Below are 576,716 nucleotides of genomic sequence, written 5' to 3'. Positions count from 1 at the left end.
TATACTATCCCATTTCCTTCTTTAAATTGCTGGTTGCTATTCACTAAGTTTATTATATTATGCCTTTATTATATTATGCCTGCATGACTGCAACCGAAGTTTGAAAAATGCCAATTTAGATGTCTTTTAGTATACTGAGGCAGAATAAAATAATAATAGATAACATTTTTCACCATTTATGACGCATAAAGGACTATGCTAAGGATTTTACATAGATTATCTCATCTAATCTTAAAATAACCATAAAGTTAGGTTATTATAAGTTATAAGTTATAAAGTTAGGGGCTCCTGGGTGGCTCAATTGATTGAGCATCCAACTCTTGATTTCAGTTCAGGTCATAATCTCATGGTCATGAGATCAAGCCCCGTGTCGGGCTCTGTGGTGGGCATGGACCCTACTTGGGGTTCTCTTCCTCCTCAATCTCTCTTTCTCTCTCTCAAAAAATATTTAAGGAAAGCCTGGGTGGCTCAGTTAGTTAAACGTACAACTTTGGTTCAGGTAATGATCTAATAGTTTGTGGGTTCGAGCCCTGTGTCAGTCTCTGTGCTGACAGCTCAGAGCCTGGAGCCTTGCTTCAGATTCTGGGTCTCCGTTTCTCTCTTCCCTCCCCCCCAACTTGCGCTCTGTCTCTCTGTCTCTCAAAAATAAGTAAACATTAAAAAATTTTAAATAACCATAAAGTTAATTATTACTAATTCTTAACAGTTTATGGAAGAGAACATGAATATTAGAATGGTCAGTCAAGTTTGCCAAAGGTCATGCAATGTAGCCATGTTATTCTCGACACAACGCTGATAGCTGCTATACTCTATTATCTCCTACCTAACTTGCTGAAATGCTGAATCAATATACTTTGAAAAATTACAATTCCAAGATGCATAACTACTAAGTCTCTCCCTTCCCATGAATGCATCATCTCCACAGCCCTTCTAGCAATTACATCTCTTAGGAGGAGCTGCATGGTCTCCTGTGGTGCTTTAATTCAATGTTTGTAGTGTCTGTTCTAATATTCTCCATATACTGACTGGTGTCCTTTGTTTTCTTATATTCTCTGCTACCTCGTGACTATCCTGAATTCTTATGTTTCTTTATGATCTTCCTAATTAAGTGCCTACTGCTAGTTGGCTAATTCAGTACACTTGGTTTAAACTCCTAAGGGAAGGAATCTGATTAACTCAGTTCATTTTTTTCCTATCCATCAATTGTTTTTGGTTATTCTTATAGCCACACATATGTGCTCCTACTCATATTTACAACTGTGCCACTGAGCACATATACAGTTATCTACCTATCTCTCTCTATCCCTTATAAGATTATAAACTCCTTGAGAGCAACAGATGCTTCTTATTCACCATTGTACCACCTAATCTTGGTGATTAGAGAAATATAATAGTGAATAAATCAAAAGGAGTGAGCTTGCCAATCAAGTAGCAGTGGGAAAGACAGAAGGATAATGAAGTCATTAAACAAGAAATCAGGAAGAGAAGAATAATAGAGATACAATTCTCTCTATCTGTGTAGATAAAATTCAGCCTTTAAAAATAAAAAAGTGTCCAGGAGGAGGTAATAAAAGTTAACACCATAAAGGTAGCCTTAACCAAAGGAACCTTACACATGACCTCAACCTTTCTTCAGAAAAAGAAATGAAAGATGGTGCCAAAGGGTTTTTGCCTAAGCAATAGCATGGAAGTGAAGAATGGAGAACTGTATTAGCCCCAACCTCAAACTGCTACAAACAAGTATAAGATGAATTCAATATGTTAAAAATATTTAGGAAAGCAGCATTGGTCAATTTGACCAGCACTTTTGTGTTAATTAAGTAATTTTGTGAGTCAAATGTTCATACCCAAGGAGTCTGGTTTGAATCACAAAAATCTAGGGAGCCAAGGCACGTTAGGCTCTAGGGGAGACAAAGGGTCAGAAGGTAAATCATGCCCCAAACTATTAACAAGCTAGAATTCACTCTCATGGACCAACATCAGGTCTTAAATCAACCAACAATTTTCAAGATATAAGAAATTTAAGGGAACAGAACAAGGTCCAGACTGCTAAGCATCTTGGTTATGCATCTTTTCAAAATCCAGCAAATGTGAAGCCTGCTACTAAAAAGTTCATAATAATAAAAGGAAACACATTGTTTTTGCTACGTATTTTGACTGGTATGAAAAAAAAAAACAAATTAATTTTATGGAACTGAGTTTCAGATGATATTGAATGTAGCCTAATATAATTCACTATGTATGTTTTTTAAATGGCATTGCCAGATAGTATGATATTCTATTGCAATAATATTAGGTTTAATATGTTTTTACCTTAAATGAATCACCTAGATATGTATAAAGTATAAATCCTAAAAGCAAAAGTTTAGGTAACATTTTAACTACTCTTTTACTGCTAAAAATAAGTTGACTTTCCTTTTCCTTCCTTCTTACTCCCAACTTTTGCCTCCAAATTTTTCTTGAGTTTACTTAGAGAATAATTCAGGTATCTGGACATTTCAAAAAGTTCTATCTAGTGAGTTCCAAGTTCCTTGTTTTGCCTGTTGTCACATTTTCTTAAAAGGCAAATTCTGATTTTGACGGCTGTGTGTATGTTTCCAAGAACAGACTAGCCTTGTGTTTGCTGCATCACTGTATTTATGGCCACTGTGTGCTTCTGTTGACCAACTCCATGAATTTGCATAAGCTCCCCCTTATTTTTTCCCTTATCTCCCTTTTATAGGCCTGTATTAGGAAACCCACATTTCTTCTGTTAAAGCCCACCAGATTTTTAGTAGCATCCTTCATAGCAAGTATTTTAAAACATAGCAAGCCTTCAGTGTTCATGGTTGATCACTGGATCTTCCTTTAATTCTGTTGGAGATCATGTTGGAAATGACAGTTTATAAGTAGGTTCTCTACCAGATTATTGAATGTAAAAGTGTAATTATGTGAGGGCTTTTTCCCTTATTTAATAACTATCCTGACCATATACTTTAACAAAGATAATGCAAAATAAGGTTTACTACTCTTAAGTAATAAATCTTAAAATATCATGATGCAGAGATTGTATTTTCTTAGATTATTAATTTCCTCCAGAAATGTTTTAATTTTTTAAATGTTTTTGTTTTATTTTTGAGAGAAACAGAACGTGAGCAGGGGAGGGGCAGAGAGAGAGGGAGACACAGAATCTGAAGCAGGCTCCAAGCTCTGAGCTGTTTGCACAGAGCCCGACGCAGGGCTCGAACTCACAGACTGTGAAATCATGACCTGAGCTTAAGTCAGATGCTCAACCGACTGAGCCACCCAGGCGCCCCTCTTCCAGAACTTTTGGTTGGCTACTACAATTTGCATCCCATGATACATACTCTTGGCATATGAAGCTAGAGATTAGGAGGTTGACATTTTCTTATCAATAGACCATTCTATGCCTTCATTTTAAATTAAAATTTATCACTAAACATTTCAGATAGGAAAAAATGAGCTACTGGTATAAGGCCATTTATCACATCACAACTATCAATATGACCAAAGGCTGTTAAAGACTCTCCACTGGAAGCTAAGTTCAGGCCATGAGCTTCTGATAAAAATTGGATAGTGCTCAGGCAAAGTCTGATGGTGAATAGAAGTGGATATCCCAGTAGTAAAGTAAAGGCACAGAAACTACTCCAAATTAAGAGTATGAAAAATGATCCCATTCCCTATCATCATGAAAATAAAGATCAGGTGTGGAAGAAGATTAATGGATGATCGGGCAGCATTTTCAAATATTTACTTGTTTGAGAGTATCCAAAGACTATGGGAGTCCAAAGGAGATCTATTCTACATAACTGCATAATATTTAATATGGAAAACATTTAATGGCCAAAAACAGACATGCATTGCTAATTAAAGTTGCACACAACTATGTAAAAAGTTCTAGGAAGTTGTCAAAATGACCACAGTGAATGAATTAGGTAGAATAAGTCTAAAACAACCCCAAAGAAGAGGAGAGCCTAGGAAAGAGTTTTAAATAAGTTAGTAAAAGTCAAAGAGTGAGGAGGACCATGGAAATGGAACAGTTGCCATGTGCAAAGATTTAGGAGACAGGAGTTTTTGATCATGTCTGGGATGCTACACACATTAGTTTGCCTGCCTATCAATTCACAACAGTAAGAATTAGGAGATCTGATGGAAACTCCTGTGGTTTGGAATCTCAGGGCAAAAAGCAAGGCCTGGCACAAATTGTCATGAGGTAAAGACATGTTGGTTGGAAATATTCATGGATGAATGCCAGCTATAGTGCTATGTGCTTTCACCTATATGACCTGATTTTATCATTCAACTCTAAAATTTAGGTTTTACCCCATTTTTGAAGATGAGGAAATTGAAGCATAGAGAGGATAGTTCCAAAGCCAAAGAGAATTTGGGAGATTGGGAAGACAAGGATTTGATTGTAGAGCTAATTCCTTATTCTTTTTTCACATTATACCTTTAAATGTTATCTTTAAATCTTAAGTAAAAGAAAATTATTTCTGGTGGCTAGGTAGGTGAAGTACTCTCTCCTTTCTGAAGCATTTATTCTAGAGAATGGGTCTCCCTACTAACTCTTCTTTTCTACCTTCTCACATCTGTAGATTGACTTGTCTGTTCTCTATTGTCTATGACCACCACTGGCTTTCTGCTTGTTTATTTGCTTGGGAGTGGCCATTGTCTTGTGGTCAATGACCCAACTCCTCTGCAGATATTATAGAGAGGCTTTTAAGTATCTTCTTTGGAGGTGGTCAGCCAGCAAGGCCAACTGTATCATGTGTTATTTATCAAGACAAAATTATATGGCTAGCAAAAGAACAGCACACAGACAAATTATAGAGAGATGCTTGCATCTTTAGGCCAATACCCACAGCATACTGTTTTCCTTCTGAAAAACAGGTATTTATTCACATAATATTATGCTGTGAAACAAAAAGGAATCTGAAATTTATAAGCTAATTGACTGGAAATAATTACAGCCAATAAACCAATGAAGTCTATTTGTTTATTCTTTTCCATATGTAATCTGACCTACATGTTTAAAAATGTAAACTTATTTTAGCATTTATTTGTAATTATGGCATTATTTATGTTTCTGTCCATTCACTTTTAGTGTTCTGTACTTTTATTTTTGCTAAGATTATTGACAAACCAATTCTTACATGAAGACAAAACACACAGAGTGCATATGTATTGTTTCCCAATTGCTCATCTCTGACATTAACATAACTAATACTTTTTTTAAAATAGCATTACTCTACATTCCCTGCCATAACACATGAATCTCCCATGATCAAATATACATCAAACATAGGTCTGTCAATTGAAGGAGATTAGGTAAATCCAGTCATGCCCATTTTCCTATCATAATATGGCCAAGGCAATGAAGACTGATAGATAGCTCTTTATTAGACAAACACTGTTTCCAAGAGTATTAATGTTTCTTGCCACTGAACAGGTCCAGTACAAAAAGTGGTAACAAAAATACTAAAATTCTAGGTACACTTTGACCCCTAAGAAGGAATCTGTACAATTTAAATTATTTCTTCACTTTATTCTGAAAAATGAACTAGGAAACAAATGCCTTGAAGAATCATTTCCACAAATACTAAGAACTCTTCCTCTACCTTCAATCTTCCCTTTGAAGAGCTTTAGTCTTTAACATACTGATGCAGCTCAGTGCTTCTATGTTTGTTACCCTCCAAATACAATTATCATTGTGCCATGGACTGTGCTAAACCTCAGAATACAAAAACAAATCTGACACAATTCCTGCCCTCGAGAGTTTAGAGCTTTGTGAAGAAGAAAGTCAATAGACACTTTTTATTCCTATTTTGTTGTGGTAAGAACACAACATCAACATGAGATCTACCTTCTTAACAACATTTTAAATGTACAATACAGCATTATTAACTATGGACACAATGTTGTACAGCAGATCTCTAGAACTTATTCATCTTGCACAACTAACCCTTTGATTAATATCAACCCTTTGATTAATATCTCCTTGCTTCCTCCCTCCACCAGGCCCTGGCAACCACCATTCTACTCTCTGCTTCTATGGGTTTGACTATTTTAGGTAAGTAGAATCATACAATATTTGTCTTCCTGTGACTAGCTTATTTGACTTAACATAATGTCCTCAAGATTCGTCCATGATGTCACATATTATAAGATTTCCTTTTTTTTTTTTAACTAGTATTCCATTTTATGTATATACCATATTTTCTTTATCCATTCATCTGTTGATGGACGTTTAGGCCATTCTCACATCTAGGCTATCATGAATAGTGCTGCAATAAATGTGGAAGTTCTCATATCTTCTGACTTCAATTTTTTTTTATAGTACCCAGAAGTTGGATTACAGAATTATATGGTAGTTCTACTTTTAATTTTTTAGGGAGCCTCCATACTGTTTACCTTAGGAGTTGCACTATTTTGCATTTCAAACAATGTACATGGGTTCTAGTTTTTCTACATCCTCTCTGTCCTAACAGGTGTGAAGTGATAGTTCATTAGAGTTTTGCATTTCTCTGATGATTGGTGACTTTGAGAATCTTTTTATAAGCCCCTTGGCCATTTATATGTGTTCTTTGGAGTAATGTCTATTTGAGTCCTTAGCCCCTTTTTTTTCCATTGAGTTATTCACTTTTTGCTATTGACTTATAGAAATTTCTTACATATTTTGGGAATTACCCCTTATCAAATATATAATTTGCAAATATTTTACCCCATTCTGTAGGTTGCCTTTTAACTCAGTTGATTATTTTCTTTGCTATGTAGAAGTTAGCTTGCTGTAGTCACATCTATTTTTGCTTTTGTTGCCTGTGTTTTGGTGTAGCTGGAGACATCACACTTCCTGATTTCAAAACACATTACAAAGTTACAGTAATTAAAATAATGTAGTACTGGCATAAAGATAAACATACAGACCAGTAGGACAAAATAGAGAGCCCAGAAATAAATTCACACATATTTAGTCAACTAATCTTCAAAAAGAGGACCAAGAACATATAGTAAGAAAAGGATACTTTCTTCAAGAAATGGAGTTGGGGAAATTGGATATCTGCATGCAAAACGATGAAGTTGGACCCTTATCTTACATCAAACACACACACACACACACACACACACACACACACACACAAACACACAGGAAAACCAATTCAAAAAAGATTAGACTTGAACAGGAGGCCTGACAAAAAAGAAAGAAAAACTTCATGATATTGGTGTTAGCAATGATTTCATGGACAACAGATAATTTCAATGTTATATTGTGTGATATAAATGGTGCCACTTTTCCCAAGTATCCTGCTTGACATCCACTAATTTACATGGTGGCTGAGGATATTCTTAGTATGTAAAGCAAGTTGAACTACATTTACAGCTGGGGGGTGGGGGTTATACTTAACTGACTATCTGAAGGGAAGCAAAAATCCTAAACAGGGATATAGTGTCCTTGAGAAAGAATCACATGGACAAATATCTGGAAGGGTGACCAGATCCCACAAGAAAGTGTGAGTGACAGAGGGGAAAAATGGTTGCTGGTCCACTGGGGCTGGTACCAGACCCCATCCAGACTCAGCAAATTGATGGCATATGTGACCTTGGGAAGGGAATAATCCTATCATCAAATGAAAGGACTCCAGATATTTGGTAACATGTCAGGACCCAATCAAACCTCTTGAGGGCACCTCTCACCTCTTGAGAACCCCAGATGGAAAAGAGCTCTCTGCTCACCATGGTGGAGATTACTAAGCCAACCCATGGTCCTGTGGCACAGGGAAGATAGCTTTGTTGGCAGTGGTATCTCAGCATGTTCAAGACCATTTCTTCATACCACTAGAGGTAAACCCAGAGCAATAAGCCAGATCTGAAGTTTCTATAACCTGTGAGAAGGATATCCAAAAGGTTTTTGAGACTTTTAATAATGGCAATGGTTTAATCACATTCATGTTTCAGCACAATCACTCTAATGGGCTGGAATGAATTAAGGCATGATAACCCTAGCTTGACCTGAACCAGTGGTTATCCCAACACTGCCCTTTGTGCTTGACCACAGATAAATCAAGAAAACACAAACAGGTATGAGAGGGGAATAAAATTTTGTCTGTTCACCAGGGATGACCCAGCTAGGAAATACATAGAACAGTTAGGGGTCCCAATGAGCAATCAAACCATCACCAATAAAAAATTTAAATGTTATATTTTGGGGTGGGGTTGAGGAAGACAAAACAATGGTTCAGAAATTTGGTTATCAATGAAAAAGAGAGACTGCAATAACCACATGTATTTGAAAATTCTTTCAAAAGACAAAAATTTCATGTTATATTTTAACCTTCAAGTGTCTCCACTGGAAGGCAAAAATTATAGTAGATGGATTATTCAAGAAATGATTTAAACACTTAGACGATAGATTCTCAAAAAAAAAAAAAAAAAAAAAAAAAAAAAAGATCCAGGTTGGCAACCAATTGTTTGGCCCATAACACACACATAAGCCAACCCAACACTCCACCATAGACCTTCTGATGGCCCGAGGCCACTTTCACTTGTGAACCATACTTACCCATTTAAGGCCCATAAATTTTCCCATAAAGTAGGTCCTTTCAAATGTATACTATGAGTTAGAAATAAAAGGAACATACTTTGGGAAATAATTTTTGTGTCTCATCTCTCTCTATAGGCTACAACTACTTTACCTTGGTCCTTGTGATGATGAAGTATGCATGTATTACCAAATACTCAGAAAGTCTTACATAAGCATAGTTAAAATGAATTAAGGAGCTACTCCCATAAAATTAAAATGCCACCCCACAAATCCTGTGAGGGTAGCACTGAGGGAAAAAAAGTTGAAAAGAGAAAAAGGAGATTTATAGATTTTAGCATCGCTCCCAATATATATAAAATATACAGTAAACACTCTCCATTTACATGTAGGAAAACCATATTCAGTTTCTAACTATGCATTCAGGTAAAATATTCTAGAACTCTGCTATTTCTCCATAACATACATCAGGAGAGGCATCTGCAATATTAATTCTAGGAATATCCAAATAAAAATTATACTCTCTATCCTTCAAGAATTTCATAGGGTCTGGTTCCATTTCCTTGCTCAATAGTCACAGAAACATTCCATGACCTGCCTTGCATCTGTTGTTTTAAAATAACTTCACAATAATGTATGATTTCTATTCTTATTTTGTTAAAACCATGGGCATTTGCCCAACCCGTAAACAAAAACAGCATTCTAGAAACCGCCAGACATCAAGTATGCAATTTTCTTCCCTAATACTTGGTCTGAAAGAAAGGCTACACTTGCACATTTACTGTAACCATTGTGCGTGCTGTTCATATTCTGCCACCATCTAGTTAAATTCATTCTTAATGAGTCACATCTTAAGCACTGTATATTTTTGTTGCTAAATTTATTAACATATACTTATGGGCATACAGTTATACAATTTTTCTTGCGGTATTTGTGTTTGGACTAATTTTTGCTAATTTTCTTTTGTTTTTCTAAAGAATATTTTTGTCTTTCTAAACCTCAAGAACTACCTTTGATGTGGTTATCAAAGAAGAATTCAGAAGTTTTGGTATTCTGAAGCATATATTCCTAATATGTAATACACATCCATAGAAAATGTCTCTGGAAGATAAACCCAGCATGTAAATTTTACATTCAAAATTTCCCCCACTGGATTCAGTCCCAGGTATTAGAAATACAAGGCAGCAATTATAATGAGTGTATTATGGCAATAAATTTCATACTTACTTTCAAGATCTATGAGCTATCAGAGTAAAACAAAGTGATCTATGTTGTGATCAGTGAGAATAAGAACGCAGTAAGGAAAATAACAATATGAGACAATAGAAATGAATATGGGCTTTAGAGTGAACAGACATAGTGTGAATAAGAGTTTTACAGGAAGTGTTTTAATCTCGTAGAATCTGTGTCCTGTACTGGAAAATGGGAATAATAATACCCACCTCAAAAAACTGTTGGAAAACTTAGAGAAAATGTGCTTGAAAATTCTTAATTTTGGATACACAGAGTCAATTAACATTAAGTAAAAAAGCAAGTTAATAATTCTGTGCCATTTTATTCTACATACCCTTGGGCATTTTACATGTAGATCTACATGTGCTTATGTCATATTAAGCATATTATCTACTTACAAAGCCAGCTATACCAACGCACACAAAAATCCACAATGAAGCAGAATTATGTGAAGACTTGAGTTAGATAAAGTGTGGAGAGATCTTATTTTCCTATTAAGGTCAGCTATATACATGTATCATTATTAAATAGGAAGTTGGACATCTATTCAATGTCAAGAAAAGCCATTTAGCCACTGATGATTCACATTTTGCCTTGCGTAGTCTGGCAGGAAACTGGCATATCACTTATTGGCAAATTTGAACGGTATTAAATTGAACAGGTAAAAAATAGACTTGTGAATTAACCAAATTAAATTTGCAATACATGTTTCCGAATGGCATGGACTAAGGAATGCTGATGTAATATACAGAAAGCACAAGGATTCACAGCACAGGCATCTTTTCCAAAATCAAACCTTCAGAGCATACCAGAACCCCCTACTTGGATAACAGAGTATCTGTCTGTCAGATGTGTGGCCTTGAGCCCACAGTCTCCATCACAGTTAGAAGTCACTGGTCCTTACTCTGTCAACTCGATGCTAAGGTAAGGCAAAGGTCCATGGTCATCTGTCTGGTAAGCCATACATACTCATCTTCACTTGCTTTTATAAACACCCTATCTGCACTTCCAGTTCATGTATAATGCCATTTTTGTTCTGACTCACTTCTCTACTTTGCCTCCAAGTTTTTGACTATTTCCTGGATCCAGACAATCCCTTGACTCTCTGATCCAGTATTTTCAGCCTTCACTGTAGCTTAGATCTTTAATTCTGCTCCCCCCCACCCCACTCCTATTCCCTTTCACTCCTCTGGTGATGGAAAATCATCTATAGTGTATTAATTCCAGGTATGCACACTTTAGGGAGTCAACGGAGGCAAGGATTTATTCCAACATTATAATCACTGAACGGGCAAAGGGAATCCCTATTATGCTTTTAGGAGTGAAATTATGCCATTCATCCAAGGGAATATGAGTTCTCAGAGAGGAACTGCTCATGCTGCATGAACATTTTCAGAGGGATATTTTTTACTTTTGTGTGTTCAACATAACAACCAAAATACAATTTCATGGGAGGTAGGAAGAACCTGGAATTGCCTCTCTTAGATGTTGACTTTTTTAGTTTTTCCACAAATCCAAGTAAAATCAAAATATAACTAATTTAGAATACTAAACTAACTCCAAAGGCTTGACTGGATCCTTCAGCAAAATTAGACCTCCTGGGCACAGTCCCAAGAGACAAGCTGATGTCCTGATGTTTCAAAAACAGTAACAAAGAAAAATGAGGTTTCCAACCACCAGTCTTTTTTCCATTTTAAACAAACAAGTCTTGGAATACTGATTTTAACCATGGCAAACCCGTCCTCAGCACACAGTCTGGATATCACTGGAAGATACAGGCTCTGTCAGACTAGCACCTCTCTGTATTTGGGATGAATGGTAGTTTTATTTCCAGAGTGTTCTGCATTTCTAAGTTGTGCTTCTCCAATGTCCCAAAATGTGCACTGCTATGAGCTTTTGAATCTCATTCATTGCAGTGTTCCTAAACGGAGACCAGATGAGATGCCCTTTCCAAAGCCAGCCACTAGTCTCGATAACCACTGCTATTCCCTTTCAGAAAACTGCCAAAAGTCCAGGTTGGACCCATGGTATAGAACAAACTCTTAATTGTCTCCTAATGAGGACAATTTTTTTCCCTCTCTTTCCTGACCCATGCTACTCTGGGCATTCTTTTGTATATGCCTTGTAAAGCCCAATGTTATGATCCCTTGTAAAGCCCTTGTAAAGCCCAATGTTATGATCATAATAGATAAGCCTGTCTACCTCATGAGATTTTCTTCTCATCTCTTAAGGGCATGGCATCCAACCAAACCCAGATTAATTTCACGTTAGAGATCTTTCACACAATGAGCTTCAAAGGAAGAGCAGCAGAAAGGAGTTGACATTTTTCTTAAATGGCAACAAAACAAAAAAAACTACCATGTTGAAGTCAGAATATATACCATGAGTCATGTGTAGCATACCTGTAAAATTGTTCTCTAATACCCAGAAAACCAAAGGTAGCTGGGGGCAGAAAATACTTTCCCCTCACAAAACAATTAATGGGATGGAAATGAGGATCAACAACACAGAAGCCCAGGGTCATAGGTGTGCCCCTTCAAACACAATGGATGCTTGCTATAGTGCTTGCAGCCACAGACTTCTCGGACACTCCCAAATACTTGCCAAGTCATATCTGCTCTGCTAGAAAAACTTCAGTCAAGGCAAGAAGAAACAACTCTCTAAAGATAAACTCAAGCTCAACCTAAGAAATGTGGCATAATCCTACAGTGTCATGAAGAAGGAGGAGCCAAGAAACGCATCTGTCATGTTGCAGGCAAAGAATGGTATATATGGGCAAAAGGAAATGGTATAATAAGGCAGGGAGGCAGAGCTGAGAATAGCAACATAAAGGCTTCCGTACATTTTCCTAAATGAAACTGAAAGGCACAGAATGCATGAACACTTTTTGTTAGATGGGATAAGATCTCTTCATTTTCTTCGTCCAGCTTTCAACAAATACTCACTTAATACCACCTGCTGGCTCTGTAAGACATACAAATCTCTGTTGATACAGATGTACTTAGTGCCAGGCAGAGGTAACTTTAATTTTAGCATCACTGTTACATGTCTTTCACAGTGTGTTAATTTCACAGTTGTCTTTACATGTTTCTAAATGATTCTCCACAACTAGGCAGGGCTCATGGAAAAAGAACTACCTGTTTATGGACAAGTTTTCAAAATAGCCATACCATATATACAACTTATAAATGCAGGGATCAGTGACTGCGTTATCATCAGTCATAAATAAGTATGTATTTCTAATCGTTGGGTCATCATCCCCCCCTAAAATAACACATATCTGTTCATGTCAGTTCTCACAGCCAGTAGATGTTGTTAACTCAGAACATGAGAAATAGAAAGGACCACATGTGTGACTCTAAACAAAGAAAATGTATGTGGGATAGCATTGATTTACACTTAATTATAATTAATATTGAAAAATTTTTCCAATAAAATGTCTTTTTGATTCTATAAAGTAAGAGACTGACAGGATTCCTGAGTGCCATTCCTGATCAATTTATTATTTCCTTTTCCATCACTGTTTAGTTCTCAGATGTGTAGAATGTGATTGGATGGATGGATGGATGGATGATGAACCATGATTAATCACATATCTTCCCCTTAGCTTTCCTTCCTTTATCATCTGAAATATATTCTCTTGATCTTTTAGGAATCTTGGTTTCTTAATTCTTTTCTCCTCTTCCACTAATTTTCAAATGTTACATTTCTTTCACTCCTCCCCAATGTATTCAGTACATTCAGGATCCTCAGTTCCTAAAGAATGGCAAACGGAGCCTGTACTGCACTCCCCCCTATCAAAAAGATCTGGATTTTAAACTTCCTCATGCTACACACTTTCCTTTCTATCAGCTCTTTTTAAATCTTAATAAGAATTTTAAATCTTAAGAATTTAATAATAAGAATTAAAACTTTTTTTTTTCTCGGAAGTTGTCCCTGCCAAGGTCTCTGATTTTCCACTGCCAAATTATCAAGCAATAGTGATCACTTAATCATTCAAAGAATTCTTGACTCTCATTCCTAGAGAGCCTAGCCAGGAAAGGTCCTCGGCACTGCCTGCCACCTAGTTGCTTGACAGTAACTGAGCACTGTCAGTGGCAAGCCACAGCAGGCTAAGAAAACAGAAAATTGGTGCAAGTAACAGGATTTCAAAAAAGCTCAAAGCTCAATGTTAAGAGAATGTTGTCAGAAAAGACCAGGTAACTTAATAGCGAAGAGTGTGGGTCCCTGGGGTCTCTGCCAGGGTTTCTCATCCTGGCCTTGCCACTCACAAGGCATGTGACCTGAAGCAGGTTACTTAGTCTGTCTGTGCCCTAATTTCCTCTGAGTCTTTTCTTTTTTTTAATATTCTTTTCTTTTGGGCCTGAAATATTACAGGTCTCTTCAATCCTTTAGGAACTTCTATATCTTCAGATGATCTCTACAACCAAAAACTTCTTCCTGTAAGTATCCCCAAAATAGGATTTTTCTCTTCATTACAAAGTTGTATCTCAGGTTCTGAATTCCTTTCTACTTTGAAACCTTACTTTTTTTTTTAACAACACATGTTGAGAATTTTAATAGTCTTCTCTGACACAAATATGTATTACTTTCTTCTAGAAGCCCCATCACCTTACGTAAAAAGACAATCTTCCTTTCTATGTTCACAAGATACGTTTTCAGAAGAATCTAAAACCCTCACATTTCTTCAGTGTTTCTGATCTGACTGTCCTATTCTGTTCTAGTTCTCCCTTTTCTATTCTCTTTTACTCAAAGTTTCCTTCATCCTCTTTATTCATTTCACCCAGATTAATCCAATTTCACCCACACTTTCAGCTCCACAGCTTTTCACATCGGTTTGGCTGATATTTAAGCATGGTGGATACAGAAACAATGTCCCTAAACTCACAAAGCTTGTATCTTGTCTGGGAAGGGCAGACAACAAATCAGGAAATATGTAATGCATAGGTGATAATATGCTTGTAAAGAAAATTAAGCAGGCTAAGAGGACACTACCTAGAGGTAGAACTATCCAGGTAACTTGGTTAAAGGGGTTCTTTCTGATAAAATGATATTTGAGTAGATACTTGAATAAAGGGAGGGAGTAAAAATATTAAATATCTGATTTCTTGTTCTAGGTAAAAGCCCAGGCATCAGCGTTTTTTAAATCAGGAAAATTATTTCTATTAGCTTCAATTTTCCTCTCCGTAAAATGACGATAATAATTAGGGTTGCTGTAAACATTAGTAATAATGTTTAACAAAAGATTAGAAAAACCTGGTGCAGTAAGTGGCAGTTTTTATTATCTCGCATAGCTATGCAAACTTGTTGAGTGTCAAATTTAGTAAACACACCTATTACTTTCTGAAAACCACCTAAAAAGCATTTCAGAGTTTATAGCAAATTATGTCAAGCTGATAATACATAAGGCAGCATAATACACTGAAAGGAATACAAGTTTGAGAAAAACAGAAAAATGTCTGAATCCAAGCACTGGATATTACTGGATCTAAGACCTTGGGAAAGTTATACAATCTTTCCAAGTTTCGCTTTCAACTGTATAATGGGTTGTGTTAAGGATTAAATAAATTGAAATATGAAAAAGGCTTAGCATAATCGTTGACCTAAGCAAAAGCTGGTTTCTTTCTGCATACCTTCTCCTACACTTACTTAGGTAAAGTCACACCATTTGGTCATATAGTCGGATGCACAGAATTAAACATGTCACCTCTTGTAAGAGAACTATTTAAAATATAAGCCCACGTGGTCATGATAATCGTGAGGTCATAGGGGTATGAAGGGATAGCAAGGAGAACAGAAAATATAAGGGCTTATAATCAACTGCTTCTACCAAATTCCCTAAAATTCTATATAGAGAGAAGCTTTTTACAGAAATTTTTTGCTCAATAAAGTTTTCCCAAATCAGGAGTGTTTTTTTTTGTTTTTGTTTTTGTTTTTTTGCCAAGAGTGAGAAAGTCCCTCTTAATGGGATTTGACTTTCCTAAGCCCCAATAATCAAGAACCCCACTTATAAAACCCCCTCCAAAGGAAAACAAAAAGGCCCTGAAGTCTAACAAATTATTGCATCAGATATTTATTCAATGTAAAAGCAAAAAGATGTTCCAAGTCAATGAAAGAGAACCAAAGATACCAACACAAAATAAAGTGGCATCACTTTGAAAAATTCTTTTAAATCAGAAAGCAAGTTGTAAAACAGAAAAGACAGGATACAATCCAAATCCTGACTGGATCCCAAATCTGGACATTTGTCCCCTCACAGATGATAGACTAAAACGGTTCATTCATTTAGCAAATTTTCCTGAGAGTCTACCACGTGTCAACTGTCTTTCTAGGCAGTGGGGATGCCACAGCAGACACATATGAAAACACCTGCCCCTGGAACACACATACCAATGGGGTAATGATGACTGGTAAGTGAATATCTGGTAGGCAGATGATGATAATGAGAAGTGCTACAGAAAAAAAATAATAAAGGCAGAAAGTAGGGATACAAAATGCTGTGTCCAGGAGAGTGGGCTTCCTATTTTAAATAGGGTAGCCAGGGAAATCCTCTCCACTCTTAAGGGAATGTTAGGGGAAAGACCTCATGGACATGAAGGAGTGAGTCATAAAGACACCAGGGAGAAGAGCACTCCAGACAGAGGTAACCGCAAGTGAAGAGCTTCTGAGGAAGGACTTAATAAGGATCATTAAGCAAGTGCCAGGATGTATGTGTGGCTGACAGGAAGTGGGCCAGGGAGAAGAGTAGGGGACAAAACCAAGAGGTTTCTCATGGGCCAGATAGGTAGGGGGGCATTAATAGGGCTGTGGCTTTTACTGTGAGATGGGGAGCCACTGAGGAAAAGACTGAAATGAGCTGACATTAAACCACTGCTGTATTGATTGATGTAGGTATGTATTGGAATGGACAGCAGCAGGGAGACAATAATCAAGATGAATGATGACAGTGGCATGGACTGTCATCTAGACTGAGGTTTTATCCTGAAAAAAACTCCCCTTTGTAAGATGGGAAGACTGAAGAAGTGGGTTTGTTTGTTTGTTTGTTTGCTGTATATGCGGGTGGAATGGAGATCAGTTTAAGGAGTCTAGTAAACATCCAAATAGCAACACCCAGTAGAGACTGTAGTTGAATATACATGTCAGAGTTCAGGGGAGTGCTCCTGGCTAAAATATAAATGGAGGATTTTTCAGAGTATGGATAGCATTACTGAGAGAAGATGAGATAAGCCTAGAGAGAGTGTGTGCAGGTGTGCAGATGATGAAGAAGAGGGGCCTGAGGACAGTCCCCCCAGGGGTTCAAGGAGATAACACACAACTATTGGAGGAGCAGAGAAGCTGTTGGTGAGTTCGGAGGACAAGGAGAGAGTCTATCTCCTAGGAGCTCCATGAAAAGAATATTTTAAGGCGGAGGGAATGATCCACAGTGGCGAGGGGGCAGGGATGTTGCCTCTGTGTCAATGAAGATCAGGGCTGAGTACTAATCATTAGCTACAGCTAATGCAACAGGGAGGTCACTAGTGAAGAGTCAGTGGAGCAAGTAGTAGGAGGGAAGAAAAGGAGGGGCAGGAATTAGTGATATCAAATAAGGACATCTCTTTGAGGGGCTTTGCTATAAAAGGAAACTGAGGAAAGACTGCAGATTGGAGAAGTGGAGTGAAGAGAGGGATTCTTTTTAAAGTAGGAGGAATTACAACATCGAGAAGAAAAGTTTGATGACAAGGAGGGAGAGGAGACCACTGCTGAGGCAGCAGCCAGAGTCTGGAAGAGTGAGGGAGTCTTAGTCCCAAGCAAAGGGGCTGGTCCCAGACAGGAGTAAAGAGTGGGGTCCTGGAGAGCTGCACTCCCTAACAGGAAGACAGGGAGGGGAGAGTGCCCAGAGGCAAGAAAGAGGCTGATGTGGAAGAAAAATAAGTCCCCCTAACATATCAGAGGAGTTAATGCTATTGGTCTCTCAGTGAACTAAGTATGGAGAGCTATAAAGAGGCTGAAGCTGCTGCCCCAGCTGCTGATGTGAACCCAGAAGGTATAGACACATGAGAGGCCCAGGTCATTATGGATCTTAGGGTTGCCACACAAGTAGTCTGTTTGGGACCGGGCAAGTAAGGGACGTGAAAGTGGAGGGAAGGGAGTGGAGGAAAGGCCACACACAATCTTAAATTCAATATTTCACTCCCATTAAAGATAAGCTGTTTATAAGCTTCAGTGTAGGGCACATAATTCTATGTAAAAACTCTGTGGTTCCTCTTCCCAAACATAAATCATGATCATTCCACACCCCGCTCTCTGGGAGTCCTCAAGGCAAAGAGACAAGACTCGAGGTATAGTAATAAAAATCTGGGTATTATAAAATCCACCCTGAGCTCCAAGAAGAAAAGAATAACAAGAAGAGAGCTCTGAAAAGTACTTATTTACCCAGGCACATTTCAGTATTATAAAATTTTATTAACATCCTCAGGAACCCAAACGCCCACCTTGATACCTATGGGAGATTTTTTTTTTTTTACTCAATTATGAATATACGTGCTTTAAGGATGAGCTATGAAGTCTTTTTAGACTAAATGCCTTGATAAAATAATGAATATTAAATACGTCTCCGAGCCACAAAAAGGACTGATCACAACACAGTGTCTGTAGTAGCTGAGGAGTGCCCCCTACAGTCGAACGTGCACAACGCAAGCAGATGACCAGGAAAGAACAGAGCCGCAGTGTTTGAGGATTCTCAGTAAGGCGGCAGTGAAAGAAAGGTAAGAAACCTCGGCTGAGAAAATGGGACTTTAAAGCCTAAGAAATATGCGAACACTATGAATGCCTATTTTTACATATTTTTGAACAGCAAGGAATGAAAAACTTTTGCATGATTTTAACTGTCACCACCTATTGCCTACACCTAAAGAAAATATAACCTGTTAGTAAAGTCTGTCTTTATTCTTTGGTTATTTTACATCAGTATTTGAATATACATGAAAATAATAGTGAAAAGAAACATTACATTTTGCTATGCAAAAGAAAACTGTACCTGGGATCAGAGATCATTTGATGTCAGTAACATAAAAAGAAAATACAACATATTTATTAAAATGAAGTTCTGGTTTGAGGTTTTATTCCTTTTTTGTAAAGACTTTATAGAGAAGTATTTACTTTCTGTGAACATTATCTCTTAAAATATTAATGATTTTGAAAATAAAAATCATAAGACATGAAAGACATATCCCGTGGTTATCAATATATTTTAAAATGCTATATAAGGGTATACAAAAATATCATGTCAAATATGTTACACTGATATTCAGTATTATACACTGTATAAAATATATTAAAATGTTATTTGAAGTGCATAAAGTTTTATGGTATATCAACAAATCAAAGTAAATAAATTTCATATGTAATAATATACTCCAGTTGCAATTTCTATTTATAAGAAAAAGGAGAGACAAAAATATATACCAAAAACCTTTGAAATTTTTTAAGGGAAATGTTCTGAATACTACTATAGGTGCAATCTAAGTGTATCAATGTATTGGATATTTGTAACTATTAAATTAAAACCCAGAAGTATACAAATAGTTAGCAGTGGACACAGCAATATTTATCGAAGTTAATAGCCTTCTACATGATCTTTGAATAAATACAGATCTTTGGAAAACTGTTAAACATAAAATGTCCATTTAAATTCAATTTCACATACATTCACGAGATATACTTAAGTATATATGATTAAATTGATAGGTTATACTTTAAGAATTTTCCTAAAGAATGTTTCTCACTCTCAGGAAGAGGCAATGGGGGCCATATGGTTTAAATACTTGTCTTTTTCTTATGAATTTAATAAAATATAATCTTATATCAATATATCATTGCTTCCTTTAAAATTCTAAATAAAATTGTGAAATGATGAAAATTACAAAATATATTATTCCCCATAGGTTATAAAAGCTCCAATATTTAAGAAAAACTGCTTGATACGTAAATCTTTCCAGGTATTCTAGTTATTGACCTAAAAACCACAATTGTCTCTTCCCACCTTGTAATAATATATATGTGATGCATTCAGATGGTAAAACACTTGTGGAAATGCCTGCTAAAAAAATATCAGTATGCAGACCCCGCAAATGTACATTCAAATTAATTAATCTGGCTGTTTTCGTATTTAATTATTCTTTTGACTTCACTCACCCACTTATAGAAACCTTGCCAAAATACAGTTTAAAATTAAAATGATACTTTTCTAATATGAAATAATTACAATATTTCAACAGTGTAATGATTTCTCAAGTTTTAATTCAAAAAAAGGGAAGAAAAAAATAAGGAAAGAAGGATAGAAAGAAAGGAAGGAATAAATAAATCCCACTGATGGATTAAATAAATTAACATTTATAAAATAACATTTGTAAAATTAACAATTTCCAGAAGAAATTGAAATTAACAACTTTCAAAAATAGCACTGACCCAGAATGAAATTTAATGTCCCTAGATAACAATTATAAATAAGAAACTAAAATGCACCCCAGCTGCAAATATATATGTCAAGTATACAGACTGAACTTGTAGAAATGTACCAAAGAGCAATTAAGACAATTTTAAAGAAACTTTTATTCAGATTGAAAATACCACTGTAGGTTGTATATATTCTCTTGGTGTTTAGAAGATATCATAAATCCAGTCACTTCCTCATGCCCCAGAAAATTCGAACATTTTTTAGAAAGGCGATTGCTTTCATACTATTCCTACCATGAAAAATGCTACCTTTTTTGGCTAATACAAAGAAACCACAATTAACAGTGAAACCATAAATACTTTCTGTGTTAACCACAAATGGCCTTTCTCATAGAGAAATGGCTTACATGTGTTCTAAATGTGTTTGGTTTCATTTTGTATGGAAGGAGCTGTGGGTATGTTTTTATCTAAGAAAAGAACATGGCATGCACATGCACAGCTTTCTAAAATGAGAAACACTCATTGAATTTAATCGGAGTTTTGTCTGGGCCGGAAATTCAGAATTAAGCTCCATGGGTGATGATTTTGGATTCTCTGGACAGGACTTGAGGTTCTACTTGCCAAACTTTCTTGGACTCTTAGTGCAACACAAGGCAGGAGGACTTGTGCCTGTGTCATATTACCATATCTTGGGTAACTGTGGTCGATCTCACGAACGCATAGCCTTCACACATTTCCCCTTGATTAACAGTTCAGTTTGGGTCAGTCCCACACAGCCCTGTCAACTGCTCTGGTTCAGTCCTCTGTGTGTGCCTGTATGCGTGTAGTTGTACCTATTTTTTTTTTCGAGTATTTACTCATTATGTGAACATCATAAAGTCTGTGGAAATCTACATGTGTTGATGTTAAAAATGATTTCTCTATTTAGATACATGTGCTGGGTCATTTTTTTTCAAATGTTGCCCACACTCTGAGAATACAGAGGAAAGAGGAAGGCCCTCACACAATATGACCTTTTGCTCACATCCATAACTGTGTCTCTACTTGGAAAAGGTCAAAATGGAAATTAAATCAAATTTTATTCTGTAGATTTTCAGCACTCATGTACAAAATAAAATAAGGAAATCCAATTGAAAATCAGAAATTGTACTGAATTTATACCTACAAAATAAACACATTTGAGCAAAAGATTTTCCCCATACAAATTATCTTTGGAAAACTTTTTGAAAAAATGTGTCCCAATAAAGATGCACCTAGTCCTCCATTTTAAGTTGATCTTAGTAACTCATGGGACTATCACAAAACATAAAAAGGCAACCTTCCCATCATTTGCAAGCTTAAAACAGTAAACTGAACATTTGTTTTTGCATTCTGTTTAAATGTGCTCAGAGAATTATTAGTTTTAAAAGAAGGAAAGCTACAATCTTCAGGGCTCTATAAATTCTCTCATAAAAAAAAATCTGAGTGTCCATTGCACTAAAACCAGCTAAAAAAGAAAAAAAAATCAGTTCAGAAAATTAATAAACTCAATTGTTTAAGCATCATGAAGACAGAACTATTGATTGAGCTATCAGTTAATTGCTTTTTATAATTTTTGAGTTTGTGATTGATTTGAATATAAAATCAATTATATAAAAATCAATTATAAAAAAAGGCAGATGATCTGTGATTCAGAATTAGGATTCTGTGTTTGGTCGATTAATTTGCATGAAGATGAAGTTTAGAGAGGGTGTGGCAGGGAGCTTTTGTTGGGATGGGGGCCTCAGTCCCCCAAGGAAGAAGCAATGCAATTATCCTCAACTGTATGTCTTTATTTACCAGAATTTTAACTGTTTCCCCTTTATTTTGTGCTACATGGTAAAATAAAATTTGGAAAGCCTTTTATTCTGCTTCCACCCATTATCTTTTTAAAAAGTGGATTCAAATATATAAAGTCAAAAACCCGTATTAGTCTTTGGAATATTGAGAATTAAGCTTCTCTGTAACCAAGGCAGCTACTCCATATTTAAAATTTTATCAGATGAACCTGGTTGGCTCAGTCAGTTAAGTGTCCAACTTCCGCTCAGGTCATGATCTCAGGGCTCATGAGTTCCAGCCTCATGTCGGTCTCTGTGCTGACAGCTCAGAGCCTGAAGCCTGCTTTGGATTCTGTGTCTCCCTCTCTCTGCTCCCTGACCCACTCATGTTCTGTTTGTCTCTCTCTCTCTCCTTCAAAAATAAATAGACATTACAATTTGTTTTTTAATTTTTATCAGATGTATACTATTAGAAGGGCATGTGTCATGAGAGACACTATGATTTTAATTATAAAAACTTCAAACAAGGTAATGAAAATAAAATACTAACCTAATGAGAAAAATTATAAATACTTTTGGTTAATCCTTTAGTGTTTCTTCAAAAAGAAATTGAAAAGCAATAAAAAAATTCCTAGAAATAATTTTAGTATAACATGGTGTTAAGAAGACAACTTCTAAGGTTGCTAATGAAAGATATAACTAATTTGTTCTATCACATAATGATTCATATCATCATTTAAGTCAAAATAGCTTTTATAAAGATGGCAGGGAGCAGGAAACAAAAGAGAAAAAAATTGATTTTAAATATTTAAAGATCTCTCCCCACACACACAAAAAAATATATTTCAAAACAGAACTATTTCTCTCCTCAATATATTTCCATCCTCAATACATTTAGATTTGCAATACCAGCAAAAGAAAACAGATATAATTGCACCACCTATAATCAAGACTATTTTTACTGCCACAAGAATGTTAAAACAATAGTATTTTACAAACAGCATCAGTCTTATAATGATGTCTTAAAAAAATACTCTCTCATCTTTTACATTCACTTATTTATGAAATGACTATGAGAAGTTTCCTTTCAAGACGATTCTCAAAATTCACCCAAGGATTGCCATTCATTTTCCAAATGCTGAAAATTCTCAGGAGAAACATATTGGGTTCTTTGCCTACCCGTATCTGATGTTTCTTAAAGTGAGACTCATGAATTACATTATGATTTATCTCTAACACTTGCTTAAAATGCAGATTGAAATAGCCCAGGTCGGGCCTGGGAATAGGCATTTAACCATTCCTCCAGGGCTTCTGACACTCACCGAAGTTGGAAATGCCCTAGAATGGAAACTCTGGGAGCACAGGGCCTTAGTAACCTGTCTTCCCTCTGCACCTGGACCAGCGCTACTTTGACCAGACACCAGTGTAAATGCATAAATGCACTGCCGCCCTAATGTCTGAGACCCACAGCAGTCCTCAGGTTCTGCCTGCAGAGGGTGGGTCCCCTTTTCCTTAAATTCCTGCAGCACACACCATGCGCCCAGTTCTTGGAACGCGTGGGAAGCCAACGCCTTGCTTTGTGTTACTGAACTGAACTGCCATTCCAACTAGATTATGAATTCCTGAAGGAGAAGATTTGGATTTGGGTTTTTTTTTTTTTTCCTTTTTCCTCATTCAACATTCACTATAGAAATATTGAGCACTTGGTCCATGCCAAATACCATGTCTAGAACTGGATATAGAAGAAAAAAGAAAACAGGTATGTTCCCACAGGTCTGGGAACTCCGTGAATGGATATCAGGAGGGATGACCCCACAACCTAGAGGGCAATGCGGACATTTTGATGGGTGCTTTGTCAGTGAACACAGTAGTGTCAGAGCATTTATAATTACATACATATTATTTCATTATATACTTCTCTTTTATATCTCCTATGTATTATAATTATGGCATAACAGATTTTTTTAAAAGACGTGTGTAAGTAGATATTATCTGTGAATTCCATTGATTACTAAATTAAGCATCACAGAATACACATTATCAAAAGGGGGCATACGTTTGAAAATCACTAAGCTGGTGAACATTTTAATATTAACTTGAAGATTCCCATAATAAAAGCAGAGTGATATTTCAAAGTAATTGCTTAGGAAAAATGGATAACTTAATGGAATAAGGATTACAATTTCGCCAATGACTTGATTCTCCTGTAAACTTTCCTTTAGTCAATAAAAGTTTTCACATTCTCACATTTCAGATGCATACACTACTGGTCTGTAGTTAAATACTATTCTACATGACAGATAGCATGTGACCAAAAGATTTAAAGACACATCACCTATATTAGTTGCCTATGGTTAGCACCTACTCTATCACACTGAGGACATTCTGACCAAGTAGGTGACTATCTTTCTCTAAATGACTTAAAAAAAAAAATCAAACTGTCATGGCACTGTAGCTATATAATCTAGACTCAGCCCCATCCCAAAAGAAGCAAACAAACAAACAAACAAAAAGTGAGATTTATCCTATTAGTAGGAACATTTTTAATCTTTTCTCACACTTGAAAGACAAAGAAATAAAAATTACTCAGATACTAATAAAGAGCAATAACAATTAAAGACTTCGGGAGCTCTTTTTTTCATCTGAATGCTAAATCACAGGGACACTAAGTTCTACCTTCTTTATATGCATTGTCATGATTGTGCAAAATCTTTAAACAATTATCCCATTCTAGCGTATATTGGTGATGAAATGCACCTGATACAACTCTTTGTTTGCAAATTCAAGTACAGCAAGAGAAATCAATCTTTACCATCAAGAGAAGCTCTTATCAGCAAATGAAGAGGCAAAAATGACACCAAAAGGCAATTAAGTAATGACCCATAGAGTTCCAACAAGCTCCTTTATCACCACACTGTGTGAAGACCATCACACTGTATAAGGAATGGCCCTACTCACCCAAGCTGCCCCCTCTAATCAAAACTGTCTCCCCTCTTAATGAGCAGTAACCACCAGGTCGCTTATAATTTGGCTTGCCAGAATGACTACAGATTTATAGGAAAGAGGTTAAAATAAACACAAATAATTTAAAATGCAGTAAGTAGGAAATGTCTCTTTGGACTAAACTATGTTGTAAATTTTACAAAAAATGTCAGAAAATATTTATAAATCTTATTTTCTCCTTTCTGCAAGAAAAAGTGACATCCATTTTTCTTAGCAGTATGAATCGTTATATGAGACTAAAAACTTTTTAAAACAGTAAATAGCTTTTATAAAACTAAAAGGTCCCGAATGTAAAAGAATTTATATAAAATGTGGGGTTTTTTCTTAAAACTACTGTTTTAAGAGTTTTGATTCCCTGGGCCACAATTAATTTAATATATGCTTTAATATAAGCATTTCTTTCTATATAACCAGCAAAAAGCAGAAACAATAGATGTAACATATTAAGACACAGGCCTAGGACAGTGTGACATTTAGACTATAAACATGTCCATTTGTAAAATCAGAATTGTTTAGAAGGATGATGTAGAATATAAGACAAACTCCTATATTGTAGGATGATCATAGAGTGATGTCTAAGCCATATTATAAGTAAAGTGCTTAAGATTCTGCAGGATTAGATTGATTTTCACTTATTCCAACACCTCTTCCTATGGCTATTGTTTTGTTCTGAGCTCCAGTACAAAATAGAGCTGCAATCCAGGAGGGGTAGAGATTGCAAAGTGCTTCTGAGCAATTTATTGTAGGAATGGTGCAGAGAATTGGAAACTTTGGAAAGTCTATAAACCACAAAGAGTCCCATTTCAGCTCAGTCCACCATTCTGCCTGCTTCAGCCCAGGATTTCCAATGCTTTCCTTTCCTTCCCTCCCTGGGAGGATGATGGAAGAAAGAAGGTTAATGTATTTCCATGTAAGTGTCTCAAAAAGAAAAAATGAGAGCACAGGAGAAAAGAAGAGGTAGGTCACTGGCTCTATTACACCTCCAGCTTAGATTGCCCTGACCCCAGAGGCAAAATCCCACTGCTTCAATTGGGATGCAAGGACAAAACATGGCTCATCAAGGGACTTTGTATCCTTACCCACAACAGAGCCCTGGTGAAGGGCAACCATGGCGCTTGCACAGCAGCTGGGGGTGGAGTGGCCCAGGCTACACTGTGTGTGTGAGGATGAGCTATTTCACAAAGAAGTCTCCTTCCATAAACTACATGTATTCCTACGGAGGAAAATTGTACAAAGGTAACCACCTTATCCAGGATTGAGCAAAAACATACTAGTTTTCACTGTCAGCTAGAAAGTTGCTGAGGTTTCAAGCCCCACATTTCCTTTGTCCTTAACCTTACCTCCTGCCACTTTCTTCCCCATTGTCTATAGTGGATATCTTGTGATTCTTAACTCTAGTCTTCCTTGGTACCACAACTTCAATCACTTCTCCAGGAAGCATCCCACTAAAATGGCTCCCGGGTCATAAAACCTGCGTTTCCTCTTTTATGACACTTGGTACACCTATATTTATTCATAGTTTATCTTTCCTGATAGACTGAAAGTTCCATGAGAGCAGAGACTACATTCATGTGGATCACTGCTATATTCCCATTGCCTATTCCTTGCATGGCATAGGTGTCTAATAAAATATCAGTTCAAGGAATGAATAATAATTTATTAGCAACTGATGGCAAATATTTTCTGCCACGTGACTCTGTAATAAGTTCTCCAAGCAATGAGCAATATAGTCATGAATGATATGGACTGACCATAACATTGCTCTAAAGACCAAACCCTACCAAGTTCTCTGGCTTCATCTTTCACCAGATTTCTCTTGCTAACTACCATCTAATGACACTACTCTTTCAGTTCTTTGCATGCACCATGGATTCCTTTATCACTGTGGGTGTTTTAAAGGGCTATTTCTTTTGTTTGAAATGTTCTCCCCCACCTCCATCTTATACCATCCTATATAGTCCTTTTCTTGGTTGAATTTTGCATTTATTTGCATAACCTTTCAACTCCCCATAGGATTATGTGTTCCATGAAACTGGGACACTATTTCCTTGTGCTCACCATTATATCCCAATGCCTAGCACAATGTAGGCACCTGATAAATATTTCTGTGTGACTGAATGAACAAATAAATGTATTTTACTGTGGCAAAATAATCCAACTGAAACTACCATGTCCTTATTGGTATTTATTGTAATATTATCTTTAGACTTCTTCTATTCTTTGTGAAGAGAAAAGAAAGATAAAAATGTGCCACCTCTTTCATAATTGTTCTTCTTTACCAAGCCAAGAATTTTCCACAGATATACATCAGATTTACCAATTCCTGGATTTCTCTGAGAGTACCCCTAGCCTATGGAAAAGGTTTGTCCTTGCCTCCGTGGCTTTGGCATTATAACCTTGAATTGTGGTCTGTCATTCTCAGTGGTCCTTGATATTGGTTCTTAGCAGATATAACCTAAACCACTGCTCCTTTAAAACTGGGCCCTAAGGACTAGATCAAGACTATTTGTTTAGGCGCTGTGTCCTACCAATGCATTCAAAAATGTCCAAATTATTCACGTTGTATTGGAGGCCAACTCTCCCTCTCTTTTATGCACAGGCTCGTTGTTACCCATTGCGGGATGGATGATTGGAATTGGTATTTTGATTTCCTGCCTCAAAATGGTAAGGCCTGACATCACCCCTCATCAGAAATATCTAAAATTGATTTCTTAAAATGGAATGAAAGTGACTTTATGGATTACACAATGGAGGGCTAGACACTGAAGCAGACTCAGAACAAACAGATAAAAATTTACTTGGCCTAATCTCAGGAGTCTCCTGGGTGTTAGCCACTTGATGGGATGCAGTTTGTTTGCTGGCATTCCTCTATTTTTGCTGTTTTAAACCACAGGTCATCTTAAAGTAGATATAATTAGTTAGCCAATCCAACAGCCTTTTTGCTGATCTGGGCCTGGTTGTGACAGAATACGTGGGAAGTTGACTCTGGTCACCAAACCCAAGCTATTCAAAAGTGCTGATGTGCCAGATGTAGCTTTACTTATAGGCATATGTCAGAGGCACACTGCGTGCTCTGGCTCCCAAACAGAAGGGTTTTAGATTTGTTGGCTCCCTAGCTTGCAATTTAAACCCTGGAACAAAAGTATTCTTCTGGGTAGTGTGGGTGCAGTGTTTGCAAGCTTTAAGTTGTTTAAGCTGGGTTGCCCCACAAGGCAATTACTGGCACTATTTCACTATCTTTCTGTCCTTTTGATGTGGTATTCATTTTGTTTGAGGCATTTGCCTAATTTAGGAGGTACAGTGATTCTGTTAGGATTACTCCTGAACCCTCCTAGGTTTGGGGAATGGGTAGTCTCTGTGCAAACCACAGAGCCCACTGCATAAACTGAAATCTAAAAAAAAAGAGAAAAATGTGTACATCTAGAATAATGGAACCCACATCTAGGAAGGAAAGCTGACGTCTGTGAATTACATATGGGATCTTACCCCTTCTTGAGGTATCACACTTTGGCCTCCTTCTCTGGTGAGACTCATAAATAAATGTTTGGACGACAACAGCAAAACAAAACAAAACACACTCAGCTTTTAGATTGACAGCTGAAAGTGATATCAGCATCTCTCTGCCCTTGTTATTTGAACTTTACAGAGATCTCTCAGCCATGGGAAACATCAAAGTGTGAACACACAAGTCATCACTAGAAAAGAGTATACCAGGTGGGTCTCAGTGCTGCATGAGCAGCTGTAGAAGCAAGGTCTGGAGAAGGAGCCAATGTTGCCCACAGCCACAGGCCAGTGCCTGCCATCTCCATTGCTTGTAAATTACATCAGGGTTGAGCCTTGGTAAAAACCAGAAGTCCTACGGGCACAGGAAGAAGGGAAGGTTTAAGCTTCATGACAAGGAGTCTTCAACATGGAAGTGGACCACACTGATGCTCAAAAGTAGACCTGCATTCAAAGATCAATAAAGGTCATTCCTTAGATATGAATAAAGACTAGTTTGTTTTGTTCTGTTTCTCTTTTCAATGAAACTTTGTTTTTGGAAAGCCAAGTGTGGACAGACAGACTTTTAATACAAGTTATAAGAAATGAACCCATTTTCTTGATCTATTTTAAAACAATCTACTTTGCTTTATTGGATTTGTACTAGTATAAAACTTCGACTTATTAATTTAAATTTTGTTAATATCCTAGTGATGAGAGTCAATATGTATACGTTAAACAATTGTGCACCCTTAAATTTGGAACATGCATATTATTTACATGATTAATAACAATGGCCCAAAACATGCAAACTTGGCTTTTCTTCACAAAATGATTTAATCATTCTCACATTGTCAGTACTAATGATATCACTCAGAATGATCTCTTAAAAAAATGATGACTTTTTAAACAAGCTTTTGCCTCAAAATATCTAGTTGCTACTAATACGAATTCAGGAAGCATGGAGTTAAAGAAGTTGGCTTTTTTTTTTTCTTAAATCTGAACAATTGGAATCAGCAGTTTGCATTATTTTAAAAATGAATGCTTAGAATCAGCAATTTTCTTCTTCTTTTTTTTTTTAAAGATCTTGAGGGTTTTTTTTATTTAAAGTGGAAAACTACATTAAGTGCAAAGCAGTCAACAAAGAAGCAGCCATAAAGCCTAAGTATTCCTAGAGTTATAAAATATGTCCATTGTGCCAATTCCACTGCCAACAATGAAGTTTTAAGCATTAATATGCCTTCATTGCAGTTTTAATGCCTTAATATTGACTCTATAGCTCTTTTGGGTAATTTTGCTTTCTCTGGTACTTGAAAGGTGATGATGTCAGCGTTCTTCGCACTGATTCATATGCAGGTTGATGAAGCTGAGTTATTTATTGAGTTCCATTATATTTTCTATAAACATTAGTTCTCAATAAACAGAGACATTTAGCCGAGGGTTTATTTATTAAATAGGTACTGTACAGATGGTTTTGCCACACATGATGTGCTGCAGAGGATATTACTCAGGAATAATCAGCTGTGTTATAGCTTGGCTAAATTAATAAGATGATAATGATGAAATTGATGCTTTTGAGCTAGGCTTGGTAAATGGTTTTTGCATAAACAAACTGATAAATTTGAGAAGCAATTACTTGCTTGTCAAAGATAAAAACACAACAGGGCCCATTTATAGTTAGGTCCTATTTATTTTTAAAGATTGTACCAGATTTTATGTTTAATACGCTGCAATTAAAAAATAATACTTAAATGAAGAAGAAGAATAAAAAAAACTAACTTTCTGAGTTCTTCAAATCTGAAGAAGCAGCGTTGCTTGATTAGACACCAAGAAAACTTTTTTGCTGCATGTGAAGGGAGAATCTATCTGACGAAAAAACGGGTGATATTCTACATACATTTTTAATCAGATGGGCGTGCTGCAGAAATAGTGGACGGACAACTCCCTCCTCCTCCTATTCATCCCCTTCCCCAGGCACACAGACACACACTTATAAGGGCCCTAAAAAGACTTTTTAATCTTGTACCCAAATAGCAAAGGAAATGTTTAACCTAGCTTACAGTGTCCTATAAATGGTACAGAATCCATCCATTCTTTTCACCCAAAGACCATTCAAGTTTTACTTAGAACCTGAACATGAAAAGTACATGCCTACTGATAAAAATTTACTGATACAATTTCATTACATAATGCTAACTTCTTGTACTGTATAAGTCAGAAATGAAGTCCAAGGTCAGGGAAATGTTAACTCACTTCCTTCCCCAGATTTAGCAGAATTTTTTTTTTAATTCTGATTAAATCACAGCCTGAGGGGCCACCCTTTAGACCTGAACATAAGCTATATATCAAATATATAGTTTGCATCTGTTTGTGTATATGTGTATTTTAACTATGACAGAAGAAGAGAACATCTCTATACATCTGGCAGCATTTTATCAAAAGCTACTTCATGCTAAATAACAGGTTTAATTTTACTTCTTACCAAAGAGTCTCTGATCACCAAAGATAAGTTATAGCATATTTTTACTACTCGGGTATACTTACTGATTATCAACAATAGACTAGTAGTCATACAGAAAGAGAATCATATGCAAAAAAAAATTAAATATTTTAATTCTAAATGTTGGGATCCCAAACTTTTGTAACTGTAATACTCTTACAAGTTATGTAATAGGGGCAGACAACTATCACTATTTAAAAGTATAGGATGAAGTCATCAGCTGTGAGATGAAATCAGATACTTGTTTCATGAAAATAAGCACCTTCTTTGTCTTTTTAAAAGAGTATTTTGATGTCCTTCATATAAAAGTATGTTAGCTTAAAATGAATTAATCTGTGACCATTAAATGCAAGCCACAGTGTTAGAATGGGTGTTTTGCATTTTATTGTTTATGTGAAATAAATGAGTTACAGCAAAATGTTTTGTACGTGCATGGTAGAAATTCTATCCCTCTGGGAAGCTCAAAAACAAGATATTTATCTTCTCAAAAATTCCCAATAAAAACAAAAATAGAATGATCACAAGAATCAGCAGGACTATTTTTAAGACGCATAACAGGTTTATATCACAGAAATTTATAATATATTGGTTTGATATCAGAATGCCTAATGATTTGTTATAAAACTTCAGTTGTGATTTCCTCCTCCTGGTTAATTGGAAACAACTGCTCCCCACGACTAATTACAACTCCATCAAAAAGAAAGGCGAGCACAAAGATGTCTTAAGGGAACGTGAAAACTTTGAAGGTGAGGCCCCATAAACTGAGTTGAGGGATGAAATTTAAAACCATTCTATGAGCTCTGCTTTCTAGAGACCATTGCAATGAGCATCAAGGAAATAAATCCAAAGAGATTTTCAGGGATGATATCAAGAGATATCATAATGAGAGCATAATATATTGAAATGCTTTAGATCATGAATCCCATTGATCAGCTGACAAACTGATTATTGTTAATAGAAATTCTATGTTGGATCTGCACTGTCATATGCTTTACTGAGAATAATTTTTGGTAAGTGCTTAGCAGAAATTTGTGCTTCTTGAAACTATTCTGAATTATCTAACACAGCACTAATATGCCTGTGAACTCTGCAGAATCTATAATCTTGGTAGGAATCTTGCTTTACAAGATGTACCATTCAGCTTGTAATTGAAGATATTTTAAATTACCTATAAAATTAAAGAATGAATGAGGGCAATGGTCCATCTGTGTTTCTCGCTCTGCTATCAAAGATCGCAACATCTGAACTGATTTGCCTTGGTTTCAAATGTCTATGGTCCTATGTCACAAACCTGTATATCTGGATTTCAACATGTATAATGTTGAACTAAGGAAACACATCTCTGCAAATTACAACACAAAACTACCATATCTGTGAAGTTGTTTCTAATCAATATTCAGGTGACAGATTTTTTTCTCATAAAATTCTGTACGAAATTACCCTACTCAAAATTCACATGCAGAGAAGAAAGCGTTTTACTAGTCTAATCTTAACAAATAATTTTAAAATTTTATTCAGCCTATGTACTGTGTCATATATTTTTGTCAACATATACTAATTTATTTTCACCATTTGCTACACTTAATAGTCCTATTTAAAACATTAGTAATTTATTCAAGTGAATAATCAAAATAAGAATCAAATTAAGCTCTCTGTTTTAGACATTTTGACAGCTATTTTTAGGTTTATAATTTAAAAATAGTACTTTAAAAATTTTTGTGATAAATTATATTTTGAAAAAAGCAAAACACTTGGGAACATCTACCCAGCTCTAATATATATGAATACAACAGTTCTAACATATTTTTTTGCAGTACCAAAATATAGTCATGGTTTTTCATATTTGTGAAATTTTCCTCTTTGTCTTAAGCAATTTCAATGGTTAGGATAATCAAAATCACAGTCATTAAATTATTAATTCACATGAAATGAAGAACACTGGATTTAGCAGTGGTGAGACTATAAACTGCAACAGAGAACACAGAAATTCCCCCTTATAAACATACATTAGAGAGGCTCTCTGTTACAAAGCTAAATTATACCGATTACAAAGCAATTGTGTAAGATGGCTTGCATGGATTGGAACACTAAGCAACCATTCAAAATGCAAGTGTGAGAATTTCAAAGGCACCAAGTAGAATAGAATTACAAATTCCTACCACTCTGTCTCTTAAAATATGTCTCTTTCATATTTACTCTTTATTTCACTCCTACATGTCAATATATGTCTCCAACAGGCTAAGAATGCATTCATTCATTCACTTATTGGTTCTTTTACTTATTGTTGCATTTACTTTCTGAGTACCCAATATGTGCTCTGCAGGGTACCAAGTGTGGGCAGGGGTGGGGGAATGCTAAAATGAACCAAGCAAGGGCCCTATTCTCTACGAGCTCAGAACAGTGGAGAAAATAGAACATCAGAGTGTAGGAGACTTGTATCCCAATACAACTGAATTAAATATGCCATGGAAGAAAAGCCATCAATGGGTAGCCATTGAATCAATATGCTTTATGTACGTGAAAATAAACGTATCATAAATCCAGGAAGACAAACAGTGGCACAAAGAAGTCTGAGGTTGAACTGATAAAAGAATATAATAGATACCCAAGCAGCTGTTCTTTCATATCAGAGCAAGTTCTCTGGGATAAGGAAGAGAAAGTGTGGCCAAAAGTCCAGTTCTAAAATATAAAGGGATGTGGGAGTAGAAAGGGAAATAAGTGAATAATGATAGACAAATAACTGAAATTTCTTTCAATATTGGAAATGCTAGTTCTTTTCAAAATATTCTTCTTCTAGTAGTATTATTTTCTGCTTATATCCCAAAAGACTTCTTTATCTGAGACAGGGAAATTCCCCATCATCTGCTTTTGGAAAGGAAACTCTTGAAGGGCAGGACAACGATAATTTCTCCTCTCCCTTGACTGATTGCTCTGCTTCTCTGCTGAGACTCCCAATAGCGGTAACAATTAGTGCCAATTGTCATGATGTTTTGAGATGTAGACACCTGTCTTCTAATAACTGGACTGAGACCACCGACTCATTTCATACAGACCATCAAACAGACATCAACTAGTAATGGCCTATATTTACTACCAACCTGGGCTCAAGCCAAAGCCTTTTCTCATGGAACTGTGTGAGCATTCTTGATGACAAACAGCAAGTTCAAAGTGTTCACTCCCCTCCAATAAATGGACCAGTGGCTGTGGCAGTAAGTGCCACTAGACTATCATGGCTCTCTCTAATTATGTGTTACCTCCATATTTGAACTTTGTAGAGTCAGCCTCTCCTAAGTAAGTATGTTTAATACCCATTGAAGTGAAATGCAGATTAAGATTCATGTACAATTTTTTAATATAGAAACTAAATTTACATATTCATGTCCCACCATAAGATGAGGAGGTAAAGAAGGCCTGCTCTATGTTAAATTCCAAGAAGAAAAATAAACAGTATCAACATCAGGGATGCATGAATTCTATATAAAGTATTTTATAACCATCTGCATATTGTAGTTCTCTAAAATAATCTTTCAAGTAACTTTAAAGTACTTAAGTAGAACTAGATTCTCCAATTCCCATATATATTTCGGGGGGGGGGGGTTAAGCTTTTTTCTCATATGTAAATCAAAATTATCAAAACACAAAAGAAAAAATGGTTTAGAGAAAATGATAGAATTCAAAGAAATTCTTAGATAAAGTTCTAAAGAAGTACAGGTTAAGGAGAAATTATCTTTAGCTCCAGTTACAAGAAATAGGGCTGGGGGCGCCTGGGTGGCTCAGTTGGTTAAGCGTCCAACTCTTGATTTTGGCTCAGGTCATGATCTCATGGTTTGTGAGTTCAAGCCCCATATTGGGCTCTGCACTGATAGTGTGGAGCCTGCTTGGGATTCTCTGTCTCCCTCTCTCTCTCTCTGCCCCTCCCACTCACTCTCTATCTCTTCCTCTTAAAATAATAAATAAATAAACATTTTTTTAATTAAAAAAAAAAAGAAATAGGGCTGAAGAAGTAAGTGGGGTCAGTCATTAGTCCTTAGAGCTCTAAAGGGTTTGTTGGGAGGGGGGTGTTTCAGGGACACCAGTCTAACACTATAAAATGTACATGTTGAAGAAAGACTGGAGGCAGGAAGATGAATGACAAAGACTAGATGTTAGAAGATAATGACAATTGTCCAGGATAGTGACAAGTGTGCAAGATAGTGACAAAAGCTAGTGGGTATTTCAGAGAGATTGTTGGTTGAAAGCAAGAATTGGGAGAGAGACTGTAGATTTAAGAGTACTACAACCTGTTAATTGATTGGCAGAAGAAACAAAGAGGGGAAAAGATAAAGTTGATGTTAAGATGTACCTAGATGCCTAAAAGAAGAAGAGAAAAAAAAAATTAAGACACAAGGGGCACAGATGCAAGGGGAAGATGAGCTAAATGGGAATAATAGGACTAGAGGAACAAGGACAAGAGGAACAAGCAAGCACACCTGTGTTCCTGTCTACTTTGAGAGTCATCTGAGGAGCAGTAATGAAACAAAGGAGGTGGATAAAAATGCAAGAGACTGCAGAGCTAGAAGAAAATAAGATACAGATCCTTGGAAATACAACCTAGTCCCCACCCTCAGAACACACTGTCTGACCATGAAGAGAATTATGCATCTTCACAACAAAACCAGAAGAGAGAGGGTGTTAACATGAGGAATATGTTAGTAACACAACACTTACATATGTATGCATTTATTCTCTCTAATATATCTCTAACTAATTTTACTACCCCAGAATTTTTGGAAATGTGAGTCATGAAAGCTGAAGGCTCTCATATCACTACAGAGCAGTGGCTCTCAACTGAGGATAGTTTTGTTCCCCAGGAGATGTTTGGCAACATCAAGGGACATTTTTATCACAACTGAAAGGTGCTACTGGCATCTAATGAGCAGAGGCCAGAGATGCTTAACCAACATCCCACAAGACACAGGGTGGCCCCCCACGACAAAGAAGTATGTGATCCAAAATACTGACAGTAGCGAGGCTGAAAAATCCTTCTATAAAGTTACTTTGACACTTTGATTAATATTATCTAAGGTACTTGAGCAGTAATGTTCACCATTGAGATGCACCTGACTTTTATTTGTGTACTTAGGACAGTCATTCAAGATACAAAGAAGACACCAGAATTTTCTAGGGTTATTTCTACCATAAAGCAATATTTATGGCAATTTGGATAAGTACCTGGTTTTTAGCATGCATTTAAAATTTCAGGTATTTAAAATGTGGAGCATTTTCTGGTACAATTATGTGTTCTAAGTTTCTGTTTTCCAAAATTCCATTAACCAGCTCATTCTTCACAGTTCCAAGCTATTAAAATGTTAAGATAACTTAGTAGATACAGAAATTGACCTTGGCTGACTTCATTGCTAACTTTCCGCTTGAATACCACATAACCTTTCCAGTACTTAAATTCTGGTACACCCTGACTACTTGTTTTGTTATTTATGTCCATGGATCTCTGCGAACACTTACCCTCCTTTAATGCAGATTTTATTTTGGCAATGCTGCTGTCATTGTGTAAGAGTGCCTTCAACTAAACCTTCTCACAGTGAAGTTAGTCACAGAACTATTTCATGTCTGTGATTTATTGCTTATAAAGTGCTTCCATGAGATCATTTCACTCTTCGGGACAGCGTGATAAGGCATGGTACTTCCATAGCACGTGTCAGGAATTAACACCTTGCTGGGAGCAGGGCACTGTAGCTTATCAATGCTACTGAGGGCGGTGGTCAGACCTGGAATCCCAGCTGTCTGATCCTTGATCCACTCAACTGCATCACCTACCTGTCAGATGCCTCACTCAGGACACCTGGGACCTCTTGCTTTACCTCCAAGCGCCATGTTCACACAGTTCATCGCTCACTGTGTCTCCACCTCATATCACACCACTAGGGCACGCAAAACAAAATGCTTCTTGTCTGAGAAGACTGTTAAGGCTTAAATAATAGCCTCAACGAACAAGATTTTGATGACCATACTTCTGGACAGAGACTTAACCTAATCATTCATATAAGGCTAAATGACCCTGTTTTAGCCCACCCTTCATTTCCTAGCAGCACAAAACAAAATTTTAAGGAAAAAAGTTAGATTGTGGGCTTAAAATATTAAATGTGACTACATTCTGTTTACATACATGGATTTCTTTGTTGTATATTCACAGAAGAGTTTGTGTGTGAGAGAGAATTCTGCCAACATTATGTCAATATTTGCTTCCACCGCTAATAAGGGAGCCCCTTGGTCATCATGTTTCCCATTTCTTTCCCTCTGTATCACCAACAAACCCCTCTTGACATGTTGGCAAACTGACAGGTAGTGGAGTCAGTTATCAACTTACAGCTCTAAAATGTAACGAGAGGTGACCAGACATTAGGTGGGACCCCCTCTGATTGACACAAGGAGAAGTGGGAAATGTTATTTGTAGCTGATTAGAACTCATGAAAAAATGTAAGTTAGAACCAGAGAAAGAACCTTAGAGTTCATTTGTTCCAACAAGCTCGTTTCCAACTGAGAAAACTGAGCCCCAAAGAAGGAAAACTTCAACAAATCTAAATCATGGCTGTTGGAAATATATTTAAAAATGGTGAGACTATCTCCTGTCCATTCACCTCTGAAAATGATCTTTCTTTCTACAGCACCATTTTCTCTATTTTTTTTTCTGTTGTTGGTTCTTCTTTTTCAGTGCTCTACATTTCTTGTGATTCATCATTGCAATGAAGTATTTGTATTCATTTAACACTCAGTCTACAGCTTTCTTCCTAGTGTGAAATATGTGAGCTCGGGGACTACCTGGATGTGCCTCCCGCTGCCATCACGTAATAAGGGAGAGATTCTGGACTAGAGACTAAAGCTCCCTGAGCTCCATTTCCCCCCTCTTTAACATGGTGTTAAAGTTGTACCTACTTCATAAACGTCTGAAGAGAATAAAATGAGATTGTGTGTATATGTGCACACATACGTGCTTATGCACATCAAGAGATATATGCTTAGCACTATGCCAGGCACATTGTAAATGCTCATAAATGTCAGTTATTATTTCCAAGAATAGTACCTTTAATTACCCAAATCCTCGCTATTCAATTAAATTCAACAAAGAAATATACATCACAGGGACACCTGGGTGGCTCAGTCAGTTGGGTTTCTGCCTTCAGCTAGGGTCATGATCTCGTGGTCTGTGAGTTCAAGCCCTGCATGGGGCTCTGTGCTGACAGCTCAGAGCCTGGAGCCAGCTTCAGATTCTGTGGCTCCTTCTTTGTCTTTCCTTCCTCCCCACTCACCCTCTGTCTCTCTCTGTCTCTGAAAAGTGAATAAACATTACAAGTTTTCTAAAAAAGGCATATAGATCACAAATCAAGCCACCTAGTGGGTCACTATGTCTTTGCTGGGAGTAGAAGCAACACAAACATGGTGCGTAGAATGGTAACTGTTTTAGACTAGCGCTGGGTGCCACGCATTGTGGTCAGAACTTTTGCTGCTTTATCTCATCCACACTTTAAAACCATCCAACCCTGTTTTCCTTTTCATCTAAGAAAACGTAACTAGGTCTGAGAGAGATGAAGTGACTAGCCTAAGATCACTTGGCGATAAGATAGGAAATAAAAGGTATCTGACACCAAAACCTTTTGCACCTAAAACACTTTGCTATTTTCCTTCTCTACAATATGTCCAGCTCTGGGGAGTGCACAATGCATAATAGAAAAAGTTGAAGCCTCCTTCTGACCCAATTATCCTCATCCAATTGCCTAAGAATTGAACCATTGGCATATGTCACTGATTGTGGTATGTGTTCCACACAGTCTGGATTTTAATTGCAGGCTTTCATGACATGTATTCTCTTGCCATTATTGTATCCTAATTTCTGTGACATTTCACTAAAAATGATTCAAAACAATAGCAGTCAAAGCTTACTATAGGTAAACTCAAGAAATGTTTGGTTGTGTGTGTTTTTCTTTTTTTGAAGTTCACCAATTTTATGCTATCCACACAAAAGAAAATTAAGAAATTTTCTTGGTGGCTCATTACTTCCAAAAAATTATCTCTCTGTGACATTAGTAGATGCTAAATAAGAACATTTACACAAATAGCAATGCTCCAATAAATAATTTTTATTACCTCTCTTCTGGTTAGGAATATTACACACACACACACACACACACACACACACACATGCACTACACATGTGTGTGTGTGTGTAGTGCATGTGTGTGTGTGTGTGTGTGTGTGTGTGTGTGTTTGCTTTTTATATAGCCTCTAAATAAAATTGGAGAGTATCCAATCCAGGAAGCTCTAATGTCAATCTTTATTTTACAAGCGCCAAAATGTATATCGCAAGAAATTGTCATTCATCATGACACTTCACATGTACTGCATCGTTTTAATAGAAAAATCTAAAGTTTCATTATGTTAATGTCGAGCAATGAAAATAAAACATCATAAAAAAATAAGCACTTTTTGGTGATTGGCTATAGCAATTTTCTGTCAGCTTCTAGCACAATAAAAGTACACTGAATGGAAATAGAGCAAATGCTAGGAATCTAGTAGCACCAAAAATGTTTTACTGGATCCTGGGAAATCTAGTGTTATTAAGTGTCATCCCAAATAAAATACAACTTACCCAGTAAATTATGTAATAATTTAATTGTCCCAGAGAAGAATTTATAGAGTCTTCCTATACATCAATGCTAAAAGCAATTTATCCAAATAACATCTCTCATTCAAAGTGATAGAGTGACTTGCTTAAAATTTAATAACTGATTTAGGTCAAGTTCAAAATGGAGGAATACTACTCTGCTGCTCTAGAGGAGAAAATGCAACACAGAAGCTCATCAATAACTTTGCTGATTTTTCTTTTTTTGTAGGCAACACAAATATAGAATTGATATACTAACAGAAGATCCATCTAGCACACGATCATTGTGCAGAAAAAAAAATGCCACCTATACAATACTGCCAATAAGTCTAAGTATTTTCTGTGTCTAGACACATATTTACTGGGGAATTAACTAAACATATAGATTGATATAAGCAGTAGGTGTAGAATTGGCTTAATAGAAAATATGTTAATCTTAGGAAATAAACTATTTCTCCTTAGGTGTCAAAACTTCCACATTTAGAAGAGTTTGCTTCACTCGTATTTTTTCTCTCTCCTTTTTTTCTTAAAACTCCTCTATTACAGCAATTTTCTTTGCAATGAAACAAAAATTTGTCATGCAGTGTAGTGGGCTAATCAATATATATCATATGATAAACCTATAAGCGATCAATAAATATCAAATTACATTTAGTACTTTTATAAAAATCTCCCAGAGAAGACCACTCTATAAAAAAAACTGCATACCCCTACAATGTGCTAATGCTCAAAATATTCATCTACAAATCACTTGAAAGAAAGGACATACAAAACAGACTGGGTATCAAGCCAAGAGATGTCTTCATTTTTCAACAGATTATTCAGGTAATGATTTATAAAACATTTTTTTAGGAGGTGATTAAAAATGTCTTAATTTGTCTTTCCTGACTCAAGCAAGTACACTGTTCTTTTTTTTTTTTAATTTTTTTTTTAACATTTATTTATTTTTGAGACAGAGAGAGACAGAGCATGAACGGGGGAGGGTCAGAGAGAGGGAGACACAGAATCTGAAACAGGCTTCAGGCTCTGAGCTGTCAGCACAGAGCCCGACGCGGGGCTCGAACCCACGGACCGTGAGATCATGACCTGAGCCACCCAGGCGCCCCGCAAGTAAGCTGTTCTTGACTACATTCCACTCCTTGATGAAAAATATCTTGGAATACTGGTCAATTTCACTAAATTTTGTCTATTTTGCGTCAAAGACTTTAGATCTTGCCCAAACCCTGACTTTGTGGAACTGTGATTTTCCTCTACTATTCTAATTCTTTTATATCCTAGAACAGTAACTATCCAACAAAAGCAAAATCTGAAATGATCACCCAAACTAGCTTCATATGACTTCTTTTTGTATATCTGGGAGGGTTTTTTTTTGTTTTTTTTTTGTTTTTTGTTTTTTGTTTTTTTTTTTTTTTTTTGCCTTTTGTTAGTAGCTGACAAGCATTTTGCCAAAGACTTGAATAAATAAACATCTAATTCTAATTAGAATTAGTTCAAAATGAAGAACCCTAAATAGAATTAGAGGTTTATAGGTAAAAGGGATCTGTAACATGTTCTATATGCTTTACAATACACTGAATTGCAAGATAGCTGTATTTTCACAATCTTTTGAAAGTATCTATGCTATTACAAACTTCAGTGCCTGAGTAATCCTGACTGGTTCTCTCACATTTATTTTCTAGATTGGTACTCTCCACCTCCAAGAGGGCAAGCATTACCTACCATATGTCATGTGACTGCTTCTCAAGAGTTCATATACCCTCTCCAGAGGAGTAGGGGGTGGGGGCAGGGAATGAGTGTCCACCTTGCAAGAGTCCTAGAATTTCTTCTGGTTTTTCAGGACCCCTGGATCTTCCCAGTCCCAATCCTCCTGCTTCTCTGATAGGAGCAGTCTATGGCCACTCCACTGCCACTGCCCAAGCCCTTGGCCACACACTGCTTGAGTCCACGTAGGACTCTCTTTGTTCTGTTGTCTGCACCGACCAGTCACTCGACTGTTTGGGAAAAGTGCTAGACTGGAGCTGTGTGCACATAAGAGAAATACTGTTGAGTAGTGCCTAAGGAGATAGAAGAACATTATTTTAAATTATCTCGATCATAAAATCCAAGTGAAGATTTGGCAGTATAGCAGCAAAAAAAAAAAAAATCTCAAAACCAGTTATTCCTTTTAAATAAAAACAAAAATGAGAAACAGTAACTATTAGAAATCCCACCTGGTGCTTTTCCTGTGTTAATGATGCTTCTTAAATTGCATGTGGGTAAATGGTAATTTTGTCTCACACCATTAAAAACTAATGGAACCCTTGATGATAAGAAATGCCATAGCTAGCTTGTTGGAAAACGTTTAATTAATAAAGTAATAAAATTATTGTAAACTAGTGCAGTTTCAGGGAGAATTCAATGGGATATAAAACAGATAAAACATTCTAGAGAGTTTGTATAGGAAATAAACATTACTATATAAAATACCATATAAAGTTAAGGGGGTTTGTGTGACATAGAATTAAAATTAGCTATTACACTAATAAAAAAGAATTATTCTTTCAGGGAAAAAAATGCTAGAGAACACAACTTATAAAAATCTATTTTTAAATCATCCAAGAAAATATCTCAATTACAACAAAAAAAGGGGAATGTTATTGTATCATCCCATAAATTGGAACTCAGAATTTAGGCATAAGTTTATGTTTACTAGCTTAACCTTAAAACAATCAAACAACGGGTTCCAATGAAAATATTAAGTCATTCTGTTTTTTTTTTTTTAAATGGAGGTTAATTCTTTAGATTATCTCTTACACTTTTCCCAGTACAGTTTACATTTTTGTCAGACCTTGGGATTTGCTTAAGAATCCCAAATGAAAAAGATTCCAAAATGTCTTTTGTCATTCATTTCAGGGTAAATCATGAAATAATGAATATTCTAATGTCAGCCCACTTTTAACTTGCCAGCCCACTTGTAATGCAGTGTTGATTCTTTTTTAATTCTCTTATCTTCCTTAGGGTTATATTACTCAAAGACTAAAACTATAGTTTATAAAGGACACAAATTTAATGTATTAACAGACATTAGTAAAATTTGGGACCTTGAGCCAAGAAAAAAAGTCTCAATAAACAAATGAGTTTTAAAGCTTAAATTACCAGTTTCCCAATGATAGTGAAAGTTGACATTGTAATGGTGTTCTCTCTCTCCTCAGTGTTTATAGAAATAATATTGATTTGTAGATATTCCCCAATTCAAGTTTTCATGATGTATTCATGTCAGCTTAGATGCATGCATTCCTTAATTAATTCCAAAAAATTATTAAGCAACTTCTGTGTGCCAAGCATTTCTATAGGGGACACAGCCGTGAATAAAACAGATTCCCCTACTCTCACACAATTTGTATCCTAGTCCTTATTTCCAATTTATTGTGAAATTAAACAAGTTTCTCCTTTTATTAAAGACCATCTCACAGTCTTTTCCAGTTGCCTGTTTCCCATTAATAAACTCCGTAATTATTTTTTAATTTTTCACTGGATCCTTATCTCTAGGTTTTTTTTTGTTTTGTTTTCATTAAAACTTACCCTACTTATAATCTTGAGGAAGGGGAAGCCTGTCTTATCAAATCTCCAAATCATAAGTTGTAAGAAAAAGTTTGACTTTAACATATGAAGAGCTTTTCATATGTTAGATATGTAGATAACACCACATACTATCATATGTAGATAACACTACAGAAAATTTGGCAAATAACTTTCACAAGTAAGAGAAGATGAAAAAGAACAATAAACATCAGATAAACAGCATCATTAAAGAGAAAGGATATCCAAATTAAGAGTTATAAGTTTTGTTCTGTTTTGTTTTTCCTACATTATAAAGAAAAATCAAAAGTTGATTATACCAAGGTAGGTAGCAGCATGAGGAGTACAATTTAAGGTGTTAATTTGAAAATACTTACCAAAACTTAAAATAAAATATATGTAACCTTTGACTCAATAGTTCCACTTTAGAAATGTATTCAAATGAAGGAACAGAAAAAATAATAAATTATTAAGTACAAGGACACTCATAGCAACACTATTTGTTAGTTGAAAATTTAGGGGAAGAAAACTAAGGAACTAGGTGAAGAAATTATACATATGTAAAATAAAAACACAATTAAAGGATAGCTTCTTATGGGGTACCTGGTGGCTCAGTTGATTAGGCATCTGACTCTTGTTCTGAGCCCAGTCTTGATCTTAGGGTCATGAGTTCAAGCACCATGTTCGGCTCCACACTGGGCATAGAGCCTAAATAAAAAAATAAATAAATAAAATAAAATAAAATAAAATAAAATAAAATAAAATAAAAAAGGATAGTTGCTTATAAACTTACATGGAAACATATTCATGACATTGCTAATTGAGAAAGGAAGATTACAGAAAAGTATGCATAATGTGATAGCATTAAAAAATATATGCAAGAATATCTGTAAGATACACCCTAAACTTTAACCATTGTTTCTAGTGATAGAACTATGGTAGATTGTACAGCACTTTCGATTTCTATTTTATACATTTCTCTTTTGTTTCTCTATTGTTTGCAATGAGAATTTATGACGTTTACAAACAAAAAAGGTAAATATTTTCCCCTCTAAAAAATTTAAAAGCTATTCTACTCTCAAAGCCAAAGACTAAATATAACTGTCCGGTTCAGTTTTCAGGATGCCAAAGTCAATTGGCTATTGTCAAAAATGTGAGGTTCTTTGGCTTTTTTGGTGAGTTTGAAATAATCACATTGTCAGAACTTATGAAAACTTGCAAATTTCTAGGATCAAATATAATGCCTGGAAAAAGAAAGGCAATGTCTGGCATTTATATCAACTTCATACACTTTCTGTAACATGGGGAGAAGTGTCCTTGAGAATTTAAAGCACTGTTTCTCCAGACAGAATCATAAGAAAATTCATTTCAGAATTGCATTAACATTTGTATATGGTTAGTTTGATATATTATCAAAATTTAAAAAAACCCTTAAAAAAATAACATTAGAAAGTATAAAGGTTGGGGTGCTGGGTGGCTCAGCTGGTTAAGCATCTGACTCTTGATTTCAACTCAGGCCATGATCTCATGGTCATGAGATTGAGCCCCACATTAGGCTTCACACTGAGCATGGACCCTGCTTGAGATTCTCTCTCTCTCTCTCTCTCTCTCTCTCTCTCTCTGTCTCTCTCTCCCCCTCTCTCTCTCCCTCCCCCCCCACCTTGCCCCTCTCCCCCGTTCATGTGCTCTCTCTCTCAAAATAAATAAATAAATAAATTTTAAAAAGAAGGAATAAAGTTCAATGGATACATAAAAAAAAAAAAATTATTTGCATATGGTTAATCACTGGTCATAGAATATAAATGGAGGACTAGGATTTTTTAATCTAGGTACCCAGCAGTGCTAAAGATGTGATTTAATAACACTCATAGTCATTTGGAAATTTTGTATATACTATACTTAAGAATTTTTAGCTGGACACTGTTGTTAACTGAACACTGTCATGCAACTGGACACTGTCATTCAGAAATTCTTGAATCATTCCATATGTATAAACCAGCTATTCAGGTTACCCCAAAGCACATCCCAGCACCATTAGCTCTAGGAATTCACAATAGGAATTACTGAGAAGCCAGTGTGACCATTCACAAGGCTTCTCCTCCACGTTACACCAAATTGATCATGAAGCTCAGGTGATTCAATCTCAATCTAATTGTCTTTCTTATCTCCCCTCCTATCATCCACATCCATAATCTTAGCTCAGGGCAGAGTCTCTCACCTGGTTTTCTGGTCTCATGACCCCAGTCACCCTTCTAATTCAGTGTTGGTATTCCTAAAAGACTGATTGCATTACATGACTCTTATGCTCGAAAACCATCTGTGAATTCCCAAAATATTTCTAAAATCCTTAAAAACAAGGCCTTTGAGAATCTGGATACCACTCACCGCCCCAGCACTACCACTTGCCAACGTTTCCACATGTACCCTTAACTCCAAACATATTACATGCTTACTCTTCCCATGATGCACCAGGTTCTCTGCTTGCTCATGCCTCTATGCCTTTGAACACATTTTTCCTTCTGCCTGGCAGCCTTCTTTGCCCTGTCGCTCTCCTTATTACTTATCCTCTAAGTTCGAGTGCCACTATCTCCAGAAAGCATATTTTGAATGGATTCTCCAATAAGATTAATTCCAGAGAATACCCCATTATTCACAGTGAAAACAACCTGCTCTTTATTATATGATATTCTAATAATATGTTGATTCATCTGTCTCTTACAAAACTGAGACCACCTCCAACCCTTGAAAGCACGATGCATCTGGCATAGTACTTGAAAAATAGTAGACCCCGAAGAATTTTTTGTAGATTGATTGAACAAGTAAATTATTGAGGAATGTATTACCCTCACCCAGGAAACCTGCACAGAGCCAAACATTCTCAATGACAATGCAGACCTGAAAACCATCACTTACTTTTGCTACCCATTTAATAAACCAATCTTTGGAGCTCTGGTTGATCAAAGTCATTAAAAAAAGTGAAATGAGAAGTATCCACACCCCTAGTGAAATTTGCAGGTAGAGTCTGACACCAAAAGTCATTAATATCCAAGTTAAACTCCAGTTATATAAAATGGTTTTGTTATCTATCCTGATGTATGGCTCTAAGTCCACATGTTGTTTAAGATAATGGTGTTCCTAGTGACAGTCAAAAAAAAATACGTCCTCAAAATAGGTTACTAGACTGGAGGGAATCTCTTTCCATTGCAAAATGTCTGGATCTGTGTATGATGTGGATAGTAAGAGCAGCTTTATGGTGTAATGAAGTTAGTCAACACATGATATAGCTGTGGATTTGAAGGAAATGATAGCAGCAGGCAGATGGACAAATAAGCCTGGCCAAAAAAAAAGTAAGAATAGAGGAGTTTCTTAACAGCAAAGATCAACCAAGAAGCAAAGGGAAATTCAAAGGGCAACTGCAAAAGGTAGCAAAGGCTCTGGACTAGGAGTAGGGGGCATGTTTGAGTCTTGGCTAGAATCTGTAAATTGGGCATTTCCTCCTCGAAACTGCCAGTTTCCAACATGTATATGTATGTGTATAGTCAAAGTAAGATAACTCTTTTAACAGACATTTAATCATTGTACGGTACAATATATAGGAAAATATTATCATTAAGTTATAATACAATTGTTGAAGAGATGATTGGAAAAGATTGCTGGTCACATGCAGATTTTCAATTTACATCCTCACCTAGAAACATGCTAAAGTCTTTCTTGTCTCAAAAACAAACAAAAAACCTGAACTTAATTTTTTTAGCCACATCTCTTAACTGCCTTCTCTCTCCTTTACTTCAGAACCAAGCTCCTCAAGTCAAAGTTACTTGTTATTTACCATTGCATTGAGGACTTGGACCCCAATACTCTGGCAGCCACCACTAGAGGCCTTTTAGTCTTCCTCTTATGTTATTTCTCTTTGGCTTTTGACTTTTTTTTACACTCTCCTTCTTCCTGACACTCTTTCCATTGTCTTCCATTTTCTCCTGGTTTTCCTCCTACATCCATTCCTCCTCAGCCCCTTCCACTAGCCCTCTTCTTCTGTTTGTCCTTTAAGATTAGTGCCCTACCATACACACACACACACACACACACACACACACACACACACACAGAGCAACCTATGAAAAGAGACTCCCTGTCTTGCTTTTCCTACCGTTCTTGGAATGATTATCTGAGGTATATGAACACAGTAATAGGAGATTTATACTTATTAAAATTTGCGTATGGGGTGTCTGGGTGGCTCAGTCGGTTGAGCGTCCGTCCAACTCTTGATTTCAGCTCAGATCATGATCTCATAGTTCATGGGAGCTCCACGCTGAGTATGGAGCCTGCTTAAGATTTTCTGTCTCTTTCTCCCTCTTCCCCTCTCACCAGCGCTCTCTCTCTCTCTCTCTCTCTCTCTCTCTCTCTCTGTCTAAAATGAAAAAAAAAGGTATGGATTAATAGTACAGACAAAAATGTAAACACTAAATCTAAGAAGGTCTTGGCAAGGGTACTGTTGGTAGGGGAGGATGTAAAGATGCTAAATTCCTATCTTTCATACAAAGAAATTAGTAGATAATATTCAAAACTGGAAAATAAGGACTCTGTAATAGAAGTTTTTTATACATGGAAATAAACACCAGGAAAAAAGACAAGTCAGCTAGGAGAGTTGACCGTGATCTTTTGAAGAATGAGAAGCGCAGGAAGTCAGAGGCTGAGGACTGAAGGCAGAGGACTGCTGTTTCTCACATAACATTCTAATACTATTTGCCTTTTTCAACTTTGTGCACATCCATATGGAAGATGACAGGGATACTATTCAAAAGCCACCAGTTTCCTCATGTATAAAATCAGCATTTCGATGTAAACTTTGCCTAAATGAAAAAAGATAACTGGCACCATTCCAAAACAGACCTCCAAGAATGGAGCAATAAAACGGGGAAAAAATGCTCACATGGCAGTTGAAGGAGGAGACGAAGCCATAACTGCTGTCTGCAATGATAAAGAATTAACTGCATACCCCTTTTCTATTAAGCACAAAGCCGTATCACAACAAGCAACTCCTAAGTCTTCATATGTCTGTTGCGAACAGCCCCATGCTTGCCAATGAGAGTCTCCCAGGTAAAATTCTATGTGCCAATTCTTGTTTCTGATGTTAAATCTGTTCTGATTCTTAATTTACATGTTGGAACAAATACCATACCCTTCTCTTTTAGGTCACTTATGATATCTCTTTAACTCTATACACTAAGTATAAGAAAATTCAAGTACAAAATCCTTGACAATATATCAAGGGTTTCATATTTATATGACATATATATTTTGTGTAAAATATGTTATAAAAGAAGTGAACACAGCACTTTGCACAGGGTCATATACATTCCATGTTATAGGATACATATTGTGAAGCCCCAGTGGAACACCTGATAGAAGCCTTTGGCCCTTTACAAGTGTTACTGGATTCCAGTCCCAATAATTGGTCTGATCTATCTTGTTTACAGGCATTTCTGATTAAAAACCATAGAGGAACAAGGTGGGGAGGGGAGTCGGGGATGAGGAAGGAACATTCATTAGCAATCTCAAACTAAATGGTAGTCATAATCCATAAACTATTGACCCAATAACAAAAATTTCCTTTTGTTTTAAATCAATTAACATTTATACATGAGCCATTAAAAAGCCATCATGCTTATAAGCCATTACAGCGTGTACCTACTGTATTGATTAGCATGCGGTCAGTTATTAATTAATGACATCATCACTCTCAAACCTCTTAAAGGTTTTAGGGCCTTAAAGAAACCCACCACCCACCAGAACCAAGTACTCTACACTTGCCTTGCTTTATAGCCTTGAGCAGAAAAATATGTTTTTACAGATCCTCTGTTGTCCTTCTAATGCATCAGTCAGCCCATGATATTGCATGGTGTGTCCTCCAAAATATCCCATCGCGTTGTATAAGTAAACCATATAAATCTCCAATGATATCATAGTTTTAACATTATTTGTATGACAGCAGTATATTAACTTCTCAGTGCACACCCCAGATGAAAAAAGTAATTTACAATGTATGTACAATGGCTGCCATCTAAATAAACTCAGCGCCCCTCTCATCATGAACACCCTCTTACCCCTTTCCTACCATACCTAACAAAGCGAGGCCTAAAGCTGTATGAAAACAAGCTCTACAAATGCCATAATCTCAAATGTCCTTCCTTTAATGTAATACAAGCCAAATAATACTTTTAAATATCTTTTCCTCTCTTTATCATCATTTACAAAATGATCATCTCTTTAGAAAATAAAGATGTCTTGAAAACTTTGAGAATGAAAATTTTGGTTCAAATTTCTGCATCGATTCAAAAGAACCAGATTAAGACCCTAAATCATACTGTAAAACAGAATCACTGCTGTTTACTTAAACTCCGCAGTCTGTTAAGGGATTACACACTGACACCATGACAAAAGTCATATTAAGTGCACAATAGGGTTATAAAGTAAAAGCTACCCCAGGGAATCTGAAATCTACTAAAGAGTGTTAACATCATCTTCCTATCTAAATCAAATTAACCTCCGAAGAAGATAGACATACCACAAAATAACTAATTATGATTCACCCCATCCCCCTTACTCCTAATCATGAATAAGCTAGTTATTTGGTGTTCTCCATAAAACTGTTTAAATAATACAGAAATTTAATTAACATTTCTTCTTTTTTCAATTGTATTTTGTGGTATAAAGAAGCTTCCCGATAGAGTTTCATTAAATAAGCGCAAGAATGAGACCAAACCACCTGAATTAAAATTCTTTATTTTCCCACTGTCTTCTCCTCTGGGGTCTTAGCAAATTATTCATCGTTCTCATTCAGAGTCATTGCAAAAAGAAGGTTGGACAAGTTTATGTTAATTAAGCCTGTTGAGGATGAAATAATGCACGGCCACATTAAGTGTGCAGTATTATCTCCTTGTCTAACATTGTTACAGTCTCATTGCTCAGTCTGGAAGAAGGAAGGAAAGCACCCTTGTAAGATGATATTATTATTATTATCATCACCATTATCATTATTTTGTCACAAAAGATCTCTCTCTCATTAGGTTAGAGACCATCCTGAAATGATTACCAACATGAGAGGGTAGGACAAGAAGCTAGGTTAAATGAGACCCCCGTGTTGGGGGCTCACAATAGAAATCAGGTGTATTTGCTTTTATGGAAGATTTTGGTTCATGGAGCAGTTTTTGGGTGATTTTTTTAAGCCACAACCAAGATAAGCTTATTTCTTCCATAAAGGAAGACATCTTTTTTTTTTAATAAAATTGGCAGTGAGGGTATGTGTAAGGCAAATTGTGACTGAGCCAATAATCTGTCATTCTTACCATCCAGAATGTTCACATGAAGATATAAACAGAAAAAGAAGCCACTTCATATGTAAAGAAAAAGGAAGATGCTTCCTCAAGATCTCAAAAGCTCGGATTCACACTCCTCATCCTCCCAGAGAAGAGTGAGGTAAGCAACAGGGCAGGTATGAAGGGGAAGAGAGAGGAAATACTAACCATTAATACCAATTGTGCGTGATTTCACAGTAGAGACGCTGAAGTCTAAATAAGCACTTTTGGTAGGTCTGGTAATGCTGCTCCCATTTTCTTTATGACAGAAAATCATAACATACTATGTAGTTCAGATGCAGGTTCAAACAGGCTTTTCTTTAGAAAAAAAAATAACAAAACCTCTAACTCAGGGCCATGAGATTATTAATGGATTATTAATGGGCTCATGGCAAATTCTCCCCTTGGCCTCTACTCCATCTGTCCCTTGAATTCCCTGGGTTTAAATGAGTCTCTCTCCATTAAGGGAAAATCCATGGCAGTCGGAAGCTACCATTCAAGTGCTTTGGGTACATCTCACTGTCTCAGATAATTATAGAAAGGTTGAGTAATTTAAAAAGAATACATTTGCTGACAAAAAAAAACCCCACACATATATATGTATATACATACTAGCTATTTGGAATAGATCATTTTACTGGCACTCCTCTTAGATGTCACAGCCAGACAGTCAGCTTCTGTGGGTCCAAAAACCTATTCACTAATGATCTTAGTTAACCTTTAAAAAAAAACAGATTGGAGAAAGATTATATAGGGTCTCTTACTATTCTGCGATCACAACGAAAAAGGGAACTCAAAGTAACGAAATGTATTAAGCAACCATTGTGTGTCAAGTGATAGAATAAATGATTTACACATTGATCTCTCACCATAGCATCCCTGTTTGAGAGACAAGGATCCTGAGGCCTAGGCAAAACCACAGCTTATAAGTGCTAAAGGCTGGATTTGAACCCAGATTGTGCTGATGCTGAAGCACACTTCCTCTCCACTCCACCAGTCCCCCTTAATTGCCTTCAGTCAAGATACACCTATAATAGTTATCACAGAGCTTAGTACCTAATTAAGAAATTGCAAAGCAAAGGCTCCCATGTTTAGTGTTGTCATTGTTAACACTGCTTTGAAGTATGGGTCGGAAGGCAGGTAGCTGTTGTGAACCACCTGCTACGCATCATCTAGCATAAGGACTTCCTGGCATACAGTAGGTGCTTACTACTTACCAAGTTTTCTCGACAAATGCAGAGAACAACAGCCCAGGAGAAATGGGTCACCCATACGCCATAGTTTCTCCCAACAGTAAGGAACTTAACTTTTTCACTAAGAATTTGATACAGTTTTTTAAAAAAATCAGTCAAGATGAAATTGAAAGCAATTATTTATGCCTCTTCAAAAACCTCAAACCTATAATTTAAAAACAACAAAAATGGCAAAATTAAAATTGATAGCAGCATGAATTTTCATGTACACAAACACACCATATAGCCATGTGCGCTTTAAGGGAAATGTTCCCTGTCTTATGAAAGAGAGGCAACTTGTTATGATTTGTGCACACTTTCATGAAATACCAAAGAGGGGAGAAAACCTCCTGTCACTTGTCAGCTAGTTCAGTCACTGCTGCTGTAGAGGTACCATAACATATGCACATCCCCTTCTGAAAATGTATCAGAAGGGGCTTTGGTAAACTCCTGTACAAGCATATCATATGTGCTAAAGCCAAAATGACTTAAATTCTATTCCCTGATGGATCTGCACATCAGATGCATAACTGATTAGTGACAACTGACACAGAAACAGTGAAAATGCTCACTGTTAGGACAAACCCACAATTCATGCAGGAGTGCCATCAGGATGGCTTACTATACTTTTTATATGTACAGAGAGTATGTTCCTCTCCTAAGGGAAAATTCTAGTCAAAGAACTTTGCCTGTTCAGTACGAACCCCTCAAACTGACTTGGAGATATTTCTTTAAGAATGCTTATCAATTTAATGTGTTCATCATTAAAAGTATCATAAACATTCTACTCTCCAGTTAAAAATAATTCATTCGCAAACATTTCTCACTTACTCTGTGCGGTGTATATTTCACTAAAGCATAAGTGATAAGGGAAAAATTAGCTGGGGGCATAAAGTAGTTAAAATGTAAGTTGATCAGATCACACACATTACTAATACACTGAACAATTCTCAAGATCTCAAAGGGCAGTACTGGTCCTCCAAGGAAGAATAACTTACACCAAGAAAGAGTTCAAGCATCAGAGAAAAAGATAATATTCACCTTATATGTGAAAGACAAATCTACAAAACACTGAATTCCTCAACTTGTTAGTTTTTAATCTGTCCTTCAGGAAAGTTACCATAAACATTTCACTGATATATGGAAAACTATGTCATAGCATTAAGAATAATAAAGAATTTAAGCCAAGCATGAAGCAGACTGAGAACTATTTTCTTCTGTCAGAAAAAGCAAAACTATATTAGAAGAATAATTTCTAGAAGTCTCACGGTGGCAAAAATGGCAGGTACCCTTGGCCTTAAATTTCATGTGATTTTTTAAAAATATATATTTTTTCCTTTTCAGGAAGTCTTTCTCTCCCTGGATGAATCTCTTGGATTCATTTGAGATGTCCTTCCCACACTTCTCAAGATTTTTGGTACGCGATGAGGAAAGTTGTGTCTAAGTTCTGTGACAGTCAAAGAAAAGACAATCCTAGATTGTACCCCCCTCTCCCATATTTCTTATTCTGAATAATTCATGTGTGTTGTTTAGTCTCTTTCCCTACAAGCTTACCTCTTGACCCCACCCCCCAAAAATCTGGTTTCAAGCTCATCAGAAGGAAGGCCTCCCTCCACTATTATCTCTGCTCCTTCAAATCCTGTGTAAAGACTTCAGTGAAAAAGCACATGAAGTCAGCAGCTTGAAACAAGTGCCTTCTTGGCTCCAACCAAAGGGCTGTGATAACTGGCCACCTCCCAGAGACGTGAAATACTACTGAGAGGGGACAAGGCCATTCCTGCCACATCTTAGCAGCGCAAGTAGTAAGAGGGCTGCAGAGCCCAGAGAACATACTAACAGCTAACTACGGCACATGGTGGTCGACTGGGATCCTTTCTTACTTCCACATTGGAAAACCCTTCTTGATCCTTTCCCTTTCTCCTTCCCACTTCAGGTAGTGTTTGCACAGAAAGCTGCCTTGGATGCACCCTCTCTGAACTGGTGGCGGGCCTGTCCTGCCTGAGGGTGCTATGTCCTGCACACTTTGCCTTGGAAAGCTCTGCAGCCCACAGCTCAGGCCCCCATGCCAATGCCACATTCTGACTTCTGTGCGGAAGCCAGCCCCTCCAGAAGGCTATGTATTTAAAGTTTTCCATCCCAGAAGAACGGCAGCTAGATGAAGATGCATTTCATCAACCCTGCAAGAAACAAATAGCAAAACAAAACCCTGGCGCAAGAGAATCACTTTCTTCAAGTGAGTACCCAAAAGGCCAAAATTCTAGGCTTTTATATTGTCCATTCCTTGCATTCTCTTTTACAAGAAGTTGCTTTTGCCTTCTTCTTTTACAGAAGGAAGAATAAGAGTGCCTGGGTGGCTCAATCAGTTGAGCTTCTGACTTCAGCTCAGGTCATGATCTCACAGCTTGTGTGTTCAAGCCCTGCATGAGTCTCTGTGCTGATAGCTCTGAGCCTGGAACCTACTTCAGATTCTGTGTGTCTATCTCTCTCTCTGTTCCTCCCTGCTCTCTCTCTCTCTCTCTCTCTCTCAAAAATAAACATTAAAATTTTTTTTAAAAAAGGAAAGAATAAAATCATGTCCATTTTATTTTTTAAAAAAATTCTCTTAAGTTCACTTTTTTGTTGCTCTAGCCATTGGCACCAATTTTTCTCCAAGCTCTCTTGCCTGATGTGTCTTTAGCAAGTCTTCATACCCTCTTCTCGGTACTCTAACATGTAATGAAGGTTTGCAGTCTCTGAGTACATTATTTGCCAGGGATGGTTTACAAGAAACATAGCCAACCTATATGGAATATAACATCTGGGGAATATCTCAAACTTCTGAGAAAGAAGCTGACAAGAGAGTTATTGCTATTTTTTTTAAACTAAATCGCCCCAAACGCCAGGTAATGGTTTACCAGAATGTTACCTCCTTACCGCAATTGGCTGTCTTCTGCACCAGTTCCTGATGTTAGTGGGGGTGATAAAGAAACCACAAATATAAAAGAATAATATTATAACCCAACCTGTTGATATTTTGAACAAGAAAGCTCCTTATACTTCTCTAAGTTAAACACCAGCTATCATATAATATTTGGGGTGATATTCTAATGCACGAAGGAAGGCGCTTAAGGTTTAAATTCTGATCCATTCACTTCTGATAATTTTTATGATCCGAAGTAGTTCTCCCTCTCATATAAAACCTGTCTCCAACTACCTACTAGTTATGAAAGCCATGAAGTTCTTGCAGATTGAAGGTGGAAAAATAAATTGTGTGTATTTTAGACCCTGAATGATCTTCCTATAGCAATTTTAGAACAAACTATGAAGAATTCTGCAATTTTAATCTCCTCAGTAGCTTCCCATTACTAAACAAGCAGAACGCCACGGTACAAATGTAGACGTTACATGTCATCTTGATCTGCTGCTTTTTTCTTTCATTAAAGCTTTAATGCAGCAATTATGGCTACGTTGCCCTATAAAAAAAGGAAAAGGCAGTTTACTTTAAAAAGTGAAATTGCATAGCCTACTATTTAATTATACACAAATGTAAATGGCCTATTTTTCCATAACTGGTTATTACAGCACTGTTTTACTTTCTGAGTTTTGACAATCTCTAAAACCTACAAAGCTTCCTGCTATATAATTGTTTTGTTACATTATTGTTTTCATCTTATTTTTTCTTTTAATGTGAGTGCAGCGGGATAAATCTTGGTTTTAAGCCAGCCACTACTTCATCTACTTAAGCTTTTATAGATGAAGATTGCTGTAATTATCAGAATACCCGCTTATTTCTGAAGTATTATCCTGGCAACCTGCTGGCATTTACAACCAATTAACAAGCTTTGCCATTAGTTGCATAAGGGGTATCGCGGAGTAAACCCATTGTGTGCTAATTTTCTATTTTAGATAATCAGTTTGGATGTCCAGAATGGAAAGAAGAAGAAAAGGAAAGGTTTGACACTCAGTGGTAGACATGTAAAAATTACTGCGTGCCCCCTAGAGACAAAGGTATCCTGCAACTCAATGATTGCTTTGTGGCCGTCACTATTGGTTCTTATGTATTTCCCTTTGTCTCTTTTGGAAGAGAAAAAAAAAGTGGGGATTCAGCAAAGTAATCATGTCCTGTCTCACAGGCTCTGTGTCTTTTCAAGCTGACTAGCTTCTCTCGCTGCCCTGCCCATAATTTGACCAAATTGTACAAGTGTTAAACACCTACAAAAAAAGATAGAAAGAAATTGAGCATGAGTTCTTTGGTTTTTTTTTTTTTAAACAATTCCCTTCAACCTCTTTTCCCCTCTCCTCCCCGCCTTGCTATTAGAGTAAATTAATGCATGGGCTTCCTCCAACCAGGCTGCCTTAAAATTAGCCTGCAAGCTGGGCTTAGTTAAAGTGGTATGTTGTCGTTTTATTGCTCTGTTTAAACAGTCTCTGATATTAATACGTCCCGAAGTTTGGTCTAAAGCAAGACAAGAAGCTGCAGTGTTGTTTTGCTCTTAAAGCTAGGCTTCACTCCAAGAGAGGGAATGGCATCATCAGCCTGACAGTGTCAGCGTGGGGCACAGGAGACATCCTGGTCTTGTGTGTAGAAATAATCTGACCGCCTCAGTCTTGGGAAGCACTAATAATTATTTCATCTCAATTCTCTCTGCTTCTATCTGAAAAGCGCTCCTAATCAAAAAGCTGCCTCCTCTCTCCCATCCCCAGATGATTCCTAATGAAATGCAACTCTGCTGTCTATTGAGAAAAGGTCACTGACATTTTGAAAGTGCCAGTATTGACCGGTACCCATGCTTGGTATATGTAAAGCTCTTTGGCCACAGAGCTTCCTAAATTCCCTTGTGTAGACGCATTTGAAAATCATAGCTTTCGGCACTTCTACCTTGAGTCGGTAGGTTTCTCTATTTGCAGCCCTTAGATCACATCAGTGTCCCACTTGCTTTGCTCCCTCTCACCAGACTTGGTTAGGATCGCAGAGTAGTAAAGAGCCCATCTCCAAGGACCTAGAGCTGTTTTACCCTGGATTAATTAACTCACTCTCTCTCTCTCTCTCTCTCTCTCACACACACACACACACACACACACACACACACACACACCACATCCATGAGGAGACACCCACTATCCCACACTTCAGGTTAAAACTTCTAATAATTTCCTTTTGTCCAATAGTTTGGTCACAGATGCAGGTAATAACTGTGCCTAAAGGCTTGACACCACTATAATAAACTTTTCTATCTTCGTAACCAAATTCACAACTCATTATGGCATTATATTTCAACATGTCTTTCCAGCAAATGAAGACATTATTATGCTTCTCACAAATACGGTTTATTGAAATCAGGAGGAGACAGTTTTCAAGGTTTGTTATATTCTTATACTATTGTAAAATTCTTAAGAAGAAAATCCTACCTAATTTTATACTTTCACAGCACATGGACCTAAATGCTTTACACACAGAACTATCCGATCACACACACACACACACACAATTTAGTTAAAAAGTTAAAAACTTGGAAGGATAGAGTCCAGAAAAAATGCTGGAATTTCCTTTGTTGTTATGACTATTCCAGGTGACTATGTTGGTTAGTCTAATAAAATAAATATATATAGTTATCGAGTCATCTATTATTATTGTATTTGTTTCCTAGTAAAGAAATTGCTGATTTCAAAGTTTCGTGAGTTAGAGTTAAACCTTGCTTGGGCTGTTGGAACTGTAGTAAAAGCAGACAGAAAGAAACAACCCTAAAATGCCTTTTTAGAGATCCTGGGATTAATAGGATCAACAGGTAAATAAGAGGAGGCTTCCTCTTCTCAACAAGAAAGAGGCCACAGCTATACCATTTTTGCTTCTGAGAGACATTTATTTATTTCATTTCCCCTGCCTATATTTATGTATTTCAGAAGTTCCAGAACTATAATAATGGGGCTTTCCCCAATAAATGTTTAATCTCGGTAACTGTGAAAATCATCTCTGCAGGGCAAGCCTTTCTACCATTTTTTGTAACTTTGTGATCTTGGTCAAGTTACCTCTGTGGGCTCAGTTTTCTTTTCTGTAAAATGTGAGAGTAACTACCTCATAGAGTTGTTGTAAAAATTAAATGCAATAGGGCATGTCAAACGCTTAACACAGTGCAAAGCACATAGTAACACAAATGTGACTTATCGTTATGTAATTTTATCTGTGTACTAAGCATTATGCTAATAGCTATGGGGCTACTAAGATTCATCAGAGCAGGAGTCCTTCCCACATAGAGTTTACATAACTAAGTAGAAGACACTGGAAGCAGCCAAAGAGGAAGGATTTGAGAATATTTCACCAAGTCCTCCTAAAGGTAATACCTATGGCTCTGATTTCATTTGTTATACAAGTTATACAGTACAAAAAGATCGGAGCAAAGGAGAGCTAATCTCAGATATGACATACCAACAAGCATGTGTATAATGTTTTAAATTCATCTGTTAACTTTCAAAAAAAATTCTAGTAAATAAAATAAATAGTAGTGTATGTCTATGACCAGGCAGTATTTGGCATTTTAATAATATGCCACAGCTTGATATCAGCTAGAGTTTTTCTTATGGTAAGATTTCTTTTTTTTTTTTTTTTTTTCCAGAAATTAGCACCCTTAGACTCAATGGAAAATGTTGCCCTCAAAAGGAGGAGGTTTAGTTTCATTGCCTGTAAACCCCATGACAGCAAAGACTTTTCTCACTGCTTCATCTCCAGGACTTGGCCAATGTTTCACACAATAATCATGTAGAGAGTGCATGAGGGAATTGTCTTGTTTTCTGTTACATTATTTCTATCAAACATCAGGCTTTAATGAAATATTAAGTCAATAAGTATTAAGCATCTTGAGCTGTATTAAATTGTAGAGCTAAAAATACAAAGAAATTGAGAAGGATTTTGTCTCGGAATAGTTTAGTAAATAGTTTTAGGATCTCTTTAGAGGCCACACAGTAAGGTTGCTAAGTTCGAAACAGTATCACGCTCTGCTGCAAACTGCAACAGCATTCTCAGCCTGCAATTGTCGTATAAACAGCAAACTGAAACTTTCCATTTCATGAAGAATGAAGCAAGACTGAACAAATAAATACTCATCAAAACCCAAAAGTCAGGCAAAGAACCCCAAATTTTCTTCCTTCAAGGAATGATTTACAATTTTGTACAATTATTAGGCCAGGTCTCGTTGATCTAGTAATCCCCCATAAAAGCTAGAAAAGAAAAACTAGCATCTGCATCACAGTTCACAATTATTAAACAAAGGAGAATTTAAAGCCGAATATGAACCGGTTTCTAAAATAAGTTGACAGTTTTTAATTTTAGAATGGAACCAGAACGTATCTCACAACTTGGAAACCTCTGTGACACATTTCCTTTGCTGTCAAAGAGGTGAAAAAGAAACTGACTTCACCTCTCTATAGGGCCCTCAAAGTTTTCCGAATTGCAGCCTTTAGATGTTGAGTGTTAAGTTTCGATTATATTTCAGATGACTTTTCTCATGTGTTTTTTAAACGGCCAGAGTTCAGGAAAGACTTTTATATCACAGAATTTCCTTTTACATTAGTGAAAAGGAATAAAACCTTGGAGATCATCTCCTACCAATTTTGAGTTCATATTTTTCCCCATGATGTTAAATTAAGTAATATCATATCTAGCATGGGACACTTTTAGAATAAAATTACTGCAGTTTAGATTAAAGGTAGTAAAATCTAGTTTTATAAAATGCATCTTACAAGATATCTGTAGCTCTTAAGGAAAAAGCAAGTAAAGATAATTATAACATATGTATGTTTCTAGCCCAATAAAGAATACATTTCAATTGTCATTGTTTTTCAATGTTAACTTAAAACATATTTACAAGGGAATGTTGGACCACAAAAGGATGTAAAGTTATCTGTACTTCTCCCAGGTTCTTCATGTATCACTGTACAAAATCAGAAGAAATTCTCAGTTCAGCTCAAATATCACCATTACAGATTTCATCTATGGCACAAAAAATTCAAGTCAATTCTGTCATTATGACCAAACTTGTCACTGTCTTCATAACATACCCTCCTAAATTGTGGAATGGCATTTTTAATAAATCTGAAAAAGCTACAGAAGATATGAAAGTGTTTATAAGATACCTATACATCCTTTTTCTCTAGAGCATAATAATTTCAAAAACATGTACTTAATTTCCTTTTTTGTTCTCTCAATTTATGGCAGAGAGCTTTTCGTGTTGCAAACACACACATACATACACACACACACACGCACACACACACACCTGTTTATCACTTTTTAACAACTTTCCTCAAAAGCATTTTAAAACAGTCGCATATGTAGACACTATGTTTTCAAGATATTTGTGAAAGGAGCCTAAATCAGAACGAAAAAATAAATAAAAGCGCAGAGACTCAGGAATACGCTTGCCATGTTACTACTTTTGAAAGGGAAAGGAATAAAGGTCAGGAAAAGCAGCTGCTCAGCACAACAATCTGGCAAGAAGAGAAGTGTTGTCTCTAATGACATAAAAGCCATCCACACAGATGAAGCATTGTGGGGTTGGAGAAGGGTAGCTGTCTGAAATCATTGCTGCATGTGGTGTCAGGGTAGTATCGCTGAGGGCCTCTCTTCCTGATTCTATGGTATATTAATAGCAGCCCAAGCTGTCCCATTCTCAGGGGCTCACTCCTGTGCTGGGGAGGGGAGCTGGCAGACCAGATGCCATACTCTAATCCAGCGGCAAGGCCACCACACCTGCTCCAGCTTGTCATCTTTCTGATCTCGGCCAACAGCCCCAGCCCCAGCCCTGACCACAGACCCTCTGGTTTTCAACTTCACCGGAGGGCAAAGAGTAGGAGAAGGAATGACAAATAGCTGTAGTACAAACTAAAGCATAGGAATCTAGAGACTATTCATTTCTAGGGCAATATTAAAGTATAAGAGAGCTCTAGGCCTTGAGTTCAAATCCTAACTCTGCCACTTTCTAGTGGTGTGATCTTAAGAGAGTTACATAAGCTCTCTGTGTATTCCTCTACTTCAGTTTCATGCTCTGTAAAATGGAGATGATGGTAGCACCTTCCTCAGAAACTTGTTTTGAGTATTAAATGAGTGCTGAGGCTCTGTGCGATGTTCTTGGCACAGGGCCCAGCACATAACTGGTTCTCTGTAAGTATCAGCCATTATTACCATTATTGCAATATGAACAGTGTCTCTCCCCTGACCACCGGCACTGTCCCATCTCTCTTCCTGATGTTGACCCAAAGTACCAGACACTGACAAAATAAGTTTGTGACTATGGACACATAGGAACATTTAGAGAGCTTGAGAGAGTAAAGTATAATTTTAATTATTGAACCACTGCCAGTTTGGGAACCCTTTGGCCTTGCATAAGGGACTAACCAGGGATGACGAGAAGCCAGTGGCCACGATGAATGGGTAATGCTATGGAAGTTCTAAGAGAGGTAGTCAGGCAGATCTGACTTGGAATGCCTTCTCTACTATGTATGGTCTATATATATCTGTAATTTGGGCAAGTTCAATAATCTTTCTAAGCAACAGTTCCTTATCTTGAAATTGGAAAAAATAATAACAATAACTTGCATGCAGGGTTGTGGGAATCTAGAAAGTTATAGACATAGAGTTTTTATCTAGCACACAGAAAACACTCAATATGTAGTAGCATAATTATTAAGATTCAGTAAAAAGTAGATTGTGGACCCAGGGGACCTGAGGTAGTCCCCTGATAATGATTTCCCAAAGATGTCCATGCTCTAATCCCTGGAACCCGTGAACATTGCATTTCACAGCAAAGGAGACTTTGCAGATATAAATAACGTTACAAACCTTAAAATAGAGAAATTATCCTAGATTACCTAAGTAAACCCAATCTAATCATAGGAGCCCTTAAAAGCAGAGAAGTTCTTCCAGCTGGAGGAAGAAAATGAGGTAGAAGGGGAAACATCTATGAGATTCCAAGCAGGACAAACACTTGACTCACTGGTTCTGGGATGTAGGAGCTCATGGGCAGAGGTAAGAGAAAGCCCTTGAGTTGCTAAGGGCAGTCCCCAGCTGACAACCAGCAAGGAAATGAGAACTTGAGTCTTAAAACTGCAAGGAACTGGATCAGCCAACATCTGAGTGAGCTTGGACGCACATTCTTTCCAGAGCCTTCAAGAAGAGTCAGCTGGTCAACATCTTGATTTCAGCCTTGTGAAACTAGGAGCATTGAAACCAGCCAAATCAACCCAGACCCCTGGCCTATGGAACTGTGACATAACACATTTGTGTCATTGTAAGCGCTGAGTTTTAGAAAATCTGTGATGGCACTAATAAAAACATAATACAGGAATTATTTGTGTAAATGGTTTTTACTACTAGGTTGTGCTATCCTCCGTTGGAGTAAGAGCTGTGGGAAGATAGGGATGTTACCAGCTAACAATAGCTAATGTTTTTGATCATTTGCTCAGTAGGGCACCATGCCAAGTGCTTTACATGTGTCATCTCCTTTTATCTTCACAAAACTCATACTTAGATGTTATTATAATTGTTATTTTATAAATGAAGGGATAACGAAACTAAAGCGCAGGAAGACTTGAGGATAATCACCCACAGCAGAACCAGGATTCAAACTCAGGCAGTGATTCCAGAGCACATGCTGTGACTCACAATATTATGCTTCGCTCGGCACAGCTCGGGGGTTGACATGTACTCTACACTGATATTTTGTCAAGCAGTTGAACAAATTAATAAAAGAATGCAAAGAAATAGTTTATCTCTTCTGACTTACTCAGACTTCTCATAGTCTTTCCATAATGCTAGAACCTAAAGATTGAGCTATCCAGGGCAGCATTAAAATATTTCACTAGTCAGCTAAGCTAGGCTATACTATGGTAACAAATAGCCCTACAATCTCAGTGGCTCAGCACGACCAAGGCTTATTACCCATTTATGCAAAGTCTATTCTAAGTTCGGACAGTGTTCTAGGGCAACTGTCTTCCCTGCAGTTACTTGGAGAATCTAGGCCACTTCAATTTTATGGCTCTGTCTTCCCAATAGGAGGTTCTAGGAATCGCTAAGACAGAGGAATGCCTGAAGACATCATACCCTCTCTTCCAGGATTTGGCCTGAAGGGGACATCACTTACACTCACAACCCATTGGCCAGAACTAGTCACATGTCACCCCCAGTGACAAGGAGCCTAAGACATGCAGTCTTCCATGTACCAGGGAAAAGAATCAGATGTTGATGAGCACTAGCAATATCAATGAAAATGATTAAATCACTGTCTCTACTGAAGAAACTCCTTGACTTATTAAAAAATAATAGCTCCAACTTCCTGTATCAATTGTCTCAAGAAACCCTCCTTCAGCCCAGTCTATTCAACATCCTCCTTTCTTTTTTTAAAAAAAATTTATTAATTCTCTTTTAATAAACAATATATGTATTTTTGCAGGAATGGAATTCAGTGATTGTTTACTCACATAGAATACCCAGGGCTCATCCCAACCAGTGTCTTCCTTAATGCCCCTCACCCCTTCAGCCCTTCCCCCTACCCAACACCCTGCCAACAACCCTCAGTTTGTTCTCTGCATTTAGGAGTCTCTCATGGTTTATCTCCCTCTTTATTTTTGTATTATTTTTCCTTCCCTTTCCTTATGTTCATCTGTTTTGTATCTTAAATTCCACATATAAGTGAAATCATATGTCTTTATCTGACTTATTTCACTTAGCATAATACACAAGTTCCATCCACTTCGTTGCAAATGGCAAGATTTAATTCTTTTACATCACCAAGTAATATTCCAACATATATGTATACCACATCTTCTTTATTCATTCATCCATCGGTGGACATTTGGGCTCTTCACATACTTTGGCTATTGTTGATAGGGCTGCTATAAAAACTGGGATGCATGTGCCCCTTCAAATCAGCATTTTTGTCTCCTTTGGATAAACACCTAGTAGTGCAATTGCTGCGTCATAGGGTAGTTCCATTTTTAATTTTTTTAGGAACCTCCACACTATTTTGCAGAGTGGCTGCACCAGTTTGCCTTCCCATCAGCAAGGCAAATTGGCTCCCCTTTCTCTGCAGCCTTGCCAACATCTGTTGTTGTCTGAGTTGTTAATATTAGTCATTCTGACTACTGTGAGGTGGTATCTCATAGTGGTTTTGATTTGTATTTCCTCGATGATGAGTGATTCAACATCCTCCTTTCTTATCTACACTTCAAATCTTTCATGACAAAAGGTACCTATTCTCACACTGGAAAGGCTTTACCTCCTTTCTCTGACTGCACTTGACCAACAATGGAGTGTTAATTTAGATAGTCTAGATATCTTCCAAAGCTCTGAGGAGCTTTACTTGGGACTCTCAAATCACAGATCTGTCTTCACCCTACCCCAAAACATGAGGGCCTTCACACTTCATGTGAACCAGCATTAATCAGATATTTACTCAATTTATATTTACTCCAAGGGAGTAAATTTATTTACTCCAAGGGAGTTCAAGTATCAGAAAAGGTAAATTGAAATTTGGTTTCATCTTTATTTTCAGTTAAAAACCTACCCCTGATTATTATCTCAAAGTTACAGAAAGTTCAAACAAGGTTTTATGAGAATCTCATTCAGATTTTTACACTCTCTTTCCCTAGGTTTATTGGTAAGGACCTCGTTTTCAATTAATGAAGATGTGAGAGAAATCAAGAAAATTTCCCTAAAATGAAGGAACTTTTGAAGTTAATGTACATTTATGTCCACAAAGTCTTGCTATCAGCACATATCAGTATGTGTAAAATCACAAACCCCAAAAATTCTGCCTAACCCAAAGAGATATTGGTGTTTGCTTTGGAGAGACAGACCATCTATCTTATTTTCATGTCAATTTGCAAAATAATACAATTTCACATTTTTGGAAAGTTTACAAAAATAGACTTTGCCCCATGTTTTGACAATGCTCTGAGGAAGACTGCTATTTATTTAGAACAGTGGTTCTCAAACCTGAAATGTCAGGAAGGCTGACTTCCAGAACTTATTAAAAATGAAGATTCCTAGTGATGCTCCCTCTTAAATGCCTACTTTAGTAGGTGTTCTATGTGGTCCCCAAACCACATCTTAACAAGCAACCCAGGTGACACTGTCTCAACCAGTACTACTCAAAGTAGTTACATACAAAGTGTTTGTTTTCAGTTTACTATGAAATGAGGAACTCATGTCAGACCATAAATCCATAGTTTTCTTCATCAATAAAATCTTGCTACAGAAAATTAAAAAGTATGAGTTGAACTTCACAGTGTGTTTGGTGAAGATAATTCGCATTCTAGAATAAGCTTCTTGTCTTGGGCAGACAACAAACAGTTGACAGACCAGAACACTCATGCCCATTCTACCCTCTGAGGGGTGACACATGAAAAAACTCAGCTCTAAGAACACTGAGATGAGGGCTATGAGTATAAAAACAACTATAAAATCAACTATAAAAATATAAAATCAACTCCTGTCCCTCTAGTGAGTCACTATAAAGTCAGACTCCTAAGAATACAGATCCTGAGAATATTGTCCACCCTTGTCCTAATTGTTGGTTCCTATGATATACTAGATGTAGAAACACAGCTACAATTCTCCTTAAATAATTTTTGTGGCACTCAGCCCAATTTCTAGGTTTAATCATTTATCAATATTTTATGAATGACCATACTGTGCATGGTTATTTGTTGAATAAAATAAGCATGTAGTATAAAATCCAAAATACTGTATCTACTTTGAATAGAATCAATTAAAATCAGAATGTTGATTAAATATAGTAAAACTTCAGTTATTCCTGATTATGGAGGTAATAGGTCAACTCTAATCCAAACCACCAGACATCACAGAATATGTACATTTTGACTTTGTAATCAATTTTAGTATATTTAGCATTACATTACACCCATGTTTGAGCAGAAGCCAGTGTTAAAGTCAGGATTCAAATTGGGGTGCCTGGGTGGCTCAGTCAGTTAAGTGTCCAACTTCAGTTCAGGTCATGATCTCACCATTCATGAGTTTGAGCCCCATGTCAGGCTCTGTGCTGACAGCTCAGAGCCTGGATCCTGCCTCTCATTCTGTGTCTCCTTCTCTCTCTGTCCCTTTCTCACTCACACTCTGTCTCTTTCTCTCAAAAATAAAAGTCAGGGTTCAAATTTATTGCGCAAATTTATTGTACAATACTGTAACATCTAAGCCACGGAAAAAAAAAAAGCAGTGGTGGGAGGTATGTAGAGGAATTAATTTAAATATGAATTTCTTACTTTATCCTTTCTTTACTGTGAAATTACAAACTTATTAAAGGGCAAAAGACATGATTTACTCATCTTCATATTGTTCATTGTAACTTAGTAGGGCTCAGTGAATCAAATGAACTTAACAGTTAATTTAATCAAATATAATAATTGTCTATTGTGTGCTTAATATTGCAAAGTTTAACTTTTTTTTTTCAGTCCAACCCATAAGTGTTTACTGAATACCGACCAGTTACTTACTGAGACAGACACAAAATCAACTAGGACAGAGTGCTCATGTCTGTGAGACTGTGAGACTGACAAACTAACAAGTGGTTACTATATCATATGATAGGGCCAGAAGAGTGATGATAAGAATGGCCACTATTCCAGTGGTTACTTGGAATCAAGTAGTGTTGAGGTACTTTTCCTGTATTTACTTGATATTTTTCAGAAGCACAGATGTGCTTGTTCAATTTGGAGTCTTGGATGCAAGCAACAGAAACCAACTCTAATTACTTTAAGCAAAAAAGAATCTATTGGAAGATTTTGTGGAGCTCATGAAATGAATAGGAAACTGGAAGATTAGCAATAGGGCTGGATCCAAGGTTCCTCCAAAGGACCAAGAATAAGGAAGCAGAAATCACAGCACCCATTTTATGGTTGGAATTGCTGGTCAGAATACCACCACCATTACAGCAGCCTCGTCTGCCTCTGCTGCTGTTATGAAAGTCTCTAATCATGCCCCAGACCTTGTCATTTCCTCAAGACTCGATGTTCCCAAAGTGGGTGTCTAATTAGCCAAAATTGACAGTCATTCACCCTCTGGCTGAACTAAGAAGGAGGAAAGACAGAATCTAGTTCCTTGGATGAAAATTCAACATCACCCCAGGACTACTTACAGTTGTGGAAACATAATTCCTGGAAAGGAGGGGAAAGCGCTTAAAGAAATAGTAAAGATTCTGAGTAGCTAAAAATTGACAAATGTTAAAATCAATGTAAATAAGATAGGGGCTACATTTATTGTAAGGAAATAATGCAAAAACAAAGATGTTTTGAAATACATTAAGGTTAAGGAGTTTCCAAGTGTTAATCAGTGTATAAGAATTTGAATATTTAAAGATATACCTGAAATATTTCTTTCCACAGCCTGACCCACCCAAACTTTCAAAACCTGTCTACTGATCCAGAAAGAATAAAGCCAGTTAAGTGTCATTGAGGGAAATGTATTCATTCATTTAATGAAAACTCATTCAGAGTCACTTTTGAGGTGGATAGCTGTCACACAAAAAGTGGCATATATAAGGGCACACTTCTTTGGCCTTTCAGGTTCAAGAGTTTTTTTTTCTTTTTTTTCCCCCAGGTTCAAGAGTTTAAAAGCAAATTTAATCATAACATAACTTATGTCCTATATTCCTTTCCATAGTAATAATGCCTTGCACTGAAACAACATCTTTTAACTCAGGATATTTCCCTGCCCCTAAAACCTCACATACCTCTATGCCCTAAACAGTATTATCCTTTTCACTTTAGAAAATTAAGTCACTTGTCTGCAGTCACAGCAGTTATTTAGAGTGGGAATTACCAGATCATTCATGCTTATCTCTAAAAGTTACATTAGTTTTCAAAGTCTAACTTTCATTCCAACACTCCTATGACTTTAATAGAGAGCTGTAGATGGATATAATGGATAACCTATGCTCCGGGATTTCCTCATTCGAATTTTATAGTATCTGAAAATATTGGACGACAAAGTGCAAAGTGACAGTGAGTCAAGGCTTGAAGTGTTTATAGAACTAATTTTTTCAGTGGTGACAGCAAGGCCTGGAGGGAAGGAAAGTCTAAACCACACCTATAAATGGCAGATGAATCAGGCTGTGGCTCCAGAGTCTTCTCTTTTTTGTTGTCTTCACGCAGGATATGGACTACCACAACAAAAATAATTAGTGGCAATCAACATCCAGCACTCCTAGAGTTGATGAGAACAAACTGATTATGTTACTGTCATTTATTTCACACAGAAAAGCCTGCCTTGAGTGGGGGAAAAACACTTTTTGAGTTAAAGATCATCTTTCACGACTAAGGACTACTAGATTATTGTAAAGGTTAAGTGAAATAACATATATGAAAATGCTTTGTAAACTGTAAGAGGATTCAGATGCGTGGTAGACCAGGGAGAAGTGCAATACAATATCTGAAGGACAAGTTCACAAACTTTTTAATAAGTAGCAAAGAATCCAATGGCTGAATAAAGATTGAAAATAGCCTCCGTTCTGAAAAATGTTCGGTTTTGCTAACATCTTTCCATGGTAAAATGAATGCCCTTGACCTCTGCAATGCTACTGCTGGCACTAGAATATTTTTTGAAAACACACATTGGAGACATATGGAAAAAACAGGGTTAGTACATGAACTTTTGAAGACATTGAACTCTACGTCCCACCACTTTCTTATTTCTGACTGCCTCGCTCTAACCTGTCCCCAGTTTTGGGTGTCTATTTTCTAACACTCTCATTTCCCCCATCAAAATCTTAATGGGGCAGCAAATCATAAGCCACGAATTTTCCTTCCCAACAAAGTGTGAAACACTGAAAACAGTTAAGGGCTTTACCTCTCCCAAGAAAATGTATGTGTACGTCAGTGAAATCATTGCAACTGACACGTCCAAGGGATAAAGTAACAATGGCACAATTTCAGGCATCAGACAAATGAGAAATAAAAAGACTGTTTGACATTGAAGACCTCCTGAGAAACCCGGAACTAAACTCCTCCAGGGGCGCCTGGGTGGCGCAGTCGGTTAAGCGTCCGACTTCAGCCAGGTCACGACCTCGCGGTCCGTGAGTTCGAGCCCCGCGTCAGGCTCTGGGCTGATGGCTCAGAGCCTGGAGCCTGTTTCCGATTCTGTGTCTCCCTCTCCCTCTGCCCCTCCCCCGTTCATGCTCTGTCTCTCTCTGTCCCAAAAATAAAAATAAAAAAAAAAAATAATAATAATAAACTCCTCTGGTTATCACCTACTTGAAAGAAAGTGAGGCCAAACAAGAGTAAATTTGAAGGATAATCTAGTATTGTCAAATTCCAATTGCTGATGAGTATCCAATCTATAATAATCACAAGCCAGCATGATACACTAGAGTCCTCAGAAAGGTCAGATAGATTTCTTTGTTCTCTGAAGCCACTCCCCCTGCAGTCAGTTTGATGTTGCTTTTATCCACCAGAGTTCATGTCCACCAGAATCCAGTGGCAGTTTGACTCATGCTTTCCTCTTATTTATCTCAGGCTCTCTTAGAAGATATATCATTGACTGTAAAATGATCAATGGTAGAGGAAAGGTATGTACCAAAGCCTTGAAGGTTACCCCAAATTTCTTTCAGAATCTTTCCAACATCCTTGAGATTTGGGAACAAAAGAAGATACTTATTTGTACTACTGAATTATTTGTAAAATGTTCGGTAGAAGATACAAGTAAAATGCTATCCATTTACCAAATATGAATGAACCACCTACTATGTGTCACCTACACCGTTCTAGGTAGGCATTTTATTTTTTTTTATTTTTTTTAATGTTTATTTATTTTTGAGAGAGAAAGAGAGATAGAGTACGAGTGGGGGAGGAACAAAGAGAGAGGGAGACACAGAATCCAAAGCAGGCTCCAGGCTCTGTGCTGACAGCTCAGAGCCTGACACAGGGCTCAAACCCACGAACTGTGAGATCATGACCTGAGCCGAAGTTGCACGCTCACCTGACTGAGGCACCCAGGTGCCCCTAGGTAGGCATTTTATGTAAAAGTAGACATGAACCAGGAAACAAAATTAATTAATTAAAGTGAAAAACGTTGAGAGTACTTTTTAATTGAATCTGTAGTAAAAATTGAGAAAGACATTGAAATAAATCAAAGGATCAGTAAGTGTCCTGTCCAGCATCTTTCCAGGTTCTCTTCCTTTCATTGTTTTTGAGCTACTTTACATCTCTCTGGGTTGTAGAAAATTAATAATAATACAAATTATTCTTGTCCATAGAAACAGAAACGTTGTGACCCCTAGAATACAATTGATTATTGCCCTGTAAATACTGACCACATTTGCATCTACTTGTCAATTTGTGTCAGTGTTTTTATCTACCTAGATGTGTGTGGGTGCAGATTTGAATTCTCCTTCAAGCAGGTTATAATGCCCTACTGCTTCTCTCATTAATGAATTAATGAATAAAATCTTTAAACACATGTTAATTTTGCATTTATATGAAAATCATAATGATACATTTTTAAAAACTATATCCTCTAATGGTTCCTAATAAATGCTTGTGATGGGACCACCTACCTCAAAAGAAAATGTTTAGAAAGAAATAGCAAATGAATTCTAAAGCTTCAAGAGCAAAGCTTTAAATGCAGGGAAATGGTATCTTCTTAATACACTTGCGACTTTAAAGCACGTTTGATAAGGCCTCTGAGGGCCCTCACTTTGCTGATCCCCGAGAAAGGAATAGAGCTGAGCTGTGGGTTCAAAAAAGAAAAGAAAAAGAAAGAAATAAAAAGAAAAGACTATAAGATCCCCTCTTATTTTTTGCTTTAAAGAAGTAATAAACTGCATTGTTGTAAGTCAGTGTAAGTGGCTTCGAGTAAGGCAATAGAGATGGATGCCAGAAGCTACTCACATCGTTCTTTAAAATGGAAATTTACCGTCTGCTGCATCACATGGACAAAATACAGAACTATTTTTCACAGCTTGTTCACTGAACAGATTATTGTAGAAAAAAAAACTTTTACATTTTCTGCAGATTCCCAAATCTCAGTCAAAAAACTCTTGGCAATTTTTAGCAGTGAAACAGATTTCACTTTCAGATTGAGATACTCCATTTAGCAGTAGTCAGATGATCTTCCAAATAAATATAGACTCGTTTCACTCTTGATTTTATTTAAAAAAAAATGTTTTCATGAGGTGTCTTGGAGGAAACTTGCACTTATTTGGTTTTCCCAAGCTAAAGCAAAGAAAAACTCGAAGGTCTAAAAATCAGAGTTAAATAAAAAAAGGAATGTTAGACTAAAAATGTTATTACAAATAATGCATGTTCATCACACTACCAATAAATAAATAACCCTATAAAATTTTAGAATTAGTTGCAAAGATGCTCTAGTCTTTTCTGCCCTAAATCTCAGCTCCCCAAAATATTACTAAACAGAAGTACATGTGTTCGGTACAATATAACAGACAGCAATATGTTGAGATACTTCACACAAAGAGGTCTCTGGGCCACTTTTCTTTTTCTAGATTAGTTTTATCACTTAGGTACGAGACAACTGCACTTGGGATTTTATTTCCAGGACCATTTTTTTTCCCTTGCCTACCAGTGTCTAATGCCACAGACAATAATGGGATGGGTTAAATTTAATAAAAAAGTTAAATCCATGAGGAAATACTAAAATGAGAATAACGATCTTCACATAATCCTATACCCAAAACCCAGTTTGACAGACTCTACTGTCTCCTCCCCAAATTCCTATACTAAATTTTCCCCATGCTTTTTCAATCCATGAAAGGAAATTATATGGTAAATATGAATAAAACCAGCAATAGTGATTATGTCCTACTTTTATATTTTTAAAAACATATATGAATACCACAAGATGCCCATTAAATTTCACAAATTTTGTTGCTATTTTTAACAAGCCTTTATGGATTTGTTAAAAGTTCATCTCCGTGACATTCAAGATGATCTCAATCATAAGCAAAGCAAACTGAATTTAAAACAGAAGCTTTACCAAGTAAAGAAAACAGGAAATAGCTCATGCTATTAAAACCATTTTCTTATTCTTCTAATGACAAATTTGCTAGTTGAAAAGGATCCATGGTATCCAATTCCAAAAGCCACATTTCAATGGTTAATTTGATATAGGAGAATAGGTTAGTTTTTGAACCCACTATGAATCATTACCACGTTTCAAAGAAAAAAACAGCTAAATTTTTCACATCCTAATTATGATTCTACAAGCATTTTGATAATGTGAAAGAAGAAAAGTATTCTTTTCATGAGGAGTCCTTAATTTAAAAAAAATTAAACAAATATAAGATGCGTGAAAAACTGAATACAGCTATGTTATAATGATAAATTATTAAGTTTTATAAAATTTCCATGATAAACACTAAACTGTTTGGTTCCAAAGGACTACAGCATGAGACAAAGTTACTGCGCTTTTGGATTTAAGTGCTGGTTTAGTTTATGGGTCAATAATGGAGGAGGAGGGATGATAGGGCAGAGGACAAAACACAAAATCTTCATGTTCACCCACTGTTCGATCTGAAAAAAAATATTTGAAATGTTTCTAAAGACTTTTTGAAATTATAATTTAGACATGTGGGAAATTTAGACCTATTTACAAAAACGTTAGGGCCCCAAATAATATTCTTTTCTTTCCTTTCATAAAGTTAATCAAACTGCTGTGCTTGCTTTTAAAAGACTCATGGGAATAAAATATACTCTGAACCTCAAATTGATGAACAACTTAGACAACCAACAATTTAGACAACCAAGGAGAACAACTTGGCAATGTGAGGAAAAGTGAACACCAACCTCCCAGATGCATACGGCCAATCGGCAAACCTGTTGCACGTGGTCAGTAACAAGCCAGTGACTTTGGGACTGAGAAGGACCTAGAGGAGTGGCAGAGAAAGAGACAGGGACAGACGGAGGCCCTTCTCCCAATTTTTTCTAAGCATCATGACGTTTAAGCAAATACACAAAAATAACCCAAGAATTATACATTTAAATATTCTTACATAACTCAGAAATTAACCCCCAATTCTGAGCTTTTTTTATATTAAAGACAACAGGCCCAAAGTGGAGTCGCTCATGCTAAGCCCTCTATCACTACACAGTTTCAACTCCCCCAGAAATAGACTCTTATCAAGTCAGTCAGGAATCACTTGATCATTATTAGTGAGATAATCTGCCTGATAAATCCCTTGCTATCCCCTATAAAGAAAGTCAATTTGCAATAATCCATTAGCTTTTTGTCCTAGTACGGCTCCCTTCTGCCTATAAAATCTCTCGCCTTATACAGACAGCTCTTTGGAGGTCCTTTCTATCTGCCAGATTGGGTGCTGCTCGATTCATGAATTGCTGAATAAAGCCAATAAGATCTTTAAAATTTACTCAGTTGAATTTTGTTTTTTAACACTTACAACAACTATCTGTGAGTCTAATATATCAAGAGAAATACTAACCTAAATAATAGTAATAATACTAATAACAACATCCACTGTTCCCAAAAATAAAGGATTCTTCCTAGGCCCTACATTTAATTTTTGAGTTAGCATCTAGTAGGAATATATGTTGATGCTGGCTACTAGCCCATGGTGCTGAAGCCTACTGCAGTCTAGAGAACCCAGACTTATACACAGTTCAAGGCCATCTTTCTTACTGGTCAGGTCCGCCACCTTCCTGATTAAGTGCTTTGGGTATCAACCTTGCATGGCACCCTTATCAGATGTCTGAATCAAGACTTTTGTTAGAGCATCTTTCCTTGGAAAGTCAGTGAAAACTGGACACTGAGAATTTTAGTCCAAGTTCACAGCCTATAAGAAATCCTCTCCTGTGGTAAAGATTTAAGCCAATTCTATCACGGTTAGATTTCAGCTAAAATAATCCACCATAGCGCTTGGTTGACATCTGATGTTTTCTGGCAAACAAAAATAATAACATAAGCTGATGGTGAGGGTCTACTCACGTCAAGCTGCCTGTCAGACACTAGTAGCCAATGACATAGCACCACAGGTCTTAAGAGTCTAAAGTGCTGGGTATAGAAGTTAGTTGGAATTTTCCTAAGTGGCTGGTGCCTGCCCAGAAAAATAACAACTATGAGATTGAAAAAGGTTTCATTTAGTGGCTGTGGCTGTTAAAGAGGACTAAAGGCAAAGAGGGTTAAGGTTACTGCTAAGAAGGTTAAGGTGGTGAATTATTCATCAAGTAATTTCTATCACATGGCCCTTTGCCCTGCTCACCTTTTACTTTCCTTACCACTTAACTTCCTCCTAACATTCTCGATTAGCCACTTTATTTGACATTTCCCTGACCTAACAAGTGGCATGCATACTTATTCAAACTCATTTTGAGCCATTACAATTTTTTAATTTAAAAAAGTTTGTTTTCAAACTCACTGCCTTGCCATTTTAATAATGTGCACACATTTTTAGTGAATACATAATAGTATTCAAGAGATGAAAATTCCCCTGATGCAAAACAGAACACCCGTGGTAAATTTCCCATGCAAGGACAGCTAGCACACATTTCATGCTCTCTCACTCTCTCTCTTCTCTTCTTGTTCTTTGGCCCTTTTTTGATAGTGGGGAGGGGAGAAATATTTTACCTACCTTGGAATCTTTGTTCATTGTGAGATGGCTTCTCAACATTTATATATTTCTGTGCTAATACATATACATTTACATTTACATTGACATAATACCTATACATTTCCTTCCAGTAATTCCATTGTTCCCAGCAGTCATTTTACTATTCATTTTACTCTTCATTCTCTACATGACCTTTAACTGATTTTTTTGTTTGTGCATGCCAAAATACATTTTCTAACTCATTTTACAAAGGTGGGCATATAACATAGTAAGGTAGTATAGTATCAATCAACTGAGAAATATGAGTAGCACTTTTTAAATGAAAGGAAAAATCAAATGGTATTTTCATTATAATTTCAAAAGTCATAGAGTTATAAAGCTTGCCCAGACCCAAGAAATCCCCTAACCCAAAGTCCTCATTCTACATCTGAGGAAATTAGGACACAGAGAGCTTGGTCAGACCGAGAACTCCTGGGCTTTGAAAATATGTTGCATTACTCTATTCGACCTATGGCTTATTTTTACCTGGAACTTTGATTTCACTCTATCTCAACAAATTAAGAAGTAAATATTTACCACATTGCATCTGTACTGACTGCACTTGGGAGGACTTCCTTATGAAATTCCTGACACCATAAAATAAAGCATCTGAAATTATTATGCATTTGGTTTATGGCCCAACTGTTCATGAGGACAATACAATATATTGTCATCCACTGGTAAGAATATTTGTAGTCACCTACTATGACACACACATCAACCTCTTTTGGGTTGATAATTTACAAGAATTTGGGTGTAAATGCACATTTATTTTGCTATTTAGATTTTTATGGTTTCTTCTGCTCCAAAGACTTCTTTTTACATGAGTTTTTATCCTAGGAATGAATGCTGTGATTACCTTTCACTACTGACCCATCTGACTAAATCCCAGTTCTTCTCTAGTGTGAAGCAGCCTTTTTTTCTTTTTCTTTTTTTTTTTTTTCTTTTTTAGCTATAAGTTTTGGTTAATTCACAGCCTCTGAGGAAACTGTTGAGCATTTGAGTGTCATCCTAATTGGACCTTGCTCACAAGCAATGGTAGATTGTAAAAGAAATATTTTACTAAGTAAACTAAAAAATATAACACATCCATCTGAAACTCTAGGGGAAAAAATTAAGCTAAATGTCACTGTTGTTACCACATAAAGCTTACAGTAACATGAGCCTCAGACTTTGCAGGCAACCTGGGATTTTGGCAGATACGCACTTGGAAGGAGGTCTCAGGTCATTCTGTTCGTATCAACTCTATCAAAATTAGCAGAGATGAAAGCACTGAATGTCTCGACAGCCCTGATTTTTATTAAAAGCTTCCCTTGACTCCTGGCTGGATGTGGTGTTCTCAACAGATCCAGGTGGCACCAACGGGTCAGATTCTATAACCTGGCCTTTTTAATTAACCTGAGTATTGAAACCATGTCGTGACTGTGGAGACATAATTTGTGTCGGTGCCGCCCATGATGAAAAGAGAATTAATAACTAAGCTTTAGAAAGACTATTCTTTTTGTCAGGTTTAACAATTTGTATGGAATTTGCTCTTAATTCCATTTAAAGAGTCAAAGGACATCTCAGTGCATACATACAAAAACAAACCAAAAAAAACCCAAAAAACTATGAGCATGAAAAAAGTAAGAAATTTGAGCAGTGAATAATTATCCATTGGCTATTAAATGTTTTTTTCCATAATCAGTCAGTGACTCAGAGCCCTCACCCACGAATGATTCCCTGGCCACAAAAGACGGCTCAAGAGTGTGATAAAACATATCAAATAAAATCACTGTATCGAATAAACAAAAATTCCATCTCTTCCTCTCCGTGTTTGAGAGAAATCTACTTTCTTAAATCAGGAATATTATTTAGTTTCTCATTTAGAGAAAAACTGAATATTTACACTGTGCACTACAACTTAACAATTTGGGTCACAAAATATGTTTTCCTTCTGTATTTGCCAGTAAATGCTGAGCTTCGATCTTACGATCTTCTCAAAGGCTGAGGCTCTGCTCTTTATTTTTCTTGCTGTCTGGTTCCATCTAACTCTAACTAAGCTACACTTTTCCTTTTAAAATACCTTTTCCTGCCGTCTCCTACCCAGGCTGCAGATGACATATCCATGAATTTACAATTGTGAAGAATTCCATTTACCGAAGAGCAAGAAACAAGTCGTCTTGAATGCTTCGGCTTTTTATAATTATACAGCACATTTTTATTTTACTTTTGGAAAAAAAAGAAAATAACACAGTACCTTAACATTCAGATTGTGCCATGCAACAAGAGTAATTCCTAACTTTTCCTCATGTTCAACCAAGTTTTCTATTAGAACTTCTTCCTGGCCATTTAAACATGTTTAAACTAATGGTTTTCGGTAATTTGTCTTTTTCCTTTGGAAACATACTGTGCCATTGTCAGCTTTTAAAAAGAAGCAATTTTCTGACTTTTGAGATTGAGCAGGGTCAAGGAAAAATTACTACTGTTGAAAACCTGTAATTAAATAGAAAATGCAGCTGCACTTATGAGAAACTAAAATTAAGTTTATTCTATTAATACTTGATTCTGAAATGCTATTTGAATTTTTGGTTAAGGTTACATTTAGAGTCATGCCTTATCTATATGCTGTCTTTGCTGATTACTTTTAATAAGTAACATGTAGGAACATGATAGTCGTATTCTTACGGAGAGATCATTCTGATCACTTTCTTTTCTCCCTTAAAATATCATTTTCAGAAGTACTTTTAAATAACCTAATGAAATATTCTTTGCCAACTGACAATTATTTTTATTATAATTATTCTGAATAAATATATATTTCCCAAACATTGCAACTGCATATTCAAGAAATACATTTTAAACACTAATCCTTATGATGAATCTCGAAAAATGCTGCCATTTAGAAAATAAAATAATCTAAGCTTTCTTTTTTGATTTATTTTCATTTTCATCAATTTCTCTAAATGTGATATACACCATTTTATTGCTTTAAACAATACTCATAAAGGAGGGTTTACTAAGAAATCAAACTGACTGTTGAATTTATAAGATTACCAGACTCATTTCCTGATTACAGCTCCTGTATGAACAATTCATCAAAGTGGGTTATATTTAAAGAGTTAAAATATTTTGTATAAACACAAGTCTAATAAACAAATACAGCCATTTAGGACAATTTAAAAAGTCATAATATTTGTTACTGCTTAATTTTCATGGTGCGTTTTAACAAATCAAGATAAACACCCTTTAACCTCTCCTACAAAACTCTTGGATTGAAATCTGAATAACATTTACATAAAATTAGGTATAATGTGAATGCTTTATTAAAGCAAGTGTATGATACTATGAAATTATTTATGTATTGAAACAGTAGTAATCTCTATTTGAAGGCTGAAGTTGAGTGTCAGAGTGTACATAAATTTTGTTACATCTTTAATCATAAAGCTTATATTTTTATAAGGGTATTTTTAGTGGGACAGTAATGTAAAAAAAATAGTAATTATTTAATAGCAAATATATCTAAAATCTTAAGCTTTGAAACTCATTTCTACTTTGGGGGAAAAAAAACTTTTTGTCTGGGAAAGAATGTTCTGGTTTTGTTTTTGCCTGTGTTTAGATTTGTTTCAAACATATCTTCAGCCAAAGTGTAGATTTCTTCACTGTGGCTACAGACCTATGTGATACTTTAAAACTGCATTACGATGGCTGGGCGACAGAAACACACACACAAAATATACTTTCCAGTTACAACAGATTTATGGAAAGAGAAGTAGTAGGAAGTGATAAAAGTACATGGTTTGAGGGGGGAAATATGAGAATAAAACTAGGGCTTTAAATGAACACATCCCTCTTCGACATTGCTGTTCAATCCTGTTACCTGTTTTGTTTGGTCATTTCTGTTCATTTGTTAATGTGCTAAGGCTCTTGGAATTCTACTTTCCAGATGCTTATATTCCACAGAGGAAAGGAAAACTGATCCATGAAGTTGCTATTTGCATAAAATGCAGAAGCATCTGTCACAGGCTCCTTCCTGGTGGAGTTTGGCATCTAGGGATCTTGCAGCTGGTCTGCTTCAGCATTAGGTTCCCATGAAAGCAAGGAAAGTCCCCCCTGAGGACAGCATCCGGGGGCAGGGGGCGAACTCCCTCAGTTCACGATCGGCATATTGACAATTATATTTTGATAGGATGATGACACAGTCAGCTCTGTCACACACATACATGCACACCTCACACAAACTAGCTCAGGTTCAGCCTGAGAACCATGGTAATTGATAACACTTCCCCGTAAATATGTTTCTTATCAAGGTCATGATGAATTAATCATAATCCTGTTGCATTTCGTTAGGTAGCACAGAGGGTGGGAATTTTAAGGCAAGATTAGGGTTATTCACAGGGTTTTATTTTAGTGGGGGTTTTTGCTTTGTTTGGTTTTGTTTTGTCTTGTTCTCTCTTACATCTAATTAAAATCCTATGAGTGTGGATATCTTTGTGCCCACTTCACATGCACACAGAAGAGAACATTACTTCTGTCGCTACAGTAAATTATAAAATCAGGATGGCTCAAATAAACTTTAAAGAGGTATATTTCAGTTTCATTCTTTCCCACACTTATTCCTGCCTGACACGCCAACCGACAATTTTAAGTGTCAAGGCCAGGGACCAGAAATATCTGTAAAATGTCTATAAATGTCCGTTAGTGGGTCACTGCAGAAAACTAGATACATTTTTCCACACAGATGAATACAGACCAATTCAAACCCAAAATTATTTTCAGTATTTTCTAACGTGTATTTTAAATCTATCTCAATGTCTGGTGTACTAATGCTCCTTAGAAATACTTTTTATTAGTAGTCTACTTTAAGTTTTCAGCGCCGATACATTCGCTCTTCCTCGTTTCCTATGGATAGAGTTAAAACAATCTGTCTGACAAGGTCTTTGTGAGCAAATGGCACAGAGAAGCAGGCATAGTAACCAGTTAACAAATTCAGACTTTGTAATAATAACAGTTCTTTATAACAAACTTGTATAATTGGTCTAAAAGTTTCTCTGATGCAAGTTCATCAGTAAGCAGTAATCAGATAGGAGGCTTCTTTGAAACTTTTCTGATTCATAAATAATATAGTAGTTTACAAAGAGGAAGTTTGTGGGAAGCAGCAGTAAACAGTCTCGCAATCCATCTGTTATTATGGAATCCAGAAGAGCTGAATCAGGATCCACGTTGTTTATGATATAAAAGATGCTTGGGAAATGTTGCTGAAATAATTATTAACCAAAAATGTCATGTTTTTACTTTTGAGAAGTCTGAGTCATATGGATTGGAATGAAATGTACCCACCTGTGTGAATAAATGCAGGAAGTTTACCTGGATTAATTATTTAGTCGAACACCAAATGTGGTTTTGAAAAACTGACATTCCATGGTAGAATATATCCTTATCCTTTAATTATTGGTTAATTTTAAAAGTTATATTCAAATATGTTCTTTTTCAAGCATTAGTGACTATTAATAATATGGCTTTAAAGTACCATACAGAATGTGATTAAATTCAGTATTTGGCACATGAAATTAAAATAGCCAAAGCCAGCATGTCTTTCCACTCACCCATCCTGACCTTCAGCTCACCCCAATTTTCCTTTTCACTGTGTTCCCAACACACACACACACACACACACACACACACAAATGAAAGGAAAATTTTAGTGTGAGAGTTTCATTCTTGTTGCCCTTTTAGGTCCTGGAATTATTCCTCAATTCTAACTTGCTTGATTCTCATGTAATTTTTTTTTTTTAATTTTGAAAAGAATAAACCAAGAAATGTGTTAATGCAAGGGAATTTCAGTGAGGCATGCTTTGCTTCAGATTTACTCTAGATGAGATCAAAATGTTTGTCCTCATGCAGCTTTCTGTCCAAGGCACGGTGATAAGACAGTCTACCACAGGAAGGTAAGCAACCACCGGGGGAAGACATGGTCATATCCAACCGGAGCACAGGTTTTTTACATCGTAAAATAATAGCAATACAAGTGTTTCTGTAGATTTCCAATAATGCCCAAAATGTAATACTATTAGTCCTATCATGTGTCCTTAATCAGCTAGAAATAGGTTTTGCCCTTAATGGAAAAAAATGAACTCAAAACCTAACCACACTGAATGCCCGTGGGAAGACGGAACTACACCCCGCAAGGAAGGTAGTAGGCACATAGATGTAAAACATCTCCCTCGTTTCACCTTCCTTGTTTCAAACTGCTTTGGAATATTTTGTTGTACTTTACAAAAAACCCAGGTAACAAAAACCTACACATAATCGTGCCTGAAGTACATTCTGTTGGGCAGAACCATACAGAAACCAGCTTGACACATTTTGTTCCTTATCGGTTCTCCAGACCTGGGTGGCCATTTCCTCTGCAAACATTGACAATAGTGCCATCTCCTGGCTCCGCCAGTAAAGTAACTCCTATGTTCTACTTTTGTCAAACTGCTGAAGTTCATTCGTTATCTGGATAATAAATCCTCTTCAGCTACATTTTCAAGCACGGTACCTTCTATTAGTAAGGGTAACGCTGTGCCTTTGTAACTTAAATCCTCTGTTTTCTTTTGATGTATACACCTGTGTCAGTAGAAGATCTTTTTGATTGTCTCCAGCGGCTGAATTATTTTAATTTCCTTTTCCCCCCTCTCCCATTTCTTATCTTCAATTTCTGAGATTTTACCTTAACCTTAACCTATACCTACCTACTCCTTTTAGCCTAAGAATTGTTTCTCTGTACATAGCTCTATATATGCATCTTTGCCATTTGGTTGTATTTGATCTCCCCAAGGACTAGAGTGACATTTATGTGGAATTCATTTCGTATTTTAATTCTCACTCTCCTTTTCTAGTATTTCTTTATTCCTAACGATCTTTTCATGGCTCCTCATTTAAACCCCCGTTATATTTTTCTAACGTCGCCCAAATTAGTAAAATTTAACAATCAGTAAAATGTACATGAATAGCTATAATTGCTTTAAAAATCTCCATAGCCATAAAATGCTAGCTGCTGTTGATGAACGTTGGAAGAAAAAGCTACATCTTTTCATGTACATTCGGCAATAGATAAATAACCAAAATAGTAATGTCTCTTTCAACCTTTCAATATGTTCAGTAGAGCTAAACACCAAATGGAGTAATGGTAACACGCAAGGAAAATTCTGTATCTTCTTAAGGATTTAAAAACTACCATGGAGAGAGGAATGGCAGTGCTCTGGACAGGGTGCTCAACAGATACTGGCTGAAAAATAATTAGGTGACCAGGTCCAAACAGGAGGACAGGAAATGGCACCAGGGAACAGAATATCATTTTATAGACAGGAGGGCAGAGCATGTGTAAATTTCCTAACCAAATGAGTGCACAAAAGACACTTGAGCTTTTCTTTTTCTTTAAAAAGAAAGTTGTTTTTTTAAGTACTGAGCTTGTCAAATTTTAATCAGGGAGATAGATGAGTGACAGATGAGGAGTAGTAAATGATGAGAAAATGTAAGTGGGCAAAAAGAAATGAGTGAGAATAGAGAACAAAAGCTCACCCAGGGAAGCAAAGTGGGGGGGGGGGGCGGGAAGAGAGAGTGAAGCCTCAGAAACCCAGGCTGAGGCTCTATCTCTATTTAACCCTGTCCTAGGAGGAAAGGGACCGAGGCACCAACTGCTCCTGTGGCTCTAGGAATCAAAGTGTGCATGCGATCCAGACCAAAGTGCAGGACACAAGCAACCAGCAGGCCTGAGGGTCCGCTGACCTGATTTCAATGGCCAAGGAAGTATGGAGGGTCTGTGGATGACGTCCTGCGCCCCGCTCCTGCTGCACAGCCAGTGCCTGACAGCTCCACTCCCCAGCTAAGCCCAGTGGCTTCCAAACTTGGCATTACAGTCACTTGCGGAGTCACTCTTGACGTCCAGGTCACGCTCCACGTAACCTCTTACGGGACTCTCTGGGATCTGGCAGGCATTGGTGTGCATTACAGATCCCCAGGTCCTTCCGGTGTGCACCAGAGTGTGGGAGCCACCGACACAGGTTAAACATTCTCCAGGGGCAGTTTGAGTCCTTTTTGCTGAGCTGGGGGTATTCGGTAGCTACCAAGACACCTCTATTAAGTGAAAGTAACAAACATTAGCGTCTTGACTTTCCACCTTTGTGTATGTTTCAGATTCATGGATTTTCATTCCAAACCCATTTCCCTTCTCCTGGGCTACAGAGTCCGTTTTTCCACTTCTTAATCCTATGACCCGGGACAAGCTACCCCACCCCCTCCGCTTCAGTCTTCTCAGTTGTGAAGTGGGCTTTATCGTAAAGCCGTTGAGAGGATCAAGGAAGATAACTCCAGCAAGTCCCTCGGCTCAGCGCCTGCCAAATACCGCTCCAAAAATGTCAGCCGCTATTATTATCCATTTATTCATGAGTTAATTCCCTGCCAGCATAAAGGATTTTTTTAAGTCTTTTGTAAAAGAAAGTATCAAGAACTTCATCATAGTAGCCTGTAAAGGGGAAGTTCAAGAGACAAGAGGAAGAAGCAACCTCATTTCAAAGGTTAGTGCAACGTGAAAGAGGAGGTGTTCTTTTCAGATCCAAAGGCAACCACACACCTTACATTTTAGCCCACAGTCTCCACTTAAAGAACATGAGATTTAGAAACTCAACAGATAATCCATCCACTGTTTGGAGAAACAGAAATGTGCTTCAACAGAGGGAATGTTATTACAAGCTGTGACCAAGTGTGCCCCAACCAGCCCTTTACGAGCCGAACCTTTCCTGCCCACTGCCAGTGGATCTCAGGGAAATGGCCCCCACGTGGCAATGTACATAGTGGCTGCCCTGGGAGGCCTGGGGTCACTGGTCCTCATTCTGCCTGGGTCCACGTGGCTAGAAATTCTTCCTGAAATAGCGGAGCGCCTCCTGGAAAGAAGAGTCCCCTATCTCTGCCCTTGGTGACCTCTCCCTTGAGTTTTGGACATCCTAAGTTGTCCAATTACAAAGAACTCCATTACTGCATCTCAAGTTAGGGGTGGGCACAGCAGCAGGAGTGGGGGGAGGCCTTCCCCGGGGAGAAGCGACTGCTCTGTGAATAAGACAGATGCTTATAATTGAGTTAAGTGTATTATCTTTAAGCAGGTGAAGTCTGAAAGGCAAATTAACCTAAGAGGCCCTCGGTAAGCATTATGGAGGGGTAAAAAGCCCATCGCGCTGGGGAGGAAGGGTTTCATCAAAGGCCAGGAAACCTAGATGATTGCCCATTATGTGTAAATTGGAATCTGTTTTCACCATAATCAACTTTTTAATTTTTCATGAAATTATTTCAAAGAAATTTTAGCATTTCCTGAACTCTCTTTATTTGCCTCTATCCTTTCCTTTCACCAGATGGACATAATGTCAATGTTTAAAAGGAAGTATTTATGCCTTTCTTTCAGCAGTTAATTGCTACCTGTCAGGCAGTTGAAGATCTCAGGCAAGCCTGAGCAGAGTAAAATGTGTAGCCCTTTCAAGGCAGAAATTCACGCATCCAACAAGTGCATATTGGCCATCTGATGTACGTAGGGTCCTCTGGTGATGTAACTCAAAACTGGTCAGTAAACACTCAGACACAAAGACCACTACCCCCTCCATATTAAACCTACACAAATAAGAAACCAAGTTGTTATGGGCTCAACTGTATCCTTCCAAATTTATAGGTTGAAGCCCTAGCCCCCAACACATCAGAATGTGATTTTATTTGGAGACGGGGCCTTTAAAGAGGTGGCGAAGTTCAAAGAAGGCCATTAGGGTGGGCCATAATCCAATCTGATCCATGTCATCATAAGAAAAGGAAATGTGGACACACACAGAGACGCTGCGTGCACACAGAGAAAAGGCCGTGTGAGGACACGGAAGGAGAAAGCTACCTGCAAGCCATGGAGAGAGGTCCCAGGAGACACCAACCCTTCCCACACCTTGCTCTTGGACTTCTGACCTCCAGAACTATGCAACAATAAATTTCTGTTGTTTAGGCTACCCTGTCTGTGGTATTTTGGTGTGGCAGCCCCAGCAAACTAATACACAAACCAAATCTTTACCGGGCAAAAATGCCTTAGTGTTCTCCAGCGCCTACAACAAACTCCAGCTCTCTCAGGTACTATTTTGTGTCCTCTTTCTTCCAGAAATTTCAGCCCTAAATTAGTCCCTGAACCCCCTGGACCAAGATTAACTACTCTTTGCCTCCTGACAAAGGAGATGTAATAAGTGTGTGTGTGTGTGTGTGTGTGTGTGTGTGTGGTAAATAGCCCATGGCCAAGAACTATTTCTTAATGAGTTACAGAGAAAAAAATGCTTGAAAAAGTATGTGACAACTTGTTACATTCTCTTAATTTGCTCTAGAGTGAGTACAATAAAGTAAAACTTCATTATAACACGGCATATAATTTGTACAAAATACTACTACTACTTGCGCCTTGAAAGATTAGTTCTGCCTGGATCCAGCACACGTGTCATATTTCTGGAAAGTCATTTGACACGAATCAGTCTAAAAAATAAAACAAGCAGGTGCATAATATATTACCCAGAATAAAATAAACATGGCTTCATTTTTAAGTGCCAGAGTTTATTCCGTCCATTAAATCTCCATCAGCTACCTCATGTTTGGCATAGAGGCTTGGCGCCCTCTTGTGTTCACTTTGCGACAGGTTTGTTCTTGGACCCTTTGAGCAACTCAGCTCATAGCATCTCTTTCAATCCCTAAAAATTGCAATAGAACACTCAATAGAAATCAAACTCCCCTTCCCAACATGAGTTATACCAATTATGAAAATATTACTCAGTTACAAGATACAGTTTTATAAATTAACAAATTTTAAATAAGTATTTCTGTACCCATGTGACTCTGAGTATTTGAGCTGTCTTCTCTCTAGGTTATTATGGACAAAAGGTTTTTCATTTGCTTCTATAGTTAGTAGGTATTCATATTGATTTCTTAATCCTTCAAAATTTTAGTTCTAAATCTAATTTCAGTTCTCCAAGAACCCTCTAAAAATTATTAATTTTACTCAGATTTCTACTGAAAAATATTAGGCAAAATATTTTTATAAATGAAACCATAAAGCATGTTATCTGCAATGACTGATCTGCACGGTTTTAAGATGCCAATTGTTAGTGTCACTGTTTCTATTCTCACCAAAAAGATGAATAAATATAAGCAAATTCCCAAAACGTGACCTCATGCACACTAGTTTAGCATGTTGGTGATTACAGTACAAAAGGTCATGTTGCACATTAAAGTTAATTTCCCCAATTCAGATCTAATGGGCATCCACCTTGGTTATTTCCTTGTTTGGTGTAAATATCATAAAACATGAATTGGCACCTATATTACAAACCATAAGAGCTTGTCCTTATTTCTCATTACTAAAATTTAGTTCAAATAGCCTACATCAAAATCTAACCACCCAATTTATATTTACACTGCACTCAGATATGTAACCATGTTCATCTGGGGCATGAGCTTCGTTTTCCTATAGGCATCATTAAACTCCCAAGTGAATTTGCTAAATTTAACTCCACAGGCAAGAGCATTGGCAAATTGACAAGGGCTGTTCCAGAAGCTTCCAGAAAATGCAAATACAAAACAAATACCTCATAAGTCCTAAAAGACACTGACAACGGTTGAGAACAAAGAGAAGCAATTTGAAGCTGGTATCAGAAGTAGCTATGAGGCTGAGTGAGAACATTTGATATAAAAGCAGAGAACTAGGGTTTTAATCAAACTCTGTGACATATAGCCAGGGACCTTGGTCAGATCTGGTTATTTCTCTGAACCTCAGTAGCATCGCCAGTAAAATGGGGATAATTCTTTATGAATTATTAATGACAAAGCACATAATAAATACTCAAGGAAAAGGGTACAAGTAAGAAGATGCAGTTGATTAATTAATGCAGTTTAGATATTTAATACAGGCCTAGAAGCAAGGGGACTAATAATTCCCTCATTCTTGGGAATATGTCTTTAGTTTTTTAGACCTTGAGAATAAGTCTGAAATCAGAGGTAAGTGCAAAATTACCAAGACAAACATAGGAAGTTCGGGTCTGGATTCTGGAGGACAATTCACCAGGACAAAGAGTCCTACGTCACTTTTTCACCCCCATGAGACACACACACACATACACATGCACACTCATGCACACGCACGTGAGCACACGCATGCACACGAGCGTGCACACACAAAGGCTTTCTACTCTCTATAAGTCAAATGCTGTAATATAGATAGTATCTTCACAGTATGCCTCCTTCATCATTTTTTAAAACTGTCTTTTAAGTGATTAAAACAAAAAGAAACATTTAAAAATTTCATTTAATAACTGTTTCCCTCCTTCTTTCCTTCTTTTCTTTTTTCCATTCCTTTCTCCTAGCTAGGAGTTTTGGCCAAGTATTTTAATCACTAAATTTTTCACCATCTGGATAAACAAGTAATAATGCAAATGAGTGGTACAGAGAATTAGAAGGCACCCTCATGAGCCTAAAGCCAAAAGAGTTTATTTCTCCAACTCTACTTTGCACTTGGAGAGCCTCCGCCATTCCCACAAAGAATTTCTCCATCTTGAGAGTCTCAGAAAACCTTGTTTTTACCCTTATTAAAATTAAAGTCAGATTGTTTTAGCATACAAATGTATGTTTGAATAGGACCACAAGTTCCCTGAGGGCAGGAACCCTGTCTTATTTCCAAGTGTTTAGACAATGCCTTGGAAAGATTGTGAGGTGGGGTGGGGGGCGGTCCCTGAGCAGCAGAACCCAAAGTCCCGGCTAAGTGCACCCTTTATCCCTGGGGCAAGTTGAAACACTGCTCTGAACCTCAATTCTCTCCCCTGTAAAGTAGGTTAACAGAATCTCTGTGTCTCTCAAAATGTACATAAAAGCAAATTTTGAACTGCACAGCACTAAAAAAATACCTTAGTTTGGCAAGCACATAATAGGAGCCAAACACAGATATGTAAAATCATGCAATTATATGACACACCAGAACTCCCCCTTTTATGAGGAACACAGGAAAAAGTAAAGCAAGTAGTCTATAATGGTGAATTTTATGTGTCAACCTGGCTAGGCGCTGGTGTCCAGTTCTCAGGTCAAACATTAGACTAGACATTGCTGTGAAGATATTCTTCCAATGTGATTTACATTTAAATCAGTAGACTCTGAGTAAAGCCGATTACTTTCCATAAGGTGGGAGGCCTAATCAGGCCAAACAGAACAAAAAGATAAGCCTCCTTCAGCAAATGAATTCTGCGAATTCTGCAGTAAACAGTCTTCAGACTGGAAATGTAACATTGGCTCCCTTGGATCTCCAACCTGCCAGCCCACCTTGCAGATTTTGGACTTGCTGGGCTCCATAAGCACATAAGCAAATTCATTAAAATATCTCTCTTTTATGCTTACATGCACATTCTATTGGTTCTCTTTCTCTGGAAAATCCTAATATACACACTTATATGTATTTTATACATATGTATGCATATATGTATGCTATGTGTTTTTATGTGTATACATGTTTGTTGTCTATGCTTTATATATATGGATATGTTTCTACATATGTATTTCTCAGACAGCCAGGCCCGAAATGCCCTTGATGAGGAGACAGGACCTCCTGTTCTGAGGAAGTGGGAGTTAGATGAGAATTAAGGAGTGACATCTGTCTTGAGGTCTGGATAAAATTGGCCTGGGGTCATCTAATTCGGCAGAACCTGTACTCACACTCCTCACAGCAAGCTACCAAGTTAATGTGGCTCATTCAGTTGTCATTACACCCAAACCTGCCCCTCTTCTCCCTCCTCACCGTCACTCCTTCGTCTCTATGCCCCCTGCCTGGCATTTTGTCTCCCTGGTGGCCTGGTCTGGCCCCTCTGTCTCTGCAGCCTCCGTGCCAGTCCAACCACCCCCTCTCCAGAGGAGCCGAGTCCTATCACTCCTGCTTCCCACCTGCAGGTGGCTGTCCCGTGCCTCCTCTTTGCCACCAGCATTCTTTGAGGACAGGATCACTTGTATTTCCTCAACCACATTCTGTTGTTCCCCATTCCACACCTTCACATAAACGGCTACTTCTATGTCTTCTCCCCTTGTCTGCTCAGCATCTCTTGTCCACCAGTGCAACATCACTTGCTCAGGGAGGACTGCCCTCCAAACCCTTTGCAGTGGCATTCATTACGGCCTCCTCCAGGGCTCCTGCCCGTGCCCCTGTTACAGCAATCAGCCCCTTTTTACTCATCTTTGCCTACAAAGCACCTGCCCCTGCCTAGCACACAGTTTGCCTTCCATGAGCAACCATCACAGAGGTGAATTTAATGTATGGGATGCCAAGGGCCAAGGGCTGTCCTGACTTACTGACTGGGAAGAGACCAGGAATGAGGAAGATGTCTGTGCACCCAACACCTCTGGTTGGGGCGAAAGGTAAGGTTTTGCATCTTTCTTTGAGTGGTGATCAGGAAACCTGGAGCTGGTTATTTGCTGACTGGCTGGCTGGGACGAGGACCCTGAGAAGTGTGTAGAGCTGAAAAGAGATGGGCAATGAAGGAACGTGGGGGGGACAAGGAAAAAGAGGGCAGGGTAGTATGAACTGATGGAGAAGGTGATGAAGAAGAGGAGGAGGATGAGATCAATAATGACAGCAACAACAACAATAATAAGCAAGACTGAAAGTGAATGAATGGTGGCGGTTCAGGAAGAGCAGGAAAATACAGAATCAGCAAATAAAACCAGAGACACATGCACTGATGAAAAATGAGGTGCCAACAGTGGAGAAAAGGGGTGCAGAGAAATGGGTTTTTCCCCTGATTAATAACCTATCTTAAAATGGTAAAAGAATTTGCTATTATTTTATGCTCATCTTAGAAAAACTTCTTTTAGCATGTTGAGTCCTCAGATGACATAATATGCTTTCTTTGAAGTTTTCATGGATTGTTTTTTATGACTGCCAACATAATTATGTTATTATAATTTTTCTTTTAGGAAACGCCCCTAGAAAATGTTTCAAAATCTGGTTATGAAAAAAAAATTAAATTATCTAAAGTTAATATAAAAGAAGAAAGTAAGAACATTCAAGGAAATACCAAAAAGGAAATTAAATTCAACATCTTTCTATGTAATTTTAACAAACTCGAATAAAGGTATGATTTGTAAAATCAATAATCTCTCTCTTTTTGCCTGTAGAATCAAATTGATTCAAAAAAGAAGTGAAACTTTTTACATCGAGAGCAACTGGTGGAGTAAAATAATTACTTAAAAATACTAACATGTTCATCTGAAACTTTAGATACCAGCGCAGACTCTCAGGCCTTGAAAATGCACTTGGCCAAGGGAGGAAGCCACTGAAACACTGTGGGTTTGGCATGTCAAGTCAAGCCAATCCCTTTGCTATTTGAGTTCATTTATTCTTGGCAAAATGAAACTTCCTGTCTCTAAGAAGAAAGATTTTTAAAGTCTCATAAAAATTATTCCAAAGTTTTCTTGGACTTCAAAAGGCTCTTATGAAACAACATTTTTATTAGTTAAATTTATGGAATATGGTACATAAGGATTATATTTTCTTGTATCTTAAATAAGTAACAATTAGGGCAAAACCAATGGGATGCAGAGTTTGGAGATGGTTGGCAAGGAAACCCCCAGGGGCCACTTTACTGTGAGTTAAAGAAAAACACATACTTTCCAAGGAGGGAATGTGTTCACTCTCTAGGAACTCCAGAACTGGGGTGTGGCCCTGGTTTCTTCAAATGATCAAAGTTCCAAGTGTACTACCAAGGGAGGCATCCTTCCACTAGGATCCACCAAAACTTCTACAGGTGAAAGCAAAAAACACCTGTCTACTGGCTTTTTTTGCTAATTAATGTGGCCTGTAGCCACTACCTATTCTCATGGGAACCAGCTTCCCAATTCCCCTTTTATGAAGCAAATAAGTTAGACTCTCTGTGGAATGGATGTGTTCGGGTCTGTTCCAATACCAGGAGGGAGAAAGAATCCTGTAGCCCCTATTGCTGGCATTTTACCCAGTGGTTCATGTCCTCAAGACATGGAGAGGTGGAAAGTTCGCTTCTCAATAAAGGGTGAGCCCCTGTAGGAAGAACTGACATCTGGACAGAGAAGCCTAAGCAGCTGGTGAGCCTTCCAAGCTCACAACGTGCACAATCTCCAGTCTTGGAGAGACGGTCCCATGCTGCTCCATGCTTCCAGATGGCCAAGCAGGCTATGAATTTTATATTTTGAATCATGGGTTAGGTTGGACATCTTGAAATTTAGTCCACCATATTTATTTAATATCATAGATCTTTGTGATCCAAGCATTAACTATATGATTTCCTAAAGTTGCCATATTGCTTACAAAAGCAAAAGTCATCAAAGCATTGAATATTTACTAATAACCTGAGCACATAAAAAAAAAAAATGAGTTCTCATTCCAACAGCCCTCCTGGCTGTGTCCATCCAACACATAGGTCAAGTCTTCATTCATGAGTTTTTCCCCAGAGGGTCTGTGTTTGTAACAATACAGTGCTAAAATGCTGCAAAGTGATTGCAAAGGGAGATGCAGAAGATGGAGCCCATGAAGGATCCGCGAAGATCTGCATGAATTACTTCACTTTCTGCCTTGGGAGGTACCTAGACAGGCAGTCAGCAAAGTGAAATTGCCTCCTTTGCCGCACAAGGGGAATCAGGGAGCGATGTCTAAGCACAGTAGGTAGCTGAGGGGATAAAGGAGGAAGGCAAAGTCAGTCGACGGATTAAGAAAAACCCTGAGGATGGGTCAGGATCATCCTATGGGTATCAGAAAACAGGGATAATGACATAAATAATACTGAAAGTGATGGAAGATCCAAAGATCCCCTTAAGTGGTTCTCAGTATAGCACCTGGGTGGCTCAGTCGTTAAGCCAACTCGACCTCAGCTTAGGTTATGATCTCACAGTTTGTGAGATTGAACCCCAACCCCGAGTCAGGCACTGACAGAGTGGAACCTGTTTGGGATTCCATCTCTTCCCCTCTCTCTGCCCCTCCCCTGCTTCCTCTCTCTCTCTCTCTCTGAAAATAAATAAACTTTAAAAAAAAAAAAAGAGGTTCTCAGTGAAGTTGCAGTAATTCAAATATAAAATAATTATTACTAAATTATAATTAAATAAAAATTGCCATTGGTATTATGGTTAATTAAAATGATTTTATCTATAAAATTCTGGATAAGTAGGAAAGAAGAATAGAAAAAATAATTAGGAGTGAGCTAATACAGAAATAAAAGAAATTCTACTCAGAACCGGAAGGGCTGATCAGCATCTTACCATAAAGTCTTATGTAAATTAGCTTGAACCTCTTGTACATCAGAGTTTATAAGCAAATTAGCCTGGGATTGATCTTCCCATTGATTTTATTTCTGATACTTCCTAAGTCAATACTCTTCAGAGTAATCAATAGAGGACATAGTGAAGTTGATTTCTTCTGCACGTGTGTGCATGTGCGTTATGCGTGTGTGTGTGCATGTGGGCGAGTATGGTGGAGGAAGAGGTAGGGGTGAGCAAACTTGTCACAACATCTTTGTGAAATAGACATTGCTTAGAAGTAATTGAGTCCTTGCACCCAACTAAGGATAACAAAGTTTCAGTCTGTAATAGGAGCAGTAAGATATCCTCAGGAAGAGATCCACAGCTGTGACCTCAGGCCTCTGTCTGCTCCAGAGTTCCTCCCACTAGACCAATGCTTAGGAAACCTGGGTTGTTTGCTTGGGATTTTCAGCGAGTTACTTGCCTTTGCCTCTGTTTACAGAAAATAAATCGTCAACACTATCTCCTTGTTACTGAGAGGATAAAATAAAAAAGTAAGGAATTCTTAGGGTACCTGGGTGACTCAGATTCCATCTCAGCTCAGGTATCGATTTCAGGGTGTGAGATCAGGGTTGGGCTCTGTGCTGGGTGTGGAGTCTACTTGAAAAAAAAGAAGTAAGGAATTCCTTTTTTAAACATATAAAGTGCTGTAAAATGTAAGGTATTTTGGAGTCCATAGTGGTGGAGTTGGGGTAGATAAGGGGAGGGGGGAGGATAAATCAAATTCCTAAGATGAAATAAGCTTTTGGAATGCCATCGAGTGAGGTGTTGAGCGACAATGGTTGGATAAATATCCTACACAGTGGCTTGCAACAACATCAATAAAGCAAAGCTTCGGGGCGCCTGGGTGGCTCAGTCGGTTAAGCGGCCGACTTTGGCTCAGGTCACGATCTCGCGGTCCGTGAGTTCGAGCCCCACGTCGGGCTCTGTGCTGACAGCTCGGAGCCTGGAGCCTGTTTCAGATTCTGTGTCTCCCTCTCTCTGACCCTCCCCCGTTCATGCTCTGTCTCTCTCTGTCTCAAAAATAAATAAATGTTAAAAAAAAAAAAATTAAAGCAAAGCTTCAGATGAGAAGAGTAACACTGGAGGGGAGTTTCTTTCATCAAAGAAGAGACTCCGTCTGCCCAGACCAGGCAGGGTTGCACTGTTGGTGCTTCCTCAGCCAAGGCAAGGTTGCTGAGTCAGTGCTCCACTCCAGCACCAATGAGCGATTACAACAAGGTCAGGAGGTGGCTCCCACACCCTGCCTTCCTGCCATAGTATCTTGGCTCCATGCATGGAGTGTCAGAGCTGAGAAGCCCAGAACCAGGCATCATAAGATGTCACCATGCAACACAGTGAGAAATCCTTTCTTCAGGAATGTTTCCAGAGTTCTCCGTGCTAAATGAGAGCTGCGGGCTCCCCCTCAGATACCTCCTGACAGGGTCACCACCCCCTCCTACCTTCTTCGCAGGAGGCTTTGGCTCCCTTGCTTTTGAGGAGAGTCCAGTGAGAAAACTGGGAGTTCTCGCCAATTTGTGCCTGTGGCCAGTCAGGACAGCCCTGCGCCTGCCCTCACCTGGCCCTACACTGTCGCTCCCCCTCGGATCTACATACATCTCCGACCCTTAGCTTGCTAATCTGGACCTTAACTTTGAACCAAATTCTGCAGGAAGTTTTTGACGTCGAAGGAAGCCATCTCCATCTTTTCAATTATCCGAAGCACTCTGTAGCACCTTTCAGCAGTTTTAAAATCTGTTGGGTAAAACGCTGTGGGGAGAATAGTCACAGTCACAGAATATCACACATGGCGTTCTCACTCATTTCCATTCGGGAAAGGCGGCTGTACATGGTAGACATCCTGAAGTGGTTAACTTTACATTAACTTATCTGGGCCACAGGGTGCCCAGAAAATTGGTCAGCTGTTATTTGGGGTGTGTCTGTGAGAGTGTTTGGGGATGAGATTAGTATCTGAATTGGTAGTCTGAGCAAAGTGAATTTCCCTCTCTCCGATATAAATGGCCTTCCTCCAGTGAAGGCCTGACTAGGACAAGAGAGGCTGACCTCGCCTTAAGTACACAGGAATTCTGTCAGCCTGCCTACTGATCTGGGACACTGGTCTATTCCCACCTTCAGGCCAGAACTGAAAAACTGGTTCATCTGGGTCTCAAGCCTGCTGGCTCTCAGACTGGAATTTGTATCATCCGCTCTCCTGGTTTGGGCATTCAAACTTGCACTGGAGCTATACCATGGGCAGTCCAGGATCTCCAGCCTGCTAACTGCCTATCTTGGGATTTCACTGCCTCTCTATCTGCTTGAGCCAATCCCTTATCGTGTGTGTGTGTGTGTGTGTGTGTGTGTGTATACATATAAATAAGATATTGGAAGATATTGGATATATATATACATATATATTTCTATTGGTTCTGTTCCTCTAAAGAACATTGACTAATAAACCTAATCAGGGGGTTAACCTTGGCCTTATTAATAATGGCACAAATGGACACTGCAGTGCCTTCAGATCTAAGGCAATAGGAAGGATGCAGCATCACCCACGTGATTATTCTTGCCAAACCTGAGTCTCACCAAATGGAATTCTATAAGATAGTTGGCCTGGGCACTTCAAAACTGGCAACACTCTGAACACAAAAGACAAGGGAAATGGTGAAAGAGACTTAGGAGACAGAGAGCTAAATGCAAACATGAGCCTTGATTAAATGCTGAATCAGAAAAAGAAGCTACAAAAGACGTTACTAAAAAATTGGAGAAATTTTCAATTAGACTGTATATAGGATAATATCGCTGCATCACTGCTAAATTTCTCAGATATGATTATGATGATATAGTCACTGAGGGCTGAAAAGAGAGAAGAGATAAAGCAAATAAGGCAAAAATTTAACGGTTGATGTCACCATGCATGAAACCAGATGACGAATCTATGCGTTGTCCTATTCTTTCAAAATGTCTGCTTGAACTATTTCTTTAAATACAATTTTGGGGAAGTACCTATGCACACCAGCACCGAAATACCCACACATTGTGAGCCTCCTGGTGTGTGTTGCTGTAGGAGGGACACAGCTCATCTGTGAAGTATTCTTGCAAAAGCAGGGAGGGGGAAAGGGAAAAAAATAGAACCTGAATATAACCAGACCTCTAGAGCTAACATCCATTCACAGGAGTCGTGGCGGAGAGCAGAAGGAGCTACATGACACCACAAGGGAGCAAACAGACACATGTGAAGTGGGGACATTCTTCAGGATACTTGACCTGGTTTTTATAAGTCATGGCAGGGGGTGGGGGAGAGGACTGTCCAGACTAAGAGAGACTTAAGACACATAGCAAACAAATGTAATGTCTGCGCCTTGTTTGAATCAATATCTGAACAAACCAACAGTAGTTGGTTCGGAGCCATTTGAGGAAATTCTATTATAGGCTGAATTTTGGGTGCTACTCGGGAATTATTGTTGATTGTATTCGGCATTGTCATGGCCTTATGGTAAGAAAATGTCCATATTTTTGAGGAATTCCTAATGACATATTAACAGTGATATGTCTGACATATCAGATAAAGGGTTAGTATCCAAAATCTATAAAGAACTTAGCAAAATCAACACCCAAGAAACAAACAATCCAGTGAAGAAATGGGCAAAAGACATGAATAGACGTTTCTGCAAAGAAGACATCCAGATGGCGAATAGACACATGAAAAAATGCTCAATGTCACTCATCACTAGGGAAATACAAATCAAAACCACAATGAGATACCACCTCACTCCTGTCAGAATGGCTAACATTAACAACTCAGGCAACAACAGATGTTGGCAAGGATGCTGAGAAAGAGAATCTCTTTTGCATTGTTGGTGGGAATGTAAACTGGTGCAGCCACTCTGGAACACAGTATGGAGGTTCTTCAAAAAACTAAAAATAGAACTACGCTACAACCCAGCAATTGCACTACTGGGCATTTATCCAAGGGATACAGGTGTGCTGTTTCAAAGGGACACATGCACCCCCATGTTTATAGCAGCACTATCAACAATAGCCAAAGTATGGAAAGAGCTCAAATGTCCATCAATGGATGAATGGGTAAAGAAGATGTGGTATATATATACAATGGAGTATTAGTCGACAATCAAAAAGAATGAAATCTTGCCATTTGCAACTACGTGGATGGAACTAGAAGGTATTATGCTAAGTGAAATAAGTCAGTTAGAGAAAGACACATATCATGTGACTTCACTCACATGTGGAATTTAAGATACAAAACAGTTGAACATAAGGGAAGGGAAGCAAAAATAATATAAAAACAGGGAGGGGGACAAAACATGAGAGACTCTTAAATAGAGAGAACAAACTCAGGGTTGCTGGAGGGGCTTTGGGTGGGGGGGATGGGCTAAATGGGTAAGGGGCATTAAGGAAGACACTTATTGGGATGAGCACTGGGTGTTATACATAGGAGATGAATCACTGAATATACTCCTGAAATCATCATTGCACTATATGCTAACAAACTTGGATGTAAATTAAAAACAAATAATTAATTAAAACTTTTTTTCTAATGTTTATGTATTTTTGAGAGCGAGAGAGACACAGAGTGTGAGCAGGGGAAGAGCAGAGAGAGAGAAGGAGACACAGAATCCGAAGCAGGCTCCAGGCTCTGAGCTGTCAGCACAGAGCCCAATGCAGGGCTCGAACCCATGAGCTGTGAGATCATGACCTGAGCCAAAGTCGGACGCCCAACCAACCAAGCCACCCAGGAGCCCCTAATTAATTATTTTTTTAAAAAAACAGTTAAATGTCTGATATCTGTTTAAATTCCTCAGAAATTAAAATACAAGGCAATTAAGATGAATTAAATATGGCAGAATCTTGCTAAATAAGAGACGCTAACTCTGGTAAACTGAGTGATGGACACGCTGGGGTTCATTACGATCTCTGTATTTATGCATGTTTGAAAATCTTCATGATAAAAACCTAATACGTTATATATTAAATATGTGTGCAGCTGAACCCTTAATCAGCCTATTTTGCTTTATCAGTTTAAAATTTTATCTTAAATAAGAAGCACTAACATAGTAAGCATTGTTGGAGGAACACTTAATGCCCTACACCTAAAAATTGAAGTTATTTTCAAGAGATTAGGAGGAGGAGTGTCTAGAGGTAATTGCCCGAAGCCAGGGTCTTTTTGAGACTTGAAATAAGGAGCAGCTCAGTTTCCAAAAAAAAAAAAAAGAGGGTGAATGACATAGTTGTTGGCTCAAGGGCAAGGGGTAAGTTATCGCTTCTCTCTTTCCAGTGTTAGTTAAATAAATTACAAACATAATTCATAAATTTTAGATCATCTTGACTTTGAGGTACTCATGGGGCATCTTTCTCAGTAGAAGCAATTGATTTAAGTCAGGCTGGAGTTACTATTGGCAGAAATGCAGCAGATTTCCCTCCCTAATCCATTTCTCAAATATGCTCCAATTACTCCTCCCACAAAGAACATAAGAGGAAGAGCTTTACGATGTTTGTCTTAGCATGGTAAGGACAAGTTTTCTCTAAGGTGCAAGGAAAACAACGTTCCATGGGAAGTGTACCCAAAAGAATTCTAAGTCCGACTCTCCTGCCAACCAGTTACCTTACTTTAGACAAATCACTCACTCTCTACAACTCTCTCCAGACTTCTTTTCTGTTCGCGTTTGTTTTTAATAAAATGGGATGCTACATGAATCGTCTCCTTCTCAGACTTTAAAAGAGCTCTCCTAGGACAAACATTCCGCTACGCTTATTCATCATTCCATACCCATACCCGGGACCCAGCCACACTTCTTAAACACTGGAGCTCAATTTGTATTTAACAAAAGGGAGAAAAACAGAATGCCACACAATAGGTTGGACTTAAATACGGCTCCAAAAACGTGTTGATCCAGAGAGTTTCTGATATTTGTCTATCTCTGCCTTTTCCAGGTTTAAACGTGTTGCCCCCAAGAGAATCCTTCACGGAGGGTGGCTTATATCACATCTCACCACTAGATGGCAGCACGAACCTGCCACAGAATCGTTCCGAGAGCACGGGCGAACTCAGACCCGCTGTGGCAACAGACCTGCAAAGGCAGCGCATCTCGCATAGTAACAGCTGCCCTGGCTGGCATCTTTCCTTACACGTCTTCCCTTTGTCTTTGACTATAAGGAACCTGTAGAAGTTTCACTAGTGATGGGAACATAGCTGGTCTTTTGTTTCAGCTCTAGAATATTGATCTTGCCTTTTTTAAATTTTTTTTAAATTTTTTTTTAACGTTTATTTATTTTTGAGACAGAGGGAGACAGAGCATGAATGGGGGGGAGGGTCAGAGAGAGAGGGAGACACAGAATCGGAAGCAGGCTCCAGGCTGTCAGCACAGAGCCCAACGCGGGGCTCGAACTCGTGAACCACGAGATCATGACCTGAGCCGAAGTCAGACACTTAGACTGAGCCACCCAGGCACCCATCCTTTTTTTAATTTTTTAAGACTGTATTCATCGTGGATTTTTTTGTATTAATTTTGATTTTTGAAGATTACTACATTAAAATATTATTTGTCTTGATTGTCAAGTTTTTTGGTGCCCAGGGTAAGTGCCTTGCTTCACTCGCCTCACCTTAGGGCTGAAACCATAAGATTGTTTCAAGCAGCTTACAAAGGAATCCTACAAAGACGCCAAGAATAACCAGGATCTGAGACACTGAAAGCATTAGTGCACATCAGAGACCTCACACACACCCCGCGGGAGCCCAGTAACATACATGGCGTTTGAATGAACAAGGAAAAGGGTACTCAGAAAATGAATGACTGAGTAAAAGATGAGACAGTCCTGTGTTCACCCCCCTACCTTCTCTATGCTGCTTCCTGGTCTATCACCTCTCTCCTCCTCCTCCCTCCCCCCTTGAGCTCCGTCTGCTTCACTGGGCACAACATTTAGAGCTACCTGACGCATCCCCATTTTCACCATCTCTCTTCTCTTCTCTCCCTGTTGTATGTCTCACACAGAGAAGTTCCCTTTAGTTCTGAGTCCATCTGACTTTTTCTCAGTGCCCAGAGGAAGCGAGAAGAGGGAGGTGGGAGGAAAGAGGGAACAGGGCGAGATTCCAAGAATGGCAAACTCGGAGCACTGTGCCTGGAGTCTGAGACTCCCTGTGGAGACTACCAGCTCGGCGGAGCGCAGGCTGCGACCAGACCTGGCACAGTGCCTTGCCTAAAACAGTTGCACAAAAGTATCAGTGGGTATGAATGGTTACTTGTGTTAATTAGCCGCATGTTCTTAAAAGTCACAAAATGAAGTAGTTTGAACAATGCCTTATAAACAACTGTCTCAAAGGCTTAATGAAGTGACCACATCCGCTCATACCGTCGCTGAACCCTTTGTGCCTCTTCCCACCTCCCAGGTGGCTCCAGGTGTTCAACTCTTAAAAAGCATGAAGGTCAAAGGGTAGGCATATCCCAGGCTCCCTGGGGGATTTCTCTGAGGTCCAGTCAATGTCAGGCCAGGGGCATTGCTACCTTCGTCTTTCCTGGTGTTTGGAAAGCAGATACTGTGGCTAAGGTTGGAGATCTTGGCCTGCATCGTTCACCAATGCAGCCTGAGCCTGGCACCTGTGCTCTCCCTCTCCAGATTCCTTGCCGCTATCTTCCTGGGGAAGCTCCATCACCATGACTCCCAAGCCCCCTGCATTGTAGCTGGGGGTAGCCTGTGGAGACCCCTGCTATCAGCAGGAGGATATGTCCCTTGCTCCCCTCCTACAAGGTCATTTGCCTTTGACTATGTCTCTAGAAAGAAGGTCATCCCTGCTCAAGGGCAGCACAATCTACAGACCCTCCTTCTCCCTCCGCACATAAAGTTGGTATAGCTCTGCTGCGACTAGTAGACACAGGCGTAGGGGATCACTGACCCACCTTCATCGACGTCCCGGCTGGTAGGACAGGCTGTACACTCAGAAACTGGAATCCCCCACCCCAAAAGATCCAAGCCAGCTTCCATTGTCTGCACAGGTCTTACCTTCGGTCCTGTCTCGGGGGGGGGTGGGGGAGGGGGACAGCTGTGACTCTGTGTGTACCCCTAGACCCAAGAGTGTGTAAAAGACAGCTGTTTGTGCAGCTCGGATGCATGGGTGGGGGTGTCTGCACATGAGCTGGCAGAGGTGTTTGCTGAATGCACAGAGCTGGAGAAGGATGGAAGGGGCAGTATTACTGGGTGGCTGGCCCTCACCACCATGTTCTGGCTCTGTGGCCTATAACTCAGAAGAGGGCAATAATTCTACATGCAGATCCAGCCCTCTGGGTCATGACCCAAGCACCCTATTTGTTGAGGTAGGACAGATTTTATTCAACAGCATGTTATCTGGAATTGTAACTTTGAAATATTCTGATTTGTGACATGCGGGCCTTTATCTATACTCTTCCCTAGGGCTGCACAGTGGTCCGAGAACTGACAACTGGCTCCAGCTGCTGGGCTAGCACAGCTCCCCATGTACGGAAATTCTGTAAACAACCTCTAGAATATGAAGTGTCTTTCAACGATCTCAGAGTGTACCCTGTTTTCTCCTGATGTCTTGACTGGCATAGATCACAAAGGCTTAACTGTATCTGCTCCCATATAAGCTCCCAATTTTAATGAAAAAGTCGACTGTGATTGAATGGGTGGAAAAGGTGAAGAAACAAAAACCCTCATACAAAACTCACCAAGGAGCAACTTGAATCAGCGAAAACAGGGTAGGTGAGATCAAGGTAATACTCTTAGGAATACATGTTCCAGGAAGACAAAGGCATGCCAAGGGAACGGGGAAGGATCCAGCCCCCTGGAGGGCACACCTGAAATAGCCCCGCTAGGCGACTGCAACTGAGGGGTCATGGACCATGGTGGCTGTATCTTACTCTTCTTTTCCAACACCATCAAAATTCAATTTTGAAATGTTTGTGTAATAACATCCCAAAGAGCCCATGAAAATTCCACTGAAACTGTTACCTTTCAAGTGTGATAATCTTGGGTGGATCTGTCTGAGTTATCCTGGGCTTTTCTAGAAACTTCCATGTGTACATCCCTGATTTGCCATGACTATGTTTCCCTCCAGAATAATCTATGTGTTGCTTTCCCCTGGCTTTGCTTATGTATTCATTTAAAAACACTTATTGAGAGTTAGTATGTGCCACACTCTATTGTTGGAGCTGGAAAAACAGTGTTGAGACAAGTGACAATGTCCTTGCCCTTGTGGAGATTACATTCTAGTGGGGGAAACAGATAACATTCAGGTAAACATTCATTTGTTATTTATTGAGTACCTTATTTATTTATTTGGTATTTATTGAGTACCTTTGGTGAGCCAGACACTGTCCTACAATGCTCTAACAATACAACCTTACACAAAACAACAAACACACACACACACACACACACACACACACACACACGTGCACTCTGTTATAAGGAGCTTATATACTAACAGGGGAGATAGACAATAAACGAAGTTAAAAATTAAAGTATATATTATGTGACTTACACTGGGTTCCCTTCAACACAGAACAGAACATGAGCAAAACCTTATGACTAATGCTTTCTTTGAAAGTGAAATCCACATAAGCAGGAATGAGAGAAAAGAGGATGAGGCAGGCAAAGAACAAATTCAGGGGGGCTGGTTTATCAGCTGGCTATAGCTTCATGAAAAGCACAGCCATTTTCTCGGTCTTATGCAAAGTCTCATGAATTACTGTCTCAGACCAATTCATCAAGGAAAGAAGCATGGCAGATTAAAAATAGCCACAACTTCTCTGACACTCCTCCTCCCACTGAGAGCTGGTGTCTCTACATTCCTTCTTGTGAATCTGGATAGTTCTGTGGCTATTTGGCCAAGAGAATATAGAAGTGACAAGTATCAGTACAAGTTTCTAGGTCCTGGCCTTAAGTAGTGGGTGACTCCCACCTCCTGGCTCTTGGAATGCTTGCTCCTGAACCCAGTGGTCATGCTGTGGGAAACTCAGTCAGTCCCGTGGAGAGTCCCCACATGGAGAGGAACCGAGCCTCCCAGCCAAGAGCCAGCACCAACCAGCCAGCAAGTGAGTGAGCAATCTTGACAGTGGGCCCTTCAGTACCAGTGGAACACAGATAGGTTGTTCCCAATAATCCCTGGCCAAATTACAAATTCAAGAGCAAAATAAATAATTGTTATTTTGAACCATTAAGATTGCTTATTATTGCAATCGATAACCAGAACCGGAAGGGAGAAAAATGTAACTACAGGCTCTTGCGACGTTTTAGATGGAGTTTGCCCCATGGACCATCAAGTCCACTGTCTTACAGGTTGGGCCACCTGTCCTCTCCCGGTTGCCACTAGAAGAGCAAGACCCACAATAGAAACAGCAGACTCTGGGGGCACCTGGGTGGCGCAGTCGTTTAAGCATCCGACTTCAGCCAGGTCACGATCTCGCGGTCCGTGAGTTCGAGCCCTGCGTCAGGCTCTGGGCTGATGGCTCAGAGCCTGGAGCCTGTTTCCGATTCTGTGTCTCCCTCTCTCTCTGCCCCTCCCCCGTTCATGCTCTGTCTCTCTCTGTCCCAAAAATAAATAAAAGTTGAAAAAAAAATTAAAAAAAAAAAAAACCAGCTGCTAATGCCCTGGTTCTTTAAAAAAAAAAAAAGAAACAGCAGACTCTGCACCACATGAACACAGAGCAGGTGAGCTACAGCATTCCACACCTGCCCCCACGGCTCAGTCCCAAGGGCGAGCCAAGGAAGCTGGTGTCTGCACGAGTGCTGTACAGATGTCCCACAAACTCTCAATCCTCAGCAACATCTGGAACACAAGAGGCATAGAAGTGTGAGACGTGATGCAAGGCTGCTTCGGCGGCGGGGGGGGGGGGGGTGTCTGAGCATGGCACGAGGGACCAGGAGCAGCTACCTCAGAGGGCCACCTGCCCAATGCAGTGGGCATCTTGCTGTCCTGCCAAGATGGTGGCAGAGCTCCACGAGTCTACCCTCCGGCAAGACCTAACCCTCCCCTCTGTGACCACCTGATGTCAGGTGGTCTTCCTGGAGGACCATCAGTAGCACTGAGAAGAAAATTGGGGTCTGCTGAATCCTGGAAGGTGCATAAACTGGGTCCAGAAGAGCATGTTGAAAGTGTCATAAACTATGAATTATGTCAGAATAAGCAGCAAGGGGCCTGGGAATGTGAGGGCCATGGAGATTTGCAGTCAGGCAAGACTCTCTGAGAAGGGTTTGAACACTTGAACAAGTGTTTGAAAACATTAGGGAGCAAACCTGGGGAGAAGCTTTCTAGACAGAGAGAATGGCGGTAAGGACTGGGGCAAGAGCAGGGAGGCCAGTGGAAAGAGTGAGCGGTGAGGGGTCAGGAGATGAGGCCAGAGAGTAGAAGAGGCCATGAGGGTAGCTCACTGGGAAAGGCCTGAGGCCCATGGGAGGAAAGTCATCTTGGAGGACAGACTGACTGTGGATGGAAGAGGAGGCGTGAGGGTCATGAGGCCATGGCAGGAATCCAGGCAAGAGGCCGTGATGACTCATACCAGAGCAATGGTGGTGAGAGGGATCAGAGTGCACACAGACTTTGAAGGCAAAACCAATAGGATTTGCTGTGGCACAGGTGTGGAGTATGGGAGCAGAGGGCAGACAAGGAGGCTCCACAGATTCTGTCCTAAACAACTGAAAAGGATGGAGATGCCATGAACCACAGGGGGTAAAATGCAAGAAGGGCAGGGTAGAGGGATAGACTGGAAGGTCAAGGTCTAGACCTTCAGGTGGAGGCAATCAGGAGGTCACTTGTAAATGCAATCTGTTCAGGGGAGCAGTCCTCATTAGAGCTATCATTTTTGGATCTGTCAGGAAATAAATGGTCATTAAAGCCACAAAACAAGTAAGATGATTACAGATAGTAAGTTCTCTGAGGACTGGTCCACGGCGTCCTGTAATAGAGGGACCTCCCTCGGTAGGATGGTCAGAGGCTTCTGGAGAGAGGTAAAAGCTGAGTGTTGCACAGGAGACATACATGTGCACAACCCCCTATACAAAACTGCTGGGGAAAGATATGTTCCAAGAATTCAGTTTTTAGGCTTTAGAAATAGAATACAGTGCACACACCATATTATATCTGAAATTCTCAGCAGGGTCTGGGCGCACCTTATAATTTATCAGCATTTCTGCAGAAAACGCTTATTTATCATATAAGCAGGACAGATAAACACCTATGGCCTCACGTCGGTTCACATCAAGTTTTGCTGATAAATGAGTTTGTAATAAACCTACATTTTTTTCTATCTTTCAATGCAAGATACTTTTTTAAGTACTCACATTCATTAATGCGTGTAATCTTCCTATCAGCTCTAAGAGGCAGGTGTGCTATTATATACACCGTTTTACAAATGAGGAAACAGGCATGCATGGAGAGGTTGTCTGTGATCCTGCAGCTCGCCTAAGCTCTACGTCTGCCCTCTTGCCTGGCATGCTACTAGCAGGTGCAAAGGTCCTGCAGTGGGACTAAGAGTAGGGTGTGTGGGGAACCGACTAGCACAAAGTTGTATAGGATGTGGCTGGAGGGGATGGTGCTAAGACCCATCCTGCAGGTTCTCCATAGACTCCTCTGCAGGCCTGAGAATCCCAAGTTACAGTACTGTTTCTTTTGACTGTTTATGCTTGTTTGCTTTTGAATGAATTAATCAGATTATGTCTTCATAAATTCATGCTGGCCGCCCCACAGTGGGGAGGTTGGAGGGGGCATAGTGGAAGCAGATGGGACGGGTCACTCCTCCAGGCACACTGCTGCAAACCCCATGTTCTAATCTCTGCAGCCCCAGGAAAGCCAAATGGCATACTGAACACTTCTAATTTAGGAAATGCTCAAAAGGGAAATGTGGATGTCTTCTTAGCCCCAAATTAGCCACATTTAATTAAAGAGCAAAATCAACCCAAGACTTCACTTGCCATCTACAATTTGGTGTTCTGAGATATTTTCTCATATAAATACAGCAGTATTTTTTTCTGAACTTTACCCTACTACTGCCTTTATGCCACTTTTTGCCTTTTGGGTTTTTTGAGCGAGTTATTGCTACCAAATTGCATGACCCTCCCAGCCCTGACAATCTAGGTCACTGTATCATAAGCAGGATGAACACTGTATATTCTCCAGACTGCCAAGCCACACCGAGAGCCCTGTGTCCCTGCTACCCACAGCCTTCAACAGAATTTGGGAATACTCTGCCTGGCAAATTCATTCATGGCTCTCTGAAAGGAAATTTTGTTTGATACATCGTTGCCATGCAGAGTTGAGGTCATTAAATATCTAAACATGCAGTTGAAGGTCAGGGCATTTATAAGCTAGCACTTAACAATTATCTCTTTTCACGGAGTCAGAAATAATCTCCCAAAACTACGATCAACCACATAGTTACTTCTCTTGCCTTTCCTCAGATCTGTGCGGTCCAATGTGGTAGCCAGGAGCCGCATGTGGCCACTGAGCACTTGAAACATGGCCAAGTCTGAAGTGAGATGTACTACAAGTGCAAAATACACACCGACATAAAATTTAGCATCAAAAAAACAAAAACAGAAAATAAACAAATGCAAAATAGCACATTAACTTTTATATTGATCACATGTTAACACATAATATTTGGGGTAGATTGTGTTAAACATTTTTTTTTTTTACTAAAATGAATGTTTCTTTTTACTTTTTAAATGTGGCTACAAACCATTAGAGGAGAGATAAAGCAGAGGAAGAAGAAAGAAAGGAGAGGAGGTGGGAGGGAGGAGAAAGGAGGGGAGAGGAAATAGAAGGAAAAATTTATTTTTTCTTAATGCTATTATCTCTTTTCTCTGGTCTTGTCTTGATTCTAGGTTTCCAGAGTTCAGTGATATTTGTACAGTGCAGTGAGGTATCATCGTCATAATCTCAGTCTATGGAGTCATTTTATCTTTGAGAAAAAGAAAGAAGCTGTATGTGTGTTTGATGAGTCCCCTCAATTCGCTGCCGTCTTCCCCCTCCTCCACGTCTCATTCACACAGAGCCTCTCTCCTCTCCCCGATTTACTGGGATGGGTGGGAGACCTGATCAGCTACCCTGGGGATTTTTAAAACTTTATCCTAATTGGTGCAGATAAAATGTCTCCCCTGCAGCTCCACTTAGCTAGGACATGGTTCATTTAAAAATATTAAGAGAAGAGGAGAGGATTAATCATTCTCTTCTTGCAAGTACTTGAAAATTTATAGAAAATGAAGAATGTACAAGTTTTTTCCCCTTGGAATAAGTCTGTTTCTGAATATCTCATAACTTACTAAGTTTTATAATGTGCCTAAATATTATTATATATCTTTATATATATATATATATTTATATATATGTTATATTTATATATCTATATATATGTTAAATATATATATTTATATATGTTATATATGTTTATAGATATATATATTTATATATATGTTATAAAGTTGGCCTCCAGTTAAACTATTAAAATACTGCAAATACACAATCTTTAAAGGCACCCTTAGAAAGGAAATGAGTTACACCATGAAGGATATTTTATAAAATTCTAATGGATTGAGACTGCCATTTGTAAGTCAAATGTACTTATCGAGTTACCTTATGCCACACCTTCAAATGGAACCTGCCTCTTCATTAGAACTCAGAAGTGGCTATATTATACACATTAGAAGACAGCCTTGGGGGTCTGAAGGTAGATCTGGACAAACGTGTCTCTGTTTTTCAAGTATTAGCTCTAATGGGAGAGTTAATGGGTTAACATCCTTGAGGAATGCAGCTTCCAACTCTGCAACATCAAAAAGTAAATATTTACCTGATAATGTGCTTTAAATAACTTTCTTCTCAGCTATGCAAAATGTCCTCGAGTTTATTGCTTTTGCTTTCCAACTCTGGAGAGCACTTGAAAAGTCATGGCTTAAGACTTTAAGTCATCATCAAGTGCTAGTAATGCTAAGCCACAAAGATGACTGTCTGTTCTTTGGTTTCATCCACTATTGTCCAGAATACAGACCAGAAAATTGGGTCAGCCTTAGTCCTCCATGATATGTAGTAAGTGCTATGCATTTTATCTAAGAACCTCCTTGGTAAGGCCTTAGAGCACGGACAGTACATATCCCATCAATCTTTCACTAAGTCTCAGGACTTGGTGAAGCCTCATGGAATAAAATGCCGGTGCTTGGCATCTAAGGAGACAAATGAAGAATGTTCCTGGAATATGAGAAGACATTTATTTCATTCTTGTGGAGCCCAGGGCAGCAGAGCTCAGCATGACAGTGGGCCTCCCTGCAGGGGGTCTCCTGTGTCTGAGCACCTGCCCTCCCACCCCAAGCAGGGAAATAAAGCCATTGCCCACTGAAGCCTATGCTAGCACAGTGTGTGTCCAAAGAGAGAAAGGTAAAAGAGAATGGGAAGGTTGGGAGAGAAAGCAGAGATAACTTCTCCAAGTAGCCAAAACTGCTCCAGCTAGTTTCTACATGTACTCTACAAAACCTGGCCAGAACCACACCACTAGAGACTAAATGCTTATGTCCCCTAAAATTTGTATTTTGAAACATAATCCCCAATGTTATGGGATTTGGAGGTGGGGCCTTTGGGAAGTACTTGGATCATGAGAGTGGAGCCCTCACGAATGAGATTAGTGCCTTTATAAAAGGCACTGCAGAGAGATCCCTTGCTCCTTTCGCCATATGAGGTCACAGTGAAAAAAGATGCCTCTCTGTAAGTCAGGAAGGGCTCTCACCAGAACTTCCCTCTCATTCTAATACCTTGATCTTTGACTTCCCAGCCTCCAGAACTGTGAGAAATAATGTTCTGTTGCTTATAAGCTACCTAGTCTAGTATTCTGTTATAGCAGCCCCAATGGATTAAGACACACACTAAATCTTGAAAAGATTTTTGTCTCACAAATAGAAGTGCATCTATCGCTTGGCCCTATTTTGGGTAAAGAATTGAATGTATAGAAGGCCTGCCAAGCTGGTCATTTTCCATCTATGGCAAAGACTGCCAATTAACTCCTTGCCATCCATCCTGCCCTATTTCTTGGTTCCAGAGCCTGGGACCAAATGTCTGAAAATAGTGTCCCACTATCACCTCTGTGATACAGTTAGATACAACTGTCTACTATAGAAGTAAACACAAAACCTCAATCCATGAGTTTAAGTGGAGATGGAGAGATTCTGAGATAGCCTTGCAGATTAAGTTTTCCTATTTCTAAAACTCTGATAAAAAGTGCATGCATCATTAATCAGGGCTTTCTAGAGAAACAGAACCTATAGATTCTGTATATCTCACACACACACACACACACACACACACACACACACACACACACACACATTTGTATAGAAGCAGTAGGATGGATGGATGGATAGATAGATAGATAGATAGATAGATAGATAGGTAGATAGATTTTAAGAAATTAGTTCATGTGATTGTGGGAGCTGGCGAGTCCAAAATCTGCAGGGTAGGCCGACAAGCTAGAGACCAAGGGAAGAGTTGATACTGGAGCTCAAGTCCAAAGGCAGTCTACTGGCAGAATTCCCTCATACTTATGGAAGATCTTTTTTTTTTTCCTACAGTCTTCAACTGATTCTACCTTATGGAAGTGCTTTATTCAAAGTAAAATCTGAGGAGTGTCTGGGTGGCTCAGTTGGTTAAGCATCTGACTTTTAGTTTCAGCTCACGTCATGATCTCATGGCTCGTGAGTTCAAGCCCCACGTCAGCACAGACCCTGCTTGCAATTCTCTCTCCCTACCACCTTCTCTATCCCTCCCCCACTCACTCTGTCTCTCTCTCTCTCAAAAAATAAATAAATAAATTTTATAAAAAGTAAAATTTGAGTGAAGCAATTTTACTCAAAGTAGGCTTTAGTCAAAGTTTACTAATGTAAAAGTTAGTCCCATCTAAAGAGTATCTTTACAGAAACACCTAGAATAATGTTTGAACAAACATTTGGGTACTGTGGCCTAGCCAAGCTGACAATTGTAAAAGAAAACTTAAGCTCATGCCTGGACACATGCTGTCCATCAGCATCAGGAGCCATGTGGGGCCAGCCATGCCATCCAGCAAGGGGTACCCCTCTTCTGTGATCACCAACAGCTATCCAGTCTTGCATGTTCATGCTGACTCTGCCCTTGCTGGGTCTCTGGATGGGGAAAAAAAATGAACCTCCATCCTCCCCTCACACAAGAATTAAAGCAATTAACTCAAAATGCATCCTTCACCTAAAAGAAAAGCTAAAACTATGCAACTTTAAGAAAATACTATTCTTTTAACTGTTAGTTAAAATCAGGGAGAAGTAAACAATATAATGTTACACACACAATGCAGTAAAACTCTATAAAGAAATGCATGGTAATAAATTCAGACAGGAGTCAACCCTGCAAGATATAGCAGGAAATACATAGAGGAGAGATTCCTGGGGAATCTTAAGGCACTGATAACACTACCAGAAAGTAGGGCTCTTCCTCAGATGTCTGCATTTCAGCTCTGTTCAGCCCCTCCTCAAAGCTTCTAGGTTTTAATAACTCCAACTTGTTCTCTTAGTTCTCCCAGCTACAGGGAGAGAGGTGCTTCCTGTAATTGCTGCCTCTATGACACCTTAGTCTTGTCTTTCTTTTGCTTCTTTGTTTATCTAGTTAACAATTTCCTAAGTAGGTGATAATTTTTTACATTAAATTCACTTTTCTCAAGTAACTAGTATGGTTTTAGTCTACTGATTAGACCTGATTGATAACATCTTGCTTAGGTTGAGTTGAAAGGGACCATGGGTTTTTAATTTGGAATATTCTTCTTCATACATTATAAATATGACAAACATTATATCAAGTATCTGATATTTCCAAAATTAAAGATCTATACATCACTACTACTTGCTTAGAATTCTCCTATGCCTTCCTACTATGCTTGGAAAAATCCAAACTCAAAGTCTGGGCTGAAAGACTCTCTACTAGGACACCACTGCTTCCATGACAGTTTGATCACAGCAAGGCTACATTTTGTAAGTCTGTAAACCAAAGTATTTTTTGTTCTGAAGATGCCCTATTCTCTTCCTACTTTACCTCCCATATACCTCCTCATAACTCAGTGAGAAATGCCCTCTGGAATAATAAGCAGAAGTCATTCCAGGAATTGTTAGTGATACCTGCCTGCTTCACAGCCAGGCAACGTATGGAGAAGCCTGCCGATCAGAACATGCCACACACTTTCACAGAGACAAGCACCATCCCTCTCATTCAAGGGAGAAGTCTAGAGAGAAAACAGACCTACACAACCCCAGAGGAAACCCTGTCTATTGCCTGTACAAACCAACATAGGTTTATACATACATACATGCATATATACACAGATTGATTGATTTAAATAGTGTGTGTCTATATCTAATATACTTCATGCCATATTATGAATGAAATATATATGTATATTTATTTCACTATATATCATGAGATATACATTTGTTATATATTATACCAGATCTTTGGAAAAAAACAATATCATAAAAGAGAAGGACAGTGGTAAATCGTATTATTGTTTGACATTATTCACTACCCCTTCTTGTAACAGGATTATATAACTCTATTCATTTGATCTGTGAGTTGGAGTGCCTTGTCCTAGTTCAGGCAGCTACAACAAAATACCACACACTGGGTGGCTTTTCAACAACAGAAAGTTATTTCTCACTGTGCTGGAAGTTGGAAGTCTGAGACCGAGGTACCAGCATGGTCAGGTTCTGGGAAGGGTCCTCTTCTAGTCTACAGACCACCCTCTCCTTCTTGTGTTCTCACACATGGCAGAGAGAGAAATCTGGTCCCTTTATTGCCTTACAATCCCATTCACCAGGGCTCCATCCTCATGACCTATTACCTCCCAAAGGCCTCACCTCATAATATCATTGCAATGGATATTAGATTTCAACATAAGAATTTGATAGAGGGACACAGCATTCAGTCTATAACACGCTTCCTTTGGGACAAACATACTTTCCATTCTATTGACAATGCATTTATCCTTATGACTTACTTTGGCAATAACATGAAAGCAGATGTAATGAGCTCCACATCCAAACAAAACTTTTAAGAGCCCTTGCAGGTTTCTAGAAGCCCTCTTGCTCTTTTCCTTCTCTCTCAAGAAAGGCTTGGTGCATATTAAGTCCCCTCTATCTCCCGGGATAAAGACATGTGGAAGCAGGAGCTGAACCGGCATTGACTTTCAGCCAGCATAAGATATAAACAGGAAATAAACTTTTTTTTCTTATACGCCAGTAAGATTTGTAGATTCACTTGTTGCCACAGGACAGCTGACAAATAAAAGGAGCAAGACTGGGGCGCCTGGGTGGCGCAGTCGGTTAGGCGTCCGACTTCAGCCAGGTCACGATCTTGCGGTCCGGGAGTTCGAGCCCCGCGTCGGGCTCTGGGCTGATGGCTCAGAGCCTGGAGCCTGTTTCCGATTCTGTGTCTCCCTCTCTCTCTGCCCCTCCCCCGTTCATGCTCTGTCTCTCTCTGTCCCAAAAATAAATAAACGTTGAAAAAAAAATTTAAAAAAAAAAAAAGGAGCAAGACTAACAAACTGAATAAGAAAACCTGGAAGGAACATTAGTAGCCTCAGGATATTTTGAAATAAGATGGCATCTGTAAACAAGATTAGACTATGATATAAGTGAATAATCAAATACTTAAAAAGAGTGTATAAATTAAAACTTCACCTGAAATCAACTTAATGGGCGGGCTGTATAATGAAATTGTCATCATAAAGACTAACTAGGTGATCTAGATAGAATAGGGCTTCTCAACCTTATTGTGCTTACTGGTCATCTGGAGATTTTGTTGAAATGCAGATTCTGATCTAGTAGCCCCCAGATAGGGACTGAGAAATTTCAGTTCTAACAAATTCCCAGGGCATTCTGATGCTGTTGGCCCAGGATTCAGAATCTGAGAAGCATTGTAGTAGATCCTTGCTTTTCAAAGTGTGGGCCAAAGACCAATAGCTTTATCACCTGGAAGGTTGTTAGCAGTGCCATGCTTATCCTCGTATGGAGTAGCAAGGATGTAGAGGAGTATCTCTCACATTATGGTCCCCATACCAGCAGCATCAGAGTCACCTAGGAATTTGTTAGAAATGCCATTTCTTGGCCCCATCTGAAAACTACTGAATCTAAACTCTAAGGATGGAATCTATTGATTTATTTTTTAGTAAGACTCCCAGGTGATTCTGATGCACACAAAAGTTTCAGAACCACAGATTTACAAATAACAACATCTCCCAGAATGTTTCCCAGGAGGAAAAAAACACGAGATAAGAAATTGTGAGAAAAAAGGTAAAACAACAGATGTTAGAGTGTCAAAGGAAGTCATAAATGATGAGAAGAGATTTAGTGAAGGTGAGAAGGGAGAAGTTTTCAGATCAAAGGACCCATTAAATGCAAAGCAGAATGAATAAAGACCCACATCCAGACACACCAGCCTGTAAATATACAAAGAGAGAGTCCTAAAATTGTCCATATAAAAAATATTTTTTGTTCAAAAAATCCCATGTAATTCATTTACACTTTTAATTTACAAACTCTATAATTGATATTGGTGCTTTTATTCTCCTGCTAAAAATAAGCTATATGAAATTAAAATGAGTAGAGATTAAACCCTCTCAATTTCCTTCCCATGTACCCTTCAAATTACTTCTAAAAGCTGTTTTGACAAATTATTTGGGAGAACAGTGGAGCAAAACATGCATGATTTCAGATAAAAGTTATAGCTAATTTGTTTTTTGTTCTTGGTCACGAGGCAAAACTGCTTAAATTAAATGGTATTTGAGTTTTGTTACCTTTTCAATGCATCAACTGGACTTTTTTTTAAGTTAAAGTTTTTTTTAAATGTTTATTTATTTTTGAGACACACGCACGCACACACACACACACACACACACACACACACACACACACAGAGTACGAGTGGAGGGAGTGGGGGACAATGAGAGAGGGAGACACAGTATCCAAAGCAGGCTCCAGGATCTGAGCTGTCAGCACAGAGCCCGACGCAGGCCTCAAATTCATAAGCCACAAAATCATGACCTGAGCCGAAGTCAGAGACTTAACCAACTGAACCACCCAGGCACCCCCCAACTGGATTTTTTTTTAATAGAAGTGATTTTAATTGCTGGTTGTTAGAAAGCAGTCAATCTAGCTATAATCTGTTTAGCAGGTTTGAGTCTACTTAATATAAATGTTAAACTATGTAATTAAGTTAATATTAAACACATGTACAATAAAAATGTTATATTAGACAATAAATTTGTCTGAAGGATTTTATTTTGACAAATCAGAGAAACTGAACACGTTTCATTAATACAGGGGAAAAGTTACAAATTTATGAGGAATTTCCAGACCTTGTTGTGATTTAATTATCAACTCCCTGTTGAGGATTTCTTAGGAGCCTACCCCAGGCTCTAAGGAAGCAACAGTAAAGCTAGCCACTGTTTATACCCTTACGGAGTTTACATTTTACTGTTGAAAGCATGCAGGAAACAAGCAAAGGGATGAAATCATTACAGTGGTGATATGTGCCACAAAGGAAAAGAACAAGGTTCTGGGGGTACCCTTACAAAGGGTGCTTAGGGACCCTTGCAGAGGTAGAGACCCAAAGAATGACAAGCAGCCATCCATGCATAGTGAGGGAGTAGGGAAATCATGGCAGAAGGAAGAACAAATATAAAAGTCCTCACAGAAGGAAGACTTTGTGGTCTCCTAGCAAGGCAAGAGGGAGGCACAGGATAGAAATAGAAAAATAAGCAGGGGCCAGACCTGTACAGGTCTGATGGCTATGATAACGAGTCATGAAAAGTCATGGAGTTTTAAGCAGGAAGTGATGTCATGGAATTTTTGTTTTAAAAGTATCACTTGCACATCTATTAGAATGATTATTATTTAAAAAAAAATAACAAAATAACAGGTGTTGGCAAGGATGTGGAGAAACTGGAACACTTGTAGAGTGCTAGTGCAGCTGCTATGGAAAACAGTGTGGTCCTTCCTCGAAAATTAAAAATAGAATTATCATATGACCCAGCAATTCTACTTCTGGATATATACTTAAAAGATTTGAAAGCAGGGACTCAAATACTATTTGTACACCAGTGTTCACAGCAGCATTATTCACAATAGCCAAGAAGTGGAAACAACCCAAGTATCCACCAATGGATGAATGGATAAACAAAATGTGGTATGTGCATATAGTGGAATATTATTCAGCCTTAAAAAGGAACGTAATCACACATGCTACAATGTGTATGAAACTTGGAGACATTATGCTAAATGAAATAAGCCAGACACAAAAGGACAGATGTTGTATGATTCTGCTTATATGAGGGACATAGAGTAGTCAAATTCATAGAGTCAATAAGTAGAATAGTGATTATTACCAAGGGCTGGAAGGCAGAAGAAATTGGGAGTTAGTGTTTAATAGGTACAGAGTTTCAGTTTATAATGACAAAAAATTCCGGAGATGGATGGTAGTGATGATCCCACAACAATGTAAATGTACTTAATGCCACTGAATTAATACACTTGGCTCTTAAATATCGAGAACAAACCGAGGGTTGATGGGGGGTGAGAGGGCTGGGGGGTGGGAAATATGGGTGATGGGTATTGAAGAGGGCATTTATTGAGATGAGCACTGAGTGTTATATGTAAGTGATGAATCACAGGATTCTACTCCTGAAGCCAAGACTACACTGTATGTTAGCAAACTTGACAATTAAAAAAAAGAAAGAAAATGGTTAAAATGGTAAGTTTTAGATTGTATATATTTTACAATTTAAAAACAGGCTAGAAACCTTAAAAAAAATACATATCACTTCTGCTATTTTGTGAAGAATGGACTCGAGTGGAAAAATAACCGGAAGACTAAAGCAGCAGTCAAGGTGAAAGAAAATGGCAGGTTGGACTAGAGAGGGCAAGCCATCCTTCCCACTGTGACATCATTTTAATAACTGATTTTATAACAATAGTATGAAACAAGTATGTTCTACAGCCACAGGTAGGTTGAGCAAGAATTCTTACATTCCTATTCTAAGTGGTTCCACTTTGAGTCAATTTAACTTTCTTTAGGCTAATGCTCCTTCATGTTGTGGGTATAGGTGTGGATGTCGGTGTGTGCATGCACTTTGCAGAGAGGGACCATAGCACCACACTCTGAAAAGTGGGAAAATATGTATCTAAGTCTACCGGTATCATGAGCTCTGGCAGTTTTTGATGTAAATGATACCTTAAAAACACAAAGAAACTGGATTAAAATACACATCCTATCAATTCTAAGCTTTTATATGGCAGCCTTTAGAATAATCATGAAGACTGGGTTCTCTTTATTTCAGTAAATACTTATATTAACTGGTCTGTATGAATTTTATCCAATAAATGTTTTATAGTATAAGTGGATCGACTTCTTATTCAACCTGCGTAACATACACATACAGGAGAAAAAGATCACAATCATTTAAAGTATTTGTGCAAAAGTGCCATTTTCCATACAGAGCATCTGGAAATATGCTAATCTCTTTCCAGATATACTTTTTTTTTAATTTCAGGTTAATTTTTTTTTAATTTCTGTAGCAGGAATGTCTTGGAAAGATGTGAAAGCAGCTTCCATACCAAGATTCAGGTCTGTATTTCAAAGTGATACGTGACATATCATAACGAAAACATATAGAAGGCTTTTTTTCAAGAGCATGTTTCACAGATTGAGGCCAAAGTGTGAAATGACTAATTTTTGACACCCGAGTGCAATATTCAACTATCCTTTCTCTATTCTCATGACCTGTTTAGGAATAATGCCTTTGTTCTACATGAAGGTTTGACTTAAGGAATACTTTTAGTCTTTACTTTGGTTTTTCTCTCCTCCCTTTAAAACTTGTGAAAACGTGGAACTGTATTACTTGGTGAAAAATTTCAGAATGTATTATTTAATTCTGTCTGTTCTAAAAGGAACATTAGAAAACAATTCCCACTGGCACATGAACAAATAGCTTCCATTTGTGAAACAATGCCCTTCTGGTTTTTAACTCTCTGACTTCCTGAAAGTTATTCCAAGGAAACAAACTGTAAATGTGGCATTCTATTTGTTCGGATTGAATTGCTACTTCCTAGTGAATCAATATTCAGAAAATTTTACATCTTGCTCAGCAGCCAAAGTTCTGCAAACTGTCCACATAACAGCAGCAGAGAGCTAGAAGACAAAGAGGGAAAGGGCCCCACAAATCCTCTGTGAACCACTGCGTAACCTTGGACGATACATCGGGAAAATCTTGCTTCTAATTGGAAGCATACACACACTTAATGCTTTTGCCAGCTGGGAAACTGAAGCTTTTCAAATCTGAACAGAAAAAATGTACTACATGACTTTTCAGTGGAGGGGTTTCAAAAATAGATTTTCACACAGCTACTCCTACATAGCAAATAGCATGCTAGTTAAATTAACAGTTTATAAGAACCCTAAAATGAGACAAATGAAAAGTAATGTTGTAAGGGTAACATGTTTGTTTTTTGAGGGGAAAGCATTCCACTTCATTATAACTCTGTAACATGAGAACCGGGAGTGGAATTTTACATTTCTTGTATTTACTTGAGTTTCCAAATTAAACCATTATCACAGCTTTCAACTCCACTGACCTGACCCAGATAGTATACTCCATACTTGTAGTCCAGCTTCAGAGAGCTCCTACTTAATAAACTGTGTTCTCAATGAGTCAAAAGCAAAAGGCATTTTAGTCTTAAGTGTATATATATATATATACACACACACTTGAAAATGGCTTTAAAAATTGTCTAATTTAAAAGATAAATAAATAATAAAAATTATCTAATTTGGAATACAACATAAAAGAGAAAATTTTATATTAATTTTAAAGGCACTAAATTGCTATTTAAGTTTTTTATAACATTATAATGTGAAAATCACAGACTCTACAGCCTGCATTAGCAGAGGGAAAGGACAGCTGCTGAAGACATCATATTTTAGAAAAGCACTTTACATCTTGGCATCTATGTCACATTTAATAAGTAAAGCTAGCTGTGTCAAAGTACAAATTAAATAGCCATATAAATGTCCATAATTATCTTTTATAGGTATTTCCAGAAAAAATAAGAATTGCTATTTTGCTCTTATGAAAGCCATATAAATGTTGTGCTCCAGTGTGTGTCAAACTTTTGGGTGCACATGAATGTCCTAGGGATCAAAATACAGATATGAATGCATTCACTTCCAGTGGCACCTAAGAATCTGCATTTCTAACAACTTTTCAGGGCATCCTGCCCACTAGTTTATTAAATGCTCTGCTTTACTATCTACACCATGTCCTTTTTTTTGACACAGAAGATATTAACCATTCACTGTTAAGTGAAGAAAGTAGATTTCTAACCAGTATATACTGTATGGTACATTTGGGGGAGGGGGGCAGCATCTCTATGTGCCAAGATTTTTTTTTAAACCCTGCTATTTAAAATAATAACTGGTCAGAAATGTTTCTGCCCACTGGATGGGTGGCATGATTCCTCTCCAGCCTAAAATACCTGTTGTTTAGGGATGACATCTGAGTAGGCTTGAGTGTGGAAACTGAGACCCTCCAGGAAAGGATCTGGAAAGAACCATCAAAACAGACAGAATGTTGACTTGCTCCTTCTAAGGAAATTCACAGGATTGGCCACAGTAGGAGAACTGAGGAGAAGCATTAGTTAAAAGAGAAAGATGCACCAGCCCAGCAAAGCAGCAGTGGCTTACACTCTCAGATAGTGAGACATCTTCAGGATGGAGTAACTAAATGTTTTTTGAGAAAGGAGATATGTTAAGCACGTATTTTTCGGTAGCATTTTCCAGCCCCCAGCCACCCCCCCCCCAAAAGGAGAAGCACAGAATCAAGGATAAGGGGCTGTGTCCTATGTTCAAGTCTACACAAGAGACTAGACACAAGGGAGATGGAAACAGCATTGGAAGCAGGAAATTGAAGCAAGATGTGACCAGGAGAGTCATTTGTCCAACCTAAGAATCCCTAGAGAAACTGACAAAGATCATAAGTTTTCCAGTATAAAGGAACAGTCCTGGTATTAATTATGGGTTAAATTTAAGGGCTAGAATGATTCCCCCCAATTATAGAGGACTTGGGGCCATGTAAACCACTGATATCGATGCTATATAGACAGAGAAAAGGTCTGGAAAAATACATATCAAAATGTTAACTATATTTATTTTTGAGTGATGGGATTGTGATGACTTTTTTTTAATTTGCTTACCTATATTTTCTAACTTAAAAAAATATTACTTCAGAATTGAGAAAAGGCATTTTCAAAATTACACACACACACACACACACAAATACCACATTCCAGTGGTACTTAAGTGATACTTAAGCTGAGACCTAAGGAATGAATAAGTATTAGGCAGGTTAGCTAGGAGTGGGGGTGAGTGAGAGGGCTTTCCACGTGCTAAAGCTTTGGGAGAGGGAAGAGCTCCCCGTACTGAAGAGCTAAGAGATGGTGCCTCCAGAGTGGATGAGGAAGAGAACAACCCAGGATGAGACTAGATCTGCCATCATAAAACAGGGCATGCCAAGCTTTGGAAGCCAGACAAAGCAGTGTGCGTTTCTTCTGAGTGCAGTGACAAGTCACTGAAAGATTTGATGTGGGCAGTGACCTGATCTGATTTATGTTTTAAAATATCAGTGTAGGGGAATGGATGAGAGTTAGAGTGCTGGACAAGATTTTTGTTAAGAGCCCTTTGCAGCCCCCAGGCAACACAGGACAGCAGCTTTGACTACTGTAATGGAGTTAAAATTGATAGGTCTTAGAGATAGCTGATCTGAGGATAGGGAATTATAAAATACAAACAAAACAAAAACAATAAAGTCTCTAGGTTTAGAGCTTAAGTAATTAAGTGGGTGGAGGTGCCATTTTCTGAGATGGAAAATAGGGAGAAATAGGTATGGGTTTTGTAAGAAAAAAACAAAACAAAAGCAAACAGTTTTAGGCATGTTAAGTTTGAAATGCCTACACAGTATCCAAAGAAAGATGTTTAGTAGAAGGTTTGATAAATAAGAAGTCATGGATGAACCAGGAGTCATTGGTATCTAGGTAGGAAGAATATATAACTTATTATTCAAACTAGGACACTTTTGAGAGAAAATGGAGATGTATTAAGAATTTTGCTGAGGATGCTAGAGGGGAGGGGTTGAGAGATGGGCAAAGTGGGTGAAGGAGAGTGGGAGGTACAGGCTTCCTTCCATATGGAATGACTAAGTCACAGGAATAAAAGGTCTAGCATAGTCAATGATACTTTAATAGGCTGTATGGTGACAGATGGTAGCACACTTGTGGTGGGCACAGCATAACATATAAACTTGTCAAATCGATATGGTGTACACTTGAAACTAATGTAACATTATATGTCAACTATACTTCAATTTAAAAAAATTGTTTGAAAAAAAGAATTTTGCTGCAGCAGTACACATAGGGCGGGCCACCTATGGGAGAGAATACAGCGAGAAGAGAAAGAAACAACAAACTGACCTTGAAGAATTCTAATATATATCTGTAAGTACTAAGTGAAGAAGGATAACCAAAATACAGAAAGAAGAAATCCAAGAGAATTTGGTGACATGGAAGCCAAAAGAAGAAAGAATCTTAACGAGGAAATGTTCAACTGAATCAAATACAGTTAACCACAACACAAATAAGACTGCAGAGAAAGGTCCATTGGATTTGACAACGTAAAAATAATTGATAACCTCAGCAAAAGTAGTTTGGGTACAGGAGCCAAGAAGAGACTGAGTTGAAGAGTACACATTGAAAAAGTAGAGATAGTGTGTATTCAACTCTTAGAAGAGTCTTGGCTGGAAAGGACAACATAGAGGTCTGCCCACAGTTGCAAGAGAATGTAGGGTAAAGGTAAAAACAGGTGAATTTAGCATAAGAGGCACTAGAGTATGTTTAAATGATGATGAAAATAATCCAGGAGAAACTCTTCCTTCTAGTAGAATAAACCTATTAGAGTGTTCATAGTAGTATTGTTCACACTAGCAATAATCTGGAAATAACCCGGGAAATATCCATCAATGGTAGAAAAGATGAATACAGTATGGTATAGTCACACAATGGAATTCCATACAGCAGTAAAAATGAATGAACTAAAATAACACACAACAATATGGATCATCTTGGCAAAGTAAGTGAAAAAAAAAGTAAATCCTAAACAGTTACATATATATTATGATACTCTTATAAAGTTAAACATCTGTTTTTTAGGATTCTAAATAGATGAAATAAAACCATGTAAAATGGGGAGTGGGTGATGAATATGGTATTTTGGATAATGGTCATCTGGGGTCAAGGAGGAAGACTGATGGGATGATGAAGTGAAACCTGGGGTTAAGATGAAGATTATCATAGCTTCCCAGCTTGTATATCAAGTGGTGGGTTTATAGATTTTTACTACATTATAAAAAATAAAAATAATTAAATACAAAAAAGCCATGAATAGATCTAGGTTGGGAGTATGTCATGAATCATATTCATGATTAATCTAGGTCTGTGTACCTGAGATCCAATGGCCAGCGTGGGCATATAGGGGTGGGGGTTGATCAGTCTGTAATGATTTTGATATCAGAAAATACTTATATTGATTACACAGCTATCCCCAATATAATGTTGAGGCAGAAGAAAGGAGACTGTGGCAAAGACCAAGAGGAAATAAGGCAGTTCAACGCATTTTCTACAGACAGCAGAGAGGTTCTGTGTCATCTTCAGTTCTGATATTTCCTCCTACCTCTCTTTCTGGGCATCAGAGAATATTCAGTCCACCAATATGAGCTGTTTGGGGACTATTTTCCAAATCTATTATTATTGCTTCAGTTATGACAGCTACTTAATCATCTCATGTATGGTGAAATGTTCTTGCTAAAGTAATTTCATCTGTGATATTTCTATTGATATAAAACAATATACCTATCATCGTTTTAACACACATGATTCATAATCATTTCATTAACAAATGAGTCCTCAAAAGCCTACTTAGTGGTATTATGGTAACTAGATTTTGCCCCATTGAATACTATACTTTCATTTTTCCCTAGGTGGGCTGCTTTATTAATTATTTTAAAGATTTCAAGCCATGTCTTGCATTTATCAAGATCAAACAGCATTTTAAGAACATTTCCTAAACAATTTGTAATTCCTTCCGAGTTTTTTATCATCTACAGACTCATCCAATCAGACTACTTTCCCATTTCACTTCTGAATGCTTCTAAAAGTTACGTGGGAGAAAATGAAACAGATACTTAACAGAAAGCAAGTCAGAACTTTGTTAAAGACAAGCAAATAGGATAGGACAGCCTCAAATGACTCCTTTCTCAAGGCTTGGTTAGCAGCTGCAACACACGCTTCTAAGAAAATTCACAGTAGCTTGGCTTTTGTTCTGTCTTCAGGACGACTCCAGAACACTCGTCAGGCTGTGAAGGAGTGATTGCAGATTTCCTAGGGGTTGTATTAGCCAAATATTTGCCCTGGAAACAGTTTGTTCCCCTTCTCTCTTCTGGTAATTGCACTTCCACACAGAATTCAAGGCTATGTAATGCAGGGATTAATCAGCATCAGCAACACTATCTCACTGGACTACACAGCACTTTTGGAGTAAAACAAGACAGCTGTCAGCCAGATGTTCAACTCTTCTTCTGGATTTTGATTAAGTGATTTGTTGATTCACTCATCTAATATGCATGTAGTTTATTATGGGATAAAGTCTAGAAAATCCAAGTTAACTGGCTAAACCTTGCAGATCTCATGGTGGTTCCCCACCTCCCACATTTCATTGTTGCCTTTCTCCCTTGGAACTGAGAGCCAATGATCTTGCAAGCCAAGACTTGTGATTTGAAAGATCCAGTGTTTTGAAACTTAAAGGCTGTGCCTTAAAGGAAATGAGGCTCAGAGTTCCTGCCATAACAAAAGATTGGAAGGAGACTAGAGAAAAGCCAGACCACCCCACCTCCACAGAGAAAGTCTGTTCACACTCTGAGCAGGACTTTTAGATAGAGGAAAAGAAAAGTTTAGATTCTGTGTCCTGCCCCACCTGGGCTGAATCCTCTAATGCTAACCAGCTACATTATTCTAGGTAATCCCTTTACTTATCTCTCCCTTAATATCCTCAGTAGTGGTCAGATGTGGTTACTGTGTGGTTACGGCTAGTTGTAAAGTTCTATTACAATGTTAATTACAAAACCAGCAAATAATGACACCCTTCAGCCTTCTCTTTAGAACCAAATTAATAATCACTTATTCAAAAAGTATTTACTGAGCAGCTACTTTGTGCTAAAACCATATACACATACTGTACTAGGTACTAGAAACAAAGAAAAAATGAACAAAACTGCCATTTTCCTGATGTTTGAGACCACCCTGAAACCATGATACAACATGCCTGAGGGTGAACAATGGGTCCAGCTGAAGCTGGCAGAGGGTAAAAACAGAAGCAGCCCAAGTCACATTTATTCCACTGAATAGATGAAACCTTCCTCTAAGCTTGCTGCCTCCAGGCTTCTGGTAATGTGAGCTACTTAAAAACTCTTTCTTTAAGCCACACTTGGGGGTTTCCTGGTTGTTGTTTTTTGTTTGTTTGTTTGTTGTTGTTGTTGTTGTTTGTAGCAGAAGGCATCCCAAGTGATATATAATATCTCCCTCCACCGTTGGCTGCCCTAAAACCCATCCTCACTCTTGGCTTATCAGGTGCAAACTATACTCTGATGGTATTCATACAAACTATCGCTATGCCCCTAACATTTTCTTATCACTCCAGGAGCACCAACCCCTTTCCACTTGTCTCTGCCCCAAATCTGTCCTCAGTGCACTCTGGCAACCAGCTCGGAACCCCCAATGCCAGTAAAACAATATCCTTCCATTTACCACCCCCAAGCCACTCTTGCCTGATTAGAGTCTACTCTTAACAATTTTTTATCTAATTTCCTAAATATATTGGAACTATATTCTTCAAAATATTTTAAACCATAAGATAGAAAATGACATAATCAATCTACAAAGGTTCACTTCACACAAAATTATTTGGTTAGTAAGTCTTTAAAGTTGGATAGTCTAGAATAGGTATCCCCCAATGAGAGGAGAAGCATGGGGATAAAGAGGAGAGGGAAGGATGTGAGGGCCAAACATGTTTGCCCCCATTCCTTATGACTAAAGTCACTGCCTGGTTTGTATCTCTAATCATATCTGACTCTGATTCTCAACATTCCTATTTCTCTCTTCTACTTTTATTTTTTAGGTAAGCTTCATGCTTAGTGTGGAGCCCAATGTGGGACTTGAACTCATGACTCTGAGATCAAGACCTGAGCTGACATCAAGAGTTGGACACCTGACTGACTGAATCACCCAGGCACCCCTCTCTCTTCTACCTTTAAGTGCCCTTGTGATTTTATTGGACTCACCTTGATAATCCAAATTAAGCTCTTCCAAATACAACACCAATTCCAATGTATGTGTGTGTGTTTCTGCACCACCACGCAATTATTTGACACCAGTGGGTGTCCTACAATTCAACTCAATTCTAACACTATCTACCTGGAGATAACATCAGATTCCACATGCTAAGGGCTCAGTCATACAAGACTGCCTCTTCCCCCACTTCAGATGCCAATCACAAGTTCAGTTTGTCACCTGTGCTTCTGACAAACTGGCTATAAATCAGGGGTTCCAATGACCCATTCCTCAGGTTCCATTAATTTGCTAGAGTGGCTCACAAAATTCAGAGAAATATTTTACTTCCTAGATCACCCATTTATTCTGAAAAACTATAACTGGGAAACCGCCAGATAGCAGAGATGCATAGGGTGAGGTATGTGGGCAGAGGTGTGGAGCATCCATGGTCTCTCCCAGTGCACTACTCTTCCAGCAAATCTACATGTTCACCAACGTGGAAGCTCCCTAAATTCTGTCCTTTAGGGTTTTTATGGAGGCTTCATTACTTATGCACAATTGATTAAATCATTAGCCATGGGCTAGTGATTCAACCTTCAGACCCTCTCCCCTCCCTGGGGGTCAAGGGGTAGGACTAAAAGTTCCAACTATAATTATTGTTGTTTCCCCTGGCAACCAGCTCCCATCCTTAGGTGCATTCCAAAAGTCACTCACTAACATATACCTAGGTGTGGCTGAAAGGGGTTTCTGATGAATATCAAGGCACTTTATCATCCTTATCACTTAGGAAATTCTGAGTTTTACGTACTGTGTTCCAGAAACACAGTATCACAACTTTCTATTTTAAGGTTAGCAAATTAGCAACTTGAATTCTATCTGCAACTTTAATTCTCCTTTGCCATGTAAAGTAACATGCTCTGGAGATTAGGGTGTGGTAATTTGGGGGGGAACATTATCTTGCCAACCAAAGTATTTTTATGTTAGGGTTCTCCAGAGAAACAAAACCAATAGATGTGTATATAGAGAGAGATTTATTTTAAGGAATTGGGTCATGTGATTGTAGAGTTCTGATAAGTCCAAAATCTGATGGGGGAGGCAGGCAGGCTGGAGACTCCAGAGGGAGTTGCAGTTGTAATCCAAAGGCAGTCTGCCATGGAACTGGAAGAGCCAATTGCTGATGAAGTCCAAAGGCAAATGCTGCAGAATGCTTTCCTGCTCTGAGGAGGTCAGTCTTTTGTTCCATTCAATTGCTTGGATGAGGCCTATTCATGTCATGGAAGGCAACTGTAGATATCATCTAAGATCACCCTCACAGAAACATCTAGAAAAAATGTTTCACCACATATCTGGGCACCACGGCCCAGACAAGTTGACACAAAAAAATTAACCATCACAGTGTTACCCTGCCAAAGAGACAAAATGTCTCAACAATCCATTTATGTTTATGTCTGGCTATTCCCATCAAACTGGTGATGGTATGGCCAAAGAGCAGACACTCTCTAACTGCCAGTGTTTTATCCATGCTGTTTCTAATTCACCCTTTAAAGCTTTCTTAAGGAGTCCTTTTTCTATGCAATCCCATAATACCTCTACTTATTGAGTGTATATTATATGGCGGGCACTATTTTGTTTTACATGTATTACATGCATTTTACATGTTTTAATTCAATTAACTGCAAGGCCATTGAATCTATTATTTTTCTTGTGTTGGAGAAGAGAAAGCTGAGGCACATGGAGATTAGTGATTTGGCCAAAGTCATTTAATTGAGCAAGTGACCACAGACGGACAAATGCCAAAGTAGGGATGCAAACACAGTGGCCTCAATAGCCGTGCTCTTGATGGCTAGGTTAGAGCACCAAAGCAGAGAAGTTACCTGTGAGTATACTGACTTCGCTATATTCTACCATAGTCAATGTAAGGCTAACGGGCCCACACAGCAGTGGTATCACTAGGACTAGCTAGTTTTTCGAAACTTTTTTGAGTCTAAATACATTTTGATGAGCTGCAGGTTCAATTCAGCCATAGTCCCCATCTCTCCTTGATAGTTTTACTTCCCTCCTCTTCAGGTGTCTGTGTTCCCTGCCTGACTTATGGCAGCAATGGGATTTGCAACAACTTTTATAAAGGCCATAACTGCCTTTATCTTGCTCATACACATCTTTCAGTGCTTAAGACATCAATTGGCACAGAGTAATACCTGGTCACCAAAACAGAGTCTGATAAGGAGCCATCTGAGGCTCAGAGAAGTTACAGTTGGCCAGAATCACAAGGTCCAGAGGGGAGCAGACTTAGTCTCTATGGTCCTCACACCCTAAATCTGGTGTTTTGCTCACTACATGATGTGTATAGATGGTGCTTCATTCCACATGTCTACAGAATCCATCAGTTCTTTCAGATAAAGCTGCAATGCATAAATAATAATTTATAAAAGCTTGGCTTAGGAGAATAATTCAGGTGTCAACAAAATAAATCAAACTTTGCCAAATACATCACTGTGATATGTGGCATTTGGGGCAGGAGAACTCGGCATAGCTCTGTTCCCTAGCAATTTATTCTTACAGAATTCCTCTTGGATAACTTAAAATCCTAAATTATCTCAATCATCAATGGAGTTATGCAAATAAGGCTAAGGAGACCTATACCCATGAGATTTCATAGATCAGAAGTCTACAAAGACTGCCCCCCAGTCCCCTGTGCATTCACTTTCCCCAGAGAATTGACCTATGACAGAAAGGGACACAAAATAAATCAAACTGAAGACCAGACCACTGCCAATTATGATTTCCTAGACAAGAAAGTTTGACAGTGCTACTCAACTATTAAACAACCTTTGACTTGGAAATGTCATTGTTCTGGCCTAATAGGCCATACATGGAGACAGGATGAGAAAGGACAAATAGTGAAGTTAATGAGGACTTTATCAGTAAATCACACAAGAGCTTATAGCAACATAAAGGTCAATTAAGTAATCAAAATGGATATAACACACATATAAATTTATATACACTAACAAGGGCCAGCACTGTTTCCCAAAAGCATTTAAAATAGTACACCCAACAGATTCATACTCTTTTAATCATACAATCAAGATATTGTGAAAAACAACACAAAATATGTTATAAAATGCAGTCTCCCATATAATGTTCTACATCATATCATGTTGTAGAAATAAACTTATTTAAACAGTAACTTCAATTTTTTCTCAAATGTTTGTTTTCTTCATCAACAGAGATCCTCCGATCCATATGCTTTTCTCTCTTAGCATGAGAACTTCAGTTTTGTTTGGTTCAGCAGCGTGCCCAACTCAAAGGCTGTAGTTCCAGGCTTCCTTGAATCTAGACATGGCCATGTTTCCCAGTGTTCAGTGCAATGTAAGTAGAACTATGTGGAACTCCTAGAAAACCTGCTTAAAGGGAATATACTCAGCTAGGAGGAAGAAGCTTTGTCCTTTCTCCCTTCTTCTTTCCAGCTGCCTGGATCACAGACAGAATGGACAGAGATGCAGCTAGGGTAGGGGGTGTTGGAGGAGGTCATTAAGATGATGGGACTGCCAGTTGACCAGAGAGTTACACTGGGGCAATCAGAGGCTCCTAACCTCTACCTCTGTACTTGGAACGTGCATTCTGCCCACTGTTCCTATTCTAGAAACTGCCTCAAGTACCCAGCCTTGGAATAGCCTGGCTATTCTCCCTAATTTTTTGCTCCCTTAAAACACCAAGTACCCAGCCTTGGAATAGCCTGGCTATTCTCCCTAATTTTTTTGCTCCCTTAAAACACCATTTGGTGCTGTTGAGACCATTTGGACTATGTACAATTGAACCTATTCAGGCCTCTACATAAACTTTTAAGATTCTGGCAGGCAAGTACGAAGATCTATCCATATTGCAGCCACCCAAGACAAGCCTCCTATGTAAGTTCCCTTCCTTATTAGAACTGACACCTATCAAACTGGAATGGTCAGCTTTTTCTTGGGGCTGCCCTCCATGTATAGAGGCCACTTGGGAATTTCATCCAGGGAACTCTCAAAGCTTCAAACCAACATGAGACATAAAAGAAGGAGACCAGGATGTTGATGACCAGGGAGCTGCTATAATAGCCCTGAGTTGCCTAACTCCAGACCTCATATTTCTGAGAGAAAAATAGACCTTACTTTGTTTAAACTACTGTTATTTCTCAATCACTATAGTTAAAACATGTCCTAATTGATAGACCATTGGGCATGAGCTTTAGTGTCAAGATCAAATATTAAGTTTGAATATTTGTTTTAACTTTTTTTGACACTTTTTAAGCAGTTTGTTTCAGTCTCTTTATTTTACTTGCTGAAATATTACCAGAGATATTAGGTTAATAACTTGACAGGAGACTAATCTGGTCAAAGGACAGAATAATCAATGCATGCAGGACATGCATCAAGTTTCTTCCTTGTCCAGGGGCACCTGGGTGGCTCAGTCGGTTAAGCATCGGACTTTGGCTCAATTCATGCTCTCATCTTTCCTGAGTTTGAGTCCTGCATCAAGCTCTGTGCTGATAGCTCAGAGCCTGGAGCCTGTTTCAGATTCTGTGTCTCCCTCTCTCTCTCTGCCCCTCCCCTGCTCACACTGTCTCTCTCTCCCCAAAATAAACATTAAAAAAAGTTTCTTCCTTGTCCCAACACTGATTTCTGATCTGAAACCAGAAATCCAAAAGCCAGTTTGTGAGCATAATCTCCATGGTTTCATCCATTAGCAGATGAATCTGCCCATAATTTCAGAATCTGTAATTTACTAATTTCCACTTATAAAACTTGGAGTTTACCTTGGCGTTCCATCACCAACAATTTCTTAAATACACACACCTATGAGAGCATAGTCAGCTTTTCTAAAGTCTGTTTACTCCAAATGGCCATCGTCTGGGAAAAGTCTATTTAAAACTTGAGACTCGGTCAGTTAACATGGAAAAACTCTTACAGCCTCGTTCTGGTTAATGGCCTTCACCAGATGTTGCTTAGCTGGCTCTATCCTCAGTATCTCCTATGAGTCAAAAGTTAGATTCCTAATTCAATAACCTAATTAATGTTAATTAATCTCAGGTTTGAATTTTTGACACCTATACCCCCTTACTGTGCCATGTATTTCATCATGCATATCAGGAGTCACCTCTTGCCTGGTGTTTTCACTTTTAGTGATGCTAGGATTGATCAGAGTAGTCAACACTCCACATCAACACTTCAACTAATGGTTTGTGCATCTGTTGATGACCATTATCTGCGTCAGTTATTTCATTAGAGCTTGCAAAATGGTAATTTTTTCCAATTCTATTTTTCCTTCTGCATTTATTAGCTGGGATGCTTCTGTACAGAAAAACTTTCCCTCATCTACTAACACCATTTGATTACACTGAAAAATAGTTTACACCAGAAAGTCAATATGAATACTTAATTCTTTTCCTTTAATTATCAAATTTCAGAGGAATGAGCTGTGCCCTGGCTCCACTTGTTCTTAGTCAACCTAGAAGACTCCAGATATGCCATATTCATCATCACATTGGCCATGAATATTAATGAGTGTGCAGCCACTGAACTCATTGCTGTCTACAAGACCTGTTTCCTGACTCTATTAACCTTCTCTTTATGCTAGAAGAGCATGTGGGAGGAAAACAAAGCAAAATAACTAAGTCACGACCAGTCTTAGTTAATGTGAAACAGATGCCTCCTTGCTTCTCTGTTCAACACCCTGCCTGGCTATTCTCCCTAATTTTTTGCTCCCTTAAAACACCATTTGGTGGACAACACCAAGAGCAACTCTAATGTAAAATATGGACTTTGGGTGATAATGGTGTATCAATGTAGTTTCATCAATTTTAACAAATGAACCACTCTGGTAGGGGATGTTGATAACGGGGGAGGTTATACATCATGGGGGGGGGAGCGGTATACGGGAAGGAGTATATGGAAAGTCTTGATACGTTATGCTCAATATTTCTGTGAACATAAAACTGCTATAAAAATAAATGCTATTTAAATAAATAAAAGGCACCACTTGGCTGCCATAGTTTGTCTGTACCATCATCCCTTCAAATCCTGCTTCATTATATGATTCCTGATGTCCCCAAATTGTTCTTCTCTACAAATAGGTATGGATTCCTATCATGTCCACTTCCTTCTTTCAGTTGTCAACTCATAAAAGTTACTGCACAATGGGGTTTTAAAACAGAGTACTGAAGAAACATGATGCTAACACCTTAAAGTATTCTAATAAGAACAGTAGTTGGTGCTGACTGGTATGAAGTGTTTCCAAAGTCCTTTGCTATTACACATTTCACCTCACATTGTAATTATGACTTGTCTATGTTTCGCCCTCAACTAGTCAAGCGTAAGCTTTATCTTATTCATTTTTGTATCCTCCAGCACCTAGCTGGTTCCTGATCCATAGTAGGTGCTCAGTAATTAAGCTGAGTGAGAAGAATAAATGAAATATTTCCACTTAATAAAATGGAAATGCTGTGTATTATATACATACCAATCTATGCCAGAGTTTGGGGCGGGAAATAGGGAGCACCCACCCTCTAATACCTCATTCACAGCAAATGTAGGCATTAGAGAAGAGCAGAAATGGAATGGTATCTCAGAATGTCTGCACCTGTTTACTAAATGAGCACATGAATAACAGCTATCAGAAGATGATGTTATTTAATACCATGTGAGCATTTATTTAAAGCAAAATGCCTTCATGTTAGCCAGCATTCTAATCATTAAATACTGGGAAAATCCAATGTAATATATTATGCCATTTATTTAACTTTTTTATTTCTCTAAATCTCCCAGATTACACAGCCCTATAACAACAAAAAGAGGTGTGAGAAAATTAATCATGCTAAGGCTCAGCATTCAATTTCCTTTTATCCTATAGTAACTTTAGCAATAAATTTGAACCTAATATATTTTCATATTGTCCCTGAAGAGGCAGATAATTTTTGGAATTTTTTGTTCAATTTAAGAAATACCTAATTTTTTTTTTGCCAAATCTCCCTTTACGAAAGTAGAGGTACATTTTGTCATGTTCACTTTCAATGACACTTGGAAATACAGCCATCACTGCCTAAATAAACTAAGTTTGTTGCAATTTCTAGATGTTTGAATCAGTATTGAGCTCAATACTTCATTTTAATTGAGGTTGGCTATTGAATTCATGTAAATCTTTGTTGAGTATACTAATTTATACAAATCTAGACATTCAATTTACCACCCAAAAAAGTATGACAGGGATAATATCATGGCAAAGAGATTGTTCTTTTTATGCTTAACTGTGCAGGGAGGCTGTTTCTCCTTGTGTGTGTAGATTTAAACCCTTAAAAAATAATCTTCAATGTCACTTAGAGTTGAAAACAAGTATTTTTATCTGACCATGCCCTAATAATACAAATGTATGATATTCCAAACATTATTTAATCTCCTACAGCTCAGTTTTATAAAATAAATATTTTGTGGATCTTAACTTTCAGATCTATGTAACTTATTTCTTCCCTATAATGGGAATTCACTAGTGAATTGCCCTACAGCAGTCTTCACTGCGAGCTATAGAAACGTACAGTCTGTTCCCCTCTGTAGTTTTGCTCTTGTAGGGGGTACAGAGGCTCTGTGTTAGCATCTTTCAGACTTAGATTTGCTTCCTTTCTCCAGACCAGAACATTTCTGTATATTTTTTTCTTTTGTCTCATCAAAGTGAAGCAAACATCGCAAGAAATCACAAAAAAAGGTATCAGTCAAAAGACTGCACTTTCCCTTTAATCTCTATTAAATCCAATGACAAGTAATGTTTGTTCACTTTTTTAGTGTAGTTATTAGAAAATGTAAAATTACTGTGGCTGACATTGGTGGCTTACATTATTTCTCCGTTGGACAGCGCTAATCTAGACTCACTCCTCCTACCCCTGCCCTGCCCCTGCAGGTGGGATTCTTTCAACCACCCACAGTGCTGAACTTTAGAACTTATCAGTTAGTTTTTTGGAACATAGGTCAGAAGAACTGCCCACAACTTGCAGCAGAGTCTACATGAACAACAAACATTCCTGGGCAGTGTTCAATGTGAGGAGATGGGAGTTGCTCTAACCTTTCTTATTACTTTTCATGGGAAAGTAACTATGGCCCCTTTATGACATCCTATCAATTACATCAGCTGGGACATTAAGGGGAGGAACAGGCTTCTTTTTTTTAGAAGCATAAAAAGCAAATGAGCATGATCCCTAAACAAAGAGGAAGGTTTAGGTAGGAATTCTGCCAAAGTCACACGTGTTCCTCCTTGACACAGATCCAATCTGTGGCCAGAGAAGGGTAGACCAGCTCTATAGTCAGTCTATGGCACCCCCTTCTATTAGAAGCAGAAATGGTCACATAATGATGCAAAAAAAAAAACACAGGCCCCCATCAAAAGGGATTTTTCCAAGCATTTTCCATAAGACTCCTTAACTGCTCAGACTGAAGAGGCTAGCACTATGTCTGTATCCACTGGGCTCTAAATATTTCAGTGAAGAGAACATAGTACATCCTTTTTCAGAGGCTTCCAAAAATAGGTAATTATCAAGATTACCTGGGGGATCTCTAGGGATGGGTTAATATGAACCAATGACCAGAGCCTGAAAGGTACTCACCCTTCATTCCGGGCAAAGAGAAATTCTTAAGGCCCGTTTCTTTCTCTTGATTCTCTGATAAGCTCTTTGTTTATATGCATGGAGGGAAAAAGAGTGTGATGAAACACTGTGCTAAGAACTAAAATTTGGACATATGCTAAGGAAGATGTATACCACAGAGTGATTCATGGATTGTACGCAGCAAGCTTGTAGTATATAATATATCCAAACAGTATTAATTGCCAGATACACTTAGACATAAATTCCATGTGTTGTTCTCACAGTGTTTTAAAAACACACTAGTGCACATTATGAGTCTGTCCTTAAAACCAATGCCTGGGAATGTAGTATCATCTCTGGGAGATGTCGATGACTCGTTGAAGGGCAGAAAACTGGGAAATAAGATATTCCAATAAAACTGGAATAAGGAAATAAGGAACATGTTATTTTTACACATTAGCTGCCCTCTTTCCATTGTGAAAATGTTCCTCCCTGATCCATATGACATGGAAGGAACTGTAAATTACAGGGCCTTTCCTGCCAGCCACGTGAGTGAGAAAGAGATCCAAGGTTTGCCAGTCGTGATCTTCTGAACTGCCATTGGTCCAAGGGCCAAATGGGGTCAGACAAGATCAAATCTCCAAGTAAAGCCAACTGTTGACTGTTTATCTTCTCTGTGGGGCTGTGACCTGAGAAAACCTTGAAGCCTAGACCTCTTCCACATCCTTACACTCTCTCTCAGTTAAGTACAAGCCATAGTTTTGTGATGTTGGCCTAGTCCCAACTTCACAGATGGACCCAAAGTGGCATAAGTGTAATCTGATCATCCTGGCCACAGTGACTGGTTCCATTAGCAGAATGTGCAGGACTTCTGTTTGACAGCTGAGGTAAATAAGGGCTGCTCTTGTCCTGGACAGTGTGGTGTATCTACATGACACTTGAAGCTGCTGCAGCCATTTACCCAAGAGAAATTATCAAGATGATGTAGTCAAGATGAAGGAGGACAGAGGCAAACAAAATAGAGACATGGAGATGGAGCCATGATCAAACCTCACCTGAGCCCTGTCAACCTCTAAAATGTAACCCTTAGTTTTGTAAACCATGTAACTACTTTGTTATTTAAGCCAGTTTAATGATATTTTCTATTACTTTGCAACTCAAAGCACTCAAAACTGATAAAGAGTTTGGTATTAAGAATGAGAGACCTTAAAGGTAGACTGGGATGAGCGGAAGAGGACCAGCAGAAGGCAGCATGGAGCCCAACGTTCCAGCATGGAAGTTGTTGGTCCCTAACTAAAGGCAAAGTATCAACTGCCTTTTATCATCTTATTTGCAATATGGTTTTCCTCATAGTAGAGAACATTTTCCCTGTACCCACATCTGTATTGAAAGTAGAAAAATATAAGATAGCAGACAGTATGGCTGATTTCAAGAAAGAGGAGAGAGGGATCTTGGCCTGCTTTATTCATTTATATCATGGTCTGATTTCTATAGGCATTTAAGTTTATAAAGCCTGGAGTAGCTGTCACCTGATTACAGGTGGATTTGTGTGTGTGTGGAAAACGACAGCGGTCAAGGAGGGGTAGGAAGCCAAACTATATTACCCCTGAGAGCCTAGAATTCTATAAGTTAAAAATACAGTGTATCTGGTACCTCCTATTGATTTCCTCAGACTACATTTAGTCCTTTTAGTCAACGAAGGCTTACATAAAAAATTAGGAGGTTATTATGATCAAGAGGGTTTCACCACATGACAATAGTTTTGAAATCATTACTGTTACTAGTATTTAACTGTTTCAAATATTCTCATTATTGAACTTATATGGGCTCTATTAAAATGGCTCATGCCACTTAGGATTCTAATTGTTTTTCCTTTACTACAGTAACTCTGAACATTACTGTGTCAAAGCCACCAAGAGTCATCAGGATTTTTACAAGAATACTTTCAAATACAACACCAAGAAAGAATACTGCATAAAACCTAGTTGACATCTACTATAAGAGGTTTTTCAAGATGGAAGAAAGCAAAGCAAAAGGAAATGTAGAGTTATTTGTGATTTTGACATTATAAACTCGAGGAACAGAGTACTAGAAAAAAATAACTGAATTGTGTACTTCCCCCCCCCAAAAATTTTTAAGATATAATCAACTCTAAAACAACACCCCAGAGATAGAACAATTAGGGTTCTGTGTTAGAGCTGTGGCCCTCTACAGACATCTTGTGAATCAGATTTCTAACAGCCTGTATTTCTAGTATTTCTTATCTCCTCAGCCAGGACCAGCCTGAACCAATTTTTTTAAATGGTCACCATCAAAACCAGGTGTTTACAAAATCCATGTGATCTTATGTGAAAGACAGATGAAACTGATACTAAATTGATGCTTTCTCTTTGATTGAAAAAAAATAAAGAATGAGTAAGGATAGGACCATAAAGAGGAAAAAGGGGCCTTTCCAAAACTGAGCACAGCTCTGTATGATGAGGCAGAGTGGGAAGTGTGGAAAGCACAGGGATAAGGAGTAAGACTCCCTGGCCTGAATCCACCTCCACCATGTCATTACTACCTAGGAGTGTACTTTTTTTTTTTTTCAACCTTTATTTATTTTTGGGACAGAGAGAGACAGAGCATGAACGGGGGAGGGGCAGAGAGAGAGGGAGACACAGAATCGGAAACAGGCTCCAGGCTCTGAGCCATCAGCCCAGAGCCCGACGCGGGGCTCGAACTCACGGACCGCGAGATCGTGACCTGGCTGAAGTCGGACGCTTAACCGACTGCGCCACCCAGGCGCCCCTACCTAGGAGTGTACTATCTACGCTCACTGAATCTCCTTTTCCCCACATAAAATAGAGCTGGTAACACCCATAAAGTTGTGAGGATGACATGGGCTAATCAATTTAGAACAGCATCTGGTATATAATAGTTCTCAATAAATATTACTATGTCCCTAGCATCTAAATGTTAACATTTTTCAAGATGTCTAGTAATATCAAGTTATATTATGGGTTTCCATAACCTGTTTTTTTTTCCCATAACGTATTTCTAGAGTACTGCTGATCACTTTCTTAGAATTAGCTCACCTTCCTTCTGTGTTAGAAGATGTATAAAATTCCCTCTGCTGTTTTTCTGCACAGTTTCTTACATGTCAGTTTCTGACATTGTCTGAACAATGCCAGAATTTTACAGTTCCATGTATTAAGTTAATTATTTTTGTTAAATGTCTTCGTTATTAAACACCTTCGCTGGCACAAGACACAATATGATGGCTGATGGCCACATTGCCCTTTGGCTTTATAACAAAACTCTCCTCCAGATAGCATAAGGAGATACTTCTTCAGGCGTAGGGATTTTCCTGTACAAACAGGATGTATGTCAAGGCTAAAATTGGGTTACTGTGCAAATAGGGGAAAAGCAATGAGCACATTACTTATAATCCTATTTTTAGTTCCACTGCCTTCCACACTGCTGCCAGAGTGATATCAGAACACAGATGGGATTGTGTTATTCTACTCCTTAATAGTCTTCAAATGGCTCCTCAATGCCTAGAAAATGTCCAAATTCCTTAAAATCCCAAGGCTCTAAACAATCTGATCCCAATCTGCCCCTGTAACCTCATCTCTACTCAGTCCCTCCTCTACACCCATGTTCTGACTTATGAATAACACCATGTATTTATTTGTCTCTATTATTTTGCTTATGTGGTTCCCACAATTGCAATACCTTCCTTATCTGGCATATCATGATCTGTTGGGCTAAACTGATATCTATGCTAACTGATATCTATGGCTATCTGTGTTATGCTTCATGCTTATTTCATCTCTTGCTGGCTCCCAGGCAGAATTAATCATTTGTCTCTCTTTGTAGAGGACTCATTTCAAGTACTATGGTGGGGATACAATGTGAAGTCAAAACAGACATCATATCTTCCCCTCATGAGCATGAAGTCTCATGGCAAGTCAGGTATTAATATCACAAATGTAAATTAAACTATGATAAGAAGAACATGGTGTTATAAGATCATTTAGGCACTTAAAAAAATCTTTCCTGAAAGACCTGAAGAGAGGCAGGAAGAGTAATGAGTAATAAAATCATATGTAAAGGCCCTGTAGGCAGGAAAGAGCATCAAAATGCAAGATGGAAGGCCAGGGAAATGGGGATGGAAAGATCATTGAGAAGCCTACAGTTGGTTGACCCTGGAGAATTACACAACATTTTTCTTCATAACCCTTTACATTTATCTATTCTAATTAATCTTTTGTCTCTAGAGGAAGATAATATGAAATGCCAAGAAAATTCAATGAAATTTTTCAGATTTTCAATATCCTATCACTGCTAATTCTTAATAAGAAGGTGAACCATTCCCTGAAGACTACTTACAGCATTCACAAATAAAATTTCCCTATTCTTTGTAGTTTTTTATATTCTGTCCCTGACTGTTCATGAGTTACAAAAGCTGTAACTCAGTGCCACGGGCTGTCATTGCTCAAAAAATAAAGTAACAGCTTGTTTTCACTGGCAAGAGTAAATCAACACCCTTCTGCCAACAACTGTCACCAGTACAACCCAACACATAAACACCCTATATATCCTGTAGAGGACAAATAAACTAATTGGTGAGAAAAATTAACTGTCCCAAGTTTACTTCAGGTCACATTTTTCACAAGATTTCTAGTGTCATTGCAGAAAATTGAGTATATTGCTTTGAAAGTAAATTATTTTAAAAATTCCTCAAGAGATTCATTTGCCAGAGACTTTTCACAGTAATAACAAGGGAGATGGCCAACTCTTGGGGTCCATTACAAAAACAAGGACTATTCTGGGTCAAGAATTTGAGGGTATTTTGTGATTTTTTTTTCCTTAGGAAAGACATGTCTGAATCCTATGTGAACTACAATTGCAATTAGAAAAGCAATGATTTGATATTTCTTCCATTTATTCGTTCAGCAGATTTTATTAAGTATTTACCCTGGCTTAATCTCTACAACCATGGTCAGAAATACCATGTATTTATGATCTATGTATTTTATTTCCTTAATTCAGACAACTGAAGAATCTCATAGAAAACAAAGAGTGTTTTCTGTAAGACTTGCATATCTGGTTTATTTACTTAATCTTCAAATGCATATATATCAGATATTAATTTCCATTTTGTGATTGAGAACACTAGCATGGCATAACTAATTTTAGTGATGGTCCCAGAAATGATAGATGGATCAGCAGGAATTGTGAAGATGAGTCCAGAAACAAAGCACTTCATCACTCTTGATAGAATCAGAACAAAACTTTCCATTCCGTTTATGTGAAGTAGGTTACAGAGTAAAGCAAAAATGTAACTGGTATCTCTCAATTCTAAAATTATGTTTTTTGTGTTTTCACTTAATGCGTTTGTTGGAGCTTCTCTCTAACCATTTAGGACAAGAAGTCCCAAATTTTAAATCATTGGGACAGGGAGAAGATGGAGTCATGGCAGACAGGGTTGTGTTCAATTTGTCCTTGTAACCCTGCTATTGCTATAAAAGGTGACATCACCTGTTTACTCACAAGCAGACTGATCTCAACTACATACACAAATGCATTGTTATAGTCTCTCCTAGTAAGTTCAAAGTCAGGGTTTCTCTGTTCTTTTTAAAGGGAACCTTATAGGATTGTTGCCTGGATACCAAGACTTCAACTTGTATTGCAGTAGTTCATACTTCTGTCTCCATCTGTCAGGTATTTAAGTCTTTATAATATCAAACACTCAACCTAGAATTTACAGTCATAGGGAAACTGAATTCTCTCCAAATGGAGGCAAGAGAGATAGTGGTTTTTTTTTTTTCTCCCATTAAATCACAGTCTTGCAAAGAGTGGTCTTTGTGATTTGGGATAAATTCCTCAGTATTTTATTTTCAACCAAGGGTCACCATGCTTCTTGTGTTTGTGTTGTGTTTAGATTAGCTTTTTGAAAATAGTGCATGTGCAACAAGATGACCTTTTAAAATCCAGATCCTTAAGAATTTTGAAATTCTTATGGGTAGAAGCTGTAAAGAAACTGAAAACTGACATTTCAAACCTGCAAAAATATTTCATCTTGCAGGATATAGTTAACTGGTTCTATCCTGAGACTTGCTAATTTCTTTGTTCTGATGACCAAATGGCCACTCTTAGCTATACAAAAAACAAAAAAATAAATTCGAATCTATTCTCTTTGAAGGACAAATCAGAAGCCCCATAAACCCATATGCTGGCATTACGAATGAGCAACTATCAGTCGTATTGCCTATATAAACTGGATTAGTGTCTCGGAAGATATTGTTGCTTTTTTGTTGGGCAGCCAATGGAGTTGAGAAAAATGTTTCTTTTTCCTTTGAAATTTAGTGTGCTCTGTGCCTAAAAATTGTCCCTGGTTTATAGGAAGTTGTATTCCTATTTGGGCAAAAACTCTTAGATGAAGAGTTGAAACCAAGAAAAGAGGTTCCTTCAAGTCAAATTAGAAAAAAGACCTAAAATAAAATGGAAAGAACCTAATGACTTCCAAGCAGGAACAGACTGTTAATGTTCTTGTGCTGTTTTACATGAGACAACCAGACTTTGAGTAATACCTGATTTTGCACCATTATGTTCTGAGATGATTAATTTACTGAGGCGGCCACACCCACATCCTGCAAGTAAGGTTGGGCATTTCCTTGAAGGCAGTGGATTTTCCACTGTCAACCACTTGAGAAAAGGTAGTTCTAGGGACAGGAGAGGGAACCCTTGGACTTTGGTGAGGGCAAAATTTTCTTACCCATTCCTTGCCTCATAGCTATTTTTAATAAACCTACAAGTAAAAGACAAATTCTGTTACTTTCCTGGTAATGAGGATCAAGCCATTGTCAGCTACATGGAAACAGGCTGGGGAACAACCCTATCTTTACAGGGTTAAGTATGTAAGTCCTGGTAAGACTTCCTAGTAGAAGAAGTCTGGATCTGTAGATTATGAAAGTCATCCCACCCAGTAGCATTTGTACACTGTGTGTGTGTGTGTGTTAAACTTCCTTTTGATTATATCCAAACTTATAGTAAAATCTAGCTTAAAGGTTATAGCCTGATGGATGACTTTGAGAATGGTAGAGTAAGAACTTCCTGAAAATCTGCTCTTTTATAAACACAATGAAAGCAGTGGCAAAAATTATCAAAATCAACCTGTTCAGAATTCTGGTTATTAATTAAAGACTTGCAACAATCCAAGGAGTTTTAGTCAAGAAAAAAATGGCTGAATCTCAGAAAGAACTGTGAGTTTTGTGTCATTTTAACTTGCTGTAATCCTGTCTGCCTTTCTCCAGCTTCATGATATCCTTGAAAAACAATAGCATGGGTTGTTTGGTTACTGGTATTTACAATAGCTATAAGTACCAACAGCCTACCAGCCACTGGAGGGAAGAGAACATACTTGAAACTCCTTAACAACCCCATCCCCAGGGAATTGTCATGATTTGACTGGTCTGGGAGCTTACTGAAAAGCTCCATTCTCAAGACTGTTCTTGTTTAGCCTGTGAGAGCAGCTCTATCCCTAGGGTATTTGATGAAAACAATCAGCACCAATTATATAACATCACAGCTCCTGAGGCAGCATTTCCAGCTGGGGATAACAAGCGTTGACCACAAAACTTGAAAGGAAAAACTGGGAAATGTGATATGCACAGAGAACTTTGAAAAACTCCTATATATTTCTGGGATTCTAGAAGGTCATACCCACATTTAGGAGATATGTGAATGCCCAGGATAGACTTGGGAAAACTCTCATCTTTCACAACTAACATGCATTGAGGCTATTCACAAGCAGGAAGTGAAGGCTAAGGGAGAGTTGTAAACTGCCTATAAAGTACTGAAGTCATGCCCTAACACACATACAGAGTTCCTCAGCAAAGGCTGAGAGACTTTCTGATTCAAGGCACTTAAAGAAATCTCTGTCCCATCCTTAGCTGACCACTAAGAAAATCAACCAGAGACTTCAGTGGCTGCACATGACAAAGACTACAGACCACAGAATCAGCTTAAGAAAGTCACTAAACAAACAAACAGCAACAACAAAAGGAAAGGGCAATAATCTGATTTTTAGAGTTGCCACATTATATTAAGTGTCTCATTTTTAACAAAAAAAATTATAAAACAGGCATACATACACACACACAGAGGCTTCAGGAAGTTACAGGCCATGGATGGCGGGGGGTGGGGAGGGAGTCAGTAAAAACTACCCCTAACAAAACACAGGCATTGAACTTACAAGAAAAACACTTCAATCTGCTATCTTAAACATAAAAAAAAAAAACCTAAACCATGTCTAAAATACTAAAGGAAAGTGTGAAAACAATACCTTACCAAATAGGGAAGAGAAAGAAAAAAATTATATAAAAATTCTGGAGTTGAAAATACAATAGCTGATATGAAAAATTCACTAGAGGGACTTAACAATACATGAACTGACAGAAGAAAGAATCAAAACATTTTCATACAGGTTAAATAAGATTATTCAGCCTGCTGAACAGAAAAGAAAAAGGATGAAGAAAAATGAATAATGATTCAGAAATCTGTGGGACACCATCAAATATACCCATGTATGCATAATGGGAGTCCCAGAAGGAAAAGGAGAGAAAGAGGCAGAAAGAATACTTGGAGAAATAGTAAAAAAAAAAAACAAAAAAACCCAAATTTGATGAAAACTATTAATCTGCACATCCAAGGAGTTCAACAAACCCATGTAGAATTAAACTCAAAGAGATCCATACATACACACATTATACTCAAATTTCCAAAAAGACAAAAAGAGAATCCTGAAAGCAGCAAGAGAGAAGTTATTATAGACCAGGATTCTCAACAAGATCCACTGAGGCTAGAAAGAAATGGCATATTCAAAGTGTTGAAAGGAAAAAAAAACTGTCCACCAGTAATTCATATCTTCAAAACTACTATTCAAAAATGAGGGAGAAATTTTAAGAGACTCTCAGATAAGCAAAAACTGAGAGAATAATTGCCAGTCAATTTACGGCCAACACCAACCCATCTTAGATTACTTACACCTCGTGACCTAATGATAGTCTTCTTGTTCCCATCATTGCTCTTTTTATGTTAGACTTGAAACACTTACATCTGGGGCGCCTGGGTGGCACAGTCGGTTAAGCGTCTGACTTCAGCCAGGTCACGATCTCGCAGTCCGTGAGTTCGAGCCCCGCGTCGGGCTCTGGGCTGATGGCTCAGACCCTGGAGCCTGTTTCTGATTCTGTGTCTCCCTCTCTCTCTGCCCCTCCCCCGTTCATGCTCTGTCTCTCTCTGTCCCAAAAATAAATAAACGTTGAAAAAAAAAAAAACACTTACATCTGTCCTTTTATTCCAGATTGAAAATTGTACTATAGTCCTAAACTTGTTTAGAATATATATATATATATATATACATAAATGGGAATTGATACACACTTATTAAATGTTACTGTAGCCAAGCAGCAGATTTAAAAGTACACTTTCTCCTATTTTGAACTGAAATATGGATATAATTCTGCTTGAGTCCAGAAGCATGCCCATAATGTAATTTATACTCTCTCCCTAAATATATTTACGTATCTAGCAGGTAAGAATCAAGAGAGGTGGAAAGAGGGACTAATTACAACCATTTTCTAAAATTCGCAGTGAACTTTGGTTACAGCCTAACAGTTGGTCAGGCTAGTGCACTTCAAAAAAAAAAAAAGTTCACTATTTGAGAGCTCTGAGTACAGATTCTGCTCATCTTTAGTAAAGATGCTAAAAAAAAAAAAGAAAGAAAGAAAAGAAAAGAAAAGAAAAGAAAAGAAAAGAAAAGAAAAGAAAACCCTCAAGCACTTGACTTGGAGTTCAGCACACCTGCTCACTGGGATGTGTTCAGCCTCAGTTTCATCACCAAAATATCCCCTCCTATTTAAATTATTTTCTGATATCCTGGGCAATTGGCCACTTCCTCCTCTGCAGTTCCACTTCTGCTTTTACTTTCTTTAAGGACTTATCACATTATACAATAATTATCTTCCCACTTAGCTGCTACCATTAGACTCTGATCTCCTCCAAAAATGACACCTCTCATGGATCTCTGTATCCCTGACCTTCAACACAGTAACCAGAAAGGGCTCAGTGAATGTTGGCTTAATGAGTTATTTAAAATAGGTAACTAAATTTTAGTCATGAATTATAGGTATAAAAGCCTATAATGGAATAACTGGGGGTCCTTAACATGACAGTTTCTATCACCAGCTACTGGTTAATAATGTTCTCTTTGATAATCCATCAAAAAATCCCCTGATCACTCATGACTATTCATACAGATTACTACTCACACATATAATGTGAGCATTTACTAGCCACATCTAGGGTACTTTACATATGCTTTATTTATTTGAATAAACATATGAAGCAGTACCCTGGAGAAACAATCAATGCTAACCTCAGCAATTTGATCACTCATGTAACTCTATGCTTGATCAGGTCCCCCACAAGTATTGCAAATAGGTGTAGATATGTCTGACTCTGAGGATGAATGCAAGTCTCCCAGGGAATGTAGTACATATTCTCAAGTAACTTTAAGCACCTGAGTTAATCATCCAATGATTCTAAACACATATACCTTATTACATAGCACAATACTTGGCACATGGTAGATTATCAATGTGTGCTATGTCAATTAATTAAATACAGTGATCTTGACTTAAATAGTATAATTTTCTCCTGAATTTTTATCTACATTTTCTCTTTTTATATCCCTAGTCAAAGGCAGGTCCTCTCTTTCAGCACATCTTTTCAGTGAGAAAATAAATCCTTTTTCAGAATGACTTTCTATAGTTACTCCACTTGAGATTAGTTCAGCTTCCATTGCCAGCACTTGATGTCTCAAATAGAAATCCTTTTAGTTTCCCATTTCAGAATTTGCACTGAAATAGTAACAAGCTTAATCTGATTACACAGAAATAGTATCTTTTCATTGGGCTCACAGCCATTCTGAGCTTTCTTGAATTCACTCCCAAGACTTTGCTAAATGATTTTTCTGCAAGACAATCAAAACTGCTGGTCTCCCAATTTTTCTCCAACTTTTTTCTTTTCTAAAAGCATTAGTATTTCTTTTTCTACAGTCAATTATTGTTTACATTTCTTTCCCTGAGACAGACTCCTTGGCCTAACGATCTGTCACAGGAATGTTACCTTCTCTTGGCCTACTTTTAAATACTATGGAATTACCTTTTTGTCTGTGGCCAAGTAGAATTCAGTATAATCAAGAAATTGGAAAGAGAAATGCTTCTTCACACTCCTGTTAAAGATGGATCATTTGGAAATAATCATACCTGTTATATGAGAAAATTCTAAACATATTTGTCTATGCAACATCTTATATGAAGTCATGTGGTAGAATATCAGTTTTTAATGTATTAGTTTGGACTGCTAGAACAAAATACTACAGGCTTGGTGGTTTAAGAAACAGACATTCCTCACAGTGCTGGGGGCTGGGAAGTCCAAGATCAAGGTTCCAGCAGATTCAGTTACAGGTGAGAGCTCTCTTCCTGGCTACATACAACTGCCTTCTCACTGTGTCTTCACATGACAGAGAGAGAGGGAGGGAGAGCAAGCCCTCTGGTGCCTCTTCTTATAAGAGCTCTAATCTCATCATGAAGGCCCTTCCCTCCAGACCTATCTAAACCTAATTATCTCCCAAAGGTCCCATCTCCAAATACTGTTACACTGGAGGTTAGAACTTCAATATATGAATCTTGAGGGGACACATCGTGGTCCATAGATTAACATAGGCTTATAAAAAAGTTATGATTCAAACTCAGCAAACACATTATTCCTTTATTTATTCTTCCTTTCTAGTAAATATCTTTATATATAATTCTCAACAAAATTTTGATCAAAATTTCTGAAACAGTAAAATTTTGAAAATAATTGATAATGTGACTAACAACATTTGAGGGATTCATTTTGTTTTAAGGAATTCCTTTTATGAATTTTATAATTCACTGGGCTTTTGAGATATCGTTGTTGAAAAAATTATGAGTGGTTAAAATTAAGAGTGACAATACAAAATAAAATGAGGATATAGAAGAGTTAGAATTCTTTTTTTGCTGATGATGTACTGAAATTGGTACTCATTTATAAGAGTGAACAAGTTGGAAATACTAAAAATAAAAGCCTATCAACAGTAGAATGCATTAAAAAAAATTGTGGTGTAGTCATACAATGGAATACTACACAGCAAGAAAAAGAATAAACTGATATCTAGCACATGAGTCTCAAAGATGTGATCAGTGAGCAAAAGCAGCTAGACAAATTCATTTATATGAATTTCAAAAACAGATAAAACTAATCACTGCTTATAAGCAGAATAGCCATCTTTGAGAGGGGCTACTGTGTGGGAGGAGGCATGAGGGAGTCTTCTGGGGCTAGAAGTGTCTATATCTTGATCTGGGTGATGGATACAGGAATATGTTGGATATTAAAATTCCTCAGGTATATATTTAAGATACATGTAGTTTATGGTAGATATATTATTCCTCAATACATATTAAAAATAATTTTAAAAGAGAATTTAAAAATATGATTAACAACCTGACCCGCACTTAGCCTAGCAAATGCCTAGACAATGATAAGCCCTATGTTCCTCAACAGTAACTAACTGCTTTTTCCACTGACTTCTCCAAAAGATGCACTTCTGAAATTTCATACACACTGAAGCCAAATCATGACCTCAAGACTCTCTGGGAGTCTTTATCTAACTATGGAAATAATGCCCTTTTCTTACAAAATTAGATTTCTTCTTTGCCACTGAGTTTCTAAACTAAGTAACCCACTGTATAGCAATCTACACATAAAGTCTGTGTCCATATATAATTTAGATCATCCAAAACAGGATGTTTGACAGTAAAAAGGAATACTGTTAATAATTACTCAGGGATAACATTCTTAAACCAGGATTGTCTTAGGTGAACTAGATGTCTGGTCACATTTTGTACAGGTGGTAAAACTATAAAGAAAAGGAAAATATTAACACAAATTTCAGGACAGTGGTTAACCTGGATGAAGTGAGGTTGCCATGAGGTAGAAACACAGGGAATCTTCAGAATTTCTCTCTTAAACTAGATGTGTGTGTGTGTATACACATACACACATATACATATTTATTAATTTATAAATTTTTTAATATATACATATATATGTATATGTACAGTTATATATATATATACATGTGTTCATCTGTTGCTTTTCAAACTACATATATGCACTTATATACTCTATAAAAATCATTAATAAATTTTTTAAATTATTATTAAAAGCAATACAAAACCCCAAAATTAATGTAACAGGCACAGGTATTATGTTGACTTATGCTTGTCATTATGGTAAAGAGTTCAAGTCACTGATTATCGTTGGATATATCCTTTTTTTTTTTTTTAACAGGAAATAAGATTTATCTGTGGGCATGAATAAGGGGGCAGTGCCAAGTTTCCCATGAGTGCAGGGCCTCCCATCTGTCCAGGAAGCCATCATGAGGGATGTATTTGACCCCAAAGTCATCTGGGATGAGCCACTTTTCAGCCATCATGTCTTCAAATTCATCTACATTAAATTTAGTAATGCCCCACTTCTTGGTGATGTGATTTTTCTGGCAGCCAGGGAACTTGCATTTGGCCCTATGTAGGGTCTCAACCACATGTTCCTTATTCTTCAGCTTGGTAAGGATGGACATAATGCCTTGATCAATATGGACTCTAGCTACTCTGCCCTGGGGGTTTCTGAAGGCACCCCACATACCTGTCTGTATGGTCCCAGCAGGAGATGACATCTTGTTGATATGGATGACTTGGAAGGGGTAGAGGCGTGCTTGAATGTGAAAGCCATCTTTTCACAACTCTTCACCATGTACTTGTTGGCACAGAGGAAGCCTCCAGGGCTTCAAAAGAGAGAGCTGTTCATATTCATCTGACACCATGTGGCCATGGTGTAAAAACTCATCACTTTTGCCTTCTTCCATTCCATATCAAAGATGTAGATCTTCACATCAGGTATATCTCTGCAGAAGTGAGACTTTGGATATGACTTGTTTGTACAATACCAGTAATACCAGACAGGGCAGTGACCCATGGCAACACCACAATCTGTGAGGGCCCGAAAGGAAAGAATTTGTTATGTTCATATTTTTTGTAATGTCTTTGTTCAGAAAGTAATTCCTTTACACAAAAGCACTACTTCTTTGGACTATAATTAAAAAAATAAGTTTTAATATTAAAGCAGGAATTGTTCTTTGCATACAAATATGAAGAAGCTTGGGTTTATATACTACAGATATGTTATAACACAGGCAGACACTCAATTAACATCGAAGAGTAGGATGTTGAGGTGCCTAGGTGGCTCAGCTGATTGAGCCTCTGACTCTTGATTTCAGCTCAGGTCATGATCCCAGGGTCCTGGGATCAAGCTTCCACAATCAGCATGGAGCCTGCTTGAGATTCTCTCTCTCTCTCCTTCTGCCCCTCTCCCCTGCTCATGCTCTCTAAAATTAAATTAAATTAAATTAAATTAAGCTAAATTAATTTTTTTAAATACAGTGTTGATTTTCCTCTTCTTCTTCCATCCCTTTTCCTTGAAGATAGTGGCATGGCCAGGGGCCAAAAATGTGGCAGGATAAAGGATGTGGCAATGAGGTTGGAATACTGATTATATATACAAGGAGTTGAGCAAGTAAATACATGTATCAGTTATAATGGGAATCAGGTTCTCAATGAAATACAAGGCAATGTTAGCTGCTAAGGTGGGAAGAACTCCTATTTTGGAGAATAGAAAAGAACTCTATTTTGGAGAATAGAAAACCAAGCATACTGGAAGGTACAAATGTCACACAGTGTTCAGTGGCCATTTGAGGTTTGTCCTTTGAACTGGTTTCTTATTGCTGCTGTAACAAATTACATAGAAGCTTAACACAAATTTATTATCTTAAATGCTAGAGGTCAAAACTCTGAAATGGGTTTCACTGGGCTAAAATCAACATGTCAGCAAGACCACACTCCTTCTGGAAGCTCTAGGAGAAAATCTATTTCCTTACATTTTCCAGCTTCTAGAGGCTGCCTGAATTCTTTGATCATGATCCCTCCCCCCACCCCCCTTCAAAGCTAACAGTGTAGCATCAAATCTTTGACCTATTTTCATTGCCACGTCTCCTACTCTGCCATGCCTCAGTCATCACATCACATCACCTTCTCTGATTTGAGATATGGATATCTTTGGTGGAGAGGATTATTCTTTCTACATGCTAGGACTCTGAAGTGAGAACAGTAAAAAAAAAAGTTTCACTTTTCTATAGCTGCTAGGGGGGAAAGGGAAGCAGGAAACAGAGGATTTGGTTTTACCAGTATTGTAATTCTATCAACCCTGGAGAGAGAAAGGGAACAAAAGTAATTCTAGTGATGGATCTTAGAATCTTAAGCCAGATAGGAAAGGAAGAGAAACCTGGTGGAGGTGGAAGGGAGGACTGTTAATGAGTAAGGCCAATGGGCTAAAGATCTCAATAAGGTCAAAGAATCACTGAATGAGATGTCTATAATAGACTAGTGGATGCAAGGAGTCAAGATTTCAGCAGTATTCATTCCTGTTGTGGATGAGGTCACAGGTGTGACCACAGGAAAGACAGCTGAGGTAGGACAAAAGAACAGTCAGTGGATGCAAGTATGTCACTTCCAGTTACTCTAGGAAAGCTGCAAAAAGGAAACTCATCAAATAAACAGGGCAAGGCGGAAGTTTATCAACAAATGCAGCCCATGGAGTCAGAGTAAAAAAAAAAAAAAATTAAGGCTGAGTTTTCAAATCCTGTACATTTGGCTTATTAGAAAAGCCAAAACCAAATTGGGTATTATTAGAAAGTCAAGATCATTCTGTGCTAGATCTTTTTCATGGGCTACTAGTAATCTGTGTTAGTGTAATGGGCTAAATTTTATCCCCCAAAATTCATGTGTTGAAGCCCTAACCTCTAGTACCTCTAAACGTGACTATATTTGGAGATTGGGCCTTCAAATTGGTGATTAAGTTAGAATGAGGCCAATGGACTGGGCTCTAACCCCATGCAACTGGTGTCCTTATGAGAGAAGGAAATTTGGACACCCAAAAAGAGAAAACAACAAGGATGCACTTGCACAGAGGAACGACCATGTGCACAGAGGAATGACACAGACTAGACAAGCATCTATCTGCGAGTTGAGGACACAGGTCTCAGGAGACACCAAACCTGACACCTTGACTGTGGACTTCAAAGCCTCCACAACTGTGAGAAATTCCTGTTGCTAAGCCATTTAGTCCGTGGTATTTGGTATGGCAGCCCTAGCAAACTAATGTACCTAATTTGTTTTAGGTATTATTACTTAGAAAATGTTCCTAATTTTAACAGTACCTTAGAAATCTTTTTCTGTCTGGAAAATTCTTTTTTAGGATCTCAGAATTCATTCCATCTTCCTTCATCTTGGATTCTCTGAATCTTAATGAAGAGGGCAGTGAGGAGTACTCATGTGGACAGAGGAGAGGTCGCCAACTCCCCATTCGCCACCAGACTCTGCTTCGATCTGCATGGAAGCAGGCTTGGTACATGGAGACTATGTTGTGAAATGCTCATCGGCAAGAACACACACCAAGTCTTTTCCACAGTCTGTTCCTGGAAAAGTTTGAGTGCAAGCTGGCAGTAATTTAAGAGCAACCTAGGAGTCCAAGTTCTTTTCTGCCTTCCTTTTACCACATGTCTGCCTTGTGGCAACTGATTTTCCATTGGCAGGCAGACAGAGGTTTTGTCATATTTGAGTTAAGGTGTTCCTGCTAAAACATCCAGGAAAACAGCAGGCATAGAAGAAGAGGTTGTACAGGCCTAAGCAGCAAGAAGTGAAACATGAAAAGTAAACATTCTATAAAAGATGGTTTAGCAAGATGACCCACATTGTACTACAAAGACATTAAAGAGGCAATTTTATCTATTTGGAAATATTATAATGGGAACATAATTTCTGTAGTTCAACTTTTGCTTCTTAGCTAGCTACCATGCCATTAATTTGTGGATATCTTCCTACACTTTCTGATCTTAAAGTATTTATAGAAACTACCAAACTTTTGGCCACCAAGCAACTTGTGGAGTTCCTGTAGAAAAGAGAGAGAGAGAGAGAGTGGAAATTGGTCAGTAAACACAAGCTGAGTGAGAGTCTTGGTGTTGTTTATTTCCCATGTCACCAATCTGACTCATCGCTGGTAGCAGAAACCTTTTGTAAGGATATGCATCTGGTGCACTCAGTTGAAGCAAGCCACCTGCATGGTTCACTGTGACAACCTTGAGCACATCTGCAGCGCCCATCAGATAGCACACTCCATCTTTATGGTGTCCCATGAGGCTTTCCCACTATTGCACCAGCTAATGCAGCAGGTACAGGGTGGATGCTTTCATCTAGAACATGTCTGGATGCTCCATTTGATGCCCAAGAGTTTGTGTATAAACAGGAGTCCTGCCATAAATGACTCCCATTGCCAAAAACATGGCAAAAGTGCGTGCATTAGAATGCTTTCAGCACAAAGGGATGTGTGCGTGTATTTTTAAACAAACAACAAAGTTAAAGGAATAATTATTGTTTCTGCCCCCTTCACGTTAGAGTCTCCTGCACTATGAAAAAACAACCAATCTTAATATATTACATAAAATCATAGAACCTAAACCCTTCATTTTATAAAATGAGGCCCAAAGACTATCCAATGTCACATGGAAAGTCACGATGATTTCTTAATATTTGATTAAACATACTTGCTACAAGTTCATAGGCCCTATGTCCCACAAGTTCTGATTCAATGAGCCTTTGTAAATCTACATTTTATGTGTAAAATCCATTTTAACAAATACCCTTGGTAACTCTATGCAGGTGAGACACACTGGGATAATGAAGGTCAAGTCGTTGGTCAAGTCAGTGGTCTCTCCAGGGACAGCAAGCGGTATTGTGGTTTCAATAGCCCAAAGATCTCTTGTTACACATAGCTTCACAATACTACTCTTGTTAAAATCATAAATCTTTGGAACTCATGATGGACCATATCTGTCCATATCTGACATATAGTGTGGCTCACAGCCAACTAAGTTTATATTTATTTATTCAGAAAGAAATAGATATTAAAAATAAGTATTTTATTTACAAAAGTATGAAATCATAGTGATAAAATAGTAAAATAGGAAGCACTTGCAACACTAGAAGAACTGCATTAAAGCAAATGTCTTTTAAACAGACAAAGTTGGAGTTGAAAAATGTTTCCCCTTCTTCCTCCAAGCCCCAGATTTAACCAGTGTCAGCTGATCAGCATAGGAAGGGACAACAGGGCAGGGGGAGGGGGCTGGTGTGAGACAAAGGAAGGACACTAACCCAGGAGTTGGTCAATGTGGCTATTGACTTCAGCTGTTCTACTAGGTAAATCAGGGTTTGATTTACTCTTTTGTTGATCATCCAAGACCAATATTTGGCAAACATTTTCAGATAGTAATGCACTATTTTCAGATAGTAAGCACTATTTTAGACTTTACAGGACAAGATCTCTGTTGCAACTATTCAACACTGCTGTGACAGTGAGAAAGCAGACACAGACAGTATGTAAATAAATGACACAGCTGTGTTTCAATAAAATTATTTACAACAATAGGAATAGCCAGAACCTGAGGTCTAGACTTAACATGATAGATAAAATGTTAACATACATCAAATTTAAAGGCATATCATAACATAATGTAGCCATTACATTGTAAAGAACACATACACACAAAATTGAGGAAATATTATTCTAGTATTCTAAAAGTATCATCCAATTAAGCAAAAAGTCTCTCATCCCTTTGATGAACCAACGAAGTTCTAATATACATCAAAGCTGTTTCACTTTCATCTTATTTGCCAACATAAATAAAAATATCAACAGACATAAGGGCACCTGGGTGGCTCAGACAGTTTAAGCGTCTGACTTCAGCTCAGGTCATGATTTCACAGTTCAAGGTTTTGAGCCCCGCATCGGCCTCTGTACTGACAGCTCAAAGTCTGCTTCAGATTCTGTGTCTCCCTCTCTCTCTGCCCCTTCTCCACTCATGCTCTCTCTGTCTCTCAAAAATAAATACACATGAAAAAAATTATTTAAAAAAATATCAACAGACATATATGCCAGAACCACACTTGTTAAAAATAAATATATCCATTCTGAATCAATGTGTCTCTAATTTTTTGGTCAGATATAAAAATAATGCTTAAAATTAGTTGACATATAATCACTTAGATTCTTTTCTTCATTTTCTTTCTCTTCATTTTTAAATATTAGCACTAGCACTTATCTCTAGTACTTATTTTGCTAATTTACTTTACAAATTTGGATTCTTTGATCAAGAAATACCAGAAAAATTCAACCTGTCTTCAAATGTTAAGAAAGTCTCCTGGCTTGCATGACTGGAAGTCTAGAAGACTGAACAGATTTCAGAGTTGACATTATCTGTGTCTCTGGCTCCCTGCTGTTCTCCCTCTGGTATGTGTGGCTTCCTACTGAGGCTGGATATGAAATGACTACAGAACTTCTGGGCCACACAACAACCAGAAGAAAACAGAAAACTCCCAGATTAGGAAGAATGCGCTTTCCCCATCATCTTCAGCAAACCTCTCCTGGATGCTTATTGGCACAGATTGAGTCATATGACAATTTCTAAACCAATCTTAGGCAAGGGGGGTAGGTTTAAACACAGACCTACCCTGGAGCTTGGGTGAAATCAGCTTCCACTGAGACATGTCGACTGAGTCGAGCATGGTTGGACACCTTAACAAAGGGATAAGGGAGTAGATGAATAATAAAAGATCACTGAAGATAACCACTACTGTTTATTTTCCATTTAGCTTTTCTGTCAGTCAGTTCTTACTCTCTCTGAGCTTGCATCTCAAAGGAGAAGTCTTTTGAACCCTTTAGTAAAAAGTTGCTCAAAAAGTTTACAACTTGAATAATTGAAAATAGTTTCAGATACTTAACTGTGAACGTGTTAATCAGAGCAAGCAAAAAAACTTGAAACAAACTAAATGTTTAGTAATGTGGAAATTATAGCATTGAAATGTTACAAATACATTTGATGTGGTAAGTCATAAAATACTGAACAGAGGAAAAGGCATATTGTAAAATAGGATTTTAGTGTCAAACAATAAAACAAAGACTACCAGAGCCTTAAAAGAAAAACAAAAAACAAAAAACAAGTTGTGTCTATAATCTTCCCAGGCGGGGGATCCTAAGGTAGTTAAGAAATCATTGAGCAATTGAGCAGTGTGTTGACAGGGGAGAATAAGGTGTTTTAAATGCAAAAAAAAAAAATCTACTAAATAAGCACTGAAAATGAGTCCACTGCCTGTAAACAATTGATAACAACAAACCCCACAGCTCACTGATCAGGGTCTTCAATTAGTTCCAGGGTCAAAGTTCGTAGTCTTTAATGAACTTCAACTAGTCAGAGCCAGTTGTGATTAAATACAGAATTCAATTGTGATATTTCCTTATATAAGTGTAATATTCCTTTTATATCACTATCAACCTATAGCCATCAATATCCATCCAGGTGCACAGGAATCACACTAGCATTTAAAAGAATTTAAATTTAAATCAGAGAACTGGATATGCAGGTGATGAAATAGTTGAGAAATTAGGGGGAAATGAGATGACATATTAGCAAGAGCAGGAAACCACTACCCAGACCCTAGGCTATAAGGACAAAGGGAAGGTGGTAATAGTATAGCCCAAAGACCAAGGTCGGCTGATGGAAATTAGGACATTATCAGTCCTGTGACACAGAAACTGGAGGAGGTGTTGCTCAAGGCAGAGAGAAGGGGCTAAAACATCCTGGCTTCTCTTTTTCTTCCTGCCTCCAAACTCATGAAAGTTTCTCATTGGCCAAGCCTTGATGAAAGCTAGATGATATGGCAATGGGGGAACACAGGAAGTGCTGTCTGCACTGGACATCCCATCCTTCATATATAGAGAGAAGAAGGAATATAGCTGGTTGAAAATAATTCAGGCCTGGTACAGAGAACCTGTCAATAAACATGTATGCAAATGTACATTTGCAAAGATGCTTCTAGAAGGCTCTCAACATGGAAGAATATTAACCATTTTTTTCTGATTATAGCGTTTTTTTCTATTGTATTTTCTGATTTTCCTTCAGTAAGTATGCATTATTAAAGTTATTTTTTTAATGTTACAAGTTATTTTTAAGAACATGTATTAAAAATGGAAGTAATTATTGGAAACATTTAGCCAACAAATCACTGCTGCTTTCATAAATCTTCAATATTGTTATTCATGTCCGTGTTGTCTGGAGGGCATGTACATGTAATCCATCATAAGAAATAAAGTCAGAGTCTTCAGAGTGGAATGTTTATAAGGACAAACAATTCTTCTTTTTGCTATTGTTAGCTGCCTCTCACAACAAAACATAAATATATTATTGTGCTAACAATCAACTCCTTACTTTTAGCAAGGCTCCCATATCCTACAGGGGTAAGGAGTAAAAGTAAAGAAGTGAGTAAAGGAAAGAAAATCTCATTCTGCCACAGTTCTAGTGTTTCAAATATTTTCTCTATCTGTGACAGTGTGCAAGTGACAGAAAGGTGGTGGACAAAATTCCTTCAATGTACTTAAAGAAGACACATCACTGCACAGGAAGACAGAGGTGGGGAATTACACAGCAGCATGTCCAAGTTTCCAAATGCCCATGAATACCTCCATGATACACAGGAGGGAAGACAGGATGGAATCCAGTGGGCTCTTTGAGGGAGATCTTGCCATCCTCACAGATTTTTTATAATGCATGGTCCTGCCTACTACCTGCAGATTCTGGCCCCCTGTTTGCCTGTTGAGGCTAAGAGACTAGATGAACTTAAATTTTCCTGGCATACCACCCCCTGATACAATGTACATCAAACTTTGCTGCCATTAAAATTACCTGGGGAGTATTTTTATTACCAATACCAGAGCCTCATGCCTAGAAATGGTGAGTAGATGAGTCTTGTGTGAACTAGAGCAGCTGCAGTTTTACACACTTGTTAGTTACAGCCAGAGTTGAAGACCACAACCCAGAGAGAACCAGGCCCAGATCTACCAGGAGTTATTTCTGAAAGTGCTTCTTAATATATATATGGAAGTCTTCCTGGGAAGATGGTAGAGTAGGAGGATCCTAAGCTCACCTCATGCCACAGATACAACTAGATAACACCCATATCGATGTAAAAAAAAAACAGAAAACAACCCAAAGAGGGAAAGAACAGACTCTCCACAGCTCAATGTATAGAAGAGCCATATCAAAGAGGGTAGGAAGGGCAGAGATGTGGCCAGGAGCTAAATGGACCCATGGGGCAGTCTATAGGAAGGAGAGATACCACAGGTATGGAGAGGGGAGAGAGCCACTCCAGGCATCCCAGGCATGGAGAGCCTACAGGGAGAAGACAAATCCCCATAACATTTGGCTTTGAAAACCAGAGGAGCTGAATTTCATGGGCTTTTATAATCAGTGGGGCTTAACATCTTGAACTTTAAAAATCAGCAGGCTCAGCTCTGGGAAAGCAGAGAGTGTGAGAGGAAACTAAGTCCCTGACTTTAAAGCGATAGTACAACAAACAGCCCCATGGAGATACAGCATAGGAGGAGCACTTCCGAAAATGCCTGGGGTATACAGGAGAGAAATTTGTTCACTAATCTCAGAGCACGTGCTGGAGGGGCAAAGATCTTTGGGAGACTTCTCCAGGAAAAAAGGAGCTGGCAGATGCCATTTATCTCCACTTCCTACCATCACCTAAACACATAGACCCCTGTGGTAACCAGCCAAGCAACAACACCGTCCACCTAACTTGCTAACACCACTCACTCTGCCCTGTGTGCTTCTGCAGATCTGCGCCTTCCAACCTGGCATGCTTTGGTCCCTGTGTCTCCTGAATACCCACCCCTCCAATAGGACATTGGCTAGAGTTTATCCAAAGCAGTGCCACAAGCCTGGCAGGGTACAAGCAGCCCTGAAAGGGGCCAGCACCACTCCAAAGTAACTCCTACCCTGGAGAGAAGGGAGGATAACAACACATGACACACACACACACCAGTCCAACTGAGACCCCACTAGTGCGCTGGGGGCAGACATGTGGTCTGACTTCAGGCTGCACCCACCAACAAAACTTCTCAGGGCACAACTCAGGGAAAGCACCCCGTAGTTTGGTGCCACACATCTCAGGCAAATGCCTGGTCTGACTCAACTCAAACTCATGATGACTTACTGACAACACAGGGACCAAATGTTGCCCACAACAGGCAAAGAGAGCCACTGCAGACAACAGGGATGAAGGCAAAAGCGGCTCAGCCACAATAGTAGGGTACTCATGCAACGCATAAGAGACATCCCTGAAACACCAGATTCTAGTGAACAGGGGACAGTGCACTGCAGAAGATGTAGCTGACTACTCTAATACATAGAAACAGAGAGCTAGATAAAATGAGGAGACAGAGGATTATGTCCCAAATATCACAGCAAGAGACCTAAACAATGTAGATAAGTAATATGTCTGATGGAAAATTTAAAGTAAAGGTCATAAAGATACTCACTGGACTTGAGAAAAGAGTGGAGGACCGCAGTGAAACCCTTAACAAAGAGACATAAAACATAAAAAGAACCAATCAGAGATGAAGAACTCAATAACCGAGACAAGAAATACACTAGATGGGCTGGAGGAGGCAGGGAAGATGGTGGAGTAGGAGAATCCTAAGCTTGCCTCATCTCATACAACTAGATAACATTCACATTGGCATAAATAACCCAGAATATGACACAAAGACTGGCAGAACAAACTCCACAACTAAAGGTAGAGAAAAGGCCACATTTAAAAAAGTAAGAAAGGTGAAGATGAGATTTGGGAGTGAAACAGACCGTATCCATCCACAGTGGGGAGGGAGCCAATAGTGCAGAGAAAGGTGAAAAACAGACTTTCACTGGGGAGACTGAATGGGAAGATAAATCCCTATAATGTTTATCTTGGAAAGGAAGAGGGACCAAATCTCATGAGTTCTTACAACCAGTGAGACAAAGGCTGGAATTTTAAAAATTGGAGGGTTCTACTCTGGGAGAACCTGGATGGCATTAAGAAGTGGAGTTCTCACCCTTAAAGAGACAGCATGACAAAGAGCCAGAAGAGATAAAGCAGTTTGAAAAATGTCTGGGGCAGAGGCACTTGTGTGGCTCAATCGGTTAACCGTCTGACTCTTGATTTCAGCTCAGGTCATGGTCCCACGGTCATGAGATTGAGCCCTGCATCAGGCTTCATGCTAAGCATGGAGCTTGCTTGGGATTCAAAAATTCTCTCTCTCTCTCTCTCTCTCTCTCACCCTCTCCCTCTCTGCTCGTCCCCTGCTTGTATGTGTGCTCTCTCTCAAAATAAATAAATAAACATTTAAAAATAAATAAAATAAAATACAATAAAATAAAATGTGAAAAATGTGTAGGACAGACTGGAGGGAAAGTCATTTACTCATCTTAGAGCATGCCCCAGAAAGGCAGGCATCTGGGAAGACCCCTTCAGAAAAGGAACTGGTGGCACTGTTTTCCTCCCCCAGCCCCCAGTATAAACATGTGGACACCTGCAGGAACCAGTGCAGTGTCAACATTCACTACCTAACTTGTACACCAAGGCCTGGCCCCACACTTCAGCAGATCTACCCTTCCCAGTCATGCTTTCCCTGGTGCTGCAAACCCCTTCCCCCAGAAGACCAGTGGAACCCTACCAACACCTCATTTCCTGGCCCGTGTGTTTTACTGGACCTCAGTTTTGTAAATGACAATCCTCATTTCCAAACAGACAAGAGCACACTTTATTAAAATGTGCCCCACCTGGCTGGGGACCAAACACTGCCCACAACAAGCATAGAGAGCCATGGCAGACAAATGGACTAAAGAAAAAAGTAGCCAGGACTCAGCAGCAGGGCACAGACAGCACACATAGGAGACACTCTCTGAAATGCTAGGTCCTGGGGAACAGGAGACACTGCAGTGCAGGGCACTACAGGATATCTTCCTCATAAAGCCGTTACCTTCAAGAACAGGAGACAAAGCTGACTTTCCTAACACATAGAAACAGACACAGACAGGTAGACAATATGAAGAGATGGAGGAATATGTCCCAAATGAAAGAACAGGACAAAACCATAGTAAGAGATCTAAGTGAAACAGATACAAGTAATATTCCCAATAGAGAATTTAAAGTAATGATCATAAGATACTCACTGGACTTGAGAAAAGAGTGGAGGAGATCAGTGAGACCATTATAAAGAGATTAAAAAAAGAACCAATCAGAGATGAAGAACAAAATAAATGAAATTAAAAATACACTTGATGGAATAAATGGCAGGCTAGAGGAAACAGTGGAACAAAATAATGACCTGGAAGACAGAATAATGGAAAGTAATCAAGCTGAGCAAATGAAAGAAAAAGGAATTATGTAAAATGGGAATAGATTTAGAGAACTCAGTGACTCCATCAAGCACAATAACATTTGCATGACAGGGATCACAGAAAGAAGAGAGAAAAAGGGGGACTAAAATTTTATTTGAAGAAAAAATAGCTTAAAACTTCCCTAATCTGGGAAATAAAGCATAAATCTAGATCCAGGAGGCACAGAGACCCCCCCCCCATAAAATCAACCCAAGGTGGTCCACACCAAAACACACAGTAATTAAAATGGCAAAAAGTCATGATAAAAAAAAATTAATGCAGGAGAAGACAGTTACATACAAGTGAAACCCTGTAAGGCTATCAGTGGATTTTTCAGGCAAAACTTTATTGCCCAGAAGGGAGTGGCATGATCTATTCAAAGTGCTGAGCGGGAAGAGTCTGCAGCCAAGAATATTCTATCCAGCCAGGCTATCATTCAGAATAGAGATAAAAAAGTTTCTCAGACAAACAAAAACTAAAGGACTTCACTAAACCAGCCCTACAAGAAATATTAAAGGGGACTTTTCAAGTGCAAAGACCATAACTGAGAGTAGAAAAAGTTGCAAGCACAAAAATAGTAAAAATAAGCATATCTGTAAAAATCAGTCAAGAGATTCACAAAATAAAAAGGATGTAAAACAGGATACAATATCCTAAAATGTGGAGGGTGAGAGGACTAAAGAATGGGTTCACAATTAAGCAGTTATCAACTTAATATTGACTGCTATATACAGAAGATGTTATATATAAACTGAATGGTAACCACAAATCAAAAACCCACTGATAGATATGCAAAGAATAAAGAGAAAGGAATCTATGTATGTCACTAAAAAAAGCCAACAAACCATGAAAAACAGCAAGAGAGGAAAGGACTGGAGAGAAAGTACAAAAAACAACCACAAAACAATAACAAACTAACAATATATACATATCTATCAATAATTAATTTGAATGTAAATGGACTAAAAACTCCAATCAAAAGACATAGGATTATGGAATGAATAAAAAAGCAAAACCCATCTATATGCTGCCTACAAGAGACTCATTTGAGACCCTTTAGACATATGCAGAATAAAAGTGAAGGGATGGAAAAGCATTTATAATGCAAATTCAAGTGAAAGAAACTTGAGGTAGCAATATTTACATTGGACAAAATAGACTTTAAAACAAAGACTATAACAAGAGACAAAGAAAGACACCATATAGTCATAAAGGGAACAATCCAACAAGAAGATATAACAACTGTAAATATTTATGCACCCAACAATAAAGCACCCAAATACACAGAACAGTGAAAAATAAAGAACAGAACTAATTGATAGCAATACAATAATAGTAGAAGACTTTGACATCCCACTTAGATTAATGGACAGATTGTCCAAACAGACAATCAACAAGGAAACAGGGGCTTTGAATGACACACTGGGCCAAATTGGCTTAACAGATATATTCAGAATGTTCCAGCCTAAAACAGCAAGATACACATTCTTTTAAGTGCTCATGGAACATTCTCCAGAATAAATCACATATTAGACCACAAAACAAGTCTCAACAAATTCAAAAAAATTGAAGTCATACCATGCAACTTTTCTGATCACACACAATGAAACTAGAAATCTTCCACAAGAAAAAATCTGGAATGAGCACAAATATAAGGAGGTTAAATAATATGTTACTAAATAATGAGTGGGTCAAGCAAGAAATCAAAGAAGAAATTTTAAAAAATACATGGAGACAGATGAAAATGAAAACACTAAGGTCCAAAATCTTTGGGATGCAGTAAAATTTGTTCTAAGAGGGAAGTTTATAGCAATACAGGCTTACCGAAGAAATAAGAAAAATCTCAAAAAAAAAACCTTAATCCTACACCTAAAGAAGCTAGTAAAAGAGCAAACCAAGTCCCAAAACAGTAGAAGGAAGACAATAAAGATTAGAGAAGAAACAATGAAACAGAAACTAAGAAAATAGAACAGATTAGTGAAACCAGATGTTTTTTTGAAAAGGTCAACAAAATTGATACACATTTAGACAGACTCATCAAAAAAACATGATATAGGATTCAAATAAACACAATGATAAATTAAAGAGGAGAAATAACAACTGACACCACAAAATACAAAGGATTATAAGAAAGTATTATAAAAAAATTGTATGCCAAAAAATTAGACAACCTAGAAGAAGTAGATAAATTCCTAGAAACATACAACCTCCCCAAACTGAATTAGAAAGAAAAAGAAAGTATGAACAGACCTATTACCAGCAATGAAATTTCAGTAGTAATAAAAACCTCCCAACTAATAAAAGTCCAGGACTAGATGACTTCACAGGTAAATTCATTTAAGGAGAGTTAATACCTACTCTTCTCAAACTATTCCAAAAAAACAGGAGAAAGGAAAGCTTCCAAATTCATTCTATGAGGCCAGCATTACGCTGATACCAAAACCAAGTAAAATAGCACTACAAAAGAAGAAAGAAAGAAAGAAAGAAAGAAAGAAAGAAAGAAAGAAAGAAAGAAAGAAAGAAAGAAAAGTACAGGCCAATCTCTCTCATTAACATAAGTACAAAAATCCTCAGCAAAATATTAGCAAACCAAATCCAACAATACCTTAAAAGTAATCATTCACTATTATCAGTGGGATTTATTCCTTGGATGCAAGGGTGATTCAATATCTGCAAACCAATCAACATGATCCATCACATCAATAAGAGAAAGGATAAAAACCATATGATCATTTCAGTAAATGCAGAAAAAGCATTTGACAAAATACAACATCTATTCATGATTTAAAAAAAAAACCTAAAACAAAGTAGATTTAGATAAAACATACTTCAGCATAATCAAGGCCATATATGAAAAACCCACAACTAGCATCATACCCAATGGTGGAAAACAGAGCTTTTCCCTAAGATCAGGAACAAGACAAGGATGTCTACTCTCACCATTTGCATTCAACATAGTACTAGATATCCTAGCTATAGCAATCAGACAAGAAAAAGAAATAAAAGGCATCCAAATTGGTAAGGAACAAGTAAAATTTTCACTGTTTGCAAATGACATATTACATACAAAATACCCTAAAGACTCCATCAAAAACTACTAGAACTGATAGAATTCAGATAGTCACAGGATACAAAGTCAATATAGAGAAATTCATTGCATTTCTATAAAATTAATAATAAAGTAGCAGAAAGGGAAATTAAGAAAACAATCTTATTTACAACTGCACCAAAATGAATTAAACACCTAGGAATAAACTTAACCAAGGAGGTGAAAGAATAGCACTCTGAAAACCATAAAACACTGATGAAGGAATTAAAGATGATACAAATAGAAAATATTCATTCCATGCTCATGGACTGGGATAACAAATATTGTTAAAATGTCCATACTTCCCAAAACAATCTACAGATTTAATGCAATCCCTTTCAAAATAACACCAGCATTTTTACAGAACTAAAACACATAATCCTAAAATTTGTATGGAATCACAAAAGACCCCAAAGAGCCAAAACAATCTTGAAAAAGAAGAACAAAACTGGAGGTATCACAATCCTAGATTTCAAGATATAGTAAAAAGCTATATTTATCAAAATAGTGTGATACTGACACAAAAACAGATACAAATCAATAGAAAAGAATACAGAGCCCAGAAATAAACCCACACTCATATGTTCAATTAACCTTCAACAAAGGAGGCAAGAATATACAATGAGAAAAAGACAGTCTCTTCAACAAATGGTGCTGGAGAATTAGACAGCTATATGCAAAACTATGAAACTGTACCACTTTTTTACACCATAATATTTACAAAATTTTTAAATATTTACAAAAATAAACTCAAAATGGATTAAAGACCTAAATGTGAGACCTGAAACCATAAAAATCCTAGAAGAGAGCACAAGCAGTAATTTCTCTGACATTGTCCATAACAAAACTTTTCTTAGTATGTCTCCTGAGGCAAGAGAAACAAAAGAAAAAATAAACTAGTGGGACTATATCAAAATAAGAAGCTTCTGCACAGCAAAGAAAACAATCAACAAATGTAAAAGACAACTTACTGAATGGGAGAATATATTAACAAATGACATGTATGAAAAAGGGTTAGTATCCAAAATATATAAAGAACTTATACAACTGAATACAAAAATAACCCCAAATAATCCAATTAAAAATGGGCAGAAGTACCACCTGGGTGGCTCAGTCGGTTAAGCATCTGACTTCAGCTCAGGTCATGATCTCACTGGGTCATGAGTTCAAGCCCCACATCGGGTTCTGTGCTAACAGCACAGAACCTGGAGCCTGCTTCAGATTCTGTGTCTCCCTCTCTCTCTGTCCCTTCCCTGCTCACTCTCTGTATCTCAAAAATAAATAAACATTTTTAAAAAATGGGCAGAAGACATCAACAGACATTTCTTTAAAGAAGACATACAGGTGACCAAGAGACACACGAAAATATGCTCAAAATCACTCATCATCAGGGAAACGTAAATCAAAACTACCATGAAATGCCATATCACATTTGTCAGAATAGCTAAAATCAAAAACACAGGAATCAACAAGCGTTGGCAAGGATGTGGAGAAAAGGAACCATCATGCACTGTTGGTAGGAATTCAAAGTGCAGCCACTGTGGAAAATGGTATGGAGGTTCCTCAAAAAATTAAAAATATAATTACCATATGATCCAGTAATTCCACTACTGGGTATTTACCCAAAGAAAATGAAAACACTAATTTGAAAAGATATATGCATATTTATTGCAGCATTATTTACAATAGCCAAGTTATAGAAGCAACCCAAGTGTCCATCAATACATGAACGGATAAAACAGATGTGGTATATACAACGGAATATTAGTCATCAAACAAGAATGAAATCTTGCCATTTGCAATAACATAGATGTCTCTAGTGGGTCTAATACTAAGTGAAATAAGTCAGAGAAAGGCAATCACCTTTTGGTTTCATTCATATATGGAATTTAAGAAACAAACAAAAAAAGAAACAAACAAAAACCAGACATTTAACTACACAGAACTGATGGTTACCAGAGGGGAGGCGTGGAGAGGGGATGAGTGAAATAGGTGAAAGGGATTAAGAGTACACTTATCATGATGAGCACTGAGTAATATATAGAATTATTTCATGCACACTGCATTGTACACCAAAAACTAATATAACACAGTATATTAACTATATTGAAATTAAAATTTTAAACATACACATACACACACACACACACACAAATCCCAAGTGGGAATGATATCACAGGTTCTCTGCCTCTCTTCAATGCAAAGACTAATAGGAATTTTCTAGTTGTTAACTTTAGACAGCTTAAAAAAGTCAATTTTGATTAATAATAATCCCCACTCAAAAGGGAGACTGAAGGAAGCCAGGTCTACTTGGCCTGCTGCTGAGCAGGAGGAAAAGATTTTGTCCCACATGAGAAGAGTGTGGGGTTCAAGGAGGGTAAACCATTTACCCACTTCTCTACAGTGATTTTGCCTTATAGTTTTGTTAATTATTAATTCCCATTAAGACATGTACATATTAAAATTTAGTCACATACAGATACACACAACACAGATAAATCTTCTGGTCTTAGCCCAAGTCCTGCTTTGCACAATAGCCCTTAGCTACATTACTTTCCTCATTTGGATGGACAGAGAAGGGTGTTTCCTTTGGTGTTCAGCTTAGATGTTTCTTCTCTCAAAAAAGAGTCCCACTTCCCCTACAAGTAAGTTAAAGCCCTTATTGTAAAGGGCTCTCACTCTACTTCCTCTTTCAGACCACATTCCACACTGTTAAATATCCTGGTGTTACCCGTTAGATGCAAGTCCCCTGAGAGCAGATGCTACACTCTCTTGTTCACCATTCTACCCCAGTGTCAGGTACTGTACCATATTTTAGGGGAGATAATGGCCCTTATTTCATTTTTATCTGGTGGCTGCCATTGTTTGCATGAATGGAATCAGATATCCTAATTTCTCTGTTACAAAAATATCTTCCACCTTAAGAAATGTGATAGGAACACTCACTCCTTCAAATCCATGCCACTGCTATATTATTCATGATAACACCTGCACAGGTGACTTGGAAGTTTGGACCAGATATAATAATTTCTTTTAAAAATCCTAACATAATTAAGACTTCAGAATGTAGCCCAAATTGGTGTGTCAGAAAGAATTACTAAGATTTTTATTCTTAAAAAAAAAGGCAATGTGAAGGGGTGAAGGGAAGAGTGTTGAGAAGTGAGCAGAGGCATGAGAGGCAAATTGAAGGGGAGCCTGCTGGCTGGGACAAAGGAGAATTTTTAGATTATTACAGGCAGTTTGGCTGGGATTTGAACACTTACTGGTTTGAGAGTGCTTGGAAGAAAATCAGCAGCCTGTTATTACTAAAAAAATAAAATACAAGATGTGAGCCAACAGCACAAAGTACTAATCATGAATATCTAGAAATGTGCCTAATTTTTCATTTAAGAGTCATGTGGAAGAAGATGTCTAAAGGAATGGATATTTTCAGAATCTCATACTTTTTCCTAATGTCCTCACTTTTCCTCAAGCAAAGCAAAAGTACATTTAAGCCATGATTTTAAAGGAAAGTATTTTCTTGTGAAAATGTTTTCCCCTAGCTTCCATATCAGCTTTATGTACCCTTGAATACAAGAATATTCAGCTCTTATTTTCTTCCTATTTTTTTTCCAGAAATAAAACTGTATTGGTTTTCTTTAGACACAGGGTCTCTGCTACATGAACTGTGTCTTTAAAAAACATTTTCTATTTCCCATGAAAATATAGACAAAGAAGACCCTCCAAAGTCTCTTTCAAACAACTCTGTAGAATTTTCTTTCTCTTCTTGCCTTTTTCCTCTTGTGAACCCAGGTGTTACTACCAATACCTCCATCTGCCTTGCAAAACTGAAGATCTGGTACACTCACTCCTCTCCTAGGTATTTGGCAAAACTCAGAGAGAAGACTGTGCTTTTTCACAAGCCATCTTGCGTGTTCTCTACATCCCCCACAGGAAAGATGAGCATGCCCTTGGGTTTTCCCACTCCCCACTCCCCACCCCACCATCTGACTTTCCTCTTTGACCTTCCTGGGGGTAGGAGAGGCAAAGAAGGCTCATTTCTACAAGCACAAGATTTGGTCAGAAAGAAAGGCAGTGTCCACAGAGCAGTGTCTCCTTGGTGACAGGAGAGACAGGCAACTGAGAGATGCTGTTGAAAACAAATTTCTTGAAACAAAAATTAAATTTGAGCACCAAGGCAACCAGGAGGCAACTCAATGGGCTATGGGCCAAGCTGAATTAGGAACTTAAGAATTAGGAGATAGTAGTGAACATGCTTCTGGGCTTAGTCCCAACAGTCAACATCTGCACAGCAAATCAGGTCTGTGCCAGTTTATGATCAGCTCTGACCCCAGAAGTCCCTGCTTAAAGCAAAAGACTGAGGTTTCCTGCCTAGCCTGGGAATTATGTATCCATTAACCCCAGATCATGTCTCAGCTGCCTGAGTGTAGTAGAATAACATTTTTAGGAATTTAAGTGAGGTTTGTCCCCCAATCTTTTGTATAAAATCACGCAAAAATCTTAAAGCAAATTAGTCATGAGAATATATAAAAATTTTACTAAATCTTGTTCCAAGAGGAAAGGCATACAACATACCAACTCAAAGATTCATTAAGAAATTCATTAAGAGTTGGGGTATCTGGGTGGCTCAGTCAGTTAAGCGTGCAGCTCTTAATTTTGGCTCAGATCATGATCTCACAATTAGTGAGTTCGAGCCCCAAGTGGGGCTCCGTACTGGTAGCTCAGAGCCTACTTGGGATTCTGGGTCTCCTTCTTTCTTTCTGCCCCTCCCCCATTCTCTCTCAAAAATAAACAAACATTAAAAAAAAAAAGAAATTCATTAAGAAATTTATTGGAAAAAAGAATGGCTATATCCGTGTTTCTCAAGCTTAACACTACCGATATTTTGGACCTGACAATTCATGGGGGTAGGGGGGGAGGGAGGCTGTCCTGTGCAGCAACATTGGGTTCTACACACTAGATGCCAGTAGCAATCCCCATTCCCCTCACTTTGTTGTGACAACCAAAAAAATGTTCCCACACATTGCCGAATGTTCCCTAGGGGCCAAATTTGCCCCTCTCTGAAAAATATAGGGTCACATTATCATTGGTTGGCTCAAGTCAAAAAGTAAAGAATAGTTGGTAAAATTTATTAAATTCTTAACAGGTATCAGCTGAGTATGTAGGTGACTGGGTTCTCAGAATAAATTTTAATTCCATTAAAGCTCCTTGGAAAATAGGTTACACATTTTATCAGAAATGTTATTTTTTTTCTCTCTGTGAACTACATCACACAAAAGATCTGTCCCAGATCAGATCAGATTTGGGACAATTTTCTTTTACAACCTCCATGACACACTTTTGAATATTCATTATCCTTTCTGCAAGCATTTAGGCAAACACAATGACAGTTTTTCATATGTGCTGCTCTAGAGGGAAGAGAGATACAGCAAGCAAAAAATCAGGAAGACAAATTTCTAAATGTTATTATTAAATGCCTAGCAATCATAGTGAAGTTACAGTACAAAAGCCAGACCTTCTATTGTAAGAAGGAGGCCTTTTAAAAGACCAAAAAGCTGTTGAACACAAAGTTTGACAATCTGGAAAATAAAAAAAAAAAATTCAAAATACAGTATTTACATACACAGAAAAAAAAATGGTCAAAAGAGAATCAGACACAGGCAGTTATCTAAAAAGCCTCTATTTCAACAGTTAAAATACAGAGATTGGAGAGGGGGCAGTGCATCAAGAGAAGCACCCAGATTCCCCAGGGCAATGAGGGCAGCTGTCAACAGAGGAACTAAGAAAGTTACCCATGCCACTCCCAACCCAACCTGTCTCCATCAGCCCCCGAGGAGCATGGGGTCAGCAGGCACTGAGAAGACAGCTGAGTGCTGGTGGCCTATTTATGGAGAGGAACAGGTCACTGAATGGGGGGCAAAGTGACCCTCCAGCAGAGAGCTAAGGGACTGACCATTCAAATCAAGGTTTAAATGAGAGTCATAGCTAAATCTTGGGGGAACTTACAGCCCCACCAAGAACCTTGGTTGGCTTGGTCCATGGCCCAAGACAGAACAACGAGTGGGTTACAACAGCGGGGGACACACCAACAGTAGATGCAGCAAGTGGAGAAGTGCAAAAGGGAAGAAAGGGGGACGGATGACAGGTCTCAGTACAAGATTGTAATATGTTAAATGCTTCACGATAAGAACAAAAGAGAGCCTTGAAGTATCTAGCCTAACTATACTGACTCCTTGTCCTTCCTTCCTGAGAAACTCAGGAAACCACATCTCACTAAAACACTAGAAAAAAAATTGTAATTCATTTTCCTATAAAGTTATTATAAGCAGAAAGTGAGGTAAGAGCAGAACAATACTGCAGCAAACAATAAAGGTATTCCCAAATACATGCACAAATACAAATGTATTTATAACTTTTAAAGCAGCAAAAGAATTTAAGACAATTATAGAAACCATAAAATAACAGCATAAATCATAGTTTTTTTAATCTCAGAAATGAGATAGTCGGACAAAAGAGAGCTGACAGAAGAAAAATGAGAAATAATAACAAAGCATGTCAAGAATTAAGACATACACAGGAGCAAATAATAATGCCATATAAGAAATAACAGAGTAGAAAGAAAAATTTTAAAACCAAAAAGAAAAGGAAAAAAAAGTTTTTTAAAGGATTTGACAGACAGATATAGAAGGCAAAGAAACTTCAGCATATATGCAATAGGAGTCACCAAATGATCTGCAATTCAATGAAAGTTTCCTGAAACAGAAGAAAAATTCAATCTACATATTTAAAGGGCATTTTGCATACCTGCAAAAAAAAAATCAAACCAAGCAGTCAATATCAAAATGTTGTCTAATAAAACTATTGGACATTTAAGAAAGAAAAGGGAGGGTGTGTAGGCAAATAGACTACGTCACTTAAAAGGGAAGAAAAGATCAGATTGACATTATACTTTTCAACACCAATACTTTATCCCAGGAGACAACTGAGTAACATCTAAATTGCTCAAGAAAATAAGAGCCATGTAATTTATATCCAAACTGACCTTGAAGTACAAAGTCCAAAGAAAATCTATTGTGGACAGGTAATAACAGAATGAATATTACTCCCATCAGCACTTGCTGAAAACTCTTCTAAGAAATGAGGTTTTCTAGAATCTAGAGAGGCACTAGTAAGATGAATGCTATTGAACATTAATATATATTTTCCTGTAGAGTTAACTTTAGTTTAATTTTTATGTGATGGCAACATAAATTACTACTTTATTAAATTCGTTTTGTTTATAGTAGCTTTCCTATTGATTCTTTGGGGCTCTCCAGATATATAATCATATCATCTGCAAATAGAGGTAATTTTACTTTTTTGTTTCAATTCTTATACTGCTAATTACTTTGTCATATCTAAATTCGTGGCTTACCACCTCAAATACAGTGTGGAGATGTTTGCCTCGCTTGTGACTTTAGCAGGAAATCCTATAATGCTCACCCATGGAGTTAAACTGGCTTTAGGTGGAGGTATACATATTTTACCTTGTACAGAAGTTATCCACCATTTTCTCTTTTATTGAACTTTGAATTTTGTCAAATAATGTTTCTGCATCTATTTTTCTCCTTATTTCTACTAAAATGATGATATTAGCTGATCTTCTAATGTTGAGCTTTTACATTGCAGGAAAACAACTTCATTTAGTCATGTCTTTATTAATGGGCTAATAAATTCCTAATTTTTATTTGGAGCATTTTAATTTGATGGTCATAAGACTAACCAGTAGTTTTATTTTGGGGTACAAATTCTGTCAGTTGATTTCTTGAGGATAGTTGACACACAAGACTATGTTAATTTCAAGTACACAAAACTTTGTTGAGTTTTGAGATCAATTTACTTCATAGAAAGAATTTGCAAGATTTATTTTTAAACCACGTTCTGGAATAGTTTAAGTACTATTAGGATAAACTAATCTTTAAAGTTTTAGTAAATTCTTGTGTCAAGTTATCTGGGCTTCACAGTGGAGTGCTCTTTGATTTTTCTATTTCATCTCTGTTAATTGCTCTATTTAGATATTCCATTTCTACTGGAAAATCGTATTACACCAGAAATTCATTTTAAATTTATTTACAGAGAGTTGTGCAAAGTAGTCTTTTATAAGTTTTAAAGCTTTCTCTTTCTGAACCTTTATTTTGTGACTTCCAATTTTGTGTATTTAAGTTTTTTCTTTATTTTTCTGTGTCAGTTTGGCCAATGGTTTGTCAATTTTCCTGATTTTTTCCCCCAGAGAAACAGTTTTTGGATTTATTAGTTTTCCCTTTTTATTTTTTGTTTATTTTTATTTTTAATCTTTTCCTTTTTCTTTTTTTAGTTTTTGTAATTTTTTTTCTCTAGATTTATGTGTAAGGTGGAAAATTTACTTTCATTTAATGCCTTCTGTTGTCCTGTTCTGATATATTACTGGCTATGGAACCACATTCTGGAGATCTAACCTGATATAGCAGCTAAGAATCTTACAAACATGCATGGAGGAGGGGCTCAACTGAGTTACAGCCATACCATTATGCATCCATGAAAATAAATGAGTTAAATCTGTATGGGTTGCCTGGCAGGAATTTCTATAATGATTTGTTTAGTGAGAAAAACAAGGTGTATGAAAGACTATATAATTTTCTCTAAGACAAACAATGATAAGCCTTTAAATACATACTCAAATATGATTACATGTCAGTGAAAAAGGACTGGAGGGATAAAAGAGATATTTGGGAGAGAAGGAAGAGCATGTGAAGATAAGAATGCATACAGAAAAATAATTTTTTTTTAATTTTTGTTTTTCAACGTTTATTTATTTTTGGGACAGAGAGAGACAGAGCATGAACGGGGGAGGGGCAGAGAGAGAGGGAGACACAGAATCGGAAACGGGCTCCAGGCTCTGAGCCATCAGCCCAGAGCCTGACGCGGGGCTCGAACTCCCGGACCGTGAGATCGTGACCTGGCTGAAGTCGGACGCCTAACCGACTGCGCCACCCAGGCGCCCCCAGAAAAATAATTTTAAAAAGGGACAAAGAAAAATAACATGATCACATTTAAGATAAAGTATAAGTACGTGAAAATAAACACAAAAAGATGGTCATTAATATGTCCAATCCTCATGCCTCAAAATGATGTGATTTTAGGTGTTTTTAACTTTTTTCTTTGCATTTATTATAAAGAAAATAAGAAAATAGCAAAAAGAATCTTCATGATATGGGGAAAGCCTCTCACACTTATGTTCATCCCAGTTGATCCTCATTTCCACCAATATATATTTCTATTTTTTTTTATGATCTTTCTTATTTTCCATATAGATTAAAAATCTCTCAAAAAGAAGCTTTCTACCTGACCTGATGAGGGCTAACAGCTTGGCACAAAGTGGTGAGAGTATTTTTTCCTTTTTGTCAGGAAAACCACAAAGATTTAGAAAATGATTTAATAAGGATATTTATTTTTTAAGTGACTATTGTATAAGAATGAGTAGTCCTTCCATTAATCTCAAAAATGCTTAGAAATGTATTAGAGTTCCATGAAAACTAGAATTCCACAAGTTGAGAGCCAGTATGGTACGTTACAAAAGATTTAGAGAAGCATCAGAAAGATCACTGAAAGATCTGAAAAATAAAATTTATGGGACAAAGTTAGTGGACAGTATTATTCAGCAGAGTAGTTTAAGAAAAACTGAATAATCATTTTCACATCTATAAAAACCCCTTACACAGAAGAGGGAGGCCAGCTGGTTCCAATCTCCATTAATGATGAAACCAGAAGTTGGGGGTGGGGATCGCAGCAGATAAGTGGGACTAACTACAAAGACCCAGTGGCAAGATTTGTCAAACAGGGGATGAGTTACTAAGAGGGGTTGTGGGATTGCTTCTTCCTTCTCCTAAGGCACTTCCCTCATCCATCTGGAATGGTTTAAATGCAATCCAGCCTCCAGAGATGTGAACATCTTCATGACTTACAGGCTGCTCTTGTGCTGTATGTCAAAGACAAATTTGAAGGGTAAATTTAAAGCTAAAACAATTACATTCCCTTCCATCACTCTCCACCCCAGTGTCCAATAATGGAATATTTACTGTAAAGGTTTATGAGGCAGTGTGGCAAAGATTGGCTCCAGCAGGCAATGTAACAGAGAATGGAGCATGGAAAAGCATAAACCTGGCTCCACTACACAAGATTTCAACAAAGAAATTTCATTGTGTCCTGTAAACCTGACTAAAATGTTTGTGCTGGTTTCCTAAACAATTTGTTTTACTTTGGACCATTCTATTGGTACAGAATCTTAAAAGCAGCTGTAGAACAGAGCTATTTTTGCAAGATGATGGTCTTATTTTGCAACTACATTTCATAAACAGTTGCTCTCTTTTATCATTTGTACCCTGAATATTATTCAAATAACAATAAAGAAGAGATCAAAGATTATCCCATAGCAATATGGGATAAGGATCGAGGATTTTTCACAAAGTAATGTGGAAAAACATTAAAATAAGGCTGAGAAATTCATGAAGAGACCTAAAATGTCTTAGAAATAGCCAGTATTTAATGGATCCTAATTTTTAATATTTTTTTAATTTGTGGCAAAAACTACATAGATTTACCATCTTACCCATTTTTAAGTGTACAGTTCAGTAATGTTAAGTATATTCACATTCCTCTGCAACAGACCTTGAGAACATTTTAATCTCTGTAAAACAAACTCTATATCCAGTAAACAACTCCCAATTTCCCCCTTTCCCCAATTCCCAGCAATTACCATTCTTTGTTTCTGTGTTTGACTACTTTAGATACTTAATAAAAGTGGAATCCTAACAGTCTTTGTCCTTTTGTGACTGGCTCATTTCACTTAGCAAAATGTCCCCAAAGTTCAGCCATGTTGTAGCCCATGGCAAGATTTCCATCCCTTTTTTTAAAGGCTGAACAATGTTCTGCTAAATGTATATACTACATTTTGTGTATCCATTTATCTGTGGACGACATATGGATATGGGTCCTGGTTTTTTAAATGTAACACAAAGTGTTTTAAGAAATAGGTCCGTTATTATGCTCTTGTCATTCAGCTCCAAACCCATACTTTTATAGTGATTCAGGCAAATGGAGTGGTGACTATAAATCCAATTTCCGCTTTACCCCCGACTCCCTGCTAGGCTCTGTCAACAGGGGGCGCTAGATGACGCAGGCTAGGCTGGAGAAGGAGGTAAGAACTTGTGCCTTCCTGATTCTTACTGCTTTTGTGCATTTGCAGTTCCAATACACCCCAGCCACGTTCTTCACCTGGCCAGGCATTTCCTTCCAGTGCTGTACCAGCAGCCGAATGAGGTTGGCAGTTTTTCCAACACTTGCAGGGCCAACCTCATCACACTCTTCTGGGGAACACCAACACCAACTGCTGAACAGTCCCCTTCCAGCCACATGAGTTGCACCTCCACAGGCCCCTTCTCTGAGTTTCTGCCTTTTAGGAATTTCAACCTCATGACTCTGGCCCCCGCTTTAGCTAGGGATGGGAGTGGCTTCCCACAGCTGCCACTCTGAGATACATGGGTATTCTCTTCTTGCCTCATCAGTTACAGTTTATAACTTTATACCTAGTTATTCTCTACATTAAATTCACTCTGTTCAAATAGCTGCTTGGGTCTCTGCCTGCTGACGGTATCTGAACTGATACAGAAATCATGTGACCAAAAAAATGCCACCTGAAATTCAAGCACGGGCAAGGCCAAATAACTGAGCAAATCTATTTAATCATCCCTAAGATAAAAACATAGATTACAGTACGGTATAGTAAGCTATGTTAAAAGGAAATGCAGTTTGGTATGGGAAAATGAAAAGAGGGCCACTTAGCCCCGAGAGGAACTGTCAGGACAGCTGAGAGGACACAACACACCCGTGCATGAAATGGGGCCAGGGAAGGGCTGGTTCAGGCCTCAAGTCCCCACTGCGAGATTGGAAGCCTGCACTATCAAGCATTACACCTGCACCTGCTCTCCTCTTTACGTGTTTCCCCGTGGTCAACTACACAGTCAAAAAAACAAAAGGCACATGTGTGTTCTATCTCCTTTGCATTCTGAGGTCCTCAAAGGCAGATTTTGTCTTATCTTTCACTCTGTACTCTTCCAGCACTGACGAGCACCTAGCCTCTGGGAACTTACTTTCTGGCAGTCAACAATCTAGGCCTCTGTTTGCCACAAAATTCATTTACATAGGACATGTAGATGAGCTGCTGTAGGGAGAAGTCCATGGGCGCTCACTGGAATAATTAACATCTCCTGTCCAAGGAGTATATGCCAGGCATTGATCTGATTTTTTACAATTTTTTAATGCTTATTTTTTTTTAATGCTTATTTTTAAGAGAGACAGAATACAAGCAGGGAAGGGGTGGAGAGAGAGGGAGACACAGAATCCAAAGCTCTGAGTTGTCAGTGCAGAGCTCAATGTAGGGCTCCAACCCATGAACCATGAAATCATGACCTGACCCGAAGTCGAATACTTAACTGACTGACCCACCAGGCACCCCATGTCCTGATTGCTTCTTATCCATTAACTCCAATTCTTCAACAATTTCCTTATTATCATGGCCACCATTTGGGGGGTGCTCAAAGAAATTAGGCTCAGAGAGAGTTAAGGAGCTTGCCCCATGTCCTACATGCAGGATCTAAGTTTCACCTGACATGGGGCCTAGAGTGTTCTCTACTGCCCCACACTACTTCCCATTTTTATGTAAGCAAGTAAAATTTCAACAAAGCATTCCTACTGATTTATCTTCTTTTATACTGTTTCAGCCAAAATAGTTAAAAAATAAAAATCTACTGTTTGTCTTTATAAATAAATAAGCTTGAAAGTAGAAACTTCATTTTTGATAATAGTATGTACAAATGTCAAGTTATTTATACATTAAACTTTTGCAGGACTAGTGGAATCATTCTCACAGTAATATTAAGGCAGTACTCGGTTTAAAAAAAAGCGTGCCTCAGGGTGCCTAGGTGGCTGAGTCAGTTGAGTGTCTCGCTTCAGTTTAGGCCATGGTCTCATGGTTCATGGGTTCAAGCCCCACATTGGGATCTATGCTGACAGCTCGGAGCCTGGAGCCTACTTCCAATTCTGTGTCTCCCTCTCTCTCTCTGCCCCTTCCCCACGTGCACTCTGCCTCTCCCTCTCTCAAAAAAAAAGTGAACATTAAAAAAAGTGTGCCTACATACTACGACCATGTGTTCCCACCTCTAGGTATATATCTCAGAGAAAATATCATATAGTCCAGAAGAAGTTTCACTGAAGTTTTGTAGCTGAAGAAAGAAAGCAATCTCAGGGCCCATATAAGGGAGCAGATAGGTAAAATGTGATGGAATAATGTTCTTTTTATGCTAGAAACCTTAAAAAAAAAAAAACATCTCCCAGACTCCCTTGCAGCTAGCACTCTGGATGTGACCAAGTCTACTGTCAGATGGACTTTCATGACATGTGGAAGGCAGCAAGAAGGTGAAGCCTGGAATTCTGCTGCTTCCACTGGTTCTGCAGCAAGTCGTGTCCTGAAGATGCCTGTTTCTGCTGTCAGTGCTGCATGACCACACCGGCCCCCTGGTTGTGACAGGACACCTTGATTTTTGGCACCAGCAGCTTTACGATTCCATAGTGTCTTGTTGACCTCTGGCTATTAAAACAATTCTTCAAGCCTCAATTTTTAACCTTATTAGCAATTCTACAAACTGTTTATTAACCTGTAACAAATCCATTTACTCTTAAACTAAATAGAAGAATTTCTCTCCCTGCCAAGATCAAAAACGCCACATCACTGTCTACCTTGAAAAGAATGCCTTGGATAGAGCTTGTCAGGACCTGTGAAGAGCAATCTGCATTTCTGTAGTGGAATAAACAATTTAGGGCAGTTTTTTGGCTTTTTCCCCCTCTTCTTTTGCTTAAAACAAAACTTTAGTGTCTAGCATGTTTCATGGTCAGTAAATCTGGTGTTAAAAATAAAGCTTCTTAAAAATAAACTTGCAATAATATCTCCTATGAGCTATATACACAAAATGTTTAGAAATATAACCTATCTACATCACCAGGCACAAGTATGACTTTATTTATACCAATATACTTTGTGCAAGACTTGCAGGCACCTCGAGGGAAAACTTGAATCATGTCCGTTTATTTCTGTTTTACTTTATAGTCCAAGCTAAAATTGAATACGCTCTCTTTGTTTGCCCAATTTTACTTTAGCTTATGTGAAACTAACAATGGAACTCCAGGAATCTTACGGAAGTTTCTCACGTTCCTCTCCAGCAAGACCAGCAGCCATGCTGCTCTGTGGGATATGTGCTGTGTTGTTATTCTTCCAAGGCATTTTCTACAGTCCCTTTTCATACAGAGATAGCAATTTTCAACATCTAAGGAAGAAGGCAGCAGCATTTAAAGTTAGTTTCACAATAAGAGCACATTGTTTTCTGGAAAGAGCACATCCCTGGTAGGCTGTCCAGGCCAGGGCTGGAGAAGAAGGGACTAGAGAAGAGAACCAAGAAGCCAGTGGAACAAGGGCCCCACAGAATGGCTATAGTTCACCAAGTAGCGTATCTACCGTCCAGCGGTCCCAACATCTGAAATGGACCTGGACTTTGGGCTAGGCTTCTCTCACCTCAATCCTTAATGTGGCAGCTAGTTGTGCTTTTGGAAAGTTATCTGAAAAAAAAATTCTGTTCTCATTGCCAAGTGGAAAAGGGAAAAGATTAACTCAAGATTCTAGAAAGAAAAAAGTGATAATACCAAACCCTAAATGCATTGCTTTCAATATTTGTTTTAAATCTTAAATGTTGACCTGGAGAATAAAAAGCCTGCATATAAATGCCACCCCTCCCCACCCCCCTGCAACTAATTAGCTCTGAGACCTTGGTCAAGACACTCAATACAGGTTTCTGTTGTTTTACTGTGGAGATCATTGTTTTCTGTTCTAATCCCAGGACTGGGGCTGGGGCGACATAAAATATTATACACAAAACTCCTTAAAAACTGGAGAAGAATCATACAATTGTCAGGTGTTAGCACAGAAATGTTATATTCTTGTCATCCCTGTGATGACTGCCACGTTCCGAAAACAGCATCTGCTCCAAGAACTGTTGCTAACAGACATTGATCATACTTTCTTTAGTAAATATTTATAAGTCCTAAGCATTTGTTGAGTGACCATATGTATGAAGTACAGCACGCTCTGCAGGAGGGGGGCTGATTGAAGTTACAAGGCAAATGCACGAGACAGCATCGCACAGAGCCAGGAGAAAAAAGAACAGATGCTTCTTTGCTTCATCATCTGTATTTTTCACTAAAAATATAGCAACTAAACCGTAATCACTTTTGAAATCCCTTGCAGGTGTTTTACTTGGCTCCTTTGCTCCAGCTCCAGCAACTTTCCATATTCTGGAATCTGTGGTAATGGCTGATAATAATATGTGGTGACAGTAATTAAGTTATGAAAGGGAGGAAAATGTGTGTCATGGCCGTTCTCATTGACTACAAAACATAAATCTTCTATCTACCATGATATTAGAGCCATTTAGTAATGGATGCTGTGGTAATACCCAATGTCCTAAGACTCACTGATGTTTTTCCAAAGTCGTTTCACTGGCTTGGTACATCTGTGTTATTAACTACACAGCCCTCTAATGCATACAGATAGCAAGTTATGGGCCTATGAACAGCTTTAAAACATTAAATAATGGACAATTTCATAAGAAAAACCAGTTCTTTTTCTAGGATTCTGACAGAAGATTCTCAAATGACACTGAAGTATGAACTTGTTTATTTATTTTATGCTCATTAGAAATCACTTTTCAAATTCAGTTAATTAGAATACTATTTACATATGTAATACACAGGGTCTTATTTGTTTTTTCTTCTAAATTCAAAATACACTCTCTGAACTCTTGAAGCTATTTGTGGGTTAAGATCTTATAAAATATTTCTTAAGACTTCACTATCCCAAAGCAAATAACATTATCCTTGCCAAATTTAAAATCTTTGTATTTTGATGTAGACAATCCAACTGTCTGGGAAGTGTCCTCCTAAGGATTATATGAAACACATGCTGTTTCACTAGTCCAAAAACCTTTTTCTAATATATTTACCAATCTTAGAGTGGAAACTTTTTTTTAATGTTTATTTTTGAGACAGACAGAGACAGAATGCGAGTGGGTTAAGGGCAGAGAGAGAGGGAGACACAGAATCTAAAGCAGGCTCCAGGCTCCGAGCTGTCAGCACAGAGCCTGACGTGGGGCTTGAACTCACAAGCTATAAGATCATGACCTGAGCTGAAGTCAGACGCTCAACCGACTGAGCCACCCAGGCGCCCCTGGAAACCATTTTTTTAAGAAAACTTTCTCCTCAATAGTAGTGTATCTCTAAGCCCCAGTCCAGACCTGCTAAGTCAGCAACTCTTGGGGAGCAGGGCAGGGCATGTGACAAGCTGAGTTTTGACAAATCCATCAGGGATTCTGATGCAGTGGTTATCAAACTCTTACCAGTCGAGGAATTTGCATGTCTAAGTTACCAAGTAATGCTGTTGCTATTGGTCTGGGGGCCACGCATTAAAAACCACTGCTCTACAGTATTTTTTAAATCCCATTATCACTGTAAGAGTCAGATAAGGAAAACAGATCTTCCCACATCATTTGGCTAAAATTATCGGTCACCAAATAACCTTTGTGAATTTTCTATCTTTCCTATAGGTCGTATGTAACAAATAGCTTGGAGTACAACAGTGTTTCATCCCATCATAGGAAAGCTCTCAATTGATATTTCAGTAGTATTGTGCTTTTCCCAAATAGCTGGGTCTTGAAACCTCTTGAATATGTTCTATTACCTTTTGGTGTTTCTTTATGGACATTCCCCCCTACCAAGCTACTTCAGGCTCTGTTTTGCTCCTCCACTTTCCATGGATTGTGAACATGGAGGGAGATACAACTTTGCTCCAGGATAGCTCCAGCCTCGAAGCACAAAATCTATAGAATGCCACGCAAGTGATTTTAAGGTAGAATAATTCCTTTGGCAAAGTTGAAAGCAAGGTTGCCACTTTGCAAAATTCCAGGGGAGTACCACCCACAATGTTGCCTGAAGGCCCACTATGTGCTGCCTACATGCCCTTAACAATAATCAAGGTTGATAATTAGACAATATTTCCACCACTTCCACACATACATTTAGTACTTTCTTTTTTTCCTGACCATTAGTTACAGTGCCTAAAATTAACTATCTTCCCCCTCTGTCCTAAGAGGAGAGCTCTGATACTATGCTAATGACTTCCTGTAAATATAGGGTAACTATTCCTACATTTGAGTAGTTGATACCTTTTGGGGTCCATTTCCAGCCATGGTCTTCTCTCTAAAACTGCCTTCTTAGTTTTGGACCACTACCTCCATATCCATACTATAAGATATAAGCTCCTGGGCATAGTTAATTAGATCATAGGTGGTATTTGCCAAGGGAAAGAGACTAGACTGACTGACTCATGGCCAAAAACCTTTGTCAAGAATTTGAATTAAGAGATAATGGAGACTAAGAGTATTGGGAACTGTATCATATCAATAAAAAGCATTAGCAATAAAGTTCAGTGAAGCTCTAAATTTGCTGAAACTGGCTGGATTCCCACTCTTTTTGAGGTATAGCAGCTTTTGTTGAGGTACTCAACCTTGTTGAGCTTTCTAAGGTATAGCAGCTTTGTTCTATAAGGTACTCTATTGTCCTTTGGTACTGGTTATACTCCACCTACTCTACTTTTCCCCAGATCTTTCCTGCCTTCTCTTACCTGACCTGGGCTCCAGGAGCTCACCAAGACACAGTGCATCACTCTGGTTGTCTTGATGCCTGGCTTCCATTAGAGTTGGCCTGTGGAAGCATCTGCAGATCTACAAAGGGTAGAGATAAGAAAAGCTAGAGTATTTCTTCTCTACTGTTTTCCTTTATGCTTCTGTGCTTTCTACTAGTAGCTACATCCCTCCATGACTACAATTCCTCCTAGGTAATCCCTCCCTTAAGGTTACAACTCTCACCAGGTGCTAGTAACACTATTTTCTCCTTTTTCTCTTTAGCCCTAGAAGTGGTACTGGTTTCCCTCTGTTACTGGTCTCTGGGTATCTCAACCGTCCCTCATTTCTTTAGCTCTGCCCATATCTCAGTAAGCATTCCTTCCTCTTGAGCTACCTCAATGAATTCTATTTCCTGCTAGAATCCTGAGACTTTCCAGTAAATTCTCCTGTTACTAGCAATAATAGTATTTGCTTAAGTGAGTCATGACTGGATGATGGCACTTGCAAACAAACATGAGTAAAATATGCTACCCTTTACAGGGGGATTTAAAATTCCAAAAGGTGATACCACTTTCAGGTAAACATGGTAGACTTATCTCCTTTCTTTCCAAAATTCCATTAAATACCAGAGTAAAAACATTCAAAGTGGATCAATTCACAAAATCAGAAAGAAGGTAAAAATGAACTAGAGATAGCAGTGGGGTTTACAAAATACTAAATAAATGGAGTGATGACCAACTTACCAGAGTTCAGGAAACCAGTCTAGCAGAGGAGAATACCAAAAGGCAAACTGATTCCCTTATCCACACCCCTGAAAAGCTAAGGACTTAGAGTACCAAGAAAGGGGTAGAGGAAGAGATATGTCCCTAACCAGAAGGACTGGTTGAAACCCTGTATATATGAAGTTTGATACTCCAGTTCTCATTCTCCACTAACCAGGTTTTGCTCTAAGAAATGTAGTCAGAAATTGTGTGGTGCACTGGTGTGGCTCAGTTCGTTAAGCAACCGGCTTCATCTCAGGTCATGATCTCATAGTTCATGAGTTGGAGCCCCAAGCTGGGCTCTGTGCCAGCTCAGAGCCTGGAGCCTCCTTCATATTCTGTGTCTCCTTCTCTCTCTGCCCCTCTCCAGCTCATGCTCTGTCTGTCTGTCTGTCTCTATCTCTCTCAAAAATAAATAAACATTGTGAAAGATGGGTATGTAAAGCGTGGAACTCAGGAGGATTGTGAGGGAGTCTGAATAAGAGCTCTTTCCACCCCCAATCCCAGGTCTTTCACTTATTCTACTTAAGAATTCTAACAGCCTGAAGGGATTGGAGAATTCTCCTCTGAGAAAATGACCTACCTATAGAGAAGACATCTAAGTAATGACCATTGAGAATCCAACAAAAGGCCAGATTTATGCTTGTTCTCTACAAAGGGAAACCTACAAGTTGAAAAGTCCCACTATTACACACAGAAAAATGTCTTTTTAGTGCCTTTCTCAAGTAACAGATGGAAAACCAGAGTGGTTTTCCATTCACTAAAAGAGTAGCTCTGTGGCCTCTTCACTAGCCTTCCATTTAAAGATCCCCACGTAGCATAAGCACAAAAAACTCAATGCATTAAAGAACACATGATGCCTCTCACTTTAGACTTATCTCAGAGCCAGTGCAGTAAACTATAAACATTTGCATCCTACATATCTTGAATAAAAATGAATTTGGCAATATACATGAGAAATTAAATTTTTACTTTCTTACATTAACTTACATTTTCTGATGAAAATATGTTCAAATTGTATACACTTTGAGTACAATTATGACTATTTTTAATTCTTTTAGATCATTACTGGCAAAAACAAATTATGCAAAAATTTTCACTGTAACAACATAATTAGTATATTTGCTGAAATAAAAGCAAAAAATAGTTTGAAGAATATATAATAATTCACAAGTTATGTTTTTATTTAATTACTTGTCCAGACATCTACAGATCTATAGAACACCCATACATGAACCATGATAAACTTCAATCATCTTTGATGTTTTAATGACTTCCAGTCAAATGAAAACCAGCTTTACATACTTACAAAATTATTATTGTCACAATTTTGAAAGTATACTTATCAAGGTAGGAGAATTGAACAGTTTGTTAGCTGGAATTACAATTTCTAAATTTTTAGATATATGGTATATAGGCTTCCACTTACAGTCTTGTGGCAGGCCCCACAGTATGAGGGACAGGCCTAAACCACAAATCAGTGGATATTTGAAGAAAGCCTCAATAGGGAAATGAAGAAGTAAAACAAATGAAAGGAATATCAAAGATAAAAAAAATTCAGATGTCAAACTCTTTAAAAAATTCTGTGTAATTAATACTCAGAAAGATAAAAAGCCATTGTATCCATTAAAAAAGATCAAGATCTTGGGGCGCCTGGGTGGCGCAGTCGGTTAAGCGTCCGACTTCAGCCAGGTCACGATCTCGCAGTCCGTGAGTTCGAGCCCCGCGTCAGGCTCTGGGCTGATGGCTCAGAGCCTGGAGCCTGTTTCCGATTCTGTGTCTCCCTCTCTCTCTGCCCCTCTCCCGTTCATGCTCTGTCTCTCTCTGTCCCAAAAATAAATAAACGTTGAAAAAAAAAATTAAAAAAATAAAATAAAATAAAAATAAAAAAGATCAAGATCTCATTATTAGAATCAGATGAGAAGGATCTCTTCAAAACAGAGAAAGCCAAAATAAAAAGTTCAAAATACATACTGGTAAAAACTTGATGGTAAAATAATAATAATAATAATAATAATAATAATAATAATAATTCAGTTAGAACATGGGCAAAAGACAGGAACAGACATTTCACTAAAGCAGATATACCGATGGCAAAGAAGCACATGAAAAGATATTCAACATCATTCAACATCAGGTAAATATAAATTAAAACCACAATGAGATGTCATTATACATCTATCAGAATGGATTAAGTAAAAAATAACGACAATATCAAAGACTGATGAGGATGCAGAAAAGCTCAACCACTCATTCAGTACCATGGATGGAAACATAATGGTGCATCACTCTGGAAAACAGTTTAATAGTTTGTTATGAAACTAAACACGCAACTACCATACAATCTTGCAATAGCACTCTTGTGCATTTGTACCCCAAACATAAAAAAGTTATGGTCACACAAGAATCTGTTCATGAATTTTCACAGCAACTTTATTCTTAACAGCCAAACACTGGAAACAACCTGGATGTCCTTCAACAGTTGAATGGTTAAACAAACAAGCTATGTAATATTACTCAGGTCTCAAATGGAACAGACAACTGATAATGAACCTTGAGGGAATTTTGCTAATTTAAAGAAGCCAATTCCAAAAGGTTACATACCATATGATTCCATTTATTAGTTCTTGAAATGACAAAATTATACAAGTGGTGAACAGATCAGTGGTTGCCAAGGATTAGGGATGAGGTGGAGAAGGAAAGTGGGTGTGGCTATAAAAGGCCCAGACTAGGGAGGCTTGTAGGTTGGAGACTAGGAAGTGATGGAAAAGTTCTCCACTTAACTCTTTTAATACCTTAGTTATAAGATTGTACTACAGTTTGTGCAAATATTATCACTGAGGAAAAGTGGGTAAAGAGTACACAGGATCTCTCTGTATTAATTCTTATAATTGGACATGAATCTACAATGATCTCAAAATAAAAAGCTTAACTTATAAAATAAAGAAGTACTGAAAGATCAATTCAAAGAAACCTAGAAAATGGGACATAAAGACAAAGACATGTAAATAGGATACAGTAAATTAAAAAGAAAAATTGGAGAACCAATCAGGTCTGAGCAAGCCCTGAAGAGACAAGTTACATGAAGAAATGGCCCAAATTTCCATGATCCCCACTCCTGCTTTCTCTCTCACAGCCTGCACCTATGGCTTTTTGTGGGGTTCCCTATGAGAGGTTGACAGAGGAAGGGAAGGTTTACAGGTATACAGGTGTGCAGGATATGCAGGCGCCACTCGAAAGTAGAGAGCTGCAGCACTATAGCCCATTCCCAGGACATCACTGGAGAACAGTGGTAAGGGAAAATCTTCTTGGCAGAAATTGCTCACTTCACTTGGAAGGAGAAATGGCCATATGTGTGATTATATGCCAATTTATGGGCTTTAGCACATAGTTTGGCTAAGTGGTCAGGGACATGGAAGGAACATGGTTAGAAAAGTGGTGACAAGAAAATCTGGTAAAGACAGACCTCTCAGAATAGGCAAAAACATAAAGGTATGTGTATCTCACGTGAATGCACACAAATGGACATCAGCAAAGGATGATTTTACCAATGAAGAAATTGGGATGACCTGTTCTTTGGATACTAGTTGGCCTATTTCCCCAGCCACTCCGGTCATCACCCAATGGTTCTTTTGGTTATGCTTTTCTGGAGAACCCTAATATAAAAGCTCCGAGTGTCCTTAAAATAAAGTAAAAGGCTCACAGCCAATTATCACTGTCAATAACCATGAAGGTTCTTGGTTACTGCAAGCAAACAAGATTGCCTGCCACAGTTTCATAGATTCTGGCAAAAGACATGAGACTTCTGGGTTAGAGACAAGGAGCTTTATTACAACACAGCAAACAACATAAGCTTCATAGTCACATGGTTCTCCTTGCTCCCCAAGTCCCAAGGGGACAATGCAGAGCATCCAGGTGGATGCTGCACATGCTTTGAGTTCGTGTCACAGCTAAGAAAACCTGAGCTTGGGGGGCACCTGGGTGGCTCAGTCAGTTAAGCGTCTGACTTCAGCTCAGGTCATGATCTCACAGTCTGTGAGTTGAAGCCCCGCGTCGGTCTCTGTGCTGACAGCTCAGAGCCTGGGGCCTGCTTTGGATTCTGTGTCTCCCTCTCTCTCTGCCCCTCCCCTGCTCATGCTCTGTCTGTCTCTGTCTCAAAAATAAATAAAAACATTTAAAAAATTAAAAAAAAAAACTTGAGCTTGGGAAACCCCATTCTTTTATAGTAGGCTTCAAAGAAACCTGCCCGAACTTTGCACCAAAGGGAGACACTGTTTTCATTATGCTGGATAAAAACCAAACTGGCCCTCTGTTAAAGATACACTTTATCTTCCAAGGCTGTTGTCTATACAAACATCTTTGAAAGAATAGTTGCCGTGAAAGGCTATCAATGCCTCATTTCACAAGACATGCAGAAATGCTAGAGATCCATGGACAATTACCTACCGACAATAAGAAATAGAGACAAGATTCTAAATATTTCCACAAGAAAAGAGCAAGTCTATTCAAACTTTTAAGTACCAACCCTAGAAGCAATGCAAAAAGTCTTAGGGGAATTATTTTCAATTTAAAGTTCTAAACTTAGCCAAATTATCAATTAAGTAACAGAACAAAAGTAACTTCAGACATGCAAAACATTTTGTAAGTTAATTTCTGTGCACTTCTTACAGAAAACTACCAGGAATCTGTGCAGCAAATAGAATGAATATAGAAGGGCAAAAATGAAAGATTCAGTGTATAAGCAATCCAGCACATGTGAACAGAGAGATAAATTCTAAAATGATGGTGAGAGAAATTTCAGGATAACTGTGAAGCAAATCATAAAAGCATCCACTATAGAATGGAAAAGAAGAGAAGACTCTGGAGGGATAGATCATGGGGTAGGAGAGTATAAAGGAGAAAAAAACGGAAAGATTATTTTAATTGACCATTTGGAAAATTGTATTGACAGGGACTGACAGATCTATTTGAATTTGGGGATAACTAGTAATAGGTATATTTTGAAAACCAAGCAAATGAAAAAATTTGAACAAGTCCAGGAAAAGGAAAGAGTTATAAAAATATATATAATAATAATGCAGTTTCTGACTAGCAGAGAATACCATTAAATAGCCAAAATAACTCAAATAAATCCTGGCTATTGAATAATTGTGTTGTAACTACATTGGGAAGATGCATAGAAAATAATTGGAAGTGATACATACATAAAAGCTAAATTCTTGTCTACTAGAATTCAATGCATGGTATCTAGAATGAACAATTAAAAGAAGTGGCGATTCAAGCATTTCATTTAGAAATGTGGAAGTAGTATCAATAGCAACAGCTAAAAATGCTGCAAGTGGTTTATTCTTCATTAGGGAATGGGACCAGGAGTGTGGCAGAGTCAAGCCAGGAATGGCTTCTCGGGAAGGTAGTAATAGTAATTTTCTCATTGATTTCAAACTTATTTTTAGCTTTAATATATTAATCATCATTTAAAGCGTATCTTTAAATTCTACACGACTTTTAAAAACATATGGTTATCTGACTCAGACAAAGGGGAGGAGGAGGGGGTAGGAGGGAGAAGGGGAGGGGGGAAAGGATAAGGGGAAAGGGGAGGGGGGGAGGGGAGGAACAAACTGAAGATTTCAGAGCCTTAAACCAGTATTTTTCAAACAATGTCTAGTGGAGCTCCAGGTCTAGATGGAGGTATTTTAGGCCCCACCATTCTCTCAGTCACCAAAGTACCTCTCTTCTCATTTAGTTTACACACTAGAGTCCTATGCAGGTTAATTTCAAGATATGTCATCCATTAAAATATAAATAACATAATGAATAAAACAGAAACCCAAATGAATAATATAACCTAACAAAATACAATAGTGAAATCAAATAAAAATATAATAAATTTGGAAAGTACAACCTAAAAACAAAGAATAATAAATAACAGTAATAAACTCCTAATCATAGGATATCATGCATCCAAAATGGGCTATAATACAGATAATTTGAAAGTGAACGGTGATTTTGGTTGTTCTTTCAAATTAACCTACACTGGCAATACACAGAGCAAGCAAGAGTAATTCTCCTCAGGAGGACAAACATTCCTTTCCAAACTTTGTCCTTTATATCCAGCAAAGCTTATTGATGCATTTATAGGTGAACATCTTTTGATTACAAGTGGCAGAAGTTTGATTCAAATCAGCTTAAGGGGAAATAAAATCAATGTATTGACCTGTGTAACGGAACAACTCAAGAGTAGTTTGTAGCTGGATGGATCCAGGTTTCAGCTCAAATATCAGGTTTTAGTTAACAAGTCTTTTTCTCTCTCTCTCTCTCTGCCCCTTAGCTCTGCTTCTTCTGTATTAACTTTGTAAAGTCTTCTACTCAGGGCATGGAGCTCCAAGCTTATATCCAACAATCTCTGTTATCCTCCAAGAAAGAGGCATTCTTTTCCAAAGGTTCCACAACATTTACATACTGGTTCTGTTTGAGCCAACCTAAGTTGTGTACCGTTCTATAAATCAAAGCTCTCTAGATCCATATAAAACACTGCAAATGGAGAATAAAAACAGGGCTGAGTAAATTCTGTTAGATTTATTACTATTTAATACTATTATAAAGGGTGTTATGGGGGCACCTGGGTGGCTCAGTTGTTTGAGTGTCCAACTTCAGCTCAGGTCATGTTCTCACAGGTCTTGCAGTTCGCAAGTTCAAGCCTTATATCAGGCTCACTGCTGTCAGCGATGACCCCTGCTTTGGATATTCTGTGCCCCTCTCTCTGCCCCTGCCCTGCTTATGCTCTCTCTCTCAAAATAAACTTTAAAATAAAAAAAATATTTAAGGGTATTATGATTCTGGTCACCAATTACTACATGCAGGTTTTGTCCCCTCCCCCTGCCCCACCAAGAGATTCTCCAGCAATTCAACTCAATTCTGATATTATCTACCTATTGATAGCATTAAATCCCACAGGTTAAGGGCTTAGTCAGGTATGTAAAGGACTTCATGTTTATGAGTAGATTTATTCTCTAAAAAACGAACTCTGTGAGGTAAGTATGAGTAGCCTCAATTTTCAAATAAGGAAATCAATGTTCAGAGAGGTCAATGTATTTGTCCATAACAAACTGCAAATATGTGACAGACACATTCCTGTCTGTGCTTTTTCTATAACACACACAAAAGATATTCCCATTATACAGAAGAGTCCACATATTTAAAAATTATGTGTACTTAATGAAGATGAGAAATAAATATACAAATTATTAAATATTTTAATAAATAAGGAGACTGCAGAATGTATTTTCTAAAGATGACAAAAGTACTTGGGTAAATTAAGTTGAGAGCTTTTGGGGACTAAGAATAGGTACAAGGACAAAGAAAAGGGGAGGAAGAAAAAAACAGAAGCTCCAGTTCTTCCTTCAGCTGCTGAAAAGTTTGTGTGACATTAGCCATAACTAGAATCAAAAATAAATTCTCACACATACGCAGAACCAGTGGGAATTAAATTACAATAATATTAGATTTCCTTAGAGACCCAAGATATTGAACATGAAATTTTATTTCCCTATGGTATTTTTACTCCCTTATGTTAAATATGCCCTTTAAACTGTTATTAGAAAATAATATAGTTATCACTTTCTAAATGATTTCAGTCAGTATTCTAGTTGTGCTTCAAAACTTAGCTCATGTGGTATCACATCCACAGACAATTCCCAAAGCACCAAATTTTGTTTCTACCTCTTTCAACATAACTTTTGCACCATAATAGAATTCCTTTTATACGTATGTGAATAATATCTAGCTTGGTGGATGACCCTAACAGATACTCAATAATAGTTTGTGCTAAAAAGAAAAGGCGGGGGGGGGGGGGGATAAGGGAGGGAGAAGGAGATAAAAATCGAAACAAAGAGTATTAATTAGTTTCCTTGAAGACAGAGGCTTTACTAAACACCAGGAGAGAAAATATTTTGCCCACAATGCACTCACAGTCACAGAGGAGAATAACACCATCATTATCAATGGTGACAGTAATTGAGTGCTTACTATGTACCGGGCCCTTCTCTATCTATAGCTACCATTATTCTTCTCATTTAATAGATGAACACACTTAGAAATTAAGCAATAAGCCTAAAGTCACAGTAAATCATGAAGCCATCATTTACACCTTAGCAATGCAAAGTCTAGATCCCATACTCATATAACCAGAACTCTCTGCTGCCTTCTAAATAAACAGATAACTACAGTGTTCCATATCAAAGGAGGACTCTGTTCCATGTGCCAAAGGAAGACCAAGAAAGGAGAATTCTGCCAGGGTGGGAGAAATGAGAGTGTTTGGGTGGGGCTGTGGAGCAGGCTGAGGAAGGTGTTTAGAGGCGAGGTGATGTTTGGGCTTCATTTTGAATGATGGGAAGGGATTCCAAATTTGTTTGACTGGGGATGTTAAGGAAGGGAAGACAAGTCCAGGCAAAAAGAAAATTTACCCTACACTACAGATATCCAAAAAGGCATGGCATATTCTGTATGCAGAAGGTAGAAAGTATGGGGGGGGGCATGGTGGAATGCAGCAGGACTAGAGACACTCAATATTAGTGGCAAATCGATTGTGAAAATTGTTTTTATCTTATATTCACTCTACATATATCAACCAACAACTATTTACTGAACACATACTACATGCTGGCACACAGCAGTAGAAAGACAGAAACCTTTCATGGAGCTCATGTCCTAGTGGGGGTTGACAGACAAATATATGTTATGTGGCATATAGTGGTAAGAAGGAAAATAAGCCAGTATAAGGAGACACAGAATGAGGGATTGGTGCTATTTGAGATTGGGTAGTAAGAAAAGGCCTTTCTGACAGGGCATTTGAACCAAGATTTAAATGAAGGAAGCCTTTATCTTACAAACAGGGATATGACTAGATCAGATTTCCTTTTCTGAAAGCCAAATTTGGCTGATGGCTTGGTACAGAGAGAGAAAGTTAAGGCTAATGAGAGGGAGAGGACCACATAGAAAACTACTACAATAATCCATATAAGAAAGTATGATATAGTCAACTATAGCAGCAGCATCAGGTGTATGACTTTAAAGTAAGAATAAACACTGAGGGGGAAATAGAATGCTGAGGAAATCTCTTTCTAGTAACTTGGACCAGAGGCAACTGTAGATGTGCTAAAAGCCAAAGGATATTGGAAAAGCTGACAGAGAGAACAGCCAAGAGTTATTTATTGCTCAGACTATAGCATTAATGGAAATGGACATGAATGACTGAAGGAGAATCTCAGCCATTTCCTCATTTCCAAAAGCAAGTGCTCTAAGAAAGGTAGACGAAAACGTTGAAGTAGTCTTGGCTTGCAACAGTGGAATCCAATGTCTTTATTGTCATGGAAGGAAATGGAAAATAAAGGATTCTGACAGCTCCTAATACCTTCCTACTCACACAGACATTAATCTTTCCATGCTCAATCCCCCACCAGTGTGTGCACCCACCACTATGGTCACGGGTCCTACAAAGTAGCAGAAATAGGTGAGGGCTGAAACCCTGCAGCAGGGAAGGGGACAGAGGTGAAGGTGAGATGCAGACAGGAGAGCCTGGGGTGTGCCTGAGCTGGCTTCATCAGCCCTACCAGTAGAAGGTTAAAAGAATTACAAGTAAACAACCCATAAAAATGACAAACACCAAAGCCCACTATAGAGATGGGCAACAGGGGGCTTCAGGACAATACCCAGACTGGAGGCTGAGGGTGGTATGAATCCTCTATGTTTCTCCAAAAATCACAGAATTGCAGGTGTAATTTTAGAAGAAAGTCTAAGGATGCAACCACATAAATAGGTAATGGATGTGCCACAATATACTTATGATTGCACGTTTTGTAGAGTGATGACAAATTTAAATTATTTTAAAACATTTAAAAATTTATAACATTTTAAAATAACATTATATTGTAGGGTGATTTAATAAACACATGTAAAATATATGAAAACAATACCACCAGGGATAGGGGATAAATGAAATTTCACTATTGTGCTAACATCTCATTTGCAATTGAAAAATACTGAATCTAAGCAAACTTGGTAAGTTAATATGCACATCATCATCCCTAGAAAAACTACTACAAAATAATAAAAGAAGATATAGTTAAAACGTCTATGAAGAAGTCAGATAATAAAACATATCTGATTGGCTCCAAAGAAGTCAGGAAAAGGAGGAAGAGAAAATCAAAACCAGGTAGTACCATTACAGAACACATTGCAAATAGGTGAATCAAACCAAACTATATAGATAGTGACATTAAATATAAATGGACTAAACATTCTAAGTAAAAGGCAGAGACTGTCTAAGTAAAAAAAGTAAGATGCAACTATTCTGTGGTCTCAAGAGTCTGCATTTTATACAAAGACACAACTAGGTTGAATGTAAAAAAGATGGAACTGAATAATAAGCAAACACTAAGCATAAGATGTATGGTATGTTATCTTAATAGCAGACATGGTTGGCTTAAAGAATATAACACAAGATAAATAGGAACATCTCAGAATCATAAAATCGTTAATTCTTCAATATATAAATCTTAAATGGCTATGAATCTAAGAACTGTACGATACATTAAGAAAAACATGGATACATGAGATGGAAAAATAGACCAATGCAGATTCACAGTTGCAAATATTAACACCCTGTTTTTAGTAATGAATAGAGAACCTAGAAAAAATATCAGTAGTGATATATAGATATAAAAGATATAGTCATTCATAGTGATTTGCAATTGAACATGCAATCATATTACTTGATTACAATATATTTGGCTTAATATTGTATAAATAATTGTAAAATGCATGTTCTTTTCAAATGTATATACAATGTACACCAGAATGGACCATATAGTGGACCATGAGTCAAAATATAGTCTGCCTAGATATGAGCATGAATATCACATTAGTCCACTATATAAATACACCAGGTCAATCAAACAGAGCAAAAAGTGAAAAGTGTCCCAGACATCTTGGTAAGATACATATATACCTTAGGATAAAAGACAAACTCTGAAGATTCAAGAGCTTGCCAGAACGATGAATTTTCCTAGGAGCCCAGTGGTACGGGGCACACTAGGAGAGGGGCACCTTTCATTGGTCTACAGACTAGGGGTGAAATTCACAGTAAGCAAAATGACTTGCCCAGTTGGCACTGGTTAGTTCCTTTCATTAGTCACCTGAGTACTGCCACAATGGGTACATGAACAGAGGAGTCACAATGGCAGGAATAGATGCTATGTTTAGGCCCAATAACATGGGCTCCAAGGATGCATTAGCTACTGCTGCTGCCAAATGTCCAGCTGCCATCAACAGAAACTTATGCTAAGTTCCCAATATGGCACCATCCTTCAAGGGATGGTCACTTGATTGCTTTGGAAAGGACAGTGATTCATTTTGGTTGGAATCTACAATAAAACTACAACAAATTGGACAACCTAGACAAAAATGGATAAATTCCTAGAAACAATCTTCGAAGACTGAATCATGAAGAAATAGCAAATCTAAATAGATCAACTTCCAGTAAGGAGACTGAATCTGTAACCAAAACCCTTCAACAAACCAAAGCTCAAGACTAGACAGTTTCACTGGTAAATTCCACCAAACATGCAAATATAATGTCATGCTTGTCCTAAAAATATCCAAAAAAAATTGAAGGGGAGAGATAGAACACTTCCAAACTCATGTTATGAAGCCAGCATTACCTTAATACATGAATTATTAAATGATGGATTTAAAATCTATTCTAAGATCCTAAGGATGAATTGCCAGTGTCCAATTCTTCCTCCACCATTAACTAATGGCTTTACTACTTTGGATAACTTACTTACCTTCTCTGTGCCTTGTTTCTCCATCAGTAAAACAGGTATAAACATACCTATCGTGGGATCTACATGGGGTTAAGCTGAGTGGTAAACACTATGTAGTTACTTATCCAGACTGCTGGTCAAGCAGGGCACACTGACACTGCAAGATCCTCAGGAAAGAAATGACTTTACTTAATCTCCTGCCACACCACCTGGATGCCTACACACTCAGGCGATGGTGCAGCCTGCACGCGGCAGCGCACGCGCCATGAGGCTTGACACCGGGGACTTGGGAGGACCTGCAGCGCTGCACCAAGTCAGGCAATGGGCAGAGAACTGAGGGTGGGGGGCGGCCTCCCAGTACACCAGGCCCAGAGGCAGGCAGTGGGGGGCCTAACTGGGTGGGCTCACGTGGGCCAGGGTCCTCCCGGCCACTCAGAGCACAGAGTGCGGCCCTTTCCACTTCTCCCCGACACTGTCCTGAGCCTTACCTGGGTAACTCTGGGGAACTGCTTGTGCACCCCGGCCGGACCTGTGGCAGCTGCAGGCAGGAGGCAGACCGAGCCGGCCCAACCGGCTGGTGGCTCCTCAAGCCTTCACCGCTCCTAGTGCAGCCCCAAACGTATAACATTTAAAACTATGCTTGACGAATGTTTTTGCCACGGTCGTTTTGCACATTTCCTAGCTTCATGAATTCTTATTTTGCTGACAGATTTTTATTAAACCTATCTATAGAAAGCTACCACATAGCACAGCTCCAAGTATGTGAGACAAATATAACTTTTTATGTGTGTACTAAGGTGAAGAGACTGGGTGACAGGGTTTAAACTCTTAGTTTTTAGATTGGATGTGGTTTGTGACTAAATCTTGTTTCCCACGATATCCTTGTCACACAACACACAGCACAGCACCACCAAGAGTTCAGAAAGCGCTTGTTGACTGCAAAGGCACTTTAGGGTCTCTTGTGGCCACTTTAGCAGCTGGAGGCCCATTTGGGGCCTAAAGATACCATCAGTCTGCCAGTCATTGTTGGTTCTGGAGAAGAACCAGAGTGGGACAGAAAGAAAGAGAAGCAAGCTGCCTGTCAGACTCAAGAGGCAGGGAGATGAAGAGTCTTCCAAGATTTTCCTCGAGATATTAGGCCCAGGCTCTCCAAACAGAAGAGACAGCTGGGGGCCCTGTCAGGGTTCTATAACCAGCACATTGACAATAGTGTACATGCTTAACATCCACACATTCACCTATTTCTGCTCCACAACAAGGAGTAAGTCGGGTGGAGGAAGAGGAAATGCGGGGGGTAGGAGGAAGTATGAGAACAAGAATGAGAAATAGCCAAATAGTTTTTCACCTACTGAGCTTCCCCAAGAGGGAAATGTGAATCCGTTGTTGCCTTAGCCACTTGGTACTCACATGCCTCTTACAATATGAACATCTTGATGAGCTATTCTATTCAAACATCTAAGATTTTGTTTTGTTTTGTTTTGTTTTGTTTTGTTTTCGGAGTAAGTCATCTAAACAGATGCGTTATCTGCTTCTCAATTATAGAAACATTTTGTTGGATCTATAAAAGATAGTATGTTGATCTCCACCATGACAACTTCCTAAGGGATTTTCAAAGATTATTTGACACTTCAGGATTTTCACCTCCTGTGCTGGGCTTAGTATCTAATCCTAGGTCTCTAATAACATGTGACACTGTTATATTACTTAAGAACCTGTTCCTGATGAATTGAGAAAAAGCAACTTTTTCCAGCCAGGAGCAGTTGTTGATACTTTGAATAACCAGTCAAATTGTCAACTCAGTAACATGATAAATGGCACATGTATGATGACATGGTTTGTAGTCCATTATGTTCCTCTGAACAAGTCGGATTTAGCCAGGACTTCCTAATTGTGAATAAATGAGTTTATGTCTTTCTCCAATGAGTAAGTCTCATAAAACTTCACTTCTATTTCATAAACTATCTCCCCTATACAGTATTCCAGGTACCCCTTCTTCTAGTTGCTAGACCGCCTTACCATACACTCATTGTCTGGAATTTTTGCCTGTGCTGTTCTTTCAGAGTAAGAGTCCCTCCTCCTCTTTTACATTCATAGAAATCACGTTCTTCCTTCATAATAGCCTCTCCTATAAATGTCTGTCTTAATCTAGCCACCATCTACACTTGCCTAGTTGTCTAATTAAAACTCAGAGTAGAGTTAATATATTGTTGTATGAGATAACAGATATGGAAAGGACTTTGAACTACATGTAAAGTGTTCTAAAATTGTTACATCATTTTTTTCTACTGTGTACTTTATTTTATTTATTTATTTATTTTTGAGACAAAGTGTGAGCGGGGGAGGGGAAGAGAGAGAAGGAGACACAGAATCCCAAGCAGGCTCCAGGCTCTGAGCAAGCGGTCAGCACAGAGCCTGATGAGGGGTTCGAACCCACGAACTGTGAGATCATGCCCTGAGCCGGAGTCTAATGCTCAACCAACTGAGCCACCCAGGAGCCCCTACTGTGTATTTTAATTACTTATTTGTTTCTTTCTTGTATCAGTTTCCTACTGCTTAGTCATCAAGCTCTAGATGACTCCAGCCAAAGTAATCATCTCAGCATAACCACATGAAAGATCTTAAACAAGAAGCACCCAGCTGAATCCCATCAACTAGATAATAAATTGTCTTAAAACATCAAGTTTTCTGGGGAGCCTGAGTGACTCAGTCCATTAAGCATCCAAATCTTGATTTCAGCTCAGGTCATGATCTCATAGTTCATGAGTTCAAGCCCTGCATTGGGCTTCATGCTGACAGCTTGGGATTCTCTTTCTCCCCCTCCCCACCCCTGCATATGCACTCTCTCACTCTCAAAATAAATGAATAAACATTAAAAAAATAAAAAGAACACAAAGTTTTCTGATTTTCTATTTTTGTTAAGCAGAAATAGAAAACCAGAACATGGCCAAAAGCATTCCAAATTGCACAGATATCTAGAAGCTATGAACAAATTTCTTTGTACGCAGGTATCTGCTAGAAAACAACAACAGAAAAAGATGCTGCTGCTAATGTTTGATACACAAACAGGAAGCACAGAGTGGCAGGAAATTGGAACTGGACATGCTTTGGAGTCCTCTTTGGTATCATGTAAGAATCTGGGAGATTTATTAATAGCCCCCAGACAAACTGATTAAACCATTCATTATACACACAACAAATAATGAGAAATTAAGTAGGGGACAATAAATGAATGAATGAATATGACATAACAGAACTGGGACTTGGTAATTCATGGTGGTTGTCATTAGTGCTGTCATTCCCTCTGCTCCCTAATACTGCTGTGTTGTGCCTGGCCTGTTCCTATCCCTCAAGTCCTATCATCTGAGGACTGTATCACTGCTTCCCACAGCCTTCTCCTCAACAGCAGGCTTGGCCATAGAGACCCTCACTGCTGCCCTCAGGAACTCAGCACTTAGTGTCCAGTGCCACAGCCATCCCTTATGAGACCACTGCATGCAAGTTGAGCATGGTGCTACCGCTCAAGGAAACCCCCAGCCCATATCACCTCCTTATTCTCTGAAGGTGACTATCTGTCTCTTGGGTCTCTCCACTTCTACCTCATCCAATCATCAAACCCATCTACTTTGGGGAAAATCCATGCTAATTCATCTCAATGAACTAGAAACACTTAAACTGGTTTTGTTTTGATTTAGGTTTTAAAGATTTTAAGTAATCGCTACACCCAATGTGAGGCTTGAACTTACAACCCATGATCAAGAGTTGTATTCTCTGACTGAGTCACTCCATCCAGCAAACTGAAGGTGAGGTGGGGACAGGGGAAGGGAGGGGGCTCAACCTCCATGAGGTCTCTCATTCTTAGGATGGGTGATGGGAAGTGAAAGGAGATAATCCACAGGAAGGCAAAAACCAGGTTTTAATTTACTTTTGCTAATAGTTCTCCCTCTTGCACATGGTATTAGAGAAAGCAGAATTTGGTATTCTAGTCCACGGAGAAAAAAAAAATCATTCTGAATTCCTGCAGTACATATAAATTGTTTCCTAACTAAAATGATGAAATGATAGATCAGAGGAAAGAAATGAAGGTAAAAAGTTCACAGAAAAGATTTTCCTAATTTATAGCCTAGCCTTCTCTTCAAATGAACAGTATTTCAGTTCATATCAAGATAATTAATAGACCTGAAAAAGCAGTATTACTAAAAAAAAAAAAAAAAAAGGTGATACTTAAAAGTGACTATTGCATTAAAAAGCTAAATATACTACACAGCATAAAATTGTCCTGTGTGTCCATCTCATAAATTCAATCTTTCCAAAAGGATAAAACCATCCTAGGCTCAGCACATTACATATTAAACACAATCAGCTAAACATGAAAGTAGGTTTTGTATTGATAGATTAACATGCCAATTTGAAGTAGTAACATTTAACAAAAACTGACTGCAATTTTAAAAGGATCATTTCCAGAGGTACCATCATTCAACCACAGTTTCTTACAGTAGAGAGAGAGCAAAATAATATGGAAGTTATAACTCCTTATTCTCTCACAGAAAAAACACCCCCATGGGGAAGTCATTGTGGCTGGAATCAGAATAGCTTGTACTTGATCTGGCACTGCAACTCACTGACCAAGACACTCCATTCCTCATCCCTACTTTGAGGATAAAATCACTCACACTGCCTGCCTCCCAGGGGCTCAAATGGGACTATGTGAAAAATGTATGCAATCCCTTTTCATAACCATATACAAATGCTAATTACCATTTTTTATTACTGTTATGAAGGACAGTCTCACAGTAGTTGAGATTTTGTCCTATAGAGGATAGAAGGGACTGTGCTTTAAGAATTCAGGTTGCTTGAGGCCCTGGGTGGCTCAGTTGGTTACATGTCTGACTTTGGCTCAGGTCATGATCTTAACGTTTGTGAGTTCGAGTCCTGCACTGGGGCTCTGTGCTGACAGTTTAGAGTCCAGAGTCTGTTTCAGATTCTGGGTCTCCCTCCCTCTCTGCCCCTCCCCTGCTCTCTCTGTCTCTCAAAAATAAACAAATTTTTTTTTAAATGTTATTTGAAAAAGAAGAATTCAGGGTGCTTACAGTTATGATGATAGGGGTGTGTCGATCAATGTGTGTTGATCATATCACAAGAGGACAATAAATAGAAAAGCAATATTTTCATGAAGAATTACACAAAGAAATATTTGGGCATAATTTTTCCCCAGGTTAGCTCAAGTCCCTTTAACTTCTTTAGTATTTTATTGGCTATGTCTGGGTGGCTCAGTCTGTTAAGCATCTGACACTTGATTTCAGCTCAGGTCATGATCTGACAGTGCTGAGGTCAAGTCATGTGATGACTCGCACTCTCTTTTTCTCTCGCTCAAAAAAACAAACAAACAACAACAACAAAAAGCCAGTCATGTAAAGAAGCAAAAACTACAACCACAGTAAAAAAAAAAAAATCAAAGCTAATTCAGAAATTATATAAACAGTAAATAGCAGATAAGGATAGTAAAACAACATCATTGTATTATTATTGTAACTGCACTGTAACTGTTATTGTAACTGTATTCCACATATCCAGTAAATTAGAGGAAAGATTAAACATGTTAAATAAAGACATGGAAGATGTAAAGATGATGCATTTGAACATTTAAGAGATATCTGACATGAAAAACACACTGATGGCATTAACATCAGATTAGACGCTGCAAGACAAAAATTAGTGAACTTGAAGACATAGCAATATAAACTATCCAAAATGAAATACAAGGAAAAAAAGACTGAAAAGAAAAAGACCAGAGCAACTGTGAACCATGGGGCTACTTCAAGGAGCTAAATATATGGATAATTAATGTCCTAAAAGGGCAGAAAGAGAGAAAATATTTTAAGACATAACAGTCAAAAATTTTTTCACTTTTTTTTAATGGTTATTTATTTTTGCGAGAGAGAGAGAGACAGAGCACTATCAGGGGAGGGGCAGAGAGAGCCAGAGACACAGAATCTGAAGCAGACTCCAGGCTCCAAACTGTCAGGACAGAGCCCAACACGGGGCTCAAACTCACGAGCTATGAGATCATGACCTGAGCCAAAGTCAGTAACTTAACTGACTGAGCCACCCAGGCACCCTGAAATTTTACCACATTTGATGAAACTATAACTCACAGATCAAGAAGCTCAAAAAATCTCAAGCACAAGAAACCTGAAGAAAATTTTAATAAGACACATCATAATCAAATTCTCAAAATCAGTGGTAAGGAGAAATCTTAAAAGACTACAGATTTTAAAAGATATGTAAGGAGAATAACAGTGGTAAGAGGGACATCCCTGTCTTGTTCCTGATCTTAGAGGGAAAGCTCTCAGTTTTTCCCCATTGAGGATGATATTAGTGTTGGGGCTTTCATGTATGGCTTTTATGATCTTGAGGTATGATCCTTCTATCCCTACTTTCTTGGGGGTTTTTATCAAGAAAGGATGCTATATTTTTTCAAAAGCTTTCTCCACATCTATTGAGAGGATCATGTGGTTCTTGTCCTTTCTTTATTGATGGGATGAATCACGTTGATTGTTTTTGCAGATACTGAATCAGCCCTGCATCCCAGGTATAAATCCCACTTGGTCGTGGTGAATAATTTTGTTTAATGTATTGTTGGATTGGTTGGCTAATATCTTGTCGAGGATTTTTTGTGTCCATGTTCATCAGGGAAATTGGTCTATAGTTTCCCTTTTTAGTAGGGTCTTTGCCTGGTTTTGGAATCAAGGTAATGCTGGCTTCATAGAAAGAATTTGAAGCTTTTCCTTCCATTTATATTTTTTTGTACAGCTTCAAGAGAATAGGTGTTAACTCTTCCTAAATGTTTGGTAGAATTCCCCTGGAAAGCCATCTGGCCCTGGACTCTTGTCTTTTGGGAGATTTTTGATTACTAATTAAATTTCTTCAGTAGCTTCTGGTTTCATTGATCTGTTCTACTGGGTTTTTTTTGGTTTCAATAGCATTGATTTCTGCTCTAATCTTTATTATTTCTTGTCTTCTGCTGGTTTTGGGTTTTATTTGCTGTTCTTTTTCTCTCTTTGAGGTGTAAGGTTATGTTACATACCTGAGAACTTTCTTCCTGCTTTAGGAAGGCCTGGATTGCTATATACTTTCCTCTTATGACCGCCTGTGCTGTGTCCCAGAGGTTTTGGTGGTGTTATCATTTTCATTGATTTCCATGTACTTTTTAATTTCCTCTTTAACCTCTTGGTTAGCCCATTCATTCTTTAGTAGGATGTTCTTTAGTCTCCAAGTATTTGTTATCTTTCCACATTTTTCCTTGTGGTTGATTTCGAGTTTCACAGTGTTGTGTTCTCAAAATATGCATGGTATGATCTCGATCTTTTTGTACTTGTGGAGGGCTTATTTGTGTCCCAGTATGTGATCTATTCTGGAGAATGTTCCATGTGCACTGGAGAAGTATGTATATTCTGTTGCTTCAAGATGAAATGTTCTGAATATATCTGAATATATCTGTTAAGTCCATGTGTCCAATGTGTCATTCAAAGCCATTGTTTCCTTGTTGGTTTTCTGTTTAGATAATCTGTCTTTTGCCGTAAGTAGGGCGTTGAAGTCCCCTACTAATATGGTATTATTATCGATGAGTTTCTTTATGTTTGTGATTAAATGATTTATATATTTGGGTGCTTTCACATTTGGAGCATAAATGTTTACAATTGTTAGGTCTTCTTGGTGGATAGACCCCTTAATTATGATATAATGCCCTTCTTCATCTCTTGTTACACTCTTTATTTTATAGTCTAGATTGTCATGAATTCAGCAAAGTTGCAGGATATAAAAACAATGCACAGAAATCAGTTAATTACATTCCTATACACCAATAATGAAGCAACAGAAAGAGAAAACAAGGAATCCATCTCATTTATAATTGCATAAAAAACCATAAAATACCTAGGAATAAATCTAACCAAAGAGGTGAAAAATCTATATGCTAAAAACTATGGAAAGCTTATGAAAGACATTGAAGAAGACACAAAAAAAATGGGAAAATATTCCATGCTCCTGGATAGGAAGAACAAATACTGTTAAAATGTCAAAACTACCCAAAGCAATCTACATATTCAATGCAATACCTGTCAAAATAACACCAACATTCTTCACAGACTAGAACAAACAATCCTAAAATTTGTATGGAACCAGAAAAGACTCTGAATAGCCAAAGCAATCTTCAAAAAGAAAACCAAAGCATGAGACATCACAATCCCGGACTTCAAACTGTATTACAAAGCTGTAATCATCAAGACAGTATGGTACTGGCATAAAAACAGGCACTCAGATCAATGTAACAGAATAGAAAACCCACAAATGGACCCACAAATGTATGGCCAACTAATCTTTGACAAAGGAGGAAAGAATATCCAATGTAATAAATATAATCTCTTCAGCAAGTGGTGCTGGGAAAACTGGACAGCAACATGCAGAAAAATAAACCTGGACCACTTTCTTACACCATACACAAAAATAAACTCCAGATAGATGGAAGACCTAAATGTAAGACAAGAAACCATCAAAATCCTCAAGGAGAAAGCACCAAAAACCTCTTTGACCTTGGCCACAGGAACTTCTTACTCAACACATCTCCAGAGACAAGGGAAACAAAAGAAAAAATGAACTATTGGGACCTCATCAAAATAAAAAGCTTTCACACAGCGAAGGAAAACTAAAAGGCAACCAATGGAATGGGAGAAGATATTTGCAAAACACATATCAGTTAGTATCCAAAATCTATAAAGAACTTATCAAACTCAACACCCAAAAAAAAAGCCCCCACCAGTGACACCAGGCTGTAAATAGCCTACAGTCCTTTCATCTTCAGGCTCTAATCTCTAGGGTGGAGCTAGTTAGGGAGACACAAGCTGCCTCTTCACAGGACTCTTTAGCAGACAGCAGAGCCAGATTCCACAGGCCTCCCCATCAATGGGCCTACAGTGGTTGCCCCCATCTGGCCTCAGCTGCTCCATTAGACCCTGAGTACCTTGCCTGGCCTCAGTGGAGCTTGTCAGAATACAGTTAGAGGCCGGTCATCTCTGAAACTCCAAAAAGCCAGAAGCATGTACACTTATTTATAATAAATAGTGTCTGTCATAGGCCGGGGTCTTGGGAAGCAGGTACTGAGATCAACAGCTGTGAAAGAAAAGGCAAAGAGACAGGACTGGGCAGGGGGATAATCAAACGTGATGGAGACCCTGAAAAACCTTGGCCAACTTGGAAGAGTGCTCTAGAGTGAGCATCCCTGCTTCAGAGAGGTCCCAAGTCAGGTCCAGATGGTTGGTAATTTCTCCTCCTGCTGGCTCAGTTATTAGCTGCAGGCTGATCAGAAAAGGGTGTGACATGGGCTGGCATCTCCAAAACTGAAGCTAGCCCTGAATGAGCTAATGGCTCGGTATGCTGCTGTCCTGTTCACAACCTGATCCTTGTAGAGTCAGCATAACTTAGTATAGTTACGTATACTTATTTCGCATTAAAAAAATTTTTAGGGGCACCTGGGTGGCTCAGTCAGTTGAGCGTCTGTCCTCAGCTCAGGTCATGATCTCATGGTTTGAGAGTTCAAGTCCCACATCAGGCTCTGTGCTGACAGCTCAGAGGCTGAAGCCTGCTTTGGATTCTGTGTATTCCTCTCTCTCTGCCATTTCCCCGCACTCTCTGTCTGTCTCTCTCTCTCTCAAAAATAATAAACATTAAAACATTTTTTTTAATTTTATGAAAAAAAATCAGGATGCAAAATATAAGTTTTGTCTCTTCTGCCATTTTCCTAGGCAGGAAACCCATGTTTGGAGGAAAGAAATTGAGTCCCTTAATTACAAACAGATCAACTTCACTAATTTATCTTTTTTTGTTTCTCATGTGCTGGCCAAGGTTTCAAAGCTTTGTCACTTTGTGCATGTTGATGTAGAGTGGCAGATTTAAGACGAGCTAAAAATTAAAGTACAAAGGAAAACCACATACCTGACCCATCAGGAAGAAACTGCATATTGTATTCAGAAAGAGAAAGTAGGGAACTATACATTAATTATGGGAATGCTTGACCAGTTGTAGGTGTAACGCAGTAAGAAACTGGAAGAAGATAATGAAGCAGCCAGCAGGGGCTGAGAATCCTATTTATGGTGCCACAAGCTTAAAATGAGTGTCTGCAGAAGCAGCAGGAGGAGAGGGGGCTACCAGCTCTGTGATTAACAATAGGAGAATTTCGGGGAACAGTTGCAGCAGTAGTAAGATTCTGCCAAATATCAATAGCAAAATGTTAGTATGCTACAGAGGCAAGGAAAAAAATAACAATTAGGAGTTGGTATTTCTCAAAAATGAACTGTCAGGAGTGTGCTTTTATTAATCAAGCGATAATGTTTTGCTGTTGAGTGATACTGTTTATTGAGTGTGGAGAAATAATGAATCAGAATTCACAGAATGTTTGAAATTCTGGTCTGTGAAAATAAAATGCATTGCTTTTAATGATGAAGGAAAAGTTCTGGAATTTTCATGGAAATTTAATCGGGGGACAGGTGTATATAGGGCTGGCAGCAGAATAAATGGTAAAATAGGCAAAATGGCCTCTCATACCCACCCCCTTTCTTCATTCGTCTCTTCCACAGCCTCACACAGGGCCTTGGGGCCCCAGGGGTTAATGGCTTCTCTTCCTCTGTTGGGCCTGACTTCACCTAGGCTGTCCTTGGTCAGCTCCTACACACTAACCCTTTCCGATACACCTGCTGTGTGGTTTTTAAATTTGACCACCTTAAGGGAGAGTGCATGGCAGAGAGCCATCCCTTTCCTCATCTCTAGTTAAGCAAATTAACCCTAACATGTAATATCCTTCCAGAAGCATATGGATTTTTAAAAGGATTCCAAGACACAGTCACCAGAATGTTTGTGGGGGAAACATTTTTAAGTCTGTTTAGGAATCTGTTAGGAATTCCTAAGTTACACAATGTAGGTAATGACCCTTCCAACTAAGAATCAGGCCTGCCCAGGGTCTACCTTTACATATACACATGAGGACCCTACTATCTACTCTTATCTTGAGGACAGCATTTTTTTCCGATGACTTGTATCCTATCTCCTTTTATTGTCCAAGTCCCTCTAAACACATGTAGGAGACAACTGTGATGTAGTGGAAAGACCAAGAAGACCTGGATCTCAGTTCTGACTTTTGTACTCCCCAGATGAGGCCTTGGGCAAGTTACTAAACCTATTTGAATCTGTAATTCATCTATAAAAAATAGTGAGTGTATCTACTTTATAGGGCAGCTGTGGAGAACTGTTTGATGTTTGGCACATGGTAGGCTCTCAAAGTTAGTTTTTTATGGCTAACCCACAGTGCTTTATTAGTTTCAGGTGTACAATATAATGATTCAACAATTCCATATATCACCCAGTGTTCATCACAGCAAGAGCAGTCCTTAATCTCTATCACCTACTTGACCCATCCCCTGAATCACCTCCCCTCTGGTAACCATCAGTTTGTTCTCTATAGTGAAGAGTCTGTTCTTTGTTCGTCTCTCACTCTTTTTCCTTTGCTCATGTGTTTTGTTTCTTAAATTCCACATGAGTGAAATTATACGGTATTTGTCTTTCTGACTTATTTCACTTAGCATTTTACTCTCTAGCTCCATCCATGTCATTGCAAATGGAAAGATTTCTTTCTTTTTTATGGCTGAATAATAGTCCATTGTATATGTGTGCGTATACACACACACACACACACACACACACACACACCACATCTTTATTCATTCATCAATTGACAGACACTTGGACTGCTTCTGTATCTTGGCTATTGTGAAAAATGCTGCTATAAACAGAGGGGTGAATGTATCCCTGAGTACAAAGGAAAAAGGACACTTGTTCCCACCCACTAAAAGCCACCTAAGGGAATGTGTCAGATTTGGAGACAGGAGATCTGTATGCAAAACCTGACTTCACCTCATGAGAGCTGTATCATCTTGGACAGTCAAGTGCCTTCCTGTGTCATCAAATACAAAAGAAGGCTAATACTCATGGCCTGCTCTATTCCAGAAGAACATAATAAAGATCAAATATCAATAAAATGACTTTGTAAGAGAAAATTTACAATCTAACATCACAGCTCCAGAAATCCCTTTAGTAGCATAAAGGAAAGTTGTCAACTGAATTGTAAGAGGAGAGCTGAGAAATACTGGGAGAAGAATCAACAGCTGGATTTTTAGCTATTCTGCTTTCCTCCAGACATGAATTCAACCTGGCTTCAGATACCACCATATCTTAAAGGTTGAATTTATTCTTTTTATTTTAAATTTAAGTAAGTTTTTCTTTTAGTAGTATTTTTTTAATGTTTATTTTGAGAGAGCACATGCATGTTCAAGCAGGGGAGGGTTAGGGAGAGGGAGGGAGAGGGAGGGAGAATGAGAATCCCAAGCAAACTCTGCATCATCAGTACAGAACCTAACCTGGGGCTTGATCTCACAAACCATGACATCATGACCTGAGCTGAAATCAAGAATCCAACACTTAACCAACTGAACCTCCCAGGTGCCCCAAGTTTAAATATGAAAGTATCAAATACTGAATGAATTACTGAGCTTAAGAAATTCATACAAATGTGTAGCACCTTACAGCATATAATGCTTATTTCTTTAACTAGCCAAAATACTTTTGGATAGAAAAATATGAACTTCTACTGTAGCCCACGACACACAAACTAAGTTTTGGTCCAGAAGGAAATCCATACCCAATAGATACAACCACTGTATGCACTACTGTGACAGTGCTATTATTCCAATGACTAGGTCACATGGTATTCTCCAAGAACAAATTCTCGGAGAAGGGTCAGAATGGGGGACCACATGAAAAAGATGTTTGTGAGCATGTGTGAAACTCTCTGAGGTGCTCAGAAATAACTGAGGTTTTCAAAGTAGGACTATAGATCCTATGTCAACGGAGAGGGCAATAGGCAGAAAGAGATGGATTGTTTCACTATAGTGGCCTCCATTTGTACCCATAAGCTGAGGAAGCCTGACATCTATAGACAATCCAACAGACTAGAGTAGGAAGAAACCAAAGTACCCCCACCAGGCATATTCAAACTTCAAAGTGCCCCCACCTTGCATATTCAATAGTTAGAAAGTCTTTTGAGGTTATTCAACAGAAAACTTCCAAAGTGAATTGGACCAAATCCTTTCAATATACTTTCCCTGAGCTTATTTTAATTAGGAATAAAATATAATCACTACCAACTCTGAATCTTGATATGGTAATTAAATACATTAGTGGAAAAATCTGTACTGTCCAAACTAACACCATTATCTTAAGCTATTTCATTTGGTTTAGTCACCTCTCTAACAAGAAGGCCATTATAGGAAAATGGGAACTTGTGTACAAATGAATCAGCTCAGCAAAAGCTGTATAGTCCAAGCACAAAAATATAAGGAGATAGGAGGTATGAAGAGAAATACGTTGGGAACCATGGTACACATGGATAGATTAGGAGATCTTCTTAACTTCAAATGACTTGAAATTGAGGAGACTATCACAGGTACATAGAAACTATCTATTTTGCTTCACTTCTATATAACCAAATAGAAGAACAAGATATTTCTAAAAAAAATCGCATTCTTATTTTTTCTTTCTAAAATCTTTTAAAAGTAAAATTTTAGAGCACTGGACCCAGACACACTTGATATGTATCTGAGCTCTACTAGACCAGATAAGCTACTACAACTCCCTCTGAAACATTGCTGCAGTTAGTTACCTAACCTTAGTTGCCAGTTGGTAAAATTATGCATTGTTGAGTTTGTCTCTGTACCATCAATTCTGTGGCAGACTCTGTGCTTCCAACTAGCCAAGGCAATTCCACCTTCTCCACGTCCATTACCTTCCAGCGAACACTTGTCTGTATGGAGCAGCTCTTCGTGGGAATAGTAACAGATTTCTTCCCACCTACCAACACCTGTGAGTCTTTCCTATATGCTACAGAGCAAGGGCTATCATTTCTCCATGCGGTCTATCCTTTATAGAAAGAACCTCCTCCAACTAACTGTAAAGCTCAACTCCTTGGGGTGTTTCTCTTTGCCTGGTCAAACTCTTTGCCTGTTTCCTTTGTGTATTGGTTCTTTTTGTTTAAAACCCTTGTCATTAGCTGACAAGTAAACAGGTGTTCCTGTAAGCCTTTCTAGCTTCTCTGGCAGGAGACAAGCTTACTTCACACTCCAGGTGGTCAACTCATCCAGTTGGAGCTTACGGCTTTTTTCTGATGGACCCAAAGCTTGTAGGCATTATGCCTATGAAAAGCATCCAATAAACTCCTATTGAACCAACTTGCACAGGTGGGAAAACAAGCCTTCTTCTACTATTATACATAATTGACTAACTGCCTCGAGAGAAAGAGTTTTCTCTAACTTCTGTTTCTCACTCAGAATCCCACAGAAGTTCTCCCAAAAACCTTCCTTGGGATCTGCCTGTGTTTTGTCAGGGCTCCCAGAAAGGCTGCCTCTTAACTGCCTGTTCCCACTGTCCTGTGCCAATCTTTTCTCAAGACACATGGGACAGTTTTCTCACTGAGAAAGGACTTGTGTCTCCAAATGTCAGTTGCAGAATAGATTGAATAATATCTCCCAATTTTCATGTCCACCTGTAACCTCAGAATGTGAGCTTATTTGGAAACAGGATCTTCACAGATGTAATTAGTTAAGGATCATGAGATGAAGTCATGCCACATTTATAGTGGGCCCTAAATCCAATGACTGGTGTCTTTATAAGAGAAATAAGAAAATTTGGAACAGAGACACAGAGGAGGCACAAAGGAGGAGGCTACATCAAGACAAAGGCAAAGAGATACAGCTACAAGCCAAGGAATGCCAGAGAGGGCTAGAAGCCTTGATTTCAAACCTCTAGCCTCCAGAACTGCAAAAGAGTATATGTCTGTTGTTTTAAGCCTCCCCATTTGTAGTATTTTGTTACAGCAGCCTTGGGAAACAGTATGTGGAAAGATAGTCAACCTTAACAGGCCCAAACTTGCTCTTCACATTCTGCCACCTATACCTAACCTGTTTGCTACCAGGTTTCTGGAACAGGATCTGCTTGCCTGATGTTGATACAGATGATATGGAAAACTTAAAATATTAGTTATCAGTTTGTGTGTGACAAACTTGATGGAGTCGCTGTGTTACACAATGACTCACTTTTCCTTTCTGTCAAGGGGAAGTAGAACCTCTCCTATTAACCAAGCTAATTCAGAATACTTAGTGAGACTTTACATATATAATTTGAAATATTTAAAAACACCCTGTGTGTCTTGATTAAAACTGGAATGTAGCACCGTATGTCAGAGTGATATGATGCAAAATGAAACATTTTTTTGTCACATAAAATGCTAATGGTCTCTAAGGTGATTAAGCTAGTCAGGCTTGGTCACACATTGAAATCTTATAGATTTTTTTTAAAGGAGTCCTACCCTAGACCAGTCTAGGAGTTGTGGGAAGGGGAGAGGCATTGGTATTTTAAGGCTCTCCTTTGTACACCTTTCCTAATTCATTTCCATTTCACAAGCTATGGAATAGAATCTTTTAATAGATTATATCTAGCAATGTCTCCAGTAATTTACTTCCCTCATGTCACATCAGAGAAAGGTGATAAAATAATGAGGATCCAGAGACAGTCATACCCCAATGACCCTTGCCAGTATCCCTAATAGTGCAGGCACTTGGTGGAAAAGATGCCACTGATGATGGCTTTCATCTCCAACACAAATTTCACAGTCAAGATGACTGAAAATAAACCCTTCAGTTTCAAAGCTTAAATATACAGAGTAGCCATTTATTATCCTCCGGTGTCTATTTTGTTGTTGATGTGTGTGTGTGAGCATATGTGTGTAGGTTTGTGTCTATGTGTGCATTGCAGTCAGCAGTGCCTAATCTGATTTTTTCTTTCTCCATTCCTTTTGTGTCTCTTCTACCTCACCACACAAAAGCTTCCAATCCCATAGTATTAAAGTCCTTTAATGTAATCATAGTTTGCTTCATAAGTGAAGAGGTATTGATTGCCTTCCCATCTCAAGTATACCTAACAAAGTCATTTCAGTATTCATAAGGCATCACAATGCATCCAAAAATAAATACTAATAAAGAAGATAGCTCTCAATCTCCAATATAGAGAAAACCTTCTTAAAGAAAAAAAGCTAGTAGTGTCCTTGGTGATAGGGTTGCCTGTTGCCATGGGAATGAATACAAAGATTCTATGACATTTCCTGGGACCACATGAGCTTAGTGGAAAGGATGTCTTTTAGACAAAAACCTCATTTTAGTGTTTTTACCTGGTAAAACTCTAGGTAAGGGAAAATGCAAGATGAAAAGAATATATGAGTACTCCATTATGTGGCTCAGGCATTAGAAGATCTCTATATGAAAATTGTTATTTTTAGCTGGTACACTAACTGCAGAAAAGCAAAATGAGAGAAATTAACAACAGATCACCTAAATTTTAATACCATTAAATCCTGAAGTACAACAGGGATAACAGAACTGTCATTTAAGATGCCAGGAGACTTCTCCTTTGCATGTCACTAACTCTGCCCCAAGCAATGTGACACTAAACCTTGTAGTTCACATAATCACCGAACCTGTAGGTACCAGAGTAGTGACACCATTGCCTACCTGTTTGCACATTTTGTCCTATTTGGGTTTTAAATAAGCATCCAAGGACTTAGCTGACTGGTTATGCTGCAATAGAAACTGAACAAGGAAGCCATTCTGGCTTGCTTTGTCTCTGTTATTTACCATGGAACCATGTTCCTAAATCAAGATGAAAACTGGCCTGCTCCATAGCCCATGGGGGCTGTCCAAGAGATCATCATGAAGGGATGGCTTTGTTCATGGGACTGGGTTATCATTGGCCAACTCTTCCCCACCCCATGAACCTGCACCTTAGCAAAGTTCATCCTTTCCAGATATTATGTACAAAAACCCAAACTTCCAATCTTCAGCCATTTCTGACTTATAAAAATGACAAGTGTTTACAGTCAACCTAATGTATTATTATTATTATTATTATTATTATTATTATTCTACAAGGCTCTACTTAGAATGCAGATATTAAATACTTTGATATAAAAATACTACATGGTTTAAAATGTATTTAAATATGTATAGCTAGAACTACATCACCTAGCTATGTTTGATCTAATCTGGCTAAAGGAATTTATTTCTTAGATATTCCTATATTTCTATAAGTATCAAGTATTTGCTATGTACTAGGTACTGTGCTAAATATCATGCTTTTTTTCTTTCTTTTTAAATTTTTTTAGTGTTTATTTTTGAGAGAGAGAGAGAGAGAGAGAGCAAGTGGGGAAGGGCAGAGAGGGAGGGAGACACAGAATCCAAAGCAGGCTCCAGGCTCCACACTGTCAGTACAGAGCTTGACTTGGGCTCAAACTCATGAACCATGAGATCATGACCTGAAGTCAGATGCTTAACCAACTGAGCCACCCAGGCGCCCCCATGATTTTTTTCTATATTAAAACAGCAACTATATTAAGTAGATAGCATCATTACCTCTATTTTACAGATCAGTTTGAGGCTGAATCAGGTGAAACATCTTGCCCTAGGTCTTACAGCCAAGAAAAGATAGAGCCATGAATTTGGCCTTAGGTCGTCAGACTCCACAGCTCAACATACCAGGATCCTATGGCGTGTTAGAGTGCAAAAGACATCTAATCTAGTGCTTTTCCATTTTTTTTTTTTACAGCAGTAGGAATTCTCTTACCAAATGAAATTTTCTGTGGAAGTCCTACTGATAAAGCAGTTGGAGCAGAGCTGCTCTGGTTGAACTAAGAGAAAGCCAGTGACTCCCTGACACTTCTGACCGCACCAGACATTTCTGCCATATTTGTAGGAATTGATGTACCCATGCTTCAAGGAGCCATCCAGCAGCATATTTTGACCATCTCCAAGTCCTTCCCTTTACAGGAAACCTGAGTTATGGGAGAAGTCTGCCACATGAATGTAAACCTTCCTGTCAAGCCTTATGTTCTGTTCTCCCTGATCCGATACTTTTAAGACTCAATTCCACATGAGTTCTTCTGGTGTATGTTGGCCAATTTTTTCAGTGAGTAAACTATATTCTCCTGGAGAACTAACTCACTTCCCCTCTTGGGCTACAATAAGACCTTACTTTACTTACTTTTCTAGAGGAATGAGGCAAGGTGAGGGTGGCTCTCAGGAGGGTGGCAAGTGTTTCCTTTCAAGACATCATCCTCAGGTCAGGTCTTTGAGGAATAGACTCTGAGAAGGGATGACTGCTTCCTTTCACCCTATACCAAGGGGAAGAGGCTACTGACACTAGCCCCTTTAGAGGATCTGGAATTGCAAGCTTTTTAGAACTCATCCAACCAAATGATCCACCCCAAGTGGTCCTTATCAGGAATCACATTTTTGCATAGGAAACCCATCACACGTGTGCATTCAGTCTCTCATTAGCTCTCCTAACTAGGTATGAGTAGGCACTGAGTAGGCATGATTTTCAACTTAGTCTTCTCTGTGACCCCATGAGAAGAGAATCTCTTTAAGTGCTGCCATGAAGAAACATTGGCTTTTATGGTTTACTCTGAGTTAACAGTTGGCTGAACTGAGCCTGTCATTTTTTTTTCTTGAAGATTTCCACAGCCAGTGCTATAATCCTTTGAATGACCAATACCCCTTAACATTCAGGTGCGAACTATTATATGAACAACTACTTCACCTCCCATCTGTAACCCATCCAAATCTATAGCAGGTGACTTTTTTTTTTTTTTTTTGCTGTGATCCTTCAGGATGCCATAGGTTATCATGAGGAATCATCCACTTACTACCAGCAATAGGTACTTCTTACTATTTGAGGAGTAGTGATTGTTCTAGAATCACATCCTAAAAGTCTACTTTTTAGAGCTAATCCTGATATCAACTAGCTTATTTTAGGCTCTCTGAAAATCAGTGCCTAAGATAGGAATTGTGTGTAGGTAGTTTATTTAGAAGCTGATTCCAGGGAAGAGAAGTGAACCACCAAGAAGAAAAAGTTCTTTGCGTATATTTTTATTGCTGCCTTATCAAACAGTATATGACCTTACTTAACTATATCTCTGTTTCCCCTATTTGACTGTAAACTCTCCAATGATATCTTTGCCCATAATATCTACTTTTTAATCAGGATGTGCCTTTTAATTTATGTTATCCTATTATTGAATTGACAGAATTTTTAAATTTCTAAATGATACATAAAATTATGCTGTGTCTTATAATTTATAATTTATTTCACATCAGTGAAATAATGATACCTAGTAATACAGTATAGGTGTTCAATATTGTGCTCAATAAATGTACTTCATACATAATAAATGTTCAAAATAATATTGAATTAAGACTTTTGTTTGGTTCAGAGCTCTGAATTTTTTCTACTAATGAATTATTATCTTTCTCTGCTTTATATGAGAGCTTTATTATTCACTCTGCCATACTTTTTGCCCAAGTTATCTGGAAGCTCAGAGCTAACTCTTACAGCCAATTAAAATAAATTAATTTGCTAACATGAGCCATTTTTTCAAGGCACCACGTCCAAAAACAAGAGAAAGGAGATTATATTAGTTTGCTTAAATAAATGTGAAAAACACCAGCTACTCTTATTATAGAAGGTACACTCCACTGTATTGAAATCATATCATAAGGGATCAGCTCTCTTTTCATAGGGATAGGCTATATAGAAACAGCAGGTGTATTTAAGAAGTTCAATTTTAAGAGGCAGAATTATTGGGCCTGAATAAAAGATCTCAGGGAAGATAAAGGAATTTCAGTATGAATCCTTGAGTAGCATTCAAAGATTTTCCTGAAGCAAATGATACATAATTTCCCTATGCAATTTCTGTTAATTTATTATGTTGTGCCAGTTGCTTTATAGCCTTCATGAAACAGATATTTTATAGGGTGCTTCCTATGCGCCAGACACTGTACTAGAAGCCAGGCATATAATGGTGAATAAGACAAGTGAGATCCCTGTTGGAGAAGGTTGATAATAACAAAGAAATCAACAAATAAACACAGTCCTCAAAAAATGTGAACACTGATGGGCTGGAGAATATCTGGGGACACTACTTCAGATTATGTGGTCAGGGAAGGTCTTTCTAAAAAGTTGACGTTTGAGGGGCACCTGGGTGGCTCAGTCATTTAAGCGTACAACTTCAATTCAGGTCATGATCTCATGGTTTGTGGGTTTGAGCCGCACGTCAGGCTCTGTGCTGTCAGCACAGGAGCCTGCTTCAGATTCCGTCTCCCTCTCTGTTCTTTCACTGGTTGTGCTGTGTTTCTCTCCGTGTCTCAAAAATAATAAATGGTAAAAAAAAGTATTTTTGATAAAATAAAAACATTAAAAATAAATAAATAAAAAGTTGATGTTTGAGATCAGAATGACATGAAAAACACCAGTCACTGGAAGAGAAAAGATCCAGTGCAGTAAGTTTGGTGAATTAGAGGTAGGAATATAGTGGCAGAGGTGTGGGCAGAAGATAAGGGCTGGGTCTTAGCTCAGGCTACTAGAACAAATACCATGTAATGGGTGGCTTAAACAATAGACATTTATTTCTCACAGTCCTGGAGGCTGGGAAGTCCGAGATTGAGGTTCTAACCAATTTGGTTCCTGGTGGAGGCCCTCTTCCCACTCTATAGGAGTCTTCCTGTTATGTCCTCACGTGGTGGGAAAGAGTGAGCTTCAGTCTGTCTTATAAAAAAACATTTCCATCATGGGGCCTCGACCCTATGATCTCATCTAAACCTAATTATCTCCCAGAGACCCACCTCCTAATACCATCGCATTGGGAATTAGGGTTTCAACACATGAATTTTGAGGGGACATAAACATGCAGTCCCTAGCAGGCAGTGAGTAGGCAGGAGTCAGACCTGAGAGGTCATGAGGATCATGCTTGTGGATTTGAATTCTAAGTGCAGTCAGAATCTGTTTGAGGATTTTTACTGGACACATGGCACAATTATATACATATATACATATGTATATTGTATATGTATATCACATGCAGTATACACTTACATATACATCTGCACACATATAGGCATATACATACATGTATTTTTTTCGCACATTCTGACTACTTTGGAGAAAAATACACTAAAGGGTCTTGTTGGAAGCTATTTCAATAATCCTGGCAAGACAATGGTGGATAGTAGGTGATAGATGTAAAAGAAAGCAGGAAAATTCCAGATCTATTCAGGTGGAGCTGCTAACAGGATTTGGTTATAGACTGGTTAGAAGAGTGTGAAAGAATGGAACGGAGATGGCTTTCTGGGATTTGGGGCTAAGCTCCTCAGGAGACGGCCATGCTGTTCTGTACTAGCCAGAAGACTGAGTGAAGAACAGGCAGTAAGGGGGTGGGGGGTTGAGAAATCAAAACTTTTTTTCCATGCTAATTAGATTTTAAGCTTCTAGTTATAATGGTAGAAAATAACCTCAGGCACATGTTTAAAACTATAAAAGAAAATAAAGCATTATTTTGTAAATTGCAACAGAGATGTATTGCCATTTTATAATTCCTTGCACATACCTTGAGGAAAAAACATAATCTATTTGTCACTGACTGAAAAATGAGTTCATAATCCATAATGTTTTATTCTATCTGTGGAATATATTTTTCACAATTATTTAGAAACTGTTCAAGAAACAAAGAATTAATGAATAATATTTTCTTACTTGAAAATTTATTTTAAATCTCAGAGGTGTCAAAATGTTCTCTATGAAAAAATTAGGGTAAAATCTGACACTATTAACAACTGAACAAACATAGAAACCAATTTTAAAAGCATATTCTTTTACAATTTGATTTTTAAACAGTAGACTTACAATTCCTTAAATTGCCATGTTGAATTCCTCCTCACAACTAAACTGAATTGACAGAAAAGAGAAATTAATTGATAGTAATGAAATCCAGTGTGATATTTCAACCAAGAATAAAAAAGGAGAAGAAAATCCTCCTAATTTGGCGACAGCTAAAATACACGGCTTCAGTGTGAAAGCCCTTTGTTTTCACAATGGAGGGTAGTCTGCTGTGGAACATCTGGCCTCTAGAACAGGCTCTGAAACACAGCTTCTCTGAAAAACAGAATTAACCAATTAGAAGGAGGAATGGTGAAAGAGTCAAAATCAAATGAAAGTAATACAAGGATAAAAGTGGATTTGATTTTGTGGGGAAACAAACCCAGAATATTAGGTGATTTATCTTTGTGTGATAACTATGAGTGAGATTTTTTAAAATTTTTCCAAAAAGCTTAGGATTTCTCTTGTTTGAGAGGCTACTTGAAATTTGAGCACAGGGGAGAACCAACAAAACATGGGATCATAGAAACATGGGAAAACATCCAGGGTGTGGTGAGAAATCAGCAGGAAGACTGCACAGAAAGACAGAGGAAATTCAGAATATAAGGTTATGATTACAAACCTGGATCTTTTTCCTTGTGTCGCCATATTGCTCCGCCAAAAGGAATAAAGGCCCTCACGGATACTATACACAGCACCTTGACCCAAACATGATGACGAGGAGGTTAGAATATTGCAAATCCAATATATTTTTCAGGACTTCTCGCTGAAGTGCTAGGATTTTACATTCTCCTGACAGTATTGTATTTTATAAAGGAAAATCAACACACATGGTGTCCTGGGTATGGATACACTGACGAAGGACACTGTGCAGAAAGTCTAAAATCTGGACTCTTCAGCTTGCAAGGTCAAATTACTTATACTATATGTGCTGACTAGCAGCAGCTACATCTAAGTAAAACAGATAAAGGGAACTTTAAGAATCTAGGACATTAATATTAGCTAGTGAGCAAAATTTCTAACCATTGAACAGTTACGATGCCCTTGAGGTTTTATTTGAATAGCATTCTTTTCCATTCGGCTGTGTCACATTGCTTTCTTTAGAGATAAGAAGTGCCGTACATATTCTTATAAAAGCTATTGTTATTCATTCCTATGTCAATGGTTTGTTTTACCCAACAAGTAATTTATGAATTCCTTGTTGAGAAATGCTTGAGTCTGTGACTGCATAAATAAAATAAAGATAAAAAGGACTATTAAGCATTGTGCCAGGAGCTGTTAGTATGTTTGTTTGTTTTAGCAACCCTAAAAACTAAACATTTATGCGTTATATTTTGTAAAGAGATTGTATGGAAGAGATGACAATATTTATATGGCATATTTGTAAATAGACAAATGCAGACATCAAATATCAATACAGTAGCATCAAATCTACCAATCTCCAAATAAAAAATATTATATATATATATATATATTCATATTACATATTCACCTACATATTCCAACATATCCAAATATATATTCCAATTAGGGCCTGAGGAAATTTAAAGAATCTACAAACGATTTAGAGCCTGGAAGTCCATTTATGGATGATGGCACCAAGATGCCAATAACATGTTCACCTTGATGAAAACATGTGAAGAAAGAAAACCTCACCATTGAATCCTTGGAATTTCCTGGGTTTCAGCTGAAATTGACTATGAACTTAACATATTTTGGATGAATTACTATTCAAGTTTCCTTTATATTGACAAGGGACTGCAAAATAGCTATAGAGGAATGAAAAGTCACCAAATTGGGAACCAATAATTATAATTTCTAGGGTCCCCCAAACAAAGCAATATGTCTTGGTTTCCCCAATAGCCAAATGAGGATTACAAAACCTGTCACAAAACATAAAACTGTTGCAAAACAAAACACTGTACCATTTAGGAGTGAAATCAGTAAAAACCATGTAAAACCATTCCCTTTTATTACCACAAAGTTGTCTTTTCATTAGGAATTAAAATACCTGAGATTTTGCTAAGTCTCAAATCCTTACCCCATGGTAACCAGATCACTAAATAAGTAACACTAGATCCTGCAACTAAGATAAAAAATTTAGTTCTTCACTTAAATTTTAAGTAAGCGTTTTAATAACATCCAAGCTAAAAGTGAAATCTAGCAAGAATAAACCCATGCCATTTCTTAAGAAGAAAAAAATGTTTGAATAAAATATTACAAGAGTAATTAGGAAAGAAAAGAAAATCAATATGGATACATAAAAAAGTATTTTGTAACATAAAAGACTATAATACAAATGCTAAAATATAAAGGGACATGACCATAAGTCGTGGAAGGTCATACATTTTTAAGAACATTTGAGATAGCATCAAGTTTTACTCAAGGAAATTTATTATAATTTCTATGAAATAAGATTTATAGGAAGTCATTTTCCTTCATTATCATCATATGACCTTGGGAAAAACATTTAACTTCTCTGTGAGAGATTAAAATTTCCAAAAAGGACAACAGCAACATTTCGGGGGTCACGTGCTCTTTCAGAACCTTACCACACCTGATCAATAGTTAAAGTTTTTCACACCCTCCCCCTGATACCGGGTATGCATTTATCATCGCTTCAGTGAATATAGTGTGGTAGAAATGGTGTGGTGTGACTTACAAGGTTAGGTCATAAAAGGCAATATGGCTTTATCCTGGCTGGCCCTCTCAAGGGACACTCACTCTGTGTCCACATGCAGAGGCTACTTACAGATCCCAGCTTAGGTCTCAGCCAGCATCAACCACTGGCCCTGGGCAAGAACAAGTCTTCAAATGGTTCCAGCCCCTGACGTTCACATCATCCCAACTGACACCGAGTAAAACAGAGATGGGTACCCCTGTTGAAGCCTACCTACATTGCAAATAGTTGAACAAAATGAATGGGCTCCATTTTTTAAAAGGGTAGGTTTGGGGGTGATTTCTTATGTAGCAATAGGTAACTGAACACTCTCTAAGCCCCAGTTGCCCGTTTTTAATGGAGATAATAATAGCAATCTGTAAGACTGTTTTGAGAACTAAATGAACTTATGCATGTCAGCATGTAGCACAGTATGTGGGACATAGAAGATAGGTAAGTGCTAGGTACTAACGATGGGATCAGAAAATAGATCATAAGGGAAAAAAGCTGTCTGAGAGGCAAGCAGGAATTTAAACAAAGAGCCAGAGGAGATAAGAAGAAATACTTTGAAATGAAAAATGTGATTGAATATTAAGCAGCAATATTGACAATATATAAAATGGAATGTTGTTGTAAAGGAAAGTCACAAGAAAACCCCCCAGGATTCAAAGACAAGTGCAGAAAAATAACATGATTACAGAAAATATGAAGGAAAGATATGATGATGATAAGGCCAAACGCTGCACCTCAAAAAACTAAAGTAGTGACACAAAGAAAATGTGTTTCTAGGTACACACATACACACACACACTGGAAAATACAAAAAGAAAGTTTTTATAAGCTAAAAAGACACCTAACTCTGCAAACTCACTATATACACAGAGGCAAAGTCTTGAACAAAGAAAAAAAGAAACAGCAAACATACAGGCAGGAGTAAAGTTTACTTATTATTATCAAAATTATCATTAACTTAGAGATACCGTCATGTATCTTTAAGGGCTCTATTGAGGTATAATATCACACAATTAACTCCACATATTTCAAGCACACAATTTGGTTACGTTTTGATATATGTATAACATGAAACCATCACCACAATCAAGATAATGAACATACACATCCTCCTTGCACACTTTGTAACCCCACACTCCCCACTGTCCCCAGGCAACCACTGATCTGTCACTATTCATTAGTTTGCATTTCCAAACATTTATATTATTGGATATGCAGTATGCACTTTTTGTCTGACCTCTTTTACTCATATAATTGTTTTGAGATTTGGCACTTTGTGTCTTCCAAGGAAGTTATAGAATTTGTAGGCCTAAAGGTTTCATATCCCCTTCTTTTCTAATACAGATGTTAACTGCTATAAATCTCCACCTATGAATGGCATTAGTGTGGTTCCATGATTTGTCACATATTCAAAATAACACCTGATTTCCTTTTTGATTTCTTCTTTGACTAATGAATTATATAGAAATGCTTCATTTAGTCTTCAAATATTTGGAGATTTTCCAAAGGTCTATTACTGATTTCTCATGTGATTCCTTTGTAGTCAGAGAACACACTTTGTATAATTTTAATTCTTTTAAAATTCCTTATTGAGATGTGTTTTATGATCCAGAATATGGTCTATCTTGGTAAATTTTCCTGTACACATTAAAAAAGTGTGTATGCTACTGTTGTTGAGTATAGTGTTGTATAAATGCCAATTATGTTAAGGTGGTTGATGATATGATTTAAATCTCCTATATTCATAATTATTTTCTATTTGTTCTATCAATTATTGAGAAACGTATATCGAAAACCCTGACTATAACTGTATGGTTATGCATTTCTTCTGGCAATTCTATCAGTTTTTGCTTCATGTATTTTCAAGTTCTGGTATCAGTTGCATACACATTTAGAATTGTTACATCTTCTTGATGAAGTGACTCCTCAATCACTATGAAATGACCTTCTTTATCACTGGTGTCATTAATTGCTCTGAAAGCTACTTCATCTGATATTAATATAGTCATTCCAGTTTTCTTTTGATTCATATTAGGAAGATATATATTCTCCATCTTTTCACTTTTAACCTGTTTGTGCCCTTCTATTTGAGGTGTACTTCTTATAGACAGCAGATTGTTTAGTCTTATTTTATCCAATCAGATAATTTCTGCCTTTTACTGTAGTATTTATAAAGTTTACTTTTAATGTGATTATTGCCATAGTTAGGCTTTAAGACAATCATCTTGCTAGTTGTTTTTTTTTTTTTTTTCTCCTATCTGTTCTTCTCTCCTATTTTTTTTCTATTTATGCCTTCTTTGGGATTAATCAAATATTTTTCTGATTCAATTTTATCTCCTTGGTTGGCTTACTAGTTATTGCTCTTTGCTTTCTTGTTTTAGTGGTTGATTGAGGGCTTAGAGTATACTCTAACTTACCACAATCTGCCTTCAAGTGATATCATACTATTTTACACCTAGTACAGGGACATTTCTCTCCTTCCAGGTTAGTGCTATTCTTATCCTTTTATATCGTTTACAAATTCCACATTGCCTTGTTGTTTTTGTTTAAACAGTCATTTATCTCTTTGAGATTTAAGTAATACACTTTTTAATGTATTTACCCCTACAGTTCCTGTTTCTAGTGTTCTTTATTCCTTTGTGTAGATTCATGTTTTCATCTGGCATCATCTCTTCCATTCTGGAGGAATTTTGTTGAGAGTTTAATGAAATTACTCTATAATTTTGCCACCTCTGCACCCATTTTGTGTGGCCAAGAGGCCTGTGGGGGACTTGATGTGATACCAGTCCCTTTCTTGAATGTACACCCTCGTTAGCAGCCCACAGTACACAGATTTCTGATATCACTACCCCGCATAGTCTCTCCACCTCCCCAGGCCTTCTCCTTGTGTGCTCTGTAGATAAGACCCCCACAAAGCTTACCAAAACCTTTTGAATTGGCTAATCCAGCCTTACTTAGCCCAAGAACCCCAAAGCTCTCCACCTCAGGTCCTAATAAAGGCATGCATCCTGAGTGCCCCCACTTTCTCTCTGCCTGCTCCCTGCCTTGACCTCCCCATGGCCCCTTAAGGCATACCACATACTTTCTCCAAGACTTGTGAGTAACAAACTTCTCTATTTCAATTTCCTTGTGGCCTTCTGTGGAACCATCCAACACTGTGGGACTCTACCTAATAAATGATCATTTAACAAAGTCATAAATTCCTTTAACATTTCTGGTAGTGCAGGAGTGCTGGGATGAATTCTTTCATCTTTTGAAATTCTTCATATCGCTTTTATTTTTGAATGATTAAGAGTTGGCTTCTCTTTCAGTATTTAAAGTTGCTCCACTGTCATCTCACATGGTTTACACTAAAAAAATGTGCTAATTTTATATGTACTATTCATACATGTCTTATTTTGCTGTCTACTTTTAAGACTTTCTCAATATCGCTACTTTTGAATAATTTTATTATAATATGCCTTGGTTGTTTACCTCATGTTTCTGGTCCTGGGGATTTTTTTGAAGGTTCTTAGATCTGTAGTTTTATAGTTTCCATTAAAAGTAAGAGTTTTCTCAGTCATTATTCCTTCAAATACATTTTCTACCACCCTTCTCCTCCACTCCAATTTCATATGTCAGACTTTTGGAGTTATTTCACTATTCACTGGTGCTCAATTCATTATGTAAACTCTCTTTTCTATATTTCTTCTTTTTAAAGAACACTTTCACTGATAATTTACATAAGATAAAACTCACCCTTTTACACTACATAGTAGTTTTTAGTACCTTCACAAGGCAGTGCAACGATCACCACTATCTGATTCCAGAACATTTTCATCACCCCCAAAAGAAACCACATACCCATCAGCAGTAACTCCTCACCCCACTTTCTCCCAACTCCTGACAACTACTAGTGCACTTTCTGTCTCCACAGATTTTCCTATGGACATTTCATACAAATGGAATTATACAATATGTGGCCTTTGTGCCTGGCTTCCTTCACTTAGCATAATGTTTTCAAGGTTCATTCATGTTGTAACATGTATTGGTACTTCCTTTCTTTTTACTGTTGAATAATCCATTTTAAAGATATGCTATCTTTTTTATCCTTTAATCAGTTGATGGACACTTGGATTGTTTCCACTTTTTTTGCTCTTGTGAATAATGCTGCTATGAACATTTATGTTCATATATTTTCATTTTTGTTGGGTATATGCCTAGAAGTAGAACTCCTGGTCACATGGTAACTCTATGTTTAATCTTTCAATGAAGTGCCAGGTTCTTTTCCAAAGAAGCTGGACCATTTTACATTTCCTCTAATAGTGTATAACAGTTCTAATTTCTCTACATCCTCACTAGCTCTTGTTACTATCTGTCTTCTTTTTATTATAGCTACCCTGCTGGGTGAGAAATCGTACACCATTATGGTTTCAATTTAAATTTTCCTTATGACCAATGCTGTTGAGCATCTTTCCATGTGCTTATTGCTCATTTGTGTATCTTCTCTAAAGAAATGTTTATTCAGATCCTTTGTCCATTTTTTTTTAGAATGGGTTGTCTTTTTATGATGTTGTAGTGATTGTTTATGTATCCTGGATGTCAATCCTTTAACAGATATACAAGTTGCAAACTCATTCTGCAAATTGTCTATTCACTTTCTTTATGGTGTCATTTGAAGTACAGAATTTTAAAATCTGACGTTCAATCTTATTTCTTCCTTTGTTACTTGTGTTTTTGGTGTCATGTCTAAAATTCATAACCTTAACTCAAGTTCACAAAATTCTCTCCTATATTTTCTCCTAAGAGTTTTATGGTTTTATCTATATATCAATGGCAAAATTTATATTTAAAAAATTTTTAATTACCCAACAGAATCTACCAGAACCTTGAGTAAACATCATACATAACGATGAAATAGTGCAAAATTCCTCCAAGATTGGGAATAAGAAAGGATGTTTACTAACATCACTTCTATTGAATATTGTACTGGAGGTTTTAACCAGTTCGACAAATCAAGAAAAACAGATAAGACACATAAGTAAAATGCTTAAGGATCATAAAAGAAAAAATAAAATTGTCATTATTTGCAGATGACATGATTATGTACCTACAAAATCTAAAAGAATTAATAGGTAATTTAAAATCAACAATTAGTTTATCAAGTTCATTCCATACATGATCATTACAAAACAATATACTATATTTTCTATATACCACAACTTGGAAATTTAAATTTTAAAGTGCTACTATTTCTAATAGCTTAAAAAAATCAAATACCTAGGAGTAAATCTACTGAAAGTTGTGCAAGACCTTCATACAGAAATCCATAAAATTGTATTAAGAGAAATTAAACAAGACCTGAATAAAGGGAGTAATGCATCCTGTGAATGGACTGTAATACTCAATAATGTGAGTGTCCAAACTCCCCCAAATGATATATTCGTGTAATATATGACTGATATACATGATATATACATGTAATACCAATAAAAATTCCAGAAGGTACCTGATAGAAATTGATATATGGAAATGCAAAGAACCAAAAATAATCGAGAAAATGATGAAGAGGTAGAGAAGTAGGGAGGCCTACTCTCTCTGATAATCAAAACATTAAAAAAACTATCACAGTTAGGACAGTACAGTAATGTTGCCAGGACAGACACAGACCAATGGAACCAAACAGAGATTCCAGAAAGAGTCACACACATATATAAGTGCTTCATTTTTACAAGGGTGGCATTACAGAGTCATGGACATAAAACAATCTACAGTAAATGGGCTGGGTCAACTGATTATCCATTCTGGGAACAGATGAAATTAGAACTCTACCTTACACTATACACAAAAAGCAATTCTAGGAGGATTATAGGTTTAAATGTGAAAAGTAAACCAAGAAAGATACTAGCAGATAATATAGGATAATATTTTCACAAGCATAGGTCGGCAAAGATGTCTTAACACTAATCATAAAGGAAAAAAAATCATGCTTGGATTAAATTAGGTATATGTATATCAAAAGACATTAGTACCAACATATGAAAAGCACAGGGTTAATATTCTTACTAAGTAAATGCCTTTTAAAAAAATAATAAACAGATTAAAAGTTACCATCCCACTCAAAAGCAATCAGAAAAATTATAACTATCTATATAAAATTATCTGAAGTCAATGAATATACTAATATGTGTTCAATCTCACTAGAGAGTAGAGGATAAAGAGAAATAAGATTTTTTAAGCTAGCAGATTGGCAAAGACATAAATAACAATCACATTTGGTATTAGCCAAGATTTGAGATTTGAGCACTCTCATAAACTCCTGGTGGGAATTTAAATTGGACAAGTTTTTTTGGAGACTATTTGGCAATGTATCACAAAATCCCTAAAAATCATCTATATAACCTTTGACCCAAAAATTCCACTTCTAGAAATTTGTCTTAAAGAAAAAAATTGTACCACTTTGAAAAAATGATTTTCATCACTGCAATGCTTGCATAACAAGAAATTAAGAGAGAAAAGTCTAACAATAGGGAATTGTTTAATATATTATAGTAATCCACATAATAAGACACTAATACTAATCTGGATCAAGAATCACCACCTAAGACATCTACAGAGGCAAGATGTAACATAAACGAATGAAGAAGCTCTTTGGCAAACTGGACAGCACATGCCTCTTTTGGAGAGGCCAACTCCAATTAATTCATGACAAGTAACATGTGGGGAGGTGCAGAAGGACGTCTAGTGTTGTCAGAATACCCAATCTTTTAGAAGTAGAAAATTAAATTTTTATGTGAAATCTCATGATTTTTAAAAGTTGTCTATTGTTTAAAACTTTTTGAAAAAGATTCAGCAGCCACATAAAATACATTATTTGTGGACTAGATTCCATTCAAAGGCTGAGAGCTCCAATGTACAGATATATTCATTGACATAGAAAGAGATTCATAATGTATTGTTTTTATTGTGTGGAAAGACTGTTACAAAAAACACTTTATATAATGTGATCTCAATTTTCTTAAAAATGAAAGTACATTTAGATGTATAAACTCTAAACAGTGTCTGAATGGATATAAATCCATAATGTTACTAGTGGGTGATTTTTTTATATATCTGTATTGTTGCATTTTTATATTGATCATTAGTATTTTATTATCAAAGAATACAATAAAGTTCTTTTCATTGGTGGTTATAAAGGAAAGAGTTGATAGTTTAGTTTAAAATTTTGAGAATTAAATTAAAAAATCAAAACCACTGAACAAATACTCTTCCATATAAAATCAGACCGACCAGAATCTAAAGTCAAATCTTCCATTCACTTTATCAGTGGCTCTGTCAGTGATAACACCTACCATCTCTGCTTCATATCATATTGGTAATGTAAAAATTAATAAACAAAAATTGAATTAATATGTACCATTACATTCCTAGCATCATCAAAAGCTAAGCAGGTGGATGGAGGATTTTTCTACTGCAGTGCAAGTCTGGAAAGAAGACAGACACTGGTAGAATGTAATAATGTAAGAAGTTTGCTTTGTTTCTATAATTCCATCCAGAGGCAAGACCATTACAGGAAATATGTTTCCCTTGTAACTTCTCTATTCTCAAAATCTGAAGCTCCACCCTGCCCCACCCTTCACTCCCTGGCTAGCAATCAGACCCAATGCAGTGGAGTAGAGACTGGTAGAAAACCCATTGCCAGAAGGAGCATTAGATGAGGTGGAACCCATATCATGTTCTCAGAAATACTTTTTTCCCCCAGACTCAATTTATTTAAACTAAAAACAAAAACAGTCCAAGAACATTTGAGTAAGCTCCTGTAAGTGGAGCTCTAGGACAATTGGAATAAACTAGGGAAGCCACTTTTAAGGATTAGCTTTGAGCTTCAAATTAAGAAATTAATAATATTCTTTGAGAGTTTTTACCCTTTGTCTTTTCTTCCCACCTCTCCATACCACCCGTAAAGGCATGTACTTCTCTGAATGGAATTCAGGGAGGTGAAGAGGTCCACCGGTGAAACCAACTAATTAGCCGATGTAAAGTGGATTTTGTTTTTGTCTCTATCACCTCTTTTTTTTTTTATCATAAGGAGGTTAGATACTACATTCCACTATTCCTTTTACTGTGCAGGTTAAATATAATGGAGTGTAAAGAAATTTTTTCAGGCAATTATAGTACCCTTGAAAACCTACCTTAAAATGAGCTCATGAACCTCACTAAACACCCAGTTTTAAACCCAAGGAGAAATTTCACATTTGGTTCATGGAAATATCATACCCTTTGAGATATTTTTAATATAATAACTCATTTTCATTATTTTTCTGTTTTCAAAGAATTCATAATAAAAGAGAACCATAAAAGTGTTGTTTCATATCTTTACTTTCAGTAATGTGCAACATGAACATAATAGTGTTAAGAAGTCAGAAAAAAACTTAACACAGTAGCTATAGAAGATGCTTATAATTGCAAAAATTTTAACAATTATCTTCCCTAATTTCCCCCAAACTTGCGTATTTGTTAATCAAATTAATTAAGAAGCTTTTCAAAATAAAAGCAATGTTTTAAATAAATATATTTTCATAACCATAGAACATTTAGTTCTGGTGGAAGTAACAAACATATTACACTCAAGTTCTTTATGAAGATATAAGGGTAAAAATTATCTGGATGCAATTATAAATGTACCCTAATTAGTTTGCTTCTTTTGTATGTATATTTTTGTTCATGTATTAAAATTATATCATATTTTGTAATAAGTTAGCTCTTAAATCATCACAAAGATGTTATCTGACCCACGGAATTTATGTCAATTCAACATGATGATGTGGTTGAACAATGTCTTTAAATTTAAATTTAGTACAATAAATTATATTTAATAAAAGCCAAGACCTCCTAGCTGCTCATGTCTGTTATAGATGAATGCTAGACTCCCAGTCTGGAAGAATGAGGCCTTCCTAAAGATCTCAACCTTGACATTTCATAACTGAAAATAAGGTCACATCAAAGTCCTAATTACAACAGAGCTCTCACTGTGTTTCAGAGTTCCATGTAGGTGGGTATAAATTCACTTATGATCAGCTTTTCCACTGAAATCATACATGTTTAATATACAACCACAAAAAAAACTTTCTAAAATTTGATTTTATTTAATAAATAGTTTAAAGAGTTTCTAAGTGAAGAAATGATTTTGCTGATTCTCTTAGAAATTCTGATCATTTTTTAATCTTTCACTCACTTTTATTTCTACTGTGATTCTTAGGAATTTTTCTAATCTATATTTAGTCTATCAAAACATCTATGCACTGGTAAATTTGGCTTCCTTTGATAATAACCTATGTTAAGATCTCTAAATTAAATGAAGAAGGTAGAGAAGTAAAATTAAACACAGCAACAGGTTATAGTAAGTGCTCTTTAGAATTTCAGATTAACAAATTTATCCCAAAATGATAACATAATAACTTACTAAATGAATAATGCAACATAGAATAGATTTTCACAGGATCTCAATCTCTCTCCCTCTCTTTTTCTCTCTCACTTCACTTTCTGTCTCTCTCTTTCTCTCTTTCTCTTTCTCTCTCTCTCATACACACCCACACACATACACACACACACACACACACACACACACACTCCCACTCACATCCACACATGGGTATGTACACTCATCTCAGAATTTTAACACTGCTACTAAAGCTTTTAACTTAGATAAATTAACTACATTAAAATACTGACATTGTGAAAATATCTGTCTATGTCCAACACCCCATAGAGGGTACCTTTTTGTGAATTTCTATAAAGCTTACAGAAAGAAAACCAGAAAGAAAAACCAGAGTCCTCAAGAGGAAGGATGGGTGAGTGTGTCGGTACTGCTCAGGGTCACAGTTTCCCGTTCTCCTCGCCACTCTCCTTCTCCTCTATGGCTTCCAGGCTGCGTTTGCTCTTGGCCTCGGCACAACTGCTAGGTGCCTTACTAAGTCCACAAGACAAGCACGCCAGCTGGATCTGCTTCATGTTTTCTACAGCTTCATTCTTGGCATTCTTCAACAGATCTCCTTGGCCCTGCAAACAAGTAGAAATATACACCAAAGAAGAAAGTTATGCACCAGGCATATCCTGAGTGATATCACTCTATATGTTAGTGCTATTACTCAGTGAGGAAACAGACCCAGACCCTGAGAGCTCACTTTTTCAAGGCATTATCCTCAGGTTCTTTTCTGTTGAGGGTCTTTGCTCTTTAAGCCAAGGACCTCAACCTGATCCTGATCAGCTCTGTGGTTGACAGCACCCCCTTGATATTCCTGTAATAAGGAGCAACCTCAGGGCGAGGGTGGGGGCTCCTCTGAATTACTGAGGACAATCCACCCTTCCCTCACCATGGTCTGAGACTTTGCACACTGCTGCAACCCCTGTCCCACCCAGGCCCAGCATTCCTAGGCTTGGGAGAAATCAAGGAAGGAAGCTCTTCCTCAAAGAACGAAAGTTAAATCAGCCCCTCAGTGTACAAGAGTTTACAAACCCAAACATCTTCCGTGACGTAAATCACACACCACCATGCTTGGCGAGCTGGGGTTTATATATTGGGTTATCCTTGCAATCTGTCTTTTAATAAGTTATTAGTTACCCACATTCCTTCTGTCTTTACCCACATTGTCCTTAAGGACAGTGTTCCCATCTGGCTGATGGAGAAAAAAGGCTCCAGAGGTTCAGCATGTCCTTCAAAACAAAAAGTAAAGGAGGATCACAGGAAATCACCAGCTGTCAGTTACATCACTGCTCAAGAAAGACTGTTTCTCCTTATTTTTATTTCTCATTTTAGTTCTTCGTTATAATGATCGATGTATAAGCTGATGCTGGCTCAGAAGCCTGAAGGAGCAAGTGTGGGGAAGCCGGCACCTTTTCCCCCGGTGCACAGACAAAAGAGTCCTTTCTCTTTCTCCTCTCCATTCTCACTGCAGTACCTGGTAAGGTGACCCTGAACTGCAAAGGACAATGTGGGAAGAAGCGGAGTTTACACTGATTGCTCCACAAAGCAGAGACTCGGCCAAAGGATACGTCACCTATTTTATCCAAGGTGCTCCATGATACGCTGCTTAATTTGATGAATGGTTTTTCCTTAGGCTATATGAGGAAACTTGTGTTAAAAACGCCTTAGAATATTTCATTCCCCAAAATTTACACAGGCACTTCCCAATACTACCTATGTAATAATAGCTAAATCCTTCTAATAACAGGATTTAACTAAATGGGATGCATAAGGAGGGCTTTGCCTAATATTTTTGTTAAAGTAGACTTGCCCCAATCACCTCAATCACAGAAAGGGATGTGATAAGTGGACTCGGAAGTCTTATAGTCTAGCCTTCTTGTGAGGAGCAAAGAGGCTGAGCCTGAGGAGGTTTAGTGACTGACCCAAGGTCACAGCTGGTAAATGAGCTGGGACTAAAGTCCCGGTCTCGTACCTTGGTTCAGTGCCCTATTCCACACACCATATTTATACTTTAGACTAAGACTCAAGGCAAGAAAATGAACACTCTGTCAGATAGAGATGGATTTTCTAAGGGAAAAATATTCACTACACAAGCAGAATTCGGGAGTTGGTTCTGTTTAATGCAGACATAATGAGTCCCCTCTGGACACTGCAAAATAAAGTCACGTCCACTCCGAAAAATGCAATTCTTAAGTAATCATAATAATGTGTGAAGTGCTTACTCTGTGCTGGCACTCTTTTTTATGCTTTACATATGTTCATTCATTCAACTGTCACAACATCCCTAAGAACAAAGGCACTTTTCTTATTCTCGGTTTATTGATGAAAAAACACTGAGGCCCAGAGCAGTCACCTTTCCCAGCATCATGCAGCTGCTAAGTGGTAGAGCTGGGGTTCAAATACAGCCCAGCAGTGGGCTCTAGAGTCTTTTTTTTTTAATTTTTTAATTTATTTTTGAGAGAGAAAGTGTGAGTGGGGGAGGGGCACAGAGAGAGGGAGACACAGAATCTGAAGCAGGCTCCAGGCTCTGAGTTGTCAGCACAGAGTCCGACGTGGGGCTTGAACCTATGAACTGTGAGATCATGACCTGAGCTGAAGTCGGGTGCTAAACCAACTAAGCCACCCAGGCGCCCCTCCAAAGTCTACAGTCTCAAGCACTACATGATATGACATCTCTTCACGGAAAATTGCGCACTCTACAAAGCACATGAAAGCCTCCTATTTATTGTTACCCACGAAAACAACACAGATATAAAGAGAATCACTGCTCACGTGGCAAGTCTGACAGAACTCAGAGGAGAGAGTTAGAATCAGGAAGATCAGGTATACCAAGGACACGCTGACAGGGACACAAGTCAGATTATCTTAGTTTTGCTTTCAGCTCCAACAATTTCTCCTTGGGCTATTTTCTCTTCTATAAACAAGAAAATATCCTTCTGCCTTCCTCACAGTTTTAAAGATTAAAGAAAATATGTTGAAAAACTGTTTGCAATTGAAATAATCACAAGTAAACTATGCTATAAGGTGATACGAAAGAGCGAGTATCGCAGTCTACTACTATAATGAATACCCTGGTACTGTACATATGTTAACAGATAAATTTGACTAATTTGCTTAAAATGCACCTGCAATGGGGCAGCTGGGTGGCTCAGTCAGTTGGACATCAGACTTCAGTTCAAGTCATGATCTCACTGTTTGTGGGTTCGAGCCCTGCATCAGGCTCTGTGCTGACAGCTCAGCCTGCTTCAGATTCTGTGTCTCCTTCTCTCTCTGCAAACTGCCCCCTCTCAAAAATAAACATTTTTAAATGCACCTGCAAGAGTCTGTTTTATAGAGATATGTGTATTGCTACTGGATTTACAAATTGAAAGATTCCTTTAAAAACCAAACTGTATTAATGAAGAGATCATATCCAGACTCATTTTCAGTGTTACTTTTAAGACATCATTTTCCTTTTAGTTTTGAAATTTTCACAAAATTATAACAAAATTATAACAAAAGCAAAATTGGCATCTTTCCTAATTGTAAGAGAAGGAGAAAAATCTCAAAATTCTCAAGCTACTAATGCAGGATGCTCTCACATCCCTTATCCTGCAACAGGTTGTGAAACGTATCTAATTAATCAGCCAGAATGGCATTTCATCAGTTCTGAGAGGTGGCATCCAGGCCCAAATGCCAGACTGTGCCGGTTCTGGTACACAGAAGTCAGTCTCTCTAGAAAACAATGGCCAATTGGAGAAAACAGTTTGTGTCAGTACACGAAAACACAACTACATCATCTCCTAAAAACCAGGAGACGACACATCCTGGCTGAATGATACAAGAAGAAAAAAATAGAAAGAGAAATTTAATTGTTAACTAACAGAAGAAGACAAAGTGAAAGACCAAGTTATAAAGATTTTACATTGAAATATTTACATAAAAATTTTGTTCCCTATTATTTTAAAAAGGGGGAATAAAGGTCATTTTTCTGTTCTGCGGCTCCTGGAGTCCTTCCTATTAGGATATCAGGACCAGAAAAGACTTATACTATTGTATTAAAAAGTGAAGTTTATTGCTAACAACCCTCAACTTGGCATTCCTTTTTAGTGCTTTTTCCCTTTATATGTGCAGCAATTTCCCCTGGCCAACTAGCATCCCTCTCTTTACTCTGTTACACGCCCTCTCAAACTTCTAACTAGCCAGCTTATACAGTATCTCCTCTGTCAAAACGTCGTTGTCCTGTGTATCATTTCCTACAACATGTATTAGGTATTCAGATCAGCTAATCAATTTGAAGGTATTCGTGTGTAGTATGTATTTAAGGAGTATTGTAACAGGCATTTCTAAAGAAATATGCTCAAAATATTTCCTCAAACACAGGTCTTGGGAGAGGAGGAAAAAGGAGAGAAGGGAACTTTACTTGGAATTATATAAACTGAATATTATTAGATACTCAAATAAATTTGGATTGTTATGGCCTGAAATGTAAAATTAATGTGCAATTTGATCACTGAACACTCAACTTGAAAGAAATGTCAAGCTGCTGCTGATGTTTGGATATTCTAGTGATCTCGTGGCAATTTGTGGTTTCTCTCCTCTGATGTTAGGGATGCTTCAGAAAAGAAGAGGACTGATTTAACCCAAAGAAAAGTAAGAGTAATAGAGGGCATCTCAGGCAGACTGATGCTCATGGGACAATAGGACTATGGAAAGTCTCAAGGGCAATAGCCACAATTCAGCCTCCATATTTATTTGGCTCTCAAAATTAAGAGTCCATGGAAATCCCAGCACATTTAAACAGTAACACTTGGCATCACAGAAAACCATAGAGAGATCACTATAGAGGTTTTGAATCTAAAAATTAGTGCTGATTAATTAGCTTTTTTTAAAAAAGAGAGATTAAGCAGTCATAACCAAATCCTTGCAACTGCATTAGATTGCAATTAAAATCCTGGAAGTCAAGAAATATCTGATGCAATTTAAACTGTAAATGGGGCTGCTGTACAATACCGCTACAATTTTTATTACTGCCAATAACTTTAATGTTGACAATAAAATATCATCACAATCCAAAACAGAAGCTAACACTTATTGAACACTTAGTATATGAACTATAAGCAAATTTGCATAGATTATCTCATTATATCACAATCATAAAAAGGGCTGGAATTCTAAATGCAAGTAAACTTAGTAGTTATATATTTGTAAGTTATCTATTAGGAATGTATTTTATTACTTCTCAAAAGATATTTAGGATTTGTATTATTCCTCCTCTTACTAAGAAAGGCAGCTCCCTCCCCCTCCCAACACTAATTTGAAAATAATTTTGGCTACAATCTGGCAGAATAACTTACCAAAGACATCCATGACTCCTCCACACCCATTTTTCCCATGAACTGCACTATCCCTTGTGTTATTAGTGCATACAAGAGCAGGAGAACATCACGACTAGTGTCCGTGTCACATGTGAAGGAAATGCATGGGCCATCTCAGAGCACACCACAAATATTTAAAGAAGCTCTCACATACACATCCACACACATAAACAAATGTAGCTCTGTCTCCTGGCAGACTTGTATGGGTATTTTTCAGCACATACTCAATACACTGGTATTCTTTCATGTGGGGGTCCACACCTATAGTTAGTGTCAATAGCCATGGACAACAATACTATAGTAAAAGTCAACCATAGACAGTATGGTGCAATTAAGCTCTTTATTTGTTACAGCTACCATTTGTTGGACAAAACCATGTAGTGGTAGGTGGTGCCCTATTACCACCTTACTAGTTCAAAAATCATGCTTTTGGGGAATTTCTGAATTATCTGAAGAGGTCAAATTTTTTGCTCCAATGAGGTAGAAATAACTACTACAATGTCCTTCATTTGAGAAATTAAAATAGCAGATCAAAAATGTGGTGATGTCATGACAGAGGTATTTCTCTTGTACTTCTCAAAGAGAAGACAACATTGCAAACTAAAGCAGCATGACACGTCTAATAAGCACAATTATTCAAAAGGCTACAAAAAAATTTGAAGTTAGAATCTGTTGAAATTCAACATAATGAAAATTATATTTGAAAGTTAAATTTGAAAGCATATGTAAGACCTAGCAAATAAGATCTTTTTCCACATTTATTTTTCAAATAACATCTTCCATTGTTACAATATCTTTCTCATCAAGAAATCTTGACTAACTTGAATGTTGAAGGAATGAAGAACCCTATTTACTTCAAAATGGTAACTGTGTCTTAAGCATAAGACCTTTGCATTAGCCATGTTGTTTAAAAATAGTTTTTAATATAGAAGAAATTATCTTTGTATTGTTTAGTGTATATATAAACGAAGTAGTTTAACATTATTTAAATACTACTCACTAATAATTTTAATTACATCACTGTAATAGAATGAAAGATAAAAATCACAATCATCTCAATAGATGCACAAAAATCTTTTGACAAAATTCAGCATCCTTTCATGATAAAAACTCTCAACAAACTGAGTATAGAAAGAACACACCTCAATATAACGTAGGTCATATCTGACAAGACTACAAGTAACATCATACTCAATGGTGAAAGGTTGAAAGCTTTTCCTTTAAGATCAGGAACAAGACAAGGGTGCCCATTCCCACTAGTCCTATTCAACATAGTACTGTAAATCCTAGCCAGAGCAGTTAGGCAAAAAAAAGAAAAGAAAGAAAGAAAAAGAGAGCAAAAGAGAGAAAGAAAGAAAGAAAGAGAGAAAGAAAGAAAGAAAGAAAGAAAGAAAGAAAGAAAGAAAGAAAGAGTGTCTAGGTGGCTCAGTCAGTTGAGCATCTGACTCTTGGTCTCAGCTCAGGTTATGATTTCTCAGTTTGTGAGATCAAGCCCCTCATTGGGCTCTGCCCTGATGATGCAGAGCCTGCTTGGGATTCTCTATCTCTCTCTGCCCTTCTCCTGCTTCTGCTCTCTCTCTTTCTCTAAAAATAAATAAATAAACTTTAGAAAGAAAGAGAGAGAGAGAGAGAGAAGAAAAAAAGAAAGAGTATCCAAATCAGAAAGGAAGCAGCAAAATTCTTTCTGATTGCAGAAGACGTTATCTTATATATGGAAAACCCTAAAGACTACACCAAATAACTGTTAGAGCTAATAAATGGATTCATTAAAGTTGCAGGATACAAAATCAACACACAAAAATCAGTTGTTTATTGGTTAACAATAAACTATCAGAAAAAAAGAAATAAAAACAACAATCCAATTTACAATAACACCAAAAACAATAAAATACTTACAAATAAATTTAGCCAAGGAGGTGAAAGATCTGTACACTGAAAACTACCAGATATTGATAAAAGAAATTGAAGAAGACACAAATGAATGGAAAGATATCTCATGTTTATGGGTTAGAAGAATTAATATTATCATACCCATGCTACCCAACATCATCTATAGAATCAATGCAATCCCCATCAAAATTCCAATGGTAATATAAGAACAAGAAAAACAATTCTAAAATTCACATGGAATCACAAAAGGTTGCAAAGCCAAAGCAACTCTGAGAAAGAACAAAGCTGGAGGCATCACACTGATTTTAAGCTATAATACAAAACTACAGTAATTAAAACAGTATGGCACCAAAAGCACAAGCAACAAAAGCCAAAACAAGCAAGTGGGACAAAATCAAACTAAAACGCTCTTCACAGCAATTCACAGCAAAAGAAACAATCAACAAGATGAAAAGGCAACCTACTGAGTGGGAGAAATATTTGCAAACCATACAGCTGATAAGAGGTTAATATCCAAAATACATAAAGAACTCTCTCTCTCTCTCTCTCTATCTATCTATATATATATATACTCAAAATATTTAACAACTCAATAACAAAAAAATAAATAATCTAATTAAAAAATGGGCAACAGACCTGAATAAACATTTTTCCAAAGAAGACATACAAATGCCCAAAAGGTACATGAAAAGGTGCTCAACACCATTAATAATCAGGGAAATGCTACTCAAAATTACCTTACACTTGTTAGAATAACTATTATCAAAATAATAATTATCAAAAAGATAAGCGATAACAAGCACCAGCAAGGATATAGAGACAAGGGAACATCTGTGCACTGCTGGAAAGGTAAACTGGTACATCCACTATGTAAAAGGGCATGGAGCTTCCTCAAAAATATTAAAAATAGAACTACTATATAATCCGGCAATTCCACTTCTGGGTTAAAGGAAATGAAATCAGGATGTTGAAAAGATATTCTCACCATCATGCCCATTACAGCATTATTTACAATACCCAAGACATGGAAACAATCTGAGTGTCCATCAAACGAATAGATTTTTAATATATCTTCCTTAATATATATGTATCTTTAATATATATGTATATAATATATATCTTCTTTAATATATTATCCATATACTATATATAGCATCTAATGACATTTCAAAAGATGTTGCATATATAATGCAATATTATTCAGCCATGAGAAAGAAGGCAATCCCACCATTTTCAACAAGATGGAGACATTTCAAGGGCATTATACTAAACGAAGTAAGTCAGACAGAGAAAGACAAATACCAGATGATCTCACTTTTATGTGTAACCTTAAAAAAAATAGAATTCATAGAAACAAAACGTAGTTTGATGGCTGCCCGGGGCAAGGGATAGAGAAAAAAGGTGAAAGTGGTCAAAGGGTATAAATTTTCAATTACAAGATGAGTAAGCTCTTGAAATTTAACATACAGCATGGTGACGACAGTTAACAATACCGTATTATATACTTGGAAGTTGCTAGGAAAGTAAATCTTAACAGTTCTCACCACAAAAAAAAGGTAACTATGTGAGTTGATAAATGTGTTAACTTACTGTGGTAATAATAATAATAATAGTAATAACAAGCCAGCAGCAACAGTGCTGACAACATATGCCATTCGTGATGGATAACATCGCATTCCTCAATAAAATCTATTGCACTGAGATGCACTTGTTGACCAGAACTTAAGAAGTATAGAATTCAATACCTCCAATTCCCATTGTTGTCCCTACTGTATGTCGTTCTCAGCTATGTGTATGCGAACAAAGACACACCCACCTCCTTCCTTTGATTTAGGAGCCATGGTAATCTCCCTTAACTATCAACAAAGATTTACGTCTTCACTTTTGCCTTATTCATCTATTTGTTCATCAAGCAAATATTTATTAAACATATTCTATACACAAGGCATTTTGTCTTTGACTTGTGGGTCCCAGCTCTGTCAAAACCAAGGTTCTTTAAAATGAATATTTTGCAAGGCTCCCTTTACTATCATAAAATGAAAGTCAAAACTAATATAAGCTGCTTATATACATTAAAAATGAAGTAAAAATAGTATCCTAGCTACACTGTAAAGAGAAATAAAAGAATGGTCATTTAAAACAAAATAATATGTATTATAATATCTAAACAGGCAGGCACACAAGAAACCATAATGAAGTAGGCAGGGGCCTGAACTTACTTAATATGAATTCATTAAATTCAACAGAGAAACAAAGAGATCAGATGCCATTCCACACACACAAAGAATATAGGAAAATGACGATGCAGATGCACCAGATAGACACTAGCATAAAAACAAATAATGGCAACAGATCACACTTATTTGCATATAATAAAAGAAGAAAGGAAAATAACTTTAATTAAGATAGGGATAACATGGGGTGCCTGGTGGCTCAGTCGGTTAAGCATCCAACTTCAGCTCAGGTCATGATCTCACAGTCCGTGAGTTCGAGCCCCACTTAGGCTCTGTGCCAACAGCTCAGAGCCTGGAGCCTGCTTCAGATTCTGTGTCTCCCTCTCTCTCTGTCCCTCACCGGCCCACACTCTGTTTCTCTCTCAAAAGTAAAATAAAAACTTTAAAAAAAATTTTTTTAAGATAGGGATAACATACCAAGACAAGTACAGACTCTCACCATGGAGAAAAAGTCTGATAGTCCACAAGTGAGCAAATAAATAATATTCATACACCCTACCAGAGCTGCCAAATCTTCAAAGGTATCTCAAAGGATATTTTTCTTGTGATTGATGATATCAGCTTCTACTTCACAGGACACTGTGGGATGTCTACCATGGATTGTCAATAATAACAAAGTATCAAATTAAAACCAGTAACTCACTTCCCAGTTTGTTCCAAAATTGCTTACTGTATAGCAATCATACAATTATGTAGACAGAATTCCCAGAGTGAATAAATTATTCAATAATTTAGAAACAATATCTTCATTCATTTAGACATGCCTCTCAGTAACTATGTTTTCCTCGGATACTGGGCCCTTCACATAACTTCTTGTAAAAAGATTAATATCGTGTACTAAAGTACTCTGATTTTAGATGATTTAGTAAGGCAGGACTTAAAGTCTTGCAAGACGAGGGCAACTGTTCTTTATGTTGCCCTGTCCTGCACAGGACACCCAGCATTCCTGGCTGCTCCCACTAAATACCTCCAGAGAATTCTTCCATCACCTCCTCAATTTTCCAAAGTGCCCTCTAGAGGGCAGTACTGCACGCATTAAGAACTGCAGGGCTAGACTCTGGGTAAGACGGTAAGCACAGATGCCCTTTCCTCCCGCATAGAATTGAGGTCTAGTTAGGGATACAAACATAAATCCAAAAGCCACAAAAATAAAATTATGTCTAATCACAAGTGGTGCCGTGCGCTTACAGGAAGGTGATGTGGTGAGAACATGTAGCCTAGGGGATCAAACAAGTCTCTCCTGTTTAAGACACATCTGAGCAACAATTTGAGACACAGAAGCATCTTTGTTTCTTTTTTGGCATCTTATAACAAGTGAAATATAATATAAGGATCTTTTGATACCTGCCTTGAGTCCTCAATCCTCCTATTGTCCTGCTGACACAGAGAGAGATAGGATGGGAGAGTGCTTTAGTAGGATACTGCCTCTGTGACATAGCACCAAAATGGCCAAATACATGCCATTTCCCCTTATATTTTACCAACGTAGAATTTTTTTGTTTCCTTGGGTTTATACTGAAGAAAAAACAATGAAAGTGGAAAACACTCAATGAAGTATCGTTTAGTGACAGTATCATTTTCCTCTGCTAAGTAAGAGTTCTTGGCAACTACTTCACATTTTTGAGATATTTGAAGATCAATTATCATTTTTTTCAACTTTACAGGTGAAGAATACTAAGCAAATATACTGCCCAAGTTCACACAGAAAAGAAGTATGAAGGAAATAACTAATACTGCCTGCTTCCCAGGCCAACAGATGCTTTTTCTTCACTGTATTATTTTTCTTTGCATTGAGGTACATTACATGATACGTTATACATGTGATGTAATAGATCTTAGAAATGGAGAGAAGAAAAAAATAGCTTAAGAGCGATTTGGTGTAAAAATGAAAAAAAATCCTAAATAAGTAAATAAGAAAAAAAATCCTGTGATAAAACCCCATGAATGTCCCACACATAAATACTTCCTTTGTGCTGATACTTTGACGTCTGATTTTTGCCTTCAAGGTTTATACAGCGTTTGCAAGAATTCAATAATTTTAATCTGAGCCAAATTTTCAGAAAAGTGAAATATAAAAGCAATGGTAGAAGACTCATGAATGGGAGAAGTGTGGAGAAGATGATTGGTTTTCATTTTAAAGATATCATGATCAGATCCAAAAAAGAAGATTATGGGAGAATCAAATTCATTACAGGCACTAGCTGTACATTTTAAAGGATGCTATTAATGTGAGGACTTGTTAGTTAGTTCTCAGCTCCCTGGGATACTGATTCTCCTTGCAGTATCCACGAGCTCCTAAAAACCTCCCCCATACGTTGGCTGGCCGAGATGGCGGCACACACAAATTGGGGAGCAGAGCCAGAACTCCAGGAGTGATGAAAGAATACATCTGATTCTAAGGATGCCACATTTCTCTCATATATTAGCAGTTTGGCTCAGAGGCTTTGAATTGTAACCATACTGCCATTCTGTAGGTGAATATATAGTGTGACCGCCACTGTCAGCCTACCTATATTCAAATCCTGGGCTCCAACCACTTATTAGCTTTTTGGCCTTGAGCAAAGTCACTTGGTGCCTCAGTTTCCTCATCCATAAAATGGCTCTAAGAATTGTATTCACAATACATGTTAGTTATTTAGAATAATATGTGGCAAACTCTAATGAATGTTAGCATTATAATTATCCTATAAACAGAAAATTTTAAAGTTTCAGTAATGCAATATTTTGCTATCAATAATGACAATGTTCTAGATATCTACTGTACTGTCTCTACCTTACAAAATGAGAGGAAACAAAAACCACTTTGAAACTTAAAAAAGACAAGTTGGCAAAATAGAGGGAATAATCTGTTGCAGAGAATAAAATGCAGGACTGATAACCTGTGAAAGACCCCATCATGATTAAAATTAAAAGAGTAATAATTCCATTGATGGGGGAACGTTCCTTGGGAAACCACAGAATGTATCACCTTCTCCCGTGCAAAAGCTTATTTCCTTGTTTGTAATTTAGAGGTCACATCATCACTCAGTGTAAAACATCGAAGCACTGCTCACGATTGGAATAAAAAAAATGTTAAACAGCCAATTTGTTTAAGGCAGGTGAGAAAGTAAAAATGAACTGAAGTCATCTGTCACCAAAAGAAATTAATGACAAACATTATCTCTTGTGACAGACCCATTATATTTCTGAAGATACCATAAGATAGGTTCCTGCAAGGGTGTTCTGTGTAAGAAGCCATCTGTCTGCTTTGGGCAATGACTGTGAGCCTAATCCACTTACAGAAAATGTCAACAAAATTGCTTCAACACCAGTGAGCTGAATAATAGAGACCCCTGAGCTAAACTTTAAAAATATGACTCAAGTGCAGAAAACTTCATGAATTTAGGTTTGTGTGATGAGACTGGCATACTGAGAATTCTCTTGCAGTCATTTTGACAAAAGAACCATTCAATAAAACAGTAAGAAGCCACTGCCTGTTGACTCTCCTGCTCTCTGCTCTTTCGTTCCCATTATTGTGATCATTTGCCTCTGTGTCAACAGATCTAATAAGAGAGGACAGAAGATTAGTATCAACCTTTAGCAAGGTGACAAAGATAATTAATTGCATTTCAAATGAAATTTCAGTAATGGATGGTCATCAGCACAAAAAACAAATGCTGTTTGAAAGTTCCTGATACCTCAAATTAACTTTCATTGGATAGTAAATGACCCTGAAATCAAAATTCATAGTGTCATGAGTGCTGTAGGCCAAACACAGAAGGAGCTTCTAGAGCAACCTATACTTACCCAGCTCATACTATTTCCATTTCAAAAAGATCATTCACAGCAGCCTGAAAGATGCAGGATACTCCAAACCCCACAACAGACAAAGACTATAGAGATAGTTACTAGTACGAAAAGAACACTTTTAAAATGCATTCTATTTGCTTGGAATTTCACTGTAAGAAATTACTGATTACATTGCTTAAATTATCGGCTACTTCATCTATCCAAAAAATAAATCTGCAAAAATGCTAAAATAAGAGTGTAAATGTAATAACAATGGGCCACAGAGTGAACTGATCACAAAATGGCTTCAGCTGCTTAACCACCTCCACAGTCCTGAGGGTTTCAGCACACAAGTGGTATTTTGTGCCATCTGGTCCTCGGCTGCACAACTTTAAGGGCACCATTCACACAGCTTTCAATGTGCATGGCATTCCCTGCAGCCCAATGACAGCCATACCGCATCTGGTCTAGACATGTCCTTTTACCAAAGACATCTTTATTCTCTGCAAAATCGTTAACACTTTTAAATAGGCTGAAACTGTCCCCTTTAGGAGTGTGTCAGGACACGTGCAGGGCTAGCCCATCCAGCAGCCCGTTAGGCACCCAATTATGCTGGCAGGAATTCTAGGTTGTGTCAACTGCAGTGGCCAAATAGCTTTTAGCAAGACACTATTAAAGGGGCAACTGCCCTGCATCCTCCACCCAATGGGTCGTTTTTTAACTAATGAAGGTAAGGCAGCTATCAGATGAAATGGCTACTTCTTATTAATAGTTAAATCGAGGAGTGGCCAACTTGGCTTCCAACACAAGGAATGTTTGGAGGTTTGGTCAGTAATGAGGTGTTCATTGTCGGTGCCCTAAATCCCGCAGGGCATTTGGTTAAAACACCAGACTACTGTTACACCAAAGAAATGCTAATGTCTCAAGACCTGTTTTCCCTAATCTAAGACTCACTCAACTTTCAGATCTCAAACTCAAGTCACCCACAACACCAAACTACTAGCAACATATTTTGCTCCAACGTGTTGTTTACTTTAAAAATTATGTTACACGGGGACACCTGGGTGGTTCAGTCGGTTAAGCCTCCGACTCTTGATTTCAGCTCAGGTCATGATCTCAGGGTTTGTGAGTTCGAGCCCAGCATCGGACTCCACACCAGCAGTGCAGAGCCTGCTTGGGATTGTCTCTCTCTGCCCCTCCCCTGCTCATACGCTCTCTTTCTCTCTCTCTCAAAATAAATAAATATACTAAAAATTATGCTAGACACAAGTTGAAATAATAACATCTATATTTACCAACTGTTCATACTATATCATTTTGGCTTAGTCAATTTATCTATTCCATCTATCTATATATATTTCACCCTAAATATCTCAGTAGGCATATCATCATGAAAAGAAGGACATAACCACATACTATTATTACCCCAATGAAATTAACACTCATTCAGCAATTTCATCCGATATGAAATGCATATTAAATTTTCCCAAATGTCCCAAAATATCTCAGGCAACTTTTTAAAATCCAGAATCCAATCAAGGTTCACACATTATTAGCACCTCTGAAAATAATGATCCAGCTTTGTGACAGTAGAGCAAAAGCATGAATGGCAAAGTTCACAGACAAATTCAACAGCAAGTTCACAGCAGAACCACTTTTCTGAACAACATGCATTTCCACAGCATCATCCCATCCACCTTATGGAAAATGCACCATTAAATCATCACATACACCTGTCAAAACATTTCTTCTGAATTTCAGATACCATCATTCTTACCTTCTCATTTTTATTTTTTTTTTAATTTTTTTTTTCAACGTTTATTTATTTTGGGGACAGAGAGAGACAGAGCATGAACGGGGGAGGGGCAGAGAGAGAGGGAGACACAGAATCAGAAACAGGCTCCAGGCTCTGAGCCATCAGCCCAGAGCCTGACGCGGGGCTCGAACTCCCGGACCGTGAGATCGTGACCTGGCTGAAGTCGGACGCTCAACCGACTGCGCCACCCAGGCGCCCCACCTTCTCATTTTTAAATCAACTTTATACATATATATACCTGGAAAAATTCATCATATATTCACCAAACCCATTCAATTTTATGAGTGCCAGGCTGGTACCTCCCTAAATGCTCTTCCTGCCTAGTCTTTAGGTTTCTTCCCAGATGACTGTGAAAATCAACTGTCAGAAACTAGTGGGAGAGAACATTCATATTCAGTTCCAATAGTTCAGTAGTTGATATGCAGACCAAAAAGTGTGCACATTTTAAAAATGAACTTTAAATTATCACCATGTAGAAAATCCAGAACAAGCCTTGTGTGAGCCTGACCATGTGCACAGACACTTGCTAAAGAAACTAGTCCTGGGCTGACCTTGAGGTGGGATGGCCCTACTCTGCACTATAGCCTGCCACTCTGGCCACAGCTGGTTGGACTGGCCATTCACTCAGAGTGGCCAATTAATAGCTGGCCAGTGACCTCTGAGCTGGCATGACTCCAGGCAGCAATGATGGCAATTAGTTAAAGTAATCAGATTAACTCTCTTAGAAGGTGACCTGGGAAATTTAAAGAGCTTTAGTCAGAAAGAGGTGCTAGGAAATATATAGAGGAAAGCAAGAAAGAGGAGAGAGCAGAGCCTTTTCAAGGCCACCACACTAGAGAGAAAATCCACAATTCTTACTCCTGAGAGAAGAAAAAAATACGGTCCCTTAAAGCCTGCTTGGAATGCAATGGTCTTCCAGCCCAAATCCCTGTGAGACTGTCCATTCTGTGGCTTCTCTTCTTCTCAGAAGACATGTTTCCTGCCTTGTCACATAGATGCTTCTCACCCGATGAAGCCTGAATGAGTCCCTATTCCCTGTAACTCAGGTAAAAAAAAATACTTTAAATGAAAAATGATAGGCCCATTACAATTTGAACCACACCATTTGACTGGTTGATGATCAAGGCACAATACAGTTTAAACCACACTTTCATCCCAGCTAATGCTCTCTAAGCTTCTGATAGAGAAAGCCAGAATCAGTCACAAGGATAGAAAAGACAGCGGTTGCAACTGATGTCGGCAGTGGAAAGAATGATGAACAAATTAGGAATCGGCTGTGTGACCTTGGGGATATCACCACTAACTCCCATGGCTGCACTTTCCTTTTTATTAAAGAAGGGGATTGGAGGAGATGTTCTTTGAGCTCATCGTATATACTGAAAGTCTGTCATTTATTAATTAGGGCTCAGATTAAAATCGTGGTGTTAAAATTCATCATTTAATTATTTTAAATAAGAGACTTCTAGTGGGAAAGAGGTAAGGAAGTGATTAAAGTGTTATGATGGGGAAGAGCAGGGTATGGTGGAAATCACATGGCAAAGACTCCTAATCCTGTTGAGGATGGAGGGACTGGAGAAGGAGGTATCAGAAGGCAGCCTGAAGACTGGGTACCTGAGCTACTAGCTGAAGCACAGATAAAGTGCCCATGATGCAGTGTGTAAACAACAGGGTGGGGACCCCTCCCCCCCACCGCCGGAAGCAGGGATACAAGACACTGTTTTGAAGCAGAAGGGACAGCTCCCATAACTGCTGGGCATGAGAGCACAGCTGGTGCCATTGAGGAACTTGAAAAAGTTCAGTGTGGCTAGAGGAGCACATGGCAGAGGACGCTGGAGAGACGAAGAGGTGAGAGACGAAGCTGGAGAGGAAAGAGGTCACAAAGAGATCCCTAGAGGTAGTTGGGAAGTTTGCAGGAGGCACCATGGGGATCTTTGGAAGGGCTTTAAACACAAAGACTAGCCATAATTAGATTTATGTTTTAGGAAGGTCACTTGAGCTGCTGTGCTGCAGAGGGGGATAGAGTATATGGGAAATGAAAGATTTTTCACTAACTCAGATGATGAATGAAAAAACTAGGCAATAGCTAAGAGAATGGAGATCACTCAGGGATATATTTCAGAGGTTGACCCAACAATATTTGGTAATTGCTTAGAGGTGGAGGTTAGGAGAAAGATCAAGAGTAACTCCCAGGATGCTTGCATGGATCACTCTGAATTGGCATTCATTCATTCATTTATTCACTCAAGTAGAGATACCAATGGTGTCACTGAGAGCAGGTGGTAGATGTGCATGGAGATGAGCACAGTTTGAGACATGCTGACCTCCCTGTGGTGGAGAGACCTCCCCAGTGCAATGCCTGAAGGTAGCTTGGAAGGAAGGGTGGCAAATGGAGGTCATCTAGAGATTAGGAGAGACCTGTGGACCAAATATACACATTTGGAATTTGACAGCAGAGCTAGGGTAATAAAAACCATGTGTGTGGACACTGTGACCCAGGGAGAAAGAATGGAGTGAGAAGGGCACCTAAGCTAGAATGCTAAGAAACACCAGCATTTAGTAGAAGGACAGAGGAAGGGTAATCTACAAAAACCACTGGAAAGAAAGAGCCAGAGGTGTAAGAGGAAGACAGGGAGAGGGCAGTGTCCCAAAATTCAAGGAAAGCAGAAATGCAAGAAGGAAGAGTGACCAGTCATGCAGAATGTTCCCAAGTAGTCAGAGAAAATAAAAGCTAAAAACTGTTCACATGATTTCGTGACAAGAAGGTGACTGGTGACCTTGGTGAGAATGATTTAATGGAGTGTCAGCAGAGAAGACATATTAAAGTTGACTAAGGACTGTGTGGGAGGTAAGGAAGTGAATTCAGCAAGTGTAAACAACCTTGTTAAGAAGTTTGGCTGTGTAGGCGAAGAGAGAGATAGGAAGTAGAGTAGCCGGAGGGGAGCTGAAAGTCTTTCAAAAAAGCCATTTTATATATATAAACACAGTTTGGCTGAACAATGAATTGTGAAAGGAAAAAGACAAAATATGAAATGGAATAACTAAAAACCTCTACTTCTTGAACTGATTGTTCTTCTAAATTGATTTTCATAGTATCCTAATATTCTTTCTCCTTATTTTAGGGCCCTTTTAACTATATGAAGTGAGAAAGGCACTCATCAATTAAAAGTATAAAGCATGTTAACTTAAATATATAAGTAAATCTACCTACATTAAAAAGTATAAAAGCAGGGATTTCATAGTCCATGCATGTACAACTACCTCTACAAAATGAAGAATTTCATGTTGTCCACCAGGTGGCTCCCCTGTTTGGGGCTTAGGGAGGGAGTTCCTGTCTGTCCACAAAAAGCTTGTGCTCCAATGGTTAGAAATGTCCCTCGAAAACTATTTGGTTTATTCATCTGCTTCCATGTAAATTCACACTTCAATCATTCTAGGTATGTAAAAATAACCTCAAAGACATTCTGAAAACTTAAAAAGTCATCAAAAAACATTAATGTAACACTAATCTGTATAAGTAAGCTTTTAAATTAGAAGCGAACACTATGTTCACACGGTAGAAAATGATTTTCACAGAAGGAAAGTATCTTAGCGACATCTGAACTAGTCATGCCTCCTCAAAGACAAAAAAAAAAAAATGTAGCCACTTGCTTTCACAATTTGGCAAATGGAGAGAAAATTATAACTCTAAAATGTCCAAAAAGGTTTATTTTATAAAATCAAAAATAAATAGGTTAACATATCAATGCCTCTTATATGTATAAGGCAGTATCTTTATACTTGCTGTTTTGAAAATGTTAACACATACCATTCAATCTAATATGACAAAGCTCTCAGGTTCAAGTAATCTGTTGATAGTTTTAAGACATAAAGATCTTTCCTCTACTTTCCTCTACTTGATAGCAATGATTCAGCATGGGGGAAATGTTACCATTATGCATTTATGAATATTCACAGTAAGGAAGATATATGAGTTGAAGGGCAATTGAAAGAGTCCACCCCATAGATACTTCCCTTAGCCCTTCTCCATCCTGCTGTGCCATAAACACCCACCAGAAATAAAAGTGGAGAGGACAAAAGTCAGTTTTACAACTATGAGGATACAAAGAGACTAAGAATACAAGCCCACATGCGCGCACGCGCGCGCACACACACACACACACACACACACACACACACACTTACCAAAATAACACTTAAAACCAGCTTCCTTCATTTGCTAACCTTCTTAGGAAACAGTTCTATCATTTTTAACTTGCTAAGAGTGCAGAATGAATGCTAACATCTCAGGTTTGGGACTGAAATGGAAATGAGGGAAGGGCCAAGGAAGAGACAGCTCCCTTCATGCAGCCCCTTGGGAAATCTTCATGGCTGGGGAAGCAGATCATTTTACGACCACTTTTTTCCATCTTTCCATGTTTTCTGAGAAACTTGGAGGAAAAAAAATATCCAAAATATCAGCCACTAAGCAAAATCACCTAAGAAGGCAGGAGAGACCAGGGGATGCCTGGAGAACTGCAGAGGGATTGCTGTGGCTGGAGCAAAGGGGTAAGTGGCAACTAATACAAGAAGAATGAAAGCACGTCATTAAAGGAAATGACCTACTTAACAAGACGGCTACCTCACTAGACATGAATTAAAGGTACTGTATACACCCAGACAGGATTTTAAAACTTTGTTACCCTAAAGACTTAAAAAAAAAAAAAAGCTATATCCTGTAAGAAAAATACGTTTGTCAATATTTGTTTATTTCACATGGCCATATTTGTTATGCAGCTTAAGTAAAAATTCACACAATGTCTATTCAGAACAAACACTGAAGCATTCTAACCATCCAGGAGGATCCCATGGGCCACTCTTCCCTACTCTGTAACTTTCCATATTGATGTGTTCAAGCAGCCAGGCTGACACCTGCCAGGAGATGTTTCAGTACTACAGAGGAATCAATGGATCCTGGCAGCCGTCTCAGCGGCCTTCAAAGGGTGACCTTTAGGTGTGGCGGCCAAAGCACATCCCCACCATGATATAATATTTGTTCTAATCCTCAGCTTCAGGTCGCATATTTTCATGAAGTTTTCCAGTAACACCAACTTCAAGGGTATTAAACCGCCACAGCTAATTTTTTTCTTCTCTGCCCACATATTATTCTCTCCTCTTTTCTCTTGTCCTTGGAAAAACAGAGACAGGCTATGCTGAAGTTGAGATGAGCTCTCCCAGCTTTGAACACTCCAAGTGCTACTACACTATTGTAAAGTAACAGTCTCCAGCGCTCTTCCTATCTACACACCACAGGATGTTTATGTTATATAGTCAGGTTTCTCTTAAATAAAAGGAAAAATATGAAAAATCCCCTAGTTACTATGGACAAATTGTTCATAAATACAAAAATCAACGCTCAAAGAATGCAAAACCTCAACATTCATAATACGAAGAGAAAAGAAAATCTGCCTGTAGTTTAAAATGAAGACCCATTTCTCATTTTGAAGGCCAGACTAAGATGAGATTTGCACTGTGGCCTGAAGCCAAAAGTGGACTGTTTGGGTAGATAGATAGATAGATAGATAGATATAGATATAGATATAGATAGATATATATATCTTCTAGTCTCTAAGGAATTAACAGTTAAGAATTCTCTTTTTTACTTCATAATTCTGGTATACCTCTATGGCCCAGATAGTGTTTGCCAAAGAAACTTTCTGTAATGATGGAACTATTCTCCATCTCTGCTGTCCAATATGGTAGTCACCAGCACAAGTGGCTACTGAGCACTTGAAAAGTGACTAGTACCATTGGTGGACTGAATATATAGTTTTATTTCATTTTAGTTATTTTTATTTTAATAGATACCTGTAGCTAGCTTTTCCACATTAGACAACACAGGCTAAAAAATGATGCCAACCTTTAGCAATGTAATGAATTAAGTGAAATTATTCTTCACTCTCTCCAGCCTTTCTCCTGACATAGCACTTGCCACAATTACAACTTAATAACTAATTATGGCTTGCACCTTTTAACGTCTGCACCCCCTACAAGAACACATGCTTCTTGAGTGTAGAGGCTGATTCCATCATGTGCACAGCTATATTCCCAGCAGCTTAGCAAGGGTCTTGCTCAACAGGAATCCAAAGCATTTGTTGAATGAAAGAATAAATTGGGTGCCACTGAACACACATTCACCTCAGCCTAGAATTTCCCAGGACCACTACCATTCACTCCACCAGCAAAATCTTACTGTCCAACTGTTTAATTCTAGCAAGGAAGAACCACCTCCCCCCAAAACTAGCTCACCTCTTCATAACCAGTATGTATACTGCCCCCTACCTTTTACTCAGGCCCTTTTATAATAAAATTTTCTGGAAGAAAAAAAACCAAAGGACTGGCCATGATGTTAATAGCAATTTCAAGGTCAGGTAATATGACAGCAAGTATAGCTGGGGGAGGCAGGAGCCAGTGGAGTAATAATGGGTGTATCTTGGATGCAGTGGGATCTAGTGAAGTAATAATGTATATATTTGATAAGAGATGAAGATGTGAGCTGGTGGAATTCTTCCAACTGCACCACTAAGGAGATCATCCTATCTGCCCACATGGAGAACAAGTCATTGTGACCATGGACGCTTCACTTCACATAAAAATGCATTCTTTTTTTGTTTGTTTTTTTGTATGTGTGTGTGCTTTGGTGTGTGTGTGTGTGTGTGTGTGTGTGTGTGTGTGTGTGTTGTTTTGTTTTAATACTGTTTCATAGACAGAGAGAGCATGAGAGGAAAGGGAGGAGGTGAGGGAGAGAGGGGGGTAGAGAGAGAGAGAGAGAGAGAGAGAGAGAGAATCTTAAGCAGACTCCATGCTCAGTGCAGAGCCCAAAGCAGGGCTTGATCCCATGACCCTGGGATCATGACCTAAGGTAAAATCAAAAGTCAGATGCTCAAACAACTGAGCCACCCAGGCGCCCCTCACATAAAAAAAATGCAATCTAATCAAATTATATATATCAGCCAACAATCAATAGAAAGAAAAATGTGGATTTTTTTTTCTGATGAGTTTTATATTAGAAAGCTCCTTAAACTTTAGCTTTCAAAAGTTTTTTCTTTGTCCTGGGTCACTGCTATGAACTGAATGTTTGTGTCCTTTCAAAATTCATATGCTGAAATTTTAATCCTCAGTGTGATGATATGTGGAGGTGAAGCCTTTGGGAGGTAATTAGGTATGGATGAGGTCATAGGGGTATAACCCCCGTGATGGGATTGGTGCCATTCTAAGGGCTGAAGAACTAAAGCTCACTCTCTCTCCACCATAGGAGGAAATAAAGAAGAGGGCTGTCTCCAGAACCTGACCTGCTGACACTCTGACCTCAAACTGTTTGTTGATGAGGCCACTCATTTTACAGTATTCTTGTTGTAACAGCCCAAACTAATACAGTCACTGTATTAGCTTGCTAAGGCTGTGATAGCAAAGTGTAACAGTCACAGGAATAATCAAGAGGATTAAACAACAGAAATTTATTTTCTCACAATTCTGGAGGCTAGAAGTCTGTTAACAAGATGTAGACAAGGTGGTTTCTTCTGGGATCTCTCTCCCTGGCTTGTAGATAGCCTTCTTGCCCTTGTGTCCTCAATGGGCTTTCTTCTGTGTATGTCTGCTTAATCTCCCCTTCTTTACAAGGACACCAGTCATGTTGGATAAGGTCCATACTAATGACTTCATTGTAACTTAACTACCTCGTTAATGACACTATCTCCAAATACAGTCACATTCAGAGATCCTGGGCGTTAGGACTTTAACACGTGAATTTTGGGTAAACCCAATCCAGCCCATAACAGTCACCCCTCTCTCAACATTTCTGTCTCAGGATAACTTATTATCTATGTCCAACCACACTAGAAACCTCTGTGTTTAAAATCTGGGGATGGTTTGCCTACTGTACTAAGAATGACAAACACTTCTCTGCCCATCTGTGGGTCCCCACGGTATTTATATATTTGTAAGCTTAGGACTTTAATGATCATTATAAAGTATGGCTTTACCACGCACTTTTTCATACATTATATATGAAATAGACATGTAAGAGGTGGGACGGTCTTGTCATACTACGGATGAGGACTCCAGTTCACAGTGCCTGGGTTTAATTCTGGCCGTCACTCATTAGCTAGTTGGCCTTCTTAAAGGTTAGCTATTCCTTAACCTTTCTGTCCCTCAGTTTGCTCATGTATAAATCAGAAATAATAGGGCCTACATCATATGGTTGCTATTACAATTAAATGGTTTAATAAGCGTGTAGTACTTGGAACAGTGTCAGCAAAGAATAAGCATTTTATATCTGTTGGCTCTTATTATTTGTTGCTGTTGCTAAAGTGCAGTCTGCATTTAAAATATTTTAAAGAGAATCATATTCCTCAATTCTAATCACCCATATGCTTGATTTCCAGTTTTACAGTGAATATTCTCATTTTCCCTAAAATGTCCCAGTTTGTTTTGGTGTACAAAGGTTGCTTTTCAATAATTCTCTAAGTTACTGAATACAAATAATGATCTCAAGAGGAGAAGATTTTTCCAGAAGTATAACTAAGACCATAGGGATAAGGTTTGCCTGTTTGGCAAGTGAATTTTAGCAAGGAAAGGGAACTCTCAAGGCATTTTCATATATTTATAGCACTAAGTGTAAGATGAGCTCTTGATAAATATTTTAAAAGTGACAGTGATGAAGATGGTGATGATTCACAAAGGGAGGCAGGAACTCAAGGATGAAAGTTCCCCAGATTATTTAAAAAGATCGTATAAAAATATCTGAAGTTCAGCCACTTGGAGTGTTAATGATCTGAACCATGTTGGAAAAAAAGATAAGACACCTGAAGACAACTGAAGAATGTTTTTTCAGTCCTCTTATGAGCAACTAAAAGCAGTAACAACTGAAGTGTTCCTACACCAGGGCAATTTTTACTATTCTTTTCTAGGTTTATATTCAAATAATTCAGTTAAACAAACACACCTTGAGCACATACCATATACAGTGTCTATTATAACAATAGAGAAACTGAATGTGGGCACTAGAATGGTAAAATGTAGAACAGGGCCACCAAAAATTGTATACGACATATACTCAGGATATTTGTGTGCTTTTGCACATGTGGCACACACACTGTGTAAACTGAGGACAATGGCTGAAAAGGGAGCTGAGGCAGTGGTCTGGAAACCTGTGCAACTTTATAAATTCCCCTGCGAATAGTCCCTAAATGTCTGAAAGGCAAAAGACAGGAATAGGGAAGATGGAAAAAATAAAGGTGGGCATTGCGCCTACTGAGAGGAAAGGTCAAAACCAAGTTACCATTTAGTGCATGTAGGTGCCTGCCTTGTTCTGTGAAGACAGAATATCCTGGTAGGAAAGATGAGCCTGGGTAAGTTTAGGCCAGGGAGAATGAAACTCCCCAGAGATAGAAGGAGGAAGGAAGAGGACTAAATGGCAACCCATGAGAAAACGCAGCTGCCAAGAACCACAGAAGCACCCATCTTCCCAAGTGGCACACAGGCATCAAGTGGTGACATTGGACACCATGACTCTGGATGTGAAGTACAGACTTTGGGGTCACACAGATCAAAGTTTGCATCTAGTTCTGCATCTTACTAGTGACTTATGCTACACTGAACAAATTGTTTAGCTTCTGTAATCCTGTTTTCACAGCGTAAGCCCAGCACCATGCTAAGGCACAGTCCCCACACTGAAGGAACACAATCTCATATGAAAAAAAAAAAAAAAAAAAAAAAGACATGGGAACAAATCATTATGCTATAGTGAGTCAGGGTGGGGACCATAAGGATGAAATTGTGTATAAGCTATAGACATTGCACTGAAAAGGAGATTATCTGGTTTTGATGAGATTTGGGGGTTGGAGTACATGGAGAGAAAGAAAAGAGCAGAAAAAGGTTCCCTGGAAAGATAATAGATAACATACGCTAGATTTCAGCAAGGAGGAGGGGCTAGTTAGGTGACGGAGGAGGGAAAGAACCTTGCTATCATCAGGCGCAGCATGTGAGAAGGCACAGAATCTGGAAACTGCCCGATGTGTGCCAGGAACCACAGAACCGTGGATGTGGAGATGTGAAAGTACAGAGCTAAGAAAAAGGCCCATCACAGAGGATCACCTATCCAGGCCAAGAATTTGGAATGACTTCCTATAGCTGACAGACATCAAAACATTTCTCTCATTCAACTCTACTTGGGTTATTAAAAAGGTCTGTTTATTCATTTGTTTTTCAATCCACTTAAATTTTTCTTTTCTAAGCATTTTTTTCTGAATATTAAAAAATCTTAATTAAATTTGCTTTCACAAGAAGCTTGTATTCGACTTGAAAAGTGGATTGGATTGTTATTTTCTCAACGTCTTCTCTTTCCATCATCTGGAGTCGACAAACTGAATCAAGTAAGTTTGATTGTTGAAACCAGTCAAAGTTAAGATCTAACTAAGATTGGGGTGCCTGAGTGGCTCAGGTGGTTAAGCGTCCAACTTTGGCTCAAGTCTTGCAGTTTGTGAGTTTGAGCCCCACGTCCGGCTCTGTGATGACAGCACAGAGCCTGAACCTGCTTAGGATTCTGTGTGTGTCTCTCTCTGCCCCTGCCCTGCTTGTGCTCTCTTTCTCTCTCTCAAAAATAAGTAAACATTAGAAAAATAATTTCATTAAATAAAATAATAAATTTTTTCTTAAAAAGATCTAACTAAGATCAAGCTCAGCTACAAATGAAATTTTCCTCTTCTGAAATCCAGAACACTCTGGATTGTTGAGCTTCTCTACTGTGCTCCACTATCCAAAACAATGATGGGCTCATGAGGAGACTAGGCACGGCACATGGGTCCTTTTGAAGTTACTGAAGACTTCTCTTAAAGTGGAAACCTCAGCAGGGAAAATCGCTGCGGTAGACAATGATCGTAATTAACATAAGTCATAAATACTTAAAAACACTCCCAAACCCTTCATGGAAAATAGAAGGCGAGAGATAGAAAAATACTTGGACTGGCAACTTCCTGCAGGCTCTAAGACAAACGCAGAGGGCACAGACACAAAGGAAATGGCACCCCCTAGAGTGCATAGTGCACAGCTCACATGGTAGGATGTGGCAGCTCAGCCCAATCAGGGATCAGATTGTCCAACTGCGTGTTGCAAGGAAAGAAATGGCACTGCTGTAGAAATGTCTAATCAAAGAGCTATAGTAAGATCATTTTTGGTGTGTTGGTGTTTAACTTCAATGAAATTCACAGTGTCGTAATTAATTATCAAGGTCAGCTGTAGTTCAAGGTGTCCTGTGAAAACCCTTCCTGGGCATCCTTGACAAAGGAGGCAAAGGAAATGACCTTCCCAGGAGCAGTTATTTAAAGAATAAGAACAGTGGTAATCACTCCACTATTTGCTCCCTCTCCCTCTGGCCGGGGAGGAAGTTTTAGGACAAAATTACACTTTCTGAGACAAACCCAATAATCTGTAAGTTGGTGGTTATTAAGTGAAGGATCCCAGAAATGACATAGTCTGAGTGACACAACTGCAATTTAGTAGCTGAGACAGTACTTTCCAGAATTCAGAAATGGAATTTCTACCCTGGCAGTGCTTATAATTTTTATATTGTTGTACATTTATATGATTTTCCCAAGAACAACTGAGAATGGTTTTAATAACAAATTCAGAGGAAGACATCGCTTTTCCAATGTTGTTATTGTATCTTCACGCATTATTGCAAAGCTTAGGATGAGTAGGGTTAATAAAGGAATTGTTTAATATAAGAGCCAGGGCTATGTTATAACATAGCACACAAGCACACACTATATATACATATAATTGTTCCTTTCAATGACATTCTTCCTCTCCCAGGCAAAAACGTATTATAGATAAAAGAGAACAGGAAGGAAGTTGCTGGCTTTTTTCCCTCTCTGGTTTCAGATTGCATGAAAACACTCTGTGGGCTGACTCAGAGAATACACAATATACATTGTTAAGAATCTTTAGTCTCATTTATTCATATTTAATATTAGGACATAGTTACTATTAAAATACACTTTTCATACACAAGCATTTACATGCCAGCTTCATTTCTAGCAGCTTTGGATGTCAGTTTCTTAGTTGATATCAAATCCACAATAAACAAAAGAGCTGCTTCCTGCACTATGTATAATAAGTGTAAAGAACCATCTGGAAGGTAAGGGAATGGAGGAAGTGGTGTGCAACCAGCCATGATTTCACCAGCAAATAAATTGTCTATAGCTCTCAACTGTCAATATGGCTATTCTGTCAGATGTTCAAAATGTACTCACCCATGCAGTATGAAGGAATAAACTACTGATATAATAATGTTCCACCAGGGAACACAAGTAATACTCTAAAACATTCAACCTTCCCTCTCTCTATATTTATATATGTATTTATTTTATTTATATTTTTTTGCCTTAAAAAAAGGTGAAGTTCATTTAAATCTGGAGAACAGAAAATCACAGTGCGACAAACCCACATTTCTGACCCAAGGCAATCAGAATTAAGTGCTGAAACCCAGCCCAGAATTTTTGGGTAGCTAGTATATTTTAAAGGTCTATTAGAAATATATCTCTTAATGCATGTTGAAGAAAAAAAGCTCAACTTTCTGCAACTAAATTTGCCAGTAATTGATAAGGAACTTCTTGTTAGCCCAAGAGATTAATGCCTCTCAGGCAACAGGGTCCACAAATCAATTTTATTCTAGTTGTTCCATAATGCCAGCTGCTTAGTAGCAGACAGCTGGGAAATCTAGAATATTCTAGATGATTAAGGGCTACTACCTCTGAGAGATTTGGACTGCAATCTTTTTATCCTGGAATACAGGATTGCTGTAGAGCAATTTAAGAACTTTTCATCCCCGAATCCATTGACTCAAAAGTCCATTGAGAATAGTATTTTTTAAATAAATACTCAGTGTTTGGCTATTTTTAGAACACATCGCTTTGTCCTGGCAGATTTACAGACCAAATCATAAGAGGTTAGTGTATCTTCCTGCATGCCAAAGGATTCTCTTCAGCTAGAAAGAAACCTATGCTCTTGCTTGCCTCTGAAAGCAAGCAGCTTCTGCCTAATGACTTGATAACCTTTCCATAAAATCATCTAATAATGCAAAAGTCTGGGACTCAGTTCTATGTCTTCTCTTTCCAGGAGTTACTTTATTTCAAAGCATTAATATCATTATGATGATAATGATGAATGTTTCTTGACTTATTCAAATAGTTTTCTAAACAGTTATGTGTAAATTTTTTTATGAATCTAAACTTACTTTTAAGAATCCAAAGGGATTTCTTTTTCAAAAAAATCTATAGTTAATCTTTTCATAAAGCCATGAATTTTTCTTTAAAAGGAAAATTTTGTTTGTAATTATTCTGCTTTGGTGAATAGGTGCTTTCATTTATTATAAATGCTTAAAGTATCACAAATATATGGGAGTAGTTAACAATACAAAACCACTTAACAAGGATTTGGACATAAGAAGGAAAAACAGGTTCCCCTCACCACCCACCCCCTCCCTGCTGGTCTGTTACTATGGGTATGTAATCTTATACATGATGTTTATTTGAGCACACTGGATCTACTTGAAATAAGAGAAGTCTAATTAAATTGGAAGATAACCACCTCTGGATTGAGAGAAATTTTCTTGCTGCCCATCATGTTCTTTTCAATATGGCTTTTAAAAAGTAACATTTAATTTCATCATTCTTAACCTAACTTGTTCTTTACATGTTTACATTTACAGATATGTATATGTGTGTGTGCATATATATACATATACATCTACAAACACATATAACATTTTAATATACATATTTACCTATGTAGGTGTGTATGTTGATGATATTAAACTTTACCTGAGTCCTGTGCTCCTGGAAAACAGGGTCGTTTAGAAATCTCCCACCCTTTAGTGTTTACTCCAGGAAATGGTTTACTGCAAACAACTACTATTCCCCATTATGAGTTAGATAAGACTCATAGGTGCCCTCCTTGTTTACTTATCCCAAGGTCAAACACAGACCCTCCAGATTCCCTTTCAGAAATGATTAGCTGAACTGTTTGTACCCCCTAACCAAACTGGACAAAATACCTACCTCCCTGACTTGGCCAAACTTTAATTAGGTTTCTCTATTTCCTTCAGGCCCCTGAACTTTACCCCTCCTGCAGCCTGAGCTGGCAGACAGCCCTTTAATAGCCTCTTAGGATCACATACCCAGCCACTCACTCTCCCATACCCAGTTCTTTCTAGCCTTGTTTGTTCTTCCCAGTAAAAAAAAAAAAAAAAAAAAAAATCCTTTTTGCCTGATCTTTGAGAAGCTTACAGATTTTATGGAAGGAACATTCTCCCTATTTATTTGAAATGGTCCCCTTCCTCTTACTGCAATAATCCTTTCAAATAAAATCTCTCTTTACCTAAATCTGGATTTGTTTTTACTTGAAAATTTACACACCACACTTGCATACACATTCAGAGAAGTAAGCTCATGTTGCTCTGATGTGAATTAAGAATAAGGATATTAGACAGATGTATCCCAGCTTCTCCCTAGAGTAACATGAAAGAAAGAAGAGCTTGAGTCTGAAAAACTGAAAGGGCTATAAGAAACTAGAATGGGGGCATCTGGGTGGCTCAGTCTGTTGAGCGATATTGGCTAAGGTCATGATCTCACAGTTTATGGGTTCGATCCCTGGTCTGACAGCTCAGAGCCTGGAGCCTGCTTCGGATTCTGCATCTCCCTCTCTCTGCTGCTCCCCCACTTGCACTCTCTCTCTCTCTCAAGAATAAACATTAAAAAATTTTTAAAAAGAAACTAGAATGAAACGCATTTGTTATCAATATTTTTTTCCCACTTATATCATTGTAGCCATCAAACTCACCTTAGCTAAAACTCACCCTAAACAAAGACTGTGTAAGAAACAAATTTTCTCCAAAGAAAGTTTGCCTGTGAGAAAAGTAACACCGTTCCAACCTCACAGGTTGGAACCAAGTCCTCTGGTCTATGAAGCATCTATTCATTAGGATCCTGCCACTTCTGAATTACTGAAAATCATTATAAAATGCAGCTTTCATCTGGAAAAAAAAATGTACCTCTGAGAGACACTAAATTTAGTTCCACTGGAGATCAAGTAAAGTGGTCTGTGCTTCCATAATCATGTCAACAGCCTAGCTTTTATCTCTACTAAACTCCTGGGCAGCACAGCTGGGATGCAGCCACCCAAGGCAGAAATTTGGACACCATGGAACCAGCCTGCTTATTGCTAAGAAGCATTAGTATTCCATCTGAACTGTCCTATATTGTTGACAAGAGCTGTTTGAAATCATGGTTTACATTTGTGACTTTATTACTATAGATGCATTAATTAGACTCCTTTAAAAAATACTGCTCTTTGTAACACTAATACAGCAAATATTGTACACTATATAATCCTCTCTCTGGTTTTCAGCTTTAAATAACAGAAAATTCTCAAAAACCAACCTTTCAACGTCCTCCTCTGCAACTACAAGCTGTCAAATAAATTTTATGGATACACATGAACATAGAATGTTGCTGCGGATTATTATTTTAGAAAATGAGTGATTAAGTTCACTTAAAATTGACAATATGACTCATTGCCAGATTTGATATAATAACTAATTAGCTATGATGCTAATGAGTGGTAATTAAATGAGTGAGGCAGACATTTTAGAACTCCCAAGACCAAGTTGAGGAGATGTAGCATATCTTTATTTTGATTTGTTTTATTTTCACCATTATTTTCAGTTTGTTTTGGCAACCACACTCAAGAATCAAGATACTGGCAGAATTTTGGAATCAATGAAAAGCTAAAGATATTTACTTTCTGCTTAAATGGTACTTCTTCATGGAAGGCTTTCCTGACCTCTACTGTTAGGTCAAATCCCATAACACACTCTCATTATGTGATGCAACTTTTCCTTCATGGCACTTATCACAGTAAAAAATTTAATATGCAGTGTGTGATTATTAATGGGTGCCTCTCTCACCAGACTATCAGCTCCATGAGACCAGGGGACCATGTTTTTCTTCACTAGTACATTCTCAGGTACAAAGCTTAGCACCCAGTAAGGGCACTGGATGGATGAAGAATATGGCCTTACTGAACCAAAACAAAAATTACAGTTTGCTCATTTATGGATTAGAAGACTTGTTTATGTTTTGCACTTTCTTATTTATAAAATTTTAAAGTGGAAATAAATTAAATCAACTTCTTGATATAGAATAAGAAGTCCTTTATTCTGCCCTAATAAGCCAAAGAATAGCAAGGTTCTAAAAAAATGTGCCTGAAATACCTTTGCAAACACCTAATCTGAGTATAAATGTATCAAACTTAGCCTATGAAATCCCAGGAATAGATGCTATGCCTTCTAAATGTATACTCTTCACTTCATAAGGCCTAATAATACTTCCTTTTATAAATGAAGATAATGGTATTGATACACAATTAGAGTTGTTTCTTAGGACTAATCCATTCATTCTCTCTCACCTGCCACCTTCTTCCTGGTGATAAATGGCATGAATTGTAAGGCATCTGGTTGAAATTACAGGTGAGTCTGTGGCTTGGTAGGCTTAGTGAGACTAAACCAGCTACCACTAGAATCAGACATTCAATGTTGGCATCATCGCTATTCTGCCCTTCTCAACTGCAGTCACCGAATATTTCCAGCATGACAAATATCATAACTGCTTGCCAACATTCAAAAATTATTTTTAAAAATTTAATTGGCAAAAAAACTAAAAAATAAAATGAAAAAAATTTAAAGTAATATAGCCTAAAGAAGATAAAGAGTAGGCCGATACACAATATTCCTTTCATTAGCTATTAGGCACACTTAACCTAACAATACAAGAAATACTTTATGTTGTTAGGAACATTTTGAGCAGAGCCGGCTAGCTGGCTAGACAGATGAACAAGCAGACAGGTATGTCTTGAGATAGTAATTACTTATGTGGTCCTTGCTACACAAGCTGCTTTTTATTATAGAGCACTTTACTTATAGAGTTTAACAGCTATACCACATATTTCCAGAGTGGAATTCTGTGAATTATAAACTGAATTAAATTATCAGACCCTCTATAATGTTTTTTGAGTATTTTCACTGCAGGGCAGCCTCACAAAATGAAAGAAAGGATAACATCATTCTGTTTGCAAAAATTCCCAACAGGAAGACAATGTGGTTAAGATGGCAATACTACCAAAAGCAATCTACATATTCAAAGCAATCCCTATCAAAATCCCAATGATGTTTTTACACAAATAGAAAACTCCATCCTAAAATTCACATGGAATCCCAAGAGACCCTGAATAGCCAAAACAATCTTGAAAAAGAAGAACAACGCTGGAAGACTCAAACTTCATGATTTTAAAACTTACTACAAATCTACAGTAATCAAAACAGTGTGATACAGGCATTAACTTAGACATACAGACCAATAGAATAGAAAAGACAGCCCAGAAATAAACCCTCGTGTATATGAACAAATTATTTTTGACAAGGATATTAAGACCATTCAGTGGGAAGAAGATAGTTTTTGCTGCAAACCGTGTTGGGAAAACTGGATATCCACATGTAAAAGAATTAAGTTGGACAGCTACCTAGCACCACATACAAAAATTAAATTAAAGTGGAAAAGACCTGAAGGTAAGACCTAAAACTATAAAAGTCTTACGAAAAAAACACAGAGCAAAGTTTGACAAGGTTGGATTTGGTAATGATTTCTTAGATATGACATCAAAGGCATAGACAACAAAAGAAAAAATAGACAAATTAGACTTCATGAAATATTTTTATAAAGTTTATTTTTTATTTTGAGAGTGAGAGAAGCAGTGGAGGGACAGAGAGAGAGGGAAAGAAAGAGAACCCCAATCCCATGCCCTCAGTGCAGAGCCCAACATGGGACTCAATCCCAGGAGCCATGAGATCATGACCTGAGCCAAAGTAGACTTCATGAAAATTTTTAACTTTGTGCATCAAAATACAATATGTTAAAAGTAAAAAGCAACCCACAGAATGAGAGAAAATATTTGCAAGTCATGTATGTGATAAAGGATTAACATCCCAAATATATAGAGAATTTCTAAAACTCAACAATGAAAAGAAAAAAAAGCAACAATCAAATTCAAAAATGGGCAAAGGATTTGAATACATATTTCTCCAAAAAAGATACACAGATGACCAATAATTACATGAAAAAATTTTTCAACACCATTAATCATTAGAAAAATACAAACCAAAAAAAAAAAAAAAAAAAAAACCACAATGAGATACAACCTCACACTTTTTAGGATGGTTACTATCAGAAGAAGAACAAGAAGAAGAGGAGGGGGAGGGGGAGGAGGAGGGGCGGAGGGGGAAGTAGAGGAGGAGGAGGAGAAAGGGGAAGAGAAGGGGAAGAGGAGGGGAGAGGGGAGGGGAGGGGGAGAGGGACAAGAGGGGGACAGGAGAAGGAAAGAAATGAAAATAAGAAAGAAAAAAAAAGAGAGAAAGAAAAATAAAATGGATGTGTATAAATTGGAACTCTTGTGCACTTCTGGTGGGAATGTAAAATGGTACAGCCAATGTGGAAAATAGTATGATGATTCCTCAAAAATATTAAACATAGATTTACCATATTACCAACAATTCCACTTCTTTTCTTTTTTTTTTTTTTGATGTTTTATTTATGTATGTGTGAAAGAGAGAGACAGAGTGCGAGCAGGGAAGGGGCAGAGAGAGAGGGGGAGACACAGAATCTGAAGCAGGTTCAGGCTCTGAGCTGTCAGCACAGAGCCCGACGCAAGGCTCAAACTCATGAACCGTGAGATCATGACCTGAGCCAAAGTTGGATGCTCAACTGACTGTGCCACCCAGGCACCCCCCCAACAATTTTCACTTCTGGGTATATACCCAAAAGAACTGAAATCAGGATCTCAAAGAGATATTTGTACATCCGTGTTTATAGCAGCATTATTCACAAAAGTTAAAACATGAAAGTGTCCAAGCATCCATCAACAGATGAATGGATAAGCAAACTGTAGTATTTATAGGACTTTCAGGGAAGATAGCAAAGCAGAAAGACCCTAAGCTAGCTTTCTCCCATGGATACAACTAGATAACATTCACATCATGTAAATAACTAGAAAAAGACTTGAAGGCTTGCAGAACAAACTCTCCACAGCTAAATATAGAGAAGAAGCTGCATCAAAGAGGGTAGGAAGGGCAGAGATGTAGTCAGCAGCTAAATAGACCCCCAGGACTGTCTGCAGGAGGGAGGGAAACCACAGGCACAGATAAGGGAGAGAAGTAGACTCACACAGGGAAGCCCACACAGGATGAGGAATAACATTTGCCTTTGAAAACCAGAGGGGCCAAATTTCACAAGTTCTTGGAATCAGTGGAACTTAAAACCTGGAACTTTAAAAATTAGCAGGATCATAGGAGAGCAGGGAGGGCAAGAGTCAACTGAGTCCCTGCCCTTAAAGAGATGGTACAATAAACAGCTCCACAGAGATATAGCATAGAAGCAGCACTTTGAAAAATGCCTGGGGTATATAAGAAGGAAATTTGTTTATTAATCTCAGAATGTGTGGTAGAGGAGCAGGGATGTTGGGAAAATTCTCCAGGAGGAAAGAAGCTGGCCATTTCCTTCCCCAACTATTTATGGAGCCAATACTCCCCACCTAACTTGTTAACAGTGCACCCTGCCCCTGCAATCCCCTGAAGACACACCCCCTCCAGCCAGGCTTTTGCTCCAGGTCTCCTCCCACAGCACACCAGCACAAACCTTGCTAACACTGCCAACCAGCACCTGTGTGCTTCTGCAGTTCCATCCCCTCCAATTTGCTTTTGGTCTGAACGCATCCAAAGCAGTGCCACAAGCCTGGTAGTCTATCAACAGCCCTGACAGGTGCCAGCACCACTCTAATGTGATGCCTGCCCCAGGGAAAGGAAAAGATAACCACACTCACCAGTCAGACTTCAGCTTCAGCAGTGGGCTGGTGGCAGATATCTGGTCTGACTGCAGGTCTCACCTACCAACAAAAGATTCTCAGGTACAACACAGGGAAAGCACTACTGCATCCTTGCCAAGTACCTATACTGACTATGCTCAAGCCCAAGGCAGTCCCAGACTGGCCTATTGACAACACAACAACAAAATCCTGCCCATAACAAAGAGAGCAATTGCAGATGACTGAAATGAAGGAGAAAGTGGCTCAGTCTGAACAGCAGGGTGCACACAACACACATAGAAGACAGCCCTGAAGTGCCTGGTTCTGGTTAACAGGGGACAGTGCAGGGCACTAAAGGACTTCTTCCTCATAAGACCACTACTTTTAAGAGCAGAAGATATAACTGACTCTCCTAACACAAAGAAACAGACACAGAGAGTTAGACAAAATGGGAAGACAGAGGAATAGGTCCCAAATGAAAGAACACAACAAAATCACAGTTAGAGACTTAAGCAAAATGCAGATAATAGCCTCATAGAGAATTTAAAGTAATGTTTGTAAAGATACTCCTTGGACATGAAGAAAGAGTGGAGGATCTCAATGAGACCTTCAGCAAAGAAAGAGAAAGCATAAAAAAGAACCAATTAGAGATGAAGAACCCAATAACTGAAATTAAAAATGCACTAGATGGAATAGTAGATAAGAGGAGGCAGAAGAACAGATCAGCGAACTAGAACACAGAAATGGAAAGCAATCAAGATGAAAAGATGCAAGAAAAAAATAATAATACAAAATGACAACAGACTTAGGGAACTCAGCGATACCCCCAAGCATAATAACATTTGCATTATGGGGATCCCAGAAAGCAAAGAGAGAGAAAAGAGGGAAGAAAGTTTATTTGAAAAAAAAAAATCACTGCTGAAAATTTCCCAAATCTGGGAAAGGGAACAGAAATCCAGATCCAGGAGGCATAGCAGCCCCCAACAAAATCAACCCAAGGAGGTTTACACAAAGACATACAGTAATTAAAATGGCAAAAAAAAAAAAAAATGATGATCAAAAGAGAATTTTAAAAATAGCAAAAAAGGGGCAGCTGGGTGGCTCAGTAGGTTAAGATTCAACTTTGACTCAGGTAATGATCTCACGGTTTGTGAGTTTGAGTCCCGCATTGGGCTCTGTGCTGATGGCTCAGAGCCTGGATCCTGTTTCAGATTCTGTGTCTCCCTCTCTCTGCTCCTCCCCTGCTTGCTATCTCTCTCTCTTTCTCTCAAAGATAAACATTTAAAAAATTTTTTTAATAGCAAGAGAAACAGAAACAAAAACATTTCCATTCAAGGGAAACTTCATAAGGTGATAAACTGATTTTTCAGCAGATACTTTGCAGGCCAGAGGGAGTGACATGATATATTCAAAGTGCTGAAAGAAAAAAAAACCTGCAGCGAATAATACTTTATTCAGCAGGGCCTTCATTCAGAATTGAAGCAGAGATAAAGAGTTTCCCAAACAAACTAAAGTTAAAGGAATTAATGAAAACTAAACCAGACCCACAAGAAATGTTAAAGGGGATTCTTCGAGTGGAAAGGAAAGACCATAAGCAGGAGTAAGAAAAGTAGAAAGCACAAAAGCAGTAAAATTAAGTATATCTATACAAATAAGTCAAGGGTGTCACAAAATAAAAAGATGTAAAGTATGACACCATATTCTAAAATGTGAGGGGAAGAGTAAAGAATGCGCTCAAACTTAAACAACCATCAACTTAATATATACTGCTATATGCAAAGATGTTATGGTAACCACAAATCAAAATCAATAATATATATGCAAAAATTAAAGATAGGAATCCAAATATATCACTAGAGAAAGCCAACTAACTGTGAGAGAAGAGAGCAAGAGAAGAAAGGAACAGAGAACTACAAAAACAACCATAAAACAAGTAACAAAATGGCAATAAGTACATGCCTATCAATAATTGCTTTGAATGTAAATAGACTAAATGCTCCAATAAAAATACAAAGGGTGACAGAATGTATAAAAAAGCAAGACCCAACTATATGCTGCCTACAAGAGACTCATTTGAAGCTTCTTTAGATACATGCAGGTTGAAAATGAAGGGATGGAAAAGCATTTATCATATAAATACAGTGAGAGAAACTTGGGGTAGCAATACTTATATTGGACAAGACAGACTTTAAAACAAAAGCTGTAGCAAAAGACAAAGAAGGACACTATATAATCATAAAAGGAACAATCCAACAAGATATAACAATTGTAAATATTTATGCAAACAACATGAAAGCATCCAAATACATAAAGCAGTTAATAACAAACATAAAGTAAGCAATGGATAGTAATATAATAATATTAATACAATATTAGGGGATTTTAACACCCCACTTATGTCAATGGATAGATCATCCAAACAGAAAATCAACAAGGAAACAGGGACTTTGAATGACACATTGGACCAAATGGATCTAGCAGGTATTTTCAGAACATTCCATCCTAAAACAGTAAAATACACATTCATTTCAAGTACACATGGGAAATTCTTAAGAATAGATCACATATTAGGCCACAAAATAAGTCTCAACAAATTCAAAAAGATTGAAGTCATACCATACATCTTTTTCGACCACATGCTATGGAACTAGAAATCATCCATAAGGATACAATCTGAAAGAGTACAAATACATGGAGGTTAAATAATATGCTACTAAACAATGAATAAGTCACGCAAGAAATCAAAGAGGAAATAAAAAAGTACAGGGAGACAAATGAAAATGAATACACTATGGTCCAAAATCTTTAAGATGCAGCAAAAGTGATTCTAAGAGGGAAGTTTACAGCAATACAAGCCTACGTCAAGAAGAAGAAAAATCTCAAATAAACAACCTAACCTTATACCTAAAGAAGGTAGAAAAAGAAGAACAAGCCAAATCTTAAACCAGTAGAAGGAAGAAAAAACATAAAGATATAAATGAAATAAAGGCTTAAAACAGGGGTGCCTGAGTGGCTCAGTCAGCTGATAATCTGACTGTTGATTTTGGTTCAGATCATGATCTCACAGTTCATGGGTTCAAGCCCCATGTTGGGCTCTGCACTTCAGCATGGAGCCTGCTTGGGATTCTCTCTCTCCCTTTCTCTCTGCCCTTCTCCCACTGTATCTCTCTTTCTCACTCAAAATAAATAAATAAACTTTTTTTTAAAATAAAAGAACCTTAAAATGACAATAGAATAGATTGATGAAACAAGGAGCTGGTTGTTTTAAGAGATCAATAAAATTGATAAACCTTTAGCCAGAGTCATCAAAGAGAGAGAGAGAGAGGACTCAAAGTCATAAATGAAACAGGAGAAATGACAACTAACAAAAATATAACAGAAATACAAGGATTTAAGAGAACATTATAAGGAATTATATGCCAACAAATTGAACAAATTAGAAAAAAGTGAATAAATTCCCAGAAACATCCAACCTCCCAAAACTGAGTCAGGAAGAAATGGAAAATTTGAAGACACATGATCAGAACTGAAATTGAAACAGTAATAAAAAAACTCCCAAATAACAAAAATCCAGAACCAATGGCTTCGCAGGTGAATGATATGAAACATTCAAAGAGAATTGATACCTATTCTTTTCAAACTATTCCAAAAATAGAAGAGGAAAGAAAGCTTCCAAATTCATTCTATGATGGCAGCATTATCGTGATACCAAAGCCAGGTAAAGACACTATGAAAAGAAGAAGAAAAAGAAGAAGAAGAAGAAGAGAAAGGAGAAGAGGAGGGGGAGGGGGAGGAGAAGGGGGAGGGGGAGGGGGAGAAAGATGGGGAGGAGGACAGGGAGGGGGAGGGGAAGAGGAGGAGGAGAAGAAGAAAAGAAAAGAAAAAGAAAAAGAAAGAAAAGAAAAAACAAAAGAAAAGTACAGGTCAATCTCTCATGAACATAGGTATAAAAATCCTCAGCAAAATATTAGCAAGCCAAATCCAACAATACCTTACAAATAATCATTCACCACAATCAAGTGGGATTTATTCCTGGGACACAAGAGTGGTTCAATATTTGCAAATCACTCAACATGATACAGCACATCAATAAGAGAGAGGATAAAAACCACATGATCATTTCAATAAAAGCATAAAAAGCATCTGACAAAGTAGACCATCCATTCATAGTAAAACCCTCAACAAAGTAGATTTAGAGGGAATATACCTCAACATAGTAAAGGCCATATATGAAATACCCATAGGTAACATCATACCCAATGGTGAAAAACTGAGAGCTTTTCCCCTAAGATCAGAAAAGAAGATAAGGAGGTCCACTCTCACCACTTGCATTCAACATAGTACTGGATATCCTAGCCATAGCAATAAGACAAGAAAAATAAATAAAAGGCATCCAAACTGGTAAGGAAGAAGTAAAACTTCCACTGTTTATAGATTCCATGATATTATATACAGAAAACCCTAAAGATTCCACCAAAAAACTACTAAAATTGATAGAATTCAGGAATGTCATGGGATACAAAGTTAATAAACAGAAATACATTGCATTTCTATAAGCTAATATGAAGTAGCAGAAAGAGAAATTAAGAAAAAAATCCCATTTACAATTGCATCAAAAAGAATTAAATGTCTAGGAATAAACTTAAGGAGGTGAAAGACCTGTACTCTGAAAACTATAAAACAATTATAAAAGAAATTGAAGACTACAAAACAAATGGAAAGATACTCCATGCTCATGGACTAGAAGAATGAATACTGTTAAAATATTCACACTATCCAAAGCAATCTACAGATTTAATGCAATCTTTGTGAAAATACCAACAGCAATTTTCACAGAACTAAAACACATAATCCTAAAATTTGTACAGAACTACAAAAGACCCCAAATAGTCAAAGCAACTGAAAAGGAAAAACAAAACTGGAGGTATCACAATCCCAGATTTCAAAATATACTACAAATCTATAGTAATTTAAATAGTATGGTACCAGCACAAAAATAGAAACAGATCAATGGGACAGAATAAAGGGCCCAGGAATAAACCCACGATTTATGTTCAATTAATCTTCAACAAAGAAGGCAACAATATGCAATAGGAAAAAGACAATCTCTTTAACAAATGGTATTGGGAAAACTGGACAGCAACATGCAAAAGAATGAAACTGGACCATTTTCTTATACCGCACAGAAAAATAAACACAAAATGGATTAAGGACCTACATGTGAGATCTGAAATCATAAAAATCCTAGAAGAGAACAAAGGCAGTAATTTCTCTGACATTGACCATACCAACATTTTTTCTAGGTATGTCTTCTGAGGCAAGAGAAACAAAAGCAAAAATAAATTAGTGGGACTACATCAAAATAAAAAGCTTTTGCACACCAAAGGAAACAATCAATAAAACTAAAGATCACCTGCTGAAAGGGAAAAGATATTTGCAAATGATACAGCCAATAAAAGGTTAGTATCCAGAGTATATAAAGAACTTACACAACTCAACACACATACACGAAACAAATAATCCAATTAAAAATGAGCAGAAGACATAAGCAGACATTTCTCCAAAGAAGATACAAAAAGCCAACAGAGACATGAAAAGATACTCAACATCACTGATCATCAGGGAAATACAAATCAAAACCATAATGAGATACCACTACCTCACACCTGTCAGAATGGCTAAAATCAAAAACATGGGAAACAAGTTTTGACAAGGATGTGTAGAAAAAGCAATGTTTGTGCCCTGTTGGTGGGAATGTAAATTGATGCAGCCACTGTGGAAAACAGTGTGGAGTTTCCTCAAGAATTAAAAATGGAACTACCGTATTATCCAATAATTCCACTTCTGGGCATTTACCCAAAGAGAATGAAAACACTAAGTTGAAAAGATATATGCACTCCTATGTTTATTGCAGCATTATTTACAATAACCAAGATATGGAAGCAGCCCAAGTGCTCATTAATAAAGAAGATATGGTACATACATAGAATGGAATATTACTTATCCACCAAAAAGAATGAAATCTTGTCATTTGCAACAACATGGATAGATCTAGAGAGTATAATGCTAAACAAAGTAAGTCATTCAGGGAAAGACAAATACCATATGATTTCACTCATATGTGGAATTTAAGAAACAAAACATATGAACAAAGGAAAAAAAAGAGACAAACCAAAAAACAGACTCTTAACTGTAGAGAACAAACTGATGATTAGGAGAGATGGGTGTGGGATGGGTGAAATAGGTAAAGGGGATTAAAGAGTTACATTTATCTTGATGAGCACTGAATAATGTATAGAATTATTGAATCATTATATTGTACACCTGAAACTAATACAACACTGTGTGTTAACTATACTGGAATGAAAATAAAAATAAAATAAAACAAAAATAAACATACAAATAAATGTAAAACACACCTACAAAATGTATACGACAGAACATTATTTAGCTGTATAAAGGAATTTATTACAACATCACTGAACCTTAAGGACATTATGCAAAGTGAAATAAGTCAGTCAAAAAAGGACAAATAGTGCATGATCACACTTATATGAGGTACTTATATGAGGTACTTATATGACTACTTAGAGTAGTCAAAAATCATAGAAACATAAAATCAAACAGTGGTTGTCAGGGGCTGGGGAGGGAGAGGAATGGAGAGTTATTGTTTAATAGATCCTGAGTTTCAGGTTTACAAGAGAAAAGAGTCGGGATGGATGTTGGTGATGGTCGCACAACACTATGAATGCATTTTAATACCACTGAACTGTTCATTTAAAAATGGTTAGGATGGCAAAATTTATGTTCTATGTATTTTAGCACAATAAAAAAAAAAACTTTGGAAAACAAAAATTCCCAACAAGATGGTAAGAATAGATCATCTTATTTGTAAAGCGCAATCAGGAAGGGAAAATATAGCAGTGGGAGAGATTACAGTGAGAAATTGTGAAGTAAGAATAGAAACGGAGTGTAATTAGGGTTTCATAGTGCCATAGGTTAAAAATAAAACAAAGGAGGAGGAGTAAGATATAAAAGAGAGGGTATATAAGTAGAGAGATTTACGCTATTGATAAGTTTAGTGACAAAAGGATCAGTGTGTTTAAGCAATGTAATGTAGTTAAGCACAGAAAAAGACTGAAAATAATATATAGTCATAAAATGTGAAGACTTAGGACTCTAACTATCATAAAACCTGATCCCATCTTTAGGTGAGAAAATCTAGCCCCAGAGAAGATAATCTAATGTTTAAAAATTATATTAGTTGAAGATTTTTAAACTCATGTCCAACTTCCTATACGTCAAAACTCTCAGATAATCAATTTTAAGATAAAATAGACAGGAACTCACAGCCCCAAATCTTGTTATTTTGTATGTATTACTAGAAAATATTTTCCTTAGACTTAACAGAATTAAAAGCTTTATTGAAAACTCTGTAAGTCCACATCTCAAGATTAATGACTTACAGCCTCTTCAATATTCCTGTCAGGCTCCTTTCTTCTCAGTGAAGCCTGAGGAGGCCTTACCTATAAGGACTTCACCTCTCATTTCCAAATCATCTCAGGTTTGCTATTCAAAGGAAGAAGATTCCAGGACTTTTGCTCTAATGGCTTAGGTGATAAAGGACAGAGTGAACATCTGAGAGATAGAGTTGAGGGTGTAGAGGAGTGGGCTGAGGAAGGAATATGAATAGGATTATAGCCTTTGCAAAGCTCTTGCTGGAGGCACTTTCTCTACCTCATCAAGTTGTGGAGGCTGACAACATCTAGACTGAAAGCAAGCGAACAGTAACCTGGTCCAAGAGAAACAGGAGGAGGCTGGCTGGGTTCTCAGGGTGGGTCCAGGGTCAGGCCCTCTGCTTTGGTATTTTTGTTATTTTGTTTTCCTTTCCTAATTTCAGTGGTATCTGTCCAAGTGTTCAATTACATCTGGGGAGCTAATTCACGTGCTACCCAAACTCATAGGAGATGCATAGGTAATGAAGGAAGTTAACTGATGCGTTTACAAAAACAAATGCGACCTCCAGGCAGATAGGACTAGTTTTGTCACTTGGTCAATCCATTCTGTCTCCACCAGAAAAGTATACCTGGGAAGCCAAACTGACAACAGAGTTGCTTGGTGAGTATAATGTCAGAACAAGGAGAATTGGTGGTCTAAAGCTACACGCTTTCAATGTACCTTTCTGCACTGTGGGAATATACTGCCAAGGTGATTGGAATTCTCATGTTATGTGGACAGGACACTTACTCTCTATAAGATAATAGACATAAAGCACTTAGTACAATACTTGATATATAGAAAGCACTCAGTTAATATATCATTATTATGGTACTATTAATATTCCAACAATATAGCATAGTGGGCTGACAGCATGGGCTCTGGATTAAATTCTTGCTCCCTCACTCAGTACCTGTAGGCCAATGGGAATGTTACTTAACCTCTCAAGCCTCAGTTTTCTTATCTACAAAATGAGTGTAGTACCACTAACTTCACAGCATTACCCTTAAAATGACTTAAGATGTTGTGTGAAAATCACTTACCTGCTTATTATAAGCAGTGAATGCTAATTACTAATAATAAAAATAACAATTATACAGCACTTTTTATATGCCATACACCACTTTATATATCTTAACTCACTTACGTGGTGTTTAAATGGGGTGTTTAAATCAAATGGGGACCTCAAAATGTGGGGTGGTGATTGGGTGGAAGCTGGTGATGCAGAAGGTAAAAGGATTCACCTCAAGCAAAACAAGGTGATAGAAGTTTATCGAATACAACACAAGGGAATGGCAGGCAGGACAGCAAAGGAGAGGCAGTGGGTGGGGTTCGGTTTTAAAGGGAGAAGAGGAAGAGGTATGGCAATATATGGAATTCTCCCTTTTTTGGTAGCTGTGCCTAGTTGTAAGTAGCCCATTGGTCAGTTAGGGCCTGTGGATATACTAAGGTGGGTCACCTGATGGCCAGTCTGTATTCAGCCAGGGGAACACTGTGGGCCCTTTCTACATTCCATTGCTCAAGGCTGTTTGCCTAAAAATGGCCTCTACAATTTAGTCCTCATATAATCCTATGAAGTGGGTGTAATTGGGGAACCTCATTATATTCACCAAAATCTGTTCCCTTTCCTTGAGGAAGTATACACTTGCCCCACTCCACTGAATTCAGATCTGACCATGTGGCTTGTTTTGGCCATTTAAATATAAATAGAAGGAAACTATGATTCCATGTGTCATATGGCAGACCTATGACAGAAGTGAACATATGGCAGAAGTGTTTAAAACCAATTTGTGCTTTTCCCTACCTCTAGGATTGTAGAAGTATTAGATACAGTTCCTATTAGCCTGTGTTCCTAAAATATACTTGTTGTGTATGTCTCGTGATGGACATACAGTAGAGGCAAGAAACAAGCTATTGTTTTAAGTCACTGAGATTTTCACATTTTTGTTACCACAGCACAATCTAGCATATCCCAATTGACTCAGAAGCACAGAGAAAAGGAAGTTTTTCCAAGGACACACAGGTAGAAAGTGTCTGGCTTCAGAGTCTGTACTCTTGATTCCTTTGCTTTAGGTTACTTAACAATTGATAGTATTATCAATATGAAGAATAGTTTATTATTAATGCATTATTGTCACTGGGGGTCTGTTTCTAGACTTCATAAACTGACATTCTTTTCTCAAAGAGTTGCCTCAGGAGGAAAGCTAGCCTTTCTCTAGCTTCTACTACAACAAGAGCCAACATCTACCAGAAACACCATTGGAGAGGTTCTCAATAGACAACATAGAGGACACTGGACATGTCCCTTCTTGATATAACCTCAGAGAAGCCTCCAGGATATATGGTCACTATGGATACCAGAAGAGGCTGATTTGATACACACACACACACACACACACACACACACACATACACACACACATACAGAGTCACAAAGAATGATTTTAAATGGTCATTTGGCTGAGGGTGACTCCATTCTTGCTATCATTCAGTCTTTCAGAGATGGATACCTCTCATACTTCTTTTCTCAATAACCCATCATCTTATTTCCTTTCTCCTGTCTCTCATCAATGAGACTTCAAGTGGTTTTGCAGGCTCTGTTAGAAAGTGTATTACCGCACTGACATCCACTTAATTGCCCTTATTCAGCAATATTTCCCAGAGATGTGACAGCCTGAAATTTGGGGCCTGAATAAGAGAATCTGCCTGCATTACAAACACAAGTACACAAGGAGAAGTGAAAAGCTCCAGCCTCTGCTCTTCCCAAGAAAAATGAATATGTTGCCAAGAAAAAGCAGAAGAAGCAAAGGCTTAAACAATAATAAAAAGCCAACAAGTCAGGCAGAAAAGATTAGTCATACCTACTGAATATAAATCTACAAAAAAGAACTGTTTTTTTATTTTTATTTTAGACAGAGAGAGAGAGATAGGAAATCTCAAGCAGTCTCCATGCTCAGTGCAGAGCCCAACACAGGCTCAATCCCATGACCCTGGGAGAAATCATGACCTGAGCTGAAATCAAGAGTCAGGTACTCAACCAACTGAGCCACCCAGATGCTCCAACTGGATTTTTTTGTGTGGCACACACTGGAATGCATTAAATTACAAGCTGTAAATCTATGTAGGGAAAGTATAAATACATATCAATTAATAGAAGTGCTCATTGATGAAGTAATTGTTCATCATAATTTATTTAATACATGTCATTCAACTAGTAATCAATGAAATTTATGAGCAATAAGAAGTCAGCCACTTCCTAATATTTTTATTCCTTTTTAAGCTCTAGTGACCACCTAACTTCATAATTTTTCTTTACAATAAAATGTTTACTAGTTATATTTTTTGAATATTATTTTTTATATATTTCTACTTGACACATGTCTAGCCTGGTAAAATTGATTTTTTCATCAAACTTTTAAAAATGTAAAGATAATTGAATTTAGTTCCTTAAAATGCCTAACAGGCCAAGTTAGAAAAATATATACTGGGAAAGCTCACTAAAATGCTACTCAAGGGTTCTTTCTAATTTCAGTTTTACAGGTGTGACTGCCTTACAATGAAGTTCTTTTTATACTTGAGGAGTCAAGACACTCTGGATGGAGTCCAAGCCTTTAAATGGATTCCACATAATAATACATTGTGTTTTCTCAGACATATAGTATAAATTCATATCTCTCTTCCAAAAGAACTTCAAAACTCTCATGAGTGAAACACTTCCAAAATTAATAACAATTTACTACAATAGGTTAACTAAGCCAGTGAAATTGTAGCATCTCTTTCTGGAAGACTTAAAGAACAGGGAAAATTCCCATTGTAAGATTTTAATATTATGTTAATAACCAAATAACACTCATTTCTGAAGGATAGCATGGGGGAAAAGACAGATGGAAGTAACTCAATGTCTGATGGTAGGATGAGATGCAACTATCTTGGTCCAATGATTATCTAGAAAATATACTGAAGACTGAGTCATTGAGACATGTATCATCACATCACCCCAAATAAATACAATGGCTATATATAGAATTTGATTCTGTGCTCAGCAGTGAAAGAGAAAGAAATGGATAGGAGGAAAATATTATAGTTGGCTATTGGCATATGGCCAAAGTGTGGGGAAATGCAAATGATATGCTAAGCAACTCCCTACTCTGGACCCATGTATGGTACTAAAATATGAATGGAAGGAAAAAAAAAACATGGATTGTTTCCAGGACCATCTTGACTTCAGCTTTCTTGCTGGATCCTAAGTCCTCATCTCTGGCTTGGAAAGTGTAGACACTAAGTATGATTCATATTCATTTTATTATAGAGCTATTTATCTTTGTCTCTGCCAATTTTCCTCTAGCTTCCCCTTCATTTATTAATATCGTATCAATGTAATACTGAATTTCAGAAAACATAAACTAAAGAATTACTTTTTTAGTCTCAGCTCAATTTACTTTAAAGCCAATGCTCCTTTCCACCACTCCTTGGTCCCAACAACCTTTTTCCTAGACGTACATTTCTAATTTTTTTCAGCTTCTCCCCTACTTGTTGGAAAGTACATTGGAATTAAATATTTTTAGCTTCACGAACCCATATATTCAACCAATATTCATCAATCCCCACTCCCTTCCTCTAGTTAGTAGAGAGTACTTATATAAATTGCATGTAAGGAAACTTTTTCTGTTGGCAATGCACAACTTTATAGCGGGCCCTGCCATATTCTACCTATTCACTGTTTATGTCTCAAAAGTTTGGTTACTGCTTATTCAACCAGTTGTAAGCAATGTAAACTGAATCTAGAAAACTAAGAAAAAGGGAATTTATTGGAAGACTTTAGAAGCTTGGAAAATCAACAGGAAGGCTGGAGAACAAAGCAGGAATTAAGAGTTTCACATTCAAGATACAAGAAATAAAGGGAGGGGGGTGCCTGGGTGGCTTAGTCAGTTAAGCATCTGACTCTTGACTTGCTCAGGTCATGATCCTGTGGTTCTGGAGATTGAGCCCTGCATCGGGCTCTGCACTGACAGCACGGAGCCTGCTGGGATTTTCTTTCTCTCTCTCTGCCCTTCCCCTGCTTTCTCTCTCTCTCTCTCTCTCTCTCTCTCTCTCTCTCTCTCTCGATAAATAAATAAACATTTAAAAAGAAAAAAAGAAAGGGAGAGTCTTAGAGAGGAGGATCTTCTCAGAGAGGCATCATTGAACTAAACAGTCTCCAAAAGAGCCTAGTCTCTGTCCCTCAGCTAAAAATTCAAACTCCAAGAAGGTCATTTGTTCAGCACTGTGGAAAGAGCACCTGACTAACAAGCCCACCAAATGCAATGAAGGAAAGGAAATATTAAAAGTTTGGGAAAATTCACTATTCTTGTTTAAGTTCCTAGCACTCAAGCTGAAATGCTAGCAGCTAGTACATTAGCTACAATAGTAGAATATTGGTCATGTTTCAAAAGATCTGTCTTAGAATGGCATGTATAGTATTTGCTCAGCCCGATCTAGCAACCAGCCCCTGTCACTAAACCAAATAAACACAGAACAGTGAATGGGCTTAAGTCACAGATTAATACAGAAATAAGAAATCGCAATTTAAAAATTAATTATTAAAAGACTTCTAAATAAAATAAGAAACAAACAACAAACTTGTTCCTCCAATGTCATCTTTGCGTGGCAAAAGTAATAGCATACATATATACATACATATATATATATATATATATATATATACACACACACATATATACACACACATATATATTATACATATAACTATGTATATTATTGTTATTACTTTATATATGCACATGTGTGTATACAGTGTCTAGTTTTATGCACTGTGACTTAGACATTTTGTATATATTACTTCATTTAATTCTCACAAAACCCTGAGTATTAATATTATTGTCACTCTAGGGGCACGTAGGAGGCTCAGTTTGTTGAGCATCTGACTCTTGGTTTCAGCTCAGGTCATGATCTCATGATTCAGTTCATGGGATCAAGCCCCACATCAGGCTCTGAGCTGACACCTTGGAACCTGTTTGGTATTTTCTCTCTCCCTGTTTCTCTCTCTGCCCTTCCCCAACTTGCATGCACGTGCTCTCTCTCAAAATAAATAAACTTTCAAAATATATATATTATTGTCACTCTAATATTATTGTCAGCCCTCAGAAGGATCATACAATTTGGTTAAAGCCTCACAGCTATCAGGCAATGTGCACACAGAGCCTGCCTCACCCTTGCACTAGGCTGCCTAGACTCAGTCACATGGATTGAGTTTTATGGGGAGCAGAAGGACAGTGTAGTATAGACCCACAGACATGAGTTGAAATCTCAGCTTTGCCATTTACTAGATGAAGGCAAGAAGCTTAAACCTTGCTAAGCCTCAATGTCCTCATCTGTGAGATGGATAGAGGCATACCAGGGTCAGCAAGAGTTGCTGCAAGGGCACACCTTTGTTGCAAAGAGGAGAGGGAAAATGTATATAAACTACTTAGCTGTGAGCGCCTGCCACATATTAAGTGCTGAATAATTGATGGCCATTATTGGTTATATGTCTGTCTCCCTTGATACACCAGTCCTGGAGGCCCAGGTATTACTCTTCTGATATTTGTATCCATAGCTCCTTTCTCAGTGACTGGCACATTAACAAGACCACATAAATATCTGATCAGAAAGTGTTTGAGTCAGGGTTCACGCTGACATGTTGTCTTCTAATATTATAAAATAAGCCCCTCTTCATATTAATGCTATAGCTCCTCCCTGCTCATTAAGCAAATGATGCCTATTTTCCCTCATCCCACCTCCTGCCTCCAGACTGTTAATTCATGAGGTCAAGGTCTGTGCCTCTTTCGCTCTCCATGGACCCTCAATACCTAGCATAAAGTCCAGTACATAGTAGGAGGTTAGCAAATATTTGTGAACTGAATTTTTAAGAAACATTTGTAACATGTCTTACAGTTCACCTGGCACCTCCTCATAAACATGTCTCTTTGGCACCAAGCTGTCTGGGTTCAAACTCCACCTCCATTGTTAGTGGAGTGACCTTCGGTAATATACCTAAGCTTTTAATGCCTCGGTTTTCTCACCTCTAAAATGAGAATAATAGTAGTATTGGGTTGTTGTGCATATTAAAATGTTAGTTTATTAAAGCTTGTAAAACAGTATATGACATATAGTAGATGTTCTTTATACATTGGCAATGATTAATTTTTTAATTAATCACGTTTGTGGCTATTTTCTTCTCAACACACTGTCAGGAATAAATTATTCCAACTGCCTAAATCATCTGTCCTTTCACATAAGAAAATATGAAAAGTGGCATCTTTACTTCAAACTCCTAAAATTAATTTTCAGCAGAGCAAATCATAATCTCAAGAAACTGACTTCCAAAGCTATTTGCAAAAATAAATATATTTATAGAAACTGTTCTTAAAATAAAATAATCCTAAATGGTTCCAGATATTCTGAGGTTTAAAGCTCTTCCAGATCACTTGTGCTGGATCCTTCTCCCACATTTGGCATTATTCTTGCCACAGACAAGAACAGCTATATTGACATGAACAGCAAAGTCCATGTGAGTAAAAACACACAAACACAACCACCAGGCAGTGGAATTAGGTCGTGCTGTCCTCTGTCTCCACCACAAACCTCGTTTGTCCTATTAGGGCAAAAAGTATGTCAATCTCCCCATCACTTAGAGCATGAACCTGGTGATTTAGGCCACATATTACTTAAAAATTCAAATCACTGCATTTAACCACCGATGTTTCTCTACACTTTGGAGACATGAGGAGAAGAATAATAAAGGCAAAGAAGGTCCCTGGGAATTTCATTTACCTTCAATACTGTAATGTTCCAGGCAAAACTCTCAGTCGCCTTGTTGAGTTTTCTTCCTTTCAAGCCTTCTTTCGCCCCTAGATTATGAAGTTCCTCGTGAAATTCCATCCCTTTGAAAAGAGAACATGTAAGAATTCTTAGTATGATGCTATTTCAGAAAAACATTTTATTATGAAAAATGTTATTATTTCCCATGCCTGCCCTTCTCTTATAATTTTGAAATCCCTGAATTGAATGCTCCTTCTCATTCTGTTCATCCCCACCAATGGCTGTCCTTAGGGGCAAACTAACAATAATGGATGCATTAGACCAAATTACCTTTGAAACAGCCAGGAGGCATAGATAAAGACATAAGAAGGAAGTCAAGAACCAAATTCTTCCAAGAGGGTACATATGTCTTGTTTGTCTTCTACCTGGTTTTTACATGAAACAGTGTAATGTGTAACTGATAACCATATGTGATAGATGAACTTATTCTACTTTTCCCTATAAACCATCTCCATAGATTGACAGTAGATCCTGGAGCCCATGTGAATAACAAGGTTAACTGACAAATGTTGAGTAAAAATAAAAACATGTTTTGTAAATAGAGTTCCTGGAAATACCTAAATGTTTCATATTTGAGAATGACCTTAAAATTATGTTTAGCTCAACTATTTCTTAAGAAGCTTGAGTACTATAAAAGATATCACTATCCTCAGAGATGGGGATCACACTTTCTTCTGGACAGCTTATGCCATCTTTGGAAAGCTATACCTTATGTCAAGTCAAAGTCTCTCTCCCTGGAACCTCGGTGCTAGCTAGATCCAGACCTGCTACGTCCAACCTCTTTTTCACTGTGCAGCCCTTTAAATATTTGAAGAAAGATGTTAGATAAAGTCCACTGGAGTCTTCTCTCCTCCAGATTGAACATTCTAGCATGGTTCAGCTTTACTAATAATGTCTCTTCTCTAAATATGACATCCAGGAAGATTGCATATTGCATATTGCATTGCATCCAGAAAAGCTTGTAGGAACATCATATTCAAAGTGGGCTTGAAGCAGCCCACACAAGGTAGGGTAGCAGCCCACAAGGCTGAAGTAGCCCACCACCCTCTTTATTCTAATTACTCTACTTTTATTAACATAGCCCAAAACCACATTAACCTTCTTAGTGCTAACATCACAAATATAGCACATGGTAAGAGCATGATTGTGCAGCCGGGCTTACCCTCTGGCTCTTCCACTTTACTAGCTACATAAGCATGAACAAGTCCTCTCTGTGATCCAGTTTCCTCACTGGTGAGATGGTGATAACAAGAGTGTTTACCTCAAGGGATGGTGGTGAAGATTCAATGAGTCAACACATATAAGGCTCTCAAAGTACTGCCTCACATATAGGAGCATTATATAAGTACGTGGGATTATTTCTGTGCTTTTTGTCAACAGAAACAGTTAAGTCTGTAGACCAAGTCAGCAAAGAGCACCATTTTTAAAGTCTGGTCTGGATTCAAAGGTCAGCTCTACCTTGTGTTAATAGGCATCTTGGGTGATTCACTCAATCTCTCAGAATCTCAGATGGTTCATCTACAAATTGGATATAATGGTGATTACCTTGTAGAGTTGTTATAAGGACTAAGCAACATAGTGTATTTTCACAGTATATCATATGCCAATATATCAAGCAATTGTCATTATTGTCATCTCCTTCATCCTAATTATTGTGCGTCAGAATCAAGGAGAATATAAATCCAAGAAAGACAAAAGTATAGAGTATGGATGAAGGTGAATATAAATCAACAAAGGGGTACCCTCACAGAGATGTGATCCATCCTCTCCTTAAAGAAAGAATAAATTTAAAAGGATGACTAATAAATGAGGCCAAAGCCTAGAAGATTAATAGGATTATGGTTCAAATTGTAAAAATGAGGTGGTTCTTAAGGAGCAATGTGTAGTAAAAACCACAAAAGTAGAGTCAGAACCCCTCACCTCTCTAGACATCTTCAGACATTACCCCCCTATATACATACAACCCACCTACTGTCACCAAGACTTCTTCTGTACTAAACAAAGACTTAAGTTTAACTCAAATTTATAGCTAAACTATGGCATAAAATATTTGAATTTTAAGAGTAAAAATGGAAACTTGAAAAATCTACCAAGAATTATCATTAAGTTTCTAAATGAAATAGGGCAGGAGTTGGGGGGATTACCTGCTTTCTGACACTGCACAATCTTTTCCTGGACTGTATCTGCCATTTCTATGAGAAACCGGCTCTCTTGAATCATCTGTCACAAAAATAAAAAAAGGTGGTTGTTAGCAGTCCTTAAACTGACTCATTGGAAAGACAACACACAGAGAGACTCTCCTGATGCTGGCAGTAATGGGGAACCATGGCCCTGACCACAAGAGGTAGGAGACGGAGGGATAACGTGTGCTCCAACCCCCATTCATTCTAGCACTACCACTAGAGGCACCTACCTTATAATTGCTTCAGTCACGTAACATGCTTGGCACATCATGAGTGCCAAATAAGTAATTGCTAAATAGATGTATACACATTCTTTCAGCCCCAGATCACATTCAGGAACACCTCTATTCCATCGCCTCACTCCAAACGTAACTGCAACAATAAGGCAAGTGGTACTGGAACAATAGCAACAAGAATCAGAATAAGGCATCACCTAGTAATGAGCTAAAGGACTACTGAACACATCAGTGAAGTTAGCAGCTTGGATTTGAGTGGCCCCAAAATGGTGGAGGTCTGGTCCTCCCTCTAAAAGGGCTCCAGATCCACTGGCAAGAATGAGGAGTGGGTCAGATTTCAGAGACACCAATTATTCAACAGAGCTTGTAGGCAATAACACCGAAATGGTTGTCCCTGACCTTTACGTTTGGATAGAAAGCAAAAATGTCCAAGGAATAATTAATCTACTGAATGAAGTAGGGGAAATAAGACAACTATTGGAGAGATGGAGAAAAGAAAAATCTGTACGTGAAGAAGGGGGAAGATGATAATCAGTAAAGAAGTTGTGATCAGGATGACAAGGCCTGGAGGGCCCCTTTGAAGAAGTGACTAAAGAAAGGCAACCAAGAGGCAAACTAACACTTCTTGAATTTCCAGCCACTCTTCTACCCCCAATAAATGCTGTCCCATCTCATCTGGCTATTCTGTGTTTTGTGTGTCTGAATATTCTGAAGGGACTTTAAGGCAGAATGCAAAGTGGACATGAAGGTCTGAGGTAAGACATCTTTCATAATTAAGTGCTGTTGAACAGATTAGTCTTGTATAATCACTGACAAATATAAAGTGGTTTATGATTACAAATTTTAAATGGAAAAGAATATTGAATCACAAATTTGTAAGCACTGTGGTAAGTACACGGGATATGATGCATTAAGGAGTAAAAACAGACACATCTCTAGCTTCATGGAGCTCAGAGTCTAGCAGGGAAGTCTACTCAAATGCATGAATGAAATGGGATAATTAATTCAACCAAACAAAATTCAATTACTCATATTTTCTGCCTAAAGTAGTAGTTGAAAGTAACTTATTTGGAGAGTTAAATTGACCATCAAAACCATAAAAATAGATACCCAAGAAGTTCTAGACTGAGTCAAACATTTTAACTGCATTAACTCTTTCAACTCTCAAAAGGAAGTGGAAAGCTAATGAATAACAATTTACGAAATGACTAACAGTAGCCTAACTGACTAGAGCTTCCAAGTGAATGAAACTGATAAGCAGAAAAAGATCAAATATGAGGGCATCTGATTCAGTCTTTTCTAAGCTTAGCATCCATGCATGCAACATCAATTGAGTTTTATTATACTTTCAAAAGTTATATACTGCAATAGTTAAGTAGTAGACAAAATATTTTCATGAAATTCAAGCAAGGGAAACCTTCATAAATAATGGACATATTTTGTGACTTTACCATAAGCAAAATAGGTAATATGATATACATTTTTAGAATCATTTAATTTTAAGACCAAAAGAATCTTAGGTATCATGGCCACCCCCTTAATTTTGGTTTTAGAAAAAAAGAAAGTGAAGAGTTATAGAAGTTAAGATTCTTGTCCAAAAAATAGAACTAATTAATTATCAAGCTGGAATTAAAATTGCAGTTTCCTGGCATCCACTTATTGTCATGAAAAAAATAGCACCCCTCTGATTTTGTCTGCCCTGCCCATACTCCAGGAGAGAATGCATGCCTTCAAATACTTGCAATCTTTTTGAGAATAAAATATAGCATTTCCAAAGTCACCTGGCCCAGCCTGTCAGGAAAAAAAAAAAAAATGTGTGAGCATGCCCATAATCAATCCATTTCAACCAGATTCAGATTTGCCCTTTTTAAGAAAAACTCAAAAAAGTAACAGGATTGATAATTTCCTTTATTAAATCTTGATTGACATCTTACCCTCATTTCCCTTGGTTTTGCTCTCAGTAGAGAACATATTCTTTGATTTTAAGAAACTATTAATTTGTGGCCAGTTTTCTTTGCAGTGTTTTACTAAGTATCTCCTCAGTGTTGAGTATAAAAGGAATATAATTTCTGCATCCAAAAACACCATAGCCTCTTTGTAACAACCTGAGAAGGAAGTATCCTCTTTGTCATGGCTACCCCTTCTACCTAGACTCTCAAACCCATCTGTACTGCTTCCCTCAGGAATCTGTTTCTAATGATTCCTTCTTTCTTTTTTTTTTTTTCCAAAATTTCTACCTCTCTCCCGCCTTTTTCCCTTCTCCACACAACATCTCCTACTTTAAAGTATGCAAACAAAAACAATAATAAATATTCTATTGGCCTTTGATTGGTTGTCCTCATTAATCCTTCCTTTAAAAATTAGCCCGCATTCATTGTTTTGACTCATGCAAGACTCCACCAAGACCTTCAAAGTTTAACCTCGGCCTCATGATCAACTACACCTGGCCAATCCTTGGTCTTCATTTGTTCCCAACTCAGCAGCTGACACCTCTGATCAGCCCTCCTTCATTTCTGGGACCTTGGTTCTTTTCATGCTTTGCTCTTTCTCTGACTTCTGTACTACTCTTTCTCCTTTTTTATATCCACACATGTAGGAATCCTCCCAGCTGCCTGGCCTAAGCTCTCCACTGTTTCCTTTCATCATTATCTCTCCTCTTAGCAATTCCATCCGTGCTTAGAGCTATGAAATTTGTATTCATGCAGATCCCTTCAAAGCCAACATCTTCAACGCCCAGCTCTCTCCTAAATTCCAGATTCATACCTCCAACGGTGTATAGCAGTGGTTTCCAAAGTAGGGAGGTACATGTACTCTGGGGCGGGGAGCACAAGATAATCCTTTGAGGTGTGAGGAGAAACAATGAGGACTTTTATTCACATTGATTTAACCCGTAAAACTAGCAAGGAAATTAAGCTTTACAGATTGATCCTGCCCCCCTTGCCAAATCAAGGTCAAGTATCTCTAAGGTGGGAACTGAGGTAAGACGAAGAAGGTAATTCCACATTAGGTAAGGGCTGACAACAGCACTCATTTATTAGTTTCTTCCAGAATATGTCAACTGACATAAGGCTGTAAAGTAGCAGAGTAAGTACCACTTATATTTTCTTGTTCTAGATAAACTAAGCCTGCCAAATGCGCATTCCTGAAAGGAAAATGAAGATTACATAAGCACAAGCAAGAACGTGAAGATGGCAGAGCAGCTCCTCGTTCTGTTCACGCCATGATTTCTTCCTCAGCAACACTGACAAGTGATAACAATGACAGTCGGATCAGATCAACATATTCAATCACACTGGAAGAGCAAAAAGACTTATTTCTATTATGCATAGGTAAAACTTTTAAAATCCAACGCTGACTTCTATTCTTGATTTCTTTTACACTGTATGAATTGGTATGTTACTGAGTTCGTATATTTATGAATGAACAAATTCTCAAAATATTTTTACTGAGGAGTTGCTGGGCCCTCTCTATTCGGCTCTCTAGATACCCTCTCTGCCATGCTCTGGGCTGGGGAAGTTGATCTCTGTGGGCAACATCAAGCAGGCTCTCTTGCCTCTGATTCCTGTTAGGATTGGCCAATGGGACCGACCGGCAAGGGATCAGGACAGGAGGCGGGAGGAGAGAGGTTTAGGGCAGTTACTCCTTGATCATCCCCTCCCTGCCAGACTGTGGCTCCATGGCTTCCTCTCTACAAGGCCACAGCTCCTGTCAAGTGGCCCCGTTCTGGCAGGTACCATATTACTGAGTGCCAGGAATGGCTCCTTCCCCTTTTCCTTTAGGTCTGCAAGTGATGACAGCTTTCTACTGTTGCTATACCTGTGGTGCTCACCGCCCACTGATGCTTTACTAACCCATACCCATACTTTTAAAACCAAAGCCCTCATTTACTCATTTAGTCACCCCTTTGAGTGTGCTCTCTGCAGAGAACAAATAAGGTGGAGATGCTTACTATCAGATAGCTGTATCTGTAATTTCCAGCATTCTCTGTCTCTTCCAGACACCCAGGTTCAGATCACCAACACACTCTGCCTTGCTACATCCAGAAGGTGAGCTCCCACATTCTGTCAGTCACCAAGTCTTGCCTAACCTGCCACTTTTATCCCTTTGCTTCCTCCTTTATCACAACACTCCTGGTTTAAGCCTTCATTCTCACTCTCTGGGCCATCTTTCAAATTCTAATTATCCTTCCAGAGGCAGCTCAAATGTTGTTATCCTCCATTTTACTTTCCCTGCCTCACCCCATTCCCACCTCTACTCCTGCCAAAAAGTGTAGATCTCCTATTTTCTCCAAATGCACCCAAAACTCCCTTGGAGACACTCAAAGATGGCTTTGAATCCCTCTTGGCTACTGGCAGGTTCTGGTCCTTCCCACCTCACTCCCTCCAAATATCACTTCCAGAATCATCGTCCAAAAGCATAGCACTAGCTACTTCCTAGATTTGTTATTTTCTCCTTTGCCTGTTAGATGATGTAAAATTTTCTAACTCCAAGTTTGAGTCTTCTTATTTGCCTCAGCAGCCTCTTCCCCTATGGCTTCCCAATTCTCCCAGGTCCAGGTGTGGCTCACACTTCTCCAAACACACCCCACTTATTCCTCCTTCCTCAGATTTCTTTCTATTAGGGAAGTCTTCTGAATAAGCCATCTCCCTTGGTCAAAATCCCATCAGCTTCAAAACTCACTCGAGTGCCCCCCTCTTCCACTGGTGTCCTGATTTCCCTTCCTCTCCACCTCTCACCTCCAAATCCCAAGAACATTCTATTTTGTTAGTCTGTTTACAAAATGTCTTATTTTCTATATCAAGTTACAATTAACTGCTTACTTACATTATCTCTCACACTTCATTTCTCCAGTAAAGTGTAATTCTAGTAGATCATTTACTCATTTACCTTTATATCCCCAGATACATCAATTCATTTATAGAATCACCTTTTCCCTATTTCACTCTGTGATCCTTATTTCTTCTACATATCGATTACCCACACATTTACACACAAGAAAGTATTTTATTTATTATTGATCACTTCCCAAACCTATAATTGTCTTTTTGAAGTCTTATTTCTCTTTTTATCTCTAGTCTTTTTTTCTAGGCTTCTCCACTTTTCTATAATCCAATATGTTCTGAATTCCCCTTCAAATAATCCTTTTAATTTTTTTTTTCAACGTTTATTTATTTTTGGGACAGAGAGAGACAGAGCATGAACGGGGGAGGGGCAGAGAGAGAGGGAGACACAGAATCGGAAACAGACTCCAGGCTCTGAGCCATCAGCCCAGAGCCTGACGCGGGGCTCAAACTCATGGACCGCAAGATCATGACCTGGCTGAAGTCGGACGCTTAACCAACTGCGCCACCCAGGCGCCCCCAAATAATCCTTTTAATAGGATTATACCTATAGAAAATACACTACTCAAATATTAGAAAATACATTTTTAAACATTATTACTTATTTAAGGTAAAATAAATCACCACCAAAACATGCAATAAACTCTATGATTCAAGTTATCTTAAAAATCCCCCAAATAAATATTTGTTCACCCCATAGTGTAAGAAGTTTGTATTTCCCATTGTCTAACAGATCACTTTGTAGTGAGATAGTCAAGTGTGATTTAATTTTCCGCACAGAATATCTCTATGAGATTCCTACAGGATAACCTGAAATCCTTTAGTAATAAAAGTCGTAACTATTACTCTGAAAATACTCATCATCAATATTCCCAGAACTTAATATCATTGCTCATATGGACTTTTCTCATAAGAGCTTTTGATCATTTTCTCTATGGTAACAGCTTCCATTGTATTTAGAAAAATAATTTTATTCTATTTTCTGCAGTCAACTTTCAGTTAGTAGTTGTAGGGAAAACAAATAAGATAGATGGCCAAAATATACCAATAATTCCAAACCAAATTTAAATCAACTTCAACCTCTCCCCCTGGCTTTATATCTAAGTTGTAAAGAAGGGAAAATGGTTGATTTGAGTTTAATCTCCTTCCTAGGTCTCTACAGATCCTGACAGAAATGAAATGTAAAATGCAAAAGCTAAGGAGAGAAGATGAGAAGCATGTCCTCATAGAATCTCCTTGCTGGGTAGTCAGTGTACTTATTCAGCCAAAGGTAGGTTGACTCAGTTGATAGAATCTGGCAGCATCCTGGATTTACATGGAGGTCTCAGCCTCAGCTCCCAGTTGCCTCTGTCTGTTGTAGTAATACAAAGAGTTTTTCTTTGGTTCTGTCACATGAATATCGCCTCATGGATCTTATTTCCTTACCATGGCTTTGAATCTAAAAGAATAGAAGACTTATTCAGACAGAGATTAGCATTTCTTTAAGCATTAGATGTGTCCTAATCAGCGGTGTGTTTTCAGTTAAGACCAAAATCATTTATTTAAAATAAAAATTTTAGGGGCACCTGGGCAGCTCAGTTAGTTGAGTGTCCGACTTCAGCTCAGGTTATGGTCTCGCAGTTCGTGAGTTCGAGGCCCACGTCAAGCTCTGTGCTGACAGCTCAGAGCCTGGAGCCTGCTTCAGATTCTGTGTCTCCCTCTCTCTTTGCCCCTCCCCCACTAGTCCTCTGTCTCTCTTTCTCTCTCAAAAATAAACATTAAAAAAGTAATAAATAATAAAATAAAATAAAAATTTTACCAAAGGGGGATAGTAATGCTTTTACTCAGGCATGGGCTAAAGTGTCCTACCTGTGTGAATAAACTGTGCTTCCAGCTCTTCTCAATAGGGAATTTAGGGGCACCTGGGTAGTTCCATCATTTAAGCATCCAACACTTGATTTCGGCTCAGGTCATGATCCCACAGTTCATGAGTTCAAGCCCCACGTCAGGCTCTGAGCTGACAGTGTGGAGCCTGCCTGGGATTCTCTCTCATCCCCTCTCTCTGCCCCTCCCCCACTCACACTGTCCCTCTGTTTCTCTCACTCTCTTTCAAAATAAATTTTTAAACAACTTAAAAATAGGGAATTTAATTGCCTGGGATCATTGCAGAGTCAATGTAACCACTGAATGGTACTAAAAAGATCAATTTTTGTCATATCATGACTCATAAACCTTCCACAGATTCCAATTTTCTCCTGAGTATATTCAAATTCTTAGAACCACAGAACTTTATATTTACAAGTCACCTTCAGGACCACCTATCATGGACAACACCATTTTATAAGAGAAAAAATTGAGCCTACATGGGCTTTCCTAAAACCAAACAGCTGGTCAGTGAAATAGTTTAGACTAGAACCGAGGCTCATGAGGAGCAGATCTAAGCTTATGAGTTGCTTTGTGATACTGATGTTATATTAAAGTGCAGAATTTCCACTGCAAGTACAAATTTGTGATGTTAATAAAGTAAAATTCACCAAGTAAAGTATCATAAAAATACATGTTTCCCTGACTACTTCTCCTTCCACGTCTAATTTGCAGCAGGCATCAACCAACATAGGTATTCTTCCTATCAAACCTAGAGAGAAATATACTCAGTGGCATCTACTGCTCTTTCAGGAAGGAGTTATCAAATTTGGAAAGTTAATCACTTAAGAATATGCCAATCTGCTCTAGACCTATTTTGTTCTCTCCTCTTAAGAAGACTGAGGGGCGTCTGGGTTCCTCAGTCAGTTAAGCCTCCGACTCCATTTTGGCTCAGATCACAATGCCCCGGTTCGTGAGTTTGAGCCCTGTGTCAGGCTCTGACCTGACAGTTTGGAGACTGCTTGGAATTTTCCCTCTATCCCTCTCTCTCTCTGCACCTCCCCTGCTCAGGTTCTCTTACTCTATCAAAATAAAAAAAAAAAAAGAAAGAAAGAAAGAAAGAAAGAAACAAAGAAAGAAACAAAGAAAGAAAGAAGAAAAAGAAAAGAAAAAACTTGAAATAAGACTTAAATTTTATCAAACTTGATACCTTTTAAAATCAAATATATATTTACATATATATTTGCCAACTAGAATGAACACAATTTCCTTCAATTTTTAATTTCTTTAAAAGTTTTAAATCCAATGGATTGTTAATAAATTGGCCTCTGTTGATTTTAAGCAAAGTCAATCTTATTGAGACTATTAATTTCGGTGAAACAGATACACATATAAGGCCAGAACATTTACAAGCTTACTGGAAGTCCACTGCATTTGATGTTTGCAACAAAGTATTCTCTGTCCTGGGATTAACTCTATGTTACATTTTCAAGCCTCATTCATGATGATACAGGACAAGAGAACTCACATGGAGCAGGCCAAACATTTGTCTCCAAATCCATGACAGTGATAAGATCTACTTCAGGGAGCTGCTGTCTGCAGAGGGGGATCATTTTACCTTTCTTTTCTCCAGATGTTCTATTTCCATAATATAGTTGTCAGCTATATCTTGAATAATCATTAGAAATGTTTGTTTTTGTCTCCACTATGATTAAATTTTAAATTTTAGTTCATTCATAAAAAATTGTCAGGTTACTAACCATTGTGAACCAACTCCAGAATTTCACTTGAGTCTTCAGAAATGCAAAGCACACTTTGAGGATGCATGCACAATATTTCACAGAGATCTAGCCTGTGATGTAGACAGCTTATTGATTCACCTCTGAGGTCCAGTGTCCTTGGAATGCTGGTACAAAGTGGAAATGCTGTCAACCTTCAAGATGTTGACACTTCCCCCAATATGCAAAAAAATGCATCAGAAGACATTGCTACACCCACAAGTAGAAGTTTCAATGCACTGAGCGTATGATACCTTGTTTTTAAATAAGCAGCTCTATTTGAGCACCTACCAGCAGGCTCTTTTTTTTTTTTTTTCCGCATTCTATTAGTATACAATTAGCTTTTTGAAAAGCAAACCAATATAAAGTTCTACACAAATTTCACAATGAGAGAGCGATAGGAGAGTATCTGTGACTTACCTAATTTCAATTCAAATTGATTTCAATAAGTAAAACTATATTGAGAGACTGTAGACATACAACAACTTTTTCCTTTCCTGAGCCTCAATGTATCTTTGTAATAACACTGACAACCCATTATGTTCGGCTTAACTAATAACCTGGCAGCATATTGATTCCATTACAAGAGTAATTAAAGATAGCAATTAGTTCTTTTTGCTAGATTCCTGATCATGCTAACAAAACCAACTGCTCTCCAAATCATACCCCCGACTGACTTAGTAAAAGATTAAATAACCCTTGACCCACCTTCTCAAGATTGTTTTTGCTTTCTTTTATATCGTCAGAAAATCTGTTGCTCTTATCATAGTAAAGTTTTAACTTTTATGTTAATGTTAAATAATTCAGCACAGAAGTCACCTTCAGAGAATACTTTGGGCTTATTTTTCAGTTGCAATCTCCTTTAAGTATTCCACCTCTGAATGTTGTATTCAAAACATTAATTACCTAAAAGTTTTCACATTAATTTAAAACACTGAAAAAGCCCAAATATGTTAAGCAAATACTTCTTGATGATTCATGAAAAAGTAGACAGGTCAGAACATTAGAAAAGAAAAAATTCAGCTATCTGAAGAAAAAAATCATATAAAGGTTGGACAGCATTTTTCTTTTAAAATTAGTTGCAGATAGTGACTTCTCATTTGTATCTGCTACTCCTTACGAAGGTTCTATCATAACCTGAGAATGTACAAATAAGTTGCCCATGAGTAACAAGGGCCATAGATCCTTGAATTACCTCCCCAGTGCTCTGGAGTAGACCCTGGACAGAAAGGCTAGGGCTTCTTTAGAGAAGGGAGAGGTGAATGAAAATAAAAACATTCTAGAGAGACAGAACGTTTTTCAAAAAAAAATTCTTTGCAAATAAAATTCTGTTGAGCATGGAGTGGAAATGGGAGTGGGGTGTATTACAAGTCACTGTGAAAAGTCCATCGTATTACTTAAGTTCCTTAGACTCCATCCACTTTAGGACATAAAACATCATCTGCTCCACTATGCAGACGTTGTATGTCTCTATTCATGCCCCCCCTTTTCAAATTTTTTTAATGTTTATTTACTTTTGAGAGAGAGAGAGAGAGAGAGAGAGACAGAGTGTGAGTGGGCAGGGGCAGAGAGGGAGACACAGAATCCAAACCAGGCTCCCAGCTGTCAGCACAGAGCTGACGCAGGGCCTGAACTCAAAAACCGTGAAATCATGACCTGAAGTCAAACACTAAACCCACTGAGCCACACAGGCAGCCCACTGTTCCTGCCCTTGTAAGGCGTTAAGTCCTGCCTTCTCATCAGGATTTTTTATTCCTCAAGGATAGAAATTTTGATTCATACCATTTCTCCCCCTCAGCAACTTGCACAGTAACGTGTCTAAGACCTGTTTATTGAGTTGACTAATCAAAAGCTTAATGACTTATACAAAATGATATATTGAAAGAGAAAGTGTTGTTTTTTGTTGTCAAAGAGTCAAAGACCCATCATGCTTTACAAATAGCTATTTGTGCTGATAACTCTCTGTTTATTCGTCTCTGTATTGTACAAAATCTACTAAAGTTCTTTATAGTTGGTATGTACTGAATGTTATGAATAAATTCAATAAATGACTCTTTTCTTAATAAGGTCAATTTTATGAGAAGTTAGGACAAAGGGCTGGACTTAGATTGATGGAGAGTGAACTAAGGCTAAGAAGGCATTCTAGGTGGTATAGAAAGGAGATACAAAGGATGGAAAATAAAAAGGAGGTGGAAAATACATCAGCTTAACCGAAGGAGAGGGTACAAACAGAAGGAAATGGGAAATGAGATTGGCAAAACAGCCAGCACTGGTGGGCAAATATTTTGCAAGTCTAGTAAAAACTCAAAAATAGAATTTGAGAATGATTATTCCAATTGTTGAATTAGGGAAAGGTAGAGACTAAATGAAGGACTAGTCAACCTACTGAAAAATTCAGGTAGGAGAAGAAGAGAGTCTGGTAAGAACCTTGGCTAAGTCAATATAAGAAAATAGATACATGGGGCACCTGGGTAGCTCAGTGGGTTAAGCATCAGACTCTTGAATTTGGCTCAGGTCATGATCCCAAGCCCCACATCAGGCTCTACACTGAGCATGGAGCCTGCTTAAGATGTTCTCTCTCTCTCCCTCTCTCTCTCTCTCTCTTTCTCGTTCTCTCCCTCAAAAAAGAAAAAAAAGAAAATGGACACATGAGAAAAACATGAGGAAAAAAAGCAATGGATCTCATTAATATTGAATTATAAATTAAAAGACCTTATCGGAGTTAATAGAGAGAAAGCATTTGAAATGATTTAGAGGAACTGAGGATGATTGGCAAGGTGGTATCTTTTGCAGTGGTCTGGAAATGGTAAATGAATACCTAGGAAATAAGAAGATGAACCAGTTTTTGACCTATGAAATTTTTGATGTTGGTTCTTTAGACACCCAAGAATGTTCTGTATTCAAATGTAGCAATGTGACTAGAGTAAAACATTAAGGTTGGGGCTAAAGATGGGTTTCAAAAATAATATGAAATTGACATGCATACAAATACTATTGTAGAAAGAAAAAAGTCCTATCTATTAAAACAAACTAATTTTGACAGTGTCCCACTGAAATTATAAAGTATTTTCCAATGAAATTGCCCACTGTTGCAACTTCATGTTAAATGATAAAGAACATAAGAAGATCACCAGCCACAGACTCATAGGCCTGGGATGGACCTTACCACATCACCTGCCCTAATTGTAAGCTGCTGGAACACAGCATCTGCTTGCCATACCTTCCAGAGCATTCAAACCAGTGGCTTGCACATGGGAGGAACTCAGTGAATGTTTATAAAATTAAATATCTCCATGCTTGGCTCTAACACTGGGCAGCTCTTTAGGTAACCAATTCCATTTTTTAACAGCCCCAAGAACTAGACTATTCCTAACAACAACAACAACAACAACAACAAAACCTTACATCATTTTTATTTGTAAAACATAATTATATTGCATTAGCAACCTTAAAAGACTTGACAGCGACTCTGTATTTCCTACTTCAGTGGATATTTTGTTTGTTTGTTTGTTTGTTTATTTTCACATAGAGAGAGAGAGAGAGAGAGAGCATGAGTGGGGGAGGAGCAGAGAGAGAGGGATCGAGAGAATCCCAAGCAGGCTGCACACTGTCAGTACAGAGCTTGACACAGGACTCAGTCTCCAAACAGTAAGGTCATGACCTGAGCCAAAATCAAGAGTTGGATGCTTAACCAACTGAGCCACCCAGGAGCCCCAATTTTCTTAGAGAAAGAGAAAATCCAGAGTGGGAAAGTGAAGCTTACTCTTTCAGAGACCTGGGCAAAAAAAATAAAAAAATAATTAATTAAAAAATCACAGTGCAATAAAGGGACAGGTCACTTAGAAGTGGTGCTCTGGCTTTCAATTATATCCTGGGGACAATTTCTGAAAATCTGTCCTGGTGACCACAGGACCACTGAAATGGCAATGTAGCAAGCCTAATACCAATAGCCCTCCACTGTAGATCTTTAGTTCAGGAAGGAGGCATCAATTCCACCTTCAGCTTTTAAAACCCATTCTACTTGCCTAAGTTATTGATTAATAATGTTCCCAGTTTGCTTTAGTGCTTTTCAGAAGCTGTCACATCCCACCTCTGGCTGGGACATGTATTTGCTATCAGGAAAATCACCTCTGCTTCAGCTGCCCCAAATATCAGACAGATGTTTATAGCTACATCCCTATTCAGAGTATTAAGGGATATTGTAAACAGCATTGTTCTTAGGAAAAATTGTAATTCTTTGAGCAAACTCACCCTCAGCTAACCCAGACTTGGGGAACACTCTGTCATTAAGATCTCTTCCTTTTCCTAGGTAAAAATTTGTTGCAGGACAGGATCTGTTACGTTCACTCAAAGCCACAAATTACTGATAACCCATTGTATTATTATTCATAGCTATTTTTTTGCCATTTTAATTTTTTTAATGTTTATTTATTTTTGGGAGAGAGAGACAGAGTGCTAGCGGGGGAAGGGCAGAGAGAGAGGAAGACACAGAATCCAAAGCAGGTTCCAGGCTCTGAGCTGTCAGCACAGAGCCCGACGCGGGCTCAGACTTGTGAACCACAAGAGCATGACCTGAACCAAAGTCGGACACTCAACCGACTGAGCCACCCAGGTGCCCCCTTTTTTTTTTGGCATTTTAAAAGAGAATAAAAAGTCTTAACCCAAAGGAATTGATTATAATTTTGGAATTTCAAGTACCAGAGAGAAAACCTATATTTTAAATAAGATACAGAATGGGAGGGAAGGTGTCTTCTGAAATTACGCCATGTAAATAAGCCTACTCTACTATGGATATGTAGTAGATATATATTTGATTTCTTGATATCAACACAGATACTACAATAGAATTATAATTGCAATGTTAATACTAAAATGACTTTTAAGACTGAATCTTTAAGACCCTCAAGAAGAAATATTTCCAAATATTAAATTAGCCAGTGTTTGATAAGGAATAGAGCCATCTCAGGTCATTAGGGAAAAGCTAAATTTAGGGGGAAAAAATCTATGCAGACGAACTCAGGGTTAATGTTTTCTAAAATATTTTCATTTTATTTCCCGTTGATAAATAGGATAGTTTGATACACTCAGGTTGGCTTTCAGTAAATGGAGGTTACTTGTTGCCTGATTTGTTTCTTTTGATACTGAAATAAGCCAAATTTGTATCTGTTCAGAAATGACTTCAGGTCTTTTTTTTATTGTAAATGTATTCTATGTTTTTTTTAGTAGTTACAACTTTTCCTCTTGGATAGCGTCTATATAATTCATTACCATTTTTGAGAAATCCAAATATTTAAGTGATTTGAGTCTAAGTTGAACATACAAGCTGTTCATTTTGGAATACATGCCCCCCCCCCCCACCACCACCCAGGATTTATCTTCAGCCTTAGTCATCCAACTTTTTTTTTATTAATAGTCTGTAAAGGATTTTTTTAGACTTTATTTTTACAAAAAGTTTTAGGTTTACATAAAAACTGAGCTGAAAGTACATAGAATTCCTATAAACGCCCTGAGCCCATCCTCATTTTCCTACTGTTAACATCTTTCTTTAATGTGGTACATTTATCATAGTTGATGAGCCAATATTGATACAGTATTATTAAAGTCCATACTTTACATTAGAGTTAACTCTGTTATACACTGTATTAATTTTGACAAAGGTATAATGATATATATCCACTATTATAGTATCACATAGAATAGCTTCAGTGGGGGTGCCTGGGTGGCTCCGTTGGTGAAGCACCTGACTGTTGGTTTCAGTTCAGGTCATGATCTCACGGTTCATGAGTTGGAGCCCCGCATTGAGCTCTGCACTGGCAATGCAGAGCCTGCTTGGGATTCTCCCTTTCTCTGCCCCTCCCCTGCTCATGCTCTCTCACTCTTTCTCACAATAAATAAACTTAAAAAAAAAAAAGAGTAGTTTCAGTGTCCTAAAAATCCTCTGTGCTCTACCTATTCATCCCTCCCTCCCTCACCCCACCCTGTGGCCCATCTCCAGCCCCTTGATCTTTTTACAGTCTCCATAGTTTTGTCTTTGTCTGTAGGGGTTTTTTAACTACAAGTATAAGACGGGGACCAGTTTGGTTACAGTGGTGTCATAGAGGTAAAACAGGAGATTTAAAGATTTACCATAAAACCCATCAATTATGGCATCAGAACTATACTATTTCTGCCAACAATAAATGCTTCTATTTGTTTTTTATTCAACTAACATTAATTGGCAATATAGTCCATGCCAGCACTGTTTTAGATGAGGGAGGTAACTGTAGGAAGCAACACACAGGGTCTGGGCCCTCATGGAGTATACATTCAAATTGAAGGGGAAAGGAGGGCAGAAATTCAACAAAAAGTCAAGCAAAATATTTTTCATTACTGCTAAGTAGGATGATGGAAATATATAAGGCTATGTGACAGAGCAACAAGTGGGGACAGTTACCAGGGAAGACTTCTCTGAGGATATGACATTTGAACTAAAAATTAAGAGATAAGAAGCAACTATTCATGCAAGAGAAGATTCCAGGCAGAGGGAACCACAAATAAAATAACCCAGAGATGGAAACAAACTTGACCTGATTTAAGAAAGAAAGAAACCCCATGTGGCTGGGGGGAATGAACAGAAGAAAGACTGTGGGGGTGAGGCTGGGAGAGGCAGAGGAGGCTGGGAGAGGGGAGTGAGATCGGTATGCAAGGCCTGATCATAATTGACCCTATACACCACGATCATAAATGACCCTATAGACCACAGTAAGGAGTTTCAATTTTATATTAATGGGAAGCCAATGTAGGATTTTAGGCAGGAAAGTGACATGATCAGATTTATGTGTTTTAAATGATCATTCTGGATCTGCAGAGTATCTTAGAAGACTTCTTTAAAATAAATATTAACACAAATATATCAAGAGCTCGAAGGTGCCAACCAATACAATGCAAATCCTAGTAAGTAAAAATGGTGTTTTCACATTCGAGGCTAATATCATCATTATTTATATCTGTTTCTACCCACTTCCTCCCTAAAAGAAATAACCCAGCAGAGCTGTCAAAGAGTTTTCAATTACTTGCAAGGCCTTCTGAGTTTGCCATTTGGCATAGGGATATTTACACTCAAAATTATTTCCATAAATCATTTCCATAGGGAACTATAAATGAATATATCATTGTAAGTATTTCTGTTTTCTACTCCAACTTTCACTTTAAGCTTTGGAAAACCATGCTAAGCCTGTAATTACAAATTGCATTTTAAAAATACAAATGAGAAAAGGTTGATGTTCAGATTTAGCTCCCACAGATAAAACTGAAAAAAACAAAACAGCATCGGACACTTGGAGATGTGAAATGGAAACTGGCCAACCAGTCCAGGTGCTTTTGTAAGCTGCCTTTTCCAAGCCCAGCTCCAGGGGAATAGGCTCCCCTCCCAGGGAATGATTTTTCTTTCTTAGTTTCACAGAGAATTGGAGGAATAAGTGATTTCCACTGTCTGTCTCTATGGCAACTAGTACCCTAATTTCACCTCTTAAATGGCAATTATACCTATTCACTGAATAGCTTTCAGTCCCTGCTTTTATGATGAAAAAACTGATTTCATGAAAAATGAGATATAGGTAATAGGTGAACTTTTCCCCCAGCAGTCATGGAATACAGTTTATAAGAGGTATGATAATTCAGAAGGAGAATGCATTCTATGGGGTTTTTTCTTTTTCAATTATAGGATGTGTATCCCAAATGTTTTTCCTCTAGTTGTTTTTTAATGATAAAATATTATTCAATTATGAAAATTAGTTGGGTTCCTTGTAAAGAGTTTGGCAAATAGAGAATAAAAATTAGAAAAGCATAAATAAGAAAATAAAGTTCACTCTCTTTATTTAAAAATACTTACTATGAATATTTTGCTAACATTGTAGATATGTATACATGTAAATACAAAATAAATCCTATAGTGTATATTTTTATAACCAGGCTTTTTCACAAAATATGTTATGAGAAGTTTTCCATACCTTTAAATATTCTTCTAATGCATGATTTTAGTGGGTTCAAGAGCATACATCTTGGTTTACTATATTTCATTTAACTATAGTTCTATGTTGACATTATTAAACATAAATGTTTACGCGTATCATTATTGCTTTAGAATAAATCCCAGGAAAGAAATACATAAAACAAATGAGGTAAACATTTTCAATACTATTGCTAAATTTTTCTCCCAAAAGATTATATCAATTTGTTTTCCCAGTAGAGGTAGATGGATGAGAGTATCCATTATCTTAAATTCTCTATCAGAGGTATGATATTTTTTAGTGCCAATGAGAGGGAATATCTCACTACATTTCTTTAATATCTTTAACCTAAAACTCATTTTAAGGTTAAACATGGTTTTAGGTTTTCATTGTCTTTTTTTTTTTTTTAGGAGGAAGAGATACATGAACTGCCTGTTCATCTCTGAAGTAAAGAATATTTGTGGGACACCTGGGTGGCTCGGTCACGTGGACTCTTGATTTCGGCTCAGGTCATGATCTCATGGTTTGTGGGGATACCTGCGTCAGGATCTGTGCTGACAGAGCCTGTTTGGAATTCTCTCTCTCCCTCTCTCTCTTTCTCTCTCTCTCTCTCTCTGCCTCTGCCCCTCCCTCACTTGCTCGTGTGTGTGTGCGCATGTGTGCGTGTGCACGTGCACACACACACACACACACTCTCGCACTCTCTCAAAATAAACATTAAAAAGGGACTATTTTTATTACCTAATAACTCTCCTCCCCCTCTATTTCTTAGTATCAGAAGAGATAACTTTTAGTTGAGCACATAGCCCCTTGACATAGATACTTCCCATTCTCCTCTTCAGCTAAGTGTGTCTGTTTTAACTCTAGGCTCATGAAATATAAGCAGAAATGATCTATGCTATTTCAGAGAAATGTCCTTAAAGGCAGAAGATATACTTTCTTTTCCTCTTCATCATTTCTGATGACTGGAATGCAGATTTTATGGCTGGAGCTTCAGCAGCCATTTTGGACCAGAAAAATAATGGTCACACTGCAGGGATGGTAGAGCAGAAAGCTAGAGGCAGCCTAAGTTCCTAAGAACTTTATAGAAGTTTCATCCTGGAAGCCTGGGTCCAGATTTTTATTTGAAGGAGTACAACTGTATTTTTTTTAATGTTTATTTATTTATTTTTGAGAGAGGGGTAGGAGGTAGAGAGAGAAAGACAGAGCATCCCAAGGAGGCTCCACACTGTCAGCACAGAGCCTGATGCAGGGCTCAAACTCATGAACCATGAGATTACGAGCAAAAAATCAAGAGTCGAATGTTTAACCAACTGAGCCACCCAGGCACCCCTAAAACTTTGTATTTTTAAGCCATGATTGTGTTGCACTGTTTGTTTTATCAAGCTGAAATTAAACCTAATTGACATAAGATTTTTTCCCCATTTTTTTCTCACTGATTTTTAAGGATAGTTTACACTTTATCTGGTATATACGTTACAAATTTTTCTGATTTTTCATTTGCTCCTTAGTTTTTTTATGGAATTAGGAGATGCAAAAATATAACTATCCTTACATTTATTTGCTACATAAATTCCATTGTATAGTCAGAAAAAATCATTTAATAGTATCATCTTAGAAATATAAATTCCAGAGAAATATTTTGTCTCAAACATCATACAGCAGTGAGAAGCATAAATTCATTTCCTACAGGTATACAATTAAATGGTTATGTTGCAGGCTAACATCATTTAGATGGTCAAAAATTGTGCTTTTGAAGACTTTATCAGTAATTCATTCCTTGCTAAAGCAGAGAATTTCTGTTTGTAATCTTTGGGGCTCTGGGTTCAAAGCACTGCCTCAGAGGTCTTCACTGGGACCTAGGGGAAGCTGAGTGGGTGTGCTGTGTCTGCCACCTGCAATGTTATTTATTCATCAGAGTTACACAAAGGATCCCCTGCCAGATGATTTCCCCCCCCCCCACACACACACACACACATTCAGGTAAAAAATATAGAGTCACAATTTCCTACCAGATCATAGGCAGCCAACATTTTTTTCTGCACATCTGGAATTGCCCCCAGAGGCTCCAGATAAGGAAAGTTGTCTTTCATCACAAGAGAGACTGAGGGAGTATTGTCACTGGTGATGAGACGAGAGGACAAGGTCAACAGACACTGCTTTAGACTGGCAATCGGAGGAAGTCCACATAACTCCTTAATAGACACTATGGCATTCTGTGAGGAAGAAAACATGGAATTATACTTCTGACCACATGACACATCACCCCCAGCACTTCTAGGTTTACACTAAAGTATATTCATTCAAAGTATACCCTTTAATGCATACATGTTTGGAGGAAACTGGATTATAATCAACCAAAAATGTAATGTGCAGAGATGACACGCAGAGCTAATCCATGATTACACCTCATCTTTCTCAATTTTTAGCAACTGCCACATTATGCCATAAAGTAAAGCAGACTGTGAACTAAGGCTACACAGTGCTTTTCAAAGCAGAGCACTGGAATAGTCACACAAATCAGCATTGGCTGGTTATGAATATCTTACTTGATTTGTATCATGATGATCATAAAAATAAGTCCGTGATTGTACATTGGAGTGCATCTTCTGTGAGCTTTTCCCCTCAAGGTAGCAGGCTGCAATTACTCACCATCCTCCATTCGACTAACCATCAATGGTATTTCTTTGTCATCGCATCAGAAATGCACCTGACAGGTGCACATACTGAAACAAATTTCATGTATAGCTACCTTTGTCCATGTTACAGGCTTTTAAAATTCATTTGAAATAGGAATTATGCCTATTTTGTGTTTTATTAATAGGGAGCAGTACCTAATCTATTCTAGGTCGAACGAATTTAATGACAATGATATTATTTCATTTTTCTACTGATTAGGCTCCAAACAATTCTTAACCCAAAAGACTATGTGTTGGGATGATATAAATTATCAATGCTATCTGAAAAAACTTTATTTATAACCAACTCTGCTTAACATGTATTTTAAACACATAATATGTGGAAAGGATATATTTTTAAGAATTGCATACAAATAAATAAAATCTACTTGTAACATACAAAATAAGATGTAGAAATGACATAACTAATCTGAAACAGGGATTTATAGTAGCTTTGAATTATGTCAGAAAAAGTCATGTAGAAGATGCTAATATTTGGAGCCTATTTTTAAAACAGTGGCTAAGGCAACCACTTCAAATAAATGTTCACCATCTAAGTGTTTATATGTAATTTATGTGTCATACTATTTTCTACCATTTTACCTATTTAAACTGATTTTAAGTCTATGTTGAATTTCTCTGTGAAATAATGTAAAAACAAAGTCTTCACCAAATGATGGATTTGAGGTTCAGCATCACCCGACTAAAAACCATGAATGATTTTTGGTAGTCAGCAATTCTGGATTTAAAGCCCAACATTCTTATTTACTTCCTATTTCCATTTCGTATTTGGGAAATCACCTAACTTCTTCTAGCTTGTTTTCTGTCTTGAAAGTAGGGATTTTCTGGGTGAGAATTACTATTAGAATGTTAGCTAAAGGAGCAAATTAGGTGCATTGAAAAATATTCCTCTTTTGTTCTGCTCTCAGGCTGCTACTTCTGCCAACCAACACCTCCTTGAGTATTGCAGGAACTCAGTATTTGTTGTTTGATGGTTTCTAAGTAATATGAGCCTAGAATAAGTACATTCAATGGTACTGAAGAAAGAAATTGGCAACCATCTCTGATTACAACATTAATAAAGGGAAAGAAACTAACACTGAATTCCCACATGTCAGCACCAGGAAATTTACATATACTGTCATTTAATTCTAATAATAATTCTGTGATGTATTACTATTTTCATTACCTTATTTGGACAAAACTGATGATCAGGGATCTGAAAAACTTTGCTCAAGATCATAAGGGGATAGAGTTTAAGCCAGAATCCATGTTCTTCCAACTTTCAATTTAACCACATTTCTCAGAGAAGGCTACCTAGTTTTCAACATGTTCAAGTGCTGAATATTGTTTGTTTAGTTGTGTTTTCTAATGGGAGTAATTTATTATTGCTGTTGTACACTTAACTAAAATAAACTGAAGGCATTATATTTGTTTATATGACTTCAACTTCCCTTTCATGTTCATATCTGCAAATATTTTACATATATACTTGTAACTAGTATTGTACGTTACAATAAGTATTTTATATATTGTACATACATATAATATTTTATAGTCTTCATATACACAACGCCATATATCTATTTGGTTATGTGGTAGGGATAGCTAATGGATGTATAAAGCATTTATATTAACTTGTTTAGTTCAGGCCAAATTTAACATAGCATTCATTTATAATCAGATACATGAAATATATCTGCTTTCACAGGTAGCACTTAATTTGGTGGTTTATGAGTTTATACAACCTTTCTGATAATTTTTTTCTGTAATCAGATCACAAGTAAAATACAATGTTCCCTGGTAAGAGAAGGGTAGGAAGAAGTAGGAGCAGGTTGGGGGAAAGTTTGGGATTTTTCCTACCTGCATATTTTCTCTCATATCTATGGCTTCTCGTAAAGGATGAACTGCTATTTTAAAGATGTCATCTATGGTCTTAAGACCAATATTCCTGAGCATGGTATATTCTCGAACTTTCTTCCCCATTCTCACTGACAGGCTGCGCTTCTGTGGCTTTCCTCCTCCACTTCGATTAGTTATTGCTATGTGGACAAAAAGGGTTACATGCTCCATGATGTCACCCACAAAAGAGCGCAGGGGAACATGCCGATATCCAGGCTGCAAACATTCAAATGGTATTGTATATTGTCCTATAAACTCATCCCCAATGTAGTCATCATCTAGAACGACAAAACGGATCATGGCCAGCTCAGGTAGGTTTACTTGAAACTCAAAAGTTTCATCAAAAATAGGGTTATCACTGTTTTGCTGTACAGTTTTAGTTCTTTGTTCTGAACAGTCTGCTGGAATTCCATGTATCTCTATACAAACATAAGGATCTATGACATCTCCTTTGGCACAAGCTCCCTTGGGCTTTGGAAAATTCTGACCACTGATGATCTTGATATGAAGAGCTAGAGGAGACACCCCAGGTACGATGCCCTTTGTGTTTGCACTGAAGTAAGAAACTTCATCTCGCATGATGGACGGCCTTAGAACATAACCACATCCTCCATTTTGAAGAAACCAGCCCGTGTGAAGATCCATCATTGGACCGGGAGTCTGAAAATTCATTGCCACAATCTGACAGCCACAATTCCAAAAGTCCTGTGGATTCAAGTTACTGGAATCGATCCTCATGGCACTTGGATAGATTCTTGATAAGAACTTCTTATTATAATTTACAAAATCCTCTGGGTATTCATTTGCAATTCGGCTGGCCTCTGTTTCACTAAATGAACACATTTCCCAGTAGTTTTGACTTTTCATGGACAGTTCAAAATCCCTATATTGAACAGATTTACAGATAGAGACCAAATCAGAGAGCTCCCTACACAGCCAGATCTGCTTCTGCTCACCATTGTAATCTACTGACAGCCTTCGAGACATTTCCGCTTCCTCATCTTCATCTGTGACCTCTCCTTCTAAAACATCTGGGTCTGAAGGCAATTTCTTTCCTTTCACGATAATCATTCTTTTTAATTTTTCTGGTGACGGGAGGTATGTTTCTGATGGCAAAGGTGCCTCAGTATAGAGCTTATTGCCAAAGACCTTTTTCATTTGTTGAACCATTACCTTCTGCTGGGGTAGGGAGCAGTGATTTCCCAAGCAAAGAATGAGTGGGTATTCAGAAGCAACGAAGGCAAATTTGTTTATCACCTCTATGACACTTCGAAAGGAAAGGTGTGTTGTCACATTATTTCGATTACAAAGGATGGGTTCATTGTCTGAACCATCACTTACATCGAGTTCAATGCTTCGACAGCCCATTTTCAAAGCTCTAACATACCCATTAATATCAGCAGGCCCCCTAAACTGGTCTTCTATGAGATAGGTGTTGTGAGAAGCATTGATGTAGTAGTGAGATAATGGCTGGGTCATATCTTGAGCAACCTTTTTTTGCTCAGGATCAAAAATGTCACATTCTGGTGACAACAGATACTGGGTAAAGCCATCAATTGCAAGAAACCCTTTCTGACGGCCATCTTCAGAAAGTTCATATCTTCGAATAATGTCTAAGCACATATCCTCGGTAATATGGGCAACTCCTTGTTCAGCTTCTAAAAAGAGCATGAGATCGTTAGCATCCAAATATTCTTTATTTTTAGATATCTGTACCAGTAAGAAATACACTTCCGGCCTGGTGCAAAGTTCACAAAAAGCTTCACAAAATTCCTCTTCTGTCACTCGTGTGGTTAGTTTTTCTTTGCTCTTCTGGATTTCTTTAAACTTTAGCCTGATCTTGGATTCCTTCAGGGTGGGGTTGAGTTGTTTTATCAACTCTACAGAGGTGTCTTCCAGCATAATCCCATTGCCGTCAACATCTGCTGCTTCGAACACTGTTTTCAACCACATGAACCTCGGCGTGTTCCGGTTGCCCTCTATAAAGTCAAGGGGCTGCTTACTTCGAGAAACCAGGTACCGCAAACCTGAAACCCAGATGTTCGCTACATCCGCCGAATTGGCAACTAGGTCCAGAGACTCGTAGTTTTCCCCGTGGAGTATGGAAAAGGCACAGTCCTCACAAATCTGGTCAGCAAGGCCATTGTTTCTAAATGTTTCCGTGTTCTTCCCCAGTCTGATTTCTTTTATGGCAGAAATGTCAAGCTTAGCTTTCTCTAGGTCTTTCTTGGAAGGTTCCCAGCGAAGAGCTTGGAGGTCTGTGTCCAGAGTGAAAAAGCGGTTGTAAATACGAGAATTTGGCCGGACCTTCTTCAGTTCGCAGCCAGCTTGCATGAAGCTGATGCAGTCGCTCGCACTGCTGATTTTCTTTTCTGACGGCATGCTGCTGAAAGACACGGTTTTCTTTCTTCCGCCGCATTTTTGGTTAGAAGGATCCTATAAAATAAGTTGAAAATAAGGAATCAATTTTCCCTTAGAAAATAGACAAAATTCAATAACAGTCTATGAACTCCTCAGACTCCATTCAGATATTATGATTATTTGGACAGAGGCTGGCCTAAATTCACATTTTCACAGTTCCAGAAAAAGACAAATTGCCAAGAAAATTGATATTATTAGCTTTAGAAATAAAAACTTATTTTTCAAATGCCTGGTGTTCTTTGAAATAAAAGCAACTATTAACTACAAATCACTCATTTGTTCATTAAAGCAGATTCCCTAAGAACCACTACATGTAGGTACTTTGACAACCTAGCTCAAGTCCCTATAGATATGTGAAAGAAATAATGCTGGATTTCTTTAAAAAGTTTTCTTCATTTATACTTTGCAACAATTTAAGTTTTAAACTTAAAACTAGTTCAAATAAAAGATTTTCACCTTAATATGCTTTATATCAAAAAGGACTGACAATATGCCTTTTTTAAGTGTTTATTTTTTTTTATTTTGGAGAGGCAGAGAGAGAGCGAGTGAGTGCAAGCAGGAGAGGGGCAGAGAGAGAGAAAGAGGGAAAGAGAGAATCCCAAAGAGGCTCCACACTGTTGGCACAAAGCCTAACACAGAGTCTCTGTGAGACCATGACCTGAACCTAAGTCGGATGTTTAACCCACTAAGCCACCCAAGCACCCCAGGACTGACAATATACCATAACTAAAAGTCGCTTTTTCCCCTCAAACTATTTTGAAGGAAGTAAGTTTCTTGAAAGTCAGATTGGAAGCCAATGACAAACGGATGACTCTCACTTGATCAAATTTGTAGACTGAGGTACACAGTTTAGATGAACTTTATGAGAATCAGCACCTGTGTTTCGGTATAAAGCTATTAGCAGCCACAGCTCAGAACTAAACAGAAATCCTAATGGTTCCACTAACTCTTAAGGTTCTTCCAATGTAAATTAAATTTTCAAGCCTTTCACCACAGAATTTCACAGAGAATACTTGCACCTTGCATTTTACCTCTTTCTCAAAGTGTCTCTGCATCTTAGTCTCACAGAATCCTCAGCCCATTTTGCCACACTTCCCTGAACCACAGTGCTGATGGCATCAGACTTTCTGTGTTCAGATTAGTGTGCCTTAAGCAGGTTAATTATTTCTTGTGGCTGCTTTGTTCTTGGATATAGAACCACATATTGTCACATATTGTCTCACATATTGTCTTCTCACATATTGTCTTTCCCAAATTATGGGTCCAATCCTTGTATTCGTAACATAACAGATATCATCTTAGTCCCAGACTGTCCACTATACCTATCACTCCCAATTTTTACACTGAGCATCTGACCAGTGCCACTTAAAACTGGATTTTTTTTATACTTTCCTCTGTTCAGACCACAGACTGAAGTTGATAATGTTCCCAACCAGATCACCAATTCATATAATTCTCCCAGGAACTAATTACACAAAAGCACCTAAATGCATGTTTACAGTGACTGATTTTATAAGCATAGCAAAACAGCAGCAAAGTGTCAAATGCAAAAGGCATTGTCCTTACATAAAAATAACTAGTCTCAAGCTGTAATTTTCTGCTCAGTAAATATACGACTTTAGGTAAGTCACTTAGCCTCCCTGATTCTTAATTTCGGCTTTTAAATAGGAATCAATAATCCTTACATATAATAGTGTTGTTGTGAGACTCAAAAGGAAAAGTGTGCATGAATATTCTTTGTAAACTGTAGGTGCTTATTGGATGAGTCTTTTTGAAGGAAGAGGAACATTTCTTCATACACCTGGTCACTGCAGGACCTGACCAGAATATTGGGGGTTATCAAGAAGTTGATTCATTCTTGACCTCTGCATTTAAGACAAATCTTCAGTGATAAACTGAAAATATTTAAAAACAGACACATATTACTATTTTAAGCACTATAAAGTCTGACCAAAATAGTCGGGACTCTCTCCTTCCCTGGCCTTCTTTTAAAACAGGGTAGAATCTCTCCTCTGAGGGCTTATTTAATTGTGATCCTGTCTATAAGAGCCTCCCTATCCTGTGATTCAGAAAAAAAGGCAGGATGATTTATTATTCAATTGACTAAAACCTTTCCTGTAAAAAGAAAACAAAATTTGATTTAGTTATGGGATGTTGGTGGGATGATTCATTAACTCAAATGCTTATCTGATGTTCAAGTGACAAAGATATAAATTACCCAATTTATTTACAGAATAAAAAAATCTGTACAGATTACAGAATATTGTTTCTTGATGCCCTGGCATTTAACAACTTAGCTCATGCTTTTTCAGAGTTGTGATTTTTAATTATCCTATAGTAGTCAATTTCCTCATCCTTAAGTTAAAAAACAAGTATAAATCTTCAGCTGTTTAGACGCAGTTGCACTATTAGAAAACATTTAAATTCATCACAACCCACATGTTCAGAAATTTCAGGTGTGTGTGTGTGTGTGTGTGTGTGTGTGTTTCCACACCGTGCAGGCAGGCACCTAATGGCACTGCTCAGATAGGACTAATCTACCAAGTACAATAGAGGGAAACTGAATTGTGATAGTAAGGTAGACTGTGACTCAGCTCTTAAAGCTACCGTTTGCCTAGATTTTTAAGCTAATGAGACCTTTCACAGAAAAAAATATTTTTATATGAGCAGATCATGTTCTAAGCAGGATTATTGTCAACAGAGTTATAAAACCTCTAATAGTCTCTAACAAACCTTCAGTGGGAAATCAGTGTTGCTGAAAATGCATGGATATAGTTCCTACACCCCAGGTATGGCTCCATACCTCAAAAGCACTATTAACACTTCACTCTTGACTTGAGCCACTGTTTATGAGAACCAAAGTACTGCTGTGGAAAGAGCTTTCTCCTATAAGCCTCTCCTCTTTGTGGTGATATCTCCTTAAATCAAGACTTTCTCTCCTAGTAAGATAAGCCTTCAAGAGATAAATGTTTTCTATCTAGCCCAGGAAAGAATGACCCACTCCAAATGCTTATTTCCTGCTTTGACCTCCAATTCCTACATGGTTACAAAATTTACCCCAAAATGCCTTATAACTTGGAACCAGTGGAAAAGATACCATCTTAGGTTCTCATCTCACCAAGGACAAACTCCAAAGTTATTACAAGCCCCCAAATGAGCAAAACACTGGCCAAAGCACATGTGAACAAATAATTAGCTTGTCTACTGTTGACTACAGCCAAGATTATTTCTATTCAAAATATGCTGGAAAAGTCTCAGGACTCCGATATTTCTTTAACTCTGTATTTTCAGTGGTCATGCTATGCAGTAGCTCTGCAAAGCTTTGGTGTGGGGTGGGAGGGGTTGTATGGAGAGCACAGAAAGGATGGATGACCCCAAATCTCCTTCTGAGCTTCATCACACCATGGTCTCTTTGCCAAGCCCTACACCCCCACATTTGTGTTTCCCTTAATAAGATCTTCGCAGATTGGTGGTGGAGAGGGGGGACTACTCAGGTAAACAGTCAGGAGATATCCCCAAATGAAAGAATTTGAAATGTTGATATTAGATCGTCCTGTTGATAAATACAAAAAAGTATTTGATGATGGAATGAGAGAAAATGTACTGAATATATATATATATGCATAAGAAAGACAGGTGCTTTGGACACTTTCTAAGAGAAACCAAAGTTTGGTGTCACTTAGGTGTTCACTTGTCATCTTCTAGCTCATTAGATGACTGAATTGAATCCAATGGTCATAAGGTCATTATTATAAGGAGATTATTATAAAGAATGAAGACTTTTCCAATTTTTTAAAAAATTTTTTAATGTTTATTCATTTTTGAGAGAGACAGAGCATAAGCAGGGGAGGGGCAGAGAGCAAGGGAGACACAGAATCCGAAGCAGACTCTAGGCCCTGAGCTGTCAGCACAGAGCCCGACTTGGGGCTTGAACTCATGAACCACGAGATCATGACCTGAGCTGAAGTCAGACACTTAACCAACTGAGCCACCTAGGTGCCCCTCCATTTATTTTTAAAGCTAAGTTTCCTCACTCTGCAATGAAAGGAAGAGGCCAAAGTACTTATTAACCCCCCAATTTCTCTTAGACCAGCTTACAAAATTTATTAGGATGAATAGCACACTATGACGCCTCTGTCCCCTAAATTAAAGTTTAGCCTCCTATTCTAGCAGGGGCTAAGAATTAGGCAGTGAACTCAATCCTTTCTATTGTTTAATATCCTATGTTCAAGTTTCCAAAATATCATTTCACAGGAAGGGAACACATTTAAACAAGTTAAGCAATAAACCAAACCAAGTTGAGTTTATATGATCTCTGAACATTTCAAGATAAAACTTTATATTTGGGATCCACTTAAATTAATTATACTTTATATAAAGGATTTAATCATCAGAATCAAGAAGAGTCTCATAAACTAGCAAGGTAATAGGCAAATGTTTTATTCTTTTATTAAAATAATACAGGGGCACGTGGGTGGCTCAGCTGCATAAGCATCCAGCTCTTGATTTCGTTTCAGGTTGTGATCTCACAGTTCATGGGATGGAGCCCCATGTCAGGCTCTGTGCTGACAGTGCAGAGCCTGCTTGGGATTCTTTCTCTCCCTCTCTCTCTGCCCCTCCTCCACTTGTGTGTGCACACACACTCTCTCTCTTTCTCATTCTCTCTCACAATAGATTTTTTAAAATATTTTTAAAAAATAATACAATACTTATTTCCATAAGTTTCCACCGGCATTTGCTCTCTGACCCCAACAAGGCTGGATACACTGCAAATTCCTTATGAAACAATCAACAAACAAAATCATTTTCTTCAGCACCACACCGATGAGCCACAGAGGCAACTCAGCTTATTCAGTGCAACCAGTTTGGGGTCTCAATAATGAAACTATTGAATTATTTCAATATAATATTTTTTAAAAAAGTATACTAAAGCAACACACAAATGTAAATGTACCCAATGCCACAGAACATTTAAAAATGGTTAAAGTCGTAAATTTTATGTTATATACATCTTACCACACAAAAGAGTACACTAAAGTACTGTATACAAATTTAAGAGTAAAGAAAACATCATATCTACATTTGGCTACCCCTCATCTGATTAGCATGTTTAAACATGAGATTATACCATCACATATTCTTTTAATTTTTTGGCAAGTTGTTTTTAAGTGAACATTCAAAATTATGCTTTGTTAAAACAGAACAAACTTATAAACCTTAAAGGATAGCAATCGAAACACCAGTTGTCAAACTGTTTAGAAGGAATCCTTGTTTCATCTTGCGGAAATCCAGGTATGTGAATGCAGATACTAAAGTGACATTCATTTCTCTCTTTTAGTACGAGGGGGAAACACTTATTTTTGAAGAGCTCTCTTAAGAAAGTTTCTATACAAAAATTTAATCGATTATAACTAAAAGATAAGCAGAACTATAGGTACATAAATCCTGTTTTCACCACAGGGATTCTATTTTGTTCTTATAGACAACCTGTGAACTATAACACTATTCTATTCGTTCTTGTTTTATGAACTTACAAGCAAAATTCAGAAACAAAAGATTTGGTCGATACATGAAGTCTTCAAAGTATTGTGGACAATATAATCTAGAATCCAAATGAGCTTCAACCTTAGATATTGAGAGGCCTCAGGTTTCCATTCTCTGTTCATTCATTTAACAAACAATAAGAGGTATTCCTACTCCATCCTCGGGACAAGTACATTGTAGAGTTTTGAACAAACTGAGAAAGCCTAACTTTTATCTTAGAAAGATCACTCCAGAGGTGCACTAGATGGACAAAACTGAAGCTGGAGCAGTAGGTGACTTGAAGCATTAAAGGAAAGATGGCAATTGCCTGAGGTCACTAACAAAAGGAACGGAGAGAAGTGAGAAGTATCATAAAATAGGTGGTAAAATTAAAAGTCCTGTACTGGGTCTAGAATGACTCTTAGGTTTTTTATTTAAGTGAGAGGTGAGTGGAAATATTGCTGAGATATGGAATACCAGCCAAGGTGAAATGGGAGGAAAACAAAGTTTACTTTGGCCATGGTGGATTTTAGATGACTGTGGGCCATCTATGTGAAAGGACTTGGCAGAGAAGACTTAAAATACAAAGGTAGAGGGATAAGAGGACCAAGAGCATGACCTCTCACAGAAGTCAAAGAATAGACTTTAAGGAGTGAGTGCTGGAAAATAAGCCGTTAAGATGGCTTACTGGATTTAGCTGTTAAAATGTCTGCTGGTAACTTTGATGAGAGAACATCTTATGTTGCCTTCAAGTTGGTGAGGACAGTGATAGGGGTGAGAGCAAAGGGCTGCAAGGAAGAGAGGAGCCGGTATAAATGTTCTTTGGTGGGAAAGAAGGCCAGGATGACTCTAGTATAACTGAGGAGTAAAATGGCTCCAAATGAGACTAGAACAACAGACAGAGGCCAACAGTAATTATCCAGGAGAAGACTATTCTCAAAAATGCTGGCTTTATTAACTTGTATTGGTGATAGCTCAAGAAATGGAATCCATGTAAAATATATACATTATATCTAATATAACCTATACAATGGGCCTATGCCCAAATCCACATCCACGTTTGGCAGTTAGTCTAGAGAAAACCCACCCTCCACATACAAAGCCTAACTCTCCACATAAAACTCAAGGAGGTAGGAGAGATGGTATCCTCACATCTGTTGCCTTCAAGCTTCAGGTAAGGGAAGGCTGCAACTGTAGAAATATACCATTTATTCCACATTAAAATTTCCATTTTCTCAGAGTAAACCTGAATTATTTAATGTGAAGTTACCAACAAGTGACACGACTTATTTATGATTCACACCATATGGCCCACCTAAAGTCATTATGTGGTACAATGGGGGGTAGAGGTCCTGATATCACCACTGAGAAGTGTCTGAATCCTGACCCAAGCTCTGTGAATCATTGGCTCTCCCTGGTGGCTCCCTAAGCCTAGCTGGTAAGAAGCTGAAGAGCTATTTTATTATCCATAAAGAAAATATTCATTCTCTACAACACCTCATAATTCAACAGAATCAATTAAAGGCAATGCTAACTGTATGCAAGCACATATCTCTTGCCAAATTATGTTTTATATCTGTATTTAACATGTATTTCATTTATAAAAGGTAATCCATTTAATAAAATACCCTAAATCCATCTTTTTTAGGAAACCTACTCTGATATGTATACAATGTGGCCGGGATAGAAAACTACCTTAATTATAGGAAGCCAGTGACAATCTAAATATTTTCTAAAATGACATCTCTTAAATGACTCTCCTCACTTGAAAGCAAAAATAATTGGATATTCTATAGGCAAACATGGGCATAGAGTGTAGAAAGTCCATTTCAGGTTACGTTCTTAGTACCATCGACTTCCTTCGTTGAACAGAGAAATTTCCACTGTGCTAAATATCCCTGAAATCGTTCACTCAGAACTCATTAAGAAATGGCTCAATAAAAATTATCTTAAGCTCTTTTGCTGCAAGGTTTCTACCCACAGTTTTCTGCAAGTATAACTCTCATTATGCATGTCCCATATATTATTTCAAAATACGGCATTTGCTGATACAAAGATTGAGTACCTACTATGTGCTAGGCACTGTCCTAGTGACTGGTTCTTTGAAAAATCATTAATCACAAAACTAATGTTGTTGGAATAAATGCTTTTGCTCCATCACTCTTTTAATATACAGGTGCTTATTAACGATGAAGTGAGTATAACAATGACAAAAATTATCAAATTTGATAGTTAGAGAAAAGCTTATAACAAATTATTCTAAATAAATAAAAATGGGCACCTGGCTGGCTCAGTCAGTAGAGCATGTAACTCTGAATTCAGGGTTGTGAGTTTGAGCCCCACATTGGGCAGAGAGCTAAATAAATAAATAAATAAATAAATAAATAAATAAATAAAATCCACAAACATTTAATAAATAAACAGCTCTAAATAACATTAAGAATGTTTGATAGCCAAGACCACAAAGGGGCATTAGAACAGATAAGATAATATTTTTAAAAGTACTATAGTAATTATGTACAGTTAAGTTACATCCTTAACACTAGAGACTTTACCAAGATACTTAAAAACAGATGAGAGGCAAACTAAGCACTGAAATGTTCAAAATCTATAATATGGTATTGGGAAAAAGAATGTTAAAAGCATTGCTATTTAACAAGAAAGACAAATACAACCTCCACATGGAGCCTCAATATATTATATGTCATGGAAAATAAATCCTAAATTACATAGCTCTACCTAGAACTCTGTTACTCCTAGATGTGCTAGAAAGACCTTGCCAAGACTTGTTCCAAGTTTGCAGCAGGAACCCAGAAGATGACTTCAGTGGGCTTAATGACAACAAGGTCTTGTTGCCATGCTCTTCTAGTAGGGTGTCCCCTTATCTGCAACTTTGTTTTCCACAGTTTCAGTTAACCACAGTATAGAAGTAAATGATCCTCCTACTGACATACTGTCACAAGGTCAAGAGGAGCCTAACACTACATCACAGTGCCTCCATCATTCACCTTGCTTCATCTAATCATATAGGCGTTTTTTTATCTCACATTCTCACAGAAGAAGACGGGTGAGTATAGCACAATAAGATATTTTAAGAGACCACATTCACATAGCTTTCATTATAGCATGATGTTATAATTGCCTTATTATTAACTATTGTTGCTAATCTCCCACTAATTTATAAACTAAACTTTATCATAGGTATGCATGTGTAGGTAAAAACAAAGTATACATAGGGTTCAGTACTACCTGTGGTTTCAGGCATCCATTGAATCTATCCCCCATGGACAAGGGAGAGACTATTGTAACTTCTAATAGTCACACTGGCAAGCATATTATTAATTAACCAGAATAGTACTGGATTTTAGTAGAGTAACAATTTTATAATGCCTGCTAAAATAACCAGAATTGCAAAATCAGGATTAAGGAGTCACATTCTATCATTTTCAGTTTTGAGACAAAGGTTTCTTTATCCTCCTCTCAACAATAATGTTTGTCTCAGACTAAAAAGGCTTTGGTTTGAAATTTTTAACACAAACTGGGAAGAAATTGACTCAAAAGAATAGTAAGCATAACAGTATATCCTCTCCAAGTCAAAAGTTAAAGAACACCATATCCTGATTTATATATTTAAAATGTTGTTCATTAAATATCTGAAATAAACTTTCTTATGTGATGTTTATTCAACAACAGTGGAGTAAAGGTGAAGAAACACCTCTCTCTGTACCTTTCTCTATATGCTTCATCTCTGTGATTCATTCCTGAAGCAAGACCATAAAAACCTAATAAAAATCACTGCCAGGTCATTGCAGATCAACACTCACAGGTAAAATCAAAGACTATTTCACCTGTTTGGACTTTTTTTTCACCTGTACAGAAATTAAGTCCATGTAGTTGAGGATACCTGGCCACAGGGAAACCAGACAGATAACAGCTTTGGAAGCCCATGTCTCCAGACGTTCAGTTCATTCCGTAGTTTCATGGATTCCTGCCATTTCTGCTTTCCCTCACAGCATTAGGGCACAAACCCTGCAGTTGTTTGTTGTGAAACCTCACTGACTGACAGACTTTCTATTCTTAACTCATTTCCCCTCAAGTCCATCAGCGTAGATGTTCCTTTATAGTGTCAACTGTTCGTGGAAAAGGCCTTGCTTCTCAGTTAACTCTTGCTAATCTCTGCTTGCATCCTCGGGGCCCACAACTTTGTATACAGTTACAAGGAGCATTAACACTCCCATTTTTCTAGTCAAAAACATGACCTCTTTCCTGACCCCAACTGCTGCATACAATGCACGGTTTTGCCTATTATAAATCCCAGGAGAATATGTTACATTACGCTCCTTAGAAGCACCAATATGAACAAAGTGAAGTAGTCACCAATAAAGGTGATGTAACAGTTATTCAATGGTCTCTGAGGAATGACATGCTGCTCTCAGTCCTGTTCCTCCAAGACAGATGTACACCTCATACTCAAAAACACTACATTTGTAACTGATCAGAAGCCTGTGCAGCTCTCAGCAGAGATGCCAAGAACCAAGTGGGCCTGGAGACTGACATAGGATTCTGTCCTTTCTCACGAGACTCCCCACACAGCAGGGCCCCAGAATCCTGACTGAATTTATGCCAGCACTGACTTTGTTGTTTCTGGTGTGAGGATTAATGGGAGGTGCTCTTTATGGAAAGCAGTATGTCATGGTCCCTAAAGAAAGGAAATCTCTATAATGAAGAATATGTAAATGTATACTTTTAAAATGTATATCTAATACATCTCCTTCAGTGTCTTATTGTAGAGATTAAATGCAATGCCCTGATTATTTCATAGGTATAAGCACATAACTTGATGCTTAACTAAGATATCCATCAGAAACTGATAAATAATTAGTTAGGCCTTCAAATCTATGCATAATTTTAAATGCATAATTATGCATGCATAATTTTTTTTATTTCAACTAATGTTGCATATTTAAACTACTTAAGCTGAAAAATTAAAATACCAACAGTAGTGGAACGTTCTTAGAGTTCATTTCAAAAACGTTCCTGACAAAATTTTCCATTTTCTTTTTGGTGCTAAATAACCAGTTCACAGAATAGTTTCTCCTTCATTGCGACTTCTCAACTTTTAATGGAAATATTTACCATCAAATATGAGAACCAGTATATTATTTACATTGATTTTAGTCACTTCAGAATTACATCTAATCATCTGAATTTGAACAAAACATGTTTTTTTTTATGTTTATTTGTTTTTGAGAGAGACAGAGTGTGAGCCGGGGGGAGGGGCAGAGAGAAGGAGACACAGAATCTGAAACAGGCTCAGCTCAGAGCCTGACGCAGGACTCAAACTCATGAGCTGTGAGATCATGACCTGAGCTGAAGTCAGATGCTCAACTGACTGAGCCACCCTGAACAAAGCATATTTAAAAGCAAAAAGTATATCATTACTTTGTGAGTTCTACCATTGTTTATCATAAGGTGCTAGGAGAGCTGAGTTTCAGAAACAGATTTACAAAAACAAAACAAATCAGAATTTGAAGGTTGCTAGTAAGAGTAGATCTTAAAAGTTCTCACCACAAGAAAAAAACTGTAACTATGTGTGGTGATAGATGTTAACTATGCTTATTCTAGTGATCATTTCAGATATACACATATCAAATCATTACATTGTACACCTAAAATTAAAACAATGTTGTATGTCAACTATATCTCAATTAAAAAAAAAAACATTTAGAGTTATATAAGCTTAAATGGAAATAGATATAATCAGTCTTGCTTCAGATCATAAAAGTTTATTAACAAAAATAGAATTAAAAAATGGTCAACTTCCAGGAATTCATAGTTTTTAGTGAAATATTTGGTAAGCACAAGATTTCAGACTCTATGCATCATTTACAAATTCCAATTAAAGCATGTATAAAACATATAACTATTAATAGTATTCTTAGAGATGGAATTAGTGGCATTGTCCCATATAGTAACAGATACATATAGGTTTCTCAGTAAGAAAAAAAAATCTTACAGGAGATTTAAAAACAATGAATTTATTTTTTTTTTAATTTTGTAAATTTGTGCAATTTGGGACATGGAGATTAAATGTCAACTTAATAAAATTTTATTCAAACTTAAACAATTCATTTATAGTCTAATTCCACTTTTTCTGGGCTTGGAGAAGTCTAGTCTGCTGTTTAATAAATATATGTATATTTGAGCAAATGGACCACTTCTTGCATTTGTATTAAATCTTTATACATTCTAAAACTTACATTTAAATTACACTAAACTTCCCAAATGAATATTTTTCTGTAATAAATACCTGAAAGAAATCTCTAAGCTTCTTATAAGGTATATCCCTGAATCACAAATAAAGCAAAAATTCTCATGACCCAATGCAATGTGCAAACACATCCTTAATATTTTTTCTCTCTTACAGTAATAATAGAATATGCTTTTCAGGATTAATGACCTTAGAGATATAAAAGCTTTGGCTCAAATTGACAACTTGACCTGAACATCAAGATGAATCTGATTAAAGGTTTCAAGTTTTATCCATAACTTCCGGAATGGGTTAGAACCATCTAACACTTTAATCCTTATTGTATGACTCTGATTAACTGAACATCAGCATCTGTCCATGTGCAACAAACAGATGGCAGATCTCAGAGAATGCATTGCAGAGAGACTCTTGGGGTGAATGCCCTCCCAAAACCCAGTGAAGGCACCATGGTCAAAGTGGAACAAATTATTGTGTAAATTTAGAAAAATGTAAAAGGAAACTATGTAAGGATAGTTTTTATTTGAGATAATAAAACTCGGTATCCCTAAGTACCTTATTGATAGAAATTACTGAAATAATTAAATTTCTTCTCTCCAAAGCATTAGATTAGGGACTAATGGTTTTTACTCTCACCATCTCCATCTACGTTCATAAATTTATGCAAAAAGTTCTTTGTCTATTGTTCTATATCTTAAGGTTTTATTTGTCAAAAGAATATAATTTCTAGCCTGAATCATGGGGCTATCTCAAGGATCAAAGGAAATAAAGCATGCTAAAGCACTTTGAAAAGGATACAATTCCAAAACAGAGAATTATCGATACATCTTAGTTAAGAATATAAGTAAAACATTGCAATGTATTAAAAGAGCAAGAAATTCTTCAGAAAGTCAAGTTTATTCCAGGAATGTAAGAATGGATCAACATTAGGCAAGCCATCAATGTACTTCAATAAATAAATAGACTAAGAGAGAAAAACAATAAGATTATACCTATAAATTCCCCAAAGGCAATTGATAAAATACAGCATTAATTTCCAACAACACTCTCTGTAAAATGGGAAGAGAAGAAAACTTCCTTAACTTGATCAAAATCCTATTTTGCAAGAATCCTAAAGGAAATATCATGCCAACTGGTAAAGATTTAGAAGCATTTTTATTAAAATAAAAAAGAAACAAAACAAAAAGCCTATTATCTGCTCTATATTTGAACATAATATTGGATATTTAAGCCAAAGCAATAAGGCCAGGATAAGAAATTAAGTGTAAAATATTGTAAAAGAGGTGAAAGATCATTTCTACTTGCAGAGAATATAATTATTTACCTAGAAATCCAAAATGATCCATTGAAAAGTTATATTTCAATAAAAAATAATATTTTTTAAATAAAAAAAATTAATAGCTGCCTCATATACAAGCCTGCTTCCAAATGTAATAGCATGGGTGGGTAGAGGTGAGGCAACTCCCACTCAAATTAACAACAGATATTATAATCAAGCCAAGAATAAACGTGTTATGTGCAAAAATTATATATGTTTTTATTTCATTTAAAGTCAAAAAAGAAGGATCAAATAAATAAAAATATAAAAAATACTAACTAGAAAGATAACATTGGCAAAATTCCACTAATTCACAGACAAATACAATGAACTTATTATAAAAAGCCCAAACAGATTATTTCAAGAGGTAGGGGTGGAAGTGGCATCTCAAATAACAAAGGAAACAGTATTATTCAATTATTAATGCTGAAAAAATTCACTATCCATTTGAACAAAAAAATACAGATTTCTGCTTTATGCCAAGCCAAAAAATAATTTTATATAAAGATTAAATAAGAAATATAAGTACTAGAAAAAAAATGTAACCATTTGTTTGTATTATTTGGCAGGGGGGTAAATCTCTTAACAAATATATCAAGGCCAAAAAACACACAGTAAAATACTCATAGAATTGACCACATAAAAACTTAAAACCATGTCCAAATTAAAAACAAACAAACAAAACCTCAAAATGGAAAATATTTGCTATATGTTTTTTTAATTTACAAAAGTGTTCCCGAACTAATTTTGGAAAAGATAGATTTACAAAATTATATGACTGCTTCAAAATTATATGAAAAGATGTTCAAACACATTTTATAAATAAATAAAATTTTATTAAGCAAATAAATAATAAAACTATTATTTTTTCCTGTCAGACTATCAAAGGTTAAAGATGTGAAGTTATGGGAAAATGGGAATTTTCCATGTTATGTTGAACATAAATTGGTACTTTTCTGGAAAGCAATGTGGCAATATGTTTTAAAATGTTAAGGATGCATCTACTTTGTTCTAGCAATATCATTTTTGAAAACTCATCTTAGAAAACATTTGAACAAATGAGCACAGACATAAATACAGGGGGTTCAATGCCACTCTGTTGATGATATCAAAAAGATTATTAGTAAACTAGTAACATCTATCTGTAGCAGGGACTGGCAAAATAAAGTATGGTACATGAATGCCACAGGATTCTATGCAGCACTAATAATGGATGACATAGATCTATAAATCTTAAAATGGATAATCTGTGTGTGTGTCCTTAAAAAGTAGGCATTACAGAAGAGTACTTACAGTCTGAGATCTCATTATTTATACATGGCAAATCTGGAAGGATATATGCCAATTGGTAAAAGTAGTTATCTCTAGCAAAATTATGGAATTAGTTTTCTCTGTACTGCTCAAATTACTTAAAATTAACATACATTAGCATATATTATGAGAGAACAAGTTAAAGACATTTCCATAGCATTAGACCTATAATTACCTCATTACTTATCAGAACGTTATGCTTTGTAGAAATAATTAATGATATCAGTCTTAAGACTCACTTCAAGTATAACTAAAACAGTGACAATTTCAAAGTGCATGTGCTTATTTTTATTAAAATATTACACCAATGTTATCATAATTAAATATAATATATTAAATGTGTATTATTCTTGAGACTGGTCAATGCATCCCTATTACAGTATAACAAAATATCCTTTAAGTATCAAGATAAATCTGTGATTTGGAAATTATTTTAGAATCTTACATTTTAGAACTACTGACTCTAATTGGCCTTGGTGAAAAGAATATCCAAAACACAACTGAATTTTCTAATGTATCTATAAAATTAATCTCATAACTACTTAAACAATTTAAATGAAAATACACAGTATGTCTCTTCTTACATCAAACTTCTGCTACCTCTAAGTTTTGAGAACACATATAAGTAGATGAATGTTCCCAGAGGAAGAAAAGGGATTATGCTGGGATTTCTTGACTAGTTGCTTAAATCAATTTGATTTCAATTAAATGCACTCCATCCATAATGAGATTCGAACCTGCTGCATTAAATTAGGACTTAAATATATTTTGAAGAAATTGGATTCAGCAAGAACTCCATATAGGTTACAAGAACTTTAATCTTTCAGAGCACACATGCTAATTATAAAAATGTCAACCATTTTCATCAGGTACAAAGGGTAGCCTTCAAAATTCTCCATGGCGAGCCTTAGCCTAACCCTCTATTTTCTTGTCTAGATACGTGATTCCAAATTTACTTTTGTATTGTCCTCTTTCACACACTCTCATGTCTTCAGAAAACATATTACGGTGCACAAAATGTATGTTTCAGTGTCACTGAACCTACATTCCTTTAATCCTTTAATTATAGCTATCAAGTTTATAATTTAATAGAGATTCCTTATGCCAACACATTTAGTAATGCCTGTCTATCCTTGCCACGTAAATACTTATCTACCAACTATACGTAATTCTACATTTGACTTGTGAACCTTAGGAATTTCAACTAGGGAACTCAACATTCTACCTTGAATGCTACTTAAAATGATAAGTATTTTTCCAAGTCATTTTTGCACTTTCAGGAAAAAATACTGGTTGTCAATATATTGAAACATACTAAATCTGCTCACTCACCACCAGAATGGCTGCCTCATGAGAATGCAATTTGCAGCATGAGGATATAATCATAAGAAAATAAAAAAATGGTAACTAGAATAGAAATGCTCTCATATCCCATGTATATCTGAGCCAAATTCAGTTGAAATACTAACAATTCTGATGCATATTCTTAAGCACTGGCTCACTGTTTTTAAAAAACTGCCAGGTGGCTTGTTTTCTTGGCACTTAGAGTTTACAAAACCCTGTACAATTGGAAATAGTTAGACTTGCTCATCTTAGCAGTTTTAAAAATGGGATGAACATCACAGCCTTTGCAAGACTCTATATATTAACACATACTGTTCTCTAGGCTATCAGTTTGTGTGAACACAAAGATATTTAAGACAGCGAACTGTCTGGGGGGGTGGTTGTTGTTATTATTATTATATTAGGTCATCAGTTTTACTAAAGGACTTCAAATTCCTATTTGTTGATGAAAGGTACAACTCCTAAGAGGATAAATTTCTAAAATGTCTACAAATGTTCTCTGAAAAGGATAAGATATTTTATCCTAGGGAGTGTGAATCCCATGTTGAAAAAAGAAAAGTATTCACATTACAGATTCTTTAGTATTTAATCATAAAAGGATTGCAGGCAGCAAAAATTCCAAGCTGTGCTGGGTCAATTAAATTCAACTTGTTTCAAAATAATGTTTCATCTCTTAAATCTCATTTAAATTATCAGTGAAAAAGGACATTAAAATCATTTATTACTATAAAACTGGTAGAATGACAGAGAAATAAAATACTAAATAAAATCATTTATAATATATAATCATTTTCCTAAAACAGCATTTCTACTAAACACTTTACAATGAAAAAGCTTGGCAATTTACAAATAGCTTAGAGACTAATCTCTAATTAATCTCTTAGAAAAAGAGACTTGACACCCCAATATATTTAAATTTAATTAGTCTTGCTATCAGGAAAGCATGCAAAGAATTACAGAGGAAATCCATAATGAATTCACAACACTTACTTTCATATTATCATCCCTAGGTGGTTTCTTCATAACAACTTTTATAAATTGAGAGAAAGTCATAGATAGTCCTACCTATGAGAGTGACCGAGTTCATTATCATTGTAACAACCTCCAAGTAAAGTCGCTTTATGTTCATAAATGAAAGTCAAAATAAGGAGAGTAACAGCATCTCACATTTCTAACAAGTTGTATACCTTTCAAAGGGCTTCCACATTTATTTTTCATGAGGTCTCCACAAGATTTTAAGGATGAGAAAATCCAGGACACAAAAGACCCAATACCTTGCCAAAAACATACAAATCAGTGGCAGAGCTGGATGTCAATCCCAGATATTCCTATTCTTGGTTGAATTTATATCTATGGTCTCACACCACCTCTGCATTTTACTACTATATTTTTCTAGTTCGCAGAGTATTTTCTCACCCCTTCACTATGGTAAGGAATGCACGTTTTACAACTCTAGCTATTTTTTTCTCACTGAGTGTTGGATAAAGGGGAATGTCACTTATTCTAGTTATTTCTTCCCAACAGTGCTATATTACTTGGCAACAATGCCCCTAAAAAAGAGGATATGGCATGGAAAATTCTTCATAATTTTGGAATTTTCAATTCTTTCAACATACATCTATAGAGCCATAATTTTGTGCCAGGAACTCATCTAGGTGAGCAGGTATGGCCTCAGCTAGGTAGTAGGTGTACTATGAGATCACCTGTAGTAGAAAGATATTTTAGAGGACAACCACACAAACATATAATTAAAGATTATAAGAAATGCACTGAAAGAAAATATTTTAGGTAGGGGGGGCTAATTTAGATTGGACTGGGGTCTTATAGGTCTCCTGAGGAACTGACATTTAAACTAGGCAGACTGCCAGGCAAATAGTGTGGGAAGAACACTCTGTGCAGAAGAAAAACAAGGAAAGATCCTGAAGAAACTGCACTAACAGCAGGCCTGTGTAGCAAATGCACAGTGACAGAAGGGAAAAAATAAAATGAAGCTGGAGGGTCAGGCAGAAGGCAGACCAGGTGGGGCTGTGAAAGCCATTTCTAAAAAACCTGGGATTTATTCTGTGGAGATTTTAAGTCAGAGAGGTGAAAGTTCCTACTCAAAAAAATATCTCTAGCTGTTGGAGAATGGATTTGGAATACAGAACTCTTAAGGAGGTGCCTCTCAGATGATGAATACAGAAGAAACCAGAGTATAATGACCTGAGGTGGGAACAAGAGAAACAGTTTTATTTGAAGACTTATTGACAGTGGACTCGGAGCACTGGGAAGAAGATGGGGCTACTGTGAATGACCCCCAGATCTCTGGTCTGAGCAACTGAGAGGCCATAGGAGCCATTTGTAGAAGTAGAAAGGCCTAGAGAAGGAACAGATTTATGAGTAGCTCTGAAGGTGTTGAGAATGCAGTTGCACAATGGGACTAGATCCCGGGATAGGCATCTGGCTTCAAGATATAAATCTGGGCACCAGGAACAGTCAGATTATCTGTGATATCTGAAGCCATAGGACTAGATGAGATAACTTACAAAGGCAGAATAAAAAGAGAAATATATCTAACACTGACCTTTGTGAAAGTACATTTTGAGATCAGTTAGAAGAAGAAAAGCTTACAAAGAAGATAGATAATGAAAGCCAAAGCTGTAGGAGGAAACCAGAAGAGTAAGTTGTCACGATAGCCAAGAGAGCAGAACATTGCAAGAAGGAAGGGGTGGTCATCTGTAGTGAATGCCAGTAAGAAGTCTTACAGGATGAAGAAAGGTGTCCAATGGATGTGATACTTAGAGCAGTATCATTGGTGGATCTAGAGAGTAGAAAGCAGTAGATTAAAGAATAAATGTGTAGAGAATACAAGACTGTGATTGAGGAGGGAAACAAAGAGACAGAACAATGGCCGGAGAGAAATAGGAATCAAAGGGGTTTTTGTTTGTTTTTGCTATTGTACTAAGTGGAAAGAGAGAACAATTGAAGATAAGGAAAATTTGAGGGTGGAGGAAAGATAACTGAGAAGAGGTAGAAAACCAGATTCAGGGCTCATATAAGGGAACAGCTTTGCTGGTAGAAATCTTTCCTCCATTGTAACAAGAGGGAAAAAGAGGATGAGTACAGAAAGAAGCAGATTGGAGAAATGAGTAGTGGTAAAAAAGAGGAATTCCAATCTGGTGGCTTCTATTTTATCTCTAAAGAATAGGGCAAAGTCTTTTGTTGAGGATAGAGAAGGAAGTATTAAAAATCAGAGGTTTTACAAGAGTGGAGAAGAGCCACCTTCATTTGTTTTTACTGGTTCATCCTCCATTCACATTTCTATTAACACTGTTTTCCTTAGGGAACCACTGTTCCCCATTCTTACTGTATGATCTTGAGATGGAGCTGACACCAGTTTCCTCTCCCTTCCCACCCCCATTACTTTCACCACCAACCTAGATCCTGGAGTGGGAATGCTGAGGTCTTGCCAACTAAAGCATTCATCACCTTTGCATTAGTCATTGCTTGAACCCAGTGAAACCCAACCCCAGAACTTTCACTGAAACCACTGGGAAAGAAGAAGCCCCTGAGGAAAAAAAAATGCACACTTTTTCCTCTGGGGCTCCTCACATGGTAGGATGTAAGTCTGGAACCACTGGAACCACCTTCATCACATCTGGGAAGCAAACCTGAAGAACACAGAACTAAGAGATAGAAAGAAAAAGAGGTCCCAATGACTTTTTGTTGTCCTGAATTCAGCTAGATACTCCCAGACATCATTTTAGGAGTCAATACCTCCAATACAAAGAATGTAAGTATTCCAGTTGGACTGTTGACCCTTGCAAGCGAAGGTATCCTGATTGATACAGTGAAAATCCTTGTGGTGAGCAGGAGAATAACTCACTAGAGAAATGACTGTCAGACATTGCCAAGGGTCCATTCAGTTGCTGGTTATCATGAATTTATGCTGATATCACTAACCTCAGGATTTCTGCTAAACAAATCAAATTCTTTGAAATTTTCAGTAATAATACCTAATCTTTTAATACTCAGTACAGTTAGCAATTTGATATAATTATTACTGTTATATAACAAAAACAAGTAGGTAATTTAAACACACTAATATAAGAGGATGAGGAGACAAGTTATATAGTCTGGGGGAAAATGTTTGCAAAAGGCACATCTGATATAGAACCATTATCCAAAATATACAAAGAACTCTTAAAAATCAATGAGAAAACACACAGTCTATTTACAAATGGGCCAAAGACCTTAACAGACATCTCACCAAAGATACACAGATGAAAAACAAGCACACAAGTACATGCTCAACATGACATGTCATAAGAGAAATGCAAATTAAAACAGCAATGAGATGCCACTACACACCTATTAGAATGGCCAAAATTCAGAACACTGGCAACACCAAATGCTGGCAAGGATGTAGAGTGACAGTATTCCACTGCTGGTGGGAATACAAAATGGTATGGCTACTTTGGAAGACATTGTGACAGTTTCTTATGAAGCTCAACATACTCTTACCATATGATCTAGTGATCATACCCCTTAGCAAATACCCAAAGGAGTTGACAACTTATGCCCACATAAACACCTGCACATGGATATTTATGGCAGCTGTATTCATAATTGCCAAAGTTGGAGGCAACCAAGATGCCCTTCAGTAGAGGAATAGAAAAGTAAAAACTGATACATCCAGACAATGGAGTATTAGACAGCACTAAAAAGAAATGAGCTATCAGGCCATGAAAAACCATGGAAGAATTTTAAGGGCATATTACTAAGTGAAAGAAGTCAATCTGAAAGGGCTACAGACTCTAAGATCCCAACTATATGATGTTTTGGAAAAGGCAACACTATGAAGACAGTAAAAAGATCAGCGGTTGCCAGCAGTTGGGGGTAGGGGAAGGATGAATAGACAGAGCACAGATTTTCAGGGAAGTGAAAAGATTCTGTGTGATACTATAATGATGGATACCTATTATCACACATCTGTCTCAGTCCTTAGAATGTGCAACACCCAAGAGTGAATCTTAATGTGAACTCTGGACTTTGAGTGATGATGTGTCAATGTAGGCTCATAGATTGTAACAAATATACCAGTCTGTGGGGGAGGTTATGCATGTGTGGGAGAAATCTTTGCACCTCACCCTTTTTTGCTATGTAACAATCTTCCCTTTGTCTAAAGTTTAAATTAAAGATACATTCAACTTAAATGCAAGAATGACATAAGATCACTCTGTATCTTATGAACATCTAAACTGGCAAAAAGACAAATTAAGAAAATGGCTTTCTTTTAAGTGTACCTAAGATGAGGCAGAGACCGATACTTGCCTACAGTTCAGCCAACAGAAAACAGACCCTATAAATTCTATTAAATTATTTAACAGACACAAACAGATGCAGTAATTCATTGTCAGTGAAAGAAATAATTTTCTCTCTTCTCTCACAATGCCAATAAAGCAAACATTTGCAGGTGCTCAATCAGCATCCTTGCATCAAGTCAAACAATACAACCTTTTTTTGAATGACAACAGAAACATACATTAATAGGGTGACAAAATAATAAGTCATTGACAAGCCAAATATTTGGTGAAGCTTTAGAAAGAACTACTTTGGAGCACCTGGGTGGCTCAGTCGGTTAAGCTTCAGGCTTCAGTTCAGGTCATGATTTTGCCATCCATGAGTTCGAACCCCATGTTGGGCTCTATGCTGAGAGCTCAGAGCCTGGAACCTGCTTCAGATTCTGTGTCTCCCTCTCTCTCTGCCCTTCCCCACCCCTCTCCCAAAAATATTAAATATATATTTAAATAAAAAATATTTAAATAAATACTACTCTGAAAAATACGGAATTTTTTTTACCAAGATTCTAAATATAAAAGCAATTTCATTGAACTGACATTGATCAAGTAATTATTAGAGAGAATTCCATAAGAATTACACTATCAGGATTTGAAATAGCTCTTTCTTTCTTATTCATTTGGACTAGGAAAGTGATGAGTCTTACCAACCCTGGGTTCAGAGTACTCCTAGACTCTAAAACTAAAGAAGTTTTCTAAGAAATTTTCCTAAAGAGGTTTTCTGCAAGGTGACACTTAAAGCAATCCAGAGAGAACCACCAGAGAAGAAGATGCAAAATTTCTCTCCTAGCGTCACTTCCTCCATCCTTCAAATGAGAAAGCATATCTCTCTCTTCTAATCTTGGAGGATTCTGAGCATTCCATTTTTCCCCAACACTGCAGGGTCCGCATAATGGGCAAGTGTGCATGCGCACATAAGTTATGAAAGAAGAAATCTTTGCTGCCCCTCAGACTTTTATTTTGCATTTCAAAAAGCTTAATGCCTTTCATTTTCCTCATGATTCCTAGTTTCTGAAGCTTTCAGATTCCTTCTAAACAAGCATTTTACTCACTTGGACAAATCATTAGTGATCACACCAGTACTAAGTATAGTGAAGAGGTCTCAAGGCTCCTAGACAGAATAGTTCTTGTTACATATCTTTTGTGATACTGGTTTTGTATCTCACTTATGTACGGAGTTATTCCAACTCTCATCACAACCCTAAATTACTTTCCATCATAGTTTTGCAGACCTATGTTAAGCTTTAAAGTTTTTAATACTGTGTTTTCTTGTGATCACTATGCTGGCTTTTGCACTCTGATTGGGCTCCCATGGGACTCTGTTAGTTTTCAACACTCATGTCCACAAGTGAATCTATCCATCTAAAGTATTTTACTTACCATGCTAAAAATGCTCCAGATGGATAGATTGTAGAGCAATGTCTTCTTTGTGTCACGGAAAAACTGGTGTTCATCCTTGGGCCAGAAAGAAATCTGTCCAGCCCATTAATGATTCTGCCTCTATAATCTTCCCTGCCAAACATCTCTTATAATGATTTGACCCGACAACTCATACCTGAAGGCAAATGGCTGCTCTCTTGTCTAAAAAACATAAAGACTTTCATCCAGTTTTTTCTTTGAATTATTTACAATCTTATAGAAGGAAATAAAGTCACCGTTAATAATTAACACAATTTTGGCATATTTTGACAAGACTAAGATAGCACTTCTTTTGGCCCAGGAAACAAATTTCACTTAAATTTTCAAACATAACATCATGAAAATGATGAGGTTAGTAGGAATCAATAGTTTCCTAGATTTTGTAATCAAAATCTATCCTCAGTAAAGTGAAAGTTACTAAATTACAAATAAAACTCCTAATAAAATGAACATAAATTTTAGATTTCTAGTTATAGTACTTTAACTGTGTCTGACTTAAATTACAGCTACATCAAATAGAGAATAAAAACATAGGAAATTCACCATTGCTTGCCCTGGTGACATGGGCCAAAACTGTTAATGCCTAAGAGAAGACAAAGATGAACAATTTTTGTTAAGTTGCAAGCTAACCTCTGCTAAATCGTTGAATTAAGGAACTCAGCCTGATGGTTTGGTTAAAGCAGGAAATTCTAGTCAAGAAATCTAAGCTATGCTACCTATAATGAGCCAGAATAGTGTGCCCAAAACTTAATTGTAAGGTGCTGTAATGGAAGTTCACAAAGATAGGGACTTCATTTTCATTTTGCTCATTTGCTCCATCCTTGGCATCTAATATTATTATAGCAACTTTCTTATTCACAAGTTCATTGCCCATCTCCCAAAGTTCCCTGAGAGTAGATGTCCTCAGTACCTGGGATAATGCCTGGCACTGTGGAGGCACTAGACAGATATTTATTGAATAAAAGCTTATAGAAATTCCATAGCTGCATGCTATGATTATTATTCACTTATTAAGAATTTACTAGGGGGTGAGCACTGTGCTGAGGGCCCTGCCCAAGAGGTAGAAGCAAGATTTGAATGCAAGCATCTGACTCCTGGGCCCTTTTTCTTTCTTAACAGATTCTCCAGAAGTTCAGTTCCATGAAAATACTGTTTCCATATACAGCTTCTACATGGACATTGGGCTCTGACACTCAAATTGGCTTTTATTTCGCATATCATCAGAAAAAAAAATGTTTCTTAAATGTTTGACTTCCATGGAAAGCTATGGAACAAAGTGGCCATATTTAAATAATGGTGTTTGAACCCTTAATGTGATGACCATATTTCTTTCTTAGAACACAACGGAATTTACAAATATGTCACGACTCATTTGTATAAGGGGAGCAGGTAGCAATGATTTATCCTCAGCTGACGTGGGAAACAGCTCTAAGATGACTGGTTTCTCCATTTCAACATTATTTTCTTCTCTTCAGTATCCAAACTTCACAATCTCGACAGCAATGATTCAGACAAAGCATTCAAATGAATCAATGCTATCAAACTCATACAGCTAAATGACCTTTCTCTTCTCATAAAATTAAGTGGTCAGCTTGACTTCTAATATAGATTCATTTTTTATTCTTGAGTTGAACTCAAATTACGTTGTTTTACTAGAATTTGGTTATTCCAGGATACTGTTACTACTTTGCTGAGCACGCACCTTCCCTTTTACCTACTTATCAGCCTCCTCTTACTCTCATTTCTGCCTGTTTCTTGATTTCTATGTGTACTCCATATTTAACCAGTGAAATTATATTATACTTCCCCAGTATTATATGTGTGTGTGTAATGTATATATAAATTTATTAAAATTTAAGTATATGCAAAAAAAAGAAAATAGAGAAAGAAGGGGAAAAAAGCTAAGGGTTATTAAATAGCTATACTAAAGCTTCCCAGCTGATAAATGTGATTGGAACCCAAATGTATCTGGTCTCAAATCTATATTCTTTCCACAATATCAATGGTTCTCAAAGCATGGTGCCTGAACCAGCAGCAACAGCATCACCAGGGAATTTGTCAAAAATGCAGAATTTCAGACTTTACCCAAGACCCACTGAATCTGGGATGAAGCCTAGAAATTTCAGTTTTAATAAGACAAGGGTGATTCTGATGCACCCTAAAGTTTCCCTACATAACATCATTGGTCCCAATTTCACTTGACCACAAGAATTACCCAAGATTGTTCATTTAGATAATATATTCCCAGGTCCTACCCACCTGACTCAGCAGGTAGGTAGATCCCAGGAATACATATTTTTAACAAATGATATCTAAGTGCCTCCCCCAAGTTATTCTCATGGTCAGAGAAATTTGCACCAAATCAGGATATTAACTTTGTACACTTTTTTTAAAGTAGATATTACATGTAATTATGTGATAGTTCCATGTTAAAAAGATCTGTATATTGAAACCATATTTTTTTCAACATTTTACATTCTATTATTAGTTCAGGAAGAAGAAGAAGGGTATTACAAAATCAAGTAAAGTAATAGGGAGTCACCATTTGAAAAATGTTAGTAAATACTACTTTAGATAAGCAGTTCTAGAGAATTAATATAATTTCAGGACTCCAGACATTAATAGCTACATATAATTGCAGGCAACTTTAAGAAAAGCCCAATATCCATTCAAATGCGGAGAAATTAATAAATGGTTTTTATTGTGTTATAAAGGATATCTTGCCTTAAGGAAGTTCACCACAACAGTCTTCTATAAATCTGGAGCTCTTCCAGTATAGCTAAAAGTTTGTTTGTTTGTTTGTTTGTTTGTTTGTTTGTAATGCACACAATTTTCCAGAAAGGATAACCTTTGCCATTTCACATATACAAAAATATAGTTTTGTGTAACTAAGGCAAACTTATAAATACAATGTGAATGGCTGTTTGGGGCTTAATTTAAACCTCCGCTTTTAGGTCCTAAGCAATAAACTCCAGTGCCTCGCCATGTTCTGGATAATTCATATTTCTGGTTAATGGGATGTAGCTGTTAAATGTACTCAAATGATGAAAAAGGGAGCTGTCATTTATTCAAGTCTAAGCACTGTCATACCAGATAAGGTAGAATACCTTTTCCCTCAGTATCACACAATATGTATGGAGTGGAAAAAAGAAAGAATCAACATACCTATTAACCTAATAATGCATTTGAAATAGAGGAAAGTTTTGATGGTTCCTAAAGCAATAGGACAGAGGTTCCCCCCACCTCACCCCCCACCCCCACTATCCTTCACTGTCAGGGGCCATTATAGAGACTGTGAATGAGTAATATCCCTTTAAGATGTGTAGATAGTAAAAATTCTACCAGGAAACATTATTCACAGCCCAGCATTCAAGGAATAAGAGAAATTCTACCAGCAGGATATAAACACATTAAGAGTCACTAATTAACAAAGCGTACTGCATAGGTTACAGGTGAAATTTTCACATTCCTTATTCCCCCTCCCCATTATCAGTGGGTTCCGACAATCATTCCTTTCACATCTAATCCACTGCTACACACTGAATTCCTAATTATAATTACCCCTAACCTTTTTTTTCACAAGCAGATGGAACTAGAATTCCACAGTGGGACATTTCCAATGCTAATCATTATACTTACTAGGTCAACTTTGTAGTCCATACTTCCAACTGATACTCATTTAAATCCAAAGTAGCTTAACTAAGAAAGTTAAATGGAAAGTTCCATATAGCTACCGATGTATTTTCAAAAGTGGGTCTGGGTCTTCTATACCCAATAGTGTTGATAAATGCTTTCCGCTAATAACCCTAATGTTTGATTCATTAATATTGGTACAATGATCCTGAAACAATCTTATGTTCATTTCACTTAATGGCACTTTAAAGGAGGTGACATGAGAAAGACTAATTTCAAGTCACCTCAGAAAATGAAATCTACCACCATCTTACAACAATAAATTCAACTTAAAAAAAAAAAAAAAAACAATGTAAAGGTACAAAGCTCTTATCAATTAAACCTAATTTATTTATATTCAAAACATAACTTGAAATGTGTTAACAAAAAGTTTTTTTATGAAGATTTGGGGGTGAGGAGGAAGAAAAATATGAACTCCATCAAGATTTCAAGAGCATGTATATGTGTTCATGCATTCTCGTAAGCCGTCTCCATGGACAAATGAGCAGCATGATGGTGAACTGTAGGACTGAGCTGTCCGACTCATCCACAGCTACTGTTGCAACTCAGCAGGAAAATACATCTGAGACCAACTCAACAAGCAACTCATTTGAGTGGGAGTGTTTAACATTACAATACTCTGCATTCTCCAAACCCAGGAGTTTCCATGTCTATGCTAAATTTAACATCTGTAGTGATTATTTACACAGAAAAACTTCAACTCACTACCTAATCCATGCATCTTTATCAAAATTAGATAATGAATTTTCTGTTGAATATTGAACTTCAGTCCATTATACTTATTTTAGTTGCTTAAGGTTAATACATTTTTCTGTTGTAAAGATGGCAGGAAATGAACTGACAGACCATCAAAGGCTTTACTTCTGTGCATTTTCAGCTGCCTGGTAATCTCTGATTTCTTCGTTTTTAAGGAAAGAGGAGTAAGAAAAGCTGACTAGAGGTCTTTTTAAAAAGACTCCAAATCCAGGGGCACCTGGATGGTTCAACCAGTTGAGCATCTGTCTATCACAATTGTGAGATCAAGCCCTGAGTTGGGCTCCACACTGGGAGTAGAGCCTGCTTAGGATTCTCTCTCTCTCTCTCTCTCTCTTCCCCCCCTGCCCCTCCCTCACTCATGCTCGCTCGCTGTCTCTCTCTCTCTCTCTCTCTCTCTCTCTCTCTCTCTCTCTCAAAAAAAAAAAAAAAATACTCAAGTCCAGTAGGATATCAGAGGCTTGCAAGCTGTCAGTGGCACATTACTCCTGCATGTATACATTAAGAGGATACATACCCTACCTGTAACATCATGAGCAGACACTCTTTCCCAGCCCTGCATATCTGACACCCTCAGAAATGGGGTTTAGGATCGCCTAGATTCATTTCTACAGTCCATGACAGCCCAAAGATCTCCTGATCACATGCATTTCAGCATGAAAATATATATATATTGAATATTATATAATTAAATGTATAAATGAATATATCTAATTGAATATTACATTCAATTCCTGCAACATGAATGCCCTCACACATCCTTCTGTCTCCTGTCTCTGTTTGCCTACGTTACCTCTATTCTAGAAAATCTCTGCATGCAAAACAAAGAATTCATAACTTTTCCCAGATTCCTCTGAAATCCACACATAAATAAACTTCATGATTTTACTTAAGATTCTGAGGGTAGGTGTCCTGGGCAGAGGAAGCAGGGGAATTAACTGACAGCTGTTTCATTGGCTCCAGCCTCATTCTCCCTGACCTCTCTCAAATTTCTCCTCCCTCAAAATTAAAGCTACTTTCTTCCAACTATATGCATAAACTTCTTAAGGTTTCTTCTTTCTCTGGGAAGTAAAATACTCATTTCTCTCCAAACAAAATGCCTTATTTAAGCAAAAGAGAAAATGCCTCTCATATAGTTCTATCTAAGGATATTTTCCTACCTCATGATATGTAAAAAACACAACATAAAATACAATAAAAAATCAACTTTACTGGTACTACAGAAACCAAACAGCTAGATTGGATAAATAAGACAAGAAATTACAAGTTTCAGCAAGAATACTGTTGGTGGGAATGTAAATTGGTACAACCACTATGGAAAACAGTATTGATATTCCTCAAACAATTAAAAATAGAATTATCATATGATCCAGTAATCCCCCTACTGGGTGTTTTACTCAAAGGAAAAGAAAATACTAGCTCAAAAAGATATATGCACCCTTATGTTTATTGCAGCACTATTTACAATAGCCAAGATATGGAAGCAACCCAAATGTCCATCGACAAATGAATGGATAAAGAAGATGTGGTGTATATATACAATGGAATATTACTCAGCCATAAAAAAAGAATGAAATCTTGCCATTTGTGACCACATGGATGGACCTAGAGGCTATTATGCTAAGTGAAATAAGTCAGGCAGAGAAAGACAAATACCATATGATTTCACTTATATGTAGAATATAACAAAGCAAAACAAACAAATAAGCAAAAAACAAACACTCTAAAATACAGAAGATAAACTGGTGATTGCCAAAAAGGAGTTGGGTGAGGGGGAGGGCTGAAATAGGTGAAGGGGATTAAGAGATACAAACCTCCAGTTTAAAACAAATAAATCATGGAGATGAAAACGACAGCATAGAGAATACAATCAACAATGTTGTAATAACATTGTATGGTGACAGATGGTGACTACCCTTATCTTGGTAGCACTGACTAATGCATAGAATTGTCCCATCACTATGTTGTACACCTGAAGCTAATATAAAATTGTATGTTAACTGTATTTTGACAATGATTTTTTTAAGAGTACCAAAAAGCCAATTTTACTGGCACTGTACAAAGCCAAACAGCTAGATTTTCCAGAAAAAAAAATCCTAATTCCTCATACATTCTTTTTAATAAGTGAAATTTGTTAAATACAAACTTTGGTCTTCTTTTTACACATTCTTTTTTTTTAATATTTATTCATTTTTGAGAGAGAGCGTGCGAGCAGGAGAGGGGCAGAAAAAGAGGTTGGACAGAGAATCTAAACCGGGTTCTGCTCTTCACTGACAGCAGCGAGCCCAATGTGGGGCTCAAACTCACAAATTCCAAAGTCAGATGCTCAACCGACTGAGCCACCCAGGCACCCCTCTTTTTACACGTTCTAAGTCTTTTCATACAAATCAATTCACAAACAGAATTTTATTAGATCATGTTGCCCATTTTCATAGTTATATGTGTTCAAAAGAGAGAGTTTGCTGTGCCCCAAAAGGCATAAGCTGGTCTCTGTTCACCAGGTTCAGATAAGTGGGAAGGAGACTATTCCAGTTTGGGGCACCTACTTATCTAAAAGGAGAGAATGTTGTTGAGACTGCTAATTGTTCAGAGGGTAGTAATTATCTGCACTTGGCCAGATCTCACAATATGTGTTGGGGTTTATAGGTAATGAACTTCCATATATTAACAACACATGGAGACGTACTCAGGATTCTCTTATGCTAGTTCTTGAGAATCGTACAGAAAAGGACAAAAAGGAAAGTCGTATCTTGCTCTCTTATCTGTTTTTGCATGAATGTGTAATCTGTATGATTTCAATTCTGTCATTAGCCTGATTGAAGGAAGAAAATCACTAGAATGAAGTAAAATGGAATAAAACAAAATAGAGCAATCATGTGTCTTGATCATTACACTAAAATCTAAAGAGAATGGAGAATTTTCAAACCTGAGCTTTTCAAGACATATATTTGGGTAGGTAAAACAACTATTTTTCAAGAAGGAAGTAGAACATAGAATATAATTAAAATATTTTATAAATTTTAATGTTTTTAAAGGCTTAAACAAGCCAAACAGTCTGGTAATTGCATGTGTTTGATCTTACAAAATACATCTTTTTACTCCTGAAAATGTTCTTCTCTGGTTTGACTATATGGTAATATAATATTGCTTTAATGTGTCAGAACTCACACAGTAAATTGAGTGTTTCCTCCTGAAGGTAACAACTTGAGAAAGGATATATTTAATTCAGGATGCAGGCTTTGCTTAAAGTATCATCTTATTAAAAATTAAAACAAGGGGTGCCTGGTGGCTCAGTCGGTTAAGTTTCCGACTCTGGCTCAGGTCCTGAATCACAGTTCGTGGGTTCGAGCCCTGCGTCGGGCTCTGTGCTGACAGTTCAGAGCCTGGAACCTGCTTTGGATTCTGTGTCTCCTGCTCTCTCTGCCCCTCCCCAGCTCACACTCTGTCTCTGTCTCTCAAAATAAATAAATAAATACATAAATAAATATTGAGAAAAAAAATAAAGCAAAATTTGTTTTATAGAATTGTAGGAAAACAATGTCAAACAATATCGAAAGACATAAAAAAGGAAAGTAAATTTTAACCAATATTACAAAATGCAGAGGGATACCACTACTGGTATTTTAGCAAACATCTTTCCAGGCACTTATATAAACATAAGTATATAAACAAAAAAATTACAAAAGTGTCACCCTACTATATATGCAGTTCCATGATCATTTTTCACTCCACCACATATCATGAATATCATTCAAAATTAGCAGTTTTTAAAACCACATAGTATTTATTTATTTAACTCCTGTTTGATGTATATTTCAGGGATTCCTGTTGCTTTTTCACTATTGTGAAGGACTCTGCAAAAGCTGAGTGCATTTTCAGAACATCATTCGAAATTTTCTTCTAAATCTAACACATACACATCTTCAATTTTAGGATATGACATTCCTCTGAGTGTATCTTCCCTTGGAAATATCCAAGTCTTTAAAGCCAGTTCTAGTCAATAAGGGTAGCATTATTTCTGGCCACAACCAGCTGTAACTGATGGAGGGAAATTCCTTGGGGTTCCATCCATCAACATGCTTCTTTGAAAACAGCACAATAGAGAGAAAAGGGCATAGACTTTGAGCCAGGCAGACCTATTTGTTTTGATAAGTAACTTTATTGAAATGTATGTGGCATATGCACAAAACAGTGCACAAATTAAAATATACATCTTCATAGGCTTTCACAGAATACACTGTGTGAACAGAACTGGTATTCTTTTAATACTGCTTTTCTATTTATTATGTAACCTTGGACAAATTATCTTTCTGAGCATATGAAATGGGCATGATAATGCATGCCTTAAAGAGCACTGGGAAGACTAAGTGAAACAATATAGGCAAAGCTTCTAGTACACAGTCAAAAAATGACAGTTTCCTCCCTACCTGTCCCTACACTAGGGAGCATGTCCTGGCCATATCCCAACCAGCTCATCCTCTCCTTCAACTGAATGCCACCAAAAGCCTAGAATGCCTTGCCCCCCTAACTGCTTGAATTACAAGCCTCTCCATTGTAAAATGAGTTCTTAATAATGTTTGAGAAGAGTACAATCACATCAAGGATCCTAATTTAGAACCACAAAGTATTAACTACTAAGATATAAAGAGGCTCATCTCCATTAAGAAAAAGAGTTGTTAAAATGATTCACAAGCTTAATTCTGCTACTTGCTAAGTTTTATTAAAAATATAATGAAAGGCAACCCCCCACCTCGCCCCTGGATTTTCACCATGGTACACACACAAGCCAGGTGCAGTCTCACTCAGCAGCTCAAAGGGTGTTATAACCTCAAATATAAAATCCTATTTTTATGCAAAAAGTCAAAACCAAGGATTGTAACACTGATTGAAATGGGATTTATTTTTTGTCATTGCTGCTAAAGTTATAGAGGTACCTAATGCGATATCCAAGGGTTCAAATGAGAGTCAGCAACACCCAACACTTCACAATTCTATCTAACCGGATCTCAACCATCACTCAGGGACTGCTCTACAAAGACAAAATTTAGTAACACAGTGAGCAGACTGCCAAATGCTAACAGTCACAAAAGCAAATAGACCGTGTAATTTAAAAAAACAAATAAAAAAACCCCGCTAGTATGGCTTGAATCTTATAGTATGTGCCAGCCTCTCTAATATGGAAGGTCTTTACATGCATTTCCTTATTTTTCCCTCATGACAGGTCCTCCTGGTACTTTCATTACTCCTATTTTGCAGATGGAGAAAGTGAGGCTTAGAGAGATTAAGTAACCTGCCCACAATCACACAGCAGAGATGACTTGAGATTCAACTGTAGATCAAAGAAGAGATCATTGAACAGTTAAGCCGGAGTCTGTTGGACTGCAGAGTGTTTGTTTCTAAAGACCAGATGGCCAGAAAAGTTGCCTTTGTCCACACTGTTTTAAACAAAGCATTATGCTTTTCCCCTGATGTCTACATCAATTAGAAAAAATAATCAATCCCTTTTGGGTGGGAGAACAGCTTGAAATTGTAAGGATACGAAACGATGCTTTAGCCAAAAGACTTCCCTGATGAAAAACTTTGTTACTAGACTTTTCCTAGTTATTTTGTTTTTAATTAGTAGGTCATTGGGATAAACAACATGAACACAAGAAACTGCTATGGAAGTGATTGTTGTTGTCTGTAATAATATTCTCCATTTTTCTGAACTTTTAATTTCAGAATTGAAACACAGGCATCTTAGTATAAGTCTTATTCCATTGGAAGCCAAGAGGTGGTAGAAATTTCACATGGAAATTTTAATAATCCCTTTATCTCCAAAACCAATTATTTTTCTTTCTTACTTGGAAGCAGCCCACCCCATCTGACTCCCAGCCATGAGCTTGGAGGTTGGTTGGAAGGCTGTAATGAGCAGAGGCTGCCAGCATGTCAGGTTCCATTGTGTTTGTGTGACCGCTGATCAGAGCGATGAAACAGGGATTAGCTTCATCCTTATCACTATAAATAAATGTGATTTTATGACAACACTGCAGCTTTCATCATTTATTAAAAAGGAAGGAAGAAATGTAAAGGTGGCTATAGAATCCTTACCAAAAAATCTGCTTGCTCCCCGAGGTCAGCAGTTAATTTCAATTTTATATTATCTAAGTTCTTGTGAATAAAAGGCTTTATTAATGTGAACATCAGTCCAAGGAGTACCCTGCTTCACCTCACCACATTTTAAAGGACATAACAAGAATGGTTTTCTTCAGCCAAACCAAATTCACTCAGAATTGAAAAAGGCCATAGAAAATAAAAGGTTAGTTTGGGGAAATATAAAATATTGATGCATTTAATATTTAATTGAATCAATTATTCAATTAACTGGAGATTATCTGGAATTTAGATATAATATGACACTCCAAGAACATCTGGAATCCCTCTTCCTCCTCTCTCTCTCTCTCTGTCTGTCTGTCTGTCTCTCTCTCTCTCACACACACACACACACACACACACACACACACAGCTTTCAACCTTGAGGTTTGCGTGTATTAGGAGTTTAAGAGTTTAAATCAGTTGGTTTGTGCATTTTTCAGCCTCAAGCTCCTACAAAACAGGAAATGTTATATTTGCAGAGGGCAGGTCAGAGTACTAGCTGTTTCTTCCCAGAACCTTCGACCTGCACAACGTGACTGAAAAGTATCTGGGAAGAAAGTTTGGGAAAAGTAAGTTTGAGAAGAGAGTTCCTGTTTGTCTCCATTTATTAGACTCTCCTCTTTCCCAATGCACGTATAAAACACATCATGAATGCCATGTAATGTGCTCTCTCTGATTTGCCAGAATGATTTTGTTTGTTTTTCATCTGAGGTCATTTCTTAATATATCTAGACATTGTTCCTGAAGATGTGAACTTGGTTCTCTCCCTCAGAGATCATTCTCATAATGCCATACTACATTAAGGAAGTGGATTCCAGCCTGCTGCAGCAATGTTGACTGTCCCCACTATGAACTATCTTAACCCATGGGGAAATCACAACTCAAGTATCTGCTGTTTAGATTATTGAGTTTGGACCTAAAAATGGTCCCCAAAATGTCTCCTGATGTCTGCAGGCCATGTGGAAGTCAATTTTTATCTCCTCCCACAGCACTCCTCTTGCAAATGCTGCACTGGCAAGAGGAAGAGCCTGCTCATCTCAAGTCCCTTTGGGGAAGAGCTGCTGCCCAACTAGCAAAGAATGGGTTGTAAGCAGCCAGCCTCCTGTTCTAGTCCCTGAAAAGGTTACAGTGGTGAGGCTGGAGTCATGATGTTGGAGAGATATGTTCCAAGCTCAGCAAGGTGCCAGAGGGCATTCCCTTCTGGGCCACACACTGCCCTTCTCTCTTCCCTCTGAACTTCTCCCCTTACCCTTTCCCAAGAGAGAAAGACAACTCCATAAATATCCCTGCAGCTGCAGTACACTTAAGTGTGAAAGGCAGAGTGGAGAGACAGTGACATCATGATGTTTCTTCCCTAGCGTGTTCTACACCAAACCCTCAGCTTCTACCCAAAAGAAGCTCCCATTCCAATGGCCTGTCTCCATCAGTGGCAGTCTTTATTATCTGAACTGCCTGATTTCTCCTGACCTTCACCTCTTCTACCTAGTCGGTCACTGCTTTGCCCTTTTTCCTTCCTCTTCTTCGGGCACATCTCTCCTTCCGTTCTATTCCTATCACAACCAGCCTAGCTGAAGCTCCCCTCAGCTCACAGGTTACTTCAGTGGACTGTATCAATAAGGGTCCATCTACTGAGCTAAATAGAAACCATTCCAAGTGTTTAAAATGAGGGAATTTAATACAGAGAATGGATACACAAGTGCTGGAAGAGCTGAGAAGCAAAGAGTGAACAATGAGGCAACCCAGAGATTAGCAATACTCCTGGCTGGAAGGACAAATGGAGTAGGTGGTGTTCCTAGCACCAAGGCCAGAGTCATGGAAAAAGCTGGAACCACAGTGGGCCTGTCCTGCAAAAGCTGAAGGCACAAAGCAAACACACCTACAGCACTCTCTCCTCTCCAACCAGTACCTCCGCCTGGCTGGAATCAGACCTGGGAAATCAGCCTGCAGGAATTGAAGCCTCTGTCATAGATAGTGGGAGAGTGGGAGACAAGGAATAGTTCTAATAGCAAAAAGGCCAAGGACCAGCTCATGAGCTAACTATACTCTATTTAGTTTTCACAGAGGATAACTGATAGTCTTCACTTTCCATACTAGGAAATTAAGTCTCATGAGGAAAAGTACCATAACCTGGGGCAAATGGTACAGCCAAGTTTTGACCCTTGATCTTTCCAACTCTAAACCCCTTTTTCTTCCCCACCCATTGCTGCCTTCTCTTGCTGGCTATTCTTCAGCTATAACATTTACACCATAAAGGCATATAGTGTTTGATTACTTCTAAATAATAAATAGACACTATAACTCTAATCTCAGGGCACCCAACTTCTCCAAAACTAGAAATGAAGAGTATAGTACTGCATCTTACTGAAGGGCCCCCAACACCTTAAGTCATTTCATGCACTGGTCAATCCGTTCTCCCCTGCCAGGCCAAGACCCAGAAGAACATGAGGGATTGATTAGCAGGGCCTGGCTTTCCTGGAATAAGTGAATGCTTCCAGGGTGGGATTTCAAGAAACAGGAAAGGCCCCACATTGCAAAATAATACCCCAACTTTTCATTCATTTGTTTATTTAAAAAATGTTTATCAAATGCAGAAACATACACATTCAATGGTATCTGATAAGAGAGGGTTAATTGGACTCTGGGTGTGTATATATCATTTTTAAATGTTCATCAAAAGGGAAGATGAGTTATTAGAGGCTGGGGTATTTGTACTGGTTGGTGCTAAAATTTCACTTCCAAAGTTTAGATCAGTTAGCATAAGGCAGTAGCTTTTCAATTTTTCTTTTCAACATAATAGATATAATTCAAGGTAGAGTGAACTATCTCTAGGGTCTGAAGTCAGAGACCACCAAAAAGTCCCAATTTAAGACAAATTTTACTTTAAAAACTGCATGAATTTTACATTATACTCTACCATAATTTCATGTGCATTTTATTATAAAAATGAGATTTTTCCCCCCAAAAAAGTTCTAGTAGAAGCAACTTTCCAGGATACTATGTCATGGTAACATACCTAAATTTGGGAAGCTTGTGCCTAAAACTTTGCATCCCTGCTAAAATGTAAATAGCTCTGAAGAAGGACAGTTACTTTAAGCTATTGTCACATTTGTTTTTTAATTTGTCTTGGTCTGAATACAATTGAGAGTCTTTCCTACGAGCAGGTTTTAACAGTGGAGAAAGAAGAGATGTTGAGAGCCTCAGTCTAATTATAAAACAGAGGAGGAGTTACCATTAACAAATGGAAAAGGTCCAAAACAGAATGATAAAAGCCCCAAAACAAACTTTACCCACTTTACTCTTGTGGAAAGTCAGAAGATTTGTCATGGAGTGAGAAAGACAATTCTCCCTCCCCAAATCTCACAGACCACACCTTATGGGCACTAGAAGCCCCAGAAGCTATTACAGAGTCTCAAAGTGTAAACAAGAATATGATGTTTTGAGGAGAAAATTTCTTACTTCTAATTTTTTTTCTAATAATATAAGAAAATAGTGACATCTATAAACCACAGACTCCTGTTTATCATAACCATTAAAAATATAGAACTATAAGATGTTAACATTAGAGAAAGCTGGGTAAAGGGTCTATACAAGAACTACCTATACTATCTTTGCAACTTTTCTATTAAGCTAAAAATATCGCAAAAGAAAACACCCAAAAACAAAAAAATAAAACTTTTTCAAAATGAAAAGTGTATCTTAAAAAAATCTACTGTATGTTTAATGTCTCCATATTACATATGGAATGCCTTTCCATCTATGTGAAGACTCGTCTTGTTTGTTCCTCTTGGTATCCATTATTCCGTGCCCTTCCCAAGGCCCATCTTTTTCTCCTCATAGCTTTCTTGTCATCCCTGATCCTTAATTTTGATTTCATTTTGTGTCCAAGCCAGAAAAATCTAGCAATCTGAACTTGAAAGAGATAGAACTCATTCAACTTAATTTCCACTCTCTACATTGTGGTTGTACCATGTTAAAATGCTTCCCCTTCAAAGAATTATATTGCATAGCACTTTCAAATAAACCTATTTGAAGAACACCTATTTCTCAAAATCAAAACTAGCTCACAAAGGTGTTGACTGGGTAACAAACTGCATGATCTAGGATCACAGAAGCCTCTAAAGAGAGAGTTTCCAGATGTTGTTGGCATCTGAGAGAAAATAAAGGAAGAATTAGGGAAGAAGTGGCAAATGAAAGCAAAATGGTACAAGAAGACAGAGACTTTTTAGGGGAAGAGCTAGAGAGAGGAATTTTTAGTTCGAGATCACTTCATATCAACCAAACTGGACAAGTGAATAATACTTGGAATATGTAAGTCTTCACTTAAATACCACAGAAGTCCAAGGAATGCTATCAGATTTATGTTTCTTCCCATGGCACACATCAGACAAAATAATCCTTTAAAATTCAACTTTACACTGAAAGAGTTCTATTAAGTGTTGTCTTCTTTTCTTTTTATCAGTCTTAAGGTTCCCCAAATGATACTTTACTAGATCTTCATTTTATACATTCAAATATAATACATCTTTTTTTCTTTTCTTTTTCTTTCTCCCCCGATTGCTCCTCACAACCCACCACCTCCCAAGATGCAGGAGGAATAAAGGCTCTGTAATATTAGCAATGTTATTGGAACTGAAAAGAGTTACTTTTTCTTTTTTAGTAAAGTCTATTTCCTTAAGTCTCAAATCTCATCTACCACTGTCTGTGTACAATGACAACCATGAAGAAAAAAGAAGGAAAACAAACAGGCTTTGGCAGACAGAGGCCCCGAATATTAAGCGAGAATCATTTCCATGGCTCAACCAAGCCAGTGTGAGCCAGAACCTTTTCCACAACAGACTGAAGACGACAGGAGGCCAGCCTGTGAGTCACAAATCTCAATCCTCGCCCTGCCCAGCCAGCCCAGCCCACGAGGCCCATGCTGATTCAGGTGCTGGGACAGTCCTTCTTGCCAAGGCCTCTCTCACAACTTTCATATAAGTTCTTCCAGGATACAGTGACATTGTGGGTAATAGATGTGCCCATCAACTCTTTCTATTTACCAGTATTTAGTTATGAAAAGAAAGCTTCCTTGGTATCCTCTTGTTCTCCTCTCTGCAGAATCTTTCAGGCTCCCAATCCATCATTACTGATGCAGGCATGCCCAGTTTCATTGTGTGGAAGGTGCCATCTATTAATATTTTTGCAGTCAGGGACGGTGTGACCACCACACAGTAGTAAACTGGAGGTGCCAAGTTTCACTCAAAAGGCGTGAAAGATGCTGTGATTTACAACAGTCCTAATGAGCGGGGCATTTCTGGGCCTGTAAGCACCTGCTGCTTCTGTAGTCTGGGCCAACTCCGCCACCATGCCCTGGAGTATTGGACAGCACCCCTCCCTGTTAGGAGAATTTATGACTAAACTACATTGAAAAGTTTGCTCTGCCATCGATCTCATTAAAAAGGCAACACTCATCAGGGAATGGAGAAAATAAGAGAAAGGGTTCTATCTTTTCTTTGTTCTCTTTGTCTAACGAGGTGTACAGTAAAATAAAATCAGGAAGTAATTTTATTTATTTAGTATTTATACCCTATCTTCTATAAAAGGTTTACAGCAGAGGACCAGAAGCTACAGGTGCTTCCTGTTAAGAGTGAGGATTTATGCTGTTGTATTTTAGTCACTTGATGTTCCTTCTCTCTGGGAATGTGATTTGCCATCAGTTACAACTAGAAGCAGACAAAACAATCCCAGTGATTCCCAAACCACGAAGATCTACTCACACCACCTGACCTCTCTTGCTATATTCAGGTAACACTTCTGAGCACTAAACATGCACCCTGATAATGCAATGGAATCACAGAAACCAGGCTGACCAAAATGGCACCTTAGTTCCTGTATGATCTGCCACCCACCCACCTTCACCTCTCTCCACCTTTCTTACTACTCAACTAATCTACTAATTCTAGGCACAAACCATTCGCTCCATCCAAGCTCTTCTTCCACACAAACCATGCTCTTTTAAATCTCAGAGTTACCATCCTGTTTCTCTGTCAAACCAAATTCATACTTTTCTCCAAAACTGAGATCAAATCCAATGTTTTCCACCACATTTTTCCCAGCTGGTCCAGGCTACCAACTGACCTTTCCTTTCTTTTGATTTCTATGGCATTTTATAGTTGGTACAGTGTGACAAAGTAGTTCTACTATAGAAGGTTCTTAATCTGCCAACATTCACATGGAAGAGTTATGCAAGTTGAGTGGGTATCTTACTCTCTGATTTTAACTTCCCTGTAACAGCCATTTCAATGTAGAACAGAAATACTTCACTGTCTAAAGCTGGGGCCTGCTTTATCATAAGGCAAGAGAGTCAAGGTACAAAACTAAAAGTAAATGAAACAAATTATAATTACACCATCTTGTGTTGCTCATGGTTGCACGTAAGTCCAGACCAATTTATAATTGTTTCTGGTGCCCCTTCCAATTTCACTCTTTTCCCCACATATGTTTATTTGTGTGCCAGGTTATTTCTGTCAGCTCCATTTAATCTTTGAAGATAGAAATCTGGTATGTTTTGATCCCAAGTCTTTCCACCTAGATCCTTATTAAAATTATGTTCTGCCCCTTGTGAGGGCATCCCTAAACACTGACCACAGAACTATCCAGAAGTAACTACTTCTTTCCTAGTCCATACTGAAGAAAGCCTTACAGTACATCATCCTTCTGGACTCTGTAATTTCTAGAAAAGCCACAGACTCCTTTGGAACTCTGACTAACCTACATCCAACCACATAACTGTGACAAAAAGTTAGTGCTCCCACTTCTAAGTCACGAAGTCAAAAAATACCCTAATATATTAGCATGCTCCCATTGTAATTTTGAAAGCTCTGGCTCTGACCAGATTTAAATGACTTTCAATTCACATATATTTATGTTATAGAATGTAGGAGGGTTTTTGCTACCATCACACAAGTTAGTTCTTGATTATATAGAGTCATATTTTTTCTGGTTATTTCATACATGTCTTGTCTGAAAAGTTCAAGGCAGGATGCAGACCTTTTACTTCTTTTCTAATTTCCCTTAGCATCTTGGTAATTTGATTCCATATTGATGAGTGAACAATAGTATGCTGTCAGGTATGAAGTATGAAGAATACTAGAAGGGAAAAGTTTGACTTAAACTAGGAGTTAGCAAGCTTTTCATAAAAAACTACATAGTCAATATTTTAATCTTTGTCATCCATATGGCTTCTGTTGAGACTACTTAATTCTACCATTACAGTATAAATAGTACATAAACAAGTGAGTGTGGCTATGTTCTAATAAAGCTTTATTTATAAAAACAGACTGTAGGCTGGACTAGGCCTGTGGGGCATAGTTTGCTGACCTCAAACTTAAAATATGACATCAAAAGAGACAAATGATATATAAACACTCCACCAGTCACCACTGTAATTCAAACTCAACCCAACAAGAGGTTTTGACTGGTCACTAAATTGAAATTAAGGGTGGTAACACATATATACCTCAATAAAGATCTCTGTGAAATTAAGTGGTACATTTGTGTTCTGGTAGGGCTCACTTCCAAGATTTTGTGCCCCCTTATATCTCACCTTATTCCTGAGTATTTTATTCCGGAAATAATGATAGCTAAACTCAAACAGGTGACTATGTACTACTATTGGCAACTTTCAATTGTTTTTATGTTCTGAGTCCAAAGAAATCAATTCCTAAATAAATGTCTATTTATTAAAAAATTAACATTTGAGTCTTTGACTGACCCACTGAGTTCTGGTAATTAAAATTCATTACTCCAGAATGCATATCCATATCCCTTCTCTCCCACTTCTGGTTACTTCTCAAGTGCTTTTATTAAATATAAATTCATGCAAAATAATTATTCCTTTTCATTGTCTGCTTCAAAATGGAAAGTCTATGAAACAAGATGAATTGACAAACTGAATATTACCACAGTTAAAGTAACAGTAAAAATATCCTATGGTAGTAAAAATTAGGATAGTATATCCTAATTACAAACAGTTTAACTTTCTGTCTAAAAGAATGCAGTATGTTTCATTTTCTCTACATTCCTACGACACATAACCTTTATAAGACTACAGTATTAAATAAAACTAAAAAATCCCTGGAAGATTAAAGCAAATCTGACTTGACCACTCAGTTCATTCACTCTAATAGACATTTGATTTCCATTGGAAAATGTAATGCAAAAACTATATACAAATATTAAAAGAAAAATAACCTCACAACATAAAAAGACTTACCACCGAAAATTAATTCATATATTTTAAGCTGTAAGTAAATAACTATAATCAAGGTATAAAACTAAGATTTTTCTATACTTACAGTTAATCCTGAAAAGGACATAATATAAATCATAAAAGGTTAAATCATTATCTTCTGAAGATTAGGGGCAATGGAGACTTTACTCACTGCAACCACAGTTTTTGGATAGAAAGTTAGTGAAGGTCACAAATGAGTCAGGTTCTCTATCTGAACACACAGGCACAGAAATTGCGCCTTCTGTTAACTCTTATGTTGCATACTACTTCCTTTGAACACCTTTTCTCGCTGACCTGAGAGTTTTCAGAAAATGAAACTAAAATTAGAAGTGACTTGATCTACCGAAGTAGAAAACAGAAGTATGCTTAATATGATCCCAGTTTCAGGGGGAAAAAAGTGGTACTCACACCACCAAAAAATAAGCTAATAGTGTTTATCTCCAGGAAGTTGGAGCAAATTTTACTTCCTTTTCCTTTTCTCTATTTTTACAATTGTCTACCATGATAATGCCCCACTTTTAAAAATTAGAAGAAAATAAGGATGTTAAAGTATGTTGTGTAGTCCTCACAATTTGTATCCATCATTTTTATCTCTCACGATTTATGTGTAGTTTTACTTAATAAAACTAGTGCTAGAACACATACATATGAAAGTCAATCCCAGTATTACAGAAATGATCCTTTTTTAAGTTAACAAAAACTTGAGTTTCACAGGATTCCTCCTGAGTTGAGAGCAAAGATCTTTATATAGTTCAATTACAGTGTGGAAGTAACACCGGTTAGGAAATCATGCAACACACCATCTGCCATTTCATTAGAGTAGTATGCTTTTTTTTAAGGACGTTTAAAAATTGTGTTTCACAGAGATTACTAGGAGAAGCTGCTGTGAATGGATGAATGGCAGGTTTCAACAAACACTGTCAGAAATCCAATGCTGAGTCCAAGAAGAATATAGATGAATATGCGGACGGGCAAAATATTGCCACAATTGGAACACAGATAACTTTTTATGACATATTGAGAAAGTCTTACCAAAGTGAGATAAAGCCCATTAGATTTGTACCTTACACTCAGCATAAATTGTATTTCTAAGTATATTTTTTTAATAAATGACGTATAAGGGGCACGCAGGTGACTCAGGTCGTTGAGCATCCAACTTCGGTTCAGGTCATGATCTCGCAGTTCACATGTTCGAGATCCACATTGGGCTTGCTGCTGTCAGCGCACAACCCACTTTAGATCCTCTGTCTCCCTCTCTCTCTGGCCCTGCCCTGCTTGTGGTCTCTCCCTCTCTCTCTCTCTCAAAAATAAACATTACAAAATAATAATAATGAATAAATCCCATATAATTTTGCTTATGTGTTTTCTCCAAAAAAATGATAATATTAGAACAAGAATTAAATCTCTACTTATAACAAGTCACAAGTGTTACAAGTGTAACAAATGTCTGGCCACTAACAGGCAATGCCTGAGTCTCACCATCTCAAGGTCCCACTCCAAGTCTGAGATCTGCATTTACTCTTCTCAGACCACCCCCCCGCCCTTACCCCTTACTCTCCTACTTTTCTTCAGATCTGTTCTCTGTCCTCTGGAGATCCTCTTGCTTGCACACTAGCCTTCTCACCCTCCTCCCTCCCCAGGGCCCCCCTCCACTTCTTCCCTCCACCAGCCCAGTTCTTAACACCTGACTTCACCTACCCTGTGGGGACAGACGGACCAAAGTGTATTTGCTTCCACAGACTAGTTTATACAGCTGCCTTGTCGTCCTTGCCTCCAACTTCAGAGGAGCATGTGAGCCTCTTTCCAGTACCACCTATGGCCTTACTTTTGCTTCGTGTTTGGACCTTTCCACTAACTTCTTCTCTCTTGGTTTTCAGTGCTTCTGCTAAGTCTACTACCCTTGCAAGGATCAGCCCTTCTTCTCAATTCCCAAATTCTTCAATGAATGATCTTTCTCTATCACCTTGAGCTTCTACTCCCTTCCCTTCAATCACTGCCCCATCTTCTTTGCAGATCTGGGCAGATGATATATGGCCCTCAAATCTGTAGAAATCCCTGTCTTGTAAATCTTGGAGACCATTGGTGTCCTACTTTTACTAGATTCACTTTGCTCCTCAGAACTCATCTTCCTTGACCTCTCTAGGGCATTGGATACTGATGACAACCTCATTCCTCCCTGAAACATGCATTTATTGGTGCCCACTATGTGCCCTTGGCTTTGATGGCACTGCATCCTGCTTAATCTCCTAACCCTGTGTTATCTCCTTTTTCTGTTTCCATGTTATACAGCTAACCACTTTTCTTCCTCTCAATTCATAACTGGAGGCATCATTGAATGTTTTTCTTTCTGTCCATGCCTGAGGTCATAGCTACCTTATAGACTCACCTGAACTCAAATGCTATATTTCTAAATATTTCCACTTGGATGTCCCATCATTAACTAAAACTCAACATACTTTAAAAGAGAATTCATTTTTATCATTTGCCTATCCCTAAAGCTGTATGGCAATCCCACTTACCTTCCTGTTTAGAAACTTCAAAGTTATGTGGCTTCTTATCTCCTTGCTGAATCTGTACTGAATCTTTTTGCTTCTTCTCTGAGATGTCTGTCTCTCTCCTACTCCCCTTGCCATAAATCTTGTCCAAAACCTCTTTACCTCAGGCCTATAATGTTATGATAATGACCTCAATTTTTATTCCCTTCCAATTCACTTTACACACTATTACTGATTAACCTTCTTAAAATAATATCAAATAACTTTAAAACCCATGACTTAAAGTGTTTTACACAAATATAGGTTGGTTTTTCTCACATAACAGGAAGTCTAGAAGCAGACAGCTGTTGGTGGGGTAAAGCACTTCAGCAGTGTCAGAGACAATACTTCTCAGCCTTTTCCTCATGGGACCTAGTTGCTGCATGACTCTAGGCTTTCCATCTTCATTAAAGGATGGAAAGAGGGGAAAAGAGAGTTCCAACATTTTATCAAGAGAGCAAAAACATTTCCAGAAATACCATCAGCATTCTTTAGCTTGGCCAGAGTGAGGTCACAGAGCTGTCCTATCTGCAAAGGAGACTGGGAAAGTAGGGAATAGAATTTCCGTGAGTGGATTAGACCAATCATGATTCATCGCTTGGGGGTAGGCACAAAATTCAGGTTCACTCACCAAGGAAGAAGGGGAGACGCCCAACTTTATTTTTATGTTTTATTCCTCCCATACAATGTTTGTCCTCCGGTCAGCCTGGCCTTTTCTCTCACTGTCCCAAACATATGCCATGTTCACCTCTACCTTCGGACCTTTACTCTCTTTACCTCAAACATCTTTCCTCCATTTCCCTCTATTTGCCACATCCTATTCATCGTTTGTGGCTCTGCTCATATCCCTGCTACTCCATGACAGATTGCAGTCCACAATGATTTCTTCCTTGAACGAACACTTTTTTGTCAATTCATTCATTCATTCATTCATTCATCTATATTCATTTTTTTAAATTACATATGGTTCCTATAGAGAGCACTATACAGCTGGCCATTTAATTGTTCTTTGTTTCCTCTGACTCAGTTTCACTTCTTTACAAATACTATCCTACATGAAGATAGGAACTATGCCTCAGATTTCTTTTGTCTACCCCAGTTCCTTGCACAGTGCTGAAAATATATGTGCTTAGTAAACTACTGAGCAACTAAAAAATTCTATAATTGCCTAGAAAGAATAATACATGAATTACTTAATGTTAAAATAAAAAAACCACTGTGGTTGGTACTTTGAAAACAGTACATTATCTACTTATTCCAGTCAAAATATACTCCACAAGACAAGAAAATAACAATGATTATATTTGCACTTCAGTAGCAAAATATAATCCATTTCCTTAGAGAAAACTAAGAAGACCAGCACAGCAAAGTAAAATTCAAGATTGTCAAGTAGAGAAGCAATCTGCAGACTTTTCAAATCTGAGGGTTAGCCTTCTAAGCCATCCCCTGCAATGTTAGGCAGGAAAAAGACAAGTGATTTATTTTGGAGAGATGCTGATCTGTGTGGGGATTAAGAGATCTTCACCCTACACTGCTGCCAGCCACACAGCAGCTTTGGGAGTGTACTGAGAAGATTTCAAACCAGGTGCAACGTATGCAAGAGACACAAAACCCCCAACTCCCTACCAACCAGGATTTTAAATAATCCTCATAATCTGCTTGTTGCCCTCTCCTTATCCTGTTTGCTGAGAGGACAACCTAAAATGTTATCTCCAACTAGAAAGCCAGCAGCTTCATCATTTTGACTCATCATGGAGCCTATAGAATAGAAAGGTGTGCCACATTTTGCCTCATTCCTCTTGGCCTCAATGAGGACAACCTTTCAGAAGTTGGGAAAAGAAAGCAATTCATAGGAAAGCTCATAAACCTCTTCAGGTCCTCTCCAGAAAGTGAAATTCCACCCACCATGGCACAGTAGTCTGAAAGCATTACACCATTGCTGGGCACTAGGGTTCTGTTTGTTTCCCCTCTGTCTCCACCAGGCCAAGGAAGGCCCAATAACCGATCTTGGGGCAGAGATGAAAAGAGGCCTCCTTTCCCTACTTACTGCCCTCAACACCATGTCAGAGTATTACTACAATGGTTGCATTCTCCAAGAGAGCAAAAGTTGCAAATATTACCTCCTGTGAAATAATCATTGAAACAAACCACTATGCTGATTGTCCAAAACATGAAGCCCAAAAGCCCATTTTTCAAATAAGCTAATGCTCACCCAATAAAATTCCTGTCCCATTTTGCCTCTATTTTCCCCTGTGTTCCTCAATTAGCCCTCAATGCCGGGATCATCAGCATGTTTTATGACTTCTATTACAAGATAAGAGTCAAAAAAGGAGGTACACCTGAAGGAAATATTACTGCAAATATTACTTCTGGAGCACTCTTTAGGTTACAATGTCCATTCCCTCTCCATAACTCTAATCTCAATGTCACTCTCGTGGTTTTCGTGGAGATCAAGAGATATGTTTGCCCATTCTAGCAAACAACCTTGTTTCTCCATTTCAACTACATTTTTGTATAGTACTTACTATACATTTTCTAGATAGTAGCAACTGAGAAAGGAATATTGAGCAAACTTTTGAAAGTTCTCTCATTCATCTTAGTATCTCTAGTTCTTAGCAGTTATTTGACTCATAAATGTTTACCAAATGAGTGAATGAGCAACGTGATTTAACATTTAAAATGTCTACTCTTCCTAACATCATAAAAGCTCCCCAAGTTTCTCAAAGTACTATTGTGATCCTATAAATCAACCCTAAAGAAGCAAAAAGAAATCTGGTAGCCACAACAAAATGATCAGAAACATTAAAAACCCCAAAGAAGGGGAGGTTCAAGAGTTCAGTTACAATGGTACAAAATAGAAGTCATCTCTCCTTCATGGACTTACAAAATAAAGAAAACAGGGGCACCTGGGTGGCTCAGTCGGTTAAGCATCCAACTTCTGCTCAGGTCATGATCTCACAGTCCATGGGTTTGAGACCCACGTCAGGCTCTGTGATGACAGCTCAGAGCCTGGAGCCTGTTTCAGACTCTGCCCTCTCTCTCTGACCTTCCCCACTCACACTCCATCTCCCTCTTTGTCTCTCTCTCTCTCTCTCTCTGTCTCTCTCTCTCTCTCAAAACTAAACATTAAAAAAATTAAAAAAAAAAAAAGAAAACAGTACATGGAGGTGTACTGAAAAACAAGAAAGGATTCAATTGTTACAATAATAAACAAATTCTGAGAAGTCATTATGTATCAATTCCACAAAAGGCTTGATAGAAAATTATATCACTAACTACAAGATTTCAACATAATATCAAAAAGCCTCCTAAAATGTCTCTAGGCTCTGATAGGAAATAATCCATGCTGCTTACAATGAAGTATAGGCAGAGAAATCACTACAGTTTAAAATAATTTTTCCATATGCTCAACGTCGCTCCTTATCAGGGAAATACAAATCAAAACCACACTCAGAGATCACCTCACGCCAGTCAGAGTGGCCAAAATGAACAAATCAGGAGACTATAGATGCTGGAGAGGATGTGGAGAAACGGGAACCCTCTTGCACTGTTGGTGGGAATGCAAACTGGTGCAGCTGCTCTGGAAAGCAGTGTGGAGGTTCCTCAGAAAATTAAAAATAGACCTACCCTATGACCCAGCAATAGCACTGCTAGGAATTTACCCAAGGGATACAGGAGTACTGATGCATAGGGGCACTTGTACCCCAATGTTTATAGCAGCACTCTCAACAATAGCCAAATGATGGAAAGAGCCTAAATGTCCATCAACTGATGAATGGATAAAGAAATTGTGGTTTATATACACAATGGAGTACTACATGGCAATGAGAAAGAACGAAATATGGCCCTTTGTAGCAACGTGGATGGAACTGGAGAGTGTGATGCTAAGTGAAATAAGCCATACAGAGAAAGACAGATACCATATGTTTTCACTCTTATGTGGATCCTGAGAAACTTAACAGAAACCCATGGGGGAGGGGAAGGAAAAAAAAAAAGAGGTTAGAGTGGGAGAGAGCCAAAGCATAAGAGACTCTTAAAAACTGAGAACAAACTGAGGGTTGATGGGGGGTGGGAGGGAGAGGAGGGTGGGTGATGGGTATTGAGGAGGGCACCTTTTGGGATGAGCACTGGGCGTTGTATGGAAACCAATTTGACAATAAATTTCATATATTGAAAAATAAAATAAAATAAAATGAAATAATTTTTCCATGTTTGTTGTTTGTTTTGAGAGAGAGTGTGAGCAGTGAAGAACAGAGTGAGAGAATCCCAAGCAGGCTCCCTGTCTGGGGCTGAGCCCAACACAGAGCTTGATCTTATGACTATGAGATCATGCATGACCCGAGCCAAAATCAAGAGTTAGACACTCAAGCAACTGAGCCACCCAGACACCCCGATTCTTCCATATGGAGTTTAAAACAACTACCTGCAGATACCAAAACATTCATGCCAACTAGTATACCTCTATTCGGTCCCTCCACATTCTGACAAGGTTGCCCTCCCAAAAAATTGCACAGGAAATGTGTCATAATGAAGCACACAGGGTTTTTTGTAATGCATTCACTCAATTACCACCCTAATATAACGGCTTTTAATGTTTTTAAAAAGCAATATTACATTGGGTGGAAATATCCTTTTCATATCAAATACCAGCTTAACATGTGGTTTGACAAATTACTATCTTACAGCTCCATGTCTGGTACTTGTGAAAAAAAAAATAAGATAAAAAACTGAGTGAATTCCAAATTTGTCTGAATCCTCCCCTTTTTTTCCTCTTTAATGAAAGAATCAGGCAATACTTTCTCTTTTTCTTTTCCACATTGTCTTTGCTTCACTGCTTTGATAAACTGTACATCTTTATACAAACACAGCCCTAATTAAACTTGAAAAGTAATTGTTGTGTTACGCATTTCAGAACAAAAAGTTGGTCCACAATAGAATAATTGTTTTGTTTGCATAGCACACATGAGTACAGATGCTAAAAATTCTTAAATAGCAACATAACCCTAACTTAAATTATAGGTCTGCCATGGGACCAAGCCTAAGAGAATCCAGATAGAAATCAAATGTAATTTGCTGCACATTCTTTCAAGAACTTTGACTATAAAATAATACTGGGGCGCCTGGGTAGCGCAGTCGGTTAAGCGTCCGACTTCAGCCAGGTCACGATCTTGCGGTCCGTGAGTTCGAGCCCCGCGTCAGGCTCTGGGCTGATGGCTCAGAGCCTGGAGCCTGTTTCCGATTCTGTGTCTCCCTCTCTCTCTGCCCCTCCCCCGTTCATGCTCTGTCTCTCTCTGTCCCAAAAATAAATAAACGTTGAAAAAAAAAATAATACTGAAAAATACATAAATAAGATAAATAAAATTTGTCCCCACAGAAACCAAAAACAGAGGACAGAATTCAAAAAGATGCACATGTGTATATGTATGGATAACTGCCAGAGAGAAATTAAAATTTAACCCTCATTTTTAAACAGCATTATGGGCACTCAGCAAACCCATGGACTTGCAATAAAGCCAAAAAAAAAAAAAAAAAAGGTAGCAAGTAAAGAAGGTTCTAAAGACAACTGAGACTAGCTTGAGAGACATGAACAAAATCTGTCTTAAATACTTAAAAACATACCATAAGGTATATACAAAACTCTTCAATTCTCTTTCACTAGGATACAGCCCTTTTATCTGACACCTACAGAAATTGTAATTAGTCACTTAATCAAAAGATTCAGTACAATCAGGAAATAATAAAAATTTAATTTATGTAATAAATTAGTGGAACCATACTCAAAGCCTTACACTTGAGTATGGTTCCACTAATTTATGTTCTCCATGTAATCTTTCTTGAATAATGATATATTTCAGTCTTTAAAATGCATCAGTAACTTAAAAGATACTTGCAAAAAAATCTAAAAAAATTATTTTATTATTTTTTCCCAAATCTTTAATAGTTATCTTCCTATCATCTAATTTAACAATACTTGCAACTAGTCCCCTTTCTGAAGCATTCAATTTATTTTTCAGAGAAACAATTAACTCTTTATATTTATACTCACAAGTCACAGGATTATGTAATATTTAATTAAGTTATGTAATTGTAATTACAATTACAAATGGAATAACTAGGTTTTGGAAAAAAACTCAATTGACTCTTTGTAAGCAAACAACTCCAGTGATAGGAGAGCATGCTAGAGAGAAGACTGCTATCTCAAGTTTTAGGAAAGGAATGTCAGTTGAGCGGGTGTTGGTTAAGAAAACTTTCTTCTGGGGTGCCTGGGTGGCTCAGTCAGTTAAGCATCTGACTTTGGCTCAGGTCATGATGTCATGGTTCGTAAGTTCGAGCCCCACATCAAGCAAGCTCTGTGCCCCACATCAGGCTTTGTGCCCCACATGGGGCTCTGTGCTGACAGCTCAGAGCCTGGAGCCTGCTTCAGATTCTGTGTCTCCCCCTCTCCCTCTCCCTGCTCATGCTCTCTCTCAAAAGTAAATGTTAAAAAAGAAGAAAGAAAGTTTCTTCTATAATCTCTAGAGCAGTATTTTCTAAAGTGTGCCCCAAGGAAAACTAATTTCAGGGATGCAATGAACAACAGAACTCTGTGGTCTACTAAGTTTGGGAAATGCAGGGTCAAACAAAGCTAAGCAGGTTCCTTTATTGCAGGAAAGTGACTTCTTAATAGCTAATGTGTATTTTTAATTTCTGCGATGGTACTACAGAATGTAGGTTTTTCCCAATGCATTTGATCAAGGACTTTGTTTTCATCAAGGACCTCATGGGACTAGGATTCCTAGGTACATCCTAGGATGTAGGAGACCATCTCCTCCTCCCCTAGTTCCATTACAACATAGGTACTCAATGTTCAAAACTCCTGCACGGGCAGTGTGATATTGTGCACATGCTAGTTAGTTCAATTTTTAACTCTGCAGTAGTAGGTTGCCCTAAGCAAGATTCCACATTCAGCCCACATCTAACTGGAAAGAGAACACTCTAGAGGCAACTACTATAAAAACTTCTATTAGCCACATTTTTATTACAGTCTAAGGATTTCTATTATCTATATTAACACCTAAGACTCTGATCATCAATGTAATGAAAGTTAGCAATGTATTTTACTTGGTGAATCTAATGGCTGATTAATTTTTAGACTCTAGAAACAGACTCTTATAATTAAAATTAAAGACAGTTAAGAATAGTGGAGTAACAAAAAATATTTTAGAGACACCCTCTACTCTAGTGTGAACAGAATGTAACCAACCATTCATAGAGGTTCTCCCCATGGGGATGGACCTGAGGCTTGATCTCTACATGACCTTGTATCCACCTGTTGGTTTAAAAAGATTTAAGGTTGCCCAATAGTTGTAATAAGGGTAACAGAAATCAGCTTCTGAATCTTTATGTGCATGAAGTAAGCTTCATGCAAAGTAGTAGAACTGGGGCTTCCCAACAAGCATAAAACAAGCCATATAAACTGTTTTGTTTTTCTTTCTTCCTTGCTTGCTAATAAGTGTTTATTTAATAAATGTTTCTGTGTATACAAGTATTTAGTCTGAGACTTACTTTTATTATATATATAGTAGCAAAGTTTGCAGTAGATGATACCTCAAATCTCTTCTGAATTATGAACCAATAACTCTCTCTCTCAGACTTTTTGGGGAGAATTACATGTATTGATATACATAAGGCACTTAGCATAACACTGGCCTATAGTAGCTACTCAATAAATAGTGTTACTGTTATATATTTAATATTCTTTCCTGCCTGCTCTTTCGTCTCTCCCTGGCTGAAAAGCCAACATACAAAAGCTGCAAAGATCAGCTTTAATAGCATCTAAGATGCCATCACTTGTAAGATAAGCCTTTATTTTATGCACCATTAAAAAATAAGATAGGCTGCCAACTATACTACAGCTCACTTTCTAATCACTTAGAATTTTTCTTTATACTTCTCGAGAAAGCTTTTTTAGACCTACTTAGACACATTATCAAATACCACTGTTGTGCATACATAAAAAGGAAACTATAAGCAAAAAACTGGTTAAAATATTCCTGAAACTCCTTCACATTCTGTATCTGATGACTGTGAAGCAAGGGGAAAAAAGCAAAACAAAACAAAATTTTTAAAAACACTAAGGGCTACGCATGACCATCATCTTAGGTCAGTTCTTAACACCTTTCTCCAAAGCCAAAGAAATTGCCTACCAATGTATCCTAAGATATGGGAGTAGTCCCAGAAAGTTTTATTTGCCCCCAACAGATTCCCTTTTGACTGCTTTCCAGACAGACAGCCCCCTCTTACCTTTCTATATTTCACCAATGGTGTGTTTGAAAATACAGTTGCATTAGTTGTCAGGGGAAGACGTTTCCAGGGAATTTCTCTAGCTCTTATCTTGTTATGGACTGATATAATATAAGCTAAATGTTTTCTTGGAAAACCTAAAGAATGGGATAAGATATTAATCAATAGTGAGAAAGCAGGGTATTTATTTCTTGTCTTAAATACTCGGGCACATGACAGGATGGGCAGAAGGAAGGCCAGCTTACGAAGAGATTTGACATAATCCTGTGCTGAACACTGTATGCTGAATGGGTGGGAGGAGTCAGGAAGAGCATACCTAACATTATTAAATGTGGGAAGAATCCATTGATGATTCTTGCCTCAAAGAAGTTACTATGGTAGCTGACTAGTGGTGATTTTCATTCAGTCATTTCTTCTACATTTATTTGTTGGAATTCTATTGTAAGCAATAACTTTCCTTTCTCGTTTATTTGTTTGCTTGTGTTCAGATTCATGAATTCTTATTTTATTCTGTCTGTTTACCATCAATTATTTTTATGTTCAGTGGGAGTAGCTCTTCAAGCTGGCTCCTGTGGCCTTTTGACATGCCTCTATCATTCTTGCTCACTTCCTTACTTTCTGGTAAAACAAGCTGTTCCAGGCTTATCTTGTTCTTTCCTTGGCCAATTTTTATTGGAGAATGGCATTTGGAAAACAAGATAGAATATTAGTTGTGCCCATTGTTACTAAGTTATTATTACCTATTTATCCTCTCAGAGGACAGAGCTAGGAGGATGGATGGAAGGACATATCTATATAGATATAAAAACCAGGAGTTCATACTATTGTCTCTAATCCAATCCAACACCACATGGGTTCATTCTAAACGTCTACCTTTCTACATTCGTGTTTCCCTTTTCCAACAATGAGAAACCTGACTTTTCATTATCCACAATATGTATTTATTCTTGGAGTCTCAAAGTATCTCCCCACAAGATAGCTATTAAATATAAGAGGAAGAGAATAATTTTACAGCACAGAGATATGACAGACAACACGTTAACTAAGTGACCACAAATAATGTCACAAGTAGATATCATGTGCCCCTGAGAGAGACATTAAAAAGAGCACATCATTTCTGTGCTATTCCTGCCAAAAATGTAAAATCTAAATCTAATCATTAGGAAACATCAGACAAACCCAAAATAACTGGCCTGTACACTTCAAAAATGTCAAGGTCATGAAAAACAAAGAAATACTGAAGAACTCCAAATTAAAAGAGACTACAAAAAAATGAGAGCAAAACACAACTTGTGATCCTGGATTGAATTCCCAGACCACAAAAATTGTGTTTTTTTTTTCCTTTTGCTATAAAGGACATTAGTGTCCTAGTGACAGAATTAGAAGGAAGTCTGTAGGTGAGATGGTAGTATTATTGATGTTAATTTTCTGATCATGATAATTGTTATATGAAAGAATGTTTCTGGTTTTAGAAATATACACTGATGTATAAAGGGACATTAAGTCTGTAACTTACAAACATTTCACAAAAGTATGCACCACACACACACACACACACACACACACACATGCACACACTCACGCACAAGTGTTATTGCAGGGTCAGAGCAGTAGGCGATTCTAATGCACAGACAGACAAAAAATCTAAAGAAGAGGGCTGGGAACAGAATCCTAGGCAATAGCCAGCTTGAAGGGGTGGGGACTGGGACTCAGAGAAAGGAAGAAGTAGCAATACATCATGTAAAAGGACAATCAGGAAAGTTAAGAAGAATAGTGGCAAACAGGAAAGGTGTCCAATGTTGCACAAAGGAAGCAAGATGAGGTTGGATAAAGAGTTCTACATGCTGGCAGTGTGGACATAGGGGTACTCATTCATTCAACCATATGTATGTGGTGAATATAAGAAACTTGGGTATGTATGATGGAAATACAGAAACTCACATGCTGTCCTCAAGGGGCTTACATTGTAGTGGCTCCTACGAGGAAACAACATCAGTACAATGTGTCTCATTTAAGAACACCTGATATCTCTGAATCTCCATCTTCACGGTGCTCTCATTTGGAGCAGTCTTGAAGCCAGTTAGTTCCAGGCCCTTCTGTCTGGGTTCTCTCCAGTGACAGGGCAATTCTTTGGAAAATATGGCTCTCCCTGCAGCAGGGAATGTGAACTTTTGGGGGGAGAAAAGTCACCGAAGTCATTTCAGATGACTGGGTTTAACTATGACAAGGCCTTAGAAAGATGTTAATGCTGCTCCTGGTATTTTTGTGTGTTGAGTGCACTGAATAGTCCTCATTGCTTCTCTGATTGCATTTGATCTGTGAGGTTCAGACTCAGGTTTGCCTTCATCACTAAAATTATTCTTCTCTTCTCCATTAACAAGATTCAAGTTTTACCTATTCCACAATAAAGCACATTTTCAACTTGGCCCAAGCACTGAGAAGGATGATGACGCTGCTCTCTCTGTGTGCCACCTGATGATCCTGTATTTGTTTGATTTTGGACTAAGGCTCCTTGAAAAGCAAACCTCAAGTCGCAGTTCTTAGCTTCTAAATAAACACACCAAAGAAAAGTCCCAATTTCCTAGGAGGAGAACAATGTGGGTCAGAAGGAGGGGATAAATAAACGCAGGCATTTTACTTTGTTGTCCAGATAATAATAATTAAAGTAATAACAAGTAATACTTTACATTTTATAAAGTTCTTTCAAGTATGTTCTTATTTGATCTCACAACCTTGTACTAACCTGAATAAATAAAAATTCAAATCAAAAGCCACAAAAAAAGTGATTTCCGTTTCCAGATTCCTTTATCTCCATAAAACAGCCTGTGAGAGGAGTCTAGCACAAACTAGCTTAAGCCCCCAAACCAGGAAATCCACCCATAAATTAGATTAGGAAATGTAATAATCTAAAGAAAAGGATGTTAATCAACTAATAATGCAGTTCACCTCATGCTTAGCAAATTATTTTTTTAATTGTAATGGCAAGTTTATCTAGCTATTTGGTTTCTTTCATATTCCTTTTGCCTTCATGAAAGACAAAGACAGACACAGTCTGACTTTATCTTTCTGGGGCAATCTCCTGTCACTGATGACACACAGAAGCTTTAATTAAAATGACAATTCACATAGAGATAGGAAGGAGTTTGTTTTGTTTTTTCTTAATCTCATTTATTTTGAGCCTGCTTTAGAAATGTTAACGCCAGTGTATTTGCCTAGTATAGCCCTATCTCAGAGAAAAACATCCAAATATTTAAAGACTGACTTCTTTTGGCTTTTGGTTTAAAAAAAGAAGACAAAAGAAAAGGAAAGAAAAGCAACTGATAGGTTTTCATATTCTGTTAGCACACAGAAAGATGTGTTCTTAGAAAATAATTAGTTTTTTTGGAGACATATGTGATAAAACTGTCATAGAGATCACAAAAAAATTTTAGTCATTAACTTTTCTTTTTTTTTCCAAGGAGGAGAATCAATATCTTGTCTCTCTAAATACACATGTAGAAATAAGTTTCACTTCCACTGAGTTTTACAGATTCATTTACATGCCCAAAGAATGAGAGAGAACCTAAATCTATTGGCTCTGTCCTTACATAACAATGCCATAGGATGGATATGTGCTCTTAGATTGTTTTTAATGCAATAATTATCATCAGTTCCTGATTGTCACCCAACATATTGAGAGGCACAAGTTTAATAGTAACAAGTAAACATTCAGCCATCTGTGACACAAATATTTATCGAGGGCCCATGATATGAAAACAAAACAAAACAAAACAAAACTCAAAGAGCTTCCAATTCAAGGGGGAAAATAATACATAAATATAAGTAACAGTAATAGAAACCAAAAGTGTTGTGTAAGAAGAGGTAAAGAAAAGTACTGCTGAATAGTTATCCTTAGAGTTGATAAATATAAAATTTTCCCTTCCTTTAACATTCCTGATGTTTCTAAATAAAGTAGACATCATAATTTAAAAACAACCAATTTTAATACTAAAAACGTTGTTCGAAACTACATACCCATTTACTCAAAAGATTCTGATAACTGTACCCCCAGGAGACGAGCCAATCATGTTAAATCATGTTAAAAACAAATTATATTTTTAAAAATTCAATAATGATGCAATCACAAAAAGTAGAAAATATTTATTTAACATTACATTACTAAAGCAACGAAGGCATTATATGTGGGCTTTTATTCAAACATGTTTTAGGATACCTTATTAAGGAACTGATATTTTACTTAAATTTGTTAATTTTGAACCCTTGAACAAAATGTGAAATGAAGCAAAAGAGGAAATCTTTGGCAGATGTGCCCTAGGAACATGGCAAGTCTATGGTCTCTATAACAACACTCACTAGTTCTTGTACAGGTACCTAACATGCCTCCTGGGTCAAAGCAGAGAAAATAGAGTAGAAAACACCTTGTTCAGATCTCTGCCTCTGCAAATCACCAACTCTATAAATGTGGCTATGTTGCTGCACTAAACTCTCTAAGCTCCAGTAACAGTGCACTTCCTCATATAGCAGTCAAGGAAATTAACAACAATAATGAATTAAGACAGTTGCTATGGGCACCAAGCATATAGTAAGTGCCCAATAAGTGATAACTACCACTTTTATCATCATATTATTGCTAGTAAGTTGCATTTGTACATATACATTCGATAACCATATGAATCCCATACAATCAGGGGAAGGCTATTAATAACTCTGTTTCCACCTTCTTTGCTCTCCTCTGAATTTCTTTTGTCTTCCTGCCCCCAGTTTGAGGAAAGCCTTTTAATATTAGTAATTTTGAAATCCAAAACTTTGGAGGACAAAGTGAGATGACATCACCATCACCAGGCAGTATTCCCCTTCCCTTTCCAGCACTGGCTACAGTCCCCTTCCAGCACTGGCTACAGGGGGCTTCCATTAGCCTACACTTAGAAAAGGGTCCCATCTGTCAATGTCAAGTCTCGATTTGGTAATGCCAAGTGTAGCTACTGACCCACAAGGGATATCCCTCTATTTGTCTAAAATACTGCTCATCCTGTGTTCTGATTGTTCCTCAAAGGTACAGTAACAACAACACACAAAACTGCCTACCACCAAAGCAATTTAGAACCCCAAACCTAATGTAATTCTCATCCTTGCCACAGAAAGTATTTAATTTCTAATGGTGCCAGTAGAAGAGTTGTTATGTGCTTGTGAGAATTTTTAAATTATACTCTAAAACAATTACATCTCCTAAACTTGATAAGACAGACAAAAATTAATCTGCACTTTCTAGTGCTGGACGTTTACAATGACATGCAGTAAGCACTGGGACATGACAGAAATAATTAAGTTGTGAGACCATCAGAAAAGCCAGACAGGAAGCATCACCTTCCTCCAGACAGAAAGTCTTTAGGAAATTAAGTTAGTCTTAGCCTCAACATCAGAGAGTTAAACACCAGCGAAATTTCATGACCATGGTGTGAATAATGAAGTAAAGCTAGTTACTCCTTCATTGCTATGCTGTAAATATACCAAATTAAAAACTGTCATTCGTTTCTTTTTTCATTTATTTATTCAATTTCTCTAAACCTAACTGTATCCAATTGTAGAATGTTTGAAAATCATTGTGTATTTGTTTGCAATCTCTTCTCTTAGAATAGACTTAAAATGTATGTTCTGTAAAAAGTAAAAGCAAGTTCCAAGATAGAACCGTTTGTAGGAAGAGGCCAGGTAGAAGCCACATTAGGAGCCCATCACTTCAATCAAAGAAAACAATTCCATGAAACTTCAAATTTGCTTTTATAACAAATCTGAACATCAAATGCTTAGAAACTTGGTGAGCAGGCAATTAATATCCTTCTCTCTGAATAGAAAAATGTCAGCAGTGCTATGAGGTACAGAAGGTTTGTGTAATAAGAAGATGACTGTGACCTTTCTCTCTTTGTGTCACATGAAGGATAACTAGTTTTACTTTAGTCGGGGGGGGCGGGGAATAAGGAATTGGAAATACTCAGAGTGGGGAAAAAAGAAACTGTTTGAAGGATAAAAGTAATTTCTTATTTTTACTAAATTGAAAACAGGATAAATCCTATCAGGGTTTTGACCAGAAGGCATCTGAAACACAGAAAGCACCATCTGATATGTATACGTTCATTTAAAATTTCATGTAGAAAAAGGAAGGCTGGCGGCAATCCCGATCTCATTCTACTGAAATTATACACGGCCTAGAACATTTTTTAGACTTTTTACAAAAAAATGTTTGTTTATTTATTTATTTTTGAGCAAGAGAGAGAAAGAGAACGTGCGCACACAAGCAGGGGAGGAGCAGAGTGCGAGGGAGACCCAGAATCTGAAGTAGGCTCCAGGCTCTGAGCTGTCAGCACAGAGCTCAAACCCATGAACCATGAGATCATGACCTGAGTCAAAGTCAGACACTTCACTGACTGAGCCACCCAGGTGCCCCCCAAATTTTTTTACTCTTAAGAGTGCTAGTGAGGTTAGAAAAACTTTAGACACAGCAACTGATATTTTTAAGAAAATCACTAAACTTTCTAGATATTTTATTTCCTCAGATCTGTACATATGGTGATGAGCTGTCTTCAACCTACAACAGGCATATCACTAACACTTGAGCCTCAGTTTTATACCCTGCAACACAGGAATGATAACTACCCTGTTCAGTTGATTCTCTTTTCCTCCAACTCACTCTCTGAATCATTCACAACTATAAAAAGCTTAACTGTTACACCAAATTTTCTAAAATTTGCTCCATTAAAAGAAAAAAAAAGATCCATAAAGAAAAAAGCATGAGAAAAGCAACATTTTATATCTGTCTTGAGAAATCACACATATATTAGTTATTAAAGACCCTAAAAAACCTTGCCTTTAAGAAACCTGTCTAAGTCAGAATTTTTCAAATTTAGTTCGAAATTTTTCAAATTTAGTTGGTCACGGAATTCCGTTTCCCAGGTATATGTTTGTTCCCAAGAGGACACGGTGGCAAGTACTGCATGAGTCCCTGAAACCCACACACACCGCCATCCACACGGTTGCCTCCACCAAGATCTCAGACACTGCCCAGCAGAATTTCTTTAAGAAGGCTCTAATAATGACAGTCTCATAAATAAAACCAAACAACTAATGATCTCATCACAAATTTGATAAACTCTACTTAAGTTTCAATTTAAACAAAACTTTGGTCCAATGGCTCATGAAAATGTCACCTAAGCAGGTTATTAAAACCTATTTTAAAATTTCATAACCTAGCAGTTTTCGGATTTTCAGAAAAGAGAAGTCCTAAGTGATAATAACTACTCCCAAACATTCTCTCTTCCGGGTTCTAAACACTTAACACTGGATTTTCCCAAGCTATCCGGGATAAGTCTTCTGCAGAGCATTGTGTCTTGGTAGCTGGTTGCACTGGATACAAAAGTCTGGGGGTCTAGTATTTTCCTCAGGGTTGTGCCACTGAAAAAATGATATTCAAACTCATACAAACTGATTTACACTAAGTATTTGTGGGCAATGAGAAACATAACCACCTATGGGATAGACATTCTGATCAGCTGATCAGCATATTTCCTTTCCTACATGGGAAATATTATTTAAAGTCTGATATGACAAGCCATATGTCTATCAATAGGCAACCTAATGAATAAAATATTAAGTCACCACATAATATGGTACTGTACAGCTGTAAAAAGAAATGGAGTGATCCTCAGGATCTATTGTTAGGTGAAAAAGCAAGGTCCAAAAGAGTGTGTCTAATATATTTGTGTAACAATGGGAAAGGATTTATGAATTTGTATACATATATATTCATATACTTATCTTTTATTTTTATATGTATGTGTATATTTGCTTTTATTTATCAAAAGGAACAAACTAAACAAATAAAATAAAAAAAAATTAATTTTAAAAACAGTTTTTTAAATAGGTATAGAGAGTGGACAAGAATGATTTCTCTATTTGTACCTTGTTTTATAATTTTGATTATAGAACCATGTACAAGTTTTTAGATAATTAAAAAACAAAGTTAAATCAAAAGGAAAAAATAAGGCAATCTTTAGAAATAAAAAACAAACTGGGGCGCCTAGGTGGCTCAGTCGGTTAAGCGTCCAACTTAAGCTCAGGTCATGATCTCGCGGTCTGTGAGTTTAAGCCCTGCGTCGGGCTCTGTGCTGACAGCTCAGAGCCTGGAGCCTGCTTCGGATTCTGTGTCTCCCTCTCTCTCTGACCCTCCCCCGTTCATGCTCTGTCTCTGTCTCAAAAATAAATAAACATTAAAAAAATTAAAAAAAAAAAAGAAAAAACAAACTGAAACAAATGCATATAATTGTGTATCAAGTTCAATTTAAAATGCCAACAATTTTGACTATACATCTCAGTGGAAAATACCCTAAAAATAAAAAGAACCACAAAGAAATCTTGAAAACTGTGTTTGGTAGTCCTATCATTTATGGTACTATCATTAGAAATTATGTTAAAGCCTCTAGGAATAATGGAATTATGTAATTAGGGAAATCCATCTGTTCAGAATTTCTCATGATGCCATCTAAAGGAGATATTAGTGTAAAATTATTTAGTACTCATTGGAGGGGCACCTGGATGGCTCAGCCAGTTAAGCATCTGACTCTTGATTTCAGCTCAGGTCATGATCTCACAGTTTGGGGGTTGGAGCCCCAGGTTGGGCTCTGTGCTGACAGTGCGAAGCCTGCTTAGGATTCCCTGTCTCCCTCTCTCTTTGCCTCTCTCTAAAAATAAATAAATAAATAAATAAATAAATAAATAAATAAATAAAATTTTTAAAAAACATTTACCGCTCACAGTAATTCTTCACCATCAATTGCTTTAAGAAATGAAATTATAGGGGCGCCTGGGTGGCGCAGTCGGTTGGGCGTCCGACTTCAGCCAGGTCACGATCTCGCGGTCTGTGAGTTCGAGCCCCGCGTCAGGCTCTGGGCTGATGGCTCAGAGCCTGGAGCCTGTTTCCGATTCTGTGTCTCCCTCTCTCTCTGCCCCTCCCCCGTTCATGCTCTGTCTCTCTCTGTCCCAAAAATAAATAAACGTTGAAAAAACTTCTCTTTAAAAAAAAAAAAAAAAAAAAAAAAAAAAAAAAAAGAAAGAAATGAAATTATACGTCTACATATAATTGTAATGTCTTAAGTGGCAAAGATATAATCTCTTTGATCCTTAAAACTCCCACACAACCTAGACCAGCATATGTGTGCACTTAAATAAATGTTTAATGTTGAATGAATGAATGTCTGACCAGTGTTGCTCAAAGAATACATATAAACTTTAAAATCTATTTTGGATTATAACTTTGCAGAATAAAATTTAGCATAAAATAACTACATTATTGCTAAAGCATTGAAGAGAAGAACACCATTATCTGTCCCTATTGCCAGAAGCTAAAATTTCCTTAGAGCTGAGAAAAACAGCCAATACTCTATGGGGGAAATGATACCTACAGATGAAACATGAAATAACCTCATCCTGTAGGGGTCTGTCCCTATCTTTACACTGTGTTAGAATAAAGGCAAAAATCACCTTGAAAACCTTAGGGTTACATAAAGATATACACAGAGAACATCTTTCCCCGACCCCCACCTTTCATTCATTAAAAATGGTATAGAGGATCTACTATGTGGAAGTTTTTTCTTAGATTCCTTTATTGTGGTAAATAACTAAAATGCTGACCAAAGAGCCTAGAAAAACTCCACCTTAGGACACAGTACAGCCTGTGCAGATTTAGTGGAAAAAGGGCACTGCCATCCTACATGTTCAACCAACCTGGGTCTCCTCAGACAAAACTAAACTAAGCCCTTTGCTCCCAAGCCCAGTTTTAAGGCTGAATCCCTTAAGATAATTCCAGACTGTCTCAGGAGGAAGCAGATGTTTAAAATTGGCCAGAATCCAAGGTCTTGGCCCCATGACTATTGTTCTTTATGAAGGTGAATTCCCATTGTATTTTAGAGCATGCTAAATAGATATCACATATTTCATTGTGGTTTTAATCATAATAAAATACATTATGCAATTTTGGCTACACATAGAGATTCTCAAACAATATGGCACATTTTCTTTTCCTACTCCCCATCATGGTTTTAAGAGTTGATTTCACGTAGTGCCATTGTCTTCCCCCCATCACCAAAATCTACAAGCATACTATGAAAAGCACTTTAGGGTCCCTAATTTCAAGTAGCTTTTTGAAAGACATCCAGAAGTGGCAATATAAACATTAAGTGCTGACTTGGTGCTGAGAACTCTGCAAGGTGCAATGGAAGGTAGAAAGGAAGCACAAAATATGTTTCCTGCCCTCAAGATTCTCACCACACTACGGGGGAAATGATACCTACAGATGAAACAACATGAAATAACCTCATACAGAGCTTTGTAACCTCAACTGCTTTTGGAGTCAAGCCTCAAGTATTAAGCAGAACCAACTAAGTGCCAGACACAGTACAAGACACCTTACTTATGGCCATGTTGTAACTCCTCACAAATCTTACAAGGAAGGTTTTATTCTCCCCTATTTCTGAGTCCAGGAAGTTAAATAACTTATTTAAGTCACACAGCTGGAAACAGTCATAACTGGGATTTAAATTCAGAACTATCTATGACTCCAAAACATTTCCACTAGGCCATTGCCTCTGGTGCTTACCATGGCATAGAGAGATGCAGCTTATAAAAGGCTTTCTTAGAGGGGCGCCTGGGTGGCGCAGTCGGTTAAGCGTCCGACTTCAGCCAGGTCACGATCTCGCGGTCCGGGAGTTCGAGCCCCGCGTCAGGCTCTGGGCTGATGGCTCAGAGCCTGGAGCCTGTTTCCGATTCTGTGTCTCCCTCTCTCTGCCCCTCCCCCGTTCATGCTCTGTCTCTCTCTGTCCCAAAAATAAATAAATGTTGAAAAAAAAAATTTAAAAAAAAAAAAAAATAAAAAAAAATAAAAGGCTTTCTTAGAAAGAAGATCACCATGTGGGACTTGAAGGGAGGAGTATCCAAGAAAGCTCCCGGGGGAGCAAATCTTTAGTGCTTTCAAGTCAGGGGAGAACAACTTTGTCACACAAAACCGGTTTGCTTTTCGTGAGCAGCACAAGTAACACTAGCATGTAGATCTTTTACACTTTTCCCAGCCTGCGCTCCTATTAATTGGCTGTTACCACCTTGACCCTAGAAGTGAAAGACTCCACTGATCAACCAGAACTTCAAGTGTGCTGCTACCAACTGGAACTATTCATCTGTTCCTCCCCAGCAGCATCTGCCTCCCCACTGAGCAAGGCATTTGTGTCACTATTTTACTTGATATTACACGGAAGAGTGGCAATTTCAAAAGTAAAATAATAATAATAATAATAATAATAATAATAATCCACATGTCAGACTCATTTGTACATTTCACATAAATGTTTTCCAGCACATAAAATTCATCATAATCTTGGAAAGATCATGTCAGGTAAAGATATAAGATAAGTCTCCCTTCAAAGAGAGAATATATATATATATATGTTTATTTGTTAACTTAGCACTGTCTGTTTCCCCCATTGGACTATACACTATTCTATTCACCTCTTGTATTACCAGTGTTTAAAATAGTATCCAGCCTGCTCAATAAATATGTGTTTAATAAATAATTTCCACACAGTCTATATATCTCTTACTTAGTTATTTCTATATATCTCTTACTTAGTTATTTCTTAACGGCTGTTAACAGATTGCTCACCAAAACCAAACTAGATCGAAGCCAAATAAATTTTGGGTTCTGATTTTTCAAATGATTGCTTAAAATGCGAATAATTTGTAAAAAATGATGCTATATGACATAATGTTTTATATTTCTTTTACTAAGTAGTTACTATTTCCCTGTCTTGTAAATATACCTTCCAAAGACCCTTTTCACTCCACTTTTGTAGTCCTATTAAACTCCTCTTTGTGCACCTAAAACAATGATATAGATTAGGTAAGTAGATAGATAAAGAGAGAGAGAGAGAGAGAGAGGCACGCATGAGCAGTAAGATGCCCAACATGAGCCATAATCTCCCCAAGGTTTCAGATTTGATGAAATGAAAAGGAAAACAAGATATATGTTTTGTCACTTTTTGGCTGTCCTGTTTCTAGTGGGGTGGGAATAAGAGTTCCTTCATTTTATTGCTTCTGAACCTCCAAACATGTAACTGCCAAGGGTAAAGCAGACAATAATTCTGAAACATTAAGACAAAATGACTCGTGACTACCCCCACAGAAAGCAACAAGGGTAACTTTGCTGGCTATAGCTATATAAAATTTCATGAGGTTCAAAATCTTTGGAAGAAAAAAAAACACCTGTAATCAACCTATGAAATAAAAAGGAAAGCAATTAGGACAGGTATACCCTCACTCTGTACACCACCCCACCCCCAGATATCAAGATTAAGACAATGGCTACATATAGGAGCTGGTGTTAAGCGAATTATATGCAAAGACTAATCTGCTGTACATTTGAACTGAGTCATGAATCTTTCATTTACATGAACTAAGCACTTGGAGAAATGCAAGAATTGTTTATGTACTCACCACAGATGCTATCACAACTTCTCTAAAACAAAACAAAAAAAAACCCAGTATCATTTATTATTTAGCACAAAATTTCCCAATGATAATAATGAAGATAAATTAACAACAAAAATAACAAGAAGAGCTAATACCTTTGAGAGCTGCTCGTATGCCAGGCACTGTTCCCATCATTGCTTTACACAGAGTAGCACATATTCTAATCAGAACCAAGTGTATTGTGGTTCTATCACTATGCCCATTTGATAGATGAGTAAACTCATGATTAGAGAACTAACTTGACCACGGTCACATAGACAGTAAATTGAGCAACTTGAATTTGAACTCAAGCAGTCTCACACTTGAGCCAGAGTTAAGCTCTTAACTAATAAACTATAGTTAAACCCTGAGAATTTCCATTCCTTTGAAACAAATACCACTTTTCTTTCAAACCCAAACTTTTCTAAGACAGCCAACAAATCGTTAAGCCAGAGCATGTCCTCATAGGTTCACTATACTAAACTGTGCTGCTTCCTATAAAATAAAAAGCTTACTTTGTTAACCAATCATTGATATAAAATATGTCCTGAGATGCTTTTCTAGACGTGATGTTCCACCTAACTCAGCCTGGGAGCAGTGACACACAGGTTGAAATAGGCCAGGAATTAGGGGCAAAAACTGTGGCCACAAGGAAAGCAGAGTTCATTGCTTCACAGCCTCACATGCTCAACTGGCCACAAATGACATTAAGATCTCAGTAGAAGTGTGAACTATTGGTCTGAAAATTAGTAATTCTATTATGTCAAATCCCCAGAGTATTCAGCCTTAGGAGAGGAAAGTTTAATGCTCACACAAAGCTTTCATTTGGTTCAGCTATATAAAATGATACATTAAGCCCACATAGATGTCTAATTCCCCAACTGTGCTGGTTTCCTGGTATTTAATAATGATTCATCTCCCACACATTCTCACAACTTCCTTACCCATTTATCTATAATTTGTCTAATCACTGCCCATATTTGCCTTAAGTTCAGACTACCTATGGAATGCTTTCTCAGATTTTCTTGGTGAAAGTCATCAGATTTGCAGTTAAGCTACGGTTGAATAAAACAGCAAACCACTTGCCAGTGTAGTATTTATGTACATGGCAATAGACAAAAGTAGAGTCTCTGGGTAAGAAGTTTTTCTCAAGGGGTGACTTGAGTCAATTAATGGGATTCAACTGGAAACAAAGAAAGACCTGAAGGGAAAGCACCGATCCTAATAAAATGTTCACAGTTAAAGGATGGTGATGATGACGGTATCATTCAGGCATAGCCTTTACTATCACCTAGTGATTTCTAATATCACCACATAAAATCTAAAAGCAGGCCCAAAGAATTATTCAAGCAAATGTAATATATAGTATGCAAAAATTGGAAGCGTGAATTGTGATTGTAAATCAAAAATAACTTTGTTTCTGGAGATAATAACTAAGACTGGAGGTGATCACTAACATTTCTGTAACAATCTCAGCTTGGGATGGGGAGAAGCAGTAAAAGTAAAAACAAATAATGAGTATTAAGTTATATTATTGGAGATCTCTTTTGTCTTGGCTGCCAGGAAGCTTAGAAATAAGTGTTAGTACTCATTCTCGATGAATGTATTAGCGTAGGTTTAGGAGGCATGTTTATTTCCCCTTCTGTCTATAACTGCTTGAAATTTTATTGCTAACTACATACATCTTTCATGATAAGCCACTTCATACAGTTCTTGGAGGCAGGCAGAGTGTAAATTATAAATAAATTAGGAAATATCAATGGTTGTGGAGGATGAGGGCCATCTGAACTTTAGACACCTGCCTGATGAAAACAGTTATACAAATCCTTAGTACATCCAGGTGCTAAACGTATTTTTTAAGGTTCTTGATGAAATTGGCACAACTGACTCATAAAAGAGAAGGCTAACATTCCACTAATGCAATGGTTTTCTTTACTTTGAGAAATACTGATATTTAATTAACATCTTTTCTTTGCACCATTTCACTGAAATTTCCTATCAGTGGGCTCCGTTTTGCCTGTGATATTGTCAGTTTAGTATTTTTAATGCAGGTATTGAATTACATACATGTATATCAGTTGTTACTGTTGTGACTGGTTAATTCTAGCTATTCTGTATGGGTTTTCGACCTCCAAAAACACTTTGTAATATACCTAAGCAGTTGGTAAGCTATCAGAAGTAAACTGAGATGAATGAGAGGAATTCAGACAATTTTTTTTGTTCAATTTCTAGGTTTCCAAGGACTTTTACTTTATTTACTGCATATAGTGGACTGAATGATGACTCCCAAAAGATGTCAGTCGTCTAGAAGCCATGAATAATATTATTATCTTATATGGTAGTTTCTGCAGATGTGAATAAAAGGTTTTTGAGATGAGGATATCATCCTGGATCATCTTGCCAGGACCAAATGCCATCACAAGTATCCTTTTAAGAGAGAGGCAGAAGGAGATAAGATACACACAGAGAAGACAATGTGAAAACAGAGGCAGAGCTTGGGGTAATGAAGCCACAAGTCAAGGAATGCAAACAGCCATCAGAAGCTGGAAGAGACAAGGAACAGATACTCCCCTAGAGCCTCTGGGAGGAGTATAATTTGCTGACACCTTGATTTCAGATTTTGGCTTCTAGAGCTTCGGGAAAATAAGTTAGTATTGTGTTGAGTCACCAAATTTATGACAATTTGTTACAACAGTCTCAGGAATCTCATATACCATGTAATGCCTTTGGACTATAATCTGTGCTGTATGTGAAAATGCTAAGTAACCAGTTCCTTGCATGAACATTTCAACAACACAGATTTGAGGCCCAAGTGAAGCAGGTAAAGGCAGTGAAGGAAGAGAACTAGAGACTTTATCTAGAAATCTGGATTCTATACCAGGCTCTTAGCAGGTAGGTGATCTTAAAACAAATCATTTCTCTTCTCTGAGCCTCATCAAGAAAATAAGAGCCAGAAAAATTTAATACCACTTGCTGGCTTTGATGATTTACCATTTTCATTCGAAATGTCCTAACATTTAAAGCAAAAAACCTTACTCACTTTAGGGCATTTATTAATTCTAATGATGTGTTGCCTTTAAATTGTAGGGGTGTTCATCGGACACATCAATCCTCATATCAACATCCCAGCTTTCAAACTTCTACTTTCCTCTTTAGAAAAACAGACTCTTAAAAAAACAAAACAAAACAAAACAAAATTTAAAAAAAAAAAAAAAAAAGGTGCGCCTGGGTGGCGCAGTCGGTTAAGCGTCTGACTTCAGCCAGGTCACGATCTCGCGGTCCGGGAGTTCGAGCCCCGCGTCGGGCTCTGGGCTGATGGCTCAGAGCCTGGAGCCTGTTTCCGATTCTGTGTCTCCCTTTCTCTCTGCCCCTCCCCCGTTCATGCTCTGTCTCTCTCTGTCCCAAAAATAAATAAACGTTGAAAAAAAAATTAAAAAAAAAAGAAAAAGAAAAAGAAAAACAGACTCTTCTGCATAGCATAGCTGCTTCTATGTGTCCTAATCAGATCCTTTTTTTTTTTTTCATTTATCAACATCATCATCATTATCAATATTGAGGAACATTTAAAATCCTGCCATCCAAAGAAACAGTTGTTTTCATTTGTGTAGATTACCTTCTAATCTTTTCTTCATGGATCTCTTTCTCTTTCATGGTATCTACACACAGTGAACTGTTTGCTTGGTATTGTAGAGCTATGCAGGTGCCCACTGCTTACCTAATATTTTCCTAAGAAGTAGCAACAGATGTCTTTCCAAACTGGTTAAGAGTCTTTGAGGTCACAGTTCAGTTTCTAAAAGGCAGATTAATGATCATTTCATGGGGCCTTTGTAGCCCTCAGTTTCAATGATCCAAAGGGTATCACACTCAGTAAAATGTTGCAGCCTCGTTCTTGAAATAGTAACACCAGAGAGACAGAAGCTTAGAGCAAGGAGGCTGAGCCTCAGCTATAAGTGAGCAGGTTTCCCAGGAAAGGGATCCTTCATTGTGTTACTAAACCCTCACCAAAGTTTCCAGACTGTTGGGAAAACTCAGATTCTAAAAATATATGTGGCAGGAATGAGCTGAGAATAAATAAACATAAATATTGTATGTTCAATGGCTTAAAATATGGGGAAAGGAACAGCTCATCCCTAAAGTTCTTAGAGGAAACTGCCCATCTTGTTGGGGAACTGGGACATATGTAAACTAAAAGTTATTCTTTGTTCACCTGAAATCCAAATGTATAGGCATCTAATATTTTATGTACTAAATCTGGCAACCCTACCCTCTTTTACCAAAATTTACCTTGGCTTCAAGTATGCATGTACACGTGTACACACACGCGCGCGCGCACACACACACACACACACACACACACCTCGATACTTAACAGGAAAAGAGAATGGCCAATCTTCATAAAATCAATGCCATTATCCTTGATAACAATAATGCTAATAACTTACTTCTGAATCATATCATCACTAACTTAATTTTCTTATGTTTTCTATCATGAGACATCTCACTCCCACTATCAGCAACCCCAGTCTTTTTATGTTACTTCCTTTGAAAGAGAGAAACTGTTAAACTGTTTAAACTGTTAAACTAGTCACCCAGGAATCATCTCTGAATGTGTAAAGCATACTTCAACCATTGGCCTAAGTGCCTTAATCAGCTCTCCTATTTCAATAAATATTTATTAAGCAGCTATTATATACACACATGGGCTGTGTTATACAGATGCCAATATTCCCATTGTATTAGAAAAGGAACACTCTGTCTTAAAGAAATCTGCAACATTTGCCCAGCTGAAAAGAGGCCCTCAGTCCCCCACATCTTCTGGCATAGCTTTGTGCAACAGTCCACTTTCCTGGCCACTAGCCTTGACTCTCCCTCCTCAGGGTATGTGCCTGGGGCCTTTTTCCCTGCCTCCTTTGCCCAGTTAATCAGATTCAGGCTTCCCTGACCTCTTCCCACACCTGTTACACATTCTCATGACATCACATATACTTTCCATCACATTCCATCATATTGTGTATCTTGATATTTGTATGAGTCTTTTTTTTTAGAGAGGGAGATAGGGCATGCGTGAGCAGGGGAGAGGGGCAGAGGAAGAGGGAGAGAAAAAGAGAAAGAGAGAGAATCCCAAGCTGACTCCATGCACAGCATGGAGCTGATGCAAGGTTCAATCCCATGATCCCTGGGATTATGATGTGAGCCAAAATTAAGAGTTGGACACTCAACTGACTAAGCTGCCCAGGCGCTCTTTTTATGAGTCTTTAATTAATGTCTTCCTCTACCTCTCCTTCATCATTTTAATCTTTTGGATAGGACCCCAGGGCCTAGCTCAGTGCCTAACATAAAGTAGGCAGTCAATAAATATTCTGTAATAAAGAAAAAAAAATGAAGGAAATAAAGATCTTTCTTGAGCACTTGCCTGAAGGGACTCTCGGGGTATAAGTAAAGTGCAGTCTGCATTTCAGCCACTTAAGGAGAGCTCTCCTTTCCCCATCAACAGTGTGCACATTCTGCTGAAGGTCACAACAAACCCTAGTACAAGAAGGGCACTTTCACCTTTGAAATCTGCTGATGAATTTGCTATAATTTCCCATCTTTCTAACTCATTGCATATGCAAGGATAAAGCGTGTATTTCACCGTTCTCACAACTTAGCACTTGGAAGATCTTGAATGTGAAGATGGAGAAGGAGAAAGAAAAATAAAGAAGGGGTGGAAGTGAGGGCGGGAAGGAAGAAAAGTTTAAAAAAGAAAATAATTTTTAAACTCACCATCCTACCCTATCTTATCTGAATATTTTATCCTAAGCTATCTTAGGAACCGAAAGCTAGAATAGGACTATTTCTAGATGTGTTAATGGCCTCATGATTTCCTTTCGTGTTCCACAGCTAAGTGAGCAGTAAGTACTTTTATGTTCACTGGCTACACTGGACCTTTTTACGAATCTGAAATTGGAAACAGAACTTTGATTTCAAATAATCAGTCTGACATGGCAAATCTACTCTCTCTCAAGAAACCCTATACAAAAAGATGCAGAAGAGGCTTTTGCTGGTAAACAATGCTGCAAGTTTAGTTGTTTGCGTATAAGATGAAGGCTGATATATGTTTAAATACTTGGATGTTAAGGATTAGGGGTTCCTTAAAGAATCTATCCTTTCTAATATTTAAGGCTTAATGATTGAAGAAGTTGTAAAATTAATCATCTTATTTTTAAATTTATCATTTAAACATGGCCACTCTAGATTTTAAAAACAATAATGACTACTAAATCCTTGCAATTCTTTCAAGAGCCACAAAGGTTCTTTAACCACATACAGAATGCACTTGACTTGGATATAGAATTCTATGGATAAGTCAGCCAGAGCCTCTTATGAATATTGGAAACAAGCCTAAATAACATCAGTAGGATACATTCAATATAATAAAGACATTCATTCAAAGAGTACTCTCAAATGACAAATTCATTCAGAACATTTTAATCAGTTAAATGTTCCCTGGCATTGGTACATGTGAATGATCCATCAAGGAATTGAATGACTAATCCACTAAACTTCCCTCTAACCTTTTTCAATCTTTTTTGAAAGCAAAAAGAAGAGTAATTTAAATGAGCCAAATGTTTAAAATTTACTGTTTCCACCAAAGGCTACTGAGCAGAACATTTATAGAAACAGGCCCAGCTTCCAGACATGCCTTTAGAAAAAAAAGCCAAATATATTACATTGAAGCCTTAAATAATGCTTAAAGTTTAATTTAATTTATAGGAATACAGCAGTGAAATGACATTTTAGTTCTAATTTTTAATTACCCGGTTAGTTTAATAACTTATTAGAACAAGACTTTCTGGTCCCAGGCATGCACTGACTAATATTAATCACTTCACTTTCAGAAAAAGTATCACAAATATAAATAAGCCATAGACTAGGTCAAGTTCTTTTTAATGGAGTCTCTAATGAGGATCTTTAGTTGTGTGCCTATGGTAGAAAGAGGTCTTGAAGAATCACTTGAACTCATCAGAAGTCCAACCTTTCCCAACCACAGCACTTTTGTAATGGCTCCATCTCCAGTTCAAAAGTGCTATGGAAATGCTTGTATAGGTCTATATAAAGAGTGTAAAGTAAGAAGTTTTTTTGCATAGGTCATATATTCTTCTGCAAACCACCAATGATGACAGAGTGGACATTAGATAAAAACATCAAGCATCAGTTGGGCCAATAAAATACCCCAGGGAAATTATCTGTAATATTATAAGGTAGATGAGGTGAAATAGATCTCTTTCAATCTTGAATAGAGAGTCTAAAAGTTAGAAGCAAGAGTATACATTTTTGGCTATCACGTCCCACATTACAACTAAACCCACTGAACCAATAAAGGATTCCAGAAAATAACTCCAAGATGTGGCAGTTTCAGGAATGGTTTTCAGGGGTGCCTGGGTGGCTCAGTCAGTTAAGTGTCTGACTCTTGATTTTGGCTCGGGTAATGATCTCACAATTTGCAAGATGGGGTCCCACATCAGGCTCTATGCTGACAGCGTGGGGCTTGCTTGGGATTCCTTCTCTCCCTCTCCCTCTGTCCCTCCCCTGCTCACTCTCTCTATCTCTCAAAATAAATAAATAAACATTAAAAAAAAAAAAAAGAATGGTCTTAATGCCTAGGTCCCATAAGGAGCATCTCTGTTATTCATTCATTTGCCTATTAAGTACAAAACTGTTTAGACCTACCTTCCCTACTCCCCCCCTCCACCCCATTATAGATACCTTCCTTGACAGAGACTAGTTGAATTAGCAGAGCCTAAGTTAGCACAAGATGGCAAGTCCTACCCCTTGTTTTTTAAGCTATAAAGAACCATAAAAGGATTAGTAAGTGTTCGTAGAGGTCTGCATTAAGATGTTTATTGTAGGGGCACCTGGCTGACTCAGCTGGTAGAGAAGGAGACTCTTGATCTCAGGTTATAAATTTGAGCCTCATGTTGGGTATAGAGATTACTTTAAAAAAAATAAACATCTTTAATTTTTTTAAAAGATGTTTATTGTAAAAACAATATTTCATGTTGTTAGTTCAAAGCAATGATTGTTAAAATCTTATGACTTTCTTATGATTCTGTGTAATTCATCTAGTATCTAGTATAAATGAAGATTATCCATTAATCCCCAAATCTAGAAGGCTAGGTGGTATATACACCTGCTCCTTGGAGCAGGCTGATTGGCTTAGGAATGGTAGATAGTTCAGATAGAAGGCTGGCATCCTGATAATTGTTTGCAAAGCATAACTCCCATTAAGTAGAGGTGGTAATCAAATGTGTAACAAAGCACAAGGCAGGAGAACTACCAACTGGAACACATGCCCAAACAAAATGGATGTAGTTCACAGTAGTACTTGTGGTAACTGCCTGCTGAACATAGGTCCAGAGAGAATGGACTGCCCCTCAGGATACTAGCATACCTTACAGGAAAAAGCACAAGCCCAAAGAGTAAAACAATCAAGCCTGGCCACTGTGCATTCTTATGACATTTCTAAAGCTACACAGTTCAGATTCCTCCAATTTCACATGTGTATGAAGCTTTCCAGTAACCACCCCCTCCCCACAACCTCAGTCAATGGAAATGAGGTTCTGTTCCATGTAATCTAAGAACACAAAATAAAACGTCAACAGAAGAGAAGAACATATATCCATTTTTCACATGATTCAAACTGTATTTTTATAAAATCTTACCATGGATTTAACAGAGTTTTACTGATGTTAACATACTTTATTTGTGGAAGTGCAAACTAGTACAATCACTTTGGAAAATTATTTGTCAATATTCATTAAAACCAAACATAGATATGCCCTGTCACTCAGCAATTTCACTCCAAGATAATATGCAACAAAAATGCACATATATATTCTCAAAAGAAGATAAGAATGATCATGGCAGCGCTATTCCTAAAAGCCCAAAATTAGAAACAATTCTCGTGTCCATCAACTAAAGAATGCATATGTAGGGGTGCCTGGGTGCCTCAGTTGGATAAGCATCCAACTTCGGCTCACGTCATGATTTCACAGTTCATAGGTTTGAGCCCCACATCGGGCTCTGTGCTGCCAGCTCAGAGCCAGGAGCCTGCTTCAGATTCTGAAAATTCCAAAATAGGAAAAACTAATCTATGGAGTTAAAAGTCAAGATAATCATTTTTGTAGTGAGGTAGTGAGGGTGCCACAAGGCCTTCTAGGATGTACTATTTCATCGTCTGGGTTCTGGTTACCTGGGTATGTTTACTTTGTAAAAATTCATTGAGTTCTACACTAATGATGTGTATACTTTTCTGCATACATGTTAAGTTTCAAAGAAAGCTTATATTAAAATACCTACATACACTTCAAAAATACTCCTCAATAAGCACTATAACACTGATGGTTCATTGTTTATGGTATCTCTTCCCATTGCTGTCTCCAGGGCAATCACATGGGTGTGGTGGAAGGTGTGGTAAGAATGGAATAAACATCACAGACTTTATGTAGGCTACTTCATTTTTATCCTCTAAACAACCCCACGAGGAGACTGTTATTCCTCTATAAGTTGGTTACACAGCTAGTAAACAGAAAAACCAGAACTCAAACCACACCTTTCTACCTTCAAAGCCCAACGTTTTACTAATAAAGTTTGCTGGGTCTATAGGAAACTTAAGGCTATAAAATGTGAATTAGTTTATCTGAGTCAGCTTAAGTAGCTCAATTATTACTACCCCAGTCTTCTCTCAGTTCATGGTCTTTGCAGAGCAAAATTAACCCCATACCATGTACAACCCATCATGTCTGCGGAGTCTGATCTCACCAACGCCTCATGGTTAGTGTTAGAGGTGTCTCTATTACAAAGTTCTCCTAGAGTTAAATAATTGTAAGAGGATGCCTATAGCACTCAACTCCTACTTTTATATTTGTGTAACTTAGTGCCTAGCAGATGGTAAGCTACTAGTAAATAATTTACTATGATGATTTATATTCTACAGGATAAATATCCATAAGTCAGTTGCAGCCATGAGAACAGAAACCATGTATGTTTTTTTCACAACTATATATATAGATTCTGTACCTAGCTCAGTACCCAGCACATAATAGAAGATTAACAAATATTTTCAAATAAATAACCAAATTAGAACACTAAGACCTCATCAATATGGGCCTAAAAGAAAATTTGAATTGTTCTTTTTAATAAAATCTCCAAAATAAGAGCAAAGTAAATAAAGTGATAGCTGGTTGTTCTCTAGCTCACCAGTACTGTGACCTTAAAAAAGTCACCTAGGGGCATCAGTTTCCTCACTCAAAACATGATGGTTTAAACCATATAACTCCTCTGATCCCTTAAAAATGTAATATATTAGGCCTCTATGACCACAAAAGACCCCACAAATGGATATTAAATGTCAAAGTACTTCTGAAAAGTACATAATCCTATTATAGCTTTACTTTATCAACCTGGGGCTCACAAAGTTGGCCTGAGGGAGAAGGAGATATTTCTAATGCTACATTGAATCTCATTAGCTTTTTCTTCTAAAACTCTAAGCTAAGCACTTATCTCTGCACTCACTAGTATCTGTGGAGTGCATAGCATTGCAATTATAATGTACTGAACTGGGACAAAACCAAAGCCTCACTCCTTAAACTACTCTGGTACCACCTTTCTTATAGGTAATTTAAGAAACACTATAGGTGCCCAAAAAGCTTCTACTTCCAGCATAAAACTGTCATCAATTTAATGACAGGGCAAAAGTTATTGGAAATAATACTTTCAGTATTTGAGGTATAACTTGACAAAGGAACAGAGTGTGTATTTCTTTGTTATGAATACATTAGGGCTGCGATGCCCTATGCATCTAATCTATAGAATTCTGTACAGTTGAAATTAGAATTCTGCACATTTCCATCTGTCCAAATTAAAGAGGCATGGAGCTATAAATTCACACCTACAAGTATGACTGTGATAAAACAAATGGTCTCACTTAAGTCTATTCCATAATAAAGCTACCAATTCCTATCCCAACCTTCCCACCATACCCTTAACATATCACCCCTCTCTCTCCTTCACACACACACACACACACACACACACACACACACACACACAATCTCTCATACAACACGTACCAACCCTGCTCAATTCCTCTCAAGAAAACTCCAAGGGAAAACCGAATAAACAAGGACCATTTATCCTCTGGCCTGAGTTTTCATTGTCTGTGTCCCTCAGTGTCATGCTCCACCCCTCCCACCCAAATCAGGCCACCAAACCCTCACTCTTTCTCCTCTCTTTGCCTTACAAGTATCTGAGCTCTTAGCAGCTCACCATAAAGAGTATGACTGAAAAGAGTAATACCCACGAAATATTTACATTTTAACATAAGATCATCCTTGATCTAGTGTTACTAAATGCATTATTAATTATAAAATTAAAGGAACCAGACTTCAGTGTACTTTTGGGGGAGCAAAGAGACCCTTCTTGCAGCTCCTGAAATTTCACTGCATGAGGGGTACAACCTCATCAGACTAATGGAAGGCTTTCTTTCTTCCTTTTTTTCCCACTCCTTAATGGCTCTACTCTGAGGGTTCATGAAATGGGAAATGAACATCAGGAATGGCATGCTTCTTCAAACCTACAATGTAACAGATTCAAGCCAACCTAGTTGAATTCAAGAAACCAGGTATTCCCTTCGCACATAAAACTGAAGAGATTCAAGTCCCTGGCCTACTAGAATGGTCTATCTGAAACAGCATATGCACAGCCAAGTAAAGGCCTCTCTTGGGTGTGAATCAGTGCTGAGAACATCCAGTGCTGAGAACAAGCTCCATTAACAAATGACCATTTCTGTTACACATTGTTTCAGAACTGGAGGCGTGTGACATATCAAAGGACACAGATCAGTTGCAGACTAAGAAGGGAAAGTCATCACCTATCTCTTCTGATAATTGGAGGCTGACCTCAGCAGACCATAAGAAGCCACTCAGCTGCCATATCTGGACCAGAAAAGAGAAGGAATTTGGAATGGCCTGGCACACGGTGACTACTTGGTATTCAGCAAGCGCAAATAACTACACTAAGAATATTTTACAGTTGAGTCTCCTGCAAGTAATAAAATAAGCAATAAAACGGTCTCTCTCTCTCTTTCTCTCTCTCTCACTTTCTCCCTCTCTCAATGCTAGAATCTGGTATATGTGCTGAAGGCTTTCCTCCCGTATTCTGAGGGGACCCTAACAGCGTTAATGCAGCCTTAAAACCAAGTAGCATCCTCCCTCCCTCCGTGAAATTTGGATTGTTTTACTTAAATTGGAGAAGTTAGAAAAACAGGATGTACTACAGACTGCATTCTGATAACTACCGATTTGTTCAACTGATTATTTCTCTTTGAGAAGAGAGTCATTTTTTTAAGTATATTATGTAAGCTTGAAACAAGTATGCTCACCAAAGAGATTCTACAGAAGTAAAGTGGCTATGCATGTAACTAATCTTCACACGCAATTTTTTTTAGTTAACAGACTTTTGGGGAGAAGTTTTAGATTTACAAAAAAATTGTTCAGGAAGTACAGAGTTCCCATATACTGCCTTTCCCTCACACAGCTTCCCCTGTTGTTAGCATTAGTGTAGTACATTTGTCAATGTGTGGTACACAAACCCATATTTATAGATTATTATTAACTAAAGGCCATAGTTTATATTAGGGTTCACTCTTTGTATTGTATAGTTGTATTAGATTTTGCCAAATACATAATGTCATATATCCACCATTACAGTCTCATACAGAATAGTTTCACTGCCCTAAAAATGCCCTGTTCCCTCCCCCTTGAGGTCCCGGGAACCACTGGGTCCATTCTTGGAAGATTCACAAGAGAAAACAGGAAAGTCTTTACTTAAAATGATAGCACATGAAACTATGTCAATACTATAAGGAAGGCTGAAGTTACAAGTGCAAACAGAGCACAGTGACAACACATTTGCACCAGAAGACAAAATTTAATATTTGTAATTTATTAGAACCATAGATATATGTCACAAGTTAAGTCTTCAGAGTTCTCCTGAACTCATTTAAAACCTGAAAATTATGGGGCAAGTATTAAGAGAATACTTTAAGAAATGACAGCTTAATACCTTGTTTCTGAGTGCAGATGTTGGATACTCTTCTCCATTACTCTTCTGCCGAGATAAGGAAACTAGTTCCCAGAACACATCTGCTTTGAGTGACCACAAATGTGAAAAAAAGAATGGCTTAAAGCTCATTCTAAAATCAATTAAAATTAGGCCTTCACAGGGGCGCCTGGGTGGCGCAGTCGGTTAAGCGTCCGACTTCAGCCAGGTCACGATCTCGCGGTCCGTGAGTTCCAGCCCCGCGTCAGGCTCTGGGCTGATGGCTCAGAGCCTGGAGCCTGTTTCCGATTCTGTGTCTCCCTCTCTCTCTGCCCCTCCCCCGTTCATGCTCTGTCTCTCTCTGTCCCCCAAAAAATAAATAAACGTTGAAAAAAAAATTTAAAAAAAAGAAAAAAAAAAATTAGGCCTTCACAGCTAGAACAAATTAAAAGTATAAACAAATCAGATGTGAAACTATTTATTCCAAGGAAGATATTTATTGAACTTACCAGGAACTCAACAAGAATATTTCTAGAATGAAACTTATTTTTCACTTAGGTGCACCTTACTAAATTTGAAATCTTTTTTGATTTACTTAATTTTGGATTTAGCTGTTTACAGCTAAGTATATACTAGGGTAAATGTCATGGAAATTATGAACTATCCTAATTGATCTGTGTTTCTACATCAGAAAAGTTTCCAAATAAAGCATACCTTATATCCCCAAGTATAAAGTGATAAAGTGATCCCAAATATAAAGCAGTCTTCCCCATTTCCCACTGAGAGGACTTGAAAAAAAATGTATTTACATTAACCCAAATATACAAACTTTTAGGAATACATATTGAATATGATGTTTGTAACAGGATGTTAAAATATAGCTAACTAATTCAGTCCCAGGTTCTGAAGTCCTTAAACCATAGGTGTTATATTCTGGAAAGAGGAGTCAGATCACTATGCATGGCCCACACTTTCATGGCTTTTACCCCCTTTCCACACCTACATGGAGGGTATAAAAGAGCAGGTGATTGGAAAGCAAAGGAGAATATATGGAGAAAGCTGTTGGTGTGCTGAGAGCCTTATCCTCCCCACAAGAGAAAGAGGCCAGGGTAGGACTTACCTCTTACTTCAAGTCTGGGGTAAGCAACTTCAACAGAACTACTTAGAGCAACACATGTTTCCTGGAGGTGGTGAAATGGCAATGGACTCACGCACCTGAGAATTCAAGAGGCTGACTGAAGCAGCCTGGGGCAGCAAAGGAGGGGCTCTGGTCTGAGAACTAACTGTACTCCAAAGATAGATAGAAGGTCCTGTGGACCAAATGGGAACGCTGCACATGAGCTGGATGTCTTGTTTACCAAGTCAGATCCAGCCTCCACGTTTAACCATCCTGTTTCATGTCCTGAAGGCTGACCTCTGTGGACTGCATCAACCAGGCTGTAGGACAGGGCTGGCCAATGAAAGGTAACAGCAAGAGATCAGAGCAAGGGAAGAGGGATAAGATGGGCTATTTATTTCTCCATTTCCCTCCCTGCTGGCTGAAAGTTAATGGAGGCTGGAGTGAAGCCCATAGCTCCTGCTGGGCCATCCTTTCCCATGGATATGGTTCTCTCTAGGCTGTCACTACTCATCCCCCTTGTCCCCCCAGGCCCAGGGGCAATAATGGTACTAAATTGTTAACAAGGGATGTTGTACATACTTTACTGGTGTGCCATAAACCTGCACACACCTCACCAAACTTTCCTCAGTTCTCCTGTTGGAGTGTGCCATCTATGTCCTTCTAAGATCTTTATTTTTAATTTTTTTTAAGTTTATTTATTTTTGAGAGAGAGAGAGAGAGACAGAGCATGAGCAGGGGAGGGCAGAGAGAGAGGGAGACACAGAACCCAAAGCAGGCTCCAGGCTCTGAGCTGTCAGTACAGAGCCCGACACAGGGTTTGAACGAACTGTGAGATCATGACCTGAGCTGAAGTCAGGTGTTCAACCAGGTGAGCCAGGTGAGCCATGGCTCAGGTGAGCCATCCAGGCACCCCGTCCTTCAAGATTTTGATGATACAACACACAGGACCTGAAAATAGGTCACCTTCAATCCTATCCAAGGATGCTGCTGCTCAACAACAAAAATACAAACAACCCAATTCAAAAATGAGCCAAGGGCTTGAATAGACATTTTTCAAAGAGGCTATACAAATGGCCAATAAGCACATTAAAAGATGCTTGACATCACCAGTCACTAGGGAAATGCAAATCAAAAATCAAAACCACAATGTGATACCACTTCACATCCGTTAAAATGGCTATTATCAAACACAGTAACAATAAAAGTGGAAAATAACAAGTGTTGGTGAGGGCCCCTTGTGCATTACTGGTGCATACTGTAAAATGATGCAGCCACTGCGGAAGACAACATGGCAGTTCCTAAAAAAAGTAAACACAGAATTACCACATGTTCCAGCAATTTAACTTATGAACATATACTCAAACAAGTGAAAGCAGAGAGTTGAAGAGATACTTGTATACCCATATTCATAGCAGTATTATTCATAACAGACAAAAGGTGGAAGCAACCTAAGTGTCTACCAACATATGAATGGATAAGCAGAATAGGACATATACATACAATAGAATACTATTCAGTCTTAAAAAGGAAGAGAATTCGATCACATTCTACAACAGGAATAAACCTTGAGGATATGATGCTAAATGAAAGAAGTTAGTCACAAAAGGCCAAAGACTGTATGGTTCTTCTTATATGAGACACCTACAGTAATCAAATTCATAGAGACAGAAGGTAAAATGGGGGAGGGGGCAATAGGAAGTGAGTATTTAATAGGTCCATTGTTTCATTTTGGAAAGCTAAAAAAGTTCTGGGGAGGTATGGTGGTATAGATGTACCACAGTGTGGGTGTATTTAAAGCCACACAACTGTGTACTTAAAATGTCTGAGATGATAAGCAGGTGAGGGGCCTCAACAAAAGGAACTGTAGGTGTATGGCCAGAAGCCTAAAAGATGACCAAAACATCTTGAAGGACCATCCTGAAGAAATGCTTTCACCATGTAAGAAAATTATAGATAAGTGATCCCTAGTGATGGAAAGATTTCCAGAACCCACAGAAGATAATGAGTACTTTTCTGCTCCAATCTTTTCTCTTTGATTACATACCCCACTCTGCTTCAAAGTTAGCAAGCTGGGAGAAGAGAAGAAATAGAAGCACCGAGTGGGAAAGAGAAAAGCTTCTCAGCGCATCTCCCACTAGAGAGGACAATCTGCAACAGCCCTGCACTGGGAAAACAGGTGAAGCTTTAACTTCAAGAAAATTTGAGGTCTGGGATAAACACCTGGATTGGACACACTAGTTACTAAACAGAGACTGTGTTTCATAAACTTCCAGAGGAAGTGGAAATGACTGGAAGAGTCATGAGGCAATATTTAAACTTCAAACAAGACCAAGAAGAATAAGCAGGAGCACGAATAAATTTAAAAGAACAGTGCATGACTAAAAATTCGATTGCTTTATGATTACCCTCCATGAATAATACTTGTTCAAGCCTAATGGTTGTATGATTAATTGTTCATATTTTAAAACACATCCTATAAAACTAACTATTAATTTTGGAATGTTGCAAATTTCATGAAACAATTTTATCCAGACTCTCCATTTCTACCCCAACTTTAAGACATCAAACAGTTTTCCAAAAAGTACATCTTCACATCTGCCTCAGTGCTAGAGAAACATTTTCTGAATCTACCCTTTCTGGAAATTTTATTATAAGCCATGAGTTCCTAGTCATATTAAATTAGGGAGCTGTTTATCTTTTGTCCTGAGGCATATATTCATGGCGTCCACAGCATAAATACCTACTATATGGCTTTAAAAGGCAATTTAGGATTACATCCGGCACCTGCCATTGCAAACTCATGCCTCCAGGAATAATAACAGAAAGCGTATTAAATTTCCTTGCCTCCTTTTTTACCCACCATGTCAGCATACCTCTATGAGCAAATAAAAATAGCACTGATTGAGGTCATTGCAGTGTAATGTGTCTTCCCCAAATAGTACTTTGCTGTTCCAAATGAGATAATTGAGTGAGTGTCCTGTAACATGAGAGGCTTTATAAGGACTCCAATATAAGGTGACTTCCATAGGCATATACAGAAACTAAAAATAAAACAACATTCCAGACTCAATACTGTCTTTAGCAAAATAGGATTCTCCAGCTATAATCTGCTCTTGACAGACATTCTTCTGTACATTTCCCCCTGGTGTGGTATACCAGTCTGCACATCCTATGTTATGCCTTGGAGAGTCTCCAAGTGAACTCCAAGTGAGAGTCTGGGGATTTCTTTCTCCTTAGGAAGGTTTGGATTCTCTCCTGAGCAAACGGTCTTCTAAACTGCAACTATTAACAAAGGCATTTTACAAACTCTACAGAGTTATCCATTTCAAACACTGTTTAATATATACCATAATCTTGGCATCAAGATCCCCTGGTCAACTATGGAAACCATATCTTTAAAATGCAATTTCTTGGGGCGCCTGGGTGGCTAACTGGATTAAGCATCTGACTTCAGCTCAGGTCATGATCTTGCGGTCTGTGAGTTCGAGCCTCACGTCAGGCTCCGTGCTGACAGCTGGGAGCCTGGAGCCTGCTTCAGATTCTGCATCTCCCTCTCTCTCTCTCTGCCCCTCCCCAACTCACATTCTGTCTCTCTCCCTCTCTCTCTCAAAAACTAAAATAAAATAAAAACATTAAAAAATAATAATAAAAATAAATAAATAAATTAAATAAATAAAATGCAAGGTTTTGGGCTGACTGGGTGGTTAAGTGGGTGGCTCAGTCAGGTGAGCATCCAACATCTGCTCAGGTCATGATCTCTTAATTCCTGAGTTCGAGCCCCACATCAGGCTCACTGTTGTCAGTGCAGAGCCAGCTTCAGATCCTCTGCCTGCTCTCTCTGTGCCCCTCCCACACTAGTACTTTCTCTCTCAAAGATAAAAACATTATTTTTATAAAGTAATTTTTATTTAAAAATTTATAATAAATAAATAAATAAATAAATAAATAAATAAATAAATAAAATGCACGTTTCTAGCCTGGGAGTCAAGACCCTTTACAATTTGTCACCTTCCACCCTGTCCAGCTCTCTCCTAATCTGCCAGGAAGTTCACGTGCTTCTGTCACGTTTGTCTCCTTATTGTTCTCTGCCATCTGGCCTTTGTTCTTCCACTACCCCTCTCTAAAGAGGCTTCTACCATTTCTAATCCTACTCATCCTTCAAGGTCTACTTCAAATCCCTAGTCCTCATCCCTTAAAAAAGTCTCCAGATCAAGCCAGGAAAAGTGGTGTCTCTTTCCCTAAACAGCCAAAACATGCACTCATGTGGGCTTGTCTTATATAACATTTTTCCTATCTTCCTATCTCAATCCCCAGCTAGGTTGACAGCAAAGGCATGGAGTAATGATTTCATCTTTGGATATTCCCCACTACTTATCAAATAGCAAATTTTCATAAACAATGAATGAATGAATGAATGAATGAATGAATAACAAGAACAGCAATCATAACTATCCAGAAATATATTCATCTAACATTTGTTTTATGGATTTTAAAGGTTCATTCAAACAAGAATGCCAACTATCCATTGTTTATTATAGTTATCTTTGGCAAGTTCCCCAGTTAGTTGTTTCACTCAATAGAATATAATTTATCCCTTTCGATTTAAACTATATAATCCATCCTAGAAATTACACTTCAGAAAAAAATAAATGATAAACACTGTGCTTCATTCAACCCATTTGTATACCTGCCACCTTTTCTTATCACTGGGTACGCATCACCATCAACTCCTTTAAACCGCCTACACTCTCTCAGCCCCTGAAGAGTCCTCCTGTGATAGCGTGCCAGTCTGCCCCCGCCTGCACTTCTCTTTCCAGTCTCTCAGTACATACCCACAATTCCAGTACCTATAGCTGCCTCTCTTCCCCGTTTCTCTTTAACATACACTATTGTCTATCTTGAGGGTTTCCACTAAGGAGGCATTTATTACATGCCTGATGATGCTTCCATCACACAGAAGGGAAAAAAACATACTTCTGCTTCTAAAACTGAAACCTAGTCTCCACCAAATCCATTCAAAATGTACCCTTTGCAGATGGTAACTAGACTTATTGTGGTGATAATTTCACAATGTATACAAATATCACACCAACATGTTATATACATGAAACTAATATAATGTTACATGCCCATTATACTTCAATAAAAAAAATGCACCCTCTCCCCAACTCCTCCAATACAAAAAAAAAAAAAAAAAATGAAGTTCATTCCTGCAATTTGCATGGCCATGTTTTTTTAACTGAAAGCTACAAACCATAGTCTGATAAAAAAAAAAATGTGAAATCTACCTCATGGAACATAAATATAAAACATATAGTAGACCTTCATTAAACATTATTAATGGATTAAAAAGTATGTATAATTTCTTAACTAATTACTATTCCCTTGCTGTTCTATTATTCTTTAGTAATAATTTAGTAATAATACAGACATGGTGCCAGAGAGCCCAAGGGCTCTATCTGAGAGAAACAAGGTCTAATCTTGGTGCCGCCAAATTGCCCTACTATTCAAATTTAATTTCCTCCTTCATAAACTGAGTATGCTATCAGTGGTCACAAATTCAAATGCCTAAATGAGCCAGATAAGTATTATAAATGATGAAAGCAAAGGGTGGCTGGGAAGACAAGACAGAGTGAGAGAGACTGACAGAACCTGGAAAGCAGATGATCGGCTCCAAAGGAGGCAAGGGTTTCAGTGTTTCAATCTAGTCTATTGCCAGGTAGGAATGTAGGCCCAGTACAGCCAGATCTTCCTAAGATCTGGAAACTAGGACTTATTTGTGCTATTAATCGATAGCTAATTCCATGTATTTTTTTTTTTTTATTTTATTTTTAGAGACAGAGTGTGTGCAAGCAGGGGAGAGGGGCAGAGGGAAAGAGAGAAAGAGAATCCTAAGGGACTAGATGCCAAAACCCTGGGATCATGACCTGAGCTGAAATCAGGAGTTGGATGCTTAACCGACTGAGCCACCCAGGTGCCCTACTGTGTCTTTTTTTTTTTTTTTTAATAAAACCATATATAGGCCGATATCATATAGGCTAAGCCAAATATATCTGCAGACCAAATAAGACTTATGGGCCAATAGTTTACAACCTCAGGTTCAGATGATCTTTCTTGCTTTCTAATATGAAATTCACTATGTTCTCTTCTCTAGATGTCTCTTTTGTAAACTAATGGGATTTTATGTTTTACCCATTTTTCAATAAATTTGTTTAAGAGGGAACATCAGACAAAATGACATGGTAGAGCAAACATAGGATACGAAGTCAGAAGACAAATTCAAGGCCCTCTTCACCCTTTAGAGCTATATGGCTTTTGGCAACTGGCTTAACTTCCTGGAACCTGAAGTTTTCATCATTTACAAAAGAAGGATAATTCCAGTCCTTCTAACTTGTATGGTGATGGTGATATTTGAGTGAAATTGTGTAAATGGAAGCCGTTGGTAAACTCTAAAGCACTAAACAGCTTTCAGGAGTGATTATTGTATGGTCTAACTTCCCAAAGATCAACTCAGGACAAAAAACAGATTTTGAGACTAGCCAAATCTAACTTACTGTGAAAAATGAAAGGTACTTCTCAGAAATTCCAGTAGAGGCCAACAATTGTTCTGATATTAAATCTATCAAAATTATTGAATTAAGTGGAATGTAGTTTTGAACCTTCAGGTAATAAGTAGCACACACAGCCTTACCTGCTTTGGCCCACTCCAGCACTTGGAGAATCCCACTCCGATAACCAGGAAAAATCCACTCAATTCAAGGTCTCAGACACTTGGTAGCAATCTTGTAATTCAGGTCTTAGAATGATACACAAGGATATGTTGAGAATGACTGAATCCAAACTGTATAATGAGAGCTCTGAACAATTTCATAGAAATAGGCTGATAAAGGACACCATATGATGAGATCTGATAGCAGTCTCTGGTTCTTCTCTACTCTGAAACTGAATCATGAGAAGAATTTCAGTCCCATCCAAACCCCTTCTATAAGGCTTACATTTGTTATTCCCAACTATTCCAGGAGACTTCAGCACTAACCACAGATAATCTGTAGATTTCTCTTAACCCTAAGAATAGCTAAGTAATACTGTAGTCTACTCCCATGGTACCTCACTTAAAATGGATCCTCCCACTTGCCCAAACCATGACACTTCATCATATCAATTAAGCAATCTCCTGACAACAACTTAGAGCAGGAGTTGGCAAACTTTCTGTAAAAGGTCAGACAGTAAATATTGTAGGTTTTTTGGGCCACAAGGTCTCTGTTGCAACTACAATGCTTTGGTAGTGCAAAAGCAGTCATGGACTATACCTAAATGAATGAATGCATGGAGCTATGCTGCAATCAAATTATATTTACCAAAAAGGCAGAAGGCCATGGTTGGCCAACCCCTGACTTAGACCATTCACTTCATTCTGTGAGGTATATTCTATATCAGATAATATCAAACTTTGGAAGGAGAATTATTTTTATGAAAAAAGATGCCAAGTAAAACTAACAAAACACTACCAGACGCTCTACATAATGGATTTCACTTTCCTCTCAACACAACCTTAGGAGTTGGTTATTTTGTTCCCCGTTTTATAAGTGAGGAGACTGAGATGCAGCAAGCTTAATCAGCTGGGTCAGAGTGACACTGCTGGTAGGCGATAGAGCCAGGATTTCATCCCAGATTTCTCTGACCCTACCTCGCCCTTCCACCAAAGCATGCAGCTGTCCATGTGGGATACTTAGGAATTACTGAATGCCTCCAAAAATTTCTGAGCTAACCTGAGATATAGATAGTCTTCCATTAAGCTTCCATGAAAGAATGTTCATAATGAAGATGTTTTAAAAATTTTAGCTGAAAGGAGCCATGCTTTAATAAAACAGGACTACCAGAGCTAAATTCCATTCACTATCCTTTTATTTTCAATTAGGCCTGCAAAATTTTATTTACACACTCTCTTGTAGAAGAAGCCAATGAAGTAATAACAGGACCACTTCTAATTTTTCTAGATAAGATAAATCATTTTCTGGAATTTCCACTGGGCCTTCTCACTCTCTTTCTATAAACATTGTCACTAGAAACATGTTTTGTGTTTTCCTGCACTTAAGTTTGAAATACAGATCAATTTTGCAAATCTAACAAAGTCAGTATTATGGACCACCCAGGAGACAACTATTAGAAAGAAAGAACGCTATTATTTAAAAATCCAAACATTTAGCAGGAAGAATGCATGAACATGATACTCTTTCTATTGAACATCTGGTAAAATATACTTAAATAGATTTTTTAAAATTTATTTTCTTAATATTGAAAATGTTTTCAATAGATTTTAGTTTCATCATTTGTAAAATCCAAACTACTGGCTCTGATTTCTAAGGAGGTAATTGTACCTTAACTTGTTAGGAAATCAAAGCCAGTTATGATTGAAAGTTTTGTGACACATCTGAACATTACCATTTTAGGTGCTAAGAAAAATTAGTTTCAAATGTTTTTAAGATAACCAAATTTTCTAACTATAAATTACCATAAGTGGTAAATGTAAGGTTAATAAAGTAATTCAAAATAGTTTCTTTGTCTTCTAATCAGTAATACGCCTTAAGCTACTGAAACATAGAAAGTAAAACATGTTGAAACAAACCATTAAAACATGTTTAGACTTCCAAGAAATTGGAAAGTACCCATTTTCCACAGATCCGCTTAATCACTACACTAATAAAAACAAATCTAAAAAGTTCTTCAGCAAAGCAAGATTTGTGCTTTGATAATCAAAGAGATGAAGCTTGACATAAATAACAACTGGTAGTTGTGTTTCAGCTATGCTCTCTCCCCTTGAAGGGGCAGGGAAGATGCAACGGATAAAGTGAAATCAAAGCCCGGGAAGCATACTTGAGCTTTTAAACTAGAGAATGCTGGTGTCTAATGCCATGCCATGTAAAAATACTACGCTTCATTCATCCCCTGTAATCCTTTGTGCATTTTGCAGATCTGCCTATTTCGTGAGAGTAGATGCACAGACCTGGAGTGTAAGCTGGCAGAAGGCTCTAGATCTAACCTACAAAATAGCCAAAATTCTATTCTCAGAGAACAATGGTAATTCCAACTCCTTCCCTGCAGGCCTCATACCAGACTTTAATCTCGTTATAGTGTCCTTTTATCTTCTTTCTATCTTCAGTGCCTAACATGGAGTCTGGCAATCATAATAGTAAAAACACCTAACATTAGTTCTATCCTCTCCATATGCCAGGTTCTGTGCTAATAAGTCTTTTACAGAAAATGCTTATTTCAGCCTCAAACAACCTGATATTGTTAAGTACATTTCAAATAAATGAAAAGCTATATTAACCTATATATTTATAATCATACTATAAATGAAATGAGTTCACTCTTGCAAGAAGTTCCTCAGCAAGCCAATTTATAAACCTGAGAGAAGCTTAGCATTGCAAATAATCACTCCCCTCCCTACCTCCTCATTTGAACAGAAGTGTAATGAGGAAGGAAAATATTTTAAATATTTAAATGATAAACTAAACTCTATTCTATCAAGAATGGTTAATTTATAAACCAATTTTTTAAATTTCCTTTTTAAAATTAAGCAGCATTTATCTAAAAGAAAGATCATACCTTAAAGTTTAGAGGAATAAAACAATTAATGGAGAAATAATGATATTTAAAAGGCTTGGATCAACAAATTGTTGTGGCTTTTCTTTTCTTAAGAGAAGCCAGTTGGCTTGTAGCTAAGGATGGAAGCAAGGCCATACAGGCTCCCACCCTGGTTTGTAGTATCCTGGGTGAGTCACTCAACTCACATCTGGACCACAGCTACTTTCTCAACAGCTCAGGCTACCTCACATTTGTATCACAAAGGAAGCAAAGCAATGGTAAAGTCCACTTAATATATGAAGTGGTATATTAAAGTTTATACATGTAAGAGTCCCATAACTGATTATTACCCAGAATGGTCAGTAGGTTTCAAACTTTTAAGATCTATGAACTATAGACTATGTACTATAAACTGTATCTACATTTTATAGATCTATAAAATTTGGATTAAACTGCAGGAGAATTCCATGAGTTGGCCAAATACCTGATGAAACAGACAAAATGAAATAAAAAATAGAAAAAGTTTAATTTCTTAGCACAAGAGAGAGTTTTGTTATTATTGTGGTAAGAACAGTTAACATGAGACCTACCTTCCTAACTAATGTTTAAGTGCATAATACAGTACTGTTAACTATAGGCATAGTGTTGTACAACAGATCTCTAGAACTTATTTTGTATAACTGAAACTTTATACCCATTGAATAGTAACTCCCCATTGCTCCTTCCCCACAGCCCCTAGTAACTACCATTCTACTCTCTGTTCTACAAAGTTAACTATTTTAGACACCTTATATAAGTGGAATCTTGCAGCATTTGTCCTTTGTGACTTATTTCACTTAGCATAATGTCTTCTAGGTTCATCCATATTGTCACATATGGCATGAGTTCCTTCTTTTCAAAGGCTGAATGGTATTCCATCCTATGTATATACCACAGTTTCTTTATTCATTCATCCATTGAATTTAGGTTGTTTTCATGGGTGAAGTTTAAAGACCATTCAAAGTATAGCTTTCCCTATTGTCCTTTGGCAAAATCCTAACTATTCTCTGGTATTATGCACTTAAATTTGCAAAGTGGGCATCAATGGAAGTGGAAATAGGAAGCCAAAAGGATAGTAGAAATATACAGGACAACTTAATGTTCACTATCTTTTTACTTTGTCAGTTTTAGACTTCTATATATGTTATTGACTGAGTGTTTGTGCCTCCCCTGTCCGCTACAAATTCCTATGTTGAAGCCCTAGCTCCACTGTAACTGTATTTGGAGATGGAGCCTTTCAGGAAGTAATTAAGATTAAATGAGTCAGGAAGTAATTAAGATTAAATGAGATCATAAGGGTGAGCCCTCAATCCCAGATGATCAGTGTCCATGTAAGAAAAGGCACCAGAAAGCTCACTGGCTCACTCTATCAATGTGCACACACCAAAGTAAGACCATGTGAGCATACTGAGGCAAACATCTGTAACCCAAAAGGAGAGCTCTCACCAGACACCAAACTGCTAGCACCTTAACCATAGATTTCCAGCCTCCAGAACAGTAAGAAAATAAATTTCTGTTGTTTAAGTCATCTAGTCTATGGTATTTTGTTATGGCAGCCCACACTGACTAATCCACATATCCCACTGTGTGCTGAACATGTCCACTCAGATATCCTAGAGGTATGTCAAAACTAAACTCATACTACCCACCTGACATGCTCTTTCCTATTTTTTCTTATCTCTTTGGATGCTCATATACCTACTGTGTCACTTAAGATAGAAATTTGGGGATTATTCTATTCTCTTCCACTTTCTGCATTCCACCCCATCTAATCAGGCATTAAGTCTTAGTATTTCTTTCTAATGCATTGGGAGTTTTTCAAATTTTATCCCCTCCATTCCTTCAATATTGTCATTTTCTTGTACAGTTCCCTATACATTTTCTTGTATATGCATTTTCTTGTATATAGATTTTCTTGTATAGCCTCATACAGTCCATATTTAAAGACTGGGTGTTATATGTAAGTGATGAATCACTAAATTCTACTCCTGAAACTAATACTACACTATATGTTAATTACTAGAATTTAAATAATAACCTAAAATATTAAAATAAAGACTTCTGTGTTGTATACCAGCATTTCTCACCACCTGGATTTTAATACATGAATGAATGAATGAATGAATGAATGAATGAATGACTAGTACAGAAAAGGATCCATTCTCTGAGGATGGCAGGAAAAGTCTCACAGACAAGGTGGTATTTGAACTGGCCTTAAATGATCAATGGGAATTGGCCAGGGTAAGAAATGAGGATATTTCAGGCCTCAGAAAATCATGGGCTTTTCTGAGAAGAGTGAAACTCTCAGAATAGCTGAGACAGGAAGTACTACTAAGTAAGCAGCAAGAGATGAACCTGAGGAAGGCAATTGGGTATCTAAAGGGAATTTAAAGTCCCGCAAGTGAATTTGGACTTACTCCTAGAAGTGACGAGAATCAGAAAATGTGTAGAAGCAGAGGAATGGCATCACAAGATTTGTTTGGGATGGAGACAACTCTGCTATGGACAAATAGCAGTGGGAAGAATCTAGTGGCAAAGAAAGGTGGTGGGCATCAGAAATGAGGCACCAGCAGTATGAATGGAGAGGAGATAGATTTCACAGGTACTTAAAAGGTAGGATCAATACAATTAAATGATATTTTTAAAAACTGGGTACCTCAATGTTAACTTGATGATACTTGTTTAAATCTTTTTTGCTATGTTTCTTAATTGAAACACTCTGTTAAACTGAAAAGACACAAACAACCTCATATCGATAGAACTAAACACCCAGGGGAACAATTTTTGTTATAGTGTTTGGTCTTTTTTCCAGGCAAAATTATGTACAGTCCCAGAGGGTCCCAAAGCCGGATGTCCTCTAAGCACATAACAGATACTAGGATCAGAGGCCAGAAAAAAAAAGTCTAAACAACAACTAAACCATCAAACTCTTAAAGATTTGTTCAAATGATATCAGTATCAGTGGGAAATATTGAAAACTGGCGCTATAGAGCAACTGATATGGAGGTATATAAAAATAATCATACAAAATAAAGAATGACCAAAGATAAGCAACTTCAAAATTCAGAAAAGACTATAATTTCTTGCTGGGAATGAGAGAAATCAGGAAACCTTTGATAGCAAATAACAATGGAGTTAGACCTTAAAATATGTACTAATTTCATTTGCAGAGTTGAGGAGACGTCCTCTTCAGAAATAAGGAACAAAAATAGGGGTGGAAAAATCTGGGAGCATTGAAGGAATGACCAGGAATTTTCAGTTTGATGGACTCATTGGGTATACGAACAGGAATAATGGAAGTTAAAATTAGAAATGTGGTATAGGGCCAAGCCATGATGGACCTTGAATGTCACACAAAGGAGTCTAAACTCGAGGGATCCACTGCAAGTGGGTTGCAAAAGGTAATATACTCAGCACCATGCTTCAGGAAAAATTATTATCAGGGGTAGATAATATGGAGTGAATGGATGGGACCAAAGGATACTGGTAATAGGAACAGAAGTGGGAGAAAATATTGAGGCAAAAAAAGGAAGTAGGTAAGGCTTGATAAGACTGGGGTTTGAAAAAACTCAGACTAGTCCCAGTGGGGAACACATGTGGGAGCTAATTAGCAATGAGATCGCAATAGAGCCAGAGGTCTAATTATGGGTTGATAATTGTGGCAAGATCAATCAGACCAATTTTTCTGCTGAGTGCTATCTCTGTATGTCCTTGGAACTATAGCAGCTGTCCTGCAATCATGAAGATAACTAGTCAGACTGAAGCTAACCTAATAGAAGCAACAGACGGGGAGAGATCCCAGGTCTTTGATGACATTATTGAGTTACTGATTTAAGTAACCATGGGAATTTTGACTATATGCTAAAATGCTATAATAAATTTTCCTATTGTAAAAAAAAATCAGGGTTTGTGACTTTTTTTAGCTCAGGAATATAGAAATCAGATGGTGGAGTCTACTCAGAATTGTAGATTTGCAGAGCAAGTAAAATGAGACCAGAGCCTGAAAGCCATGAAGCTAGCAAGACCTGAGTTTAAATGGTGGACCAAAAATTCCCTATGCATAGGAAGGTGGGAGAGGCCAGTGTGGCATTTCAAGGAAACAGATGGAGCAAGGAGCTTTGACAATGAAAATAAAGCCAAGATTTAATAGGAGAGAAGATTGAGACAAGGTAGAACCATAAGCAATATCACCTGAGAAGACCATTTCAGATGAGAAGTGTGGCAGTGCCTATAAGGAGCAAGAACGTCACAGAGATAAAGTTGCTTAAGGTCCAGAGGCCAAAGATCTGTGAAGACAGGGACTGGAACAGTAGATAAGTTATTTAGGTTCCTGGGATGCTAGAAGAAAGAGAGGAAGTCAGCCAAAGCAGACTCTCAATGGGGTGAGAAACAATCAGAAGGTGTGAGTTGAAGATAAGATGGAAAAAGTGTGGCATACAAGGATGGAGGACAGTTCAAAACACAAGTTCTTGAGAGACAATGAGAAAACAATAGTCTGGGTGTGATGGGAAGCAGGAAATTTGCTGACCTCTGTTCCTCAATCTGAGAGCCAGAAAAAGTGGAAGAACTGACCACTAGTGACGAATTTGGCTCAGGAACTTATAACTTAGAATAAAGCCAAGACTGAGTTTTGGCAAGAGTATAGGGAAATGTTGAAGGGAAAGGTTAAAGAATGTGAAGTCTGCTTAACTAATAGAATACTAAAGAGTAGTAGAAGGGCATGGTTGAGGAGAAGGCAGGTATGGCAGGGGCTGAAATCTATAGATAGAAAGCAGAAGTATCAGGGGGTGGGCATGTGCATCTCCCGAGACCATTTTTAAAACGGGAAATGTGGGTGGTAGCTACTTGGGTAGTTGGCCAGAAAGATATAAAAGAATCGATAGGGGAAAACAGGACTGGGAGAATAAACTAAGGGGAATTTTGGTAGTTCAACAGCCTGGCAGAATAAAAACTATAAATGAGTTTGGAACCAGACAGACCTAGATGTTAGTCCTGACCCTGCCATTTGCTAGCCAGGTGACCTTGAGCTTTTGTTTATTCACCATTAAAATGGAAATAAAAATGCCTACATTGGAAGGGGCTTAATCAAATTTCAAGACAATCTACGCAAAACAACCAGCACCTTGACAGACATTTGGTAGATTCTCAATAAGGTGAAGCATCTCTATAATCACAGCTAGCTTCCAAGCTTCGAGTCCTGCCAGTGCAATCAGCTTTCAAAAGTACCATTCATATGTTTTCACTCATATGTGGAACTTGAGAAACTTAACAGAAGACCATGGGGGAAGGGAATGGGAAAAAAAATAGTTACAAACAGAGGGAGGGAGGCAAACCATGGGAGACTCTTAAATTCAGAGAACAAACTGAGGGTAGACTGGGAGGAAATGGGTGATGGGCATTGAGACTGAGGAAGGCACTTGTTGGAAAGAGTACTGGGTGTTGTATGTAAGCGATGAACTACGGGAATCTACCCCCAAAACCAAGAGCACACTGTACACACTGTATGTTAGTCAATTTGACAATAAATTAAAAAAAAAAAAAAGTACCGTTCAGATGAGGGTGGGGGGAGGAGTAAGAATTTTCCCCAGCAGCATTTCACCAGAAGAACACAATACAATAAAGCCATTGGCTTGGCAATGAAAAAGAATGAAAATTCTGAATTAAACTCTCAAGAATTCAGCAACCCAAGCCTAAAAGACATGAAAAGGAACTTCACACACATGATTGTAAAAGACAAACTTTGTGCTCTGTATTTTGTTTATTCAGTGAGTCAGCCTATTATCACTACTTGCAAATTAACTCTAATTATCAGATAAAAGTGATGTGGTTATTCTAACTGCCTGATAATCAACTACTACAAAAAGCCTAAGTAATAAGTAATAATTACCATATCATTTTATGAAAGATTTTTTTTTTCTGACTGGAAAATAGCACACACTCAAGATAAATTATAGGACTGGTTTACAATTTTATCTAGTTTTTCACAATTCATACTAGGTCAGTGCCAATGATTCCCAAATTTAAATCTCCAATCTGAGTCTTTACATTGAGGTCTCAAGTGACCTCTCTAACATCTCCCTTTCAATATCTAATGGGCAGCTCAAACTTTACAGCAAAAACAGAATTCTTCCATATGCTTCCAGACCAGTCCATCTCCAGTAAATGGCACATCATCCACCCAGTTATTCAAGCCCACAACACAGGAATCATCATTGATTCATGCTTTTCCTTATTCTCCTACAAGCATCCATTAATAAACCTCATGGGCCTTCCCCCAGAACATGTCCCAAAGCCATGACATTTCTCTCCTTCTCAATCGCTGCTAATCTTATCTGAGTCACCATCATCTCTTACATGGAATACTGGATTACTAATACCCTATTCCTCCATACTCTTCCAACCATCCATTCTCCACCAAACAGATGGAGGAATTATGAAAAGCAGAAATCAGAAGGTGTCCTTCTCTTGCTTAAACCCTCCAGTTTACTGCTCTTACAATAAAATCCAAACTTTTCCCTGCAAGGCTCACCTGACCTCACACCCACCCACCTCTGTACTTCAACTCCTGTCATTCTCTCCAGCATGCACTGCACTCTGGCCATGCTGGCCTTCTTTCTGTTCTTTGAACATATGAAACTCGTCCCCACATTTCCAGAGACTAGTCCCTCTGCCCAAAATATCCTAACACCAGGCCTTTTCATGGCTGGCTCCTTCTTTTCACCAAGGAGAAAATAATACCTCCTCACTGAAGTTGTCCAAATCTTAATTAGTTCCTTAATTAGTATCTCCTAGTCCTTACTGCATTATCATATTTTGCTTTTTCATACTTGTTGTCCCCAAGATGGCATTTGGTAGGCACTCAATAAATGTAGAATAAATGAATAAACCATTCACAATTTTTCTTCACTGGGAGTATAGTAAACACATCATATATGCTTAAAACACCCTACTTTGGACAGTCAAGTCACAAGGTCACCTAGAATTCACCTTCAATTAAAAAGCTGTTCAAAAATTTCCTGAATTGGGGCACCTGGGTGGCTCAGTTGGTTAAGTGTCTAACTCTTGATCTCAGCTTGGGTCATGCTCTCACAATTTGGTTTGTGAAATCAAGCCCTGCGTTGGGCTCTGTGCTGACAGTGTGGACCCTGCTTGGGATTCTCTCTCTCCTTCCCTCTCTATCCCTCCACTGTTCACTCTCTCTCTCTCAAAATAAATAAATAAACTTTAAAAAAATCTGCTGGATTGATCCCCACCAACTCCAAAAATGATGAGGAGGAATGGAGGGAAACAGTCACAAAGCAAAATGCACTCATTGCCTGCTGCAGCTTCATAGTTCACACTTACACGCACTGTTCTGTCTAGGAGCCTCTCAGAGCAGCTGGAACATGCCTAATAAAGGTCCGAGAACCTGAGCAGATGTCCCACCCAAGGCAGGCAGAGTCACCATCAGCAGGATGGCTCCAAGAAGACTTGAGGGCAAGGGATACTTATCCTGCAATGGAGAGGATGTTTTGAAGTCTCCAAGTCTGCACAGCCATCTTATAGATACAGACATGAACCTGTATCAGTTGAATTCTCCCTGTCAATCACTATGACCCTTGTGGCAAACAAGCTTTCAAAGTGTGTGGAAACCTCAAAGGGACTTTGGGGGAAGTCATAGTTCTAGGTAATGCTATATATAAACTCACCCACAATACTTTTCACATCATAGAAGAACCAGACCTTAATTTAAAAAAAAAAAAAAGTTTTTACTGATATACATCAGACAGTATATAAACATATCAAAAATCATAAAATAGTTTCATTTTATTTTTAAAAATAAAACCTAGGAGAAAACATGGAATGTTGTATAGTCCAAAGCCTAAATATTAGACAAATGAGAAAAATGGGACCCAGAAAGTTTCAATGACTTGTTCAGGATCCCCCACAGACTCAGAACACTTTTGAACACATAACACCTCATCTTTTGCACATTTTTAAAGATGAAGAAAAGTGAACTGATGGTAAAAGATCATTTTTTTACTTTACCCTTGCTCAGGAGTTTCAGCAAAATTAACCTTACAAGGATGTTTTCTGTGAGGCTGTCAGACACATAATTGAATTCAGCAAGGTCACAATCTCTTTGGGGGAAGAAAAACCTCCTTTTCTCATCTAACATCTTGTTGTACTTTGTTTTTCCTTTCCTCTTGCTATATGTAATTTTTTGAAGTAGAATGCCGTCACACTAAATTTATCTTGGAAAGATTTTCCAAGAAATTAGAGTTCTAAGTTTTCCAGATATTGCAAAATAAATCCCATATTTGCCTTTCTTTGACAAAACTTGGCACCCTGCCTGAAAAACTGACATTACTCAGCATGTGCCCTCATGGCATAATTCCCAAATCCTTTATAATCTTATAAAAGCATTTTCTTTCTTTCTGAATAAATGTTCACTTTCAGATAAGACACTTCCATAATCTGAACAAGCTATTTCACTTTGTCAGTTAGGAAGGAAACTGAAGCCTAATTCACAGAAGAGTATACCATACCTATTAATAGGTATATTTAAATATTCTCTGGTAATTGAAATGAACACATATACTTAATACACTTCTAATTACACCTCTTTTTTATTTATAATAATTTGACAGTTGTTTCAATGGAATACAAATAATATAGACAACTTCTGATTGGATCCTTAAACTCTGTCTTAATGTTACTCATAAATGCAAAAATGCTGATCAGGTTATTTACTGATGATACAAAATGCCCATTTGGGAAAAAAGTCAAATGTATAACAAAGAAAGTAAAATTATCTGAAATTCAGCCATGACCCAGAAAGTAAAGTACCACTAATATTTTGGTAACCACCGTGTCATATGTCTTTCTATGCATGTACACATAACATAGAGTTTTGTGCAAATTATGGATAAATTGGTGTGTGGACATGTCCTTGCTTATCCTACAGTCTTTTGGTGGAGGCGTCTATCTCTCCTTCCCCTGTGCCTCTTTAGCCAATGGAACAGCCTAGTATATGTCCTTCCATAACTCCCTCTACTCTTATGCCAATAGCTATAATTTACTAAGTGCTTGTAATTTTTTCCAGCATCTTTGTTACTTTGTTTTCTCCACCTGTTTTTTTTTGTTTTTTTTTTCACTAAAAGTTTCATCTCACTTTTGGTTTGTTTGTTTGTAGAGTTAACACACAATGTTATGTTAGTTTCAGATGTTCAACATAGTGACTCCACAAATCTACGTTTAAGCTTAAATCTAATTTTTGCTCTGCTCACCACAAGTATAGCTACCACCTGTCACCATACAACGCTATTACAACACCATTGACTATATTTCCTATGCTCCACCCTTTATTTCTTAAAGTCATATTACTTTCCAGGGCTCCTTGCGCCACTTATTTTGCTTTCTGTCTCATTCATCTAGAACCTGAAAGCCCTGCTTCCTCATATGAGGGGTCATCCACATCTGATGTGGCAAAAGGCCCTCAAGGTTGCTCTGCTTCTCCCTGTTTCCTTTTGATTTGTAGCATAAGGCCTCATACAAAGGGGAAAACAATAATGTAAATAATGAAAATGGATGACATTGGTAAATAAATAAAGGTCACAATATGACTAAACAGGGACTTCTTGGTTATTTTTGCAATGTTAAAAAATGCTAGCCATTGGGATTAACCATGCTAAGTTTTTGATTAGGTCATGTATTTAATGACCAGAAGCCCAGCATTTTTGCAGTGTGCAACATTTTAAAACATTAACATAACACAAACATAACATTAAAACATACCATTAAATTTCCTGATTTAAAGAGATTTTATTCTTTAGCCAAAGGAATTAAAAGAGGAAATTATTAAACACAAAAATACAAATAAGCTTCATGTTGAATATTGCATTATTTTTTAATGTTAAACAAAATATAAGTGGAGACATAGTTCACTCATTAAACTTATATTTATTTAACATATCCCATATACCAGACCACTATGGGATGCTGTAAGAGAATAAGGGTGAAAGATAGAGCTCTTGTCTTCAGTAAGTTTATCATTCAGTGCAGCATTGTCCAACAGAATGATAATGCAATCACATGTATAAATGTACTTTTTTTTTAAAGTAAACAGGTGGGATGAATTTTAATAACATACTTTGTTTAATCCCCTATGCCCAAAATATCATTTCAACGTGTAAACATTTAAAAATCACTAATGGAATATTTTACATGCCTTTTTCATACTAAGTATTCAAAATCCAGTATGTGTTTTATACATATGGCACATCTCCGACTGGACTAGCCATATTTCAAGGCTTTAATAGCCACATGTGGCTGGTGGCTCTCGTATTAGAAATGCAGGTCTACTTCATCTGTCAGAACAGGCTAGGTTATGATGTGCACAAAAAAATAACCCAACATCTCAGCTGTTTAAAGCATCAAAAATATATCTCTTACTTAAGCTACATGTCTTTTGCAGGTCAGCAGGGGGCTCTGGTCTTCCAAGTCATTCAGGGACTCAGGCTCCATCCCAAGATACAATCATAGTTAAGAGGAAGGAAAAGTAGGAGTTGAACACTGGCTATTAAATACTTTCCCCTGAAAGTGACATGCATTACTTCTATGCCAAAGCGAGTCACTTAGCCAAAGGTGGTGGGAGGTGTGATCCTATCACCTGCTCAGAGAGCTAAAAGCTGGAATATTTGCTTCCCAATAGCAGTATTACCACATCTATTAAATGAACATCATGAGTCAAACTATGTGAAGAGGAAGCAGGGAGATAAAAAAAGGTAGATAGCTAGAGCTAACCTACAACAGGGGGTGGAAGGTGATGAGAGCAGTAAGGGACAGATAAAATGCTAAGGGAATTCAGGGGAGAGCAAAGTTACTTCTGGTTCCAAAAGAACAGCAACTATAAATAGTTACTAACTATCTGACACATCTGGAAGACAGTTCCACCTAATTAACTCAGAGTCTAGCCTTGAGAAACTAGATATCTCTTCTCTATTACAGAGTACAAATTGCCACTGCACACATCCTGTAAAAATGCAGAGTACAACATATATTAAACTTACACATGCACTTTAAGGGTAATTCTGTGTAAATTATCCTTTTAAGCCACTCACTGCAAAATAATAAAACAGCCATCAGATCACCCAGACCATTCTAATAGCTCAGAAAAGGAGTAAGGAAAGAAGTAATGTGCAATTACTAACCCCGCACTATATTCTGGAAACCTCCAGCAGAACAAGAAATGCAAATGAAAAAGCATAGTACCAAAAGACAATTTCAATTTCCTAAGCAAAATCTAGTGAAGTTGTTGAAAGACTGTTTGGTTAAGAGATCTTCTCCTTGCTCTTCTATCTTTCCCTGGCCATTTGGAAAGGAACTAGCTATATCTGGGAATATTTTATATATTACAGAGTTGTAAGATTATTGGATTTAAAAGTATAAAGGAATGGGGCGCCTGGGTGGCTCAGTCGGTTAAGCATCTGACTTCAGCTCAGGTCATGATCTCACAGTCTGTGAGTTCAAGCCCCGCATCGGGCTCTGTGCTGACAGCTCAGAGCCTGGAGCCTGCTGCTTCAGATTCTGTGTCTCCCTCTCTCTCTGCCCCTCCCCTGCTCATGCTCTGTCTTTCTCTGTCTCAAAAATAAATTAAAAAAAAACATTTAAAAATTAAAAAAATAAATAAAAGTATAAAGGAAAGTAGAACCCATGGATTCCACCTTCCCAAGAATACCTCATGGAAAACCTGTTCTCATATGTCTGCATAGGTGGATGACTCAGTATTATAAACCATAGAAAATCTACTCTTGTAGAATATCTACTGATTTGCCATATGTTACATAAGACACATCCGATTCTATCAGTCACTAAAGGGAGCATATTAGATATGCAAAACAACTTACAGAATCTCTCCTGAAATATAACCTTATTCCCAAAATTATATCCTCACTGAGAAACCAAATGGCAGTCAATTCTCTATTCAACCTGGAAATATCAGGGTCACCAATGTATAATTCAGAAAAAAAATACCAATTTGCAGAATATCCATCGATCTACAATGTTACAAAAACTGCATCTCATTCTGTGAATCATTTAAGGTAAAAGCATATTAGATGTTCATAATAACAGAGAATTTTTGATGAAAAGAGACTTTATGCCCAAATTCTTTTCACACAAAAAGCAAATATTAGACAATTATTTACTAAATCCTAAAAACTTTATATAATATCAATATTGTTGTTCTTTAAAATGCAGTAGACATGAGACGACTGTGTGATTCAGTCAGTTAAGCCTCCAACTTTTGATTTTGGCTCATATCATGATCTCATGGTCATGGGATCAAGCCCTGTGCCAGGCTCCACAGTGAGCTTGGGATTCTCTCTGTGTCCCTCCCCTCCCTCTCTCTCCCTTTCAAAAGTAAATAGCATTTATAAATAAATAAATAAATAAATAAATAAAGTATAGTAGATACTAGAATTTTTAATGTACTTAATATAATTGTTGATAAGGTCATAAGAATCTACAGAATATCACCATGATATAGCTATAACACCTCTGATTACCTCCTACAACTCAAATATAGTCACATATGAAACTATTAAGGATGTCAGAGTTAGAGGGCCAAAACCTATTACTCTTCCAGCCTTCCACTGACTTTTACAGTGGCATTAGGAGACACTGATAATTGACACTTCATAGGTCAAGTGATAGGTATAAGATATAGTTTCATGCTCTAGTTATGCAGAGAGAAAAGGTACATACCCATGAAAAGATGACAAGTTAAAAGGAGAGAAATCACTTTAAGTTAAGGTGGTCAAAAGACCTCTTACAGGAAGCAGAAGGTGAGCTGACTCAAAGGATTTCAACAGCCAAGAAGAAGATAGAAGAGCATTCTGGGAATAAATAAAAGTTCAAAAATGTAAGATTGTGCTGAAATAATTGGATATACCTATGCAAAAGAATGAAGTCGGATCCCTATCTCACACCATATACAAAAATAGCTCAAAACAGATAAAAGACATAAATGTAAGAGATAAAACTATAAAACCCTTAGAAGAAAATGGGGGGGGGGGTAAATCTTCATGGCCTCAGATTAGACAATGGCATTTTAATTATGAAAACAAAGGCACAAACAAAAAAAAGAAAAAATAGATATACTGGACTTCATCAAAATTTAAAACTTTTGTGGTTAATCATTAAAAAACTGAAATGACAACCCACAGGAGAGAAAATATTGAAACTCATATAACTGATAAGGGACCTTTATCTGGAATACATAAAAAAATTCTTATAACTCAATAAAATAAATATAAATATAAACACAAATCCATTTTGAAGATGGGAAAAGAGTATATATAGATATGTCTCCAAAGAAGATACACAAGAGATCAATAAGCACATGGAGAGATGTTCACCATCATTAGTCATCAGGAAAATACAAATAAAAACTACTGTGTGATACCATTTCACATCCATTAGCATGGATATAATCAAAAAACAGATAATAACAAGGCAAGATAATAATAAAGGCAAGAGTGTGGAGGAATTAGAACCCTTAGGAACTGCTGGTGAGAACGTAAAGTGCTGTAGCTGGTGTGGAAACCAGTCCAGTACTTCCTCAAAAGGTTAAACACAGAATTACCATATGACCCAAGATTAACACTCCTTGATATATACCCCCCCAAAAAAATAAAAACATGCATCCACACAAAAACTTGAACATGAATAGTCATAGAAGCACATTCATAATATCCAAAGAGTAGAAACAAACCACATGTCCATCAACTGATAAATGGATAAAAAATATGGCATATTCATACAATAAAATATTATTTGGCAATAAAAAGAAATGAAGTACTGACACATGTTACAATATGGATGAACTTTGAAAACATCATGCTAAGTGAAAGAAGTCCATCACAAAAAGACCACATATGGTATGGCTCCATTTACTTGACATGACCAAAATAGGTGACTCTATAGAGACTAATAGCAGATTAGTAGCTTATAGAAGGGTGGGCAGAAGGAAGAAAGGGAGTGACTGCTAATGGATATGGGGGTTTTTTTTTGGGGGGGGGAGGTAGGTGATGAGAATATTCTAAACTTGTGCTGACAGTTGCACATCTTTATAAATATACTAAAAACCATTGAGTTGTACACTTTAAAGAGGTGAATTGCATGCTTATGTGAATTATATGTGAATAAATCTGTGTTTTTTTTAAAAAGGCAAGGTATGTCTGTAGAGAACTATAAATAGACCATTCTGACCAGGAAATTAATAGTAGAGGACAGCAGAACAGATATGCAGAAAGCCTTTCAATGCAAAAAAAGAAAAGGAGTTTGAACTGTATCCTACCTTCCCAATTTATTACCTTAGGATAATATATATAGTCCCAAACCTAGTAAGCACCCCCAAAATGACAATTGTTCTCATTATTAGCATTATTAGGAGGTCTCTGATAATTGAATGCTACACTTTCACCTTGAGGGGACCTCTGGATTAGCGTCTCGGGGCCTCGATAGTCTGGATTTTATGTGACCACTTGGGCTTAGCTCTCCGAAGACCAGGGGTCCATCCAACTTAACACAATTTACTTGTGAAAATTAAAGAAGATAACAGAAAACAACTTGACTTTTGGACCCCTAAAAAGTAGAAAATAATTTCAGAGCCTTGAAATTCTAGAGCACAATGTAAAGCACAAAAGCAATGTCCACGTGGGTAAATTAGACTTGTAAGTTATCTTGATGTCGTAGTACGCCACTGGAATAATAAGTGAAAGACAATTAAGCACAATAATAGCTACATTCACTAGAAGTCACTTAGCCAGACACGCATTACCAGTGGGAAGCTGTTAGAGAATATTAGTGTGTGGAAGAGTGTGAGCCTTATAAGAACAAGGGAGAAACTCAAAGTCACCCAAGATGACTGTAATTTTTCCAGCTCTGATGGATCAGGTCGTTGAGTGACATGAGGAAGCATGTAATTTTTCCACAGTTCTACATTGAACAAAATAATTCAAAGCACACATGCATTACAAAGTTCAGCATTTAAAAAACACTGACATTATATTAATATTAAAAATAAGCCAAGAGAGAAGATGTCATTTTTCCTCCGGGTTTCTTACCTTTCCATTTAGGATCATGAGAGAGACATAACGTTTCTGACCACCTTTTGAACTATCAAGTAGATAATGAATATGTATGCAGGTCATCAGACAGTCACTAGAGAAACCCCCCAAATAAACGAACAAATGAAATGGACAAATGAACAAATGAAATGTGTTCTACTTTTGAGCGGACTATTTCAGTTCTAACTACTCAGATTAGAATTTATTCTAGTTTCCAGTATGTATGTAATGACACCCAAGTCGCTTCTAAACTTAGGACAGTTATCAAAGAGTGAACAGAAAGTGAACAAAACCTCTAACATAAAGGGAGATTCTCCCACATAGTACAAAAGCAGGTTTTCCCAAGGCTGCAAGGACCACTCCTCCCTGGGATTCCACAATGTCAACACCTGCTCAGCAATCCACCCTTCTAGTTTCCACACTGGAGCAGGAATCTCCTCCCCCAAGTCTGGTTCTGTCCCAGACTGACACAACCCGAGGGCCTAGGCTGGTACAGGAAATTAATTGGCATTAGTTGGCACACAATGACACGTGGTTCACAAGAACGCTGAGCCACAGGTTGAGCATCTGACTTCAGCTCAGGTCATGATCGTGTGTTCGAGCCCCGCATCAGGCTCTGTGCTGACAGCCCAGAGCCTGAAGCCTGCTTCAAATTCTGTGTCTTCGTCTCTCTCTCTCTCTCTCTCTCTCTCTCTCTCTCTCTCTCTCTCTGCCCCTCCCCTGCTCACACTCTGTCAATCTCTCTCTCAAAAAATAAATAAACATTAACAAATTTAAAAAAAAAAAAAAAAGAACTCTGAGCCGCAGAAAAAAACTAACCAGAGATTTAAAAACCACCATGGATAACCCACCTGTGATTAATCAAGTGATTAACACAGACAAACCATATGTATATTCCTTTTCTTTAAATGCCCCAAACTGAAGGTGGTGACACTGACCATAATCAGTCTGCTCATGGGTCCACTGGGTGGTCTTTCCATTGTCACCTTAAATGACCCATCAATATACAGACCATCTTTTAGTCTGTGTTTATATATCTTTAAAAGGAGGAGGACAAGACTGAAGACAGAGGTATTATGAACAAAATCTGCAAGCTATTCTGATAACATGGGATTCCTGTACAATTTATTTTTCTCTCATTTAAAAAAAAACTTTACTATATAATATGCCATACAAACTCCAAGGACAGTTTAATCATTTCTATTATTCAAATACAAATTATTCATGTTTCCAATTATAATACAATAACTACTTTCAACACATACAGTCTTCCTCTAAGTCCATTTATTTATTTTTCCAAAATAGAATATATTTCTTGCTACTTTCCACCCTCTACCTGCATTGGAAAGCAGGAAGTATCCCAGCCTTTGAGCCAAGAGAAAGCACCATTATCACCTATCCTTGTAGATCAGAAATAACTCCCTGAAGTCTGAAGTTTCATATAGAGACTATTATCTGTCAGAGGGAAAAAACTGCCATGGCCCTAGGACCTAAGCTTATTTTGTCTCTGAGCCAAACAAGGGAATGGCATAATAAGCAATTTTCTAAGAGCTATAGTCAGTAATTTTCTAAAATTACTCCAAAAGACAGCATAGGAAGCATAAAACTTTTGCTAAGTATAATATTTCTCTTTCTATGACTTAAGGAAAAGGGACTTAGAAATAAACTACTAGGTGGATTTAAAAGTAAGAAAACTACAAATCTATTCAAGATGAAAATAAGCAACTGGCTAGAGTAAATGATGACCTTAATATGTTCAAGATTAATAGAAAGAAAAAAGAAAAGTAATAGGAAATTCTTAAGATGGAAAGTCAAGAGGCAAGCATTTGCCTCCCAAGTGGAAAATCTAACATTAGACATTAAAACCTAGGCATTCTCTCTCTGGATGATCTTCTTACAAATTATCCACAGGAATCCAAGTATCAGAAAAAAAAAAACCTGGCACACAAAAGTCAACATTCAAATATATACTCTGGGAAAAAGAAGAGCAAGAACATTCTCGCTGAATGGAATACAGTAGCGATTTACAGCTAACACATTCAGGACTATTATAAACTATTATTGATTAGAATTAATAAAGATAATGAAGTGCTGAGTTCCAAAATAAAATTTGGAAACATTCCAGAATACCTCTAAAATTGTGTGTCCTATGGAGTATGAATATAGAATCGAATACTGTTTGCCAAGAAACTGACAAAGATTCTAACATTCCTGAATTACTTTTATGAAGGATGACTTCTAGAGAAGCCATAATAATAATGCTATACATCTGAAATATATTTTGTTAAACACAGAAAAGGAGAGCATGTTTGCAAACCATATGCCTGATGGAATTAATTTTCAAAGTCTTAAAGGCAATTTATACATATTTTGTCAAAAAAAGAAAAAAAGTGGCCACAGGCATGTTTATATGGGGGGGATAAAAAGACTAAACAATCAGTAGAGTAAATTCTTTACTGTACTCTTTTTCCCTCAACTATTTTCAGACCTACAAGGCCCCTGGGTTTCATCTTTTCCCTAGTCCCCTATCAAAATGTATTTGCAATATGGATCTAATATCACCACTTTGTTCCTTAGGCCCTGTGTTGCTATTCTCAAAGGTCTCTGCTTTCTCTACCATTATGAAATAAAAGACTTTGTCCTGGTTGAAGTAATTTCAGCATTCAGAGAGCAACTGGGGAAGTTATGAAGCTATTATACCTTTGAAATCTCACTATTAAACAACTTCCCATTCTTTTTCGTATAAAGCCAGTCTTGCTATAGGAAAGATAACCTACACATTTGAAACTGCTTCCTAAACTATTTCAACTCTGTACAAAAGTAGCAGGTTCTCTTTTTATATCAGTGTTCCTCTGTCTTTTTAATCTGGTTGATGCCATTCAGTGACTGAAGAACCCACTTCATAGTTTCTAACATCTCCTACCAAGAAAGTATACAAAAATATAAAAGCATCCCTTTTGTTAATTCAAAAGAAGTTAGTGATCTGTGGAGCCCAGAGAAGGTAACCCTGGGAGAGGTGATAAACCATACTGCACACGATGAAGAAATAGTGATTTCCTGGCATAAGCTTTCATGTGTTTCAGAAATCCAACTTCTCCCTTTGTCATATTTAATCAGGGAGGTGGAGCTGCGACAAATGTTTAGTAGCTAGGAAGGCAATGGTCAAAAACTCAAATCCCTTTAGGGGCTCAGCAGCTCACAGAAATTAAATCCGTGGACTGAGAGAGTGAGATACAGAGAGTGAGATACAAGGAGGTAGCAAAATCCTCCTACAGGTGACATCTGTGACTCAGCTACACTGTGGCCATGCAATGTTGCAAAATCATTGATTTTTTTGAAGCAACCAGAAATACAGATTTTCATGTGAAATTTGTTAGAAACTACCAGTAATTAAAATTTTTAAAAATATTCGATAAGACAACTTTGAGCCAAACTAAAGGCATCAGCTGTCAGGGTGTGTCCCATTGGTCACTCATTTAGAGACACTTTTATATAGTTATTTTCACTTGGTTCAATTCCCTGATGATTTTATCAAAGGGATTTTACCTATGGAACCCAGAGAAATTGGGTAATATGATGGTTAATTTTATGTGGCCTCTTGGACCTTGTTTTGGGACGAGATTAACATTTAAATCACTGAGTTTGGGGAGCATCTGGGTGGTTCAGCCAATTGAGTATCAGAGTCTTGATTTCAGCTCAGGTCATGGTCCCAGGGTCAGGGATAGAGCCCTGTGTTGGACTCTGCACTGAGCATGGAGCCTGCTTGGGATTTTTTCTCTTTCCCTCTGTCCCTCTCCCTCGCTCATGCGTTCTCTCCCTCTCTCTCTCTCTCTCTCTCTCTCTCTCTCTCTCTCTCTCCCCCTCTCCCTCTCTCTCAAAAAAAAAAAAAAAAAAAAAACGAAAAGAAAAAAAGAAATCAATCAATCAGTGAATTTCTGGTAAAGCAGGTTGCCCTCCATAATGTGCAATCACTTGAGGACCTGAAATGAACAAAAAGAGTGGCCTCCCTGAGCCAGAAGACTCCAGAACATTTCTGGAGAACTCTCCAGAAGATTGCTTTTGGATTTTATCTGTACCATCAGCATTCCTGGGTCCCAAACCTGCTGGCCCACACTACAGGCTCACCAGCCTCCATAATCACATAAACAAATTCTTTATAATAAATCTCATATAAGTTATATATATATATATATATATATATACACACACACACACACACACACACACACACACACACACACACACATATATGACTTTGGCCAAAGTCACATAACTAGTTTCAGGACAGGTAGGGGAAAGAATTATTCTAACTCTGGCTAGAATATGTTCCAGTATAAGGTACTGGAGTTGTAATCCTGGTGCAGTGAGAGAAGACATTACAGATATGCCTATGTGCTTGTATATACATTACTAAAACCTGAGACAGTACAGACAACACATATTTCTCAGAGTGTAACTGCAGCACCACAGAATCATATAGGTGCTTGCTTATATGCAGATTTCCAAGCCTAGCTTCAGATCTACTGAATCTAGGTCTCTAGGATGGGACTCCAGGAATCGGCATCTTGGAAGTTCCTTAAAATTATTCCTATGCACACCAAAATTTGAAAACACCAAAGTAATTAAGAAGCAATACAGGGGCGCCTGGGTGGCGCAGTCGGTTGAGCGTCCAACTTCAGCCAGGTCACGATCTCGCGGTCCGTGAGTTCGAGCCCCGCGTCGGGCTCTGGGCTGATGGCTCGGAGCCTGGAGCCTGTTTCCGATTCTGTGTCTCCCTCTCTCTCTGCCCCTCCCCCGTTCATGCTCTGTCTCTCTCTGTCCCAAAAATAAATAAACGTTGAAAAAAAAAATTTAAAAAAAAAAAAAAAAAAAAAGAAGCAATACAGACTAGTGGTTAAGAATATGGATTCTGAAGGCAAATTCCCTGGGTGTGAGGCCCAACCCCCACCACTTACTATGTGAGTGACCTTGGGCCAGTTATACAGATGATGTGAGGATTGAACAAAGAAAGGTTCTAAACACTTACACATAATTAGCATTTAATTAATGGCAGTTATTACTAGTAAACTCTCTCATCACAGGTAGTTTGGCACAATTTCAATATCATGCTAATCAACATTTATAGTGATGATCATAGTGGCACTTTCTAAAGCAAAGATCAATGTGGTTAGATGCTGAGCGTTTCATTTTGTGCAAATGCTTTGTAACTTGGTGATTTGTGTATAACATTTACAGTAGCTTTCTGGATATTAAAACATTAGATTAGCCTGAATACCACATTTGACTATAACATGTAACAGAGAGTCTGCTGTTTATGTGCACCATGTAGTGTGAAGACAGAGAAATCTTCTTAAGTTGTATGTTCTTTCTGAGATCCACTGATCTCTTATCTATTTCTGTAAGGGTTGATGCTATATTTTATTTATGTTTTACCTCTCTAGCTCCTAGCTCACAAAGCCTCCATAATAGTTATTCAAAATAAATTATTTCTTGAATGAAATTTTCACACTAATATAATAGCTTTGATCCAACATTCCTCCACCAGCAAATTCTCACGCAATATCTAAAGAAGAATATACATACAACAGGCTAGAAATAATATGGACTCGCAGAATATTTAAGTGATCCCCATGCTTCCCCCCAAAAAAGTCCAATTCACTTGTAGTTTAACCTTTTATCCCACCAAACTCTTAGCCAGAGAGCAGTTATCAGCTAATAAACTGAACCTACCCAAATACAGCAGCTAGCACACAAGTAAAGGGAAGCCATATGAGAGACAACTGAGAGAGGGCAGAAATATGGAAGTCTTTTTGATCATTTAGAACTGGATAGAAACTTGAGTCTCTTTGTGTTTGAATTTGAGAAGATTAAAAACGGCCTTTTAACAGAGTGGATCTGCTTTAGGACAACTTAAAATATGGGAAATATTTTGCAGAACCTATGTGGCACAATTAAGGAATTAATTGAAGGTGAAAAATAAAAATAAGGGAAACCAACATTTACTGCGATATTTGACTTAGAAGAGAGGGAATATGTCCAAGAAAATAAGGATGTGGGCAAAATAAGGCTTTGGGCATAAAAAATGTTATTCTTCCATTTAGTGCTTGAATCAGAAGGAAGGGCTCTCCAGGAGGGAGTTTCCCATTTGAACAGAGACAGATAGGCCAAAAGTGAAGTGGCTGTTCCCTATAGAGGAAATGGTCTCAGAATACGTAAGGACGTCAGCAATCTAAGCACTAGATTCAGCACGAGAACACCAGTGGTCACAATTTACCAGCCTAAGGGTGGACTAACACATCTACATGTACCCAGTGTCACACAAAACTCACCAACTTCACATTAGTGAGAGATTTCTAAATCAAAGAAAGAATAAAGAAACAGCAAGGGAAGGGGTTTTACCAGAACCCTTCATCCATTGGCTCATTCAACTAGCAGTTACCATGGCCAACCCTGTACAAGGTACTGTTCAAGGAAAAAAACAAAAGACATGGTCTCTGCCCCCAAAAGTTAGAATATAATCAAAGGACATAACATAAAGAACATGTATATAAGAAACAACAGTAATACAAAGGAATATTCACAATGTTTGAGTTTCAGTATTCTAGCAGAGTTAAAGGAAAGAAAGATTACTTTAATAGAAGTGAATTAGAAGGAATGAATGGACTTAGGTTTTTGAGAAGGCCTGGACAGTCAATCCTGACTTGATTATAAGAGAGACTATATTATTAGGAGATTATTAGGAGACTAATATATAAAGAAGCAGCACAAGCAAATGACTGTGAAGGAAAAAACACAAGAACAAAAAGTAAAGCAAGTAGTTGAATCCACTAGGACATAGAATACTGGCTGGAGAGTTATAGGGAACAAGGTTGGACTCCCCGCAGGCTTTCAAGGATCTTCACTGCTAAGCTACAAGTGTTTGGATTTTATTTGCTAGACAGTAGGAAGCCACTTAAGACTTTAATCTGATTGTAGCTGATTTGCTCTATCTGGTACAGAGTGGTATTTAGAAAAGAGTGAGAGCCAGGAGAAAAGCAAGGTGACTCTTAAAATAATCCAGAAGGGTGGTGATAAATGCCTTAATTAAGCTAATGGGTGTAGGTATGGGAAGGAAAAGATTAATAGAAGTGGTAATGGTATCTGTTCCTAAAATGTAGAATGTTCTGATATTAATTAGCATATACACCTAGAAAATGACTGTAGGTGTGTGTGTATATATATTCCCATTATAATTAGTAACTATTCCAAATTTCAGTATAGTAATTCTTGACATACCATTCTTAAATTCTTCTTTACGTTTATTTATTTATTTTGAGAGAGATAGAGACAGCATGAGTGGGGGAGGGACAGAGAGAGAGAGAATCTCAAGCAGGCTCCACACTGTCAGCACAGAACCCAATGCAAGACTCGAACCCACAAAGCTGTGAGATCCCGACCTGAGCCAAAACCAAGAGTCAGATGCTTAACTGACTGAGCCACCTAGGCGCCCCACCATTCTCAAATTCTTAAACATTTCTCAAATGTTTCTTCTCAAAGAAAAAAATTATTTCAATACTCTTTGGCATCTAAATTAAAATAAATCACCACTATCACCTTCTCCCATAATTGGCATATAGAAAGACAAAGGAATAGTGCACATTGCAGAATACCAAAAACAGTCCCTGCCATTAATGAACTTAAACATGAAATTCATAGAAGTCTGGAGCTGCTCTCACTTACAAAGCTCCTCCTTTCTGAGTGCAACCGTACTTTAGCCAAAAAATTCTCTAAAACCTTTATTCCCAGATGCACACGTGATACCGCAGAATAATTGTAAATTACCACATAGTTCTTGACATCCACTATGATGATCGCTTATAAAAGAAATCACAGATGTCAAAACATGATAAACATTAAAATCTCTGCCCATCATTTTGAAGGAAACGGGGCAAGCCATCTGAGAAACTAAATCAAGCTCTCTGCACGCCTTCCTGCCTTCAACTTCCATCCCAACACAGTGAACAACATAATTTGTGGTGTTTTATTCTACCTCCAAAAGGCTTTGTGGTCAGACACCAGAAAACAAATCTCTAATTCTCCAGCATTAGAAAATTCCAGCTTTTAAGTTGGAATGAAACCTGCAGATAATTTATCTCAGTCACCTCATTCTAAGGTCTAGAAAAGTAAGGATTGAGGTCCTACATCTGGTATAGCAAAGCTCTCTTACACACCTTTATTTCTAACTATTCATGTACCCAAATGATGGGGTACCAACACCAGTGTTACATACTGGGACACAGTCAAGGCAGAAAAATAAAAGATCAGCCATATACACATAGGGCAAGATAGCTTGAGTTTTGTCCCCTCACGGAGTTGTATACTATTTCCAGATTGTGAACCTGATTGTGAAGATTCATGCAGATTTACCCTACAATGGCACTGGTGTTTACTTAGGAAGTTAGAAAAAACAGAACAAAAATTTTTTTAAAAATCTTGAATATGCAAAGTGTTATTAAAAACACTTCGAAAATACAATAAAATACTTAGAAAAGATTTTGATCCTTAAAGATCTAATTCAATTTAGTAGGAGAATATCAGTACATTAATCCAGATGCCTCTAAAATGAAGTTACCGGTGAGATGTCAATTATTAATATATTAACATATTAAGCAAGAGTATAATCTGGTCCATTTATAACTTTCAGGTATGAACTACATCTGACATACCTCTAGGAATCAGAATCATAAAACATTATTAATAGACCCATAGATTCTCAATCAGTAACTCAATCACCATAAGGTACCATGTAATATTTCCCAAAAACCACAAGGAATTACCCTCTGATAAAAATAGGAGATAATCAACCTGAACTCAGTCTATGTGTAACATTTAGTGATCCTTACTTGATATCAAGATTCTTGGGGCATCTAGGTAGCTCAGTAAGTTAAACATTCTACTCCTGATTTTGACTCAGGCCATGATCTCGCAGTTCATGAGTTCAAACCCCATGTCAGGATATGAGCTGACAGTGCAGAGTCTGTTTGGGATTCTCTCCCCCTCTCCCCACCTCTCTTTCTCAAAATAAAATAAATTTTAAAGAAGAGAGAGAGAGAAAAGATTCTTCCACAGCTGGGTTAGATCATGATCCATGCAAGCTGCCCAAAGGCCTTCTTCTCCCTTGAGATTGTGATGGCAACCACATCCCACTCCCCACCTAAGAAAGGCAGGTAAGGAGGTAACTCATACAGGCAAGGAGTCCAATTTAAAAAATGCAACATTGGTGTGTGTCTTCTGAGTTATGCCCTCTCATTAGACTTATGACTTTAGCCAAGCTGCTTAACTTCTCTGTGCTTAGTTTTTCTCTCCTGTAAAATAACATTGTTCTGAAGACGAATTCAATGAGATACAGTGTGTGAAAGCACCAGCAGTATCTAGCACATGGCAGCTCTCTACAAATGGTACATATTATTATACTATGTGGAAGTATGATTCATTCACATAAAAGCAATAATGTAGGATTCGCATCAGAATAGATGGTATAAAATACTATTTACAAAGAGTGGTTATGCTCTATGAGAGACTCACTGCTAGGAAGAATTTCAGCATTAATAAATGTAATGGCTTCTCCTACTGGTAACTGGGTGGTGCTTCCACAAAAATGTCATTTCTCCCCTCTTCTTACCATAGTACATTAAATCCACAACTAGCTTGCTCCGGTGCATTTAAAGGTAAGTACTAACTGGAAAGGGAAACAGAATAAGCCTTTATCAATGAATTTCACTTCAATAGAGAATAGTTTATCAAATTCTTTGGCCGATGAGCAAGAGGGTATGGACTTAGAACTAGGAAGGTTTAGGAGCGCCTGGGTGGCTCAGTCGGTTAAGCATCCGACTTCAACTCAGGTCATGATCTCACAGTCTGTGAGTTCGAGCCCCACATCAGACTTTGTGCTGACAGCTCAGAGCCTGGAGCCTGCCTTGGATTCTGGGTCTCCCTCTCTCTCTGCCCCTCCCCTAGTCATGCTCTGTCTCTCTTTGTCTCTCAAAAGTGAATAAATGTTTAAAAAAAAAATTTAAGAAAAAAGAACTGGGAAGGTTTAAGACAGGGCATCAACTTTCACTACTTGACCATATTGTCAAGTGTATACTCCAAAGCTGTCCTGACTCGGGCTTCAGAAAGGACCTATTTGCTCAAGTAGGGGACACAGTGATAGGGTCCTATCAGTCCCAGTAAATCATGAACACTCATCACACAAACAAAATGAGTTTGGACAACTGTTCTAACCAACCAAAAGGGACTGATTAGTCTTTAGGTCCCTTGACAGGTCTTGTGGACCATTAAATATTTATCAGAAAATAATCCATCACTTAATCAATGGAACTTCTACCAACCCAAGTCTATGTTCCTCAGTCATGTCCAACAACCAATTAATTCAGAGGGTTATAAACCTCAGAGTTACTTTGGTGCCAGCCTTCCAGCCTTTAATAAAGCATCTTTCCTACCTATAGTGTCTATGTATTCATCAGGATTCTTTTTGCTAAGTAACAGAAACAAAGTTTAGATCAGTTTAAGCAAAGTAAAAATATACAGGAAGCACACTAAAGTGTCCTTTGTTATTAAGGGACTGAACACTCAAAGTGCAATAACTGCAAACTGACCCTTTCACTGTAGACTGCTTTCCTCCTTTGGGCAGCAAACCTGGCCATCAGAATCTCCGTGGTTTCACACTTTATAAATTCCCCAACCCAAAGGAACACTTTTAGAATGAAGCTTGAGTCATTTCCAAAGGTAAGAAGGTGCTGTTCCCAAAAGAAAGACTGAGGATGGTGTTGGATAGACAACAAGGGCAGACCACTACAGGTATTTATAGGCAATTTTTTTTTCAACAGTCAGCATGGTATAAAAACATGTTTGTCATTTTGTTACTAAACCTTCACCAAACTTAACCATGGGCCATAAATTGTATAGCCGTTCAAGTCAAGTAACTTATTGTATCCCTGATCTTCTCAGCCCACTGTTTCCACCATTCCCACTTCCAGACTCTTAGCTGAAACATAATGAACCTCCTTCCTAGCAAATTCTACAGGAAGAAATGCATTTACAATGATTTCACAACCATGCTTCTCTTGTCTAGAGCAGTCCTCAGGCAAGAATTATTTTCTTGTTATTCTAGGTGTCTAATTTTGGCCTTAGATAACCTAAGAAGTTTTTGCAATGCAATTTTATTACTGGAAACAATTTCATTAGAGGAGAATATTAAGCAACTGTTAGAATGAAGTCAAAAGGTCAGTATCCACACATAAACCACATTCCTAGCTTAAAATTCTGCTTGCTTCTATCTAGCAAATTCTGAAGTAGCAAAATAGACTTAGTAGAAGTATTAAAATATTTTTTAAACTATCTTATATTAGTATTTTTAATTATTTCCTCCAAAAGCATATGTGCTGACTTTGATGTTAGCAGTATACAAAGTATTTTCAAGGCATTGGCTCTAGGGTTTACAATATGGCTAATAATGAATCTTTTATTGCCTTCTTTCTCTCTTAAGTGAAATGATCTCTTAATATCATTTAAAGTGCCATAAAGCCTTACCTGTTTAAATCCATCTGATCACGGCATACATGACCTTTGAAAAACAAATGTCTACCCATACTCACACTTAGGAAAACAATTCCCAGAATATTACTCATGTCTGCTCTTCCTTCCTGGGTGATCAGAGGTCTTCCGGGTTCAGGTGCTAGGCAGGGCACAACAGTCCCCTACCCAGGTACAGAAGTGAATAATTCATTTCCCACAAGGCCATAAGAGTGAGGGAAAGAGCCAGATACAAAACAAAGGTAGATCAGACAAAAGAGACTGCACTAGTTAGAGAAGCAGATAGTGAAAAAAACCATGAGTCAGGAACATGGGTTTAATGAAACATCTAGTAAAGTTGAAGAAGAGCTATGGGGTCCAAATCACTTTAAAAGAGCAAAAATCCTAAATTTTTCAAGAGAAATCATCTTTGCTATCCAAAATTTTACAACTCAAGAGTCACCTGGGGTTCGGGTCTCTCACCAAAGTCCTGCCCCAAATTACTGAGGATTATTTAGGTGTGTAGAGGATGCAGATGGGGCAGAACTTGCATTCTTGAGGTCAATTCAACTCCTACATCCTGTCTTCCCTCCACCATTAGACCCAATGCCAAACTCTAGCTTTCTTGAGTTCCCCACCCAATACTCCACTCACATTAAGCTTCCATGAATATAAGAGACTTTGTCAATTATTTAAAGGGAGACATAAAAGGAGTTTACATGAGAGCAAAGCAAACTATTTCAAATTGAACACTGAGCATCTCTTCTCAAATTATCTTTTGGCCATCCTACCACTGGACTATTTCCACAGGCCCCTTCACCTAGCTTCGCAGCATCTGCAACTTCTCTCTCCTCTCTTTCTCTATTTACCTGCTTGGAAAGAGCGCAATAAACTCCCTTCCTTATAGCAGGATGTCAACTTACCCTTTCTCCTCTGTGACCTTGGGTCTAAGCTCCAACATGTTCTCCAGGTTCAATTATGTCCCTAAGTGAATCATCAGGCTATTATTACAAACAGAGTTTTCCTCCCTTCAGAAGAACTTGGATGATAGTTAAGATATGGATTTAACTTCTTTTATTTTTTATAATGTTTATTTTTGAGAAAGACAGAGTGTGCATGGGGCAGGGGCAGAGAGAGACAGAGGCACAGAATCTGAAGCACAATCCAGGCTCTGAGCTGTCAGCACAGAGCCCAACACAGGGCTTGAACCCACAAACTATGAGATCATGGCTTGAGCTGAAGTCAGACCCTTAACTGACAGCCACCCAGGCACCACTGGATTTAACATGTAATTCCCATTTCACAAGACTAAAGTGGAATCATTGGTCCCTAAATGGAGCTAATAAGGAGAAATGAGTTTGGAAAGCTATCCATTCCATGATTTAGGGGCCATCTGCTCATTCACAAGTTTGGGCATCTGAATACAGTCTGACAACCATTCTCAACCTCTTCTCTGATTTCTCTACCTATGGCAACTGACTCTCCTTTTCAGAAACAAATTCTGACTTTTGGTTCATCAGAAAAGGCACTTATAGGCAGATATTGATCATCTCTGAAATCTCAGTTAAGTCCCCTATGATCCCATATTACACACTGCACCAAGCTGGTTTACAGGAGCTCTTGCCCTGAAACCTCTCTTCATATTGGTCTACAGAGAAACAGGAGATCTTTCTGTGAAGCCAGGTTCCAAATCTGGTCTGATTCTGCTAAAACCATAGATGGCACTGGCTCATGAGAAAAAGCAAAAAGATAAACAGACATGGAACTAGAAATCCAGACAGGTCTTAGACCAACTTACTGTCTCTTTGCCTTAGGTATCACAAGAAACACAACACTGCTTACACCAAAAACCCTCTACCCATTTGGATTCATCTGACCAGTTAAATACTTTATGATAATCTAATTGAGACATAATCTTTACCAGTAGATATTTGATATTCCCTACATAATGAAATCTGAAGACACATCACCCATCAGAATGATAAATAGGCTTGATATATAAAAGTTCCCAGTTCACTCATTCATTCATTAATTTAACAAATGTTTATTGGGGTGCCTGGGTGGCTCAGCTCAGGTCATGATCTCACATTCCATGAGTTCAAGCCCCGCATCGGACTCTGTGCTGACAGCTCAGAGCCTGGAGCCTGCTTCGGATTCTGTGTCTCCCCCTCTCTCTGCCCCTCCCCTGCTCTGTCTCTCTCTGTCTCAAAAATAAAAATAAAAACATTAAAAAATTTTTTTAAAATGTTTATTGAGTGCCTACCATGCGCCCACCAGCTCAAGCTTACGGTTTTCTAGAAAGCTCCTGCCATGATTCTATTCACCCATTTAAAAAGCCACACATTACAGAAGTTACAGCTTCCAAGATGTAAGTGACATCCACATGAACAATAATCCTGTCCTAGTCAGCTATCACAACAGACCTGTCAAAGGAGCAAGGCATGGGTTCACCCTCATTCCCACTCTCTTTCCCTAAAAATATCTGGTTCTTCACCATTCTTAAAGGCATCTTTGAGTTAAAAAAATATAAATAAATAAAAGCTTTTTTATTTCTCCCCAAATCTGTTTCTACTCCAATGTTCACAGTTACTGGTGTCACCTTTCACTAGTTGAAAGGTGACGTTGGAATCATAGCTGAGCCTGCTCCCTCTCTCTCACTTCTCATTATCCAATCCACCAGCAAGTCCCTTCTGTTTTACCTGAAATCCCATCCACCATCTGTATCCCATTTTTCATCATCTCCACCACTACAGCCTAAACAAAGCCAATATCACTTTTATCCTGGATAATCGTAACACTTTCTAACTGGTCTCCTGGTTCACTTTTAACCTCTTACAAAATCCATTCTAGCACTAAAAAATAAACCTAGTTATGTCCTCTACTTCTCCATGGCTTTCCATCATACTTGAAATAAAATCTTAATTTTATACAGTTACAAAGGGTCTAAATCTATCATTCTCAGCCTTGCTTTCCACGGTCTGCCCTCTCTGATTCCATCTCTTGCCTCCATCCCCTCCATTCATTACCCTGCAGCCTCACTAGTCTCTCAGCTTTCTTCAAACCACAGTTTGTCTGCTTCATCTGGAAAGCTCTTCATTCCCACCCTCTACCCCCCACCACTGACCATCTTCATCTCACTGGTTCCTTCCCATCATTCAGGTCTCTGCCCAAATATATCACCTCTTTGGAGGCTTTCTGGGACCACCAAATAACCTACACCAGTGGCTCTCAAGGTATAGTCTCTATAGCAGCAACCCTTCACAATTTTTTTAAAATGTAAATTCCCAGGTCCCATATCAGGCCCCTATGAAATCAAAACCTCTGAAGGGAAGAGCACAACAATCTTAAGGTTTTAATAAGTCCCACAGGTAGGCCGCCTGGGTGGCTCAGTTGACTGAGGTCCACCTCTTGATTTCAGCACAGATCATGATCTCGGGGTTGTGGGATCAAGCCCCACAATCAGGCCATATGCTGAGTGTGGAGCCTGCTTAGAATTCTCTCTCCCTCTCACTCTCTCTCTCTCCACTTGTGCTCTCTCTTTGTTAAATAAATTAAAAATAAATAATAAATAATAATAAATAAGCCGTATAGTTGATTCTGATATACAGTAAAGTTTGAGAAGCACTATTATAGTGTGTGCATAATACATGTACATATGTATATATTTATCTGACCACCTACATCCTTCTACTCTTTATTTACCTGACTTTATCTTCTTCACAACAGCCATCTGAAATTTTTATTTAACTTTTTAAATTGTCCCGTTCTAAAAATAAGCTCCATGAAAACTTATGTTCACTTTTATATGCCCAATGATTGGAATACTATCTGACATATACTAAGTACTCAACAAATATTTACTGAATAAATGAACCCACAAACAAACCAATCTAGTCCCTTTCTCCCCTATAAGCTCTAAGGGTTTGTTTTTCTCTAGAAACAGTGCCTCTGAGGACGATGTGTATAGGGATCTACAGCAGAAGGTCTCAGAAAACAATATCAAAATCAAACCACATGGCCACACATCAACCAACTCTAGCTCTTCAGAAGGGAGGTTTTTTTTAAATGTTGAACATGCTTGGCTCATATGAGTGTGAAGTAATCGCTACCTATGACTAATGCACAGCTGGAAGGCCTCATTAAACCTCAGGTAATCTGCCAACCCATTTTTCCAAGGAAACAAAACTGGAAGAAATGAGCACTCAAGAAGGTATATTGAAAGAGGTAAGGAGGGGGCTGGGCACTCAAGTCAGAAGCCAAAATAATCTCACCACCCAAAGGATATTCTCTCTTGACTCAGAACTCTGGAAATGGTGGTTTTATGTTTGTGTATATGTCTCCTCCCACTCTACCCACACCACTATTCCCAATAAATGAAAAATATCTTTTGTTTGATTTAAATTTCTTTAAATTTTAGTGAACAACCTTGCATATCTTTATTTTGCATATCTTTACATTTGTAACATCTTTTTCTGTGAGTGGCCTGTTCTTGTAGTTTTCTTTTAGGCTGTCTGCCATTTTCCAGTTAATTGGCAATTAAATTTACTCCTATCTATCATATGTGCTGTCATTATTTTTCCCAGTTTGCATTTCACTCTTGACTTTGTTTTGGTGATTCCTCCCTCAGTCAGAACTTAAATTTTTATTTTGTAAAATGTACCCATCTTTAGTGTTAATGTTTCTGATTTTATGTCAATAAATAGAAAAGCTTCTTCTACTCCAAATATATTAAAATACTCAGTCATATCTCTCATCAGTACTTCTATTGCTCTATTTTTTTTTTAGGTTGAACTATTTGATCCATCTGGAGTGTATTTTGGTGTGAATAATGAGGAAAGGTTCTAATATTAATTTTTGTCCAAATAACAAGTCCATTTAGGAAACTTTATAACCTCAGCATTTAGCCCAGTAAAATTATACATAGTTGGTGCTGCCTTTATGTCTGCTAAATTATTGGAAGGGTGATGAAGTTACAAAGAACATTCCAATGAAATGTGTGTGCATTATGACTTTAATGTGACATTAATGCACATTAATGTTTATTTTAATAAGCAAGTAGACAGGTATTAACCAATGCCAACTAGTCCCAGGAGCAACAGTAACATTAATTATAACTATCATTTATCAAGCACTTACTATGCTTCATACATTATAACTGCCTTAATGTAAACTTACTTAAACCTCAAAACAAGCCTAAGAGGAGTTTCTATTCCGATCTTAATTTTATAGATGAGAATTCTGAAGCACTAAGAGATAAAGAAACTTGCTCAAATCCCATGACTAGCAATTGGCAGAGTCACACTCTGAGACAGAAACACAGAGGATTCTATGCTTTACCCCTACGTTATTCTTGCTCACAGATCACTGCTGACCGTAAAATAGAAAAAAAAAAAAAAAACTAACAGGATGGTTTTGCTATTAACATCTAAAAGGTATACACATTTTATTAGGATATTGTATATTTCTAATTCTGTATTTCTAACCTGGAAATTGAATAAACATGCCCCCATCCCCACCCTTACCCAACCTCTCCTAAAAATTACCTTCCTCAGAGCTCAGTATTGCCTTTGGCTATAATATCTGATAAAGGACCTATGACAGTCCAACACAAGGTAACTAACTCAACACTTGATCTCTCTCTCCACTAACCCACATTCCTTCACATCTTTTAAGTTTAAAATCCCACCACAAATTGCTTAACTTCAAGCATGCCCTGATCTGAAATGTATGTACTACAGAGCTGCACTAAATAATTTGCTCTATGTAGCAAAGTAAAAAATTACTTCTCAGCAACTTATATTATGAATTAGGTTCTTAAAGATTTAGACAAGATTATTAAAAATACTATTAACAACAACAGGTGTCATTTTGTAACTCTAGTTTTTATTTAGAAAAATGAGTAGAACTTTTGGTTTCCTGATGGCAAAGTAAAGGCATTTTTGCTCCCTTCTGGTCTCAAAATTCTAAAACCACAAAGATGACAGGAAACAAAAACACAAACTCCAACTTTAGTGAAATGAAGAAGTGACTATAGTCCAACATTTGAAGATGGAAAGCAGATGGAGGAAACATTTTAGCAGAGAGGAGAAAAGTCAAGCCAATGACTACAAGAAGCAAGCCAATTTGCCCCTGGAAATGCTTACGAAATGGAGATGCTGGGTACTTTGGAAGATGAAAGTAACAGCAGTTGCTAAAATGAAGGGATTTTTAAACTCTCAATCACTGGTGGGCTGCAGCTGGCTCGTACCAGCTTGCAAGAGTGAACTCTGCAGTGACCTCACATTGGTAGCTTGAAATCAACTATAGTTTGAGCATTTGCGAGAAGCTGGCAAATTCAATAAATCCGTGTTTTGTTCTGTTTTGATTTTTTTCAGAGAGCTAGTTGTTAAACATCTACCAGCATACCACCGCTCGCAAATTCAGCACCCACTAGAAATCTGAAGTTTATTTTCCAGAGAAAATGGACAGTGGGGTTTCAGACTCAGGTACAGCAGTCACAAAAGAGGGCAAGTGAAAGGTACAATGCTGAAACAGGTCTAATATGTGAAAATCTGTACAGTGATCACAGAGTTCCTTCAACTCCAGAACATTAGCATTCAGGTTGCATTCCCCTTGTCAAGTGACTGAAGATCCTTCTCTGATGATACTAAACTTACCCAAGAGAAAAGATTTATGTATAATGTTATTTTATGAGTGGGTGGGCCCCTCAACAAAAGATCTGACTAACTTGTCTGATCATCCTACAGTGAATTAGTCCACTTAGACATGCAAAGCCCAAAAATTCATTTCCAAACACACTTTTTCAAGAGGTCACTAAAGGATATGCCTTTCCAAACACAAAAAAATATGTAAGAAGAAAGACAATGTGGATTTAGGAAACATAGAGAGACATAGTGGGCAATCCCAGAATGATAGCTGTGCCTCAGACCCCGTGAACACAGTGCACACTGGGGCAGGAGGCAGAGGGCCTCCAAGAAGCAGGAAAAAAAGGAGTTGGTAAATTATCTGGCTGCTTGAGCATATAGAACACTGTACTGAGAGATATTTTGCAGAACTGTTAGAGGGTGTTGGAAGACATAGCATTCCAGAAAAATTAAAGGGGAAAAAATGAGGCAATTATTAACTCCAGGTAAAATAACAACAAAAATAAGAAAAGAAATGCAATCACACAGTAGATCACTCAACTGTGGAAAGCATTTACATAGTTATAAGAAGATACTGGGAAAAGATGTAACTAAAATTTCAGACATAATAGGAGAGTCTGGGTAGCTCAGTAGGCTAAGCATCCAACTCTTGATTTCAGCTCAGGTCATGATCTCATGGTTTGTGAGTGCAAGCCCCATATCAGGTTCCATGCTGTCAGCGCAGAGCCTCCTTGGAATCTCTCTGTTGCTCTGTCCACCCCCACCCCCTGCACTCATTCACTCTCTCTCTCTCTCTCTCTCTCTCTCTCAAAATAAACTTTTTTTTAAAAAAATACAGAAATTTAGACATAATAAATTATGTAAGGAGGAAGTAAATTTTTTACTTTACTACATAAACCAAATTATTTAGTGAAGTTAATCACATTTCAGATGCTTGGAAATAACAGTAATTCATGTGGGATTTTAAACTTAAAGAGGAGGTAAAACTAAGGATCCTCAAATACCCTAGAAGAAAGTAAAAATGATTAATCAATGAAAATCAATCATATTATTTTCAAATAGGGAAGTAAATGCCAGAATAAACAGCTAAAAACACTGAGATGGTTCTTCTATTAAGTGAAACAAGGTGGTAAGAGAAAAAAGAATATCGTTTTTTGTTTTATGCACTATAAAAGTTATTTGACTTAATAATTTTTATGTAATACTTTCACCATACTTTTTAACTTAAATAATTAGGAAATAAAGAAAAATAAAATAGTTTATAAATTATGGGCAACTCCAGAGAATGTGGCAATTATTCTGATATTCCAGTAATAATGAGATGCCTATATTATACAAGACAAAAAAATTTCCAAATTGGGAGAGGTCTGTTTAAAACATCTTGCAATAAACTATCTAAGTATCCATCACGAGGTACTATAATCAAAGCCTTAGTTATGAACCATTAGACAAAAGAATTTGTGATATGTCAAGGATAAATTTGGACAGATTTATCTTCTGATCTTATCTTTTAAGGGAGGCCAGAATTTTTATTGGTACAACTATACTTACTTATCAAATGTTTGTAATAGATAGGTTATGTATCCTTTGTGTATTTCTAATTTCATTTTCTAAAGAAGATGGAAAAAAAATTTCCTTATAGTTCTCCTCATACTTTTTATTTCCTGCTTTGAAACGCCAATCTAACTTCCAGAAAAGAAAATTGATTTCATAATTAGAGGAAATTACTGAGGAGGCAGGGGGAGGTTTAGAATGGTAGAAACAAGAGCCCCAAAGCTTAGTAGCGAGGAATAACTACATTGGTCTTTCTGGAATTTTGGTGGGGAAAAGACAGAAATTCAATGGTATCAGGGATTATGGGGCAAGAATTTTCCAGATAGGAAAAATCTGTGTTCTTCAAAGGCAAAGAGAAACTATGTAATTTAAAAAAGGGAGAGAGGGATTAGATGTGGTATGAAGGGAAATTAAAGACGAAAATAGATAGGGGCACCTGGGTGGCTCAATTGGTTGAGCATCCCACATTTGATTTCAGTTCAGATCATGATCCCAGGGTCATGGGATGGAGCCCCATGTCAAACCCCACTTCAGGTTCCACGCTGGGTGTGGGGTATGCTTGGAATTCTCGATCTCATTCTGCCCCTCTCCCCCATTTGCACGCTCTCTCTCTCTAAAATAATTTTTTTAAGTGAAAATGAATAAACTGAAAAACAAAAGTGGAGTTTACTTTTCAACAAGAGCTCTTTCCTGTGAAATTCAAAGGAAGACAATAACCAGAGACACGATTCTGAGAGAAACAAAAGGGAACATGAGGAATATATCCAGAATGGTCTTACTTTTTGACTGAAAGGAAGGACCCAGTCATCTTCTGATGAGGAAGTTAGGACTGGAAACTTAGAAGAGTGGAAGGAATTGAGAATAGTCATCTCCAAAATTGGACCACCATGAGTCCCCAGAGACAATTCCTGGACAAGGAAAAGGTTGGCCATATCAAGAATCACTCAGGAAGGGTGTCAAACAAAGATTCCACATCCTCATACTCAGTATTTCTGATTCAACAGGTCCAGGAGGAAACTGGGAGATCAATTTTTAAAGGCTTCCCAAGAGATCTTTATGAGTAGTTAAGTCTGGAAGCCACTTAATAGTGATCCCCAAGATACAGATAAAACAGTATTAAAAGGCACAAGTGAAGCCAAAGTATAAATGTTTGTCATGAGCCATTATCTATGGGGTTTTGTTATTTCCTCTGTCAGCAAAAGGAAGAGAGAAAGCAGAATTGTGAGGGCTAATAATCCACACAACAACTGAGAATTACAGCAGCATTAAGTTGCTGACCAAATCTCACCTCCTGGTTCCACGGCAAAAATGATTAAAACCGAAACACAAAACCTCATTTCTCATTCTTTTTTATTCAATTTTCAACCAAAAGTAGCTCCCTTCATTGATACAATCATTACCTCATTCTATGTGGGCACTTGTGTCCCAGGTGAGTCCTCAGTTTGAGTAAAAGAAAAACATACTATTTGATTCCTCGGTTTGGGAGTCTTTGCTAATGAATTTCTAGGGCTACGCTCTTAAGTGCTCTTAAAAAAAGGTGTCTACACTTACTGATATACTTAAGTCTAGTGTAGTCTCAGCCCTTAGAATTCTTTCTGTTTCAGACAGACATGGTACCCCACAACTTTAGAAAGTGATTACATACTGTACATTTGTAATAACAGTAGGGTTTTTTTCTTAATTTGTTTTGTTTTCATTAAAAGCTCACTTTCCCAGATCTCTCTGTCAGAAATCAAGAGGGAAAGGACAAATAAAAAATGAACTACACTCCTGGAACAGTATATTTATATAGTTCAAATGATGTTTTATGATCTTAAATACTGTTTCTAAAACTACATAATTCAAAGCACAGTATTTATAGTATTTAAAAATGACGTTCAGAAAAAAAACTGAAACCAAAAATATTATTAAGGTGCAATGGGAAAGACAATGGAACATAGCAAGATAGAAATGGTCTTTTATCATTGAAACAATAATACTGTTTCCTCACCCAAGTGCAGCCTTCATTTAAGCCCAGAGAATGAAGAAATGTACACATAATCAACTAAAGCAAGTTACAAAGGAAGCTGATCCATGACTTCATAAAATAATCTCTGTCACAGTACTGCATTCTGGGAAGCAGCCAGCTGTTTTCAAGCCTTAATGAAAAATGCCAGATAAGTGGCTTCACTTCAAAACACAGAAATTGGCCTGAGTAAATCAATGACTTTCTATCAGATTTTGATATCATCTGGAAAGGAAAATCCAGCCTCCTTCTGAAAGCTGAAAACCATCACTTCTTTAATCAAGAAATTTCCTCACTAGAAATAGGTAAAGGGATTAAGAGGTACAAACTTCCAGTTATAAAATAAATAAGTCACAGAGATGAAAAGTACAGCCCTGGATATAGTCAATAACATTGTAATAACGTTGTATGGTGACAGATGGTGATAACACTTATCGTGGTGAGCATTGAGCAATATATAGAATTGTCAAATCACGATGTTGTACACCTGCAACTAATATAATACTGTATGTCAACTATATTTCAATAATAAATTTTTGTAAACATTGCATTTGCTGGAAGGGAAATTCTGTGATCTAAAAAAGAATAAAGCACAAAAAAGCTACATTAAAAAAAATTCCGTGAGGGGCGCCTGGGTGGCGCAGTCGGTTAAGCGTCCGATTTCAGCCGGGTCACGATCTCGCGGTCCGTGAGTTCGAGCCCCGCGTCAGGCTCTGGGCTGATGGCTCAGAGCCTGGAGCCTGTTTCCGATTCTGTGTCTCCCTCTCTCTCTGCCCCTCCCCCGTTCATGCTCTGTCTCTCTCTGTCCCAAAAATAAATAAACGTTGAAAAAAAAAATTAAAAAAAAAAAAAATTCCGTGATAAAAGTTATGACATTTTAGTCATCTTAATCATTAAAGTGTCAGTTACCTAACTTCATTGGCTTTCTGAGTGACATACCCAAGTTGCTTTGATTTGTGTTCATTAAGCATAAAAAAAAAAACAGTAAGTCTAATGTAAAACTATATTATTATAAAATCAATGCTTGACATTTGAAACTATAGCACCTTAGAAATATTTAGCTCTTTTTTTAGACATGAATACTACTATGTTGAACATACATCTTTCACAAAAAGAAACTGTTTCTTATGAATTTCCAAAGGAAAAAATAAAGAAAGATAAGATATGCTTTTATTTACACAATTAAGAAACACGTACATTAGGACAGCGGTGTTCAAACCTGGCAACATATTTAAGTCACCAGGGACCTTTTAGAAACTAACAATACCCAGCCCACACAGATCAAATCAGTCCTCTGAGGGTGATACCTAAGTACTGGTGTTTCGTTTTGTTTTTTTTTACTTTTTTAAAGTTACGTGGGTGATTCTAATGGAGCCAGGTTTGAGAATCCTACATAGGGCGTGGACTCTCAAATTTGGCTGCACATTGGAACAACTTGGGGCAGGAGTTAAAAACAGTGGTTCTTTGGTCCTGTTATGAGCTGAATTGTGTCCCTCCAAAATTCATATGTTGAAATCCTACACCTAGATCCTCAGAATGTGAATGTACTTGGAGATGAGTTGTTTAAAGAGGTGAAATGAGGCCATGAGGGCGGGCCCCTAATCCTTATAAGAATAGGGAAGAAAGTGAGGAGAGATTAGGATATAGACCAGTACAGAGGGAAAACCATGTGAAGGAACAGGGAGAAAAGAATACTATCTACAAGCCCAGAGGAGAGTCCTCAAAAGCAACTAACCCTCGGACACCTTGATCTCTGACTTTTAGCCTCCAGAATCATGAGAAAATAAATTGTAGAAAATAAATAATCATGAGCCACTTACACAGTAATGCTTTGTTCTGGCAATCTTAGCAAACTAAAACAGGGCCCATCCTCAGAATTCTGATCTCACAGGCATGGGTGTAGCCAGGGATCAGCATCCAGGGCTAACGCCATGACTTTAGGTATCCTGAAGTCTGACTTCACCTGTTCTCCACTTGATGTTAGCTTGAGAGAGCAGCTGTTTCCACTTTGTAACACCTTCCTATTAAAGCTATTTAGTAAATGCAACCAAGATAGGAATAGAAAATTAAGGTTTTCGTTTTATTGAGGGCTTTGCTCCTTGCAGTTAAGAACTCTCACAAGAGAAACTCTCTTTCTCAACTGTTTCTAACACCATCAGCGGAAGGTGAATATTTTTTTCCTTATGGTGGTGGTATATTTGTTTCCTATCTCCACAGATACGGTTTTCAAAATTCTTATTTCTATTTATCCTTCTACTCTTCATACTGCCATACTCTATATCATTGAAAACTTTACATAATTATTTCAAAATATGAATTTTAACAGGCTCAATGTTAATTTAGAAGGCAACCGCTATACATTTTCTTTCCCCCTAAGAGTAGTTTCACAGCGTCTGAGTCACGCAAAACTCGGATCCAATCAGCTCTGCCATCAAATAGCTGTGTGGCCTTCAGGAAGTTTTATAAACTCTCCAAACTTCCAGGCAGTCTCCCTAAAAAGACAAGGTATGTGTTCCTCTGGCCCTTTCCCTCCTACCTGCTGGTAGAAGTCTGGGGCCCAAAATAGAAATGATGTTTTGACAATAGTAGAACAGCCCATTAGCTGAAAACTCCCACCTCAATTAAATATTACTTGAGAAAGAATTCAATGTCTACCTTTGCTGAAACACTCTATGTTGGGGATACCACATTACAGCGGCATGGCTTGTACCATATTCTAACCATTGTGTGGAGAAGAGTTTGAAGAAGAAAAAAACATGGAAGTTAGCTTTTTTGTGTCTGACATCTCAGTGAGGCTGCAGGAGTGGTCGCTGCTCTCCAAGCTTCACAATGCCATCCAAGCATGACAAGAAGAAGAAAGATACCAGAAAGGCGGACAAAAAAGACAAAGACCCAGTTAACAAACCTGAGGGCAAGGCCAAAAAAAGAAGAAGTGGTCCAAAGGCAAAGTTCAGGGCAAGCTTAAAAACCTGGTCTTGTTTGACAAAGTGACATATGACAAACTCTGTAAGGAAGTTCCCAACTATAAGCTTATAACCCCAGCCATGGTCTCTCAGAGACTAATGATTCAAGGTTCCCTGGCCAGGGCAGCCCTTCAGGAGCTCCTTAGTAAAGGACTCACTAAACTTGTTTCAAAGCACAGAGCTCAAGTAATTTACACCAGAAACACCAATGGTGGAGATATCCCAGCTACTGGTGAAGATGCATGAACAGATCCCACCAACTATACATTTTGAAAAATAAAAACCTCATTAAATCAAAAAAGGAGATAGAAAAATGTGGGAGTTATAAAATCAGTTAGGAGGTTACTGCAGAAGTCCAGGCTCAGGAGTTGGTGGCTTGGACTAACACTAGCAATGGAGGTACAGTTGGGAAGTTGGTGGAGTAAAGGTATATTCTGGGGGGATGAGTTAAATAGGTGACGGAGATCAAGGAGTGCACATGTTGTGATGAGCACCAGATGTTGTATGGAAGTGTTAAATCACTATATTGTACACCTGAAACTAATATTATACTGTATGTTAACTAACTGGAATTTAACTAAAAACTTTTTAGAAGAAATACACTTTGGAAGTGCAATCAAAGTGAATTAATGATGCACTAAATGTAGAGGGAGTTATCAAAGATGGCTCCCAATGTTATAAGATGATAGAGGCATTATTTACTCATGAAGACTAGAAGAGAAGCATATTTCTAGGGGAAGATCAAGACTTTAAACATCTAAAATTTGAGGTATCTGTGAGACACAAACATGGAGTTGTCACATCAGAGTTGAAGGGATGAGTCTGAAATTCAAACAAGTTTTTTCCAGAGGTGATTTGAAAGTAACTTTTCTTTTCATCATTAGCCTTGGGATCATTGCCCAACCCATCCCAAGTACAAAGCACAAAACAAGCACAGCCATCCAAATACCATCCTAAATATTTAGGGAACAGTAGGAGGCACCAGGTCAATCTTTTCTCCACAAGGAAAAATCATAATTCTTCTGATCTTTCCATTGGTTTTGTTTTGTAGCCTTTTCTTTCTGGTTAATTGACTTTAATAAATTCTTTAATCCTTATGTCAAACATTTGATTGATTTCCATTTAATCTTTCATTTTAATGTGTATAGTTTATGCATGTTTTCAAAATTCTGTCTAAAGTTTATTTCTAAAATATCTTTATCCAAAAAATCTCTGCAATATTTAGATGCCAATATGGCAGGGAACATCATGGAGTACTAGGTGATCACAATCTATAAAAGGAGCTAGTAAAGGAATTCAGACAAGGAGAGAAAGGGGATTTCTAAAATTTTATCCTGAAGTCAGAATTTTTTTAATTTTATTTATTTATTTTGAGATAGAGAAAACATGAGTGGTGGAGGGAAAGAGAGGGAGAGAGAGAGAATCCCAAGCAAGTGTCCACTGTCAAAGCAGAGCCTGACGTGGGGCTCGAACACTAGCCATGAAATCCTGACCTGAGCCAAAGTCAAGAGTTGGACGCATAACCGTCTGAGCCACCCAGGTGCCCCTAGAAGACAGAATTTTGACTTCTGCCTCTCTCCTCTGAAAGTACTCGTTCAAATTGTATCAATCATCTCAATAGTGCTTTTGAATATAAGAAAGAAACTTCTGATTTGATTGTTGTGGTTATGGGAAAGGCATTGAGGTATGGTGGATGTGCTGCCTTCACAAAATCAAAAGCATGAACAGTAATCTTCTTGGCTGTAAAGAACACTCCCCAGCTGTACATTTATAAATGTCCCTGAACTCAGTGAAAGTGGGTTTAGGGATCCATTAGGCATTTTATCTTATTATCCCTTGCTAACACTACTTTTAAAAGAGCTGAAGAAAGAAATCCCTTGGAAGACCACTTCCCATCCATTTATATCCTAGAAGGGACCCTAACAAAAACCACTTGTTGGCAAGCCAAATCACTTATTCTGAGACAAGAGAAGGAACCATAAATGCATCCATTTTAAAGTATTCATCTTTTAACTATAGGCCACTAATATTGAATGACAGCTGCCGTAAACTCTAATTGGCTAAGATGCATTAGAGCCAAAATACTTTCATAGTTGTCTTACAGATTTCTGGAAGCATATCACAGCATGTATCCTTGCAGCTATAACCATTTTAACCCAGCTTACTCTCCCAGGAAGTTTATTTTAGGCTATGAAATTTAAATACTGCACTTACTCAAAAAAAAAAAAGTATAAAGACTTTACAAAATCATTATATAATGCAGGATATTGGGACAATGTGTAAAATAAGGAAAAACTGGGGTGGCTGCGTAGCTCCGTTGGTTGAGCATCTGACTTCGGCTCAGGTCATGATCTCACAGTCCGTGGGTTCAAGCCCCGCTGACAGCTGACAGCTCAGAGCTTAGAGCCTGGAGCCTGCTTCGGATTCTGTGTCTCCCTCTCTTTCTCTGCCCCTCCCCCACTCACGCTCTGTCTCTTTCTGTCTCTCAAAAATGAATAAATGTTAAAAAAAATTAAAATAAGGAAAAGCCATGAACATCAAGAACCTTCCTCCTACACCTTGATTTTAAGTCGTTCAGCAGGCCCAGCTTCTTTGGTTTCCATCAGTCATTACCCTGATGACGATGAACCAGTACAAATAGACAATTTACCAATTATCCTCATTTTGTCCAAACATCAGAGCCTTTCCCTAACCAATCTGTCTAAAGATTTGCAATTGATCTTTCTTATTTTTCTTCCTACCAGCCATGGAGGAATTAACACGTAAAAAGGACATAAAGACCAGATGACAGGCAAAAATAAAAGGAGGAGAAAAATAGGGCAACTTAGATAATTCTCCAACTAGATAATGAGTTCCTGAATAATTAAGAATCAGCTAAGTAATGGTGCCAACCCCATTCACTTAATTTTTAAAAAAATTATCTTCTAAGTCAAGGGCAAGTCCTTTAAAGAGCCAGTAACTGTTCCACTCATACATGTTTGTTCCTAGGAGCAGGTGCCTTAAAATATTTCCTTTATTAATTTTTCACTTTTTATACATTGATCCTAAGCTTCACCAAAGAAGGAAAAAGAGAAAACAAAACAAAACCAGCAGACCTGAGCAAATCAGGATACTTTCCCTAACAGATGGGATCTTCCTTTCTTTTTTTTTTTTAATTTTTTTTTCAACGTTTATTTATTTTTGGGACAGAGAGAGACAGAGCATGAACGGGGGAGGAGCAGAGAGAGAGGGAGACACAGAATCGGAAACAGGCTCCAGGCTCTGAGCCATCAGCCCAGAGCCCGACGCGGGGCTCGAACTCACGGACCGCGAGATCGTGACCTGGCTGAAGTCAGACGCTTAACCGACTGCGCCACCCAGGCGCCCCGCTTCCTTTCTTTTTAACACTCACAGCAAATGTTTTAAAATGCTATGTTCTATTTCTTCACCATTCCTAACCCCATCGCCTCATGCCACTTTAATATTTACTCAAGGGATGCCTGGGTGGCTCAGTCATTTAAGCAACCAACTCTTGGTTTTCACTCAGGTCATGATCTTGCAGTTCATGGGATTGAGCCCCATAATGGGCTCCACACTGTCAGCATGGATTCTCTCTCTTTCTCTGCCCCTCCCCTGTTTGCTTATTCTCTCTCTCTCTCTCTCTCTCTCTCTCTCTCCCTCTCTCAAAAAAGAAAAAAATGTAAATATATTAACTCAAAGCCAGTCTATGCCTCACTCCAAATCCCTGCAATGCCTGGGAAAGTGTCTTACCCATAGTAGGTGACTAAGGAATAGCTGTTGAATGAAACTGTTTTAAAAACAGTTCTCTGCACACACATACACACACAATAGTGAGTTATCAAGAAAGTAAAAGTATCTAGAAATGGAGAATAACTGAATCCAGTGTGGTAGAGGTGTCTCAGCATAGCAGTTGCTAAACCATCACAAGCTAAAGAAAATAAATACCTAAGTTCTCAGTTCTTTCTTAGGACCAGAGCATGGAAAATAGCCACATCTCATCAGACTGTGAGTCTATGTAATGGGGAACTGAGAAAGGGCCCTGCAATCAATATAAGTAGCAATGGCCTAAGGAGAGAAAGTATGGGGAGGTTCCCAGACCTAAAACAAAGAATTTGGGAATTTTTTGGATTCTTTAGTCACATGTGTGTTACTCATTCACCATTCAAGAGAATTCATTCTAAAAATAGCATAGTTCTGATCCATGAGAGATATTTAATAGTCTAGCCCTAACCAAGATTGGGAATATACATGTAAAATGACCATCGCCCTCTCGTTTCAGTAACTTCCCTAAACACCTTTAACTTCTCTGTTTCCCCTGCCTTATTCAACCAACCTGGTAGTAGCAGAAACATTCAAGAAAGAATTTTACCATAGTCATTTATACTTCCACACCTGTGGTTTTACACCTGTGAATAAAGGGCTCTGTTCCATGGTAAAAAGATCGGTCAGTGAGTTGGTTTGTTGGTTGATTGGTAGGTAGGTCAGTTGGAGAAGAGCAAAAGGACCATTCAAATACCCCTGAAATCATACTCAATAAGATCATCTCTGAGCAGGAAGACAGAAACCCCACCAGGACCATTTGTGTGAAGGTACTGGTAGCTTCTGCCATGAAAGAGAAAAGAATGGGTAGAATGTGGGTGGAGAAATGAGTAATGTAATTAAGGACCAGCCTTATAAGTTGCTGCCCACAGCAACAGCTGAGCCCCCTGTAAGTCTAGTCAAGGTTAATTCTTTATCCTCTTTTCTCTTTCAAACAATGAAATATCCTCTGAGTAGTATAAATTATAGCAACTATTCCAAACTGCTGCTCTGCAGTGAGTGAGGTAACAGGAAAGTATATAATGAAAATGACTTCCACAGGCCTGGTCTAAACACTTTTCTAGGGACAAGAGAGCCTGGGCATGGCTGCTGGCAATAGACATTGCCTGCCTAGTCTCTCTCTTCCCTTCTGAGACCTCACACTTTCATTTACCTGTCAAGGTGGCCCTTATTTTCATTCCAGCCAGAATTTATCCATCTGAAATTTTAGAGAGCAAGCACAGAATGTGACTTGTGACTTGGCCCAAACCCCTCCCTTACTTTCCCTGCCAATCTCCAGCCAACCTGTCCCCCATAACCCTGATGTCCATAGCCTCTGCTCTCTCAGAGCTTTGATACAGAGTAAAGCATGAATATTATAAACAGTAACTTTGTACATAATTCAGCAGACCATTTTATTGAAAAGGAGATAACAGAAGATACAATAAACCAAATAAACCTTTTCCAGATATAATAAAAAAAAGTTCACAAACCTTGAGGAACTTTGTAAGAACTTCTCCTTATGTAAGAACTTCTGTGAGTTACAAATGCAAATAATAAAACTCCAAACATTGCAGATGTGTCCTGGTAGGGCAAAATGGTTCTCTAAAAATTATGGAGGCAGACGACCTACCTACGGGATTAGAGTTTAGAAATTTTGATGTTTGTACTTTGTAGCTCAGCAGGCCTGACCACTGATACAAGCAGCTGTTTGATACAAATCAATAAATTAAGATCTATGAACACACATCACTTTTCCTAAGCGTACAAGGAAATGGAAGGTATTGAATAATAAGGTATGGTAGGAAAATAAAGTCTCTTTACACAATAAACTATTAGGAAGAAAAATAAAAGGCTCCGTTATTTCATTTTATTTTTAACCCCTTAATTTTCACACAGTCATATGTAAAAGAATCCAAACATTTTTTTTTCTCAAGATACGGCATTAAACAACTCAACTGCAAAACACCTGAGGGTTAGTTCAGTCACATCATTTGCATGTGTTGTATTTTGTGAAGAACACATCTGTTGGAGTAGTGATTCTTTTTTTAATTTTATTTTAATATGAAATTTATTGTCAAATTGGTTTCCATACAACACCCAGTGCTCATCCCAACAGGTGCCCTCCTCAATGCCCATCACCCACTTTCCCCTCCCTCCCGCCCCCATCAACCCTCAGTTTATTCTCAGTTTTTAAGAGTCTCTTATGGTTTGGCTCCCTCCCTCTAACTTTTTTTTCCCCTTCCTCTCCCCCATGGTCTTCTGTTAAGTTTCTCAGGATCCACATAAGAGTGAAAACATATGGTATCTGTCTTCCTTTGTATGACTTATTTCACTTAGCATAACACTCTCCAGTTCCATCCACATTGCCACATATTTCATTCTTTCTCATTGCTAAGTAGTATTCCATTGTATATATAAACCACAATTTCTTTATCCATTCATCAGTTGACACATCTCCAAAGGCAAGGGAATTAAAAGCAAAAATGAACTATTGGGACCTCATGAAGATAAAAAGCTTCTGCACGGCAAAGGAAACAATCAACAAAACTAAAAGGCAACCGACGGAATGGGAAAAGATATCTGCAAATGACATATCGGACAAAGGGCTAGTATCCAAAATCTATAAAGAATTCACCAAACTCCCACCCGAAAAAAAACACACCAAAAAACAAATAATCCAGTGAAGAAATGGGCAGAAAACATGAATAGACACTTCTCTAAAGAAGACATCCAAATGGCCAACAGGCACATGAAAAGATGCTCAACGTCACTCCTCATCAGGGAAATACAAATCAAAATCACACTGAGATATCTCACACCAGTGATACCTCACGCCAGTCAGAGTGGCCAAAATGAACAAATTAGGAGACTATACATGCTGGCGAGAATGTGAAGAAATGGGAACCCTCTTGCACTGTTGGTGGGAAAGCAAACTGGTGCAGCCACTCTGGAAAACAGTGTGGAGGTTCCTCAAAAAATTAAAAGTAGATCTACCCCATGACCCAGCAATAGCACTGCTAGGAATTTACCCAAGGGATACAGGAGTGCTGATGCATAGGGGCACTTGTACCCCAATGTTTATAGCAGCACTTTCAACAATAGCTAAATTATGGAAAGAGCCTAAATGTCCATCAACTGATGAATGGGGTAGTGTTTCTAACAACCAAAATTGTATGGTTTCTTGAAGCAATGTAGTAATTGAAGATTCTCCTTGACTGATATTTTTAAAGGCATCTCTTTAAAATGGGAGGTTGAGGGGCACCTGGGTGGCTCGGTCGGTTGAGCCTTAGACTTCGGCTCCGGTCATGATCTTGTGGTCTGTGAATTTGAGCCCTGCATGGGGCTCTGTGCTGACAGCTCAGAACCTGGAGCCTGCTTCAGATTCTGTCTCCCTCGTTCTCTGCCCCTCCCCCACTCAAGCTCTGTCCCTCAGAAGTGAATAAATGTTCAAAAAAAAATTTTTAAGAGAATTCTCTAAAATGGGGATTATGGGGAGGTTGGGATGTGTGGTAAGTTTTATATGCTAGAAAGCCACTATCTTCTCTTCTAAAGGCATAATCTGCTTAAAATAGCCTAAGTAGCACATATTCCATTTTGAACTACTTTCAATTACTTTTACTGCTTTTACCTTAAGTAGTAGTAATGAATTTTTCTCTACTCCAGAAGTTCTATGATTAATAGTCATTTGCATAAATTTGCACAAATTACCGCATACTCTTCCATGCACATTCAGCCCCTGGGAATGACTTCCTCTTCTCTCTAACTCAACAGGACAGGACAAAAATAGCAATGGAACAACTTTAGGCAATAGGTTTAATTCAATAAATGGATTGTATGAAGTATATTGTTTTCTCTTTTTTCCATTATTCTCTAGCCTTACATGATAGAGAAAGGATGAGAGATGATACAAGTCAAAGAATGAGTAATAAAGATGGAAGAAGCACAAGGAAAAAGTCTTCCATATCATTTATTTTGCATTGTTTTTACCTTTTCCATGGTTACTCATGAGAATTTGCATCTGCACAGAATCCAAATGCATAGCTTTCCCATCCTCTACTCCAGAATTAAAGTATATAAGGGGCAACCGAGTGGCTTAGTCGGTTAAGCGTCTGACTCTTGATTTTGGCTCAGGTCATGCTCTCACAGTTTTGTGAGTTCGAGCCCCACGTCGGGCTCTGCCTGGCAGCATACAGCCTGCATGGGATTCTCTCTCTGCCTCTCCTCCACTCATGCTGTCTCTCTCTCAAAATAAATAAATAAACTTAAAAAATTTTTTAATTAAAAAAATATATATATAATGCTCAGCTTTCAATTATTCCTGTAAAATATCCTTCAATCACTCACATCCCTTCTACCTAAACTCTGAAGCTCCTGAAAGCTGACAAGAGCAAGGGAAGGAATTTTTGCTGAGGATCCCAGTGAGCCTCTGTGAGTCACAGAAATGGGCCAGCCTGCTTCTGCTGGTCTGCTAACAACAGAGCTGCATCATTTCCAAATGAAAAATGAAAACCTTCCTGGCCACAGAAGGAAGAGTGAAAGAGGGAAGCGTCTGCACACACCAGGAGGGGAACATACTGCTTCATCACCTGGTGGGTGGAGCTGTTTCCCCGGGAATGTTTATAAGACCACTGATGTAAATGTATAAACTAAAAAGGGGGAAGTGTGTATAAAAAATGTCACTATGGCACAAATGAAGCCAGAACATGACTGATCTAGAAACTTTTTCTTTATTTGTTTATTCATGAACATAATTTTAAAACTAACAATCAAGATGAGGAATAAACATTAGCAATTACAGTATCTCATTTAGTTATTTGACACTTGACCATGCTAAAATGTTCTCATTCTAGAAAAGTTAAAATTACAAGAAGATATAAAGAAAAAACATCACTAAAGGGAAAAAATATCATCTAAACATATTAAGCATATTAAGATTATTGACATGCTGGTATATTTTCTTCAGATATCTTTCTAGTTGTATTATTTTTGCATTGTTGTACCCAGATGCGTACCTAATTGTGGATCATTTCTTTCATTTACTGTTGCAACATCTGTTATTAAAAGTTCTATAAATATCATGTTTATGAATGAATTTAATCTTGAAATTAAACAAAAGTAGAGAGAGTGACTCATCAGTGATTACACACACACAAACACAAAAGAAAGTTCAAGGATACATTTCCTTCATTAACACTTCATCATATTGTTCTCATAAATCCTTTTCAAACTGTGGGATCTACTGTAATTTATGAGACAGAAAGAGAGAGAGTTCCCTTTCATTGCTTAACAACTTTAAAAAAATAACCCATTTCAGAAAACTTCAGAGCTAAAAACTGTCCCAGCAACAATAATGTTAGCATGGAGTCCAATCAGAGCACCTCAAATATTTATCTAAAACATATCTCAAGAACTGACTAGTATCTATCTTGCCTTTTTAAAAATCTAATGGAGTCAAGAGAGAATTTTTGTATCAGAAACTGCCTGAAAGTCTGAACAGCTCTTTACAGTTAGGACTTAATACCAAATAAACATTTGCTTGTTTAACGCCATTGAGCACAGAGCCAAGGAGAGTCGATCTTGACAGTTAAGCCATTTGTGCTGAATGATAATATAAATTAGAAAAAATTGCTTGTTCAAAATGAACTAATTTATCATTCAGCATGTTTGCTGAGCAATGCTGAAGGAAAACCTTACACTTGTACGAAAGGAAGTTTCTGAAACTGTATATCTTTGGTTGAAATACATGCACAGAATAACTAGATGCAGATATAGAGCAATACACCAAGTCAAAAAAACTTCATACCATCAAGTGGTATGAATGACCTTTGGTTCCAAATTTAAGCTTTGTGCATTTCTCAAAAAAAAATTGGTTATTTTATATGCTTTTCCTAAAAAAGAAAAAAACTACATCTTATTTGTTTATCAGTTTTCAAAACAGTTTGCCATAACCTCACTAATGCTGATTATAAGTATTTAGGTTATTATTCCCAACAAACTGCATAACATTAAATTTTTCCAAAATACACACAGATTTTGGTGCTCAAATTATTTCATCTTAGAAACAGAACCACACCACCTATCCCCTGGGGAAAAATATTGATATTTCACCCACACACATTTGAACCAGAAATCTGACCCATGAAGAAAGATGCCTACTGAGAATCCCTCCTCTCAAATAGTCCTTCCTAATGAGCCAAAGAAGTTTCTAAATCTACAAACCAGTGTAGCTATTTCTCCAGAATTTTTGTAAAGATGTTCTCTACGTTGACTTACATAGTATCTGGGTGTTTGCCTCAAAAAATCTAATTTTGTTCATTACAATGCTCCTTTTGGCTTTCTATCTTTCTACGTTGTATTACTAGCATTAACAAAAGGCAGAAGGTTACCCTCAGAATGAGAATGTGAGGACATACCAACCAACTAATACTTGAAATCTCAAAGGCACAAGACACACACTAGAAGGTGAATACTGGGGAGGGGTTCACTGCTATTGGCAGCAGCAAGATGAGTTTAGGTGATGAATGGAGTCAGAATTTCATAACATTGAATTACATAGGGAGAAATTCATTCCCCTTTCAATTTACTTTCAATACTGATTACATCATAGAGAACATCTAAGTTTGGTGCCAGTTTTTAACTCCACTCTACTACAAGCTGTGATAGATTAAAAATGATTTGCCATTCTCCTCCTTGAATCTGGCCTGGCCTTAGTGACTTCTTAACCAATAGAAAGTAACTAAGGTGTTATGGGACTTCAGAGGTTAGGTCATAAGAAGCTCCCATAGTGTCTACCTAGACCTCTTTGAACACTTACTGTTGGAACCCAGCTGTCATGTGTGAGAAGGACATACCACATGAAGAAGCAATGGGTAAACACTACAGTAAACAGTCCCAGAAAAAGTCTCAGCAAATAGGCAACATCTATTGCCCAGCTGAATGAGAGCCATCATGGCATCCCACCCAAACAAACCTTTAGATGACTTCTCCCAGCTGCTGACTGAAATCTCATGAGAGACCACAAAGTGAGAACAGATGACCCAAGTCAACCCACAAAACCATGAGAGGTAGTAAGAAAATGTTACTTTAAGCCACTAAATTTGAGGTGAATTGTTTCACAGCAACTGATAACCAGACACTTCCTGCTCTCCCTTTCCCAAATAAAAAGAGAATAAGCTCAGGTTTAGCAATACACAGGCCAATACTAGAATATACAAAAAGAATGTTTTATTTTTTTTAACGTGTATTTATTTATTCTGAGAGCAAGCACAAGTGTGTGAGTGGTGGAGGGGGAGATAAAGAGGAAGAGAGAGAATCCCAAGCAGGCTCCTCTCTCTCGGCGCAGACGCCGATGCAGGGCTCAAACTCACAAGTCACAAGATCGTGACCTGAGCTGAAATTAAGCCAGGGGCTTAACTGACTGAGCTATCCAGATACCCCAAAAGAGTGTTTTCCTTTAATCTCATTTATGCTTACAGCAATTGATAGTGTGTTTCTTATTTATGGTAATGATCAGAAAGGGAAGCTTCAAATGAATATATTTAGGTTAGACAAATTTTTAAGGTATCAAGTTAATTACGATTTGAGTTTGAAAGCTTAAAACAAAATACATGACTGTGAATGCTTGTCATTTGAGAAACATTACACAAAAAGATGAAGAATGTTAACATGGAAAGATCCTTAAAAAAAGAAACTAGGATCAGAAAACAGAAATGTGAGTTTGTTTAGGAAAGGCAAAATGACAGTGTAATATCCAGAAGTGGGTTCAGCCTATGCTTGACATGGTCTGATGTTCTCTGTTCAGATGTCACCACTTACTCCTGAGTTTTCATCGCAGGATCTGAAGGCAACTCTGACCTCTCCCACAGGGGTTGTTTGGGGGCTCTGTGGCACTGCTGTCCTCATACTGTTTATTCCATGTGCTCTTTAGAGGTTAAAGTAAATCACAAAATGTCCACAGAAATTTGATAAGTTATTTGCTGACATACTATGAATAGGAAGCTCACTTATGTTATAAAGTGGCAAATAAGGATCCATAAAGATGAAGGAGAAAACAAGATTCATGAAGATGAGAGAGAAAGCAAAGACAAACCAAAAGTCATAATAGGCAGACAACATAGTTTGAATACAACGAAAGATGACCTTCAAAATGATATTGACTTTGATTCAGAAACTGTCTGGAATACAGAAGGAAAGAAAATGGATGTGTTATGAAAGAAACAACTTTAAATATATTTAAGAGCATTTGAGACTGAGCAGAAAAATCAGGCCATTGGTTAGAAGAGAAATCAAAATGAGAAGAGACTAATGGCAAAGGTGTGGGAAAGGTTTAGCTGGAGGTTTTGCGGGCACAGAGGCAGTCTCAGTGAGTGGGTGAGTGAGAGAGTGAGTGAGTGAATGGAAAAAATTGTTACCGAAGTAGAACTAGTAGACCATTAACATTAGTGATGGACATCCTCAGGCTTTTGTAGTTACCACAAGAGCGTATGATTTCCTCCATAAAATACACACTTAGAAGATGTGGTTACAGACTGTCCTTGGCTGTGAGTGTCTCCAACACACTAGCCTTGCATTCTCAATGTCATATTTAAAATTGGACAGAATTGTAAATCACTGCATTGCTGAGCTTAAGGTCCATTCCCAAATACTGGAAACCAAAAATTTTTAATCTGGGAAAGCCAAGAGTCTACTGTATTCAGTTGGGAAGAAGTTTCTTCCCAGAAGCTGAACACTGGTGACTGATTAAGCAATCCACTGGCTAGAATTTAGCTATCCCACCCAAAATTCAAGTTAACTGATGTTTTTAGCCAACTGATTTTTAAAACTTCCCCCAACATACTTTCTTAGCATATAAACAAATCCTTCACAACACTGAAAACTGTATTTCATATTTCCTACTTTATCACTCAAATATTTGCAGTTTTTCTAAATGCCTAAGTGTTTTCAGTGTGGGAAACTGCATGTGTTGTTCATAATTTCCTAGCCAGTATCTTCATAAATTCATTTTTTATAAATTATTAATATTATTAAGAATTATATCACTATTCACAAAAGTCTATCAGGAAAAGTCAAGAGGGATTCTTAATCTTTTTATTGATAAGCCACTTTTCCATCTTAAAAATAGCTATTTAATGCTCATCTCAGGATGGCCTACTGCCCTAATTTATTCAACAAATTGGTAGGAAAACCAGAGCTAGAAATGGATATTCCCTTCACTTTATTCTATGTTCAATTCTAGATCATCTCCATTTATTATGGAAATCCTAAATGTTTAATTTGTAAGTACTCAAAATTTTCATTCAACCACTTAAATCCTCAGAATATGAATATTTTTGTACTTATGACCCACAAAATGAAAAGCATGTTTAACTGAGTTCCCACCTGCCCCATGGTGATTGGCAGGTCAGCACAGTGCTTGACAGTGTGGCTTTGGAATCAGTCCCAGCCCTGTAGGACCTTCAATAAAGATCATAAGCCCTCCGTGCTTCAGTTTCCTTGTCTGTGAAGTGTTGACAATAATAGTATTGCTCATGGGGTTGTTGTAAGGACTAAACAGAGTGATATATGTAACATACTTCACATATTGCGTGGCCAGGTAAGCACTACATAAATTTTAGCTGCTACTCTTATTGTTGTTGTTACTAGAATTTACCACAATCAAAAATAAATCTAAAGATGAATATATCATAACTTCATTCACTGTCAATATCAATGAAAATTCCAGCTGAAAACATCTTTGTGCATTGTAACACAACTGCTTTCAATTCCCCAGCATTTAAGAATTTATCCATCATCCTATACTTGATATCTCCATCAGTGTCCAGAATTCTGGATAGAAGCTGTACTCCTTAAATAACACAGCCCAAATGCAAAGGGGAAAAAATACAGACACATAAAATGTAGAGATAATAATGCAAGACTGCATAATTGTTAGATTATAAAATACAAAGTATAATATTTGTAGACATTCTGAGAAATATCAGTGTGGGCCAGAGAAGTCAGCCAATATTTTGGAAAAGATACACAATTTCTATTAGACCTTAAGCTCAAAGTGCATTTCATCAATCAAAAGTACACAAGTAGGAACAAGAGTGGAGCACGCATAAAAATTAAGTGACAAAAGTGGAGAGATCTTGGTTGGGAAGTATAGGTATGTTTCTCTGAGCATAAGCTAAAGGAATACTTGTTTATTCATTAAAATTTTACTTATATTTTCATCTTCAACTTTTACCTGTTTAATTAATTGCCTTTATTAGAAGCTTACATTTGTAAAGATTAAATATGTGTACATTTTCTGCATGTCAATACTGATAATCAAGGCATACATTCTTACCACATCCAAAAGCTTTTCACCCCCCAAACTTTGAAAAGGTCCCTGATTGATAAAGGTACCTCTTATTTTTGTATTTCATGAGTTCCACTCCATTTTAACACTCAACAAATAATAGTTGCCTACCATAATCTGAGTGTTCCCTAAAATTCATACATTGAAACCTAATACCCAATATGATAGTATTTGTAGGAGGTGCCTTTGGGAGGCAATTAAGTAATGAGGGCAGAATCCTCACGAATGGGACTACTGCCCTTATGAAAGAGGCCCCAAAGAGCTCCCTTGCCCCTTTGTCCTGTGAGGTTATAGCAAGAAGACAGCCTTCTATGAATCAGGAAGTTACCTTTCACCATATGCCAAATCTGTTGACACCTTGATCTTGGACTTCCTAGCTTCCAGAAGTGTGAGAATAAAATTACTGTTGTTTGTAAGCACCTAGTTTATGGTAGTCTCTTAGAGCAGCCCAAATGGACTAAGTAAAATACTTGCTATTATTCAATATAAACAAACTTTTCTGAAGAAATATAATCACTAGATACTAAAGGAGTAAATACACCTTGAATTTCATTTCTATATCCTTTTTCATTAAGCTGGGAAATTAAACTGCTCATAAATCAAAATACAAAGGATTTACATGCTTTGGTTTGCAATGAACATTAAATTGGCTTGCAAATAATGCTGGATATTCTTCCAATTTTGGAAAATGGCTGTAAGAAATTTGTAGAAAATATGTCAACTCATTTCACTCTTAGATATATATATTCTCCCAGAGGACACAAGACCAGAGCAAGTGTATCTTTTGATACTATACATTGTCCACAATAACTATAATAATTTGAATATGCATAACCTATGTGAGCAACCTTAGATATTTCATCATATTTTATTTTATATTTTCTCTACCTTATAATCATTTCATTAATTTTAATTAGCAGAAATGTTACAAGAAAGTGAAGCAGCCATTTGGTTAATAATAATTTTAAAAACAGTAAGGATACTGTTTCAGGAACTAGAAAAATAGTAATAATTCCAATTCCGAGAAAGAAGTCACAGTATTCCTCAGGTGGTCTGTCCTCAGCCTGTCACTGATGTAGCACTTCATTCTAGAGTGTGCTATCCAGTTTCTTCATGTTTCACAAACCACTCAACATAAAAAGCACTAGCAGGAAAGATGATACAAGCGAGCTTCCCAGGGAGCATTCTGAGAGAGCTAGTGAAACAGTTGTCTCTATGACATTCCCCTATAGGAATAGCTGTACTATTCTCAACAGCAAGGTACTTAATATATTACATTCAAAAATACAATTTGAGAGACCAATAACAAATTTTGAGTTACAGAACCAAAAAGGTCAAAGGATAAACAAGAACCCAGTTGTTATTAACTTTGTGTCAAGAGATGGCATATATTATCTTAATTAGTCATCACAATGATCTTACATCATAGACATTATTATCCTCATTTTACACATGAGGAAATTAAAACATAGATAGGTTAAAGGGCTTCCCTACAATCATTAAACTAGTAAATGATGTGGCCAAGATTCAAACCTAAGCAATTTAACTTAAGAACTTATCATTTTTCTTTTAGTGACTTAACATAATAAAAGTTTATTTCTCATTTATGCTGCAAGTCTAATACAGGTCATCAGGGAAGCTCTGCTCTTCATAGTCTCTCAGAGAATTAGGCATACAGGAGGTATACAGAAAATAGACACATATTTCCTCACTAATGAAAGAGGAAAAGGAAATCTGACAAATCTCACATCAGCTCTTAAAACTTCCTCCAGGAAAGAACATAAGTCATCTCCTCTTTCATTTCATTGGTCATCACAAGTCATATGGCTATGCCAAACTTCAAAGGAGAGGGGAATTGCAATCTTACCATGTGCCAAAAAGGCTGAGAGCCAAAATATTTTGGAACAGAACTAATGACAATCGTAAAGGAAGTTAATGAATAAAGGTTTCAAAGACAAAGGGAATAACATTAGAATTGGAGAGAAGGTGGAACCCCCAAGAATCACCTCAATATTTTTGAGTTATGTGGAAATACTGTTATGACAAATGGTATGTGGGGAAAATGCACCAGAGGGAAAACAACTGTGCGTTGTCTAGAAAATACCCCCTGGGTTATCTGATTCTGATTTTATGGGTGTTATTTAACAACTCTGTAAACTGCAGATAACTGCAATGGAAAATAATTCTTGTCTATAGACTTGTAAATTCTGTCTTGTCCAGTAGAGGTTAAACTGACTTATCTCCCAGGGTGCCTGGATGGCTCAGTTAGTTAAGCATCCAAGTTCGGCTCAGGCCATGATTTCATGGTTTGTGGGTTCAAGCCCCACATTAGGCTCGGTGCTGACAGCTCAGAGCTTGGAGCCTGCTTCGGATTCTGTGTCTCCCTCTCTCTACGTTCCTCCCCTACTGATGCTCTGTCTCTTTTTCTCTCTCTCTCTCTCTCAAAAATAAAAAAAAAATTTTAATTAAAAAAAAATCTGACTTATCTCTCTCATGGTAAAAAAAAAGGCTAGTTTTGCCTCCATTTGCACATTCATTTCAATATTCTTTATAAACGTGTCTGATATTTAGATTCTTCTTTAAATGGTTATAGCATCATCCTGGCTTCCTCATAATGAGTTAAACAAAATCTTCAACACTCTAACTTTTATATCTGCATGAGAGTCATGATTTTACCTTTTTTAAAATTATTTTAACTAAACCAATTATTTTTATAATAAACTTTAATTTCCAAAACTGTTTTATAAAAAATTATGAAGATAGTACAGAATTCCCATATACCCCACATTCAATTTCATCTATTAACATCTTACATTAGAATGGTACATTTTTTTTACAGTTAATGACTAATTACAGATACATTATTATTAACTGAAGTCCATACTTTATTCAATTCCTTTGTTTTCACCTAATGCCTCTTTTCTGTTCCAGGACCCCATCTAGAATACTACATTACATTTAATATCAAGTCTCCTTTGGCTCCTCTTGGCTGTGATACTTTCTCAGACATCCTTGTTTTTGATGGCATTGATAGTTTTGAGGAAAACTAGTCAAGCATTTTGTAAATCTCCTTTGATTGGGATTTGACCGATATTTCTCTCATGATCACACTGGAGTTACAGGTTTTGAGAAGGAAGATTACAGAGGCAAAATACCATTTTTATCACAGCATATAAAAAATACATACTATCAAGTGACCTTTCACTGCTGATGTTGACCTTGATCACTTGGTTAATATTCTCTAGGTCACTTCATTATAAAGTCACTTTTACCCTCCTTTCCATACCGTTCTCTTAATATCAGGATGGACTCACAGATATTGATATTATGGATTATAACTCAATACTACTTTATTTTCTTTTGCTGCTCAAACAGTTCTAGCTTGCAACTGGGAGTCTTTCAGTTGGCTCCTGTGTCCCTTTGATATAATCCATCATTGTGGGTTTGTTTTTTTGTTGTTGCTTTCGGATTTTTTTGCCACTTGCTTTTGTTGTTGTCATTGTGTTTTGTTTTGTTTTGTTCTGTTTTGTTTTGGGCACTTCCTTACTTTCTGGCACCACAGGATGCTTACAGGCCCCACTTGTATACCTCCTGCCCAGTCCTAGAACCATCCATCTCTCTAAGGAGCCCTGGTTCCTTTTATTGGAGAGTGGTATTAGAAACCAAGATCTGGGGGTGCCTGGGTGGCTCAGTCAGTTAAGCGTCTGACTTCAGCTCAGGTCATGATCTCACACTCCGTGAGTTCGAGCCCCGCGTTGGGCTCTGTGCTGACAGCTCAGAGCCTGGAGCTGCTTCAGATTCTGTGTCTCCCCCTCTCTCTGCCCCTCCCCTGCTCATGCTCTGCTCTCTCTATCTCAAAAATAAATAAAAACACTAAAAAAAAAAACTTAAAAAAAAAAAAAGAAACCAAGATCTGGCACTAGGTGTGCTTGTTCCTACCACGTGTCATTGTTCCTAGGTACGCTCAGCTGTCAGAGTAAGGAGATACAAGTGCATAAATTAACCCACATGAATATATACATATCTAAAAATATTACTAGATGTATCCTCTTTATCTACACTAAGCTAAACATGAGTTCATACTGATGTCTCCAACCTTCATCCATTAGCCTCCTAATTATTTGAATTATTCTAGCTTTAAACACTCATTTCCAAAGTTATTTCGGTCAGCACCCTTTTTCATCACTCCCTTTGGTGAAGTTGTTTTACATATTTGTAATACACTTAGATTGTTTTGTCACATTCTGCATTCAATCCTGAGGTCCCCTGACCTCTTAAATGATTTTTTTCACAAATTAAGGTTTATTCTTCTTGCTATAAACTTCTATAGGTTTTAACAAATGCACAGTATCGTGTGTTCACAATTACAGCATCGTACAAAATAGTTTCACCAGCCTGAAAAATCCCCTGTGCTTCACCTATTCAATCCTGAGCCCCTCCCTCCTAGAAACCATTGATAGTTTTACTGTCAATATAATTTTACCTTTTCCAGAATGTTGTATAATAGGAATCATACTGTATGTAGCCTTTTACCTACCAATATGCATTAAGGACTAATCCATGTCTTTTTGTGGCTTGACGGCTCACTTTTTATCATTGAATAATATTTCATTGTACACATATACCACAGTTTGTTTATCCATTCACCAGTTGGAGGACATGTTGGTTGACTCCAGGTTTTGGTGACTATTATTAAAACTACCATAAACATAATGAATGTTACCATAAACATTCACATGTAGGATTTTATGTAGACATAAGTTTTCAAATCAGTTTGGTAAATGCCCAGGAGTTTAATTGCTGGATTGCATAAGACTATTTTTAGCTTTGTAGGACACTGCCAGACTGTCTCCCACCAACAATGAATGAGAGTTACTGCTGTTCCACATCCTTGCCAGCAATTAGTATTGTCAGTTTTTTTTGGATTTTTGCCATTCTAAAAGATGTGTAGTGGCATCATATTGTTGCTTTAACTTGTAATTCCCTTACGACAAATGATTTCGGGCATATTCTCATATGCTAATTTGTCATCTGTATATCTTCTTTAGTGAAGTATCTGTTCGGCAATAGCTTTTTAGTATACATTATTTTCCTGGGCACTGAGTATCAGAGTCCACCCTTGATTTTCTCTTCACCCTAGTTTGGGGCAGTATCTAATACACAGTTTGAATTGGCCTTCACTCCTACACGGTTAACAATTATTCTTCCTGTCCTCTAAGCTGCTTCAGCTGGTGATGATAATAATGATGATGATGTGTTATGACAATGATGATGTTAATATGTTTTGAGCGCTAGCTATATGCCAGATACTTTAAGTACAACACATGGATTATTTCATTTATTCTTCACAACAATCCTAAAAGGTAGATACTATCAGTATCCCTGTCCCATAAATTAGGAAACTGAGACTTAAGGAACGTTAAGAAATTTACCCCAATTCATAGTTAGTAAGCAATTTGAGCCACTATTTGAATCAGGAAGGTTGAGTCCAAAGTCTGTGATCTTAATTGTTATGGAAAATTCACACTATGTAGAAACTAAAAGATAAAAAGCTAGAAACAATTTCTATTTGTTCCCAGATCTTAAAATATTTCATTTCAGACACCAGACCAGTTATTTTTGAAAACTATTTTTAAAATCATCACTACCTATGAAACAGGAACGAAACAACCACTCATCTCCACAAACAATTAATGAATAGTCAAAAGAATGTATCTTAATGCTAGAAATGTATTGCTACTGAGTCAGATGCAGAGAGGTACAGTCAGTGCCTCAAAGATGTCATGCTTAGCACAAAGGAAGGTTTCAACATTTCCAAGTCACAGCAATTATATGAACACAAGCAGCACAGACCTATGCCTACAAGGTTCCTCAGCTATAGCAACTAAAGCTGCTATATTCTTTGATACTAATTTAGCCATTTCTCCATTGTCCTCTGAAAAATCTTATACTAATTCTAGAAATTATAGCAACTAAGATACCTCAGGAAGCATCACTGGCAAAAGAATGACCCATCAATATCTCCCAGCCTCCTCACCATCAAACCCCTCTAGCCATGTGAGTTGGAGCTTTGACTTGAAGGGGAAATTGCCCCCCTTGTCAGACACAAGAGGGTATCAGCACCTCATGGAAGTGAATGCTGCTGGGCTGGAAATCAATATTAGGCTGTCTCAAATCCTCACTGAGGATTAGTCAGCCACTTCTGTGAAAGATGCACATGCTATGAAGAAGAAAGATTCTCTACCTTCCTCTGCTTAGCATTTTAGCACCACTTAACTGGACACTTCATACCCTCCCATCACCAGGGCTTTTTTTCCTTTTTAATCTCCTTCTAGAAAGTAATATTTTAAGTTTGGGCAAAACTTCCTTGCATCCACAGAGTTCTTGAAAAGAGTGTCTTCTGACTATTTCTCTTTTTTATTTCATCCTTGACACTTAAAATCCCCCCTGAACTCACTGTCCATATTTATGGTCAGGAAGTAAGGTTCAGACTTCCTGGCTTTCTGTAAAATGGGATTGTGTACATGCAAATCCTGCTGCTCTATACTGCATTGTTGAAGCTGCCATGACTTTTCTTCACTGGATGATCCTTAAGATCAGCTTTAATCATGTGAATCATTATCATTTCCAAACATTAAAAAAAAAGTTAGCAGGTTAGTTGGAGAATAAACTCCTCTCAGCTCCCAGTTTATTAATTACTTCCATCTCATTAAAAATATGGGATTGTTCTTACTTGAACTGCAAGCTAAGGAGTGAGGCCAAAACAAGAATTCAGGATCTCTGGAACTCTAAATGGTATTTTGGCTCCTTGGGAAGAGTTCCATGTCCTGACAATGTTTTCAACAAATGCTCCTTTCTCCAACTCTTACTTCCAACAAGAGGCATCATGTTCCAGGAGATTTTAGGAGGAAACAACAAGCTGTGCTCAGCCACTGTGCTGCCCCTCCAACACGCTGGGTACTACAGCAGGGCCTGTGGTTCACTTATAACAAGTGGTGCCTCCTGGAACTGTACAGCCATTGCATCACATCATGACCCTATCTGTACTGTAGAAGTGGGCAGAGGGCAAGAACAGCCCCTTTCATCTCTATCCCCTGCACCGAGTAAGTACTCAGTATTTTTTAATTACACAGAGTTCTCGTTTGATAAATCTGTTTCGCAGTAGTTCTTTCATGTGCTGGGAACATATGTCAACATAAAAATATAATACAAAAGCAAATAGGACATATGCATTTGCACAAAAATATAAATCAGATATTTTATTCACTTTTCTCTTTTTCCTTATACCCCATTTCACAAGGTTCATAATTTGCCCTCAAATGCTTTAACATTATGAATGTGTGAATTACCTGAAGCTAAAGTGTTTCAGTTACCCTTAAATAGGGACTCACACTCCTGGGAAGGTTAGCTAACATTTAATCAGAAAGGCCACACCATCAGTGGCTACCACAAATACTTCCAATCTCTTTACATCTGGTTGTAAGCAGAGGCTTTACTAATTAGCATAATGAATGTTAGAAATGAATTTTCATAAGTAAAAACAATGTCTTATTATTTAGTGTAAGGAGTGTGAAGAATGGAATGTCACTGGCAAAATTTGTGATATTCAAGATATACAAATGGGTAAGAAAATACTAGAGACACTCTCCATCCTTGCATGAAAAGGGCATAGGAACCTAGAAGACTCTTCACCTCCGCCCTCCAAGATGGCACTGAAGACTGATCCCTGAACAATACTGTGTTCAGCCATAGGTTTGTAGGATTCTGGAGAGGAGTTAACTGAATCCTCCCCCTAGAACATTGTCTTTTTGCCTTGAGTAAATGTGTAGACAAAGCATTTCTTCCCTGATTTCTTGCAACTTCATCAACAAGTTGAATGAGTTGTCTAATAAATGTTTATCTAAAAGTCGTCTGTGTGTGTGATGGAATTTGGTCAAGTCTTACTTGCATTGTAACCTGGTTAGGTAGTGTAGTGGAGAAGCTACCCTTGGCCCATCCCTAACTACTGGAGTTGCTATCTATCAAAAAGGACCTGGGGCGTCTGGGTGGCTCATTTGGGTAGGCGTCCGACTCTTGGTTTCACTCAGGTCATGATCTCACGGTTTGTGGGATCAAGCCCCAAGTCAGGCTCTGTGCTTACAGCATACTCTAAATAAATAAATACATGAATACATAAACACACAAATAAACCTAATAGTCCTACATAACACACTGGCTTGGGTCACTTTGCAACACCCCTGCAAACTGGTTGCTGTTTGCTGCTTCTTATATTTCATTTGCACTTTATCCTAAGAAAGCTTTAACTATGAAGCAGTCTTTTCTACAGCTAAATATCACTGATGGAGAACATAATTAGCAACCTCATTAGGGTGTGGGACTATAACTTGGCAAAGTAATACTTGAAGAACCAAGTATGATTAAACATACATGAAAACCTCTCCAGTCTTCACAAGGCATTTTTTGCCTAGTAACCATAAGCGAACTTTGCCATCAGAAGGAAAGAGTGGGGCAGATCCATGAAGTCACATCACAGAGAAAGCTGTTCACTTCCTATATTTTATGCTAAAATGCACAGTTTCAGCTTTGCTCCCATCGTTTCACCTCAGTGTGTTTGAGCCTACATTATTGAAGTCAAAGGACCTTTCCCAAACCAAAATCAAGAGGTCCAGGAAAAAAGAGAAAGGTTGTAATATCCCTTGGCTAATCAGAAAACCAAGCTGATTGTTCAGACAGTACCCTCTTCTTCAATATCACACTCCATGTGATAGCAAGGAAATGAATATAGCTTCAATATTCCCTGCAGCAGTCCCCAATAGTGCCACTCAAATTTATTTTTAATGAGGCCCCTACAGGGTCTGGTATTAGGAAATAGCCCTGGAACTGTTAGGATTTATGAAGTCGTAACACCTCTCTCCATTTTCTTCAAAAGCATAACTTTCCAGAGATCGCTATGCATGTAAGGAATGCATTCTAGGGGGGTCTGGAATGCTTCTCTGTGTGTTCTGGCAGGAACTCAGGGGCGGCAGATACTAGAGGCTGGGACAAAGGCACAGGCTATGTTACAGGTCATTGAGCAAATGCCCAATGTTTTACTGAAAACTACTCTTGACCTGTTGTCCCAATCAACATTATATTCCAAAAGTGCTCAGATACCAGACTCGGGATGTTTTGCATTCCATGCAAATTAAGTAGGATGCTAGAGAAAGAAGAGGAGGAAGAAGCGCATGGTTAAGAATAACAGAAATTCCCAAATTTTGCCTACCTAATACTCATGATGCCTGCAAACACTGGATGATCTTCAAAAGGCAAATAAAATATACTGTCATACAGTTCTAAATTGTATTTAAACTTTTATCTCCTCTAAGAAAACCTGATTTTTTTTCCACTATTGTCAAAAATTTGATTTTTGAATATTCTCTCAAAAGCTTCTCTTTTCCAAATTGCTAAATTATTATTAATAAGATCACTGAATCAATATCACAAATATGTGTTCTTGGGGCTTTCAAATAAGACACATTGTACCTAAGATATGAACATTCTGGATTATGATTTATTTTACAGTGTGTACAAATTTAGTTTGTTTTAAATGAACACCATGTCCATTAATTTTACATCAAAATGTAAAGCTTTTATTTCTGGGTAGTTTTTATTCTAGCCTCTCTTACAGTTTTGCAGACCAACAATAAAGACATAAAGGTACTAAGCTACTGGACTTAGAAGTAAATACCAAGTGTAATACTTATTACATTGAACACAAAGCTATTTACTTCTCTAGTGATTTACTGTAGGATATTTGAGTTGGCAAAAAAGATTTAAAAATTAACTCTGAATTAAGCTGGAATTCAAGTTTAAGATAATTTAAGGGGATTTTTCCAGGTGGCTGAAAAGAAAAATAAGGTTCAATATCTAAGATCTATTGAAACAAAGAGATGAAGAGTGTTTCCAAGTAATTGCCATCAAGTAGAGAAGAGAGAGACATGTAGTGAGAAACAGAATAAAGTAAGTTATGAGGTAAGATTATTTAAAAAAAAACGAAAGGGCAAGACAAAGAATAGGGGTGGGATAGAGGGAGGGCTTGGGAAAGGCCTTTGGACAAGGGGAATGACAAGTGAAGCTGACATTTGTTGAGAGCCCTCTAACTACTGCCCATGTAAGATGGACAAGGTGGTCCACTTGAATCTTGAAACAGTCCTCTGAGTATGATACAGCTGTACATAGAACGAAGGTGAGGATTACCGAATGTAAATGCTTAGGTGTCTTCAGCTAAAGATAATGCAGCTAGGGAAGAACAGAACAGAATAGAACCCGAATGTGAATGGTTCCAAAGTTCATGTCCTTTTGACTAAAAACTTGCTTTCCTGAGAAGATTTACTAATCACTTTCTATACATTAACCCACTAACCCAATTTAATCCTCACCTGAAGCCCTGTGCAATAGGCATTGTTAATGCCCCTTTTACAAATGAGGACCTGACCAACACTCTATACTTTGGGTAAGGACCCGGATTCAAACACAGGTCTGTTTCTCTTTGACTTGAATATGAGCTTGAAAACTACTAGAACTACAGGAGGTGGAGATGGAAGGAAGGGTAAAAAAAGAGCTCCCTTCTCATTTCCCCATACCAATGCCTGGAGGTCTCAGTATGTGCAAAGACGGAATTGAAGATCTACTTGATTTTCCATTTTCCCAAAGAATATTTACTACATCATATGACCCTTATCAAAGGGCAGACAGTATAAACTTTATAAGCTGACTGCTACCAGCATAACTTTTCCCTAGAGAACTCCACTCTCCAAAATTCCAGGCCACCATCCAAAATTCCAAATATCCTCTCAGAGAGGCAACTCTGAGGTAAACAGATCCCATCCTCAGAGAGTAAGTGAGGAGCCTCTGGCCATGACTCAGGAGATGAGGCACTGCCTTGATTCATCTCTGTAAAGCCTGCTCATGGGGCTTCCCCAGGGCCATGAGTAGGAAGTGGGCCAGGAAGGAATCAACAACTGCCACCCACAGATGTACATGTAAGTGCTTTGAGCAGAGTGACCGGGGACACCTAGGGAAGGTTCTCAGAACACAGAGCCAGGCCTCTATATTGGAGCAAACCTCAGCGCTTCCAGGCACAAAATTTTCACTGCCCACTGCTGTTCCTTGGCAAAAAAGAACTCAGGAATGAGCTTTTAATAACATTCTTTCAAGCCAGAATGGGTGACAAAGGTTTTTTTCAGCTATATATGGAAACATGTCCCGGCTCTGCCAAGTACCTTAAAGGAGACTCTCTAATTCTTCTCTGACGTATGAATCATGATCTAAACAGCAAATTCCAAGCTCAAAACAGCTTCCAAGGGAAGAAAAGGGAGATCACTTATCCAAATGTGTGCATACGTTCTGGAATAGAAGCAGTGGGAAACTGAATGCCACATTAATCCTCAAAGATTAAATCTGCCATGAGAGGAATAGCAAAAATCTCATTTTTGGCCTTTTTTTAAATGACTATACTTTCCTATAACTTTACAGACCTTTAAATGACCACCATCTTCACTCTTGAAACAAAGAGGTCAAGTATTTTTCCACACTGAGATAAATTGTTAAGATAGTAATAAGTGATCTTTCATTCAACAAAGTGTAATACATTTTACATAAATTTTCTCTTTAAACCTAATTGTTTGTCTAAATGTAATGGGGTATAGAAAGAAAGAAAAACACATGTTTCAGAAAAGAGTATCACCTCTTCTACACTGCAAACATAGAGGGTTTTTTTTAAGAATTATGATATTTAATGTCAGTAGATGAAGACTGATCAAGAAATGCTTATTCCCTTTACTAGTCAAGTTTAAGGTATTTAATTAACATTCATGTTTTAGCTGGCTTGGTAAGAAGATATGCTAGAAACTATGGCTATTTCGAGCAGTTAAGTGAGGAACTGGTAACCTTGAGCCCAAGGAAAAGAACATTTGAGAATAAATTTCTTCTGAGGTATGGAAGAGAAAGTGGACTTGTTACAGATAGCTCCAGAAGCAGAGACAGGGTTACTAGATAGAGGTTGGGAGCAAGGCAGTTTTGGCATCAGTATAAGGAAGGACTTCTGAATTACTTTAGCTGTTCAAAGAAAGAATTGGTCATTCATTCTCCATTGCTCGAAATATTTAAGCAAAAGTTGATAAGTATCTGTCAGAGAGTCTTTAATATATTTAGCAATAAAGAATAAACTCCTATTGCAATTTTGGTCAGCTCTAATATTTCAGTTGTTCTTTCTTATCTCCAAATGGATGTCTCTTGGGTTGCTCAAATTCTCAATCCAAAACTGAATCATCATTTTCTCTCCTAAGCGCATGCCTATTTTTGCTATCTCAGTAAATGGCACCATCATTCATCTATTGAACTAGCCCCAAACCTAAGCTACATCCTATGCACATCCCTCTTCCTCATCCCAAACATGTCATCACTCCCCAAGCTCTATCCATTCTCCCTCCCAAACATCTCTTACATCAATGATAGGTTAAAACAGAGAGTCAAACCATAAGAGACTCTTAAAAACTGAGAATAAACTGAGGGCTAATGGGAAGTGTGGGGGGGGGAGGGGGAAGGTGGGTGATGGGCATTGAGGAGGGTACCTGTTGGGAGGAGCACTGGGTGTTGTATGGAAACCAATTTGAACATACGTTTCATACTAAATAATAATAATAATAATAATAAAATAAATAAATAAAAATAAAATAGATGATCCTCTTGTACGAGAGCAGTGACTCTCGTCCTTAGTTGCTCATTAGACTCATTTAGAGAGCTTTTAAAAATGTAATATGATTTTATTTTTTTGTGTAATATGATTTTATTTTTTTAATGTAATATGATTTTAATTTGCCCAGACTGTACCCCAGAGCAATTAAATCAAAGTCACTGTGGGATTGACCAGGCATTAGTATTTTTTAAAACCTCAGGTGATTCCAATATGCAGCCAGAACTAAGAACCACTGATAAAGAGGCAAGAAGGCCAGACAGGAAGGTATTAAAGTAATTGAACTATGAAATGATAGTCTAGGGAAGTTGCAATTGGGATGGCAATCTGAAAAAAATATTTTGAGGTAACTGAAAAAGACATTGGAGAATGGTGCCAACCTCTCATGGCAAAACTCCAGTTCTTTTTACCCCATGCAATGGCCAGAGATATAACCCACCAACCAATCATCTCACAGAGGGGACCAGGCAAAGGTGTGTGGGTGGATTAGCTCAAATGTTGTACTAGCCCTTAAAATAACCCACAGTGAGCCAGATAAATTATCTACAGATGTACCAAAAAAAAGAAAGAAAGAAAAGAAATAAAAGAAGAGAAAAGAAGGAAAAGAAAAGAAATAGAGCATTTGTAAAAGTAGATTGAAAAATGCTTTCAGACAGAGTCACCAAAGACACCTTAAAAATTAGATTCTGAAAATGTTTTAGGTACCTAGAAAGCAAGGAAATGTATCCATCAAAACAATTCTAATAGCTAATATTCACATATCCAATGTTTGCAAATAGAATTAACTATGGTTTTGAATGTTAACCAAATATTACTCTTGAGATTGACCTTTATTATTATGTGCCACAAAAGCAAAATTTTTTATTAACTAAATTTCTCCAAATTCTATAACTTGGAAAATTTATGGTACTATCATATGCATTTAATTCAAAGATAAAATCACTGTCAGACTAAATAGACCTTACTATTCCTAGAAACAGCCCTGATTTACCACAGCAATTTCCTCAAGAAGGGGGTGGGAATAGACAGCCACTAAACTCCTACACTTGTCTGTCAGCCCGTGATGTTCTCGTCTCAGTGCAAGAAACCCAAGATTTGGCCATGAAATGAATTAAAATTAAAAATATAGGGACTCTACTCTGGCTCCCTGGACCTTCTCAGCATATTGCCAAGAATAAACCCAAAGAGAAATGTACAACTATTCACAAAGCAAGATGTGGTTATCTTTTTCTAAACTTTCTAACATAAGAGAAATGAAATAAAACCATCTTAGAATGACTTTTTAAACACTACAAGAAGGATATAAATATATTGGTAAAACCATGAAGAAAAACAAGAGAATAAAAAACCCCAAATTCAGGCAGGTGAATACCTCTAGGGTGGAGAGAAAAAGGGAAGGGACTGGGGAGGGGCACACACAGAGCTTCAAAAGAAATGGTAATGTCCTCTTTCTTAAACTGACTTTGTGATAGTAACACAGATGTTCATTTTATTGTTATTCTTTACACCTTTTATATATCCAATGAATATTATTTTGTAATTACCTAATAATTAAGACCATTTTTTAAATTTTTAATGGAGTAGAAAGGAAGATGTGTAGATTTCTGCCCCAATTCTGCCATTGTGTGACCTTTAGCCAGACATTTCCGGGATTAGTAAAATACAGTCATGGGACTAGAGCAACAGTCACCAAACTATGGCTCACCACCTGCTTTGATAAATAAAGATTTATTGGAACATAACTAAGCCCATTTGTCTGCCTATTGTCTGTAGTTGCTTTTGCATTAATACAGTAGCTAACATTAAGTACTTGCAATAGCGACCATACGGCCTATAAATCCTAAAATATTTGCTATCTGGTCCTTTAAGGAAAGACTCCCAAACATGAATTCTCCTAACTAACATAGACTGATACTAAGAAAAAAATAGTTTCAAAACATGCTAACATCAGTTGGCCCACTAATTAACGAAAATTTCTTTGGAGTCCTTCTCATAAATTATTTGTTTAGATTAACTGCCCCACAGACTGTAAAATCTCATAAACCATATCTACAGGTTTTTGACACAAATTTTGTACAAAATACAAAATACAAATTTTGTGCAAAATTTCCTCTAGATCAATAGTAACACAACAGCAGCATCAGCAATCTCCTTCCCTGGATGCTAAGGTCTGTTTCTAAAACTAAATCTCATAACTGAAATCCTGTTTGGGAAATCTCAGAACCTAAAACACCCACTCTTGCAAAGAGTCTTGGCTTACTTAGAATCAGAGAGGTTCAATCCCAGGAGTCAATCCCATGTTTCCCCATATGCTGGCCCAAGGAATATCTCATGGAGACTTTCAGTCTCTTAGCACACACATGCATGCACATAGAAAAGCTTAGCATTTGTCATTTTTAAATGACAAAGGTAGTACGTCCATTCTGCTTTTCATTCCAGTAAGTTCATTTTTATATTTGTGCAATAGTCCTTCAGCCTATAAAACTATCAGAGAACTGCCTCTGCCAGAGACAAAAAGGAGGGAAAGATTGTCTACCAAACCTTATTCCTCTATAAACTTAACTCCTTGTTTTCTTCCAAGCCCTCCTGTGATGCCAGTGATGCAACATTGCATTCACACAGGAGACTGACAGCTGTCAACCCCAAACTTGCCATGCTGTCTAATGTCCAAGAAACATTGATGTCATCACCCCATCCTTGGATGATCAAGTGGCATGAATGACCAGAAATCATTTTGAATGTCTAACTTCCAAGTATGTAAAACCCTTGAAACTAATCAAAACTAATACATTGTTTGGAACTATCCATTTCAGGATCTGTAGATCCTTAAGAGTATGAGATCCAAAGTTCTCTTTCTTGGTTGTACCAGGATAGCTAGATACCAGGCCTACAAAAACAAAGTGATAATAAAGAAAATGGGGCTAGTTAGTAGACCACAGTAGTCTCTTGAGCCACAGCCTGGAGGCTGTCCTTATTTAACACACAGTGCTTCTGTTGCAGTGTTTCAGTTGAAAGCAATAAATCTCCTTTGTTTTCCTCTAAAAAGAGATATTTATAAGGATTCATCTGATTTCTTTTATAGCCTGAATTATCACGTTCTCAGATCAAAGTTACTTGATGAGAAATGCTTAACTTAGAAAATTATTTTTGGTATATAGGTCTTAGGGGGATTTTGAATTTTGCCAAGAAAGAATACATGGAGTTGAAATCATAAAATCTGGACTCTAGTTTCCTATATAATCAGTCTCCTTGGACAAAGCCATAACCTCTCAAGACATGCCTCTGAAGTAAAGTTCTTGGAATAAGTGGATCCAAAAATAAATTCCATCCCCCTCCTCCTCAACAGATGACCTTGCCCCCTAATCTAAAGAGGTCGAAGCTAAGAAAGGATTTCCTCTACTCCTCTACCTCGAATTGCTCTTAAGATTCACCCAGTAGGTCTTTGTTTCTCTCTCTAAATTGGAAGTATCCTTCTTTCTTATCACAGGTAAATTTTCCACCCTAACTCTCAATTTCATCCCCTTCTGCCTCTTCTGGAATACTGCTATTGCTTTAACACAACCCATAATTTTCCACTTCCATGCCTCTGTTCATACGGATTGCCAATCCATTCATCAGAAAATCTTATTCAAGATCCAGCACAACACCACTGCCTGCCTTTTGCCTTTTCTAAATCTTAACTAGGAGGAATCCCTTTGTCTTATGCAACTCATAAACTTTTATTTTATTCATTTATGTTAGTATGAATGAATTGTATATTTGCCTTATCCTTTCTGTTAGATTATAAACTTATTTCTTACTCAACTTTGTATACCTTATAACATCTCACGCATAATAAGTATTCAACCTGTACTGACTGAATAATGATGAATAAAATAGATTTAAAGTCTCCTCATGTACACTTTATAGATTCTGGTTAGTGTAAGCTTAATTACTACTGTCTGTAGTTCCTACCAGGAATGGCATACTCTTTAGAAACATGTACCTTCATTATTGGGTAAATTACCTTCCAGTCACAGACTCAACCCCCAAAGACATCACATCTGAATGTGTATGCACCTAATCCATTTTTCTGTTTCTCTAGTTTAGAGAATGTTTTTTTCAAAATCCCAGCAGATAAAGTGGAGTAAAAGAGATGTTGGCAATACAGAGCTTTAAAAAAAAAGAATGTTTATAATCTTTGGAGACAAATCATTGTAGATGTGAAAACTTTGAATGTAGTGACAGGATATCCACTTCAATCAACTTTGTCTTGCACCTTCAAACAGTCATTCTCCAGCCTTTAGGTTTTACTGGTTGTTGGAAATTAAATATTTCTCTTGTTTTGAAAAAAGTTATCTATGGCAACCCTTTTACTTTGTAAGCAACCAATAAATATTAGTTTGGTGAGACATAAAAACTTACCAATAAGAGCACAGAAGACTAAGAGGTAGTAATAAAAACTAAAATGAGACACCAATTGCTCAATTTATCTTGCCCAGATTCTTCAGAGATTTCATATCAAAGCTAAGTCAGACAACGATCCCAAAGTCCAAGGACTGTTTGTTCTTGCACATACTCATGAGAGCCACAGCATCTTGTGCACTAAAGTATTTCTGAATATTTGTACTCTTGGACAATGTATTTATATGAATAACACTAAATTGCCAGACCATTCCTTTTTCTCATTTTTTTAAATTTCTCCAAATAAGATTTACTTCATTTCCTCCAGGGGTCCATTCCATTTCATGTTAATCAGTATTTGCCTTACTCTTCTTATGAAAGCAGTCTTGATCTTTAGCTACATTTCACTTAAACTTATAATTTAATCTGTCCTACTTACTACATCCTAAAACATTTCCTCTGCAAAGTCAGCAAACTCTTTTGCATTTATTTATTCACTTAGTGCATATGTATTGACCACTTACTATATGCCACTCACTACTCTAGGTGTAAGAAATATGGCAATGATCAAAACACAATTCTTGCTCTCAGTAAGCTTACATTTTAGTGGGGGATACAGATAACAGACATGTATATCAGGAAGTGTTTGGTGCCATAAAGAAAAATGAAGCAGGGTAAGAAATTAGAAAGGGCTAGTTTTGGCAGCATGATAAAGAGTAAAGTGGGAAGCAAACCTTACAAAAACCTAGAAGAACATTCCTGGTATAGGGGCTCCTGGAAGGTTAAGCATCTGCCTTTGGCTTGGGTCATGATCTCACAGTTCATGAGTTCAAGACTGTCTGTGCAAAGCCTGCTTCAGATCCTCTGCCCCCCCCCTTTCTCTCTGCCCCTCCCCTACTTGTGTTCTCTCTCTCTCTCTCTCTCTCAAAAGTAAATAAATTAAAAAAAAAAAAAAAAAAGAACATTCTTGGGAGTAAGTACTTAAGTGCCGAGAGCCTGAGGCAGAAGCTTGCTTGGTCTGTCAAGGAATAGCAATAATCAGGAAAATACAGCTCATCAGATTACACCAGCTAAAGATTTCACTTAATTAAGGTTCATAAGCTTTCAACTATTTTTTATTTTATTTTTTTAATATGAAATTTATTGTCAAATTGGTTTCCATACAACACCAGTGCTCATCCCAAAAGGTGCCCTCCTCAATACCCATCACCCACCCTCCCCTCCCTCCCACCCTCCATCAACCCTCAGTTTGTTCTCAGTTTTTAAGTCGACTATTTTTTAAATGACTTTCCCAGTAAAAATGGTCATATGACATGAAAAATAATCTAAACTACACTATGCTCAAAAATTAGTTATTGCTGAGTACTATCAGGCATTCAGGTAGTTCCAGATGGACAAAACCAGATCCTGGATTTAGACCATCCTAGATGTGACTTATGACTTCGTGAGATAATAATTCAGTTCCTCCAAAGTCCTGTTCTTATTCTTGTCAAAGTAAATAAAATGACGACCTGAATGTATATAAATTACTAGATAAATTTCTAAGAATTCTTCATCATACTTATCACTACTAACTTTATACTTATTTATGTATTGTCTGTTTCCTCCAGAATGTAAGCTCCATGAAAGCAGAGGATCTGTTTTGTTCAATATGCTGTCCCTGGTGCCTAGAAAAAGTACCTGGGTTGTTTATTAGGCACTCAATAAATATTTGTTGAAATAATAAATAATTCTTAAAGGAATCAAATGAAGGCTAAAATTACTAATGTGATAACCAGGACACATAAATCACATTTAAAATAAGAAGCATGTCAGGGAGCTAGAGATCTACCAGTATGAATCCCATGGTGCAACATAGTGGATAGAGTTCATGAGAAGAACCAGGGAAGCCATGATAGCAAAGTACAGTGGGAAGGACATCCAAGTTAGGTGATGTAGGTCCTATCATAGACTTCTTACTCATCAGGTTCTGGCTTGAATGCCTCAGTAGTTAGCACTCTATTAACTACACTAGAAAAGACAAAATAAAATATATAATGAGTTCAATTTTGAACAGATTAAGTCTGTGATGGCTACAGAACATCAAGTACAAGGAAAAATATGTTGGTCTCATAACATGTAATTAGTACTAGAAGCTATGGGGCGGGCGGGGTGGGGAGATGTGCTTTCTTCAAAAGCAAGTGAATTTAAATTTTTCAAAATTCAAATTGTTATATGAAATCTCTCAATTTTTGTAAGTTAACAACTCATTAAAAATGCTTTTGAAATTCTGTTCAGGCCAAGAAAGCACAAAAGCATACTGGATTTGTGAGTAGGACATCAGTTCATAATCTCTGAGAAGAGAAAGAGAGAAGAAAATAAATCGGGAACAGAAAACAAGGGAATAATTTAAAGAGCAGGTGAAGAAATTAGGTACAGGGTCAAAGAGAAGAGTCAGAAAATTAGGAAGACACTCAAAAGAAAATAGGGTATCAACGCATTCAAGGGAAGAGAGAATTTTTTAAAGGGAATAATTAACAGTTTTAAATATTAGAACACATCAAATAAAAGCAAGACCAAAGAATCCTGTAGATTTGGCAAAAAAAAAAAAAAAGTTCACTGGAGATGTTTATTGATGCAATTTTACCAAAGTAGTAGAAGCCAAATCTTGATTTCAGTGGAGACTCTGTTTTGCTCAACATTATTCTCAGTGCCTAGAAAACAGTACCTGTGCTTGGCACTATACACTCAATAAATACTGAAGGGCAAATAGGAAAGTGACCAAAAGGAGACAGAAACATGCTGTGTTATTTTGGTAAAAGAGAGGATATGTTGGTGTGGGGATGACTATAATAAAACTTGTAATATTTTTGTGAGTCCACAAGGGATGACAGGCACTGTGCCAAACAGTGTGTACAATTTCATGAAGTAGGTACTATTGTTATCCTTCTGTTACAGTTGAGGAAACAGAGGCTGAAATTGTGACCAATTTATAAGTGCCAGAGCTCAGATTTAAGCCCAGGATGTTTGAATATAGAGCAAGGAAACACACACACACACACACACACACACACACACACACACGCACACACCTTATTTTAATAAATTATAGATATATGGGAAGTGTTCTACTAGGAACATGAAGCAGGATGAGAGCACAATGTTAGGGACGAACAGGTACTTCTCAGATGGAAGAAGGGAAAAACATGAGGGTTCTCGGAGTGATGCCAAGACCAGCCTCGCTGTACATTTTATAAATGGACTAGAAGAGACTGAGTAATCTGATGTTTCAAATTTTGCAAATGACACAGTAAGCATCTCTGGGGTGTGAAATGCCAACCTGACAAAAATAAAACAAAGTATACTTAGAGAGTGACGAACTATAAGTTCACAGGGCCCAAGAATGGGATCTGGCAACTCCAAGCAGCAGGTAGACATCTCTCCGATTTCTATTTCAGTATTGCTTCCTGGTTTCAGTGTGTCTACAGTTCTCTGACCTATTGAGGCCCTTGAGCCTGGTAACTTAGCCCATGGCAAAGTGAAGGCTAAAGGTCCCACAGACCCACAGGCCAGCCAAGAACAGAAATTCTACTTATCAAAGGCTTGGGATTCAGAGTAGGATATCAATCCCTGTGGGGTAGAAAGAACCCAGCAAGGCCTATTTCCAAGGTAGCAAATGCCAGAACACTGCCGCTAAACTGTACCTCCTCACAGTGGTTGGAAGCTTTTTCAGCTAAAGTGCCTGACTGCTCCGCAGAGATGGTAAACCTGTTGAACTCATTGCTAGAACATAAGGCACAAACCAAAAATATAAACATGTGTAAGAGGTTCTTAAGTGAATCTAAACGAGTTTTAAGGCAAACTAGGGCCACTTCCAAGATGACAAAGATCAGCTTCAACTCCCATGACATGTTTTGGAAGGCAACATTGTATATGCAGCACCAGAACTGAAGGAACTAAAGATGTGAAGTGTATGGAACTTCTCATAGAAAATATTCAGTAGCTAGCAAACCTCAGAGTAACAAATTTGCCTCTTACTACTTTTAAACTCATAATACACATTCACCTGACATCCAGAAACCAATAATCCTCAAGTTTTAGGTCTTTCAACAAGAAATCACAGTATTAAAAAAAAAAGTGTTTCAGAAACAAATATATCTCAATTGAATTTAAGCCAAAATTAATGATATTTTTGTTTCTTTTTATCTCATTCAACCCATATGCAAAAAAAGAAAAATATAGGAGGTAAGTATTTTTATTATCTCCATATTACAGATTAGGAAACTAAGGCTTCAAGAAGTTGTGTGACTGAGGCAAGACCACATGGCTGTTAGTTGGTGGAGCAGGTACTCAAACTCTGGGCAATTAGACACCAGAAACCACAATCTGAACCACAAACTCACAACAGCACCGCCATTCTTCTCTACAAAAATAAAACTTCATTATAACGTATGTCCTTACATGTTCATCTGCAAATCCATACATGTCAAATCAAATCCTCTAATCCAACACAGCTACATACTGTACATAAGACAATTAGCCAAAAACAAGAGCATCATAATCCTGTTTCCAAAAGTGTTATGAAAATGATCAACTATTCATCATCGTTTGATCAGAAAGTATTAAAAGCAATATACAGTTTCCAAATAAAAATGGCATAACTGTATTAAATCCCAAACCTTAAATTTAGGGATTTTTATCTTCTTTCCAGCTGCTCTCAAATACAGGGGGGTGGTTTCAAGACAGAAGAGCACTGATGGGGAGTCATCAGAGGTCATGTAGAACCATCCTCAGAGATAATATTTCCATGTAAAACAAGATCAACTACTCAGCGGAGACAAAAATTTCCATCTGGAAAAAAAGTCACCAATGAAAGGAAAAAAATTCAAAGCTGTTTTAACATTTTAACTAAATTACATCTATACAACGACCACCAAACATTAAGCAGCAAAAGTGGTGGTTTGCAGAAAATAAGCTTGGACATAGATATGTGAAAAACATGTGGACGTGAAATTTAATAAGCTTGATGCTAAGTATCATTCTCATGGGCTTTTTTTTATTTTATTTTTTATTTTTTAAAATTTACATCCAAATTAGTTAGCATATAGTGAAACGATTTCAGGAGTATATTCCTTAATGCCTTTACCCATTTAGCCCAGCCCCCCCTTCCACAACCCCTCCCGTAACCCTCAGTTTGTTCTCCATATTTATGAGTCTCTTCTGTTTTGTCCCCTTCCCGGTTTTTATGTTATTTTTGCTTCCCTCCCTTACATTCATCTGTTTTGTCTCTTAAAGTCCTCATATGAGCAAAGTCATATAATTTTTGTCTTTCTCTGACTAATTTCACTTAGCATAATATCCTCCAGTTCCATCCACGCAGTTGCAAATGGCAAGATTTCATTCTTTTTGATTGTCAAGTAATACTCCGGTGTGTGTGTGTGTGTGTGTGTGTGTGTGTATCACATCTTCTTTATCCATTCATCCATCGATGGCCATTTGGGCTCTTTCCATACTTTGGCTATTGTTGATAGTGCTGCTATAAACGTTGGGGTGCATGTGTCCCTGTGAAACAGCACACCTGTATGCCTTGGATAAATACCTAGTAGTGCAATTGCTGGGTCGTAGGGTAGTTCTATTTTCGTTTTTGGAGGAACCTCCATACTGTTTTCCAGAGTGGCTGCACTAGCTTGCATTCCCAAGTATCATTCTCATGTTTTACACTTCTACCATATAAAAAAGCCATTTTAAACTGTTTAATATTGGGAATAGTCTTTATCTATCAGAGTCACATACTGAAATATTCATGGATAAAATTATATGATTTGCGTCAAAATAATATGGATCGAACAAAGGGGAGGAGGGGAAGGAGGAATAGATGAAACAAGATATGGCATGAATTGGCTGTAAATTGTTGAAAATGGGGAGTAGGTACATGAAGTGTTCTCTACATGGTTCGCTTTATGCTTTATTTATGCTATTCTACTTATTTTTGCATATATCCTACATGTCCCATAATAAAGGGGTTTTTTAATCTGATTAACAGTTTTAAAGTGTATATTACACTTGGGTTCATTTTAGTGTATATTTGAACACCACATAAAATAATCTCTGTCAACAATTTAAAACTCAGATTGTGAGCAGAATACAAATGCCTCCACTAAACAGTGTACAGTTTATAATCTGCCTCATTTCATTCAGTGAAAGCCTGAGACAACTAGGTCAAAGTCATAGGTTCCATTTTTTTTGAGACCTATTTTGATTTGTTCTGTTCCTCAAATTTATCATTCTAATCTCAGCTAGCCATTTCAAAAATTCATTTTGGCCTGTAAAACAAAGGAGGATATATAATCCTTGAATAAGGACAGCAATTACTGAAAAAAAAATACTTTGTTATTTGTGGCAGTGTCACCAAAAAATGACCAAGTCAATAGGAATTGCAGGATATGGTCCCAACTAGCTTTAAGCTGCCACACCTTAGGACTCACTGGTGTGTTTCATTTTCCCTCATGCCTTCTCACTCACTGCTTATGTTTCACATGTCGTTCTCATGGTTGTTCTATGACACTAAATTACAAAGTCTCACACTTTGATTCTACCAAATACAAACAACCTTTGTATGGTGTGATCCAACTTATTACTGAAGTGCTTACTGGTTGTTTACCAAAGTTGTGTAAAAAAAATGTTTTCAAACTACACTGTTCAAATATAATGCAGTTTTTTGAAATGCTCATCAGAACTAACAAATCAAAGGGATGGCAGAATTTAATTACATTTTATAACCTGTTTTATAAATATCATAAAACCACTGTGTCAGAAAGTAGACTTCACTAAGAATTAGATGAATTTCTTTTTTTTTTTTAATTTTAGAGAGAAAGAAAGAGTGGGGAGGGAGGGGCAGAGGGAGAAAGAGAGACAGAGAGAGAGAATCTTAAGCAGGCTCCACACATCGCAGAGCCCAACATGGGGCTACAACCCATGACCCTGGGATCATGGCCTGCGCTGAAATCAAGAGTCAGATGTTCAACCAACTGAGGCACCCTAATGCCCCAAGAATTAGATGAATTTCTGTATATGAAAATTTGGTGACACATGTATGAAAAATATACAACAAAAAGAAAAATTAAAATGATCTTTGATTTACCTATATTCTCTCTTCAGATTCAGACGTCGAAATTAGCGGTTTCCTTTCAAAAGCATCTTAGAATGGCACTTTTTGCTTTCTCTGACTCAAGGTAGCTTATAAAGGAAGGGCAGGATGAAGAGAAAGAAGAGTAGGGAAAGAGGGCATGGATTCCATTTTGAGGGCACTTTTATCCTGGCTACAGAATATCTTTTCTTCAACGTGATAACTCTGTGATATTTAATTGGGTACTTGCCGTTCTTTCATTAGATATGATGGCTGCATATTGAATCAGAAGGGAAGTCCACTGGGCCAAAATTTTTTAATTACTTCCCCCTTCTGTAAGAAACAAACACTAAACCTTTTTATCAAGGGAAATAGATAAACTGCTTCCAAGTTTAACAAGCCAGGGTATTATAGGGGACCCAAGGAACTAGAAAGACAAAGGGGACCTAAAACACAACAAACACCTTCTCTAACCCAGCCCCACAGTGCTGCCAATCATATTGGTCACATCATGAATCCCCATAGCTCTGAGTGAGCAGTGTTACCCTCACGGAGGGGACTGGTTCCAGAGGTGATCCGGGACTATAACACTAGTCTGTCTGACTCCAAATCTTCTCTTTCTACTCCACTAAACTGGAAAAAGTAATAAGTGTTGTCTATCACTTTGCTGCAACTTAAGGTATCTTCTTGAACAGGCCTACACTTCGTCTAAGCAAGCAACCTAATGCAAGTCCTACAGATCCTATATAACCATTCTTAGAGATGAGAAACACATGTTGATTCCTCTTCTTTATTAATTTACAAGCATGCAGAAAATGAACGTTGACAAAAGATGATAAAGTAGATGTGTAACTCACAAATAATTCACGAAATAGATATGCTAGCAAAGAAACGCTAAGCAGAAACAAACAACCCAACCTCCAACCAACACCCGCACTCAAAGTAATTACACCAAAAAAGATGAAACGGGTATTATTTAAATTTGACTTTCTCAGGAGATGATCAGGAAAAAGCTGCCTAGCACTCAGAAACAAACATCACAAAATTCATGCAGTCACACGAATGTATAGGGATGTTCACTCAATGCTCTTTGTTCCAAATGGAATTACAGTAAGACTGTGACAGACACTGTAGGCTGACTCATTCAAAACCCATTGCAGACTACCTTTCCCCTTTGTCTGTCTCTACTCTTAAGGTTGACAAGGCTAAACATTGATTTTTCCTGCCTCTTTGCAAGGTGGAAGAGGGTATAGGGGACTCAGGGACATGGGCCAACTCTCTAGCCAACTTAAACAGAAGTTTTTTAAGTAAAATTTCTGGGCAACTTATTTTTCCTGAAAAGAGGAATAGATGAAACTAGCATCCACCCCCCAACACACACACCCACTGCACACACTCCATCCGCTTTCTACCCAAAGCTAACACAGCCATCTTGCAACCATGTGCTAAGCATGAGAACAAAAGTCAATAAATACAGGAACAGCAGAGCAAAAAGTCAGAAAGAGTCTGAATCATTGAAGAGCAGAACCAGCACCAGTAATTGCCTACCTCCAGGCTTCTTGTTATATGAAAACATTGAACCCTTATTTGTTCAAGCCACTTTAAGTCAAGCTTTTTGTTCCTGCAAGTTGAACATGTGTTTAACACATACAATGTCAGTAGTAAGTAGCTACTTCAAGCCCAGCTAACCTACAGCATTTAAGCATCTAACTTTGAGTTTGTGTTTTGCATGCTGAGATGGATAATACATGGAACTCTAAACCAGGCATTGGCAATGGCTTGCTTTTGACCTTGGGCAAATCATTTCACCTCTCTGAGCCCGTCTTCTCACATTTGTAAAACGGGTACTATGAGGCCTGCCCTGCCCATCACACATGATTGTTACGGGAATCAAATGAAGGACTTGACTCTGAATAAACTCAAAAGTGCTACATGAATGTAAAAGTTGTGTGATTCTTGTGTAAATTTAGTTGCCACCTCCCCTACCCGCAAATCCTACAGCAAATATACTGTGGCACTGACTTTACTGAACAACAGTAAACAAGATACTACTTACTAAATTTTTTAATTGCTCTTCCCTAGAAGATGTTTATGCTACCTCTCTAGCCAACACAGAATCCACACACCAGAAGGCATTCAAATCCAATGACAGACAGGATAAGTGTAGTCAAGGCAAACAAAAGACGTACTCTAAAGTTACAGATATTCTAAATCCTACTCTTTAATTCATCTGTTGGTTGAATTTGATTAAGGAAACTATCAAGAAATTAGCAGTGCCTGGGTGGCTCAGTTGATTGAGCATCCAACTGTGGATTTCGGCTAAGGTCATGATCTTAACAGTTAGTGAGTTCAAGACTTGCATCAGGCTCCACAATGCAGAGCCAGCTTGGGATTCTCTCTCTCTCCCTCTCTTCTCTGCCCCTCCCCTCCTTGCTCTCTCTCTCTCAAAATAAATAAATAAACTTTTTTTAAAAAGGCAGGGGGGGGCCTCTGGGTGGCTCAGTCCGTTAAGCATCAACTTCAGTTTAGGCCATGATTTCGTGGTTTGTGAGTCCAAGGCCCACATCAGGCTCTGTACTGACACCTGAGAGCCTGGAGCCTGCTTTGGATTCTGTGTCTCCCTCTCTCTCTCTGCCCCTCCCTTGTTTGCACTCTGTCTCTCTCTCTCTCTCTCAAAAATAAACATTTAAAAAATTTAAAAAAAAAGCAACAAAGGCTTTGTGAATCAATACAATTAACCAACTTCAAACCACTGGCTCTGTGAAAACCCAGTAGTATTTTCCAGTTATTTGACAGGCTTAAGATTTATCTCAAAAATTGACTGAGTTAAATACATATATTGATTGGCTCTACAAAGCTTTCACATAGTAAATCATGAGTAAACAGGAAGTTATTTGCATTGATAAAGAGGTTCAACTGAAATATAACTGTTGGAGCTATTACCATGACACATTGCAAAATGAATGTATTGAAGCCCTAAGATCAGAGGGTTACATTCACATGCAAAGACTAAAATGGAAATCCTCACTTGATTAAAAACCCTCTCTGAACACATCTTCTATGCTAATATAGTCCACAGATCATAGCCATCAACATCACCTGGGAGCTTGTTAGAAAAGCAGAATCTCAGGGCCCCTGGGTGGCTCAGTAGGTAAAGCATCTGACTCTTGGTTTCGGTTCAGGTCATGATCTCATGGTTCATGGGATCGAGCCCTACATCCAGCTCTGCACTGACAGTGCGAGACTGCTTGGGGTTCTCTGTCTCCCTCTCTTTCTGCACCCCCCCCCAACCACTTGCATTGTCTCTCTCTGTCTCAAAATAAATAAATAAACTTAAAAAAAAGAAGAAAAAGAAAGAAAGAAAGAAAGAAAGAAAGAAAGAAAGAAAGAAAGAAAACTAGAATCTCAGTGCACTTCCCCCACCTGACCTACTGATCAAGAACCCACATTTTAACAAGTTTCCAAGTGATTCAGAGGCACATTAAAGTTTGAGAAACACAGATCCTTGCCCAGCCAGGATTTGGTTCTGATTTATTATTGATAAACACACACACACACACACACACACACACACACACACACAGCAGACCAAGAAGTATTCATTACCTCTACACAAGAAGTTGGGAAAACACTTCCATAATATTCTGTAAGATTAGTTTACCTGAAACACAGTTCTAGTAATGACACTCAAAACCTTCAATGATTTCCCATCACCTACCAAAGAGTCTAAAGCCCTTAGTTCTATAGCCAAGGTCCTCTGTCATCTGACAGCAACCCCCTTTCCAATTTGGTATTCCACCTCAGCCTCTTCACATGCTCTGTGACTATTTCTCAATGTGTAAAGAGACCACTTGCAACAGAACCACCTGGAGCTACACCCTTGACCTTATGGATCACATTCTCTAGAAGATAAACTGGGAAGAAGCAATCTTAACCAGTTCTCTATGGTAATTCTTAGGAAACATCTGCCCATTCTGTCAGCCTAGGTCTCTCATGCTTGGTCAAGTTTCTCCTAATACATTCAAGCAGAAAGGGTCACTCCATGGCACAAAAACAGACACTCAGATCAATGGAACAGAATAAAGATAAAATGGACCCACAAACATATGGCCAACTAATCTTTGACAAAGCAGGAAAGAATATCCAATGGAATAAAGACAGTCTCTTTAGCAAGTAGTGCTGGGAAAACCAGACAGCGACATGCAGAAAAATGAACCTGGACCACTTTCTTACACCATACACAAAAATAAACTCAAAATGGATGAAAGACCGGAAGCCATCAAAATCCTTGAGGAGAAAGCAGGCAAAACCTCTTTGACCTCGGCTACAGCAACTTCTTACTCAACACGTCTCCAGAGGCAAGGGAAACCAAAGCAAAAATGAACTATTGGGATCTCATCAAAATAAAAAGTTTCTGCACAGTGAGGTAAACAATCAGCAAAACTAAAAGGCAACCGATGGAATGGGAGAAGATACTTGCAAACGACATATCAGATAAGGGTTAGTATCCAAAATCTATAGAGAACTTATCAAACTCAACACCCAAAAACAAATAATCCAGTGAAGAAATGGGCAAAAAACATGAATAGATACTTCTCCAAAGAAGACATCCAGATAGCCAACCGACACATGAAAACATGCTCAACATCACTCATCATCCAGGAAAAACAAATCAAAACCACAATGAGATACCACCTCACACCTGTCAGAATGGCTAACATTAACAACTCAGGCAACAACAGATGTTGGCAAGGATGAGGATGCAGAGAAAGAGGATCTCTTTTGTGCTGCTGGTGGGAATGCAAACTGGTGCAGCCACTCTGGAAAATAGTACGAGGTTCCTCAAAAAATTAAAAATAGAACTACCCTATGACCCCAGCAATTGCACTACTAGGTATTTATCCAAGGAATACAGGTATGCTGTTTCGAAGAGGCACATGCACCCCAATGTTTATAGCAGCACTATCAACAATAGCCAAAGTATGGAAAGAGCCCAAATGTCCATCGATGGATGAATGGATAAAGAAGATGTGGTATATATATACAATGGAGTATTACTCAGCAATCAAAAAGAATGCTTGTCATTTGCAGCTATGTGGATCTAACTAGAAGGTATTATGCTAAGCAAAATTGGTCAGTCAGAGAAAGACAAATGTCATATGACTTCACTCATATGAGAAATTTAAGATACAAAACAGATGAACATAAGGGAAGGGAAGCAAAAATAATATAAAAACAGGGATGGGGACAAAACATAAGAGACTCTTAGGGCTGTTGGAGGGTTTATGGGAGGGGAGGATAGGCTAAATGGGCAAGGGCTTAAGGAATCTACTCCAGAAATCATTATTGCACCACGTGCTAACTAACTTGGATATAAATTATAAAAAATCAATTATAGGAAAAAAAAAAAAAAAGAAAGGGTCACTCCATCCTTAGTACTCACACTGTCCCCATAGGCAGCTCTGTTGTTATCCACCTTAAAAAGTATAGCAATTACATGTTTCCATGCATGCTTCCCCTTTGAGTCCTTGAATGGAGGAAATATGTACTATGTATCCCTGTATACCTAACATCCAGCACATTGTCTGGCAGATTAAGTATTCCCTATTTGCTGATTTACTGAAGCATTATTTAAACTAGGAAAAAAGAAGTTGAAACAACTTTAGGCTCCATCATTTGGAAACTACCTAAATTAATTATAGTACAACCATGCAGTGGAATGCTATATGTTCATTAAAAATGATGATACTGATTATTTATTGATTGGAAGGATACCCAGGATATATAAAGCTAAAAAGGCAAATTATAAACATTAATATTAAATGATCTGGAAGAATATATACCAAAATGTTAACGGTGGTTATCTCTGAGTAGTGGGATTATGGAAAACATTATTCTCTTCTTTATATCTATCATTTGAACTTTTTACAATTAGTATGTGTAACTTTTTTACATTTCTTAAAGCTATTCCCACTTTAAGTGCTTAGGGAATGAATGTTGTTATAGTAAATGATAGCTTCACTTATTCAGCTTCCAAGGACAGGGATTTCCAAAGGTTGGCAATGATCCAAAGGTTGGCAATGTTGTTGCTAAGAAGGGGAAAGTAGGAAATGGGTAGCCCTCAGCAACTGGCTCTCCCCAGTGTTCCTCCTATTATCTGGAATTTAGAAAAATATTTAATATCTTATTATATAACACTTCTCTAATAAAAACTATGCCTTCCAGTAGAAACAATTTTGACAATATCAATTAGTCTCAGTATAAAGAAACTATCTGTTGTCAATTTTTTCAGTTGTGAAAATCAGCTTCCAACCCCATCTCACTTCCCCGTTGGCTCTTTCTCACTTTTCAGAATGTTCACTGTCCAAGATGAATTTGTTAAATACTATGTTTTACTCTATTCAGCATGATACCAAAACTGGATGTGCTAGCTGATGTCAATGACTTTCAGTTACTATCACCAAATAGCTTCTACTATGAGAAGGGTAAATAAGCAGGATGGAGGGATGCCTCCAGCATTTTTTCTTCCAGTAGAAGAAAAACCTGCAAACAAAATTTATTTCAATTAATATTTTACATGAAATGAACATTATTTAAAGAAAAATAACTAAAATGAATTAAAATCACACCTCCAACAACTGGAAGAACATGTCAATCTGGTATTTTTTTCATTAATTTCAACATTTACCTCAAAGCAAAAGCAAAACAAAGATTTACAAAGAAAAAAATAAAATAATTGTATTAGTCATTATGAGAATGATATTACAGTTTGGATTAATTGTAAGTGTTTTAAACATATATTCTGTTTGAACAATATCAACAGAAAAATATGTATTATTAAAGCTTAATAACTCAAACACATTTCCTATTTGGGTTCTCGTTAAATGTCCTTACTACATGAAAACATAAAACAAAGAGGAAAAAAAACTTTCAGAAGCTTGCTAGAATATTAAAATTCAGTATAAATTGAAATATAAGAATTTCTTAAAGCCAGCTTTTTTTTAACCTAGTTCAAAATAATCTCTCCAAAAAGGCAAAATATGACTATAACTTATTACCCCTTAGGTTCAAGAAACATGGCTACTCGTTTGACAAGTTTAGAAGTACAGCTATTGTCATAAACCACACAGAGACATACAACCTATGCACCCAAAATATCACAAGATAGTGAAAAAGTCTCAAAGCGGGAAGAGAGGAGACAGAATGAGTTCTCCCCTTTTGTTCTGCAGTGACCACATGACTCAAGCTACTTAATTTGCTTCTCGGAATTTCTGACTTCCTCATCTGTAAAAACAGGCATTGGCCTAGATGATGTCTCAGTTCTTTCCAGATCAAAACTTTTTAGGCTCTAATCCTACACATTCTTGCCACACATATCTAACCTTAAAATACTGTATTTTTATATGAAAGCCACAAATAAAGGAACTGCATTTTAGCAGATCTTTTTCTACTAAATTTTAAAAAAAGGAAAGAAGAGATAATTCTACCATTTTAACATAATTATTTCACTTTTTAATATTAGTATCACCCTTTACTACTCATTAGCATTATTAAACCATATTTTTCTAGTCCCATGACTAGAGAAAAAAAAATTGCCTTTCCTAACTATTGAATCAACAGGAATCACGAGATGAGCTAAAGGCAGAAAAATATATGAGATATAATGATAATTAGTTTTGTTTTCCAAAAAAAAAAAAAATTTAACTATAGGCAGAAATCCCACTGTCCCAAATATATTCTAATGTACAAAACAGCTCAGTTATCAAACCAGAAATAAAAGCTAAAATTTTCTGAGTACATTTATAGAACACTTTCATTTGCATGATCAAATCTTCATGACTCTATGATTAAGTAAGATTATGATCATCCCCACTCTATAGTTGAGGAAACTGAGATTCCCTGGCATTAAGTAATTGTCCAAGGTCATAAGACTAGAAATCACCAGATTCATGACTCAACCTCCTGACCTTTTCTTCTGAATCTTTTGCTCTCAGTCTGTGACATTCTGCCAGTTCATAAATATGTAATGTTTCAAATGAAGCACATTTTCACCTAATTTAAAGTAGATGGCTGTTCATAAACACCATAGTTAAAACCTATGTGACAGAAAAGTGTTAATTTCCTATCCTTAATATATGTTATGGCTTATAAAATAAAAAAAAAAGACCAGCAACTCAACTGAAAATTGAGTTGAACTCAATTTTAACTCAAAGTTTGAGTTGAACTCAAAACTGAAAATTGAGGAGAGAAAGATAGAGTTTATGAAAAAATTCAACGCAAATCAGTTTGAAATAATTTAAGTAAAAAGGCTCAATCTCAGTCAATTAAGGAATTGCAGGTAAAATTAAACTTTTTTCTCACTTTCTTATTAATAAAACTTTAAAAATTTGTCATATACTAAAATAATCACAGTGTGGGGAAAAAAATTGTTCTCCTATACCATCAGTGGGAAATACACCAGTTAAAACCTCTTTGAAGGGCAATTTTATTTAGTGGAATTAAAAACATACAGTCTTTTACACAGCAATTCTACTCCTAGGAACTTATTTATTATTTATCTTATTTATGTAGGCAAAAAAAAATGTTCATCATGTGAAGGATGTTTCTGAGAAATTGGCTATTGCAGCAAAATACTGAAGACAATCCAAATATCCATCCATGAGAAGTAATTAACTATTTGGTGTACCTGATACAATAGAACACTATACTCAAATGCAAAACACTTTTTTAAAAAAAAAAGCAGAATAGTATTGTATACTTCTCATGTGTGTACGAAAAAAAAAAATGAGAGAGAAAAAAAAAAAGAATGAAAGGAGATCATACCCTAAGACATGGATGTGAGTGCTTAACATATCTCTGGAAAGATACCTAAGAAATTCCCTATAGAGAAGGGAAATGAGCATTCAAGAGTCTGATTTGGGAGCAGGACTTACATTTCAGTTTTCTACAATGTAATACTGTTTGAAGTGTTTAATCCTGTTCATGCTTAGTAGTTATTTGTGGGCTGCAGGCAGTTTCCACGCTTACACTCAGCTTAGCCAAGGTAAAAATCCAATTAGATAAAATAATGTATGTTAAAGCATTTTGCCAATGGAAGAGAAAATAGAAATGTACAGTTAAGGAAAACTTTTGATTGCCCAGCACCTACTGCTAGACCCAGTAGGCACAGTCCCTCAATAGACAGTTCATGATGAATTAAAGAATTATCTATTAGAATGCAAATATTCACCCAAGAGGTGACACCTTGAAGCAGTGTTTCTAGAACCTCTCCACCAAATTTCCCCTAATGTCAAAGATATTGAGCTCAGTCCCCCAGGGACCTAGAAGGCCTTCAAACTATTAATATGTCTATATTTCTATTGATAGAAAAAATATTGCTTTCTCACCATACCTCAAATAAAATTGATATTCCAAGAAGATCCACTAGACCAAGCCTGAGGTCTTATTCCGGAAACTTGGATACACCCGTTTGAGGAATTTGACTTTAAGGGATTTAATCCTCAGAACTGATTTGCCCTCATGAAACTATAGTTTTAAGTTCTAACAGATACTGTAAATAGCTCTTCAAACAGGTTTTAACCAGTGCACTCTCCACAGATGGTGTATGAGAATGTTTCTTTCCCCACACCATGATCAATTCAGCATATGACCATATTTTTTGTCTAGCTAGCAGAGCAGGGTAGAATTAATATAATTAGATAATAAGACAGAGCATGCTTCAACATGGGCTAAAAGGAACTACTTTAGCTGAGTGGTTAGTGAAGGCCTACTTGAGGGAGGGCTATCTGAGCTGAGACGCAAACTATGGTAAGGGGTTGGCCATACAAAAATAGGGAAGAATGTCCTGGGGCAGAAGTCTGAGATAGCACATACTTGGTACATTCAAGGGACAGAAAGGTGGCCACTATGATCAGAATATGAGAACCTGGGGGCTAGGGGTAGACAATGAGCATAGAGAGACAGGCCTTGTAGGACAATGTAAGAAGGTGACATTTATTTTTATTGGGATGGGAAGCTCTTAGAGGGCTTTAGGCAGGAGGATGATATGATCTCCTATTTTTTGAGAAAATCATACTGTGTGGGCAATGTTTTGCAGAGAGGCAAGACAAAAAGCAAAAAGACTACTCAGGAAACAACCGAAAGAATCCAGATGAGAGGGGTGCCTGGATGCCTCAGTCAGGGAAGCGTCTGACTCTTGGTTTCAAGCCCCGTGAGTGTGGAGCCCGCTTCAGACTCTCTTCTCTCCCTTTCTCTGCCCCTCCCCCATTCATGTAAGCATGTGCTCGCTCTCTTTCTCTCTCTCTCTCTCAAAATAAATAAATATTTTTTAAAAAAGAATTCAGATGAGAGATAATGGTAACTTGAATTGTGGGTTTTATGGTGGAGATGGAGAGATGATTCAGATTTCAGAACTGTGGGACTTGGTGATAATTGGGATATGGGGAATAAGTTGAATTAATCCTAGATTCTCAGATTAAGCTATCTGGAGGACAGTGGTATCATTTACAAAGATAGGGAGAGGAGGGGAGGAGCGTTCCATTGTGAACATTGTAGCTGAGGCCCCCTAATCACCATCCAAAATGCATTTTCTACTTCTTCATAAGTAATCAAACCCCAATTTCATTTCAGTCAAAAAACTACATTTCCCACCATCTTTCTACTGTTAAGTGAAAGATGGACAATAAATTCTGGATAGTAAGAAATAAGTAGAAGTATTTATAGGATTTCTAGGGGTGCCTGGGCGGCTCAGTCAGTTAAGCATCCAACGCTTGGTTTTGGCTTAGGTCATGATCTCACAATTCATGAATTCAAGCCCCACCTCGGGCTCTGGGCTGACAGCTTGGAGCCTGGAGCCTGCTTTGGATTCTGCCTCTCTCCCTCTCTGTCCCTCCCTCACATGTGCTTTGTCTCTCTGGAAAATAAATAAACATAAAAGAAAATTTTTTAAGAAGTATTTCTAGGACTTCTAGGACAACTGCAAGAGAGCTAACTCAGCTGGAAATTGAACTGTTTCTGCCCCATGCTCCAAGTTTGTTCTTGCTGCCTATAACGAGAAAGATGGACAGAGCTCCAGCAGCCGTCTGAGTCATAAGATAACCTTCAGAATGGAACTTATATGTTGAATATAGCAGATTAAAGAGTTTAAATGGAGCCTAAATGGCTGGTGACATCAGGGAGCAGACACACCAGTGCTGGACTGCCTATCCCTGGGCTTCTTTTAGGTGGAATTAATCCTTGTGTTTTTATAATTATTTTGAGTTTTCTGATCCTGTGGCCAAACAAAATCCTAAGTGATACAGAGATGTAAAGATAGATAGGATGTGCCTATTAAATATCCCAGTTAGGTAGAGTCCCCATTTTAGGGATGAGAAAACTAAATGTCAAAGAAGTTATTTACCCAAAGTCAAACAGCTTGAGATAGAAGCAAGATTTAAAAGGCAGTCTGACTTTAAAGTTTATATGTTGACAGGATACCATCCTGTACTGAAAAAGAAAAGGAGAAAGAAAGCACCAGAGTCAAATGTTTCCAAAAGCACAATCGTGTCTAGAATCAGTTCTGCACTTGGTACCCCAAAATAGCCCTATTCAGTCTGATATAAGGAAGAATAATCACCTATATAAAAGTGTTACTATTTACATGACATCAGTATTGTATCATGCTTGCTTTACTCTTTTTTTTTTTTTTAAAGGCAAGGTATGTTTAACCACATTCACCTGATCCACTCAACTCTGGATTTATTTCTATTGTATAAAATGCTCCTTTTATTTATGCTATTTAGATGCTACATATATTGAAGCACTGTCTTTTTTAATTTTTTTTAATGTTTATTTTTGAAAGAGGGGGAGAGGGGCAGAGAGTGTGGGAGACACAGAATCCGAAGCAGGCTCCAGGCTCTGAGCTGTCAGCACAGAGCCCGACGCGGGGCTCCAACTCATGAACCACAAGATCATGACCTGAGCTGAAGTCACTTACCAACTGAGCCACCCAGGTACCCCAAAGCACTGTCTTGCAATTAAATATATGTTGAACTTCATTCTGAATTTCTCTTGCCATGCTAAGGTATTTCTGGATTCTAATACATACTCCAATACTAAATCAAGACTTTCCCTTACATGACCCATTAATTATGCCTGTTGTAAGATAACACTGATAAGGCCTGCAGAGCTCTCAACACTGGCAGATCTGACTAGCAGTTCATCTTGACCACAGTTTCACAGTTTACTGATGATTATCTCATGAAACAGAGAAACAGATGTTTTGTACAATAAAAACATTATGCATCTATCACTTCTTTCTCAGTCTCAATCTACCAGTTCTGTTCTATAAAAGAAACAATCAGGCGCCTGGGTGGCGCAGTCGGTTAAGCGTCCAACTTCAGCCAGGTCACGATCTCGCGGTCTGTGAGTTCGAGCCCCGCGTCGGGCTCTGGGCTGATGGCTCAGAGCCTGGAGCCTGTTTCCGATTCTGTGTCTCCCTCTCTCTCTGCCCCTCCCCCGTTCATGCTCTGTCTCTCTCTGTCCCAAAAATAAATAAACGTTGAAAAAAAAAATTTAAAAAGAAACAATCAAACTACTGAGGCAAATCTTGTTTCTTATAAGGTCAGGTAGATGACTGGCTTAAACTTTAGATAGTCCTAAGTAGTCAAAAGAGAAGATTTTTCTTCTTTTATTCTTTTGCTGAAGTATAATATACATACTCTGAGGTATACAGATCTTAAACAGACAACTTGATGAAATTTTACAAATTGAACACACTTGTGTGGCAACCACCCAGTTCATGTTACAGGACACTTCCAGTACCCAGAATCTTCCCCATGATCTTCCAGTCATCCCCTATCCCCCCTATAAAGTTAACCACTACCCTGACTTCTGATCCCACAGATTCACTTTGCCTGGTTATAAACAGAACAACACAATAATCTTTCCCTTAACTTTATATAGGTAAAAATCACCCATATTGTTCCAGATAGCCATAGTTTATTCTTTTTATTTTTTTACTGTTTTTTTTTTTTTTTTTTTTTGAGAGAGAGAAAGACAGAACACAAGCAGGGGAGGGGCAGAGAGAAAGGGACACACAGAATACGAAGGAGGCTCCAGGCTCTGAGCTGTCATCACAGAGCCAGAGACGGGGCTCAAACCCACAAACAGCAAGATCGTGACCTGAGCCGAAGTCAGAGGCTTAAACAACTGAGTCACCCAGGCACGCACCCCTAGTGCGTGTATATTCTTTTTAATTAGTGTATAATATTCTATTTATCTATTCTGTTAATGGACATTTGAATTATTTGCAGTTTTAAGTATTATAAATAATGCTGCTCTGAACATTCTTGTCAAGTCTTTTAGTGTATACAAAGGGGGATTTTTACTTTGCCTTTTTGTTCTTGCTTTTGTTTTATTCGTGGTGTTACACAAACTACATTGCCTACACATTTGAGAGTAATACATCCAAAGCAAGCACACACACTTTGGCTAAAATGTATTGTGCCTAATTCAATGCTCTGAGCAAAACTCCCATGAGGACATGAGCATTGTTTGGAAAATAATGAAAACAAAGGGGGTAGAGGCTGTTTGAAGGAGATATGGAGGGCTTAGGAAACAGGTAATAGAAAATGTAAAATAAAGAGAAGTAGCTGGGTGAAGTCCTTCCTATGAATTTCAGTCCCCAATGAATTAGATAATCACAGTCAGTCCTTTAGGATGTACCACCGATTACAGCTAAGATAATTCCTCAGGATGCACCCATAAAGTTGGATGGCTTTTTGCCGATCTTTGGCATGTACCTTCACTTCTTGGAGCATGGAGGGTTCCTAGTGAAGGATAATTACCTGTAATAGGTAAAGAAGTCCTTAAATATTCCAACCACAAAAGGATTTCCAATAACTGGAAGCCTTGGCCTCTCCTCCCCCTCTACTCTGAGAAATTGAAGGTTAACAAATTCTATTAAATATTTAAAATACATATGATCTTGGGTGTGGGTTGGGGAGTCAAACTTCTTCCTCTTTCCCAGGCCATTCTTGTTCATTTATTCAAAATTTATCATCTTATTAAGAGTCTGTTGGGGTGCCTGGGTGGTTCAATTGGTTAAGCATCCGATTTCAGCTCAGGTCATGATCTCACGATTTGTGGGTTCGAGCCCCACTTCAGAGTCTGTGCTGACAGCTCAGAGCCTGGAGCCTTCAGATTCTGTGTCTCCCTCTCTCTCTGTCGCTCCGCAATTATGCTTGCTCTCTCTTTCTCTCTCTCTCTCAAAAATAAATAAACATTTAAAAAAAATTATCATCTTGTCATGCAATGTGTACAAGGTTCTGTGTTAGGATGCCTGAAAGGCAAAATTCACAAATACGAAATATTTACAGATTAAATGACATATATCTACGATTTGCTTCCAAATAAAGAAGAGTAAGAAAATGGACATGATGGGGCAGGATTGGCCATAAGTTGATGGATAGATTGTTGGAGTTGGTGGATGAATCCTAGGAGGCTCATTAAGCTGATATCTGCTTTTATGTGTGTTCAAAGTTCTCTATGATAAAAAAAAATTGTTTTAAATACACGCACAAAAAATGTGTAAGATGGCCTCTGACCTCCAGAAGCCTACAGACTAATAGAAACATGAATATATACACTCAAATAGCCAACTGGAATTTAAAGGGGCCAGAGCAGTTATGAATCTGAAGCCTGGCATTCTAAAATCAAGACAACTCCCAGAAAGAAGTGCTCTGAAGTCTACAGATTAAGTGACTTACCAAGATCACATGGTTGGTGGCAAAGTGATACTTAAAACGAGGTGTCACACACACACACACACACACACACACACACACACACACACACACAGGCATTGCTCTTCTGGCCAGACTGCTGCAATGCAGTAGTATACAGGAAAAGCCATGAAGCTTGTCCAAACTAGATGCATAAGAATTCAAACAAAAGAGACACTACCTAGGGCTGAAAATCACGGGCTAGTTCACAAATTGTGATCTGCTTGCAAAACCAAGAGGGCTTGTCTCCCTTACAAAAGAGAGCAAATCTGATTAGTAAGGCAAGACTTTCATGTTTCTTTGCATGATTGTTGAGTTAACCTTGTCTCTCCTAAAGTCACACAGGTCCTCGCTGGGTGCTGAGACCTACACATATGAGCAGCTGACTATCCAATCACTTGTCAGGCAGACGAGATATAGCAAGCATTTTCTATATTGCCAAGAAATAAATGTGTTAGGAGTTGGAGGTTCTGCAGAGATAAATAATCACAGTCCCTGCCCTTGGGGAGCTCATAGACTGGCAGGGAATCATTAATCCAATAATTCTGAAGGACAACCACAGGGTTCTCTAGCAATCTAAATTTCCTATTATAGCTCCAGATTCGGCTTGGTTTACCTTTACTTTTAAAGGTAAATGTGCACATTTACACATTTCAGATGTACATAATTTTAAAGAAATAAACCAGCATAAATAAGTAAACCAGAGGGGTGCCTGGGTGGCTCAGCCAGTTAAGCATCCAATTTTGGCTCATGAATTTGCAGTCTATGAGTTCGAGCCCCACATCGGGCTCTGTGCTGACAGTTCAGAGCCTGAAGCCTCCTTCAGATTTTGTGTCTCCTCGGTCTCTGCACCAACCCCACTCTCACTCTCTCTCTCTCTCTCTCTCTCTCTCTCAAAAATAAATAAACATTTAGGGGCGCCTGGGTGGCGCAGTCGGTTAAGCATCCGACTTCAGCCAGGTCACGATCTCGCGGTCCGTGAGTTCGAGCCCCGTATCGGGCTCTGGGCTGATGGCTCGGAGCCTGGAGCCTGTTTCCGATTCTGGGTCTCCCTCTCTCTCTGCCCCTCCCCCGTTCATGCTCTGTCTCTCTCTGTCCCAAAAATAAATAAACGTTGAAAAAAAAATTTTAAATAAATAAATAAATAAATAAACATTTAAAAAATAAGTAAATAAGTAAACTATATATGGTTCTACTCCAACCAATAAACCATGAGGCACTAATAAGATACCTATATGAATCCAAAACAGTCAGGCATTGGTACATGTTTGTTTTTGACCATGGTACCTAGACTTTGAATACATTCCCAGGTGATGTCCCCAAAAGGGAGCTATATGAGTGAGTTTCAAGGACAAAGTCCATGTTTTAGTCCTTGTAGGACAAACTAGAATTAGATTATAAATGTACTTAATTAACATTTCATCAGTGAAGGAACAAAGCAAGACTAAATTGCATATACCAGGGGTGCCTGGGTGGCTCAGTCGGTTAAGCATCCGACTTCGGCTCAGGTCATGATCTCGTGGTCCACGGGTTCGAGCCCCACATCGGGCTCTGTGCTGACAGCTCAGAGCCTGGGGTCTGTTTCAGATTCTGTGTCTCCCTCTTTCTCTGACCCTTCCTCGTTCATGCTCTCTCTCTCTGTCTCAAAAATAAATAAATGTTAAAAAAAATTAAAAAAATAAATTGCATATACCATAAACGTTCCATTTTCCTTCTACATATAAATGTTTTTCATGCTCACCCCCAGATGTGCTAGATAAAACCTTAACTAAGCACATTCTCACCTGTAGTTCTTTTGGAATAGATTGCCTTTACCCTAATAGACAAGGAATCCAATGTTTTTCTTTTGTTTTTGACTGCATATTAGAATATCTGAAGACAAGGAAAACAATAATATAACTTTAAAAAGTGAAAAAGCAGTAAAAAAAAATCAACTCTCTTAAGGCATCTTGTTTTTGCTTTTCACAAAAAAATAGATATATCCTCTGATCAGTCTAAAAATTCACAGAAATAATATAAATTGTACTCAGAACATTTTACCACATTTCCAAAAATTTCATTATTAAGGGAAATTTAGCAAGTTAAAGTGGTTTGCTCAAAGTCCCTTGGTGGCCTTGTACGAAGAGAAAGGAAGAAAGAAAGAAAGAAAGAAAGAAAGAAAGAAAGAAAGAAAAGAAAAGAGAAAAGAAAAAAGAAAAGAAACACAGGGGGTGGTGGAGGGAGGGAGGGAGGAGGAAGGAAGGAAGGAAAGAAAGGAAAAGAAAAGAAAAGAAAAGAAAAGAAAGAAAGAAAGAAAAAGAAAAAATCAAGACACCTAATTTCATAACCATTAAATCACTTCTCTGTTCATAACTAAGTATTGTCAAAGTGATTTACAGATATTAAAAAAATGTTACTGATTTGGACATTGATTGTTCTGTGGAGCTTTTATTCCTAAACTTGGACAATAATTTTTTCTCTCATTATAAAACATTTACCCATTTCTACATTCAAATCCTGAGTTTTTACGCTATTAAGTTTCTATTGCATTGCTATTCCAGCAGTATATAAAAACCAAATTGTTTTGAAGGAGATACAACTGTTCCAAGTTACTACACTTGGAAAGTTTTTATTTTTTCTTTCAAAAATTAAATACTAGTTACCTTTACATGCATTACATTACTAAACACTTCATGTTCCCGACCCTCTATCTTAACTAATCTTCATAATTTACTGGGATTTTTAAATTTTTTAAATGATTTGCATAGACTTTAGATAACAAGATAAAGGCTAGCCTTCCAATAAGTTGAATAGGAGTTTTGGCAAGATTTCTCTGTCTTCACCAAAAAGGGCTATTTGGAAAAACTGGAAAGAAAGGCTGCCCGAATTTTCCTACCCCTTCATTTTGACCAAAATAATTGAAAGTTTATAAATTATAAATTTGCAGCCCCATGAATTAAAGAGACAACCCAAAATCTATTAAATTTTTCTTAGGATTTTGTCCATTGTACTTCAAAGCATAAGGAAATTATAATGTCCTAGGAATCTACATGCTTCAATGACTTTTAAATGATTCAACTATTTTTCTTAACACCAAAAAAAATTCATGATGAAATTCCAAAAACAACAAGTACAATTTAGTTATAGCACCACTAAAATTAGAGCTTCCAGCCAGTTTTGGTAGACAACAACAGAAATCGGATGTTTGTTAGGGAAGATAAGCATTTTAGGTATTTATGTTCTCTTTATCTGTACTTACTGCCCATCCTAGGCCCAGATTAGGAACTCTAAATCCTTTGAACCTGAAAATTATTAGATATGATGGACAGGTGTCAAGGTTACAATAAATAATAAGGCTCTTGAAGATCAAGAAGATAGCTATTATACAAAACCTATCAGAAAACTAAGGTGGTCTCAAAGGCAGCCTTAGACCAGTCTCAAACTCAGATGCTTCCAGCAGTCCAGCAGGTAAATAACCACACAAGTGCATTGCCAGAGTAGGGATACTTGAAAGGGCTGCAGAAGAACCCCCTGTGGCCCAGGGGGTTGGGGATTGGCTGTCCCTGAGCTCTAGCCAATTGTTCCCTTATCTTATGATTTCTCAAGACAAGCCAGAAATGTGAAACCTTCCTATTAAAATGTTGGCAAAAAATGTTAAAAGCACTGCATGGGCCAAATAAAACAAGTCTGTGGGCAGATTCAGCCAGCTGGCTGCCAGTTTGAGATCTCAGGGAAACTATGGAGAATGGAAGAAGTAAAATATTTCCTTGACTCTCCCTTCGCCAACTTGGTAATGCAGTCTTGGAGATCACTGTGGGAGTCTAGTCAAAGGAGGATTAAAGATGCTTTGGAGACTTTAATTTGATCCTAACGGAGACACTACTTTTCTACCATACTTTTTTTTAACCAATTTTACACACACAAACACACAATTTTTTTTTTTTCACAGATCCAGGATTACAAATCCTTTCTGAAGCGCTTCTATCACTGAGTTAAAAGATAAACCATGCTTGTATGTACCCAAGAAAGTGGAAATCCATTAAAACACATTTATATCCCAAAAGATAGGCTGACCTTAATTACAGTTGTCTTTGCTCTTAACAAAAAGCAAAATGTATTTAACAGCTGCAAATTGTTCTCAGAGGTATGTAACCTCTTTGAAGTAACCCATTCAAAATCTAAAAAGCTCATTCTCACTGACAAGTAAAATGCTTGTTGCTCCCAGGTCGCCCTTGCTTTATTCATCATCCAGTCTGTGATGCTGTACAAGCAAAGTGTGGTAACAGGACAAGAATAAGCCACAAAAGTCCAAACTTTTGATTTGCACACATCTCTAATAATGAACAATGTTATTTCTCACTGTTTACAAGACAAGACAACATGGCACAGAGGAGAATAAAATTTTGCTTCTCAACCCAGAGAATAAAGTAATCTATGCAGTCATTTGAATAACACAGGCATCATTTTATTGCATTCCCAGAAACATAAGCACCTTTCATCTTTATTGCCATATACATAGATGTATTTTACAGGCTTGTTATATTTTCCAACTATTTACCTACTATCTCTAATAAGCACACACACTGCTCACATTGGTTTAATCAATGGTTCTTAACTCTTTAAAGAACCTAATAAAAGTAGAGGACTCATCCTGCCCCTGAAAAAAATGCTTTGTTTTTTGTTTTTGTTTTTGTTTCTTATTTTATTTTAGAGAGAGAGCATGAATGTGGAGCCCAGTGCAGAGCTTGATCCCATGACCCTGGGATCATGACCTGAGCCAAAATCAAGAATCAGATGCTCAACCTACTGAACCACCCAAGTGCCCCTGAAAAAAAATGCTTAGATTTACCACATTTTGCACGCAGTTTCAAGGAATTTAAGGACTCCTTGAAGAAGTCTACCCGAGGGCCTTCATTTAAGAACTCTACTGCAAAACCACTATAATTTCATTTTTGTTTAATTTATGCTAGTCTCCCAAGAATATTTATTTCGGGATATGCTCTAAGAAATTAAGGCAGTATATTTGCAAGCACTTTCTCTGTTGTTTATATATATTTCATGTTAGAGAATTATAATCATTTTTAAAGCAGTCAGGCCTAAGCAGATAAATTAGACTATTGTTTTGGCTAAGAATAGGTTACCGTTCACTTGCTAAAATGTATGCTTTTTTTATTGCAGACTCATGAATTAAAGAGACAACCCAAATCTATTAAATCATAAGTGCTTTTCCTTTCTATTATTAGGTTGCTACAAATATATAGGTGTTATGGGAAGGTGCAAAGTTTAAGAGTATCGCTGTCAAATGATAGTTCCCTCACCTACCATGTAAGATGGGCCAATATTTTCCATTTTACTTTTATTTTTAATGGCATAAACAATTTCAAAATCCATGAATAAATACAGAGCCCTCAAGAGTCTTTTGCTTTATCATCCTCCTCTCTCCCACCTGAACTTTCAATGCACTCCTACTAAAAAAGAGACAGGATTTAAGGAGTTACCTGTTTATTACCTAACTACTCTAGCAGTATAAATAAAATATTTTAGAGAGCCATCTTAGTTAATGGCATTAGAGATGTAAGGATATATCTATTGGGAAATGCAAAATAACACTTCTGAATAAAGGTTTTGATGCTATTATATTCTCTTTCTGTAACTGAATCTCATTGCTGAGATTTGGTTAGGTCTGACCTCAGTTTACAAACAAGAGATCATGTACTAAACTTAATAAAAAGAATAAGATGATACAGACATCAGATCTGAAAAACAAAAATGTCAACCTTGGGAGAGTGCCTGTTTTGGCAATATGTTATATCCATGAGATTTTTTTCCTCTGGGAACTTTAAGCTCATTTAAATGCCTGTAAATGAAATCTATGGCATAGCCTATTTTTAAAATTTATTACCATCAAAAGGCACTATGCAGCTTAACTGAATTTTTTTTGCAGTTGAATTTTGGTATGTATGATTTGATGGTATTAGAAATTGGCCTAAATAAAACATCTGAACAATATTGAACCAAACAGCTCAGCACTTTAGATTTGCTGACAAATAAAGCAAATATGTTATAAAACTAAAGAAATTATTCCTACCAAAATTAGCTCCTCTCACAGAACACAGAGGATTTTTAGGGGAGTAAAATATATACTATAATGATGAATCCATGTCATTATATATTTGTACAAACCCATAGAATGTACAACACGAAGTGTGAACCTTAATGTTAACTATGAACTTTCGGAGATTATGATGTGTCAGTATAGGTTCATCAATTGTAAAAATTGTACTACTCTGGTGGGGGATTTTGATCACAAGGAAGGCTATGCAAGTGTTGGGGAAGTGGGTAAATGGGAAATCTCTGTAACTTCTCAGTTGTGCTGTGAATCTAAAACTGCTTTTAAAAATTGAGTCTTGGGGTGCCTGGGTAGCTCAGTCTGTTAAGCATCTAACTCTTGATATTGGTTCAGGTCATAATCTCATAGTCATGAGATTGAGCTCCAAGTCAGGCTCTGCACTGACAGCATGGAAACTTCTTGAGATTCTCTCTCTCCCTCTCTTTCTGACCCTCCCCTGCTTTCACACACAGGAGTACTCTCTGTCTCTCTCAAAATAAATAAATAAACTTTAAAAAAAATTAAGTCTTTAAAAAACCAGCTCCACAATGACCTTAATGTTGCTGGATCCTATGGGAAAAACATAGTATTAATAACAAGCTTACATTCCAGCTGCCATTTTTGAAAATTCCATCTGGGAGGTGCCTGGGTGGCTCAGTCAGTTAGATGTCCAACTCTTGATTTCAGCTCAGGTCATGATCTCATAGTTCATGGGTTCAAGCCCAGCGTCAGACTCTATGCTGATGGTGCAGAGCCTGCTTGGGATTCTCTCTCTGCCCCTCCCCTGCTCATGCTATCTTTCTCTGTCTCTCTCACAATAAATACACTTTTTAAAAAAGTAATATAGGGGCGCCTGGGAGGCTTGGTTGGTTGAGCGTCCGACTGCGGCTCAGGTCATGATCTCATGGTCCGTGAGTTTGAGCCCCGCGTCGGGCTCTGTGCTGACAGCTCAGAGCCTGGAGCTTGTTTCGGATTCTGTGTCTCCCTCTCTGCCCCTCCCCTGTTCACGCTCTGTCTCTCTCTGTCTCAAAAATAAATAAATGTTAAAAAAAAATTTTTTTAAAGTAATAATAATAAATGAAATTTCAATCTGGTATTTCTTTTTTTTTTTTTTCAAATTCAGAAACATGTATGTTCTCTGAGAATCTAAAGCTTCCTAAAATTGGGAAATGGAAATATCACAAGGGAGAAACATAGGAAATCAAACTGATCTATCTAGTTTTAAAAACAACTTTATATACTTAAGATTAGATTCAAGCATCCCTTCCTTCATTAAGACTTCCCAGATATTCTTTTCATATGAAGCTGGTCACTGGCCCTTCCTCTGTGGTCCTCCAAGTCCTGTGTAAACCTCCATCATTTCACTTATCACATTGTATTATGCTCATACCCCTGGGTCTGTTCCTCCCAGAAGTGGGCACAATATCCTATACTCAGAAATGTTTATTGAATCAAGAAGTACCTTTCCCACACTTGTTATGTGCTTGTTCATTATTCTTAGATACAAATGAAAATTTAATCTACAAAAATATTTTTATACTTTATGCCGGTACGTGCTCATGGAAATCTTTTTTCCCTGAGAGTCCAGGGTTTTAGGAAATTCTGAGATATCTATGACTGTAGCAGAGCTCTATAATCAGACAGCACAGAGAAATGTCAAAAGAACTGCATTCCAACTCCAGGCTTGGCCAAACATTCATTCTCCCTGTGTCTACTCTCCTTATCTAAACAATGGAGACAGCAATGCCAGCCTCACACATCTGCTGTGCACAAAAATTAATAAAATTTATCAACTATCTAGAAAATACTTGAATAACTTGGAAATTTTATTGCAATAGAGAAAATACAAATGGTTGCATTTCTACTTTTTTTTTTTTAACCCCAATGCATTCTGGAAACCATGAATGAATAACAGTAAAGTAGATCAATTTCCCTGAAGAAATGATATGACCATTGAATGTTATATAGCCAGCAAAGAGTAGACATCAAATAAATATGACTTCTTTAATAATTATTGATATTTTTATATTGAAGTATATCATACATACAGCAAAGTACACAAAATGTAAATGAAGCTCAATGAGTTATTTTTAAAAGTGAATACACCTATATAGGCACCACCCAGACCAGCAAATGAATCATTTTGATGCCCCCCTCTGCCTTTCCCAATCACTAATCACTTCTACCTCCCAAAGTAACAACTATCCTGATTTCCTAACTATACTTGATTTCCTAACTATCCTGATAACCCCAACTGTAGGTTAGTTACATATTTTTTTGAACTTTACATAAATATAGTCACACAGCTCATGTATTATCTTGTGTCTGGATTCTTTCAGACAACATAATATTTGTGAGACTTATCCATGTTGTTCTGCATGGCTATAGTTTATTTACTTTCATTGCTGCATAGTATTTCATATAATAATGTAAGCCATTATTTATCTATTCTACTGTTAAAGACTGTTTGACTATTATAAATTTAAATTAATAAAATTATACTCCAAATCTTAGAAAGCAGGCACAAGTATACTATGTACTATAAACGCATAGGAAGCCTCAGCATATCGTATGCAAATTGTATTCCAACACAAAACTATGCTACATAACACAAAAATTTCATTATTGAATCATTAGCTTAATCTAAATCTAAGACAGCTATGTAAGAAATCTCTAATATTTAATTTGCTTTGCTTTTGATTTTAAATTCAGGTAAGATTTTTCTTAATTTTTTTAGTAGTTTGTAGGCCTCAGACCTGTTTTGAAAAATTTATCATGGTTAGTCTAAACAGATAGTCTCATTTTCTGTCAATATATTTTCTTGTAATAAATATAATTTCTAAAAAATCATTTCATTTTTAAAAACCAAGCATTAACAATGGTTTTCTCTGGGTGAAGAGATTCTTATCTTATTTTCTTCTCCTTGCTTATCTATATATTCTAAAATTCTAAACTTTAACTATTATACCTTACTTTTTTTCTTTAATGTATTTTCATAAATTATCAGTCTTCAAATCACAATATTCAGAAATAATCTAGTTTCCTTTCCCCACTGAATAAAGTATAAATGTTTGGATAAATCAACAGATAAATGGTTTTCCCATTTATTTCTGTCTTTGAAAGGGGCAAAAAAATTTACAAGTAAAATTTCAAAAGCTTGCTTTGAAATTATGCTTACATTTTGGTTACAGAACCAATCTAGATGCTATTAATAGTATCATCTTATTCATGTCAATGCTAGCACATATAAAAATTGTTTCCTGCAAGAAGAAAGTGTTATCAGTTAGCAATTGAGTATGAAAATGAAATGAACTACACTGGGAGATCAATAAGAAACAAACAAACAAATAAGTAAACAACTAGAAATGCTAAGCCATTGAACTTCAAAGATTTGTTTTCATTTTTTCAGTCTAGTGAAGTTTTGTCCAGAATGTTTTGCATCACAATTTAAGCCCTGATTGTGGTGTGCCAACAATCTGGCAAAGATTGAAACACCCAATTCAGGTCTTTTATTTATTTAATTTTTTAAGATTTTCCTATTCAAGAAAGGTGATCTGATACAGTGGTAAGGCTCAGAGGTAATGAAGACAGACTGCCTGAATCTGAATGCTCTACTCCCCAACCCCCAACCCTAGCTGTGTGGCATTGGAGACCATATGGATGCATGAGTTGTGACTCATAAGTCCCAGGGATAGCCACAAATAAGGGTTCCATTATTTGCATATGCGTAAAACTCACAGCCAGATGGGTGGGGGGTAGCAGAGCCCACATGCTTGCTACTTTGCAGAGGCCAATTATAGCCTGGCTATGAGCAGCAACAGCCCAGAAGAGCCTCTCCAAGCAAGGGAGTTCTCCACCACAAGGTTTAGGAACTTGACCCCCACAGCTTGATGGCACAGTCTCACTGCAGGGTCCTTGCTGCTCCTCCACTGGCCACTGGCACATGGAGGTCATGTTGGTTATGTGCCCTCAGCAGCCACCAGAGAGAAAAGATCACTCCATGCCTGTAGGCCCCCACCTAGAGGTTAGGATACCAAGGCTTTTTACCATCCCCAAAGGACATGTGTTTGTGATGTGTGTATTAATAGAAAAGTTTTTTGAATTTTTGTAGTGAACAATTTTTATTAAACAAATTCCACATTGAACAATTCTATAGTAAAAATAAGTAATTTGGAAGTGCCCCCTCTATTATTCTGTTGAAACCAGTGGAGTGACTGTAACCAGTGGAGTACAATGTAACATGGTACATTGTAGAAATTTTTAACAAGTTATTTGATCTCTCTGTGCTTGTATCCTCCTCATGAAAAAGGAGCAATAGTAACAGTTCTTACCATACTAGGATGATTAAATGAGCTCATACATGAGACACTCTAGAATGATGCTGACTTCTATTGAGAGCCTAATCAATGTTCATTGCTATCCAAATAATTATACTCTATCATCCTATGGTCACTGGCTTCTTTTCTAATGTGAGAAATATTTTTCAAATGCATCTTATATATATTTTAAACAGGGAAAGCAGAGTTTAAACAATAGCACCAATGATAAAATAATAATTATTATAATAATAGTTATCACAAAAGTACCTAACACTTACTGAGAGCTTATTACGTGCCAACTACTTTATATGGATTACCTCATCTAATCTTCTGTCATCCTGTGAGGTAGGTATTATTATCACCATCATTATCATTGTCCCTATTTCTCAGATGGGAAAACTGAAGCTTTGAGGTCAAATAACCTGCCCAAGGTCACAAGCTAGTAAATGGTAAAGCCAGAATCAAACCTGGATCTGTGCCATAGCCCTTAACCATGAGGGCATCATAGCTCTCAACAAGGGATGCCAATCATATGTTTGGTGTAAAGGTATGGTTGGCATTGATGTCTACCAACAGTTTTAAGTAAAACAGAGAGAGAATATAAATGCGGAAGGAGAGAGGAAGCAGGCAGGAAAAGAGATTCAAGACCCTAACTGCCTTCCAGACTTCGCATAAAGGAATTAATTAGGTGGTTGGTATGATGTTAATTTTGCTGAATTTAACTCAAAGAACTTCCTCTGCTAGCACAGAGCAGGAAATCTGCTACCTAAACTAAACTAAGTTCACCAAAGAACCTGATAAACTAAGCAGAAAGCTCTTACATTAGGCCAGGGAAGAAAACCCAGCAAACTATTTCAGGTCAACTGACATTTTTTTAATTTTATGTCTTCCTGCATTGTAAATATTAGTCAAAGAGTTGTTCACAAAATGCTTTTAAGACAGACTGGAATTTAGTACTGACAGCAACAAAGCTGAGGCACAGCTGAGCAAACGGGAAGTCAGAGGATCTAAGTACTGGTCCCAGCTTCTCACCTACTGAAGGCAAGTGCTTGGAAAGGTCATAGGGTTGACCTGGCTAAAGAGCTTCTCAGGGCCTTGGTGGGCTGGTGGGTGATGTTGTACAGAGGGGAGAGCACAGGTTTCCTTGTCAGACACATCTGCACTGTAGTTCCAGTTGTCAACTGAGTGGAGACAACCAGACTGATCAGAGACTTACACACGTAGAGCACTGGAGAAAGGGGCCACTAAGGACCTAACTTAATTTAGGTTGTAGATTTTGTTGTTTTTGTTTTATGTTGTTGGGGTGGGGGGTGAGGGGAGAGAGTGCAAAGGTTTCCTGAGGAGGTTATGCCTAAAATGAATGAAGTGTTTAGAGATTGCATAGCAAAATGATTCAGGGTTCTGGCTTAGCTATCAGAAAAAACTGGGTCCAAATCCTCACACTGTCACTTACTAAGTAAGTGGCTGGCAGTTCCTTAACCATTTGAAATGAGACCATAATATCTCTCTCAGAGTATTGTGAATATTAAACAAAATCATGTACATTAAAGCATTTAACAGCAGTTAATAATTGGGGGCTAGTATCATAGAAAACTCCAACAATGATTTGATTTTTCAATCATTTATGGTACAAAAGAATCCATCCTGGGAAGTCCCAGCAACTGACATGCCCATTCCACCATTTCTCAAAATGTTGTCCTAAAAGCATCAGTGTCAGAATCACTAGAAAATTTGTTTAAATGCAGGCCCCTAGATACTACCTGTAGTGGGCTGAATAATGACCCCCAAAAGATACGTCCACCCAGAAGATGTGAGTGTGATCTTAACTGGGAAAAGGGTTTTTGTAGATATAATTAATAAAGGATCTCAAAATGAGATTATCCTGGATTGAGGGGAGAGGGGAATATAATAAATCAATGACTTGTGGCCCTTAGACAAGAAGGGCAGAAGACACGCAGAGGAAAAGGGGATATGAAGTCAGAGGCAGAGATTGAAAAGGTGCATGTACAAGCCAAGGAACACAAAGGATTTCCAGGTGCCACCAGAAGCAAGGAGAGAGATATGGGGTGGATTCTCTCAGAGACTTCAGAAGGAACCAACCCTACTGAAACTTTGATTTCCACCTCCAAAACTGTAAAAGAATAAACTTCTGCCACCAAGTTTGTGGTTAATATGTCATGGCAGCCCTAGGAAATGAACACACCACCCTTAGGAGATCCAGGTTTGTGTCTGGGAATCCATTTTGCCAAGCTCCTCAGGTGATTCTGGTGCCCATAAGCACAGCAGAACTTCTGCCCTATGGCCTCAGGAGGCTACCCTTCTCTTTATGACCATCATTTAGAGAACGGGTCCAATAGACATCTGAAGCCAGGGCTATGGAGAAGGCCAGGGATTTCTTCCCAGCCTCAATATGAAATCTGCTTGGGGTCAAGCCAGTGAGTTTGCAGCTCCATAGGCCCTTCACATACCTCAACTAAGTCTCCAGAAGAAGTCTAAATTAGGGCTCAGAAATTTGAACGTGTCTCCTCATTCTACTTGAGGGTAAGTGTCAAACCTCATTGTTTCATGGTAGATCCAGGAAAGTACTCCCGTCTCTAGCACCAGCCCAAATATGGAATTTTATAAAAATACAATATGTTCACTCTTGGTCACACACTCCAATCTCTAGAAAAACAGCTCTACTAAGGATTGGATGTTCGTGCTCCCCACAGATGCATACAATAAAACCCTACCCACCAATGTGATGGTATTAGAAGATGGGACCTTTGGGATATAAAGATTATATGAGATCATAAAGGTGAATCCTTCAGGAATGGGATGAGTGCCCTTATAAAAAGGACCCCAGAGAGCTCTTTTGCTTTCTATCTGTCACGTGAAGGTACAGAGGGAAAATGGCCATCTGAACACCAGGAAAAGGGCTCTCGACAGACCTGGAATCTGCTAGCAACTTGATCTTGGGCTTCCCAGCCTCCAGAACTATGAGAAATAAATTTCTGTTGTTTATAAGCTACCCAGTCTAAGGCACTTTTTTATAGCAGCTCAAACAGACAAAGACATTCAAGACCGAGGCAAGAAATAGTGAATCAGAATGCTCAGAATGAGAGAGGGGGAAAGGTACAAGGGCAGATGGTCTTTTTCTTTTTTTAATATTGTTTAAGAATCTCTGCTCTAGGAAGAGTGTCATGCCCATCCACTCCACCTCAATCCCATACCTAAGGAGAAAGAACTCTATTATAACATAAGGAAATATGAATCTTAAAGAAACACAATTAGGCCAAGACAGTTGGGCTTGAAACGTTTGGAAATATTCTATCTGGAAATAAAAAAAGAGGTTCAAAGTGCCGTGTGTTTCAGGTTGACACTTTTCTCTCATTCCTCCCTCCCAGCAAATATAGTAACATTCTCAGAAGCATAAGAGTGCCACATATTGGGGCACCTGGGTGGCTCAGTCGGTTGAGCATCCGACTTCGGCTCAGGTCATGATCTCGCAGTCCGTGGGTTCGAGCCCCGCATCGGGCTCTGTGCTGACAGCTCAGAGCCTGGAGCCTGTTTCAGATTCTGTGTCTCCCTCTCTCTCTGCCCCTCCCCCACTTGCACTCTGTCTCTCTCTGTCTCAAAAATAAATAAACATCAAAAAACTTTTTTAAAAAAAAAGTGCCACATATTTGGGAGGTGCTATCATACTCAAGAGGCCTATGCAGCAGTTCTCAAACATTCATGAGACTCACCTGGGGATTATATTTAAAATAGACATTTCAAAAGATTCTGATTCAACAGGTCAAAGGTGGGGCTGCAACTCTAGTAAAAGGAAATACAGAATAAATAACTTAAATAGAACCCCAGCCTACATTTTATGCTAAACTTAAAATACAAGATCAATGTGGCTCATGATAGAGGTTTGGAGTCTACATGTGCTTGAGTGCTTCTTGCATAGTGTCCTTCTGGAATCAAATGGATTGATGGTAGTAAGTGACCACATCAAAAGTCACAACAGATCAAAGATCCTAAAAATAGGAAGTCATCCCTTTAAGGTTTACTCCAATTTCTTCATGCTTTCCTGATCCTAATTCTGGCATAAACCAACTCTAATTAGCTTTTTTTTTTAACTCATTTTTAACTAAAGTTCAGTAGAAGTACTAAAATCAGTTAACCCCAGAGAAAAACAAAACAAAAGCTCTATAGTGCTTCATGGTGTCCCAGCCACACTATAATTTTTATTATCTTTCATGTTTGACAAAGTTTGGTTCCTACCACTTATGATTTATGATAAATAATACCATGAAAAAAAATGTATGTTCCAAATCTTTTTACTAAATCAGATAAGAGCTAGAAAATAATGTGGTTTTCTTTCATGCGACCTCTGTAAGTCTCACCATGAAACTTGCTATTGCAGCATACCTTGTACTATAGGTTGTCACCACCGGTTTCACATGATAGATAAAAATCAATAGGATTAAAAGCTGAGGAGAGATTAAAACCAAACACTACAATAACATCAAAACTTCTATCAGTCACATCTTCTTTGTTATTTTACTCTCTGCCTCAGTGATGGCTCAGCAAAGAATCTACATTTACATAACTATTGGTTCTCTTTAATCACTCTACCACCAGTAGCCATTGCCACCATTATCTTGAAAAGAGTTTTGATGCTTTCCTGGAGGTCCCTTCCTTCACACAATCCCTTAACCATATTCAAAGGGTGAGTATACACCTCCGTGAGTCAAAAAGCATCAGGTCTCAGGCCAGAAACAGTATTATTAGAGGTACGAATTGAATCTGCACAAACTGGGAAAGTTGTTTATACATACAGAAACCAAAGATTTCTATATATCCATTCAGGGGCAAAAAAGACAAGATATAAATTCAAGAGAGTCAGAGGGATTACCGTTAAATCCCTCTAAAGAGTGTATTTCTCTTAAAAAAAATAATTCCATTAAATACAACAGTTGTTTCCATTTGGAAGCAACTTGGTATGACAGAAACAACAGAGAATTTTAAATCAGACAGTACTAGGTTTAATTCTGGTTCAGTCACTTACTACTTGGCTCTGAGCAAACCATTTCACTCAGGTGAGCCTCAGCTTTCTTATTTTCTAAAATTGCAATAACAATGTCTATCTCAAAGACAGAAGACATTAGTAAAGAGAGCATGGCATTGCTTGTCATGTTAACAGGTATTCGATAAATGGTCACTTTGAAGCCTTCCAACACAACTGTTACTGGTTTTACAATTATATTTGAATAAAATCCATTCTTCCACTAAACTTAACAATCTACTTTAAATATTAACAAAGTATAATCTCTTAGTGTTTTTTTTTTCTGGTTATCTATTCTCCTTCTTCACATTTGCTACTAACCAGAAAATCATATAACTAGACCACACCTGTTAAAATCATGTAAAATTTAAAAAAAATAACACTTTCTTATACCATACACAAAAATAAACTCAAAATGGATCAAGGATCTAAATGTGAGACCTGAAAACAGATATCCTAGAAGAGAGCACATACAGTAATTTCTCTGATATCAGCCATAAGAACATTTTTCTAGATATGTCTCCTGAGGTAAGAGAAACAAAAGCAAAAATAAACTAGTGGGACTACAGCAAAATAAAAAGCTTCTGCCCAGAAAGCAAACAATCAATGAAACTAAAAGATAATAAACTGAATGGGAGAAGATATTTGCAAATGACATATCTGATAAAGGGTTAGTATACAAAATATATAAAGAACTTCTAAAACTCAACACCAAAAAAACAAATAACCCAATTTAAAAACAGGCAAGGCTGTTTTTAATAAATAGGGTTCAAGTCCTATGTCGGGCTCTGTGCTTAGAGCCTGAAGCCTGCTTCGATTTCTGTTTCCCTCTCTCTGCCCCTCCCCTGCTCTCTCTCTCTCTCTCTCTTTCTCTCTCTGTCAAAAATAATGTTTAAATAAACATTAAAAAAAAACTTTAAAAAAAATTCAGATGACCAACAGACACATGAAAAGTGGTCAACATCATTCATCATCAGAAAAATGCAAATCAAAACCACAAAGAGCTATACTTTAACACCTGTCAGCATGGCTAAAATCAAAAACACATGAAACAACAAGTGTTGGTGAGGATGTAGAGAAAAATGAACCATTACTTGCACTGTTGGTGGGAATGTAAACTGGTGCAACTACTGTGGAAAACAGTAGGGAGTTTCCTCAAAAAGTTAAAAATAGAACTAACCTACGATCCAGGAATTCCACTACAGGGTATTTGCCCAAAGAATATGAAAACACTAATTCAAAAAGATACATGCACCCCTGTGTTTATTGCAACATTATTTATAATAGCCAAATTATGAAAGTGATCCAAGTGTCCAGTGATAGGTAAATAGATAAAGAACATGTGTTGTAAACATACTATAGAATATTACTCAGGCATAAAAAAATGAAATCTGCCATGTGCAACAACATGGATGGACCTAGAGGGTGTTAATGCCAAGTGAAATAAGTCAGTCAGAGAAAGACAAACACCATATGATTTCATTCATAGGTGGAATTTAAGAAACAAAACAAATGAACAAAGAAAAAAAAGACAAACCAAAAAAAAAAACAGACACTTAACTATCGAGAACAAATGGTTACCAGAGGGAGGTAGGTGGGGTTGAATGGGTGAAATAGGTGAAGGAGATTAAGAGTACACTTATCTTGATGAGTAATATACAGAAATGTTGAATCACTGTATTATATACCTCAAACTAATATAACACTGAATTTTACCTCTTCTGGAATTAAAATTTAAAATTTTTAAATAAACAAAATAAAATACAAAAGAAAAGATTTTGCATGGAGGTCTTCAAAGGGCTTTAGTGAATAAAGTATGCAAGAATAGGTATTGCATAGACACTAGGATATCACATAGGTCATCTCACAAGATAAATTCAGCTTCTTACCTGTTTCTTGGCTAGGTTCCACCTAGTTGAGGTTGCAGATAAGCAACAGCTGATAAGAAAGATGCTGCCATAATCAATTTACTTGCCAGTAAATGCCTTACAATGTATTTAAATGGAAAAATATATAATGAACACTTCTTTCACTTGAAGCAATATTCAACAGCATATACAGAGTATAGAGTTTTGACTAGACACAAAAGGTTCGCAGAACTTCCAGAAGGAGTTATAATAGCTAAGACAATACCCATTTCTAATGAATAATGCAGTGGTAATGGGACAGAGAGTCTTGTCATTTATAAAAATCCTTGTCCCTTGTTTTCAACTATCATTTGGTATTTTACCTATAGAATCAATCATTGTCATATTTAAAGTATACAGTATACTCATACGCTAAAATGATTAAGAGCAGTTAAAGAGGTATGACTCCAAACTGAGAAAAGCAATTCATGGCATACAGCAATTCTCAAATATTTTATGAGCATTTCTGTGAGATCAGTGTGACAGTGACATCTCTAAGGAATCGGTGATAAGGACATCTGGTTGGGCATGGTGAGCCATGCTGGAAATCCTTGAGCAGAGCAGGGGAGAGGATGATAGGATGATAGCTTTCACCTAACTACTACCCTGGGCATTCCAGCAAACCACAGCCAGAACAACGAGGTGCAGACTGGGGTGTGTCAGCAACAGCTGGCCAGACTGCTGCCACTGAAAGCTGGAATATCTCCTTAGCATGTAAAGGTTCCCACTCACAAGACTTTGCACAGAACTAATGAGAGTTCAAACAGAGGTCAGAAGTAGTACTTATTTCACTACTATTTTATCTCTGCTTTTCAAAAATAAATAATTAGAAGCTAATCTTGCCAAGGACTCCTTGGAATATTTGACAATGTTCTATATGTAACAGCAACAAAGACCAGCAGCTTTATGGTCCAAAAGAGACCCACAGACTTTAAGAGTAACTGACATCACAAAATTTGATATAGTTCCTGACAGCACAATGTTCAGCACATAGCAGCCCATTAATCAACAAGTGTTCACTGTCTGTGTATATGGCACTGGATTTAGGAATAAATAATACGAAGAGATCATTACCAACATCAGTCAGGCAAGAGGGAAAGAAGCCATTGCAGAAATCTTCTTCTCCAGACTAGCTCCACAGCAAATCCAGAGCAATGCTGACATAGCATAAGGAAGGTTCATCACTAACTGGAGTCTTACTCTCCAGGCTCAGGTCAGAGGCTTCTTCTTGTGTTTGCTAATGCATCTCGGGCCAAGCTAGATAACTCCTCCAATCCATTAGTGCACACTATTGATCCTGCAAGGCCTTCTTTAGCTTTAAGAACAATGACTTTTACGAAAAACACTTGAGATCTCCTGAACCATGAACCCCACAGGGTTAATCTAGAAGGTGCTTGGAAGTATGATCATGGTAATGTGTAATGTTGTGATTTAGTTTGGGTTGTCTAGAAGCAGACACCAGGACAAGAATTCAAGTGCAAACTGTTTATTCGGGAGGTGTAGGGGACAATGATAGGGAAGTGGGGAAGAGAGAAAAAGAAGGGAAGGCACCTAATAAAGAGTGAGCCTTCAAATCAGCTATTAGGGTGGGTGCCTGGAGGTGAATTCCCCAAGGAAACTTTGGGAAATGGTGCAAAACAGTCTCAGGCTTATCTCTTCTGAGAGTAAGGGAGCTGGGGTATTTTATATGCCAGCCCCAGAGAGTTATAGGATGAGGCCCACTGAGGAAGGAGGAATATTAATTCCCCAGAACCAACCTGCTGACCATGGACAAAATGGCCTTTGGGGGGCAACCCTCAGACACAGAGAAGCAGATGCTGACAGCTGGAAGCCCACTGGAACAGAATGAAAGGTCCCAGAGATAAGGGTGGGTGCTGGCAGCATCTGCCACGACAGCATTCCCGTAAATTAGCTATTTTTGTTTGTCCACTAGAATGAGTGACAAATTAATTCAATGTGAAAGTACTAAGAAATATTACGGATTCTTTTTTTAAAAAAATAATGAAAACTGACATTTTTTCAGAACATTTTCAGCCAACGCAAATGTTCAAGATATTTTTAGCGTTGAGTCTAAGAAAAGCTATCATAAATTTCTGTTTAGCTATTCAATTTTGTCAGTGTTAATTTATAATAAATATTTAAAATATTAAAATATATCATTTGAAGTATGAAGTTTGGTTCTGTTGATATGTTTCTTTAGTGTTTTCCATCTATACTTGAGCTTCTTTTCGTCAAAATTGTTTTTAAAGATTTAAGTAGGGTAAACCCAAGAAATATTCACTGATGATAAACTTCGATCTAGAATATCAAAAGATGTGTCCAATGCATTCCCAACACTATACCAAACATTTAAAGAGGGACACAAAAGAAGTGTTAGACTACCCTCCCTACTCTCAAAGGGATCACAGTTTAGCCAGTAGAGATAGGGCCGGGGAAAGCAGGGGAAAACCATACATAAAACTATGAATATGACCAAAAGAGCAACAGGAAATCCAAGAAAGAGACCAATTGGGCTATGTTCATTCAAAATGAGACCTAAGCCAGGCTTTTAAGAATGGACAGAATTTGGAAACACAGAAAGGAGAAAACATTTCAGTTAAACGGAAAACAGGAAGAGCAAAGGCCTCCTGGGGGCTTGACTGGGTAGACACCAGCGAGAAGACTGTCTGAAAGGGGACTGGGATACAGATTGGGAAATTATATAATCTGGCCCCTATCTGTCTCTATGAGTCCATCGTTTATGTTTTTTTTTTCCATCACTCTCTCTGTTCCAGTCCTTCTGGTCTGATTTCTGTTCCTGCTTCAGTCCTTTGTGCCTCCTGTTCGCTCTGCCTGGACTACTTTTCCCTGGCTCTTGGCGACGCTCCTCCTTCTCTTCATTCAGATCTTAGCTCAGATGTTGACCACTCCAAGCATAAAATCCTGTTTTGTCTTCCTGTGGTATTTAGTCCAGTTGGAAATATTCTTAATAAATTTAATCTAACTATGCCACTAAAAGATAAATTCCACAAAGGCAGAGGTCCCCTTTGCCTTCTTTATCACTTCTTGCTAGACTCTAGAATGGTGCCTGGCACATGCCTGCCACATGGTAAGATGACATGCTAAATAAGCAATGGAAACAGAGTCATAGGCATAGAGGAAGGTCAGATTGATCGGCCCTTGTAAGCCAAACAGAAAAGGCAAAATGGAAACCCCTATAGGTGTCTGAGCACTCTCTTAGGAAAAGTAGTATAAGAATAGTATCTACACACTAAGCATTTAACGAAATTATCCATGATGTTCAGGCATCCTGCAAAGTAGACAGATACCTATTATTCCCGTTTTACAGGTGGGAATCTTGGGCCCCACTCATCAAAGGGACCTCTCTAAAGGACCTCTCTAAAACCCTCACTCTCCCCACTAACCATGTTGCAAAACAAGACTTCCTTTTCAAAATTGGGATAATAGGCAATTTTAGATAGTAGAAAAGTTGGGAAAATCAATGGAACTAAATGGAAACCTAGCAACAAGTAGTAGTACACTTACTATACATAAGAAATTGGGGCGCCTGGGTGCCTCAGTCGGTTAAGCGGCCGACTTCGGCTCAGGTCATGATCTTGTGGTCCGTGAGTTCAAGCCCCACGTCAGGCTCTGTGCTGACAGCTCAGAGCCTGGAGCCTGTTTCAGATTCTGTGTCTCCTTCTCTCTGACCCTCCCCCGTTCATACTTTGTCTCTCTCTGTCTCAAAAATAAATAAACGTTAAAAAAATTAAAAAAAAAAAGAAATTAACATGATGGAATTCACTTTTCAAATCAGAAGAGAAGGATGAATTTTTCATTATATAGCCTGTGGCTGACATTTACCTATTTGGAGGAAGGCTAATTTATATAACTAACTCATATTATACTCCTAAGTAAATTCCAGATGGATTCTAGAGATAAATGTAAAAAGTGTGTGTGTGTATGTGTGTGTGTGTGTGTGTGTGTGTGTGTGTGTGTGTGCATTTAAAGCTAGAAAAAATATAGGTAAGTGTGTATCTTTTTTTTTTTTAATTTTAGGGGTGCCTGGGTGGTTCAGTCTGTTAAACATTCAACTTTTGATTTCAGCCCGGGTCATGATCTCACAATTTCTGGTATCAAGCCCTGTGTTGTGCTTTGTGCTGGCTGCAAGGAGCCTGCTTGGGATTCTCTTTCTCCCTCTCTCTCTGCCCCTCCTCCATTCACCCTTTAGCTTTCTCTCAAAACAAATAAACAAGAAAAAAAATTTTTAAAGGCCTTTTTCAACATACATGTAAAAGCAGAATTTGTCATACAGAAACAGACTGATAGATTTGACTCCATAAAAATGTAAAACATTTGTTCATTATTTTAAAAAGATATCCTAAAGGAGAGCCTGGCTGGTTTAGTCAGTAGATCATGTGGCTCTTGATCCTGGAGTTGTAAGTTCAAGTCCCACATTGGCCGTAGAGATTACTTAAAAGTAAAATCTTTAGGGGCACCTGGGTGGCTTAGTTGGTTGAGCACCCAGCTGTTGATTTCAGCTCAGGTTATAATCTCACAGTTCGTGAGATCAAGCCTCCCGTTGAGCTCTGTGCTGACAGCTCAGAGCTTGCTTGGGATTCTCTCTCTTCCTCTCTCTATGCCCCTTCCCCACTCACATTCTCTCTCAAAATAAACTTATCAAATAAATGGGGCACCTGGATGGCTCAGTCGGTTGGGTGTCCGACTTCGGCTCAGGTCATGATCTCGCAGTCCGCGAGTTCGAGCCCCGCGTTGGGCTCTGTGCTGACAGCTCAGAGCCTGGAGCCTGTTTCAGATTCTGTGTCTCCCTCTCTCTCTGACCCTCCCCCATTCATGCTCTGTCTCTCTCTGTCTCGAAAATAAATAAACATTGAAAAAAAAACTTACAAATAAATACTTTAAAAATATATATATTATTTATTTATTTATTTTAAAGTATTTATTTATATATATTTATATTTATATATTTAAATGTATATATTTATATTTATTTTTTAAGTATTTGTTTATTTATATATATATTTATATTTATATATTTAAATATTTATATTTATGTTTTTTAAGTATTTATTTGTTTATAAGTTTTTTCTTCAACGTTTATTTATTTTTGAGACAGAGACAGAGCATATATACATATATGTGTGTGTGTGTGTGTATATATATATATATATATATATATATATATACACCACAATTTCTTTATCCATTCATCCATCAATGAACAATTAGATTGTTTCCATAACTTAGTTTTAGAATTAATACTGTAGTGAACATGGAGCATATAATGAACAATGACCATATATCTTTTCAAATTAGTGTTTTCATTTTCTTCAGATAAATACCAGAAGTTGAATTGTTGAGTTGCGGGATCATACTGTAGTTGTGATTTTAATTTTTTGAGGAACCTACGTACTGTTTTCCATAGTGGCTGCACCAATGTACATTCTCATGAGCAGTGTGCAAGGTTTCCTTTTCTCCACATCCTTGCCAACACTGGTTATTTATGTTTTTGATAATAGCCACTCTAACAGGTGTGTGGTGATATCTCATTGTGGTTTTGATTTAATTTTTCCTAATTATTAATGATATACAACAGCTTTTCACATGCCTGTTGGCCAACTGTATATCTTCCTCGGGAAAATGTCTATTCAGAGAGTCTGCCAATTCTTTAATAGGATTGTTTGGTATGAGTTCTTTATATATACTGAATAGTAGCTCCTTATCAGATACATAATTTGCAAATATTTTCTCCCAATCAGTAGGTCACCTTTTCATTCTGTTGATGCCTTCTTTTGCCATGCTGAAGCTTTTTAGTTTGATATAGTGCCACTTGTTTGTTTTTGCATTGGCTTTTCATATCAGATTCAAAAAGTCATCACCAAGACCTATGTCAAGGAGCATACCACCTATGCTTTCTTCTAGGCGTTTTATGGTTTCAGGTCTTACATTCAAGCCTTTCATCCATTTTGAGTTCATTTTTGTGTATGGCACAAGATTGTCCAGTTTCATTCTTTGCATGTTTTCCAGCATCACTTATTAAAGAGATTGCCCTTTATCCTTTGTATATTCTTGGCTCCTTTGTCATAAATTAATTGACAACATACACCTAGGTTTATTTCTGGGCTCTCATTGTTTCATTGATCTATGGGTCTGTTTTTATGCCAATACCACACTCTTTTAATTACCATATCTTTGTAATAGAGTTTGAAATCAGTAAGCATGATGCCTCCAGCTTTGTTCTTTTTCAAGATTGCTTTGGCTATTCAGGATCTTTTATGGTTCCAAACAAATTTTAGGGCTGTTTGTTCCATTTCTGTGAAAAACACAATTTTGATAGATATTGCATTGAATCCGTATATTGCTTTGGGTAGTATGGGAATTTTGAAAATATTTATTCTTCCAATCCATCAGCACAGAATATCTTTCCATGTATTTGTGTCTTCTTCAATCTCTTTCACTAATGTCTCATAGTTTTCAATATACAGGTCTTTCACCTCCTTGGTTAAATTTATTCCTAGGTATTTTATTCTTTTTGATGCAATTGTAAATGCAATTGTTTTCTTAATCTCTCTGAATGATAGTTCATTATTAGTGAATATAAATGCAACAAATTTGAAAAGTATTAATTTTGTATCCTGCCACTTTATTTATTAATTCTAAAAGTTTTCTGATGGAGTCTTCAGGGTTTTCTACCTATGATATCATGTCATCTGCAAATAGTGGCACTTTTACTTTTTCCTTTTATTTCTTTTTTTTTATGTATTTATTTTGAGAGAGACAGAGACAGCACAAGTGGGGGAAGGGCAGAGAGAGAGGGGAGCAGAGATCCAAAGCAGGCTCTGTGCTGACAGCAGAGAGCCCAATGTGGGCTCACAAACCATGAGATTATGAACAGAACTGAAGTTGGACACTTAACCAACTGAGCCACCCAGGTGCCCCTGGATGCTTTTTATTTCTTTTGCTTGCCTACACAGGCTCAAACTCACAAACCACGAGATCATGACCTGAGCAGTAATCAAGAGTCAGACACTTAACTGACTGAGCCACCCAGGCACCCCATCTTATTCCTGATCGTAAGGAAAAGGTTTTCAGCTTCTCATCATTGAGTATCATGCTGGCAGTGGGCTTGTCATATATAACCTTTATTATGTTGAAGTACATTCCCTCTATACCCACTTTGTTGAGAGTTTTTATCATAAACCAGTGCTGAATTTTGTCAAATGCTTTTTTTGTATCTATTAGATGATCATATGATTTTTATCCTTCATTTTGTTAATGTGGTGTATCATATTGACTAATTTGCAAATGTTGAGCCATCCTTGCATCCCTGGAACAAATCTCACTTCATGATGGTATATGATTCTTTTAATGTATTGGCAAATTCAGTTTGCTAACATTTTGTTGAGAATTTCTGCATCTATGTTCATCAGGAATATTGGCTTGTAATACTCTTTTCTTGTGGCTTCTTTGTCTGGTTTTGGTATCAGGGTAATGCTGACCTCAAAAAAAATGAGTTTGGTAGAGTTCTTTATTCTTCTAATATTTAGAAGAGTTTGAGAAGGATTGGTGTTAACTCTTCTTTGAATGTTTGGTAGAATTCACCAGTGATGTTATCTACTCCTGGACTTCTATTTGTTGAAACATTTTTGATTACTGGTTCAGTTTCCTTATTTAGTAATTGTTTGTTTGTTTATTATTTAGTAACTGATTGAGTAATTGGTCTGTTTGGGTTTTATATTTCATCATGATCTAGTCTTGGTAAGTTGTATGTTTCTGGGAATTTATCCATTTCCTCTAAGTTGTCCAGTTTGTTAGCATATAATTGTTCATAGTAGTCTCATGATCCTTTGTATTCTATAGTTGTAACATCTCCTTTATTTGAGGTTTTTTTTTTTAATCTAAGTCCTCTCTTTTTTTTCGTGGTGAGTCTATTTAAAGGTTTATTTATATAGTTTTTTAAACAAAAAATAATTGTTTATCTTTTAAAAGAAACAGCTCTTACTTTCATTTATCTTTTTTTTTTTTTTAATTTTTTTTTCAACGTTTATTTATTTTTGGGACAGAGAGAGACAGAGCATGAACGGGGGAGGGGCAGAGAGAGAGGGAGACACAGAATCGGAAACAGGCTCCAGGCTCTGAGCCATCAGCCCAGAGCCTGACGCGGGGCTCGAACTCACGGACCGCGAGATCGTGACCTGGCTGAAGTCGGATGCTTAACTGACTGCGCCACCCAGGCGCCCCATCATTTATCTTTTCTATTACGTTTTTAGTCTCTATTTCATTTATTTCTTGTCTAATCTTTGTTATTTCCTTCCTTCTACTAACTTTGGGCTTTATTAATCTTCTTTTTTCTAGTTCTTGAGGTGTAAAGTTAGGTTGTTTATTTGAGACTCCTCTTGTTTCTTGAGGTAGGTATATATGCTATGAACGTCCATCTTAGAACTGCTTTTGCTGCATCCCATAAATTTTGGTATGCTACATTTCCATTTTCATTTTCTCAAGATATTTTTTTATTTCCCTCTTGATTTCTTCTTTGGCCCTTCGGTTGTTCAGTAGCACACTGCTTAATCCTTACATGTTTTGTGAATTTTCCAGGTTTTTTCATGTAATTAATTTCTAGTTTTATACCAGTGTGTCAGAAAAGATGCTTGATATAATTTCAATCCTTTAAAATTTTGTTAAAATTTGTTTTGATGGCCTTGGAAAAAGGTTCCATGTGCACTTGAGAAGAATATGCATTCTTTTGCTTTTGGTTTGAACATTCTGTAAATATCTGTTAAGGCCATCTTGTGTAATGTGTCATTTAAGGCTGATGTTTCCTTATTGATTTTTCTGTCTGAATGATCTATCCATTGATGTAAGTGGGATATTAAAGTCCCCTAGTATTGTATTGCTATCTCTTCCTTTAAATCTGTCAATACTTGTTTTATATATTTAGGTGCTTCTATGTTGGATGCACAAATATTTATAAATGTTATATCCTCTTGTTGGATTGATCCCTTTATCATAATGTAATGATCTTCATTGTGTCTTACTACTGTTTTAAAATCTATTTTATCTGATGTAAGTAGAGCTACTCCAATTTTCTTTTTGTCTCTATTTGCATAGAATATGTTTATCCATCCCTTCACTTTCACTCTGTGTGTGGACTTACATCTAAAGTGAGTCTTGTAGGCAGCATATAGATGAGTCTTGTTTTTTAATCCATTCAGCCACTCCATGTCTTTTGATTGGAGAATTTAGTCCATTTACATTTAAAGTAATTATTGATGGGTATGTGCTTATTGCCATTTTGTTAAAATTTTTAACTTTTTGTAGTTCCTCTCTGTTCCTTTCTCCTCTCACTTTCTTCCTTTGTGGTTCCATAAATTTCTTCAGTGGTACGCTTATACTCCTTTCTCTTTATCTTTTGTATATTTACTATCAGTTTTTGCCTTGTGGTTACCGTAAGGCTTACATATAACAACTTATATCTATAGCAATTTATTTTAAGTTGATAACAATTTGTTTGATCCCACTATAAAGTCAGCATTATTACTCTCTCCCTCTGTGTTTTATGTTTTTGATGTCATATTTTACATCTTTTCATCTTGTGTATCCCTTAATTCATTACTGTAATCATAGTTATTTTTACTACTTTTGTCTTTCAACCTTCGAGCTAGTTTTATAAGTCATTAATCCACTACCTTTACTATATACTTACCTGTCCAATGATATTTATTCTTTCATATGTGTTCTTGTTTCTAATTACCACTCTTTCTTTTCAGCTAAAAAAAGTCCCTTTAACATTTTTAGTAAGACCAGTTTAGTGATAATGAACTCTTAGTTTTTGTTCATCTGGAATATTCTTTTTCTCTCCTTCATTTCTGAATGACAACCTTGTCAGGTAGAGTATTCTTGATTGGCTGTTTGTTTGTTTGTTTTTCCAGCACTTAGAACATATCATGCCACTCCTTTCTGGCATACAAAGTTTCTGCTAAAATATCTGCTGATAAGAGAGCCTGAGGGGCTCAGTCAGTTAAGTGTCCAACTCTTAGTTTCAATTCAGGTCATGATCTCCCATTTCATGAGTTCAAGCCCCGCATCAGGCTCCTCATTGATAGCACAGAGCCTGCTTGGGATTCTCTCCCCCTCTCTCTCCCTCTCTCCACCCCTCCCTTGCTCATGTGTCTCTCTCTCTCAAAATAGATAAATAAACTCAAAAGAAAGAAATTTAAGAAAAATCTGCTGATAGTTTTATTGGGGTTCCCTTGTATATAACAAGTTGTTTTCCTTTTCTGATTCTCATATATAGAATCTAATATTAAATTCACAGTTAATAAAAATTATACTGGTTATACATAAGGCAACTATAAGCCCTGCTTATACATAAGGCAACTATAAGCCCTGTCTAGATTACACTTGGTCTCCCAGTGTAATTTTCCCTGTTCATTCACATCAATGTCCTGGTTTAGGTGATTGACTATATATCACCTACTTACACTGTAATCTGTGACAATAGAAAAGGCAATTTCATGATACATATGGTATAAATCCCCTAAACTTCTTTAAAAAGCCAAGTTGGCAGGGGCACCTGGGTGGCTCAGTCAGTTGAGCAGCCAACTTCGGCTCAGTTCATGATCTCAGGGTTCAGGGGTTCAAGCCCTGCGTTGGGCTCTGTGCTAATAACTCAGAGCCTAGAGCCTGCTTCCATTCTGTTTTCCTCTCTCTCTGCCCCTCCCCTGCTTGCACTCTGTCTCTCTCTAAAATAAAAAAACATTAAAAAAAATTTTAAAGCCAAGTTGGCAGAAGCTGATTCATGTCTGAGTTGAATTTTACCAATAGCTAAAATAAATTAGAATCTATTCTAATCAATTGTGTCCAAATGTTCTATAAATTGTATACGACAAGCTTTCCAAAGGCATGGAATAATATATCCTACATAGCTATCTGGTATCAGACGAAACTGTCACAGACTATCTTTAAAAATTTATTTGAGTCAATATAATGAATATAGCTATCTATTTTGAGTACTTTTTAAACACAGTTTATAAAATTTCCTAATGGAGAAAACATTTTCTTCTAAATTTGTTCAACACTGGGGCACCTGGGTGGCTCAGCTGGTTAAGCCTCTGACTCTGGACTTAGGCTCAGGTCATGATCTCACAGTTCGTGAGATTGAGCCCTGCGTCGGGCTCTGTACAAACAGCACGGAGCCTGCTTGGAATTCTCTCTCTCCCTCTGTCTCTGCCCTTCCCCTGCTGTCTCCTTCTCTCTCTGTCTCTCAAAATAAATATTTTAAAAAGAAAATGTAAATTTGTCCAATACTGCATTTTATAAATAGCATCAAGCCTTTTCATCATATGCAGTGTCTTCCATCTGTAAAATAGGAACACTATTATTGCTAAATAACCAGGTGGAAAGAATATAACCATTAGTAAATGCTTTGGGATAAAAGTGCAAATTCTTATCTGTATCTACTTTGCAGAGACATGAAAGCAAAATATCTACACAGAAAAAGTACCTAAAATATTCTTTGTTTACAGCCATCTCTAATTCAAAACATATTATGGAGTTTCTACTATTTGCCAGGAATATGCACATTACATTTGTAACAGACTTTAGCTCTTGTTGGCTTGCCATCATAGCTTTATCTTGGTTCTAGCAAGCCCCCAGTTGTTTAGGATCTACTGTTTCTCAACCTCAGTCTGTGCTGCTGGAATGAGCTCCAAAAGAAAAGCATGTGAAGCATGAGAGAGGCCTGATATAATTAATGTATTCCATCCTCCTGGTCATACCAGTTTGTCTGGGGATGGACAAACACGTGACTCGTACCAAACCCAGTACAACTAATCAGAACTAATCTCTGAAGCTTTTCCTAAACAACCACTCTTTTCCACTGTACTTAAACCTAAGAGGATACAGGGATTTAAACTACTACAGCCAAATTGTTCCCATATCAAGCCAGAGACTGACACCAACACAGATGAAAGAGACACAAATCATGTAGAGAGAAAAACTGGGTCCTGATTTCCTATGAGGTCCCCTGCATCCAGCTGTACCTAAATGTCTTCCCCTTGACTCTCCCTTCACATGAATGAGTAATTTCCCATTTTTTGTTTTTTGCCCTTTGCAACTTAAGAAACTAAAGACAACTAATTAAAGCTTGTATTTCCTTTTCCTTTTATTTCTGTATATCTTTTCACTCATTACTATCTCTTCAATAATCATAAAGTCAAGTTAGTCTTCATAAGAGAAACATTTATTGTTGCAACATTATTGTCAACTATATAAAAACCAAGTGTTTCAAACTCATTCTCCAAATGATTGTTTTTAGTCGTGATGATGATTATTATGATCATACATCCTCAGGAGGACTTAGTTGACTCTTACAACCATTTAATAGCCTTTTAAAAGTTATAGATGCTGTTTAACCATTAAACACAGCATCTATCATTAGACTGATTAGTTTAATTACTCAATAAGCAGACAATTAACCACCACTTACAGAGGAATATCCTAGAATTTTGCTTTATTGGATTGTTCTAATGCCATGTGTACAACTCCACCAAACTAGAAGAGTGTCATAAGCTTTTATTAATAAACTGCTAAATATATCACTTTTCTGTATTTCAGTTATTAATACAATTACATTACAAAACTAAACTTTCTTTAGCAAATTCTTTGATATAAACTGAATAAAAGCAAGACATTTAATGTCCCATATAAATATGTTATTAAAATACCATAAAGATTCGAAGGGGTGCCTGAGTAGCTCAGTTGGTTAAGCATCTGACTCCTGATTTTGGCTCAGGTCACTATCTCATGGCTTTTGAGAGCTGACAGCATAAAGCCTCCTTGGAATTTTCTCTCTCCATCTCTCTCTGCCCCTTCCCAGCTCACATTCTTGCTTTCTCTCAAAATAAAAAAGTTTTTTAAAACACCATAAAAATTCTAAACATTTTATTTTTTAAAAGGCATGAATAGATTTAAAATTCTATCTAACTTAAATAACAGATTAAGAATTTACAGGAGGGGGAATTGAATGAAGATGGTCCTGTATATATGATATACAGGAAAGTTTTAAAAAAATAAATTCTAAGAGTTCTCATCACAAGGGGAAAAAATATATATTATATTATTTTTCCCCCTTGTGATGAGAACTATATTATAATATATATATTCCATCATATATATATATTTCCTAGGAGATGGATGTTAACTAAACTTACTGTGGTATTCATTTTATGATATATATAAGTCAAACCATTACATTGTATACTCTACACTTACACAGTGCTACGAATCAATTATATCTCAATAAAACTGGGGGAAAATAGAATTTACAAAATTAAATCTCAGACACATTGGTAGAAGCCTCATTTATTTCTTCTCTTCTTCCCTGGAAGTCTCTCCTCAATTAATGCTTATTTACTTTAGCAGAAATGAGAAGCAAAGTTGGAAGTTGAAGAAGAAAAGAAAGCTAACATATATCAGCACCGTCTATTTCAGGCACAGACTTTGCAGTAGATTAAAAATGGCCACTAATCCTTTGCAGCTCTTTCTATCAAGGAGTGGAGTCTATTTCTCCACCCCTTAAATCTGGGTGACGTTGTGACTTGCTTTCACAAGTAGAATGCCGCATAAGCAGCTCTGAGAGCTGTAGGCCTTGCAGCTTTCAATCTCGCCCTCTTGGAATGTTGTGACGCATGAACAGCTTTGAGCTAGAAGGGCCCCAGAGGAGAAACAAGGTAATCCAAGTGACAGCCAGACAACTGCCAGACATTTGAGTAAAGCCATCTTAGACCATCCAGTCCCTACCAAGCCACCAATGACTGCTACCATAGAATGGAGCCCAGGAGAGACCAACAGAAGAACCACCCAGTTGAAGCCAAGGCCAAAGTTCTGATCAACTGTTGTTGTTCTAAGCCACTAAATTGGGGGGGGGGGGGGGGGGCTTGCTTTCAGCAATAAATAACTGATACAGTACTTTACATGGTTATTTCATGTACTCTTAGTAAGAATCCTATGAAAAAACCAGGGCAAACCCAGGTTTTGTGAGGCATAAAGTTGATGCAATTTAGAGTGTTCTCCTTAAGAAAAATAGCACACATTATACAAAAATAAGAAAATACTACAAAATGATAAGCACAAAGGACATAAATATTTAGCACTATACCCAAAAATGTCCATAGCTACTCTAATGCCACCCCACACAAGGCGAAGTGTGATAGAAGAGAAATCAGAACAGAAAGAGGCTTAATAAAAACATATGACAACCGGGGCGCCTGGGTGGCTCAGTCAGTTAAGCGTCCAACTTCAGCTCAGGTCATGATCTTGCGGTTTGTGAGTTCAAGCCCCGCATCAGGCTCCGTGCTGACGGCTCAGAGCCTGGAGCCTACTTTGGATTCTGTGTCTCCCCCTCTCTCTGCCCCTCCCATGCTCATGCTCTGTCTCCCTCTGTCTCTCAATAATAAAATAAAACGTTAAAAAAAAAATTTTTTTTAAAACATATGACAAGGGAACACATGGCAGGTGCCCTTCCCAGGTGGTTTCATTAACTAAATTTCACTAATTTCACAGGAAATTCACTTCAACAGTTAACATTACTAATCCATCTTGCAAAGAGGAGCTACAACTCTGAGTGGCTGTCACTTGTCTCAGGTATGGTGGATGGTGGGCTGAAGAGCTAGCATCTGAGCTCAGATTCTTTTGTTTCCAAAACATGAGCTCTTTGCACTACTCTATGTTTTCATTTTTACCTTGTGATCTACTCCACACCAAGTTCTATATCAATTGAAAACACTTCTACTTCAGCATCCCCAAGTATGCCCATGGAAATGAAAGCTCTCCAAAAGAGCCCATCTAAGCATTTCTCATTCTATGAAGTATGCTCAACAGCCTTATGAAGCAGGGGCAGGAGGACCTGCCTTCTCTGATTAGATGAAGAAACTTCAGAGTGAATGCCCTAAACAATCGGGGACTCTTTCAGCTTCCTTTCTTTCAGGATCAATTACTAGATGTCAACTTCCTCATAGGCAAAGTTATAAAGTGCCAAAAACACTGAGTACAGCTATCTTGTTCTCCTACCAGGCATATGCCATTGCCACTGCACCTCTCTATTCATTTCCTAGAATGGTCTCCTCATGCCTGATCTATTTATATCAAGTCCCTACAAGAACATATCCAAACTTGCCTATGTAGAATAAGCCCTAAATGAAGCCAGATTTTAAAAATTTCTAATCCTTCTTTGTCCAGCTATATCTACCACTACTCCCTTTCCTTCCAAATGACCTCCACTAAAATTTGGTGAATCATTACTACAACCAGGAAACCAGATTTCTTCTCATTTAACATTTACATAGGCTGTTTGCATTGAATTCCTAGCTTTTCACCTCAGTAAGCTAATCCAATCAGCTGACCATTTGTTTTGCACCTCAGTGTCAAGGTCAGAAGTCCTGACTGCCAGTTATGCAGTAGTTGTTCAATGTACCTATTCCTATCAGAGAACAAACTTTCTCTGTAAGGTTTAACCTTGGGAGAAAAATAAAGTTGCTGAGGAAAATAGCTGCAGCTCTCTGCAGAGGTTGCACTGGTGGTGATTTAAGAGCATGCCAGGCAGCCTGATGTAGCACAAAGAATGAAGGAAGGGGTCAGAGATTTCAACTAGCCACCTGCCATCTCTGAGTCTCCACCTGAGACAGTTGGTCCAGGTGACCTTTCTAGTCCCTTCAGCTGTAAAAGTCTATGAATCTACTACTGACTTTCTCCTTTATCCTTATAGAGTGATGTTTTTTTTTTTAAATGTTCAATTTTCAATAAATACTTTTAAAGTATGGGAATGCTAAATATGCAACCTTCTCAAAGTTGGACCACTTTGAAAAAAACTTCAAACAGCCTTGGGGCGCCTGGGTGGCGCAGTCGGTTAAGCGTCCGACTTCAGCCAGGTCACGATCTCGCGGTCCGTGAGTTCGAGCCCCGCGTCGGGCTCTGGGCTGATGGCTCAGAGCCTGGAGCCTGTTTCCGATTCTGTGTCTCCCTCTCTCTGACCCTCCCCCGTTCATGCTCTGTCTCTCTCTGTCCCAAAAATAAATAAACGTTGAAAAAAAAAATTAAAGAAAAAAAAAAAAACTTCAAACAGCCTCGACAAAATGTATTTCGACAAATAGTTTAAAGAACAGTTTAATGTAAGTAATAAATGCTAAGTCATACTGCAAATAATGGTGAAATCTTTATCTCTAGGTTTGTTATAGAAACTTGGCAACAAATCAATGAAATGTCCTTTAAAGAGGTTTTCATATTTTATATGTTATATAAGCCACTGGGCTAGCTGTAATTCTTCAATATCCAATTAAAATATTCCAGATCTAAACTTTAATAAAATTCCAAATGATTTAAATAAAACATCATCTTTGGTCCCTGGCCAAAAATTCATTTTTATGTCATTTGTAACTGCATATATACAATAAATGAAAAATGTTTTGACAATAACATTCTGTTCAAAATAAATGCTTTTCTTATTTTTTTACATTCCTTCCATGCATATGTAGCTTTTGAGAGATTGTTTTTAAAAAGTAACATTCATAAAACTATCACTGTAGTAACAATAAGCCAAATAGCATAAATCCAAGAACATATAATGCTAAAGAAATGTTAGCATCATTCTCCTCTAACATATTTCAACTTTCATCTTGTCTTTTTTCACCTGAGATACCTTTAATCAAGAAAATCCATTTCCATCTCATTTATAGATTGCCTTTACATGGTTTATATGACCATCAAGAGAGTAAGGGAAAGTTGCATCACAGCATTACCATGGCCTATTGTGCTGGGCCTATTAACCTCTAAGGAGTCCATGAACTTCTAAATTTATATACAAAATACTGTGTATATGTGCATTTTCTCCAGGATCAATACAATGAAAAGTACAATTAATCAACCAAATCCAAATTGCTTGCTGTGCTTTGAAAGGTGAGTTCATAATCACATTAGAAGGTAAGGCTTATGCAATGGGAGATAATTGTTGGTGACTCTTGCTTAGATATGACTGAATTCTCTTTTAGATCAAAAATAGACAGCTAGACTAAAACAGATACCCCTACTAAGTAACATTCTGAAATGATATTATTTTATTGTCAAATTGTGCCATTTGAACAACTGGTTGAGAAATAGAGGTTATCCAGGACGTTTATAGTTCAGTGATCAGAAGCAGAGCTGTTGATAAATTAGCCACTGAATTAGGCATTGGTTCTCCAAATCAGGACTCAGCTGAAGCAGTATGAGCCATATTGAGGAAGACTAAATAGACTGACCCAGTGGGAAGATATTTTGTCCTTGAGTGAAGAACATCAAGCGGACAAGTCTATGTAGGCAACCAGTAGCGTTAGATAAAGGTCTGAGTAACTAAACTCTTGGCATTAGCAGGATGTATTAGCAGATAAATTAAAACCCAACCAACTAGGCAGTTCCAGAGAAACCAAGTAGGAACTGAAGCCCAGAATAACTAGACTACCAGATAAGGTGGAAGGAGGGCAATAATAGAAAAGTTTTGGTCAGAAGGAACAAGAAAAAAGTCTATTATCAGAATCAGACAAAGCCATCGCAAAACCAATGGAAAATTGATTTCTTGTGAACAACCAGATTAAATCCCTGACTAAAAAACAGTATTGTTACCAAAACCTAAAATATGGCAGAACTTGCAGGTGTAGATTAAGTGGCTTCAGCTCTGAAAAAAAAAAAAAATAGCAGTGTTGAGAAAGCTAAAGTGAAGAGAGGATTTAGTCAGATGGAGAAGAAGGGGTAAGCATTTCAAATGAGAGGAAATTAATGTCAGGTGCCAATCAGAAGCACTGATGCAAGGAAAGACCTTATTCTCCTAGTCCAATGCTTAGTTTATCAAAATTCTTTCCACATTTTCCTTAAACTAAATAAGGAAATCAGCTTAACTGACCTGAATAGTTCTGAGTTTTTATTAAGTTATTGCTCCCAGGATATTAGCTGAAAGAGGGTCTCAGCTACCATAGAGATATTTATCCTAGTGCCTGGCCAATTCCATTATCTAAAAGAATACTCACAGCCATAAGACTGGCTGCAAAAGTTGTGTCTTTATCTTAAACACAAGTAATTTTCAGAATGGTATTCAACTTAAGCTCTAAACCAAGAAACCAAAGAGGGAGGAAAGCATAGCATTTTATTAATACCAAAAAAAAGTGACATGGCATCCAATCGAGCCACTCCATAATTAACTCAAGTAGATCTTGACTGCTAGTAATTTCAGGCCTTTAAATAATTCATATCTACCCACCTTTTCTCCTTCACACTTATGTTCAAAAATAAACCTGTCTCTTCTACATTTCAGCAAAAAAGTGTAGTCTACAAGTCCTACTATACAGGGGTCATCCCCGTATACAAGTTTTTATATTCGGTGCATATAAACAATTCCTGCATATATAAATTTCAACATAATTTGTGTCATCCAGACAACTTAATTTCAAATTCTTATAAGATACACCTTTTCAAGGACTGTAACGCTTAATAAAAGCTAATTTTAAAAGATTTTTTTTCCCTGGGAGCTAAAGCAGCATTAGCATTTAAAAGACTGACATGAATCTGAGGTAATTTAAGGTAAAAATGGCCCATCTCCTTCCTTTAGAAATCTAGAGACTAGGCTGAGGCAGAGAGAGGCCCCACTCCGCAAGAAATCAATAAATGTTTAGAACTCCTGGACTGACTTGGTGCTTCACTCGTTAGGAAAAGGTAGAGTTAATCCACACCCCACACTGTGGTTAGCCATGCCTAATGCATAAGAAGCCCATATTGTTCCAACCTCATTTCAGTTCAGAATACCCTATTTCTGCAACAAGTATTTTCTGCATACCTACTTGTGCCAGGAATTGTGCTCAGAGCTAAAGATGAGCTGCTGGGGTGCCTGGGTGGCTCAGTTGGTTAAGCACCGACTCTTGGTTTAGACTCAGCTTATGATCCCATGATTTGTGGGACTGAGCCTGGAGTAAGGCACTGTGCTGACAGCATGGACTCTGCTTGGGATTCTCTGTCTCCTCTCTCTCTCTCTCTCTCTCTCTGTCCCTATCCCCACTCGCTCATGGTCGCACGCTCTCTCTCTTACAATAAACATTTTTTTAATTTAAAAAAAAATGAGGTACTGAACTGACAAAGGTCCCACCTTAATGGAATCTCCCAGCATTCACCCCCAGTGAACGTTAACATTTCAGATGCCAGGGCCCAGAGTAAGTCACCAAAATTTCCAAATGATTCTGCTGCAGGTGGTCTTTTCGACCACACCCTGAGATACTGGTGCAGACAGAGCTCCAATATAAGTCCAGAGAGATTCTATATATGTCCTTCACAGCTAAATCCCCAGCACCAAGCACATAGTAAATATTTTAGTATGTGTTAAATGAATCTACAAGCAGGAGATGGAGGAATGAAGAGGCAATCCTTATACAATAAGGTAGGTAGCGTTTTATATTATTATAAACTATACAAAGAATGAAAGGGAGCATGTAACACAGCTCAGGGAGAAACAGGGCAACTTCAGTCCCTGAGCTAGTCTTGTGAGTAAGTGGGAGGGAGCCTGCAAGAGAGGATATTATAGTGGGGCAGCAAGAACAAAGACAGGTGATAAACAGCAAGGTTTGGGCAGAAAATACACTTATCACTGCTATAGTCTCTTGAGGCAAGAAATGATGCTTAAGTTTCACCTATATTGTCTCTAACCTTACCCCACCTCAGAGGAGGGATTATTATTCCTATTTTACGAATGAGAAAGTGAGGCTCAGAAAGATTAAACTCGTTTTAGGAAACAGTCTGCCAGTGTCATGGACTGAATGCTTCTGTTCCCCCAAAATCCGTATGTTGAAATTCTAACTCCCAATGTGATGGTGTTTGGAGGTGGGCCTTTGGGAAGTGATTAGGTCATGAAGTAGAAGCCTTATGCTTGAGAATAGTGTCCTTATAAAAGAGAGCACAAAGAGATAGCTCTCTCTCCCCTTCCACCATGTGAGAACACTAAGATAGGAGTCTGCAGCCAGGAAGAGGGCCCTTACAAGAGTCCAACTGTCCAGCATTGTGATCTCCGACTCCCAGCCTCCAGGATGGTGAGAAATAAATTTCTATTGTTTATAAGATACCCAGCCTCTAATATTCTGTAATAGCAGCCCAAACTAAGACAGGCAGTGCCTCAGAAAATTACACATTGAATTACCATATGATCCAGCAATTTCACTTCTGAATATATATATATATATATGCAAAATAATTGAGAGCAGAGATTTGAAAAGATACTGGTACACCCATGTTCACAACAGCATTGTTGACAATAGCCAAAAGATGGAAACAATCCAAGTGTCCATCAACAGATGAATGGATAAACAAAATGTGATACATACCTAGAATGGAATTCATCATTCAGCCTTAAGAAAGAAGGAAATTCTGATATATGCTACAACATGGATGAACCCTGAAGATATTTTGCTAAGTGAAACGAGCCAGTCACGAAAGAACAAATAGTGTATGATTCCACTTAATGAGGTATTTAGAGTAGTTAAATTCATAAAGAAAGAAAACAGAATAATGGTTGCCAGGGACTGAGGGAGGGAGGGAGGGAGGCTTGGGGACTCTGTGTTTAATGGGCACAGAGTTTCAGATAAAACAGTTTTGGAGATGGATGGTGTTGATGGTTATGCCACAGTATGAAATGTACTTACTGTCACAGAACTATACACCTAAAAATAGTTAAAATTGTGAATTTTGTTATGCCTATTCTACCACACTTTTTTAAAAGGGTTTTTTTGGGGGGCGCCTGGGTGGCTCAGTTGGTTAAGCGCCAGACTTCAGCTCAGGTCATGATCTCACAGTTTGTGGGTTCAAGCCCTGCATCAGGCTCTGTGCTGATGGCTCAGAGCCTGGAGCCTGCTTCGGATTCTGTGTCTCCCTCTCTCTCTGTCCCTCCCTTGCTTGTGCTCTGTCTCTCTCTCTCTCTCTCTCTCTCTCTGTCTCAAAAAATAAATAAGCATTAAAAAAAATTTTTTTAAGGTTTTTTGTGGTTTTTTTTGGTTTTGTTTTTTTTGTTTTTTTTTTTTTTAACGTTTGTCCTAGTGGCTGCACTGGGATTGAAGCACAGTTCTGTTTCCTAGACAGACTAACTAGTTTCATCCTCAGGGCCAAAATAAAAGAAGTTTTTAACGAGTTTGGCCAAAGCTACCAACAACCCCACTACCTTAGAATCATAATATTAATTATCAGTGACTTGCACTCACCAGCATCTCTGTATGTATCTGAATATTGAAGAAAAAAATCAGTCAATGCAATGATGAAATTTTTAAATGAAAAGAAGCAATGCAATGCATTAATCCTGAAAGCAAACTGATTTAAAAGGATGGTTACAGACTTTCATCTCCTCTTTTACTCTACCATCAATGCAGATGAGTGAGCCTATTAAGTGTCACCTACCTTTTAATCCCTACATATACAAAGACTTATTCAAAAGGCATAACAAGCAGATAACAATTACAAAGGTGGTAGAAGAGTATGTAGCCCCATGACACCCAGAGTCAGGACGGGCACTCTGCAGCTGATGTGTCGGTCTGGCAAGCAGGGCAGACTGCTGCAGTCAGTGGTGCCATCCCCCGGCATCCTCCCTGCCCCCTCTCCTCCCCTTCCCTGCCACATGGCAGCTGTGCAGCTGGGGGGGGGGGTTGCCAGGAACTGAGAAGCACACTGCCTTGAACGACATTTTTGCCCTCATTCTACACGCTGTTATGTCTCTCCTACCTCCAATGAACACCACCCAGTACATCAAAAACACGGCCAAAGCCATCACTGAATTCATTCACTGCATTTGCTACAGCTTCCAAATACACAGCAAAATCAAATGCCAACTATCCTTATTTACACATGAGGGAAGTGTCATTTGGAAGTTGTTCTACATTCACCTTTCATTGCTAATGGCAAATCCAAATGCCAGGCCATAAGCGATTTTTCACGTGGCCTCACACAAGTGCAGAAACTCTCCTAATATATAATTGTCAGAACTTAGGGGAAAGGGAGTCAGGTGAATGGAGCCAGGTGCCAGTTCTCCTTTTTCACCTTGTGTAGGTTTAAAGGCCCTTTGAACTTCATCCAAAGCTGTAATCCCTCCTACTCTCCTGGCCTCCCCTGACATGCCTTTTTTTGAACCAGGACCGCCAGGTAAGGGGTGGGAGACGTGAAGTTGCTCCCCCTGGAGCCACTGTCTTTTCTTCCCCACTGCCTCTGCTGCTTTTCACCACTTTCCCTCATTCTTGTCTCTTCTATCATCTCTCAGTCATACCTAGGTTTTAGATAGCACTGGAAAAGTCTTTCTTGTTATGACTTGGATCATGGAAAACATTTCCCAGAGCAATGACATTAAACATGGTGGTTCAGGGCACCACATTTTCTCATAAACACCAATTGTTTCATGTGTGTTTTCAAATAAAGACCCCTGCAGCCAGGCACAACACTGTTTTCCACTGCAACTAGTTAAACAACAGTTCCATCAGTGTGCCATAGAAAAAATGGCAGGTTGTAGGTTGGTTGTCACTTAATATTCATAAGCCACTTCACTACCAAAAACATCTGTGTTTTTTTTTTAATTTCTGTATTTAGAAATGCTCCCAAAGTCTGAAGTTTCCAGAAACCCTATCTTCACATCACAAAAATTATATTCAAATAGAACACATGAGGAAGACCGTGAGTAGCTAGGTATAGCTGTTATATAGACAGTATAACGTATCTTCTTCAGGATCAGATGGGAGAGAAAAGTATAAGCAAAAAGTAATTCTACTGAGTTACTTTACTGTCAATATGCATATGGCCTTCCGGTTTATTCTCTTTATAAGACCCATATTCTCATCAAGTACTGTACAATACTAATTTTTCTCATTCCAAATACTACTAAAAATTGTCAGCTGGTTCATCAGTTCCCATCTTTTGTAAGTGTTCTCTATCTCACACAAACACACATATATGTATTAAGACAATTTGGCAATCACATATTCTGGATTCCAGGCAGGATTTATACTTTCTCAAATCTTTCCTGCACTCCTTTAAGTTCATATGTTTGGAAAAGAACTTAGCTCACTGTCTGAACTGAGAAAAGTTTAATTACATTGAAGGCAAGGGAATGACGGGGTGAAACAGAGAGAGAGAATGAGATCAATGCCCTAGAACAAAAGGGTTAGAGCTGAATGGAACCTTGGAGAAAATCTGATTCTATCTTGTCATGCTGCTGCTAATGAAGAAACTGCTAAACTTCAGAAAGGTTAAATTACTTGCCAAGGGAATGCCATTACCTGGTAAGTGGGCCAGGCTTCCTGGCAGCCAATATGTGCACACATGTTTGCGTCTAATGGAAGCAATGAAAATTCGTGTGAGAAGGTAACGTCAGATATGCATGTACTTCAACAGTCAGTGGCACTTCAGAAGCAGTGAGAGAACTTGAACCAGCCTCTCAAATGATAAAATGATCATTTTAATGATCCCTCCGGAGAGGTCTTCCTTTGGCAGATTTTTCCACATTTGCTAGAATTGACTTAAGGCCAGTTCACACACCCTAAAAGATGTGTCCAATCTTCTTTATTACTCTTTGAACCCCCTTGAATCCCACTGTGTGAAGTTTCTTCCCCTCTTCCCAGCCCACCCCACCCCACCATGGAATATTTTAAGAAAAAAATATTGTACTTTACAATGTCACTCTTCTACTATTGTTTTCCTAAATCTCTTGCATTAAGCCTGTATTACTCTTGAAATTGGAGAAAAAATACTGATATATTTTTAAATCTCTATTACTCTGTATTAACTGGACATCTCATAATTAGTCAGATGGAGATCAGCAAATATTTCTTTAAAATTCAAGGCAAAGTTTAAGAAAGACTCTCCCCACAAATAAAGCTATTTTCTTGTCTATTATTGTTTTGTTGTAATTTTTAAATCACCTCTATGGAAGAAAGCCAACAGTACGGCAAACCTACCGGTCCCTGCATTTGCTTCTCTCTTGCCTGCTACCATCATCCAGGGATTAAAAGTGGCAGGGAGGAGGGTTATACTCTGTGGACTGTGACCTTGGGAACAGAGCCTGGCCTACCCTTCAATTCCCTCAATACCAAATCTTCAGCATCAACTCAGTGAAGCACCTATGGCATAAAGGATACCTTGTAAAGTATATCAGAACACAGAGATACACAGACCTACGAGTATACTGTTTGACTGCAGGAGCCATTACCTCTAGTTTCACTAGTTTAACTAGTTAAGAAAGGAATTTTTCTTCTCTTGATTCCTGCTCTATCTCCAGGGCAGGCAGCATTTCTCACGTGTCCATGGCCTTCTATTTCTCCGGGTAAAGATCTGGCTTTCCAAACACCATCACAAGGATCAGGCCCAAACCAGCATGTCTGGTGTTAGCTGGTTTGACGGTCTGCTTGCCTTGAAAAGTCTTGACCTTGTCTGTTTCCATAGCCATTTGTTCTGGTTTATCTTCTCAATCCGCCCTTCTGCAGGATCTGCCCTGGATAACTTTCCACAAAGTGTTTGTTTATTTTCCTTCTCTGTTTCTTTTGTGAACGCAGTTCTCCAACAGCAGTTTATTACAGTTTGTAACAAATGATTGTCCCCATTTACCTCAAACATACCTCAGCTTAGTCCTTGTCAAATCAACAAGAAAAACCCTCAGAATGGGAAGGCTTCAACAAGCTCACTTTTTACCTCCTTTCACAAGAACCCATTTCTGAGATTCAAATCCTAAAATGTTCTCATTTTATTGGGTGACTTGGATTTCTACGTTTTCTTCTACTCTTTCTTTTCAGAAATCTTAGTCTCTCTCCGTGACTCTTCATCACAAACAGCATGTTCACGTGGAATTTCATGGTTAATGAGTGCCAAACCCTCACGTGGGCCAAGAGGTCTGCGTGCTCCAAACCCAGTGTTTTCCTTTCAATGAAACAGTTCAGAAATTCCAGAAATTCATCTGTTTACACTGAGCCTACCTACTTTGATCTGACCTAAATTCCCTGGTATACTTTAATACATTTATGTGTGTTAGTAGAATTCATTCATTTCGTTCTATTGTGTGACTACTAAGTAGTTTGGTCAATTTTAACACTTTAGAAGTCTTATTATAGTTTCACTTCATTTAGCTCTCTTTAGAGTCTGGGATAGGAAAAATCATGTTAAGTTGCACAGCTGCACTCTCTGATTCAAGCTACCTAGCAACTGTCAAAATACAACCCAAACCACAAAGGTGTTTGAAGCTGCATGTGAAAGCTTATTCTAAGACAGATACTGCCAACTCTTCTACTGTCTTAAACGCAGTCTGTCATTTCAGCACAAGTACAATGGGGAGAGAGACCTGTGAGTGGGGAGAAGAATTCTGGTGGTCTAAAATGTTTATTTTAAAATGAAAAATGAAATTAAAAAAAATAATCAGAGCCAAACCATTTAACTCCCATGTTTCAGCAGGAGGAGAAAAATGACTATTAATTGTAGTTCTTCCAAATGTCAGTATCAGTGGAGATGTGTCTTCACAGAAACTCACAGAAATTGAAATATCTATTTCTTTGGTCAGAGTGCTTTATCCCATTCTTGAAAACTTGTTTTTCAAAGTTGCCTTGGAAGGAAAAGTGAAAGATCATTTACTGACTGCATTTCTGGGGAACTATAGTTACATTATGTTGTCCAGAGGTAAAATAAAATTCATTCTCACTATAAAAATAAAAATATCCATTGTGGGGCTCCTGGGTGGCTCAGTCATTTGAGAATCTGACTTTTGATTTCAGCCAGGTCATGAATCCAGGGTCGTGGGATCAAGCTCCATGTTAGGCATGTAGGCTGCTTAAGATTCTCTCTCTCTCCCCCTCTCCCTCTGCCCTTCTCCCCTGCTTATTTATACTCTCTTTCTCTCTAAAATAAAAAAAATTTTAACTTGAAAATGTTTTACAAAAGTATAAAATTATATATATCCATTGTGTGAAAGACCACTAGAAACTGGTAACAGTAGTTGCCTCTGCAGTACTGGAGATCTGGGGCTTACTCATATTATATTATTATATTTATATTATATCATATTATTACATTATATCAAATTTTTTCATGTTCACTTGTTACTTTTGCAATATTAAAACAAGCATTAAGAAATAGACTGACTTGAATGTTGCACAGGTTTAATGAGATTATCCCCCTGGGCTCAGGAATGGAAATATATTTATGTTGGTGCCTGCAGATAATCACAGGTTCCTACAGTAAACATTCCTCCCCAAGTACTTTCTGACCATATTTAAGAAATATAGCTTTTCTCACTGGGAGTACTGAGAAAATAAACTGGAGTTCTATTTTGAGAATTCAAAGTACATACCATTCATGCAAACCAAAGAACACACATTTGCTCAATGACCCAGCCCTCTACTTCATAGTTATAAAATGTGGAAAAAGAAGCCATAAGCCTCATACCAGCAGTACAACTGCACAATTCCGGAGATCTTTCCCTAAAGAACAGGATATACTTTTCATCATCAATATATTAATCCCATAAAACATCTCTGAGGGTCTAGCATCTATATATGGCTCTGCTTTGCCAACATTTATCATCAAACCACTACATTTATGCAACTTTTCTTCTTTGCCTTAAATATTTGCACTAATTCTTTCTTATCAATGTAAAATTAAATTAGGAAATAATTATTTTGTAAATTGTAGAGCACTAAATGCATCACAAAATATCTTACCTTTAATCCCAATTATACTGAGCTCTTTACTGAATTTGTCAGCTTCTTAAGGTCTAGGGGATGTTCTCTTATTCATGTTTGTCATTCTCCTGACTAAACTATATACTCTTCCTCAAAGGCAGGAATTAGAGCTCCTATGTCATTTTCTTTCCTTTTATCTTGATTTTTTATCTTATGAAATTTTTACAAACATTAAATGATTCAAATCTGAAAACAAGGCAATAAAATTGACTGCTTTTTAATCTCTTATAGCCTATATATGCAGCACCTAAACATTCACCTATCTGTCTTGAGCTGAACAGAGTTATGAATCTATATGTATAGCTACATCTATGCATATATCTCTATCTCTATATCTATCTGTATATTCAGATCTATACATATAGCTACCTCTCTACCTATCTATACATGGTCTCTGGATCCAGACATACATATGAGCCTCTATCCTTTCCTTCCTTACTTTGCATACATTTTACAAGAGTTTCTTTATCGGGACTCTCCCTTTCATTGGAACTTGTTTGAAATAAAATTGAACAGCTTGAGCTGTGCCAGAATCTCTTACTCGCCCATCCTCAGTCTTCCCATAATACACAAAGCAAAGTATCTTGAAAGAGTGGGCTTCAATTGACAAACAGAAGCACATGAACAAGCCTACATTAAAATTCAGATTTGAAAACATAAAACATATTTTATCTCACCGATGGTGTATGTGGAAAGATTTCTTAAGCTGACAAAATTGAAATTATTTTCTCACCAAAAGGTTGCTATTTGCATTTTAATCAGCCAATGAAGTTTTGCAAAATCTCTGAAGATGAAATACCTTACTGATGTGATATGGGAAAAGTAAATTGGATGCAGAAAAGCTTCTGAAGAAGGTGAACCAAACTATCTTCAATTCATCCAGAAGTTTCAAGCTCTGTTTTCAAAATGCTGCCAAATTTCAGGGTGAAATAAGGAAATTTCCTTTCCCCTCTAGCCAACTACTTAATTTACCTTTCTTAAGATACATTCTTTCCATAAAAATCTAGAGTCTTTCGTATTTAAAGATGACCTTGCATTTTTATTATAATATTTTGTAAACAGAGAATGGTCTTCTGTTGCCAGGCTTTAAACAGTTCTTGTAGAGAAGAAAAATAAATTCAGTGTTTCTGTTTATATTTATTTTCCTAGAATTCATCTCTAATAGTATTTCTAGCTGTACTCTACAAAAGCTAAACACACACACACACACACACACACACACAGGAAAAGAAAAAGAAAATGCAGCTTTGGAACATACTAATGCAATTCTGTAAAATAATATATGAGTAATTTTTCTGAATAGTCTAACTGGCTTAAAGGACTCCCTAGAGATATGAAATATAAAACTTGCTTCTTTAAACATTTTACTCCATAATGCACTGTATTCTTGAATATCATATTAAGGTAGCTTGTTAGAATTATTATTTAGAGCGTTAAGTCCGTTTGACATGAACTCTGTGACTGTACTATTTCTCATGGTTGTTTTCAAAGTTTTTCATAAAACTACCCTGTACACTATTGACAGGTAGATTATAAATAATAAGTCTGTGTTAGTGAAATGTTTTTCTTTTTAAGTATTTAGGGTAGTGTTGAAAAAGACTGTCTTCAAAAATAGATATAAGAAATAATGTGGTATTCAACATATCTTTTATAAAAGTTGACAACAGCATTAGGGATTCAAACTGAAGAGAATGGATATATAAGGCAATACTGAATGGTTTTCTATTTAAATGTATATGAACTAAAACAATGGATTGTTCCTTTTTGCAATTTTACTAGTTGTCATATCTTGAAGATAAAGTAAGTTCCTAAGAGAATTCTTAGTGGCCTCTTCGGATGAATCAGGGAAGAAATTATTCACAGATCAATTAACTGAACCCTTGGTTCTGCTGTGGGTCAGGATGTGGCCCACCTCTGGCTCAGGTTACTGACATATCCATATAGAACCAAGTCAGTTCCTGTACTGCCAATTCCATCCTCCCCTTTGAAACAGGAAGAGTACCCAGCAGAAGCTCCACTGCTACTCAGCCCTTTAGGTCAAATGTCAACCACTCTGTGATGCATATGTTTATATTTCCTTTGAACAGTGTCCCCAGACTTAGGTCCTAATGGTAAGAAGTACTTAGCATAAACAGAAGGCTTTTTAAGAATTTTTTTCTAAAAGAAACTGAAAGCATACTTCTATTCTTTGTGACCCAATACGTCTCAAGTTAGAAAGTCATTCATCTGAAAATCTCAACATTATCCTTTCCCAAGGCCAAAATCGAGGAAATAACTGCTATCTAGATTTCTCTGACTCTAGGAAGTAAAATTTAAATATTAACAGTGAAAAACATTAGGACTCTCATGATTCATTAGTTGCTTAAGTGCATTTCTTTGGAGAAGCTAAAAGCTCTTCAAATGTAGAATTACATGGGCCTTTCCTTATCTAAGTGAAGAAAGCAAAAGGCAGTTTATTAAACTCCACCTTTTGAGAGAACCAACAGGAAACTAAAATCCTGAAAGATGACTGGCCAGCATTGCAAGTAACAATAGAATTAAAACATATTCACAGATCCTGGGGTGAGCTTCTTCAAAAACAACTGTCTCCTCTAAGACCAGTTGCCATACTAGGTATTTTCACCTTTAACTCAACCTACCAATTTAAGCCACTCAGAAAAGAAACCTTATGCATCACATACAAATTTAAGAATACAAGAATTACTAATTCCATGGCTGTATTCAATTCACTAATGACATTTTGTTCTTTAAAAAAGTCACAGATTATAACAACTTTTGAAAAATGTAATTGAGCAAAGAAGCCCTCAATTTCCAACAGAAATATTGCTACTGTTTCCCTTCCCTGGTGATGCTAAAGTGCATAACATTCTAACTAGGAGAGGAGCACCTGGCTGGCTCAGTCTGTAGAGCATGTGACTCTTGATCTCAGGGTCATGAGTTCAAGCCCCACACTGGATATAGACCCTACTTTAAAAATTTTTTTAATAATAAATAAATAAATAAATAAATAAGATGCCTGTTTTCTTCCATTTTCAATATGGGGCAAATGTTCCTATGATAATTAAAGACTGACATAAGCTTTTGGAATAAAACCCCCAAAATTTTCCCACAATCTAATTTTAGCTAACCATGTTATCTTCTAACTTGTGTATTGAAATTCTCCACTTACTCAGTTGATTCAATGGTTCATCCCCTGGACACTACTGCAAGCCTTTTTTCGTCCACCCACCTCAATTCTATTTCTCCATCTCCCATCCTTACATTCCCCCTTTAATGCAGCCAAGTTAGATTTTTGGCATCCATCTGTCCAGAGGAAATGATGAAGATATGCAGCCTGAAGTGCACTGAGCTTGGGGTGCAATCTTAATTATATTCCCGATGCCCTTCAAACAGATTCCTCTACCTTTAAGAAGCCAGTGATTTTGAGAAAATGGCTAAGCAAGTGGAGACGACAGGGAGAGGTAGAAACTAAAAACTATTAAACTTGATCAGTTTGTTGAACACTTTTAAAATACACTTACTACTTAGGGAGTGAGGTTTATAAATTGTGTCAACATTGTATTTTTTTTTCATTAATGTGTATAAACCTTTTACATAGCTTCCTCTCCCATCTTTTGTCATGAGACCCAGAGCCTCATTTAAATTAGGATATCCTGTCTTCAACTCAGATACAACATGGGTAGAGCCTAAATTGTCATCTTTCTCTCAAAACCCATGCCCCTGAACTTACTGAACTAAAACCTTAAACCTTAATGCACCGGTGGCCTCCCTTTCCAAGGAAATTGTACACCCTTTGAGGGAAGACACCGTAATTTAAGCTTTTTAAAATCCTTCATAGAAACCATCTTTAATACTTTACCATAAAAAGGTGCTAAGTAACTATTTGTCAATACTTAAAAATAGTTAAGTATGTAACTTAACAATATAGGAATTTGTCTAGTGTGTACAACTTGATTATTTGGGCAGTTTAACATATTCTTTGATTCCTGTAATACAGAAGACCTGTTTTATAAATCTTTACCAGAACTAACAACATTTTGGCAAACTTAAGTTAAACCTCCTTTTATTTCTTCTATATGTTCTAAGATGGAAATGACAAATAGTAAACAAGACAAAAGAACATGGATTGTTTTCAAACAGGATAATTTGATTAGGAAAAATAGAGAATGATTTAAAAAAAAAAAAAAAAAAAAAAAACACTGACCAAAAGTACCTAAATTAACTTACTATTTACTTTTTAACTGGCAATAGCTAAAAATTTTGTTTTTATAGATATATTAAAACACTTTTTAAAACTTCAATTTGAGGGGGTACGTGAATGGCTCAGTCAGTTAAGCTTCCCACTTTGGCTCAGGGCTCAGGTCATTATCTCATAGTTCGAGTTCTAGTCCCACATTTGGGCTCTGTGCTGACAGCTCCAAGCCTGGAGCCTGCTTCAGATTCTGTCTCCCTCTCTCTCTGCCCCTCATCAGCTCATGCTCCCCCCCCCTCAAAAATAAATAAACATTTAAAAAGTTTTTTTAAAAAATTCAATTTGTTTCTTATACACTAACAATGAAGCAACAGAAAGACAAATAAAGAAACTGATCCCATTCACAATTGCACCAAGAAGCATAAAATACCTAGGAATAAATCTAACCAAAGATGTAAAGGATCTGTATGCTGAAAACTATAGAAAGCTTATGAAGGTAATTGAAGAAGATTTAAAGAAATGGAAAGACATTCCCTGCTCATGGATTGGAAAAATAAATATTGTCAAAATGTCAATACTACCCAAAGCTATCTACACATTCAATGCAATCCCAATCAAAATTGCACCAGCATTCTTCTCGAAACTAGAACAAGCAATCCTAAAATTCATATGGAACCACAAAAGGCCCCAAATAGCCAAAGGAATTTTGAAGAAGAAGACCAAAGCAGGAGGCATCACAATCCCAGACTTTAGCCTCTACTACAAAGCTGTCATCATCAAGACAGCATGGTATTGGCACAGAAACAGACACATAGACCAATGGAATAGAATAGAAACCCCAGAACTAGACCCACAAACGTATGGCCAACTCATCTTTGACAAAGCAGGAAAGAACATCCAATGGAAAAAAGACAGCCTCTTTAACAAATGGTGCTGGGAGAACTGGACAGCAACATGCAGAAGGTTGAAACTAGACCACTTTCTCACACCATTCACAAAAATAAACTCAAAATGGATAAAGGACCTGAATGTGAGACAGGAAGCCATCAAAACCTTAGAGGACAAAGCAGGAAAAGACCTCTCTGACCTCAGCCGTAGCAATCTCTTACTCGACACATCCCCAAAGGCAAGGGAATTAAAAGCAAAAGTGAATTACTGGGACCTTATGAAGATAAAAAGCTTCTGCACAGCAAAGGAAACAACCAACAAAACTAAAAGGCAACCAACGGAATGGGAAAAGATATTTGCAAATGACATATCGGACAAAGGGCTAGTATCCAAAATCTATAAAGAGCTCACCAAACTCCACACCCGAAAAACAAATAACCCAGTGAAGAAATGGGCAGAAAACATGAATAGACACTTCTCTAAAGAAGACATCCGGATGGCCAACAGGCACATGAAAAGATGTTCAGCGTCGCTCCTTATCAGGGAAATACAAATCAAAACCACACTCAGGTATCACCTCACGCCAGTCAGAGTGGCCAAAATGAACAAATCAGGAGACTATAGATGCTGGAGAGGATGTGGAGAAACGGGAACCCTCTTGCACTGTTGGTGGGAATGCAAATTGGTGCAGCCGCTCTGGAAAGCAGTGTGGAGGTTCCTCAGAAAATTAAAAATAGACCTACCCTATGACCCAGCAATAGCACTGCTAGGAATTGATCCAAGGGATACAGGAGTACTGATGCATAGGGGCACTTGTACCCCAATGTTCATAGCAGCACTCTCAACAATAGCCAAATGATGGAAAGAGCCTAAATGTCCATCAATTGATGAATGGATAAAGAAATTGTGGTTTATATACACAATGGAATACTACGTGGCAATGAGAAAAAATGAAATATGGCCTTTTGTAGCAACATGGATGGAACTGGAGAGTGTGATGCTAAGTGAAATAAGCCATACAGAGAAAGACAGATACCATATGGTTTCACTCTTATGTGGATCCTGAGAAACTTAACAGGAACCCATGGGGGAGGGGGAGGAAAAAAGAAAAAAAAAAAAAAAGAGGTTAGAGTGGGAGAGAGCCAAAGCATAAGAGACTGTTAAAAACTGAGAACAAACTGAGGGTTGATGGGGGGTGGGAGGGAGGAGAGGGTGGGTGATGGGTATTGAGGAGGGCACCTTTTGGGATGAGCACTGGGTGTTGTATGGAAACCAATTTGACAATAAATTTCATATAATAAAAAAAATAAAAATAAAAATAAATAAATAAATAAATAAATAAACATTTAAAAAAAATTCAATTTGTGATATGCAATAATTTGCAATTTCTATTTTCCAAGGTAAAAAAAAAAAGTCATTTGTAACCTATTGAAACCAGATGGAAGTACGTAGATCTGAATTCATAATACCTTAATATTAAACTATTTTTTACTAGCTCTTGCAGAAGTCACTGAAATGAATTAATATTTTAAGAACATTCTATATCTGTGATAATATTATTTATTAAATGCCTAAAATGAGCAGATGCTTTATATACATTATCTCATCTTTCCCCCCCCCCCCAAAAACAGCACAAAAATTACCAGTTCCATTTTAATTTTTTTTAAGTGTTTATTTAACCATGGGATCATGACCTGAGCCAAAGCTGGCAGCTTAACAGACTGAGCCACCCAGGTGCCCCTCTAGTTCCATTTTGAAGTGAGGAAGCTGATACTCAGAGAAGTCAGACAATTTAATCCAGATGACAAACTGGAAAATGGCAGAAAGGGTATGACTACAGTCCCAGATTTTTCCCATTTTCTCATGCACCTCCTATTAATAGTGGGTATCAATTTTTAACACTATTAAGAATGACCTTCACAAAATCAGAGACAGAAAGTGCAAGGATGGTGGCCAGGGGCTGGGAGCAGGAGGGAATGAGGAGTTACCATTAAATGGGTAAAGAGTTTCCATTTGGGATGATGCAAAAGTTCAGAAGATAGACAGTGGTGATGGTTGCACAATAATGTAAATGTACTTAATGTCACTGAACTGTGTATTTCAAAATGGTTAAAGTGGTGAATTTGTTATGTATATTTTACCACCATAAAAAATACAGCATTCAACATCATACCCATTTTGTTGATTTCCTACAAATCTCTACTTTTAATACAGAGTTCAGAAGACTTTAAAATCATGGACATTTCATGGGACTCCTGGGTGGCTCAGTCGGTTAAGCTGCCCACTTTGGCTTAGGCCATGATCTGGAAGCTCATGAGTTCGAGCCCTGCGTGGGGCTCCATGCTGACAGCTCAGAGCCTAGAGCCTGCTTCAGATTCTGTGTCTCCCTCTCTCTCTGCCCCTCCTCCACTTGTGCTCTGTCTCTCCTTGTCTCTCAGAAATAAATAAAACCTAAAAAAAAAAAAAAAAAGAATCACGGATGTTTCAGTTAAATAATTGTCATGATGGGATATATAAAAATAATTTGAAGTGCAGGTTGAAATAATGATAAACATTTTTAAATGCAAATATTGTTATCACTGCAATTGATATTTTTATACTACTATTAGAATCTCATTAGGTTCTTTCACAAGTTTTGTGGGTTTTTTGTTGTTTTTTGTTTTGTTTTTTTTAATGTTTATTTATTTTTGAGAGTGAAAGAGACAGACAGAGTGTGAATGGGGGAGGGGCAGAAAGCGAGGGAGACAGAATCCTTAGCAGGCTCCAGGCTCTGAGCTTGTCAGCACAGTCTTGTGGGGCTCAAACTCACAAGAGGTGAGATCATGACCTGGGCCAAAGTTGGACACTTAACCGACCGAGCCATCCAGGCGCCCCTCACAAGGTTTGTTTTTAAAGTATAAAATATAAACTAGGAAAAAAAAACTCAGAAAAACATTAGTCCATTTACTGCTGTAGTCCAATATCACTGTGTTCATATTAATCAGTTATTAAGCCCTTTATCATCTTTCTAAATAGTTCCTAGTCTGTTTTTCTATTATTTAATCAAATTATCTCCTTCTCTACTCAATATCCTAAATTGGCATTACTATTGATTATTCTTATGAAGAAAGTTTCCATTACAGCTTAAAAAAAAAAAAGATGTTAAAAAATAAAAATCAAGCCTAATTCATTTCATTCATATACTTATTTTTAATGAGTATAGCTTGTAATGTTTTCATCTTTGTATTTAAGAAGTTCAAGCTCTAAGTCTTTTATGACTGTTAGATTTTATGCATTTATATTTATAAATGAATGAATGCAGATCATGAATTATTGCAAGATCTCATATGTGGTACATGCTAATTATTAATGAGGGCTAAGTCATAAAAGGCAACCACTGTCACTCATGGGGGGGGGGAGAAAATGTGTCCTAAAGCATGGAAAGAGCACTGGATGATTGATGGCTACAGCAGAAGAGACAGGCTAGCCACGCTAAAGAAACAAGCAGAACAGTGTGCAGCATCAAATCATGGCTGCTTCCCAGTTGCTTGGTGCAAACACTGTAATCTGGTCTTAACAAGAAAATTAAAAGCAAAGCACCATTAATCATACAGCAAACAAAAACATTTGGTTAAACTAATGAACACCACTTAAAAGAGAACAACAGCAACAATCTACATTTTTCTTGAAAATTCTCAAGTCAAAAATACTTAACTTTAGAAAAAAAATAATTCAATTTATTAACTAAATTAATTTCTTAATATAAAATAAATACGTATTTAATGACCTTAATGATGCAAAACTTCGATATAATACAGAATGAAATAAAGTGGGACATCAGAATTACTTTTAATTTCACTAATAACAACACTAGTATATGAAAGACCGTGACAGAGCATGGTTCTTGAGGATAAGTCCCTGGGTTCAAATGCAAGCTCCAAATTGACTTGCCAGTTGGATGACCGAAATATTTTTTATTTGATTTTTGAGGAATTTTAAGGAAAAATTCTGTTCCATTAGAAAAATCTTTTCTTTACTATTACATATTTTACCCAATCACCTACAACTAGAATCGCCAGTTTTAACAAATAAAAATATAGGATACCCAGTTAAATTTGAATTTCGGATAAATAAGGAATAATTTTTTTTTAATTTTTTTTTCAACGTTTATTTATTTTTTTGGGGGGGACAGAGAGAGACAGAGCATGAACGGGGGAGGGGCAGAGAGAGAGGGAGACACAGAATCGGAAACAGGCTCCAGGCTCTGAGCCATCAGCCCAGAGCCTGACGCGGGGCTCGAACTCACGGACCGCGAGATCGTGACCTGGCTGAAGTCGGACGCTTAACCGACTGCGCCACCCAGGCGCCCCAATAAGGAATAATTTTTGAATAGAACACACTTATACTGAAAACTTACGTGTTGTTTATCTGAAACACAAATTTAACTGGGTGTCCTATACTTTGTCTGACAACCCTACTAGAGTACTTCCACTTATCCTGTACTTTCAATTTTTCATTCTTCTATTTAGTAAGCACACTATAACAATAGTATCATAAATCATGCTTTGTGCTATATGGCATGTAATTATACAATCAGCTGGCAGGCTATGTAAAGAACTGAAATGAATTCAATAGTATTACTAACTTTTGAAAGAAAGTGGTAACCATTTATAGTATTGTTTCAGGACAGTTAAAGACTGTTTCCATCTACTCTTGATATGTTTCTTAAGAGGGCATAACAGTTTTTACTCAAATAGCAATGATTGCAACATTCAATTATGGATTATGTACATAATTATAAAATTAATCACAGCAATCGATGTTCTGCCCATACAAGTGCATTTCACATCACGATGTGGATACTTTTACAAAGGCTCCCCTGATATTGCAAAGCGATGACAAGTTTTAAAAGACTTATTCTAACCTTCCAAATCACCATTACTAAATGTTTTACAAAAATCCGTACTCAAGTGATAATAATCTAGTGTTAAGAATTTTTAAATCCCATGCTAGATAAACAATTTTACCTAATCAAACATATACATGGAGTTAGAAAAAAAAGAAAACTTTGAATCCAATTTAAAAATTCAAAGGTATAAAATAAAATGTTTTTTGTTTTGTTTTGTTTTACTGTCAGTTTTCTGACAGTAATTTTGATCATCAAAGGTAATTTTGATCATCAAAACATGTCAATAGTATAAGAAAATCCTTTATGTAGCATTTATATTATTCCAAAGATATTTGACAATAGTCATCAGATAAACCAACCAATCTCTTGCAAAAGGTGCCATTAAATCACCAAAATATTGATATTTTCAAAAGATCTATTTAAACTAATGAAAACGGATCTTTCAACCCAAAGTATAATAATACTACAGAAAAATAGTGGTGAAAAACTTGTCTTTGTCTCTAAATCATGACCTTAAATGATTCAACCTCAAGTTATTAATAACGTTTGTCATGCTAGACACAAAATGTTAGCTAAATTACATTTCATTTCCTCCCTTATACACCAACACATTTGGTAATCTGTGAGAGTAATAGAAACATAGACTTTTGACCACATAAAGATAAATATCAGTAAACTAAGACAGAAAACAGTTACATTCCTTGTGAGTCATCATATTCCATTGACTAAAAATCACAATTTAAGGAAATTCTGTAGCCAACTAAACACTTAACAACAGTGCCATAACCATTTGGGGACACTGGAAAACAATGTAAGTCTTGAAGAGTGAATACCTGGCAACTTTGCTAAACTAGATCATAATCTCAGGAAACAATAAATTTAAAATCCAGCAGAGTCCTTTTTATATGCTACACTAAATTATTTTTCAAAATAACCCCTAAAAAATAATTTTCAAAAGTTTAATGGATTAAACAATTTCTTAATCTCTATCATCGTATCCATTCCAATTAGTAGCCAGCACCTAGATTATTTTATTATATCCTCTTGTCAACTCTGACCTTTTCTCCCTTCCCTTTAACACTCTTAAAAACATTTTTTCCAGTTGTTCCCCTTTCAGAGAAGGCACATTAAGAATAATTAGAATAGCTAATGTATACTGAGCAGCTATGGGCAGGGCACTATGCTATCTAACATAGTGTCATCTCATAGAAGAGAATGTGAGAGGTAGGATGTGGTAGGAGATAGAGCTGGAAAGATTAACAAGATCCACAATATACCTGGCCTCCTGAACCATGTAAAGAGATTTGTATTTTATTCCTACGGCAGTGGGAAGTCATCAAAAAGTTTTAAGCAGGAATATGATACAATTAGATTTGCCTTTTAGAAATGAGACTCTAGCTACTATTATGGTGAATGGATTAGGAAAAACAAGATGGTTGGGACAAAAACCTAGCTAAGAAGACACTATGGTGATAGAAGCCAAGCATGGAGGTAGCTAAAACTTAGAGTAGATAGCAGGTTCAGGAGGTAAAACCAATAGAATGTGAGAACAAACTGGGTATTAAAGGGAAGGGGAGAAGGAGACAAAGATGATGTCCAGATTGCTACAAGGGCAACTGGGGAGATGCGCAACACGGAAAAGGGCAAATCTAGGAATGTGGAAATATCCAGCAAACATATATACAGGCCTAGATTCATTTATTCATTTATTAAGCATTTTTAAGCCCCTATCTTAGAGCTCAGATCTATACATATTTTCTATATGAGATTATAGTTTTAATAAATTGGGTAAAAGTATGTCTCCATCATCTTCAAATTTCTATTTCAAAGCATATTCTTGTTACAAATAGCAGAAGCATCAATGAACAGTTGAATGAATCAGTCATTAAAAATAACTCTGCCAAATGTATTATAGCATAAAAAAAATTGATGAGCATTGCCAAAAAAGCCAGTTAGTAGAGTCAAATTTCAGTGGCCTTGGCACCCCGGCAGTGATATTAAGTATATGTTTAAAGATACAATAATATAAAACATTGAATAATGAGACACTAGGGCCACATTCCTCCCCACCCTGACATATAAGGTATTATATATCAAATTAATTTTCAATATTTGAATGAAAGAGACAAAATTTGTCACAACTAAGAAATTCCATTACATATAATTGCTGAAAAAGTTAATTTTATTTTTATTTTAGTTATAATTCACAAAATGAGGTATAGGTAGCAGGACTCAGATGCCACAAATGCATGGCCCATGTTCACACATCTTAACTTAAAAGACTGTGGGCAAAGCATCTTATAACAGAAGGATAATCTGACTGAATGAATGTCATACGTGGCTTGATTAAGAGATGGTGGCAGCCCATAGGATTGTTTCTTTTGACCCTGGCACACTGCTGTTGTGAGGTTGGGTGAAAAGCCATTCAGAAAGAAATACTGACCAAGCTGCTGGGAAAGCATATAAACTGTGCTATAAAAATTTTTATAGAATTCTAGACTTCTCATTATTATCCAATGGTCAGTATTTTTATTAGAGGAGCTGCTAGTTAAATGTCTTGTCAAGTCCTTTCTTTTTTAGGCACAGCCTAAAATATATCTTAAATATATCTACATAGACATGTTGTATTCCTTACCTCCAGGCCTTATAGCAAACTTGAAGGACAGGCATCATAATTTCCATTTTACCAGGGAAGAAACTGAAGCTTAGAAAAAGTTTTAAAACTTGCTCATGATCACACAATCTTTAAGTAGCAAAGCTGAGGTTCCAAGATCCCAGATCAAATTCTCAAGTCTGTGTCCCCTTCTCTTTCCAAGCTGACTCCCAAAGATTTAAGTTCCTATTAAGTAAAGTGAACCTAGCAATAGTAGACTACATTAACTCAGGTGAAGACTTCTTTGAGGATAAAAAGAGAAAAGAATACGTGATCTTGATTCAGTCTGGGAAGAGAAATCAAGACTGTGCCTAACACTTAGTAGGAGCTATAGAGGACATGAGAAAAATCTAAAATGTGGTCTCTCTTGTCAGAATTAGTGAGATGAAACTACTAAGAATAAACAAAGGATGCTGTTATTTCCCAGTTGTTTATAGGATAGGTTCTAATTTATTTCTTTTTGCCAAAATCAAAGTAATAGCTGATCAGCTTAAATAATACTGCCTGTATGTTCTACTAAAAGAGCTTACAGCCTTTAAACTTTCAGGAACACTGGCCCCTCAAGTAAGTTTACTTGTAGGTGTGCTAGAATTGGGCCCAAGGTCATTCAGCAGCGATACATTATCTTTAGTTCTTTTTACAACTTTTCAGATTAAATCCATTGGTTGGCACAAGAATTCTAGCCAAAATTCCAAATATTCAGGATGCCTTAATAATGGAAGATGTGGATACCAGCAAATCTGGGTATTTATCTAAAAGAAATGAAATACTAACTCAAAAAGATACATGCATCCTATGTTCATTGAAGCATTATTTACATTAGCTAAGACATGGAAACAACATAAGCATCCATTAATGAATGAATGGATAAAGAAAATGTGATACACACACACACACACACACACACACACACACACAATGGAATATTATTCTGCCATAAAAAAGAAGGAAGCTATGCCATTTTAGACAACATGGATGGAGACCCCAAGGGCATTATGGGAAATGAAATGAGTCAGATAGAGAAAGATAAATATCTCACTTATATGTGCATTCTTAAAAAAGGTCAAAGTCATAAATACAGAAAACAGATTGGTAGTTGCCAGAGGTAGGGTAGTGGGGGTAGAGGGCGTGAAACGGGTAAAGGTGGTCAACAGGTACAAACTTCCAGTTATAAAGTAAGTGAGTCCTAGTAATGTACTGTCCAGCATGGTGACTATAGTTAATAATCTGTATTATATATTTGAAACTTGCTAAGAGAGTACATCGTAAAAGTTCTCATCACAAGAAAAAAAAAATTGTTAACTATGTGTGGTGATGGATGCTAGCTAAACTTATTGTGGTGATCATTTTACAATATACAAATATTAAATCATTGTGTTGTACATGTGAAACTAATATATCATATGTCAATTATATGTCAATAAAACAAAAACATACCTAATAATAATAATAATAATAAAGGAAGCTGTGGTTTAAATCTAATAAATATAAGAAGGCAGAAAATGTTACATATCTTCTAACTACTGACTTGCACCTCACCCATAAGAAACCTGGCAAGTGGCCACACCTAAGACAGAAGACAAGGAGGAAGCTCCTTGGGTTCTCAGCAGCCTTGCTTGAAAAAGCCTGCAGAAAAAAAACAAACAGCATTGCCCCTTAACCATACTATTACTCACAATAAATTGAGTAATAGCTGCCAATGTTATGGTTCACTTCTCTCCTTAATTTTAAGGATTTATTTAAAGACTGGTCATTATTTATTTAAAGTCCCCATCTTTACAAAGCATTATACTCTCTCTCCTTTTGTGGTGCCTTCCAAGGACCACAAACCAAACAGTTTGAAAGAGTTCTTGCTTTTAAGGAATTCACAGTCTAACACAGAAAACAGAAGAGAAAACTAGAGTCTGAGTCAGACATGACTTTTTTAATACTTTCAAGTTTTCATTCACATTTTGTATATATTCACAAACTTTCCCAAGATGAGCCTCATTCCAGGAGAAAAAAAAAGGACTCTGAAGTAATTAGCAGAGGTCTTTTGTTCAATAAAAAGCAGATTTAGTTGAATTGTAAGGTGAAACCGGTTCAGCTAAATTCATGAGGAAGCTATTTCTAATACCTACCTTTACCAAATTTCAGGTATTCCTTGGGCTGAGTTAGTGCCAAGATGGGGTTATAAGGGACTTCTTCTAAAATTTAAATCAACTCGGTGTGCCTGGGTGGCTCAGTCAGTTAAGCGTCCAACTTTGGCTCAGGTCATGATCTCACTGCGCATGAGTTGGAGCCCAACATCGGGCTCTATGCTGACAGCTCAGAGCTGGAGCCTACTTCAGATTCTGTGTCTCCCTCTCTCTCTGCTCCTCACCCTGCTTGTGCTCTGTCTCTCAAAAATGAATAAACGTTAAAAACAAATTTAATAAAAATAAAAAATAAATCAAATTTAAATCAACTTGAAGCAAAAAAAAAAGGAGCTCCATTATATACTTACTGTTCATTAAAATGAGATTTTAGACAAAAGAATGATCAAAACTGAGCACACAGCAGTGTATCGAATGCAACAGGTACTTAAAAAATCATTTGCTGAACTAAATGGAGCTACACTAAACTCACATGTAGCTCATTCTTTTCCTCTAGAATTTGAGGAAGTTTTAGTCATTCACACAAACTTAATCCTCTGCTGCAAAAAGTCAGAAAAATATCTACAACTCCAAACACATGAGCAGAGACATTGAAGACCATCCCAACCCCAATTAGATTATACACAGTAGCTAGAAGAAAAGTTTTGCCCCTAAGTCAAAAATACCACTCTATTCAAAGACCTCCATGATCAAAATCTTTGGAATTATTTTTACTTATTGATTCCTTTATATCTCTGAAAAGTCCTAACAATTCCTACTTCAACACTAGTCTCAGATTTTCTTTTCCATTTCTAAATAATAATAACTAACATTTATTGACTATCTACCATGTGCCAACTACTTTGCTAAGCAATTTATGAATTCTCTCACTTAATCCTCCCAAACACCCTATGAGGTAGGATCTGCTACAATGGTGAAGCTGAGGGCTAAAAAAATTAGGTAACCTGCCTGACACCACATAGCTAAAAAAACACAGAATCAGGACTCCAATCCCGATTGTCTAATTCTAGGACATACCCTTGAATGGCACTGTTACATTACCTCCTGAACCTAGCACCTAATTGTAGAAGCTTCCAGCCATTCACTTAATCCATAATTCATCTCCATTGTTTCACATGGCTATTAAGGAAATGTTTCTTAACTTTTTTTTTTTACCAGTTACTTCCCCATTAAAAAAAAAAAAAGTACAAGGGCAATACATAGCATATTAAATTTAATGCAGCTGCCAACAGCTTGTGTTCAGTCAACCCACCAGATCCTTTCAAAATCAGGAACATAGCCTCTAGAATACAAAGACAACTTGAGGGGTGCCTGGGTAGCTCAGTCAGTTGAGCGTCCAGCTCTTGGTTTCGGCTCAGGTCATGGTCTCGCAATTTGTGAGTTTGAGTCCCACATCAGGCTCCACGCTGACAGAACACAGCCTGCTTGGAATTCTCTCTCTGTGTGTCTCTCTGCCCCTCCTTCACGCTCTCTTTCTCTCTCTCTTTCTTTCAAAATAAATAAATAAACTTTTTAAAATGTTGAAGGATTAAAAAAATTAAAAACAAAAAACAAACAAAAACAAAGACAACTTGCTGACCTGCTATCACGGAAATATATGGTTTTTGTTTTTTTTCCTCAGAAGGAAAATTCCCCTCGTGGTTACATTCATAGAAATATAGCATCCAGAAAAAGGGACCTGAAAGTCTAATATAGTTAACCACAGTGAAACTAGCACAGCAACCAGTGTTGTGGTCTAAGAGCAATGCTTTAAACAAAATACTTGTAAAGAAGAACATGCCACTTACTTGCTGGGTGAATCTGGGTGATTTAACCTTCCTGTGCCTCAATTTCCTCATCAATGAAATGGGATAGACAGTCCCTAATTCATAACTCTAGTGAGACTTATGTGAGTTAATACATGTAAAATGCTTGGAACAGTAAGACTGTAAGCACTCAATAAGTGTCAGGAATTATTATTATGGTGGGAGTGTGGGAGGAAACAGCCACCTAAGTCCTTTCAAATATGTCAAAAGTTGTCACATGAGTAATTAAACTTACCCCTTCTAGTTCCTGAGATAAACTGACTAAGAAATGCATCAGAGAAAAGATTTATCTGGGCTCAACATACGAATATTTTCAAACAACAAAAGCAGCCTGAAAATGCGATTGGCTCCCTTGCGGAGAGGGAGCTCCCTGCTGACTAGAGGCCAAGATCTATGCATGTACAGGGGCTCTAGCTCTAGTGTGATTAACTGTACATGATGACCTCCCAAGGCTCACTGAAGATACTCCATTAGATTCTTTCCCACAGTGTGTGGCACACAGTAGTTTTTCAAGATATAGTATATTGTTCTTGTTTGGCGTTTCTCTATGATTCACATATCGTATGCATTTGCAAGTCAAGATAAAAAGTTGAGACTCTGTGAGACATAATTTTGAAGTTAGATATTTCATACAACTAATGAGAACACATAGCTCATGTGTTCTCATTAGTTGTCCTAACCAAATCAAACAATGTGAATCCGAAAACATATTAATGTTGAACTCCCTTATATCCCAAATATATATATTTTTTTCTTTTTGGTTGCTGACTAATATTCCATTATATGTATAAAATTATATATTTTATATATAATTATATATATAATTATATATTATAGATTATATTATATATTATAATATTATATATTTTATATGTATATATTGGAATGTTTTATTTATATATTTTATATATAATGGAAAATTATGTTATATATATATATATATATATATATATATAATGGGATATTAGTCAGCAACCAAAAAGAATGAAGTCTTGTCATTTGCAACAACATAGATGGAACTAGAGCATATTATGCTAAGTGAAAGAAGTCAGAGAAAGATAAATATCTTATGATTTCACTCATATCTGGAATTATATAAACAAAACAGATGAACATAGGAGAAGGGAAGGAAAAATAAGATAAAAACAGTGAGAGAGGCAAACCATAAGAGATTCTTAAATACAGAGAACAAACTGAGGGTGGCTGGAGGGGAGGTGGGTGGGGGGATGGACTAAATGGGTGATGGGCATTAAGGAGGGCATTTTTGGGATAAGCACTAGGTGTTATATGTAAGTGATGAATCACTAAATTCTCTGAAACTCCTGAAACCATTACAACATTATATGTTAACTAACCGGTATTTAAATAATAGTAATAATAATAATAATGGATCAATGGGATATGAGTAGAAGTGATATGTGCAACTTACAGGTCACTTCCTTTAAACAAGCTACTTGCCCTCCACTTGTGTTTTCCTCCTTCCTATAGGCTAGAAGGAGGGTGTGGTGGTGGTGGGTCAGTCTAATCAAAGGTACAAGAAAACAAACATGCTAGGGGATGGCTCCAAAAGAAGACAAAAGAACCTGGATCTCTGAATTACTTTATGGAGCAGAGCCGGTTACCTAACCTGCCTACTGGTGGGATGTTCCTTATTAGAGAAAAAAAAACTTCCACCTTCTTAAAGCCACTATATGTTTGCATCTCTTTGTTAGAGCAATTTAGCTTCCTAGCAATGAAAAAGTATTTATAAATATGGAAAGTAAACTCCCTAATTTCAAAGGCTCAGATTTTTGTGTACAAATATTCTCAGCAAAATTCTACCTTTAATAACGCTTGGAGTGAAATTTTAAATTCTAGTATAGAACAAACCAAACATCTAAAGCAAGCAATACTTTCAAGGGCTGGGTACCACCACCAATGGTACACTCTGAAAGCTGGAGACAGAATAGTTTAGGAAGGAAAAGACCCAAATGATAGAAGAAAAACACTTGAAAAAAACTACAAAGACAATCCTTTGAGGGTCATAGCACCAAGATCCTTATAGGAATAAGACAAATAATCTACCTTAGTCATCTAGTTGATCTTTAAAATGTTCAAACCAGAGGCGTCTGGGTGTCTCAGTTGGTTAAGCATCTGACTCTTGATCTAGACTCAGGTCATGATCTTGCGGTTCGTGGGCCCCAGCCCCTTGTCAGGCTCTGTGCTGACAGTGCAGAGCCTGCTTAAGATGCTCTCTCTCTTTCTCTCTCTGCCCTTCCCCTGTTCTCTCTCTCTCATTCTCTCTCTCTCTCTCTCTCTCTCTCTCTCTCAAAAATAAACATTAAAAAAAAAGAAAGAGCAAATACTTTAAAATAAAATATTCAAATAATTTTCAACTGTAAAAACCGAAAATAAAAATCGAAACCATGAATAAGAGTTCAGAAAGATTTAAGGCATAATCAGATAAACACATAGTTAAGCTTTTATGTCCATAAGAAACCTCAGAGCAAAGTTTTGTACTTTGTAACAAAAAACAAATTTTAAAAGATAGTAAGGTATTAGTCATAGTTGTTAAAGGATCTAAGTCACATTTTGGTTTCCTCCAGACTTTTCTTGAAGGAGTTCAGAACAACAAAAATATCCTGTGCAGTGTTTTCATTTTACATAAATAAATATTTAATATCCACATCCAGGAATTTTTAAAATTATAATGTCAGCTTTTTTTATCTTGTTTAATGCCACTAAACCCACTACATAAAGATTTTATGTCCTCAGTTGATCCCAAAGTCACTGAAGAGTACTGTCTTTCTCTTCTGGCTTTTAACAGGCTTTATACAATAGAAAGCATTCCATAAGCCAGTCTTATTATCTATGAAACCAGACAGCAATTGGTTCTCTATGGTGTTAGTTTGCATGGAAATTACACTTTAATATATGCAGCACTCAGGAGACTATGGACTTTATTCTTATTTTCACACCTTACATTGCCACACGGCTGGACTTACACTGACAATACATACACAGTAAGAAATGACCCAAGGCCCAGGTCAGTATGTATTTTGTATACGTGTTACAAACAGTGTCTACAATATGATTCTTCTAGTGAATCTTATTCACTAAAGTTGAAAAAGGTAAAATAAATAGTTGATTTTACAAACTAGCCACCAGGACTCATCAAAACACCTCTTTAGGAAAAAATTAAAACAAAGTCTCATTCTCTAACAAAACTACCCACATCTTCACCACAGAAGATCTTCCTCTGTCTACAACATCATCTCTTTTGTCCCAATTATGATTTGATAAATTTTATACTTTTAAAAATGAGGGTAGAGGTGGATAGCTGCCCAAATAGAGTAGAATCTATTTTCCTAGAGAGTCTCAGGTATATTCTACTCAGAATCAAATCAAACACACAAGAATGTTGTGACAACCTGAAAATCATCCTTCAATTGTTGTGAAGGATATATTAAGAATAAATCCAGAAACCTGAATCCTCTTCTTTTTAAATCTTGTAAGATCATAGGAAGCAGTTCTTCACCAATTTGCTTTATAATTTGAGGAAGCCTGTAACCTAAGTCTCAAAGAGGTAAATAACCAAATCTGCAAAGAGTAAATTCAACTATTATGAAGTAAACTCTAAGGATTCTTTCAGTTCAATTTGCTATGAAAACTCTATTTTAAATTAAGCATAAAAAAGTAGACCATGTAAAACTGCAGATGCACTTAGAAAGGAAACGTTCTTAAAATCCATAAATTAAGTGTTTTTCTTTAAAACCCAACGAACTATGCATATTTATTAACAAATTATCTTTTTGTTTAAAGAATCTAATAAAATTAATCTGGAGTTGGATAAAATCATCACTATAGTCATTACCTTGTTCTGAAACTAGGATGGGATAGAATCTTCACTCCCAAATATGTTTATGTCCTATTCCCCAGAACCTGTGAATATATTCCAGGTGAATATATATCCATGGCAATGGGGAATTAAGCCTACACATGGAATTAAGTTTGCTCATCAACCAACGTCAAAATAGGAAGATTATCCTGGATTGTCTGGGTTAGCCTAATGTAATACCAAGGATCCTCTAATGTAAAAGAAGGAGACATAAGAGTTAGAAGGGGACAAGGTAGAAAATCAAAGACTCCACGGGCCACCGTTGGTTTTGAAAATGGAAGGATCTATGATCCAAAAATAAAAAAAAGGAGGGGGCAGATTCTAGATGCTAAAGGGAGCAAGAAAACAGATTTTTCCCCAGAACTTCCAAAAAGGAACACAGGCCCTGATAATACCTTGATTTTAGCCAAGGGAGGCAAATTTCAGACTTCAGACCTCTAGAACCATAAGATAATAAATCTGAGTTGCTTGAAGCCACTAAGCTTGTGGTAATTTGTTTCAGCACCAATATACTTAGGACTTCTAAAATGTAGGTTTTAAAGAGTAAGAAACCCAAACCCCCAATCTAGGAGGTGTGCCAAAACAATCACCTTTGATCTATTGCTGTTTCTTAGATCCCTCTGACTCCAACTTAAGTGAAAGAATGTGTGTGCACCTAGCTCAATAAATGGTGGTTGCTTTTATTGCAGAACGATGTGAGGTTGAACTACCTTTAACTTTGTTTTCTGCCTGGCCCCATTCCAATCAGATCAGTATGTTCTTATATCACTGGCTTTGGGAATTTGGAGTATTGGAGTTGCAGGTTTGGAGGATAAAAGAAAATAGGGAAGAAAAATCCTCCCCTCCCTCCACTTTAATAGCTGTGAGACCTAAAACAAGTTTCCACACCTCTCAGAGCCTCAACTTCCTCATCTCTAAGGTTGAAATGATAATGAGAGCTTGCCAGGCTATCATAAGAATTAAAGAGGGGCGCCTGGGTGGCTCAGTCAGTTAAGCATCTGACTTCAGCTCAGGTTGTGATCTCACAGTTCATGAGTTCAAGCCCTGCATCGGGCTCTGTGCTGACAGCTCAGAGCCTGGAGCCTGCTTCACATTCTTTGTCTCCCTCTCTCTCTGCCCCTTCCCTGCTCATGCTCTGTCTCTCTCTGTCTCAAAAATAAATAAACATTTAAAAAAAAGAATTAAAGATAACATAGGATTTTGACTATATTAGTACCTGTAATTGTTCTACACAACGAAATCTTGAAAAATCCCCCATTCTCTACCCATGGTATCACAAACAGCTCTCTATAATGGTGCCCTGGATAAATGGAAGAGATGGTGGACAGCCATACTTAGTAAATGAAAGGGCAAAGTTAGAGAATGATCTCTAAGCTCGCCAATCCTATAATAATGTAATTGACAATTAAACAGTGTCAAATTGTTAGAATATGAACATGTGAGTTTCATTTTCCCCTCAACTGCTTCCTCCCAACTATACCATCTTGGATCCCCCTTTGTCCCTAGGTACTCTGGTTATTACTAATAGCTCACTCAGACTCCATAATGTTTCAATCTCTCCCAATTATTAGAAGGGTTCTTTCAAGTTCTTAAAAACTCAGTCCTGTTCATTTTAAAACTTCAACCTCACGTTCAATTCAAAATCCTCTTCTCTGCCTCATTGCCCACATGGCAAGCTAGAATGGTGGCTATAGTGGTTGCAGCTGGGTGGGGGGTGGGTCTACTCTACCCACTTCTCCCTTTCTCTTCCTCTTGACACTTCCCTACTAGAGCTTGGCTGGGGGAAGGATAGGAGAGGCCAAGGTCTCCCCATAGATAGTCCCAGAGGGATGTTGCAGGCCCTACTGGGTTGGCTTTCTCTGCTCCTCAGGTTAACACTAAACTGACCCTTGGCTCTCTCTATGGGGAGGCATACAAATGCAGACTCTCTGGAGTTGCTGCTTCTCCACAGTCTCCTTTCCTCCATATTCATCATCAGAGGTCTGACTTGGACACTGACCTCTACCTCTCACCTCACCCAGTCCCTGCCCCAGCATTTTGTTAGGAGTCCCTCTACCCCAGATGGCTTCTTTGGGTAGGGCACCAGCAAGAGGCCTGGCCATTTTCCATCGTGTCCCCTTTCTCCACACCTGGGACAGCATTAGGGGATCTGATGGTATAACTCAGTACCTTCCAGAGGGGAGATGAGCATCAGTCCCAACCTATAGGGAGACTTGGTAGAGAGGGGGACTGTTAGATGCCACCACCATTACACATTCTCTTGAGTCCTTTCTTTCTCAGCCTCAGAAAAAGGTCATGAGCTCTTCCTCCCAACAATGAGGAAAGTGGAAGTAGCAGGCTTTTCAGGAAACATAACATCCCTCCAAGGCTACCTCCTCCCTCTCAGGCCTCTTCTTATTTAGCCTGGGGAAGAGGGGTGAGCAAGGGCAGTAGTGAAAACCACACTATAAGACCAAGCCTGGTGCCTGAACACAGCAGTTCATGGTCTCCTGAAGCTAGACCTTTGTTGGAATTTTATTTTAAGCTGTGATGGTTAATTCCAGTGCTCCCAGCTGCTTCCATCTTGTTACACTAATTTCTATATTAACTTGTTTGTCAGAACCATTTCTCTGTATTGGTGAAACTGTCATGCTGAGGATGCAACAATGAAGAATTTTCTTGGACTTTCCTGGGGCTAGGGCTAGAAAAGTAGACAAAACTCATCTTTAATGCCAAACATTCTGCCCAACAACCCAGACCAATCCTTCCTAGATCCTTCCCAGCAATCTCTCAGCTCAAAGGGCTTTGTGCCCAGAAATTACTGGTAGGTGTTTAAGGTGTGAGGTGTTAGTTAAAAGCTCCCCAGAAAAATTTTAAAAGCCTTCAAAATCAAAAAAAATCTGAATTTCCAAATATACAAGTTCTGGCAGAATGCTCCAGGTAAAAAGACACTTGCTAAGCTATTTACCCTGTCCATTTATAAATATGGTCCCATCTGACTCCATTCCCCTCTAACACACCTTGATCCTTCTCTTTCTCTTCTCTCTCAAACCCCAGAAATCTCAATGTCTGGTCAAACTTAACTGCTAACACTTCTGAGTATGACTTCTCACAGTCCATGCAGCTACTTCTGTGACAAACATGTCTTTGTATAAAGACCATCACTCCAGATGTCTAGAACACAGACAGCTATAGGATCAAAAGGTCACCTGCTATTGAGGCTTCTGACTTCCAATGTGTCTAGCACAAGTGTGTGTGCACATATACACACAATGTACACACCGCTGCATTTATCACAAAACTAGCTTGATCCCACACTATCTGAACATGAGGAAGTATTAGGAAAAATAATTATTTTAAGTTTCAGATGTTTGGGGAAAGCTTTCTTTTTTCCTTCAAACAAAAAAAAAATCCACGTTAAGAGAATGGGACCAAATATCTCATAGTGCAAATGCTGCAACAGGAAAAGTTGGAAGAGGAAGAAAAAGCCAAGGTCCAATGTCTTTTCAATGATTTAACATAACCGCAGATAGATAATAAAAACTAACATATGAGTGTTTCAACAAAAGAGCTTACTGTGCCTTTAATACCTAGCCAGTCTCCAAATGATGAGGACAAACCTCTGGGTATCATCTGGCCACCGTACTATATCTCTGAACAGTGGAATAGACTCATTACCTTTAACACAATAAAGCAGCCATAAGCACAGTAATTTCTTGAAATAATTATGTATTTGAATTTCCCACATGTTAACTCCAGAATTTCTATCCCCCCTCAAAATAAAAAAAAAAAAATGAAATGACTAGACAGACTTTAAGTTTAATGAAATTCCACAAATATTTGCCAGGTCCCTCCTATGGGTGAGGAACTACACTACCTCAAATGTAATTGGAAGGAAATCTCAATCATACATCATAGCCACTACCACTTAACAAAATTTCAACTTCCTTGGGTTAGAAAGTCAAATACTCCTTATTGATTTATTGATGCTGGAAGACAAACTATCAAACTATAAAATAAATCATATCAAGTTGCAAGTGATTAAGTAACAGTCCATCCTTAGTCTGTATAATTTAAACCAAAGTTGGATCATAAACTCTTGTCTCACAGTAAAATATGCTAATTCTGTTCAAAGAGTAAAAATATGCTAATAGGAGCCCACTCCTCTAAAGGTAAAGTGGAATGCAATACTAACGTGAAGTTATAGGTATTTTACATAAAAAGTTATGAAACTTCAAAAATGTATTTTTGAAAATGTATTCAATCTTTAAAACTTCCCAAAATTGTTTTCAGAATCACTTTTTATAGATTTATCAGCTAAACTAGTTTCTAAGGTAAGCATAAAATGTCTGCCATTTCATCCAGTGGCTAAGGTTTAAATCAATATGATTTAAGAGGATATATAACATAAAGATTAAAGCAACCTGTAGAGCTAGACTATTTGAGTCCATTTCCTGGCTCTGCCATTTACAAGCTATGTGACCTTGGGCAAGTCACTTACCTCTCCATCTATAAAAATGGAAATAATAATAATAAATATTTACTTAATGGTTATCGTAAGGGTTGACTGAATTAACACACATGAAGTGCTTGGAACAATGCTGGACTATAATACAGTATATAAGCTTTTGTTATTATTTTAAAGAAAATGTCTCAATAGGAAAATCTCTTCAAGATGTCACATCTATTCAAGATGTTTTATCTATTACATTAAATGTAAAAACAAACCTATTTAATTACTAATAACATTTCTAAATGTATAATATTTAATTATAGCATAGACTCAATCATTCCAAAATATTTCAAAATAGTTCATCAAATGCTGAAGATGTCTTTGTATCGTATATGTCAGCCTCTAGGGGGAGCACAAACTCTGTCCCTTACCCGCCCCCCCACCACCCCTGCCTCTGCCCCAACCCCTACCTCCTCCTCCAAAAATTAGTCGCAATAATTAAGAAACTGCAAGTCCAAGGACAATAACGAGCTATGTTTTATGGAAGTGAAATTTTTCAAAGGAGAAAAAAATCAGCGTGCACATAGCATGGTGTCCTGTCTCTCTCTGTCCTGAACCCAACAAGTGTTGACCTGAAGGAGAACAGAACACTGCCATTTGCACTTGCTCTTCCAACACAGGTGCCCTTTTCCAAGCCAGACCCTAACCCAGCCTGTGTCAAGGAAGCCTTAGGACATTCTGCTTCTGCTGCCACCTTACTCTTTGGCCCTGGGAGTTGTGCTCCTGAGCCTCCCATTCTCATCATTGGCTGTCAGATCTAGGATGGGGGGTGTGGGCTTTGAGCACACAGGCTATTTGGCCTGCTTTGGTCTGAAATCACTTGTGTCTTAGGGAAAAGCCTTTACAACATGATCAGTTCCAACCTTCTAGAGTTCTGCTTTGAAATCTTAGTCCTAGCTAATAGTAGTGTTTCTTTTGCCTCTTTTTGCCTTCCTTGTGCATTTATCTCCCGCAATACTTCAGAAGGTATTCTGAATACAACCTCATGATCATTTCTAACCTTCACATTGTACCACACAATAATACAAGTTTGCCAATTTGTACATACTTCCTGTGCTTAGTCTAGTACAGACTTAGCATCTTTTAAAAGGCTCTTGAAAGAATTGAAAGGTCAGCATGAAACAATTAGCAAAGCAGAAATTATCTTTCAAAGGTGTTTTAATCTTTTGAATACAACATTGTATTGTTAAGGAAAAGCACAATATCCTTGCCTATAATCACTACACACTTTCATACACTTATAGAAATTAAGACATCTTTGGAAACTAAGCACACTTTCTAAAATAGTTTAGTTTTCAGGTTGTTTTGTTTCATTTTGGATGGATTGTTCTACTTTCAAATTTAACCTGCCTTTCTCCTTCCTACAGTGTTAATGATAATATAAGTAATGATTCCTTTCTGAGCACCATGTTCAAACCCACTTTTCTCAAAGTAATGCTAGTATTAGTGAGGTGCATTAAAATGGTACGATTGAAAATGAACTAGATTATATCTCTCTTAAACACATCCATATAAGATGCTACAAACAAAAGGACAAATCCAATTTAATTTTAAATCCAAGGAACTACTCCAATATTTTCACATACTATGATTTTATTGCCATCAAGTGTTAGCTCAAATGCATAGTACATTGGTGACAACTTAAAACAAAAAAACTGTTGTTATAGAAGTTGACCGTTTGGTGCTAGTTTTTATTATCACCTTTAGCATACTCAATAATCACAATAAATTTTGTCTATGTACCCTTTTATAGGAACCGGGATACAGAGATAAATAAAATTCAATGAAACTACAAATAAATCCTCTTGACATTATTAAAACACTTATCAAAATACAAGATTTCATAGAACTGACAAGTTTTACTATAATAAGATTTACTAATTTATTACCTTAGATTTAGATAGAAAGTTCAATCAAATTTTTCTTTCTTCCCATCTAATAACCAATGGTTCATTTACTGGTGCTAAGATGGGAGACAAAAAATTGCTCCTCCCTCATACTGTTGTTAAGTCATTTTAAGTTTGGCAATTGTTTTATTCTTTTTTAATGTTTATTTATTTAATTTTGAGAGAGAGAGAGCAAGGAAGGGGAAGAGAGAGAGGGAGACAGATAATCCCAAGCAGGCCCCCCATGCTGTCAGCGCAGAGCCTGATGTGGGGCTTGAACTCACCAACCGGTGAGATCATAACCCAAGCCAAAATCAAAAGTCCACAGCTCAACTGACTAAGTCACCCAGGAGCCCCAGTTGGGCAGCTGTTTTAAATGTACAATCTTATACGTCTCAGGTTGGACATCGCTCCTGAAAATGGGATTCTATTTCATTATTATTCAAGATGAACAAAAGTGATGGAGGAGCAGGGCAGCCTGACCAGTTGCTCTGGCATTACCTAGAAGCAATAATGGATCTTTGTTCAATCGCACTGAAGGTAAAGCTGGCTGTCTCCTAATGTCTCTTCAAGGCACCCTGCTGTGCCTCAGGTGTTATTTGGCAATATATGTTCAACTGACATTTTACAGTACAAAATTTAATTATTTGTTTTCTCTACTATAAAAAGGAAAAGGCTGAGAAAAAAACTATTTAGTCTAAATTGCAATGTATATTTAACCTCTCAATGACTACATAGTTAACTTATACTTTTTAAACCTTAAAATATTTTCCAAGAAGGAAAACAAATAGTGTGAATTCACACAGCAATAGCAAACACTAATTCATAGGCACTTCTAAAACCTTTCCTCAAAATAGGACAAAGCTCTTTGTCCAAATTTTATTCCTAATATTCTTAAGAGGCATTATAAGCAATCACATCAGAAAGGGACCACAGTGACAGGCAACCACTTCTAAGGTGAAATGTGTCCTTGTTTCTATGGCAATTTCAGAGGAAGTAAACACTGTGACTGAAGTTGCTGGGATAATAAACCAGATCAACCTAAGAGGTTCAACACTATTAATATAGCTGAATCATACCTTAGGAGGGGCACCTCCGACTAAAGCCACCAGGGCATGTGCACAGCACCCCTTATAGTAAAGGCTGACCAGCTCCACTCTACAATCAGGTTGTTTTTCCAAAATGTACTCATAAGTTAGTTATTTGGAACTTTTAACACATACTTCTATGGGCAAAGAAAGAAATAAGTCTACAAATGCTGATTCATTCCCAAACTCATCTACAGAAGCCTGTTTAGCTTATAGTGTGCCTAAAATTGTTATTTTTCAATCATATTTGGTTACCCTTCATAACTGTAATGCAAAATGCTTTCAGAGCTCTAGCTTCAGAGCCCCTACTTCATCACTCTCCTAAAATAATGCATCTTCCTATGCCCAAGGTACTTGTTTCCTTTCTGTATCAGTCTAAAAGAGAATACAAGCCCTCACAACCTCACCTACATGTAGGGCACGGGAGAAGCAGCCTGGTGTAAAACAACAGATGTGTACTGGCAACATGGAGGACATCTGCCAAATTGCTATGCCTTTTAGAATACAGCACAGGCCTCACAAAATGACTAAAGACAGGAAGCTCTGCAATCCCTTTCTAGAGCCATCCATCTCTAGGTGTTCTGGGTTGAGAAGTGGGGGGAGCAGAGAAAGGGAAATTTCCCCTGCAAGCCATAGGGCCCAAGATTCAGACTCTTCTGCCACTCTCTTAATAGGCTCATGTTGTTTCGAACTTAGAAAGTATTCAGACTGTGGCCTTCCTGCCTCTGAGAGTCAGCATAAGAGCACAAGCCCTGGAGTTAACCAGACATGGGTATGAATCCTAACTCCACATCGTGAATCAGTAGTTTTCTGTGCCTCTGTTCTCTACTTTCATTTATTATTTCTGAGAAAGACATAGAGACTGTGCACAAGTGGTGGAGGGCAGAGAGAGAAGGAGACCAGACCCTAAAGAAGGCTCCAGGCTCTGAGCTGTCAACACAGAGCCCAACGTGGGGCTCGAACTCATGAACCACGAGATTATGACCTGAGCCAAAGTCAGATGCTTAACCTACTGAGCTACCCAGGCACCCTTCTTCTCTACTTTAGAGGGTTTGCTGTGAAGATCAAGTGACATAATGTATGAAAGCTCCTAGTTTATAGTACCTGACTCACAGTAGGTAATACTTCATAATAAAATAAAACTCCTTTTGCCCCACGGAAGAGAGCCATAATTTTGATATGTGTCAACAGGTACCCAAGGCACATCTTTGAGGCTACAGCTCAGAAACCCACCACACTAGCCCCAAAATGAACATGACAGGATAAGACTGGCCATGACATAAAGTAATGAGACACAAAAAATACCAAAGCAATTACTTTCACAATTTCAGTTCAGGTATCAGCACGTCATTCCCATCTCCTATCTTCATCCAACACACCTACGTCCATGACATCCAAATGATGATTTCTTCTAAAGAATTTATATTTTAGTAGAATTGAAAAGAAAACATAGAACCCTTCAATATGTTACATACAATGGAAGAAAAAACAGCTATTTAGAAAACATGTATGTATTTCAGTTCCCATCATTACTATAAGGAATGAGGTATGCTGCTTTCTATTTCCAAATCGTTACAGAGTTAAAGAGCTATAAACTATAATCAATAGTATTAAATATTTTAAACTTATAAGTTTGATATCAAAAATTAGATAGAAAAATGGTCTAATATCTTAAGTAGAAATATATTCATACGCAGAATAGTACATAATTGTTTTATATAATCAAACTTGCATGTAAATAACTTGTCGTTTTAAACCCCAAGTCATCAAGAAGCAGTTAAGAAAGGGGTGCCTGGGTGGCGCAGTCGGTTAAGCGTCCGACTTCAGCAAGGTCACGATCTCGCGGTCCGTGAGTTCGAGCCCCGCGTCAGGCTCTGGGCTGATGGCTCAGAGCCTGGAGCCTGTTTCCGATTCTGTGTCTCCCTCTCTCTCTGCCCCTCCCCCGGTCATGCTCTGTCTCTCTCTGTCCCAAAAATAAATAAACGTTGAAAAAAAAAAAAATTAAAAAAAAAAAAAAAAAAAAAGAAGCAGTTAAGATGGAGTCTATTGCGATACTGGTATTCAACAATGCACTTACCAAAAACGTGAAGCATTTATCAATGTCAATGCTGTCGAAAATAATAAAACAGAAAAACACAGGCACAAAATGGATGGATTAAAGAAAACCAAGTTTAAGCCCCCCATTAAATTTTTTAAAACTTAGGACTTGGCATATAAGGGGGGAAACACAACTATAGTAGAAAAACAGCTATAATAGACGCTACAAAGATGTGTAAAGATAATTGTTGTTATTGTTTTCATCCGTTCAGAAGGAAACTGTTTTCTCAACTAAAATCATGTTTTCACAAATTAGAGAGGGCAAATTTACTGAAAACATTTCTTTTATTAATATACAAGACATTTCTTTTATTAATATACAAGACAGTCTGTTTCCTGGTATGATAAAGGAATGCACTATTCTGATTTGCCTAATATTCAAGTTAATAGAGAATATTCTAAATTGAGCTGAAAATAATTTAATATTTGATGATTTACAACCTTTCAGTGGCTCAGAGTTATGATCACGAATATCAATTATCACAATACTAAGGCTATTTGGAACCTCATTTAATAGTTTGATTAACATAAAATGTACTACAGCCTTTATTTTTTATGTATGTTTTAATGCTAAATAAAAAGAACGCTTGGCCAAACTCTGAAGAATGCGTTTTTCTCTCAATATAGGATATGTGCTACATATTTATTATATGATCTAGACCGTTTTTAGAGACTCTCCTTTTTACTTTGCTAAAGTGAACAAACCACGGGGCAGCAGATTCAAGATGCCAACAGAAAGGTCCTTCCTTGATCTCAGAGACGGTGTGGAACAGAACCCCACCACCTGCTTCTTTTCCCCATTGGAAGAGAATGAAGGCCTCTGGGAACAGACCCTAAGGACCCATGCTCACCAATGATCCACCAGGTTATTCTTGAAAATTAACTGACACATCAGAATGATTTTGGACAACCCACTAGGAATCAAAAGCACTTGAAGCAAATTTGAAAATATGAGGCCTATAAACTTCAGTTAAGTTTTATTATATAAATCAAGAACGTCAATAGTTCACCACAGATATATACAGATACATATGCTTACATATGCATGGAATATTTCTGGAAGGATACTTAAGAAAGTGTTAACAGCTATGGGGGCGGACTATGTAAGTGGGAGTGTGGAGTGGCTGGGAGTCTTCCCTTCATGCTCCTTTGCAACATTTGATTTTTTTTCTCATCTGCTTATATTATTTTTTCAATAAAACCTACTTTAAAATAATACCAATTTACTTCATTTTCTAGTACCTTTAATTATAAAAACCATTTATTAAATGCTTATTTTACTATTAAATAGGGGAAAGATCAAGTTGATATTCTGTTGCCTCCCGCTTTTGCCACAAAAATAAACCTCAAAACCAAAAAGGCACAATTACTCAGCAAGGGTCCTTCTGAGAATATAAACCAGAACATAATACAATTTAGAAACTGCAAATTAGTTGCAAGCATTTATATATTCCTTACACTCTGTTACTTTTATTTTTTACAACACTATAGAGCCCACTTTTTGTGATGGTATATTTTAAACTATCTTGTGGTGTTTGTTTTCACACACAGGGAACACATGTAGTATCAATATCTTAGAATCCAAAATGTAATTGTTACCTAAGTGTGCTGTTTTTTAAGTTTCAGAATAATATGTTTTCTGACCCGTGGGTTAAAAGGAAAAAAAAAAGTGATCACTTCCTTTTTATCCAAATTCACACCCGGAATGGAACACTCCTTTTCAAATCATCTAAAAGGCACAGAATAACAAAAACTACTACAAGTCATTTGCAACTACCACCCACTCTTCTTTTTATATAGAAATCTTCCTGTTGGTTTTAAACTTCCATGTGTCAGTGTTGGGGAACAGCCCAGACAATACTAGGAGCTAGGTGGATGTACTGTGGGCACAGTCTCCCCACACTGGCAAGGGGAGCTGGGGCTTGGGCATTAGGAGCTGGTTACACAGCTCAACCCTGAACAATGGTCTTGAATGTATTAGCACACCAAGTAAATTGAATAGTAAGTAGTTTCAAGTCCCTCTTTCAGTCTCATCTTTGGCAATACACACACACACAGTTTCATACTGACTACTCTACCAAAATCAATTTTGATCTCACATGCACATGATTACTCACGTTCGTTTATGCTGAGGCCCTTTTCCAAAGCCTAAGGGAGAGTTCTGACTTCCAGGATACGTAACCACATGTCATGCACCCAAAAGATGAAATCTCTAACAGGAGGCAAGCCCCGAGCGGAAGGAAGACAGAAAGAGATAAAGCAGGGAAAAGGCTTACAAATTTCTTGCCAAATAGATGGAGAAATATTGTCTGGTGGTCGAGCGGTCAGGAAGCATTTTCCCTTCCTGCGGTGGTAACCACAAAGACCTGGGATGATGCTCGGGGTATTCATTGACTGCTTTCTGCTTGCGCTTTCTGCAGTGCAGAAACTCTGGGCTCCACCATCGCTCTCCACTTGGTCACAGGGTCCACTGAAAACTCTGCCTGTCTACCGGGAAAGTTCACGCTTCTTGGGATTTCAGGATCATTGGAATCTGGAGGGTTGTTCTTGGGGTGGGGAGGTAGCTGTTTGTTTTTTGTTTTTGTTTTTGTTTTTTCTTTCACTTGAGGGTTAACTGTGCATTTCCTTTACTGGGGGGGGGGGGCGGTGGAGGGGGGATTAAGCTAACCTTCCTCTGGAGAGCAGTGCACAACCATCCTGTGGTTTGCATTTATATTGAATCCTCCCTTCCTCCTTCCATCAACGGTTTAGTGAAGCTTTCAGAGAAAATGAGAGAAAGCATCCATCAAAACGCAAAGACGCAGAGTGGAACTTTTCCTCTGCTGTCAGGGGGAAAAAAAAAAAAAAAAGTCACTTCTGCTTCTCACGGCCAAGAGCTGAGTCTGGGAACCTCCGGACGAGGAAGGAAGGTTTGGTAATGAGGGAGGTGGGAGAAAACAATGCCGAGCCTGCGATGCCTCCGGACACACCGTACGTGCATCCTGCCTGGATCCCCGACCGACTCGCCACCCACACCCACGCTCCCCGGGCGGCGCGGCCTCGCTCACCTTGATGATGCTGCTGCGCCGGGGGGTCGCCCGCGCCGCCTCCAGGAGGCCAGCCTCGCTATCAGCCGGGGCCCCTGCAGAGCCCGTCAGCGCGACCCCGCTGCGACGATCTCTCCACCGGCCCCCAGGGGCCACAGCCGCTCCGTCCCCGGAGGGGGCGTCCGGGCCCACTCGGGGGTCGTCTTCGCACCCGGCCGCGTCCGGCTGCGCGGGACCCTCCCTGCCCGCCGCGCCCTCGGCCATGGCCGGCGAATCGGGCTCTCCGGGGGAGACGGCACGCCCGGCAGCGGAGTCCAGCCTCTGGGCACGAGTGCGCTCCTGCACCCGGAGGCGGCCCCGCCACACTTTGTTTCACCGCCCGGGGGCGGCGGCGGCGGCGGCGGCAACTTTCTGGAGAGGAGACATCGCTTGGGTAGAGACGTCCGCGGGCTTTGGTCCAGGAGGCCGGCAGTCCGCTGGGGTAGGGCGGCGGGAATGGGGAAGGAGATGCGAGCGGGAGGGAGAAGGAGAGGCGAAAAGGAGAGGGAGGTGTCCGAAATGTGATGCGAACGCCTGCTCTGCGCCAGACAAAAGGCCCCCCGGCGGCTGGCCGGGCGGCCTCCGAGGCCGGGACGCGCGCGGCCTGAGGGGGCCGGAGCCAGACGACCGCGGCCCGGCGCACCCGCCACCTGCCCGCGGACCACGGCGCAGCGGCCCCAGGAAGTGCGGCGGCGGCGGCGGCGGCGGCGGCCTCCACTCCGCTCTGTTGTGACAGGGAGGGAAGACTTGTTTTGACAGCCCGTGGGGATTGGCAGGCGCCTGGGCCTCTGAGGAGCCTAGCGTCGCCGAGGAGGGGTCGGCCCGACCAATCCCCACCGCGAAGGGGTGTGCCCGAGCGCGAAGAATGGAAGAATGTGTTCTATAACTGGGAGCCGGCCCAGCCGAGCTCGTGTACTCGAGCGAAGGTGTGAGCGCGCGCGCGTGTGCGCACCCTCAGGCGCTCCGTGTACATTTTAGGAAGTTTAGATGTTCGAAATGAGCCTGCAGATGCAACAAAATCCGGGGCTGGGGGAGGGGGCGGGGGAAAGAAACCTTTGGCGAAACAAAGCAATTTGGAGAAAAGGAGGTGTTGAGCCCTAATGTCAAAGTGTTTGAGGTGACAGAGCGCAGCTTCGCACCATCAGGGGTTTACACCAACCCTTTGAAGTCAAATCCATGCAGACATAAACTAGGGTTTACTGAGACTTTGGAGTTGGATAATTTGCTTCAGGTTCCATAAAATGATCTTCAGCTCACTCTCCAATGTGAAAAAACACAACAAGGAAAGGGAATCAGATAAAAAGAGGTGAGGGTAATGGGAATAGAAGAGGTGAGGGTAATAGGAAACTGAACCAACTAAATCCCTTTGGAGAGCGACCCCTAGCAAAGCCACAGTTATGATATGATGGAAGTTGGCCAAGTACAAGATGAGATGGGGGATTTCGTCTCTGTCCTGAAACATCCCTATTTGATTATGGTTCAACCTTCTCTCTGTAGATAATCCTATATAAACATATTTTGCTCCTTTCCAGCAAGTTAGCAACCAAGAAGAGAGACACCTATGGATGATGCATTGTCACTGAAATTTACCACAGAATGCTCAGGTAGATGTAAAAGATGGCTCTGAGCTTCCTGAAAGGACGGAAGATGACAAGTTGATTTAAAGGCTTTTCCGTGTTAAACCTCATGTATAACATTAAATTATATTTTAATTATTAATAATTTGATAATTTGAGATACTTGTTCCTTTGTCTGGCCAAGGACATGAGAAATTCTTCAGGCTTTTAGACCCAGAATTTATTAGAATTTCAGAATTTTAGAGATGCAAGGAGATTAAGGGATCATCTAGGGCAAACTTTTCATTTTACAGATGAGACGAAGGCCCAGGAAGCTTTAGTTTCTTGTCTACTACTTAGTGCAGGAGCTGAAATTAGAATCTGCCACTTAACTCCTCCTGTAATCTCAGCTACTTTATCTGGCTCCTCTGGGGCTGCAAGCAGCCAGAACTGGATAAGGCCCCTGGGAGGTTTCAGACTTGACATCTGTCAACTTTTAGGTAACACTGAGAAAGCCCCAGTTTACCTTTTCTTTAAATATAAATGCAGCCCAGTAATGAATGTACTGTAGATTGGCAACCTCTGGTTTTAGAACCAACACCACCCTCTAGTGAGATTCTAAGAACTGCATCTGTAATGGCAAATGCTTTCTTCTTTCTTACATGTAAAAGACGGGAAGGGAAACTCAAAGTTTCCTTTTCAAGTGACCTGCCTTTATTACTCAGAAAGTAAAAGGGTCCCCAGACTTAAAACAACCATACTTGTCCTTCATCTCCATTAGTTCAGGGAATTCTTACCTTTCTTGTACAGGAAATATTTTTACTTGCTATCCTTACAAATATAACCTATTTTAGGCTATCATTTTTTTCTTTGATATTCAACTATTACTATCTTTTATTTTTATCTTATAAAGTTACTTTCAGAGCTTAATTTTTCCTTGTTACCCTAATAAAAATTCCATTATTGGATTGTCCTCCAAGAAATGTAAACAGCAGTTATCTTACTCATTATCTTGTTTTACAATATTAGTATCGTTTACAAAGATTTCTCACCCTAAAGATTTGTATATTATTCTGATAAGAATTTGTGTTTTTTTTTAATTATTTAATGTTTATTTTTGAGAGAGAGAGAGAAAGAGAACAAGTGGGGGAGGGGGAGAAAGAGAGAGAGAGACACAGAGAGAGAGACACAGAATCGGAAGCAGGCTCCAGGCTCTGAGCTGTCAGCACAGAGCCTGACATGGAGCTTGAACTCACAAGCCGTGAGATCATGACCTGAGCCGAAGTCAGATGCCCAACCTACTGAGCCATCCAGGTGCCCCCAGATTTTGTTTTTTAAGGTATTAAAATTAGTGTCACCTTACTAACATTTAAGGTCAGTAGTCTTCAAAGAAGGAAAAGGAGGAGGTGGAGGAGGAGGAGGAGCAGAAGCAGCTGCCAGAAAGTGTAGCGTGTAAGAATACAAAATTTTTTGTTTCAACTAGATGCTTAGCAGCCTTCTCTGTCACCCTCATGTGAAGGCAAACACACACACACACACATACGCACACGTCTCAGCCCTTTCTCCTTCTCTCTCTCTCTCTCTCTCTCTCTCTCACACACACACACACACACATATACACACACACCTCGTACTAAATCTTTTGCTCTGAGCATCTGTTCATAAAGGCTGTTATGTAATTCATTCTGCTTTGAGAAACTAGTTGAACCCTAGTCTAACAAGTCTTTCATACTATTGTCTTCTTTTTTTTATTTTTTAAAGTTTTTTTTTAATGTTTATTTTTGAGAGACACAGTGACAAAATGCGAGTGGGTTAGGGGCAGAGAGGGAGACATAGAATCTGAAGCAGGCTCCACACTTTGAGCTGTCAGCACAGAGCCCGACGCAGGGCTTGAACTCATGAGCTATGAGATCATGACCTGAGCTGAAGTCAGACGCTCAACCGACTGAGCCACCTAGGCACCCCCATACTATTGTCTTCTATCATAAGCTCAATAGGTTTTTCCTGATACTCATATTTGCAGTTAAAAAAAAAAAAAAAAGAACTCCACTGAATCTGCTCCTACCTGGTGACAGATTCTACTCTGTGGCCCCACTCCCAAAACTGAGAGAAAGGTTAAGCCAGATTTGGTTAAGTCAGTAGCCATGGGCACATTCCTCCCTCACCATTAATAACCACCCTTAGCCAAATTAATATCACCCACAATTCTTGCCTCTCAACCTTTTACCAAATAAGGCAGCACTCACTTGACTGGCAAATTGGAAGCTGGAGTCGGGGTGGGGATGTGGGTGGGGGAAGGGATGTGAATAAGAATAATTCATTAGCAATTCAAAAGTCACCACCTCAGAAAGGTGTTCTCTGATCACAAATCTCAAGTTGCTCCCTCAACCCCACATACATATCATCCTACTCATATTATTCTGTTTTGCTTTCTGATAGCATTTTATCACTGTGAATAAACTGTCCTGTCCATGGAATTGTTTACTTATATATTCTGTCATACTGACCTCCTATCTCTGCCCCACTAAAATGGAGAGAGAATGTAATCTCTAGGTGCAAAAGACCTTGTTCATTGCTTTATCTCCAGCTCCCAGAACCATGCCTGGCACAGAAGAGGTGCTCAATAAATATTTATGGACAGAATCTTCATCTTTGCAATCCTCTGACTAAATAAAAAAAAATCTTATTTTTTTTTAATATTTTAATTTTTTTAAAGTTTATTTATTTTGATAGAGACAGACACAATGCCAGTGGGGAAGGGGCAGAGAGTGGAAGAGAGAGAGAGAATCCCAAGCAGGCTCCACACTGTCAGCACAGAGCCCTGTCAGCACAGTTTGAGTTTGGGGCTCAAACTCACAAACCATGAGATCATGACCTAAACCAAAACCTAGACAAACCAACACTTAACTAACTGAACCACCCAGAAACACCTGATTCTTTTTTTAAAGGCTCTGTCACTGCCCATACTATAGGACTTCTCATCCTCTGGGATCCTAGAATTCCATCCTAGGGCAGAAATCAGAGCATACCCAAAGCAAGCAGTTGCAAAAGTCAAAGGATGCTTATAAATCAGAATAACTTGAAATCTAGAATTAGACTGAAAGACAATTGATAGGAACCTAACCAACTAGCCCAGAATCAATGACCAGATATGTCAATGTAGTTCTTCCAGCCCAGAGAAGTCACCGCAGAGCCCTGGGCCTAAGAAAAATCCTGTGAGAATATTAAGACTTTCCATACACTACCAGGAAATCACAGTGGCGGAAGAGAACTGACACCTGCTTTCTATACACTTGATAATCCTCTATGAAGTATTTTGATCTCCACTTTACAGATAAGAATCAAAAGGGTCAATTAGCTTGCTCAGTATCAGAGCCAACAGGAAGTGGAAATAGGATTTAAGTCCTAGTCAATGACTTCGAAGCTTGTGCTCTTCCTGCTGTATGAGGCTCTCATAGGGTGCAAGTTCAGTGAAGTCCTGCAGACTTCACTTATTCTGATGAGCCACTCCTGCAGATCACATTAGACATGACAACCTTTCCTCATAACTTCAGCATTACCTCTATGTCATCTTGACAGAGGGTGAGGCTTACTGATTCATCAGTGTGTGAGGAAACACATTTATTCTCTTGTTCACATATGTGTAAAAAAAAATATTTTGACATTAAGAGCCAATTCTCCTGATAAGTTCAAAGATGCACTAAACATGAGTAGGGGGATTTTCAACTGAGTTACATATATCTTTATATTCAGTCATAACACTCTCCAATACACACTGTAATCACTTCAATTTGCTGGTTCAAGAAAACAACTTGCAGGGTAATTTGTAATATAAATATTATAGTGGAGTAAATATATACAGAGTCAATATGCCCTCTTAAAATTCTTGGTTTATTTTTTTCTTCAAAGGTATATCTTTTCTCCCTTATGTTAGCAAGTAAGTAGGAAATTTCTGTAACTAAAACGTAAAAGTCAACTAATTTCATTTAAAAGTACAAGTAATCCATGTCATGATAATGGCGCTACAAAAATGAGAAGTTACAAATTATTTAGAATAAATCTAGATTCCCCACGTTAGTAAATCTTCAAAGTACTGAAAAGCAATACATTTAAGAAATCTTGAATTACAGCCAATGTTCTTCAATGTCTGATGGCTGCTGCTTCTTTCCTATGTTGGAAAACCTCTACATGAAAGCAGGATGCCTGGATGTCTGTCCATCAACACTGCCCTCTCTGGAATCATGCAGACAATGAGGCTAAGATACAGTATTAGGAGCCCCAGACCAATCATCTGGGAAAGTCTGTATGTGCAAGGCAAATGTCTTTTTAAAATAGGCAGTGTTGAACAAATAATAAATAAAATGAGATAGGCAGTGTTGATTTATTTTCTATGTATTAACTGACTTTGACATAGATCCTGGAGATGGAACTCGTGTCATCATTATGTTCCCCACTAATGCAGAAACCACAGAGGTATTTATGAAAACTACCACTGGAGTGGCACCAACGAGGCCCACATGAAAACTTGTTTCTCTTCTTTTTCTATCTTATTTGACAACTTGGATCTTTTCCAGGTGTGAAGTTATACTAGAAACCTCTTCAAATGAAACATACTCACAATGCCTAACACTTGGGATTCAGGAGTAAATACAGGTTTGGTTCCTCCTCCTCTCCCCATCCAGGTACATACCCCAAATCTACTTCATCTGCATATAGTAGGGGGTTTTTCTCCAATTTATGCCAAGATATAAATGTTTTGGGTTTTTTTACTAATTTTTTTTTATCATCTTAAGGCCCTTTGGAGGAGAATGAAGAATCATATTTCTTTCCCTAACCACTCCTTTTGGTCATGATGTATCATCAGCCTTATACCTATTGGGTTAACCCTATTGATATGCCTTTGTGGCATTCTACCTCAAATCTTTTAAGAGGAAGAAGCAGAGTAGAATATTTAAATAAACAAAATTTTAATGCATGCTCTAAATTAAAATAGAAGACAGGAATAAAGTACAGTCTCTTCTGTAAGTTTTAGTTCCCAGTAAGTTTTCAGGTGCATAGTTCTTTCATTAAGTATAATGTAAGTTTATCTGCTTTACAAAATGAAAAGTTATAGAATATGAGTCCCTGAAAAAAAATTCCATTTGAGGCCAAATGTCTAGTGAAAGCTGGATTGCTAACATTTGCTCGGTCATTAACCCCTGTGAGAATCCCCCAGTTCCCACCCTCACTGACTCATATAGGTCACCATGGATACAACTGCTTCCTTCCTTACCCACAGAGGAGGAACAACAGCTGCTGAACTACACTTGGGATGTTTGCCATTCTCTGTTCTATATAAAATGTACTGGTGAAAATGTTCAGATGATATCACAATTGTTTTTGAAAGATGGGGGGGAAGCATGTTGCAGGAATTATCTAACATATTAAGCAGCAGCAAAGAACTCAAATTTAACTTAAACTGTAAAGTGGGATAATAAGCAACATTGGACAATACTACATTTAGTGTAATGAGAGGTTATAGAGCTTTCTTTAAATTTTCACCTAACTAAAATGGGATTTTAGTAACTAAACCGATAGCTGCAGACAGAATTCATTTGGAAGATTCCTTATGAGCAATATTTAAACTCCAGAGGAAAAGCATTAAACATCATTATTTTTAGACTTATTTCTAAAGGAAAGGATATTTTTCTGATTTTGATAGATTTTATATTTCTCATCAACATACTGCTATAAATTCTGAACTTCAGAAAAATAAAATATATGTATAAAATAGAATCTTACTCCTTCTATCTACGTTAATTTTTCTTGTCTTCAACGTACAGATTAAACGGGTTTTTGTTTGTTTGTTTCCTGAAAATGTAAAGAATGGTGTGTGATCTGTGATTGGAACTAAAGTCAAAAGGAGTACTTCTACCTGTACACCCAGTAGATGAAAAAAATAGCATTTATTTAATTAGAAAAAAAGTATTTTCTCTTACTTCTCATCTTAATTCTCCTTACTCACCAATCATTAATGACATCCATTAGGTATGATTCACATGGAAATACTTCATTAACACTCTTTGTTTTAAAGATAATCTTCAGGGTGCCTGGGAGGCTCAGTCAGTTGAACTTCTGACTTGGCTCAGGTCATGATCTCAGAGCACTCAGGTGCTCTTGAGTTCCAGCACCCGCCCCCCTCCACCCCTCCCATCAGCCCCACATCAGGCTCTGATGCTGACAGCTCAGAACCTGGAGCCTCCTTCAGATTCTGTGTCTCCCTCTCTCTCTGCCCTCCCCCAACTCGCACTCTGTCTGTCTTTCTCTCTCTCTCTCAAAATATAAATAAACATTAAAAAAATTTTAAAGACAATCTTCAAACTCAGGGGGATGTTCACTAATTCTCCCTGTGGAAGAGTTTATGCCTACTCGTACCATTGACAGCAGGCTCAGCCATGTGATTTGCTTTAGCCAATGAAAGATGAGTGAAAGAGCCCCTTCTGAACAGAAGCTTCAAGAACCAGTGTATGCTTAACCATGATCTTATTTTCCTCTACCAAAGATTAGTCAGATCCTAAGTGAAAATGGCATGGGGCAGAGCTCAAGCCAATCTACGATGGATGCGTAACACGAACAAGAAGACAACCTCTGTGGCAAGCCACTCAGATTTTGGGATGCTCTTTTACTGTAGTATTACTGAGTTTCTCCTGACTGATACAGATACATAAGTTCACTGAAAGCCCTATGTTTTCTACAACAATGCTATTGGTTCATATGACTGGATACTATTTGATTTATACAGCAAATAAACATTCCTGGCATCTACTAAACTAGTAAAAACTAAAAAATTTTGGATTTCCAAAAATTGTGTATAGTTTGTTCTATTTCAATGACATATTTTTCTATTTATTTCTTTCCTATAAATTATGTAAGCCCCTGATTCTGCCTTTCTTATTAGATTTAGAAATGACAGCATAAATGTGAGCATATGCATATTCTTTTGGTATAATTATTTTCTTTTACCTGTCTTGAACACTTCTCTCCTCCTCCACCCACATCAACTCTTCCACTCCTTGAAGGTAACTCAAATTAACAACTTGAGTTGCCAAGTTAACGCATCTTTTCAGCTTTAGTGTACATTTGTGTGTGTGTGTGTGTGTGCGTGCGCGCGTATGTGTGTAGAGGGAGAGAGAGAAAGCATGTGTGTTTGTCATCGTTAGATTTACTAAAAAGAGAAGAGGTGGGAAGACATATTTTATACATACTTTTCTGCATTTTCCTTTTCTCATTCAACAATACCTGGTAAGAATCCCACCACCTCATCTGCAACATCTACTCATTCATTCTTCTAAATAAATGCAAATATTCCATGATATAGATATATCATAATTTGGTTAGTCATTGCTCTATTTGGTGTATTCAGCTGATTTCTAGTTTTTCACCACTACTAATGACATTGTAATTATCATTTCTGTACACATTTTTATGGACCAATTGTTTATTTTTTTTTTATGTGGAATTTATTTTTTTATTTTTTTTTTAATATATGAAATTTATTGTCAAATTGGTTTCCATACAACACCCAGTGCTCATCTCAAAAGGTGCCCTCCTCAATACCCATCACCCATCCTCTCCTCCCTCCCACCCCCCATCAACCCTCAGTTTGTTCTCAGTTTTTAACAGTCTCTTATGCTTTGGCTCTCTCCCACTCTAACCTCTTTTTTTTTTTTTTTTTTTTTCTTTTTTCCTCCCCCTCCCCCATGGGTTCCTGTTAAGTTTCTCAGGATCCACATAAGAGTGAAACCATATGGTATCTGTCTTTCTCTGTATGGCTTATTTCACTTAGCATCACACTCTCCAGTTCCATCCACGTTGCTACAAAAGGCCATATTTCATTTTTTCTCATTGCCACATAGTATTCCATTGTGTATATAAACCACAATTTCTTTATCCATTCATCAGTTGATGGACATTTAGGCTCTTTCCATAATTTGGCTATTGTTGAGAGTGCTGCTATGAACATTGGGGTACAAGTGCCCCTATGCATCAGTACTCCTATATCCCTTGGATAAATTCCTAGCAGTGCTATTGCTGGGTCATAGGGTAGGTCTATTTTTAATTTTCTGAGGAACCTCCACACTGCTTTCCAGAGCGGCTGCACCAATTTGCATTCCCACCAACAGTGCAAGAGGGTTCCCGTTTCTCCACATCCTCTCCAGCATCTAGTCTCCTGATTTGTTCATTTTGGCCACTCTGACTGGCGTGAGGTGATACCTGAGTGTGGTTTTGATTTGTATTTCCCTGATAAGGAGCGACGCTGAACATCTTTTCATGTGCCTGTTGGCCATCCGGATGTCTTCTTTAGAGAAGTGTCTATTCATGTTTTCTGCCCATTTCTTCACTGGGTTATTTGTTTTTCGGGTGTGGAGTTTGGTGAGCTCTTTATAGATTTTGGATACTAGCCCTTTGATGGACCAATTGTTTAATTTCAATCAGATAAATTCCCAAAAGTAGCATTTTTGGGCCTAAGGATGTATGTATTTTTAGTTTTAATAGATAATGTTAGATTGATTTCCCAAAGAATCAAAATACTTTACATTTCCTCTTAATACGTATTGTAGTTCTTTTTAATTTCTGCCTATCTTATAGGCATAACATTAGATTCCGTTGTTATTTTAATTTTACTTTCCAGATTACCAAGCATCATTTCAAACGTTTTTTGGTAATTTGGACTCAGTCTTCAGTAAACCGTCTGCACGTGTGCTTTGCCTAATTTTCCATTGGACTGAATGCCTTTTTCTTTTTAGTTTGTAAGAGTTCTATAGCAAACACAGAGATGCCACATTGAGACCCTGCTTCAGTAAAGGGCTCACTCTCCAGCTTCAAGGCATATGGTTCACTGACAGCCTTCAGCTGTTCAAGTACTCAGGGTTCACCTCAACTTTTGAACCAAGGTCATGTTCTTCTTGGGGTGGCCCCTTGCCAGTGAATTGGTTAGGTGTTGATAGTTAAGAGCAAACTCTTCTATTCTCTGGGCAATCTCCAGCCAGTGGACCCTAGCCATTTCCAACATGGCAGGACTCCTCCAACAGGCAATCATTGTTCCAGCTGCCCCTTGGGCTGTTTGAGATTTTGTCATGTCTGTATCTGAACTCCTCCTGCCCAATCCTGCTCCTCCATTGTCCCTCCACATGTGTCACTTTCCAATTAATTTTTCACCTCTAACTCCAAATGCTTCTCAGAGAACCCAACCAGTATATTATAGATGTTATCCTTATTATGTCATCTGCTTTAGTATTTTTTCCAGAACTATTGTTTATTACTTTGTTTATGGTATCTACATTATATTAATTTTCATATAATCCAACATGTCTCTCTTCTTTTCAGCATTAAGAACCACTTTCCAACCCCTAGGTTGTATGTGTAATCTCCTACATTTTCTTAGAAGAATTTTATTTTTTTTTAACATGTTTGGTCTTTCTATACTGCATTTTTTAATTTATCTTATATGTATATACAAGAATTTACATAAAATTTTTTAAATAAGATGCTGGGCTGCTTTTATTTTCTTCATTAAATAATCTATTCTTTTCTCAATGAATTGAATTTTTCCTCTTGTCATAGGTTAAATTCTCACATGTACTTCAATCTGCTTCCAGGTTATCTGTTCTGATTCCCATTCAATACCATATTAATTTGATTACAGTGACCTTGTAGCATGTTCAAATATCCATACTCCCTCCACACTGTAGCTAGAGGAATTTACCTAAACTACAAGTCTGACTCCCCATTACAAAGCTTTATTGGCCTCCCAGTACCAGCAGAATAGGATGCAGGCTTTTTGGCACATGTGGCCATGGCTCTTGTCTACTTCCCTGGTTTCCTTTCTGGCTACTCCACTTCTCTTCCTACTCCAGATGTTTAAATAATAGCTTTGAATTTTAGTTGCTTCTAAAATGTTTCAGTGCTTCGGGAAGACCCAACCTTAAAGAGATCCAGATATATAATGTAAGAGCAAATACAGATTAAAAATAAAAGGCTTGGGGTACCTGGCTGGCTCAATTGGTAGAGCGTGAAACTCGTGATCTGGGGGTTGTGCATTTGAGCTCCATGTTGGGTGTAGAGATTCTTTAAAAAAAAAATAGGCTTAATTATCCCGGTAGAAATAAGGAAAAAGACTTCCCCATCTCCCCCCCACCCATTTTTTTTTTCTAGAATTTCTTTCTCTTTTTCACATGTATGTAAACCTTTATAATGGCTAACTAGACATCTTGCCAGTATCACAACTCAAGAATGTTTCCTCAAAAACCATCTTTTTGAAATGCAAACATTAAGAAAGATAGTTCTATTTCCCAGTTCCAGTAAGAATAAGAGCCTAACTTTGGTGTTTGCCTTGCTCCAGTTCACAAAACTACCTCCTGTTATAAAGATATGAGAAGTTTGTTTTTCCTCTGGTTAAAGCCAATAAGGTGGTGACCCCAATCACTAGGTAAGGTTACAGTGAACTATGTGTGATGCAATGGGTTATGTCTGCCTGGCAATATAAATGGGTGAGATTCTTTTCTTTGTTGTGTCTTTGCAATGTCTTAGTCAATTGCCTGAGGTGTGCACCACAGATTTCATGCTTATTTAACGATGAAACTGGTTTCTGTCTCTATATCTTTGTGGAGAGGTTTTCTGAATTGGGAAATGACTTTGTGTTTTAATTATATTTCCCCAATGATGACCAATACGGATATTTTCTTGAGCACAGAACCAACAGAAGGCAAACTCATAGAAAGTTGTTTTTTAGCCTGCAATCATTAAACACAATTGCAACCTAAACTTTCAATGTCACAGTCTTAGGTTACCAGATCTATGCTCCTGGTATTTGTCCCACATGCAATCTCTGAGGTACCCTCTCTAAGAAAAAACAAGTTTAAATTTTTCCTGGAGTTATTCTGTTTTTGTCATGCTTTCCTTCAACCAAAAGCAAGTGTTAAAAACCTGCTTAACCCTATTGTAGAGAAAAAGTCATTCGATGGTTATGAACTCACTTTTGTATATGCTGTCATTTACCCAAATCCCCCTTGAGGACTGAGCCATTGTTCCACCAGATGCTGGGAGTGTGGGCTGTTCTCAGCTGAGTCCCTCTCCAGAAACTGCCCTCAGCCAAAGAGAATCTTGTCTAAAGTCCTGACTCCTCTCTAAGAGCAGCCTTCATCCAACGTCTATGGATGGGTACCTGGGGATATGGGATGCAGTGGGGAGGGGAACCCTGGTCTCTAGGGACAACTCTGAAGGTCATCCTAGGATTGCTGGGACTCTGTTGCAAAAATCACAATTCAACTTCTGCCCAGCCCTGCTTCCCTCCTTCTTCTCAGGTATTGTTCCCAAACTCAAGATTCCCCAAAACCACTGCATGCAAATCTCAGAGTCTGTTTCCTGAGGAACCCACTTGCAGCATTTACCAAGATGAAAAGTTTTTCCAAATGTCAAGGAGTCACTGATGTCTAAGAATATGATAGTAAAACACGATGAACATAAACCAGTGTTTCTTACCATCTTATGGTGCAGGAGCTATAATTAGGTAGGACTGCCACCAGTACATTTTTATGAATTGGAAAAAGGCACTCCCATTGAATGGAGGGGCCTGTGGCTACATGGTTCTGTGAGTGGAGCAGCAAGAGCTGGATCTTAGCCTGCTAGTCCTTTGGCCAGATACCCTTATGTACTGAGTAACCAATGCAACGGTACATGGTGGTCTTTCTTAGATTCAAAAGATAGAGTGCACCAAGGCAACAATTGCTCACTACTCAAAAACAACATAGTTGCTGGAGAAGTGGACAAGTGACAATTAAAGAAATGTTTACACAAAGATGTTTGAAACGTCATGAATAGGAGGACATTAGGGACATGAAGTATTGCCAAGACGCCTATGGGTAGGAGAAACATGAATTAAGAGATGTCATGATAGCACCTGTGAAAACACCTCATGTATATGAAGGAAACCAGAATATGTCACCCCAAAACATGCCTCTTTGACATACTAATTATTTGGGGTTGAAAGCAATTAAGAAGCAGTAAACACAGAAAAAGTTCCCCCTTTTCTGCCTAAAGGCAGGAAATAAATTCTTTTACTGGAGACAGACTCTTATCAGCCCAGAGACAGGGCACCAGAGGAATCTTCAGACTAACCTTGATAAACTAACTCTTATCTTTCTAGTTATTTCTTCACCATTTACTATCTCTAGCCTAAACCCTTTTGTCTTGTCAATTACTCATAAATTTATTGTTTCTTTGTCCAAAAGATGCAAAAGCTTCCTACTCTGGCCAGTTCTTAGGTCTTCATTCCCTCATGAAGACCCCCATGTACATGTAAAAATTCAGTAAAATTTGTATGCTTTTCTCCTGTTAATCACTGTCAGTTTAATTTTCAGACCCAGCCAGGGACCCTAAAAGGGTTGATGAAAATGTTTTCCTCCCAGAAAGATAAAATCTAAGGATGAAATAACAATGGAAAGAGGTTAAAAAAAAACAGCAGTTGGTGGTCAGAAGGTGAGAGCAAGTAAAGGTAAAATAAAGGGGCAAGCCAAAGCAAGGCCTGAATCTACAAGTGGACAGTAAGTTCAGGACAATCATTCTTACACTGAAGTCTTACTTCATAGGTCTTATTTTTGGAAATGGTGTATCATTTGCTCTTAAGGAAATATCTGTGAATATTCAAAGGATTTTGCAGGTGGGATGTTCCAAACACAAGGTCTTCCCCTAAAAAGCAACCGAAAACATGCATAATTTTAAACCATACTTGTGTAAGTAGATCAAGAAAAAGATTCTCTGACAATGATTGTTTTTCACTCTTATTTCAGAAGTAAAAGAAAAATGGTAAGGGGTGGGGATAAAATGGAAAGTGGAGAGAGGGTTGCCTATTCATTTAGTCTCTTATTTTATAACTATTTACTGAGCTCCTACCTTATCTTGAACAGTCAATTCTATATTGTATACTCTTGTATCTAAATAGTTGCTCAAAGTAAACAGCATAACCAAATAAAAGAATTTTATAAGGAATTTTCCAATAAATCAGTTACTGTTTCAGTCTAGACTAGCTCTGTAACACCCTCTCTAAATGTAAGTATTACACTCTGTAAAGGAAAAGAAGATCTGCACTGGACTCTTTGCTTCCTTAAGGCAGATTTTTAAAAATTCTATCCCTAAAAAATAATAATAGTAAAATAAAATAAAAAATAAATAAATAAACATCCTATCCCTCATCTCTCCCATTTCAAATATCCAATCATCACAGAGAAAAAGAAAGCATCTGATCATCCTCCAAAACACAACAACAGGTTAATAGACTTGGGAACTAGAAAGAAATAAAATGGAAGTAGAGGCACCTTCTAAACATGACTTTTCATGTTTTTCTACCAAGTCACTCCTGGTCTGGGCTATCTCTGCGCTTGGCAACTCTTCTACTGCTACATTGAATGTATGAACTTTCTATTTACTTAGCTCCTTCTGGCACTAGACCACAGGCTGTTGGAGAGCAAGAACCACATCTTCATCATAGCCATAGACCCTGCCTTAGGGTAAAGCCTGGTCCACAGGAGGCCCACAAATGGTTATCTAGGCCTATAAGCTAGAGCGCACATCCAAAGGGTTATTGAGAAAAGGACTGCCTAAAATAGGTATTAGGAGTTAGAATCTGTGGCTAGAAGACTCAAGAGGCAGTAATGGGAAAACTGCCAGTAATGGAAGGCAAGCAAGAGGGAAGGCAGCTTTGGGTAAATCTCTGAAACAGGAACTATACTCTTAGCAGACTGTGTGAAAGAAAAAGATGAGAGATGTTGGGATGCTGGCCGATATTAGGTTTGCAATTTGTTATGTGTTGCACTTTTATATTTATCTTTGTCAATGACATCTCCAGGATTTGAAACTTGAGACTTCTGAACCATCCTCACCAACCCCTCCCCATCATCACCACATCCAAGTTTCAGTTCTTCTCTGGTTTCTCCTTAACCCTTTCCCAGTATTTTATTCTCAGAGCTGCTACTTTTGTTTAGGTCCCCATTATTTTTCACTAGAGTAGTATGCACCTAACTCAATTCTGTTTCCAGTCTTTTAAAAACTGTTCCTCTAATCTGAGAATATAAATTTTGGCTCTGATTTTGTAACTTCCTGATTCAACAACCTTCAATGGCCCTTTATTTGCAAAGTCTCCAGAATAAAATTCTAAGTCATTACCACAGTATAAATAACATGGCAGAGTACACTATGCATGGGCAAATGGAGTCAAATAGAACGAAGTTTTGAAAACTGTATCTACCAGTTACTAACAATGTAACTACCTGAGTCACTTTTACCTTTCCAAGGCTTAGATTTCCAGAGAGAGAGAGAGAGAAAGCGAGCAAGAATGGTAACTAAAAAGACTAAAAAAGAATGTGCCTAGCCTAGCCTAGCCTAATGCTGAATAGATGACAGGGATTCAGTATCTTTCCTTTCACCTTCCCACCCAGACCAGAATATCAGTTCTGATGGAGCTTTTACCCAGCCCTGGACATTGTGCTCCACTATATGGTCCTCTATGCTCCCATAGATCTTTGATCACAGTTCATATATCACTTATCCTGTTCTGCTTATGTCTTATTAATTATAAGCACATCTAGGTGTCATTACTATTTTTGAGCAACTAGTCTTTTCTCCCCTTCTAGATTGAAAAACACGCAAGATGAGGATTTGATCTTGTTCATCCTCCTATCTCCCATAACATACAGCCTAATATTAGGTCCTACACACAATAGGAACTCTATAATGTCTACTAGTTGAATTGTACACTTTTACATGATTTATCCAAATTTTAAAACCAAAAATTCCTTTTGCTTTAACAATGAAAAGAGAAGCAGAATAATTATCTACTGTAAATACAGTATATCCCCCTAGTACCTAACAGGGGCCTTGAAATACAGTTAATATCCCCTAAATTGTGTTGATTAATTTGTGTATTACACACTGAACACCTTTTATGGTGAAGACAGTCTTCAAAAGGAAGGGTTTTCAGCCAATTAGAGAGTTGGGCAAAAGAGGGGATAGTAATAACTACTCACACCCATCATTACTATTGAAAAAAAAAAAAAACAAAATCAGTTCTGTTATTGAACAGCAAAACTATTTTGCTCTAGAATATGAGTATTAATTTGAATAGGTTTGTCTTTTCTGTTTCCACAGAAACTAAAACCTAAAATGAGCTTAAATTGCATGCAAAACTAATGACTGAATAACTGTATTCAGAGAAAAAATTATGCTTCCCATTTTATTTGTGGTAAATAGTATGAAGAGCTAATCTCTGTACAGATTACAAATTAAGTCATACTGCATATTTTTGAACGTTTATCTTTAAAGTAAAATAACACAAACTTTTATAACAGAGAGTACAAAAGTTATTATTAATGTCACTTTTAATAGTTGTTACTGCTAACTTTTTAAAAGCACATGTCAAAATGGTTAAGCTCATGGGGCACCTGGGTGGCTCAGTCAGTCGACCATCAGACTCTGCCTCAGGTCAAGATCTCACTGCTCATGAA

The 576,716-nt window shown here is 37.7% G+C and overlaps 1 protein-coding gene, 2 long non-coding RNA genes and 2 pseudogenes across 5 annotated transcripts; 3 read left to right on the top strand and 2 right to left on the bottom strand.

The window, feature by feature from the left end:
- Positions 1-18,151: 18,151 nt before the first annotated feature.
- Positions 18,152-28,988, top strand: LOC123596880. The gene is made up of 3 exons (XR_006711877.1): positions 18,152-18,513; positions 27,602-27,666; positions 28,649-28,988. It is a non-coding gene; the product is annotated as an uncharacterized LOC123596880 (long non-coding RNA).
- Positions 28,989-50,541: 21,553 nt separating this feature from the next.
- LOC123596879 lies at positions 50,542-53,998 on the top strand. The gene is made up of 3 exons (XR_006711876.1): positions 50,542-50,672; positions 53,128-53,200; positions 53,717-53,998. It is a non-coding gene; the product is annotated as an uncharacterized LOC123596879 (long non-coding RNA).
- Positions 53,999-145,174: 91,176 nt separating this feature from the next.
- On the bottom strand, positions 145,175-145,812 carry LOC123596928 (annotated as a pseudogene).
- A 77,763-nt stretch (positions 145,813-223,575) lies between these two features.
- On the bottom strand, positions 223,576-559,971 carry PLCL1 (phospholipase C like 1 (inactive)). Of its 3 annotated transcripts, none has more exons than XM_045480635.1 (6): positions 559,607-559,971; positions 298,474-300,948; positions 295,945-296,148; positions 277,209-277,284; positions 275,017-275,126; positions 223,576-225,273 (listed from the first exon to the last, which is right to left on the bottom strand). In XM_045480635.1, exons 1-6 carry the CDS (start codon positions 559,847-559,849, stop codon positions 225,091-225,093), a joined length of 3,291 nt encoding a protein of 1,096 aa, XP_045336591.1. In that variant the 5' UTR covers positions 559,850-559,971; the 3' UTR covers positions 223,576-225,090. The 3 variants fall into 3 exon arrangements, with proteins under 3 accessions (XP_045336591.1, XP_045336593.1, XP_045336592.1); XM_045480637.1 differs by lacking the exon at positions 559,607-559,971 and adding an exon at positions 342,373-342,408; XM_045480636.1 differs by lacking the exon at positions 223,576-225,273 and adding an exon at positions 237,954-238,051.
- LOC123599279 lies at positions 427,224-429,628 on the top strand (annotated as a pseudogene).
- Positions 559,972-576,716: the final 16,745 nt, after the last annotated feature.

Source organism: Leopardus geoffroyi, chromosome C1 (assembly GCF_018350155.1).
Source record: "Leopardus geoffroyi isolate Oge1 chromosome C1, O.geoffroyi_Oge1_pat1.0, whole genome shotgun sequence".
Lineage (NCBI taxonomy): Eukaryota > Metazoa > Chordata > Mammalia > Carnivora > Felidae > Leopardus > Leopardus geoffroyi.
The sequence above is the reverse complement of the archived record's forward strand: the minus strand, read 5'-3'. Positions and strand labels throughout refer to the sequence as shown.

Bases quoted from the DNA above. Each gene is read 5' to 3' on its own strand.
- PLCL1 (XM_045480635.1), bottom strand. From the start codon at position 559,849: ATGGCCGAGGGCGCGGCGGGCAGGGAGGGTCCCGCGCAGCCGGACGCG. The intron at 296,149-298,473 runs GTAGGAAAAATC...TCTTCCTCACAG, and splicing joins ATATGAGAGAAAATATGCAG to AATGCCATAGTGTCTATTAA. The intron at 277,285-295,944 runs GTAGGAAATTGT...TTTTTGTGACAG, and splicing joins TGTTGGCTGCCTATGATCTG to ATGATTCAAGAGAGCCGGTT.